The sequence below is a fragment of the Mustelus asterias genome, chromosome 7, assembly GCF_964213995.1.
Source record: "Mustelus asterias chromosome 7, sMusAst1.hap1.1, whole genome shotgun sequence".
NCBI classification, from domain to species: Eukaryota; Metazoa; Chordata; class Chondrichthyes; order Carcharhiniformes; family Triakidae; genus Mustelus; species Mustelus asterias.
In genome coordinates this window covers 19,514,553-20,091,268 of record NC_135807.1, presented here as the reverse complement: position 1 = coordinate 20,091,268, position 576,716 = coordinate 19,514,553, and the positions used below count along the sequence as shown (strand labels likewise).

Genomic DNA, 576,716 nt, shown 5'->3' with positions numbered 1-576,716 from the left:
ACTGAGCCAATAACACAGAATCAATTCTTCCAGATAATTTACATCTTTGAACAAACACACACATAGCTTTGATTTGACTTGATTTATTATTGTCACATGTATTAGTATACAATAAAAAGTATTGTTTCTTGCGCGCTATACAGACAAAGCATACTGTTCATAGAGAAGGAAAGGAGAGGGTGCAGAATGTAGTGTTACAGTCATAGCTAGGGTGTAGAGAAATATCAACTTAATGCAAGGTAGGCCCATTCAAAGGTCTGATGGCAACAGGGAAGAAGCTGTTCTTGAGTCAGTTGGTACGTGACCTCAGACTTTTGTATCTTTCTCCCGACAGAAGAAGGTGGAAGAGAGGATGTCCGGGGTGCGTGGGGTCCTTAATTATGCTGGCTGTTTTTCCGAGGCAGCAGGAAGTGTAGACAGAGTCGGTGGATGGGTGGCTGGTTTGTGTGATGGACTGGGCTTCATTCACGACCCTTTGTAGTTTCTTGCGGTCTTGGGCAGACCAGGAGCCATACCAAGCTGTGATACAATCAGAAAGAATGCTTTCTATGGTGCATCTGTAAAAGTTGGTGAGAGTTGTAGCTGACATGCCAAATTTCCTTAGTTTTCTGGGAAAGTAGAGGCGTTGGTGGGCTTTCTTAACTATAGTGTCGGCATGGGAGAACCAGAACAGGTTGCTGGTGATCTGGACACCTAGAAACTTGAAGCTCTCAATCCTTTCTACTAAGTCCCCATTGATGTTCACACGGGCATGTTCTCCATTATGATTTAATATGAGCTGTGGAAGTTTCATAATCAGTGAAATCTCTTCCAACATTTCTCCAGTTAGAGTACCCATTAACAGCATGCTCATTTCCCTTTACTGAGGTCAGGGAATAATTTGCAAATATAACAGTCGAGGTTTCTGAAAAACTTTGCCAATTCCTAATTTCCATCATTCCATTTTTCTTCACTCTCAGAAAATAGGACTTATGAAGAATCCTAACCTGCTTTGAGCCTCCAACCTCAAGCACGGTAGCACAGTGGTTAGCACTGCTGCCTCACCTCACCAGGGACCTGGGTTTGATTCCCGGTTTGGGTCATTTTCTTTTCGGGGTCCTCACATTCTCCCCATGTCTACATGGGTTTCCTTCGGGTGCTCCACTTTCCTCCCCCAGTCTGAAAGATGTGCTGGTTAGATGCATTGGCCATGCAAAATTCTCCCTCAGTGTACCCAAACAGGTGCCGGAGTGTGATGACGAGGGGATTTTCACAGTAACTTCATTGCAGTGTTAATGTAAGCCTACTTGTGAGGCTAATAAATAAACTTAAGTTTAAGTTTTCCCTCTTCTAAATATGTTGAAAGTTTTCCAGCACCTGCTGCATTCACTCACTGATACTTCAGCCAAGTACATATGATAGCTGTGACAGAGAGTGACATCATGCTATTTGATCTCATGAGGCATCACAGTTGAGGCAGTCTTTCCTTTACCCAATGTCCACACTGGGCCACTGGCTAGTGATGAGCACCAGAAGGTCCAGTGAATTTTCTCCTTCCTAACCCTGAAGCGGCTGAGCATTCCTCCTACTGTTGTCCAAGATCCGATAGTTAAAGACAGACTGAGTGTGTGTGTGTGTGCGTGTGTGCGCAGGGTAGGGGGGTAAATTCCCCTCATAGACTGTCTTGTTGACAGTGCATCCTTAACAAAGGGATGTGTGAATTTCGCAAGTGGCTATGATTGTCCATACTATAATTTAACATTATTATTTATTATTAGTCACAAGTAAGGCTTACATTAACACTGCAATGAAGTTACTGTGAAATTCCCCAAGTCGCCTCAGTCCAGTGCCAGTTCGGGTCAATGCACCTAACCAGCACGTCTTTCAGAATGTGGGAGGAAACCGGAGCATCCGGGGGAAACCCACGCAGACACGGGGAGAATGTGTAAGCTCTACACAGACAGTGACCCAAGCCGGGAATCGAACCCGGGTCCCTGGCGCTGTGAGGCAGCAGTGCTAAACACTGTGCCACCATGTCACCCACCACTGTGTTACAGTGCCGCCCAGTTTAATTTGCTTGACTTTCAGGACTGTCTGGAGCTGAATACTGCCAAGTTGCAAAGATATACTACAAACATCTTAACCAGCTTTTGGTGTCCACTGTTTAAAATATAGCTTTATGGTTTGGAATATCTTCATGCCCCTTCTGGGCATGACACGTAAAAGACTTGACAGAAATTTGGGAGGATGCAGAAACGTGTCCCTGTTGGAGAGACTAGAACTTGGGGACACAGTTTAAAAATAAAATGTCTTCCACTTCCGACAGAAGATAAGGAAAGAAAGGCTATCTCAGAGTGTGGTTGGTTTGTGAAATTCTCTTCCTCAGTGAGCAGTGGAGACAGGGTCATTGAATATCCTTAAGGCTGAGTTAGATAGATTTTGGATTGACAAGGGAGTCAAAGGGTACGGGGGGTAGGAAGAAAGGTGGTGTTGAGGCCTCAATCTGATCAGCCATGATCTTGCAAAATAGCAGAATAGGCTTGAGGGGCTGAATGGCCTACCCCTGGTCCTAAATTGTATGTCTGCATGAGTGGCTCAGCTATTTCCTAGATAAAGTCACTGGTACATGGGAAGGAGTGGGGGGAAACATTTCAAATTAATACTCAGGAACAGTCGGTGGACTCTTGGCAGAGTTAAATATACTTTTTTAATATCAAAGTGAAATACTGCGGATGCTGGAATCTGAATCTGAAACAGAAAATGCTGGAAAATCTCAGCAGGTCTCACAGCATCTGTGGAGAGAGAATAGACATGATGTGGAGATGCCGGCGTTGGACTGGGGTAAACACAGTAAGAAGTCTCACAACACCAGGTTAAAGTCCAACAGGTTTATTTGGTAGCAAAAGCCACTAGCTTTCCTGACGAAGCTACTGACTTACCTGACGAAGGAGCAGCAAGCGCTCCGAAAGCTAGTGGCTTTTGCTACCAAATAAACCTGTTGGACTTTAACCTGGTGTTGTGAGACTTCTTACTGAGAGAGAATAGAGCCAACATTTCAAGTCTAGATGATCCTTCATCAGAGCCCATGTCTCTAAGGTTTGTTGATGCTCAGGGATAAACCCACAAACAAGGTGACTGTCATGAAACTCCTATGTGAATCATTTCTCAGTTTGAAGCTGTTGTTGAGTATTCAAGACTTGTGGAGAGAAACAGGAATAGGAACTTACCAGGACTTTGGAATACCCCTGGACATACATCCAAAAAGTCCCCACTCTGGAACAAAATATGAGTTGTTTTGCATCTTTGAAAATATGGGAAGTAGGAACATTAACATACAGCCATGCTGTCCTCAGAATGTCGACAACTGGTTTCAAGCTTATTCAGAAATGCTGACTTCATGGGAAATCTTACCAGAGCATAAAAATTGTAGTAAGTTAATTCCAGCCTTCTCTTCTTTTTCTGACTCATGCTGGGACGCAGATTTACGAGTGTTGTCCCTCCTTTGCTACTGTGGCAAAATAGCATTTTCTTCATGTTTATTTATTATTGCCATAAGCAGGCTTACATTAACACTGCAATGAAGCTACTGTGAAAATCCCATGGGGCCACACTCCGGCGCCTGTTCGGGTACACCGAAGGAGAACTTAGCATGGCCAATGCACCTAACCCGTACGTCATTCGGACTGTGAGAGGAAACCGGAGCACCCGGAGGAAACCCATGCAGACACAGGGAGAAAGTGCAGACTCTGCACAGACAGTGACCCAAGCTGGGAATTGAACCCAGATCCCTGGCGCTGGGAGGCAGCAGTGCTAACCACTGTGCCACCCTGCTGCCCACGTGGGGATCTAGAAAGTGGAACCACTTTAATTTGGAGCTGTCACATTTCCCTGCGATGTGAACTCAGTCATGTGCTGAGTGATGGGTGCCCACAGGATTTATTCGAATCAGCTGACCTCATGTAATTCTGTAAAGTTCTCTCTTACCCTGGTAGATGTGGCCGGTGTTACATACAACAGCAGCCCTAAGTTCTCTCCTCATCAGCTGCTGGCCTCTCTCTCGGCCTCTCTTGTTCTCTGATCCTCTCCCAATCCTCCCCTTATCCCTTTCTCTGGCTGCTCCTTGCTTAATACCTGCCTTTTTGTTGTTTCCAACCTCCCCTAAGTCTTCTTTCTGCACCAGCTTTCCCTTCTACTCTCCTTCTTGTTCTCCCTCCGTCCTTCCCTGACCAAGACTTTATTTTTCCCCAAGTTTCTTGCCATGTGCTGGTGTGACCCAGGCTAAGTGTTAATTTTCAACACACCATTGAGTGAGCTATAGGGCTGGAGACCAATTCCTAAAGACATTTAGTGTTAAGGTATATGTTGAGTGCTACGAACAGTCCATGGTCATCAACCCACAGAAGCTTCTGGCACAGATTCCCAACAAGGACAAAGAGTATACCTGCCCTGAGGTGTTGGGCAAATATCCATACCCTGATGCATCGGTATCTGAAGCTGTGCTAATGAGCTGCCCTCATAACATTGGCTACAGGTAGCTTTATGGGCAGCACGGTGGCTATGGGTGGCACAGTGGCACCGTGGTTAGCACAGCTGCCTCACAGCGCCAGGGACCCGGGTTCAATTCCCAGTTTGGGTCACTGTCTGTGCAGAGTCTGTACGTTCTCCCCGTGTCTGCGTGGGTTTCTGCTGGGTGCTCCGGTTTCATCCCACAGTCCGAAAACCTGGCTGGTTAGGTGCATTGACCATGCTAAATTCTCCCTCAGTGTATCCGAACAGGTGCCGGAGTGTGGTGACTAGGGGATTTTCACAGTAACTTCATTGCAGTGTTAATGTAAGCCTACTCATGACACTAATAAATAAACTTTAAACTTTCATCGGTTCCTGTTTGAAACCTCCAATAGCAATTCTCTACTCCGAAAGCCAAGACACCAGGCTCCGAGATTCTAAACCTTTAGACACTTGAAGGAAAGGCAAATCAAATATCATGCATATCCCAATGCTTTAAGAAACATGACCTTTTTGTGCAGATCACATGTAAATTTGCATATTGGTTGAGAAGTAGACATTTCCTTCCCAGTATGTTGTGTGGTTCACTGTGCAAGAATGGACGCACATTTGATGTGATTTGATTTGATTTATTATTATCACATATATTATTATACAGTATTGTTTCTTGCACATTATACAGTCAAAACATACCGTTCGTAGAGAAGGAAACGAGAGAATGCAGAATGTAGTGTTACAGTCATAGCTAGGGTGTAGAGAAAAATCAGCTTAATGCAAGGTAAATCCATTCAAAAGTCTGGTGGCAGCAGAGAAGAAGCTGTTTTTAAGTCGGTTGGTACGTGACCTCAGACTTTTGTATCTTTTTCCCGATGGAAGAAGGTGGAAGAGAGTATGTCCGGGTTGCGTGGGATCCTTAATTATGCTGGCTGCTTTGCCGAGGCAGCGGGAAGTGTAGACAGAGTCAATGGATGGAAGGCTGGTTTGTGTGATGGATTAGGCTTCGTTCACAACCTTCTGCAGTTCCTTGCGGTCTTGGGCAGAGCAGGAGCCAGACCAAGCTGTGATACAACCAGCAAGAATGCTTTCTATGGTGCATCTGTAAAAGTTGGTGAGAGACGTAGCTGACATTTTCTTCTTCTGAGAAAGTAGAGGCGTTAAATATAGGGGTTAATTTTGGCATTACCCACAGAGCTGAAACCAGGCGGGAGGCCAGTTAAAAATCAGCAGGTAACTTTCCTGACTGTTTGCGATGTTAACCAGCATAGATTTGCAGCCCTGTGCTTGCTTAAAGCAACAGGGAATCACACAACCTTCTGCAATTGGTGGTCTTAATATATCAATACACAAGCCAAACTCAGTTTACAAAATAATGGTTGGAACGTGAGTCTTTACAGGTAATCAAGTCTTAAAGGTACAGGCAATGTGAGTGGAGAGAGCATTAAGCACAGGTTAAAGAGATGTGTATTGTCTCCAGCCAGGACAGTTAGTGAGATTTTGCAAGCCCAGACAAGTCGTGGGGGTTGCAGATTGTGTGACATGAACCCAAGATTCCGGTTGAGGCCGTCCTCATGTGTGCGGAACCTGGCTATCAGTCTCTGCTCAGCGACTCTGCGTTGTTGTGTGTCGTGAAGGCCGCCTTGGAGAACACTTACCCGAAGATCAGAGGCCGAATGCCCGTGACCGCTGAAGTGTTCCCCAACAGGAAGAGAATACTCTTGCCTGGTGATTGTCGAGCAGTGTTCATTCATCTGCTGTCGTAGCGTCTGCATGGTTTCCCCAATGTACCGTGCCTCGGGACATCCTTTCCTGCAGCGTATCAGGTAGACAACGTTGGCCGTGTTGCAAGTGTATGTACCGTGTACCTGGTGGATGGTGTTCTCATGTGAGATGATAGCATCCATGTCGATGATCCACTTCTCCAGCTTCCACCCTAAACACGTTAAAGAAGCCATCCCCTACAGACAAGCGTGGGGAACTCTGCATCGGGGGGTGGGGGCTGGTTGGTGGGGCTGGTGATCGGAGGTCAGGGCCAGCGATTGGATAGGGGCCAGTTATTGGGGGTGGTGGTGATCAGGAGGCTGACAATCAGGGGGATATTGATTGGGGGGGGTCTGGTGATCGAGGGGGTCTGGTGATTGGGGGGGGGGGGTCCAGTGATCAGGAGAGATCCGGTGATCGGGGGGCTGGCGATTGGGGTGTCAGCGATCAGGGGACCAGTGATCGGGGGAGTCCACACACAGGTGGGAGTGGCAATCGAGGGGGTGGTTGCAGTCGATATCCATGGGGGAGAGGGTTGACAGATCTCCCAGTATACTGTGTAAACTTGTACACCGTATATTGGTAGATTGGGGCTCCTGCGCAATGGCGCCCCCCAACTATTTACAGCCAGCTTCCCGGCACGAATAGGCTCTGCCCATCTGTTGGCAGGAATCAGATTATGGCCTCTGTATTGCATGGAGTGCCATAAACTCACAGAACTTAACTCGCTGGATGAAGGGGGCGAGAAAACCTCTAGTTTTCTTGCCCGTTCGACACTGAGAATTTTTCTGAGAAAATTCCGCCCGAGGACGTTAAAGTTAAGAATTTTCCTAAACCGGGAGGCAATGTGGTCAATGGGCATCCAATAATAGGGACTTTCTGTGAGTTAAGGCAAGCACAGGAGCCCAGAGCAGCATTATTGTGTTTAAAAAGGAACACATTCAGATCCAGCACATTTGAGATGTCAGATGCTGATACAGCATTGCATACTCAGACATTTAAAAACACATTTCATTTTCCAATATCCTGTGATGGGGAGTGGTCTAGCCGAAGACAATTGGGTGGGTGGGATTAGGGGAAACAGGGAATGGGAGGAAGACGTCTGCAATTGCCAACCCGCAGGAATCTGGGCCACAAGGCAGCTGCCAGTTTATACTGGCAGGTGGCCATGTTGACATTGTTGAATGAGACCCATTCCAGAGCCTCCTGTAAGTTAATCTGTGACAATAATACTGATAATAATGATGAAAGACGTGTTGTTGTACGATAGCCCTGCCCGGTTTGGTAACTGAGCCAAAACAAAGGTTATATTCAAATGTTAAACATTGAAAATGATTGACAGAGCAGCCATGGCCTTCCCCGACTTAATCAAGTAACAGTCCAAGAAATTATTTAGGCCAATAGGTGAGGAGGGTTGGTGAATGGGCCATGATCTCCGAGTGTGAATGGTGAAGTCTGATGCTTCCCACTTAATTTTTTAAAATTCGTTCACGGGAGGTGGACACTGTTGGCTAGGCCGACATTTATTGCCCATCTAAAATTAGAGGGCGTAGGTTAAAGGTGAGAGGGAAGAGATACAAAAGGGTCCAGAAGGGCAATTTTTTCACACAGAGGGTGGTGAGTGTCTGGAACAAGCTGCCAGAGGTAGTAGTAGAGGCGGGTACAATTTTGTCTTTTAAAAAGCATTTGGACAGTTACCTGGGTAAGATGGGTATAGAGGGATATGAGCCAAACATGGCAATTGAGACTAGCTTAGTGGTAAAAACTGGGCGGCATGGACAAGTTGGGCCGAAGGGCCTGTTTCCATGCTGTAAACCTCGATGACTATCCCTAACTACCCTCCATTTCAGAGGACACATTGCTGTGGATCTTGAGCCACATGTAGGCCAGACCAAGTAAGGATGGCAGATTTTCTTCCCTAAAGGACATTAGTGAACCAGATGGGTTTTTATGACAGTTGACAATGGCTTCATGGTCATCATTAGACCTTTAATTCCAGATTTTTTCATTGAATTCAAATTCCACCATCTGTCAGTGGTGGGATTTGAACCCAGGTCCTCAGATCTTGCCCATGGTCTCTGGATTACTAATCCAACGACAATACCACTGCACCACCTCCTCTCTGCATGGGCCTAATGCTTTATTTCCAGGAATCTTTGGAAAACAATGAACAACTTGTTCAGTAAAGGTGTCTCTGTGGCAATGTGGCACAGTGATTAGCACTGCTGCCTCACAGCGCCAGGGATCCAGGTTCAATTCTGGCCCTGGGTGGTCTGTGTGGAGTTTGACACGTTCGCCCTGTGTCTGCATGGGTTTCCACCGGGTGCTCTGGTTTTCTCCCACAGTCCAAAGATGTGTGGGTTAGGTTGATTAGCCATGCTAAATTGCCCCTTAGTGTCAGGGGGACTACCAAGGTAAATATGTGGGGTTATGGGGATAGAGTAGAGGTGGGATTATTGTTGATGCAGGCTCGATGGGCCAAATGGCCTCCTTCTGCATTGTAGGGAGTTTATGAACTTCAGTCTTCTGCCACTTGAGAAGCAGCCTTCAGGTAGGTGAAGAAGGGGCGGGGAGCCATGAGTGAGTCGATGTGTGCTCTTGGGAGAGTGATTGGTTACTGGAGAGAATGGGGAGGGGGAGGGGGGTGGGGGGCAGTGGCAGGAATTTGGGCTGAAATTGATTAATTGGTTATTGACAGTGTGGGTGGGTGAACCCGAGGCTGAGGTGGAGGTGGAGGAGGTTTAGGGATGGGGCTAGGGAACCAGATCTTGAGGGAGGGGATTGGAGGGGAAGTGGAAGAGTGTGGGGAATGGGCTGCCAAGCTGCAATATTCCAATGTGAGGAATGTGAGTAACACTCTGGCTCCACATTCAGCTCACTCTATTCTAAATGTGTAACCTGTTGATTGCAACTCCTTCGGGGCTGCCAGCTAGGCCGCAGTAGGCCGGGTTTGCCTGCAGTGCAGTCAGTGCTGGTGCAGGCTGCTTCAGGGCAGAACAGAGGGGGCCTCAAACCGGCGTTAGGCCCCTCATTTGCATATCCAACTGGCTTAATGCCTGTTTTGTTCATGGTCACTTCACAGTGAGATTTTGGCCTTTACTCACACCCTTCCTGCTGATAGTGAAACAGAACGCTGTGTGACCCAGTTTCTGGAACGTAGTATATATTGACTGTCATCACCATGTGGTGGAACCAGAACTTTTGCAGCTCATTTGAAGCCACACAAATGCTTGGATTAGGGTCCGATCAGATTTAAAAACCAAAAAAAGAGATCTCTAATCCAAACCCAACTTACTTCCAATTTCTTTTGTGTTTAACGGAGGCTGGATATGAACGGACAGTCAAACGCTCCCAGGAGGCGAGTTAACAGTTTGAATGTAGTGAGGGAGTGTCTCTCACACTGAACACCTTTTAACAAAGAAACTAGAAGCAGGATGAGGCTATTCGGCCCTTCGAGCCTGCTCCACCATTAGTTTTGATCATGGCTGATCATCAAATTCAATATCCTGATCCCACTGTCCTCCCTTGATTCCTTCAGCTCCAAGATCTATATCTAATTTCTTCTCGAATGTTTTGGCCTCGACTACTTTCTGTGGTGGTGAATTCCACATATTCACCACCCTCTGGGTGAAGAAATTTCTCCTCACCTCAGTCCTAAAAGATTTTCCCCTTATCCTCAAACTATGACCCCTAGTTCTGGACTCCCCCACCACTGGGGACATTCTTCCTGAATCCACCCTTGTCTAGAAATTTATTTAAGGCAATATTTTATAATTTGGACCAAGCTCTGATAACTGCTGTCGCACCCCACCCACCTCCTTTGTTCATGGGTAACTAAAATGAGTAAGGCGTCTTCGATCATAGAAAGAAAGCATATTGATTATTGTGGATCATTGTAGATCTAGTGGCGTAAAGAAGGAGGTGAATTGACTGATTGGGCGGAATTTTCCACTCTATGCACAGAGTGCGGCTCTCCAGTTGCACAACTGAGTTTTCTCACCAGGTGTTCTGGCACTCTGCACCCAAAAAATCTAGAGGTGTGGCCCACAGTGGCGGGGTGGGGGCTGATAGAGCCGGCAATGCCAGCTCCAGAGAGTTTGGGCACCCCTTTTTAAAGGGCACATTGGGGTGACTTGCCCCACCATCATCACTGGCAATGGGGCATCAGTACCTCCTTCCCCCTTCCCCCATATTGGGAACCTCCTCCTATGGGATTCCCTGGTGGCCCAGAACCTGCCCTTGGCCTCCTGGCAGTGCCAACCTGCCAGCCTTACCCCTCAGAACCTAGGAACTATTTTCACCTTTGAACTCCCAGCACAGTCATCATGACCGATTTCCATTTTTGGAAACCAGTTGTGATTCCCACTGGCGTGGAAGCAATGGCATTGAGCCATTTAAGAATATTGATCGTGGCTGATCATTAAATTCAATATTTTGATCAAAGGATCAAATATTAAAGGGTCGTGAATATAGCCCAGTCCATAAGTTTTTTGTGTCGGTCTTCACGGTGGAGGACACAAATAGTTTGCCAAATATTAACGATAGAGGGTTGGCAGCAGGAGAAATACTTAATACAATTAATGTTACCAGAGAGGCAGTGCTGGGTAGACTAATGGGACTGAAGGTGGACAAGTCCCCGGGTCCGGATGGAATGCATCCCAGGGTATTGAAAGAAATGTCAGAGGTAATAGTGGATGCGTTAGTGATTATTTATCAAAACTCGTTGCATTCTGGGGTAGTGCCGGTTGATTGGAAAACGGCTAATGTTACGCCGCTGTTTAAAAAAGGAAGGAGACAAAAGGCGGGTAACTATAGGCCGGTCAGCTTAACGTCTGTAGTAGGGAAAATGCTGGAATCCATTATTAAAGAGGAGATAGCAGGGCATCTGGATAGAAATGGTTCGATCAATCAGACGCAGCATGGATTCATGAGGGGAAAGTCGTGCTTGACGAACATGTTGGATTTTTATGAAGATGTGACTAGGGCGGTTGATGGAGGAGAACCGGTGGATGCGGTGTTTTTGGATTTCCAAAAGGCGTTTGATAAGGTGCCCCATAAAAGGCTGCTGAAGAAGATTAGGGCACACGGAGTTGGGGGTAGTGTGTTAAAGTGGATTGGGGACTGGCTATCCGACAGGAAGCAAAGAGTCGGAATAAATGGGTGTTTTTCCGGTTGGAGGAAGGTAACTAGTGGCGTGCCGCAGGGATCGGTACTCGGGCCGCAACTGTTTACCATTTATATAGATGATCTGGAGGAGGGGACGGAGTGTAGGGTAACGAAGTTTGCAGACGACACAAAGATAAGTGGAAAAGTGAATCGTGTGGAGGACGGAGAAGATCTGCAGAGAGATTTGGACAGGCTGAGTGAGTGGGCGAGGATATGGCAAATGGAGTATAACGTTGAGAAATGCGAGGTTATACACTTTGGAGGAAATAATAACAAATGGGATTACTATCTCAATGGAAACAAATTAAAACATGCTACCGTGCAAAGGGACCTGGGGGTCCTTGTGCATGAGACGCAAAAGCCCAGTCTGCAGGTACAACAGGTGATCAAGAAGGCAAATGGGATGTTGGCCTATATTGCGAGGGGGATAGAATATAAAAGCAGGGATGTCTTGATGCACCTGTACAGGGCATTGGTGAGGCCGCAGCTGGAATACTGTGTGCAGTATTGGTCCCCTTATATGAGGAAGGATATATTGGCATTGGAGGGAGTGCAGAGAAGGTTCACCAGGTTGATACCGGAGATGAGGGGTTTGGATTATGAGGAGAGGCTGAGGAGATTGGGTTTGTACTCGTTGGAGTTTAGAAGGATGAGGGGGGATCTTATGGAGACTTATGAGATAATGCGGGGGCTGGATAGGGTGGAGGCGGAGAGATTCTTTCCACTCAGTAAGGAAGTTAAAACTAGAGGACACAGCCTCAAAATAAAGGGGGGTCGGTTTAGGACAGAGTTGAGGAGGAACTTCTTCTCCCAGAGGGTGGTGAATCTCTGGAATTCTCTGCCCACTGAGGTGGTGGAGGCTACCTCGCTGAATATGTTTAAAGCGCGGATGGATGGATTCCTGATCGGTAAGGGAATTAAGGGTTATGGGGATCAGGCGGGTAAGTGGTACTGATCCACGTCAGATCAGCCATGATCTTATTGAATGGCGGGGCAGGCTCGAGGGGCTAGATGGCCTACTCCTGCTCCTATTTCTTATGTTCTTATCACACAAACCAGCCTCCCATCCATTGACTCTGTCTACACTTCCCGCTGCCTCAGAAAAGCAGCCAGCATAATTAAGGACCCCACAAACATTCTCTTTCCCACCTTCTTCCGTCGGGAAAGATACAAAAGTCGGAGGTCACGTCACAACTGATTCAAGAACAGCTTTTTTCCTGCTGCCACCAGACTTTTCATAGAAACCCTACAGTGCAGAAGGAGGCCATTCGGCCCATCGAGTCTACACCGACCACAATCCCACCCAGGCCCTACCCCCACATATTTTACCCACTAATCCCTCTAACCTACGCATCTCAGGGGCAATTTTTAACCTGGCCAATCAACCTAACCCACACATCTTTGGACTGTGGGAGGAAACCGGAGCACCCGGAGGAAACCCACGCAGACACGAGGAGAATGTGCAAACTCCACACAGACAGTGACCCGAGCCGGGAATCGAACCCAGGACCCTGGAGCTGTGAAGCAGCAGTTCTAACCACTGTGCTACCGTGCTGCTGAATGGACCTACCTCGCACTAAGTTGATCTTTCTCTACGCTCTATCTATGACCGTAACACTACAATCTGCACTCTCTCCTTTCCTTCCCCATGAACAGTAAGCTTTGACTGCATAGCACGCAAGAAACAATACTTTTCACTGTAAACTAATACATGTGACAATAATCAATCAAATCAAATCAATATTTAAATGTATTCAAATTCATGTTTATCAGGTTGGGTATGAGCCTGATACCTGATGATATTGCTCTGTGGTGGTGATGGGGAGGGGAGATCTCAAACTGAGGCCTTGCTGTCGCATATCCGATTACAGCCCTCTCACCAGAGTGAGCAGCTATAACAGGATATGCGCCCGCAGCGAACAGGCCCAGAAAATCGCGGCCAATATTTTTCTGGGTGATTATTCTTTAAGCTGTTTGGTTTGACGACTTACTCCTGGGATGATTTTTTCCAAGCTCAGCCTGTCTGAAAGTGAATCACAAACACACGGTTTTGGTTTGGGGGGGGGGGGGGGTGTTTAGACTGTTCCTGTCAATGCAAGAGCTTTCACATTTTTCTTTTGGATACAAAACTGCTCTCCCTCATACCTCCCCCACTGCAGCTCCTGGAGCTCAGAGTGCAATCCCAGTCCTCCACTCGGAGTTCAGCTGGGACTCTGGGTGTTGTTTCCAAAGTGTTGCGCTTCCTGGCTCAGAGCAGAAAGGAAATCTGTTGTTTAACCCTGCAGAGGGAAATGTCCGAGGACCATACTAGCATATGGTGACTAGACGGAGAACCAGGATGTGGCAGTCTGTAATAAAACGTTGCTGTAACAATATCAAAATAAAGATTCCGTCCAAACTTTCAGGCCCGACTGAGAGGCGCTTGGGGAACTGCAGAAAGAAATTGCGACCATTGTATCTTTCTTCACGAGCAGAGAGGTTTATTAAAAAGGGATTTGATTTAAGATCGTGGGCGGTTTTGATAAAGCATGGAGAAACTATTATCCACTGGAAGAAAGATTAGTAAACAGAGGACACTGATTTACCAGTGATTGGCAAAGGAAGCAGAGGTGACGTGAGGAAACATTTTTCACAAAGTGTTTTGTTGTGGTCAGGAATTAGCTGCCTGTAGGAATGATGGAAGCAGATTCAATAGCAACTTTCAACAGGAAACCGGATAAATAGGGGAAAGGAAAAAGAGTGTGCAGGGCTATGGGGAAAGAGTAGGGAAGCGGGATTCATTGGATAGCTCCACCAAACAGCCAGCACAGAGACGATGGGCCAAAGGGCCTCCTTCTGCGCTGTATTATGTGCTATTAAAGTCCAGATACAGATTAAAAGGATTGGGCACGACATTTAGATTCAGATGACCATCAGAACTTTTACACAAGCTTTATCCAGACAGTAGCTACGCCAGGGCTCTCCCAAGCTGCGTTTGCCCGGGAAATGTCCTTCACTGGTGCCGGGATTTTCTGGTCCCGTCCGCAGCAGGAATGGTCGTGGGCTGGTTGGAAAATTTGACAGGTCAACATGAGATCCGTTGATTCCAGACAGGAACTTCTAGTCCCCCTAGTGGAAGGAGAATGGAAAATCCCGGCTTATGGTTTGGGAGAAGGTGGGGAGAGACAGACTGGGGAAAGGGTTTTGGGGGCGTTAAATGGAGTGAAGGTCTTAATGACCAGATAAATATTACCAGTGGAGTAGAGGGGCTGGGGGAGGGAGATGCAGTTGAGGGTGGGGGAGAAGATCATTCATTATAGTGGACATATCGGCTTGGTGTATTACTTGGGGCTGTGGACAGAGCAGGAAGGAGGAAGAATGAGCTTTGAGGGCGTCCTGCCAAAATCAAAAGCAGGATGTCTTTTCCATTTTTTTTCTCCAGCAGGTTTCCTGCTTGACAGTCACCCTGATTGACAAACTGGCTGCAGGCCAGGCAGGGAGGTCCGTGGTATGGCCGCGACTGGGGAGAGGAGAGGAGGGGAGGGAGCGGAGGGATTGAGAGATCACAGAGGAGAAATGGAGGCTGAGCTCAGACGCGGGTTGGGGGAGAGATGTCACAGTCAGTCGTGGAAGCTCGGGGTGACTGAGGGAATGTGGAGGAGATTGGGGGCGGGACGATTCGGAGACTGTGGGAATGTTGTGGGGTGAGGGAATGGGAGATCAGCGTGGGAATATCAGAGATCACAGAGGGTGGTCAGCACTCATGGAGTCGGTGAATTGATCTCATTTGATTTGATTTGATTTATTATTGTCACATGTATTAGTATCCAGTGAAAAGTATTGTTTCTTGCGCGCTGTACAGGCAAAACATACCGTTCATAGAGAAGGAAAGGAGAGGGTGCAGAATGTAGTGTTACAGTCATTATTTAAAAGGGTTAGAATGAAGCTTTAGAAGCATAGAATGAGAGTAAAAGATAGAATTAAAAGGTATGCAGGGCACAGCTTGCAAGACATTGCCACGTTTCGGTGCCATCTTGAGAAAAAGAAGTGTATGTTTTGCCTGTTTCTCCTGGACCACAAGCAGTGCTGTAAAAGCATTTACCTTCCTTTCGTTTCCCAGATTCCCAGAGCCTTTTAGAATCCCCAGCACCTTAAATACCTTACGGACAGGTCGGCATGTGAGGGTGGATTTGACAGCTCTGCTGCCCCCAACTCACCCCTGTGAAAATGCACAGTGAGCGGGCGGGTTAGTGATCATTAGTAAATTACAATATCCCATTTGCCCCCCCCGATTCAACCGTTTTGTTGGAAGTTAAAATTGCCTCATTGTTTAGAAATATTTATTTGAATAATACTGCACGCAGTCCTCCAAATGATAAATGCTTGAGGAATGCACTTAACATTTTGATATAAATAGTCTGAGGGTTATATTATCGCTGACTTTGCAAAAAGCCAAAACACAGATGTGATTTGGATGCCTTTGTGCATAATTGCAAAATTCCGTTGTGTTTGCTGAGAGGGGCAAAGAGTGTGGCGTATATAATTAATGTAAATTGCTCGCAGTTGATGGTACAAGAAAAAGCAGGCATTCACGTAGCACCTTATCATTTTCTCTTTACAGCTGGAAGCACTTCACATTCAATTAGTTATTTTCTGAAGCGTGGTCGCCATTGTTAAGTAAGCAAACGCAGCTGCGAATTTGCTCACAATAAGATTCTGTAAACATCAGGCAAGATAAATAACTGATTATTCTGTTTCTGGCATTCTTTTTACTTCAGGAAAGAATATCAGCCAAGATGGCGGGTGAACCCACGGCCTCCTTCCACTGAAACCTCTTCTATCCATTTTGAATGCTTACGAGGAGGTGGGGTGGTGGTGGGCACTGTTTATCTGGAAGATGCCACACCGTGGGTACTGCATTTCAGTGTCAGCCTAGATTGTGGGCCTGGTGTGAGTGTTGTACGTGGCGTAATTGGAGGTTCACTCTCCAGCAACGTAAGGTACATGTTCTTCACTTGCTACAGGGTGGGCTTTTGCCAGATGTTCAGCCCAAATTTCCCCAGAAAATGGCAAAGGCCGGATAGCAGGAAGGAAAAAGCGGCATTGAAGCCCCCAGCAGCAATGACAGCTTTCTCCATTGTATCGTTTGGAACTTAAGACCATAAGACCATAAGACATAGGAGCAGAATTAGGTCACCGGGCCCATTGAGTCTGCTCCGCCATTCAATCATGGCTGATATTTTTCTCATCCCCATTCTCCTGCCTTTTCCCCATAACCCCTGATCCCCTTATTAATCAAGAACCTATCTACCTCTGTTTTAAAGACACTCAATGACCTGGTCTCCACAGCCTTCTGTGGCAATGAGTTCCACAGATTCACCACTCTCTGGCTGAAGAAATTCCTCCTCATCTCTGTTTTAAAGAATCGTCCCTTTAGCCTAAGGTTGTGCCCTCTGGTTCTAGTTTTTCCTACTAGTGGAAACATCGTCTCCACGTCCACTCTATCCAGGCCTCGCAGTATCCTGTAAATTTCAATAAGATCCGCCCTCATCCTTCTAAAATCCAACGAGTACAGACCCAGAGTCCTCAACTGTTCCTCATACGATAAGCTCGTCATTCCAGGGATCATTCTTGTGAACCTCCTCTGGACCGTTTCCAAGGCCAGCACATCCTTCCTTAGATATGGGGCCCAAAACTGCTTACAATACTCCAAATGGAGTCTGACCAGAGCCTTATACAGCTTCGGAAGTACACCCCTGCTCTTGTATTCTAACCCTCTCGACATGAATGCTAACATTGCATTTGCCTTCCTAACTGCCGATTGAACCTGCATGTTAACCTTAAGAGAATCTTGAACAATGACTCCCAAGTCCCTTTGTGTTTCTGATTTCCGAAGCATTTCCCCATTTAGAAAATAGTCTATGCCTCCATTCCTCCTTCCAAAGTGCATAACCTCACACTTTTCCACATTGTATTCCATCTGCCACTTCTTTGTCCATTCTCCTAACCTTAGGCAATGAAAACCTCAAGGAGTGGGTCCCACGACATAAAGCTGGTGGCTGGCAACTTAATCCCTCGAAGATCTTGGCATCATTTTTAAAGGCTGTCCCAGTCCACGGTAGTTCACCAGGAGCCTATTCACACTGCTCCCCCTGCCCTGCCCAGGAATCTATCTGCGCACCCCAACCACCTTCCCCCCCCCCCCACACACACACACACACACATAATGCCACCCCCCCCCTCTCACCATGTACATAACCCCTCCCCCACCCCAGCACCATCCAGGCACAAGATAGTGCCGGGGGTAGTGTGTCCAGGTGGAGCCCGGGTAGTCCTGGGCGTGGACCTGTCCCCGCTGAGCTCCCGTGGAAGGTAAGGTGCACGTCCTGAGAGACTGGTCAGGTTTCACACCTGTCTGCTCTCACACTGATGGGAATGGATTTGCTTACGGTGGTGAGGCAACGTTACAGGCACAGAGGCCTGATAATGATATGCCGATGCATGGCAATGATATTCCCGATGTTGAACACCAGGAGGCGCGCTACTCACTGGCAACTGGAGGACACAATCGTGTCGTCCGGTTACATCAGTGTGAAAGGTGATCCTCACGAGATTATCCACTCCCGCCGCCAAACCCACCCGAGAAAAACAAGAGCGGAAAATCCCAGCTGTTGTTTGCCGTTTCTTTTCCAACATTGATCTGATCTGGTGAAACCTCCTCATATTTCTTTCTTCGATAAAAATGAACTGTTCCTCTTTGGATAAAGTTTTCCATCCACTTCTAATTGTTTTGATCTTCTGCAATCTCAAAGATGTTAAACTATTTAAGGAACACCCACTGGTTGAGAGCACACCGCCCTGGTTTTCAGTATTTGTTGGGTAGGACAATGATTCCGTCTTTCAGCCTCATTTTCCTGTTGGTGTTCATTTGGGGGAGGGTTTGCAGAGCAGGGCAGGGAACGGGCCCATGGTTAGGGCCCTGGGTTGAGCTAATCCTGCTGCCCCTCGACAGTCACTCATGGATGATCAGCTTGGTGATGCTTTAGGGTGGGACTGGTGATGCTTTAGGGTGGGATTGGTGATGATTTAGGGTGGGATTGGTGATGATTTAGGGTGGGATTGGCGATGCTTTAGGGTGGGATTGGTGATGTTTTAGGGTGGGATTGGTGATGATTTAGGGTGGGATTGGTGATGATTTAGGGTGGGATTGGCGATGCTTTAGGGTGGGATTGGTGATGTTTTAGGGTGGGATTGGTGATGATTTAGGGTGGGATTGGTGATGATTTAGGGTGGGATTGGCGATGCTTTAGGGTGGGATTGGTGATGCTTTAGGGTGGGATTGGTGATGCTTTAGGGTGGGATTGGTGATGCTTTAGGGTGGGATTGGCGATGCTTTAGGGTGGGATTGGTGATGTTTTAGGGTGGGATTGGTGATGATTTAGGGTGGGATTGGTGATGATTTAGGGTGGGATTGGCGATGCTTTAGGGTGGGATTGGTGATGCTTTAGGGTGGGATTGGTGATGCTTTAGGGTGGGATTGGTGATGCTTTAGGGTGGGATTGGCGATGCTTTAGGGTGGGATTGGCGATGCTTTAGGGTGGGATTGGTGATGCTTTAGGGTGGGATTGGTGATGATTTAGGGTGGGATTGGCGATGCTTTAGGGTGGGATTGGTGATGTTTTATAGAGAGCTTGATGATGGTTTCAGAATGGCTTTATCATTCTTCATGCCAGTAAAACAATAATTTTCCTTAGAAAGTTTGCAAATGGCCAGCTGCGACATTATTATATTCACTGTCTGTAGTAACAAGCTGGGTTTAAACTGGAACATTCATAGAAGATTCCAGGAGGCATGGAGAGACATGTGTCTTGCCTTCTGCCGATTATCAGAGGCAGTTCACCTATAAACATTTGTACTGGATGAGTTTTGCCATGTCCGGCGAGCACTTGGGGAAAAAACATCATCCCCAACATTTCTCTGATGATTGTCTGTATCCTTCAGAGAAAAAGACTTAAATCTGTAAGGAGTTTTTCACAACATCTGGATGTCCCAAATGCTTTATATTCAATGAAGTACTGTTTGAAGTGTAGTCACTATTGTAATATAGAGAACGTGGCAACCAATTTGTGCATAAGCAATCTAATGTTAAAAGTTTATTTATTAGTGTCACAAGTAGGCTTACACTAACACTGCAGTGAAGTTATTGTGAAAATCCCCTCATTGCCACACTCTGGTGTCTGTTCAGGTACACTGAGGGAGAATTTAGCATGGTCAATGCATCTAACCGGCACGTCTTTCAGACTGTGGGAGGAAACTGGAGCACCTGGAGGAAACCCACGCGGACACGGGGAGAATGTGCAGACTCCGCACAGACAGTGACCCAAGCTGGGAATTGAACCTGGGTCCCTGGCGCTGTGAAGCATCAGTGCTAACCACTGTGCCACCATGCCATGCCATCTCTTACAAATACCAATGTAATAATGGCCAGTTATTCTTTTGTTCTGTGATGCCTTTTGGGGAATAAATACTGGTCAGTGCACTAGTGAGAATTCAATTGCTTCTCTTTAGATTAGTGTCATGGGAGCTTTCACACCCACCGGAGCCAAGCGGGGCAGACAGGACCTCAGCTTGTCATTTCCAACAGTGAGCACTCCCTCAGTCCTGCACTGGGGAGTTTGCTGAGATTTCCATAGAATTCCTACAGTGCAGAAAGAGGACATTTGGCCGATTGAGACTGTACCAACTCTCCGAAAAAGCATCCCCCCCCAACAAGAAATAAGTAGGGTAAAGGCAAAATACTGTGGATGCTGAAACAAAAACAGCAAATGCTGGAAAACCTCAGCAGATCTGATAGCATCAATGGGGAGAGAATAGAGCCAACATTTCGAGTCGGGATGACCCTTGCTCAGAGCTGAAATAAGTGTGTGTGTTCTTACACATGTTAACTATTGGATTAGCGCAGCCAAGGAGCTTCACATTCCCTGATTTAACTGATTTCATTGGTGAGAAATGGGTCCTACTGGATGGCAGAGGCCCCATTTATTTGTTGACTGTAATGGCTGTAGTGTGAACGTTTGAGTTTATTTTATTTGGTGTGGAAAATGGAGACATTGCCACAAGGGTCGATTAATTAGTTCTCACCCAAGGTCACTGCTGAAACAAACACATTGCTGAGGTGGAGTGCTCTTCCATGTGGTTGTGCTTTACCAGACCTGGGAATGCTTAAGCTTAAGTTTATTTATTAGTGTCACAATAGGCATATTGAAGTTACTGTGAAAATCCCCTAGTCGCCACACTCCAGTGCCTGTTCGGGTACACTGAGGGAGAATTTAGCATGGCCAATGCACCTAACCAGCACGTCTTTCGGACTGTGGGAGGAAACCAGAGCACCCGGAGAAAACCCATGCAGACACGGGGAGAATGTGCAGACTCCGCACAGACAGTGACCCAAGCCGGGAATCGAACAGTGCTCACCACCGTGCCACTGTGCTGCCCTCAATGCTTGAAATTGGCACTTGGAGGGGGCGAGCAAATAAACAGAGCTGATTGCTCAGTGTATCGTTTCATGCCAGCCTGAGGCTTGGGCAAAGTTCATCAGTGGGCCTCACCTGTTATTGGTCAGTGAGCAGCAGATATTGCCCGTACCTGTGGAGGTCACCAATCTGAGCTGGCTGTGACACCAGCACCTCAGCAAGGGTCCTCGGGGAATTGGAGAGGGCTGAGTCAGCGAACACATTCAAGCTAGACTCTGGGAGCAGACAGCTAAACGTCGCCTTCATTTCAAACTAATGTGGACTTCAAAGGACATTTTCCATGCCCAAAATATCAGCTGTGGGTTCCAGCATGCCACCACACTCCAAACATCATTTTAGAAGTGTTACTTTTCTTTTTCCACTCTATACAAAACCAGACACAAAAACCCCAGACATAACAAAATGCATAATCCTACAGAGAAATCTCATTTTTCAGCAATAATTGAACTTTTCTGTCTGTTCAATGACCCTCTGTGTATTTCCAGCATTTTGTGGATTTTCTCTTTCTGATTTACAATTGAATGCACGCAGTAATTCACCATCTATCATCAAAAGAACGGAAAAATCCCAACATAGCCCCTATCACACATTCAACCTTCAGGGGAAGTTTCCCCCCTGCTTCTGGGACTGCAGAAATCCCAGCCGATAATTCTATCTTCCCTTTCATCCTGTCAACCCAGTCCACAGGTTTCTCCAGTCTTTTCCTCTTAACTCAGGCCTCTGCCATCTGGCTGTTCTCCGCACTGTCTGTAATCCTTCATAGAATCATACAATAGAATCGTAGCATCCCTACAGTGCAGAGAGAGGCTTTTCGGCCCATCGAGCCTGCACCGACCACAATCCCACCCAGGCCCTATCCCCGTAACCCCACATATTTACCCTGCTAATCCCCGTGACACTAAGGGGCAATTTAGCATGGCCAATACACCTAACCTGCACATTTTTGGACTGTGGGCGGAAACCGGAGCACCCGGAGGAAACCCACGCAGACACGGGAAGGACGTGCAAACTCCACATAGACATAGACAGTCACCTGAGGCTGGAATTGAACCCAGGTCCCTAACGCTGTGAAACAGCGGTGCTAACCACTGTGCCACTGTGCTGTCCATATTGTTTACCTTGCTTCTTGGTGATCAGTACCAGATGCAGCAAGTGGATATGATGAGGTATGGTAAGAGGAGGGTAAAGTTGAATCACTTTCTATATTGACTTATATTAATATTTTGATGATATAGTTTAATATTTGTGGAGGCCATGCGGCACAGTGGGTTCAAGTCCCACTTCGGACTTTTTCTGTTTCTTTACTTGCTCATGGGATATGGGTGTTGCCAGCATTTATTACCTGTCCCTAATTGCCCTTCAACTAAGGGCATTTATGAGTCAACCCTAAAGGGCATTAGTGAACCAGAAGGGTTTCGACAACAATCAACAATTGTTTCATGGTCATCAAAATTCCCAATTTTTATTGGATTCAAATTCACCTGCCATGGACCCGGGTCCTCACTTGCATTGCCTAGTTGGAGTCATGGAGTCATAAACAGAGGAAGATGGTTGCAGATGTTGGATGTCAGTCATTTCAGTTCCACGACATCACTGCAGGAGTTCCTCAGGCAGTGTCCTAGGCCCAACCATCTTCAGCTGCTTCATCAATGACCTCCCTACCATCATAAGGTCAGAAGTTGAGATATTCGCTGATGATTGCACAATGTTCAGCACCATTCACGACTCCCCAGATACTGAAGCAGTCCATGTCCAAATGCATCAAGACCTGGACAATATCCAGGATTGGGCTGACAAGTGGTAAGTAACATTTGCACCACCCAATGGCTGGGCAATGACCATCTCCAACAAGAGAGAATCTAACCATCTCCCCTTGACATTCAATGGCATTACCATCGCTGAATCTCCCAATATCAACATCCCAGGGGTTACCTTTGACCAGAAACTGAACTGGACAAGCCGTATAAATATCATGGCTACAAGAGCAGGTCAGAATCCTGTGGCAGGAAACTCAACTCCTGACTCCCCAAAGCCTGTCCACCATCTACCCGGCACAAGTCAAGTGTGTGATGGAATACTCCCCACTTGCCTGGATGGGAGGAGCTCCAACAACACTTAAGAAGCTTAACACCATCCAGGACAAAGCAGCCCACTTGATTGCTACCCATTCCACAAACCTTCACTCCCTCCACCACCGACAAACACTGTAGCAGCTGTGTTTACCATTTACAAGATACATTGCAGGAACTCACCAAGACTCTTTAGACAGCATCTTCCAAACCCACGACCGCTACACCTAAAAGGACAAGAGCAGCAGATACCTGGGAACACATGGAAGTTCCCCCCCAAACAACCCACCATCCTGACTTGACGCTGTATCACCATTCCTTCAATGTCGCTGGGTCAAAATCCTGGAACTCTCTCTGACAGCACTGTGGGTGTACTGATATCACGTGGACTGGCCTTCAAGGAGGCAGCTCACCACCAGCTTCTCAGGGGCAATTAGGGCTGGGCAATAACCGTGAGTCTAGCCAAAAAATGGGGTTTTCTGCATCATAATTTACAGCATTGAAAGTAAACCTGATGAGTATGACCTGCAGTAGATGCCCTGAATGTCCTTGGAGCAGATTAAGTTGCCTCAATCTTTGTAACTCTCACTGCTGCCTGGGCACGATTGGGTGATCGGTTTGAGAGAGTTATCTCTGCTTGCTCGGAGAGAATTTGAGAATATTACCAACTGCCAATTCTGCCCAATTGGATCCATTTCTTCCTCAAACAGATTTAATCCACCCTATCATGGGCTAATTTATATTGTGCAACCACCTGGGTGTGACATTTGTAGCAGTCTTCATGACTGAGAATCCACACAGGATTTGGTCATCTCTTTCTGCACATTCGAGGAGGCCATTCGACCCAATGTGCCTGGACTGACTCAGCATCTTACCCATGCCCAACCCCTGCCCTATCCCCATAACCCCATGTATTTACCCCACTAATCCCACTAACCTACGCATCTTTGGACACTAAGGGACAATTTAGCATTGCCAAAGCACCTAACCCATATGCCTTTGGACACTAAGGAGCAATTTAGCATGGCCAGACCACCTAACCTGCAGATCTTTGGACTGTGAGAGGAAGCTGGAGGAAACCCACACAGACACGGGGAGAACGTGCAAGCTCCACACAGACAGTCACCCAAGGCTGGAAGCGAACCTGGGTTCCTGGTGCTGTGAGGCAGCTGTGTTAATCACTGTGCCACCGTGCCGCCCCTGTCAGTTGCATTCCTAACCAAATATTCAAACAATTTGCTTACAAGGATGTCACAATTTACCTCCCCAATCTGTTCCACACATCCATTAGACTGTGTGAACAACGGTTATTGTTGGCTGATCAGGAGAGTGCACTTTAGATAAATTGTTCTCAGTGACCCAATTAAGGACTTTTTAACTATCACTTGGTATCCAGCAAAGGCCATTGCCCAGCATGACAGCTGCATGACTAATCTTTGCTTACTTAGGCCTTTGTGTTCCTGCTGTCATGATTGAGGACTTTAACTATTCTAATGACCCACTGGCGACTATCCTCCTTTTTGTGGGGAGGTGAGTGATCTCTTTGGAATTGGCTCCAAGATTGAAATGGAAGTTTGGAAGTAAGCCAAGCCTGCGAGTCAGGCTCCTTAACCAAATACCTGGGACAGGCAGGTCTGCAATACACCAGGACATGGTTAATGATTCAAAAGCAGGAGACTGGAAATCTGAAATAAGAATAAAACAAAAAGCTGGGAAAACTCAGGCAGCATTGGTGGAGAGAAACAGAGTTAATGCTTCAGATCGATGACTTTTCATCAGAGCTCCATCAGAACTGTTGGTGAACATAGAATCCACAGAATCCCAACAGTGCAGAAAGAGGCCATCCAGCCCACCGACAACAATCCCACCCAGGCCCTGTATCAGTAACCCCATGTATTTACCCTAGATAGTCCCCCTGACACTAAGGGGCAAATTACCATGGCCAATCAACCTAATACACACATCTTTGGACTGTGGGAGGAAACTGAAACACCCGGAGGAAACACATGCAGACACGGGGAGAACGTACAAACACCGCACAAACAGTTACCCAAGCTGGGAATTGAACCTGGGTCCCTGGCGCTGTGAGGCAGCAGTGATAACCACTGTGCCACCATGCTGCCCTCATTTGAGGCACATGCAGCACCTCATTTGAACTGTGAATTTCTCATTTTTTCACTGCACCCTAATGGTCATATTAGTTGAATAAGGAGTGGAAAGTGTAAGAGACCTTTGTGCTAGTTAGCTGCACACCTTTGGTTGGTTAAACGGTGACGGTACTGTTATGCAGATTGGGGCTTCCAAACCTTGGATCTGTCAAGTAGTGCCTAGATTTGGTATTAGTTAATGTTTTGAATGCAAGACTTAATAAGACAGTCATGTTTTAAACTGTCTCTTTTAATTCAATGTAAAACAGAATGTGGTGAAACCATATTGATCTCTGCCTGGAGACATGTCCATGTAATTTTGTTGCCATGGGGTACAGAGGACTAGAAATTCAAGTGTCTGTTTTAACCTCTTGGCAAAAATGAGAGGCAACTAATCTTGCTAGATGCAGTCAGACTCAGAGACTCTGATGAGAAAGAGCTGCTATGAAAATCAGGGGGAAAAAGACTGTTGTTGTGTTAGCCCCAAGCAGAATGCTGGTGGGAATTGGTTCTCCATTCAAAGCGACAGAACTTATAGAGGTTTAGGAACCAAGAAGTTGCTTTGCTGCTGGAAGTGTTGGAAGACTGAGTGAAGTGACTTTCTGAAGGATACTAGAATCTGGACACTGGATCGGCCAGGGAGAACGAGCCTGCTGGAAAAGCTGGGAGGGGTTTAGACCTGAATCTACAAAGCTACATATCTTCTGACAGCATGGTGTAATGGATAAATGGATCATGAATTATGAAATAATAATTGATTAACAAGTATGAATCTTTCCATGGCTTGGTGTGTTAGTTTCCTATTAAGTAATGTTTAGCCTAATGTTGAGTTCAGTTTGTCTGTTACAATAAAAGTCTGAACACATTACATCTTGTCCAATGCTTTCGATTGGGTGCTGGAAAGTTCATATCTCTTTTTAAAAGTTCTTGGTCTCTCAGGGAATGTAACATAAGGAAGTCCAGACCTTAGCACCAGTCTTTAATGAGTTAGCCGAGCTTAGCTAGGAAGCTAATGGTGGGGGTGAGGGGAGCGGGGGATGCCATACAATGAGGTTTGGTGTCCTTGGACTGGAAAAGTGGAAAACCATCCAGTATTTCTGGTCTGGATCACTATCCGGTTACCCTACTGGAAATGATGGCTGTCATGTGGGATTAAGACATGAGATGTGATGTGGTAATGCTCTCCAGCACAGTTGAACGCGCAATGTCCCATTAGCTGGTTAACCTTACAAACTCTGAGTGGCAAAACCTGCACTCTCTCCGCTACGAGCATTTTATTTTTTGAAATCTAATCCATTTTTTATCTGTGTTGGATCAATGTCTACATGAGATAAGCACTTAATGGAAACGCTCTGCATAAGCTCGTTTGCTCGGAGGTAAATATTTTTGTACGACTATTTCAATCTGTTTGACGTTTATTAACTCAAGTGTGCCACGGACATATCCAATAACACCAAAAACTGTTTCCTTCAGATCAACTTAGGGCTTAACAACTGCACACGAAAACTCTCTCAGGATCCCGTATTATCAAATTCCATTCCCGGGCTGCTTGCAAGAGAGGGCCATGATGTTTATATCTCCCGCGTTAATTCTCTCTCCCTTGACAGTTCAAGGCAACTTTCTTCCGTTAGGTTTCAGGAAGTGCCCAGTAATGCAATTTTGTCTCAAGTCACCAGAAAACTGAATCTAATAGTCCAGGCCATGTTATTTAAATACCGCTGAAAGGGCCAGCTTTGCGAACAGTATTAGTTGCGGGCTAATCTTTATTGTGATGAATAATGCAACCCAACATGTGCAATTGATGAACTGATTGTATCATATCTATTGCTATGTTATCTTGTGCGGTTGTAACAAGGACTGCTAGAAATTTACTTAGCCACCCTACCCTTCCAATGATCAATGGCCAAATTGCTTTATTGCTGGAGAAATACCTGATGCAGTGTATCAGGTACTGACCTCTCCAATGCTGAGTATTGTATCTGAGATGTCAGTGTTTCACAATACTGCAAATGTGATCTTGGGAAATGATAGTGCTTCAGCCAAACTTGCATGTTTTTAAAAAATTAATTTATGGGACATGGGCATCGCTTCCTGGCCAGCATTTATTGCCCATCCCTAGTTGCCTTGGAGGGCAGTTGAGAGTCAACCACATTGCTGTGGCTCTGAAGTCACAGGTAGGCCAGATCAGGTAAGGATGGCTGATTTCCTTCCTTAAAGGAACCAGATGGGTTTTTCCGACAATGGTTTCATGGTCATCAGTAGATTCTTAATTCCAGATATTTTTTATTGAATTCAAATTCCACCATCTGCCGTGGTGGGATTAGAACCCGGGTCCCTAGAACATTAGCTGAGTTTCTGGATTAATAGTCGAGCGATAATACCACTAGGCCATCGCCTCCCCCATGTTCAGGTCAGAAAAGCGTAAAGGATGCACCTTAATCTTCTTTGTCGTCCAGGGGTTGCTAATCATCGCTTATGCCAGGATATCACTCTGGAGCAAGGTGAGGAGGCAATCCCTCAGCCAGTATTGAACTGATGATGGTGCTGTCATTCCACGCCACACTGTGCCCTTCTAGCCACCGGAGCGAACTGACCACCTCCCTGTGTGCCTCATGCCATTTGCTCATACGGCCCTCTCCTGGACTCTGCCGTCACTTGGAAATCTAGGGAATGTTTTCCAAACCCGTGCGTTGGTTGTGCAAACATAGGGGAAGGGGAGGGAGTTTGTGGGGATGGGGGAGAGCAGAAAATTGGTGGAAATGCAGCAGTCAATGCTGGGGAGAGCAGAAGGCTTGTGCCAGACCTGTTAAAAAATACAGGAAACATGTTAATGAGGATGCGATCCTCCCTGCCTTGTCTTTTCCAATGGTTTAGTTGTGGGACTCCATGAGCACGAATGTGTCCATACAAAGCAGTTGCTCTTTCAATGCTGAGGTGCACCAATCACATTCATAAAGATATAAGTGACAGGAAGATATCCTTTTGGACATTTGGAGTTAATTTTTCCTGTCTGACCATACCTTTCCTTGTCTGTGAGGCCAGATCTCAGTTTAATGCTGATTTTAATAATCTTCACTGTCTATCTGCTGAGTTGGCACTTGTCCAGAACTATCTCTCTTTTCACGGGATAGACATTCCTTTGGGAATTCCATTTCCCTCAGGATGTGAGAATACAAGCAGGAATTCTATTGGTGTAAGCATCACAAGTGAGTCTGTACCAATAAATTGGGGAGAGGATATAAGGCCGGAATTCTCCGGCTGTTCGCTAGCGGCAGATTCTCTGGTACCTCTTGCCGTCGTGCATCCCTGCCATGGGTTTCCACGTGGTGTGCGGTGGCTACAATGGGACAGCCCATTGACAGCGGCGAGACCAGAATATCCTGCCGCCAGCGATGGCACACCACCTCTCGCAGCCGAGAAACATGCTGAATGAGTGTGGGAGAAAATTGGAAGTAATGCTGACTTCTGGGTGACTTGTTTGGCCACTGGCTTCAGGAGCAGAGCGTGGATTGCAGCTCTGCACATAGTGAAAAGCCTCCGGTTCCTTAATTATTGCCTGACCCTGCCAGTAATCTTCCAATAATTTAACTGCAGCAGGTTTCAATTTCAGTCTTCCTTTTTGATTTGATTAGATTTATTATTGTCACATGTATTAGTATATAGTGAAAAGTATTGTTTCTTGCACGCTATACAGACAAAGCATACCGTTCATAGGGAAGGGAAGGAGAGGGTGCGGAATGTCGTGTTACAGTCATAGCTAGGGTGTAGAGAAAGATCAATTTAATGCCAGGTAGGTCCATTTAAAAGTCTGACGGCTGCAGGGAAGAAACTGTTCTAGAGTTGGTTGGTACGTGTCCTCAGACTTTTGTGTCTTTTTCATGATGGAAGAAGGTGGAAGAGAGAATGTCCGAGGTGCGTAGGGTCCTTGATTATGCTGGCTGCTTTTCCGAGGCAGCTGGAAGTGTAGACAAAGTTAATGGATGGGAGGCTGGTTTGCGTGATGGACTGGACTTCATTCACAATCCTCTGTAGTTCCTTGAGGTTTGGGTCAGAGCAGAATGCAACCGGGAAGAATGCTTTCTATGGTGCACCTGTAAAGATTGATGAGGGTTGTAGCGGACATGTGGAATTTTCTTAATCTCCTGAGAAAGTAAAGGCATCTTTTGCTTCCATTGTTTCATATTTCTGTCCACAAGACTGATGCAAGAAGCCACAATTGCTTGAAAATTGTTGTTGAAGTTAATATCCGACTTAACACGTCTGTTAAAGCAGCAGATAAAGGAATGGCATCCAAAGTAAAATAAATTCACATGACTGTCTTAAGAATGTGACCATTATGGAAACAACAGCAGTAATTTCTTGGCAACTGGCACAACTGGATTACAATATTCAGAAACTTGTTTCCCCACTCAACCGCACAGAAAGTGTTAATGTTTCCCAGAGTGTGCTGGAATGCGAGGCTAAATTTCTTCCTGCACAGCTTTCCCCTAAAATGGCAAATTAGAAGTCTTGATTTCTGACCTGTTGGCTCGAGATGCTTCGAGTTGTCACAGTCAAAGCCATAATGAAGTGACCTAAATAAGAGTTTAAATCAAGCCATTCCAGTCTCGTGTGCGACACAAGAATGTTGAAAATCTGGTTGACTTACTTACAAGTTAATGTTTAACCTTTGGGGGGGAAAAAATGTGTGTGAGTGTTTGCAAACCAGAGTACTTTTCGGCACATGTGGGATTAGTTATGGAAGAAATGGGAAGAAGGAAAATGCTCTGTAATTAAATCAGAATAATGCATTGGAAAACGGGAATGCACTCAAAGAATAAAGTTTTGTTTATTTATTAGTGTCACAAGTAGGTTTACATTAACACTGCAATGAAGTTACTGTGAAAATCCCCTAGTCGCCACACTCTGGCACCTGTTCGGGTAGACTGAGGGAGAATTTAGCACGGCCAATGCACCTAACCAGCACGTCTTTCAGACTGTGGGAGGAAACTGGAGGAAACCCATGCAGACACAGGGAGAACGTGCAAACTCCGCATAGATAGTTACCCAAGCTGGGAATTTAACCTAGGACCCTGGGGCTGTGAGGCAGCAGTGCTAACCACTGTGTCACTGTGCCGCCCCAGAACTGCATTCCTCACCAACAATCGCTTTCCAAGAAGTACCCAAACCGAGGCATTATGGCTTAAACTGTTGAGCTGAAAGATTCTGTCATTTTATATTCAAGGCATACCTTCCTCATGAAAAACAAATCAACAAAACTTTTATGTGGGATGACTCCTCTTCAGCAAAGGAGGCCATTCAGCCCAGCACACCTGTGCTGGCTCTGTGCAAGAGTTAGACATTCAGTCCCTTTCCTCTGCTATGACTTCCCTTTCTCTGTTAAAAATTTGTTTTTCCAAATATTTACCAATTTCCCTTTTAAAGACTGTAATGAATTTGACAGGGGAACAACCATATTAGGAGCAGCAGAAGGCCACATAGCCTCTCGAGCCTGCTCCACCATTCAGTAAGATCACGGCTGATCAAACCCTTGATCCTGTCCCGCCATCAAAAGTCAAAGAAGCAGCAATTATCAAAAAATGTTAGCGACGCTCATCCAAAGCCTGTGTGATGTTTTAATATATGTTTGATGCTCATTTGTGAGGCTGAGATTTCTTTTTATTCATTCTTGAGACATGGGCATCGATGGCTGGCCAGCATTTATTGTGGAGATGCCGGCGTTGGACTGGGGTAAACACAGTAAGAAGTCTCACAACACCAGGTTAAAGTCCAACAGGTTTATTTGGTAGCAAATACTATAAGCTTTCGGAGCGCTGCTCCTTCGTCAGATGGAGTGGAAATGGAGTGGAAAAACTCCATCTGACGAAGGAGCCGCGCTCCGAAAGCTTATGGTATGGTTCATAAAATTATGAAAGGCATAGATAGGGTGAACGGTTGGGAAGCTTTTTCCCAGGTCGGTGGTGACATTCACGAGGGGTCATAGGTTCAAGGTGAGGGGGGGGAGGTTTAACACGGATATCAGAAGGACGTATTTTACACGGAGGGTGGTGGGGGCCTGGAATGCGCTGCCTTGGCAAGGTGGTGGAGGCGGACACACTGGGAACGTTTAAGACTTATCTAGATAGCCACATGAACGGAGTGGGAATGGAGGGATACAAAAGAATGGTCTAGTTGGGACCAGGGAGCGGCGTGGGCTTGGAGGGTCGAAGGGCCTGTTCCTGTATTGTTCTTTGTTCCTTGTTCTTTGGTATTTGCTACCAAATAAATCTGTTGAACTTTAACCTGGTGTTGTGAGACTTCTTACAGCATTTATTGACCATCCCTAGTTGCCCTTGTTCAGATGGGCAGTTGAGAGTCAACCACATTGCTGTGGCTCTGGAGTCACATGTAGGCCAGACCAGGTAAGGAAGACAGATTTCCTTTCCTAAAGGACATTAGTGAACCAGATGGGCTTTTCCGACAATCGACAATGATTTCATGGTCATCATTTGATTCTTAATTCCAGATATTCTGTATTGAATTCAAATTCCACCATCTGCCGTGGCGGGATTCAAACCCGGGTCCCCAGAACATTAGCTGAGTTTCTTGATTAATAGTCTAGCAATAATGCCACTAGGCCATCACCTCCTCGTGGGCTTCACCTGTTTATAGTGTGGGTTAAACACATACCAGCCCCAATTCTAATGGGGTCTGCTGCTTTGTTCAGTAGGCTTTTGACAAAATATAACCGGTTAATCGTTTCAACCCATGGCCTGTTGGCGTGAAAAGTTCAAAATCTTTCTCAACGACCATAACCACTGATAGTCTAATCACACACCAACTGTTATGCACCCCCGTGCCCTTCCCCCTCCCCCACCCTCAAAGTAACCTTTGGCCTGCGACCTAGCGACGATATTCGGGTGCTGTGCTGATGTCAACCATTCAAGAGAGTTACTGGCCTCTGATTGGCTACGCCCAGTTCCTGGAACCTGCAAAAGGCCTTTCGCTATCCAGTTAAGGTGGGCCTTCCCTGACCGAGGCAACACCGGGCTCTAACTGGCTCTCCAGTTGCCAGGCGATGCCACCGTTCCTTCATTATATACCGTCCCTATAGTACTGTGTTGAGCTTTGGTTTCATTACTTAAGCAGGGGTGAGCTCGCATTGGAGGCAACTCAGAGAAGGCTGATTCCTGGGAAGAAGTGGTTGTCTAATGAGAAAAGGTTAGCAGGTTGGGCCTATACTCACTACAGTTGAGAGGAATGCGAGGTGATTTTATTTAAACATACGAGATTCTGAGGGGGCTTGATGGGATAGATGCTGGGCAGATGTTTGCTCTTGTGGGGAAACCTAGAAGTAGGGTGCAGTTTTAAAGTAAGGGGGTCTCCCATTTAAGTTTATTTATTAGTGTCACAAGTAGGCTTACATTAACACTGCAATGAAGTTTCTGTGAAAATCCCCTAGTCGCCACATTCCGGCGCCTGTTCGGGTACACTGAGGGAAAATTTAGCATGGCTAGTGCACCTAATCAGCTAATTAGAGGGACTAGTGGGATAAATAATGGGGTTACAGGGATAGGGCCTGGGTGGGATTGTGGGTCAATGCAGGCTCGATGGGCCAAATGGCCTCCTTCTGCACTGTAGGATTCTATGATTCTAATTTCTGTTGGAAAGCATTGCGTCACAAGGATGGATGTGTTGGCCGACAACTGGCTGGAACATGAGGGCAAGTAATGTGAGGAAAAATGTATGGGTTAGATTGATTGGCCATGCTAAATTGCCCCTTTGTATCAGGGGGATTAGCAGGGTAAATATGTGGGGTTACGGGGGTAGGGCCTGAGTGGGATTATCGGTGCAGGTTTGATGGGCCGAATGGGCTTCCCTTCTGCACTTAGGGATTCTATGAATACAGTTAATCATAGCTGACAACCTTAAATGGAGGTTGATTCATTGTCCAACAGTCTTGAATATATTCAGATTTTTGATCGACAAAGGAGTTAAGGGAGACGGGCAGGAAAGTGGAATTAAGGCCACAGTCCAATCAGCCATGATCTTATGGAATGGCAAAGCTGATTCGATGGGCTGAAAGGCCTAATTGTGCTCCTATTTCTTATGATCTCACGTCATAAATGGCCAGCCACTTATCCTGAGGTTAGTTCATAACTCTCCAGCCTCTAAGCAGCCAAACTTGGCAAGAATTTCATTCATTCCAATGAAATGGATGAGTAAAGTTGGGATTCTGTGACCCAAATAATTGGAAGGAAGGAAATTACTTGAAAGATAAAAGAGGTAGTACTGGTAGAATTAAGCAGCATTTTCGATAGAAGTGAGGTAACACAGATTGTAGATGAGTAAATCGGAAGCAAGGCTAAGGGCGGCACGTCCTTATTTTATTGGCACGTTTGCCTGGGGTTCGTACGATCCCACCCGAGGCCAGTGGAGAATGCTGTCCTCCGAGCCTTGCCCGCCCCCACAATCGGGGCGGGCGTGCCGGTAAAATTCCAGCCTAAAGGTCAGTTTGATTCAGTGATAGCACATCTTGCCTCTACGTCAGAAAGTCATGGATTCAAGTAGCAGCTTCCACATTCGCCGACATTATCCTTCATTTGGCAACTCACTATGCCGCTTGGAAGCTTAAGCACACAATCTAGATTGGCACTTGGATACAGCACACACAGAATGCTGCCTTGCTGCCGTTTTTGTCTTCTATGAAATGATCAATTCTCTCGTCCTTCTCATGCGAATTTAAAAGTAGACTTTGGTTTGAAAGAGTTGGATCATACAATAAAAACTGTTGACAATCCTATCTCGCTCTACTATCACTGCACAGGCTGAATATTTTTCTGTTAATGTGACCAGGTTTTACACAGCAAGGTACAAGTTTAAAAAAACTACAAAGGGTCGTGAATGAAGCCCAGTCCATCACGAAACCAGCCTCGTATTAAGTTGATGGACCTACCTTATATTAAGTTGATCTTTCTCTACACCCTAGTTATGACTGTAACACTACATTCTGCACACTCTCCTTTCCTGTTCTATGAACGGTATGCTTTGTCTGGATAGCGCGCAAGAAACAATACTTTACACTGTATGCTAATACGTGACAATAATAAAACAAATCAAAATCAAATAAATGGAAATTGTTGATCTGGCTCAGTTGCTTTGTAGATGAACAATGATAATAGTTTGTCAGAATAGAGAGGCAACAATTGGCGATCAACTATATATTCTTTTCGGAGCAGAATATCACATGCAGTGGATCAGTCTCTCGGGAAGTGGTGAGATCAGGATATGGATTTATGCTTCATTTGATTCCAGTTTTCTTGGTTCCACTTCGCTCATATTCGCTTGTACTTGAGTAGAGCTCGTCAGAGGCCCACATGAACAAATGTACAAACAAACATATGAATTAGGAGCCGGGATGGGCTACTCAGCCCCACGAACCTGCTCCACCATTCAATAAGATCATGGATTGGATTGTAACCTAAGTTCCACATTCCTGCCTACCCCTGATAACCTTTCACCTCCTTGCTAATCAAGAATCCATCTAGCTCTGCCTAAAAAATATTCAAAGACTCTGCTTCCACTGCCTTTTGAGGAAGAGAGTTCCAGAGAATCGTGACTCCGAGATAAAAAAAAATTCTCCTCAACTCTGTCTCACGAGCAATCCCTGTACAACAGAAGCATAACCTCCCTACTTTAGTAATCAATTCCTCTCACAATAAGCAATACACGGTGGCACAGTGGTTAGCACTGCTGCCTCACAGCGCCAGGGACCTGAGTTCAATTCCCGGCTTGGGTCACTGTCTGTGTGGAGTTTGCACGTTCTGCGTGGGTTTCCTCTGGGTGCTCTGTTTTCCTCCCACAGTCCAAAAATGTGCAGGTTAGGTGGATTGGCCATGCAAAATTGCCCCTTAGTGTCAGGGGAATAGCAAGGGTAAATGCATGGGGTTATGGGGAGAAGGCTTGGGTGGGATTGTGGTCGGTGCAGACTCGATGGGCCGAATGGCCTCCTTCTGCACTGTTGAATTCCATGATTCTAACTTTCCTAATTACTTGCCACAGCTATCTACTAACCTTTTGTGATTAATGCACTAGGACACCTGGATCCCTCTGAATCTCAGTGCTCTGCAATTTCCCACCATTTAGAAAATGTTTTTTCACTCTTTCTGCCAAAGTGGACAATTTGCAGAATTGTCCCCATGACCCCTCATACCCATTATGCACCCCACATCCCCACGGTCCTTTATAGACCTTATGCGAAATAAGATATCCACGCTGTTTAAAACAAATAAAGGCACGGGTAAAGTTCAAGCAGACTGCGGGAACCTTTTGCTTTCACATTCATCCACATTATACTCCCATTTGCCAGATTTTTGTCTGCTCATTCTGTCCCTTCGTAGCCTTCTTATGTCGTCCTCACAACTTACTTACCCATCAACCTACCACCGATCTTTGTGTCAACAGCAAATTTAGCAACATGTCTTTGGTCCCTTCATCCAAATCATTTATGTAAATTGTAAAAAGTTGAGCACTGATCCCTGTGGCACACCATCTGCCAACCATAAAAAGACCCATTTATGCCTACTCTCCATTTCCTGTTACATAGAACATGGAACAGTACAGCACAGGAACAGGCCCTTTGGCCTGTAATGTTTTGCTAAACATGATGCCAAATTAAAGTAATCCCTTCTGCCTGCCCACGCTCCATATCCCTCTATTCCTTGCACATTTGTGTGCTTATCTAAAAGCCCTTAAACGGCCCTATCGTATCTGCCTCCACCACTATCCTTGGCAGACAACCAATCTTCTATCCATGCCAATATGTTACCCCCTGCACCATGAGCATTTATTTTCCACCATAACCTTTGATCTGGTGTCTTATCAAATACCTTCTGGAAATCTAAGTACAGTACATCCACCAGTTCCCCTTTATCCATAGCACATGTGATTCCTTCAATAAATTGGTTAAACATGATTTCTCTTCACAATGTCTTGAATTTGAGCAAAATATTGTGGAGGTTGGAAATCTGAAATAAAAACAGAAAAATGTTGAATAAGCTCAGCAGGTCTGGCAGCATTGGTGGAGAGAGAAACTGAGTTAATGTTTCGAGTCGGAATGATTCTTTTTCAGAACTGAAGAGGGGTAGCGATGTGATGGATTATATAGTTGGGGGGGGCGGGGTGTGGAGAAGGTGGAGCAGAATTAGAGACCAGGGATAGGTCGAGAGAACATGGTCAAAGAGACAAACAAATTCCCATTGGAGTGAAGAGCAGTACTTCTTCAAGGTCAGCATTCCTGGAAGAGAAGTGTCAGCGAATTAAACACTAAAGTAAAAGTGGATGCTGGAAATCTGAAATAAATCTGAAATGATGGGGGTTGTGAGGTGGACCTGCTGCCACAGAATGAATGCGGAGGTGGGCTGCCTCTGGGTTCGGCCACTTTGTTTCAGTTACTTAAGAAAGACTAAAACAAAAAACATCCCTCCAGCCAACAATCTTCATCCCTGCATACTCCCTAATCCCCATTTATGCCATCTCATGCCCCCTACTCACCTGCCCATTATGCTCCTCTCATAGATCATTGAATCTACAGTGCAGAAGAAGATCATTCGGCCCATCGAACCTGCACCGACCTCAATCCCACCCAGGCCTGCACCCCTCATATTTACCCTACTAATACCCCTGACACTAAGGTTTATTTAGTATGGTCAATCAATTTAACCTGCACATCTTTGGACCGTAGGAGAAAACTGGAGCACCCAGAGGAAATCCACGTAGAGACGGCGAGAAAGTGCAAACTGCGCACAGACAGTGACCCGAGGCTGGAATTGAACCCGGGTCCCTGGCATTGTGAGGCAGCAGTGCTAAACACTGTGCCACCATGCCACCCTTTGTGCCACTGTGCCGCCATTTATGCCACTCCATGTGTCCCACATACTTCCATGGCTCCTCATAGCCCCTATGCCATCTCAAACTCCTCTACCCAGCCCCCATGACCCCTCATACCCATTATGCACCCCACATCCCCACGGTCCTTTATAGACCTTATGCGAAATAAGTACCAACTCATGCCAATCCAAGTCCCTCACCCATCGCCCTTTGTATTTACCCAATCCATGCCAACTTACCTCGTATCCTTTGACAAGTTTTGACAATTCCTTGACTGCTTTGACAGTTACTTGACAGCTTACCAGGTCTTTGACAGCGTTGGCAGGTCCTTGACAGTTTTTATAGTCCTTTGACAGCTCCTCGACACTTTGACAGTTCCAATGAGTTTATGCACTTTTTATACACAATTACGTTTACCTTTAACAATTTCAAAATTCTCCTTCTCCTAAAGGTGTCCCGGGATCATATCCAAAGGGATGCCTCTCCAAAGGCTATCCAACATCAAGTTCAGACCTCCCTCTTATCTGGTCCAGTCTGCACACTTCAGGTTTCACACTTCTGGCTGACCAAAATCTCACTTCCGTGGAGGCGGCTGGTGAATTAAATGGCCACCTGCCTCCGTAAACTGCACAGGTACGAACCCCGACCTGATTCTCGTCCCACCCCCTGTGAAAATAGGGAATGCTGTGTTTTGGGGACAGAACTTTGGATTTTCAGGCATTCCTGGGCAGAGAACCTTTTCATCACACTGGAAATCTGGGCCTCGAGCTGCAATGAGTGACTGCGGAATTAGCAAATGGGAGGGAAGTTTCTAAAAAGCTCAATATTCCAAAACGTCGGCAAGGGTGTCGATAAGAGGATCTGCTGAAGGTCCATCATCCAGGTTACCTCACAACGCCAGGTTCAATTCCGGCCTCGGGTCACTGTCTGTGTGGAGTTTGCACATTCTCCCCGTGTCTGCGTGGGTTTCCTCCGGGTGCTCCCACAGTCTAAAGATGTGACGGTTAGGTGGATTGGCCATGCTAAACTGCCCCTTCGTGTCAGGGGGATTGGCAAGGTAAATAATAAGCGGGGTTACAGGATTAGGGCCGAGGTGGGATTGTGGTCGGTGCAGACTGGATGGGCTGAATAGCCTCCTTCTGCACTGTAGAGATTCTATGATTCTATGATCCAGAACTCAGTTTTGTAGATTGGAATATGAACATTGTTTTCAACTGAAAAATGAAAACTCTTGGTCAGAGGACCCTACAATTTTGGTAAGACAGATGGAAGTAATTTAGAAGCAGGGAAAGAAAGAGCGCAAGCATCTGAAACAAATCACATAAACAATTATTCGCATATACAGCAGAAACATTTTCTTGTCATTCATCTTGCGTGCTTCATTGAAGTAATTGTTTCACTGTACGAGATTTGTAGTTATGGATGCTTGAATCATTGCCAAAACATTGTCTACAATAATGGCACAACCGTATCATAACCTTGATTTATTTTGGCTTCATATGAATGCTACTTATGTTTAACCACCCATGTTGAGGTCACCTTATCTTCCCCCGTGAACAAAACAACAGGTATTAAGAATGCGCTGAATAATAATTGTCCACATTTGGTCGCAATCTGTGATTTCGAGATTTACTGATTCCAGGTTCAATGCAAGTTGATCTTTGGTCAACTGCTCAACTGGAACCTGGTCTGTCATTAGCGACAGGCTAGGAAGTAATGCTCTTAAACCAGATTTGGCCACGGGCTATGTTATACTCCCATATTACATGAGCATTGAATTTTTCTTTACCCTCCTTGAGCTTTTCTTCTGAATCTCTTCTTCATTGTCTTCCTTTTGAAGCCGACATGTTGTGCAGGTGTAGATCATTGGTGGTATTGGTCAAAGGTTATTGCTCATGTAGAGTCATAGGGCGGAATTTTACTGTCCCTCCTGCCATGGAATTTGTAGTGGGCGGGACACGGATCATGCAAAGGTCCGTTGACCTTGGGCGGGATTTTCTGACCCTGGGGCGAGTGCGGCCAGAAAATCTCACCCATAGAGTCATGGAGCAATGCAATGCGGAAGCAGGCCCTTCAGCCCAACCGGTCAATACTGACCATGGTGCCCTCCCAGCTAGTCCCAATTGCCCATGTTTGACCCATATCCCACTAATCCTTTCCCATCCATGTATTTATCCAAATGCTTTTTAAATGTTGCTGTTGCACCTGTATGTTGTATATCAAATTATACATTTTAATATTCAGAAATAAACCTCTCTTTCCCTCTATGCAAATCTCTTGTACTGAGTTATTTGTGACTCGTGATGTGTACTCATTGCTTGACTTTCTCTGAACCTATCGGTTCCCAATGTGGATCGTCTGTTGAAGAGCATGGACCTCTGCTAAGCTGACACTCTGCTCCAACGAACATCAGATCACATTTTTGCAGTAGCAAAAGAATTGTACTGGAATGGAATATTATGAATGCAAAAGACACCAAGTTCCTTGTGGGAAACCAATCTATTTATGACCCTACTATCAGCCTAAATGAAACCAGGATTTATTGACAGTGCTCGGAAGTGTACCTTGATTAATTTGGATGTCTAGATTACAAGAAAGTTAGAATGTTTAAAAACAGCAAAGGTTGGTAGCACATGGAAGAGCCTCACTTTTCGAAGGATTTCAATCAAACCTACCGATTACATACAAACATGAGGATTAGGAGCAGAAGTAGGCCATTTTGCCCCTTGAGCCAGCTCTGCTGTTCAACAAGATAATGTCTGACCTGATTATGATGTCTATTTCACTTTCCACGTACCCCAGTTAACCTTTGACCCCTTGTTCAAAAATCTATCTACCTCTGCTTTAAAAATATTCAGTGACCCTGCCTCCACCATTCTCCAGGGACCAGAGTTCCAAAGATTCACTGAGATTAAAAAAATCATCTCTTCTTCTTGGATGGGAGACCCTTTATTTTTAGCAATGTCACCTAGTTCTAGTCTCTCTCACAAGGGGAAACATCCTTTCAGCATTCACCCTTTCAAGTCTCCTCAGGATCATAGAAATCATAGAAATGATAGAAACCCTACAGTGCAGAAGGAGGCCATTCGGCCCATCGAGTCTGCACCGACCACAATCCCACCCAGGCCCTACCCCCACATATTTTACCCACTAATCCCTCTAACCTACACATCCCAAGACTCTAAGGGGCAATTTTTTAACCTGGCCAATCAACCTAACCCGCACATCTTTGGACTGTGGGAGGAAACCGGAGCACCCGGAGGAAACCCACGCAGACACGAGGAGAATGTGCAAACTCCACACAGACAGTATATGTTTCACTAATATCACCCCTCATTCTTCTAAATGCCAATGGATACCGTTTTTTATTCATTCGTGGGACATGGGCATCACTGACTGGCCAACATTTATTGCCCATCCCGAGTTGCCCTTGGAGGGCAGTTGAGAATCAACCACATTGCTGTGGCTCTGGAGTCACATGTAGGCCAAACCAAGTAAGGACGGCAGAATTTTCTTCCCGAAAGGACATTAGTGAACCAGATGGGTTTTTCAAACAATCGACAATGGTTTCGTGGTCCTCAGTAGATTCTTAATACCAGATATTTTTTATTCAATTCAAATTCCACCATCTGGCGTGGCGGGATTTGAACCTGGGTCCCCGGATCATTAGCTGAGTTTCTGGATTAATAGTCCAGCGATAATACCACTAGGCCATCGCCTTCCCATCGGCCCTGCCTATCCAACCTTTCCTCTTACGATAACTTCCACATCCCAGGTTTCAATCAAGTGAACTTTCTCTGAACCGCTTCAAACTAATTTGCATCCTTTATCAAATAAGCAGACCAAAATCACACACAGTACCTGGGATCTGGTCTCTCCAATATCCTGCACAACTGTAGCAAAACGTCCCTGCTTTTATATTTCAATTGGGTCTGATTGTGGTCACCGCAAAGCCTTTTAAAATCAAACTGAAGATCTGAAAAAAAAATTTACCTATTGGAATGTATCTGCTTTTCACACTTTCATGGAATTTTTTTCAGTGAGCAGAATTTTATTTGAATTATTGTCAATTTTGGCTTTTCTCAAGAATTGAAAACTAGTGCCTCACATTCTGACAGCCTTTGGACGTTTTTCACTGCTTCTATACTCCCCGTATGAAGTAATTCTCAGCCAATAAAACATGCCTGTACTCTCTGAACTCTAAGGTCAAGGGTCAGTGCTTGAGATCAAGGGTATTTTAGATCACATTTCAAATAACATAAGAGTCCAAAGATGTGCGGGTTAGGTTGATTGGCCATGCTAAAAATTGCCCTTAATGTCCTGAGATGTGTAGGTTAGAGGGATTAGTGGGTAAATCTGTAGGGATATGGGGGTAGGGCCTGGGTGGGATTGTGGTCGGTGCAGACTCGATGGGCCAAATGGCCTCTTTCTGTACTGTAGGGTTTCTATGATTCTGTGATTTTTAACACGAGAAAATATACAATAAGGAAAGACCAGGCAGGTCATCGAAGTGTACCTGAATTTATCCTTTGACGTTCCCCTTGAGAAACTTCATTCACTATTGCTCAGATAAATGCAAAGTCTTCAAAGTGCTCACTAAAGCTGCGTAGTTAAAAATAAAAATGTCATCATGTTGTTTCTTCTCGGTACGTATTTGCACAGGCAGGTTATCAATTGACGAAAACTAAAATGCAGCACTGCAAATAGGCATTCTGGATGATTTCATGATGAAGTTACCTCAACCAAGTGATAAAATGTATGCTTTGCCCTCTATGGCCACAAGTGTTCATGATGTGGAAATACCGGCATTGGACTGGGGTAAACACAGGAAGAGTTTTAACCACACCAGGTTAAAGTCCAACAGGTTTATTTGGTAGCAAATGCCATTAGCTTTCAGAGCGCTGCTCCTTCGTCAGATGGAGTGGATATCTGCTCTCAAACAGGGCATACAGAGACACACAATCAAGTTACAGAATACTGATTAGGATGCGAATCTCTACAGCCAACCAGGTCTTAAAGATACAGACAATGCGAGTGGAGGGAGCATTAAGCACAGGTTAAAGAGATGTGTATTGTCTCCAGACAGGACAGCCAGTGAGATTCTGCAAGTCCAGGAGGCAAGCTGTGGGGGTTACTGATAGTGTGACATAAACCCAAGATCCCGGTTGAGGCCACCCTCATGTGTGCGGAACTTGGCTATCAGTTTATGCTCAGCGACTCTGCGCTGTCGTGTGTCGTGAATGCCACCTTGGAGAACGTTTACCCGAAGATCAGAGGCTGAATGCCCGTGACCTCCACTCACATCGTCTGTATCTTTAAGACCTGGTTGGCTGTAGAGATTTGCATTCTAATCAGTATTCTGTAACTTGATTTTGTGTCTCTGTGCCCTGTTTGAGAGCAGATATCCATGCCATCTGACGAAGAAGCAGCGCTCCGAAAGCTAATGGCATTTGCTACCAAATAAACCTGTTTCACAAGTGTTTTAGACAGATAATATGAGGTGCAGGAGAGCTTTTTGGGCCCTTTTGTTTCATTCATAACACAGTGTTAGCATTGATATCAAAACAGAAGCTGCAGTTTGAGTTACATAGGAACCCAAGCCATTTAGCCCCATGGAATCGCATACGGCCCATCGAGTCTGCACCAACCACAATCCCACCCAGGCCCTATTACCATAACCCCATATATTTACCCTGTTAATCCCCCTGACACAAGGGTCAATTTAGCATGGCCAATCAACCTAACCCACACATCTTTGAATTGTGGAAGGAAATCAGAGCACCCGGAGGAAACCCACACAGACACAGGGAGAATGTGTAAACTCCACACAGACAATAACCCAAGGTTGGAATTCAATCCTGGGTCCTTGGCACTGTGAGGCAACAGTGCTAACCACTGTGTCACCGTGTGCCCCACCAGCTGGTTCTGCATCATTTAGTACTATCGTGGCTGATCTCTAACTCCATATGCCCACCTGAGCGGGTATGTTAATTAATATTAATTAATACCTTTGCTTAACAAAAATCTTCCAATCTTGGTTTTAACATGTGCACAGGGTTAAATAGGTCACGCTGCATGGAAACAGGCCATTTTGTTTCATTTCATTTGATTTATTATTGTCACATAGAGGGCACAGATTTAAGGTGAGAGGGGAGAGATACAAAAGTGTCCAGAGGGGCAATTTTTTCACACAGAGGGTGGTGAGTGTCTGGAACAAGCTGCGAGAGGTAGTAGTAGAGGCGGGTACAATTTTATCTTTTAAAAAGCATTTAGATAGTTACATGGGTATGATGGGTATAGAGAGATATGGGCCAAATGCAGGCAATTGGGACTAGCTTCGGGGTTTTAAAAAAAAGGGCAGCATGGGCAAGTTGGGCCGAAGGGCTTGTTTCCATGCTGTAAACCTCTATGACTCTATGACTCTATGTATTAGTATACAGTGAAAAATATTGTTTCATGCGCGCTATACAGTTAAAACATACGGTGCACAGAGAAGAAAAGGGAAGGGTGGAAAGTGGCCGAGTGAGGGAACCATGGTTCACGAAAGAGGTGGAATGTCTTGTGAAAAGGAAGAGGGAAGCTTATGTAGGTATGAGGAAACAAGGTTCAGATGGCTCGATTGAGGGTTACAAGTTAGCAAGGAATGAGCTGAAAAAGGGGCTTAGGAGAGCTAGGAGGGGACACGAGAAGGCCTTGGCGGGTCGGATCAAGGAAAACCCCAAGGCTTTTTACTCTTATGTGAGGAATAAAAGTATGACCAGGGTGAGGTTAGGGCCGGTCAAGGACAGTAGTGGGAACTTGTGTATGGAGTCAGTAGAGATAGGTGAGGTGATGAATGAATTCTTTTCTTCAGTGTTCACCAAGGAGAGGGACCATGTTTTTGAGGAAGAGAAGGTGTTACAGGCTAATAGGCTGGAGGAAATAGATGTTCGGAGGGAGGATGTCCTGGCAGTTTTGAATAAACTGATGGTCGATAAGTCCCCTGGGCCTGATGAAATGTATCCTAGGATTCTTTGGGAGGCAAGGGATGAGATTGCAGAGCCTTTGGCTTTGATCTTTGGGTCCTCGCTGTCCACGGGGATGGTGCCAGAGGACTGGAGAATGGCGAATGTTGTTCCTCTGTTTAAGAAAGGGAATAGAAATGACCCTGGTAATTATAGACCGGTTAGTCTTACTTCGGTGGTTGGTAAATTGATGGAAAAGGTCCTTAGAGATGGGATTTACGACCATTTAGAAAGATGCAGATTAATCTGGGATAGTCAGCACAGATTTGTGAAGGGCAAGTCATGCCTCACAAATTTGATAGAATTTTTTGAGGAGGTAACTAAGTGTGTTGATGAAGGTAGGGCAGTTGATGTCATATACATGGATTTTAGTAAGGTGTTTGATAAGGTCCCCCATGGTCGGCTTATGATGAAACTGAGGAGGTGTGGGATAGAGGGAAAGTTGGCCGATTGGATAGGTAACTGGCTGTCTGATTGAAGACAGAGGGTGGTGGTGGATGGAAAATTTTCGGATTGGAGGCAGGTTGCTAGCGGAGTGCCGCAGGGATCAGTGCTTGGTCCTCTGCTCTTTGTGATTTTTATTAATGACTTAGAGGAGGGGGCTGAAGGGTGGATCAGTAAATTTGCTGATGACACCAAGATTGGTGGAGTAGTGGATGAGGTGGAGGGCTGTTGTAGGCTGCAAAGAGACATAGATAGGATGCAAAGCTGGGCTGAAAAATGGCAAATGGAGTTTAACCCTGATAAATGTGAGGTGATTCATTTTGGTAGGACAAATTTAAATGTGGATTACAGGGTCAAAGGTAGGGTTCTGAAGACTGTGGAGGAACAGAGAGATCTTGGGGTTCATATCCACAGATCTCTAAAGGTTGCCAGTCAAGTGGATAGAGCTGTGAAGAAGGCCTATAGTGTGTTAGCTTTTATTAACAGGGGGTTGGAGTTTAAGAGCTGTGGGGTTATGCTGCAACTGTACAGGACCTTGGTGAGACCACATTTGGAGTATTGTGTGCAGTTCTGGTCACCTCACTATAGGAAGGATGTGGAAGCGCTGGAAAGAGTGCAGAGGAGATTTACCAGGATGCTGCCTGGTTTGGAGGGTAGGTCTTATGAGGAAAGGTTGCGGGAGCTAGGGCTGTTCTCTCTGGAGCGGAGGAGGCTGAGGGGAGACTTTGAGGTTTATAAAATGATGAAGGGGATAGATAGAGTGAACGTTCAAAGACTATTTCCTCGGGTGGATGGAGCTATTACAAGGGGGCATAACTATAGGGTTTGTGGTGGGAGATACAGGAAGGATATCAGAGGTAGGTTCTTTACGCAGGGAGTAGTTGGGGTGTGGAATGGACTGCCTGCAGTGATAGTGGAGTCAGACACTTTAGGAACATTTAAGCGGTTATTGGATAGGTACATGGAGCACACCAGGATGATAGGGAGTGGGATAGCTTGATCTTGGTTTCAGATAAAGCTCGGCACAACATCGTGGGCCGAAGGGCCTGTTCTGTGCTGTACTGTTCTATGTTCTATGTTCTAATGTAGTGTTACAGTCATAACTAGGGTGAGAGAAAGGTCAACTTAATGTAAGCTAGATCCATTCAAAATTCTGATGGCAGCAGGGAAGAAACTGTTTTTAAGTCAGTGGTGTGTGACCTCAGACTTTTGTATCATTTTCCCAGTGGAAGAAGGTGGAAGAGAGAATGTCCGGGGTGCGTGTGGTCCTTGATTATGCTGACTGCTTTTCCGAGGCAGTGAGACATATAAACAGTGTCAATGGATGGGAGGCTGATTTGAGTGATGGGACTGGGCTATGTTCACGACCCTTTGTAGTTTATTGCAGTCTTGGACAGAGCAGGGGCCGTACCAAGCTGTGATACAACCAGAAAGAATTGGTCCCACAATCCCATGCTGGTGTTTATGATCAACTTGAGCATCCTCCCATCTTTTCTCATCTATGTCTACCACTGTAGCCCTCTGTTTCCTTCTCCTGCCATGTGATTACCTGGCTGCTCCTTAAATGTACCTAAGCTATTCATTTTAACTATTCTCTGTGGTTTGGTTTCGACATTCTCATCACTCTTTGAGTGAAGAAGATTCTTCTGAATTCCCCAATGATTTCTTGGTGACTAATCTATATTGATGGCCTCTTGTTATGCTCTTCTCCACAAGAGGAAACATTCTCTCCATATCCGCTCTTTCCAAACTTTTCATCATTTTATAGACCTCCATTAGGTCACTCCTCAGCATCAGCATCAATTGATCTTGAATCAATTTCCATTTGTGACAGAGAATTCCAAGCTTCAATCATCTTTTGCACGAAGAAATCTTTCCTAATTTCACCCCTCAAAGACTTGGCTATGGTGGTGTAGGGGTAATGTCCTGGACTAGCAATCCCAAAGCCCAGGCTAGCACTCTGAGGACTGGGTTTCAAATCCCACCATAACAGCTGATGGAATTTAAACTCAATTAATAAATTTGGAATTATAAAAGCTAGTCCTAGTAATGACGACCATGATACTATCATTGATTATTGTTAAAAACCCATCGAATGACCTTAAGGGAGGGAAATCTGCTGTCGTTACTGGGTCTGGCTTACATGCGACTCCACACCCACAACAATTTGTGGTTGCCTCTAAATGGTTGAACAAGACAATAAGGGATGGACAGCAAAGGCTGGTCTTACCATGATACCCACATCCCCAGAGAAAGAATAAAGAAAAAAAATGCTTTTCGATTCTGTCCTCTAGAGCTCCTGGTTCTTAGTCCTTGAGTTAAATTCAACTCTCGAATATTTATGGATTCTTAGCACTGTGGCTCAATGTTAGTTTTTAGTTGCCTTACTGACTCATTTGGGGATTTAATTCAACAGGCACGAACAGCCCTTTGATGCCTCACTTAGTTTCACATATCAAACCGAGAAAGTATGTGTCTCCAGGGTATTCCACTGCAGCAGGCATCACACTTGAGCAGCCAATAGTTAGAACACCTGACAGAAATCAGAAAGGAACCTTACATATGCCAGGAATGCGGGGCTCATTGCAATATGGGGAGGCAATGGCCTAGTGGCATTATCACCGGACTATTAATCCAGAAACTCAGCTAACGTTCTGGGGACCCGGGTTTGAATCCCGCCATGGCAGATGGTGGAATTTGAATTTGATTTTTTAAAATCTGAACTTAGGAATCTACTGATGACCATGAAACCATTGTCGATTGTCGGAAAAACCCATTGGTTCATTAATGTCCTTTAGGGACTGAAATCTGCCGCCTTACCCGGTCTGGCTTACATGTGACTCCAGAGCCACAATAATGTGGTTGACTCTCAACTGCTCTCAGTAATTAGGGATGGGCAATAAATGTTGGCCAGCCAGCGATGCCCATGTCCCCCGAATGGATAAAAAACTACATGAATTGATGATTTGGCAGTGGTGAGTTTATTCAAAAGAACATAAGACTCCGAATAAATCATACGGTTTCACAAACCTGCTTCACAATTTTGTAAGATCATGGCTAATTATTTTAAATTCTTACATGAGATGTGGGCACCACTGGCAAAGCCAACACTTGGTGGCAATCCCTGACTGCTCTGCCAAGGGATATACAGGATTTGAACAGGAAAAAAAGGGAGAATTATGTCTGATACGGAGGGCTCAAAACAGTAGAAGGCCTAGAGGAGTCTAGAAAGTGCAGGGAGGTACTTAAAAAAGAAATTAGGGGAATGAAGAGGGGGCATGAAAAAACAGTGGGGGAAAAATAAGGGAGAATCCCAAGTTGTTTTAAAAGTATAGTCAGGGCAAGAGAGTAAGCAGCGAAAGAGTAGGGCCCGTGAGGGACCAAAATGGCAAACTGTGTGTAGAACCATAAGACATGGGTCAGGTTTTGATGGCTTTGTGACCACCATTACAGAGACCAAGGGCGGGATTTTCCAGCCCATTTGCCCCAAAACTGGGAAGTTTAATCGGAGGTCAATGGATCTTTGTGTGATCCCACCACCACACCACCACCCCCCCCCCCCCCCCCCCCCACCGCAAACCTGCTATGATTCCCGTGGTGGGCGGGACGGGAAAATTCCTCCCTAATTTTCAATTCCAGGTTATGAATCATTTGAATGACACTACCTGCTGTCGTGATATTTGAACCCATGTTCCCAGAGCAGTGGTCTGACTCTCTGGATTACTAGTAATATTCCCACTCCATCACCATCTACCTCAATTCCACCTTCCCACCCAATCCCCATATTCTTTGATTCCTGTATAGTCCACACATCCAATTATCTCAACCTTGAGTTTACTGAATTATTCAACACAGACCCTGAATCAAATTCCATCTGTCTACTGGGGCATCTGAAAATCTACTCGACTATTGTTCCCATCTGACTGCGGCTAGATTCAGGGGAGAAGAATCAGTGAATTCTCACAGAAATAATGCAACTCAACTATCTAGCAGAAGAGGTGGTGGTGTCAACTTGCATCTATGGGGCTATTGTAGGCACTGTCATATCTGGATGGTGAGAGACAGGATAGAACACCTCCTATTGGAGGTGGCAGAAGAGCTGGAAAAACAGAAGGCAAATATTGGTGTATGTGTGCGTGTGTTTGTGCGTGTGTTTGTGTGTGTGTGTGTGTGTGTGTATACACATGAGAAAGAGAGAACCTAAGTACTAATTGGCATCAATATTGTAACAAGAATCCCAAATAGTGTAACCCCAGCATCAAGCTCAGCAGATCAAATCAATACTGTACAGGGCTCAGAGAGGGTTGGAGTTGTATCTTGTCCAAAGGAAGATGGTTTTGGTTGCTGGAGGTCAATCATCTCAGTTCCAGGACATCTCTGCGGGAGTTCCTCAGGTTAGTGTTCTCAGCCCAACCATCTTCAGTTACTTCATCAATGGCCTTCCCTCCACCAGGAGGTCAGAAATGAGGACGGTTGATGATGACTGCACAATGCTCAACACCATTTGCAACTCGTCAGACTCTGAAGCAGTCTGTGCTCATACGCAGCAAGACCTGAACTATATCCAGGCTTGAACTGATAAATGGCAAGTAACATACACGCCAATGGTGCCAGGCAATGACTATCTCCAACAAGTGAGAATCTAACCATTGTCTCTTGACATTCAATGGCATTACCATCACCAAAACTCCCATTATCAACATCCTGGGAATTACCATTGACCAGAAACTGAACCAGTTATATAAATACTGCGGCTACAAGAGCAGGTCAGAGGGAATCTGTGGGAGTAACTCACCTCCTGACTCCCCTAAGTCTGTCAAGTCTCACAAATACTCTCCATTTGTCTGGATGAGTGCAGCCCCAAAAACCCTCAAGAAACTTGACACTGTCCAGGACAAAGCAGCCTGCTTGATTGACACTTCATCCACCACCTTCAGCATTCAATCCCACCACCACTGATACACAGTGGCAGCAGAGTGTGCCGTCTACAGGATACACTGCAGCAACTCACCAAGGCAGCACCTTCCAAAGCCACAACCTCTATCACTCAGAAGGCATGGGAACGCCACCACCTGCAAGTTCCCCTCCAAGCCACTCCCACCCTGACTTGGAAATATAACCTGGTGTTGTGAGACTTCTTACTTGGAAATATATCACCATTCCTTTACCATCGCTGGGTCAAAATCCTGAAACTCCCTCCCTAACTGTGGGTGTACCTACATCCAGGGACTTCACGGTTCAAGAAGGCAGCTCACCACCACTTACTGAAGGTCAACTACGGATGGGCAATAAATGCTGGCCTAGCCAGTGACGCCCACACCCCATGAAATAATCAAAAAAGAGAATAGACTGACAGCAATGTTTGCAACAGCATTAATAATGTTTTGTTTGGTGATACAGCCTGTGGATACCTGAGTGCTTTTGTACATTTTTCTGTCTATATTTACATCTGGCCGTCTGTAGCTGTGTATATATCATATTTAAAGTTTATTTATTAGTGTCACAAGTAGGCTTACATTAACCCTGCAATGAAGTTACTGTGAAAATCCCCGAGTCACCACACTCCGGCACCTGTTCGGGTACACTGAGGGAGAATTTAGCATGGCAGATGCACCTAACCAGCCAGGCTTTCAGACTGTGGGAGAAAAATTGGAGCACCCGGAGGCAACCCACGCAGACACGGGGAGAACGTGTAGACTCCGCACGGACAGTGACCCAAGCGGGGAATCGAACCCGGGTCCCGGGCGCTGTGAGGTAGCAATGCTTGATTGGCACTGTGCCAGCGTAACGCTCATATATCCAGCAGTAACTTGCACCTGTGTTACACGTAAAAAAAATGCAAGATTAAAAACAATTTTAGATTGGATGGACATGGAAGGAGCAGTAGGGGATTTACGTGAGTTGGCGGCAGTAGCAATATCTGAGAGTGTGTGTATGTGGTTTGTACATTATTTGCTTAGCTATAATTCTATGCAAATGAATATTTCTCTGAAAATGAAAACACCCATGTGGTTTGAGCTGAAACACATCATTGTGCACAAGGAGCGTTTACTTGCTGTCATCTGAAAAGTGTTTCTTTGTCAAAACAACTCTAATCACAGTAAAACTTTGTTATGATACTGATGTTGGGGTGGCACGGTGGCACAGTGGTTAACACTGCTGCCTCACAGCTCCAGGGACCCGAGTTCGATTCCCGTCACAGTCTGTGCAGAGTCTGCACGTTCTCCCTGTGTCTGTGTGGGTTTTCATTTGGCTATAGATTCTTCTATCCCTGTATCCAAGTCATTAATATAGATTGTAAATAGCTGGGGCCCAAGGACCAAACCCTGTGGCACCCCACTAGTTATTTCTTGCTATCCCGACTCTCTGTCTTCTGTCCATCAGTCAGTTACCTATCCAAGATAATAAATTGCCCCTAATCCCATGTAATCTAACTTTGTGAATTAATCTTTTGTGCAGCACCGTATCAAACGCCTTCCGGAAGTCCAGATACACTACACCTACAGGATCCCCACTATCCACTTTGCTTGTTACATCCTTGAAGAACTCTAGCAAATTAGTCAAACATGATCTGCTCTTCATAAAACCACGCTGACTCCGATGGATAGCATTTTGCCTTTCCAAATGTCCTGATATGGCTTTCTTGATAATTGATTCGAACACTTTTCCAACAACAGATGTTAAACTAACTGCTCTATAATTTCCCACATTTTGCCTCCCTCCCTTTTTGAATAAGGGCGTTACATTACCATCTTTCCAATCCACCGGAACCTTTCCTGTATCCAGGGAATTTTGGAATATTATAACCAATGGATCTACTATCTCCGCCACCATTTCCTTCACCCTAGGATGTAGGCCATCAGTCCTGGGGGACTTATCTGCCCTCAATCCCAACAGTTTGCTGAATATCTTTTCCCTATCAATGTTGATTGTTCTAAGTTCTACCCTTTTTATTACCTCTGACTTGCCCGTTCCTATAGGAATGGTACCAATGTCCTCCACCGTGAAAATTGAGGCAAAGTATTGACTTAGCATCTCTGCCATTTCAGGGTTCCCCACTATTAACTCTCCGGTTTCATCTTCCAAGGGACCAACATTCACCCTAGCGACACTCTTCCCTTTTATATACCGATGGAAGATGTTGCTATCTTTCTTGATATTTTGCACTAGCCTTCTTTTGTAATTTACCTTAGTTGCTTTTATTACTTTTTTAGTATCTCTTTGTTTATGTTTGAAAGTTTCCCAATCTTCTAGCCTGCCACTGGCCTTTGCAATATGGTATGCCTTAGTTTTTGTCTTTATATTGTCCTTGACCTCCTTGTTTAGCCATGGATGTTTTTTTAACCCCTTACCATCTTTCTTCCTCAATGGGATATATTTTAGTTCTGAGGACTTAACAACTGCCACTGCTCATCCGCTTTTAGCCTTGCTGCCCACTCTACTCGGGCTAAATCTGTCCTCATGCCGATGTAATTTCCTTTCTTTAATTCCAGAACACTAGTGTGGGACTCCACTTTCTCACCCCCAAACTAAACTTTGAGTTCTATCATACTATGGTCACTACCCCCTTGAGGATCCTTAACTATGAGGTCATCAATTAATCCCTCCTCATTATGCAATACCAAATCCAGAATAGCCTGTTCCTTGGTTGGTTCCATAACATACTATTCCAAGAAACAATCTCTAATACATTCAATGAACTCTGCCTCCAGGTTACCCTTGCCAATTTGCTTCTTCCAATCTATGTGCATATTAAAATCACCCATGATTATTGCCGTACCTTTCTTGCAATCCCCCAGTATTTCTTGGTTTGTACTGTGGCCCACTGCTGAACTACTGCTTGGGGACCTATAGATTACTTCTACCAAGTACTTCTTTCCTTTGCTATTTCTTATTTCAACCCAGACTGATTCCACATCTTGAGCTCCCGTACTTGTATCATTTCTCATTACAGCACTGATCCCTTTCTTTACCAGCAAAGCTACACCACCTCCTTTTCCTTTCAATCTATCTTTCCAAAATGCTGAGTACCTTTAGATATTCATTTCCCAGACCTGGTCTCCTTGTAACCATGTCTCAGTAATCACCACCAAATCATACTCTTCTGTTTCTATTTGCACCGTGAACTCATTAATTTTGTTCCGAATGCTTCGTGCATTTAGATAAAAAGCTTTTAAATTTGTTCTACTGGTAAATTTCCCTCCTCTTTTGTAATTCCTTGGTGTATAAAGACATTCACCCATTCTGTCCCTCACTTTTATTGTCTGGTAACCATCCGCCACATCACTAACCTGCACTCTTACCTCCTCCATCAATTTGGATTTTCTAATTTCTCCAACAACTGAACCTTCCCCCCCCACTATTTAGTTTAAAGCCCTATCTACAGCTATAGTTAAGCTATTCACTAGGACTCTGGTCCCAGCACGATTCAGATGAAGACCGTCCCATCGGAACAAGTCCCTTCTTCCCCGGTAGTAGTGCCAATGTCCCATGAATTCAAGCCCATTTCTCCCACGCCAATCTTTAAGCCTCGCATTTACCTGCTTAATCTTATTGACCCTGCGCCAATTAGCTTGTGGCTCAGGAAGTAATCCAAAGATTATTACCTGGATTACATTCTCAGCACTCTTTGGGTAAAGAAGTTTCTCCTGAATTCCCTGTTAGATTTTTTCGTGACAATAAGACCATAAGAGACCATAAGATATAGGAACAGAATTAGGCCATTCGGCCCATTCAGTCTGCTCTGCCATTCAATTATGGCTGATAAATTTTTCAACTCCATTCTCCTGCCTTCTCCCTGGAACCTTTGATCCCTTTACTAATTAAGAACCTATCCAAAGCCCCCCCCAAAAGAATGCTGTTCTTCATATGATGACTTGTTCTCAAATGCTGCTGGCGTTGCACTGATGTGGGACAGAAATCATGCAGGAACCTTGAGAAAACTTTTCTTTCCTAAAGCCTTTATTTTGAGTTTAACACTTGGGCCTGCATGCACAGCCACAGAAGCTCTACTCTTTCACTGCATTCCTTTTGAAACATAGAAACATAGAAGATAGGAGCAGGAGGCCATTCAACCCTTCGGGCCTGCTCCACCATTCATCACGATCATGGCTGATTGTCCAACTCAATAGCCTAATCCTGCTTTCTCCCCATAACCTTTGATCCCATTCGCCCCAAGTGCTATATCTAGCCACCTCGTGAATACATTCAATGTTTTGGCATCAACTACTTCCTGTGGTAATGAATTCCACAGGCTCACCGCTCTTTGGGTGAAGAAATGTCTCCTCATCTCCGTTCTAAATGGTCTACCCCGAATCCTCACACTGCGACCCCTGGTTCTGAATATCCCCACCATTGGGAACATCCTCCTTGCATCTACCCTGTCTAGTCCTGTCAGAAATTTATAAACCTCTATGGGATCCCCCCGCATTCATCTGAACTCCAGCAAAAACAATCCTAACCTCGTCAATCTCTCCTCATACATCAGTCCCGCCAACCCCAGAATTAGCCTGCTAAACCTTCACCGCATTCCCTCGAGAACAAGAACATCCTTCCTCAGAAAAGGAGACCAAAAGTGCACACAATACTCCAGGTGTGGCCTCACCAAGGCCCTGTATAATTGCAACAACACATCCCTGCTCCTGTACTCGAAACCTCTCGCAATGAAGGCCAACATGCCATTTGCCTTCTTTATCGCCTGCTGCACCTGCATGCTTACCTTCAGCATTGTGTTGAATGTAACAGAGAACACAAGGAATAGAAGCAGGAGTGGGATACCAGGCCCTGCAAGCCTGCCCCACCATTCAATATGATCATGGCTGATCTGTGCTGGCCTCAACTCCTTTTCTGTGCCATTTCCCCATAGCCCTCTATTCCTCAAACTATCAAATATTTATCCACCTCCACTTTAAATACTTCTAATGATCCAGCCTCCACCACCCTTTGAGAATTCAAGAGATTCACCACCCTCTGCGAGAACAAGTTTCTACACACCTCAGTTTTAAATGACCAACCTTTTATCTTGTAGCTGTGTCCCCTCGTTCAGGACTCTTCCACTAGTGAAAACATCTCACCATCTACCTTCATTTTGGAAGAAATAATGTAGGGAGGAGTTATACCCTTCATAATCTGTTTGAACAGAGGGAAATATGATAGGATGAGGGATGAATTGGCTAAGGTAGACTGGGAGAGCAGGCTGGCAGGTAGGATAGCTGAGGAACAGTGGAGGATTTTTAAGGAGATCCTTTTCAGTTCTCAGCAAAAATATATTCCAGCAAAAAACAAGGATTGTAAGAAAAGGGAGAACCAGCCGTGGATAACGAAGGAAATAAAGGAGAGTATTAAAATAAAAACAGCTGCGTACAGAGTGGCCAAAAATAGTGGAGAAACAAGTGATTGGGAAAAATTTAAGAAACAACAAAGAGAGACTAAGAAAGCGATAAAGAAAGGAAGGATAGACTATGAAGCTAGGCTAGCAATTAATATAAAAAATGATAGTAAAAGTTTTTATAAATATATAAAAAGGAATAGAGTGGCTAGAGTGAATGTTGGACCCTTGGAGGACGAGAGGGGGGAGATAATAGTGGGAAATGAGGATATGGCTGAGTCTTTAAATAAGTTTTTTGTGTCGGTCTTCACGGTGGAGGACACAAATAGTTTGCCAAATATTAACGATAGAGGGTTGGCAGCAGGAGAAATACTTAATACAATTAATGTTACCAGAGAGGCAGTGCTGGGTAGACTAATGGGACTGAAGGTGGACAAGTCCCCGGGTCTGGATGGAATGCATCCCAGGGTATTGAAAGAAATGTCAGAGGTAATAGTGGATGCGTTAGTGATTATTTATCAAAACTCGTTGCATTCTGGGGTAGTGCCGGTTGATTGGAAAACGGCTAATGTTACGCCGCTGTTTAAAAAAGGAAGGAGACAAAAGGCGGGTAACTATAGGCCGGTCAGCTTAACGTCTGTAGTAGGGAAAATGCTGGAATCCATTATTAAAGAGGAGATAGCAGGGCATCTGGATAGAAATGGTTCGATCAATCAGACGCAGCATGGATTCATGAGGGGAAAGTCGTGCTTGACGAACATGTTGGATTTTTATGAAGATGTGACGAGGGCGGTTGATGGAGGAGAACCGGTGGATGCGGTGTTTTTGGATTTCCAAAAGGCGTTTGATAAGGTGCCCCATAAAAGGCTGCTGAAGAAGATTAGGGCACACGGAGTTGGGGGTAGTGTGTTAAAGTGGATTGGGGACTGGCTATCCGACAGGAAGCAAAGAGTCGGAATAAATGGGTGTTTTTCTGGTTGGAGGAAGGTAACTAGTGGCGTGCCGCAGGGATCGGTACTCGGGCCGCAACTGTTTACCATTTATATAGATGATCTGGAGGAGGGGACGGAGTGTAGGGTAACGAAGTTTGCAGACGACACAAAGATAAGTGGAAAAGTGAATCGTGTGGAGGACGGAGAAGATCTGCAGAGAGATTTGGACAGGCTGAGTGAGTGGGCGAGGATATGGCAAATGGAGTATAACGTTGAGAAATGCGAGGTTATACACTTTGGAGGAAATAATAACAAATGGGATTACTATCTCAATGGAAACAAATTAAAACATGCTACCGTGCAAAGGGACCTGGGGGTCCTTGTGCATGAGACGCAAAAGCCCAGTCTGCAGGTACAACAGGTGATCAAGAAGGCAAATGGGATGTTGGCCTATATTGCGAGGGGGATAGAATATAAAAGCAGGGATGTCTTGATGCACCTGTACAGGGCATTGGTGAGGCCGCAGCTGGAATACTGTGTGCAGTATTGGTCCCCTTATATGAGGAAGGATATATTGGCATTGGAGGGAGTGCAGAGAAGGTTCACCAGGTTGATACCGGAGATGAGGGGTTTGGATTATGAGGAGAGGCTGAGGAGATTGGGTTTGTACTCGTTGGAGTTTAGAAGGATGAGGGGGGATCTTATGGAGACTTATAAGATAATGCGGGGGCTGGATAGGGTGGAGGCGGAGAGATTCTTTCCACTTAGTAAGGAAGTTAAAACTAGAGGACACAGCCTCAAAATAAAGGGGGGTCGGTTTAAGACAGAGTTGAGGAGGAACTTCTTCTCCCAGAGGGTGGTGAATCTCTGGAATTCTCTGCCCACTGAGGTGGTGGAGGCTACCTCGCTGAATATGTTTAAAGCGCGGATGGATGGATTCCTGAGCGGTAAGGGAATTAAGGGTTATGGGGATCAGGCGGGTAAGTGGTACTGATCCACATCAGATCAGCCATGATCTTATTGAATGGCGGGGCAGGCTCGAGGGGCTAGATGGCCTACTCCTGCTCCTATTTCTTATGCTCTTATGTTCTATACAATAAATGGCAGAGTCATCAGGAGTATAGAAACATAGAGGGACCTAGGTGTGCAAGTCCACAAATCCTTGAAGGTGGCAACACAGGTGGAGAAGGTGGTGAAGAAGGCATATGGTATGCTTGCCTTTATAGGACGGGGTATAGAGTATAAAAGCTGGAGTCTGATGATGCAGCTGTATAGAACGCTGGTTAGGCCACATTTGGAGTACTGCGTCCAGTTCTGGTCGCCGCACTACCAGAAGGACGTGGAGGCGTTAGAGAGAGTGCAGAGAAGGTTTACCAGGATGTTGCCTGGTATGGAGGGTCTTAGCTATGAGGAGAGATTGGGTAAACTGGGGTTGTTCTCACTGGAAAGACGGAGAATGAGGGGAGATCTAATACAGGTGTACAAGATTATGAAGGGGATAGATAGGGTGAATGGTGGGAAGCTTTTTCCCAGATCAGAAGTGACGTTCACGAGGGGTCACGGGCTCAAGGTGAGAGGGGCGAAGTATAACTCAGATATTAGAGGGATGTTTTTTACACAGAGGGTGGTGGGGGCCTGGAATGCGCTGCTAAGTAGGGTGGTGGAGGCAGACACGCTGGCATCGTTTAAGACTTACCTGGATAGTCACATGAGCAGCCTGGGAATGGAGGGATACAAACGATTGGTCTAGTTGGACCAAGGAGCGGCACAGGCTTGGAGTGCCGAAGGGCCTGTTTCCTGTGCTGTACTGTTCTTTGTTCTTTGTTCTTATCTACCCTGACAAGCCCTCTCAGGATCTTGTATGTTTGAATGAGGTCACCCCTCACTCTTGTAAAACCCAAGGAATACAGACCCAGACTATTTAGTCTCTCTTGATAGGACAAACCTCTCATCCCAGGAATTAGCCTGGTGAATCTCCTTTGGACTGCTTCTAATGTTACTATATCCTTTTTAAGGTATGGGGGGCCACAACTGTAAGCAGTATTTCAGGTAAGGCCTCACCAACACCCCTGTACAATTGCAACATAACCTCCCTATTTTTAAACATCAAATCTTTTGCAACCCTTTTTGGGAGATGGACTCGGAGTTATATAATCCCTTTGATTGTCTCAATAGAGGAAGTTGAATGAAAATTTTAATGAAGGAAGTGAAACAACAACCTGATCTATCAGATACGAATACAAATTTCCAGTAGTGGCCTAGAGGGTGGAATTAAGTGAAAGGCCATTGCTGACTTTTGTTAAAGGCGTATTGGCACTGTGTAGCTAAATGGATACAAAATTGGCTTGATGACAGAAGCCAGAGGATGGTTGTAGAGGGTTGTTTTTCAAACTGGAGGCCTGTGACTAGCGGTGTGCCTCAGGGATCGGTGCTGGGTCCACTGTTATTTGTCATTTATATTAATAATTTGGATGAGAATATAAGAGGCATGGTTAGTAAGTTTGCAGATGTCACCAAGATTGGTGGCACAGTGGACATTGAAGAAGGTTATCTCGGATTGCAACGGGATCTTGATCAATTGGGTCAGTGGGCTGACGAATGGCAGATGGGGTTTAATTTAGATAAATGCCCCAAGGTGATGCATTTTGATAGATTGAACCATGGCAGGACATACTCAGTTAATGGTAGAGTGTTGGGGAGAGTTACAGACAAAGAGATCTCGGGGTACATGTTCATAGCTCCTTGAAAGTGGAGTCACAGGTGGACAGAGTGGTGAAGAAGGCATTCAGCATGCTTGGTTTCATTGGTCAGAACATTGAATACAAAAGTTGGGACATCTTGTTGAAATTGTACAAGACATTGTTAAGGCCAGACTTGGAATACTGTGTACAGTTCTTGTCACCCTATTATAGAAAGGATATTATTAAACTAGAAAGAATGCAGAAAAGATTTACTAGGATCCTACCGGTACCTGGTGGTTTGAGTTATAAGGAGAGTCTGGATAGGCTGGGACCTTTTTCTCTGGGGCATAGAAGGTTGAGGGGTGATCTTATAGAGGTCTATAAAATAATGAGGGGCATAGATCAGCTGGATAGTCAATTTATTTTCACAAAGGTAGAGGAGTCTAAAACTAGAGGGCATAGATTTAAGGTGAGAGGGGAGAGATACAAAAGGGTCCAGAGGGGCAATTTGTTCTCACAGAGGGTGGTGAGTGTCTGGAACAAGCTGCCAGAGGTAGTAGTAGAGGCGGGTACAATTTTGTCTTTTAAAAAGCATTTGGACAGTTACATGGCTAAGATGCGTATAGAGGGATATGGGTCAAATGCAGGCAATTGGGGCTAGCTTCGGGGTTTAAAAAAAAGGGCGGCATGGACAAGTTGGACCGAAGGGCCTGTTTCCATGCTGTAAACCTCTATGACTCTATGACTATGTTGAGGAGCATTCAGGTAGTCTACATTCCTGGAGATGTCAGGAGTATCCAGATTGGATATATCCCCATTGGTACTCAATGTTGGCACAATGTCAAGGCTAAACTTTGCCCATTATTGGAGTTGTATAGAACTTTACGAGGCTACAGCTAGAGTACTGCATGCAGTTCTGCTCGCCACATTATAGGAACGATGTGACTGCTCTGGAGGGGGTGTAGGTGAGATTCACCAGGATGCTGCCTGGGATGGAACATTTAACTTATGAAGAGAGGTTGTGTAGGCTTGGGTTGTTTTCGTTGGACTTTACCTGTTGGACTTTAACCTGGTGTTGTGAGACTTCTTACCTTGTTTTCGTTGGAGCAGAGAAAACTGAGGGGTGACCTGATCGAGGTGTACAAGATTATGACAGACATGGACAGAGTGGATAAGGAGCAGCTGTCTCCCTTGGTTGAAGGATCAGTTGCATGGGATCATAGGTTCAAGCTGAGGGGGAGGAGGTTTAGGGGGGATGTGAGGAAAATCCTTTGCACCCAGAGAGTGGTGACGATCTGAAATGTGCTGCCTGGGAGGGTGGTAAAGGTGGATTGTCTCACATCCTTTAAAAAGTACCTGGATGAGCACTTGGCACATCATAACACTCAGGGCTATGGGCCAAGTGCAGGCAGATGGGATTAACTTGGAGTTCAATTGTTTCTAATTTGTCTCGCTGGTCCAAAGGGCCTCTTCTGCGCTGTATGATTCTATAATTCTATGATTATAAACTTCAGTTTGACAGCGAACCCAACCATAGATGGAATGGCGTCATTGAATTAGAGGTCACAAGACTGGAGGGTCAGTTGCTTCCCAGGTGTCTATGATTCCTGCAGTGCTGGGACTGGAGGGGGGGGGGGAGGGTGAAGGGGAGATCATCACCCTGTTTCGGGAGATGATGACGTAGCTGAGGGACACCCAAGACAGGCACAACTTTTAGCCTCATCTAAATAACCTGTCGGCACCTCCACTGGATGGGGCTTCACTTGTCACTCACTCTTTCGCAGCAATGAATCAGCTGTGACAGGTGAGTGCTGCAGGGTAGGGGGGAGGAGGCACAGGCAGAGTGGCTGGGAGTGACTGTCAGGTGGGTTTAGGAATCAGATCAAAAACACCTCCAACTGTGCAGCATTCCCCCAGTACTGCAATGGAGTGTCAGCAATCCCCAGTACTGTAATGGAGTGTCAGCACTCCCCCAGTACTGTAGTGGAGTGTCAGCACTCTCCCAGTACTGCAATGGAGTGTCAGCACTCTCCCAGTACTGCAATGGGGTGATAGCGCTCCGCCAGTACTGCAATGGAGAGTCAGTGTGCCCCCAGTACAGCAATGAAGAGTCAGTGCATCCCCAGGACTGCAATGGAATGTCAGCACTCCCCCAGTACTGCAATGGAGAGTCAGCACTCCCCCAGTACTGCAATGAAGAGTCAGTGCATCCCCAGTACTGCAATGGAGAGTCAGCACTCTACCAGTACTGCAATGGAGCGTTAGCAGTCCCCAGTACTGCAATGGGGTGTCAGTGTGCCCCCAGTACTGTAATGGAAAGACAGCACTCCCCCAGTACTGCAATGGAGAGTCAGCAGTCCCCCAGTACTGCAACAGGGTGTCGGTGTGCCCCCAATACTGTAATGGAGAGTCAGCACTCCCCCAGTACTGCAATGGGGAGTCAGCACTCCCCCAGTACTGCAATGAAGAGTCAGCACTCCCCCAGTACTGCAATGATGTGTCACTGCTCCCGCAGTACTGCAATGGGGTGTTGGTGTGCCCCCAGTCCTGCAATTGAGTGTCAGCACTCTCCCAGTACTGCAATGGAGAGTCAGCGCTCTCCCAGTACTGCAATGGAGAACCAGTGCTCCCCCAGTACTGCAATGGAGTGTCAGCACTCCCCCAGTACTGTAATGGAGATTCAGCACTCCCCCAGTACTGCAATGGAGTGTCAGCACTCCCCCAGTACTGTAATGGAGATTCAGCACTCCCCCAGTACTGCAATGGAGTGTCAGCACTCTCCCAATACTGCAATGGAGAGCCAGTGCTCCCCCAGTACTGCAATGGAGGTCAGCACTCTTCCAGTACTGCAATGGAGAGTCAGTAGTCCCCCAGTACTGCAATGGGGTGTCAGTGTGCCCCCAGTACTGTAATGGAGTGTCAGCACTCCCCCAGTCCTGCAATGGAGAGTCAGCGCCCCCCCAGTACTGAAATGGAGTGTCAGCACTTCCCCAATCCTGCAATGGAGTGTCAGCACTCCCCCAGTACTGCAATGGAGTGTCAGCGCTCCTCTCGTATTGCAATGGAGTGCCAGCACTCCCCCAGTACTGCAATGGAGAGTCAGTGCGTCCCCAGCACTGCAATGGAGAGTCATCGCTCCCCCAGTACTGCAATGGAGTATCAGCGCTCCCCCAGTATTACAATGGGGAGTCAGCACTCCCCCAATATTGCAATGGAGAGTCAGTGCACCCCGAATATTGCAATGGCGTGTCCGCACTCCCCCAGTACTGCAATGGAGTGTCAGCGTTCCTCCAGTACTGCAATGGAGAGTCAGCACTCCCCCAGTCCTGCAATAGAGAGTCAGCGTTCCTCCAGTACTGCAATGGAGAGTCAGCACTTCCCCAATCCTGCAATGGAGTGTCAGCATTTCCCCAGTACTGCAATGGAGTGTCAGCACTCCCCCAGTACTGCAATGGAGTGTCAGCACTTCCCCAATCCTGCAATGGAGTGTCAGCATTTCCCCAATCCTGCAATGGAGTGTCAGCACTCCCCCAGTACTGCAATGGAGAGTCAGCACTTCCCCAATCCTGCAATGGAGTGTCAGCACTCCCCCAGTACTGCAATGGAGTGTCAGCACTTCCCCAATCCTGCAATGGAGTGTCAGCATTTCCCCAGTACTGCAATGGAGTGTCAGCATTTCCCCCAGTACTGCAATGGAGTGTCCGCGCTCCCCCAGTACTGCAATGGAGTGTCAGCACTCCCCCAGTATTGCAATGGAGAGTCAGCACTTCCCCAATCCTGCAATGGGGTGTCAGCACTCCCCCAGTACTGCAGTGGAGTGTCAGTGCTCCTCCAGTACTGCAATGGAGTGTCAGCACTCCCCCAGTACTGCAGTGGAGTGTCAGTGCTCCTCCAGTACTGCAATGGAGTGTCAGCGCTCCCCCAGTACTGCAATGGAGAGTCAGCACTCCTCCAGTACTGCAGATGATCATTGACCTGAAACATTGACCAGATTCTCTGGTCTCGCCCGCGGCTGGGATTCTCCAGCCCCGCTGCTGTGAATGGAGATTTGGCTGAGGGCGGAGAATTCCTGTTATTCACTCGGTTTCTCTCCACATAAGCTGCCTGGCCTGCCGAGATTTTCCAGTACCTTTTTTGTTCTGATTTTATATCAGCGGAATAGTTTGTAGCTTTGAGAAATGTGATGTGGAATTTCCCCTCAGGAGATTAAACCATTGATGTGGGTCCCATGGTATAGTTTGGAAAGCGTGTGATTAATGTCCTCAATCATTTCTCATTCACAAAGGGAAAATGTTGGAATCTTTCTGCGGCTCAAACCGCACTGTTGGGAAAAGGGAAAGAGGGGTAACGGGGGGCAAATGCACCCACATTCGCAGTGATCCAAATGGTGGTGTAGGTGCAAAGTCTCGCAAGAATAGGAAACCAGGATTCTCGCCAGCGAGATCTCCTGTTCCGATTTTCCACACCGTTCACTGGTGAGGAAATGAAGTTTCTGCTTGGAAAGGGCGGGAATCTCATGTCAATATTTTCACTTGACTTTCACTCGGGAGTCTCGGGGAATCGGAACCTATCCCAACAGACGCTGGGCATTAGGCAGGGTACACCCAGGACAGGATGCCAATCCATCACAGGGGACACACACACAAACACACATAAATAAACACACACACACAAACACACGCTCACAGAGAAACTGAGGGAGAAGTTAGCACGGCCAATCCACCTAACCAGCGTGTCTTTCGGACTGTGGGAGAGGGAAACCGGAGCACCCGGAGGAAACCCACGCAGACACGGAGAGAATGTGCAAACTCCACACAGTCAACCAAGCTGGGAATTGAACCCAGGTCCCTGGCGCTGTGAGGCAGCAGTGTTAGCCACTGTGCCACCGTGCTGCCCATCATTTCAATACCTTTTCATAAATTTTCATATTATTAGCGGGCTTCCCTACTGTATGACTATTATTTAAATGGTAAAAAATTGCAGCATGCTGCTGTGCAGAGGGTCCTGGGTGTCCTTGTGCAAGAATCTCAAGGAGTTGGTTTGCAGGTGCAGCAGGTAATTAAGAAGGCAAATGGAATTTTGTCCTTCATTGCTCGAGGGATGGAGTTTAAAAACAGCGAGGTTATGTTGCAGCTGTATAAGGTGCTGGTGAGGCCACACCTGGAGTACTGTGTACAGTTTGGGTCTCCTTACTTGAGAAAGGATATACTGGCACTGGAGGGGGTGTAGAGGAGATTCACTAGGTTGATTCCGGAGTTGAGAGGGCTTATAAGGAGAGACTGAGTAGACTGGGGCTATACTCATTGGAATTCAGAAGAATGAGGGGAGATCTTATAGAAACATATAAGATTGTGAAGGGAATAGATAAGATAGAAGCAGGGAAGTTGTTTCCACTGGCGGGTGAAACTAGAACTAGGGGGCATGGTCTCAAAATAAGGGGGAGCAGATTTAGGACTGAGTTGAGGAGGAACTTCTTCACATAAAGGGTTGTGAATCTGTGGAATTCCCTGCCCAGTGAAGCAGTTGAGGCTACCTCATTGAATGTTTCTAAGGCAAGGATAGACAAATTTTTGAACAGTAAAGGAATTAAGGGTTATGGTGAGCGGGTGGGTAAGTGGAGCTGAGTCCACGAAAAGATCAGCCATGATCTTATTGAATGGCGGAACAGGCTCGAGGGGCCAGATGGCCTGCTCCTGGTCCTAGTTCTTATGTTCTTATGTCCCCCCACATTTAGAAACTCATCTCGCTGATGTCACATCGTTGAGGTTTACAACAGGGATTTAAAAATATGATGAAAGCAAATTTGTTGCGAATTTACTCTCTTTTGGATTTAAAAATATGAGGCAGACAAAGGGAACTCGCCAGGGGCACACAGTTAGGTATAGCCCCTGGAGGGGAGAGGAACATCCTCTGGCACCCTGGCACGGTTCCCTGGAACGGGTGCCCATCTGGGGAGCTCTATTGGGGTAGGGAGATCCCCTTAAGTGTAGGGAGGGAGTTTCCCTGGTGCTGGTGTGTTGGAGGGTGTTGCCCCAGTATCGGTGTGGGAGTGGGCTTCCCTAGTGCATGTGGCAGGGTGGGGGGATTTGCTCCGGTGCTTGGGTGGAGGGGGTTCCCCTAATCTGTGGAGGGTGGGAATTGGCCAAGTGAGTGTAAAGGGGGTTCCATATATCCGTGGGGGAAGGGGGGAGGTTTCCTAGTGAGTCTGGGGCGTGGGTTCCCCATATCCGTGGGTGGGGTTTCCCAGTAAGTGTACGGGGCGGGGGGGGTCCCCATATCTGTGAGGGGGGGTTGCCCAGTGAATGTGGGGCGTGGGTTCCCCATTTCCATGGTCGGGGGGGGGGGGTTGCCCAGTGAGTGTACAGTGGGGGGGTTCCCCATATTCGTGGGGGGGGGGGGGGGGGCTGAGTTTCCCAGTGAGCACGGGGGGAGGTTCCCCGTATGGGTGTGGGTGGGGATTGCCCCAGTGAATGTACAGGGGGGTTCTCCATATTCGTGCGTTGGGGGTGTTGCCCAGTAAGTGTGGCGGGGGGGGCTCCCCCAGTGAGTGGTCCAGGGGGGCTTCCTCATATCCATGGAGGGGGGGGGGGCGGTGCCCAGTGAGTGTGGGGTTCCCCATCTCCATGGGGGGGAGTTGCCCAGTGTATCAGGGGGGGCGTTCCCTATATCCGTGGTGGAGGGGGTGGTGGGGGGCGGGGGGGAGTATTTTTTGGGGTGACCTCGCCTGGTGAGAAGAGTCGGCTGTGCAGTTGGGGGTCCGCGGGTTGGTTTTCTCACCAGTGCCAGCGCTCCGAGTAAATATTGGAAAATCTTGCCCAAGATTACAAATATAACCCACTGTCAGCACTGGAAAAGTTCACTCCTGACCTTTTCTGCATTCCATGCTTTCTTATCTTCCTGATGTCTGTTCTGTCATTTACGAAGTTGGTGAAGTACCACATTGCCAGAGGGCTCTGATCATTAACCCACTCAAAATCCCCCTTTGTGGAATACAACTTGTTTGTTATTGCTCTGAGGGGAAGTTGTTCAGTCCACAGTAACGTAACTAGAGCAGATATCTGGCACATATCCAGGTGGAGTTTGTTGTATGGCGTTCTCTTGAGAATCAGGAAATTATTGCAACAAACGGCAGCTGGGATTCTTCAGGCTCTTTTGAGGGGATCTTAGAATTGAATGAAAGTATCTGAAAGGCAAAACAGTGTAACTGTTCATAGAAGTGTCCTACCGTGCAGAAGGAGACCATTCGGCCCATCGGGTCTGCACTGACTCTCTGACAGAGTGTCTTACCCAAACACTCTCCCCTGCCCTATCCCTGTAACCCCACACATCTTGAGACACTAAAGGGTAATTTAGCATGGCCCATCCACCTAACCTGCTGATCTTTGGAGTATGGGAGGCAACTGGAGCACTCGGAGGAAACCCACGCAGTTACGGGGAGAATGTGCAAACTCCACACACACAGTCACCCGAGGCTGGAATTGAACCTGGGTCCCTGGCGCTGTGAGGCAGCAGTGCTAACCACAGTGCCACTCTGCTGCTCCGTGCCACTGTACCAAGTCAATCTGTCGAAGAAACCATAACCTTGCTCCTAGTCATCCCGAGTTACTGCTACTATCCTCGTTCTACATCCCCTAAATTATTGCCTCTTCGTTTGGTATTCTCTCTTTCCAATAGACTGGGTGACATGATTGGGATCTTGGAAATACTCAGCAGGTTTGGAAGAAATTCTGACGTGGAGTCACTGATCTGAAACGTTGGCCGGGATTTAATGTGGGTGACTGGGGTCTTGCCCACCGTTTAAAGGACCGATGGGAACCCCGGGTCACTTTTCCCTGTGAGGCCTGATGCTAATCCCAGTTAATCAGACTCATGAGCTGGGCTGCCTGATGGTGGCACGGGGGTGAGGTGGGAGCAAAGGGAGGAGGATGCCTTCCTGTAGGCCTCTGCCATCCTGATTGGGGGAATCCCTCGATTGGGCGCAGAGCGCTTGTGAACGGGGCCTCCCCGGGATGGCCAGTCCCCTGTTGCTGGTTGAATACCAGCAGTGGTGGGTTGAGATCTATAAGTGGTTGCTTAAGGGCCTCAATTGTACTCCAGTACGCAAGTGTTCCCACCCTGGAATTGATCAGAGGGAGGCAGGAGGGCAGCAGGATATCAACTCCACACCCTGCCACCAGAGCACTAGGCTTCCCTATTTCTGAACTCTCATCTCTGGCTGGGGGAGTAGGGATGAAGGGGATTAGATTCTCTCTTCACAGATGCTGCCAGATCCGCTGAGTGTTACCTGGACTTTCTGTTTTTATTTCAGGCTTTCGGCAGCTGCAGTGTTTTGCTCTTACAGTTGGACCTTGTGTGAGCAGAACCATGAGGATATCCAGTGTTATGTGTGTGTGTCAACGGGCTGGATGACATTTCAAGTGGTCACACACACACACACACACACACACACACACACTGCAAGCTTACAAGGAGATTCTCAAAATACAGACAGCAGGAGATATAAGACCATAAGACATAGAAGCAGAATTAGGTCACTCGGCCCATTGAGTCTGCTCCACCATTCAATCATGGCTGATATTTTTCTCATCCCCATTCTCCTGCCTTTTCCCCATAACCCCTGATCCCCTTATTAATTAAGAACCTATCTATCTCTGTCTTAAAGACACTCAATGACCTGGCCTCCACAGCCATCTGTGGCAAAGAGCTCCACAGATTCACCACTCTCTGGCTGAAGAAATTCCTTCTCATCTCTGTTTTAAAGGATCGTCCCTTTAGCCTGAGGTTGTGCCCTCTGGTTCTAGTTTTTCCTACTAGTGGAAACATCCTCTCCGCGTCCACTCGATCCAGGCCGATATCTGACAAGGTAGTGGGGCTGGAGGAGGTTATGTGGTTAGGGAGAAGCAAGGCAGTTGAGAGATTTGAACACAAGGTTCAGAATCCTGAAGCAGAGCTGTTGGGAGCCAGTGTAGATCAGCGAGCACAGGATGATAGGTGAATGAGAAGTGGAGTGATGTGGGATGAGCAGCAGAATTCTGGATGGCCTCAAATTTGTGGAGGGTAGAATGTGGGAGTTTGGCCGAGAGTGCATTGTAATGGTCAAATCTAGAGGTAACAAAGGCATGAATGAGGGTTTCAGCAGATGAACTGAGGTATGCAGATTTGGCTGATGACACGGTTACCACCATCTTTAACATGACCGTTAACACTCCCTTTTTTCTGTATCTGTGACAACTTTGTCAGTCTCACCTGAGCTGCTACCTATAGGTGACCTTCTGTTCTGCCCCAGTTTCTCCATCCCACTCTCCACTCTCTCATCCATCATCTTTCTGCCCCTCTTCATCTCTGAAGAAGAATCGTGCAGACTTGAAATGTTAACTCTGTTTCTCTCTCCACAGATGCTGCCAGTCCTGCTGAGTTTATCTGGCATTTTTTGTTTTCATTTCCAATTTGGGTGATGTTATGGAGGAGGAAATAGGTAGTCTTAGTGATGGCATGGATTTGTGGATGGGAGCTCATTTTGAGTTCAAATGTGGCACCAAAGTTATAAACCTTTTAGTTAAACTGCATATGATCTCTCTTCGCCCAAAGAGTGGTGAGCCTGTGGAATTCATTACCACAGGAAATGGTTGATGCCAAAACATTGAATGTTTTCAGGAGGTGGCTGGATATAACCTTGGGGTGACTGGGATCAAAGGTTATGGGGAAAGAGCGGGATTAGCCTATTGAGTTGGATGATTAAGCTGTGATTGTAATGAATGGCAGAGCAGGCTCGAAGGGCCAAATGGCCTCCTCCGGCTCTTATTTTCTCTGTTTCTATGATTGGCGGGTACAGGGATGGAGTCGTTACTTGGGAATAGGGGTTTGGGGACACCAGATGTAATGTTGCGAGGATGGGAAGAGGAACCATTGCAGGTGATAAAAATATCTGGGGTGGCACACTGCTGCCTCACATGCCAGGGACCCGGGTTCAATTCCAGCCTCGGGTCACTGTCTGTGTGGAGTTTGCACATTCTCTCCATATCTGCGTGGGCTTCCTCCCGCAGTCTAAAGATGTGCAGGTTATGTTGATTGGACATGCTAAATTGACCCTGGCGTCAGGGGATTAGCCGGGTAAATGCGTGAGGTTGTGGGAATAGGGCCTAGGTGGGATTGTGGTTGGTGCAGACTCGAATGGCCTCCTTCTGCACAGTAGGGATTCTGTGATTCTGTTCTATGAAGATTCTATGATGACTACGAAACTATTGTCGATTGTCGGAAAAACCCATCTGGTCTACGAATGTCCTTTAGGGAAGGAAATCTGTCATCCTTACAAAGTCTGGCCTACATGTGACTCCAAAGCCACAGCAATGTGGTTGACTCTCAACTGACCTCTGAAATGACCTGGCAAGTCACTCAGTTCAAGGTCAATTAGGGACGGGCAATACATGCCTGCCCAGCCAGCAACGCCCATGTCCCAGGAATGAATAAAAAAGCAACTTGGTACGAAATAGAACTTCAGTTCCGACACATTCAGGGAATGAAATGTTCAGCACTTTAGCAGCATGTGACATCTCAAAGAACAAAGAACAAAGAACAGTACAGCACAGGAAACAGGCCCTTCGGCCCTCCAAGCCTGTGCCGCTCCTTGGTCGAACTAGACCAATCGTTTGTATCCCTCCATTCCCAGGCTGCTCATGTGACTATCCAGGTAAGTCTTAAATGATGTCAGCGTGCCTGCCTCCACCACCCTACTTGGCAGCGCATTCCAGGCCCCCACCACCCTCTGTGTAAAAAACATCCCTCTGATGTCTGAGTTATACTTCGCCCCTCTCAGCTTGAGCCCGTGACCCCTCGTGATCGTCACCTCCGACCTGGGAAAAAGCTTCCCACTGTTCACCCTATCTATACCCTTCATAATCTTGTATACCTCTATTAGATCTCCCCTCATTCTCCGTCTTTCCAAGGAGAACAACCCCAGTCTACCCAATCTCTCCTCATAGCTAAGACCCTCCATACCAGGCAACATCCTGGTAAACCTTCTCTGCACTCTCTCCAATGCCTCCACGTCCTTCTGGTAGTGCGGCGACCAGAACTGGACGCAGTACTCCAAATGTGGCCTAACCAGCGTTCTATACAGCTGCATCATCAGACTCCAGCTTTTATACTCTATACCCCGTCCTATAAAGGCAAGCATCTCAGGGTCAATTTGGCTTTTTTTCACTCCCCCACAGGTTCCTCTGTTAAGCAATTGACCAAACATTTCCATCTGCTGCAAGTTTGCCCATAAATCCAGAAGCGATCTGCGCAAGTGGCAGAAAACACAAGATTCTGCCTGCTACTAAAATGGGATCTCCATTTTAACTGGCTGCGATTCTGCTTAAATCATGATTTTCCAAATAACGTTGGAGTCAGGTGATGATTGGAACAGCATGAGAGTAATTATAATGGATTGGTAGTTAAAATTATACAAGACAGTGTTCGCCCAGTGTTTAACACAAAGCTTTCATGTGAAGTTTAACCATATTTGCCCTTTGAAGTTGTGGCATTACTACTTTGCTGGCAATAACTATTATTATTGGCACAACTGAAGGATGCACACAGAGATAAATTTGCATTAATGGTATGTTTTCCGAGCTCGGTTGAGAATATCAGATATTCCACTGGCCAGTAACCTTGACCGTGTGAGTGTCCTGAACCTCGGGAAGGCTTACCTCTCCTGTTCAAACAGCTATGCAATCCACTTCCTGAATTTTTCATGGAGACACTTTGATAGCACACTATTTTTCTTGGCCCGGGCAGCAAGGTTTCATTTTACAACAGGAACACTTCCTGACAGCGTGTAAGTGAACGACAATGTGTCCCCCCCCACCCCCTTTTAACAAAACAAGCTCATTTAGTTTCAAGCTCTCTCGACTCGAGAGGAGAGACCAAGCTCAGGAGAAGGCTCACCAGAAACACAAGCCAACGGGGAAAGATAAGATGTAAAGTATTTCAAACATTTGCTGTTCTTTCTCTCCCTCCCTACGCCCCTCCCCAATTAGTTTGGAGTGGTTAACTGTAGCCTTGCTTTGGTCTGTCTGTGGTAGCCACAAGCAATACAGTGGATACCTCCTCAGACACTGGTTGCTGCCCACTTGTGCCTGGGGAGGCGTTGTTTTATATGCTAATCCTGTTACATGGGCTGGATTTTCTGATCACTCCAGTTGCTGTAGACAGCAAGAGAGAGAGAGATAGAAAGGCAGAACTGTTACCTTTAAGAATGCTTTGGAGACTGAATGCTAGTGTTAGCTGTCACTTGGAGTAGAAGGAAGCATGCGCCTGTAAGAATGGAGTTAAATGATTCAGGGAGTGTGGTTTTGACAGCTTACCATTCCTATACTCCCTCAAGAGTACCAAAAATGAAGCAAGGCTGTGTGACAGAACTTCCTTCAAGTCTTGTTCCCACACACAGGTAAACATTCAAATTATGCCGTGCCTAAGTAGAGATTTATGTATTATGCATAAGCTGATATTCTCTGCCATTAGAGCCTTTGTTCTGATTACAAGCCAAACGTGTACTACCTGCGTTTAGATTACCTGATGTGTAATATTAGCAGTTTTATTCTGTACTGGGAGGATTGTATTAGAAGTGGAAACTATCTGTGTAATATGCTGAAAAATGGAGACGTTTGGTGACATGTTATAAGCAACAAAAGTTTTTGCAAACTGAAGATAAATATCCAAGAATTTGTATTTTGGCAAACACAAGCTTTCATGAGTATGGTTGGGCAGAAAAGAGTGTTTTGTGTTCCATAATCCTCTTTATAAAAATCACTTGTATCGAAAGGATCAGAGTTACTCTGTCACGAACCATTCCTCTGTGTTTCTCCTTTCTTTCCCTCACCCTCTCTACCCGCAATCATTCCCTTTTCTCTTCTGTCTCTGTCTGCAACTCCCTCACTCCCTTCTCTTTTTCTCCTCTCTCCCCTTCTTCTCCTCTCTCCCCTTCTTCCTTTTCTCTGTCCCATTTCCTCCTCTCTCTTTCCTTCTCCTCCTTGTTTTCCCTCTTTGCTTTTACGTTCTATCCTATCATTTTTGGGATTTCCGATCCGCAGAGCCATTTTTTGCAATAAGACTCAACTTATGCTCACATCGGAACATCCGTACCTAGTGAGAATATCCCAATCAGCCCAAGCACGCTGCACTTTATTACAAAAACCCAAGTGATTAAGTTTAAAGTTTTTATTTATTAGTCACAAGGAAGGCTTACATTAACACTGCAATGAAGTTACTGTGAAATTCCCCTAGTCGCCACACTTTGGCGCCTGTTCGGGTCAACGCACCTAACCAACACGTCTTTCAGACTGTGGGAGGAAACCGGAGTGCCCGGAGGAAACCCATGCAGACACGGGGAGAACGTGCAGACTCCACACAGACAGTGACCCAAGCCGGGAATCGAACCCAGGTCCCTGGTGTTGTGAGGCAGCAGTACTAACCACTGTACCACCATGCCGCCCAATGATACGAATCTTGTGCCTTTTTCTCTTGACTCCTTAAACTTCACCCACCCAAGGATTGGGCGCCACAGTGGCACGCTGGTTAGCACTGCCGCCTCACAGCGTTAGGGACACAGGTTCGATTCCCGACTTGGGTCACTGTCTGTGCGGAGCCTGCACGTTCTCCCCATGTCTGCGTGGGTTTCCTCCGGGTGCTCCGGTTTCCTCCCACAGTCTGAAAGACGTGCTGGTTAGGTGCATTGGCCGTGCTAAATTCTCCCTCAGTGTACCAGAACAGGCGCGGGAGTGCGGCGACTGGATGATTTTCACAGTAACTTCATTGCAGTGTTAATGTAGGCCTACTTGCGACACTAATAAATTAATCTTTCGGGGACTAATACCTCTATTAAAAGCGACAAAAAATTCAGTAAAATGAGATATTTGCTGTTAAGTTTTGAATGCGCCTGCAGTTGGAGGTCACAGTTTGACTTCACCAGATTCCAGTCATTCTACTTCATAACACTCTTCAGAAATATAGAAAATAAATCCGTTTTGGGAATGATGTTTGAAAGATGGCCACATTACTAAAATTGATTTTGAATGCAAACCATCTAAAAAAAAACAAGGCCTGTAAATATTTTCACATGGGGGCTTTTTGTTGATTCTACAATGTCCCCAAAGTGGCACGGTGGTTAGCACTGCTACCTCACAGTGCCAGGGACCCGGGTTTGATTCCTGGCTTGGGTCACTGTCTGTGCGGAGTTTGCGCAAACTCCCCGTGTCTGCATGGGTTTCCTTTGGTTTCCTCCTACAATCTGAAAGACGTGCTGGTTAGGTGCATTGACCCGAACAGGCGCCGGAGTGTGGCGACTAGGGGAATTTAACAGTAACTTCATTGCAGTGTTAATGTAAGCCTTGTGACGAATAAATAAACTTTACTTTAAGTGGTGGTCAAGAAACCATATTGGACATTTCTGGCTGAAAAGGAAGTTTCCCCTTCTATTGCTGAAAGGCAAAAGATCCAGGGCCCACAGCTAGAAATGGTCTACAATAAGGGGACTAAAAATAAGAGGACTAAAGCCTGATTGAGGCCTTCACTTCAAGATTCATCTGCTTAACTGAGTTAAGCCGAAGTTTCTTTGAAATGTGGAGCTGGGTGGGGTGAGGGTGGGGGCGCAGAAAACGTTCTTCTCCTCAGTCCACTGAAAGGTTGTGGTTCGCTGCTGCCTCACTCCACCTTCCCCCTGATCCCTGCCATGCTTCTGACCCAGCCTCCAATCGTGCTGCCACCTCGCATGACCACCGATCTCCTTCCAGCTTCCTACCTCCTGACCTCTGACCTTTGATCCTTTCCTTCCAGGCCTCCAATTTGAATCTTTTTTCTTCACCCCTGCCCCGCACCCCCTCCCCCCACATTCCCCCCCACCCCCACAATGACACAATGACATACAAGGATTGCAGTGGTCTTATCCTGGTTTCTTGTTTGTTTCTAACACCAAGCAAGTCCCCTGAAGTGAGGCGTGAGGCCCAATATTTGGGTGGGCCGCTGGGCTGGGTCTCACTATTTGGGCTTTTGGGGGGGGGGTATACTCAGCCTCCCCTGTGTGCCCAACTATGGTGTAATCCATTTCCAACCTCAAACAGACCTGTGAGGATAATGTGCTCAATCATCACTCATCCTGTGTTTGGTTCAATGATGCTTCCATGCATTTAATAGAATCATGGCCAATCCACCTAACCTGCACATCTTTGGAGCGTGGAGGAAACCGGAGCACCCAGAGGAAACCCACCCAGACACGGGGAGAATGTGCAAACTCCGGCACAGACAGTGACCCAAGCTGGGAATTGGACTCAGGCCCCTGTCGCTGTGAGGCAGCAGTGCTAACCACTGTGTCGCCCCATCTTATTGACACATTTCCATCTTAATGACACAATGATGCATCTTGAGATGGATAGCATTACACTGCTCAAGTTTTTAAGAAACACGCAAAATGAATTTGACAAATATTTACCTTCATTTAGTAAAATAGAGGTAACATCCCTGGTTTAATTGGTCAGTGTGGTGTGAACTGATCACTGCCAATCTGCAGTACACTGCGGTACCATTCACCTCAAAGACCCTGGGTAAGGAGTGGTGGATGCAATGGTAGATACCCCTGGTCTAGGCTGTTATCCAATGCTTTCCTATGGCTAAGGACCTGTCTAGACATTGGAGACGGCAGGATCAAGCATGCGGGTGATGAGCCACCATGTCTGCTGAGACTGGTTGTGTTCAAGCATATCAAATGGTTACTTGGGTTAGGGGCAAGAAGGCCTTTTCACCCAAGGGACAATACCGTAGTTACAATTGACATCTCCCAAAGAGGAAAGAGGAAAGAATAGGCAAATTGAAATCAGCCTCTTTTGAAGGAGACATTGTGGTTTTCCTCCGGGTGCCCCGCTTTCCTCCCACAGTCCAAAGATGTGCAGGTTAGGTGGATTGGCCATGCTAAAATTGCCCCTTAGTGTCAGGGGGACTAGCTAGGGTAAATGAATGGGGCTATGGGGATAGGACCTAAGTGGGATTGTGGTCGGTGGAGACTCGATGGGCCAAATGGCCTCCTTCTGCACTGTATGGATTCTATGATTCTATTCCTGAAATGTGATTTGCACAACTACCTTTCTGTATGTGTTCCACCAACGCCATTATCACCAGTGGCAAATCTATCCTGACAGCACCTCCTGTTCATTGACTGAATGACGTAAGTATCAGACCTCAGCGACCCTTTTAACCCTGGCTAGTTTTTAACTTTTGCCAGCTGTCACATGCTAGGTAGTTCCATTAGTGACTGGAGGGGTTGACCTGCTATTGAATGGGAAATAACTTCATTAAAGTTCCATGCGATCATAACACACCTGCCATGTGAACCCGTGTATTAGTTAGCAGCAATTCTCTTTGCCACTGTTTTCTGTCCTTCTCACATGAAGTTCTCTCATTCACGCGGGCATGTAGTTTGACAACAACATACATTTATATAGCCCCTTTAGCGTAGTAAAATGCCCCATGGGCACTGGCTACCTATTGCACCTTTAGCCAAACATTCGTTACTTAAGTGGAAGTGGCACAATAGTTAGCACTGCTGCCTCACAGCACCAGGGACCTGGGTTCAATTCTGGCCTTGGATCACTGTCTGTGTGGCGTCTGCATGTTCGCCCCGTGTCTGCGTGGGTTTCCTCCGGTTTCCTCCCCCAGTCCAAAGATGTGTGGGTTAGGTGGATTGGTCATGCTAAATTGTCCCTTAGCGTCATTGGGACTAGCTAGGGTAAATACAGGGGTTATGGGGATAGATCCTGGGTGGGATTGTTGTCGGTACGGGCTCAATGGGTCGAATGGCCTCCTTCTGCAATGTAGAGATTCTATGATTCAAAGTCTATAATGTGAATATCAGCGTCCAATTCCAACATGGATGGTAAGGCAGCAGATTCAGATTCTCTCTTAGCCCAATAGCTACACAGGCACATTTTTGGCAAGTTTGCTGAAAATCAATCTCAAAGTGCCCCAAAGTTCCTTCTCGCCTGTACCCAAGGAGAGTTGAGGGCAGTTATAATAGTCTTCTCTGAACAGCTAATTCAGCTCAGAGCAGGGATTTACCATAGGATATTTGTGGTTTGCATTACTCACTGCTATACGAAACAATTACATTCACGCGAGATGTCGCTGGGGAAATCTGTGTTAACCACACTCTCATAAGAACTGAAATTTCGACAGGAAACTGGAATGAGATATATTTTTTTGAAAAGTTCCTTTCCAGCCAAGTTAGTGCAGAGACTGTTTGCATAAAGTGAGACCCAATGTTTATGCAATGATATCTTGTGCTGTTGGTTGTTTGCTGACAAGAGAACAAAGAACAAAGAAAATTACAGCACAGGAACAGGCCCTTGACCTCCAAGCTTGCACCGACCATGCTGCCCGACTGAACTAAAATCCCTTACCCTTCCAGTACCATATCCCTCTATTCCCATCCTATTCATGTATTTGTCAAGACGCCCCTTAAAAATCACTATCGTATCCGCTTCCACTACCTCCCCTGGCAGCGAGTTCCAGGCAACCACCATCCTCTGTGCAAAAAACTTGCCTCGTACACCTCCTTTAAACCTTGCCCCTCGCACCTTAAACCCATGCCCCCTAGTAATTGACTCTTCCACCCTGGGAAAAGCTTCTGAATATCCACTCTGTCCATGCCCCTCATAATCTTATAGACTTCTATCAGGTCGTCTCTCAACCTCCGTTGTTCCAGTGAGAACAAACCAAGTTTCTCTAACCTCTCCTCATAGCTAATGCCCTCCATATCAGGCAACATCCTGGTAAATCTTTTCTGTACCCTCTCCAAAGCCTCCATATCTTTCTGGTAGTGTGGCGACCAGAATTGAACACTATATTCCGAGTGCGGCCTAACTAAGATTCTATAAAGCTGCAACGTGACTTGCCAATTTTTAAACTCAATGCCCCAGCCGATGAAGGCAAACATACCATATGCCTTCTTGACTACCTTCTCCACCTGCGTTGCCACTTTCAGTGACCTGTGTACCTGTACACCCAGATCCCTTTGCCTATCAATACTCTTAAGGGTTCTGCCAATTGCTGTATATTTCCTACCTGTATTAGATCTTCCAAAATGCATTACCTCACATTTGTCCGAAGAGTGTTTGATTTGATTTGATTTGATTTGATTTATTATTGTCACATGTATTAGTATACAGTGAAAAGTATTGTTTCTTGCACGCTATACAAAGCATACCATTCATAGAGAAGGAAAGGAGAGAATGCAGAACGTAGTGTTACAGTTATAGCTGTAGAGTTGATGCCACTGTGGTTTGAAACGCAAAGAAGAAGATTTTCTATTTTGTACGTGTCATTAAATTCGAGTATGGTTCATGCACTTTGAACATATTGCTTCAAAGTTAAGTTCTTTTTTTCAAAAGCATCAAGCGCTTTAAAGAGTGTTCCTGAAGATTTTATTTCTAAATTGGGAAGATCGTGTCACATTAGAAAGCGGATTGAAGAGAAACAAGTTTCCCCTCTTGTGCTGTCAGCCAGGATCTCCCCCGCCGCCACCCCCCCCCCCCCCCCACCCCCCTGCAAACCCCCCACCTCACCCTGTGTGGTGTTCTGCTGTTTTAGAATGGTGCTGCTGGTGCATTTTTGATTAACTGCAGCTCTAAGTCAGGGAAATACCTAGACCGTGAGGCACAAATGGGGAGCAGAATTGCAGAGCTGGTCAATGAACCAGTTAATAATTAAGGGATAATCAAGTTAAAAGAAGTGCGTCAAAAGAATGAAGTAGGGCACACAAGAAGCTGGGACAATATTAGAGTCATAGAGGTTTACAGCATGGAAATAGGCCCTTCGGCCCAACTTGTCCGTGCCGCCCAGTTTTTACCAGATAGAAAGATGTATATTGGTCATTATTGGCTGAGGGGAAACAGAGAGGAACGTAAACTGGGAACCATTACATCTTCAATTTCTACATCACTCAATTATTTTTCTTTCATTAGTTATCTGCTCACTGGATGTGGGCTCCGCTGGCTAGGTCAGCATTTGTTGCACATCCCTAATTGAGAAAGTGGTGCACTCCCTCAAGAGGCGGCACAGTGGTTAGCACTGCTGCCTCACAGCACCAGGGAGCCGAGTTCAATTCCGGCCTTGTATCACTGTCTGTGTGGAGTCTACACGTTCTCCCTGTGTCTGCGTGGGTTTCCTCCGGGTGCTCTGGTTTCCTCCACATTTCAAAGATGTGCAGGTTAGGTGGATTAGCCATGCTAAATTTCTCCCCTAGTGTCAGGGGCATTAGTAGGTTACAGAGTGGTTATGGGGATAGGGCCTGGGTGGGATTGTTATCTGTGCAGGTTCGATGGGCCGAATGATCTCCTTCTGCACTGCAGGGATTCTATGATTCTAAGTGTAGGTGCTCCCACAGTGCTGGTACGGAGTGAGTTCCTGCATTTTGACCTGGTAACAGTGAAGGAACGGTGATATCTGTCACAGGTGAGCAGACGGTTGGAGGAGCAGGTGGGTGGGGGTAGAGGGGGTGCCCGGGTTGCAACATGTTTCTCTCGCTGTTGACGCTTTGCTTCAGCTTGCTCCTGGCAATGAATCTCAAGGTGTTCAGCTCATTGCCGGACACTTTTCCTCCACTTTGGATGGTCTTGCGCTGGGGATTCCTAGGTCTCAGTGGGGACGTTGCACTTTTTCAAGGAGGCCTTGAGGGTGTCCTTAAAGCATTTCCTCTGCCCTCCTGGGGCTCACTTGCCATGTCGAAACTTTGAGTAGAGTGCTTGTTTCAGGAGTCTTCATAGACTAGAATCCCTACAGTGCAGAAAGAGGCCATTCGGCCCATCGAGCCTATACCGACAACAATCCCACCCAGGCCCTATCCCCATAACACATGCATTTACCCTAGCTAGTCCCCCTGACACTAAGGGGCAACTTAGCATGGCCAATCCATCTAACCCGCACGTCTTTCCGATTTATGTGAGGAAACCGGAGCACCTGGAGGAAACCCACGCAGACATTGGAGAACGTGCAGACTCCACACAGGTCTGAAGTCTGAATTGAACTCGGGTCTCTGATGTTGTGAGGCAGCAGCGCTAACCACTGTGCCACAATACCACCCTGTCAGGCTTGGACACTAAGGGGCAATTTAGCATGGCTTGTGTCAGGCATGTGGATGATGTGGATCTAAGCCCGTTTCTGTGCCCTGTATCCTATGAAACCATTGTACAATTTGGGTCTGAGCCACTATGACATGATTCAAAGTGGAGCATGTGAATTATTCTCAGTTCTTGCCAATATTTGGTGTCAATTTGGGCCTATGTCCAGTTGAATGTGTGTGTGAGTGGGGAGGGGGCTTAGTATAATTTCTAGTGATAGACAGTACCAGCCCCCAGCTTGTCAGAAGTCTCTAACTTCACCATCCCACACTCCCGCTCTGTTCTACATAGCAGTGATGTCCAGTGTGACCTCCTTGAATAATGTCAATTATTAGAGGTTTCAGTGGACCAGCTCTTTCCTGTTATCAAGTATCATGTCCAGCAAGTGCTAAAGTGTTGTTGATACGTGGAAGTTTTGAGGACATAGAGTCATAGAGGTTTCCAGCATGGAAACAGGCCCTTCGGCCCAACTTGCCCATGCCACCCCTTTTTATTCAACCACTAAGCTAGTCCCAATTGCCCGTGTTTGGCCAATATCCCTTGAGACCCATCGAAACACATATACAGCAACATCTAAGCAAATAAACACGTCATTCCACTTGATCTAGTTCAAAGAATTTTTACAGTGAAAGAGTTTCATTTGTAAGCTGCAACGTCAATGTGTCTTCTCATCCAGACTGCCCATTGATGTTCAGTGTTCAAAGACCAGTGAAGTAATCTTGAATATATTGGATGGGAGAACAGTAAATGTGGAGCAGATAAAACTGTTTCCTGACATGCACACCTGGAAAATTTGTTTGGTATTCGGAACTGTTCAGAGATACTTTCTTCAGATTGATTATTTTTACTTTATCCCACTTGGTTCTGAAGACAACAAGTGGCCACCAACCCCTAGGCATCAGTCTCTACTGCTCTCCTGTCCCACGGGGAAGTTGCCTCATGGCATTTCCTCATGCATCCACATCAAGCAGCGTTATTACCAGTTAGGTGCTGCTGTGGCTCAGTGGTAGCATTCTTGCCTCTGAGTCAGAGGTTATTGTGACATAGTCCCACTTTAGCCTCCTGAAGACAGCACCGAGGCTGATACTCCAGTATACTACCTGGGATGAGATGTCAAACTAAGGCCGCAACTTCCCCTTCAGGTGGAACGTAAAAGATTCCATGGCACTATTCAAAGTGGAGCATCCTGGCCAATATTTAACTCCCGGTTAAAACACAAAACAGACTTTCCGGTCATTATCTCACAGCGCCAGGGACCCAGGTTCAATTCCGGCCTTGGGTGACTGTCTGTGACTTGTCTGCATGGGTTTCCTCCCACACTCCAAAGATGTGCAGTTTAGGTGGAATTGGCCATGCTAAATTGCCCCTCAATGTCCCAAAATATGTAGGTTAGGAGGATTAGCCATGGTAAATGCATGGGGTTATGGGGATAGGGTGGAGGGGAGGGCTTGGGTGGAATGCTCTTTCGGAGAGTTGGTGCAGACTTGATGGGCCCTATGGCCTCTTTCTGCACAGGAGGGATTCTATGGTTCCATGTTTGTGGGAGCTTACTTGTGCAAATTGGCTGCCATCTTCCTGACCTGACAGTACAATTACAATTCAAAAGTACTAGAATCATAGAAGCCCTACAGTGCAGAAGGAGGCCATTCGGCCCATCGAGTCTGCACCGACCACAATCCCACCCAGGCCCTACCCCCACATATTTACCCGCTAATCCCTCTAACCTATGCATCCCAGGACTCTAAAGGGCAATTTTTAACCTGGCCAATCAACCTAACCCGCACATCTTTGGACTGTGGGAGGAAACCGGAGCACCCGGAGGAAACCCACGCAGACACGAGGAGAATGTGCAAACTCCACACAGACAGTGACCCATGCCGGGAATCGAACCCGGGACCCTGGAGCTGTGAAGCAGCAGTGCTAACCACTGTGCTACCGTGCCGCGTATTACCGTATTACGCTACCGTATTACTACATCAGCTTGAAGAACTTTGGGGTATCTAAGGTTGTGAAAGGCTGTTATCTAAACGCGTGTTTAGTCCTGGAAGGTCAACTCAGTTTGCTTCTAAATTCCTTTGGACACAGCCTGAACGGCACCCCTTTCAATTGCAACGGAATTCCAAAGTTCTGACCATCCACAGGTGAATGGCTGCAGGCCGTGTTCTGAGCAAATGGGACCACCCGGCAGTGTGGTCAGTAACCTCAGACTTGTCCATTCAGCACACAACAGCCTCCCGTAATAAATCAGCTGGATGGCCTTCCGTGCACTATCCCAGCCTCTGGTCTGTTCCTGCCGGAATTTTATCTCACACACGAAAGCCAGATGAGGCCAAGCTGATTAGTAGAAACACCTCAGGGGTTGAAAAACCCAGATTTGCAACAACATTGATTGATCAGATAATGACTATCCTCAAGTGTTGTGTCCAGTCAGGCAATAATGTGCAAAGGAAGCAGGGAAACACCCTTTCAAATTACCAGTATAAGTGGATTGTACGCTGGGTTCCACCACAGCTGTTTAAAAGCATGCGTAGCTTCTGTGTGACACAATGTGATTTTTTAGAAGTGAAACCAACTGCTTGCAGAATTTCCCATTGAAGGAGTTTGCTTTTGGTTGTGGGACTAAATCCATTAACCTTTATTGCCCCAGGGACATTTAGTCAATCTCTTACTGTCGTGGATATGGGCTATTGGATTGGCTGGAGCTCAAGGGATGAGGAGTATGGACAAGCGACGGGTAAACCACAAGACCATAAGACATAGGAGCAGAATTAGGCCATTCGGCCCATCGAGTCTGCTCTGCCATTCAATCATGGCTGATATTTTTCTCATCCCCATTCTCCTGCCTTTTCCCCATAACCCCTGACCCCCTTATTAATCAAGAACCTATCTATCTCTGTCTTGAAGACACTCAATGACCTGGCCTCCACAGCTTTCTGCGGCAAAGAGTTCCACAGATTCACCACTCTCTGGCTGAAGAAATTCCTCCTCATCTTTGTTTTAAAGGATCGTCCCTTTAGCCTGAGGTTGTGCCCTCTGGTTCTAGTTTTTCCTACGAGTGGAAACATCCTTTCCACGTCCACTCTATCCAGGCCTCGCAGTATCCTGTAAGTTTCAATAAGATCCCACCTCATCCTTCTAAACTCCAACAAGTACAGACCCAAAGTCCTCAACCGTTCCGCAAGCTCTTCATTCTCGGGATCATTCTTGTGAACCTCCTCTGGACCCTTTCCAAGGCCAGCACATCCTTCCTTAGATATGGGGCCGAAAATTGCTCACAATACTCCAAATGGGGTCTGACCAGAGCCTTATACAGCCTCAGAAGTACATCCCTGCTCTTGTATTCTAGCCCTCTCGACATGAATGCTAACATTGCATTTGCCTTCCTAACTGCCGACTGAACCTGCACGTTAACCTTAAGAGAATCTTGAACAAGGACTCCCAAGTCCTTTTGTGTTTCTGATACATGTAATAAAGTACCTTCCTCATCACTCAATGCAGCATGTATGTAGGATGAATGGCATGTCAAATAAGCAGAGTCCAAAAATAAGGGGAGCATCACAAAATAATGATGGTAGTGTTTTATTCCATGGGGATGTTGCACTCTTTCAAAGAGGCTTTGAGGGTGTCCTTGAAGTGTTTCTCTGCCCTCATGGGACTCACTTGCCGTGTTGAAGCTGCAACTAGAGTACTTGTTTCAGGAGAGTCGAGTCAGGATGTCAGGGATGATGGGCCCCCCCACCCCCAGGCAGCTGATCGAGTGTGGTCAACGCTTCAGTGTTGGGAATGTTGGCCTGAGCAAGAACACTGATGTCGGTGCGCTTATCCTACCAATGGATTTGCACGATTTAGTGGAGGCAGCACTGCTGATCAAGGGCATGAATGATGGAACAGACTCAATGGGCCAAATGGCCTCCTCCTAGAATCATAGTACAGTGCAGAAGGAGGCCTTTCAGCCCATCAAGTCTGCACTGACAACAATCCCAACCAGGCCCTATCCCCATCACCCCACATATTTATCCCACTAATCCCTCTAATTTATGTATCCCGGGACACTAAGGGGCAATTTTAGCATGGCCAATGCACCTAACCCACACATCTTTGGAGGAAACCGGAGCACCCGGAGGAAACCCACGCAGGCACGGGGAGAATGTGCAGACTCCACACAGACAGTGATCCAAGCTGGGAATCGAACCCAGGACCCTGGAGCTGTGAGGCAGCAGTGCTAACCACTGTGCCACCGTGCCGTCCTGTTCCTACTCTCTATGTTTCTATGCATGCACTTTGTGTAGAAAAGCAGGATCAGTTCCTGATCTGTACTGAATCATCTAGTTTATTTGAACCTGTGCAACACTACAATTGACATCTGTTATCTCTGAGCTGGGGAGACCACAGTCCAGTGACCCACTGGAAGTTGATCTGAGCGAGGTTGGGATTGGTGCTGGTTATACACTCCTCTCTCCATTCTCAAATAGACTCACAAAAATATTTAAGATTCCTGGTGAACCCACCAGGGTGAGGCACCAGAGGTCTGCTGAAGCCCATGGAATTATATTCTCATGATAACCCCATTGAGGAGAGGACAGTAATATAAGGAAAAGTGACCCTGCCCTGTTTTTGCAGGTTTTTCCTTTTGAAAGGAGATGTTTTTGCAGGAGTCCTGCTCTTTATCAGCTCCAAAATTGATTGAAAACAAGAGGGAAGCCAATTCCTGATCAGATTAGTTCTGACTAAAACTACTGAAGGGTACAGATAGAAGATTTGCATTTTACACCCCACCTGATTTCCGTTCTGCTGATGAAAATCTTGGAGATTTAAAATGGTGACAGACCTGCCCCCATCCATTTCCCATTCTGTGGCAAAAGTGAAAATTCACCTCTTGCTCCGCGCCGATTGGACTTGCTAACGTAACAATTCCATAGGCCAGGGTTTCCAGCTCCGACACTGGGTGGGCATCGTTAAGGGCAGGATGGGAAAATTTGGAGAACTGTTAAAATTCAATGCCTCTCTGAATATTCCCATCCCACCTGCGGTAATACCTGCTGGTATTTGGGCTGCAAAATCCTGCCCATAGTATCCACAGCACAGGAAGAGGACATCCAACCCCACAGGCTTTTCCTGGTCTTAACCCTCCACATAACTCATTTCCTAACTTTATATCCTTAAAGCCCCTTCTCCATTGTGTTTACCTAGCTCCTCCTTGTATGTTATTTGTCTCAACTACTCACTGTGGTAGCAAGTTCCATATTCTCATCAGTCTGTAAGAGCAAAAAGGTTTCTGCCGAATTCCTTAGCAGATTTATTAGCGATTAACTTGTATTTACAGTTCTTAGATTTGTTTCCCTTACAAATGGAAGCATCTTTTCTACATCTATAGTATCAAGCACCTTCATAATGTTAAAGATTTCTATCATCACCTCTTGGCCTTCTCTCTCTCTCTCGTGGGCCCTGTCTATCCAGTCTTGCATGGATATTATAACCTCTCAATTTGAGTATCAACCTGGTGAATCTTGCACATTCTCCAGTAACTTTGTCATTGAGTAATTGACCAGATCTACACGCAATACACTGAAAGTGGGATCTAGTGGAAGATACGATACAAGTTTAACATAACCCTATCTACTTATCAATTATGTTTCTAGAGAAATGAACCTCAATGTTTCATTTGCTTTGTTTATGTCTTTCTTAAGCCCTAATTACCGAACTGCAGTTAGTTCAATGTTTGGAGTACATCGAAGAACACCAAGGTGATAAATTGCCGCACAAATGTTTTTGGTGGGCTTGGTACAGTGATAAATGAGGGTGAGAAAAGTCCATTAGAAGACCTTGGTTGAGCCACATTCTTGGTGATTTCCCGCTTATCCAGATTCATGTCAACATTCTTGGGGTTACTATTGACCAGGAACTCAACTGGACTCACCACATAAACACAGTGGTTACAAGAGCAGGTCAGAGGCTAGGAATACTGCAGCGAGTATCTCACCTCCTGACTCCCCGGAGCCTGTCCACCACCTACAAGGCACAAGTCAGGAGTGTGATGGAATACTCCCCACTTGCCTGGATGGGTGCAGCTCTAAAAATACTCAAGTAGCTTGACAACATCCTGTACAAAGCAGCCCGCTTGATTGGCACCACATGCACTCCCTCCACCACCGACGCTCAGTAGGTGCAGTGTGGGTGGCACGATGGAACAGTGAATGGCACCCTAACCCTAACCCTAATACTTCACAGCACCAGGGACCCGGGTTTGAGACCCAGGTGCAAATCCCAGCTTGGGTGACTGTCTTTGTGGAGTTTGCACATTCTCCCTGTGTCTGCGTGGGTTTCCTCCCACAGTCCAAAGATCTGCAGGTTAGGTGGATTGGCCATGCTAAATTGCCCCTTGGTGTCGGGGAACTAGCTAGGGTAAATGCATGGGGTTGTGGGGATGGGGACTGGGTGGGATTATGGTCGGTGCAGACTCAATGGGCTGAATGGCCTCCTTCTGAACCGTAGGATTCTATGGTTTAATGAAGATGCACTGCAGCAATTCACCAAAGATCCTTAGACAGCACCTTCCAAACCCACGACCATTTCCATCTAGAAGGACAAGGGCAGCAGATACATGAGAACACCACCACCTGCAAGTTCCCCTCCAAGCCACTCACCATCCTGACTTGGAAATATATCACCATTCCTTCACAGTCGCTGGGTCAAAATCCTGGAATTCCCTCCCTAACAGCATTGTGGATCAACCCACAGCATATGGACTGCAGCGATTCAAGAAGGCAGCTCACCACCACCTTCTCAAGGGAAACTAGGAATGGGCAATAAATGCTGGCCAGCCAGCGAGGCCACCGTCCCATGAATGAATAAAAAAAACATGCAGTGTGAGTCAGGCAATCTAGCTAGGACTAGTTGGGTCAGTGCTGTGGATGTTATCTAAATGTTAGCATAGATAAATGATGTGCTACGTGCCTCTCCTGCGTAGTTAAGGCAAGCTTGGAGCATCTGGTATGTGACTTGTGTTTGTTGTTATGGTTGAAATCAGAGTTGGCGTCTCGAGTTTCCCTCGTTCATTCTTGCTCCCCTGGTGGGTTCAGCATGCGTAGCTGATTGGAAACATCTGGCCTTGGCCCTTTGATCACACTGGGTCGGTTGTTTGGCCAGTCCCTTCATCCATTATGAAGCTGGCCAAATCACTTAGCTTTGATTAAAGGAATTGCTCAGGAGAAGAAAAATGTAGTAATTGGGTAGCAATCTACAGGGGCTTCGACGAGCATCTCCAGGGGCTGGTCAGCCATCTACAGGTGACTGTATGGCTTGAATGTACAATAGGATCTATCTGTAATATATTGACAATTTGGCATTGTATTAAGTATAACCAATCTATGGGTCGTACCTAATTTCTTATATATTTTGTGATTATTGCTTTCCGATTTTAATTTTTATTTGTCCATCGTTGAGCAGGAATTTTGGGGGAGGGGGAATATTGGACCTGCTGTGACCAGTAGAATTGGACTCACAGCTCCGCAGTCTAGTTTCCAGCGTTTGACAGCAAAACACAGCAAATCAGCAGAACCATGAACTGGGAACAGTAATCGCCATGCCCAATTCTCTGATCTCTGCGGCACAGTGAGATCCTGGGCCAGACAAGAGTCCTTACAGTTTGAGAGTTGAGATCTAATTGCCCACATGACCTTTATGTTAACGCACACCAGTCCCTGAAATAGAAAAGCACTCCAGCTCCCAATGCTAACTCGTTGCCATTCTGAGCTCAAAGATATATTCTGAAAATACTCACTGAAGAAATAAATATAAATACAAATTAAAACGTGAATGCAATTTAAAAATAACAACCTGCTCCATCCCCTTTGATCGATGGGCTTTGACTATACGGACTTGTTTATGGCAGTTTGTAAATTGTACACTGTTGATAATGAAGCCATCGTTTTTTGGGGCCGCCAGTTTGTTTGAAGATGTGTCAATTTTTCTGACTTGTGTCTTATCTTTGGCATAAAAGCTAAATTCTTGACACTCCAACTGTCTTTCTGTGCAACACCATGAGGTTGTAACTTAATTTCAAAAAGTATATATATAAATATATATATATATATAAATAAAGAGAAAGGGATGTTTTATGTCTCCTGCTATAATGTTGATCTAAAATAAACTCTTGAGACCTTTTGAGATAACAAGAGTCATTGGCAATCTTGTGAAATTCCCTCAATAATAATTAACCTCAGGACCTGTTTAGAACTCTTTGACGCTGAAAGTACCTGAGCAGTCACCTTTAATGAACAGACCTGCAGGCAACCATATGCCCGACCCCAGGCTACTCATCAGGAAATCCCTCACATGCATGTACACACACACACGTGCATGAACATGCAAAGACACACACACGTGCACACGCACACACACACGTGCGTGCACACGCACACACACACGTGCGTGCACACATGCATTTACACACACGTGCACACGTGTGCGCACACATGCATGCAAACATGCACATGCACACACATGCATGCACACACACGCACCCCGCACACATGTATGCACACACAAATATACGCATGCACACACAGGTGCACACAAACACATACATGCACACTCCAGTCATGGAGTATGATCAAGACAGAATTTAATAGATTTCTAGATATTAAAGATCTTGAGGGATATGAGGATAGTGCAGTGAAATGGCGGTGAAGTAGAAAGTCAGCCAGGATCTAGTTGGATGGCACAGCAGGTTCGAGGGGCTGAATGGCCTCTTCCTCCTGTTTCCTATGTTCATATGAGAAGTTCACCCCGCCACTGCTGCCAGTGACAATGGAAAATTTGATGCTCAGCCAAAACTCCATGCACTGCAGCGGGACTGGAGAACCCCAACGTGGGCAAGGTCGGAGAATGCCGGCCACTAGCTTTTTTGGGGCTGTCAATTTGTGTGAAGGTGTTGGCTAATTGCACTGAGTTCCGTCTTACCTTTGGAATAAAAGCTAAAGTCAGTTGATGATATCTCCTTGATGGGAAATGTAAGATTTCTACTGTTGCCCTATGGTTGGATTCCATTATTTATTCAATATCATACAGGGTTTGCTTTGTGACTCAGAACCTGTTCTGGTAGGAGGAATAGAAAGGGAGAGGCAGTTCTTGTAACATTCGTCCCTTTCTGCATAAACTCCTGATCTGTGATGTTTGAATAGTGTTCTACCTTTACAGAACGTTGCCATTTTCTACTTGAGATTTACTTCAAATGGGCTTCCGAGTATAACACAAATGATAGAACTCTAATAATGTCGGAGTTAGTTAGGCTCATTCATCCAGCTCACTGATGTGCGGCTAGGTGCATTGGTTATACTAAATTGCCCCTTAGTGTCGGGGGACTAGCTAAGGTAAATGCATGGGGTTATGGGGTTAGTGCTTGGGTGGGATTGTGGTCGGTGCAGACCCGATGGGCTGAATGGTCTCCTTCTGAACTGAAGGGATTCTATGATTCTAAGTCATGGTGGCACAGTAGTTAGCACACTGCTGCCTCACAGCACCAGGGATGCAGGTTCGATTCCCGACTTGGGTCACTGTCTCTGCGGAGTCTGCACGTTTTCCCCGTGACGGCATGGGTTTCCTCCCACAGTCCGAAAGATGTGCTGGTTAGGTGGATTGGCCATGCTAAATTCTCCCTCGGTGTACCCGAACAGGCACCGGAATGTGGCGACCAGGGGATTTTCACAGTAACTTCACTGCAGTGTTAATTTAAGCCTAGTTGTGATACTAATACTTAAACTTAGTATTTGAAGCCTGTTTTCTTGCACCCTCCTCTACTGCAGCCCTCCCACAATTTTATCCCTAATCCGAGTTTGTCCTTATCTGTATTTTTTTTGGATGTTTCAATCAAGCCTTGACATAAAAGTTGTAAATAGGTACAAGCCACGGTTTATTAAGTGACTTAATGTCGGCCTCATTGTAGGCTAATCCGCTGCTATCTGTAGCCTTGTGATGTATTGTGCAAGTGAGCTTCTGCTAATCACGCAGAGTGAAGATTCCAAACACCCAGATATTTTTCACAGGCCAATCACTGGAGAAAAATAACCTGACAGCAGTTTTGAAACATCTGCGCGGCACTGGGTCAGTGGAGAAGGAAGGGGCTGTCATCTACCTTTATTTGAAAAATGGGAAATCTTTCCACTGAATGAAGTCATGGCTCGATCAGTCGAGTGAGACTATAATGGTCCTTCCTTATTCCCCAGGGGGCCCCGGGGAAAGCTGTGCTAAGAGCTCATTTCTAGTCTAACGGCCGTAATCCTCTGGCATCTCCCTAAGGTTCTGCTTTCTTTCATCTCAGTGACATGGTTCCTAATGGATTGCATGCACGTCTGTCTGTGGCCGCTGCTGCTTTAAGTGTAACAACAGATTCTTTCTGTCCGAGAGGCCCAATTTTTTGACGCATTTGTGCACCCGTGAAGAATGATGTCCGTTTCCAGTAACAAAATGTTAAATATATCCTTGATTTTATCACTCTCGCTTGGGTCAGGAGTGAACCAGTTAACGGTTGCCCCTGCAATGGGCGAACTCGGCCAATGAACTGGTAGGCCAGCAGAGTCCCAGGTTTGATCACCTATCTCTGTTTCGTCAGCGGATCTTGTCCACATGGTGACAGGAGCTGCGCTTGGCCTCAGTGCCCTGGTCTAGGGAAGCGGGAAAATAAAGAGCCAAGGTTCCCATTCCTGATCTCTATCCATTGAGCGCCACTCAAGAATGCGGATCTTATAAACAATAGGTGGAGACAGGATTGGTTCATCTCAACTGTGACAGCCCAGTCAGGTCAAGTAAATTGTCAAAATGTCATCTGGACTTACACTGGTATGTGCTCATTTGAGTGAGGTGTTGAAGGATGATCGGCACTTGTGGAACTTTACTTGACAAGAGTTAGTAACTCCATGAGGTGAAGGCAGAAAATTGACGTAAGTTAAATGGTTGTTAATCATGAAGAATTTCTCATTTGAAAATGTGTAGTTCAAACATAACCACGTACTTAGATTCTCGACGATAGCAGTACAGAACTGGTGGCACATGTGGGTGGCACGGTGGCACAGTGATTAGCACTGCTGCCTCACAGCGCCAGGGACCCGGGTTCAATTCCCGGCTTGGGTCACTGTCTGTGCGGAGTCTGCATGTTCTCCCCGTGTCTGCGTGGGTTTCCTCCGGGTGCTCCGGTTTCCCCCCCACAGTCTGAAAGACGTGCTGGTTAGGTGCATCGGCCATGCTAAATTCTCCCCCAGTGTACCCGAACAGGTGCCGGAGTGTGGTGACTGGGGGATTTTCACTGCAACTTCACTGCAGTGTTAATGTAAGCCTACTTGTGACTAATAAATAAATAAAGGACATTGGAAAAGGAAAGACTTTAATTCACATAACACCTTTCACAATCTCCCAAAGTGATTTTCAGCCAATGAAGGTGTCAGTGCCACTGTGACACAGGGAATATCACCGACAATTTGCGCTTAGCAAAGGCCTCAAATACAGCAATGTGATAATGATCAGATAATCTGTTTGACTGATGTTGAGTTGGCAATAAAGATATCATTGGGAGGCTTTAAAAGGGTTGATCTACATACACTTATTTAAAAGCTCAAGATTGCTTAAGTCAAATCTTTGGATAATTGTATGTTTTAAGTGCAAATACAATTACTTTAAATTATCAGGAGTGCAGATGATTGTAGGCCTGAATCGCAATAAACGTGTGGTGAATCAGCCGGAAATGTTTCGCTAAGGGCTAGAATTTCAAAAGACGACATACCAATGTGCTTAATCAGCCACTCGGCATCTGTAAATAAAACCAATAACAAACAGTAAACAGCGGGGCGATTAGACCAATCAATCATTGCCGTGGCCCTGACCAAAGTTTGGCAGTGGAATGGTTGCACTGATTTATGCGTCGCTTGGAAAGCCCAAGGTAATTAAAAAGCAGGCAGTGCTGGCATCACCAGATATTTCATACAATGGGAGTGAAAGGAAGCGGTTTAGTGCCCTGGAATTTGGGATTGGGATCTGGGTCACGGAATGTGTTTATTTTATGCAAACTTTCTCTGATAATCACATTTTTCAGGGAAGCAACATTGAAAGAGTGTGCTTGAGATCAGGATCTGAATCATTCAGCTACCTTGGCTAGTGAGTGGGCCACATGAGCCGTCTTCCTTCATCTCACTGGGCCGCAAGATTGAAATCACGAACCATAACCCCTTGACTGAGGTTAAATACATTTAACTGAATATTTCATAACAAGTTATAGAAAATGCTTCATCACTGATGTATTAATGGAACTATCATCAACTTCAAGTGGTAAAAATAAAAGAAATATTGACACTTTGGACACAGAGGGAGCTCTCACAGTCAATGTTGTAAGCAATCAGCACACACTTCACTTACTCTTGCTTTACGTGCGTATCACTTCAGTCAGACCAGTTGGGAAAAAAACTACGCCGATGGAAATCAGCATAATGTGAGGACCCTGCGTGTGTGCAATGGTCAACAAAATGTCTCGTGGGCCGCACTCAGAACCCAGATGGGCCGCATGTGGCCCCCAGGCTGTAGGTTGCCCCACATTGGTTGAGCTACCCTCTTTTGGAATTAATTATTTTTACAAGTTTGTTTTTTTGTCTATGAATATTATTGATCGCGTTTTTAGCTGTTTTTCCAGGCATTTCCACTCTGTTGCGGAACAGCTTATATTGGAGATGAGTGCTTACTGTCTAACCACCTCTAGGACCAGAAGCAACCTGGTGTAACCAAAATGGTATCAGTTAACACAGTAACATGACAGGGCGGAGAACGAAGGAGCTTTTCAATCTCCATGAGCTAAATCCAGTTTAAATGCTACACATTACTGATGGCCCAAAGGCACACAAACAGCAGGTGCCACCTTTGTGGTTGCCATGGCGATCATTGATCGTCATTTAGTCCGTTAGATGGATGGCAGAACAACCAATGTAACATTTTTTTAACCACATGTGCCCCTGAATGACCTAAATCTAACTGCGAGACTTAAGACGTTACTGTAATATACTCCAAAAGGCATGGTGGCACAATGGTTAGCACTGCTGCCACACAGCGCCAGGGACCCGGGTTCGATTCCCGGTTTGGATCACTGTGTCTGCGTGGGTTTCCTCAGGGTGTTCCGGTTTCCTCCCACAGTCCAAAGGTATGCAGGTTAAGTGGATTGGTCATGCTAAAATTGCCCCTTAGTGTCAGGGGGACTAGCTAGGGTAAATGGGGTTGTGGGGTTAGGGCCTGGGTGTGATTGTGGTCGGTGCAGATGTAATGGGCCGAATGGCCGCCTTCTGCACTGTAGGATTCTATGAATCTATGATATGTAGTTGTACATTCGCAGGTCTGAAGAAAATATTACCTGGATAAAAACTCCATCAAGTTATGAAGATGCAAGATGTAACCATCCATGCAAGGGTTGCATTTGACTCCATGATGTTTTGACCTACTCATTGTCTCTGTTCAATCTAAGTAACGAATGTAAATATATATATTTCCAAAAAGCAGACGATTACTCCTGAATAAGGATGAATTGAAAGGCCTTGCCTGCTTTCCCTGTCACTGAGACTAAGCTAGGCCAGTTGTATGAATTAAATGGGATGTTCTCATCTGTTGTGTCCTGTACAAATATAAAAAATAAGAAGTAGATAACGGAAGTACAATTCCTGCCCGTGTGGTGGTTAGGGGCCTAACAGAGTGACTCTCATGTCATGTTATGGTAATACAGGAATGATTGCAACTTGCCATTCCTACATCACTTTAATCTTTACCTCAAGAGAAGAAAGTTTGGAATGGTGCAAGTTAATTCAGCCTCTCTGGTTCATTTCTTCCTCAATCCATGACACCCTGATTTTCCTTCTCCTCCACTCTCTGCTCCAATCAAAAACCCTCCTCTAGGGCAAGGAACCCCAGGGTCACTGTGGCAATGGGAGTGGTGATTCGATTTGTAAAGGAGGTGAAGTTAAAGCCTAGAGGCATTGCTAATGTGGTGTTGTTTGTGTGAGGAACTTAAGGGGGGGAGGAAATGTGGTAAAGGGAGAGGTCACCCCTATCGCCTGCCAATCAACCAGTGGGTGGCACCAGTGCAGTGCTCCAGGTAGTAAGATGGTGATGAACCTGTAAATGTGTGCTCCCAATAAAGTTTACGTTTGTTTGCAATGAACCAGTTTCTACATCAAGTTATCAATAATATGGCGATAGAATGCACACACTGGATTAGGACTATGGCTCAGATGAAGGATAAACACCAATATAGACTGGTAATTTAAGTTTATTTATTAGTGACACAAGCAGCCTTACATTAACACTGCAATGAAGTTACTGTGAAAATCCCTCCGTCGCCACACTCCGGCACCTGTTCGGTTACACTGAGGGAGAATTTAGCATGGACAATGCACCTAACCAGCACGTCTTTCAGACTGTGGGAGGAAACTGGAGCACCCAGAGGAAACCCACGCAGACACGGGGAGAATGTGCAAACGCTACACAGACAGTGACCCAAGCCAGGAATCAGAACATGGGTTCCTGGCGCTGTGAGGCAGCAGTGCTAACCACTGTGCCACGGTGCTGTAATTGGGCCAAATAACCCATTTCCACATCATATCCATACCATTTTGTTCAATGCCACCCCCTTGTGAATTAAACAGATTTGTTGACATTTGCAAAATCTTCTAACCTTTTACTCCAAAGGTATTGATCCAATTTCCTTTTAGGGATATGGATTCTTCCAGACTTAAATGTGTTTTCTTGTAGACTATCAGAGATTTGGGCATGGTTTGTTTGGCACTGTGGTGTTATTAATGGTGTAAGGAGAATAATCTCTGCTCTCACTCTTTATAAAGTGTCTTTGTGTGAATTGAAGGAGACGTATTTCAATAAGTGAATACCGTTAGAGTAGCCTTATTTTCAATTTTAATATGATTTTATGAGGATATATATCATATTGAAATCTCGCAAAGCTTTCCACACAAGTTGCTTTTGAAGTCCAGTGATTGTTATGTAAAGTAACCTTCTTTTATCAAACTCCCTATGTCCACTTGGCGTAAGCTTCAACTCATCCAGAACTCTTCTGTGCACATCCCATTTCTCGCTGAGTCACACTTGGCCATTATGTCCATCTTTGCTGATCTACATTAGTTCCTCATTCCCCAGTGCCCCCAAGGTCAATATTCTCCGGGCGTTTATGTCAGCCTCCTATCTGTGTAACCTTCTCTACTTCTACACATGCATGTATTCCCAATATATATAATAACCTAGGAATTTAGGAGAAGGAGTGGGCCATTCGGCCCTTCGAGCCTACTCTACCATTGAATAAGATGGTGGCTGAACTAGTTGTGGTCTCTGCCCCACATTCCTCACCCCCACCCCCCAACAAACATCTGTCTAACTCAGTCTTGAATAGATCCAGTGACCTAGCCTCCACTGCTTTCTGGAACAGAGAATTCCACACACCAATGGCTCTTTGGGAGAAAATGTTTCTCCTTACCTCTGTCTTAAAAGGGAAGACCTTCATTCTTAAACTATGTCTCCTCATTTTAATCTCCCCCACAAGAGGAGACATCCTCCAGCTATCCACCCTATCAAGTCCTGTCAGGATCTTTTATGTTTCAACAAGTTCACCTCTCATTCTTCGAAATTCCAATGGGTGCAGGCCCAACCTGTTCAACCTTCCTTCACAAGTGTAATAACTGGAGGTGACTTGATGTTGCCACACTGCCCGAAGGACGTGCATGCTTTGGAGAGGGTGCAAAGAAGGTTTACCAGGATGTTGCTTGGTCTGGAGGGCTTTAGGTATGAGGAGAGGTTGGATAAACTCGGATTGTTTTCACTGGAAAGACGGAGGCTGAGGGGTGACCTGATAGAGGTCTACAAAATTATGAGAGGCATAGACAGGGTGGGTAGTCAGAGGCTTTTTCCCAGGGTCGAATACAAGAGTCGAATACAAGAGATGACAGATTTAAGCTAAGGGGGGAAAGTTTAGGGAAGACATGCGGGAGAGTTTTTACACAGAGGGTGGTGGGTGCCTGGAATGCACTGCCAGTGAAGGTGGTGGAAACAGGCACGTTAGCAACGTTCAAGGTGTATCATGACAGACACGTGAATGGTAGGCGAACAGAGGGATAGAAATGACGTATTGGCACAGGCTTAATGGGCCAAAGGGCCTGTTCCTGTGCTGTATTGTTCTTTGTTCTTTGATGGAGCTCCACACAAAAGGGTTGTTTTTGTCTTATTTGTTCACGGAATGTGGGTGTCGCTGGCTGGGCCAGCATTTATTGTCCATCCCCAACTGACCTCCATTTAAGAGGGCACTTGAGAGTCAGCCACATTGCTGTGGCTCTGGAGTCACATGTAGGCCAGACCAGGTAAGGATGGCAGATTTCCTTCCTTAAAGGACATTAGTGAACCAGATGGGGTTTTTTTCGAGAATCAACAGGATATATGCGCATTTGGAAGAAAATGGACTAGTTAGCGACAGGCAGCGTGGTTTTGTATGGGGAAGGTCATGTCTTACCAACTTGATTGAGTTCTTTGAAGAGGTGACAAAGATAATTGATGAGGGAAGGTCTGTCAATGTCGTTTATATGGACTTTAGTCAGGTGTTTGACATGTCCCACATGGCAGACTGGTATAAAAACTAAAATCACATGGGATTCGGGTTGAGCTGGCAAGATGGACACAAGACGGCTTGGTCATTGAAGACAGAGAACAGCAGTGGAAGGGTGCTTTTCAGAATGGACATCTGTAGTGGTGTTCCGCAGGGATCAGTGCTCGGACCTCTGTTGTTTGCAGTATATTTAAATGATCTGGAGGGAAATGTGGGTGGCCTGATTAGTAATTTTGCAGATGACATGAAGATTAGTGGAGTTGCTGATAGTGCCAGGGATTGTCAGTAGATACAACCGGATGTAGATAGATTGGAGACTTAGGCACAGAAAATGGCAGATGGAGTTTAATCCAAACAAATGTGAGGTGATGCATTTTGGAGGATCAAATTTAGGTGTGAATTATACTGTAAATGGCAGAATCCTTAGGAACATTAACATACAGAGGGATCTGGGCATGCAGGTCCACAGTTCCCTAAAGGTGGCAACACAGGTAGCCAAGGTGATTAAGAAGGCATATGGCATGCTTGCCTTGATCAGCTGGGGCACTGAGTACAACAGTTGGGAAATTATGTTGCAGCTATAGGAAACCTTGGTTAGGCCGCATTTGGAGAATTGCGTGCAGTTCTGGTCACCTCACTACTAGAAGAACATGGAAGCCTTGGAGAGAGTGCAAAGAAGGTTCACCAGGATGTTGTCTGGTGTCGAAGGTGTTGGCTATGAGGAGAGGTTGAATAAACTAGAATTGTTTTCACGAGAATGACGGAGGCTGAGGGGAGACCTGATAAGAGATCTACAAAATTATGAAAGGCACAGACAGGGTGGATAATCAGAAGCTTTTTCCAAGGGTGGAAGTGTCAATTACAAGGGGGCACAGGTTCAAGGTGAGAGGGGGAAAATTTAAGAGAGATGTTCAGGGGACAGTTTTCACGCAGAGAGTGGTGGATGCCTGGAACATGCTGTCAGAGGAGGTGGTGGAAGCAGGCACATTAGCAACATTTAAGAGGCATCTGGATGGGTACATGAAAAGGGAGGGAATAGAGGGATAAGGACCGAGTGAGGGCAGAAGGCTTTTTTAAATTCACAAGGACATCATGATCGACACAGGCTTGGAGGGCCAAAGGACCTGTTCCTGTGCTGTACTTTTCTTTATTCTTTGTCAATTGTTTCATGGCCATCGTTAGACTTTTAAATCCAGATTTTTATTGAATTAAAATTTCACCATCTGCCGTGGTGGGATTCGAACCCAGGTCCCCAGAGCATTACCCTGGGTCTCTGGATTACTAGTCCAGTGACAATACCATGGGGCCACTAGGCCACTGCCTATCCATTTTAGTGACAGTGGCTAAAACGCAGCAGCAAATTTATTCAGAAATGGGTGCAGCTGCCCGGTGTGAAACTATTGGATTAGCGATGTTCGAGGTTCAGAATTCAAATTCCATCACCAGCAAATTGTAAAATTGAATTCAGTAAAACTGCTATTCATCAAACAAACCTGTAAACTGCTACTCAGTGAACTGGTTGGTTTTGATTCTGATTTGATTTATTATTGTCACATGTATTAACATACAGTGAAAAATATTGTTTCTTGCGTGCTATACATGCATACCGTTCACAGAGAAGGAAAGGAGAGGGTGCAGAATGTAGTTTTACAGTCATAGCTAGGGTGGAGAGAAAGATCAACTTAATACAAGGTAGGTCCATTCAAAAGTCTGACGGCAGCAGGGAAGAAGCTGTTCTTGAGTCGGTTGGTACGTGACCTCAGACTTTTGTATCTTTTTCCCAACAGAAGAAGATGGAAGAGAGAATGTCCGGGGTGCGTGGGGTCCTTGATTATGCTGGCTGCTTTGCTGAGGCAGCGAGAAGTATAGATAGAGTCAATGGATGGAAGGCTGATTTGTGTGATGGACTGGGCTTCATTCACAACCTTTTGTAGTTTGGATATTCATAACTAAAGACCTTCAGGGATGGGAACAGGCCACTCTCTCATGATCAGGACTGACATGTGACTCACCATCAGCCATGGGGGCGGCACTGTAGAACAGTGTTTAGCACTGCTGCTTCACAGCTCCAGGGACCTGGGTTCGATTCCCGGCTTGGGTCACTGTCTGTGTGGAGTTTGCACATTCTCCTCGTGTCTGTGTGGGTTTCCTCCGGGTGCTCCGGTTTCCTCCCACAGTCCAAAGATGTGCGGGTTAGGTTGATTGACCATGCTAAAATTGCCTCTTAGTGTCCTGAGATGCGGAGGTTAGAGGGATTAGCGGGGTAAATGTGTAGGGATATGGGAGTAGGGCCTGGGTGGGATTGTGGTCGGTGCAGACTCGATGGGCCAAATGGCCTCTTTCTGCACTGTAGGGTTTCTATGATTCTATGAGCTGCCAATGATGGAGCTCAACTCATACATTCAATCAGGTTATTTGCTTTAAAATGTTTGATCTGGCTATAGTATTGATGTTAATCCCTCATAAAACACTGCATTCTTAGACTTCCTTTGAAATTTAAACCTCTCCTCGTTTTGGAAAGTCAAAACATTTTGACAAATGTCCACTGCCATCAACGAGTGCATAACTGGATGAGGTTTACAATAAAGCAGTTTTAATCAGTTGAAAGTGCATGGTCGTGAGTTAATCAATCAAAATGTTAATATGTGGCCTTTGAGAATGTTATTGTTCAAGTCCAGCAGGTACAGAGGGAGTTCAATTGCATATAACTTCCGTGAGGATCACAAAATCCATGCCCTTTGACCGTAATGCTGGCCTCAAGCCAACTTTATGGTCCCTGAATATGTAGAGTTATTCCTGCGTGCAGCCTGCGCTAATTATGGTGTTGATTAGCTGCATCCATCAATCACCGAGATCCCACAATAATGACTTTCTCGCACCATTTAAAGAGAACCTACATCTCTTAACTGGAACAAATCATGATCCTACAGTGCAGAATGAGGCCATTTGGCCCATCAAGTCTGTACCGACCACAATCCCACCCAAGCCCTATTCCCGTAACCCCACACATTTACCTGGCTAATCACCCTGACACTCGGGTCAATTTAGCATGGCAAATCAACCTAACATGGACATCTTTGGACTGTGGGAGGAAACCAGAGCACCTGGAAGAAACCCATGCAGATATGGGGAGAACGTGCAAACTCCACAGAGACAGTTGTGAGTTAGGCAGGAAGTCAATCTGACTGACCTGAGGAACAGTGAGAAATGGCACAATGCTAGGAGAGAGCGGGCACCAAGGTTTCTGGACACTGCTCTGGAGGTCTAGGACGGGAAAAAGAAGAGATGTCCAATATCCCTGTGGCTGTGGAAGGCGAGTGGTGGGACCAATAGCCTTGGGGGGCCAATTCCAGGAGAGAAGCATCAAGGAGCTGGATGCAATGCCACAAAAAGTTCAATAGCCCCACAAAAGTGGCTGAGGGACCCAGCATTGGGGAAGGGGAAAGGGCCACCGGAGGTCCACCCCTTGGCCTTGCAACTGACCCTCCTCCTAGCTCCACCACAACCGTCTTCCTGCCCTCCTCAAGCCGAGGCCTCAGACAACAATCTCACCCTATCCCCATGTATTTATCCTGCTAACCCCCCCGAAACTAGGGTCAACTTAGCATGGCCAATCAACCTAACCCACACATCTTTGGACTGTGGGAGGAAACCGGAGCACCTGCAGGAAACCCACGCAGACATGGGGAGAACGTGCAAACTCCACACAGACAGTCACCCAGGCAAGCAATCCGAACCCGGGTCCCTGGTCTCATGATGGGAGCCCTTCTCCCCAATACCCCACACCAACACCCTCCCCACTTCCACTTTCAGAAGCTTGCCCTGCTCGACAAAGAAGGCATACGGCATGCTTGCCTTCATCGGCCGGGGCATTGAGTTTAAAAATTGGCAAGTCATGTTGCAGCTTTATAGAACCTTAGTTAGGCCGCACTTGGAATGTAGTGTTCAATTCTGAACACTAATTCCGACACTATTCTGAACTTTGATGTCCGTGGAGGACACCTGCAACCCCGCCAACTGCTGCAAATCGAGACCACACCACCTGACACTTTCACCGACACTAATCTGACCGTTGATGCCCGTGGAAGACACCTGCAACGCGGCCAGGAACTGCAGATCTAACCCCAGAGCCTAACACCATCACCGACCCCAATCACTAACCTCATGCCCATGATGTATGAGGCAGATTTTTTACACAGAGGGTAGTGGGTGCCTGGAACTCGTTGGCGGGGGAGGTAGTGGAAGCGGATACGGTAGTGACTTTTAAGGGCGTCTTGACAAATACATGAATAGGATGGGAATAGAGGGATATGGTCCCCGGAAGGGTAGGGGGTTTTAGTTCATAGAATCCCTACAGTGCAGAAGGAGGCCACTCGGCCCATCGAGTCTGCACCGACCACAATCCCACCCAGGCCCCACCCCCACACATTTTACCCGCTAATCCCTCTAACCTACGCATCTCAGGACTCTAAGGGGCAATTTTTAACCTGGCCAATCAACCTAACCCACACATCTTTGGACTGTGGGAGGAAACCGGAGCACCCGGAGGAAACCCACGCAGACACGAGGAGAACGTGCAAACTCCACACAGACGGTGACCCGAGCCGGGAATCGAACCCGGGACCCTGGAGCTGTGAAGCAGCAGTGCTAACCACTGTGCTACCGTGCCGCCAGTTAAGTCGGGCAGCATGGTCGGTGCAGGCTTGGAGGGCCGAAGGGCCTGTTCCTGTGCTGTAATTTTCTTTGTTCTTTGTTCTTTATTTGACATGGCCTCTGTTCATTCTCCCTCTCCTGGAATGGAAATGTTTTTTTACAGCACCCATATCTGGAAGAAAGTGGTTTGTGTGGCAGGAAGCCTTGAGTCAGGAACAAGCCCAAAGCCCTGGCCACCCGGACTCCCCATAGACTTTTGCAACTTGAAAGAACTACGTGCAAGTATTTGGCGAATTTCAACCATAACCAACAGCTGAGAAACCAGCCAGGAATTAACCAGTAAGTAGTAATGGCGGCTGCCATTCCTGCTACTTAACCTGGCACAGCTGGACGTGCATTAAGATGGTGTTGGCTGGAGTGTTGAATTCCAAAATGGCACTGTTGATGTCCGACATTCCAATTGACATTCGTCTCTTTGCGCTGCGTTCTTCTGGTGAACATTAGCTGTACTCAGTGTAATGCCCTCACCAAGGTGGCATCTGGCAGCATCCACAGCACAAGTGTGCATGCTTGTATTGGACGCTTTTTTGGTCCCAAACAATAGCCTTTACTAAGCCCAATTTTGCTCCTATTGAATGAAATAGTCATGTTGGGCAAATGCAAAGCTATGCACAAACGCTACAAATTCCAGCTTGTTTTTCCTTGTTCTTGGGATTTGAATTACATTGGCAAGGCCAATATATACCCCAGATCAGGCATGGAGAGCAGACTTCCTTCTGTAAGGACCTCATGGTTTTTAAATGGGTAGGAGAGGCGGTGGCGTAGTGGTATTGTCGCTGGACTAGTAATCCCGAGACCCAGGGTAATGTTCTGGGGACCCGGGTTCAAATCCCACCACGGCTGATGGTGAAATTTGAATTCAATAAAAAAAATCTGGAATTAAAAGTCTACTGATGACCATGAAACCATTGTTGGGAAAACCCATCTGGTTCACTCATGCCCATAAGGGAAGGAAATCAGCTGTCCTTACCTTACCATTATGTCACCCTACCCCCCAGATGGGTGTAAGTGATCCCATTTGAAAAACGGCAGCTGTGTTTTCCTGGTGTCCCGACTGAACTTTTAGCTCTCTGCCAACAGGTGAAGTAGTTCTTCTCTGACTTGTTTGTGGAAACATTTTGAGCAGATCAGTTTTTATACGGCTGGGGGGAGCAGGTATAGTCGTGGGTCAAGGTTAACCAATACATGTGACTATAATAAATCAAATCAAAATTCATAGAGTCACAGAGGTTTACAGCATGGAAACAGGTCCTTTGGCCCAACATATCCATGCCACCCTTTTTTTTAACCAATTGCCCGCATTTGGCCCGTTTCCCTCTATACCCATGTAACTGTCTAACTGCTTTTTAAAAGACAAAACTGTATCCGCCTCTACTGCTACCTCTGGCAGCTCATTCCAGACACTCACCACCCTCTGTGTGAAAGAATTGCCCCTCTGGACCCTTTCGATTTGATTTGATTTATTATTGTCACATGTATTAACATACAGTGAAAAGTATTGTCTCTTGCGCGCTATACAGACAAAGCATACCGTTCATAGAGAAAGAAATGAGATTGCAGAATGTAGTGTTACAGTCATAGCTAGGGTGTAGAGAAAGATCAACTTAATGCAAGGTAAGTCCATTCAAAAGTCTGACAGCTGCAGGGAAGAAGCTGTTCTTGAGTCGGTTGGTAAGTGACCTCAGACTTTTGTATCTTTTTCCCGAAGGAAGAAGGTGGAAGAGAGAATGTCTGAGGTGCGTGGGGTCTTTAATTATGCTGGCTGCTTTGCCAAGGCAGCGGGAAGTGTAGACAGAGTCAATGGATGGGAGGCTGGTTTGCGTGATGGATTGGGCTACATTCACGACCTTTTGTAGTTCCTTGCGGTCTTGGGCAGAGCAGGAGCCAGACCAAGCTGTGATACAGCCAGAAAGAATGCTTTCTATGGTGCATCTGTAAAAGTTGGTGAGAGTCGTAGCTGACATTCCAAATTTCCTTAGTGTTCTGAGAAAGTCGAGGCATTGGTGGGCTTTCTTAACTATAGTGTCGGCATGGGGGGACCAGGACAGATTGTTGGTGATCTGGACACCTAAAAACTTGAAGCTCTCGACCCTTTCTACTTCGTCCCCATTGACGTAGACAGGGGCATGTTCTCCACTACGCTTCCTGAAGTTGATGACAATCTCCTTCATTTTGTTGATATTGAGGGAGAGATTATTGTTGCTGCACCAATTCACCAGATTCTCTACCTCATTCCTATCTTATCATTGTTTGAGATCTGACCCACTACGGTGATGTCGTCAGCAAACTTGAAAATCGAATTGGAAGGGAATTTGGCCACACAGTCATAGGTGTATAAGAAGTATAGTAGGGGGCTGAGAACACAGCCTTGTGGGGTACCGGTGTTGAGGATGATGGTGCAGGGGGTGTTGTTGCCCATCCTTACTGATTGTGCTCTGTGAGTTAGGAAGTTCAGGACCCAGTCGCAGAGGGAGGTGCCGAGGCCCAGGCCACAGAGTTTGGAGATGAGTTTTGTGGGAGTAATAGTGTTGAAGGCTGAGCTGCAGTCAATAAATAGGAGTCTGACATAGGTATCCTTGTTATCTAAGTGTTCCAGGGTTGAGTGCAGGGCCAGGGAAATGGCGTCTGCAGTGGACCTGTTGTGGCGGTAAGCAAATTGTAGTGGATCCAGATAGTCCGGGAGGCTGGAATTGATTCATGCCATGACTAACCTTTTGAAGCACTTCATAATGATGGATGTCAGGGCTACTGGCGGATAGTCATTATGAAGTGCTGCTTGGTTTTTCTTGGCTACTGGGATGATGGTCATCTTCTTGAAACAGATAGGGACCTCAGATTGTTGTAAAGAGAGATTGAAGGTGTCTATGAATCCCCCGCCAGCTGATCCGCGCAGGATCTGAGTGCTGAGTTTTGTATCTCTCCCCTCCTCACCTTAAACCAATGCCTTCTAGTTTTAGATTCCCCTACCTTTGGGAAAAGATGTTGACTATCCAGCTGATCTATGCCCCTTATGATTTTATAGACCTCTATAAGATCACCCCAAAGCCACCTACGTTCCAGAGAAAAAAGTCCCAGTCTATCCAGCCTCTCCTTATAGCTGAAATTCATGGTCTGGCAGCATTTGCAGAGAGAGAAACAGAGTGAATGGGCTGGAATTCTCTGACCTCACCTGTGGCTAGCGTTCTCCGGACCCGCTGCAGTGAATGGAGCTTTGGCCGAGTGCCAAATTCCCCATTCTCGCTGGCAGCGGTGGCGTGGCGGGGGGTGGGGAGGGGGGCAGTGCGTACGAGATCGGGGAATTCCAGCCAATGTTTCAGATGCAAATGACCCTTCTGGAGGACTGTGTTAGGAGTACGTTCTCTCTGCGAGTCTCCCCCATCTCCTTTTTGGCAGCTGTATACTTTAGCTTTATTTGTGCACAGGTTTGGAAGGTGAATCGAACATTACAAGCCACTAAAACAAACCTGTTCGGAGATCAAACTGCAATATAATACACTTGTTATTTTTGTACAAAGCAAGAATGCAGGTGCCGCCTGATTTAAAGGCAAGACTGGTAAATTTTGTATGGCAGCATGAGACCTTTGTTAGATAGAAGCATAGATTGGGAGCTACACAGAATCACAGCGCTGACCGGGGGAGAATTACAACTTCTGTTTGGTTGTGTTAGTTTGGTTCAATTGCTAACTGTCCTTTTAACATTGTTTGTGGGATCTTGTCATGTGGAAAACCTCCTGGGCACTTTAGTGCACAATAACTGTCACAAGAGCACAATTCACATCCTTGTTTCCAACGTTTCTGTGACCTCACACCCACCCTATTTTGGTAATCTCTCCCAGCCCCATAATGCTCCAAGATGTCTGCACTACAATTCTGGCCTTTAGAGCATCCCCTGATTTTAATGATTCCACCATTGGTGGCCATGCCTTCATGTTGCTGAGGCCCTTATCTCTCTCATGCCCTCCCTACACCACTTTCCCCTACCTTTGGGAAAAGACTATCCAGCTGATCTTTGCCCCTTAGTATTTTATAGACCTCTATAAGATCACCCCAAAGCCTCCTATGTTCCAGGGAAAAAAGTCCCAGTCTTTCCAGCCTCTCCTTATAACTCAAATCATCAAGTCCCGGCAGAATCCTGGTAAATCTTTTCTGCACTCTTTCTAGTTTAATAATATCCCTAAAATTTCATAGATTTTAAAAAACCATTTCAAAAAAAAAAAGTGACATTTCGGCATCAGTTAATGTCCTAACCTTTGTTTTGCGATCTGTAAATGGGGTGTTTAATATCTGCTGCATTTCTGTCTGAGAATTCCTTAGTGTGGTGGGCTGGATTAAGGGTGAACCAGAGCACATGAGAGACCTGACATGAATGAGTTTCTGGCCACTCATGGTGAGTCTAGCACCCTCACCAGTTCTGGGAAGTTGTGATTCATGAATGCTGTCTGACTTAGAGTTAAACGCTCGTGTGGAAATAAATTAATTCCTGGTTCCCTTTTTAAAATACCTTATGGTATATCCTCCAAACTATTATTAGCAGCGAGAAGGGGAGTTCTTTTGTTCAACAATTTCCTGGTTATTTTAAAAATTATGTGTGTCTACGTTCCGCATCTTTTCACTACATGAATGAGTGCTGGAGATTTTCTGGTTTTTCACTTGATGATTAATCCTTCAAAGAGAAACAACAAAGAAAAATAACCCAAATTTCCTAATAATTGGGACGACCATGTGAGTTGCTTGATTCTTATATTCTCTAAGTTTTACCTTCAGAAGCTCTTCAGGTTATTGCCAGGAGTTTTAATCTTGGGGATTTTCTTCCTCACAGTGGTTCTGCCTTGTTAACATACTGTCAGAGGCTACGTACAGTGCTCTCACTGTTAAACAGTGCCTGACAACGTACACAATCTAATTCCTGTTTCTAACAAGATTAAGGACTTAAGGTTTCACTGATCGTGAGAGTTGGCATCATTCGCAGTGCAAAAAGTCCAAGCCAACAGTCTCATAGAATCACTACAGTACAGAAGGAGGCCATTTGGCCCATCGAATCCGCACCGACCACAATCCCACCCAGGCCCTAGTCCTGTAACCCCACACATTTACCCTGCCAATCCCCCTGACACTAGGGTCAATTTAGCATGGCCAATCCACCTAACCCACACGTCTTTGGGACTGTGGGAGGAAACAGGAGCAGCCAGAGGAAACCCACGCAGACATGGGGAGAATGTGCAAACCCCATACAGACAGTGACCCGAGGCCGGAATTGAACCTGGGTCCCTGGCGCTGTGAGGCAGCAGCGCTAACCACTGTGCCACCGTACCGCTCTACCAAAAACAAAACCAATAGAGGGGTTAGGTTGTTGGTTTCTATTGATGCTGCTGCTCCAGTGTTTCAACTAACAAAGTGACCTTTCAAACATCCGCTTGCATTCTTGCACAGCTTATGGTCCGAAAACGAGAAGGCATCAACAAACTGTGGTCTCTTGTGCCTATATGTAATTTGTTTACATTGGTGGGTGTAAATGTTTAATTGCCACAGCTATGGACCAGAAATCCTGAAGTTTACAGAATAGTTACAGGGGGAGGTCATTCAGCCATCGTGACTGCACTGGCTCTCCGAATCGGCAATTCATTTAGTGCCATTCCACCGAGTTCTCCCCGTAACCCTGCACATTCTTCCTTTTCCTCTAACGGTTTTGAATGCCTCGATTGAACCTGCCTCTGCCAAGCAGTGCATTCCAAACCTTACTCGCTTGCTGGATGAAAAAGCTTTTCTCATATCGCTTTCGCTTCTTGAGTTGAGTTCAAATGCCAACATGGTAAATTGTGAAGTTGAATCCAGGGTAATTCTAACTTGTTTCACTGGGCATCAGGCTATTGTGAGCAAATTGTTATACGCCTCTCCGATTCGAATTTCCCGTTGATTGATGATGTTCCATTTGATGTTGAGAGGTGAAAGAGGCTGACGACTATTTTTTTTAACTTGGTGATACAAGCTAAAATGGCTCCCAACAAGTCTGGGCCAACACCAATAATAAAAAAAGGAAAGTGACTGACCTGTGTTAAAAGCCCAAATGGGTCCCTAATGTCCTACAGAGAGGAGAACCTGACCCGAAGGTTTACCAGGCTGATTCTGGGGATGGCGGGACTGATGTACGAGGAGAGATTGACGAGGTTAGGATTGTTTTCGCCGGAGTTCAGACGAATAAGGGGTGATCTCATAGAGACTTATAAAATTCTAACAGGACTAGGCAGGGTAGATGCAGGGAGGATGTTCCCGATGTTGGGGGAGTCCAGAACCAGGGGTCACAGTCTGAGGATTCGGGATAGATAATTTAGGTCGGAGATGAGGAGACATTTCTTCACCCAAAAAGTGGTGAGCCTGTGGAATTCATTACCACAGGAAGTAGTTGGTGACAAAACATTGAATGTATTCAAGAGGCGGCTGGATATAGCACTTGGGGCGAACAGGATGAAAGGTCATGGGGAGAAAGCAGGATTAGGCTATTGAGTTGGACGATCAGCCATGATCGTGATGAATGGTGGAGCAGGCTCAATAGGGCCAAATGGCCTCCTCCTGCTTCTATATTTCTATGTTTCTATCCCTAACTGCCCACCCGCCATGTAACTCCAGTCTCACATGAAATGGTTGATTGGTCTTGCCTTCTGCAATGCCCCTCATAAAACCCCTACAGTGCAGAAGGAGGCCATTTGTTCCATCGAGCGAGCCTGCATCGACAACAATCCCACCCGGGCCCTATCCCCATAAACCCACGTATTTACCCTAGCTAGTCCCCTGACACTAAGGGGCAATTTAGCATGGCCAATCCACCTAACCCGCAATCTTTGGACTGTGGGAGGAAACCGGAGCACCTGGAGGAAACCCACGCAGACACGGGGAAAATGTGCAAACTCCACACAGACAGTCACCTGAGGCCAGAATTGAACCCGGGTTCCTGGCGCTATGAGGCAGCAGTGCTAACCACTGTGCCACCGTGCCGCCTTCAGGAAGAAAGCTCACCACCACCACTTTTGCACAACTTGCGAAAGAAAATAAATATAACATTGTCCATACCTCGAGATCAAATATGTAAAAAATATGAGTGCAGTCCCCAGTGAATCTTAAGCAATTCTGAATATTAGTGTAGAAATTGACTGATTTTCTGAACACAGTTTAATACTGGAGGAAATTTATCTGTATAAAATGGTTGTCCAGCTTGCCTCTTTATGCAGAAAAGTGTAATCCAACAAGACAGCTGATTGTTGTATTTTGAAGCAGTTTTCCAGCCTTTGTGTTGGTTTTTGTTGGTTTTTCTCTGTTCAGTAAGCTCTGTGCCAAGCACTTAGCCCTTTTTATTTCTGGAACATCTGTGTGGGTTTCCTATGGGTATCCCGTGTTCTCTAACCGCAGAGGAAGTGCAGTAGAAGGAAGGCAGAAACAGACAGCCTAACTGCCGTGTAGATCCCTCAGACCTTGAATTTACAAGCAGAGTTCACCCTTGATTTGATTTATTATTGTCCCATGTATTAGTATGCAGTGAAAAGTATTGTTTCTTGCGCGCTACACAGACAAAGCATACCGTTCATAGAGAAGGAAAGGAGAGGGTGCAGAGTATAGTATTACAGTCACAGTGAGGGTGTAGAGAAAGATCAACTTAATGCAAAGTAAGTCCATTCAAAAGTCTGATGGCAGCAGGGAAGAAGCTGTTCTTGAGTCGGTTGGTACGTGACCTCAGACTTTTGTATGCTTTTCCCGAAGGAAGAAGGTGGAAGAGAGAATGTCCGGGGTGCATGGGGTCCTTAATTATGCTGGCTGCTTTTCCAAGGCAGCAGGAAGTGTAGACGGAGTCAATGGATGGGAGGCTGGTTTGCTTGGATGCACTGGGCTACTTTCACAACCCTAAGTTTTAAGTTTATTTATTAGTTACAAGTAAGGCTTACATTAAGGCTACAATGAAGTTACTGTGAAATTCCCCTAGTCTCCACAGCCCAGCACCTGTTCGGGCCAATGCACCTAACCAGCACGTCTTTCAGATTGTAGGAGGAAACCGGAGCATCCGGAGGAAACCCACGCAGGCACGGGGAGAATGTGCAAACTCCACACATTGACCCAAGCTGGGAATCGAACCCATGCCCCTGGCGCTGTGAAGCAGCAGTGCTAACCACTGTGCTACCGTGTTGGACCTTTGTGGTTTCTTATGGTCTTGGACAGAGAAGGAGTCATACCAAGCTGTGATACAACCAGAAAGAATGCTTTCCATGGTGCATCTGTAAAAATTGGTGAAATTCGTAGCCGACATGCCAAATTTCTTTAGTCTCCTGAGAAAGTAGAGGCCTTGGTGGGCTTTCTTAACTATAGCATCCACGTGGAGGGACCGGGACATGTTGTTGGTGATTTGGACACCTAGAAACTTGAAGCTCTTGACCATTTTCACTCAAAATAAGGGGGAGCAGATTTAGGATTTGAGTTGAGAAGGAACTTTTTCACACAAAGGGTTGTGAATCTGTGGAATTCCCTGCCCAGTGAAGCAGTTGAGGCTACCTCATTGAATGTTTTTAAGGCAAAGATAGATAGATTTTTGAACACCTGCAGGATTTTCCAGTCCCACAAGGCGACTCCCCCGTGACTGGTTCTTCGCGGGATGGATGAGCCATGCAAAACTCTCCAGACAATGGCGAGACTGGAAGATCTTGCGCCCAATGGCTCCGCAGCTGGAAAACGCGTCATGGAGATGGGAAGTGCGGCCCATGGGGTTTAATTTCTTTCTGCATATTTATTACTGGGTTTTATAAAAATCATAAAATACTTTTGTACTGCAACCGTTCAGCTGTGCTGCCTCTCATGCAAGAACAGCAACTCAACTAGTTCCACTCCCTTGCCTTTTCCCTGTGGTCTTGCAAATCCTTTCTCTTTAGATAATGATCCAATTCCCATTGGAAAGCTGTGGTTGAATTTGCCTCCTTCCTAACCATTGCTGCGATTTTGGAACGTTTTTCTCGTGTCACCTTAGCTTCTGTTGCCATTCACCTTAAATCGGTGCCCCTTTCCACCCCCCTCCACACCTCCCCACCCCCCACCACCGCCCCGGGTTCTTGACTCTTAGAATCTCTACAGTGTAGATGAGGCCATTTGGCCCATCAAGTCTGCATGGACTCTCTGACAGAGTATCTTGCCCTGGCCTTCTCCCCTGCCCTGTAACCCCACACATTTACCATGGCTAATCCATCTAACCTACACATCTTGGGACACTGAGGGGCAATTTAGCATGGCCATTTCGCCTAACCCGCACATCTTTGCAGTGTGGGAGGAAACTGGAGCGCCCGGAGGAAACCCACGCAGACACGGGGAGAACGTGCAGACTCCATACAGACAGTCATTCCATTCCGCCAGAATAAACCGTTACAATATTAAGTTTAAAATGTTAACATTGGAAAGGCTCGCTACATTCTTGTCCCCATCTGTGCCACCCATCTTTCCGTGACAATTTCTCTCCTTTACAACTCAAAAGGTTGTTTTAACATTTGGTTCCTACAGCAAGATTCCGGTACACGGGAAAAATCAAGCTGGATCAGACTGAAGAGTGGAGCCTATGGTGGGGGGGGGGGGGGGGGGTGGCACGGTGGTACATTGGTTAGCATTGCTGCCTTACAGCGCCAGGGACACGGGTTCAATTCCTGACTTGGATGACTGTCTGCGTGGAGTTTGCACGTTCTCCCTGTGTCTGTGTGGGCGTCCCCCCAGTGCTCTGGTTTTCTCACACAGTCCAATGACGTGCTGGTTAGGGGCGTTGGCCATACCAAATTCTTCCTCAGTGTACCCGAACAGGCGCTGGAAAGTAGCGACTGGGGGATTTTCACAGTAACTTCATGCAGTGTGAGTGTAAACCTATTCGTGACATTAATAAATCAACTTAAAACTTATTAACATTGTTCCATTAGACCCAGACAGACTCTCCGTTGAAAAATATGCTCCAATGTGTGAAATTTCAAAACAATTTTCTAAATGATGAATATGTTCAAAAGTCGGTAAACACTTGGCAAAGAAAAAAAATGCAAACACCCAGGGTGACAGGTCTAATTGATAGATATTTTAGGGAGATAGTACAGGTATGATGGGCAGAACAGCAACCTTCTGTGCTATAAAGGGTGAGTAGGGAACAATTGTTCCCCTTGGTTGAGGGTGTCAATCACAAGGGGCGATAGTTTTAGTGTTAGGGCGAGAGATTCAGAGGGAATTTGAGAAAAATATTTTTCATTCAGAGGGTGGTGGGAATCTGGAATGCACTGCCCGGGAAGGTAGTGGAGGCCGGAAACCTTACAACCTTTAAAAACATATTTGAATGAGCACTTGAAATATCATAACATTCAAGGATATGGGACAAGTGCAGGAAAAATGGGATTAGCGCATCTTTAGTGGTAGTTATTGTAGGTGCAGATTCGAGGGGCCAAAGGGCCTTTTCTGTACTGTAAGACCCGATGATTCTATGGCTCAATAAAATGATGCTTGTCTATTTTTACATTGGATTAATTTAGACTGAAATCTAAAGAATCCGGTCAGTTCCTTATACAGCAAGGTCTAGCCACAAGGATATCCCTTCTGGGATCAACTTCAGCTGTTCTACACAGATGGCTTCCAATCAGAGGTTTAAGTTCAATTTGTGTATACATTTTTAGGGTTGACATTATTTTGAAACTATAAACAGGTGGCTGTTAGGATAAGTCTAACTTGATGGTGTATTTGTTCTGTGTTATTATGATGTTAGGGGTAAAGCTTTGCTCCCAATGTTTTTTAACCTGCCATTAATAGACATGTGAACCCCAGGTAAGTTTTTGACCTCGGACTTTTGTATCTTTTTCCTGACGGAAGACAGTGGAAGAGAGTATGTTCAGGGTGTGTGGGGTCCTTGATTATGCTGGCTGCTTTTCCGAGGCAGCAGCAAGTGCAGACGGAGTCAATGGATGGGAGGCTGCTTTGCTCGATGGACTGGGCTACAGTCACAACCCTTTGTAGTTTCTTGCGGTCTTAGTCAGAGCCGGAGCCATACCAAGCTGTGATACAACCCAGAAAGGGTGTTTTCTGTGGTGCATCTGTAGAAATTGGTGAGAGTCGTAGCGGACATGCCAACTTTCCTTAGCCTTCTGAGAAAGTAGAGGCTTTGGTGGGCTTTCTTAACTATGGTGTTGGCATGGAGCAACCAGGACAGATTGTTGGTGATCTGGACACCTAGAAACTTGACGTTCTCGACCATTTCCACTTCATCACCGTTAATGTAGACAGGGGCGTGTCCTCCACTACGCTTCCTGAAGTCGATGACTATCTCCTGACGTTGAAGGAGAGACTATTGTCGCACCATTTCACCAGACTCCACCTTGTCATTGTTTGAGATCCGACCCACTACGCTGGTGGCATCAGCAAACTTGAAAACCGAGTTGGAGGGGAATTTAGCCACACAGTCATATGTGATATGTGTATCAGGAATTTAATAAGGGGCTGAAGACATAGCCTTGCGGGTCACTGGTGTTGAGGATAATCATGGAGGAGATGTTGTTGCCTATCCTTGCTGATTGCGGTCTGTGGGTGAGGAAGTCTCGGATCCAGTCGCAGAGTGAGGTTTGATCACATGTATCCGAGCATCGAGGGAGAGTTTTTATACTTTTAACTTTAACTTTATTTATTAGTGCCACAAGTAGGCTTCCATTAACACAGCAATTAAGTTACTGTGAAAATCCCCTAGTCGCCACACTCCGGCGCCAGTTCGGGTACACTGAGAGAGAATTTAGCATGGCCAATGCACCTAACCAGCGCGTCTTTCAGACTGTGGGAGGAAACTGGAGCACCCGGAGGAAACCCACGCAGACACGGGGCAGCGACTCAAGCTGGGAATTGGACCCGGGTCCCCGACGCTGTGAGGCAGCAGTGCTAACCACTGTGCCACCGGGGATTTGCACTGGGAGAATTTTTATCACTATTGTATTTGTGTTTTTAAGTTAAACCAATGCTGAAAAGGGCTGATGGAATTTTTAAAAAGTAAAAGTAAATACATGTAGTATTTTAAGAAAGAGAGAATTCCAGACAATTATACAAATCACACTGATATGCGATGTCAGGTCCTTGGCAAAAAAAAATGACTTGAGACCTTTCAGCTCTTCACACAAGCGTTTCCCAAAAACACTCTGGGGTGAAGCTCACCCTTATCGCTTCAGTTTCACTGCACGTTTGTTGGTTTCGAAGTGGTGTGTCTCAGTGCGCACCGAGTACAAAGTAGCATCGTGTGAATAGCCTCGCTGTTTCTGTGTACAACTTCAATAAGGAAATGCAATCTTGTGTCAGGCCACACATTTTACAGCAGTTCTGGAATTACAGTGAACTGGACATCAAAAAAAAGTGCCCCGGCAGTTTGAAAAGAAACATTTGTTTTTAATCTCGTTTGCTACGGTGTTTAAAGTGAGGCTGCACTCAGCTAAACTGCTAATTCCAATGAATCGATTTGTTGCAAAAAGGGGGGGAGATAAACAGCTCCAGGTAATAGGAAAAGGCGAACTAAAGAATTTGTCCTCCAACTATCAGTTCTTTAAATAGTAGCTGCCTGTGTCATATGTGGTTTAATTCCCAAGACAGGAAACTTAATATCTCTTTGTTTTGCTGCTTCAGAGAAATGTCTTAAAGCAAGGCGGACTTGTTCCATTGCAAGACCTTGTGACAGCACAGAGATATCAGTGTGGAGGCTTAGAGCGTTTTTTTTGGAGAAGCAGATACATTAAGCATGTTGTTAAAAGTACTGTGAACGGGAGAGTCTTAATTTGAAATCGATCCACGTTTTATTCGTTCTATCTCTCTCCCCCCCCCCCCCCAAAAAAAATGTCTGGCTTTCCTTAAGGTAAGAGAACGGCAAGATTAACTGTAACGGGGGCGGGGGCAGAGTGGGGATTATCTTTTCTGATTAAGCTTTCCTGCGGTGACTCCAGAGCCATTATGAACGGCTCTGGTTAATTTTCGCCAGCAGGCTGGGAACGGGGTGTTGCTCTGGGCTTTAACTGAACAGCCTCTGGTGAAGATTAGTCTGGGATCAGCCCACCAAAAGTACTGCGGCGAAATCTGACTCGGGGCAGCAATCCTTAGCAGGGGCGTGCAAAGCCAGGACAGCACTAGTTCCGACCACATCCACTCTATTACTCTGATGGTAAAATCTCTTAACTTTTGGTGGTGGATACATTTTTCAACCTGAACTCCTTGTCAAAAGCTGAGGATTTAGTATCTGTTGCACTGTTGTTCCTCATTTATCTGAAAGGCGTGCTGGTTAGGTGCATTGACCCGAACAGGCGCCTGATTGTGGCAACTAGGGGAATTTCACAGTAATGTAAGCCTTGCTTGTGACTAATAAATAAACTTTACTTTTTAACTTTACTTCAAGCGGTGGTATAAGGACTGAGACAGATTTTTCAATGTTTCATCTTTTTAATGAATCCATGGTGGCACAGTGGTTAGCACTGCTTCCTCACAGCGCCAGGTTCAATTCTGGCCTTGGGTCACTGTCTGTGCGGAGTTTGCACATTCTCCCCGTGTCTGCATGGGTTTCCTCCCACAGTCCAAAGATGTGCAGGGTAGGTTGATTGGCCATGCTGAATTGTCTCTTAGCGTCCAAAGATGTGTAGATTAGGGGGATTCGCGGAGTAAAGATGTGGGATTCCAGGGATAGGGCCTGCCTAAAGAAGCTGTAAGAAGTCTCACAACACCAGGTTAAAGTCCAACAGGTTTATTTGGTAGCAAATACCATAAGCTTTCGGAGCGCTGCTCCTTCGTCAGATGGAGCGACGAAGGAGCAGCGCTCTGAAAGCTTATGGTATTTGCTACCAAATAAACCTGTTGGACTTTAACCTGGTGTTGTGAGACTTCTTACTGTGTTCACCCCAGGCCAACGCCGGCATCTCCACATCATAAAGAAGCTGTCTCAGAGAGTCGGTGCAGATTCAAAGGGCCGAACAGCCTCCTTCTGCACTGTAAGGTTTCTATTGTGATACAACTCTTCAACTCAGTCTGTGTTAAATATTGTACTCCTGCACTGGGAGCCGGATAGTATGAGGAGCGCTGAAACAAAAACAGAAAATGCAGATGAACTTGGCGGGTCTGGCAGCATTTGCGGAGAGAGAAACAGAGTGAATGGGCTGGAATTCTCTGACCTCACCTGTGGCTAGGGTTCTCCAGACCCGCTGCAGTGAATGGAGCTTTGGCAGAATGCCAAATTCTCCATTCTCAATGGCGGGGGTCGGGGGATGCACACGAGATTGGGGAATTCCAGCCAATGTTTCAGATGCAAATGACCCTTCTGGAGGACTGTGTTAGGAGTACGTTCTCTCTGCGAATCTCCCCCATCTCCTTTTTGGCAGCTCTATACTTTAGCTTTATTTGTGCACAGGTTTGGAAGGTGAATCGAACATTACAAGCCACTAAAACAAACCTGTTCTGAGATAAAACTGCAATATAATACACTTGTTATTTTTGTACAAAGCAAGAATGCAGGTGCCGCCTGATTTAAAGGCAAAACTGATCAATTTTGTATGGCAGCATGAGACCTTTGTTAGATAGAAGCATAGATTGGGAGCTACTCAGAATCACAGCGCTGACGGGGGAGAATTACAACTTCTGTTTGGTTGTGTTAGTTTGGTTCAATTGCTAACTGTCCTTTTAACATTGTTTGTGGGATCTTGTCATGTGGAAAACTTCCTGGGCACTTTAGTGCACAATAACTGTCACAAGAGCACAATTCACATCCTTGTTTCCAAATTTCTCCAGGGCCTCACACCCACCCTATTTTGATAATCTTTCCCAGCCCCATAATGCTCCATGATTACAATTCTGGCCTTTAGAGCATCCCCTGATTTTAATGATTCCACCATTGGTGGCCATGTCTTCAGTTGCTGAGGCCTAAAGCTCTCCAATGCCCTCCCTACACCACTTTTCTCGTTTAAGACACTACATAAAACCTATTCTTTTGTTCATGAGTTCTAATATTCCTTTAAATAACCTTGTGTAGCTCAGTGCCAATTGTTAGCCTACTATAGCTCCTGTGAAATGCCTTGGGACATTTTACTATGTTAAAAGCTGCTACGTAGTTACCAGTGTCCACATTATTTTCTACCATACTCAAATATTACCCAACATCTACACAGCTTTGAGTTTAATTATTAACCGAGTACCCGAGGTTGTAGTGTTCGCCAAAGTTGACTTGATTTGTCACTTCTTCAAGGAAATTGAGGAGGTTGTTTAGCCGATATATTTCCCATCAAAGGGAAAGATAAGGGGTGACACGGTGGTTAGCAGTGCTGCCTCAGCACCAGGGACCCGGGTGACTGTCTGTGTGGAGTTTGCATGTTCTCCCCGTGTCTGCGTAGGTTTCCTCCGGGTTCTCCGATTTCCTCCCACACTCCAAAGATGTGCAGGTTAGGTGGATTAGCCATGCTAAATTGCCCATTCGTGTCCAAAAATGTGTAGGTTAATTGGGATTAGCCATAGTAAATGTACTGGATCACAGGCGGGGGAGGGGGCCTGGGTAAGATACTGTGTCAGAGAGTTGGTGCAGACTTGATGGGCCAAATGGTCTCTTGTGCATTTTAGGGATTCTATGCAAATCTGTGATTACTCTGTTTACAAAGTGGTTGCTGTAACGCCTGGCAAGATGTCCGCTTTGCTTTCCAATTTGCTGGTCCCATTGACACTGTTACTGTTTATAATTAGTGTCACAAGTAGGCTTCCATTAACACTGCAATGAAGTTACTGTGAAAATCCCAATTAGGCTTACATTAACACTGCAATGAAGTTACTGTGAAAATCCCCTAGTCGCCACACTCCCTCGCCTGTTCAGGTACACTGGGGGAGAATTTAGTATGGCCAATGCACCAGCGCGTCTTTTGGAGTGTGGGAGGAAACCGGAGCACCTGGAGGAAACCCACGCAGACACGGGGAGAACATGCAAACTCCGCACAGACAGTGACTCAAGCCAGGAATCGAACCCAGGTCCATGGCGCTGTGAGGCAGCAGTGCTAACCACTGTTCCGCCATGGCACCATTTTATTTCGACAGTGATTGACAATGCCTCAAATCCTCCTGTTCTCTCAGACCTGGGAGGGTACAGTCGAGCAATGGGGTTTAATTGTTTTATATCATTGTGGCTTGTCGGGAGTTTCCTTCTCCTTGAGACTCAAACACTAATTTGCCTCAAAAGTTTTATTTTGGAGGACAGATGAACTCTTTTAGAATACCTACCCACTTGTGGTCATGAATATTTAGCCATTTATAACTGCTAATGTTCTTACACTTAGAATTTTTAAATGTTTATTCTTTGTCTTTTGTCTTTGCCTTTTGAAAAGCGTTTAGACAGTGATATGGGTAAGATGGGTATAGAGGGATATGGGCCAAATGCGGGCAATTGGGACTAGCTTAGTGGCAAAAAAAAGGGCAGCATGGACAAGTTGGACTGAAGGGCCTGTTTCCATGCTGTAAACCTCTATGACTCTGGTCTAAGTCCCCTGTTTGTCCATCTGATCCCTTCCAACTTCCTTTATAGTCCTAGATTCACCTCCGTGAACCCTGTATTTCTTTCTCCCAGCTTCAGCAGCCGTAGAGTTCATTTCTGTTCATTTTCATTTTGAATGGGTGTTAATCTATTTCAAGTTGTTTAGTCTGAACTTGTTCAAGTTAAGCATATATTTGTCCTGCTCGTGTCTCTTGAAGGTTTCCTTCTGTAATGTTTAACATAAACATCCTCCTCCCGTTAAAGATTTTAACCTGAGCAAGGGTGAATGAAAGACACATTCCTTATCGGTTTCAGGGCTGGGACCGCCTCAGGCCCACTTTCCATCCAGAGGGCACAGGGTGGTTGCCTGCTTCCACATGAAAGAAAGACTTGCATTTATATAGCGCCTTTAACAATCACCGGATGTTTAAAAGCCCTTTACAGTCAATGAGGTACTTCCAAACTATCGTCCCTGTCGTGGTGTATGTAACACAGCAATCATTACGCGCAGAAACTCCCACAAACAACAAAGTGATTGCGATTAGATAATCTGTTTTTGTGCTGTTGACTGAGGGATGAATGTTGGCCAAGGTGCCAGGGAAGAACTGTCCTTCTCTTCAGAATAGTGCCTTAGGGTCTTTTACATGCATCGAGGCAGACAAACCCGGCCTCAGTTTAACGTCTCATCTGAAAGGCAGCACCTCCGACAGTGCAGCACACGGTCAGCACTGCACTGGAGAGTCAGCCTTGATTTCAGCGCACGGGCCCTGGAGTGGCACTTCAACCTGGAGCCTCAGGGGCGGGAGTGGCATGAACTGAGCCATGACTGACACGAGAGGGAGGCTTTCACAGGGAGGGAGAGGGGTGTGAATGGCTGTCCGAGGTAGAGGAACTAGTTCCACAGAGAATATTCTCCCTAGAGGGTCTCTTCACTTTTACCCACCAACTGTGGAACCATGACAAACCAGCAGGAAAATCTCTCGGTCAAAATGCCACCTGGGCTCCATTCATATCATGTGGTTTCCAGTTGCACAAATTCCTGGGGCTCCCACTTGCTTTAAGCAGGCATGTTATCTAAATTTAAAGTTAAAGTTTATTTATAAGTGTCACAAATAGGCTTACATTAACACTGCAATGAAGTTACTGTGAAAATCCCCTAGTCGCCACACTCCAGTGCTTGTTCGGGTACACTGAGGGAGAATTTAGCATGGACAATGTGCCTAACCAGCACGTCTTTCGGTCTGTGGGAGGAAACTGGAGCACCTGGCGGAAAGCCATGCAGACACGGGGAGAACGTGCAGACTCCGCACAGACAGTTGACCCATGCCGGGAATCGAACCCGGTCCCTGGCGCTGTGAGGCAGCAGTGCTAACCACTGTGCCGCCCACAGGACTGCCTGTAGGACCTTGCAGGGTTGTACAGGAGACTGTGTGTGCAAAGGGTTTGACATTTGGCGGCACGGTGGCACAGTGGTTAGCACTGCTGCCTCACAGCGCCAGGGACCCGGGTTTGATTCTTGGCTTGGGTCACTGGCAGTGTGGAGTTTGCACGTTCTCCCCGTGTCTGCGTGGGTTTCCTCCGGGTGCTCCAATTTCTCCCCACAGTCCGAAAGACGTGCTGGTTAGGTGCATTGGCCATGTTAAATTCTCCTTCAGTGTAGCCAAACACGTGCTGGAGTGTGGCAACTAGGGGAATTTCACTTCATTGCAGTGTTAATATAAGCCTTACTTGTGACACTAATGAATAAACTTTACTTTTCTTTATTTGGATAGTTAAGTGACCTGCCCCTTTTGAACTGCCCTTCTACCCTGCTAGGTGGGTAAGGTTAATATTGAGCCTCACAGAAATTATTTATTTTCTTTGACCTGGACTAATAATGGGCATGCACGCAGAGGTGATCTTGACCAGTTTGCTTGGCTGAGCCCCGTGGGCCAGCTTCTACAGTTCACACAGTTAGATGGTGTGGGCCCCTGAGCTCATGGCTGGAAGAAAATCAAAATGTATTTATTCCAAGGAAGGATTTATTAAGTAGCTGTCACACTACGGTGTTGCAAGTGATACTTACAATCATGTTTTTCCACAAGGCGAGTAAGTAATGTTTTTTTGTGCTTTTCTGCAGCTATCTTGCTTACGATAAGCAATGCCATTCCATCCAGCCAGCGCAAGCTGGGTTCATTGCTTTAATGTCTGTCAGGGGCTGGTGGGTGGAATTAATGCTTACAAGTGATCTCGCCTGCAAAAGCATGCGCGGTGATAAAGATCGCTTTCCCCTTTATCAGTGCTTCATGTCCTTGAGTTAGTTTTTCAGTACTTTTCCATTGTAGACTCCGTTTGTGAATCGACATGGGATGAGAATGCAGGCTTTAAAATCATTTGAATCATAGAATCTCTGCAGCGCAGAAGGAGGCCATTCAGCCCAACCACTACCCCACCTAGGCCCTATTCCCATAACCCCATGTATTTACCCTGTATAGTCCCCTGACACTAAGGGGCAATTTATCATGGCCAATGCACCTAACCAGCACATCTTTGAACTGTAGGAGGAAACCAGAGCACCCGGAGGAAACGCATGCAGACACAGATGGGAGAACATGCAGACTCTGCACAGAGAGTGACCCAAGCCAGGTATCGAACCCCAAGATCCTTGGCGCTGTGAGGCAGCAGTGCTAACCACTGTGCCAGCGTGCCGCCCATTTGACTTCTGTTCATTTTGATTTGATCTGATTTATTATTGTCACATGTATTAGTATACAGTGAAAAGTATTGTTTCTTGCGCGCTATACAGACAAAGCATACCATTCATAGAGAAGGAAAGGAGAGAGTGCAGAATGTAGTGTTACAGTCATAGTTAGAGTGTAGAGAAAGATCAACTTAATGCGAGGTAGGCCCATTCAAAAGTCAGATGGCAGCAGGGAAGAAGCTGTTGTATCGCTTTGGATGCATTCAGAGTGCATTTACTGTTCTAGATCTTTGTGCTTGCACGTCACTGCTATATTTCAAAAGTTGTCTTTCTAAAATGCACCTGCGGATGTACATATTTTTGTTACTCTATAGTTTATATGTCATGGCTGTAGGTAGCAGCTTCAACCCATTTGTTTGTTCTTGGCCCCTTGGGATTCAGTTGGGTCAGGGAATGAGGATGGCCTGCCCTGCTTTTGATCTTCTTGGGATTATCATCCTTTCCCCTCTCTACGGGTACTCCGCCGTGGCCTTTTGCAGCTGTCTCTTCAACCTGATTGGGGGTGGGCGGAGGTGGAAGTAGTCATTTTGAATGGCCTCCGCAAATTGCTTGGCATTTCTTCAGTTCCAGGTGAAGTCTAAACATCACAGGTTGGGATAGATCTATCAGGCGGATCAAGCACATGCAACTAGGGTGGAGGAGGCTTGACTTCACCCCAATCTCAGCTCAGCTGCTGCTGAAACTCTCATCCCAGCTTTTGCTACCTCCCGATTTGACTATCCCAATGCCCTCCTATTTGGTCTCATAAGAAATTGGAACAGAAGTAGGCCATTTGGCCCATCGAGCCTACTAGCTGCCATTTGAGAAGATCGTAACTGATCTGATTATGGCCTCAGCTCCTTTCTCCTGCTTGTCCTCAATCACCCTGAACTCCTTTATCGATCAGAAATCTGTCAAACTTCAGCCTTTGAATATAGTCATTGTCCCAGTGAATAATGATGTTACATTTGGGGTTTTCCGATCTGCTGGGGACCTTTTCAGAAACAAGGGAATTTTGGAATATTGCACCCAATGCATCCACTATCCGACCCAGCCATCAGGTCCAAGGGACTTTAGTCCCATTAGCTTTTCTAGTATTTTTTCTCCTGTGATTGTGTTAGGTTCCTTCTTTTTGTCTCATACATTCTGCCCTCAGAAACTTGGGGTCTTCCAAACTCTGCTGTCCGTGTTTTAAATTCACAGCACATCCCGTTCCCCTCTCACCCCGGTGCTCACTGACCTGCGTTGGCTTCCCATCAAGCAACATCTGAATTGCTGTTAGGGAAGCGGTTCCAGGATTTTGTCTCAGCGACAATGAAGGAACGGTGATATATTTCCAAGTTGGGATGGTGCGTAACTTGGGAGGGAACGTCAGTGGTGGTGTTCCCAGGTATCTGCGGCTTTTGTTCTTCTAGATGGGTTTGTGGGTTTGGAAGATGCTGCCAAAGGAGCCTTAGTGAGTTCCTGCAGCGCGTCTTGTAGATGGTACATACTGCTGATCGTTGGTGCTGGAGGGATTGAATGTCTGTGGAAGGGGTACCAATCAAGCAGGCTGCTTTGTCCTGGATGGTGTTGAGCTTCTTGAGTGTTGTTGGAGCTGCACTCATCCAGGCAAGTGGGGAGTATTCCATCACACTCCTGACTTGTGCCATCAGGTCCAAGGGACTTTAGTGGACAGGCTTTGGGGAGTCAGGAGGTGAGTTATTCGCCAAAGGATTCCTCGCCTCTGATCTGCTCGTAGTATTTATATGTTTAGTCCAGTTCAGTTTCTGGTCAATGATAACCCCCAGGATGTTGCTAGTTGGAGATTCAGCAATGGTAATGCTATTAGAGTCATAGAGGTTTACAGCATGGAAACAGGCTGTTCGGCCCAACTTGTCCATGCCGCCCTTTTTTTAAAAATCCCTAAGCTAATCCCAATTGCCTGCATTTGGCCCATATCCCTCTATACCCATCTTATCTATGTAACTGTCTGAAATAGAGTCAAGGGGCGATGGTTTGATCTTCTCTTGTTGGAGATTGCCATTGCCTGATATTTCTGTGGCACAAATGTTATTTGCCACTTGTCACCCCAGCCTGGATATTGTCCAGGTCTTGTTGCATTTGGACATGGACTACTTCAGTATCTGAGGCATTGTGAATGGTGCTGAACATTGAACAATCATCAGCGAACAGCCCCACTTCTGATCTTATGATGGGAGGAAGGTCATTGATGAAGTAGCTGGCCTAGGACACTATCCTGAGGAATCGATTCACCATTTGTGGCCTTGCCACTAGTTGCCTAGGTCCTACATTTTGGGATCCCCAACTCACCTCCACCTCCCCCTTCCTACCTCGACGTCCCTACCTCCACCTCCTCCTCCCTACCTACCTCGCTTTTTTCCGCTAAGATACTTTAACCAAGCTTTTGGTCCTCTCACCAAACATCACCTTATGATGGGCTAAACACTTGGCACCTGCTCTGGTAAACTCCCAATGGCAGTGCGATGAAGCCCCTTTTAAGTGACCATTGATTGGACATTTAGAGGCCTCAATTGACTCATGTGTGAGTGGGCCTCCTAGTGCCTACCCTGTCCCTTTGGGTGCTGTAAAACCCCAGCCCTTATTTCCAAATGCAAAGCTCTGGACACTTGTTTCAGGCCGGGGCACCGCGTGCTGATTTTGTTCTCGGCCATTACCAATTGGCAGGTCATAATGAGCACGTGCTTCCTGCCCGCCATGTTGGATTTGGGGTGCCACTTAGCGATCAAAGATTGAGGGCGGTTGAATTTCTCAGCCAATGCCTTCAGTGCGAAGGGAGTGAAATTGAAAAGGGGGGGGTGGGGAAGTCACTTAAAATGTCACGATCAAATTGTGTGTGTCAGCAAATCATAAAAGACTGTGTGTTTTATAAAGGGCTTTAGTTCCTACAGGCTCCGTTCCGTTGTGCGTGGCTAAGAGTCACTGCTGTGTAGCATTTCTGGTTATATTTACAATGCATGATTAACCAGTAGAATTGTCGGCAGCTGTACTGAGTAAAACACCACAATGAGTCATCTTAATGAAATGGAAACCATCAAATCCTTATTTTTCTAGTGCTTTGGAGATATTTCAACTTGCGCTTATGGCTAAAGTTCCTTTAAAACATTCTGCATCGGCATTTTACAAAAAGATACAACATCGACATTCGCAATTGAATCGAGAACAATGGATTTGAAAGGAACATGACCACAATATTGAGTTGGGGAAAAGGAGTAATGTTCCGATGTTCCGAGTATATTCCAGGCCACAGGAATGACGTTCAAGTGATTTATTTTCAGCTGAATCCTGACAATGATTTTTTTTTTACTGTAATCACTTTAAGACGCGCGTCATTTTCTGGAATATATCGAGCTTTGAATCATGAGTTTCCCTCTGTGAAAGATCACAACATTTTGACACAGGATGATTGGTAGATGGCAGGGTTCAAAGACAAGGGTGGCATGGTGGCACAGTGGTTAGCACTGCTGTCTCACAGCACCAGGGAGCCGGGTTCGATTTGCAGCTTGGGTCGCTGTCAGTGCGGAGTCTGCACGTTCTCCCCGTGTCTGCGTGGGTTTCCTCCGGGTGCTCCAATTTCCTCCCACGGTCTGAAAGATGTGCTAGTTAGGTGCATTGGCCATGCTAAATTCTCCCTCAGTGTACCCGAACAGGCGCCAGATAGACTTAAACAATGGCTGAAATTTAAAAAAAAGTTTATTTATTAGTGTCACAGTAGGCTTACATTAACACTGCAATGAAGTTACTGTGAAAATCCCCTAGTCGCCACACTCTGACACCTGTTCGGGTACACTGAGGGAGAATTTAGCATGGCCAATGCACCTAACCAGCATGTCTTTCGGAATGTGGGAGGAAACTGGAGCATCCGGAGGAAGCCCATGCAGACACGGGGAGAACGTGCAGACTCCGCACAGACAGTGACCCAAGCCGGGAATCGAACCCAGGTCCCTGACACTGAGGCAGCAGTGGTAACCACTGTGTCATCGTGGCGCCCGCAAATTATCCAGCCATTCCTGCCGGTGGGGCCTTCCAGTCCCACCAACGGTAACCCACCACCGGTTCCCCAGTGACGGAGGGTGTAAACAATGCAAAATCCTGGTGACAGCGGCGGGACTGGAAGATCCCACCACTGGCCAATGGCGGGCCACTTCTGCCAATACAAAAGCATGCTGCAAGCAGGGTTGGAAAATCCTGTCCAATAATTGTTTTCAAAGGTTATTCAAGTCTCAACAGGGATCTCTTGGGATCCCTTAAGACAAGAAAAGGCCTATTTAAGTATAAGTTCTTATGTTCAATATTAGCCTTAAATCCATTTGACATTCTGGAACCTTATCCAATGCAACCTTCCTCGTATTGTGACCCTCCATCGTTTCAGCAATGTTCCTGTTTCCTTCAGACTGTGCTGGGATCCAGTGGATCTTCAAAGAAAATTTGGAGAGCCACAATGAGCTCTGGCCATGATTCCTGCCAGTGTCGGGGCCAGAAACAGTTACAATGCAGAAACAGGACATCTGACCCAACTAATCCGTCAGAGTTTACCTTCCCGCGCGAGCAAATAATCCAGAACACGTTTCTCTTTTTAGAAATAGAAACAAAAAATTCTGGAAAATCTCAGCAGGTCTGGCAGCATCTGTGGAGAGAGAAACAGAGTTGACGGGAAGCTTTTTGATTTGATTTGATTTATTATTGTCACATGTATTAACATACAGTGAAAAGTATTGTTTCTTGCGTGCTATACAGACAAAGCATACCGTTCATAGAGAAGGAAGCGAGCGAGTACAGAATGTAGTGTCACAGTCATAGCTAGGGTGTAGAGAAAGATCAACTTAATGCAAGGTAAGTCCATTCAAACGTCTGACAGCAGCAGGGAAGAAGCTGTTCTTGAGTCGATTGGTACGTGTCCTCAGACCTTTGCATCTTTATCCTGATGGGAGAAGGTGGAAGAGAGAATGTCCGGGGTCCTTGATTATGCTGGCTGCTTTGCCGAGGCAGCGGGAAGTGTCAGAGTCGATTGATGGGAGGCTGGTTTCTGTTCTTATTTCACATTTCCAGCATCCGAGGTATTTTGCATTTATCTCTCTTTAGGGTTGTTGGAAAGATAAAGGGAACTGTGGAATGTTGATAGTTTGACCTCCACTAATAATCCTGAAGTTTGCAGGCTCACAGTCTCGTCTAGGGACCTTCCCCTTGTCTGTTCTAAACCACTCAGATGTAATCCTGTATCTGCAATCTCTTGCAGTAAACAGTGTTAGAACAAACCCGAAAAGTAAAATTTCTGCTCGGCTGTATCTGTCTGTGATTTTCCCTCAGTTAGAGCTGTTCTAATCATTAACATCTCCGAGAGCTTAAACAAACAGCAAAGTTGTTGCGAGTATAATTGTTCACGGAAGATGGTGATTGTGTTAGCACTTCCGCGGATCACTATGTAAAAATTGTGTTTGTCCATTCGATTCATTAAAAGTTCCTTAACTAACTTCTTCCAATGAAGTCTGGTCAGAATAGAGAGAGGACCTTGCAGCAAGGGGGACATTGCTGAAGTCAGCATGGATTTGAGTTGGTTGCTATGTAGTGAAGGGCTGCCTTATCTTTGTGTGGGTGTAACTTTCTCTTTGACCCAGAACACAGTTGCAAAGCTCATCCCCTGTCCATTATCCTGTCTGTTGATTTCCACTCCAGCAATGTTTAAGTTTATTTATTAATGTCACAAGTAGGCTTACATTAACACTGCAGTGAAGTTACTGTAAAAATCCCCGAGTCGCCACGCTCCGGCGCCTGTTCGGGTAAACTGAGGGAGAATTTAGCATGGCCAATCCGCCCAACCAGCACGTCTTTCGGACTGCAGGAGGAAATTGGAGCATCTGGAGGAAACCCACGCAGACACGGGGAGAACGTGCAGACTCCGCACTGACAGCGACCCAAGCCGCAAATCGAACCCGGCTCCCTGGTGCTGTGAGACAGCAGTGCTAACCACTGTGCCACTGTGCTGCCCCAATGGCATTCACCTCTGACACAATGGGTGGGATCTTACCCAGCCTTACAGAAGCAGTTTTGGAGGTGGTAGTGGGGGGCCGGGTGAGGTTGGGGATGGGGGGAAGGGGGGATGGTGGCAGTGACTACTGTGCCGAGGTGTACTTTTGTGCTGGAGGTGGGCACGCAGCAACAGCTATAACCCAGCAGTGGTGGGTCGGCCAAAGAAAGCCCTACTTAGGGGAAGGTTTCAGACGCCAAAGTTGTCTTACATATGTCAGACTGTCTACTTCCAAGATCAGATGCTGACAGTATCCTAGGTGATTGAGAGCCCTTCCACAAACATTCACTCTCACCACTGCCAATGCATTGTGTATACAAGATGCACTGCAGGAACTCACCAAGGTTCCTTAAGCAGCACCTCCCAAACCCACCACCATCTAGAAGGCTGAGGACAGCAGAAACCTGGGAAAACCAAAACCTAGAGATTCCTCTCCAAGCCAATCACCATCCTGACTGGGAATTATATTGCAATTCCTTCACTGTCGCTGGGTCAAAATCCCGGAATTCCCTTCCATAACAGCTCTGTTCGGGTACACTGAGGGAGAATTTAGCATGGCCAATGCACCTAACCTGCGCGTCTTTCGAGTGTGAGAAGAAACCGGAGCACCCGGAGAAACCCATGCAGACACGGGGAGAATGTGCTAACTCCACACAGACAGCGACCCAAGCCAGGAATCGAACCCGGGTTCCTGGCGCTGTGATGCAGCAGTGCTAACCACTGTGCCACCATGTCGCCCCTGTATGATACTCTATGATATTAAAGGTACTCTGTGTCTATATATGCAAGCGGTTACTGCAGAGTCATAATAAATGGTACCTTTGATATGTTTACATTATCATCTATAACATGTTGGCAGAAAGGAGTGGAAAGTTGAATAAAACCATGCAAATGAAGCAGTTTAACAAACTGGAAATGAGCCACTCGACCTTCTGTTAATGAGCTTGGCTGATTGTGCACTGGCACTCAATCAAAGGAAAGGCATGGCACAACCAAATGCATTCGAAAGCCATGCTTCAAAGAGAAGGCATGGCACACATTGCTAAAACAGCGTGTTAAAAGGCAGCATCTGAAAGCAAAAGCATTTGGACAATCTTATTCTCTGTTAATTGCAATGATGCAAATCACATTGGGAAACATGCGGTGTCCCTCATGATAAGAACGCTATCCATTATTTTTTCTTTGTGGCTCTTCACCTTCCCGACTTAAGAAAAAGGGACAAGATTTGACAAATTAGTTACCACAAAGACACTCAGTCCAAGGGAAGCTTAGGGCTGGGCAAAAAATGCTGGCCAGCCAGCAACACCCAAGACACTGCCTTATTTCAGAGTTTACCTAAGCTGTCCTCAATAACTTACCCACAATTCCGGAATGTGGAACTCTCTCGCCTAAAATGGCTCCAGGTAAAAAATATATCGCAAATCACAAGGTAAGTGGAAAATAGATTTAAAAAAGCAACATGCTGAATCTGTATTAGTCATAGAGTCATACAGCATAGAAAAGGCCCTTTGGCCCATCGAGTCTACACTGACAACTTCCACTCAGGTCACGCTAATCCCAAATAGAGGCCTGAGGAAAAAGGCCAAGGTTGTACATGGCCGAGAAAAGCCTGTACAATACTGATAACTGCCCCTGCTTTCTAATCTAATTTCTTTTGAGGAACAGTTGATAAGGCTGCAGGACAGGCATGTGCCTGTAAAAAGGAAGGATAGGAAAGGTAGGATTCGAGAGCCGTGGATAACCAGGGAAATTGAGGATCTGATCAAAAAGAAAAGAGAGGCGTACGTTAGGTCCAGGCAAATGAAAACAGATGCAGCTCTGGAGGAATACAGAGAGAGTAGGAAAGAACTCAAATGGGGAGTTAGAAGGGCAAAAAGAGGTCAAGAGATGTTCTTGGCAGACAGGATTAAGGAGAATCCTAAGGCATTTTATTCATATGTCAGGAACAAAAGAGTTGTCATGGAAAAAGTCGGACCTCTCAGGGACAAAGGAGGGGAATTATGCTTAGAACACAAGGGAATAGGGGAGATCCTAAATGAATACTTTGCATCGGTATTCACAAAGGAGAGGGACTTGTTGACTGGGACTGTTTCAGAGGGAGGTGTTGACCCGTTAGAGAGAATCTCCATTACAAGGGAGGAAGTGTTAGGTTTTTTAGGTAACATTAAAACTGACAAATCCCCAGGGCCTGATGGCATCTATCCTAGACTGCTCAGGGAGACAAAAGATGTAATTGCTGGGCCTCTGACGGAAATCTTTGTCTCTTCATTGGACACAGGTGAGGTCCCTGAGGATTGGAGGATAGCAAATGTGGTACCGTTATTTAAGAAGGGTAGCAGGGATAACCCGGGTAATTATAGGCCAGTGAGCTTGACGTCCGTGGTAGGGAAGTTGTTGGAGAGGATTCTTAGAGACAGGATGTATGCGCATTTGGAACGGGACAATCTCATTAGTGACAGACAGCATGGTTTTGTAAGAGGGAGGTCGTGCCTTACAAATTTGGTGGAGTTTTTTTTGGGAGTGACAAAAACGGTTGACGAAGGAAGGGCCGTGGATGTCGTCTACATGGATTTCAGTAAGGCATTTGACAAAGTCCTTCATGGCAGGTTGGTTAAGAAGGTTAAGGCTCATGGGATACAAGGAGAGGTGGCTAGATGGGTAGAGAACTGGCTTGGCCACAGGAGACAGAGGGTAGCAGTCTAAGGGTCTTTTTCCGGCTGGAGGTCTGTGACTAGTGGTGTTCCGCAGGGCTCTGTACTGGGACCTCTGCTATTTGTGATATATATAAATGATTTGGAAGAAGGTGTAACTGGTGTGATCAGTAAGTTTGCGGATGACACAAAGTTGGCTTGACTTGAGAATAGCGATGAACATTGTCGGACAATACAGCAGGATATAGATAGGCTGGAAAATTGGGCAGAGAAATGGCAGATGGAATTTAATCCAGATAAATGCGAAGTGATGCATTTTGGAAGAACTAATGTAGGGGGGAGTTATACAATAAATGGCAGAGCCATCAAGAGTATAGAAACACAGAGGGACCTAGGTGTCCAAGTCCACAAATCCTTGAAAGTGGCAGCACAGGTGGAGAAGGTGGTGAAGAAGGCATATGGTATGCTTGCCTTTATAGGATGGGGTATAGAGTATAAAAGCTGGAGTCTGATGTTGCAGCTGTATAGAACGCTGGTTAGGCCACATTTGGAGTACTGCGTCCAGTTCTGGTCGCCACACTACCAGAAGGACGTGGAGGCTTTAGAGAGAGTGCAGAGAAGGTTTACCAGGATGTTGCCTAGTATGGAGGGTCTTAGCTATGAGGAGAGATTGGGTAAACTGGGGTTGTTCTCCCTGGAAAGACGGAGAATGAGGGGAGACCTAATAGAGGTGTACAAAATTATGAAGGGTATAGATAGGGTGAACAGTGGGAAGCTTTTTCCCAGGTCGGAGGTGACGATCACGAGGGGTCACGGGCTCAAGGTGAGAGGGGCGAGGTATAACTCAGATATCAGAGGGACGTTTTTTACACAGAGAGTGATGGGGGCCTGGAATGCACTGCCAAGTAGGGTGGTGGAGGCAGACACGCTGGCATTGTTTAAGACTTACCTGGATAGTCACATGAGCATTCTGGGAATGGAGGGATACAAACGAATGGTCTAGTTGGACCAATGAGCGGCACAGGCTTGGAGGGCCAAAGGGCCTGTTTCCTGTGCTGTACAGTTCTTTCATTCATTCATGGGACATAGGCACCACTGGCTGGCCAGCCCTAGTTGCCCTTGAACTGAGTCGCACGCCGCCATTTCAGAGGGCAGTTGAGAGTCAACCACATTGCTGTGGCTCTGGAGTCACATGTAGGCCAGACCAGGTAAGGACAGCAGACTTTCTTCCCTAAAGGACATTAATGAACCAGATGGGTTTTTCTGACAATCGACAATGGTTTCACAATCATCAGTAGATTCTTAATTCCAGATATTTTTTATTGAATTCAAATTCCACCAGCTGCCATGGCAGGATTCGAACCTGGGTCCCCAGAGCATTAGCTGAGTTTCTGGATTAATAGTCCAGCGATAATACCACTAGGCCATCGCCTCCCTTATGAGCCCATCCATTGAGCGTTGAGAATTTGGTAGACTACTTTTTAGCATTGTCACCTGAACATGATAAAAACCTGGATTCCAACATGTAACAAAAGTCATGTTTCAACTGTGTGTAACATTTTTAGGGGATTATGTCTTCAAATACGAAATGCACGGTTACACAGTGGTCAGCACTGCTGCCTCACAGCACCAGGGACCCAGGTTCAATGCCTGGGTCACTGTCTGTGTGGAGTTTGCACGTTCTCCCGTGTCTGCGTGGGTTTCCTCCGGGTGCTCCGGTTTCCTCCCACAGACCAAAGATGTGCGGGTCAGGTTGATTGGCCTTGCTAAACTGCCACTTAGTGCCGGGGTGATTAGCAGGGTAAATATGTAGGGCTATGGATAGGGGCTGAGTGGGATTGTGGTTGGTGCAAACGTGATGGGCCGAATGGCCTCCTTCTGCACTGTCGGGATTCTATGATTCTAAAATATAAGCTCCTCTCCATTCCAGATTTGCATTCATAAATCATGTACCCTTAAGCCGTTCCTTCAAAAGGAAAATTCATACTTCTAACAAAGTAGCCTGCCTGAGGGGGAGGTCGGTGACCCGAAAGACTCCAAGCAGGACGAGTGAATGTACTTTTTCGAAATCACCTGCAAAAATGTCTGCTCCGCTATAGTCCCAGATGACCATAGGCTGGTGGTGATTTAACAAGAGGTCACCACACAGGCAAGGGGCAGGATTGAGATGGCGGGGCCTTCATGGATAACCTCAGCTGGGACAGGAATTGAACCCACGCTGTTAGCATTGCTCTTCATCATGAGCCAGCCATCCAGCCAACTGAACTAAACTGACGCCCCACGTCTATAAAAATGTAAGGGGCACAACAAAGTGAAGAAAGAGGCATGGAGGGCATAATACCACCTGGGTAGCATGGTTCCACAGTGATTAGCACTGCTGCCTCACAGCGCCAGGGACCCGGGTTCGATTCTCGGCTTGGGTCACTGTCTGTGTGGAGACTGCACGTTATCCCTGTGTCTGCGTGGGTTTCCTCCGGGTGCTCCGGTTTCCTCCCACAGTCCAAAAGGCGCGCTGGTTAGGTCCATTGGCCATGCTAAATTCTCCCTCAGTGTGCCCGAACAGGCGCCGGAGTGTGGCGACTAGGGGATTTTCACAGTAACTTCATTGAAAGTGTTAATGTAAGCCTACGTGCGATAATAATAAATAAACTTTAAACTATATATTTGGTAACCTCAATATCAAACAGTGCCACCTGTGATATTGGAAGAAGATCAGTAAAGCGATCACTACTTGTGATCAATGTGTCCCTTTTTATTGTAGGTACATTTTCAGAATGTTCACGCACTTTGATGCTGGCTAATGCTCATGTTGAGAAGTCTGTTAAAATAGCTAATCCTGACCTTGGTTTTATAAATAGAGGCAGAGTGAAAATAAACAAGGAAGTTATGCGAATAAATCAGCGGTTAGGCCTCAGCTGGAGCATTGTCCAGCTCTGGACATCACACTTTAGGAAGGATGTCCAAGTCTTGGAGATGGTGCAGAGAGGATTTGTTTGAAATGGGACCAGGGACTTCCTCTATGTGGAGGTACTGCTACAGCTGGCTTTTTTGCCAATTAGCTCAAATGTACGCCCTCTGGTTACCAACCCTTCTGTAAGTGGAACCATGGGGTGGGATTCTCTGATCTCCTCCATTCCCGCCCTGCTGCAGGTGAGAACGGAGAATTTGGCTTTCCAATGACCAAAGCTGGGAATTGAAACTGGGTCACTGGCGCTGTGAAGCAGCAGTGCTAATCACTGTGCCACCATGCCATCCATGTGCCACCGTGCTGCCCATAGGATGCTGCAGGCTGTTATATTAGCTGGCAAGATGCCTTAACAGCTATAACATAAGTTGGCTGGGCACCTTTAGCTGAATGAGTTGCCTCAATCATCACTCTTTTGACTGCATAGTGTCTGCCTAGCCATTTGTGCAGCTTAGGGATGTCACCGTACATTTCGCGATCGTTAGAATCATCTGACCTCAGTCTGGTGTAGGCAGTCTTGAACGCCACTTCACTTATTGGATTGACCCAGTGATGGGGCCACCTGTTAATCCCTACCCACAACGGTCATCACGTTAGAGTTTGAAAATGAGCATCATTCACAGGGAAGTTAGCTGTTACTCTTTTATAAAAATGGTGTATTTATATTTTGTCTTGTGAGGCCTCCCCATGTCTGCATGGGTTTCCTCCGGATGCTCCAGTTTCCTCCCACAGTCCAAAGATATGCAGGTTAGGTAGATTGGCCATGCTAAGTTACCCCTTAATGTTCCAAGATGTATAGGTTAGGGGAATTAGCGGGTTAAATTCCTTGGGCAACAGGCAAGAGCTTGGTTGGATGTTCTGTCGGAGAGTCGGAGGCCGAATGGCCTCCTTCTCTATGATTCTGTGAGTGAGGTATTTTTTTTCTAAACATTTGGATCCTTCCTTTACTCTCTCAATGGGAAGTCAGTTACTATTTGAGATTAAGAATAAAACGGAGGAATACATGCTGTATATTGGACTTACGGCCTACACATTGGGGAAAGATCTGTGTACAGTTCTAGTCACCCTATTATAGAAAGGATATTATTAAACTAGAAAGAGTGCAGAAAAGATTTACTAGGATGCTACGGGACTTGATGGTTTGAGTTATAAGGAGGAGCTGGATAAACTGGGACTTTTTTCTCTGGAGTGTGGAAGGCTGAGGGGTGATCTTATACAGGTCTATAAAATAATGAGGGGCACTGGTCAGCTAGATAGTCAATATCTTTTCCCAAAGGTAGGGGAGTCTAAAACTAGAGGGCATAGGTTTAAGGTGAGAGGGGAGAGATACAAAAGGGTGCAGAGGGGCAATTTGTTCACACAGAGGGTGATGAGGGTGATGGAACAGGCTGCCAGAGGTAGTAGTAGAGGTGGGTACAATTTTGTCTTTTAAAAAGTGTTTAGACTGTTACATGGGTAAGATGGGTATAGAGAGACATGGGCCAAATGTGGGCAATTAGGACTGGCTTAGGGGTTTAAAAAAAAAGGGCGGCATGGACAAGTTGGGCCGAAGGGCCTGTTTCCAAGCTGTAAACCTCTATGACTCTTTCCTCTGAGTTTTCCAATGTGTGGAATACTGACTGGTTTCAGGAAACTTAATTTTTCCTGAGATGGCCATTTTATAAAAAGCTCAGGTCTTACATTATCAAATTAGATTAAATATTACTGCACGAAGGCCCTCGGGGATCATCGGTCATTTTGTTGGTGTTATTAATCAAAGCATCTTTAAAATATTGCTCTAAATGAATTTAGAATACTTTACTTGCACTTTTTCTGCTCTCCCTACTCCCTCATTCTATTTTAAAATTTATATTTAAATATGAACTCGCAGGTGTCAGTAGTAAGGTCAACATTTATTGTCCATCCTTAACTGTGCTTGAGAAATTGATGGTGTGCCAACTTCCTGAATACAACAGAAGCTCGCTGGGTCATTTCAGAGGGCATGTAAGAGTCAACCACATTGCTGTGGCTCTGGAGTCACATGTAGGCCAGTCCGGGTAAGGACGGCAGATTTCCTTCCATAAAGGACATAAGCGAACCAGATGGGTTTTTTACGACAATCGATGATAGTTTCGTGGTCACCATTATTGATACTAGTTTTTTAGAATCCAGATTTCTTCAATTCGCTGAATTTAAATTTCACAGCTGTCCTGGTGGAATTTGAACTCCTGTTGTAGATCCTATTGTTTTAGGGGCAGCACGGTGGCACAGTGGTTAGCACTGCTGCCTCACAGCACCAAGGACCCAGGTTCAATTCCAGCCTCGGTCACTGTCTGTGTGTAGTTTGAACTTTCTCCCCGTGTCTGCGTGAGTTTCCTCCGGGTGCTCCGGTTTCCTCCCACAGTCCGAAGATGTGTGGGTTAGATGGATTGGCCATGTTAAATTGACCCGATTGGCAGGGTAAATGCATGGGGATAGGGACTGGGTGGGTTTGTGGTCGGTGCGATCTCGATGGGCCGAATGGCCTCCTTCTGCACTGTAGCATTCTATCAGTTTTAGGCCTCTAGGTTACTAGACTATTATTAAACAACCATTATGTTACCGTACCCTAGTAGCTCATCATCTCCCATCAAATTAGCAGGGAGGCTAATAGCACTTCCTATTATTTATGGACAAAGACAGAGACACTGGGATCCCCCGCCCACCCTATGGTGGATTTTCCAGTGCCAGAGGCAGGTCACCATTGGCTAGTGGGTTCGCCAGCAGCGTGGCCGTCGAGCCATAGCAAACAGCGAGACTGGTAGATCCCACTGCCGGCAAATGGTGAGCCGCCTCCGCCACTGGAAAACCCACCATGGCAGGACTGGAAAATTCCATCTGTGATTAAACACGTGAGTCTAAACATCATTGTCCTGGGTGTGCCACTTTGCCGTTGATTTTGAGAAAATGGCACCACTCTGTCCAACTCAATCTTGGAAATGCATTGAGTGGCACCTGGTGGCTGGATTTGCGCAGTAGATAAGAACTAAATTTATCTCAAAGATAGAGCTGGTCCAAAGTGATGCAAGGTGTTTTGGAGCCATTTATGGTCCATGCATATTTAATTAAGCCTGGATCAGCTGTTGGATTCTTAACTATATGCTATTAATTATTGCCAAACATCAAAAATTAATTATTACAAGTGTGGAATCTCATTCCTTCAGATTTTGATTGGATATTTTAGAAATATGAAATGTAACTTTCCTTTTCAGTCCAATCTATCTTCTCTCTCATTTTATTCTCTACCTACTTTGGCAATGAACTCACCCATTCTAATTTACAATTCCTCCTCAGTCCTTGCACTGATAATCTGATTCATAGATGTAGAATTATAGATATCCCTACAGTGCAGAGGAGGCCATTCAGCCCGTCGAGCCGCACCGACTCTGTCAGAGTATCTTACGAGGCCCTGTCCTCTGTCCTATCTCTAGGACCCCACACATTTCCATCGCCAATCCACCTACCCTGCAAATCTTTGGACCGTGGAAGGAAACCGGAGCACCCAGAGGAAACCCACGCAGACACTGGGAGAACGTGCAAACTTCACACAGTCACCCGAGGCTGGAATTGAACTCGGGTTCCTGGAGCTGTGAGGTAGCAGTGCTAACCACTGTTCCGCCGTGCCGCCCACATTTATTAAGGAGATACCCGGTTGCCCTGTTCATTCAAGTCCCAGATGCTCTCTCGCTGTGACATCAACTTGCAGCTACTTGCTGCTTGGGCCACACAATGTGGTTGAAATTAAATGGGCACGTCTAATTAATAGTAGAGATAGTTGGGTTTATGCTTCCAGCAAATTAAATGGCCCAGTCTACCTGCATAAATTTAACTTTCACATCCTTCCTACTTCTTAAAATCTAAAATCTTTTTCTTCACCTTTACTTGTGTATCACTGGGTCCCAATATTTACTTTGCAGATGGAACATGAAATATATAACATGAAATATGTAACTCTGGCTGTCAAACGTAGTCGGAGGCAAGGTCTTGAGCCGGCTGAGTGTTCAGTGTAAATATAAGCACAGTTATGTATCACATACAGAACTATTGTATTTCAAAACACTGTTGCAGGAAAGGCTGCTTTATATTCCGGTATCCTGCCCATCTCACTGGCAGCCTAACTGAGACTCAAAGGAAGAACTCTTTGATATGCCAAGAGGCAATGCTTACACAAAGAAAATCGCTTATCTTGCGGCAAGTAACTAATTGTGTAGAGTGTAGTTTCCACTGGTATATGTAATGCTGCTTTTAAGTAAACCTCATGTGATTACTGCGCGGAATAATAATACGCTGCTGTCAGGTACTTAAGCATATTAGAAAACTCAGTACTGAAACTGGGCTAATGTAGAGTAAATCAAAGTGACAAGTCGAAAGATACGTGGGTTAGGTGGATTGGCCATGCTAAAATTGACCCTAGCGTCATGGGAATTAGCAGGGTAAATAAGTAGGGTTACGGGAATAGGACCTGGATGGGATTGTGGTCGGTGCAGACTCGATGGGCCGAATGGCCTCATTCTGCACTCTAGAGATTCTATGTTGAAGAATACAGAAGATACATATAAGACAATACGTAAGAAGATACATATAAGACAATTGGAAACAAATGGCTTTTATTTTACGTCACTGGCCAAAAATCATATCAGTTGTTGCTTTAAGTTGAACTGTACAATAATTTAGAATGATTTAAAGTAAAGTTTATCTGTTAGAGTCACAAGTAAGGATTATATTAACACTGCAATGAAGTTACTGTGAAATTCCCCTATATCTAAGTGATAATACTTTATGATAACACTTGATGTGAACATGTGTGTGTGTGGTGTGTGTGTGTATATATATAGACTTTTATCTGGTTTTATCATGAGAAATCACACTTATTTGTTCTGGCTTTATCCACAGTAATTGTTTGTGATGTATACAACATTTACAACAAGATAATATCGGTGTGAGCAGGGCTGAGGATTAATATATAACCAGAAAGAAGCTTAGCTGTACTCCGATGCAATTGATTTGGAAATGCTTGGAGGATTTCAGATAGTGCACTAGAATCAGTGGAATAATAACAGAAAGTGCTCCGGTGGCTCAGGCAGCTCAGGTTTCTCTCTGGAGAGAGAAACAGTTAACACTTCAGGTTGCCGATCTTTCATCAGAATGCAAGGGAGCAATATTTACTTCAAAAACACTCAAGGAACGAAGTCTGATTAGATATGCACATTCAAAGCGCAGACTGAATTAAATCCACATTGATTGGTCTTGAGTGGAGGAATTCAACTTCAGGGTCATTTGGTACAATGGTTAGCTCATTAACAGAGGCCAGCATGGATTCAGAAGAGACAGACGTGACCTGACCAGCCTCCTCGACTTTAGAAAGCGACAAGCTAAATGGACTGTGGTCAAATCCTACAATGTCGTGTATCTAGATTTTTGATAAAGTTCCATCTTAAATAGAAGCAAAAACCGTGGATTCGCTTTGGAAAGCATTGGATGCTGCAACAAAGTTATGTTCTCTCCAGATAAATGGATGACCTAAACTGGGCCAAATGATGCTTTTTATTCTGCAAGATTCAGGTTCAGGAATTGCAGATTATTGCCCCCCTCCCCCCGAAAAAAAAGGGGACCAGGCCCCTAAGTAGTTTAGCAAGTTAAAGTTTATTTATTAGTGTCACAAGTCGGCTTACATTAACACTGCAATGAAGTTACTGTGAAAATCCCCTAGTCGCCACACTCTGGCGCCTGTTCGGGTACACTGAGGGAGAATTTAGCATGGCCAATGCATCTAACCAGCACATCTTTCGGACTGTGGGAGGAAACCGGAGCACCCGGTGGAAACCCATGCAGACATGGAGAGGACGTGCAGACTTAGCACAGACAATCACCCAAGCCAGGAATCGAACTCGGGTCCCTGGCGCTGTGAGGCAGCAGTGCTAACCACTGTGCCACCTGTAATAAGCAACAGTTTAGATATTGTGCATAAATAAACTAGATAGGGAAGGAGTACGTTCCATGACAGGTGAGAACGGTTTACTGGTCCGAGAGCACGAGTGAGAGTTGATCTCTGCATTTTGTGGCAGCAGCTTTCTGCTCTCCAGCTGAAGCATTTGGAAGCTCTTCCCCTGCTCTTCCTCACGTTTGCCTGGTCTTCCTTCAGCTGAAGAAGGCAACCGCCTCATGATGACAGTTCCTTGTCTCCAAGCACCCATTTATACGCTTTATTTGGGGAGGCAACGGCCTAGTGGTATTATTGCTAGACTATTAATCCTGACCTTATCTAAGTGACCACTCTAGGCAGCAGTAACTAGATTTTCCTCCAAGGCCTTAATCCTCTTAATAAATGCAGCAGGGTAGACGGGGAATCGAACTCCATCTCCCTCAGGTCGACCAAGATGGAGTTTGCTGGTTCTGCGGATGGATTGGGTCCTGCTGGGATTGCAGCTCTGCCCAGGACCCTGTTATGATGCTGGTCATCTGAAGCAGTGAAGTGTGGCCAGCTGACCCCAAGTCAAGCAGTTGTCTTTCAGAACAATGTCTCGTGATTGCATTCTGCTTATGGGCTTCAGAAAATGTGAAAGTCACCCTCCCACCTCATCAGATGCAATGGGTTTTGGAAAGTAAGGGTGTGTTTCACACCCAGTTCTGTTAAGCCATTATTGAAGGGAAATACGTTGAATTGTATTTCCTTCAATAACATTCCCTTTGAATATGGGTGCGAATGTTCAGTGTTTGATGTCACTTCCTGCAGCAAAAAGGGAGGAAAGCCTGTTCTCTAGTGTCAACAGACTATTTGGCAGCTATTCCCAAAATTATTTTTCACCCAATGTCCTCATATGTCCTATCTCACGGGTAGCACTAGAAATTGGAAATGGGAGCCCAGGCTTGTTTCCTTGTCTCAAATCAGCCAAAGGCCCTGGCACCAACCTCAGTACCTTTAGAAATGAACCCCAGTTGAAACTAATTTAATTAGCAAAGATCATAGCCCTCCAATGTAGAAGGAGGTCATTCGGCCCATCAAGCCTGCACCAACAATTCCACACAAGCCCTAGCCACCATGTATTTACCCTGCTAATCCCCCTGACAGTAAGGGTTAATTTAGCATGGTCAGTCAGCCTAACGTGCAAATCTTTGGAGTGTGGAAGGAAACTGGAGCACCCGGAGGAAACCCACGCAGACACGGGAGAACGTACAAACTCCACACAGGCAGTTACCCGAGAGCGGAATTGAATCTGGGTCCCTGGCGCTGTGCGGCAGCAGTGATAACCACTGTGCCACCGTGCCACCCATAAGATGCAGGATCAGATTGGGGCACACCTAATTGGTTAGGCTCAGTTACATCCTGAGCTCTGAACCTACAACTCATATTAATTTTATCCTGTCTTGATAGATTTAATGAAGATTACTTTTGGTATAACTGGAGGAGGAATCCCTTTTCCATATGTTGCCCTCCCAAAGTATTGTGGGTATTGGTGTTGCTTCAGTAACTGCTTGGCATGTTTTATTTTCCATATTGCAGGCTTGCTGTGAGATGCCTTTCTCTATACTTTATAAACAAGTGCAGTACAAACCATTGAATATTTCTTGTACGTCATTCCTTTAAAGTTGTAACTCCAGGCTGTGATCAATGAGAAGAGATCGACTAGGTAGAAATAGACAGCTGACATTTCTGGGTTTCTCTCCAATGAAGATTGGACAGGGTTTTCCAGCCACGCTCGCCCCAAAACCGGAGAATCCTGCCCGAGGTAATGGACCTCTAACAACACTCAAGAACCTCAACGCCATTCAGGACAAAGCAGTCTGCTTGATCTACACCCCATGCATAATTTTAAACATTCATTCCCTCTGCCACTGACAGAGCAGTGGCAGCCATGTTTATTATGTCCAACATGCAATAACAGCAATTCACCAAGGCTCATTATACAGCATCTTCCAAAGCACAATCTCCACCAGGTGCACACCAGCACCTGCAAGTTCCCTTCCAAGTCACACGCCATCCTGACATGGAAATATATTGCCATCCCTTCACTGACACTGGGTCAAAATCCTGGAACTCCCTCCCTAATGGCATTGTGGGTGCACCTACACCACATGGACTGCAGAAGATTAAGAAGGTGGAAACTAGGGATGGGCAACTTGTGCAGGCCATGCCAGTGATGCCAACACCCCATGAATGAATGAACAAATTCTCTTCAAAGGCTTCCATTTATTTCCGTTGCAGTTTTAAGATTTCTGTCTTATGTAATTAACCAATTTAACTAACTATCAATTAGCTCTCCCACTTCCTAGCCAGTTGCTAGTTAAGTCTGACATTAAGGTGCACTTGCATGACAGCTGTACTTTTGGATACAGCTGTACGCTGTATATTTACTGCAGAAATGTAGCTTAAATCCAGTGTCAAGCACCAACATGACACCAAGGAAAGCAATGAAGGAGGGAATCATAGGAACATAGGGAATAGGAGCAGGAATGGGGCATTCAGCTCCTCGAGCCTGCTCTGCCATTCAACCAGGTCATGGCTGATTTGGGTGGCACGTTGGCACAATGGTTAGCGCTGCTGCCTCACGGTGCCAGGGAACCGAGTTCAATTCTGACCTCGAGTGACCGTATGGAATTTGCAAGTTCTCCCAAAGTCTGTTTGGGTTTCTTCCAGGTTCTCCAGTTTCCTCCCACAGTCCAAAGATGTGCGGATTGGGTGGATTGGCCTTGGTAAATTGCCCTTTAGTGTCAGGGGGATTAGCAGGGTAAATATGTGGGCTATGGGGATAGGATTTGAGTGGAATTGTTGTCGGTGCAGACTTGATGTGCAAATGGCCTCCTTTGCACTGCAGGGATTCTATGATTCTCTATGATCATTTATCTCAATGCCGTTTCCATAGTATCTCCACATTCCTTATATCTTTAATATTTAGAAATCTATTCATCTCTGCCTTGAACATACTCAATGACTGAGCCTCCGCAGCCTTCTGGGGCAGAGAATTCCAAAGACTCACCATTGTTTGAGTGAGAGAATTCGTCCCCAACTCAGTCCTAAATGCCCTACCTCTTATTGTGAGACTGTGTCCCCTGGTTCTATGCCCCCCTTAATCAGGGGAAACATCCTACCTGCCATTAGCTAGTTGAACCATGTAAGAATTTTGTCTGTTTCAAGGGGATCACCTCTCATTCTTCTAATATCTAGAGAACACAGGCCCAGTCACCACAATCATCCTTACAGGACAATCCAGCCATCCCAGGAATCAGTCCAGTGAACCTTTGTTGCAATCCTTCTGTAGCAAAAATATCCTTCCTTGGGTAAGGAGATCCAAACTTCACACAATACTACAGGTGCAAACTTACCAAGGCGCGATACAATTGCAGCAAGACTTATTTAATCCTGTGCTCAAATCCTCTTGCAATAATACACTTTCCTTCCTAATTGTATTCTGCACCTGCATGTTAACTTTCAGTGACTTAAGACCATAAGACCATAAGACATAGGAGCGGAAGTAAGGCCATTCGGCCCATCGAGTCCACTCCACCATTCAATCATGGTTGATTTCAACTTATGGACAAGGAAGCTCAGATTACTTTGGACATCAACACTTCCCTATTTCTCACCAGTTAAGAAATATGCGGCATTTCTGTTTTTCTTACCAAATTGATAACTTCATATTTTTCCACATTAAATTCCATCTGCTGTGTTCTTGCTCACTCACCTGGTCTATCTAAATCACCTGGTTGCCTCTTTGCATCCTACTCACAACTCACATTCCCACCAAATTTTGTGTCGCAGCAAATTTGAAAATATTACAAATATCTGGTCATCCAAATATTGTGAACAGGTGGGGCCCCAAATATTGATCATTGCGCTACCCCACTAGTCATGGCCGTTTATTCCTATTCCTATTCTCTGTTTTCTCTCCATTAACCAACTTTTTGGTACCTTTGTGGATCGTGGTAAGTAGATCTTCCCCCCCCCCCCTCTGCATGTTCCTCTCCAGCCCAGAGCAGATGTCCTGCACCCTCCACTTCTACTTTTTGATACCCATACCATAGGGGCGGGTGGCACAGTGGTTCGCACTGCTTGCCTCACAGCGCCAAGGACCCGGGTTCAAATCCAGCCTCAGGTCACCACTGTCTGTGCGGAGTCTGCACATTCTCCCCATGTCTGCATGGGTTTCCTCCCACAGTCCAAAGATGTGCAGGTTAGGTTGATTGGCCATGCTAAATTGACCCTAGTGTCAGGGGATGAACAGAGTAAATATGTGGGGTGACGGGAATGGGGCCTGGGTGGGATTGTGGTCGGTGCAAACTCGATGGGATGAATGGCCCCCTTCTGCACTGTAGGAAGTCTATGATTCTATACCTGCCTCACTTGCAATCACACCCTCCTGTCCCTGACCATGGACTATATCAGATGGCCCTTTCCAAAGGGTTGTGACCGCCACCTGAAACAAAGTGTTCGGGGTGGCTTTTCCCCTCCCTGATGTGTTGCAGTGTCTGCAGCTCGGCCTCCAGCTCAATGACTCTGAACCAAAGTTCCTCCAGACGCAGCAACTTACGGCAGACATCTTGCCTTGGGTCACCTCAGTGTCTGTCAGCTCCCACACTGTGTAGGTGCCATGCATCACCTATCCGGCCATAATTATAACGCGCAATCAATCAATTATTATGATGATTACATTCTAATTAATGTCTCTGGTTCTGCCAGTTTATATTATTACTTCAATAAAGGTTCTACTTTGATTAATGTTCCTTGGTTAAGATAAATAGAAAATATTCACCAGATAATCTAATGAGCCTTGCTATATAGTAAACCTCACTGCTATTAATAAAATCCTTACAATTACTAAAATTGCCTGAGTTTTGAAAAATAAATGAGAAAGATATTAATTAACCAATCAAACGACCTATTTTCCTGCGATATTGCAGTTTGATTTTTCTCTGCAGCTACTGATTGGACTGGATTAGAAAGCCTTTTACTCGTTAAGTCTCATTAAGTTCTTAAGAGTCAGATTGCTCTTAACTCCAGATTTATTATGAATGCTTTGCACCAACACAAAACACGTGAGGCAAATGTGTCCAATTATAGAATCATAGAAATACAGTGCAGAAGGAGGCCATTTGGCCCATCGAGCCTGCAGCGACAACATTCCCACCCAGGTCCTATCCCCGTAACCTCACATATTTGCCGTCCTGGTCCCCCTGACATTAAAGGGCAATTTATCATGACCAATCAACCTAACCCACACATCTTTGGAGTGTGGGAGGAAACCAGAGCACCCGGAGGAATCTCACGCAGACACGGGGAGAATGTGCAAACTCCACGCAGGCAGTGACCCAAGGCTGGAATTGAACCTGGGTCTCTGGCGCTGTGAGGCAGCAGTGCTAACCGCAGTGCCACCGTGCTGCCCATTTGTTTGGAGGAGATGCAACAATATTTTAGGAAGTTGAACATTTCTCCTTGCTAAATGGCTATAAAGCTCTCAGCAACAGCAACCTGCATTTCTATAGTGCCTTTAACTGATAAAATACTCAATGCACTTCACAGGATCATGCAGAGTCCAATGTGACATCAAACTACAATGAGAAAGGTGACTACAGTGTTGGTCAAACACCCACAATTTTAAGTGTGTATTTTAAACAAAGAGGGAGCGCTAAAGAGGTAGACAAGTTCAGGTAGTGAACTGCAGAGAATTCTGGTGCACCACAGTGGCACAGTGGTTAGCATTGCTGCCTCACAGCTCTAGGGACCCGGCGTCAATTCCGGCTTTAGGTGACTTTGTGGAGTTTGCACATTGTCCCCATGTCTGTGCAGGTTTCCTCTGGGCGTTCTGGTTTCCTCCCACACTCCAAAGATGTGCAGGTTAGGTGGATTGGCCATCCTAAACTGCTTCCTTAGTGTCCCAAGATGTGTAGGTTAGATAGATTAGCCATGGTAAATGCGTGGTGTTACGGGCATGGGGGGGAGGGAGAGGGGCTTAAGTAAGATTCTCTATCAAGAGTCGATGCAGACTCAATGGGCTGAATGGCCTCTTCTGCATTGTAGGATTCTATGATTCAGAGCTCAGAGCCTCAGCAGTGTTGGGAAGATAAACTTTCAGGGTGCATGGCGGGGGCGCAGAACTGGAGGAGCACAGATATTATAGAGGGTTGGAGGAGGTTATTAAAACCTCAACCAATGAGTTAATCACCCATTTCATTTGGGTGAGGGAAATTCTGCTCTTGGTCTTCAGCAGTGAGTTAATCTGTCTGGTATAGTCTGTTTGCTTCTACCTTCATTTTTAGCCAATCCTTTTGTGGTCAAATGAAAGAAGCTGAAGTTATAAGCAATTGCTTCCTGGAACCAGTTTAGAATTGCGTTCTCTCAAAATAGAATTCATCTGGTCTTAATCTTTTCCTTATGGCAGTTTGCTGACTTTTTGCAAACTATCTGTGGATGCGTTGAAAGTGACCATCGGGAACTAATTACGTCCAGGTTTGATGTTCCTTCTTGATGTTAAGTGTCCTGCTCCACAATGATTCAGGTATGGGTATCTGGCTGTGTCGATCAATGAACACTTTCTCCAGCACCTAGATATAGTTGCCATCATGAAGCTAATGGTTCTTATACGGATAAAATAAATGACATTCAGTGGATCACAAAAAGCTGGTTGCCCAGTTGAACCATGGTCATACAGGCTAGCATTAAGCTTTGTTATCACTATGTTAATCAAGGTGGATTTAGTTTTCTTTATAGAACCACTTTCCTATTAACTCTTACTGCAGTATCATTGTCCCTTTGAATTTGCGATCCGTAACTGCTCTTGATTCTAAGGGCAAGTAATCCTGCAGGAGGCGATGGCCTAGTGGTATCATTGCTAGATGATTAATCCAGGAATACGGCTAATGTTCTGGTGATCCATGTTCGAATCCCACCACAGCAGATGATGGAATTTGAATTTGATTTTAAAAATATCTGGAATTAAGAATTTTCTGATGACCATGAAACCATTGTCGGAAAAATCCGTCTGGTTCACTAATGTCCTTTAGGGAAGGAAATCTGCCATCCTGACCTGGTCTGGCCTACATGTGACTCCAGAGCCACAGCAATGTGGTTGACTCTCAACTGTCCTCGGGGAACTAGGGATGGAGAATAAATGCTGGCCCAGCCAGCAATACCATTGCAGTGTTGATGTAAGCCTTACTTGTGACTAATAAATAAACTTTAACTTTAATTTTTACCCATGTCCCATGAATGATTTTTAAAATAAATCCCTTCATGTGATGTTATTCATTCACGTCAATGCGAGCAGGTTTATTTTGTACTATCAAGCCTCAATGGTGAAATATTAAATTAAATTTTTATAGAGTGTAGTTTGAATATTGAATATTCTAAATACTAGTTTTGCCAAATTCATAATTATTTAAATTTAAATCCGCTAAAAGCCACATCTGTTCACACACACACTGTCTTGTCCATGCTAATACGTTACCCAGTGAGCCCTCTGATTGGGCTTTCCCACTTCTTGGTGGTGTTTTCTTAATTTACCACCTGCAGGAAAATCCCAAGCAACATTTTACCATGGCAACCCCTCGGTTTCCAACCTCGCACTGAGGAGACGTTAGGATTGCTGTCCAACTGGGAAACCCCCCAGGGAGATGTTTCGAAACGTCAGATCCCACAGTTATTGTCTTGGGAGCAGGAGTGATGATGAAGCAGAGCTGGGTTTCGTGGAGAGCAAGTGGCTAAGATGAGGATTAGTAGGAGGTGGAGAATGGACTTTGAGGAAATCTAAATGTGAGCATTGTGTGTGTTAATGTGAACACCTGGCCATTTCCTAAATCTTGCTGAATGTTTAAAGGGATGGTCCAAGGTGGCACAGTTGCATAGTGGTTAGCACTGCTGCCTCACAGTGCCAGGGACCTGGGTTCAATTCCCGGCTTGGGTCACTGTCTATGCAGAGTCTGCATGTTCTCCCCATGTCTGTGTGGGTTTGCTCCGGGTGCTCTGGTTTCCTCCCACAGTCCGAAAGACATGCTGGTTAGGTGCATTGGCCATGCTAAATTCTCCCTCTGTGTACCTAGGGTGTGGCAACTAGGGGATTTTCACAGTCACTTCATTGCAGTGTTAATGTAACATTGATAAATGAAAAAAAGGATAAAAACAATGTGGGAGATAAATTGGTTGCATGTGAATTTATGCAGTGGTACATCCAGGGAAGCAGAGAAGCCAGGTGATTTAATGTTGTGTTGGTTGTACCCTTGGAGCAGGCAACCAAAGGATGTTGGATATTGGAACCAAATAGCTCAAGGAGGTGGGAAGTGAGGGCTCACCTAAACAAGCAACCTGCAACACTGAAGTCAAAAAATCCTCAAAATAACTGTGGGCGAATTTTCCCGTCCCACCCAGCACGGGAATTGATGCGGGCAAGGGACGGGCCATGGAAAGGTCCGTTCACCTCGGGTGGGATTTTCCCATTTCAGGGCGAGTGCGGCCAGAAAATCCTGTCCCATGCCTTTCTCTGACAGGTTCAGGAGTATTTTTGGAAAGTGAGACTCATTTGTCACTCTGACCTGATGATGTCGCCATGGTCCCTTTGTGTTTTCAGCTGCTGGGATTATAAACTAAATAACACTTTCCCAGGTTTGCAAATGAAGGAGAGATGATTTGCAATTTGTAAATGAAGTAATGCCTGGGATGTAAATAACCTCTCTGTCCATTTCCTGAATCACATTCATCGCACAGAAAACAGCAAGTGCTTTTCAGGGATCGTATGGAGGCTGGGTTGTGTTACCGTATGGTCTTACGGTAATTTTCTCTGACATATTTGGCATAAGACATTTACGACTAAGGGCTGAATTTTCTGACCCCTCCCAACTGATAGGATCTTCCGGTCCTGCCAATGGCAACCCCTTGTGGGCAGAAGGCAAGACAGGGGAGGCAGGCTTATGGGCGAAGAGTGGGGAGAGTGCTGGGTGAAGGGGTGGGGGATATGTCTTAGAGGGCAAAGTCAGTGCTGTTGATAGTGAGGTCTTGGGGGAGATCTCAGGGTGATGGCGATAGGAGGGAAGAGTCACTATCGGAGTAGGGAGTGTTGTGTGGTAGGGTGGTAGGTTCAGGATGAGAGTCTGGTAGGTGAAGGTCTCATGAGGAGTGAGGAAGGGAGGGGTGTCACATTAGGGGACTAGACTGGTGGCTCAGCTAACAGGATGGGGCAAGGTCAAGGTAAGCATGGGGACTGTAGTGGTTGTCAGTTCTGAAGGGAAGGAAGACATGTGGAGATGGATCATAATAGGGTCCAGAGTAATTGGAAAGATTCAAGGGTGAACATGGAGTGAGGAACGGTGATGCTGGGGGATCAAGGGTGAGGGTGGGAAGTTAGTGGATGATGGGAAGGATAGAAGGCATGACACACACCGTTTTTCCAATTTGACCTTGACCACACCGTTAGGCAGAGAGATCCCTGAGAGTGGGAGGAGGGTCTTTTCCAGTGGGTGGAGTCAAAGGTCAGCACAAGTGGCTGACGAAAGGGACACCTTAATAATTACGAGGCAATTGGAAGTCAGCCCCCGTGCTCAGTTGTGTTCTCCTCTCTGTGGTGAAGGCCACACCGCAGTGGCTTTGTTCCTGACTCCGGGGTCTCATAGCATCGGGATCGCGGCAAGGTGCAGAGCTGCCATTCATCCTGTGCCTTTTGCATCGACTGCAATCAGAGGCAGGGATGAAGGGAGAAAGAGAAGTGGATGCCTCCAAGGGGCACACCACCATCTTGTGAGTTCAAACCTCCAGCCTCCCAGGTGAATGGTCATGGCTGATCATGTGGTTCGTCTTTCTATGATGTCAAGGCAATGGTCTCTCTATAAGGCCTAATCTCTCGGCTAGTGGAGACAAACAGAAAAGTGTCCACGTGAGGCTTCTTGTACGTGGCTCTCGTTAGCCCGGTCAAAGTGTTTCCTCCGGGTGCTCCGGTTTCCTCCCACATTCCAAAAGACGTGCTGGTTGGGTGCATTGATCCGAACAAGCGCCAGACTGTGGTGACTAGGGGAATTTCACAGTATCTTCATTGCAGTGTTAATGTAAGCCTTACTTGTGACTAATAAATAAACCTTACTTTACTTCTCTTTACAAAGAGCAATGTCCCGAACACATATTAAGGGGAAGAGGATAATCAGGGAAAGAGTAAGGCCCATTAGGAACCAAAGGGGGTGGGGGGGAGTCTGTGCATGGAGCTGGAGGACATTGCTAAGGTGTTAAACTAGTGCTTCACATCTGTCTTGACTCGGGAGAAGGAGGGTGTAGGTACAGAATTTTAAGGTAAGGGGCAGGAGATTTGGGGGGGGGGGGCAGAGGAATAATGTTCTCACCCAGAGGGTGGTGGGAGTCTGGAATGCACTGTCTGGGAGGCAGGAAAACTCACAACCTTTCAAAAGTCCATGGATGCCCACTTGAAATATCATAAAATTCAGCAGAAATGATAAGATAAGAAAAATAAAATGACAGGAATTTTAATCTGAACTTCACATCTTGTGTTGAAGGTCATCAGGAAAAGTAGAATAATATTGATGAGAAATAATGACGAGATAAATGGAACAGTAAGTGATAGCGATAGGTGCATTACAACCTTGAATCTACATTTTTCCCCCAATTATATGATTATTCTGCACATGGTGTGGAAAGGACAGAAGATGTTTCATTGTTTCCATGATTTGGTTTAATATTTTTGTACCCGCGTGTGAGCAGGAAGAAGTGTATCAAATGCAGGAAATATCGTAATGAGGGAGAACTGCTAAGGATAGATTTCTGTACAACAGTCAGAGGCAAGGTTCTTTTTAAATGGCCAACTGGGGGATGGAATTTTCCATCCCGGAGATTAAATCCGGTGATGGGTCAGAAAGTTGGCATGCTTTCTATTGGACGATGGGATGGCTGAACACGTGTGATCTTCAGCTGGTTAGCTCATAAATTATGCATCCGCAAGGTGCTTAATGAATCTCGGGAGGGAAGGGACAAAAGGTCGCCCACCCCTCATGGGATCATAGAATCCCCACAGTGCAGAAGGAGGCCATTCGGCCCATCGCGTTTGCACTGACCACAGTCACACCCAGGCCCTATTTGCCCAAACCCCACACATTTACCTTGCCAATCCCCTGACGCTAGGGTCAATTTAGTATGGCCAATCAACCTAACCCACACATCTTTGGACTGTGGGAGGAAACCGGAGCACCCGGAGGAAACCCACGCAGACACGGGGAGAACGTGCAAACTCCACACAGACAGTGACCCGAGGCTGGAATTGAACCCTGGCCCCTGGCGCTGTGAGGCAGCAGTGCTAACCACTGTGCCACTGTACAGCCCACAATCCTACCCATGCCCTTTCCCCGTAGCCTCACACGTTTAAAGTTTTTAAAATGTTTTTAAGTTTATTTATTAATGTCACAAGTAGGCTTACATTAACACCATAATGTTACTGTGAAAATCCCCTTGTTGCCACCCTCCGGCACTTCTTCGGGTACACTGAGGGAGAATTTATCTTTGCCAATGCACCTAACCAGCACATCTTACGCACTGTGGAAGCAAACCAGAGAACCCAGAGGAGACCCACGGGGAGAAGGTGCAGACTCCGCACAGTCACCCAAGGCTGGAATTGAACCCGTGTACCTGCTGCTGTGAGGCAGCAGTGCTAATCACTGTGCTGCCCCTATCAGATGTTCTTTTTTACAATTCGGCATTTTCAAGGTCACCATTACAGGTTTTCTTTTGATGTGGAGTTGCCGGCGTTGGACTGGGTGGGCACAGTAAGAAGTCTCACAACACCAGGTTAAAGTTCAACAGGTTTATTTGGTAGCACGAGCTTTTGGAGCACCGCTCCTTCATCAGGTGAATGCAAGATTTATTTCACAAACAGGGCATATAGAGACACAAACTCAATTACAAGATAATGGTTGGAATCCGAGTCTTAACAGGTAATCAACTCTTTACAGGTGCAGATAATGCGAGCGGAGAGAGGGTTAAGCACAGGTTAAAGAGGTGTGAATTGTCTCAAGCCAGGACAGTTAGTGAGATTTTGCAAGACCAGGCAAGTTGTGGAGGTTACAGATAGTGTGACATGAACCCGAGATCCCGTCCTCCTGTGTGCGGAACTTGGCTATCGGTTTCTGCTCGGCGATTCTGTGTTGTTGTGTGTCTTGGAGACCGCCTTGGAGAACGCCTACCCGAAGATCAGAGGCTGAATGCCCTGGACTGCTGAAGTGTTCCCCGACAGGAAGGGAACACTCCTCCCTGGTGATTGTCGAGCGGTGTCCATTCATCCGTGGTCATAATGTCTTCATGGTCTCATCAATATACCATGCCTCGGGACACCCTTTCCTGCAGCGTATCAGGTAGACAGTGTTGGCCGAGTCACAAGAGTGCGTACCGTGTACCTGGTGGATGGTGTTCTCATGTGAGATGATGGCATTTGTGTCGATGATCCGGCACGTCTTGCAGAGGTTGCTGTGGCAGGGTTGTGTGGTGTCGTGGTCACTTTTCTCCTGAAGGCTGGGTAGTTTGCTGCATATGCGGTTGCGCGGTTGTTTGAAGGCAAATAATGGGGGTGTGGGGATGGCCTTGGTGAGATGTTCGTCTTCATCGATGACCTATTGAAGGCTCCGGAGAAGGTGTCGTAGCTTCTCCACTCCGGGGAAGTACTGGACGACGAAGGGTAGTCTGTCCGCCGTGTCCTGTTTGTTTTCTGAGGAGGTCGGTGCGGTTATTTGCTGTGGCGCGTCGGAACTGTCGATCGATGAGTCGAGCGCCATATCCTGTTCTTACGAGGGCTTCTTTCAGCGTCTGTAGGTGTCTGTTGCGATCCTCCTCATCCGAGCAGATCCTGTGTATACGGAGGGCATGTCCGTAGGGGATGGCTTCTTTAACGTGTTTAGGATGGAAGCTGGAGAAGTGGAGCATCGTGAGGTTATCCGTGGGCCTGCGATATAGTGAGGTGCTGAGGTGACCGTCCTTGATGGAGATGCGTGTGTCCAAGAATGCAACCGATTCCGGAGAGTAGTCCATGGTGAGTCTGATGGTGGGATGGAACTTGTTGATATCATCATATAGTTGTTTCAGTGATTGTTCACCATGAGTGCAAAGGAAGAAAATGTCATCAATGTATCACGTGTATAGCATCGGGTTGAAGATCCTGTGCGGTGAAGAGGTCTTGTTCGAACCTGTGTATGAAGATGTTGGCATATTGAGGTGCGAATTTCGACCCATGGCTGTTCCATGTGTCTGGATGAAGAAATGGTTGTTGAAGGTGAAGACATTGTGGTCCAGGATGAAGCAAATGAGTTGTAGAATTGCGTCTGGAGATTGGCAGTTGTCGGTGTTGAGTACTGAGGCCGTTGCAGCAATGCTGTCATTGTGGGGGATGCCGGTGTAGAGTGCCGAGACATCCATTGTGACGAGGAGTGTTCCTGGTTCAACTGCTCTATGGGTGCTGAGTTTCTGTAAGAAGTCCGTAGTGTCGCAACAGTAGCTGGGGGTTCTTTGTACGATAGATTTCAGGATGCCCTCAACGTAGCCAGAGAGGTTCTCACACAGGGTCCCATTGCCTGATACAATGGGACGGCCGGGTGTGTTGGCCTTGTGTATCTTCGGGAGGCAGTAGCGATCTCCAACGCGAGGAGTACGTGGGATGAGAGCATGCAGGATGCTCTGAAAGTCCAGATCAAAGGTCTTGATCAGTCTGTTGAGTTGACGGGTGTGTTCCTTGGTCGGATCTGCAGGTAACTGTCTATAGTGTTCCTCGTTGTTTAGTTGTCGATACACTTCTTTGCAGTAATCCGTTCTGTTCAGTATGAAGGTGGCTCCTCCTTTGTCTGCTGGTTTGATGACAATGTTGCGGTTGGTCTTGGGTGACGTTCGTGGCTGTCTTGTGAGTCCGGCTGATGAATCTGGCACTGACACACCTCCTGACGGCTTGGGCATACATGTCGAGTCGAGGGCAGTGGCCTTCCGAAGGAGTCCAATTCGACTCTTTCCTCTTCAGTTGCTGCACCGTGAATCTCTCTGTCGGCTGTTCTGGTTCATTGGCTGTCTCATTGTGTTCGCTGTTGGCCTCTTGGGGTTTGTGGAAAAACTCCCGCAGCCTGATTCGCCTGATGAATTCCTCTGTGTCTGCTGCGAGACTGATGGGGTCTATTTTGGTGGTGGGGCAAAAATTGAGCCCTCGGCTGAGAACTTCAATTTCGTCTGGTTGAAGTGTGTAGTCTGACAAGTTGACAATGGACTTCCCTGCGGCGGTACTGTTTTCTACTGTGGTACCAGGGAATGCTTGGTTGCTGCTGGCGATGATGCCAAGTTTCTTAAGTTTCCTGTTCTTGGTGTGCATGTAGATGGCTTGGCTCCATAGGTTTTCTTTTATTCTAGATTCCATTGAATTGGGGTACACAATGACGTAGTGGTATTGACTCTGGACTAGTAACCCAGAATAATTCCCTGGGGACCCATGTTCAAATCCCACCATGGCAGATGGTGAAATTTTAATTCAATAAAAAAATCTGGAATTAAAAGATGACCATGAAACCATTGTCGATTGTCGTAAAAATCCATCTGGTTCACTAATGTCCTTCGGGGAAGGAAATCTGCCGTCCTTACCTGGTCTGGCCTACATGTGACTCCAGACCCACAGCAATGTGGTTGACTCTTAAATGTCCTCGGGGATGAGCAACAAATGCTGGCCCAGCCAGCGATGCCCACATCCTACGGATGAATTTAAAAAAATTAAATTCCCCAGCCACTCTAATGGAATTTAAACTTAGGCCTCCAGATCATTAATCCAGGCTTATACAGGATTTAATTGTCCAGTAAAAGAGGCATGATGTTACTGTACCCTGTGAGTAATGCAACGAGAATGAGTAATGTAAGATTTGGCAAATGTTACCTCCTTGCTTCACTCTAAAATGTGTAAAGGTTACTTCAGTGCACACATTGAAGTTAGTGTTTTTCAGCAAGACAGCATGGAAGTATTTGATGGGGCTTACATGTGCCCATAATATGTTCTGAGTAGGAATAACTGTTTTGATGCATGTTGCTTTGTGGGGTTTTTAAAAAAAAATGCCTTTCTGCAGTCTTATATCTATCAATAAGCTGAATAAAATTAGTCAACAGAGGCCACTGCTAAAAGAAAAAGGAGTGACTCACAGAGCTGGCTACAAACTCCAGTAAGTTTTTTGCCAGCCCCTTAACAGATGAGAGAGAATTTTCCCCTCAGGCTGATTGTTACTGCGTCGATGAACGTCAGACGTTTGGAGATTGCAGCTGACTTCGAGTCAGTTTAAAGTTTCACATTGAATGCTGACACACTGTCTTTTATCGTCCTGGCAAAGAGTCGGGCGAGATGGATTTTCTCTTTGTGCCGAACATGTGTTTTGTTTAGTAGTTTCTATTTCTAGGGTTGCCTCTCAGGTTCTGGGAGTGCTTCCCCGAGGTTCTGTGAATAGGCAGATGGCTCAGAGTCAAGCTTGAGACTGACTAGATTCTAACGGCCTCCCTGGAACTGAGCTTAAGAAGACTGAGCTACGAGCAATGGCCAGAAATAACTAGCCTGAATGAAGGAGGCTGCGAGAGGACTTTAAGGTATATAAGAGAGGAAAAAGTGGAGTACTACATCAAGGTAAATCAATGATAATGGGACGATGGGACTTGGACTAAAATTAATGAATTGTTAATTCAGGTCTGATGTCGGGAAAGCACAAAGAATGATCAACAGTTTGAACAACATTAAGCTGTGGAGACAAAAAAAAGCTTCAGATTCATTCAGGTCCAGTAGAAAGCCACTGAGGAAACTGAGGTTTAATTTTAGGTTTATTTAAAAAAATATATCATGGGATGTGGTCATTGTTTTAAATGTCAGTCTTTCTTGCCCATCCCCAATTGCACTTGATTTGAGCGGCTTGCTAGGTCATTTTGGGGTGGCATGGTGGCACAGTGGTTCGCTCTGCTACCTCACAGCGGCAGGGACCCGGGTTCAATTCCGGCCTCCAGTGACTGTCTGTGTGGAGTCTGCACGCTCTCCCCGTGTCTACGTGGGTTTCCTCCGGGTGCTCTGGTTTCCTCCCACAATCCAGAGATGTGCGGGTTGGGTGGATTGGCCATGCTAAATTGCACCTTAGTGTCAGGGGGATGAGCAGGGTATATAGATGGGGTTATGGGGATAAGGCCTGGGTGGGATTGTTGTCGGCGCAGACTCGATGGGCCGAATGGCCTCCTCCTGCACTGTAGGGATTCTGTGATTGCAGAGGGCAGTTCAGAGTCAGCCACATTGCTGTGGGTCTGGAGTCACGTGTAGGCCAGACCAGATTAGGATGGCAAATTTCCTTCCCTGAAGGGCATTCGTGAACCAGGTTTTTTTATACAACAGTCAGTGATAGTTTCATGGCCACGATCGCTGAGATTAGCTTTTAAATCCAGTTTTTTATTATTTGAATTTAAATTGAATTTGTGGGTTTTAAACCTGTGTCTGCCAGAACATTAGGCTGGGCCTCATTACCACAGCACTACCATCTCTCCCCCTCAGCTATGTGAGTTAATTTGGATAAGATGTCTTCTGATTTATGTGTCCTGATGTTTTAAGCTATGTGGGAGTTAATTTGGCCCAAGACTGAAAACTGGTGCTAAATGGGTGAACTGCCAGTCAGACTAACCTGCTCAGACTTACCTGCTTAAAAGTCTGGATTTAACACGCAATTTTGGTCCAAATTCCTGAATACTGAAATTTGAATGTGACTGGAGGTGGATGCCAGAAACCTGTAGGTTTAACACTCGCAAGCTGGTTGAGGCAATTTTCATGGAGCATTAAAAGTGGGCTTTATGTATGCACTTCCATTGAATGTGTGCAACCCTCTGACTGACACAGAATAGCACATTGCAGAACATCCCAGGAACCGAGACAGGGTGGACAGGTTCTCACTGCCACCCTGGAGGTTCTGGTGGAGGGGATTCCCAAGAGGAAGGATGTATCATAGAATCTACAGTGCAGCAGGGAGGCCATTTGGCCCATCGAGCCTGCATCGAAAACAATCCCACCCATGTCCTATCTCCGTGAGCCCACGTGTTTACCCTCCTAATCCCACCTGACATTAAGGGGCAATTTAACATGGCCAATCAACCTAAGCCACACGTCTTTCAGACTGTGGGAGGAAACCGGAGGAAACCCACGCAGACACGGGGAGAATGTGCAAACTCCACACAGACAGTGACCCGAGGCCGGAATTGAACCCAGGTCTCTGGTGCTGTGAGGCAGCAGTGCTAACCACTGTGCTACCATGCTGCCCTAAATTGCGCTTGAAATCTACATAAATACTGAAGTGCTGCCCACCAAAATGCTGTGCATCCTCTTTAGTGAATGATAGTTGGCATATCAAGTAACAATCAGCTGTTTAACCAGCCTCTGTGAGGCATTCTTGGGTGCTGGCTTCAACACCTTCAGCAAGATTACATCCTGCGCTAAACATCAACTAAACCAGCATTTCAAACTTTATGGTTCATCTTGGGCAACAACTTGGCTCATGTAGATCAAAGTATAAAAAAAAACACTTCAGTGTCTAACATATTTGATGAAAATCTCCCTGCGGTTTGGACATATCTACATGCTTTCTCCAAGCCAATGGTTAGCAATAATAGGACAGTGTGCATGTTGTTAGGACAGTATAACCTTTGCCCTTTTCTCAGCCTTCTCCATGCTGCGCTCTACCTGCTGCCTAACAGAGTTGACAGGTGGTGACCTACTGTCAGACCTATAGCAACTCCTCCTAGTTGACGGGTCATAGAAATCATAGAAACCCTACAGTGCAGAAGGAGACCGTTCGGCCCATTGAATCTGCACCGACAACAATCCCACCCAGGCCCTATTCCCGCTTAGTTACCCTGCTAATCCCTCTAACCTATCACACCTCAGGATACTAAGGGTTAATTTAGCATGTCCAATCATCCTAACCCGCACATCTTTGGACTGTGGGAGGAAACCGGAGTACCCGGAGGAAACCCACGCAAACACGGGGAGAACGTGCAAACGCCACACAGACATTGACTCAAGTCAGGAATCGAACCTGGGTCCCTTGGAGCTGTGAGGCAGCAGTGCTAACCACTGTGCCACCGTGCTGCCCTGGAGAGGCGTCCAGAGAGCCTTGACTCTGATTCACCCCTCCCTTCTTCTGAATGTATGTGCCAAACTTCTGATTGCCAGCTCTTTCTGAATTGCTTAGTAAAGTCCGAACACTCAACCGATGCAGGGAAGCATCATGTACAGGGTACTGGAGCACTGGCTCGGAACAATGAAGCTAAGTTCCCACAATTTGCAAACTGGATAACAATTTACAAGGGATGTGATAAATGTTAACGTGAAAAGAAAATTATTTCGTGGAACTAATCAAAACATTGGCATCAATGTTATCTCCGTCAGCTGTGGCTCAGCTAGTAACATTCTTGCTGCCTGAGGCAGAAGGTTGTGGGTACAACTCCCACTCCAAGGACTTGCGTGTACACGATGTGGGCTGACCTCCAGCACAGTACTCTATCAAGTGAGAAAGGGCATTTCTCTTTTGGATGAGGTGTTCATGCCAAAGCCCTGCCTGCCTTCTGTGGCGGATATAAAAGTGCACTATCTACAGGATGCACTGCAGCAATTCACCAAAGGTCCTTCGACAGCACCTTCCAAACTTTCGACCACTTCCATCTAGAAGGACAAGGGCAACAGACACATGCGCCAGAACTCTACCGCCCTGCCCGCCACGCGAATCGGAGCGGGCGAGGGATGGAGAGTGGGAAGATCCATTGACCTCGGGTGCGATTTCCAGTTTCGGGTCATGAGGCCATAAAATCCCAACCTGCAAGTACCCCTCCAAGCCATTCACAGTCCTGACTTGGAAATATATCGCTGTTCCTTCGCAGTTTCTGGGTCAAAATCCTGGAATTGCCTCCCGAACGGCATTGTGGGCCAACCCACAGCATGTGGACTGCAGCAATTCAAGGAGGCAGCTCGCCACCACCTTCTCAAGGGCAACTAGGGATGGGCAATAAATGCTGGCCAGCCAGCGACGCCCAGGCTTGAATTTAAAAAAATTACACAGGCAGTATATTGAACAAATGAGGAACTCTCCAGCCAGCATTTATCCCTTAACCAACCTCAGCAAAAAGCAAATTATCTGGCCTTGACACATTGCGGTTTTAGTTTCCTTGCTACATGCAAAGTGACTCCTACATTTCATACTTTGGAATGGTGATGACACTTTGAAACAACTTCACTGGCTGCAAAGTGCGTTGGGATGTGCTGAGGCCATAGAAAGTACTGTGTAGATGCAAGATTACAACTGTTGATTTGATTTATTATTGTGACATGTATTAGTATACAGACAAAGCATGCCGTACATAGAGAAGGAAAGGAGAGAGTGCAGAATGTAGTGTTACAGTCATAGCTAGGGGTGTAGAGAAAGATCAACTTAGTGCGAGGTAGGTCCATTCAAAAGTCTGATGGCAGCAGGGAAGAAGCTGTTCTTGAGTCGGTTGGTACGTGACCTCAGACTTTTGTATCTTTTTCCTGAGGGAAGAAGGTGGAAGAGAGCATGTCCAGGGTGCATGGGGTCCTTGATTATGCTGGCTGCTTTGCCAAGGCAGCGGTGAGTGTAGACGGAATCAATGGATGGGAGGCTGGTTTGCGTGATGGACTGGGCTACATTCACAACCCTTTGTAGTTTCTTGTGGTCTTGGACAGAGCAGGAGTTGTGATACAGCCGGAAAGAATGTTTTCTATGGTGCATCAGGTGGTGCTGGCGATTTGATATGCCTTCGTCCTGTAGCCTGTAATGTCTGCACAATCAGAGGGTTAGATTGCTCTGTTCAATAGCAGTATTTTCACATCCTTAACGTATCACGCGGATTGTAAAGCTCTCTTTTGACCCCGCCATGAATTGAGCGAGGGAGCGGAAAGCCTAGAACCTGACTGATGGGTATCCCGGGGCCTGACGTGACATTTTTGTTAATGAAACAGTTTCAGGTCAGCCCAGCATCTTCTTACAGTTTTATAGATAGCAGTAGATTATTGGAACATAGTTGATATATTAGCTGAGGCAGCAGACATTAAAAGCTTGCATTTGTAGAGTGACTGCCGGAAGCAATAAAATGGCACGTCATGAGAAATTTATAAGGTAATCTCGAAGAGCACTTTAACGCTGAAATAATACAGCTTTCTCAGCCCTTGTGTGGACACTTTAAATTTTGTCAATCAATCTGTTACATTTCCTTAAATATTTTTGGTACCCGTGACTGCACAACTTTCCCAGGAAGATGGTCTTCTAATGTGTTTCTGTAAGTGTAACGTGACTGGATGAAGTGGACGGTTCTTCCCTGGATTCTTCAAGCAGTGGCGAAGTGATGGTACTCATCGCTGACCTCGAAGGAAGTTCTCCACAGAGGTCCAGTGATCTCTGTTGCATGGACTTGCTCTTTTCCCAAATGAAGTCACAGTCTTCTCCAGACAAGATTTCTCAAGGAGTCAACAAGGAAATAAATTGCTCCTTTTTAAAAAAGAAATGATTGGGACATGCAATAAGATGATGAAATATAATCTTTTAAAAGAATATTAAAACTGGAAGTTTTATCATAATTGAAAACTTTTATATTACACAAAATAATATGGGCTGCAGTTAGAAACAGGAAAGGAGCGGTCACGTTGCTAGGAGTTTACTATAGGCCCCCAAATAGTAATAGAGATGTGGAGGAAGAAATTGCTAAGCAGATTATGGATACGTGTGGGGGTCACAGGGTAGTTGTCATGGGGGACTTTAACTTTCCAAATATTGATTGGAACCTTTGTAGGTCAAATAGTTTGGATGGGGCACTTTTTGTGCAGTGTGTGCAGGAGGGTTTCCTGACACAATATGTGGATAGGCCGACAAGGGGTGAGGCCACATTGGATTTGGTACTGGGAAATGAACCGGGCCAAGTGTTAGATTTGGTTGTGGGAGAGAACTTTGGAGATAGTGACCACAATTCGGTGTCTTTTGTTATTGCAATGGAGAGGGATAGGGCCGGACGGCAGGGCAAGGCTTACAATTGGGGGAGAGGTAATTATGATGCGATTAGGCAAGAATTAGGGGGCATAAGATGGGAACAGAAACTGTCAGGGAAAGGCACTGATGAAAAGTGGAACTTTTTCAAGGAACAAATACTGGGTGTCCTTGATAGGTATGTCCCAGTCAGGCAGGGAGGAAATGGCCGAGTGAGGGAACCGTGGTTCACAAAAGAGGTGGAATGTCTTGTGAAAAGGAAGAGGGAAGCTTATGTAGGGATGAGGAAACAAGGTTCAGATGGCTCGATTGAGGGTTACAAGTTAGCAAGGAACGAGCTGAAAAAGGGGCTTAGGAGAGCTAGGAGGGGACATGAGAAGTCCTTGGCGGGTCGGATCAAGGAAAACCCCAAGGCTTTTTACTCTTATGTGAGGAATAAAAGAATGACCAGGGTGAGGTTAGGGCCGGTCAAGGACAGTGGTGGGCACTTGTGTATGGAATCAGTAGAGATAGGCGAGGTGATGAATGAATACTTTTCTTCAGTGTTCACCAAGGAGAGGGGCCATGTTTTTCAGGAAGAGAAGGTGTTACAGGCTAATAGGCTGGAGGAAATAGATGTTCGGAGGGAGGATGTATTGGCAGTTTTGAATAAACTGAAGGTCGATAAGTCCCCTGGGCCTGATGAAATGTATCCTAGGATTCTTTGGGAGGCGAGGGATGAGATTGCAGAGCCTTTGGCTTTGATCTTTGGGTCCTCGCTGTCCACGGGGATGGTGCCAGAGGACTGGAGAGTGGCGAATGTTGTTCCTCTGTTTAAGAAAGGGAATAGAAATGACCCTGGTAATTATAGACCGGTTAGTCTGACTTCGGTGGTTGGTAAATTGATGGAAAAGGTCCTTAGGGATGGGATTTACGACCATTTAGAAAGATGCGGATTAATCCGGGATAGTCAGCACGGATTTGTGAAGGGCAAATCGTGCCTCACAAATTTGATAGAATTTTTTGAGGAGGTAACTAGGTGTGTTGATGAAGGTAGGGCGGTTGATGTCATATACATGGATTTTAGTAAGGCGTTTGATAAGGTCCCCCATGGTCGGCTTATGATGAAAGTAAGGAGGTGTGGGATAGAGGGAAAGTTGGCCGATTGGATAGGTAACTGGCTATCTGATTGAAGACAGAGGGTGGTGGTGGATGGAAAATTTTCGGACTGGAGGCAGGTTGCTAGCGGAGTGCCGCAGGGATCGGTGCTTGGTCCTCTGCTCTTTGTGATTTTTATTAATGACTTAGAGGAGGGGGCTGAAGGGTGGATCAGTAAATTTGCTGATGACACCAAGATTGGTGGAGTAGTGGATGAGGTGGAGGGCTGTTGTAGGCTGCAAAGAGACATAGATAGGATGCAAAGCTGGGCTGAAAAATGGCAAATGGAGTTTAACCCTGATAAATGTGAGGTGATTCATTTTCGTAGGACTAATTTAAATGTGGATTACAGGGTCAAAGGTAGGGTTCTGAAGACTGTGGAGGAACAGAGAGATCTTGGGGTCCATATCCACAGATCTCTAAAGGTTGCCACTCAAGTGGATAGAGCTGTGAAGAAGGCATATAGTGTGTTAGCTTTTATTAACAGGGGGTTGGAGTTTAAGAGCCGTGGGGTTATGCTGCAACTGTACAGGACCTTGGTGAGACCGCATTTGGAATATTGCGTGCAGTTCTGGTCACCTCACTATAAGAAGGATGTGGAAGCGCTGGAAAGAGTGCAGAGGAGATTTACCAGGATGCTGCCTGGTTTGGAGTGTCGGTCTTATGAGGAAAGGTTGAGGGAGCTGGGGCTGTTCTCTCTGGAGCGGAGGAGATTGAGGGGAGACTTAATAGAGGTTTATAAAATGATGAAGGGGATAGATCGAGTGAACGTTCAAAGACTATTTCCTCGGGTGGATGGAGCTATTACAAGGGGGCATAACTATAGGGTTCATGGTGGGAGATATAGGAAGGATATCAGAGGTAGGTTCTTCACGCAGAGAGTGGTTGGGGTGTGGAATGGACTGCCTGCAGTGATAGTGGAGTCAGACACTTTAGGAACATTTAAGCGGTTATTGGATAGGCACATGGAGCACACCAGGATGGTAGGGAGTGGGATAGCTTGATCTTGGTTTCAGATGAAGGTCGGCACAACATCGTGGGCCGAAGGGCCTGTTCTGTGCTGTAATGTTCTATGTTCTATGTTCTATGTTCTATAAAAGTTTGTAACTTGTAAAAGTCTCTAGCTTTTCCAGGCTAGAGAGGTTCTTCAGCAGTAGTTATAACTGAGTACAGCAGTAAAATCCCAGTTCTAACTCATTATCAGGGCAGAACATTTTCGGGGCGTTTTTAACAGCAATATCATAGAATCCCTACAGTGCAGAAGGAGGCCATTCGGCCCATCGAGCCTGCACCAACAACAATCCCACCCAGGCCCAACCCTGTAACCTCACCTATTTACTCTGTTAATCACCCTGACACTGAGGGGGAATTTAACATGGCAATCAGCCTAACCTGTACATCTTTGGACTGTGGGAGGAAACCAGTGCAGCTGGGGGAGACCTACACAGACACGGGGAGAACATGCAAACTCCGCACAGACAATGACCTGAGGCCGGAATTAAACCTGGGTCCCTGGCACTGTGAGGCAGCAGTGCTAATCACGGTGCTGCCCATGGTGGAATACTGAACCACATGGATCAAAGGTTGCTCAAGGTCCATCTGGTCTATGCTGGATTAGCTGCTTTCAGTAAGGGGCAGCATCTGATGATGTGTCAATTGACTTCAACTCAGGGAAAAATATACGAGGGTTTCTACCTCTTGATTCTTAAGCAATGATCTGCCCCATCCCATGATCTGCTTTTGCAACTCAGCAACACGGCCGGCTAAGAACCAGGAAGATAAATTTAGTGTTCCGACTGCACTATTGCACTTGTATACATGTACACATCAGGCACAGGTATTCAAATTGCAGGATTCCGTGCCAAGTGCTACAGGGAACAGGGAGTGGGGTGTGTTCAGGTCCCTGATACCATCAGTGGAAGCAGGGTGCAATGGGCAGGGTGTGAGATACAGTGGAAGCAGAGAAGAATTACCCCAGTCATGAGCCGAAATTCTACATCGCCTGCCACGGAATCGGAGCGGGCAAGGGGCGGACAACGGAAATGTCCGTTGACCTCGGGCGGGATTTTCCGGTCTCACTCGAGCAAGGCCGTAAAATCCGCCCATAGAGCCATAGAGATATACAGCACAGAAACAGGTCCTTCAGCCCAACTCGTCCATGCCGACTAGGTTTGCTAACCTGAACTAGTTCTATTTGCCTGCATTTGGCCCATATCCCATCCATGTACCTGTCCAAATGTCTTTTAAATGTTGTAATTGTACCTGCCTCTACCACCTTCTCTGGCAGCTCATTCCACATACACCCCACCCTCTGTTGCCCCTCAGGTCCCTTTTAAATCTTTCCTCTCTCGCCTTAATGCTATGCCCTCTAGTCACCAGTCAGCCAAGAAACAGGTACGAGGGGACAATCAGAAGGAATATTGGGGGCGGCGAATGATCTGGAGTTAATTTTTTTTAGCTTCTCTTCACACCCATGCTGTTTTTTTCCCTTTGGGGAGTAATGGGGTAAGCGATGGAAGGATTCCTCAGCTGATTATCCGCCTGTTGAACCAAGTGACCACGTTACGAACCACATTACGAACGCTCCTTCCCCGGCCAACGGGTCCGAGCGTTGGACTCGAACCCAGATTAATAAACTTAAAGACAAGAGGAGAGCAGAGACTTTGCACCACTGATCATTTCAACATTCAGTTTGATGTTGTGAAAGAGGAACATTCGATGACTGAAGAGAAAGATTGTTAAATTTATTGCTGCTAACATCTCTCAGACAAGTCATTGCATATCTAGAGAGAATAATGGAACCCATTAGTGAGTTCGAAAGCAATGATGTCATTGACAGGCTCTCGATTTATGTTTCTGCTCTGAACCAAAGGATTTGATAGGTTAGATCAAGGGAAACTATTTCCTCTGATGGGGGCAGGGGGAACATAAGGGAGCATAACCTTGTAATTAGAGCAGGGAATTCGGGGGTGAAACAGTTTTCCCACACAAAATTCTGGAACACACTGCCATGGTCGGGTTAGCACAGCTGCCTCACAGAACCAGGGACCCGGGTTCGATTCCCGGTTTGGGTCACTGTCTGTGCAGTTTGCACATTTTCCCCATATCTGCGTGGGTTTCCTCCGGGTGCTCTGGTTTCCTCCCACAGTGGGAGGCCATGCTAAATTCTCCCTCAGTGTACCCGAACAGGCCCCGGAGTGTGGCGACGGGCGGATTTTCACAGTAACTTCATTGCAGTGTTAATGTAAGCCTACTTGTGACACTAATAAATAAACTTAAACTTTAAAAAAATGACAATTTGTTGAAGCTAGGCCAATTGAAAATGTCGGAATAGATTTGTTTGATGAGAGGTATGAGATGGAATTTTGTGCTCTCCCTCAGGACAGGTTTGGTGACAGCGAGGGGTTTCTAACTCCCCATCCTCTGACCTCCATCCTGGTTAAGTCAAGGGTATGAAGGCCCATCGATGCTTTCCCATCTCATCCATCCTTAATTGCCCTTGAGAAGGTGGTGGTGAGCTGCTTTCTTAAACCGTAGCAGTTGCTGAGATGTAGGTACACCCACAGTGCTGTGAGGGAGGGAGTTCCTGGACTTTAACCCAGAGATAATGAATAAACATATATATATTTCCAAGTCGAGATGGTGAGTGGCTTGTAGGGGAACTTCCAGATGGTGTTGTTCCCAGGTATCTGCTGCCATTGTCCTTCCAGAAGGTAGTGATCATGGGTTTGGAAGGTGTTGTCAAAGGAGCCTTGGTGAATTGCTGCATTGTATCTTGTAGATGGTACATTTTGCTGCCATTGTGCATTGGTGGTGGAGTGAATGTTTTGTAGAAGGGGTATCAATGAAGTGGGCTACTTTGCCCTGGATGGTGTTAAGCTTCTTGAATGTTGTTGGAGCTGCATTCAGCCAGGCAAGTGGAGAGTATTCCATCACACTCCTAACTTCTGCCTTGTAGATGGTGGACAGGCTATAGGGCATCAGGAGGCGTGTTACTCACTTCAGGATTCCCACACTCTAACCTGCTCTGGTAGCTACAGTACTTATGTAGCTAGTTCTGTTCAGTTTCTGGTCAATGGCAACCCCCAGAATGCTGATCATGAGGGATTCAATTATGGTAACGCCATTGAATGTCAAGGGGCGATGGTTATATCCTCTCATGTTGGTCATTGCCTGGCACTTGTTTGACGCAAATGTTACTTGCCACTTGTCAGCCCAAGCCTGGATATTGTCCAGGTCTTGTTTCGTTTAGACATGGACTACTTCAGTACCTGAGGAATTGCAACTGATACTGAACATTGTGCAGTCAGCGAACACCCTCACTTCTGACATTATGATGGAAAGAAGGTCATTGATGAAGCAGTTGAATATGGTTGGGCCTAGGACACTACCCTGAGGGACTCCTGCAATAATATCCTGGAACTGAGATGACTGACCTCCGACCACCACAACCACCTTCCTTCGTGCCAGGTATGACTGCAACCAGCAGAGGGTTTCCCTGATTTTGATTGATTCCAGTTTTGCTCGGGCTCCTTGATGCCACACTTGGTCAAATGTTGCCTTGATGTCAAGAGCAGTCATGCTCACCTCACCTCTGGAATTCAGCTCTTTTGTCCATGTTTGAACTAAGGCTGTAATGAAGTCAAATGCTGGGTGACACTGGTGGACCCAAACTGAGCATCAATAGGAAGGTTATTGCTAAGTAAGCACTGCTTGATAGCACTGTTGTTGGCCTCTTCCATCACTTTACTGATGATTGGGAGACGACTGATGAGGCGGTGATTGGCTGAGTTGGGCTTGTCCTGCGTTTAGTGGACAGGGCATGCCTGGGTAATTTTCCACATTGCCGGGTAGATGCCAGTATTATAGCTGCACTGGAACAGCTTGGCTAAGAATGTGGCAGGTTCTGGAGTTTGGCCAGGCATGGTTAGTCATAGGCTGTTAGGGAGATGTTGCTTTAAGCCAGTCTAGTTTGTCCTCCATTCTTTTCTTCCATTTCTGTGAAAGTGGCCAACTACAGATGACAACATTGGCAATGGGAATAGTTGATGTAATCTGATAGATTCAAATTAATGCAAAGTTTCTTTCCTGTAGGTTTGGTCATCATGGCTTTCTTAACCTATGATGTCAGCAAAAGAGTTAAAACCAACAGTTTTAGCTTTGTGGAGCAAACTCCCAGAGGAGGTAGTTGATTCTGGATTAAATGGAAAATATGTAATGACAAAAACACACATGCATGTGCCCAGATCCACATGTGAAGCTCAACTGTGAAAACGTGGTTGGACATTTAACAATGTTAGAGGAGGATCGATAAGAAAAATTGATATGTACTGCACTTGTTGGATAAAAGAACGTAAAGTGATAGCACGCGGTGTGAGTGAAAACAGCAAGGCAGGCTTAGTGTTCACTCTACAATGTCTTGATCTAAACTAAGGCAAAAGCCCACGAAGCAGCCAAAGACATCATGAACTATACAGAGGACTAGACTCTTCAAGTGACAGCACAACAATAGCCCCACGTGGTTGGATATTTAACAATGCTGTTCACTGTAGGGCGGCACAGTGGTTAGCATTGCTACCTCACAGTGCCAGGGACCTGGGTTCAATTCAGCCTTGGGTGGACTGTCTGTGTGAAGTTTGCACGTTCTTCCCGTGACTCCGTGGGTTTCCTCCGGGTGCTCCGGTTTCCTCCCACATTCCAAAGATGTGCAGGTTAGCTGGATTGGCCATGCTAAATTCCTCCTTCGTCTCCCAAGATATGGGAAGGTCCGCTGACCTCGGGTGGGATTTTACAGTTTCGGGATGAGCGAGCCCGTAAAATCCCGCCCCTGGTTCTTGACATCCTCCCACCCTCTGCAGTGGTGGTGGCCTTGAACTGCTGCCCTCTGTGTGGGATAGGTGCTTGGTCCTCCAACAGAGCTGATTAAGAAGGAATTTCAGTGTTTTGGCCCAGTGACTTTGAACATATGGCGATGTATTTCAAAGTCAAAATTTGGAGGGATACTTGTAAGTGATGTTGTTCACATGCAGCACGGTGGCACAGTGGTTAGCACTGCTGCCTCACAGCGCCTAGCACCGCTGCCTCACAGCGCCAGGGACCCGGGTTCAATTCCGGCCTCGGGTCACTGTCTGTGTGGAGTTTGCACATTCTCCCATGTCTGTATGGGTTTCCTCTGGGTGCTCCAGTTTTCTCCCGCATTTCAAAGATGTGCGAATTAGGTTGATTGGCCATGCTAAATTGACCCTAGTGTCAGGGGATTATCAGGGTAAATATGTGGGGGTACGGGAATAGGGCCTGGGTGGGATTGTGGTCAGTGCAGGCTGGATGGGCCGAATGGCCTTCTTCTGCACTGTAGGGATTCTATGATCCACTACATTTGTTGCCCTAGACAGCAGAAATCGCAGTTTCGGAAGGTGCGTGGAAGGAGCCTTAGTCAGTGGTTGCAGTGCATCTTGTGGATGGTACACTGCCACTGTGCACTGGTGATGGAAGGAGTGAATGTTTGAGGTGGTGGATGGAGTGCCAATAAAGCTGGCTGCATTATCCTGCTGTCCAGCTTCTTGGGTGTCTGCCTGTATGTGTCAGTGTATGTGTGTTCTTGTGCGTGTGTCTGTGTTGTGTGTGTGTGTTTGTGTGTGTGTTTTGTGTATGCGTGTGTCTGTATGTGTTGTGTGTGTGTGCGCGTCTGTATGTGTGTGTGCTATGTTGTGTGTGGGTGCCTGTGCCTGCATGTTGTGTGTATGTGTGTGCTGTGTTGTGTGTGTGTGCGCGCGCCTGTGTCTGAGTGTTTGTGCACCTGTGTCTGTGTGTTGTGTGCTGTGTGTGTTGTGTGCTGTGTGTGTTGTGTGCTGTGTGGTATGTGTGTGTCTGTGTGTGTTGTGTGTGTGCATGTGCACCTGTGTTTGTCTGTGTGCACACCTGTGTCTGTGTGTTGTGTGCTGTGTGTGTTGTGTGCTGTGTAGTATGTGTGTGCCTGTGTGTGTGCATGTGCACCTGTGTTTGTCTGTGTGCACACCTGTGTCTGTGTGTGCTGAGTTGTGTGTGTGTGTTTGTGTTGTGTGCATGTCTGTGTTGTGTCTGTGTGCTGTGTGCATTTCTGTGTGTTTGCATGTGTGTTGTGTGTGTTTGCGTGTGGGTGTGTGCGTGTCTGTGTTGTGTGTGTGCATTTAGAAACTATTTTCTTTTCACTATTGTTGCTGAGGCCTCTTTGGACTTTTTACCAGTTCTGACTGATAGAATTTACAGGCTTCAGAATTAGCTGCCACAATGTGAATGGCTCGGGGAACAAATCTCTCTCTCTAATCCTTCCATTGCACTGAGAAATCCTCACAGGAACACAACTAGGGTCAAGGTGGGGTGGGGAGAGAGGAGAAATTAAAATGACATTCCTTGGCATCGTGGTAAAGATTAATTTTCCATTTCAATGAACATGCAAAACCAAGCTATACTGTTGGCCTTGTATTACTCTGTAATAATTGAAAAACAGAGTTCAGTTAATGCATGTTTGCTTTGATAGCCTTAGTATTGTATAATAATTGTTTGACCAATAACCCAAATTATCCCACTAAATATCTGACCATCTCAGCCGATCCCCATGTATTTTGCTGTTAGGCACTTTGAACAGTTGAGGAAACAACTGTTTGGTTCTATTTGTCCTTTTTACACAGTAATGTTGATTTGTTCTCACTTATTTAGCAGCTCAGTTGTTTTAAGTACCTGGCAGCACTGAACTGGCCCCACAGGTCAGTGCAAGCACTAGTACAGTCAAAGGAATACCCGCACAAAACTCATATTGGTTTTGGAAACCAGACATTGAATTTTGGACTGCTGGGTCACTTCAGGTGATTCACCTTCAAGAATATCTTATTGGCTGTGAGGGGTTAAGTTGATTGGCCATGATAAATTGCCCCTTAATGTCAGGGGGATTGTGAGGGTAAATATATGGGGTTACGGAGATGGGGGATATGTGGGGTTACGGGAATAGGATAGAACCTGGGTGGGAATGTTGTTGCTGCAGGCTCGATGGGCCAAATGGCCTCCTTCCACACTGTAGATTCTATTATTCTGAGGAAGTATATAAATGCAAATTTGTTCACATTACTAAGTTTAACTTCATTGCAGTGTTAATGTAAGCCTACTTGTGACACTATTAAGTAAACTTTAAAAATATTATAACCTGATGAATTTGACGTTTAAAAGTTTGAGCATTTAGTAATAAATGAACATGAAATTGACTTGAAATTCATCTGGGATATTTTATGGTAAATAGATAGTTTTACAATAAAAGTAAAGTGGCCATAGTTCCAGATGACTATAGGCTGCTCTTCCAGAGTTTCGGCAGCAATGGGAAGCTGAACTTAATTTCCACTGAAAACCACACACATAAATGAGCCTCTTGTTTAACTTGAACCCCCTGAGGTTGTGGACTTCCCATAAAATCAAGACAATGTCAAACTATGAAGAGAAAACTGCACGACAGAACTACTTTGTGAAATTCCATCTGACTAAATTAAATAAGAAAGTCCCAATCACTACGTCTATTATTAGGAACAAATAGCAAAGCCAAAGTATAACTGAAAGAAATGGAAAGTAAAATAGGGTCCGTTCCATATTTTTCATACAATGGCATTCCAAAGAATGGGTACAGCTAAAGTCATGAGAAGCCCCAAGGAGCTTGAAATGTTGCAGTAGAATTCTTTTTAAATTCCAGTAGCTACCAGCTGTTTTAAGAATATCCTAAATATGGTAAGGATACTAAAGTTAAAGTTTATTCATTAGTCACAAGTAAGGCTTATATTAACACTGCAATGAAGTTACTGTGAATTTTCCCTAGTCGCCACATTCTGGCACCTGTTTGGGTCAATGCACCTAACCAGCACGTCTTTCAGACTGTGGGAGGAAACCGGAGCACCCGGAGGAAACCCACACAGACACGAGGAGAACGTGCAAACTCCACACAGACAGTGACCCAAACCAGGAATCTAACCTGGGACCCTGGCGCTGTGAGGCAGCAGTGCTAACCACTGTGCCACCGTGCCGCCCACAGCTAGAACATAAGAACTAGGAGCAGAAGTAGGCTATCTGGCCCCTGGAACCTGCTCCACCATTCAATAAGATCATGGCTGATCTTTTAGTGGAGTCAGTTCCACTTACCCGCTCGCTCACCATAAATAACTCTTAATTGCTTTATTATTCAAAAATCTTATCTATCCTTGCCTTAAAAATATTCAATGAGGTAGCCTCAACTGCTTCACTGGGCAGGGAATTCCACAGATTCACAACCCTTTGGGTGAAGAAGTTTCTCCTCAACTCAGTCCTAAATCTGCTTCCCCTTATTTTGAGGCTATGCCCCCTAGTTGTAGTTTCACCCGCCAGTGGAAACAACCTCCCTGCTTCTAATCTATTCCCTTCATAATCTTATATGTTTCTATAAGATGCCCCTCATTCTTCTGAATTCCAATGAGTATAGCCCCAGTCTACTCAGTCTCTCCTCTAGCCTAGCCTAGGGAAAAGGGGCACTTCGCTATAAAAACAGTGAGAAATAAAAAAAGATTCACTGCAACAAGAGCTAAAAGTGGAAAGGGAAAGTAAAGCCATCGCACAGGTCAGTCAACAACTGTGTTTTGGGAGTGGGCCTGTCGTGAGAGATTTACACTCAAAACATGAACCTGTTTTCTCTCTTTACACAATGCCCTTCAGTTCCAGCATTTTCTTACTCCGTCTCACGGTGCGAGTGACATTGTGAATGGATTGTCTGGAGGAAAGACGATCTCTGACCAGACGCTAAAACACTGAAACCCTCACCCGGAGCCGGTGAGTGATGAAAGGCCGAAGACTTGAAGCATGAAATCCCTGCTGAACCCAGCCCCAAATTGGTTATACTCGCTTGATTTTATTTCACCAGAGCTCAGGTCCTCTCGGATATCACGAGGAGGGAGGGGAAAGAAAGGAGCATTTTCACTTGGAATGTGGGGCTGCAATCCATTAAGAGTCTAAGAAAACCATTTAGAAAATCACAACGCGCGGGCGTCGGTGAATGAAATTAACTCAAGGAAGTGAGTGAGTGTGCAGGATTGATGCCTGGTCTTGACTTCAGCGGCACTTTAGTGTAATGAGCTGGAGTGGCAGCTGCATTGTAATGCAGTTTGTTTTTCTGATAAGATATAGTGGATCCCATTTAATTTGCTTAAGCTGTCGGTGAAGGACAGAGACCTTTTACAGACGGCGCCGAAAGGGGCCAGTGGCTCTGACAAAGTGTCCTCTCGTGTTGAGGAAACAGTTTAGCGGTGCCCAGGGGAGCGGAGGCTGCATCTGCTTGATTGAAACCGAGGTCCAATCGGGCATGAAATGCGTGTTGCAAAAGCAGCCCAGACACCAACTCGAATGGGCACACTCGGGTTTCAAGCGGTCGCAACAAGTCTGCTGTTGGCTTGCGGGGGAGGTTTGTGCTACTGATTTGTGACAATCTATTTAAAAGGCGGTGTAAATGAATTTGAGAATAAGTCCATTGTGCTGAAATGCTGATTGGTGGCCGTTTGTGGGCTCTTCCCAGTACTCACACAAATCACTTCCTTGGTCGTTTTCTGTAGTATGCAATATTTAGAATTGTGCCAACAACTCTGAAGTAAATGTTAAGGTTTTAAATATTTGTTACAAGTGGAAAGTTGCGAGCAGATATTTATTGGGGTTTGTATCGAAATTTGTTGTTGGGAGTTTCCCTTGTTGGATCGCGGGGGGTGGGGGGGAATTTGGTTTGACTTTTGGGGAAAGGCGGATGAAGTATCTATGGAGCAATATGGCAGTGAAGGAATTGCAAGGGAGGCGAAGAAGATGTTCAGGGGTGCACATTTGCTGTCAGCTGTTATTTCACCGTTTCCAACTGGTCGCATCCGATCAAGCCGCTTTATCTGCTTAACAGCCGGTTGGTGATCTAGAACTTTAGTATTGCTGATAAAAAGACATTTTGTCAAAGCTTTTTGTCTTAGACTCATCAGAATAGTCGCAAGATTGCCACTGTCAGGGGAAGTGACAGTTTTATACTATATGAGAAGAGGGTATTGATTGGTTGGCAAGTGGACTCTGATTTGTAGAGTCGATGCCATGGACTTGTCCAGTTGGGTGTTGGCCAACATTATCAGGCACTATTGAATCCAGCCAGGAATGAACCCTCTTAAAATACGGCTGCCTGTTAGTCATGGTTAGTGGTAAGTTTGGACAGCGATGTAAATTGTATCTGTGTTTGTTGCAGCAGTATTGGATCAACTGCTCCTTTTATGCAGCCCTTGATACTTAACCTCCTTTGATTACAATAGAACATTGAGAGTACTGCGTATAACAGGCAGACAATCTGATGCTCTTTTGTACCAATGCCTAAGGTGAATTTATATCCCCAGAGCTCCACTTGAAAGCACTGCTGAGATTTGAGTCGCTGTATGTACAGCTGCTGAGACTGTATCTATGTCCTACCACCCTGTATGAACTACACTGCAGCTGTAGTTCACTTTTAGATGCAATACCCATCTTTTGGACAAGATGTCACAGCGAGGCCCCATCTACCTATCCAGGTGGTTGTAAAGGATCCTGTGGCCACTATTTCAAAGAAGCAGTCTCTGTGGTGTCCGGGCATATCCCTCAACATCACAAAGACTGTGGGAGTTTACTGTGTATTTCCCATGTTCCAAAAGGGACTGTGCTGCAGAAGAATCTCAGTGGCTTGCATTGGGGTCATGAAAAGTGTTATCGATGCCCGTCTTTCATTTTTTGCAATATTCTCCCTGTACCTCCTGAAGACCCCGAGGGTGGGATTTTCCAGCCGCGTTTGCCCCAAAACCGGAAACCTTTGCATGGTCTGCTACAATTCCCATTGCGGGCGGGACAGGAGATTTCTGCCCTTAGTCTTGCTGGGGTGTCTATAATTATCATCTTTTGCATCTTGGCAAAGACTTGGATTGTGAATAGGCTCCGAGAGTGCTGTTAACCTCATTTCATTTTCTTAGAATCCCGAGTGCAGAAGGAGGCCATTCGGCTCATTGAGCCTGCACCAACAACAGTCCCACCGGGGCCCTATCCCACAACCCCACGTATTTACTCTTCTAGTCCCTCTGACACTAAGGGGCAACTAAGTCGCCAATCCATCTAGCCCGCACATCTTTGGACTGTGGGAGGAAACAGGAGCACCCAGGGGAAACCCACGCAGACATGGGGAGAAAGTGCAAACTCCGCACAGACAGTAACCCAAGCCGGGGTTTGAACCTGGGTCCCTAGCACTGTGAGGCAGTAGTGCTAAGCGCTCTGCCATGGTCTGATTGTGCCCTCACCAATATCCAGGTAAAATCACTTCCTATTGAAGTAGGGTCACTGGATTGTGATTGCATTTTATCCCCCTTTCCCTATCTCCAGGGACACTAAAATTTAAGAGTTTGTAATCACCTGCCACTAAACACAGTCGCTGGAATTTTAAAGCCCGCCCTTCATGGGAATCGGTGCGGGTGAGGGGCGGGCCATGGGAGCCTCGTTCGTCCTGAAACTGCAAATTCCCGCCCGAGGTCAACGGATCTTCCATGGCCCGTCCTCGCTCGCTCCGATTCCTGGCGGGCGGGGTGGTAAAATTCCAGCCAATATCACACTTTGGCCTCTCTTGCCGTATAGTAACTCGCCTTCTAAGAAGGTTTGTTTTTGTCGATGGAATTTCCTCTAAACAGCCAGATAGGATGGATGCAGGATAACATGAGACAGGCAGGGTGTAAAACAGATTCCTGTTTTCAAGTAGCAGCAATGTTTTATGACTCTGTACTTCCTTGTTACAATTAGATTTTTGCGAGCTTTGATGCAGAAGTCAAATGACACATTTTCCAGCTTGACTTTGATTCCGTTGCTGTGATGGAGAAATAAAGGTCCAAAATAATTGTGGCTGAAAGGAGCAATGTGGTCCCGTTTCCTTGTTTGATCTTGATTTATATTAGTGCTGCAGGCAAGAAAACAGCTTGGCCATGTGGAAAGGCCGACAGTACTGAATGGTGAACTTGTCCTTCAACACATACACAGTGATCAACTCCAGAGGAAATGATCAGTAACACTATTTTAATGACACACAGAACATCTTTTTTCAATGCTTTAATAACAATGTAGTTATGGCATATTAAAAATCAAGTGCTGTTTGCATTTTTTAAGAACTAGATAATGTATTGAGGGAGGTGGTGGTATAGTGGTAATGTGATGGAGTCATAGAGTCATAAAGGTTTACAGCAGTGGTTCCAAAAGGGTGCGGCGCGCCACACTGGTGCGGCGAGAGAGGATGGCAAGTGTGGCTGGAAGATTCAAGGACAATCAAAGAAACATTTAAACATGGTTTAAACAAGCATTGTTTTATACTTTCTGGATGTCCCATGATCATATTATAAAGTAGTTGTGTTCTATGTTATGAATCAAGCACTGCTAGGAGTTGTTTTTTTAAATGTATTTCTTATCAATAAAAAATTCGGTGTGGTGTGAGCAAATCTTTATTCCGAAAGTGCGGCCCAGTGAAAAAAGTTTGGGAACCACTGGTTTACAGCATGGAAACAGGCCCTTCGGCCCAACTTGTCCATGCCGCCTCTTTTTTTAACGACTAAGCTAGTCCCATGCCCTCATTTGGCCCATATCCCTCTATAGCCATCTTACCCATGTAACTATCTAAACACTTTTTAAAAGACAAAATTGTACCTGTCTCTACTACTACCTCTGGGAGCTTGTTCCAGACACTCACCATCCTCTGTGTGAAAACCACAGTAACTTCATTGCAGTGCTAATGTAAGCTTACTTGTGACTAATAAATTAACTTTAAAAAAAAAACATTGCCCCTCTGGACCCTTTTGTATCTCTCCTCTCTCACCCTAAACCTATGCCTCTAGTTTTAGACTGCCCTACCTTTGGGAAAAGATATTGACTGTCTAGCTGATCTATGCCCCTCATTATTTTATAGACCTCTATAAGATCACTCCTAAGCCTCCTACGCTCCAGAGAAACAAGTCCCAGTCTATCCAGCCTCTCCTTATAATTCAAATGTCATGGGACTATGGGTGCCTTGTGTTCAAATCCCACCAAAGCAGCTAGTGCATTGTTGCTCGACTAGTAATCCAGAGACCCAGGGTTACACTCTGGGGACCTGAGTTCAAATCCCAAATGGTGAAATTTTGATTCAATAAAACTCTGGAATTAAAAGTCTAATGATGACAATGAAACCATTGTCAATTGTCATGAAAATAGCATCTGGTTCACTAATGCTCTGGGTTTCCTCTGGGTGCTCTGGTTTCCTCCCACAGTCCGAAAGACGTGCTGGCTAGGTGCATTGGCCATGCTAAATTCTCCCTCCGTGTACCCGAACAGGGGCCGGAGTGTGGCGACTAGGGAATTTTCACAGTAACTTCATTGCGGTGTTAATATGAGTCTACTTGTGACACTAATAAATAAACTTTAACAATAAATGCTGGCCCAGCCAGTGACGCACGCCCACATCCCATGAATGAATGTTGAAAAAACTAATTTAAAAATCTGGAATTGAAAATCAGACTTCGTAATTGTAATAATGAAACTATCATTAGTTGTCAGTAAAAACCCATCTGGTTCACTAATGCCCTTTAGGGAAGGAAATCTGCTGTCCTTACCTGGTCTGGCCGACATGTGACTCCAGAGCCACAGCAATGTGGTTGACTCTCAACTGCCCTTCAAGGGCAATTAGAAATGGGCAGCAAATGCTGACGTTGTCAGCAATACCTACATTCCATGAGTGAATTAGAACAAAATTGAAAAACCCTGGCTGGAATTTTACCGCCCGCCAGTCGCGGGAATCGGAGAGGGCAAGGGGTAGACAGTGGGAAGGTCCGTTGACCTCAGGCGGGATTTTATGGTTTCGGGATAAGTGAGGCTGTAAAATCCCACGCCTTGTCTTTGCTGAAGGACAGAGAGAGTCTTTATAGATTAATTGACACGAAATATTAAGGAGTATCCTTCTCTTGACCACTCTGTATTACAAAGCTTCAAGAAGAACCAGCTCTCTAGTATTCCGACTCCATTTTGCAGTGGGGCACAACTTGGCTTTTTGTGAATTTTCAGTGTTCTGGCCCCTGGTTTGTCACTGCCAGTTGGCCAAGAGATTTCACAGGCCAGCTGTATGAAAACAACATAGTTGACCCACAGGAGTGAGCGGCGCGCTCTCCCACAGCCACTATAAATAGTAGCCCGAGTCTCCACTAGCAAGCTTTTTACATTACACATTGCGTCTACTTCCATAGAGCAGATGAATCCCAGTTCAGATGGTTCTCTCTCCGCTCCTCACAGATTCATCTCGCTCTGCTAACTGAAGGGGAAAGGGCAGGCCAAATCAAGCGGTATTGGTCAGGTTACATCAAAGTTTGGCCTTTAAGGACCAGTAGATTTTTATAGAGTCATAGAATCCTACAGTGCAGATGGAGGTCATTCGGCCCATCGAGTCTGTACCGACCACAATTCCACCAAAGCCCTATTCATAAAATCATAAAACCCCTACAGGGCAGAAGGAGACCATTCGGCCCAGTGAGTCTACACTGACCACAATCCCACCCAAGTCCTATCCCCGTAACCCCATGTATTTAACCTAGCTAGTCCCCCTGACACTAAGAGGCAATTTGGTATGGCCAATCCACCTAACCCGCACATTTTTGGACTGTGAGAGGAAACCCACGCCGACACGGGGAGAATGTGCAAACTCCATACAGATGAGTGACCCGAGGCTAGAATTGAACCCGGGTCCCTGGTGCTGTGAGGCAGCAGTGCTAACCACTGTGCCACCCATTTTGAAAGGTAAGGTAGACGGAGATTGGGAACTTGCTGTCTAGTTGGTCAACAGTGGAAGTGACATGCTATCACTATGCGGTGCAGTAGATACTTGCTTCTAATGCTGTCATTGAGTGAAATCTAGAACTAGTAGAAGCGTGATAAATATATTGGGTCGAAAGGAATAAAGGGCTAATCTGACAGGGTTAGATGAAATGGGGTGGCAATAGACTAATGCAGATCCAGTACCAACCAGTTGGGATCAATGGCTCATTCCTCTGCTGTAAATTCTACCCAATCTCTCATTCCTGGCTGTTGTCATAGAATCGGAAAATAAAATTAGCCTTCAAATTACACTGCGCGCAGATTAGTTTATGAACGTTGAAATTCCTCTGGTTGCAGTTTAACTGGAGCATTAACCAGGTTGCTCCATTAATTACAGTGAAAGAATTCCAGACCAACACTGTAAGCACTCGTCTGCCAAAATTCAAAGTATAATTTCACGCTCACGGAGTTTGGAAGCATTTATCTCTCCATTCTGCTACACACCATGTAACACGGTGCGGTGTACTTGGATTTTATTTTTGTCTTTTTAATAGATGCATTACTTTGTTGAGGACATTATGTGGAGACGAGAGTCGCCTTTCTGGCACTTGACTCTGGCCCTTAGCCTTCAAGTGGGGTCTGACTAGCTGAGCACAATATTTGACTGCAATGATCCTCTCTCAGCTTGTTCGAAGAGGTCATTGAATCACAATCGGGAGAGGAAACCAGGGTCGATGTTCATGAACTCCCCTCGCCCTGAGATACAGATACCAATTTAATGCTCTTGCCACTGCCCAATGACTGAAGTCATTGTTCTATTTTTAAATCGCTGGAAATCAAAAGGAGACACGACTGGCCGGCGGCATGTCAGACCACGAGCGTGAAATCCGTCAAGGACTGTCAGCTGAATGTGTCCGCTTGTTTGGCCCATTAGGCAGGGTTGTCAATGGTGAATGGGACACTTTGAAGGTGTGGTGGAGAGAGGGGGGCTGGTGTGTTCGAACATGCAGCTGTCTACGTGCCTGAAATAACTGCCCAGATACCCATTCCCTCACCAGTGAAGCACTCTTACATTCTATTGTCTACATTCTCCAGACATGAAGTGGAAGGAGCTGGATTTCCGAACCTCCGACACGGCTGTATTCTCCTCATGTAACCCCTTCCCAATATGAAGTGGTGACTTTTCTTGGTGACCTAATGGTCGTGAAGTACAATATTTATGTGGTGACGTGGGGCACTTGTGAATGGTGCTGACACCCTGTGATGATTTTAACTCTGGGAGATGTTGTACAGACTGCCCATTTTGACTTTGGTTTATGGGAGTGAAATATACAAGCTGTGATTTGTTGGCCTGGCTAAGGATATTATGAAAGAGTTTGGATGCTTGGTTGCAAGTTGAGGGTGGGACTTTGCCATCTATATATGTATCAGCGCTCCTGTCAAAACAAATAGAAGACTTGGACGACTAGGACCGTATCTCTTTGTGCCAAGAAGCTGATAGATACACTTTAATGTCCAAATTCAAATATTTTTCTGACTCATATCATTACACTTCTCATCTTCTGCCAAAAAATGTCAGGAAGGTTGATACACAATCAAAGAGAACAGAATTTTTCCCACAACTTGAGAGTGTTTTTTAAACACACAATATGTATAATATGTAATCGCATTGCAATTCTCCCAGTTGACCCAATTCTAATTTGTTACTGGCTTGAAGGTGGACTTGAGTAGGGTGGCTACAAAATAAGTCAATACTCATGCTGCCAGACACTCTGCTTATTCTCTACCACAAGATTTAGGAAAATGAGAGAATTCCCATCACTGATTTTTTCTGGGAGTTAGTTCCCTGGACGCCCGACCTTCAATAACTAACTGGCCCTTCTCCATTCGTGAGCATAAACCAAATCCTGTCTGCAGACTATGGCACGGTGGCACAGTGGTTAGCACTGCACCGGGGACCTGGGTTCAATTCCCGGCTTGAGTCACTGTCTGTGTGGAGTTTGCACGTTCTCTCCATGTCTGCGTGGGTTTCCTCCAGGTACTCCGGTTTCCTCCTACAGTCCAAAGACGTGCGGGTTAGGTGGGTTGGCCATGCTAAATTGCCCCTTAGTGTCAGGTGGACTAGCTAGGGTAAATGCATGGGGTTATGGGGATAGGGCCTGGGTGGGATAGTGGTCGGTGCAGACTCAATCGCCTGAATGGCCTCCTTCCGCATTGTAAGATTCTATGATTCTAAGTTGCCCTTTAGTGTGTATTTTAGAGGATTAGTGAGGTAAGGTGCATGAGGTTACGGGGATAGGGCGTGGGGTGGGCTTGATTAAGATGTCTGTGCAGACTAGATGGGCCAAATGGCCTCCTTCTGCACTGAAGGGATTCTATGATTATGATGCGGAAGAGAAGCGGAAAAGAGAGGACATCATTGCTGAGGGCAATTTTACCCCATCTTAAATGAACTTGACTTGAACTTCACGACACGTGAACTTTGCGGCAAACATCAGTGTTTAGCAGCAGCAGGGGTGGAATCGCTGGTTATCCAGGTTATGTGTTCAGAGTGAGGAGTCAATGGTTAGCTGTGAGGACTCTCGGGTTATCAAGGCTCCATGGTTAACGGTTAGAGGAGTGGGCCTGAAGCTGAAGTTGTGTCCTCCCATGGGGATTGACACATACTGAAGATGGAGCCTAGACCATGATCATCTATACAGTTGGTACGTGTGGGTGCCTATATCAACAATGTTAACCGTGCAGACAGGGGGAGAAACAATAAGGGAATTTAAAGCAGATTTTGGAGCTCTTCAGAATGTGTTGCTGTTTTAATATTTTCTGAGCTCTCTAATTAAATGCTTTGCTGTCCAAATTCACTCCTGCCAGGTAGCTCCGAGTATCTCCCAGGGTTGGTCAACATATTTATAATAGAAGGGATCCCGGGGACCTTGTTAATTCGAATGTGTCAGTTGTTTCCTTTACGGCAATGAGCAACTGGGGTGGCAATGTTTCTATTTATAAACGTGGTTCCACAGAAATAGATGCTTCAACCTTGCAGAGCATGCTGGGCACTCGGAGTGTCAGAGTTCAGGAAAGCCGAGATGGGGAAAAGGAGGGGCGGGTAAGATGGTGGGTGTGAAATTGACCTCTGTAACCCTGCTGGAGACATTGCTCCGGTGGCTGGACACCTCCTGACTGAGGTAGAGAATTTTACTGTCTCGCCGGCCCCAGAATCGGGGCGGGCAAGTCTCGCAGAACAGCAATAGCCTTGGGCAGGATCATACGGGCCTTGGGTGGGCGAGGCGGTATAATTCCAGCAAGTGTCTTTGGCTGCCTGGTCCACTCAGCGTCCCGTGTTGGGAAGGTCACCTGTGTACCTTTTCTGTGCGTGCGCATGCGTACCGAAATCATGGCACCACATGCCGATGTGGTTGATGCATGGTTTAGACGTTGGGGGCACGCAGGTCCCCCATGCAATATCTGCACATGGCACTTACCAACAAACCTTCACATGGTTCCGGAGGGGCCCCTCGTAATAGCCTTTTAAAGGACCAGGCACCAAACTTGTGCCGTTGCTACGTTTCTGGAAGTGCTGTGGAGTATCTAGGTGGTGGGTGTGAGTCCCGAGTGCCAGAGACTGGTGATGGGGGTGTGGTACATTGAGTAGAGTGAGAGATTGATGTCATGGTGTGAATAAGATGCATTCACTAACACTGACCACCCACATGAGATCACTAGACTCTTTGTGACCCCTATCCTAGGCTTTCAGGGCCAGCTCCTTCTCTTGATCAGCTTTGTCACCTTCTCCTGTTCCCTTCAGATGGTGTTCCTCCCATAGAAACCAAGGCCTCACTTCTCCTTTCCACCTCCAAGGCTCTAACATCACCTCCATGAACTTAGGAGCCCTCTTCTAATCATAGAATCTACAGTGCAGAAGGAGGCCATGTGGCCCATTGAGCCTGCACCAACAACAATCCCACCCAGACCCTACCCCGTAACCCCATATATTTGCCCTCCCAGTCCCCCTGACACTAAGGGTTAATTAAGCATGGCCAATTAACCTAACCAGCACATCTTTGGACAGAGGGGGAGAAACCAGAGCACCAGGAGGAAACTCACGAAGACACGGGGAGAATGTGTAAACTCACACAGATAGTGACCCAAGGCCGGAATTGAACCCGGGTCCCTGGCCCTGTGAGGCAGCAGTGCTAACCACTGTGCGACCGTGCCACCACTGTATCTTCTCCACTTCATTTGCGTAACACCAATGTGTAATCAAGATACAGGCAGCTAGCAGCATCTCCCTTCCACTGACTGCAGCCCCCTTTTAAGAGGAACAGGCTTACTGCACAATGTGCTGTCAGTTCCATTGTTTGAGTGGTGTGTGCGTTGTATATATGTGTGTAAAGTAATCCCAGCAAGGTGAACCATGTGTAGACAGGATAACGATTGGGAATTCTTGCCAAACTACTCCACATTAAAGTGTCTGAAGGGGACGTGTATTTTCTGTTGAGTTGAAAAACAGCTGCAGAAATCATGATTTAAGAATCAAACTCGTAGCTCGGGTGCATCATAGCTGATCTGATCTCAGCTGGACTCTCAGCCAAGCATGTAGAATGAGGCTTGACTGAGAGCCCAGACATTATTAGAATAACAGAATACTTGTGCTCCAGAGAAAGCATTGTTTGATTGATAGTTCAGTTCTCCGGTCTCCGCAGTCAATGTCACAATGATTATTGACATAAGTCAAGTGGTTTCAAGTTTTTGTAGTTTCTGGTTTTTTTAAACTTCAAAGGGCCTCAATAATTGACATTTCAGTTAGCTTGCCATCCAGGTTTTTCTTTCATAGGCGAAAGTGATCAATGGATTACATTTTTTGACAGCTTTTATTTACACATTCCACTTTACAGTGTGGTATCTATTTGTTCCAGAGAGTGTACAGTAGGTCAATGGGCATAGATGCACCAGACCATGGCATGAGGACCCTGAAGATATGCATGGAAGGGCAGAATATGGCATAGGGGGCATGAGGGGCCTGAGGTGGTGGATGGGGTCATGAAACTTGTCATATGAGGCTTGAGGGGGTCATTTTAAACTTAACTTTTAGAAGGTCCCCTCATGCAGACTAGGGTCTGTGACTCCCCTGAGGAAGTGTGAGCCACAACTCTTTCAAAACCTGGCCCAACCACCTGTAAATTGCGGGGGTGGCGGAGATACCCATCTCTGCAATGGAGCCAGCCAGGTTGGGAGTGCCAGATGCGGGCTTCAGGCAGGAACCAGACTCCACCGTTAAAAGGATCTCCTGAAATTTGAACAGCTTGGGAATAGAGTCGGGAATCCCGGAATCAGGACTCACCCGCCATTTTTAAAGCGTTTCTGAGACAACCAAATCTAGGCCAAGATTTTCCCTCACAAAACCTATGGCCATGTGTCAGTTGTATATTAGTGGAGGGTGGGGGGTGGTTGGGGGGGGGGGGGGGGGGGGGTGGCGGGGGGGGGGTGGCGGGGGGGGGGGGGGGGTGGCGGGGGGTGCGGATTCATTGTATTCATTTAGGTGTTGGGCATTCGGGTTGAAAGCATGGTTGGTGGGTTGGAGTTGCCTGATATGCGACGCATGTCTCTGTTGGTGAAAACTTGTAAGTGATTTGAAGAGGATGCTCCAGTTCCATCCTATACCACTTGGCTATCTGAGTTGCAACAGCAGGTGCTGCCGTGTGGTTTAGTGGGTTTTGCTACTGGGTGGGGTTCGCTATTGCTGCCTACCTCACAGTTTATCTCCGTTCTCTCTCTGCTTTCTGTTAGTATTAAGAATTAACCAATGATTGTACACCCCAAACCCTTATCTGCAGCTTTAATCGAACCCTATACTGTCTATGTCCCTCTCCCTTGTTAATGCACTACCCAGTGAGCACTTCACTCAAACAATTACGGCTGGAATTTTACCACCCCGCTCGCCACGGGAATTGGAGCGGGCCAGGGGCGGACAATGGAAAGGCCTGTTGACTTCGGATGGGATTTTACGGTTTCGAGACGAGCGAGGCCGTAAAGTCCCGCCCTACATGTCAGTGCGTTAACACATGACATTCTGATTTTATTTTTGTCGTAGTCACTTTGGTGGATATATAAATGGCAGCCTCAGCTGTTGTCATCCAAAATTATAAATACCACAGTAAAATACTTTTCTCAGTACGTACGAGGTTACTTCTGGAAGGAGCAGAGTGGAAAGAGTGCATTCTGAGGCAAGTATCTTTCTCTTTTAAGAATTGTTTCTGCATCCTTCTGACCCACAACTTCTCTCTCCCTTCATCCGCGTTTCTTGTCTCCTGAGATCTTTGTTTTGGAGGCAGAGCAGGAACTTCGTCATAATGCTGCCACTCTTAGATAAAGGAGGCTGATTGACTTTCTCTGGGGTGACTCGCTAACATTGAGATAAGCTTATGGAATTCTGATAGCTGTAGCATCAAGCGATGCCACCGCTGTGGTCTGAACCTTAAGACTTCGTAGTGCCAGCTCATGAGTTTTGTCAAGTGACCGTATCCTCTTGTTAACTCGGTGGGCAGTAGCACTAACCTAGTAAAAAGCAAATCAACATGCCTTCCAACATATGCACTCTTCCAAGGTTTCCTCTGCTGATTTGTTTTAATTTTTGGTTCTCACCTTTTAAGTACCCTCCAAGCTAAGCATCACTCCGCTGATTAAGGACTGCTCAGACAAGGGGGCTTCTAGGACTTTCTGCTTCGAGTTGGTGACAGGATTCACACAGAGAGTATTTTTTTTGTCCTTGCTTTGATTGTTCTCTGCTCAAGGGAGCACTTTTGCAATTTCCCACGAGAGACTGTGAACTCACCGCAGCGTTGTGGGGAATTGTAGAGCTAAGGGGAAGAAAAAGGTAAGAAATTTCTTTGTGCCAAATTAAAAAGGATGTCTTGTACCCTGCTAATCCAGGAGTCGGATATAGATGTGAGTGGTTGCATTTTGGGCTGGTGGGTGGGGGAGGGGAGGGAGGCAGGGGGCAGCTGTGCGATATTCCGTACAGTGTCGTACACAGGTCGAGGCTTCCATTTAAAAGGCCCATTTATTCTTTGCAGGAAGCTACATTTCAGAAGGATGAGCTCATCTGTTTCACGAGAGCTGCAGTGTCCGCAGGTATTTGGCCGGTCCATATCTCAGGAATCTGTGGAGAGCTCCTCGATGGAGGACTTTTGGAGCGAAGTGAGGAGCATTAAGGAGAGCAGTCAGAATGGACAAGAGGAACAAAACCTAGTGGAAGCCAAGACGCCCGATGGTGAGTGATAGCGAGCTTCCTCGTCCACCAGCGAGGTCTGACATTTCTCCCAGTGCAAAAACATGCCTGATGATTCCTAAGGCAAAGCTTCTTTCCACACCGTGTGTGTGGCCATTATGTAACTGCAACTAAGCACTGGAATACAAGCCGAACAGGCTGACATATGGAGAGAACGGTGCCTCAATAATAAAATGCCAAGGCCCATGAACACAGCATCATTAACACAGGGCAAAGTCTGAACTATTCTTCAGAGTCAGCTATGGATCAGATTACTCCAGTACATTCTCTGTTTTATTATTAATGTATAGAAATGGCAGGACTAAGTTGAGGAACAGCAGGCACTCATTTTAAAATACGGTTCTATTGCACCATGTGACTGTTGCTGTCAAGAAGCAGTTTTGATACTTATGGGTTAAGCACTTTAAGGCCGTTTGTATTCATTCTGAGACTATAATACAGGGAATTACTAATGACTGGAGCTAGCTCATTGGTTACAATATGTCACTGTCGACAAGGTTTGTGTTCTTCCACTCCATCCTGAATCATATATGCCATGTACCCTTGTAACATGTGGTATAACCGTACTTGTGCATCATTGCAAAGGATTTAGAATTCTGTTCTCATAGAATTCCTACAGTGCAAAAGGAGGCCATTCGGCCCATCGAGCCTGCATCGACAATATTCCCACCCAGGCCCTATCCTTGCACGCCCACATATTTACCCTGCTAATCCTCTTGACATTAGGGGCAATTTAGCATGGCCAATCAACCTAACCCGCACATCTTTGAACTGTGGGAGAGGAAACCAGAGCGCCCGGAGGAAACCCATGCAGACACAGGGAGAACGTGCAAACTCCACACAGTGACCCAAGGCCGGAATTGAACCTGGGTCCCTGGCGCTGTGAGGCAGCAGTGCTAACCACTGTGCCAGTGTGTCGCCTGGGAACTCACTGCATCAATGTGCTGCATGCTGTGGTTGTGTAGGTCAAAAAATGTGCCAATTTTAATTTCTCTTCTCTGCTGTGTTTACTAATTTCAGTCTTGGCAAAATGCTGTTAAGGGGAAGCTGGATAAGTTCACCAGGGAGAAAGGAAATGATGTTGAGGCTGGATGAAATAGAGGCTTATGTGGGGCTGAATGGCTTGTTCCTGTACCATGAGCTCGAGGTAGTGGTAGGGGCTGTACAATTGGCTTAAGTAGCAAGAGCGTAAGGTCCAATTGCATTGCCTGGTTGCCATCCACTGACTTGTGATGGAAACCGTGATGTAGATGCCAGATATACCTGTGATGATGGATTAAAACGCTGCTGATTCTTGCTAGTTTTAAGTTTATTTATTAGTGTCACTAGTAGGCTTACATTAACAGTGCAATGAAGTTACTGTGAAAATCCCCCAATCGTCAGACTGCGACACCTGTTCGGTTACACTGAGAGAATTTAGCATGGTCAATGCGCCTCACCAGCGCATCCTTCGGACTGAGAGGAAACCAGAGTACCCAGACGAAACTCACGCAGACACGGAGAGAACATGCAAACTGCACACAGACAGTGACCCAAGCTGGGAATCGAACCCAGGTCCCTGGCGCTGTGAGGCAGCAGCGCTAACCACATGTAAAGAAAGGCTACTTGAACTGGGCAATGTCGGGCCATTGACACCTGTGGTGGTAAACCCCAGTCTTGTCAGAAGAGAATTCCATCCTCTAATCAGATTTATGATGTGCTAAATAATGTATATTAAACAAGACGGAGCTTTTACGTGAGCTCTATCTAGAGTGGGCCAACCGACATAATTGGTTGTAGGTGGAAGTTGATACTTTGCAAGAGGGTGTTGTGTAATACAAGACGCAGTGATGTGGCTGTGTAAGTGTTTGGTTTGACCAGTTCAGCTCTACTGTCTTGAACTTGAGCAATTGCATTTTGTTGGCATCAGTCACACAGGATAAGTGGGAAATCCATGAGAGCCATTGAAGTATCAGGGTTAAAGCAGAGGTCTATAAACTGATTGTGAGCTGGTGTTTCGCCAGATACCAGCTGATCTCTCTGTTCCTTTACCAGAGCTTATTTACTTAATATGTACATCACTTCCCCACTTCCAGCCATCTGAAGACGCTGATTCATATTGGGATACATGAGAGTCCTCAGGATTCCCCCAGTTACCTTACCCAATTTCTCATTCTTCCCTTTGTGAATCTAAGAAATGAATAAATAGTTGTTTATTTGTCAATCACGGAAGAGCATCAGAGTCAAACTTAATCCTTCTGTCCTCAGCTGATGTATAAATGCACACTCGCAACACAACACATAGAGTCATAGAGGTTTACAGCATAGAAACTGGCCCTTTGCCCCAACTTGTCCATGCCGCCCTTTTTTTTTAAAAAGTAAAAGTGAAGTTTATTCATTAGTCACAAGTAAGGCTTACATTAACGCTGCAATGAAGTTACTGTGAAATTCCCCTAGTCGCCACACTCTGGCGCCTGTTCGGGTCAATACACCTAACTAGCACATCTTTCAGATTGTGGGAGGAAACCGGAGCACCCGGAGGAAACCCATGCAGACACAAGGAGAACATGCAAACCAAGCCGGGAATCGAACCTGGATCTCCGGCGCTGAGGCAGCAGTGCTAATCACTGTGCCACTGTGCCGCCCCCTCAATCTTTAAGCACTAAGCTAGTCCCAATTGCCTGCGTTTGGCCCATATCCCTCTATGCCCATCTTACCCATGTAACAGTCTAAATGCTTCTTAAAAAACAAAATTGTACCCACCTCTACTACTACCTCTGGCAGCTTGTTCCAGACAGTCACCACCCTCTGTGTGAAAAAATTGCCCCTCTGGACTCTTTTGTATCTCTCCCATCTCACCTTAAACATACACCTGTTCCACCATTCAACAAGATCATATCTGACCTGACTGTGGCTACACCTCCACATTTCTGCCTACCCCCCCCCCGACAACCTCTGACACCCTTTCCACTCGAGAACTACTGACCTGTGCATTGAAAATATTCATTGACCCTGTCTCCGCCACTCTCTGGGGAAGAGAGTTCCAAAGACTCATGATCCTCTGAGAATGAAAAAAGATCTCCTCACCTCTGTCTTAAATGGGATAGCCCCTATTTTTAAACTGTGACCTCCTAGTTCTGGCCCAGAACTTTCTGTTTATGCCTGTGGGATCTTACGGTCCTGTCGCTGGTGCACCCCCTGTGCAGGTTTCCCGGTGGCGAGGGGCGCATTCAATGGGAAACCCCATTGACAATGGCGGGAACAGAAGATCCCACTAATGGCGGACCACCTTTTTGCGGTGGGTTGCGCAGTAAATCCCGTTCCCTAGTCTCTCCCACAAAGGGGAAACAGCCATTCAGCATCAACCCTGTCAAATCCCCACAGGATCTTATATCGTAGAATCATAGAATCCCTACAGAATAGAAGGAGGCCAGTCGGCCTATCGAGTCTGCACCGACTATAATCCCACCCTATTCCCGTAACCTGACACGTTTACACGGGGAGAACTTGCAAACTCCACATACACAGTGACCCGAGACTGGAATTGAACCTGGGTCCCTGGCACCGTGAGGTAGCAGTGCTAACCACTGTGTCACAGTACCACCCATATGTTTCAAGAAGGCTATCTCTCAATCTTCTAACCTCCAGTGGATACAGACCCAGCCTGTCCCACCTTTCCTCTCATCCTAGGTATCGATGACAAATATCACATCGATGCACTGCGTTCCGTACAGTTTGGACAATGGAATGTTTTGCCGTAAGAGGGAAAGCAAACGATGGCGAGAGGTGAAGGCAGGATGGAATGAAAGCACATTGAAAAAAAACAGGTTCTGAAGGATGAAGACTGAGTGGTAGTGTCTTAGAGATATGGGAGACAACTCCAAAGCATGGTTGAGGGATTGAATTCCGGTAGTTGGAACAGTTAGTAATCTAGAAGTGAGGAGAAATGGCTGGTCACTGATGGGGCATTGGAAAGTAATAGATCTTTGTCGGGATGGCTTCACTTGTGTGGAACATAATGCTGAAAAGATCTTGGCCACAAGGTTTGTGAGGGTGAAGCCAGTGCATTCCACAGATTAATGTTTTGGGTGATGAAAGTAGGAGCTGGAAATCTCTGGTCTCGCACTCCCTGCTGCCACTGCCAGTGAGAATGGAAAACTTGGCGTTCAGCCAAATCTTCATTCGCAGCAGCGGGACTGGTGAATTCCAGCTGCAGGCACGGTTGGAGAATTCTGGCCCTGCATCAGCCCCAGCAATTGGTTGAGAACGTAAATCCCCCTGCCCAATCGATAAGTACGAGACTATTTGTGTGTCCCCTTCACCCCATCCTGACCTGAGATCAGCTCACTCAGCGGACTATTGGGATTGGACACCGGGACTGGATTGTCCGACCTCGCCTGGGATTCTCCGGCGCTGCTGCAGTGAACGGAGATTTGGCTGAGCGCCAAATTCCCTGTTCTCGCTGGCAGAGGTGGCCGGGTGTGAATGGTACGGAAAATTCCGGCCTGCAACTTCCTGCTCTCTATTAATCAGGTCCACACATGGCAGAGCTTTTCAAAACGGAACCATTTGAAGGAGCCCTTGTTAAAATATGAAGCCATTCCAAGTTTTGGATATTGGTGACATGCCTCCGAGAGGGGAGACAATGCCTGAATGTCATCGATCAGATTTGTTGGCCAATTATGACTTCTGTTGTCTGCCCATTAATTGGATAGTGATATCCTCAGAATTGTGTATCTCAGGCTATCTCCCAGTTAACTCAGGCCAACTCCATTTTGAAAGGGTCCTTCCATTGGTGCCCAAAGTGCCTGCCTGTTTTATCTAGGTAAGAGGCTCCTTTTAAATCTGGGAATTAGTTCCTATTTACATTTCCCACTTCAGTAGATCAATGTCATTACAGCGTCTGAACTGTCCTGGGAACAATAGAGCCGAATAGGCCCACTAAAAGTATTGTATTGCTTGGGTAATCTGTGGAGGAATAATCAATAGCTCCCCTGGGGCCTGGAGAAATAATCTAGGTTGCTGCTGTTCTGGGATCCACACCCTTCCTAATTGCAGCCCCACTCCACAACTTGCCTTGCTGGTGATTATCCTGCCTCAACCCTGAGGCTTTAATACATGGAGCTACACAATGGACACAGTAGCATGATGATTAACTCATCAGATTGATAACCCTGGTGACATGAGTTCATATCCCACTGTGACTATTAAATTCATTGAATAAGTCTTGGATAATAGGCTATGTCAGTAAAACGACCTGGTTGTCATTAAAAACCCATCTGGTTCACTAATGCCCTTTAGGGAAGGAAATCTGCCATCCTTCCCTGTTCTGGCTTACATGTGACTCCAGAGCCACAGCAATGTGGTTTACTCTTTGCTTTCCTCTGGCCTGGCAAGCCACTCGGTTACAATTTCAGAAAATGGCTCACCACCAGCACCTGGAGGGTAAATCGGGCTGGGTGCTAACTGCTGACCTTGCCAGTGACTTCCACATCCTGAGACTGAATTAAAAAATTGCCTCTTTGGTGCACCAAACTTGCCAGAGTTAAATGAAGCCGGGGTCTCAAAACAGTGGCCAACCTCTTCGCTGCTAGGACAAGACGGATCACTGCTGCTGGCCAATCACTGAAATGTCATAAGAGTCCCCTTCTTCTTTTAAATGTATTTTAAAGTTTAGCTGTGGAATATAAAAAGCAAAGAGAATATTCCCCATCCTATCCCCAACAGTAATTTTCCAAGAGATTCAGTCAAAAGAAATCTGATTTGTAGGTTTCAATGGGATCATAGAATCATAGAATCCCTACAGTACAGAAGGAGGCCATTCAGCCCATCGAGTCTGCACCGACCACAATCCCACCCAGGCCCTATTCCTGTAACCCCACATATTTACCCTACTAATCCCCCTGACATTAGGGTCAATTTAGTTTGGCCAATCAACTTAACCCACACATCTTTAGACTGTGGGAGGAAACCGGAGCACCCGGAGGAAACCCACACAGACACAGGGAGAAAGAGCAAACTCCACACAGACAGTGACCCGAGGCTGGAATTGAACCCAGGTCCCTGGTGCTCTGAGGCAGTGGTATTAGCCACTGTGCCACCACGCCGATGAAGAACTCTGTCCTCAGAAAAGTGTTTATGCTCCCAAATATCTTGAAAATCTGATGACTTTAGATACAAGGGAGTGAGAGGAGACTTACATGGAGCACACACAGTGGTATAGACCAGTTGGGCCAAATGGCCTGTTTCTGTGCTGTAAATTCTTAGGCAGCACCTTCCAAACCCCCCATTCCAACCCCTAGAAGGAGAAAGGCAGCAGATACCTGGGAACATCACCACCTGCAAGTTCCCCTCCAAGTCCCTCACCACTTGGAACTGTATCGTCATTCCTCCACTGCCCCGGGTTAAAATCTTGGAACTCCCTCCCTAACAGCACTGTGGGTGTACATACACCGCATGGACTTCAGCGATCCAAGAAGGCAGCTCACCTTCACCTTCTCAAGGGTAATTGGGGATGGGGTGATAAATACTGGCTGAGCTAGGGACACCCACATCCTGTAAACAAGTCAAATAATTTCTGTGTAACTCTACGGACGGTGGCTAAATGCCTGTGTATTTATCAGGTGCTCTTTCTTCCATTTCTTTGCTCGGCCTCATGGTCAGATAGTTGGATTTTCCAGCTTAATAAACATGACCCTTTGTTGCCTTTGCAGAGGGAGAGATGGAAGCGGAGTGGCTGCAGGAGGTCGGCCTGTCCACGCTTGTCTCGGGTTCTACCGGAGAGGACGGGATGGCTCTGCTCTCCACACTGACCCGAGCTCAGGCCGCAGCCGTCCAGCGCCGACTGGACACCTACACCCAAACCAGCAGGAGAAAGAGCAAGCAGCCAGTCCGAGATGTTCGAGATGTGTTCGGTCTCACTGACGCTCCGGTAAGTACAAAGCAAACTGTTTATATATTACTTGTTACAACCTCAGGATCTCCCACAGCACGCTGCAGCCAATGAATTAGTTTTTAAAGTGCAGTCACTGTTGTAATGTGGAGGCTCTGATAGCCAATTAGAGCACAACGTGCCCCTACAAACGGCAGTCACCAGATAATCTGCGTTTAAACAAGTGGGTTTCCACTTCTGTGCCACTGTGCTGTGGGTGGCACAGTGATTAGCGCTGCTGCCTCACAGTGCCAGGGTCCCGGATTCAATTCCCGCGTTGGGTCACTATGCGGAGTCTGCATGTTCTCCCCGTGTCTGCGTGGGTTTCCTCCAGATGCTCCGGTTTCCTCCCACAGTCCAAAGGACGTGCTGGTTAGGTGCATTGGCCATGCTAAATTCTCCCTCAGTGTACCTGATTAGGTGTTGGAGTGTGGCGACTAGGAGATTTTTACAGTAACTTCATTGCAGTGTGAATGTAAGCCTACTTGTGACTAATAAACAAACTTTAAACTTTAAGATAAATATTGACCAGGACATTGGGAATAATTCCCCTCTTCTTCAATGCCATGGAATCTTCCACATCCAACCTCAGGATGCAGAAGGAGGCCATTCGACCCATCGAGCCTGCACGGACAACAATCCCACCCAGGCTCTATCCCCATAACCCCATGTATTCACCCTGCTAATCCCCCCTGACACTAAGGAGCAATTTATCGTGGCCAATCAACCTAATCTGCAACATTTTTGGACTGTGGGAGGAAACCCATGCAGACATGGGGAGAACGTGCAAACTCCACACAGACAGTGGCCCGAGGCTGGAATCGAACCCGGGTTCCCGGTGCTGTGAGGCAGCAGTGCTAACCGCTGTGCCACCGTGCTTTTAAAACATGTTTTTGAAAGATGAAGCCTCTGTCAAGTGCCACGCTTTATTCGGCCCCTCATGTCTGCATTAGCTTTCCGAATGGGTGGGCAACAGTTCACTCAAGGGGAGCAGTTGGTCATTTTATAACGAGACTCTCTGCTTTCATTATAATAGTAACTCAATGCTTTAACCACTGGCTGCCTGTATTTGCTGGTCTCTGGAAACTCAACAGGAGATGAGAGGGGGCTAAGTCTTTGAGGTAAATGCTTTTCCGGCACTGCTTGTGGGCTGGGGGGAGGAGGGGTGTTTCCTCCAGGCCCAACAAGCTATCTAGGAAACACCAGTCAGCGCCATCCCCCATCCCCCTCTCCATAGTCCTGATCTGCATGCTCCCCTCACAGTTTAAAAACTGCCTCAAACTCACTTCCAGACTAAAATCCAGGGAAAGAATGATAAGAGCATGAAAGTCGTAGTGATTTTTTCTAAGATACGGGTTAGGTCGCAGCTTGGAGAACTGTGTTCAATTCTGGGCCGCAGACTTTAGGAAGGATGTCAGTGTCTTAAGGAGGGTGCAGACGACAATTATTAAAATGGTATTGTGGTTGAGGGACTTCAGTTATGTGGTGAGACTGGATTCCTCTTTGTAAGGGCTGTGGTGATTAAAGGAAGATTTGATAAAGATGTCCCAAGTTATGAAGAGACTAATAGAGTTAATAAAAAGAAACTATTAATAAAGAGAAAAGGTTTGGGAACCTTTAAGGCACAGCAGATGGTGGAATTTGAATTCATTAAAAAAAAAATCGCTGGAATTAAAAGTTTACTGATGTCCATTGTCGATTGTTGGAAAAACCCATCCAATGCACTACTGTCCTTTTAGGGAAGGAAATCTGCCATCCTTACCTGGTCTGGCCTACGTGTGACTCCAGAGCCACAACAGACTCTCAACTGCCCTCTGAAATGGCCAGTAAACTATTCAGTTGTATCAATCGCTATGAATAAAATCAATAAAAATAAATGCGAGGTTATACACTTTGGAGGAAATAATAACAAATGGGATTACTATCTCAATGGAAACAAATTAAAACATGCTACCGTGCAAAGGGACCTGGGGGTCCTTGTGCATGAGACGCAAAAGCCCAGTCTGCAGGTACAACAGGTGATCAAGAAGGCAAATGGGATGTTGGCCTATATCGCGAGGGGGATAGAATATAAAAGCAGGGATGTCTTGATGCACCTGTACAGGGCATTGGTGAGGCCGCAGCTGGAATACTGTGTGCAGTATTGGTCCCCTTATATGATGAAGGATATATTGGCATTGGAGGGAGTGCAGAGAAGGTTCACCAGGTTGATACCGGAGATGAGGGGTTTGGATTATGAGGAGAGGCTGAGGAGATTGGGTTTGTACTCGTTGGAGTTTAGAAGGATGAGGGGGGATCTTATGGAGACTTATAAGATAATGCGGGGGCTGGATAGGGTGGAGGCGGAGAGATTCTTTCCACTTAGTAAGGAAGTTAAAACTAGAGGACACAGCCTCAAAATAAAGGGGGGTCGGTTTAAGACAGAGTTGAGGAGGAACTTCTTCTCCCAGAGGGTGGTGAATCTCTGGAATTCTCTGCCCACTGAGGTGGTGGAGGCTACCTCGCTGAATATGTTTAAAGCGCGGATGGATGGATTCCTGATCGGTAAGGGAATTAAGGGTTATGGGGATCAGGCGGGACAGGCTCGAGGGGCTAGATGGCCTACTCCTGCTCCTATTTCTTATGTTCTTATGTTCTTAAATGAAACCGGACGTATCACCTGGCATCACCCTAGGCACCGGAAAAGACAACGGCAAAACAAACAGCCCTCGACCCTGCAAAGTCCTCCTTACTAACATCTGGGGGCTAGTGCCAAAATTGGGAGAGCTGTCTCACAGACTAGCCAAGCCTGACATAGTCACTCTCACGGAATCATACCTTACAGATAACACCCCAGACACTACCATTATCAGCCCTGGACATGTCCTGTCCCAACGGCAGGACAGACCCAGCAGAGGTGGAGGCACAGTGGTATACATTCGGAAGGGAGTCAGGTTAAACATGCAGTCACTCACCATGTCCGTGCGGGTTTCCTCCGGGTGCTCTGGTTTCCTCTCACAGTCCAAAGATGCGCAGGCTAGGTGGATTGGCCATGCTAAATTGTCCCTTAGTGTTCAAAGATGTCTAGGTTAGGTGGATTAATCATGGGAAATATGGGTGGGATGTTCTTTCAGACGGTCAGTGCAGACATGATGGGCTGGATGGCCTCTTTCTACACTGTAGGAATTTTATAGTTCGATGACAAAACTTGCCCTCACAGAGTTGTTATAATGAGTTGTTATAACGTGCTGTAGCATGTTGGTGTGAGCGTCTTGCCAAGATTCCTGAAGAAGAACTTAGAGAGCAGTTGGATATGGAAGACTGGAAGAGCCCTCCCCAAGGGAAGGATGAAGGTTGAATATTTTGGAACTGGAAACCCGACTGCGATGACTATGTCAGGCCCCGATTTTTGTGTCCTTATCTTTAAAGAATGAATGTCTGGTAATGCTGTCATCCTGTTTGTGTTAACGAGTCCAGGAAAGCAGAATGGGTCGACACTACAGTGCTCCGGGTATAAATTCAACTCCGACAGGAAAGAATATTGGTGGAGGGTGAATCAGCCAATTGGTGAAAGGTATTCTTTCCGCCGTGTTGTAGGAGTGTGGTGGAGTGAGGGAGGGGAAGAAGGGAAAAAGAAAGAACTTGTATTTAGTAATCACTGGCCAAAGCACTTTGCAGCTGATGGAATATGTTTTTTTTACTCATTCATGGGACATGGCTGACCAGCATTTATTGTAAGAAGTTTAACAACACCAGGTTAAAGTCCAACAGGTTTATTTGGTAGCAAAAGCAAAAGCAAAAGGTGTGGCTTTTGCTACCAAATAAACCTGTTGGACTTTAACCTGGTGTTGTTAAACTTCTTACTGTGTTTACCCCAGTCCAACGCCAGCGTCTCCACATCAGCATTTATTGTCCATCCCTAGCTGCCCTTGTAGGGCAGTTGAGAGTCAACCACATTGCTCTGCCTCTGGAGTCACATGTAGGCCAGACAAGGTAAGGACGGTAGATTTCCTTCCCTCAAGGACATGAGTGAACCTGATGGGTTTTTTCGACAATCGACAGAAGTTTCATGGTCGTCAGTAGATTCTTAATTCCAGATATTTTTTTAAATTGAATTCAAATTCCACCATCTGCCGTGGCGGGATTTGAACCTGGGTTCCTAGAACATTAGGTGAGTTTCTGGATTAATAGTCTAGTGATAATACCACTACACCATCACCTCCCCACTTTAGAAGTGTGCTCACCAGTGCAGGGATCGAAGCCTGTGTAACAGATCCATTCAGCCTGCTGTGAGTGATTACAGAATTCCTGACTCCGCCACGATGCTACAGCTGCAACATTAAACTGAAGAAAGTCGCAAGTGTGGTTTTCATTTCAAATAAATCATCGAATTCCTCCTTGCGTTGAAGTGCAGTGAAGGGACCGGGATGATGGGAAACAGAATTATTCCGGATGGCAGCCTTGATTAGGCTTCAGGAAGTGACCTGTCTGAGTCGTTCTGGCTGTATTTTCACATGAACATTGAGATCTTGCCTAATGGGAGCTCAAGACTGTTCACAAAAGGAACAGAAAGAAAGATGCGTTAATTCTGAAGCAAACTGTTGAAAACATTTCCGACAGTGTTCGCAATCTCGATGCGTATGAGTTTGATATTTTTGTGTCCTTACTTAAGGTTCACTGGAGCGTAGCTGTTGATCCTGGAGATTTGTAGAACCCACTGATCAGCTCCCATTGTTGTAATAACACCCTACTGCCAGCACTCAAAACCTTTGGCCTAGAAGTTGGCTTGCTATTTTTATGTATCCCGGATCCTTTTCTTTCCCTACCCCATTTAGTGTCTCGACTCGCCTTCCAAGGAATAAGCTGCCTCCTTTTTTCATCCCTTTGAGGATCATGGAATCCCTACAGTGCAGAAGGAGGCCATTCGGCCCATCGAGCCTGCACCGACAACAATTCCACCCAGGCCCTATCCCCTTAACCCCACGTTCGCCTGTGACTAAAGGACAATTTAGCATGGCCAATCAACCTGCTGATCTTTGGAGTGTGGGAGGAAACGGGCGCACCCGAAGGAAACCCACGCAGACATGAGGAGAACGTGCAGACTCCACACCGACAGTGACCCAAGGCTGGAATCGAACCCGGGTCCCTGGCGCTGTGAGGCAGCAGTGCTAAATACTGTGCTGCCCAAGGATGAACCACCTCACATTTTGCTACCTTGAATTTCATTCGGCATTTATTTATCTGCCCACTCTGCAGATTTGTTTGTGTCGTCATATATTTTGGTGCAGTAAGGCTTGGTTGATTGGCCATGCTAAATTGCCCATAGTGTCCCGGGATGTGTAGGTTAGCGGGATTAGCGGGGTAAATGTGTGGGGTTAGGGCCTGAGGTGAGATTGTTGTCAGTGCAGACACGATGGGCCAAATGGCCTCCTTCTGCACTGTAGTGTTTCCATGATTCTACCCCGCACCTGTAAATTTTGACACCAGTCTTCCGATTTCCTAACTGTGAATTTGGCGAATCTTGAAAACTTTAAACCAGAAGCACAACATGTCCAGGGAGATCCAGCACAACTTTCCTCAACGTTTCTGACAATGTAAATTCCTAAAAGCCAGACTCTCAATCGCTCCTATTCGAGAGCAGTGATGTTTTCCGTGCAGCAATTTAGATAGTGGTACTTTTCATAACGTCCAGACATCTCAGAGCTTCACAGGCAGTGAGGTACTTTTTGAAGTGTTGTGATTAAGGAAACCTGATCCCCACACAGTCTGCCAGATGGGGCCCTTACACAACCTTGTACGATCCCTACACTATTCCCCTGGTAAGGCAACTTACTCCTTTCTTTACCTCTTTAACTGTAGCACTGGACTGATTAGTTTCATTACTTTGTCTACTAGAAACCTGAAAGATTTTTTCTAATTGGCATGTATATGCGGCACTGATGTGAACATGGACACGATAGAAGCACACTCAACATCTGGAAGAGCTTCATCAAAGATACAATTGCACCTCATTTCACGTTCCGTGGCAGGACAAGTTTAAAGTTTATTTACTTGTGTCGCAAGTAGGCTTACATTAACACTGCAATGATGTTACTGTGAAATTCCCCTCTCTTTATGACAATCTGAGGACCCTATCTGCTTCAAGAAGCCGACCGTCATCCCGGTACTAAAGAAAAGCCAGGCAGCTTGCCTTAATGACTATCGTCTGGTGGCTCTGACATCCAGAATTATGAAGTGCTTTGAAAGACTAGCCATGGCACGAATCAATTCCAGCTTCCCGGATTGCCTGGATCCACTACAGTTCGCCTATTGCCGCAACAGGTCCACAGCAGACGCCTTCTTCTTGACCCTACAATCAACCTTGGAACACCTAGATAACAAGGACATCTATGTCAGACTCTTATTTATTGACTACAGCTCAGCCTTCAACACTATTATTCCCACGAAACTCATCTCCAAGCTCTGTAGCCTGGGGCTTGGCTCCTCCCTCTGTGACTGGATCCTAGATTTCCTAACACACACAACGCAAGTAAGGATAGGCAACAACACCTCCTCCACGATCATCCTCAACAAGGCTGTGTCCTCAGCCCCTTACTATACTCCTTATACACCCATGACCGTGTGGCCAAATTCCCCTCCAATTCGATTTTCAACTTTGCTGATGACACCTCCATAGTGGGTCAGATCTCAAACAATGATAAGGCAGGAATGAGATAGAGAATCTGGTGAACTGGGGCGGCGACAATAATCTCTCCCTCAATGTCAACAAAATGAAGGAAATAGTCATCGATTTCAGGAAGCATAGTGGAAGGCATGCCCCTGTCTACATCAACGGGGATGAAGTGGAAGTGGTTGAGAGCTTCAAGTTTCTAAATGTCCAAATCACCAACAACCTGTCCTGGTCCCTCTATATAGTTATAGTTAAGAAAACCCACCAGCACCTCTACTTTCTCAGGAGGCTAAGGAAATTTGGCATGGTCTGCTATGACTCTCATCAACTTTTACAGATGCACCATAGAAAGCATTCTTTCTGGTTGTATCACAGCTTGGTTGTTCAGGGGACAGTCTTAAGAGTCAACCGCATTGCTGTGGCTCTGGAGTCACATGTAGACCAGACCAGGCAAAGACGGCAGATTTCTTTCCTTAAAGGACATTTGTGAACCAGATGGGTTTTTCTGACAATCGACAATGGTTTCATGATCATCAGTAGATTCTTAATTCCAGGTATTTTTTGTTGAATTCAAATTGCAGCATCTGCCGTGGCGGGATTCGAACTTGGGTCCCTAGTTTCTGGATTAATAGTCTAGCGATAATGCCACTCGGCCATCGCCTCCCCTCCTTCGAACCCCCACAGCGAGGGAGCCCATCTCCATTGATTGCACAAGCTGATGAAGTGAAAGGAAAAATCGAATCGTTGATCTCTACACACGTTTGTGCAGAATGGGTCTGTTTCTTATCTAAGTGCCTGTTCTACAGCTTCAATTATCCAAACACATGAATTCAGCTTCTTGCGTTTCCTAGCACTCACTCAGCAGTAGCTAATCCCTTCCACTCCTGATTATTGTTGGCCACTATCGCACAATTTATTAAGCTTTATGCTGACAGCAATTTCCAGTCTATAATGTCACTAATCTGCAATCCTAAAATAAAACCATTTCCAATTAAACATCAAACCGCTAAAACATAATTGGGAACATTTTCCACCCATCAGCCAAATTAAGTAATAAAATGTTCTTGGAGTGAGAGCCTTTTGTACTACAAGCACTAACCAATATATGATATGCAATGACTCAGAGGTTGGCTATCGAATGGAACTCAGTAAGTAATGTGCATAATTTGTGACACATGGTCCAGTTTTGTTTGTTTTATGAAGGACTAACCAAAGGAGGACTTGTGGTTCAAATTAAACTATTTGCTCGATGCTTTTACCAAGTCTGCAGGCTGAGCATCGTCCTCCGATATACTATTTCCAATGGAAATAGCACCGCACAAATGCAGCATGAATAATCTGAATCGGTTCCTCTATTTCTATGAGTTAATCAATAATAAAAGTAGGCTTTTGTTCAAATTCCCTTCCCTCTCCTAGCAGCACACTAAAGCTGATGTCCTTCTGTTTCCATAGCTAGCTGTTCATGGAACAGATCACTAGATGCTCAGAGCTTGAGGGGCACCACTCCGCATCAAGCATGGCTGACCAGGAGTCTCTCCGCTCTGACCGCCAGCCATTGCCGTGTTGTAAAGATTTACAGGTTGACACACTCAACCTCTGTGACCGCCTTATGGACGCACTTCCTTTGCCCATCAAGTGCTGGGGTGGGACCAAATCCAGAGCTTCTAATTCAGGGGTGCAGAATGTAGTGGTACAGTCATAACTAGGGTTTAGAGGAAGATCAACTTAATATAAGGTAGGTCCATTCAAAAGTCTGATAGGAACAGGGAAGAAGCTCTTCTCGAGTCGGTTGGTACGTGACCTCAGACGTTTGTATCTTTTTCCTGATGGAAGAAGGTGGAAGAGAGTATGTCCGAGTTGCATGGAGTCCTTGATCAAGGAGAGAACCTTGAGAAGATTGAGAGGAGATTTGATCGAGGTGTTCAAAACCATGAGGGGCGCGACAGAGCGGATAGAGAGAAACTGTTCCCGCTGGAGGAAAGATCGAGAACCAGAGGACACCAATTGAAGATGATTGACAAAAGAACAAAAGGTGACATGAAGAAACACTTATGTAGCGAGTGGTCAGGATCTGGAATGGGTTGCCTGAGAAACTGGTGGTGGAGACAGATTTTCAAATGATAGTTTTCAAAAAGGCGTTGGATGAAAACCTGAGGAGAGTCAAAACTGCAACTCTCTTTCAGAGAGTTGGTATGGACACGATGGCTGAATAGCCTCCTTTTATAACCATGCTACAATTCTAAATAAGGAAATATCTGATTTTCGTTACTTTTTATTGCTGGGTTGGAAATAGTTTTTCCTCCTCAGTAATGGTGGTTATAATATTTAGTTAATGGTCCACATGATTATTTATTCTGGAGGCCAAAGTTTCTAAGGTGCCACAGTTTAATCCTTTGTTGTTTCTTGTGGTTTAAAAAAAAAAGTCCAACAGCATGGGAAAACAGCCACAGGTAGGATGAAAGATGAGGTGGAGGTGTGGGGTGGGGAAAGGGCTGGGGAAAGTAAGAAGCCTCACAACACCAGGTTTTAACTGGTCCAACAGGTTTATTTGGAATCATGAGCTTTCGGAGCGCTGCTCCTTCCTCGGGTCAGTGGAGAGGATGAAAGGGAATCTGATACAATGATTGCAGCTTTGTAGAGAAATAATCTGAAGAGAATGTGAGACACATGTTTTGTCTTGTCAATTTTAACCTTCATTTTAATTTAAAGCTTGTTTACAGTTATTAAGAGGGGATTAAAGCTAAAAGTTACAGCCACCAGGCAAGTGAGATTCAGAAACAATGAGCAGTGGAAATAGGAAATGAAAATAGGAAAAACTGAAAATACATGAAAGGAAACAGATTGCTGCCCTGGGAAAGAACACGCAGCAAAACTGGTGAAAGGTCACAGTGGAAGCATTCCTTTTTCAGAGGCTGATTGAGCTGTAGGGAGGTTGCATCCCTACCTTTGGGTTCAAGTTGGGGCGGCACGGTGGCACAGTGGTTAGCACTGCTGCCTCACAGCGCCAGGGACCTGGGTTCAATTCCAACCTTGGGTGACTTTCTGTGCAGAGTTTGCACATTCTCCCCGTGTCTATGTGGGATTCCTCCGGGTGCTCCGGTTTCCTCCCACAGCCTGAAAGACGTGCTGGTTAGGTGCATTGGCCATGCTAAATTCTCCCTCAGCGTACCCGAACAGGTGCCGGAGTGTGGTGACTCGGGGATTTTCACAGTAAATTCATTGCAGTGTTAATGTAAGCCTTACTTGTGACTCCAATAAATAAACTTTAAATCCTAAGTTGCACTCCATGAATTGATGACCACAGATAGTGTGGGCTCAGGAGTTGATAATCGGCCTGTAAATCCTTCCATTACAAAGGCAGGAGGGTTTTCTGGTCAGCCATATTGTAGCAGAGGCCAGTAAACCCTCTCGGAGACAATTAGGGACAGGATAAAGCAAAATACTGCGGAATCTGAAACAAAAACACAAAGTGCTGGAAAATCTCAGCAAGTCTGACAGCAGCTGTGGGGAGAGAATAGAGCCAATGTTTCGAGCCTAGATGACTTCAAACATTGGCTCTATTCTCTCCCCACAAATTAGGGATAGGTATAACCAGCATCTGCATGTTGGCACAGTGGCTAGCACTGCTGTCTCACCGCGCCAGGGACCCGGGTTCGATTCCTGGCTTGGGTCACCGTCTGTCCGGGAGTTTGTATGCTCTCCCCGTGTCTGCGTGGGTTTCCTCCGGGTGCTCCCGTTTCCTCCCACAGTCCAAAGGGTTAGGTGGATTGGCCATTAGTGTCAGGGGGACTAGCTAGGGTAAATGCATGGGATTATGGGGATAGGGCCTGGCTGGGATCGTGCTTGGTGCAGACTCGATGGGCCGAATGTTCTCCTTCTGCACCATCGGATTCTATGAAAACACTAAGTTATAAATTCCAATGGAAACAGCTCCATGGTCCTTTATAAGATAACCCCTTCATCCCAGGAATTAGCCAAGTGAACATTCTGCTAACAAACAGCTGCGACGCTTCCAATAAATAAATCTTCTAAGCAATGACAAATCTCTTGTTGTTTAGCAAGTGATGATTAAATTCAGAATGCCTGCAACACATCAGCAAAGTAATTTAATCAAATCATTCTGTTTCCCTCCCTCTTTTTCCAGCAGATATAATGAGTGCAAGGCTGAACCTTTTCAGTGGGAGAACTGGAATCATATTAGTGTCACTTTCTGTGTGCCTGACCAGCTGTTGTCTGAGTCAAATGAAGTGAAAAGTCACCGACTCCACCAATATTGAGAAGATAAACATTGGCCCACATTTTCTAACCCGGGCTGGGTGCGCAGAGACAGGAGAATTCCTAGCGCCGGAACCCCGACCTTTCAAATGTTAGCCTGGATATTGCGCTATTGGGGGTGGGATCCAGTAGTGGGAGGAGGGGTTCGGTGAGCCAAAATTAAGGAGGCGACAGGATGCAGACGCAGGCTGGGCAAGAGGCACGCATTGGGACTCCGGCACTCCAAGAAAATCCATCAAAACAGCCCTCACCCTCACACCTCCAGCCTTCCCAACACACCACATGCCCCTTCCATGCCAACCAATGCCTGTAACCACCCCCATACCTTCCATGCCAACCATTGCCCTGTGCCTGGCCCCCATGTGGGCAGCACGGTGGCACAGTGATGGTGGCACAGTGGTTAGCACTGCTGCCTCACAGCGCCAGGGATCTGGGTTCGATTCCAACCCTTGGGTGACTGTCTGTGTGGAGTCTGCACATTCTCCCCATGTCTTCGTGAGTTTACTCCAGGTGCTCTGGTTTCCTCCCACAGTCCAAAGATGTGCTGGGGCCTGGGCCTGAGTAAGATGCTATGACAAGAGTCGGTGCAGATTTAATGGGCCCAATGGCCTCCTTCTGTATTGTAGGGATTCTATGTCCCTTTATGACAAACTGTAACCCTTTATGCAAACTTAGAGTTAACTCTGGTCAATCCATGCACCCCAACCACCACCCTTTGGCCCTTGTATTTATCTAGCCAATTCACTTAATACACACCAAGAGCAAACCTCAAGACCCACACGTGAATGGGATAAAATCAATTTCTATAATGTACTCAGTGGGCGGGGTTTCTGGCTGCGCTCGCCCCAAGGCTGGAAAATCCCAGCCGAGGTCAACGGACCTTTGCATGGTCCGTGTCCTGCCCGCTACAATTCCCCGTGATGGGCGAGATGGGAAAACTCTGCCCAGTATCTCTTGCATATCTCACTATACTGAAAAAACACTCCTATTCATAAATACTCATTTGCATTCCTTCAACCAAATAAAGCCTCATGGGAGCAAACATTTCATTCAAGTGCACAATCCCTTATAACAATAATTCATGGTCCTGCATCAAAGAGTCTATAACAACTTTTAGCTGTCAATCAAACTGTGAAATGGCAGGCACCCGACAATGATATGGATGGTTGTGAAATTAGCCATGTGATGGGACCACTCAAGCCTATGTCAACAGGGTGAAATAGTAAGCTATCATCACTGAAGACACTTTTTTTCAAAGATTTAAAGGACTAGACTTTTAAATGCCTTAACAACTCTCTTTGACAGCTCCCTTTGCCAGGTCCTTCTGACAGCTTTGACAGCTGATTTTGACAAGTCTGTTGACAGTTTAAATGACCTTGACAGTAATGAGTTTACACATTTTTTTACACACACTTATGTCTACTTTTAACACTTACAAAACGTACTTGATCTACCCAGAAAGGCACCTGATCTCCCCCAAAGTTGTCGTGGGATCAGATTGGGTATCTTATATTTCTAAAAGGTACCCTGGCTATCAAGTGATTGTGCCAAGCTTAGACTTGCTCTTACCCGGTCCAGTCAGCACACTTCAGGTTTCACACTCCTGGCCAACATCTCACCTCAGTGGAGGCAGCTGATGGTTTAAGTGGCCAGCCACTTTCTTCAACTGCACAGATGTAAAACGCACCCCACTCCCAAGCCTGATAGAGAGCTTCTCCATCTTGTTAAAATGATGTGCTGCTGCATGGCACTCCAACTAGGAGTCCTGGGGCATACTGAGTCATAGGTGGAAGTGGGGGGGGGGTAACTGCTTCAGATAGTTCATGCAAATCAATAAGAGTTGATAAGTTGGTGAACAAAGAAAATTACAGCACAGGAACAGGCCCTTTGGCCCTCCAAGCCAGCAATGACCATGCTGCCTGACTGAACTAAAACCCCCTACCCTTCCGGGGACTGTATCCCTCCATTCCCATCCTATTCATATATTTGCCAAGATGCCCCTTAAAACTCACTATCGTATCTGCTTCCACTACCTCCCCCGACAACAAGTTCCAGGCACCCACCACCCTCTGTGTAAAGGTCTTGCCTCATACATCTCCTTTAAACCTTGCCCCTCGCACCTTAAACCTATGCCCCCTAGTAATTGACTCTTCCACCCTGGGAAAAAGCTTCTGACTATCCACTCTGTCCATGCCTCTCATAATCTTGTAGACTTCTATCAGATCGCCCCTCAACCTCCGTCATTCCATGAGAACAAAGTTCTCCAACCTCTCTTCATAGCTAATGCCCTCCATACCAGGCAACATCCTGGTAAATCTTTTCTGTACTGTCTCCAAAGCCTCCACATCCTCTGGTAGTGTAGCGACCAGAATTGAACACTATATCCCAAGTGCAGCCTAACTAAAGTTCTATAAAGCTGCAACATGACTTGTCAATTTTTAAACTCAATGCCCGGCCGATGAAGGCAAGCATGCCTTCTTGACTACCTTCTCCTCCTGCGTTGCAGAGATAGACTTCATTGAATTGTGCAGCCAGTAAACCAATGATGGGAAAATGAGTCTGAGTAACATACAGAACAATGGAGGCAATGGGTGGGATTTTATGGCTGTGTTCGTAAAATCCCACCTGAGGTCAACGGAGATTTCCATTCTGGAAACCTCGCCCCGATTTCCAAATAATCCCAGTGATATCCAGGGAAAAGGTGGTATGTCTTATGGCAGGCAATTCTGAAGCTATACTATATGACCTTCCGTTGGGTAGTAAAATGTTTAAAGTTGTTGAATTTTGTTGTTATAAAAGTGACCTCACTGTCTCACTAGCTAACTACATTATGCCAGCCATTGGTGTTGTGTTGATTTTGGTTGCTAGGATCTTTCTATTTATTTTTGTCGCTTGTGCCTGGCCCAATTAACTGATCACAATCTGCACACATTTGCATGCACCCTTGGATGTTCTGAATCTAATTTCTGACTTCCAATTGCAATAGCCTTTCTTCAAGTTTGAGATTTCCCCGTGTCAGAAAATAAAGCGAGAGCCACTTTATGAATCTTTTAATCCCGGGATTGTCATGTGAGGCTACTTTTGTTTGGTGCTCCCAACATGAACTTTGTGAGACCTAAGAATGCTTCCATGTTCAGAGTGAGCATGCAAATATATATACTCGGTATTGGAGTTGACTAAAATAGAAAGGAAACAATGGTGCTTTATAAGTGGATCAGATAGATTCCATGAATTAGTTCACTGTTGGATTGTGTAGCATAGCATAGGAGCTGCTTTGCACGATGCCTGGCAGACACTCTGCTGATGATGGGTCCTTCTTGGTGTGTGAGTGCAAGTGTGAAGTTGAGCCTGTAGTGAGCATCCATCTATACTCTGATCAGGACCCAAGCACTGTGAGTAATGTATTGTTGTAAAGCTGTATTACATTCTTGCCTTTCCTATTGATGCAACACACATTGTTTCCTCAATAATTAGAACATAGAACATAGAACAGTACAGCACAGAACAGGCCCTTCGGCCCACGATGTTGTGCCGAGCTTTATCTGAAACCAAGATCAAGCTATCCCACTCCCTATCATCCTGGTGTGCTCCATGTGCCTATCCAATAACCGCTTAAATGTTTCTAAAGTGTCTGACTCCACTATCACTGCAGGCAGTCCATTCCACACCCCAACCACTCTCTGCGTAAAGAACCTACCTCTGATATCCGTCCTGTATCTCCCACCACGAACCCTATAGTTATGCCCCCTTGTAATAGCTCCATCCACCCGAGGAAATAGTCTTTGAACGTTCACTCTATCTATCCCCTTCATCATTTTATACACCTCTATTAAGTCTCCCCTCAGCCTCCTCCGCTCCAGAGAGAACAGCCCTAGCTCCCTCAACCTTTCCTCATATGACCTACCCTCCAAACCAGGCAGCATCCTGGTAAATCTCCTCTGCACTCCTTCCAGCGCTTCCACATCCTTCCTATAGTGAGGAGATTGGCGATGTTGTTAACAAATGGTTCAAAACTTATATGGAACCTTTTGCTATATTTAAAATTTAAGGTTTGTTTTTTAGTGTCACAAGTCACATTAACACTGCAGTGAAGTTACTGTGAAAATCCCCTTGTAGCCGCACTCCGGCATCTGTGGACTGTAAGACATGGCTTACCATTTCCTTTTCTGTTTTACTTCATTATGTTTAATTATTCCTTTTTTGACAAGGCTTCCTTTTCCTCTTTTTTTCTGTGAATTTACATTTCTTTTTCCTTTGTTTTTGAAGAGGAATAGGTGTAGGTCATATGGCCCCTCTGGCACGATCTGTCACTCAGTAAGACCGTGGCTGATTTTCAGCCTCGACTACCTGATCCCCAGATTGATTAATTCCCTTTAGAGCCCAAAAATCTATCGATCTCATCCTTGGATGTGCTCAGTGACAGAACACACATAAATTTCCCGAGTTGAGAATTCGAAATAATTGCGGACCTCTGAGTGAAAATTTTTTTCCCACCTCAGTTACATAGAAACATAGAAACCAGAAGCAAGAGTAGGCCATTCAGCCCTTTGAACCTGCTCCGCCATTCAGTCTAATCATGGTTGATCATCTAATTCAATATCCTGATCCCACCGCCCCCCTTCCTCCCACATCCCTTGATCCCTTTAGCCCCAAGAGCTATATCTAATTTCTTCCTGAAATCACACAATGTTTTGGCCTCAACGAGCAGTGAATTCCACACATTCACCACTCTCTCTGGGTGAAGAAATTTCTCCTCACCTCAGTTCTAAAAGGTTTACCCCATTAACCTCAAACTATGACCACAAGTTCTGGACTCCCACACCATTGGGAACAATCTTTCTGAATCTACCCTGTCTAACCTGTTAGAATTTTATACGTTTCTATGAGATCCCCTCTCACTCTTCTAAACTCCAGTGAATATGATCCTAACCGACTTCGTCTCTCCTCATACGACAGACTTGCCTTCCCAGGAATCAACCTGGTAAACCTTCGCTGTTCTCCCTCTATAGCAAGAACTCCCTTCCTCAGATAAGGACACCAAAACTGCACAGAATACCCCAAGTGTGGCCTCACCAACGCCCTATACAATTGCAGTAAATCATCCCGATCCCTATATTCAAATTCTCTCACTATGAAGGCCAATATACCATTTGCCTTCTCTACGGCTTGCTATGCCTACGCGCTTATTTTCAGCGACTGATACACGAGGACACCAAGGTTTCTCTTTATCTACCTCTCTCAATTTACACCCATTCAAGTAATAATCTGTCTTCCTATTATTGCTACCAAACTGGATAACCTCACATTTATCCACAGTATACTGCATCTGCCATGTAAATGCCCCCACAATCAGCCTAAATAGCCGACCCCTTATTTTGATACTATGCCCCCTAGTTCCAGCCTCTCCAGCCAGGGGAAACAACCTCTCGTTGTTTATTTTCATTTATATACTCCAGCCTGACTTCAAGTTCCATTTTAATTCATATCCTCTTTCCTTGGGTTCTTACTTTGTTTCAGTACATTTTTGGTTTTTTTTATACTTTATTTTTGTGTTTTTAAAAAATAGTTTGTGTGTAACTAGATTATTAGAGGCAGGAAAAGGACTGCTTGAAGTTCAGTTGAAAACTAAGAGGAGAAAACTGATAATTTGGGGAATGGAATTACAAGAATATATTTTTAAAAAAGCAGGGTGCAAGATGTGAAGGAGTAGCAATAGGACATGAATTCCATTTTTTACTAGACATTGCGTGAGGTAGTTATTTGGCACTGTTTTGGGGCCACTGCTGTTTGTAATATTTATTAATGATCTGGATGAGGGTATAGTTGGGTGGATTAGCAAATTTGCTGATGACACCAAAGTCGGTGGTGTGGTAGACAGTGAGGAAGGGTGTCGTAGTTTGCAGGAAGACTTAGACAGGTTGCAAAGTTGGGCCGAGAGGTGGCGGATGGAGTTTAATGCGGAGAAGTGTGAGGTAATTCACTTTGGTAGGAATAACAGATGTGTTGAGTATAGGGCTAACGGGAGGACTTTGAATAGTGTGGAGGAGCAGAGGGATCTAGGTGTATGTGTGCATAGATCCCTGAAAGTTGGGAATCAAGTAGATAAGGTTGTTAAGAAGGCATATGGTGTCTTGGCGTTTATTGGTAGGGGGATTGAATTTAGGAGTCGTAGCGTTATGTTGCAACTGTACACAACTCTGGTGCGGCCGCACTTGGAGTACTGTGTGCAGTTCTGGTCCCCACATTACAGGAAGGATGTGGAGGCTTTGGAGAGGGTGCAGAGGAGGTTTACCAGGATGTTGCCTGGTATGGAGGGGAGATCCTATGAGGAGAGGCTGAGGGATTTGGGATTGTTTTCGCTGGAAAGGCGGCGGCTAAGAGGGGATCTTATTGAAACTTATAAGATGATTAGAGGTTTAGATAGGGTGGATAGTGATAGCCTTTTTCCTCTGATGGAGAAATCCAGCACGAGGGGGCATGGCTTTAAATTGAGGGGGGGTAGTTATAGAACCGATGTCAGGGGTAGGTTCTTTACCCAGAGGGTGGTGAGGGATTGGAATGCCCTGCCAGCATCAGTAGTAAATGCGCCTAGTTTGGGGGCGTTTAAGAGATCCGTAGATAGGTTCATGGACGAAAAGAAATTGGTTTAGGTTGGAGGGTCACAGTTTTTTTTTTAACTGGTCGGTGCAACATCGTGGGCCGAAGGGCCTGTTCTGCGCTGTAATGTTCTATGTTCTATGTTCTATGTTCTATGGTCATCAGTTACATTGAGCTTTCAGGTTTTTGAGTTCACCTTGGTGGGTAACTGTAGATATGGGGCTGGACTTTTACCACTTCGCAGAACGGAATTCTCCGCTGGCCTCGGGTGGGATTTAACGAGCATGGAGTTCAGCATGGCAGGTCATTGAAGAGCGCTAAGACTTGTTTGATCCTGTTACAGATAGGTGGGTGAGCCTGCAACAATGCATCTACCCCAGACCGATCGTCATCACTACGTCGCCATTCGCAATGTGCGGTGAGGGTACAGTCAGTGAGACAGCAGTGGAGGAATATTAGAAAAATTGTATCCCATTTAGCACAGCAGAGGTGGCACGGTGGCACACTGTTTAACACCGCTGCCTCACAGCACCACGGGTCTGGGTTCAATTCCTGGCTTGGGTCACTGTCTTAGCACAGTGGTAGTACCACAAACCTCGATGGACTATTCTGAATGTGAATATGGAACTTTGTCTCCACCAGCAATGTACAGTGGTCACTCCTAGCAATAATGTCACAAACAGATGCATCTGTAGATTGGTGAGGATGAGGTCAAGTAGGTTTTCCCACCCTTGTTGGCTCCTTCACCACCTACCGTAGGCTCTGTCTGGTGGTTATGCTCTTCAGGTCTCAGACAGCTCAGTCACTGGTGGTGCTACTAGTGTCATTGAGGGCCCCACCCAGAGGACAGTCAGTGCCCTTGCCATCTTTAGAGCTTCTTCCCAGTAGTGTTCAACATGGAGGCGTACTGATTCATGTAGCAACGCTCGTATTTCAACTGGTGTGAAACCAGCCTTTTCTGATTTACATGTCAAATTCTTCCAGCTGTTAAAGATTCTTGGCATGACTACCACATTAAAGTTTGTTTATCTATTAATATCACAAGTAGGCTTACACTAACACTGCAATGAAGTTACTGTAAAAATCCCCTAGTTGCCACACTCTGGCGCCTGTTCGGGTACACTGAGGGGGAATTTAGCATGGCCAATGCACCTAACCAGCACGTCTTTTGGACTGTGGGAGAAAACCGGAGGACACGCAGACACTGGGAGAACGCGCAGACTCCACACACACAGTGACCCAAGCCGGGAATCGAACCTGGATCTTGGCACGTTAAAGACACAATGGTGTTATTGTATAATGTGTAAAAGATAATTGGGAAAAATATTTGCATGAAACAGAATAACTGGCACGAAAGTCGAGTACACCCAAAAATGAACGTGCGAGGATGCGGGGAATGATCCATGTTTCTGACTGGATAGGCTCAAAAGGCACATCATATTAGACCTCGGGGTTCATTGTCATTGAGCCTGTGGCTGGTAGTGGTTTGAGTGGTTTGAATGTAGAGTCTGATGGATTACCCTTGCTCTTCCTGGCTCCATAGTTAGCTGCTGGTGATTTCCACCCCTATCACAGAGTGGTGGGGCTTTCCAATCAGCCCGATTTGAAAGGAAGTGTCGATTGTTTCAGTCATGGGTCCTTGAATGGCTAGAAGTTTTTTACCTGCCATCATCTGGCAGTGACTCTGTTCCAGCTTGTGATGGACCTGTGTTCACCCGTCCACCATTTTGGAGGTTTAGTAGGCCAGTTAGTGCCTGAAAAATCAGCAAAAAGGCCGGAATTTTCCCGTCCTGCCCACCATGGGAATTGGAGCAGGCGAGGGGCGGACTATGGAGAGGTCCGTTGACCTTGGGTGGGATTTTACGGTTTCAAGACGAGCGAGACCGTAAAACCCGCCCACAGAATCCCTGCAGTGCAGAAGGAAGCCATTTGGCCCATTGAGTGTGCAGCGACTCTGACAAAGCATCCCTCCCAGGTCCACACCCAGCTCTATCCCCGTAACCCCATGCATTTGCTCCTCTAATCCCCCTAACCTACACATCTTTGGACTGTGGGAGGAAACCGGAGCACCCGGAGGAAACCGATACAGACAAGGGGGAGAACATGCAAACTCCACACAGACAGTTACACAAGGCAAGAATCGAACCCAGGTCCCTGACGTTGAGAGATAGCAGTGCTAACCACTGTGCCACTGTACCGCTAGGTGAAGTTTTCAGCTAATGAATTCAAAGGGGAAGGATGCAAATTTTGATGGCTGCCATTGTCAATGTGATTTTCTTTTATCTTTCCACTCGCAGGCCAGAATTGAGTTCATGACACCCGACGGATCACCCACTTCTAATGGTGTACAACAGTCCGAGGACAAGACTCTGTGGGATCAGGCAAAAGGTAAGTGTTGCTTAGGTTGGAAGCTGCTACCGTAATAAGGGAAAAGATTGGGGGTGGGGGAGTGTTGTGAGTGGAAATTAAAGCTGCTACAAATAGCCTCAGTGGCCCTAAAGTAGGGATTGCAAAATGAAGCTTGCATTTATGTGGGCAGCAATGGTTGAGCAGAGGTTTGGCATTGACTATCCAATCCTTATGACCGAACAGCGTACAAAATCTTCTTGTCATGGAGAACAGTCACGAGTGACCGACAGCAAAGCAGTTATTGTGCTTCAGGCTGAACTGCAGCAAGGAACCACCTTCGTTCGCAAATATCAGAACCTTTGGGGCGGCACGATAGCACAGTGGTTAGCACTACTACCTCACAGCAGCAGGGATCTGGGTTCGATTCCTGCATTGGGTCACTGTCTGTGTGGAGTTTGCACGTTCTCCCCGTGTCTGTGTGGGTTTCCTCCGGGTGCTGAGGTTTCCTCCCACACTCCAAAGATGTGTGGGTTAGGTTGATTGGCCTTGCTAAATTGACCCTAGTTTCTGGGGATGAGCAGGGTAAATATCTGGGGTTACAGGGATAGGGTTGGATTGTTGAAGGTGCAGGTTTGATGGGCCGAATGGCCTCCTTTTGCACTGTTAGGGATTCTATGATTCTAACATTATTCAGGAAACACAAAGACTGTTAAATAACCAGAAGGCCCATGTGATTAGTTAATGGGTTTTAACAATTCATCAGAAAAAAAGCATCACGCATCCAGCGTACATTATTCTGCACCTTCTGCTTTCTTTCTCTACGAACAGTATGCTTTGTCTGTATAGCGCAGAAGAAACAATACTTTCCACTGTATACCAATGTGACAACAATCAATCAATCAGACTTTGAGAGGCAATGCTAAGTTGTAAAGTAAAAGTTAAAAAAATGTATTTACTAGTCACAAGTAAGGCTTACATTAACACTGCAATGACGTTACTGTGAAAATCCCTGTGTCACCACAGTCCAGCGCCTGTTCAGATCAATGCACCTAACCAGCACGTCTTCCAGAATGTGGGAGGAATTCGGAGCGCCCGGAGGAAACCCACGCAGACACGGGTACAATGTGCAAACTTCACACAGACAGTGACCCAAGGCAGGAATCGAACCCAGGTCTCTGGTACTGTGAGGCAGCAGTGCTAAACATCGTGCCACCCTTAAGTTGTAGGTTATTTGGTCTGAATGAGCTGAGTTTGAAAATTAAAACTTTGCTTGAATAACAAATGAACAAACAAATTTGCTATCGTCATTTGGTCTGATAGTTTTGTCCATTGGATCTAACTTCCTGTTCTGTATTTCACAAAACACAACACACAACCATTGTTTCAGACTTCACCTCATTGTGACCGATATTGACACATCAGAATCCAACTTCAGCATTCTGACTGTGTTATCCTGAAATTAAACATTCACATTATTTCATCTGATGGTGTGTGGAGTATTTACTTCTGGTTCCGGCCTTTTATCTAGTGATAAGTGATCTTTCAGAGAGCCAGCACAGGAGTGACAGACCAAATAGCCTCCTCCTGCACTGTAAGATTATACTGTTCCATCAACTGATCCAGCCTCTGATTCAATGGGCTGGGAATGTCCTTTCGGTCTGATAGACAACAATTGTCCGTTGGTTTCTTTCAGTGTAGGTTATTTATACCCTAACCCCAAGGTGATGAACTGGAGGGGTGAATTGTCTGTCCATTATAGAGGCTGCAGGTTCTGTGGGGTGGGTGATTAGCTTTGCTGGTTTACCACTTGGGCAGTGAAGGGGGTGGGGGGGGGGGTAACTTAGTTTCAATAGACCTGATTTTAGTTTGATGTACAAAGGGAGAGTGGAATCTGTTTTAATATGCCTTAAAGGGACTGCAGCATGGCATCATTAAAAGTAAGTGTGTCATGCTGCAATCTCTGTGCATATTGCACAGAAAACCTTTGGTTGTAACACTGAGACTGAACTTCAGGTAAGTCTCCCATTCTAACCAGCTGAATACTGGGGATTGAAATAGATTAAGGAATCATTGAATCCCGACAGTGCAGGAGCCTGCACTGACAACAATCTCACCCAGGCCCTATCCCCGTAACCCCATGCATTCACCCTGCTAGTCCTCCTGACACTAAGGGGCAATTTTATCTTGCCAATCAACCTAACCTGCACACCTTTGGACTGTGGGAGGAAACTGGAGCACCTGGAGGAAAACCCACATAGACATGGCGAGAATGTGCAAACTCTACACAGACAGTGACCCAAGGCCGGAATTGAACCCGGGTCCCTGGCGCAGTGAGGCAGCAGTGCTAACCTCTGTGCCACCGTGCCACCCTAGAAGGACCATCAAATATTACTTTATCGACTGTCCAATTTCCAAGACATAACCATTTCCTGTGCATCATAATGCATTGTTAAACCTTGGTGCACAAGTGGAGAATGTTCAAGTGCAGGATGGAAAACACTGTAACATTGACAATCTGAACCTTTTGTTCTGGGATGAGCAAAATCAGATAAAGAATCATCTGGCTACTTGTGATAGAACATGTGTTGCTTTCTGGAGGTCATGAAATGCCGTTAAGTACCTTCGAGACCGATAAAAATCTATCCTGTTTTCAAAGCGTCTGTGTTTTGATGAGGTTATTTTCCTTGTTGATAAGATCCACCCTGCCTGGTTATTTAAAAATGTAACCTGGGCTATAATGATGGATTTGACCATTGTGCTATGCGAATGATGTAGCCATTATTCTTAATGATCAATTATGTTAAACCCAGGCAGCCCTGTCCATCACCTGTCTTTTTAAGGATATTAATGATCTCATAATCCCCAAACTCAGAGCTTCCTGACACCTGCTTAACTAAAGATATTAAAATCTGACCTTGTGAAACAGCTTTAACTTTAACCCGTATACCACTGGTGGCAGGATTTCCAAATAATTAAACTAATCAAAAATATTTTCAACATCTTTTCTTCAAGTTGATTAATGCATCACACTCGGCAGGGTATGGTAGTTACTGGACCGGTAATGGAGAGGTTTGGAATAATCCAGGGACAAATCCAATCAATTTAAATTCAATTCATTAAAAACAAATCTTGAATAAAAGCTAGGCTCAGTAATGGTGCCACGAGATGACTGGATTATCAGAAAAGCCCATCTGTTTCATTAGGATCCTTTAGGGAGGGAAGACTAACTCCTTACCCAGCTTAGTCAGTGTGTGACTGCAGACCCACAGGGGGTGGCACAGTGGTTAGCACTGCTGCCTCACAGCGCCAGGGACCCGGGTTCGAATCTCAGCTTGGGTCACTGTCTGTGCGGAGTCTGCATGTTCTCCCCCATGTCTGCATGGATTTCCTCCGGGTGCTCCCGTTTCCTCACAAAGTACAAAGAAAATTACAGCACAGGAACAGACCCTTCGGCCCTCCAAACCTGCACCGACCATGCTGCCTGGCTGAACTAAAGCCTTCTACCCTTCCAAGGGCCATATCCCTCTATTCCCATCCTATTCATGTATTTGTCTAGACGCCCCTTAAAAGTCACTATCGTATCTGCTTCCACTACCTCCTCCGGCAGCGAGTTCCAGGCACCCACCACCTTGTGTGTAAAAGTACTTGCTTCGCACATGTCCTTCAAACCTTGCCCTTTGCACCTTAAACCTATGCCCCCTAGAAATTGACTCTCCCACCCTGGGAAAAAGCTGGTTAGTAGAATACTGAGGTTGGATTCTGATGTGTCAATATTGGCCACAATGTGGTGCAGTCTGAAACAATGGCTGTGTGTTATGTTGTGTGAAAGGAGCATGTGTTGTGTGAAATACAGAAAAGGAAGTTAGATCCAATGGACAAGACTATCAGGTCAAATGACGATAGTGAATTTGTTTGTTCATTTGTGCTGGTTAGGGTGCATTGGCCGTGCTAAATTCTCTCTCAGTGTACCTGAACAGATGCCGGAGTGTGGCGACTATGGGATTTTCACAGTAACTTCATTGCAGTGTTAATGTAAGCCTACTTGTGACACTGATAAGTCAACTTAAAACTTAAACTTGATTTCATTCTACCTAAGATGGCCAAGCAAGCAACTCAGTTGTGTTGAAGTGGGCTGCTCACTTTAGACTTCTTGAGGACAATTCAAATAGCCCACACTCCATGAATTTTTACGTTCAAGTAATATATCAAAATACTTTTGTTTTAAAAAGTCTAACAGACAACATTTTTTGTTAATTGGCCCACTTATAGATCGACTTAGAGGAAAGGTCAAGGGTCACGGTGCAATGAGGTTAAAAGGACATGTGACCGAATGTTGAAGCAGTGATTAGGGAATACTGAGTTTAGCTGGTAAAAGCCGGTCGATTGGCAGTAGGAAATGTGTGGAGGCTGAGGGCTTCAGTAGTTTTGGGATCCTGGGAAAGAATGAATAGGGGCAGATACGTTGGCCGGAATTCTCCGACTTTGTCCACGGTTGGGATTCTCCGACCTCGCTGAGAATGAGTGCGACCTGAGTGCCAAATTTTCCATTCTCGCTGGTAGCGGGGTGTGCTAGAATTCTGGCCGTTGCCTTGATTTCAACATGCAGTGGCTGCGTTGAAATTTAGGAAGGATAAGATATCATAATTTCAATTGCATATTGGTATTAATAAAGGTGGCACAGTGGTTAGCACTGCTGCTTCACAGCGCCAGGGACCCGGGTTTGATTCCCCCTCGGGTCACTGGCTGTGTGGAGTCTGCACATTCTCCCCGTGTCTGCGTGGGTTTCCTCCGGATGCTCCGGTTTTCTCCCACAGTCCGAAAGTTAGGTGCATTGGACATGCTAAATTCTCCCTCAGTGTGCCCGAACAGGCGCTGGAGTGTGGCAACTAGGGGATTTTCACAGTAACTTCATTGCAGTGTTAGTGTAAGCCTACTTGTGTCACTAATAAATAAACTTTAAGAAAAAAACTTTGAACTTTAAATTAGAGAAATTCTGGTCAAGGTGAGGTGGAGAGTGGTTGAGGGTGCAGGTTGTATGATGGGGCCGGGCTAGGCCTACATGATGATTTGATGCTGGTGGTCTAAGTTTGAAGGTGGTTAGTTACACAAGCTGGACCTTTGTTTAAGGATACAGGATGAAACACTGCCTCCCATTATGGGAAAACCCAGATAACCTGTCTGAATCTAGCTCAATGACACCTGTCACATAGCGAAGGGCAATTGGCATTTTGTTCTTTGTCAGCCTTTCCAGATATCTTAACAAGTTAAAACTAAGGATGAATTCCATCATAACAAAGCTTTCTTGCAGATCAGATCATGCAGTAATAATGATTTGATTTGATTTATTATTGTCACAAGTATTGTGAAAAGTATTGTTTCTTACGCGCTATACAGACAAAGCATACCGTTCATAGAGAAGGAAAGGAGAGTGCAGAATGTAGTGTTACAGTCATAGCTAGAGTGCAGAGAAAGATCAACTTAATGCGAGGAGGGTCCATTCAAAAGTCTGACAGCAGCAGGGAAGAAGCTGTTCTTGAGTTGGTTGGTACGTGACCTCAGACCTTTGTCTCTTTTTCCCGACTGAAGAAGTTGGAAGAGGGAATGTCCGGGATGTAAGGATGTATGTTGGCTGGCTATGGTGATGCCCCAGGAGTGAGAAACCAGGCACATCTCATTGTGCGGGAGGTGAAGTGTTAGCGTCTCATTAGTGGGATGAAAATTGGGAATTAAATTGGTGGCAGATTAAAGGCAGATTGTGATCCCTGACGGCAAATGGCAGGAACATTTTTAATACATTGGCATGCCGTCAAAATGCATTGTCGTCAGATTAAATTGTGGCTGAAAACCTCTGACCTCGATCGTGGCTGGGATTTTCCAATGCCGCTGGAAGTGAATGGAGTTTTGGCTGGAACGTCAAATTCTCCGTTCCCACCTGCGGTGGGTCGGCCATGGACGAGATCGGAGAATCCCGTCCTGTATCTTTGAGATTAAGTCAATAGCAGATGTGCCCTCCGATTCATGACTGATTAAGGGTGGTGTGTTACCAGTGGGATAGTGTCCCTGCTGGATTTGGAGGGAGTAGGAACTGTTTCTCTTGTTTGGGGGAGTGGGGGGGAGGTCTTTGTCAGACCAGGGTAGAGGAGACTGAGCTAGTGCGTTGAGTTGTCTGGGGATGTCAGGACATGGCTGCCCAAGCATGGGAAGTCAGTTTATGATGGCCTTAAGAAGGGTTTGGGGGGACAGAGGGAGGGAGCTGGACGACACAGGGAATGTCACTCTCTACTGAAGGCAGACCAAGCAGGATAGAGGGAAGGTCAAAGGTGACTGAAGGCAGGTCAATGGGAGAATCAGGGTTAACAGAGGGCAGGTCAAAGATGATGGAGGGTTGAGGGTGACGGGGGGGTGGAGAGCAGCTCAACAGCCACTTGATTTTTTTATTCACTCGTGGGATAGGAAGGTCACTGGCTGGCCAGCATTTATTGTCCATCCCTAGTTGCCCGAAGGCAGTTGAAAGCCAACCACATTGCTTTGGCTCTGGAGTCACATGTAGGCCAGATTGGGTATGAACAGCAGATTTCCTTCTCTAAAGGACATTAGTGAACCAGATGGGTTTTTCCGACAATCGACAATGATTTCATGGTCATCAGTAGGTTCTTAATTCCAGATATTTTTTTTTACTGAATTCAAATTTTACCATCTGCCGTGGCGGGATTTGATTCCAGGTCCCCAGAACATTAGCTGAGTTTCTGGATTAATAATCTAGTGTTAATGCCACTAAGCCATCGCCTCCCCCTCCATCAAAGATGATAGTGGGTGGCTTGAGGGTCGTCAATGGCAGGGCAAGGGGGATGGATGGAGGGTCAAGGGCAATAGAGGGAAGGTCAGATGTGACTGAGAGAGGATGCAGGGCAGTGCTTTGCAGTTCCAGTGTCAGAGTGTTCAGGGATATAGCAGCAACAACAGGAAGACGAGGTCAATGAGACAGTTGGCCAGTAGACCTAAAAGTCACCAAAGCCTTGAATTTCTACAGCACCATGTCCTCCAGAGCTCCACAGGGTTAAGTGTGGTCCCTCCCTGTCAGCCACATAAATGCATGAGGGAGGTCACCAGTGCCTCAACAAGGGCAACAATAGAAAAGACCAATGGAGTGCTGTAGATGTTCACTCCTGAGCAAAGATGAATGGTTATTGGAATTGTACAAGAACATTAAGTCTTTGAATTAAGAAGATTCCGTACTCTGCATTTCAGAACAGATTAACAATTTAACCAGACACGTATTTCACGTGGTTTGTGTCGAGAAAGAATGTTTTGGGTTTCATCCACTGCTAACGCCAACAAAATTATTTTCCTCTTAGAGAATAACAAAAATGGTAAAATTGAAAGCCAGCAAAACAGCCCAGAAATAACAGAGGAGCTGAACTGGGACATCCCCTACTCTGAATCTCTGACAGCCGCTGAGAAAGAACAGCGGTGTCCAAACAACTTTACAAAGAGGCCTGGCAACACAACATTGCCGGTAAGTGAGGAGGGTGATTGTGCTTGGATTGTTTCATCAGGCAAGTTTAGCAGAAACTATGCAGTCTCTCAGGGTTTTAACAAGGCACGGGGTCGCTGAGGTTGAAGATAGTTTGTTGAATTGGGGGAAATTGGACAAACTTGACTTGTTTTCACTTGAATGCCAGAGGCTGAGGGGTGACCTGCTAGAAGTTTACAAAATTATGAGAGGCATGGATAGTCGGAGTCTTTTTCCCAGGGTAGAAACATCAATTACTAGGGGACACAAGTTTAAAGTATAAGGGGGAAAGTTTGAAGGAGATGTGAGAGGCAAGTTTTTTTACACAGAGGGTGGTAAGTTCCTGGAATGCGCTACCAGAAGAGGTGGTAGGAGCAGATACAGTAGCAACGTTTAAGAGGCAGCTTGACAGATAGATGAATAGGCAGGGTACAGAGGGATATGGACCAAGTAAAGGCAAAAGGTCTTTAGTTTAGAAAGGTGTCATGTGTTGGTGTAGGTGCAGGGTTGGTGGGCCAAAGGGCCTGTTTCTGTGCAGTACTTTTTTTTGTTCTTTTATTGCAAAACAAGCCTTGATGCCAGGTCTCCAAATCAAACCCGAGCTATAGATGGAACACTGCAGAATTCCTCTCCTCCTATATTTACTATGGCAACATTGTTGTTGAAACATTTTGTGTCATGAGTTCTACATGTTCAACCTGAACACTCTTCATTGCTGGAAGTGGTTTTGTTATATTCTGCCTTTTCTATTGAAGAAAGAAAAGTGTACATTTGTATAAAACTTTTCATGAGCACTTCTCAAAGTACTTTACAGCCAATGGAATACTTTTGAAGAGTAATCGCTGTAGTTGTAATGCTCAATTGTTCAACTGTTCTGAGTTGAATTTTGAGAGGCTGGTTTATGCTTGATTGATTACGCCTGGGTGGAGACTCAGAGAAAAGTACCTTGGCCAACTGCAGTACTGGCGGTGCCCAACATTCCTGCTGGCACGTTGCCTGAGTGCAGAGTGTCAGCCTCTATCTGACCAACAGCTCTATGAGGCAAGACATCCTCCTGCAGACAGGTAAAGGGTCGTCCCCAGAATAATTAAAGTGTGGCAAGCTGGCTAGGCAGAGGCAGACTCTTCCCCCAAAACTTATGATGAGGGTGTAGGGAGCCTGCCCTCAGCCTAAAACCCAGCCTATGGTGTATGTGGGTTGTGGACAAGAGCATTCATGGCATCATATCCTGGGACAGTGTAACTGAGCTCCAAAGTGTACGTTGCAATGCTCCATATTTCAGGCAAAATACCAGCTTTATCTCTCAAACTTCACTTAGTTTTACAAGGTAATATTTATTTGTCAAAGAGGCAGATATTGTTTCCCAGTCGGGAAGTTCACAAATTGTCTTGACTCTATCACAATTTCAGAAATTTACCATTCGGAAAGACAGACTGGGATTAACACAAATTGGAGATCTGTCCACTCAGGATATGAAAAAGATCCATAACCTCGCTCTAATAGAGATAACAACGTTCTATGATGCACTCGGAATAGAACTGAAGAGGAACAGGACTTTGAGAGTTAAAGCAAAGGGTAAGTTTTCCACAACACTTACCATATCCTTTCATTGCGTTCTCTGAAGGCACAAAAGATTATGTCTGGAATTTTCCAACTGTTCACGCCAGTGGGATTTTCCCATCCTGCTGCAGAAAACGGAGATTTGGCTGGGTGCCAAAATCTCCGTCTTCGCTGCAGCCTGAGTGTGATGTGAATGGGCAGTAAGATCACGCCCTATAAATCTCTAGGGGCCAGGATTTTCCAGCCCCGCTGTGATGGGATCCCCTGTGGCAAACCAGCCAAAGGTCCCTTGATTTCAACAGGACCGGAAGATTTTCCAGTCCAGGTGAGTGGGACTTTAAAATCCTACCCAGGGCTTAGGCTTGTTTATTTTTATCATTTGCATTTATTCAGCATTCATTTTGTATCTATGTGGTTGAGCGCCATTTGCAAATGAAGCAGATAAGAAGGTGATGTGAGTTCATTAAAGGCTTGGTGCAACGGATAGACTGGAAGAACCTGAAAGCATAACAAATGTCAGGAAGGAGTAAAACCAATTGGATCCTATTGAAGCCAGTCCCTACTTTTATTCATTATTTTTATGGGACCTGGGCATCGCTGGTTGAGCCAGTAGTTATGACCCACACCTAAATGAACTGAGTGACTTGACAGGCCATTTCAGAGGGCATTTAAGAGTCAATGTTGCTGTGGGTCTGAAGTCACATGTAGGCCAGAGGAGATAAGATTTCCTTCCCTAAAGAGCAGATGGGTTTTTTCAACAATGGTTTCATGGTCACCATTAGACTTTTAATTCCAGATTTTTATTGAATTCAAATTTCACCATCTGCCATGGTGGGATTTGAACTTGGGTCCCCAGGGCATTACCCTGGGTCTCTGGATTACTAGTCCAGTGACAATCCCACTACGCCACTGCCTCACCCAATATAGATGCCTTTAATTGCATCCAGCTGCATTTTGAGTGTCTTGAGATGCTTTGTCTTCACAGCCCTGGTAGATTGGTCCAAATATAGAAGAACGTAAGGAATAAGAGCAGGAGTAGGCCACAGGACCACTCGAGCCTACTCTACCGTTCAATACATTGACCTCAACTCCTGTCCAATTCCCACATAGATTCCTGCACTCTCAGGGAATCTACCTCAGCCATGAGCGTATGCAACAACTCAGCACCCACAACCTTTTTGAGGAAACAACATCTTCCTATATCTGCTTTGAAGTTATTTTCATTTGTTTTACTCACCTGTGATCAGCAGCGCAAATGTTAAGTTAAAGTCTCCGTCGAGTGCCAAACACTAGTTTCAGAGAAAGCAGAGTGAGACGGCCAGTAATGAGATTGTTGGGGAAAATGTCTGAGAGCATCAAATTACTGTAAAAATAAAACTTGCTGCTTTTGCTCATTCACAGAAAAAGCAGTGATTAACAAATTCCTTGTCGGTTACAGAAACTGGCCCCTTTGGCGTTCCCCTCACAACATTGCTTGAAAACGATCAGAAGAAAGTTCCAGGAACAAAAATTCCTCTCATCTTTCAAAAAGTAAGTACAATAATTGGTGCAGGAATTCCCGATTAAACCAAGGCTTAACATGGGTTGGCTTGTTTTCAGTGTAATGGAGAAGGATAGTGAGGAGTCCCATGGTGCACAGAGCTTGGAGTCGAATCTTAAACGCGCAGACCGAGAAGCACTCGAAAAATCATGTACACCCCCACCTGCGTTGAAAACGATCGGCATTCCCATAAACTGTACAAAAACAATAGATATTCAATAAAATGTACAGAAAAAGATTAAGTTTGACGGGTCGGTTTCCGGCTGTGGATTGTGCTTCAAGGTATCATCGCTTTGCGCATGTAATGAAACAGACCCTGGAGAATGCAACAGTTTAATCCCCTCCCCAATGATCTCCTTGGCCCTGAACCAACAGCCCTTTCCCCAGCCCAGCTGGGATGTGGAGCCAGGCGAGGCCTCTTCATTTCTGATGGCTGGGGGGCAGTAAATCAACAGGCATCCACCTTTTCTCAATGTCACACTGATACAGATTGAGCGTTTGGAAAATTAATTACCCCATTCTAGGTTTCCTCCGAGTGAACCGACCTCTTCAAATATTTTTGATTAGTGTTCTTCTTTAAAAATTCCTTTGTCTCTCTCTGGATGAATTCAAAGCTGGATTGTTAGTCCTTCAATTTGAACAGATTGATTGTCACCCCATCTGCAAACATTCAATCCCTCCACCACCAATGAACAGTGGCAGCCGTGTGTCCCATCTGAAGGATGAACTGCAGCAACTCACCAAGTTTCCTTAGGCAGTCCCTCACAAACCCACAACCACTACCACCTAGAAGGGCAAGAGCAGTCGACACACACGAACACCACCACCTGGAAACATAGAAACTAGAAGCAAGAGAAGGCCAATCGGCCCTTCAAGCCTGCTCCACCATTCATTATAATCATGGCTGATTATCAAATTCAATACACTGATTCCCCCCTTCCCCCATATCCCTTGATTCCCTTCAGCCCCAAGAGCTACATCTAGTTTCTCCTTGAAATCAGACAACGTTTTGGCCTCAACTACTTTCTGTGGTAGTGAATTCCACACATTCACCACCCTCTGGTGAAGAAATTTCTCCTCACCTCAGTCTTAAAAGGTTTACCCCCTTATCCTCCAGCTATGTCCCTAGTTCTGGATTCCCCCACCATCAGGAACATTCTTTTTGAATCTACCCTGTCTAACCCTGTTAGAATTTTAAGTTTCCATGAGATCCCCTCTCATTCTTCTAATGAATATAATCCTAACCGATTTAGTCCCTTTAGCCCCAAGACTTATATCTAATTTCTTCTTGAAATCTTCTTGAAGTTCTCCTCCCAGCCACTCACCATCCTGACTTGGAAACGTACCGCTGTTCCTTCACTGTCACTGGGTCAAAATCTAGGGACTCCCTCCCTGACAACACTGAGGGTGTACCTACAACTGATGGACCACAGCAGTTCAAGAAGGCAGCTCACTACCACCTTCTCAAGGGCAATTAGGGATGTGCAATAAATGCTGGCCAGCGACGCTCACATCATGTAAGTGAGCTTCACTAGCCTTCGTAAACACTTAGAAACGTGCCCAAGGTAACATTTTGTCAAATATATTTTAGTTTGGAGTTATCTTTTGGTGACCAGGTCTATCTAGTGACAGATGGCCACCAACATGGTCCTCATTTTAGATTGAAAATAATGAATGCTTTATTAACTGTCCACGAGCAAGCAAAGTTGTGACAGTAATGTCACATTCTGCTTTAAAAGTTCCTCAAAAGGGGAATGTTTACCTTTCTCTCTCCTGAGGGTTTGACTTCAAGAGTGAGGCTAAATGCAGATGCATCAGTTGCCCAGGCCTCGGTCAGATTGCATTTGGAGCTAGGGTTGCCAACTGTGATCAAATATATTCCTGGAAGTTGCACCACATGGCTTGCCCCCCATGCTCCAGCCATTGGTTCATCAACACATCCATCCCCGTGACATACTGCCTTCCTACATCAACTGGAAAGTTAAAAAGACTCATCACCCAGGATACCTGCCTCTCAGCCAAACAGCAGTTTTCCCCCTTCTATTTTCAATATTTTTATATCTGGTAAGAGAAATCATAGAATCTATACAATGCAGAAGGAGGCCATTTGGCCCCTCGAGCCTGTACCGACAACAATCCCACCCAGGTTCTATCCCCATAACCCCACATATTTATCCAGCTAATCCTTCTGACACCAAGGGTCAATTTAGCATGGCCAATCCACTTAACTCGCACATCTTTGGACTGTGGGAGGAAATCTGAGGAAACCCACACAGATATGGGGAGAATCATAGAAACCCTACAGTACAGAAAGAGGCCATTCGGCCCATCGAGTCTGCACCGACCACAATCCCACCCAGGCCCTACCCCCATATCCCTACATATTTTACCCGCTAATCCCTCTAATCTATGCATCCCAGGACACTAAGGGGCAATTTTAGCATGGCCAATCAACCTAACCCGCACATCTTTGGACTGTGGGAGGAAACCGGAGCACCCGGAGGAAACCCACGCAGACACGAGGAGAATGTGCAAACTCCACACAGACAGTGACCCAAGCCAGGAATCGAACCCAGGTCCCTGGAGCTGTGAAGCAGCAGTGCTAACCACTGTGCCACCCTAAGTCAAAGTGAATGAAAAAAAAAATTAGTTTTCATGTCCAAATGATATTTCTCCAGGATTGTACGCAACAACGTCCCGGAGATTTGATCTGCAATTCCTGGAGACTCCAGGCCAATCCTGGAGGGTTGATAACCCTATATGAGGCACTGCTTTCAGTTTTTGGTACTGAACGTTAGGTATATGTATTGGCCTTGAGGATGGTCGTAAGGACCATGCCTTGTAAAATTACCAAAATGTTGCCCTTGAGATTTGGAAAGGAAATGCCTTGTAAATGTCCCGAGGATGCACAGTTTGTGGTTCAGCTGCTGAATTGAGTGCTGCTGGGCCTGTTAACTGTGAATACAGGCTTTTAAGCAATTAAGTCATAAAGTATTATCCTTGGCTTAGATCCAGGGAAGAAGCACTTAGTGGGCTGTAAGCAGGTCATGACTCCTAATGTTTTTGTGTGGGTCCCTTTGTTAAAAGTAAGGCTGTAAGGTGGTGGGGAGTTGAGGATTGGAAAGACTGACTTGTCTGGAAATGCTGGCAAGAGTTGACTTGTAAGGGACTGTTAACACAAAGAAAACACAAGTTCTGACAGATAGGTCACTCGGGTGGAATTTTGCTTTGATGGAAAGGCAGCGGTCTTTCTTGGTCTCTTATGTGTTTCCCAGAAGAAGACTTTTTACCACCTCATAAACCTTAGCAGATCTAGCAGATGTACGAAATCGGTTTATCAAAGCGAGGTACTTGTAAAAATAAAGATGTGGAGGGCAGTAGTAGGGCTGGAGGAGTGATCTGGAAGCGGGTGGTGGGAGGTGATTTAAAAACTCTGCAAGTTTTACAATCAATGTGTTGCCGGACTAGGAGCCAATAGTGAGTGCAGGTGAAGAATGACTTAGCACAAGTTAGGGTAAGGGCTGCAGAGATTTGGATAAGCTCAAGTCCACGCAGAGTAGAAGATGGGAGACAAGCTGGGAAAGCATTGGAATGGAATCATAGAATCTTACAGCACAGAAGAGGCCCTTCAGCCCATCGAGTCCACACCAACACATGAGAAAAACCTGAACTCCCACCTCATCCCATCTGCCAGATCTTGGCCCATAGCCTTGAATGTTATGATGTGCCAAGCGCCCTTCCAGCTACTTTATAAAGGATGTGAGGCAACCCGCCTCGACCAATAATTTATAGTTAACAAAGTATAGGCTTCAGCAGCAGATGAGCTGAAGCAGAGACAGTGTTGGAGATCATAAGACATAGGATTCGGCCCATCGAGTTTGCTCTGCCATTCAATGAGATTATGACTGATTCAAGGTGATAATCCTCAACTCCACCTTCCCACCTTATCCCCATAACCTTTGATTCCCTTACTAATTCCTTTATGGTGTGGTGGCACAGTAGTTAGTACTGCTGCCTCTCAGTGCCAGGGACCTGGGTCCGATTAAAGCCTTGGGTGGCTGTGTGTATGGACTTTGCACATTCTCCCCATATCTGCGTAGGTTTCCTCCCACAGTCCAAAGGTGTGTAGGTTAGGTGGATTGGCCATGCTAAGTTTCCCCTTAGTGTCTAAAGATGGGCAGGTTAGGTTTTAAGTTTATTTATTAAAGTCACACGTAGGCTTACATTAATACTGAAATGAAGTTACTGTGAAAATCCCCAATATCCCACACTCTGGTGCCTGTTCGGGTACACTGAGGGAGAATTTAGCATGGCCAATGCACCTAACCAGCACTCTTTTGGACTGTGGGAGGAAACTGGAGCGCCCGGAGGAAACCCATGCAGACACGGGGAGAATGCGCAGACTCCGCACAGATAGTGACACAAGCCGGAAATGGAACCCGGCTTCCGCTGTGAGGCAGCGGTGCTAACCACTGTGCCAACGAGTCACCCATGGATTAGCCATGGTGAATGCACGAGGTTACGGGGATAGGGCAGAGGGGAGGGCCTGGCTGGGATGCTCTTTTGGGGAGTTTAGTCAGACTCGATGTACTAGGTGGCCTCTTTCTGCACTTTAGGGATTCTACGATTCTGTGATTAAAAATCTGTCTATCTCTGATAAGACCATAAGCCATAGGAGCAGAAGGAGGAGTCGAGGTTGAAGTAATGGATTTGGCGATGGAGATGGTCAAATAGGGTTGGGGGAGGGGGGAGGAGCTGCGGTTGGTTTAATGGCCGACTCCTGTTTGTATGTACTTAGATGAATAAAGTTCCAACTGCACCGGAGGCAGTTGGAGCCAGAGATTAATTACGCTGCTTGAAATGAAGGGATTTCAGTTCTGGGTGCTCCAGCATGAACAATACGTGACAATCACTCCATCCCTTACATTCGGACAAGTTTGATCGAGTTGCCAGAATGGAACTAGGTTAAATAATAAAATAATTATTCCTTGTCCCAGCTTTTGTCAAGAATGGAGCAAACTGGATTGGACGCTGAAGGGATTCTCCGAGTGCCGGGTTCCGCCTCACGGGTAAAGGTAGGAATCCCTTCCCATGATTCATCTTTTTTTGATTTGATTTATTATTGTTGCATGTGTTAGTATATATGTGAAAAATATTGTTTCTTGCGCGCTTTCGTATGCTACGAAAGCATACCTTACATAGAGAAGGAAAGGAGGGGGTGCAGAATGTAGTGTTACAGTCATAGCTAGGGTGTAGAGAAGGATCAACTTACCAACCGTCATGGGGCAATTCGAACCCTTGTCCCCAGGACATTAGCCTGGGCCGTTGGAATACTAGCCCAGTTACATTACCACAATGCCAATATCTCTCTAGAGATGGCAGGATGATGCCATTAGGTTGGACATCAATTGCCTATTTAATGGCCTTACTTGGTGGTGGGGTGAGAGTCTGTCCATGGGCCAACCTACCACGGCCTTAATCGTTCCACACCCACCACCATCCCAATGATTAAATACCCCACTCATCAGGGTCATAGAATTCTGCCTGAGGTCACTGGTGGAGCTGTATGTGCTTAGCGTGTGTTGAAGATGATGCCATCCTGTGGCCTGGCGCTTGTTCAGCACCCATGCAGTCTGATGATGTCACTGAGGACTGGGAGTCACACTGTTAGGTTTAGAAAGAATGTTCCCAATGGTGGGGGAGTCCAGAACTAGGGGTCATAGTTTGAGGATCAGGGTAAACCTTTTAGGAGTGAGGTGAGGAGAAATTTCTTCACCCAGAGAGTGCTGAATGTGTGGAATTCACTACCACAGAAAGTAGTTGAGACTAAATTGTGTGATTTCAAGAAGAAATTAGATATAGCTCCTGGAGCTAAAGGGATCAAGGGATATGGGGGGGAAGGGGGGATCTGGATATTGAATTCGATGATCAGCCATGATCAAAATGAATGATGGAGCAGGCTCGAAGGGCCGAATGGCCTCCTCCTGCGTCTAGTTTCTGTGTTTCTATGTTGAACACTCTGGAACAGAGCTGTGGTGATTGATTGTGTATCGTGTCTGGGTTGTGGATTGTTTTCAGGTCACCTTTGACATTAAGTTACTGATGCTGTGTCCTAACTTCCGGATTTTGGGCCGTCCAATGAAGTTGCCTACCTCACCCGCACCGGGCTTTCAATGGTCTCACTCACTGCTGGTGTAATGGGGCAAAGGGGAGAGAGTGTGTCTCAGGTCCCCATGCGGATCATATTCAATTTCCCTTCCTGCTCTCTCTCATGTGCTCTGTTCTTTCAGGGATCCTCCCTCCCGCTCTCGCGCCCACTCCTCCCCTGCTCCTTCTGGACAAATGGTCCCTCCAACCCACCTCGTGCTGCTCCAGCCCACCCTGTGTTCTATAGAAACCAGAAGCAGGAGTAAGCTATTTGGCCCTTCAATGTTTACACAATGTTTTGGACTCAATTACATTCTGTGGTAGTGAATTCCACGCATTCACCAACCTCTGGGTGAAGAAATTTCTTCTCTCCTCCGTTCTAAAACGTTTACCTCTTACCCTCAAACGATGACCCCTAGTTCTGGACTCCCCCACCATTGGGAACATTCTTGCAGAATCTACCCTGTCTCACCATGTTGGAATGTTTGCTCCCTCAGGGCCCCTGTTTTCAGCGAAGTGAATGGTTAATGAATATCCTTCTACAGTAAAAGCAAAATACTGTGGATGCTGGAATCTGAAAGAAAAATAGAAAATGCTGGAAAATCTCAGCAGGTCTGACAGCCTCTGTGGGGAGAGAGTAGAGCCAACGTTTTGAGTCCAGATGATCCTTCGTCAGTGAATCCTTCTACAACTAGTGTTGCAGCAAATAACAAATCAATTAAAGCATACTTAAATCTTCTCTGTTGACTTGATCCCTACAGACATTATTTACTATTCAGTTACTAAAAGTGTTTTGCTGTTTCTAAATGTTGCTGGACTTTCAGACTACACATAGAGTCATAGAGTCCTGCAGCACGGAGACAGGCCCTTCGGCCCAAACTGGTCCATGCCGACCAAAATGTCCATCCGTACTAACCCATTTGCCTGCACCTGGCCCATATCCTTCTAAACCTCTCCTGTCCATGTATTTCTCCAAATGCCTTTTAAATGTTAGATATAGAACAGTACAGCACAGAACAGGCCCTTCGGCCCACGATGTTGTGCCGAGCTTTATCTGAAACCAAGATCAAGCTATCCCACTCCCTATCATCCTGGTGTGCTCCATGTGCCTATCCAATAACCGCTTAAATGTTTCTAAAGTGTCTGACTCCACTATCACTGCAGGCAGTCCATTCCACACCCCAACCACTCTCTGCGTAAAGAACCTACATCTGATATCCGTCCTGTATCTCCCACCACGAACCCTATAGTTATGCCCCCTTGTAATAGCTCCATCCACCCGAGGAAATAGTCTTTGAACGTTCACTCTATCTATCCCCTTCATCATCTTATACACCTCTATCAAGTCTCCCCTCAGCCTCCTCCGCTCCAGAGAGAACAGCCCTAGCTCCCTCAACCTTTCCTCATATGACCTACCCTCCAAACCAGGCAGCATCCTGGTAAATCTCCTCTGCACTCTTTCCAGCGCTTCCACATCCTTCTTATAGTGAGGCGACCAGAACTGCACACAATATTCCAAATGTGGTCTCACCAAGGTCCTGTACAGTTGCAGCATAACCCCACGGCTCTTAAACTCCAACCCCCTGTTAATAAAAGCTAACACACTATAGGCCTTCTTCACAGCTCTATCCACTTGACTGGCAACCTTTAGAGATCTGTGGATATGGACCCCAAGATCTCTCTGTTCCTCCACAGTCTTCAGAACCCTACCTTTGACCCTGTAATCCACATTTAAATTAGTCCTACCAAAATGAATCACCTCACATTTATCAGGGTTAAACTCCATTTGCCATTTTTCAGCCCAGCTTTGCATCCTATCTATGTCTCTTTGCAGCCTACAACAGCCCTCCACCTCATCCACTACTCCACCAATCTTGGTGTCATCAGCAAATTTACTGATCCACCCTTCAGCCCCCTCCTCTAAGTCATTAATAAAAATCACAAAGAGCAGAGGACCAAGCACTGATCCCTGCGGCACACCGCTAGCAACCTGCCTCCAATCCGAAAATTTTCCATCCACCACCACCCTCTGTCTTCGGTCAGACAGCCAGTTACCTATCCAATCGGCCAACTTTCCCTCTATCCCACACCTCCTCACTTTCATCATAAGCCGACCATGGGGGACCTTATCAAACGCCTTACTAAAATCCATGTATATGACATCAACTGCCCTACCTTCATCAACACACTTAGTTACCTCCTCAAAAAATTCTATCAAATTTGTGAAGCACGACTTGCCCTTCACGAATCCGTGCTGACTATCTCGGATTAATCCGCATCTTTCTAAATGGTCGTAAATCCCATCCCTAAGGACCCTTTCCATCAATTTACCAACCACCGAAGTAAGACTAACCGGTCTATAATTACCAGGGTCATTTCTATTCCCTTTCTTAAACAGAGGAACAACATTCGCCATTCTCCAGTCCTCTGGCACCATCCCCGTGGACAGCGAGGACCCAAAGATCAACGCCAAAGGCTCTGCAATCTCATCCCTTGCCTCCCACAGAATCCTAGGATACATTTCATCAGGCCCAGGGGACTTATCGACCTTCAGTTTATTCAAAACTGCCAAGACATCCTCCCTCCGAACATCTATTTCCTCCAGCCTATTAGCCTGTAACACCTTCTCTTCCTCAAAAACATGGCCCCTCTCCTTGGTGAACACTGAAGAAAAGTATTCATTCATCACCTCGCCTATCTCTACTGACTCCATACACAAGTTCCCACTACTGTCCTTGACCGGCCCTAACCTCACCCTGGTCATTCTTTTATTCCTCACATAAGAGTAAAAAGCCTTGGGGTTTTCCTTGATCCGACCCGCCAAGGACTTCTCATGTCCCCTCCTAGCTCTCCTAAGCCCCTTTTTCAGCTCATTCCTTGCTAACTTGTAACCCTCAATCGAGCCATCTGAACCTTGTTTCCTCATCCCTACATAAGCTTCCCTCTTCCTTTTCACAAGACATTCCACCTCTTTTGTGAACCATGGTTCCCTCACTCGGTCATTTCCTCCCTGCCTGACAGGAACATACCTATCAAGGACATCCAGTATTTGTTCCTTGAAAAAGTTCCACTTTTCATTAGTTCCTTTCTCTGACAGTTTCTGTTCCCAACTTATGCCCCCTAATTCTTGCCTAATCGCATCATAATTACCCCTCCCCCAATTGTAAACCTTGCCCTGCCGTACGGCCCTATCCCTCTCCATTGCAATAACAAAAGACACCGAATTGTGGTCACTATCTCCAAATTGCTCTCCCACAACCAAATCTAACACTTGGCCCGGTTCATTTCCCAGTACCAAATCCAATGTGGCCTCACCTCTAGTCGGCCCATCCACATATTGTGTCAGGAAACCCTCCCGCACACACTGCACAAAAACTGCCCCATCCAAACTATTTGACCTACAAAGGTTCCAATCAATATTTGGAAAGTTAAAGTCCCCCATGACAACTACCCTGTGACCCCCACACATATCCATAATCTGCTTAGCAATTTCTTCCTCCACATCTCTATTACTATTTGGGGGCCTATAGTAAACTCCTAGCAACGTGACCGCTCCTTTCCTATTTCTAACTTCAGCCCATATTACCTCAGTGTGCAGATCCCCCACGAAGTGCCTTTCCGCAGCCGTTAAACTATCCTTGATTAACAATGCCACTCCTCCACCTCTTTTACCAGCTTCCCTACACTTAGTGAAACATCTATACCCCGGAACGTCCAACAACCATTCCTGTCCTTGTTCTACCCACGTCTCCGTAATGGCCACAACATCGTAGTCCCAAGTACCAATCCACGCCCCAAGTTCATCTACCTTGTTCCGGATGCTCCTTGCATTGAAGTAGACACACTTCAACCCACCTTCCTGTCTACCAGTACCCACCCTTGACCCTGATACCTTCCCCAATACCTCACCACCCTCACTGACTTCTGGACTACAACTCCCTTTCCCACTCCCCTGACAAATTAGTTTAAACCCCCCTGAAGAGCCGTAACAAATTTCCCTCCGAGGATATTGGTGCCCCTCTGGTTCAGGTGCACCCCGTCCTGTTTGTACAGGTCCCACCTTCCCCAGAAATCCACGTATCTGAAACCCTCCCTCCTACACCATCCCTGCAACCACATATTTAACTGCACTCTCTCCCTGTTCCTCAACTCGCTATCACGTGGTACCGGCAACGTACCAGAGATGACCACATGTTTCGTCTTGGCTCTCAGCTTCCAGCCCAGCTCCAGAAATTCCTGCTTTAAATCCCCGTCCCTTCTCTTACCTATGTCATTGGTACCAATGTGCACCACGACTTGTGACTGTTTCCCCTCCCCCTTCAGAATCTGGAAAACACGGTCTGAGACATCACGGACCTTGGCATCCGGTAGGCAACATACCATCCGTGAGTCTCTTTTGCTGCCACAGAACCTCCTATCTATCCCTCTAACTAACGAGTCCCCAATAACTATCGCCCTCCCGCTTTCCCCCTTTCCCTCCCGAGCCACAGAGACGGACACAGTGCTGGAGATCCTGCTGTTGTTAATGTACCCGCCTCAACCACTTCCGCTGGCAGCTCATTCTATATGCGTACCTTCCTCTATGTAAAAAAAGTAGCCCCTCAGGTTCCCATTTATTCTTTCCCCTCTTATCATACAATATCCATACAATATTCCCCTTTTACCTTACCGTATCCATACAATAATTAGTTGTTTTAAATCCCCATTCTATGACAGATGACCTGGGGTAGTATCAGGGCTCATACTATATTAATTCAGGTCGAGAAGAGGCAATTTCCTGCTTTTGCTTACACGTGTCTTGTTCATATCTGTTGCTTAGTTTTTAAAAAATGAGGCTGTTTGGAAAAGTGGAAGACACTGATGCGTGACTAATCCTCCAGACATTTCCCTGCTTACTGCTCTCGCACTGCCTTATATGTGCATTGGAAGATCACAAATTGTGTGTGTCGTACTCAGCCTACAGAAGATGACGGACTAGTGAAATCTGGGAAGCTCGTCCTTCACATTAGCCCACCAAGGTCTCCCATTAGAACATCCCCCATGGTTTGACATCTCTCACTGCCACGTGATGGGATCCTGATCCTGCCCCGAGTATCAGAGGGGAACAAAGTACTTTTTATCAAGGACAGGACATTGGAAATGTGATTCACCATGTGACTATCTCACAGAGAAGCTTCTGTATACAGATCACTGCGGGTGGTAGACTCCAGGCTGCCTGTCTTTATGTTTTGGGTGTGGGTATTGCACAGTTCAGGACAGGTCTCTGAAGGGAAAAGGAAAATATCAAATCTGTTAGATAGCAATTTAGAAAAGAAATGGACTGTATGTCCTCAATCTTCTGGCTTTACACAAAAGATGAAGAACCTGTGTTCCTGCAAAATTATGGGCAGCCAATATCCAATATTGACCCAGGGTCAGTGAGGTCCCGACCCTGCACATCTTTGGATTGTGGGAGGAAACCGGAGCACCTGGAGGAAACCCACGCAGAGACAGGGGGAACGTGCAAACTCCACACAGACAGTCATCCAAGGCCGGAATTGAACTCGGGTCCCTGGTGCTGTGAGGCAGCAGTGCTAACCACTGTGCCACCGTGCCGCTCTTGGAGTTCCCTTTACAAATGTAACTTGTTGTCGCCACGGGAACTTCAAATGGGGGAGAAGAAGGTAAAGATGGAGTGGGAGAGAAGGCTTTGGGTTTAGATTGTTCTGCATGCCAGTAGATCAGGAACATTCCAGTGTGACACAAGAACAAAGAAAAGTACAGCGCAGGAACAGGCCCTTCGGCCCTCCAAGCCCGTGCCGATCATGATGCTCCAACTAAATTTAGAAAAACCTTCAGCCTTTATTGGAGATCCATATCCCTCTATTCCCTCCCTATTCGTGCAACCAACCAGATGCCTTTTAAATGTTGCTAATGTGCCTGCTTCTACCACCTCCTCTGGCAGCGCGTTCCAGGCACCCATCACTCCCTGCGTGAAAAGCTTCTCTCGCACATCACGGGCACAGTGGTTAGCACGGCTGCCTCACAGCGCCAGGGACCCAGATTCAATTCCAGTCTCGGGTGATTGTGCGGAGTTTTCACATTCTCCCTGTGTCTGCGTGGGTTTCCTCCCATGGTCCAAAGATGTGCGGGTTAGGTTGATTAGTCATGCTAAACTGACCCTTAGTGTCAGCGGGATTAGCAGAGTAAATGTGTGGGATTATGGGAATAGGGCCTGGGTGGGGTTGCGCTCGGTACAGACTTGATGGGCCGAATGGTCTCCTTCTGTACTGTAGGGATGCTATGATTCTACCTCCCTTAAACTTTCCCCCTCTCACCTTGAACCAGTGCCCCCTTGTAATTGGCATTGCCACCCTGGGAAAAAGCCTCCAACTATCCACCCTGTCTATGTCTCTCATAATTTTGTAGACCTCTAACGGGACGCCGAGGCAGGAATTCCAAATGAGCCAATTTAATTGTCCATCTTCCACATTGTGTGGAAGGTTAGGGTGGGGCCCCCATGCTGAGACTCTGGTACAGCTCCATTAAAGAAATTATAAAAATCAATCATTATCTTTTCTTTGATACGCGCTGTAGTTTCTTCTCCTGTTCAAAGTGATTGGCAGCAAATCTGAACCTTGAGTCTGCCTGTCACAGGGAAACACACAGAGTATCGGCGAAAGCCTCTCGCAGTGGTTTTAAACTCAAAATGGAGACCGTTCCATCACTGAGGTGGGCAGCCAACAAACTGGAAAATGTTAACCCTGTGAAAGGTTGCCTCCCTCGTTTCCTGCAGCTGAATTATTCTGCCCTGGAACGAACTTACCTGTTGCTAAGGAGAGGGAACAACACAACTATATCACTAAGAGGAGGCCCCAAACTGTGAACAAACTGTAAAGTCCAGTGCATCACAGGACTCTGCTGTGAACTATTTCCAATTTGCGTTGCTAATTGTTGAATCTGTAAATATGAATTGCCCATCAATAGCATTAAAGGCCTTGAGTTGGCAATGTTGGGTGGGATTTCACGGCTGTGTGCCGTGGGTGGCACAGTGGTTAGCACTGCTGCCTCACAGCGCCAGGGACCTGGGTTCGATTCCCCGCTTGGGTTGTTGTCTGTGCGGAGTCCGCATGTTCACCCTGTGTCTGCCTCCGGGTACTCCAGTTTCCTCCCACAGTCCGAAAGACATGCTGGTTATGTGCATTGACTATGCTAAATTCTCCCTCAGTGAACCTGAACAGTGTGGCGACTAGGGGATTTTCGCAGTAACTTCATTGCAGTGTTAATGTAAGCCTACTTGTGACACTAATACTTAAACTTAAGAGCGGAAATTCCCGCCCAATCTTTAAATGGTCCGCCAAATTTTCTGTCTTGCCCATCACAATTCCTGTGGTGGGCGGGATGGGAAATCTTTGGCTGTTGTGGCCAAAGTCTATTGAAGGTGTTCTTCTCGACTTGTTTACGGCCATTGGCATGGATAACCATACCCTGTTCCTCCAATCCCTCTCCACTGCCATCCAGCTGGGTGAGACTGCTCGGGCCTGAGTCCATTCTTATCTGTCAAAGTATAGCCTGAGAATCACTTGTAGTAAGTTTTGTTTCCCACTCCTGGACCTTTAGTATTTAAAGTTACAAGTTTTAAAGTTTATTTATTAGCTAAAGTTTATCTATTAGAGTCACAAATAGGCTTACATTAACACTGCGATGAAGTTACTGTGAAAATCCCCTAGTCACCACACTCCGGCGCCTGTTCGGGTACACTGAGGGAGGATTTAGAATAGCCACCACACCTAAACAGTCTTTCGGACTATGGGAGGAAACCGGGGCACCCGGAGGAAACCCACGCAGACACGGAGAACGTGCAAACTCCACATAGACAGTGACCCAAGCCGGGAATCGAACCTGGGTCCCTGGCACTGTGAGGCAGCAATGCTAACCACTGTGCCACCATGCTGCCCACGTCTCCCTCAAAGTTCCATCCTTCTCCCCCACCGTATTTCTCACCTATAGGCTGCCCCTTGATGACATTCTCCAAAGACACAGCATTACCATCCACAGTTACACTGACAAAGCTCCTCGCTCCCTCAGCTTGTCAGGCGGCCATGTTCAGCATCCAGCGCTGGAAGAGCAGAAATGTCCTCCAGCGAAATATTGGGAATATCAAAGCCATGTCTTCAGTCCCTGGCAAGGACTTTACTCCTTCCTCATGGATTGCCTCACTCTCCTGAAACCCGGCTGAGGCTGAATGGAAACAGTCCACAGTTTTGGGGTTATAACTGACCCCACCTTGAGGTTCTGACCACATAACCATTGCACCCTCACTAACATGGCGTAATTCCACTTCTGTAACACTGCCCGACTCTGTGTCTGCCTCAATCCGCTGCTGTCGTCATCGTTCATGTCTTTGTTTCCCTCTAGACTTGACCATTCCAATCTAGACTTGACTATTCCAACACAGTCCAAGCCAGGCCACCATGAGTAAACTTGAGGTCATCCAAAACTCTGCTGCCCGTGTCCTAACTCACATCAAACCCCTTTCATTTATCTCCTCTTCACGTGCCGACCTACTTTGGCTCCCCGCTAAGCCTCAATTTTGAAATTCTTATCCTTGTTTTAAAATCCCCCTCTTGTCTCACCCATCCCTTTCTCTGGAATTTTCTCCACCCTCAGATATTCACACTGTTGCAATCCTGGCCTCTTGAGCATCCTCGATTTTAATCGCTCCACCATTGGCAGCCATAGCCCCAAGCTCCGCAATATCCTCCAAAAACCTCGACACCTCTTTCTTTCCCTTCTTTAAGACGTTCCATTGACGCCACCTTCTTTGACCAAGCTTTTGATCATTTTGACCATAATATTCCCTTATGTGACTCAGAGTTAAATGTTGTTTGACAGCACTGCTGTTAAATGAGTGGGGAGGTCTGACCGTGTTACATGTGCTGTATAAATGCACGTTATATTTGGGTGAGTCAGGTCAGTGCCTGCTATTCTTACCTCCTCCTGAGGTGGCACTGCAACCTCGCTCAGCCTGTTAGAATAAATATGAAGACTAAGCCAGAATTTCTTTTAAGCTTCTCCTTCTCTGATGGCTTAGTGTTGGCAGGCATACGGTGTAAGTCCAGTTTATGTATATAAGTAAAGTTGCAGTGGCAGAACAGAAGCCCCTAGGAAACTGTGGGTGGTAAATTTCTTCTTAACTTGAAGGAAGAACAGGGAGATTTGTTAATATACGCATAATGAAGTGTCCATGATAATTAAGATTTGATGATAACATTACTGTGTGATGCCTTTTTAATTGTTTGTTGGTCAAAAATTTCCTTTCAAGTGTTTCAGTATTTCCTCCCTGTGCTGTCCTTGGTTCCTGATGCAAACAGTCTATGGGAAAACTTGGCTGGGTAATTAAAATAATCTCTCACAGGATGTGGCAAGGCCAGCATTTATTGCCCATCCCTATTCTCCCTTGAGAACTTCTGCAGTCCATGTGATGTAGGTACGCCCACAGTGCTGCTAGGGAGGGAGCTGCAGGACTTTGACCCAACCACAGTGAAGGAACAGCAATATATTTCCAAGTCAGGATAGTGAGTGACTTGGAGGAGAACTTGTAGGTGGTGATGTTCCCATGTATCGGCTGCTCTTGTCTTACTAAGTGGTAAAGATCATAGGAGCCTCGGTGAGTCGCTGCAGTGCCTCTTGTAGATGGTACACACTGCTGTTACTGTGCATCAGTGTTGGAGAGAATGGATGTTGAAGGTGATGGATTGGGTGCCAATCAAGCAGGCTGCTTTGTCCTGGATGGTGTCAAGCTTCTTGAGTGTTGTTGGAGCTGCACCCATCCAGGCAAGTGGGGAGTATTCCATCACACTCCTGACTTGTGCCTTGTAGATGATGGACAGGCTCTGGGGAGTCAGGAGCTGAGATACTCGCTGCAGTATTCCTAGCCTCTGACCTGCTCTTGTAGCCACTGTGTTTATGTGGTGAGTCCAGTTGAGCTTCTGGTCAATGGTAACCCCAAGGATGTTGACAGTGGGGGATTCGGTGATGGTAATACTATTGAATATCAAGGGGCAGTGGTTCATAGAATCATAGAAACCCTACAGTGCAGAAAGAGGCCATCTGGCCCATCGAGTCTGCATCGACCACAATCCCACCCAGGCCCTACCCCAATATCCCTACACATTTACCCGCTAATCCCTCTAATCTACGCATCTCAGGACACTAAGGGGCAATTTAGCATGGCCAATCAACCTAACCCGCACATCTTTGGACTGTGGGAGGAAACTGGAGCACCCGGAGGAAACCCACGCAGACACGAGGAGAATGTGCAAACTCCACACAGACAGTGACTCTGGTTAGAGTGTCTCTTATTGGTGATGGTCATTGCCTGGCATTTGTGTGGCACGAATGTTACTTGCCACTTGTCAGCGCAAGCCTGGATATTTGGACATGGACTGCTTCAGTATCTGAGGAGTTGCGAATGGTGCTGAACATTGTGCAATCATCGGTGAACATCCCCACTTCTGACCTTATGATGGAGGGAAGGTCATTGATGAAGCAGCTAAAGCTTGTTGGGACTCGGACACTACCCTGAGGGACTCCTGCAAAGATGTCCTGGAGCTGAGATGACCGACCCTCCACAACCACAACCATCTTCCTATGTACCAGTTATGACCCCAACGAGCAGAGAGTTTACCCCCTGATATCCATTGATTCCGGTTTTGCAAGGGCTCCTTGATGCCACACTCGGTCAAATGTGGCCTTGATGTCAAGGACTGTCACTCTCACCTCACCTCTGGAAATCAGCTCTTTCTTCCATGTTTGAACCAAAGCTGTAATGAGGTCAGGAGCTGAGTGACCCTGGCGGAACCCAAACTGAGTGTCCATGAACAGGTTATTGCGGAGCAGGTGCTGCTTGATAGCACTGTTGATGACTCCTTCCATCACTTTACTGATGATCGAGAGTAGACTGATTGGGCGGTAATTGGCTGGGTTGGATTTGTCCTACTTTTTGTGTACAGGATGTACCTGGGCAATTTTCCACATTGCTGGATAGATGCCAGTGTTGTAATTGTACTGGAAGAGCTTGGCTATCGAAGCGGCAAGTTCTGGAGCAGAAGTCTTCAGTAGTATTGCTGGAATGTTATCAGGGGCCATTGTCTTTGCAGTATCCAGTGCCTCCAGCCATTTCTTGATATCACGTGGAGAGAATAGAATTGACTGGAGACTGGCATCTGCGATGCTGGGGACCACTGGAGGAAGCCGAGATCGATCATCCACTCGGCACTTCTGGCTGAAGATTGCTGCAAATGCTTCAGCCTTATCTTTTGCACTGATGTGCTGGGCTCCTCCATCATTGACGATGGGGATATTTGTGGAGTTGTTTAATTGTCCACCACCATTCATGACTGGATGTGGCAGGACTGCAGAGCTTAGATCTGATCCTTTTGTTGTGGGATCGCTTTGCTCTGTCTATCACTTGCTGTTTATTCTAGGTGATGGCCAAGTGGTATTATTGCTAGACTATTAATCCTGAAACTCAGCTAATGTTCTGGGGACTTAGATTCGAATCGCGCCACGGCAGATGGTGGAATTTGAATTCAGTAAAAAATATCTGGAATTAAGAATCTACTGATGACCATGAAACCATTGCTGATTGTTGGAAAAACCCATCTGGTTCACGAATGTTCTTTAGGGAAAGAAATCTGCCGTCCTTACCTGGTCTGGCCTACATGTGACTCCAGAGCTACAGCAATGCGGTTGACTCTCAGTTGCCCTCCAAGGACAACTAGGGATGGGCAATAAATACTGGCCCAGCCAGCGGCACCCATGTACCACGAATGAATTTAAAAAAAATTCAACACAGCCTGACATTGAGGAGATCAGTAGCGACCAGAATAGATGTTTAAAATAGAATCCATTATGTGGATTATTCTGTCTTCCTCAAATGGTGAGGATTTTGAATTACTTACTATTAAATATTTATCTTAAAATTATATTTCAAATGCTGAAGATAAACTAGTACTGAGAAATAGAGCATTCAAAAATAAGTTTAAAAAATGTCCTTATGATAGATAAGGCTCTCAACCCCGAGGATTAAGGGATTTTCTATTACTATACATGATTCCTAAGTAGATTTTTAAAATAATTATGAATGAGGGATGTTCATTGCAGAGATTACGGAGGAATATCAGGAACAGGAGCAGGTCATGTAACCCCTCAGGTCTGTTCCGCTATTCAATTGGAGTTAAAGAGGGAAATTTTCCCGTTCTGCCTGCCACGGGAATCGTAGCAGGCAGGGGGCGGACCACACAAAGGTCCGTTGTCCTCGGGCGGGATTTTCCGGTTTTGGGGTGAGCGAGGCCGGAAGATCCCGCCCAGAATGTTTAAGAATGCTAGTTTTTAAGAATTCATTTTTATGAGATGTGGGCATCGCTGGCTGACCAGCATTTATTGCCCATTTCTGGTTGCCCTTGAGAAGGCAGTGGTGAGCTACCTCCTTGAAATGCTGCGCTCCCTGAGGTGTAGGTACACCCATAGTGCTGTTAGAAAGGGAGTTCCAGCATTTTGATTCAGCGACAGTGAAGGAATGGTGACAAAATTCTAAGTCAGGATGCTGAATGACTTGGTGGGGAACCTCCAGGTGGTGGTGTTCCCAGGTATCTGCTGCTTTTGTCCTTCTAGAAGGTAGCGATTGTGGGTTTGGAAGACGCTGCCCAAGGAACCTTGTGAGTTCCTGCAGTGCATCTTGTAGATGACACACTGCTGCAGCTGTGCATAGGTGGTGGAGGGATTGGAAGTTTGTGGAAAGGATTGTACCTTGTAGTACTTCAGCTGGAGTACAGTGTACAGTTCTGAGTGCTGCATTATAGGACGGATGTGAAGGCATTGGAGAGAGTGCAGAAGAGTTTTGCGAGAATGGTTCCAGGGATGAGAAGTGACAGTTTTGAAGAAAAATTGGAGAAGTTGAGACCCTTTTCCTTGGAGAAAAGAAAGCTCAGAAGAGATTCGATAGAAGTATTCTAAATCATGTAGAGCCTGGACAGAGTAGAGAGGGGGAAACTGTTCTGCGAGCAGAAGGATCGAGGACCATAGGGTTAAAGAAGCAAAGCGATATGGGGAAAAATACTTCTTCATGCAGCGTATGGTTAGGGTCTGGAATGCAGTGGCTGTGAGTGTGGTCGAGGCAGGTTCAACTGAGGCTTTCAAAAGGGAATTGGAGAATTATTTTAAAGGAAACAATGTGTAGGGAGAGAATGCAGGGGAATGGTACTAGATGAAATGCTCATTCAGAGAGCCGGTGGAGACATGAGGGGCCGAATGGCCTCCTTCTGCACTGTAATGATTCTGTGAGGACCAAACTTCATTCTAATTCAATTTAATAATTGGGCAGAAAACATTTTTATCAGTGAATATAGTATATAAAAACAAATGACTGTGGATGTGGGAATTGGAAATAAAACAGAAAATGCTAGAAAATCTCAGCAGATCTGACGGCGTCTATGGAGAGGGAGCAGAATCTGGATGACATTTGATCTGTTCGCTCTCCACAGATGCTGTCAGACCTGCTGAGATTTTCCAGCACTTTCTGTATCAGTGAATGTAGATTTAGCTTTGTTGTTATCCTCTGTGACATCCAATATTAGGTTAAGAGAAATATAAGTAAGAGTTGAAACTCATATACCCCCCCCCCCCCCCCCCCCCCCACCCCACCCCCGCCCCTCCAAGTCAGCTTTGTGTTTGATTCGAGTTACAACATCTGGATTGGATGTAAATTTATATCATTTTCATTTGCAGAATTATCGACAAGAGCTGGAAGCAAAATTTTACAACGATACCTTTGACTGGGACCAAATCCATCACAATGATGTAGCTTGCCTACTGAAGACCTTTATCCGAGAGCTGCCCTACCCGTTACTCACTGTGGAGTATCTCCCGGCATTTGTGGCAGTGCAAAGTATGATTTTGTCTTAACTTCAACATACTTTTTTGCTTTCTTTTCATTTATTTTACTTTTATCTTTTCTTTCTCTCTGCTCTTGATTTGATTTATTATTGTCACGTGTTAACATACAGTGAAAAGTATTGTTTCTTGCGCGCTATACAGACAAAGCATACCGTTCATAGAGAAGGAAAGGAGAGAATGTAGAATGTAGTGTTACAGTCATAGCTCGGGTGTAGAGAAAAATCAACTTGGAGCGAGGTAGGTCCATTCAAAAGTCTGACGGCAGCAGGGAAGAAGCTGTTTTTCAGTCGGTTGATGCGTGACCTCAGATTTTTGTACCTTTTTCCCGATGGACGAAGGTGGAAGAGAGTATGTCCAGGGTCCTTAATTATTCTGGCTGCTTTACCGAGGCAGCAGGAAGTGCAGACGGAGTCAATGGATGAGAGGCTGGTTTGTGTGGTGGATTATCTGTTCCTGCAGCAGTGTTCACACACAAGCATTCTGCCGTCGAACCCCTGCCCTGCGATTCCATCACATTTTAATGTTTGAGACAAAGGCGGGGTGGAATTTTCCGGCCGTTCATGCTCCTGTTCGGGGAATGCAGATTTGGCTGAGTGCCAGGTTCTCCGTCCTCGCTTGCAACCGGGCATGAACGGCTGGGAAGATCCCGGCCAAGACACAGGGCGGGATTTCTCCCCATCCCCCTTGCATGTTTTACAGAGTCGGAGGTGACCCTTCATAGGCCGATGGCAGGATTTTCCAGTCCTGCTGCTGTCAATGGGGTTTCCTGTTGTTTGCACTCTCTGCTGCGACGTGAGTAGCCTATGGTGGGGTGTCACCGTCAGCGGAACCATAAGTTTCTGCCAGTGGGAAACGCTGGAAAATCCCACCCATAGACTGCATCTCGGATTTTCCCATGTTGCTGTCAGTGTGTCTCTCTTGTCTGCTAAATGTGGACAGAATGACCTGGACTTTGCAGTTTAAGTTGGTCAACATTCTACGATCATTACTCTTGTAAACCAGATAACAACTTCTGGAGTCCAGACATACAGTTCAATACGGAAACCGAATGTTACTGTCAGTGATTCCACTGTGAAACCGCCAAAGACTGCAATCCATTAACATTCAAAACCTTGCCCTTTAACACTATTGGTCCCACTGTAAAGATCCTTGAAAATGTTGCACCTTGTTCAATGTGGAACCAGAACTTTGAAGGGCTGCTATTCTCATAGCTATTGTAGAGCAGCTTCCTGAAAAACTAGTTTTAGGGGCAAAATATTAGCAAAAATGGCAGAGTGTTGTTTCTGGCGAGAAAACCGGTGTGTTTCTCTCCAGATCTTACGACACTTTGCCACCATCCGGGGGTGGGGGCGGGGGGAAGGCTCAACGCCAGCAAAACCCGGCTGCACTGAGATCAGAACAGCAATAAACCCACCCCTGCTCCCCCCCCCCCCCCAGGCCACCATGGAAGTCTGAGGGCTCCCCCCCCAAAGCTTTCTCCGCTCTGATCAGAGCCTGCAGTCGACACCCCCACCCCCGATTGGTGCCTGCATCTCGACCCCCCACTGCGATCATCCGACAGTCAACACCTGCAACCCCCACTCTCCATCTCCCCGCCCGCTCACTGGATCCCTTCAGTGCGGGCAGCAATCCCCCTTCTGTCCTTTCTGTTTGTACACAGATGAGATTCTGCATCCTAACAACTCTCTTTGTTTTGGTTTTAGATATCTCACCGACCAAGCTGCAGCTACAGGCTCTACACCTTATCATCATGCTACTTCCTGACCCCAACAGAGACACTATCAAGGTACGTCTGGCTGCAAGTGAAGGAATTGGCGTCTGCCTGATGTTCAACCTGTACCTCAGAAACTTTATCAAATACTCCAGATATGCTCAGTGACACACCAGGCTAAACAATATGGCACAGTGGCATCACGGTTCTGTTACTGGCGCAGTAATGTCGTGGCCTGAGCTGCTGATCAGGGTATGAGTTCAAATCCCACCACTGCAGTTGGGTAATTTAAATTTGACTAACTAAATTATAAAATAATATTAGTGATGGTGACTGTGAAACTACTGGACTGTCATTAAAAACACATCTGGTTCATGAATGCCCTTTGGGGAAGACATTTTGCCATCCTTGCCTGGTCTGGACTTTGTGACTCCAGCCCCATAGCAATGTATTTGGATCTGAAGTGGTTTGAACAAGCCAGTCACTTTGTGCCAAAACCACGACACTTGCAATGAAGGCAGCTCACCATCAAATTGCAAATATATTTACAAAGTGTAAATGTTTCTTATGTTTTTACCATTTGAAGTTGATGATAGTTCTATTAATATGTCAATGATTAAGCATTTTCTACAACTCATTCGGAAAACATTGGTGTGTATTAATTTAATCTTATTCATGAAGGTTATAGTTAATGATTCCAATCTTGCGGCCCACTGAGATGGAGGAGGGCCATTCGTGTGACGCACTCACTGGCCTGGGTCACCCATCACTGGTCTAGATCTATTCCCTTTTCCACCTTTACAAATAGATTCACGAAAAAACCCCTGTGTGACACCCTGACAGTGAACTTTGCATTGATATTGTGTCTGATTGTGTGAAGTGAGAGACCTGGGGGCAGTCAAACTGGTGACTGACAACAAATAAAAGGGCTTCTGGTTATGTACAGCATCATTCACCGCACACTGACAGCAGCAGTCCCAGTGCGCAGATCAGTCACCTCACGTAAGTCCCACACTGCTGGGGTTTGAAGATCCTCTTCGGTTTTGGTTTCACTCCATCAGACACCTTTGGAAACGTTTGCTGTGGGGAAAGAGCAGGGGAATGGGACCAATTAGATCTCTCATGGAAGTGCACAGGTTCGATGGGCTGAGTGGCCACTTCCTGTATTGCGAGGTCCTCCCAGCCTCACATAATTGTGTTGATGCATTTGGAATGCAAAAGGAGTTACTCTACCTTCATAATACCAGCAGTTTAAGATCTAATTAACTGGTTGGATTGAAAATTAGCTGATATTAGTGAGTCAAAGGAAATGTCGAATAAAGTTAATTTGCTGTTCCATTGTTAATTCACAGAATTTGCCCAAAATTCCTTACTCCGAGCCGTTAGGTTGATTTCATAAATGAATAGTATATTATAAGATCATAAGATATAGGAGCAGAATTAGGCCATTCAGCCCATCGCGTCTGCTCCGCCATTCAATCATGGCTGATATGATACTCATCCCCATTCTCCTGCCTTCTCCGCTTGATCCTTTTATTGATCAAGGACCTATCTATCTCTGTCTTAAAGACAATCAATGACCTGGCCTCCACAGGCCTCTGTGGCAATGAGTTCCACAGATTCACTACCCTTTGGCTGAAGAAATTCCTCCTTATCTCAGTTTTAAAGGAGCGTCCCTTCACACCTCGAGTTCTAGTCTCTCCCACTAGTGGAAACATCCTCTCCACGTCCACTATATCTAGGCCTCTCAGTATTCTGTAAGTTTCAATTAGATCCCCCCTCATCCTTCTAAACTGTGCAAAATATACTTCCCGTATATTGTTTATAAATAATGGGAGCGTTATGATGCCTGGATTTTGGGATGCCAAATCCTCTGAAAATGTGGGTGTGGAGTGTTCCATGTATAAACTCGGAAGTGAAAGGAAGGTGCATTACAATTGAATTGAATCTCTCCTCCCTTTGTCGTTTCCCCATCTCCCCCCCGCTGCAGGCTTTCTTGGAATATCTCGGCAAAGTCGTAGCGAATGAGGCCAAAAACAGGATGAGCCTGTGGAATGTCTCCATGATTGTCGCACCGAACCTCTTCATGTGCAAAGGGAGGAGCGCAAACCACCAAGAGGCCGAGGCAGCCACTAAAGCGGCCAACATTGTACAGCTACTCATCAAATACCAGGACATCCTGTGGACCGTGAGTGAGCCAGCACCACACGACACTGCTAATTCCCTTTCCGCCTTTCTCGCGTAGGCCAGGAATCTGAGTGAGAACAAGCAATCGTGTTGCCAGCTCTGGATGAGCGCTGACAGCCCACGGCACGGTGACACAGTGGTTAGCACTGCTGCCTCACAGCGCCAGGGGCCCGGGTTCAATTCCAGCCTCAGGCCACAGTCTGTGTGGAGTTTGCACGTTCTCCCCATGTCTGCGTGGGGTTCCTCCAGATGCTCTGGTTTCCTCCCACAGTCCAAAGATTGGGTTCGGTTGATTGGCTATGCTAAATTGCACCTTAGTGTCAGGGGGACTAGCAATGTAGATACGTGGGGTTACAGGGATAGGGCTTGGGTGGGATTGTTGTCGGTGCAGCCTCAATGGGCTGAATCCAAAGATGTACGGGTTAGGTTGATTGGCCATGATAAATTGCCCCTTAGTGTCAGGGGGATTAGCAGGGTAAATGTGTGGGGTTACGCGGATAGGGCCTGGGTGGGATTGTAGTTGGTGCAGGCTCGATAGGCCGAATGGCCGCCTTCTGCACTGTAGGGATTCTATGATTCTGTTGAACCTTCCAGGGCTGCCCTTGGAATCTCCAGGAATTAAGGACTAATTTCCAGACCACTGCTGTGGGCAAACTGGGAGAAAATACACAGGAGCAATTAAGTTTTTCACTGAAGTTTTCCTCATTCATTGGTTGTTATAAAAAACTGTGGGTCCCTGGGAATAAAGGCTGTGAAGTCTCACCCAGTTGGTTAATGACGAGTCAATTCACTTGTTGATTGGCACCCGATGATGGAGACCAATAAATAATTGAGTAAAAATGCCCAAAGTAAATGAAAAACAAAGTCAATTCTTTGAAAGCCGCAGTGCTTTTTTTCTCTCTGAATTGCTTGCGGGAGGGGCCTGGAAATTAATCTTTAATTGCTGGAGAATCCAAGACAGTTCTCAACACCCCGTGACCCTCGAAAGTAAATCATTGGTCCTGGAATGGAACGGTGCAGATTCTTAAAATTGTCTTTTGTTTCGAATGTGCACTATCGTCACTAATGTGGTTCCATAATTCATAGAAAGAATCATAGAATCCCTACAGTGCACTGATAAGAACATACAAAATAGGAGCAGTAGAAGGCCATTCGGCCCATCACGTATGCTAACATAACGGAGCTTTCTGTCCTGGGCGGGAACGGGAAAGTTGGAGAGCCAGCCAAAAGTCTTCGATGGCACCGGCAAACCCTGGCCATGTTCTTCTCCCTTCCATGTCAGAGACCGGAGACAAAGACTCCCTCTAACCTGGCATTGTGAGGCAGTAGTGCTAACCACTATGCCACCGTGCCGCCCCCAAAAAAAGTTGAGATTATCAGTGTTAAGGCACTCCCCCTCTGCCTAATATGCCTAAGCTTATTTGCTACTTGTGAGGCTTTTCATGTCCTCTCTGAGTAGGCAGCGCAGGATAATGGGCCCGAAGTTGCTCTGCTGGGGCATCTGATGGTGTCTGCCATTAGTCAGCCTTACAGAATGGTGTGGAGGCTTTGGAAAGGGTACAGAAAAGATTTACCAGGATGTTGCCTGGTATGGAGGGCATTAGGTACGAGGTGAGGTTGGAAAAACTTGGTTTATTCTCACCGGAACGACGGAGTTTGTGGGGCGACCTGATAGAAGTCTACAAGATTATGAGGGGCATGAACAGAGTGGATAGTCAGAAGCTTTTTCCAAGGGTGGAAGAGTCAATTACTAGGGGGCATAGGTTTAAGGTGCGAGGGGCAAGGTTTAAAGGAGATGTGTGAAGCAAGTTTTTTACATAGAGGGTTATGGGTGTCTGGAACTCGCTGCCAGGGGAGGTAGAGGAAGCAGATACAATAGTGACGTTTAAGGGGCACCTTGACAAATACATGAATAGGATGGGAATAGAGGGATATGGTCCCCGGAAGGGTAGGGGGTTTTAGTTCAGTCGGGCAGCATGGTCGGTGCAGGCTTGGAGGGCCGAAGGGCCTGTTCCTGTGCTGTAATTTTCTTTGTTTTTACCTTTGCACATTCAGAAATTCACATCCTTGAGTGGCAGGAAGTGCAGACTCATGATGTTGCAGTGAGGGAGAGGATAATGTGGTTCTATTTTGATGGGAAAATCTGGGCCAGAGTGTTTTACAACAGTAACAGCCGTTGTTGTTCCTCCATCTTCCACAGATCCCGTCCTTTGTGATTGCCCAGGTGCGGAAGATGAACGAAAGTGAGAACAGAAGACGGACAAGAGTGCCGTGGCTGACTTCTCCTTCATTTTTATTCCCTCCTGCCTTCAGAGGAAATGGCTCTCCCCCGCTGGGCTCCTCTCCCCGAGGGCGGAATCGAAACCCGGAGTCCGCCTTGTGGGAGATCCCAGGTGTGAACTCGTGTCCTACCTCCTTGGGGCACAGTTTAAAGGTACACTCCTCTGCCTTATCATTGACTCACTAATATTCCTTTTCTTTCTATTGTAGAATTATCACAGAATTGTTATGGCCATTTGGCCCATCGTGTCTGTACCAGCTCTCCAAACAATCATAATGACTTAGTATCATTCCCCTGCCTTTTCTCCGTAACCCTGCAAATTGCTTCTATTTAAATTATCATCTAATGTCCTCTTGAATGCCTTGATTGAATCTGCTTCCACCGGACTAGAATCGTAGAACCCTACAGTGCAGAAAGAGGCCATTCGGCCCATCGAGTCTGCACCGACCACAATCCCACCCAGGCCCTACCCCCATATCCCTACACATTTACCCGCTAATCCCTCTCACCTATGCATCTCAGGACATGAAGGGGCAATTTTAGCATGGCCAATCAACCTTACCCACACATCTTTGGACTGTGGGAGGAAACCGGAGCACCTGGAGGAAACCCACGCAGACACGGGGAGAACGTGCAAACTCCACGCAGACAAGTGACCCGAGCCGGGAATTGAACCCAGGTCCGACAGTGCATCCAGACCTCAAACATCTGTTGTGCAAAAAGTTTTTTCTAACATCACATTTGCTTCTTTTGCAAGTAATTTTAAATCTGTGCCCTCTCGTTCTTGACCCTAAAAGTTAAAGTTTATTTATTAGTCACAAGTAGGTTTGCATTCACACTACAATGAAGTTACTGTGAAAATCCCCTAGTCGCCACACTCTGGCATCTGTTCGGATACACTGAGGGAGAATTTAGCACGGCAATGCACCTAACCAGCACGTCTTTTGAACTATGGGAGGAAACCGGAGCACCCGGAGGAAACCCACGCAGACACAGGGAGAACATGCAGACTCCGCACAGACAGTGACCCCAAGCTGGGAATTGAACCCAGGTCCCTGGCATTGTGAGGCAGCAGTGCTAACCACTGTGCCACTATTACGTGCAGGAACAGTTTCTCCCTATCTGCTCTGGCCAGCCCCTTGGAACATCTCTATCAAATCTCCTCTTAGTCTTCTTCTCTAAAGGGAGAATTATTCCAACTTCTCCAATCTATCCTTGTAACTCAAGTTTCTCATCCCTGGAACCATTCTTGTACATCTCTTCTGCACTCTCTCCAGTGTGTTCACATCCTTTCGATAGTGTGACGCCCAGAACTGTACACGATATTTCAGATGAGGTCTAACTAGTGTCTTGTATAAGTTCAGCATAACCTCCTTGCTAAATCAAAGTACTGCGGATGCTGGAATCTGAAACAAAAACAGAAAATGCTGGAAAATCTCATCAGGTCTGACAGCATCTGTGGGGTGAGAATAGAGCCAATATTTAGAGTCTAGATGACCCTTCGTCAGAGCTGAGATTTTGCAGCATTTTCTGTTTTTGTAACCTCCTTGCTCTTGTACACAATGCCCCTATTAACAAAGCCCAGGATACTGTATGTTTTATTAACTGCTCTCTCCACCTGCCCTGCCTCCTTCAGTGATCTATGCACTTATACACCCAGCTCCCGCTGCTCCTGCAACCCCTTAAAAATTGTCCCCCGCATTTTATATTGTCTCTCTGTTCTTCCTACCAAAATGCATCAGCTCACACTTCTTCACATTGAACTTCATCTGCCACCTATCTGCCCATTCCGCCAACTTGTCTATGTCCTTTTGAAGCTTTACAATATTCTCCTCATGGTTTACAATACTCCCAGGTTGTGAGTCATCCGCAGACTTTGAAATTGTCTCCTGCACTCCAAGATCAAGATCATTAATATATTTTAGGAAAAGCAAGGGTTCCAATACCGACCACTGGGGAACTCTATTACAACCCTTCCTCCAGCTGGAAAAATATTCATTAACTGTTACACTCTGTTTCTTATTATTCAGACAATTTTCTATCCATGTCACTACTGTCCTATTTTATTCCACGAGCCACAACTTTTCTCACAAGCCTGTTGTGTGGCACGGTATCGAATGTCTTCTGAAAGTCCATTTACATCACATCAACAGCATTACCCTCATCAACCCTTTATGATACTTCGAAAGAACTGCAAGTTAATGCACACCATTTCCCCCTTTGGAATTATGGACACTTATAATACAGAAGGAGGCTACTCTGCCTATTATGCCTGTGCTGGTTCTCTGAAAAAGCAGCTTTGATCCCTCTAAATATTTTGCCAGTGGTTTTAAATTTATGATCTGTGGTTATTGGCCCACTGGCCAGTGGGAATAGTTATTCTTGATCTGTTCAATTTAAATTCCTCCAGTGCAAACAATCTTACCTTTCACAACATCTCCTCATAACTGAAGTTCTTCACCACAGTACAATCCCCTTTATCCTTTCTAAGGATTTTTTATGTCTTTCCTTATGTTATGGGTGGCACAGTGGTTCGCACTGCTGCTTCACAGCTCCAGCGACCCGAATTCGATTCCAGCCTCGGGTGGCTGTTTGTGTGGAGTGCATTTCTCCCCGTGTCTGTGTGGGTTTTCTCCGGGTGCTCCGATTTCCTTCCACAATCCAAAGATGTGCAGGATATGTTGATTGGCCATGTTAAATTGCCCCATGGTATCAGGGGGACCAGCAGGGTAAATTTGAGGGGTAAACACAAAATACTGGAATCTGAAACAAAAACAGAAAAATGCTGGAAAATCTCAGCAGGTCTGACAGCATCTGTGGAGAGAGCAATGTTTCGAGTCTAGCTGACCCTTCGTCAGGGCGGGTCTGACGATTGGTTCTATTCTCTCTCCACAGATGCTGTCAGACCTGCTGAGCTTTTCCAGCATTTTTCTGTTTTTGTGTAAATACGCGGGGTTATGTGGATAGGGTGGGATTGTTGTTGATGAAGGCCCGATTGGGCCAAATGACCTCCTTCTGCACCTCAGGGAGTCTATGATTCGGTGTGTGGTGCCCAGAATTCTCCACCATGCTCCAGACGCGACTTACAAAGATCTTGCTTGATGACTTAACTTTTACATTCTGTCTATTAGTTTTGGATCAATCCTACTCTGCAGTAGTTATGTAAATAGAACCCAGCATACGACATCTGAGCCAAAGCTGTCAGTTTAAATAAAGGATATGGTAGAAACACGAAGAAGTATTTGCATGAAATTGAAAACCATTTTCTCTCTGTCTTTGCAGACAGACATACCAGAGGGAGTTATCCGCGTTTATGCTACTCAACTATCCAAAGTTTCCATGGCCATTCAACTGGACGATGAGACGAAAGCCAGTGATATTCTTGCTAGGTTTCACTGTGAAAACAGGTGAGTTCATGGGGGGTGGAGGGGAGGGGGGGGGGGTGGGGGGTGGGGGGGGGGGGTGGGGGGGGGGGGTGGAGGGGAGGGGGGGGGGGGGTGGGGGGGGGGGGGTGGGGGGGGGGTGGGGGGGGGGGGTGGAGGGGAGGGGGGGGGGGGGGGGTGGGGGGGGGGTGGGGGGGGGGGGTGGAGGGGAGGGGGGGGGTGGAGGGCGGGGGGGGGGGAAATGGGGTTGGAGCTGGGGACGGGGGTGGGGGAAATGGGGTTGGAGCTGGGGGGATGGGTTTGGAGCGAGGGTGGTTGGGGTTGGAGCTGGGGGGGTTGGAACTGGGGAGCTGGGGTGGGTGGGGACGGGGGTGTAAATAAATATTAACATCAGTGACGTTTTGGAGATTCTAAGTGACAGGGTGAAATTCTTTTCCACTTTGTGTGACGCCACAGAATTCCACATAAAGCTCTGAGGCAAATAATGATTAACCCACAACATTTGTGTGATCAGAAATATGGAGCTTTTAAGCAGTACACGCATTGCAATGACTTCAATCCGCATGCCGCAGTCGAAGGCCGGAATTCCCACTCTTGGTTGGGAGTGCAGAGCCGGACACAATTCCTGGCTTCGCCAACCTGACTGGCCGCAAATGGGAGCCTTGGCACCCCAGAAACAGTGTGGAGATTTGGTTCTCTCTGGTCATTTTTATGGTATGTCTGTACCTTTAAGACCTGGCTGGCTGTAGGGATTCGCATTCTAATCAGTATTCTGTAACTTGATTTTGTGTCTCTGTGCACTGTTTGAGAGCACATTTCCACTCCATCTGACGAAGGAGCAGCGCTCCAAAAGCTTATGGTATTTGCTACCAAATAAACCTGTTGGACTTTAACCTGGTGTTTTGAGACTACTTCCTGTGTTCACCCCAGTCCAACGCCGGCATCTCCACATCATTTTTATGATGACAGATTCACTCCCCACCTTTGCGAAAATTTGGGCCAAAGTATTTTACTGATGCTGGGTGCTTGGTAATTCAAATGTCTTCCAAGGAAGAAACTGTCCTCCTTGCTTTATTTTTTATTCTTTTCTTCTGGAGAAGAGCAAAATGAGAGGCCATCAATATAAGACAGTCACCAAGAAATCCGAGAGGAATTCAAGAATCATAGAATGCTACAGTGCAGAAGGAGGCCATTTGGCCCATCGAGTCTGCACCAACCACAATCCCATCCAGGCCCTACCCCCGTAACCCCATGCATTTCCCCCAGCTAGTCCCCCTGACACCAAGGGGCAATTTAGCATGGCCAATCCACCTAACCAGTACATCTTTGGGACTGTGGGAGGAAACACGGGGAGAATGTGGAAACTCTACACAGACAGTGACGCAAGCCAGGAATCGAACCCAGGTCCCTGGTGCTCTGAGGCAGCAGTGCTCACCACTGTGCCACTGTGCTGCCCCAGAAAAAAAATCTTTCTGCTCAAAGTGGTGAGAATGTAGAACTTGCCACCATGGGGAGCAATTTGGGCTGCTGATCTAGATGCCAGATAAGAATATCAAGCAGAGTGCAAGGGAATTTTATTTTATTTTATTATTGCATTGAGATACAGTGAAAAGTATTGTTTCTTGCACACGATACAGACAAAGCATACTGTACATAGAGTACATAAGGGAGAAGGAAAGGAGAGAGTGTAGAATATAGTGTCACAGTCACAGCTGGGGTCCATTCAAAAGTCTGATAACAGCAGGGAAGAAGCTGTTCTTGAGTCGGTTGGTACGTGACCTCAGACTTTTGTATCTTTTCCCGACGGAAGAAGGTGAAAGAGAGAATGTCCAGGGTGCGTGGGGTTCTGGGTTATGCTGGCTGCTTTGCCGAGCCAGCAGGAAGTGTGGACGAAGTCAATGGATGGGAGACTGGTTTGCGTGATGGACTGGGCTACATGAGCTAAGGAGAAAATGGTAGATTTGGATGAGAAAGGATGGGAAGGGGGCTAGAGCATAAACATTAGCAAGAACTTGTTGAGCTGAATGGCCTGTTTCTGTTCTGTATATCCTATCCAATCTGTGCAATTTCTGTACTGATTAGTTAGAACATAGAACATTACAGCGCAGTACAGGCCCTTCGGCCCTCGATGTTGCGCCGACCAGTGAAACCAATCTAAAGCCCATCTAACCTACACTATTCCAATATCATCCATATGTTTATCCAATGACCATTTAAATGCTCTTAATGTTGGCGAGCCCACTACTGCTGCAGGCAGGGCATTCCACGCCCTTACTACTCTCTGAGTGAAAAACCTACCTCTGACATCTGTCCTATATCTCTCACCCCTCAATTTAAAGCTATATCCCCTCGTGCTAGCTATCACCATCCGAGGAAAAAGGCTCTCACTATCCACCCTATCTAATCCTCTGATCATCTTGTATGCCTCTATTAAGTCACCTCTTAACCTTCTTCTCTCCAACAAAAACAACCTCAAGTCCCTCAGCCTTTCCTCATAAGACCTTCCCACCATACCAGGCAACATCCTAGTAAATCTCCTCTGCACCCTTTCCAATGCATCCACATCCTATAATGCGGTGACCAGAACTGTACGCAATACTCCAAGTGCGGCCGCACCAGAGTTTTGTACAGCTGCAACATGACCTCCTGGCTCTGAAACTCAATTCCTCTACCAATAAAAGCTAACACTCCGTATGTCTTCTTAACAACCCTATCAACCTGGGTGCCAACTTTCAGGGATCTATGCGCATGGACACCGAGATCTCTCTGTTCATCCACACTACCAAGTATCTTACCATTAGCCCAGTACTCTGTATTCCTGTTACTCCTTCCAAAGTGAATCACCTCACACTTTTCCGCATTGAACTCCATTTGCCACCTCTCAGCCCAGCACTGCAGCTTATCTATGTCCCACTGTAACCTGCAACAACTTTCCGCACTGTCCACAACTCCACCGACTTTGGTGTCATCCGCAAATTTACTAACCTATCCTTCTACGCCCTCATCCAGGTCATTTATAAAAATGACAAACAGCAGTGGCCCCAAACAGATCCTTGCGGTACACCACTAGTAACTGAACTCCAGGATGAACATTTCCCATCAACCACCACCCTCTGTCTTCTTACAGCTAGCCAATTCCTGATCCAAACCGCTAAATCACCCTCAATCCCATACCTCCGTATCTTCTGCAATAGATGTCTGTCCTTATAATGGTTCTTCTGATTACGCAGTCATCAGCTATATGCTGTATTGCAGTGGAGTGAAGCACGGTCTGCACTGCACTCGCTGGTCTCAGTGGAGGCTGGAACAGGGACATGGCGATTAGTCAGAGTGAGCGGGATTAGAGACGGCAGGAGTTTCCATTACTGAGCCTTATCTAATGATTGCCGCTAGCTACTGATGGTTAAGTGTGCACAGGAAGCTTGACTACATGGAGAAGATGGCAGAGGATTATTCCAGGAGTCCATAGTGCCTCGGTAAACATGAGGGTCGTCGGGATTGGAAATCAGAAGGAGAGGAATGGAAAATCCCAAGGGCAAAAAGAAAATGGGGGTTAAGGAGCTCAAAAATACAACATGAGAGGAAGGCTTGGGCAGGGAGCAATGGCCACCTGATCCTTTCTTGCAGAAGGAAAGGCATGGATTTGATGGGCCGAATGGCCTTCTGTGCTGTATTTGACTCTGTGGCGTGAATAGCGACTGAATTGTCTTAGTCTGTATTTGTAGCTCATCTGTACATTTTTGCTTCAGGAGGGAAATGCTGAGTGTTGCAAAGATACAAAAGTGACATCCTGGAAGTGAAATCTGGACCAGATGACAGATTTTGTAGGAAACATCTGGGTTGGAGGATAAAGGACACGGCAGAGTGCTTCATAGCAGATGAATTCACTTTGACCTACAATCTGAAACACTGATGCCTTTAGCAATGCTGTTTGAGAAATGCATTCGGGGCAGGGCCCCTCTGCTCCTCATTTGAAAATTGCAGGACAGAGGGAGGCTATTCAGCCCATCGTGCCTGTGCTGTGCTGTTCTTCAAATTACTCTCCTTATCCGCACCAACTCCTATTGTTGCCTATCCTTACTAATTGCGGTCTGTGGGTTAGGAAGTTCAGGATCCAGTCGCAGTGGGAGGAGCTGAGCCCCGGAGTTTGGAGATGGGTTTTGTGGGAATAATGGTGTTGAAGGCTGAACTGTGGTCAATAAATAAGAGTCTGACATAGGTGTGTTTGTCATCCAGGTGTTCCAGGGTTGATTGTAGGGCCAGGAAGATGGCGTCTGCTGTGGACCTGTTGCGGTGGTAGGTGAACTGTAGTGGATCCAAGCTACTTGGGAGGCTGGAATTGATTTGTGCCATGGCTGACCTTTCATAATGATGGATGCCAGAGCCACCGGATGATAGTTATTAAGGCACACTGCCTTAATAAGGAATAATGGTGTTGAAGGCTGAGCTGTAGTCAATAAATTGGAGTCTGACGTAGGTTACTTTGTTATCTAGGTGTTCCAGGGTTGAGAGCAGGGCCAGGGAGATGGTGCAGACTTGACAACTCAACAAATTTTAAATCAATCTTTTCTTTTTGTTATATTTTCACAGTACAAGTTCTGCAGTTCCCCTTAATGGACTGAGCCATCACTTGTTTGAAATTGGTGGAAACATAGGTAGGTGATTTTTTTTTTACAGTTGTGCGAAAAGTATGGAGAAGGACAAATTGTTAAAGAATCGTAGTGTTTGATATCTCGATTGAATTGCTATCGATGTCACTTCTGCCTTTAATCCCTGAGCTACTCAGTAAAAAAAAAAAACGAATGGCTTGCTGCCCTACTCTTGGAAAATTAACCCCCCTTAGTGTCCAAAGATGGATGTCAGATGGATCGGCCATGATCAATGTGCGGGGTTACGGGGTTAGGGCAGGGGGATGGGGGTTGGTTAGAGTGTTCTTTTGGAGAGTGAGTGCAGACGCGATGGGCCGAATAGGCTCCTTCTGCACTGTACGGTTTTTAATGGATTCGAAAATAAACAACTCTTAAAAACACCCTCTGCAATGGCAAGCCACTCAGATCAAGAGCAATTAGGGATGGGCAATAAATCCAATCAGCAATGCCCATATCCCATGAATGAATAACAAATAGTGCCATGGGTCTTTTACATCAAACTGGGAGGGCATACATGGCCTTGGTCACTTATGCGACGAAATAGAGAGTCTCGGTGTCTGACAAAAAGAAAGTCAGTCAGCACTTACCGGACCTTCAAGTTTCATTTTCAGCAGTGGGACTTAAAAGCAAGTTAGAGTTTTTAACCTGTCTAGCCAGTGAGGAAGTTGCCCTGGTGGGTGCGAGCAGTAGATTAGAATTTATGGTACTATTTCAGCAACATTAATTCTCTGTGGCTATTGACATTGCCTTATTTTATGTCTTGTGTGTTTTCTTCTTTGCAGGAGAGCGCTGTCTGGACCTCAACACCTACATCCTAGACTTGTACCATTTAAATCCCAATGCGAGTTGGGTCATTAAGCCCAGAACATTGTGAGATTACTTGTTGCAGAGTGATGGGCCATAAAGTAATCTCAGAGCAGCCTTGGTGAATATAACTGCAGGGACCCCTGAGAATAGTGGATGTATTTAACAGTGGAGCCTTTGTGTCTAAGGCTTTGGGCCATTGGTTACCCTGACCGACAGAACTCTGCTCTCAAAAGGCGACCATTTCAGAGGCCATGACCCTACCATGTTGGGCCGAACGCGGCCGTCTGTGTCGTCAGCTGGCAACTCGGAACAGCCGATGGAGAAGTTTGTGACCATTTTGAAGCTTTTCCTCTCCTCTGCTCGAGAGAAACCTCCGGAGGTTAAAAGTCCAGCAGAGAGGGGTTTTTAAAAAAATGTTTTTTGACTTCAAATAAACAACTCGCAATGAACTCATCTGGTGGCGATTAAGAAAAAAGTCAGTCCGCCAGTCGTGACCATTACAAACATGGTCTCGAAGGAATGTGCATTTTAAACAGTCATGTCCACTAGACCACACAGTTGAGGAAACTACGTATAAGCCAACTACCTTTTGTTTTCTGGTTATTTTGTGTGTGTGTAGAGGGGGGGGGGGGGGTTTGGGGGAGGGGGGGATGGTGATTCTGCCGGGAATGATCATGTTCGCTGAGTTTACAGACAGTGTATGAGGACAGCCAAAGAGTAAACAAGATGGATGTTTTCTTTGAATAATAATTAAAAGCCCTTCCAGCGGGAATGGATTCGGTGCCAAATTCCACGGAGCCTCTCAGGCGGGAAGTTGTGACATGGAGAGAGGATGAGGACTGCACCTGCAATAGCATGCGATTCCTGTTGGAGCGCGACTCCCGGGCTCGCTTCCACATCTGCCTGGAATTCTGTTTTGCAGCAAACTGAAGGCTGGCCTTTCTTATTGTGACCTTGTGGAGTGTGTGCACACACAGGATGATGGACGGCGAGGCCACTGCGTCCAAACATGGTCCCACTGAAAACAAAACTCTCTTGTTACGCTTCAACATGCACAGGAAGCCTTTTGACAGGATGGAGGAAGGATCGAGCCATTTTCTTTCTGGAACTTACACTCCATGGGACAGCACATGTCGACTGCGAACAATTAATCATTCTGTCATTATTCAGTATCTTGCGTGCACAGGGGACACCTCTTGTTTTTTCGTGCCCTATCGTCGGAAAGCAGGGCAACATGCCGAGATTATGGTCTTGCCCTCTTCCCTTTGATAAAGCACCACTGATCACCCTTGTCCACCTGTAATGCCTTCAGAGTTAGGTCGCGGATCAGCCACAATCCATAGAATGTGGTGGACCAGACTGGAGGGGCTAAACTGGGTGGGATTTTATGGCCTCGCTTGACCCGAGACCGGAAAATCCCTCCCGAGGTCGAAAGACCTTCCCAATGTCCGCCCCTTGCCTGCTCCGATTCCCGTGGCAGGCGGGGCGGTGGAATTCTGACGACTGTTTCTTAAGCTCCGTCGCTTACTCTACCTGCGAGGACATTCGAGTGTGGTGTCTTTCTTAAGTATGTGCTTTAGGATATTTGCGTGGGAATTAACCAGTGCTGTTTAAAATACAAGTTTTTTTTTACAAAAAAAAATGGGGGGGTTGGAAGAATTTGAAATCTTGCTCTGCCTGTCTTGTGAAAACTGATCACTTTTTCTTGGGGAGGGTTGCGGAGTTTCTGCGGACAGGAACCTCGAATGGTTTTAATCGTTTCTTTTTCCCTTCCCCCTCTCCGCCCCAGGGAGGAAGTTTGCTGTTTAGTCAATATTAGGAGTTACACAGGGCCAGCGGGAAAGATTTGACAGCCCTGTGTTTATTGTTTTGTCGGTCAGCACGTATCAGCTAGGTAAGAATATAGGCAGCAAAAGACACAGATCTTTCCAGAGTGAAGGTTAAAACAGATGCATTTTGCATGCTCCAATATCAGAAGGTGAATCAAACTGTCCCTCTCTCATTACATCTTGTTGCGTAGAACTGGGTAGAATTTACAGTAAAGATATGGGCCATTTTGCCCTGTTAGCCCGTGCCAGTGCTATGCTCCACACATGCCCCCTCCCTCCCTCTTCTATCCAACCCTACCACCATATCCTTCTCTTTGATTTGAGCAGACCATATTAGTTTATTCCTTCAGGAAGTCTGATCACATTGACAGGGGTATTAATAGACAAATTAGAAATAATTTTCTGAAATTGTGCCTGAAACTGAAGTCACCGTGCATGCATATTCAAAATTCAGGTACATGCGTCCCCTGATGTTCCATCCAGTCTAATAGGAACATTCTTTCCCTAATGCTGCCCACATGTTACTGCACTGCAATTGCCAGTTTCAGACTGATAGCCTATTGAGTAAGAGGGGATGACAGACACCGGTTATCCAGTTGTCTGCAATTGCTACCTAGCCAGGGAAATTGGAATTCTACATGCTAGTTGAATTTAGCGATTAACAAAGACTTGTTGGACTGTCAGTTCCCAGACAGACTCTCACTGAATGGTCTGTCAAGAAGTCCTGGTGGTTCAAGAAATATATTGTGAGGGTTGACCCATAACACTTGTGTAAAGTTGACTTGAGTACCTTTATTCAGGAGTTTTGTTCATGAATTTGTGTTCCTTCACGTCAAATTACTCCTCATCAACTCAATGGGTGGCACGGTGGTACAGTGGGGGGCACTGCTGCCTCACAGCTTCAGGGACCTGGGTTCGATTCCCAGCTCAGGTCACTGTCTGTGTGGAGTTTGCACATTCTCCCAGTCCCTGCGTGGGTTTCCTCTGGGTGCTCTGGTTTCCTCCCGCAGTCCAAAGACGTGCGGGTTAGGTGCATTGGCCATGCTAAATAGCCGCTTAGTGTCCCGGGATGCATAGGTTAGAGTGATTAGCAGGGTAAATATATGGGATTATGGGGATAGGGCCTCGGTGGGTTTATTATCGGCGCAGACGCGATGGGCTGAGTGGCCTCCTTCTGCACCGTAGGGTTTCTATGAAAGGGTTGGGTTTTCCTTCATTATACGCTCTGCAATTGGTTGACATAATGGCAGGAAACTCAACGGGAAAATCGAGTGAATCGCCCTACTGATGTTGCACTGTTGACAGCATTTTCCTCCCCTCCCCCCTCCCCCCCCAATCCCCACATACCCTGACAACCCTGGTGGAGGGGGAGGAGGGGAATGACTGGTAATGATTGCAGAGGGACTGGCAGTATGAGGGGGTGATGAGTCATTCAAAAGGGACTCTTCCTTAATGGAGTGATCTCTTTCAGGGTCTCAGTTAATCTAATCTCATTTCCACTTATTAATAATACTCAAAATCAAAGTGGAAACTCTGTTTGTGAGGGGCTTCCTTCAGGCCCAGGTGATGCCAGGAGCCTGTCTCTATTCTGTCAGTGAAAGACCAAAATAATATTGACACCCTCATTGTCTCACAGAACTCCAAGTTAAATACTTACCTGCGGCTCCTGTCTGGTTTGGGTGGGAGCCCTGGCCACTTATCTCAAAAGCAAAATAGCGTCAGCGGCAAAGATGGTAATCAAAGGGTTTTTTTGCACTTTTTAGATTCCCACCAATAAGGGAGGTGATAATGAGATGAACGTGGGTCTCAGACATTATCATGCTCAGGCAACCCCTCTGTGCCTCGTAGTTCTTGCTCCCTCTATCATGGGGTACTGTCTGATCTCGTATGGATAAGTGCTTCTTGCCCATTGTCATATGTACTTTATAAAGTTTTTGTAAGACCCCTATAAATTGTGGCCTCTCCAACATTGAAAAATTGGCAACAGTACGTGAGGCTTGGATGACGTTTGAAAATGATGGGTTTTCGTACCGAGGATATCTTAGGGAATGATTCCATTGCTGGGTTTTGGAAAATAATTTACGGGACCCACAAATGTGCGGTTGAAGAACTTGTTTCGCAATGGTTGAAACTGAGTCACAGACCTTAATCAGCAATATATGTCCTTAATTCTTTACCCAGACAGCTAGGTGAGACAGTGAACCATGTTACATGGTGCAAAGCTGATGTAATACTGGTTCACACTTTGGTAGGTGGACAGTCTAGTGGCTGCTTGAAGAGTTGAGCATGCTATTGTTCCACCTTTGGGCCCGTGGTTTGAACTGGATGCCAGAACGCCGGTTGAAATGATTTTTGACAGGCCTAACCCTGTGACTGGTCGGCGTGGATGTACAGCCCCTAATCCAGTAGTAATTAGCAATGCCATTGAAAGAGAAGACAAGGATGCTTGTTATAAAATGCTGAGGCAGTAAGCACAGCAAAGACCACTTAACAAGAGGTTCAGGCTAAGGCACGTTAATGGGGCAGAGTTGGTTTTGGAGGATTACTGTTCTATACCTCAGATCGATCGCTCTACTTGGTACCTGGAATAGGAAAGTAACTCATTTCCAACAACAGTATCTCAGGCTCTGAAGGGTCACAATTCCACTAAAAGAAAGGATGTAGAGGAAAGTGAGGGTTAAAAAAAACACCTGGATAAATTAGTGGTGGATACCATTTTTGATAACACTCCAACTTATCTGCCACAGGAATGTACAAACATAGCTTTAATTTTTAACACTAAGAGTTTGGAAAACCCTCATTTGCAACAATCGCTCTGTACTGCCAAAAGAGTGCAGTAGAAACTGTAATGTATATAAAGCAGTGTGTGTTTTTTTTGTGTGTTTAGGAACATTAACCACTTGTTTATTACTGATGTATTTTTTACATTGTGTTTCCTGACGTGTCTGTGTAAAGCTACCTCTCTTCACATTGACTTCATACTGACATCTGCAGTTTGGATTAACTAAGACGAAAAGAGTCCCGTGGGGCCATACTGAATGCCCTGTATTAGTCTGTGTAAATCATTAAAAATGACGCTCATGCGGTATGGAGGTATTCCACCTCATCATACAAAAGCATTCAGTGAAAAGTTGGCAGCAACAGAAGGATTTTGGACAGTTCCAAAAAAACACGCTCTTCATAAGATATATTTAGAATGGACATCTGGGTTACCTAATGATGTGAAACACTGGCCTTTCATGAGTCTGATAGCATGAGAGGGGAGACAGTGGTGTACTGGTATTGCTGCTGGACTTGTAATCCAGAGACTCAGGGTAATGGACCTGGGTTCGAATCCTGCCATTGGTGAAATTTGAATTCAATAAAAAAAACTAATGATGCCTGTGAAATAATTGTAAAAATTCATCAGGTTCACCATAAGACATAGGAGCAGAATGAGGCCACTTGGCCCATCGAATCTGCCCTGCCATTCAATCATGGCTTATATTTTTCTCATCCCCATTCTCCTGCCTTTTCCCATAACCCCTGATCCCCTTACTAATCAAGAACCTATCTATCTTTGTCTTAAAGACATTCAATGACCTGGCCTCCACAGCCTTCTGCGGCAAAGAGTTCCACTAATGTCCTTTAGGGAAGGAAATCTGCTGTCCTTAGTGACAATGCAACCGACAAGGATGTACTTTAACACTAATTGACAATTTTAGTCGATTATGATCATTGGAGATTAATTTATGTCTCTGGCGAAAGATCTAACTCTAATTTACCCTGATTGTTTGACGGTATATCAGATAAGGTAAATGCCATTTTTGATTCAGCTGGGAGAAATGCATTGCATCTGCCATAATGAAGGTAACATTCACCTTCAGTGCCTGGATGCTAATCTAGTGGAGTGGATTACCAGCCTGAGTTTGGTCTCATTGAATCGAGCTGGTCCCATCCAAGCGAGTGATCTGCCCCACCAGGTGGCAAAGGTTGACTACGTATTGGGCTCCTGAGGGGGAATGTTACAATTCTCCCAGCCGGGGTATTCTCAGCCGGGTGGGCATGTAAAATAGGCCCGGCGGATCACCTAATGCCCACTCCTGACTGTATCCTATAATATGGCAGATGGGTTGGACATCAGTTAGCCCACCTGCCCTTTGGCCAGTTAAGGGCCTTAAAAGGCCTATCTAAGTCCTGTTAAGGGCCTATTTATACCCCTGCCTCATATGTGGGGATGGGAAGGCAGAATGAAGGTATTCAGCTGCTAATAAGGTGGACAGTTGGAAGTTTTTTCCCAGGGTAGAAATGACAATCACAAGGGGCACAAGTTCAAGGTAAGGGGGGAAAGGTTCAGTAGAGATGTGGGGGGAAATTTTTTACACAAAGGGTGGTGGAGGCCTGGAATGCACTGCCAAGTGAGGTGGTTGAGGCAGACACGTTAGTGACATTTAAGACTTTTCTGGATAGGCACATGAACAGGCGGGGAATAGAGGGATACAGGCGGTTGGTCTAGATAAGACAAAGTGGCGCAGGCTTGGTGGGCCGAAGGGCCTGTTCCTGTTCTTTACTGTTCTTTGTACGTCACCATCTAGGTGAAAAGGTGGGAAGGAAGGAGGGTACGACCTTTGGAAAATGCCCTTGGGGTCACCCCCCTGGCCTCCAAAATATGACCTCTAGTCTCCTATATCCTAATTTGGACTAGTTTTGAAACTGTAAAGCCTGGTATGTAGTTATCCTGATATCAGAAACTTCCCCACCTGCTCTGATATGGTCCATTAATATCTCAGTTTAGGAAATGCGCTGAACTGTGGACTTCTCCCATTCTCCAAGCTCACTTCACGGCATCAAGGCCGGACTGGCTTTGAACCCAGGTCCCAGAGGTGAAATGTCAGTGTGTAACCCACTGTGTGACCCAGATTTGTTGAAGAAATACTTTTTCAAGAAAGTTCTGATTTCTGTTGATCATCTAAAAAAAATCTTTTGATTCGAAAACAAGGCTCCCATCTTTCAAAGTCCAAAGCTTAAATGCAGAAAATCCTGGCGTAAAAACCAAATATTCTGACCGACACTACCATTTTAATGGAATGAGACAATTGTACATACATAGAACCATTACTCTAAAGCATGATAAAAGACTTTGGTTTGACCCAGTTTTTTTTGTCTCTGTTATTTATTTGCATACCTACCCTTTCGTACTATGTTATATGACTCTGTGATATTGGTGATTCTCAGTGGTTAACATGGTGGATAATGGCAGTCAATTATTTTGGAGTGGTTTTCTGTAACCTCGGCAGAGTCTTGCTGCAGAACTACTCGCCACTCTTAAAGCGTCCTTCATTCAGTCCACGTATCAGTGGTAATAAACGGAGCAGGATATCCAATGGGTGCGTATCTGATCTGTACGAGTACAAAACAGCCAAAATACACGGTGGTGCACTCAACCCGTGTGCACAGTATATCAAAAGGTTCAATGGAAGGAATGACAAAGTTCCTAGAATGCTCCAATACTACTGACTATGCACAAAAGCATTATTAATGTGTACAAATGTATATTGTAATTTACCAAGTTCATACCATCTACCAATAAAATTGTTAAAAAAAAGATTTTTTTTTACATTTCAACTCTATATTTCTACATTCTGGTTATATCCTAGTTTTGAATTTGTGAAAATGCTGGAGAAACTCAGCAGGTCTGACAGCATCTGTGGAAAGAGAATAGAGGCAATGTTTCGAGTCTGGATAACCCTTCGTTAGAGCATGACACTTCAACTGATCTTATTCACCCTTCAGAGTGTTTATGTCTATTCCATTGATTTGCGATGCCACACTGTGGGTTACGGCCCTTTGAACTCAGCGCTAAGTTCATAGATTGCATAGAATCCTACAGTGCAGAAAGAGGCCATTCGGTCCATCGAGTCTGCACCGACCACAATTGCATCCAGGCCCCACCCCCAGAACCGCAGGCATTTATGCTAGCTAGTCCCCCTGACACTAAGGGGTAATTTAGCATAGCCAATCCACCTAACCCGCACATCTTTGGACTGTGGAAAGAAACCGGAGCACCCGGAGGAAACCCACGCAGAGACAGGGGGAACGTGCAAACTCCACAGACAGTGACCCAAGTCAGGAATCGAACCCAGGTCCTTGGCGCTGTGAGGCTGCAGTGCTAACCACTGTGCCACCCTAATGTTCAAAGTTCTAAGGGCTTTGAATCATAGAATCATAGAAACCCTACAGTACAGAAAGAGGCCATTCGGCCCATCGAGTCTGCACCGACCACAATCCCACCCAGGCCCTACCCCCATATCCCTACATATTTTACCCGCTAATCCCTCTAATCTACGCATCCCAGGATACTAAGGGGAAATTTTAGCATTGCCAATCAACCTAACTCGCACATCTTTGGACTGTGGGAGGAAACCGGAGCACCCGGAGGAAACCCACGCAGACACGAGGAGAATGTGCAAACTCCACACAGACAGTGACCCAAGCCGGGAATCGAACCCAGGTCCCTGGAGCTGTGAAGCAGCAGTGCTAACCATTGTGCTACCATGCCGCCGTGCGATTGAGTTTGGGTTTTCCTGCTTGTGCAATGCATGCCTGCCTGTTGGCAGTGGGGTAGGAGTTAAAATCTGGGTCTTGCCTGAAGTTTGTAAAGGTCCCCCTGTGCCCACACAAATCCAGCCCCTCGATCCACAGGGACCACCTGCCCTTGTTGTTTGGCAGAGAGCCCGGACCTATAAAAACATTAGCTCAGCATGGATTCTGTTTTGACAAATGAAGTGAACTGTTAAATTTGGCACGATTGACATATTTAAGTAATTATAAGTTGTTATTTCTGTATTCTCTTTTGCCAATGTCTCAATGTTTAATTGTGCAAACCTAACAGGTGTGAAGTCTTCGAAGATGCTGTTATTGATATTTTAACGGCCCAAATGATTGACACTGTTGTAGGGTTATTGGGACAGCAGCCGCCTTTTCAAAGAATGTTTCTGAATAGGATAAAAGCAAATTACTGCAGATGCTGGAATCTGAAACAAAAATAGAAAATGCTGGCAAATCTCAGCATGTCCGACAGGCTCTGTGGAGCGAGAATAGAGGCAATGTTTCATCAGAGCTGAAAGAAAGAAAAGAGTTTTTATTTCTGACTAGGAGATTTTTTTTCTCAGCAGTTCCAGACTTGCCGTTATTATTGCTTATTGTCATTGTCCATTCTGGGTGATCGGGCATGGAAAGGGCACTAGTTGACATGAGAGATCATGGGGAGTGGCTGTGGGGCACAAGTGAGGCAATGTTATACAACACAAAGTGTGTACATTGCATTGGTAATGGGCGGTGTGTGCCCTAACTAAAGAATCTGAATCGTACAGCGCAGAGAAGGCCCTTCAGCCCATCGAGTCTGCACCTGAATCCCTACCTAATCCCATCTGCCAGCACTTGGCCCATAGCCCTGAATGTTATGACGTGCCAAGTGCTCATCCTTTTTAAAGGATGGGAGGCAACCAGCCTCTACCACTCTCCCAGGCAGCGCGTTCCTTTTTGGGTGTAAAAAGGTTTTTCCTCACATTCCCCCCTAAACCTCCTGCCCCTCACCTTGAACCTATGTCCCCTCATGACTGATCCTTCAACTAAGGGGAACAGCTGCTCCTTCTCCACTCTGTCCATGTTTCTCATAATCTTGTACACCTCGATCAGGTCACCCCTCAGTCTTCTCTGCTCCAATGAAAATAATCCAAGCCTATGCAACCTCTCTTCATAACTTAAATGTTCCATCCCAGGCAGCATCCTGGTGAATCTCCTCTGCACCCCTTCCAGTGCAATCACATCCTTCTAATAATGTGGCGACCAGAACTGCAACAGTGCTCTAGCTGTGGCCTCACCAAAGTTCTGTACAACTCCAACATGACTTCCCTGCTTTTGTAATCTATGCCTCGATTGATAAAGGCAAGTGTCCCATAGGCCTTCTTCACCACCCTACTAACATATCCTTCCACTTTCAGAGATCTGTGGACAAACATGCCAAGGTCCCCTTGTTCCACAGAACTTCCTAGTGACCTACCATTCATTGAGTACTTTCTTGTCAAATTACTCCTTCCAACGTGTATCACCTCACTCTTTTCAGGGTTAAATTCCATCTGCCCATTTGGCCATTCTGTCTATATCTTTTTGTAGCCCAAGACAATCTGTCTCACTGTTAACCATCCGTCCAATCTTTGTGTCATCCATACTAATCATACCGCCCACATAGACATCAATATCAATTATATAAATGACAAATGATAAGCGGCCCAACATGGATCCCTGTGGTGCGCCACTGGACACTAGCTTCCAGTCACTAAAGCAGCCTTCTGTCATCATCCTCGGTCTCTTACAACTAAGCAAATTTTGAATCCATGTTATTAAATTACCCTGTATCCCATGTGAATTTACCTTCCTTACAAGTGTCCCATGTGGGACCTTGTCAAAGGCTTTGCTGAAAAGTCGGTTAATCTGATGCATGGCTACTACTGATTCTGGCACCTCGGATGTGCTAATGATGCACACATGGCTGACTAATTGAGTTGGTAGGGAGGATATGGGGGACATATGAACTGGCTGTGTGGCAAGGGTTCAAATGGAGGGTATGAGGGGCCATGCAGAGTGGGTGTGGATGTGGGGAGAGCTGTGTGCTGTGAGGGTTAGAAGACCTGATTGCTTTTATTACAACTGGGATCAAGCCCCAGAAAACTGAGGTAGGCCTTCTAACAAGACCACCTCGATGCTTCCCCGCCTCCCTCCCCCCCGCTCTCCCCGTGTGCCCACCTAGGATCTGTTTCAGGGTCCGTTGGCCTGACTCCATCCCGGTGGATGTGGTGTTTTTGGATTTCCAAAAGGCGTTTGATAAGGTGCCTCACAAAAGGTTGCTGAAGAAGATTGGGTCACACGGAGTTGGGGGTAGGGTGTTAGCATGGATTGGGGATTGGCTATCCGACAGGAAGTAGAGAGTCGGAATAAATGGGTGCTTTTCTGGTTGGGGGATGGTAACTAGTGGCGTGCCGCAGGGATTGGTACTGGGGCCTCAACTATTTACCATTTATATAGACGATCTGGAGGAGGGGACTGAGTGTAGGGTAACAAAGTTTGCAGACGACACAAAGATAAGTGGAAAAGTGAATCGTGTGGAGGGCGTAGAAGGTCTGCAGAGAGATTTGGACAGGCTGAGTGAGTGGGCGAGGATCTGGCAGATGGAGTATAACGTTAACAAATGCGAGGTTATTCACTTTGGAAGAAATAATAGCAAATTGGATTATTATCTAAATGGAAAGAAATTACAACATGCTGCTGTGTAGAGGGACCTGGGGGTCCTTGTGCATGAGACGCAAAAACCCAGTCTGCAGGTGCAACAGGTGATCAAGAAGGCAAATGGGATGTTGGTCTATATCGCAAGGGGGGTAGAATATAAAAGCAGAGATGTCTTGCTGCATCTGTACAGGGCATTGGTGAGGCCGCAGCTGGAATACTGTGTGCAGTATTGGTCCCCTTATTTGCGGAAGGATATATTGGCCTTGGAGGGAGTGCAGAGAAGGTTCACCAGGTTGATACCAGAGCTGAGGGGTGTTGATTATGAGGAGAGACTGAGCAGATTGGGTTTGTATTCGTTGGAATTTAGAAGGCTGAGGGGGGAGCTTATAGAGACCTATAAGATAATGAAGGGGCTGGATAGGGTAGAGATGGAGAGATTCTTTCCACTTAGAAAGGAAACTAGAACTAGAGGGCACAGCCTCAAAATAAAGGGGGGTTGGTTTAGGACAGAGTTGAGGATGAACTTCTTCTCTCAGAGGGTGGTGAATCTCTGGAATTCTCTGCCCACTGAAGTGGTGGAGGCTACCTCGTTGAACATGTTTAAATCACGGATAGATGGATTCCTGATCGGTAAGGGAATTAGGGGTTATGGGGATCAGGCGGGTAAGTGGAACTGATCCACTTCAGATCAGCCATGATCTTATTGAATGGCGGGGCAGGCTCGAGGGGCTCGATGGCCTACTCCTGCTCCTATTTCTTATGTTCTTATGTTCTCACCCTTCTCTTGATTTGAGGGGGCGGGGGGGAGGGGGGGGGCAGGGGGAGGAGGTAGTCTGCTGAATTAGGACACTTTCAATCTGAGCTGTCCAATTGGGTAGTGAAAATTCGACCCAACGAATCATTCCAACACAGGGGACCATTCGGCCCATTGGCAGGACTTTCCTTTTCTCAGTATTATTACTCAGGGTTCTCCACACCTGCAGTCTCTTTTTAAATCTCAAAGAACTGATGTTAACTATTTGGCCGTATAAACAATAGCATGTGTGAAAAAAAATTCAAGAACATTTATTCCCGACGGTTGAAGTTTTAAAGTTTATTTATTAGTATCACAATATTTACTGTCACAAGTAGGCTTACATTAACACTGCAATGAAGTTACTGTGAAATTCCCTTAGTTGCCACACTCCGGTGCCTGTTTGGGTACACTGAGGGAGAATTTAGCACGGCCAATGCAGCTGACCAGCACGTCGTTTGGACTGTGGTGCCCTTTTGTATTGGCTTTTGCAGTTATAACCAGGTACTGATCACAGAACGTTTATTGCTACTGCTCTGGGTGCTTTACAGGTGGCACAGTGGTTAGCACTGCTGCCTCACAGCGCCACGGACTTGGGTTCGATTCCTGGCTTGGGTCACTGTCTGTGTGGAGTCTGCATGTTCTCCCCGTGTCTGCATGGGTTTCCTCCAGGTGTTCCAGTTTCCTCCTCCAGTCTGAAAGATATGCAGGTTAGGCGCATTGGCCCTGCTAAATTCTCCCTCAGTGTACCCGAACAGGCGCCGGAGTGTGGCGACTAGGGGATTTTCACAGTAACTTCATTGCAGTGTTAATGTAAGCCTACTTGTGATTAATAAATGAACTTTCAACTTTATTACTGCACCTATGCTCGATGCCTGGGATTAGATTTGTAATTCCAGTTGCAATACCAAAATGAGGGTCCACACAAGACCAGAGGTTTTGTTTGGTCGGAAAGCACAGATCAAAATTCCTCCAGTATTAAATCGGGATAGTGTAAGAAGAACGAGAGGGGTTGGAGGCCTACTACACTGAGGGATGGAGTTAGCTTCATTTTGCTTCCCTCTTGGGGCAGTCAACCATGTGTGCATCATTATTAACCCAGGTGCCAGTGTCAAGAGTAGTCATGCCTGTTAAAGATTAACTGACTGCTCTTTTGTTTGACACACACCATCCACTATCAGTGCAACGTACACACTGTTTGTTATCAAAAAAGGCTCTTCCTCCTCCAGACACAGGACCCTGAACGAGAACTCTCCAGCTTTGATTCCATCTGTTATGTGGCATTTGGATAATTGGCAATTAACTCAAAACATTTTCATAAATTCCTGATCTGTGCAGGTGTTAAATAACGCTCCCTTGCTTGAATCAATTTGTACTCAGCGTATGTGGTGTCCAGTTGAAAACATATAGGCTGGAATGTTGCCACCGTTCACACGGGCGGGATTTTCCCATCCCGCTGCAGTGAACGGAGATTTGGCTGGGTGCAAAATTCTCCGATCTTGCCCCCTGCGGGAGTGCAGTGTGAACAGCTGGTAAGATTGCGCCCATAGTGTCATTCTGCAGGTTCATATGTACCAGTGTAGACACTGTGCAAACATCTGCACATGTCCAGTACCAGTTTGTTGCAGAGCTGCGTGCACAATCGGGTGACGTGGGCCGGAGTTTTCCGGCTGTTCACACCCCACTGCTGCTGCAAGTAAGGACGGAGAATTTGGCACTCAGGCAAATATCCATTCACTGCAGCGGGAGCAGAGAATCCCGCTGGCGTGAACAGCCAGACAATTTCAGCCATGGTGTCTTTGAGGGTGGCACAGCGGTTAGCACTGCTGCCTCACAGCGCCAGCGACCCGGGTTCAATTCTGGCCTCGGCCACTGTCTGTGTGGAGTTTGCACGTTCTCCCTGTGTCTGCGTGGGTTTCCTCCGGGTGCTCCGGTTTCCTCCTACAGTCCAAAGATGTGCAGGTTAGGTGGATTGGCCAAGCTAAATTGACCCTAGTGTCAGGGGGATTAGCAGGGTAAATGAGTGAGGTTACAGGAATAGGGCCTGGACGGGATTGTGGTCGGAGCAGACCCAATGGGCCGAATGGCCTCCTTCTGGGCTGTAGGGATTCTGTGATTGTGGCCCTGTGAGTCTCGTTCTGGTGTGAGATCACACCCCAGTTTATAGAGAGGCTGAGCGCCTATTTGTAACTCCTCCCTTTCGTAGGTTGGGGTGGCGGGGGGAAGAGTGTGCAATCTTTCCACTGGCAAACTTGCGGCTTTAAAAAAAATCATTGCTGCGTTACTGAATTTTTCAAAGCACCATTAACTCTTTTACCTTAAACTGTGGCTACATTTATGAGGTGATACACTTCGGGAGTGTAAAATGAATGAATGTATCATTCAAACTTCCACTGTTGGAAGCGTCGAGAAGCAAAGACCAAGATTTAAGGTGATTGGCAAAAGAGCCAAAGGTGATGTGAAGAGAAACCTTTTTGCTGCAGCGGTGTGAAGGATGTGAAATGCACCATCCGAGACACTGGGCAGGATTTTGAGCCTGCGTCCATCACGAGCGTAATCGATAGTATTGGTGCAAAGCCCCGCCAGTCGGGAATCAGATTCTCGCCGACAGGATCTCATTTCCTGATTTCCCCACCCCGCCGGCGGTAACATAACCTCATTTTCCTATACCTTAATACATTAAAATATTATTAATGGGCTTCCCCCACCACATGATTCCCCCTCACTGAATATTCAGTACTCACCAACATGGCGCCGCAGTGACGAGGTTTGCAACAACTTTATAAAAACGGGAATCAGTTGTGGGGATCCTGTCGGGATCCCCACAACTGATTCCCGCCTCCAGATAAGTATAGCCCCCCCCCCCAGGGGCAAGAGGCATGCCCGGGCAGTGCCAGGGCTGGGCCCTTTGGGGGGCCCCACTGGGGTCTTCCCCTTATGTGTGTTGTTTGAGGGCTGGCTGCTGTGCTAATGCCTGTGAATGGCGGTGGGACTTGCCTGTGGAAGGGGCGTGATGGTTTTGTGGGTTGTGTGGGGGGGGGGGTGGGAAATGCCTGTGATACTTGTGCGGTTGGAAGTTAGAGCTGAACAGTGCCCCCGATACCTCCCCTGGCTGAGGTGGGGGTGGGGGGGGGGAGGGGGGGGTGGAATGGGGGTGGTTGGGTGCCCCAATGCTTGTCGGGTAGTACTCTGTGTCTGTGGGCTGAGGGTGGGGGGGGGGGGGGGGAGACTGTGGGGAGTTTTAATTCCAGCGTTGATTGGGGCACCCTTTAAAGATGATGCCCTGCCAGAATGCCTGGGCAGGACGTAAGCTCTGCTCCGGACTTTTATTGCATTAAGTGCCTGAAAGTCTGGTGTGAAAACTCGGCAGTGCATCTGCAGAGATATACGTCGGTTTTCAGTCAAAGCCCGACACTCTGATAAATTATGGTAAACTTCTGCCCTCTGGTGAAAGCAGAGTCAATCGAGGTCTTGACGAGAGAATTGGGCAGTTTTTAAAAATTCTTTCATGGGGTGTGGGCATCACTGGAGAATCCTGCATTTGCTGCCCAATCCACTGAACATTTCACAGGGCATTTCTGGAGGTGTTCTTCAGCGACCCGCTATTCAGTCAAGGTGACCGAGCTGACTTCTCCCCAGAATGCTCCTCTGCCACCTCTGTTTGTCGACATAAAAAGTCCCCACCCTTTTTTCACAACTGCCAAAAAATTGTATTCAGCAACTCTGAATTACCTGCTAATTCACTGTGTTTGCTTGCTTCAAACCACTGGACTATAATAGTGCCACAATAAATTCAAATGATCAGGATCAGATTGAGCACGGAGGTGTTCTTTTTGTTTAAATATTCATGGGATGTGGGCAGCGCTGGCAAGGCCAATATCTGTTGTCCAACCTTTGAGAACAGTTAGGAGTCATTCAGAGTGCTATGAGTCACATGTAGGCCAGACCAGGTGAGGATGGCCTCCTCCGTAGGAAGTGGCCTTTTATGAGCATTGATGATGTTTTATAGTTTGTGTTAATGAGACGAGCTTCCAATTCCAGATTTTTGCTGCTGTGGTGGGATTTGAACCCATACAAAATTGCAGATTACTATTCTAGTGTGTTATGCCACTGTCTCTCTGCCTCCTGAGGTAAGTGGTAAAGGACGACATAAACACAGGTCTTTGTGAGTGAATTCAGTCAACTGCATGAACCATCACTGAACGGGACTTATTTTCTTGTCAGGACTGCCTGGAGAAAAAGAACTTAAGAATTAAGCGTGCAGTTTTAAAAAACAAGTCATTTTTTTATCCATTTGTGGGACATGGGCGTCGCTGGCTGGCCAGCATTTATTACCCATCCCATGTTGCCCTTGAGAAGGTGATGGTGAGCTGCCTTCTTGAATCGCTGCAGTCCATATGCTGAGGGTTGACCCACAATGCCGTCAGGGAGGGAATTCCAGCATTTTGACAAAGGGACTGCGAAGGAACAGCGGTATATTTCCAAGTCAGGACGGTGAGTGGCTTGGTGGGGAACTTGCAGGTGGTGGTGTTCCCATGTATTTGCTGCCCTTGTCCTTCGGGATGGAAGTGGTTGTGGGTTTGGAAGGTTCTGTCTAAGGATCTTTGGTGAATTTCTGCAGTGCATCTTGCAGATAGTACACACTGCTGCTACTGAGTGTCGGTGGTGGAGGGAGTGGACGTTTATCGATGTGGTGCCAATCAAGTGGGCTGCTTTGTCCTGAATGGTGTCAAACTTCTTGAGTGTTGTTGTAGCTGCGTCCATCCAGACAAATGGGAAGTATTCCATCACACTCCTGAGTTATGCCTTGTTGATGGTGGATAGGCTGTAGGGCGTCAGGCAGTAAGTTACTTCCTGCAGTATTCCCAGCCTCTGACCTGCCCTTGTAGCCACTGTGTTAATTGGCGAGTCCAGTTGAATTTCTGGTCAACAGTAACCCGATGGATATTGACAGTGGGGGATTCAGTGATGGTAACACCATTGAATGTCAAGGGGCGGTGGTTTGAGTGTCTCTTATTGGTGTTGGTCATTGCCTGACATTTGTGTGGCATGAATGTTACTTGCCACTTGTCAGCCCAAGCCTGGATATTGTCCAGATCTTGTTTCATTTGAACATGGACTGCTTCAGTATCTGAGAAGTCATGAATGGTGCTGAACATGGTGCAGTCATCAGCGAACATCCCCACTTCTGACCTTATGATGGAAGGAAGATCATTGATGAAGCAGCTGAAGATGGTTGGGCCTAGGACACTACCCTGAGGGACTCCTGCAGTGATGTTCTGGAGCTGAGATGACTGATCCTCCACAACCACAACCATCTCACTATGTACCAGGTATGACTCCAACCAGCGGAGAGTTTGCCCCCTGATACCCATTGATTCCAGCCAGCGTGCGTTAGCAACCTTGCTTTGAGAACAACTTCCTTAAAGTTTCTATAAACTGGGCAAATACAAAGCAACACAAGAACTGCACGGTGTCTCGTCAAATCATGTTTGCATTTTAATTGCAAAAATGATAAATATTCAAAACGAACAATGATTAACATTTCAGTAAATACTGTCAAGAAGAAAATCAATTGTAAACGTGGATTGAAAAAAACTAAAATTTTCATCCTGGTGCCATTAATTATTTTTTAAGGAGGTACTTGTTGTACAGTACGAAAACTTTTAGTGAAGCATCTGTCAGAAAGAGCTTTATTTTGTTGGTTTACAATGCGTGCGTATCCTGAGTGAAGGAGGGCGGTTAATACATTGAGGAGATAGGTATGGCCCCAATAGCTTTGATAAGATTCTCTGAGCTTGGGAGGGCCAATCCTGGAGGCTAGTGCTCGATAGCAGGGCAAGAGTGAGGGAAGACCCCTCGGAGGTCAAAGGCTCTGCTGAAGTCGAAGGCCTCAATCTGTTGGTTCTTTGTCAGCCTGAGGTTCCTCATGCAGCCCTGGAATGGCTTCTGAATGGTCAGACAATTCTGCTTCACGTTAGCTGTGTGAACAGATAAACACGTGCCCATTAACAAGTGCTGAAAAATCATAACTATGCATATAATTTTGGTGCCCGCTGATCTTCTGTAACCATAGAAACCCTACAGTGCAGAAGGAAGCCATTCGGCCCATCAAGTCTGCACCAACAACAATCCCACCCAGGCCCTATCTCCTCAGCCCCACACATTTATCCCACTAATTCCTCTAATTTATGCATCCCGGGACACTAAGGGGCAGTTTAGCATGGTCAATGCACCCAATTCACACATCTTTGGACTGTGGGAGGAACACCCAGAGGAAACCCCGTGCAGACACGGGGAGAACGTGCAAAGTCCACACAGACAGTGACCCAAGCCACGAATCGAACCCAGGTCCCTGGAGCTGTGAGGCAGCAGTGCTAACCACCGTGCCACCTAAGTCAACGGACGTTTGAGACTGGCGTGATGATGCCATTAATGCGGGGGGAAGGCGGGATCAGGGTACTGAATTTGATGATCAGCCATGATCAAAATGAATAGCAGAGCAGGCTTGAAGGGCTGAATGGCCTCCTCCTGCTTCTAGTTTCCATGTGCGGCAAATTATAGCTTGGGAATCAGGTTAAGTGCTGCAATTAATATTTAAAGTTTATTACAATCTTGAATTTTTCTTTACAGCTTGACCATAGGTACTGTGCATTGAATAAGGTAGCTCAGAAAGATATATAGCAACATTTAAAAAGCATTTGGATAAGTACATGGATGGGAAAGGATTAGAGAGATATGGGCCAAACACGGGCAACTGGGACTAGCTGGGAGGGCACTATGGTCGGCATGGACTGGTTGGGCCGAAGGGCCTGTTTCCATGCTGTACGACTATGGGTGGAATTTTCCCATCCCATCTGCCATGGGAATCGTAGCGGGCGGGACACGAACCATGCAAAGGCCCGTCGACCTCGGGTGGGATTTTCCGGCCTTGGGACAAACGCGGCTGGAATATTACACCCTATTGCCGGAATTCTACCGCCCCACCTGTCATGGAATCAGAGCAAGGGGTGGACGACGGAAATGTCCGGGCGGACATGTCTCAAGCGGGGCCGTAAAATCCCGCCCACTGACTCTAAATACTGGTTGTTTAGCTCAGTTGACGAGCCGGTTGGTGTGTGGGGTCAGCTTAGTGTCAACAACATGGGATCCGATCCCTATGCCAGCTCAGGCAGATTTGGGGTCTGCTCCTTTTCCATAGTAAAATTCGCTGCACTTTGCTGTGGTTGGTGTATAATCGACAAGGATCTGCCTTCAGCAGAGAACTCAGTAAGGGAATGAGAAGACCAGGAATAACTACAGTCCCTGATAATATAGCAGGACAAGTACTTCAATGGGCCTTAGGATCTCTGACCTATGAAGATGATAATCAGTCAGGAGCCCTGCTTAGAGGCTTACAGCATGGAAAAAGGCCCTTCGGCCCAACTTGCTACTAATCAGTACTGCGTGGTAGATTAAGTACATACATAGACATTGAGTAAGGATCGAAATCTTACCAATGTATAAGTAGCTTATTACCATTCAATATCTGTACTTCACATCATGAATGATGCAGCAGTGGAAAGGCGCGAGATAATTGTTATTGGTGTGTGTGTGTGTGTGTGTGTGTGTGTGCACATGCATGTGTGCTTGCATGCACATGTATGTGGTGTGTGTGTGTTTGTGTATGTGAGAGAGAACCCGGTCAAATGTGGGCGCCAAGAGAGAGAAAGGGTAGCCGTTCTCAGTGCTGTGGGACCTCAACCCCGTCAAAATAAAAACAGAAAGGGCTTCCAGTCCTCACTCCCTACATTCTCCATGCCCCCAAGCCAGGCTATGCCCCTCTACCCACACTCTCATACCTCAAGTTGTGGCCCTCTATTCCATCCCCCCAGTCAAGCCTCCTTTGCCAAGCTATGCCCCTCCACCCCCATGGTCCCTCCATGCTCCATTGACCCACTGTACACCGTATAGAACCAATTAACCCAACAGTGACAATAGAATGTCCAAAAAAAGTTTTTAAAAAATCATTAATTCATTGCTTTCCAGACCCTTTAAAATATCAGTAACAGAAGCTAAACATCCTTGAAACATCTTAACCTTGTGTAAATAAAGACTGAAGTTGACAGTGGAGATCAGAGAGCCAGAAATGCCAATTAAGTAATGTTTTCTCTGGGGCTCATGTGGTTCACCAGAGTAATGGATTTCTGGGGTCCCAGCAAAGTATATGTAACAGCCCACATTCATTGGGCTGTATTGAAGGGACTTTGCTTTGACATAGCGGAAAGTAATGAACGAATGTCTGTTTCTTAGCCCCACCATCAGCAGGCATCAGTGCGAGCGGGACGTCAGAATTTGGAGAGTGGCCAAATTTTCCCATCCCGCCCAAACTGGCAGGGCCGGAAAATCCTGCCTGAAGACTTTGCTAGCCCCTGGACCATTTTTCCTGCTGCAATGCATCTATATATGTAGCGTAGCCAACTCAAAATATGGGCTCACCAAGTTTAATACACTTGAGAGTTAGGCTTAGTCCGGAATCTTACAGCCTCCCGCAGGCTTCCCTGTGGTGGACCCTGCCTGCCATTGGCCACCAGCGGAATCTTCCAGAGTGAAAATTCCAGCTGGCACGGTGGCACAGTGGTTAGCGCCAGGGACCCGGGTTCAATTCCGGCCTCGGGTCACTGTCTGTGCAGAGTCTGCACTTTCTCCCTGTGTCTGCGTGGGTTTCCTCCGGGTGCTCCAGTTTCCTCCCACACTCCAAAGATGTGCGTGTTAGGTTGATTGGCCATGACAAATTGCCCCTAGTGTCAGGGGGATTAGCAGGGTAAATGTGTGGGGTTATGGGAATAAGGACTTGGGTGGGATTGTAGTCAGTGCAGACTTGATGGGCTGAATGGCCACCTTCTGCACTGTCGGGATTCTATGAAAACCCACCCTTAGTTTAGTCTGTTTTGATGCTTGCACGCCAAGAAATAAATTTCTCATTTCTTGATAGGTTTGCGATCTGTCTCTGTTTTCAATTTGAAGTCTCACTCCGAGTATTTCCCTGGTGGTGATGCTTCTTATCTAAGTGTTGACTGTTACAATGTGTGCCGACAAAGTATTCCAAGATGCTGGACTAGACTACACACAGTGGGTAATGTGCAAATGTTTAACTTGAACTCTTGACATATCAGAGGTCAAACTACAATAATACATACCAGGGTAGCCTCCCACATAAATTGGATCGTTCGTGTCTGCAGAGGTAGACTGAATGTAGGGATTATCAGCCTGCACTGTAACGCCATCCACAGTCAGTGCAATCCGATGCTTGCTCTTGTTGGCTCGAAGTTTGTGCCACTGCCCATTGCACAGCTGGTTTGAGTCCTTGGGTTCATATCTGGCAGTAATTCTTCCAGCCCCATTATTAACGTGGAACAGCACCTGGAAGAAAATAAGTCTTAACAGTGAAAGAATCGCCTCCACCAGACACTGAAGGCCTGATTTTGCCATCGTGTTGCGCCTGTATTCGGACGCGAAAACTTGGTAAAGTCGGGCGTGAGGTGAGTAGCGCGATCCGCGCCCGCCATCACACTGGTCCCCCCTTTACCAAGGCCCAAAAATGGCCTTTGCGTGCATTTAAATTGACTTAATGGGCTGCACGCCCAACTTCATCAACACTTCCCCCTTTACCATCGCCTTCACCCATCTGGAATCAGCACGAAACAGACATGCTCCACAAAAGTCTGATTCGGGCACTCCAGTTAGTGAGGAGGAAGGTGCCGAGTGTCCAATGGCTCTGTGCTTGAGATCGATGGCTGGTGGGGAGGTGGGGTGGGGGGGGGGGGGGGGGGGGGGGGAGTTGGGTTCGCTGCCATTCTGCTTGAGATCAGTGGAGGGGAAAGGGGGTCTGCTGCCACTCTGCCTGTGATCGGTGGAGGGGAAGGGGAGGTGGATCACTCTGCCTGAGATTGTTGGGGGGCGGAAGGGGCCCATGATCGGTCTGGGTTGCAGTGAGGGGATAAGGCAGTCAGTAATGTTGTGGGGGTGAGGCAATGTCTGTGGGGGCCGGGGGGAGGGACGCATTATCCGTTCCGGGAGGGATGTGGCAGGGGAGCCGCATCCTATCTTTTTTTCCCGCGCGTACGCAGTTGGAGGCACCGATCGGAGCTGCAAGGTTTCGGGCGCGTTAAGCCCCACCCATGGGCCTCTGCACCGTGATTTGGACTCGCTGAAATTTTTTCAGTCAGAGTGCATTATGGGGGCGCTTCAGAACTGAGTCTAAAATTCAGATCTGAAACACTCCCAGTTTCAAGTCCACCCAGCACTTAGAATCAAAATGGTAAAATAGGCCCTAACAGCGAACGAATCCTGTACATCAGGCACTAACAGCAATAGAATCCTCTACACCAGGCACCAATAGCAAAAGAATGATAGAAACGTGTAGCAGGAGTAGGCCATTCAGCCCTTTGAGCCTGCTCCACCATTCATTTGCTCATCAAATTCAATATCCTGATCCCCCCTTCCCCCCCGTATCCCTTCACCCCTTTAGCCCCAAGAGATACATCCAATTTATTCTTGAAATCAGACAACATTTTGGCCTCAACCACTTTCTGTGGCAGTGAATTCCACACATTCACCACCCTCTGGGTGAAGAAATTTCTCCTCACCTCAGTTCTAAAAGGTTTGCCCCTTATCCTCAAACTCTGACACTTAGTTCTGGACTCCCCCACCATTGGGAACATTCTTTCTGAATCTACCCTGTGTAACCCTGTTAGAATTTTATAGGTTTCTATGAGATTCCCTCTCACTCTTCTAAACTTCAGTGAATATAATCCTAATCGACTTAGTGTCTCCTTATATGACAGATCTGCCGTCCCAGGAATCAGCCTGGTAAACCTTCATTTCACTCCCTCTATAGCAAGGGCATCCTTCATAGAACATAGAACAGTACAGCACAGGACAGGCCCTTCGGCCCTCGACGTTGTGCCGAGCTTTGTCCGAAACCAAGATCAAGCTATCCCACTCCCTATCATTCTGGTGTGCTCCATGTGCCTATCCAATAACCACTTGAAAGTTCCTAAAGTGTCCGACTCCACTATCACAGCAGGCAGTCCATTCCACACCCCAACCACTCTCTGAGTAAAGAACCTACCCCGGACATCCCTCCTATATCTCCCACCATGAACCTTATAGTTATGCCCCCTAGTAACAGCTACATCCACCCGAGGAAATAGTCTCTGAACATCCACTCTATCTATCCCCCTCATCATCTTATAAACCTCTATTAAGTCGCCTCTCATCCTCCTCCGCTCTAAAGAGAAAAGCCCTAGCTCCCTCAACCTTTCCCCATAAGACCTCCCCTCCAAACTAGGTAGCATCCTGGTAAATCTCCTCTGCACTCTCTCCAATGCTTCCACATCCTTCTTATAGTGAGATAAGGACACCTACACCAGGTGTCCTCTACACCAGAAACTAACTTGCAAGGCTGAATGATAAAATTGTCTTCTTCCAGATTTACATTATGTGCCCAAGGCAGTGAAACACTTGTGATGCGCTAAATCTCAGAAAAGCTGCCCAGTCCATCACACAAACCAGCTTCCCATCCATTGACTCTGTCTACACTTCCCGCTGCCTCGGCAAAGCAGCCAGCATAATTAAATACCCCACGCACCCCAGACATTCTCTCTTCACCTTCTTCCATTGGGAAAAAGATACAAAAGTCTGAGGTCACGTACCAACCGACTCAAGAACAGCTTCTTCCCTGCTGCCATCAGACTTTTGAATGGACCTACCTTGCATTAAGTTGATCTTTCTCTACACCTTGGCTATGACTGCAACACTACATTCTGCACCCTCTCCTTTCCTTTTCTATGAACGGTATGCTTTGTCTGTGCGCAAGAAACAATACTTTTCACTGAATGTTAATATATGTGACAATAATAAATCAAACAAAGTCAAATCATAGAAACATAGAAGATAGGAGCAGGAGGAGGCCATTCCTGGTCCTTCAGGCCTGCTCCGCCATTCATTACGACCGTGGCTGATCGTCCAACTCAATAGCCTAATCTGCTTTCTCCCCATAACCTTAAATCCCATTCGCCCCAAGTGCTTTTTCTAGCCGCCCCTCGAATACATTTAATGTTTTGACATCAACTATTTCCTATGGTAATGAATTTCACAGGCTCACTCTTTGGATGAAGAAATATGGGTGTAGGGCCTGGGTGGGATTGTGATTGGTGCAGACTCGATGGGCCAGATGGCCTCTTTCTGCACTGTAGGGTTTCTATGATTCTAAATGTCTCCTCATCTCTGTGCTAAATGGTCTACCCCGAATCCTCAGAGTGTGACCGCTGGTTCTAGGCTCCCCCACCATCGGGAACATCCTCTGTGTATCTCTCATGTCTATTTTATAAGTCTCTATACATTTCAACGTGGAAAACTGTTTAGTTTCCAATGCACTAGAGAAAGCTGCTTCTCCCAAATGGAGAGATTAGCAATCATGAATGAATTCCAATTGCTTCCATACAGCCCCAGCCACTGATCAGAGAAAAGGTTGGTTCTGGCTAGGAATGGATTGCCTCTCTCACTTTACAGCAAGAATGCATCCGGTGATGGTGGGATAGGAAAGAGAGATGCAAGAGTTAAATCCAAGTAGAAGTTATCTTATATTTACTTCAGGCATCTTGGTTTGTGGAATCCTTTTAACAGGACCGAGAAGTGAAGAAAGAGTTAACTAAAAAGAGAGAGGATTAATGTAATTCTTTGGGAAAAAGTTTGAGAAACTGAAGTTAATTTTTAAGTACTTCCACATGGTAAAACATTGAGTTGTGTGTACAATATGGAACAAAATCAAAATGCCTGCATAGACATTAAATTCATGGTTTTAATAAACAAAATAGCCTTAAATGGGGATTAAAAAGCAAAGTTTATATTACATTTATGCTAAATTATTTACAGCGGATTAAAACTTGGCACAGAAGGAGCAACAAAATGGGAAAATGTTCCACAAGGGTCGAATGGTGACCTCGCAATTGTTGGCCAGGAATTTCTCATTCCTCAAAAGGACATTTTCCAAACCCAATGTTTCTTCTGGGCTCCCAATGTATTCCACAGGCCCAGCACCGAGGCAGCCCCCCACTGCACTCAGCACCGAGTGGCTGCAAGCATATCTTTTGCTTCCCCGACAAGCTTGCCTCCATGAGTGCAGATCACATTGCAATGGAGCACAATGCACAAACCTGACTTGCAGGGCCAGACCTTAGTAGGAAAGGAATGGACAACAGCATGGGGCCTGGACACAGATGATAAAGAACAGGCTCAAAAATCATACATTGATCACACATTGACTGCATAATATACCAAATTCTGCCCTCTACTTGTAGAATCATAGAATCCCTACAGTGCAGAAGGAGGCCATTCGGCCCATCGAGTCTGCACTGACCACAATCCCACCCAGGCCCTATTCCCGTCACTCCACATATTAACCCTGCTAATCCCTCTGACACTAGGGTCAATTTAACCTGGCCAATCAACCTAAACCGCACACTTTTGGACTGTGGGAGGAAACCAGAGCACCCGGAGGAAGCCAACTCAGACACGGGGAGAACGTGCAGACTCTACACAGACAGCAACCGAGGCTGGAATTGAACCCAGGTCCCTGGCACTGTGAGGCAGCAGTGCTAACCACTGTGCCACCGTGCCAGGTGGGTGCGGGGAACAGGGGCTTTCATAAATCCTCTGCACCAGATATTAACTTTGAAGGTTGAACAAAATGACTTCCTTACAAAATGTACATTATACCTCATGGCTGGAGTTCTCACTATCCCCTCTAATCACAGAAGTCTTACGGCACAGGAGAAGACCTTTTGGCCGATCATGTCTGCACCGGCTCTCCAGATGAGCACTGTGACTTGGTGCCATTCCCCAGTCTTTTCCCTGTACCCTTCACATTGTTTCATTCAAGTAATCCAAGATACTCAGCGAGACCTTGGTGTCCTCGTGCATCAGTCGCTGAAAGTAAGCGCCCAGGTACAGCAGGCAGTAAAGAAGGCAAATGGTATGTTGGCCTTCATAGTGAGAGGAATTGAGTATAGGAATAGAATGTTTTACTGCAATTGTATAGGGAGTTGGTGAGGCCACATCTGGAGTATTGTGTGCAGTTTTGGTGTCCGTATCTGAGGAAGGATGCCCTTGCTATAGAAGGACACAGCAAAGGTTTACCAGGCTGATTCCTGGGATGGCAGGTCTGTCATATGAGAACAGACTAAGTCGGTTAGGATTGTATTCACTGGAGTTTAGAAGAGTGAGAGGGGAACTCATAGAAACTTATAAAATTCTACCAGGGTTAGGCAGAGTAGACTCAGAAAGAATGTTCCCAATAGTGGGGGGAGTCCAGAACTAGGGGGTCATAGTTTGAGGATAAGGGATAAACCTTTTAGAACTGAGGTGAGGAGAAATTTCCTCACCCAGAGGGTGGTGAATGTGTGGAATTCACTACCACAGAAAATAGTTGAGACCAAAACTTTGTGTGATTTCAAGAAATTAGGTATTGCTCTTGGGGCTGAAGAGATCAAGGTTATGGGGGTATGAGGGGATCTGGATATTGAATTTGATGATCATCCATGATCATAATGAATGGCAGAGCAGGCTTCAAGGGCCAAATGCCTACTCCTGCTTCTAGTTTCTATGTAATCATCTAATGCCTTCTTGAATACCTCGATTGAACCTGCCTCCACCACACTACCAGGCAGTGCATTCCAGACCTGAACCACTCGCTGTGTGAAAAAGGTTTTCCTCACATCACATTAGCTTCTTTTGAAAATCGTTTTAAATCTTGCCCTCTTGTTATTGATCCTTTTACGAACAAGAACAGTTTACCCCTATCTACTCTGTCCAGCCCCCTCATGATTTTGAACGTCTCGATCAAATTTCTTCTTAGCCTTCTCTCCAAAGAGAACAGTCCCAAATTTTCCAGTCTACCCTCGTAACTGAAGTTTCTCATCCCTGGAACCATTCTTGTAAACCTCCTCTGCACCTCTATACTATACCGTGCAGAGGGACCTGGGTGTCCTTGTGCAAGAATCACAAGGAGTTGGTTTGCAGGTGCAGCAGGTAATTAAGGCGGCAAATGGAATTTTGTCCTTCATTGCTAGAGGGATGGAGTTTAAAAACAGCGAGGTTATGTAGCAGCTGTATAAGGTGCTGGTGAGGCCACACCTGTATACAATACTTGAGAAAGGATATACAGGCACTGGAGGGGTGCAGAGGAGATTCACTAGTTTGATTCCGGAGTTGAGAGGGTTGGCTTATGAGGAGAGCCTGAGTAGACTGGGGCTATACTCATTGGAATTCAGAAGAATGAGGGGAGATCTTATAGAAATATAAAATATTATGAAGGGAATAGATAAGATAGAAACAGGGAAGTTGTTTCCACTGGCGGGTGAAACTAGAACTAGGGGGCATGGCCTCAAAATCAGGGGAAGCAGATTTAGGACTAAGTTGAGGAGGATCTTCTTCACACAAAGGGTTGTGAATCTGTGGAATTCCCTGCCCAGTGAAGCAGTTGAGGCTACCTTATTGAATGTTTTTAAGGCAGCGATAGATAAATTTTTGAACAGTAAAGGAATTAAGGGTTATGGTGAGCGGGCGGGTAAGTGGAGCTGAGACCACGAAAAGATCAGCCATGATCATAATGAATGGCTGAGCAGGCTCGAGGGGCCAGATGGCCTACTCCTGTCCTAGTTCTTTTCTTCTTATGTTCTTATACTACTTGGCCTACTGTCAAGCAGATAGGAATCATCACACAGCAGACAAGCTAACCCATGGCACAACTTTGAGTGATTGATGTATTTGTACACTGAGATATCTTTGCTTTTCTTCTCCACCTAGACTTGCACCTTCCGAGCAATAAGTGATCTCGCTAATCTTCCCACCAAAATGTGCTACCTCACATTGACCTATGCAGAACGCCATTTCGTGTTATCTTTCTGTGTGAGGTGTTAATTTGAGGCCCTTTGGACCTCTTAGGGAGATACAAAAGATAGTTTGGTAGGTCTTGTGGTGCAGTGGGTAGCATCCCTGCCTCTCAGCTAGAAGATCCAAGTTCAAATCCCACACCAGGAGCTAATGGCCAAGGAAGGTGCGTTCATAACCTGGCCAAACAAGTTGAGTATCAACTTGTAAATCTTTCCAACATACATCAATGGCAGGTGGTAAGAGTGGAGGAGATTACGACCAACCTTGCGCCTGCAGAAGGAAATGGGAAACCTCTGTCGAACCCTGCCAAGCAGAACCATGGACGGAGAAGAGCATGGTTACCAATGCCCTCTCAGGGCGTGGCATGACAGGAGAAGGGGGATTCTCCTGGTGCCTTGGCTAAAAGTCATCCCTCAACCAATGCCATTAAAAATCTGGCTATTTTAGTCCTGTGATTTTGCATATACTGCCTGCTGCTTATTCCTGAATTATAACAGTGACTACATTCCACATGTGCTTCATTGTGAAGTGATCTGAGATGGCATTAAGATTGTGAAGAATGCTACATAAATGCAAGTTCTTTCTTTATAAAAAGACCAGTCAAATAAACTGTGGATTGAGTTCAGGAGTATGAATCTACACAAAGTACTGTTCAGACACAGGGAGAGTACATAGAACATAGAACATAGAACAGTACAGCACAGAACAGGCCCTTCGGCCCACGATGTTGTGCCGAGCTTTATCTGAAACCAAGATCAAGCTGTCCCACTCCCTATCATCCTGGTGTGCTCCATGTGCCTATCCAATAACCGCTTAAATGTTTCTAAAGTGTCTGACTCCACTATCACTGCAGGCAGTCCATTCCACACCCCAACCACTCTCTGCGTAAAGAACCTACCTCTGATATCCGTCCTGTATCTCCCACCACGAACCCTATAGTTATGCCCCCTTGTAATAGCTCCATCCACCCGAGGAAATAGTCTTTGAACGTTCACTCTATCTATCCCCTTCATCATTTTATACACCTCTATTAAGTCTCCCCTCAGCCTCCTCCGCTCCAGAGAGAATAGCCCTAGCTCCCTCAACCTTTCCTCATATGACCTACCCTCCAAACCAGGCAGCATCCTGGTAAATCTCCTCTGCACTCCTTCCAGCGCTTCCACATCCTTCCTATAGTGAGGTGACCAGAACTGCACACAATATTCCAAATGTGGTCTCACCAAGGTCCTGTACAGTTGCAGCATAACCCCACGGCTCTTAAACTCCAACCCCCTGTTAATAAAAGCTAACACACTACAGGCCTTCTTCACAGCTCTATCCACTTGAGTGGCAACCTTTAGAGATCTGTGGATATGGACCCCAAGATCTCTCTGTTCCTCCACAGTCTTCAGAACCCTACCTTTGACCCTGTAATCCACATTTAAATTTGTCCTACCAAAATGAATCACCTCACATTTATCAGGGTTAAACTCCATTTGCCATTTTTCAGCCCAGCTTTGCATCCTATCTATGTCTCTTTGCAGCCTACAACAGCCCTCCACCTCATCCACTACTCCACCAATCTTGGTGTCATCAGCAAATTTACTGATCCACCCTTCAGCCCCCTCCTCTAAGTCATTAATAAAAATCACAAAGAGCAGAGGACCAAGCACTGATCCCTGCGGCACACCGCTAGCAACCTGCCTCCAATCCGAAAATTTTCCATCGACCACCACCCTCTGTCTTCGGTCAGACAGCCAGTTGCCTATCCAATCGGCCAACTTTCCCTCTATCCCACACCTCCTCACTTTCATCATAAGCCGACCATGGGGGACCTTATCAAACGCCTTACTAAAATCCATGTATATGACATCAACTGCCCTACCTTCATCAACACACTTAGTTACCTCCTCAAAAAATTCCATCAAATTTGTGAGGCACGACCTGCCCTTCACGAATCCGTGCTGACTATCTCGGATTAATCCGCATCTTTCTAAATGGTCGTAAATCCCATCCCTAAGGACCCTCTCCATCAATTTACCAACCACCGAAGTAAGACTAACCGGTCTATAATTACCAGGGTCATTTCTATTCCCTTTCTTAAACAGAGGAACAACATTCGCCATTCTCCAGTCCTCTGGCACCATCCCCGTGGACAGCGAGGACCCAAAGATCAACGCCAAAGGCTCTGCAATCTCATCCCTTGCCTCCCAAAGAATCCTAGGATACATTTCATCAGGCCCAGGGGACTTATCGACCTTCAGTTTATTCAAAACTGCCAAGACATCCTCCCTCCGAACATCTATTTCCTCCAGCCTATTAGCCTGTAACACCTTCTCTTCCTCAAAAACATGGCCCCTCTCCTTGGTGAACACTGAAGAAAAGTATTCATTCATCACCTCGCCTATCTCTACTGACTCCATACACAAGTTCCCACTACTGTCCTTGACCGGCCCTAACCTCACCCTGGTCATTCTTTTATTCCTCACATAAGAGTAAAAAGCCTTGGGGTTTTCCTTGATCCGACCCGCCAAGGACTTCTCATGTCCCCTCCTAGCTCTCCTAAGCCCCTTTTTCAGCTCATTCCTTGCTAACTTGTAACCCTCAATCGAGCCATCTGAACCTTGTTTCCTCATCCCTACATAAGCTTCCCTCTTCCTTTTCACAAGACATTCCACCTCTTTTGTGAACCATGGTTCCCTCACTCGGCCATTTCCTCCCTGCCTGACAGGAACATACCTATCAAGGACATCCAGTATTTGTTCCTTGAAAAAATTCCACTTTTCATTAGTTCCTTTCTCTGACAGTTTCTGTTCCCAACTTATGCCCCCTAATTCTTGCCTAATCGCATCATAATTACCCCTCCCCCAATTGTAAACCTTGCCCTGCCGTACGGCCCTATCCCTCTCCATTGCAATAACAAAAGACACCGAATTGTGGTCACTATCTCCAAATTGCTCTCCCACAACCAAATCTAACACTTGGCCCGGTTCATTTCCCAGTACCAAATCCAATGTGGCCTCACCTCTAGTCGGCCCATCCACATATTGTGTCAGGAAACCCTCCCGCACACACTGCACAAAAACTGCCCCATCCAAACTATTTGACCTACAAAGGTTCCAATCAATATTTGGAAAGTTAAAGTCCCCCATGACAACTACCCTGTGACCCCCACACATATCCATAATCTGCTTAGCAATTTCTTCCTCCACATCTCTATTACTATTTGGGGGCCTATAGTAAACTCCTAGCAACGTGACCGCTCCTTTCCTATTTCTAACTTCAGCCCATATTACCTCAGTGTGCAGATCCCCCACGAAGTGCCTTTCCGCAGCCGTTAAACTATCCTTGATTAACAATGCCACTCCTCCACCTCTTTTACCAGCTTCCCTACACTTAGTACTATGTGCAATTTTATGTGTCCTGTTATAGAAGCAACATTGAAGCCATTGAGCATTACAACGTTGATGCCAACGTCCATTGAGATGGGGAAGGTTACCATTTCATTTATTGAAAGTATTTAGAATTATGAAGAGTTTTGGTGAAGCGTTTAAAATCTGCTCCTCAGGTAAATGCTGCCCAAATCTCATATTTTCTTCTGACGCTCTTCAGTGTAGACTGTGTGCTCTGGTTCTCAAATCTTTGCTCGACAGAAGGAACTTTCCACACTTTAATTTCCCAATCCTGAAGATTGTTACGATCTCATATCAAGCACCCCTTTCTCACCCTCTCCTCATAAAAGTCAAGGGTGGGTAATCTTTGTAAGTCAATTCTAATTTCAGGAACCAGTCTCATAGTCATCATCTGGATTAGAAACATAGAAACCCTACAGTGCAGAAACAGGCCATTCGGCTCATCAAGTCTGCACCGACCACAATCCCACCCAGGCCCTACCCCCATATCCCTACACATTTACCCGCTAATCCCTCTAACCTGCACATCTCAGGACACGAAGGGGCAATTTTAGCATGGCCAATCAACCTAACCCACACATCTTTGGATTGTGGGAGGAAACCCACACAGACACGAGGAGAATGTGCAAACTCCACACAGACAGTGACCCAATGCCAACTGGACACAGTCAACTTGCTGCCCAGTGTGTAACTGGCATTGTAGATTGGCTGCCCATTATAGAAGTTGCCTGATTGCATTTCCATTAAATTGAAGACATTGCCAAGGCCAGTATAGTTACCAATGGGCACAGGAAGTAAAGTTTGATAGGTTAAATTTGATGGTAGCTGCTTATTCATTCACAGTTTGCTGGGAGTAAAAGTAATTGGGCACTTAACAGTGCTCACACAGCATTCCTTTCTCTATTAGTTTAATCGTGTATGGCTTGACACCATGCAGGACAAAGCAGCCCAGTTGATTGGCATCACATCCACAAACATCCACTCCCTCCACCACCGCGCTCAGTAGCAGCAGTGTGTACAATCTACAAGATGCACCACAGAAATTCACCAAAGATCCTGCGACAGCACCTTCCAAACCCACGACCACCCCCGTCTGGTAGGACAAGGGCAGCAGATACATGGGAACACTACCACCTGCAAATTCCTCTCCAAGCCACTCACCATCCTGACTTGGAAATATATCGCCATTCCTTTGCAGTCACTGGGTCAAAATCTTGGCATTGTGGGTCAACCCACAGCACATGGACTGCAGCAATTCAAGAAGGCAGCTCACCACCACCTTCTCAAGGACAACTAGGAATGGGCAATAAATGCTGGCCTAGCCAGCAACGCCCATGTCCCACATGTGAATTTTTAAAAGGTCATACCGGCACAGTGAACATTTGGCCACTGAAGTCACCAACGGTTGGCCATGATGACAAAAACTTTCAATTTGCCATCAGAGTATCACAATCTAAGGGCGAGGCAAAGACTGGAATCTGAAACAAAAACAGAAAATGCTGGAAAAACCTCAGTAGGTCTGACAGCATCTGTGGACAGAGAATAGAGCTAACGTTTCGAGGCTGGGTAACCCTTCGAAGGGTCATCCAGACTCGAAATGTTGGCTCTATTCTCTCTTCACAGATGCTGTCAGACCTGCTGAGACAATCTAAGAGTGGCTGATCTCGACTACCAGCCTGGGATACACGGTCCGTTGAATGAATCTAGAACAGGAAAGCAGCCAATCGTTCTCACCTTGCCATTTACCATCTCCAATCCGATTGCATCCACCTTAGCGCTGCTGATTCCGAGCAGTACGGAATTCCGGGATGTACTGCGGAACTCAAATGTAACAACAACATCAGACCTCACTTTATAACCTTCTTTCACTGTAAACAACAAAAACCAGAAAGGATGTTTAGTCCACTGTTCAGGTTGCTGAAAAGTGAGGTTTTAATCTGTAACAAAAAAAAACTGGTCTTTCCCAAATAAATTCTTTATCTTCCACACAATGTGACATAGTGACCAGTTTCTGCTGTTGCTGCTAATTTTACTGTGACCAGGGATGACTGTGCAATGGCCCATCCAATTTTTTATTGAACCATCTATCTATCTCACCCCGATAAGAGAAGCAAATTCTCCTGGACGGTCACTTGAGGGAAATGAAGGGCCACAGGGATTGGCAAGGGGACAGACTGAATTGCTCTACAGGTAACCAGCCTGGTTTCAATGGGCTGATGAGCTTCCTTCCATGGTGTAGGTAGCCTGAGGAGGATCAGCGATGGCGAGGCTGCTGGCCACACACCCAGCAAGTTTCCCGATTTCTCTTTCTTCAGACATTAACACGTACAGGCAGACTTAAAGATGTGCGGGTTAGGTTGATTGGCCATGCTAAATTGACCCTAGTGTCAGGGAGATTACTAGGGTGAGGGGTTACGGGAATAGGGCCTGGGTGGGATGTGGGTGGTACAGAATCGATGGGCTGAATGGCCTCCTTCTGTACAGTAGGGATTCTATGATTCTATAACTTTATGGAACCCTCATGCTGACCAATGATCATTTCCTCTTTTCCTAGGTCAATCCGATATATGAAGCACCAGCACCTGGGGGCGGCACGGTGGCAGAGTGGTTAGCACTGCTGCTTCACAGCGCCAGGGACCCGGGTTCAATTCCTGGCTTGGGTCACTCTCTGTGCGGAGTCTGCACATTCTCCCCGTGTCTGCGTGGGTTTCCTCCGGGTGCTTCGGTTTCCTCCCACAGTCCGAAAGACGTGTTGGTTAGGTACATTGGCCATGCTAAATTCTCCCTCAGTGTACCCGAACAGGCACCGGAGTGTGGTGACTAGGGGATTTTCACAGTAACTTCATTGCATGAAGTGTTAATGCAAACCTACTTGTGACACTAATGAAAAAACTTTTAACTGTTCCACCCCTAACAGAGCAGATGACTACAATCTGTGATACTCTCCTAGAAATGTTCATGTGAGAAAGAGGATGGGGGGTGGTGTGGGTCCACTGTCCAAAGATGTGCAGGTTAGGTTGATTGGCCATGCTAAATTACCCCTCAGAGTCCTGGGATGTGTAGGTTAGAGGGGTTAGTGGGGTAAAGTGTGGGGTTGTGGGGACAGGGCCTGGGTGGGATTGTGGTTGTGCAGACTTGATGGGCCGAATGGCCTCCTTCTGCACTGTCAGGACTCTATGATTCTATGAAACTGAATTTTGGAAGACATTCCCAAGTACCATCAAGTATAAAGCAGGCATTGCATTTAAACATTAACATTTAACTCCACTTACCCAGTGCAGCAAATCCTGTGCCATCGAAGAAAGTGCCCTCCTGGATGGCAGTGTAACACCTGCCCACAGTGAGGATGGAAACTGGCCTCTCCATGTCTAGGGGCTTGTTATTCAAGGTCACGTTGCCAAGGCAGGCAGGGATACTGTGCGTCGCCTGAAGAAAAGGCTCACAATGAGATGGATGTGTAATAATTCACAACAATTGATTTTGTTATGTCCTGTTCAATTGGATCTAATGTGGTAAAATGTGGACCAGACAGACAACTTTCCAATTGCTGAATTCCAGATAAGAGCCTTATACCACATTCCTCAGTCTGTTATATTTAGGAGGGTTGTAGGTAATTGGGTCAAATGCATGCTTAAAAAAAGCACACAGAGGAACGCAATCAGAGCGTTTCAGCATTTTTACCTCATTATCACCCAATGGAAAATATTACCTTTGGAAAGGTCTTTGGAACTTCACCCTGGGTTGCTGCAAAGAGACAATCTTAAAGCATCTATCAACTACAGATCTCCCAATACATAATTACAGAACTGTTACAGCGTAGAAGGCCATTCGATCCATTTGCTGGAATTTTATCGGCACGTCCGCCCCGTAAGCGGGGCGGGCGAAGCTCACAGAATGGGCATTCCCCGTTGGCCTCGGGCGCGATCTTACGAGCCTCGGGCAGGCATGCCGGTAAAATTCCAGCCATCACGTCTGCACCGGTCCTCCGAATGAGCACTTTTCCTACTTCCGTTCTCCTGCCTTCTCTCCGTAACCCTGCACATGGTTTCTTTTCAAATATTCACCCAATTCCCTCTTGAATGCCTATTACCCTCCCTCAACAATCCTGCTTCTGCAACATTTAAAATTCTGATGCGACAGTTTTTGACATCCTTGTGTAAAGGAGGGCTACTGGGAGAGGAACTAGTCTGTGCATCTGTGACTATCGGATTTTGTGGGGGCATTTTGCAAGGGTACAGTATATATTTGTTGCGTCACAACACTTGCATTCTTGGAAGCAACATGAGAATCTGATCTAAATGCTAGCTAGTCTTTGAAAACTGCTCCATCTGCCAGGGATATTGAAAATCTGGCCATATCCTTCTGACTTTGCATAGATCATAACATTTAAGAGTATCTCATCTGCAACACATCCACTGACCTTCATGGCTTTTGACTGTTCTATGCGGGAAATCAAAGATAGGTTTTCTCAGTGGGTTACCAAGGTGCTACAAAGTGGAACTGCTCAAGGGGCTGAATGGTATACCCCCCATTCTGATTTCAAAGGACAAAGAATAAAGAAAATTACAGCACAGGAACAGGCCCTTCAGCCCTCCAAGCCTGCACCAACCCTGCTGCCCGACTGAACCAAAACTCCCAACCCTTCCGGGGACCGTATCCCTCTATTCCCATCCTAATCATGTATTTGTTAAGACGCCCCTTAAAAGTCACCATCGTATCTGCTTCCACTATCTCCCCGGCAGCGAGTTCCAGGCACCCACCACCCTCTGTGTAAAAAACTTGCCTCGTAGATCTCCTTTAAACCTTGCCCCTCGCACCTTAAACCTATTGCCCCTAATAATTGACTCTTCCACCCTGGGGGAAAAAGCCTCTGACTATCCACTCTGTCCATGTCCCTCAAACTCAAATGTCCATGGAGTCAAGGGATAGGAGGTGTTGAAAGTCTACGGCCATGCCAGTGGATTCCTACTGGAATTACAATGGGAAGCTGACAGTATGCCTACATACTTTATTGTCCTGATCTCAGAGCGTAACTTCCAGAACATCTACCTGCATCTTCACGGCCATTTGATGCAGGCATGTACCCATCCAAGGGTGCTGGGATTTTCTGGTCCTGCTGCTGTCAATGGGATTTCCCGTGGATTCCACCACAAGCTGTCAGGAAACCTGCAGCAGTCAGAACGACCAGGGATTCCCACCGGCATTGAATTCTAGCCTGCGAATTTGTTACTGAGTACAGAGGACCAGGGGGAGGGATTCCCAAAAGGGGACTGTCTGCTGTAACTTCATTGGCTGAGCAATGGAAAGCCTGGAAGTATAGAAATATCCTATTTTCCCAGGAATCGAGCAGGCGCACAGGATTGCGGATTAGCGAGGGTGACGGCTCACAAGCACACCTTCCTGTTGGGATCCATGCGGTCGTCCTGGCCTGGTTTGAGGCCTGGACTTCTAAAAACCGTGGGCAAAATTGAATTTTATCGTTAGAAGGTTAAAGGATAAGCTCTCCATTTTTCTGGTTGGATATCGATATGCATACAGCCCCAATAAGTAACAGACACTGTGGGCCGAATGGATGCATCCGCGCTGAAATTTTTATGGGCACAGTTTGGGAGGTTATTGAAAATGGGCACAACTCCAACTTGAGACAAGAATGTGAGAAAAACCTTGCTTATCTTACACACAAATATCATCTACACCAGCATAATATCTCGATGCTGAACGCCACGATAATTTCAATTCAATACATTGAGATTGAAGTACCGTACTTCACCTCACAACTGAAGAAATACAAACATGGCTGAAGAGTTGTCTTCTTTCCTTTCTCATTTTACTGAAACATCAATTTTACAAATATAAATAAACACATTAGGATGATGTTGTTTTTTAAAGATCATTCCTCTTCGTATAATCCCCGTATCCATTTCCTCTGCAGCCTAACAACATCCTTATTTTCAATAAGGAGATGGGACAGGATGGAGACATTTCTATGGTCGCTGATAATGTCGCTTCCTATCTGCTAATAGGGGGCACAATTTACTCTCCTTCCTTCCTTGCCTCCCTTTCCCTTCCTTGTGTGACGCAGATATTCCAAGGCATTCCTACCTAAAGCTGAGGACTGGATAGCATTGGTCCTAATAGCTGACTGCACAGTACGATTCAGTACACCCGAATGGCAAACCTGTTTCAATGCTGCTGCTACAAGATCATCAGCAGTTGATGATTAATTTATGCTTTACTAAATTTACAACCTTCAGATGCAGGTCACCCACCATAGTCCCAGATGATGGGGTGGCATGGTGGCACGGTGGTTAGCACTGCTGCCTCACAGCACCTGAGACCTGGGTTCAATTCAAGCCATGGCTGGCTTTCTGTGCGGTGTCTGCACGTTCTCCATGTGTCTGCAAGAGTTTCTTCCGGGTGCTCCGGTTTCCTCCCACGCTCGGGTTAGGTGAATTGGCCATGCTAAATTGGCCCTTAGTGTAAGGGGGATCAGCAGGGTAAACATGTGGGGTTACAGGGATAGGGCCTGGGTGGGACTGTTGTCGGTGCAGTCTCGATGGGCCGAATGGCTTCCTTCTGCACTGTAAGGATTCTATGACAATGGGCACTGACTGGTGGTGATTTAACCTGAGGATCACCACACCTCTGGCGAGTGGCAAGGTTGAGAGGACAGGACCTTTATGAATAACCTCAGCTGGAGTGGATGGGAATTGAACCCACGTTGTTGGCGTTACTAACCAGTTATCCAGCCAACTGTGCTAAACCGACCCCCTTCAACCTCTATTGTATCATCAATGATAATGATCTACAAGATTAGCACGTTAGTAAAAGGCATGGGAACAACATTTCACATGTCTAACACGAGTTATTCTTACATTTCCTATTCTCTTGGCAGTGTAGTCTAAAGGCAAACCTCCAAGGTAGAGTTTTCCTTCAATGTCCAGCGAATTGCCATCTCCCAGTGCAGAGTTGGATTCCTCCCCATCAACAGTAATCGTGCCTCTTCGCTTTGCATATTCTGTTTTTACCTTTGATAGAGGGAGGAAAAGAATCAGAGAAATAGAAGCTACATTCCCTTTAACTATAACTATTACTAAGGTCATGATTCAGATTCCCACATTTGTTTTTGGTATTACAATGCCATTTCTTTTCCGAGTTGAAATGACCGTCTTCTCAATGATTGATAGCTGATTGTCGTCCAGAAAAGTACTTTGCAAAGTCCGGCTCATTACTGGTTCCAACATCATTGCAGATGTCTCATTTCAGCATCGCTATGTACTTGGTCTGCTGAACAACGCGAGGACTAATCTCTGCTGCTCTGTCCGACAAATAACTTGCAGGAGAATGGGGACAAGAATCATATCAGCCATGATTGAATGGCGGAGCAGACTTGATGGGCCAAATGGCCTAATTCTGCTCCTATCTCTTATGGTCTTATATAAGACCCTACTCCCCGAACCCTTAACATAGTGAAACGTCCCAAGGCAGTTGGATCACAGGGAATGTATTATCAAACAAAATTTGACATCAAGCCCGAGAGAAACTCAAGGCTTGGTCAAAGAATTAGGTTTTAAGGAGCGTCTTAAAGGAGGAACGGTCAGAGAGGTTGAGAGGTTTAGAAAGGGGATTCTGGAACCCAGGACCAAAGCATCTTAAATATTGTGGGCAGGATTCTCTGACCTCCCTGCCATGTGGCAGGATGCGGCGTGCCGTTCGCGGGTGGCGGGATCTTCTGGTCCCGCTGCTGTCAATGGGATTTCCCATTGATTCCACCCCACACGGCCGGGATACCTGTGGCAGGGGGTGCGCCATCAAAGGGGTCGGGGATTCCAGTTGAATTCCAGTCTGCGAGTTTGTTACTGATTACAGAGGGGATGGATTCCCACAGGAGGACTGTCTGCTGTAACTTCGTTGGCCGAGCAATGGAAAGCCTGGAAATATAGAAATAGCCTGTTTTCCCAGGATTCCCTTAGCCCTGCTGCTAAAATCACAGCAAGCCAATAGAGAAATGGCACGGCGGCACAGTGGCTAGCACTGCTGCCTCACAGCGCCAGGGGCCCGGGTTCGATTCCCGGCTTGGGTCACCGTCTGTGTTGAGTTTGCGCGTTCTCCCCGTGTCTGCGTGGGTTTCCTCTGGGAGCTCTGGTTTCCTCCCACAGTCCTAAGATGTGTAGGTTAGGTGGATTGGCCATGCTAAATTGACCCATAGTGCCAGAGGGATTAGCAGGGTAAATACTTGGGGTTATATGGATCGGGCCTGGGTGGGATTTGTGGTTGGTGCAGATGCGATGGGCCAAATGGCCTCCTTCTACATTGTAGGGATTCTAAACCTCTCTGTGGAAATTAAGATTTACAGGTAGTTTAATTTAATCAACTTTAATATTTCGAAGTGTTCGATGACTTGAAAATTTTATTCAAATTAGAATTTGGGGCTCACTCTATTTCTGGCTTCTTTCAGCCAGGTGAAATTCTCACTGGGAGTCTGCTCCAAGACTTTTGGTGATCTGTCTCAGAGCCATTCACAAGTATGTGTCGACTGAAATGATGCCTCTTGGGAAAGTCCTCGGCCTTCATCCATCACCATCCTGATGGCCCAGTGTTACCTTATGGAAATCCTTTGGTATAAATAGAACCTCTTGGTGCCAGTTTTCCAGGGGTAAAGCTGGCACAGCAAGGCCCAAGTTCATGGAACAATGTCTTGTGTCCCAAAGGTACCCATAGAACCATAGAAAATTACAGCTCAGAAACAGGCCTTTTGGCCCTTCTTGTCTGTGCCGAACCATTTTATGCCTAGTCCCACTGACCTGCACTTGGACCATATCCCTCCACACCCCTCTCATCCATGAACCTGTCCAAGTTTTTCTTAAATGTTAAAAGTGACCCCGCATTTACCACTTTATCCGGCAGCTCATTCCACACTCCCACCACTCTGCGTGAAGAAGCCCCCCCTAATATTCCCTTTAAACTTTTCTCCTTTCACCCTTAACCCATGCCCTCTGGTTTTTTTCTCCCCGAGCCTCAGCGGAAAAAGCCTGCTCGCCTTCACTCTATCTATACCCATCAAAATCTTATACACCTCTATCAAATCTCCCCTCAATCTTCTACGCTCCAGGGAATAAAGTCCCAACCTATTCAATCTCTCTCTGTAACTCAGCTTCTCAAGTCCCAAAAGATTTCAGAACCAAATCTGGGTTGGGTCATTTTTCATGTGTTTGCCTCAGGTAGATTTTGATTTCCATAAATTATTATTCATTTGTGGGACATGGGCGGGGCTGGATGGCCAGCATTTATTGCCCAGCATTTATTGCCCATCTCTGGTTGCCAAATATGTAAATGAGGGGCCCAATGCACGGTTTAGAGGGCCTTTAAGAGGCAGCCTGATTGCTGTGGGTGTGGAGGTACATACAGGCCAGGCCGGGTACAGGTGGCAGATTTCCCTAAAGGTCACTTAAGTGAACCAGGTGAGATTTTTACAACAATAAAAGTAAAATACAGTGGATGCTGGAATCTGAAACAAAAACAGAAAATGCTGGAAAATCACAGCAGGTCTGACGAAGGATCATCCAGACTTGAAATGTTGGGTCTATGCTCTCGCCGCAGATGCTGTCAGCCCTGCTGGGATTTTCCAGCATTTTCTGTTTCGGTGTGGGGCTTTTACAACAATCTGGTATTTTCATGATCATTATCGCTGACACATTCTTATTAAAGTTCCGTATTTCTTTATTAACTGAATTTAGATCCCCCGACTGCCTTTGTGGAATCTGAACTCTGGATCATATGTCCATGACCCCTGTCTACATCAATGGGGACAAAGTAGAAATTGCTGAGAGCTTCAGGTTTTTAGGTGTCCAGATCACCAACAACCTGTCCTGGTCCCCCCCATGCCGGTACTATAGTTAAGAAAGCCCACCAATGCCTCTACTTTCTCAGAAGACTGAGGAAATTTGGCATGTCAGCTACAACTTTCACCAACTTTTACAGAGGCACCATAGAAAGCATTCTTTCTGGTTGTATCACAGCTTGGTATGGCTTGTGCTCTGCCCAAGAGTGCAAGAAACTACAAAGGGTCGTGAATGAAGCCCAGTCCATCATTCAAACCAGCCTCCCATCCATTGACACTGTCTACACTTCACGCTGCCTTGGAAAAGCAACCAGCATAGTCAAGGACCCCCACACACCCCGGACATTCTCTCATCCACCTTCTTCCATCGTGAAAAAGATACAAAAATCTGAGGACACGTACCAACCGACTCAAGAACAGCTTCTTCCCTGCTGCCATCAGACTTTTGAATGGACCTACCTCGCATTAAGTTGATCTTTCTCTACACCCTAGCTATGACTGTAACACTACATTCTGCACTCTCTCCTTTCCTTCTCTATGAACGGTATGCTTTGTCTGTATAATGTGCAAGAAACAATACTTTTCACTGTGTACCAATACATGTGACAATAATTCATCAAATCAAAATGCCTGCTGGAGCACTAGTGCAGTAACCTGAGCACAAATTCATCTCTATATAAGGAATATTGATAAAAGTGAGCATTTAGAGAAGCGTTAAGACTTACTGTATGCCATTTGCCATCATTAATGGGAGTAGGCAGGAGGGTCTTGGCTGTACCTTTCCCAAGGTTGAACAGGAAATGTAACTGTCCCTTCCAGAGTTGAAGAGCTGCATAGTCGATCTGGTTCTGATGGGCCATGTAGTACACCAGACCACTGGAGGCATAGGTTCGAATGTTCAGCTGGATGGCGAATCTGGGGAGCAGGAAGCACAGTCATCAAGCCATAGAAACTACAGTGCAGAAGGAGGCCATTCGACCCATCGATCCTGCACCGACAACAATCCCACCTCGACCCTAGCCCCGTAATCCCATATATTTACCCCCCCAATCCCCCTGATACTAAGGGGCAATTTAGCATGGCCAATCCACCCAACTCGCACATCTTTGGACTGTGGGAGGAAACCGGAGCACCCTGAGGAAACCCACGCAGACACGTGGAGAATGTGCAAACTCCACACAGACAGTGACCCGAGGCCGGAATCGAACCTGGGTCCCTAGTGCTGTGAGGCAGCAGTGCTAACCACTGTGCCACCGTGTCGCCAGTCTGAGAGCACCCTTCATCTTTCAATTATACACTGACTTGGTTCAGTGCGAGTCAATAACATTTGGTCGACCAGACATACCAAAGTTGATTCTCCTGTAACAAGATACACATGTGCATCACCCCTGCAAGAAATGCTGAAGCTGCTTTTCATTTGGAGTACTTTCTTGACAAACCGCGACTGTGGAAATCTTTTCGGTGCAAGTCAGCTGAAACATGAGATCTTCACCATGGTATTTTACAGATTCAATTAAATTGAACACATCTTTGATGGAGGGGGAAGTGTGTCTCTCTGCTCCGTCAGCTTTTCTTCGCTGAAGGTGCAGCTATTAGTGTCAGCCTTCAGTTAGTGGTAGCTGTCATGCCCAATGAGTCAGAGGGTTGAGGCTCCACTCCAGAGAGGATTATGTAAGGTTATGTAGTTAATGGAACTTAGGAACATGGGAGCAGAAGTAGGCAAATTCAGCCCTTTGAGTCTGCCCCGTCATTCAATCAGATCATGGCTGATCTCTCCCTGGTCTCAAATCCACCTCCCCACCTGTTCCCCATATCCCCTTAGCCCTCTTTTTCCAATTAGAAATAGATCTATCTCCTTCTTGAAACTGTTCAACGATTCAGGCTCCACCGTGCTATGGGGCAGCGATTTCCACAAATTCACCACCCTCTCTGAGAAGTAGTTCCTCCTCATTTCAGTTTTAAATCTACTGCCTCTCAACCTATACCTGTGACCTCCTGTTCGGGATTGCCCCATAAGAGGAAACACTTGATCTACATTTACTGTATCAATCCCTTTTAAAATTTTATATACCTTGATCAGATCCCCTCTCATCCTTCTAAACTCCAGCGAGTACAACAACTCACTCAGCCCAAACAATCCATGTCGGTGTTTATACGCCACCTCAGCCTCCTCCCATCTTTTTTTATTTAAACCCATCGTTATAACCCACTTTTCCAGGGGCTTTCAAACCATGAGCCGCTGCCTCCCTTATTGGGGTCTTGGGACAATCTTTTGGGATCACGACCTCAGAGGGAGCAATGGTGGCACAGTGTTTAGCACTGTTGCCTCACAGTGCCAGGGTCCCGGGTTCAATTCCAGCCTCAGTCACTGCTGTCTGTGTGGAGTCTGCACATTCTCCCCGTGTCTGCGTGGGTTTCCTCCGGGTGCGCTGGTTGCCTCCCACAGTCCAAAGATGTGCAGGTTAGGTTAATTGGCCATGCTAAATTGACCCTAGCGTCAGGGGGATTAGCAGGGTAAATATGTGAGGTTACAGGAATAGGGCCTGGTGGGATTGTGGTCTGTACAGACTCAATGGGCCGATTGGCCTTCTTCTGTACTGTAGGATTCTAGGATCCTGTGAGGAAATGAGAAGACATGTGCCAATGGCGGCCATCGAGTGAAGACTTGGGCAAGACAGTCCTGGGTTCAGCGCCGAGGCTCAGCACGATTCTTAGCTCTAAGGGCCCATCAGAGTCTTCAAAATGGTGTGGAGAAAACCATTTCCCCCCTCAACAACTCTCCCTCCCCTCAGCTCAACAATTCCCCCTCCCCTCGGCTCAACAACTCCCCCTTCCCTCGGCTCAACAACTCTCCCCCATCTCCCTCTCACCAATTTCCCAGCATTAAAATGGGGGTCACAGCGGGGAAATGTTTGGGAAGCACTAATTTCCCTTCTCCTTTGTTGGTTTGTCTGACTTTCCCTTCAATATATCCACACTGTAAAAGGTATAGGCAAATTACTGCGGATGCTGGAATCTGAAACCAAAAGAGAAAATGCTGGAAAATCTTAGCGGTCTGACAGCATCTGTAAGGAGAGAAAAGAGCTGACGTTTCGAGTCCAACTGGCCCTTTGTCAAAGCTTTTTAGCAGTACTTCTTCAGGATAGGCATTCCTGGAGGAGAAGTGGCAGTGAGTTAAACACTGGAACAGTACTCCTTCAGGGTAGGCATTGACAAAGGGTCATCTGTGCTGTCAAGTGATGTGGCTGACTGCTGTATCTGCTTTCAGTGTCGCTATTCCAAAATTGCTCTTGCATCTTGGTATTTTTTTTATTCATTCGTGGGAAATGGGCGTCGCTGGCTGCCCATTTATTGTCCATCCCTAGTTGCCCGAGGGCCGTTGAGACTCAGCCCCATTGCTGTGGCTCTGGAGTCACATGTAGGCCAGACCAGGTAAGGATGGCAGATTTCCTTCCCTAAAAGACATTACTGAACCAGATGGATTTTTCCGACAATCGACAATGATTTCATGGTCAACAGTAGATTCTTAATTCCAGATATTTTTATTGAATTCAAATTCCACCATCTGCCGTGGCGGGATTCGAACCCGGGTCCCCAGAACATTAGCTGAGTTTCTGGATTAATAGTCTGGTGATAATACCACTAGGCCGTCACCTCCCCTTAATATCCCGATGAGGAGCATGCAATCGAAATTTCATTCCTTCTCTTTGATTATTCCTGCTATAACTGGTGCACCTTAAACCAATCTGACTTGCGTCACGCAGCCATACACCATCAAACAGCACAGATCGTTTGCTTTGTTGCTGTTTGTGGGATCTTGCTTTGCGGGAGAAATTGCCTGGCAATTGCCCTCCAAAATACCAGTAACTGCACTTCAAAAATAAATTTCTGAATATGAAGCACTCTGAGGAGATTTGCAGATGCAGAGCAGGATTTAATGGCCTCGCTCGTCCCGAAACCGTAAAATCCTGCCCAAGGTCAACGGACCTTCCCATTGTCCGCCCCTCGCCCGCTCCGATTCCCGTGGTGGACGGGGCGGTAAGATTCCAGCCGCAATGTCAATGCTCCAAGATTGATTTCATTGTCTCCGACCATAACTCGATCTCCCTCTGTTCCTAAACTGTGGAGCTCCTTCGGCATTCCTCATCTTAACCTTTCTCCTCCCATATGCTGAGAGGCTGTTTCCCTGTTGTAGGAGAGTCTAGGAGCATTGGGCTTAATGACAGAGTAAGGGGTTGCCTATTTCAGACAGAGGTGAGAGGAAAGGCGTGTCGGCCTTCATAACAAGAGAATTTGATATAGGAGTAAGGCTATCTTACTGCAGTTATACATGGCCTTGGTGAGGCCACACCTTGAGTATTGTGTGCAGTTTTGGTCTCCTGGTCTGAGGAAGGACATTCTTGTTCTTGAGGGAGTCCGGCGAAGGTTCACCAGACTGATTCCTGGAATGGCAGGACTGACATATGAAGAAAGACTGAATCGACTGGGTTTGTACTCACGGTATCTAGAAGAATGAGAGGGGACCTCATAGAAACATAAAATCCTGGTGGGACTGGACAGTTTAGATATGGGAAGAATGTTCCCGATGTGGAGGAAGACCAGAACTAGGGGATCACAGTCTAAGAATAAGGGGTAAGCTATTCAGGACTGAGATGAGGAACAACTTCTTCACTCTAAATGCTATGATCCTGTGGGAATTCTCTACCCCAAAGCTGTTGGGGCCAGCTCGTTAGATACGTTCAAGAGGGAGCTCAACGTGGCCCTTGTGGCTAAATGAATCAAAGGCTATGGAGAGAAAGCGGGAGTGAGATACTGAAAGTGCATGATCAACCATGATCCTATTGGATGGTGGAGCAGGCTCGAAGGGCCAAATGATCAATTTCTGCCTATTTTCAATGTTTCTTCTCTCAGAGGGTAGTGAATCTGTGGAATTCTTTACCACAGAGAGCTGTGGAGGCTGTGTCGTTAAGCATATTCAAGAGTTGTGGGGATAAGGTGGGAAAGTGGGTTTGAAGATCATATCTGATCAGTCATGATCTCATTGAATGGCAGAGCAGACTCGATGGGCCGAATGGTCTACTTATGGCCTCCTACGTCTTATGGTCTTATATCCAGGTTTTTAAGACAAGCTTGCCACAATTTAAATTCTACTTTTGATTTACCTCATGCCTCTTTTCAACCCTGACGTTGTGCTTCCCCTGAATTCCAGAAAGTAAAATAAGATAGTCAACAAGAGTGGCAGGTCGAGGCTGGATGGGCCGAATGGTCTTTTTGTGTTGCATCATTCTATGATTCTATGAGTCACCAGGTTTCTCTGCAGAGGAGTGATTATATCCTCCCACTGACACTGGCACCATAAAAAGCATTCTTTCCGTTGTATCACAGCTTGGTATGGCTCCCACTCTGTCCAAGACCGCAAGAAACTACAAAGCCCAGTCCATCACGCAAACCAGCCTCCCATCCACTGGCTCGGTCTACACTTCCCACTGCCTCAGAAAGGCAGCCAGCATAATCAAGGACCCCACACAGCCCAGACATAAGTCTGAGGTGACGTACCAACCGACCCAAGAGCAGCTTCTTCCCTGCTGCCATCGGACTTTTGAATGGACCTATCTCGCATTAAGTTGATCTTTCTCTACACCCTAACTATGACTGTGACACTATATTCTGCACCCTCTCCTTTCTTTCTCTATGAACGGAATGCTTTGTCTGTATAGCGCGCAAGAAACAATACTTTTCACTGTATACTAATACCTGTGAGAATAATAAATCAAATCAAGACGATTGAACCAAGATGGAGAAACAGATCTAAAGTAATTGATCAAACAAGCAAAAACGACACGAGAAAAATCTTCCTTCACACGGCGAGTGGTGAAGGTCTGGATAGCGCTGCCTGAGTGTGTTGGAGGCAGCTTCAGTCGAAGCATTCAAAAGGGGGGGATCAGACATTAGGACAGGAAGACGAGCCGACAACAAAGTTGGCGTTTCGTAACTACTTATGGGGCAGGGAAAAGGTCATCCTCTGCTGGATAAAAGAATGAAGACCAGAGTTTGTTTGTCTTTAAGGATGAAGAGACAACATGTTGATTCACGATAAAAGAGAAATTCAAGTGTCCTTCTGCACAGAGCATTAAACTGAAAACCACTCTCTAATAAAGGTCGGATATAATGAATGAAAACAGAAAACGCTCGGAGACACTCAGCGCGCTTGCTAACGTCTGTGTGTGAGAGAAACCGAGTTAACGGGCCGGTTAACACCCCGTGTTTTCCGGCGGAGGTGGCTCGCCATTGGCCACCAGCCTGATCTTCCGTTCCTGCCGATGTCAACCGGGTGCTCCGGTTTCCTCCCACAGTCTGAAAGACGTGCTGGTTAGGGTGCATTGGCCATGCTGAATTCTCCCTCAGTGTACCCGAACAGGTGCCGGAGTGTGGCGACTAGGTGGATTTTCACAGTAACTTCATTGCAGTGTTAATGTAAGCCGACTTGTGACACTAATAAATAAAGTTTAATTTTAATACCGCCTTGCATAGGTTGTCCGTCAGGCTGCTGAGGAACCCATGGCGGTGGTGGGTGGGTGGGGGGGGTGAAAGGGAGTCACCTTCGGCAGGACTGGAAAATCGGCTGGCAGGAAGGCCTGTAAAATCCTGCCCAATGTTTCGGGTCTTTTTTTCATTGAAATGGTCTCGCTCTCCACGAGGCAACATTTGCTGTTTGATCTCAGATCTCCAGCGTCTGCAGCATTTTGCTTTGCCCAATAAAGGTCACTTGTCCCCATGCACAACAATCAGACGGAGGCACTTACTTTCTCTTGACTGTGTTCTCATCGAGGGAGAGAATCATGTGACTGCCTCGTGCGAGTCCAAACTGGTGAGCATCAGTAACAGTGCCTGGTAGTTCCCCGACTGTACACTGCAACTGTTGACAAAAAACATGTGCAATAAAACATTTAATGTGCAGGTTGAATAAAGGGTTGTGAACGAAGCCCAGTCTATCACGCACACCAGCCTCCCATCCATTGACTCCATCTACACTTCCCACTGCCTCGGCAAAGCAGCCGGCATAATTAAGGACCCCATGCACCCCGGACATACTCTCTTCCACCTTCTTCCATTGGGAAAAAGATACAAAAGTCTGAAATCACGTACCAACCAATTCAAGAACAGCTTCTTCCCTGCTGCTGTCAGACTTTTGAATGGACCTACCGCATATTAAGTTGATCTTTCTCTAGACCCTAGCTATGACTGTAACACTGTATTTTGCACCTGTTCCTTTCCTATGTACTCTATGAATGGTATGCTTTGTCTGTATAATGCGCAAGAAACAATACTTCTCACTGTATCCCAATACATGTAACAATAAGAAATCAAATCAAATCAAATTGAATAGGAGCGTTTTTAAGAACATAGGGTGGGATTTTCCCCCCAGACCCCGGTGTGTTTTGTGGCAGTGGAGGTGGTCCACCATTGGCTAGCGTTGGGATCTTCCAGTCCCACCACTGTGAAAGGGGTTTCCCGTTGTTCACACCCTCCGCCACTGGGGACCTGATGAAAAATCCTTCCCATGATCATTTGTGCTCTCCCTCCTACTTTGTTAGGCTCTGTCAGAGTTACTCCATTCAGGATGATGGGCAGGGTATTGGTGGCCAAGCCTCTGCCAATATTCAGAGAATCATAGAATTTTTACAGTGCAGAAGGAGGCCATTCGGCCCATCGAGCCTGCACCGACCACAATCCCACCCAGGCCCTATCCCCCTAACCCCACATATTACCTTGACACTAAGGGACAATTTAGCACGGCCCATCAACCTGACTCTCATATCTTTGGATTGTGGGAGGAAACTGGAGCACCCGGAGGAAACCCGCACAGAAACGGGGAGAAGGTGCAGACTCTGCACAGACAGTGATGCCCCTATTCTTTTGAACCAGCTGCTAGGAGAACAATGCTCCTCCTGACCGCCTTCTCCCACCCCACTCTGCAGCTCCCAGGAAAAATTCCCCATCCTAATGAGAGAAAACTAGAGAAATATCCCTGGTGACAGAAGGAGGGGTCAGATTGGAGGCTGATTGGGGACAGAAACAGAGGCAACACAAAACGTTTGTTTTACACAACGAGTTTCCTTGTACTGAAACACACAAGTTGAAAGACGGGCGGAAGCAGATTCACTAGCAAGAGAACCGGATAACATTTGATAAATATTAGGTGGAAAACAGCATGGGAGTGAGATCATTGGATAAGTTTGATGTTTATTTATTAGTGTCACAAGTAGGCTTACATTAACACTGCAGTGAAGTCACTGTGAAAATCCCTTGGTCGCCACACTCTGGCACCTGTTCGGGTACACTGAGGGAGAATTTAGCATGGCCAATTCACCTAACCAGCACATCTTTCAGACTGTGGGAGGAAACCAGAGCACCTGGAGGAAACCCACGAAGACATGGGGAGAATGTGCAAACTCCACACAGACAGTGACCCAAGCCGGGAATCGAACCCCAGTCCCTGGGAGGCAGCAGTGCTGACCACTGTGCCACCGGATAACTCTACCAAAGAGCTGACACGTTCACAATGGGCTGAATGGCCTTCTTCCATGCTGTGTTACTCTACGATTCTCGGACAGGAGGCAATTTGATGTTAGAAAATTGCAACAGACCTCAATTTGAAACAGAAACTTGTAAAGATTACAAGTTTCAACAATGGCAAAAACTGCAGGTTGCCATTTAAATAGATAGCATTGAGGGCAGCATATGTAAAGTGCTGTGTATTCTCAGCTGGTACATCTGTCAGAGCAGACTACACTTTACTGCGGATTGGCTTTTCCTTAACCAGGAAAGAGCTCTTCAAAGAGCTGCTGTTCTGTGCGGTTAATATTTAATGTTGTGACCACAAAGGCAGGCTTTTGTTCTCATGCCTCTCTAAAGACTCGACATTCAAAAGTTCCCAGACGCTATCCCCATGTCACTTGATATCTTTATTTTTCCACCGGGTGCAAAGGTCAAACGCCGTGGGACTAACTACCAGACTGAGGTCACTTCAACACGCTTCCCCTGCTTTGCTTCGGGGTCAGGTCACTGGACTGATGCCTCTGTGATGCTGCCAATTTCATTTTGTTCGGCATGCAGAAATGTTTCACATCAAATGGAAAAAAACGGCAGTAAAATGGCAGCCGATTTATTCAAACAGAAACTCTTCCACACAGGGTCAAGGGTCTGAATTTTACAGCTATTAATTGGGTAGTCCACGCTTCCCACCCCTCCTGCGTAAAATGCGGCGTGGTGACATGGGCTCCACATCATGACATAGAAACTAGAAGCAGGAGGAGGCCATTCGGCCCTTCGAGACTGCTCCGCCATTCACTTTGATCATGGCTGACCATCAAAAATTCAATATCCTGATTCCCCCCCTTTCCCCCATTAATGGCGTCATCATGCCAGTCTAAAATGTTACAGAAGGTGAGTGGGCACCAAAAGTAAAGCCTGATACAATTTTTAAATGACTAATTTAAGTCCAAAGATGTGTGGGTTAGGTGGATTGGTTGTGCTAAATTGCCCCTTAGTGTCAGGGACTGCAAGGGGGATAGAATATAAAAGCAGAGATGTCTTGCTGCATCAGGGCATTGGTGAGGCCGCAGCTGGAATACTGTGTGCAGTATTGGTCCCCTTATTTGCGGAAGGATATATTGGCCTTGGAGGGAATGCAGAGAAGGTTCACCAGGTTGATACCAGAGATGAGGGGTGTTGATTATGAGGAGAGACTGAGCAGATTGGGTTTGTATTCGTTGGAATTTAGAAGGCTGAGGGGGGAGCTTATAGAGACCTATAAGATAATGAAGGGGCTAGACAGGGTAGAGATGGAGAAATTCTTTCCACTTAGAAAGGAAACTAGAACTAGAGGACACAGCCTCAAAATAAAGGGGGGTCAGTTTAGGACAGAGTTGAGGAGGAACTTCTTCTCTCAGAGGGTGGTGAATCTCTGGAATTCTCTGCCCACTGAAGTGGTGGAGGCTACCTCGTTGAACATGTTTAAATCACGGATAGATGGATTCCTGATCGGTAAGGGAATTAGGGGTTATGGGGATCAGGCGGGTAAGTGGAACTGATCCACTTCAGATCAGCCATGATCTTATTGAATGGCGGGGCAGGCTCGAGGGGCTAGATGGCCTACTCCTGCTCCTATTTCTTATGTTCTTATGTTATGTTCTTATGGTGATGGGGCCTGGGTGGGATTGTGGTTGGTACAGGCTTGATGGGCCAAATGGCCTCCTGCACTGTAGGGATTCTATGAATATAACTGTTGAGCCATTGAGTTTGTTAAAGAGCCAATTATTTGTAATGTTTTCCTACCCGCTGCTTTTTTTTCAGACATCGAGCAGGAAAAAGCTGTACGTCAGGTATGATGAGATGACACAAGGGTGGAAGGTAAGGCCTGCCACTGGGATCATGGCTGCAATTATTCTATGATGAATAGAGGAGGCTGGGCCGTTACATTTCTCATTGTGACCCATTCCCGGTTCGCAGTAAACCAAGGCTGCTGCATGATGCCCTGTCCAAGGCTCCTGATTGGGCATAGAGGCCGCTTTAACACCACTAATTATGGGAAAGTGAGGTCCGAGTGGTATTATCGCTGGGCTATTAATCCAGAACCTCAGCCAATGTTCTGGGGACATGGGTTCGAATCCCGCCACGGTAGATGGTGGAATTTGAATTCAATAAAAAATATCTGGAATTAAGAATCTATTGATGACCACGAAACCATTGTCGAAAAAACCCATCTGGTTCACTAATGTCCTTCAGGGAAGGAAATCTGCCGCCCTTACTCGTTCTGGCCTACATGTGATTCCAGAGCCACAGCAATGTGGTTGACTCTCAACTGCCCTCTGAAATGGCCGAGTGAGACATTCAGTTCAAGGGCGACTAGGAATGGGTAATAAATGCTGGCCAGCCAGTGACGCCCATGTCCCATGAATGAATTTTTAAAAAATGGCTGCCTTCCTACTGGGCTCCCACTAATTGTCCATTTGATGCTTGATTCAGAACGGTCGGGAGTGAATGGGCCACTCACAATCCACTCTGTCTTCCTCAATCTGCCAAATCCCGTCAAGCCCAGCCCTGGATTTCAGAATTTTCTGTTTTGACTGAATGCATGGAGTTGGTATTACAATATCCTTACCGTCTTCTTGTTGGAGAGAGAGCTGCGGGAGGTGGTAGTGGGGGTTGTTTTTTTCTCAGGAGGTGGGATGGGTTTGACAGTGGGTTGAAGTATCAGTTTGAAGCCTCTCTCACCCGCCTCAGATGCTGGTCTCTCTGAGAGGAGACAGCTGTCCAGATCAATATTGTGGTATTTCAAAGCACCACTGAAATCTAACAACCTGGGATTAAAATCAAAATTCTGTTTTAAATCACTTGCAATGCATTGGCAAATACCATAAAAGACAACATACCATAAAACATAATACACCACTTCACAACTCTACGAGCTGTAAATACAAGGGAGTGACTCATGCGGCCAAGTCCTCTAACAGTTCAAAACACCTGAAATCGTGTGGTTGCCATTTAGAATCCCTACAGTGCAGAAGGAGGCCATTCGGCCCATCGAACCTGCACCAACACCAATCCCACCCAGGCCCTATCCCCATAACCCTACGTATTTACCCTGCTAATCCCCCCAACACTAAGGGGCAATTTACCAAGACCAATCCACCTAAGTTGCACATCTTGGGACTGTGGGAGGAAACTGGAGCACCCGGAGGAATCCCACGCAGACCCGGGGAGAAACTCCACACAGACAGTGACCCGAGCTGGAATTGAACCCGGGTCTCTGGCGCTGTGAGGCAGCAGTGCTAACCACTGTGCTACCGTGCCGCCCCACGGATGATTTGTTTCAGAGCAAGGATGGAACGTATATCGACTTGCGACCTGAGACTAGATTTACTAATTGTTAAACATTCGAAATGGTTCGCTGCTGGTTTAGTTTAACGTTAATCCAGGTGCATCGGCTATATTTCGGTCTGTTTTCACCAGCAGGTTGTAATGTAGAATTTCTGGCACCATAGCCTTACTTTAGTGAGCAGATAATATTGGTGAAACAAAAACAGAAAATGCTAGAAAATCTCAGCAGGTCTGGCAGCATTTGTGGGAAGAGAATAGAATCTGGACGACTTCGTCAGAGCTGAAGACAATAGAAAATAAGATTATTTATACTGTTAGGTGTGGGGTGGGGGGAGGACTGACAAAGATGTCAAAGACTAAATGACAAAGGGAATGTCAATAGTGGTAATCATGGCTAAGGAGGGTGCTGTTGGCGGCCATTGAGAGATCAGAGTGTGTAAATGGCAGAACAAAGGTAAGCAGAGTGTCAGAGGATAATTAAAGACATGTAACAGATGGCCCTTGTGAGGGGGGTGAGGGGAGACTGTGGTGGGGGAGAATAAAATGGAGAGCCAGATTTTTAAAAAGTGGAAACAATGGAAGAAATGAAAATAGAAGACTAAAGAAGATATCAACTCTTTATAACCCAAAGTAAGTTTGTGAACACCCTGCCAAACACTGTCAGGAAGGCACAATTTGAAATATTTTTGAAGCACTGTTTATTATAAATAGAGACTCATTCCATGTTGTTTACACTTGCTCTGAGCACCAGGCACAGAGCAGGCTGGATTAACTCACAGAAACTTACTCAGTGTTCAGGACCAGGTTCTTGATGCAACCCTTGAAGGATTTTGTTATCTTCAGGACGACAGCGCCCTCTCCAGTTGGGACGCCGCCAGCGTAGAGTCTGGTAATATTCAAAGGACTGTTGTCCGCTGAGGACCCAAGCCTCATTTCAAGGACGTTCCCTTCGTCCATCTGCAATGTCATTATCCTGTCAGACGGAATCAAGAGGAGTTTAACACACCAGAGGCGAGGCATCGACAGTGGGAAGCCAAAATCAGCATTGCCCCATCCCCACCCCATTTTACACTGTCAATTAATTCTTCAGGTCTATAGACCGAACATTGGTGTAGAAATTGAACTGTGCAGTGCCTGGTTCTCAGTGTAAAAAGACAAAAGGATTCACTAAAGTGTGCCGAGGATTCAGGCATGTGTGCTGTGCCAAATCTGCACCTGGAAGTGCCTATTGCTGAAGAGTGTCAGGGTGGCCCTGGAGTTGACCCGTACAAACTGAGTACCTAGCACCCGTTTCCGACCCTTTAAGGAAACTGAATTGTGACTCTTACAATGCTCCTCCATCTTATGGTCTTAACCCTCCATTTTGATCAGCTTTACACAGGCTAACACCCACCTCTTGTTTCTAGTAAGTATGACAGAATGTTCTTGCCCATCACTGAAAGTTCCGGAAGGGGCCTTGGCAACGACTTTCCTGGTGTGGACTCCATCCCCAGTGTTCACATGAGCTTCCACCCGTCCACCAATGATCATAATGGCAAAGAACGGCTGCAAGATATGGAAGAGAAAATTATTAAAATCCCCAAACGCACGCTGGTTCTATCACAGCTTGGTTTGGCTCCTGCTCTGACCAAGACCGTAAGAAACTACAAAGGGTTGTGAACAAAACCCAGCCCATCACTCAAACCAGCCTCCCACCTATTGACACCGTCTACATTTCTCGCTGCCTTGGAAAAGCAGCCAGCATAATCAAGGACCCCACGCACCCCGGACATTCTCTCTTCCACCTTCTTCTGTCATGAAAAAGATACAAAAGTCTGACGTACTAACCGACTCAAGAACAGCTTTTTCCTGCTGCTGTTAGGCTTTTGAATGGACCTACCTCGTATTAAGTTGATCTTTCTCTACACCCTAGCTTTGACTGTAACACTACATTCTACACTCTCTCCTTTCCTTCTCTATGAACGGCATGCTTTGTCTGAGCAAGAAACGATATTTTTCATTATATACTAATACTTGGGTGGCATGGTGACACAGTGGTTAGCACTGCTGCATCACAGCGCCAGGGACCTGGGTTCGATTCCCAGCTTGGGTCACTGTCTGTGTGGAGTTTGCACATTCTCCCTGTGGCTGCGTGGGTTTTCTCCGGGTGCTCCGGTTTCCTCCCACACTCAAAAGATGTGTAGGTTAGGTGGATTGGCCATGCTACATTGTTCCTTAGTGTCGGGGGGCTACCTAGGGTAAATGTATGGATTATGGGGATAGGGCCTGGTTGAGATTGTGGTCAGTGCAGACTCGATGGGCCGAATGGCCTCCTTGTCCACCAAGGATTCTATGAATTGTTTCAGTATCTATAGAATTTTAATTTTGAATGTGACAATAATAAATCAAATCAAAACAAAATGTTACAAATCATGGGGCAGCCAGCAATGGCTAAAAGACAGCTAGTCTGCACAAATACCACCAGCAGCCCACTGCTCTGATATAGTCAGCATCGATGAATACCTCAGTGTTTCTGTAAATGCTTTAATCCGGAACCACAGACCTGCCAGAGGCAAAATAAGCAACGCAGTTTCATTGGACAATAGACTTATTCATTTTAATATCACAGGGTGCACCAGGGCAGAATCGGAGGCGCATGGAGATCTCAAGAGGTTGGGCTAGGGGAGTTACAAAACCCGGGAGAGGTTGAGGTAATGGAGGGACCTGAACACAGGGACAAGAGCTTTTCAATCAGTGTGTTGCCAGACCGGGAGCAGATGTAGATCAGTGAGCATAGGGGTAATAGGTCAACAGGATTAGGTGCGATCCATCTACAGTTTAAGTTTGTCTATTGCCAAGTCTTCTGTGAGATTATTCTGTCTCAGCATTGCTACCTAGTGTTCAAGAACTGCAATGGTAATTCTTGGTTTTCATGGTGATTCTGTCTTTCGAAAGTGACACAAACTATGCAATGGAAGTGGAACTGTCCCAGCATTCAGTGCAACAGTGAAAGTGCTCTATTAAAAGCTACTTAATTTCACTGCCATATTCCTCAGTGAACACAGGGGAAACTCAGGCTGCAAAGAAAAAAAGAGAAACAGAAGGAACAGGATTCTCCAGCCCTTCCTACTGGCCGGATCTTCCAGTCCCATCGAAACCAGCCCCCTCCAGCCCAGCAGCAGGTTCCCCAGTGGGTGAGGCAGCTGAGCCATGCAAAAGCACGTAGACTTTGGCGGGACTGGAAAATCCCATCGACAGCCAATGGCTCGCCATATCCATCGTGGGAAAACCACCCTGGGAAAACCTGGCCAAAAAAATGGGAAACGGAAGGAAGGAAGAATAAATTAGGGAATAGAATCATAGAATTCCTACAGTGCAGAAGGTCATTCGGCCCATCGAGCCTGCACCGACAACAATCCCACCCAGGCCCTATCCCTGTAACCCACGTATTTACACTGCTCGTCCCCTTGACACTAGGGTCAATTTAGCATGGCTAATCAACACAACTTGCACATCTTTGGATTGTGGGAGGAAACCCACGCAGACACAGGGAGAATGTGCAAACTCCATACAGACAGTGACCCAAGCCGGGAATCGAACCCGGTTCCTTGATGGTGAGGCAGCAGTGCTAACCACTCTGCCACCATGCCACCCTGATGGAGTTCCTTGGCGGTGAGGCAGCAGTGCTAACCACTCTGCCACCATGCCACCCTGATGGGGGGAGAGAGAAAAATATATAACTAGAAGTTGCCACTGAATATTCTAGTTGACAATTTGTTTTAAATATGTTAACACAGCCAAGAAAATAGGGCAAAAGATTTTCAGTCACTGAATTAAATGTTTATTCTGTAATATCAGAAAAATGTGACTGGCAGAACTTGCCATTCTTAACCATTTGTGTGTCCCATGTGAGCTGACACCTCAGCTAATCGGAATCAAGGCTGAAAGCTCCACATGTAGAATTTGTACAAAACCAGCCTTTATTTGACTAGTGGCCTTGATACTGAGATACACTACACTCCAAACATCACCAGAGTGTTTCTGCATCTTAACAGAAGACAGATTTCAAATACTGGAAGTGTGCAATAACATACTGCCATTCTTTCAAAATATATGGAACATTTGACCATCTCAAAGATCAAGCTTTTCAATCTCAGAAAAATCACATATTTAGACCACAATGAGATCCCCATCAATAGAATGAAAGAAAAGTGCTCCAGATGCTGGAAGCTAAAATATAGACATAAAGTGCTGGAAAATCTCAGCAGGTCTGGCAGCATCTGTGGAGAGAGAAAAACAGAGTTAATGGCCAGGATTTTCCATCCATTGATTTCAGGCAAAATGCTTTCAGATGTTCCTCAGAGACTTTCGTGAGGCACTTTATAAACTTAAGCCATTTCCTTCATTTTAAGGCCTTTTGCTTTGTGGTAAAGGTGATCAAGGATGTGGTAAAACTCTCAGTCTATACGTGCTTTCTTGCTCACTGGTAGCAAATCTGTAATAAGTCTTTGGACGTGGAAGTCCCTTCACCAAAATCCCTTTATTTACAATTCCAACAGCAGAGTGCTATCAGTCAGCAATCTACTTCCAGGAGTCCCAGAGGAACTGACACTCCCGGTTAAATACAAGGAAAAGACTCTCTGATTGGCTCATCAATTGACTCCTTAATCAGAGAGTTCATATTCCAATAGGCCAACCTCAATGGCCTGATTGAAGTCATTACAGAATCAATGTGCCTCTGAAATGTTTTTATGCTTTATTCTCCTTAGTCCATTCAGCCCATTGTTCATGTGCCAGCTCTTTGAAAGAATCAGCCCATTAGACCCACTCCCCTGCTCTTTCCCCATTGGTCTGCAGACCCCTTCAAGTTTTTATCCCTGCTCTTTACCCCTTTTATCCAATCCTCTTTTGAAAATTACTACTGTGTCTGCTCCCACCACCTTTTCAGATAGAGAATTCCTGATCATAACAACTTGCTTCCTTAAAAAAACCCATTATTTTTGATTTCCCCCCTCGATTCTTTTTGCCGAACACTGGACACCACTTGACTCACCATTTTTGTCTGCCGGCGATTACGGCTCCTTGCTGATTTGCCAAAGCCAGCTAAAATGATCCCAGTGTCATTCTTGGTGGCAAAAGTCGCCATTAACTTGGCTTCCACTGGTAGGATTTTTGGCCGTAACTGAACGTAGCCGTTGTTTAAAATAGTCACACGTCGGATAGGCTGTTGAAAAAAATAATAATTTTATCTGAAATGTTTCCATTTGCAAATTATCTCTGATTTAACATAGTCATGGAATAAAAATCAATGAACCTCATCTTGTTAACAGTCGAGGGTGGAACAGTGGCACAGTGGTTAGCACTGCTGCCTCACAGTGCCAGCGACCCGGGTTCGATTCCCGGCTTGGGTCACTGTCTGTGTGGAGTTTGCACGTTCTCCCCGTGTCTACATAGGCTTCCTCCGGGTGCTCCAGTTTCCTCCCACAGTCCAAAGATGTGTGGGTTAGGTGGATTGGCCACGCTAAATTGCCCCTTAGTGTCAGGGGGACTAGCTAGGCTAAATGCATGGGGTTATGGGAATAGGGCCTGGGTGAGATTGTGGTTGGTGCAGACCCGATGGGCCGAATGGCCTCCTTCTGCACTGTGGGATTCTATGAAATGAAAAGCAGTCAGGACTGAGAGTTTCCATCTAAATCTGGCAGCACCCATCATTGCTGAATGGATAAATGGTCACGTCATGGGTGTGGGAAGTAACAGCACAGAGATCCATGTTCTAGCAGCCAGAACAGGATTTGAAGGTCCCCATGCTTAAATCACAAAAAGCTAGCAAGCAAGTTCAGCAGGCAATAGGGAAGGCAAATGGAATGTTGGCCTTTGTTTCAAAGGGAACACAGTATAAAAATAGGGACGTCTTGCTAAAAATATACAAGGCACAGGTTTTATCACACCTGGAATATCCTGAACAGTTTTGGTTCCCTTATCTAAGGAAAGATAGAGTCATAGAGGTTTACAGCATGGAAACAGGCCCTTCGGCCCAACTTGTCCATGCCACCCCTTTTTTTTAACCGCTAAGCTAGTCCCAATTGTCTGCGTTTGGCCCATATCCCTCTGTACCCATCTTACCCATGTAACTGTCTAAACGCTTTTTAAAAGACAAGATTGTACCCGCCTCTACTACTACCTCTGGCAGCTTGTTCCAGATATTCACCATCCTCTGTGTGAAAAAATTGCCCCTCTGGACACTTTTGTATTTCTCCCCTCTCACCTTAAACCTATGCCCTCTAGTTTTAGACTCCCCTACCTTTGGGAAAAGATATTGACTATCTCGCTGATCTGTGCCCCTCATTATTTTATAGACCTCTATAAGAACACCCCTAAGCTTCCTACGCTCCAGAGAAAAAAGTCCCAGTCCATCCAGCCTCTCCTTATAACTCAAACCATTAAGTCCCGGTAGCATGCTAGTAAATCTTTTCTGCACTCTTTCTCGTTTAATAATATCCTTTCTATAATAGGGTGACCAGAACTGTACAAAGATATACTGACATTGGAGGCAGTCCAGAGAAGGTTCACTAGATTGATCCTGGTTATGGAGGGATTTTCTGATGAGAGGCTGAATAGGTTGGGATTTGGGAGAATGAGAGGCGACCTTATTGAGACATACGGGATTCTTAAGAGGCTTGGCAGGGTAGATGCTGAGAGGTTGTTTCCTCTTGTGGGAGAGTCTGGGACCAGAGGACATAATCTCAGAGCAAGGGATCACCCATTTGAGAGAGAGATGAGGAGGAATTTCTTCTCTCAGAAGATATAGAATCTGTGGTAGAGGCTGGATCTTTAGGTATGTTCAAAGCTGAGATGGACGGATTTTTAATCAGGAATGGAATTGAGGGTTATGGGGATAAGGCAGGAAAGTGGAGTTGAGGATTATCATATCAGATCAGTTTTGATCTCATTGAATGGCAGAGCAGACAGGATGGGCCGAATGGCCTACTTCTGCTCCCACATCTTATGATCTTATGGAGAAGTTACTTCAGCTTTTTGTGAAGTCACTTGTCCACCTTTGGCATTGTTGCTCAGAATAAAACATAAGGGTGGACTTCCCAGAGGAGCAGCGGACCTAATAATAAGACATAGCAGCTCGTAACTGCATTAGGAAGCTATGTAAATCCTCGTGTAAATGTAATGGAGAGTGGGGCAAGGCCTCTCATCGACACCCACGCTGTAAGATTCCTGTAGAATGCAAACGCCTCGGCGACACAAAGAGCAGATTTGAAGACCACTTGTTAAACAAGGGAGTCAGGGAATGCGTTAAAATAAACCTTTGGTCGCCATCTCAAACTGGTGCAACAAGCAAATGAGCAACTGCCAGACGAGGGAGGTGAAGGATTGATCTATCAAGAATCCAGCAGACTTGGAGAGATGTGATGAAAAAAGAGGCTGCCATGCGGAGGAGGGCGTGGTTGCGGGGGGTGTGTTTGTTGCTGCTGAGAGTTGGCCACCTGCTATTCTAGCTCCAAGGATATTATTAAACTAGAAAGAGTGCAGAAAAGACTTATTAGGATACCACCGGGACTTGATGGTTTGAGTTATAAGGAGAGGCTGGATAGACTGGGACTTTTTTCTCTGGAGCGTAGGAGGCTGAGGGGTGATCTTATAGAGGTCTATAAAATAATGAGGGGCACAGATCAGCTAGATAGTCAATATCTTTTCCCAAAGGTAGGGGAGTCTAAAACTAGAGGGCATAGGTTTAAGGTGAGAGATACAAGTGTCCAGAGGGGCAATTTTTTCACACACAGGGTGGTGAGTGTCTGGAACAAGCTGCCAGAGGTAGTAGTAGAGGCGGGTACAATTTTGTCTTTTATAAAGCATTTAGACAGTTACATGGTTAAGATGGGTATAGAGGGATATGGACCAAATGCGGGCAATTGGGACTAGCTTTGTGGCTTTAAAAAACAGGGCGGCATGGACAAGTTGGGCCGAAGGGCCTGTTTCCATGCTGTAAACCTCTATGACTCTATAAAGATACTGGATTTACATAGTTATTAACAATGAATCAATGGAAAATGCTGGAACCAAGTGAAAGGCCTAAATCTATGAACCCATTAAGTGCTGCTCTCTGACTGCAATAAGAAATTGTGACTCTTTTCCTTCCCCGGTACTCTTGCATCCTAGAGGCCGGAACTTTCTGGCTGTACTCGCCGGTGGGGGATCTTCCGGTTCTGCCAGAAAATCTCGGTCACGGTTTCACGGTGGCGAGGGGCACATTCAGTGGGAAACCCTGTCGACATTGACAGGACCAGAAGATCCTGCCACCGGCCAATGGCTGACCCACCTACCACCACAGTGGCAGGTTGTGCGGTAAACACCGCCCATAAAGTGATTTGATTAACTTAAAGAGTTTTCCGTTTTGATGGGAGTTTTTACCAATTCTGATGAAGGTGTTGTGCATATACAGCATTTTTGGTTTTTATTTCAAACTTTTCTCTTATTATAAAGGGGAATAAGTCTTCGCTCTTCTTTATTTCACTCCTATTTACCTCGAGCAAGCACCCTTTCTTCACACCCAAAGAATTCCTCAGCAGGTCAAAGGTGGATCGGTAAATCTCGACTTTCTTCAAGCAGCCTACGAACGATTTGCTGAGAACCTCCTTCCTGCAAAAAGACAGACACCAATTGCAGATAAAAAGCTTCAATTGAAGCAGCGGGAAGAATCTTACCAATGCACCGAGGGTCTTGCCTGCTGGTGAGCTGGTGGGGGACCCGCATTGCCTCGTTTTGGATAGACCCGACGAACACACTCCAATCAGGCAATGCTGAGGCCACCAATGGGCCTTCCCCTGGAATCAAGACCCTGGGAGCTGAGGTCATAGAATCATAGAGTCATCGAGGTTTACAGCATTGCAACAGGCCCTTCGGCCCAACTTGTCCATGCCGTCCTTTTTTTTTTTAACCACGAAGCTAGTCCCAATTGCCCGCATTTGGCCCATATCCCTCTATCCCCATCGTACCCATATAACTTTCTAAATGCTTTTTAAAAGACAAAATTGTACCTGTCTCCTACCTCTGGTCGATCGTTCCAGACACTCACCACCCTCCGTGTGAAAAAATTGCCCCTCTGGAACCTTTTGTATCTCTCCCCTCTCACCTTAAACCTATGTCCTCCCAGGAGCTGTTGGCCAATCAGAGAGGCAGCTCTTGTGCTCAGCTGTACCACTGAGGAGGCCGTGGCAGCTGCCGGAAGGACTGGCATCGGGAGTGCCAGCCTAGGACTTCAGAGCTACCCAGGCCACAGATGTGTATGAGGGTGGGGAGTGGGTGGGCTTGCATGCTAGGGGATCAAGGGTAGGGGGTGCGGTGAGGGGAGCAGGGTTCGATAGCAGGTGGCCAACTCTCAGCAGCAACGAACCCCTCCCCCACTATGCCGCCTCCCCTCCGCACTTGAGTACCTTTGTGCGAGGGATTCACCCCACCCCTGTTGACAAGCAGCTGGCACAGTTTCACCTGTGATGCATGCCTGCAGCCAAGTTTATGCCAGTGATGATGAGCTGAGGCCATTAAGTGATCATCCATTTAAGGGTCTCACTTGCCGGTGGGCCTTCCCGCTAGAAGTTAATTTGGGCAGAGGCAGAAAGGCAGCAGCTAGATAAATACGTGTCCTGCCGACGTCCCAACTCGCCAACACTGAGAGCACAAGATTCCACCCAGCCTCACAACTAACGCAACAGCTTCTAGTAACAGCTGTTTCAAAGAGGTAGTTTAGCTTCCCTGAAATGCAAACGGGATGAAACTGCCTTCAGGTCAAAACGATAATGGCGCACTAAACTTTATTTAGCACTGCTGTCTCACAGCGCCAGGGACCCGGGTTCAATTCCCGGTTTGGGTCACTGTCCGTGTGGAGTTTGCACATTCTCCCCATATCTGTGTGGGTTTCCTCCGGGTGCTCCGGTTTCCTCCCACAGTCCAAAGACGTGCGGGTTAGGTGGATTGGCCATGCTAAATTGCCCTTTAGTGTCAGGGTGGACTAGCTAGGCTAAATGCATGGGGATAGGGCCAGGGTGGGATTGTGGTCGGTGCAGACTCGATGGGCCGAATAGCCTCCTTCTGCACTGTAGGGATTCTATGATTCTATGGAAGACTGGGAAAGCGAATTTGGACAGTACACACTCTCCACCCCGGAGGCTTCTGTATATATAATCCTTGAATTAAATTTAGAAGGTCCAAAGCTTTACTGATCGCGAGTAGATCCACCATAATCTCAGCATTGTGTTACCGATCGCAGTGTACGAAAATAGCAATTGGAATGAACTTGCATTGTACAAAATTAGCGCAAGATCGCCAGATAGAATGTATCATTCATGATCAAAACTAGCTGTAACAGTGGCAGCTTATGTTCCTATCTCTGGTCATATCCAGTGAGACTGCACCGAGTATAATCTTGCCCAATCTCTGCCCAGGAGTACATGAAAGTACCTGTAGCTTGTGGAGCGTGGCAATCCTCCGATGTATATTGGATCTTTGTGCCCACGATTGAGATCAGAAGCTGTTCCGGGTGACTCTCCTTGCTTGGTCTCTCGATCAGTTGAATTAAATGGGTCCATCACGGCCAGAACGCCTGTGAATATTCAATGCAGCAGCTGAGCTAAACTGATCCTGCTGATGTAATACTGAGTAGCAACTTTCCCGGCTCTCGGATCTAAGTGGTAGGGATACTATCCTTCACCCTACCTGTGCCTACTGGATAGCGATCCCTGTTAGAAAATGTGGTTATTACGTCTTACATGGACTGTGTTCAACTGGGAAGGCCCTTAAGGCAATTACAAAGTTATATTTATTAGTGTCACAAGTAGGCTTACATTAACACTGCAATGAAGTTACTGCGAAAATCCTCTAGTCATCACACTCCGGTGCCTGTTTGGGTACACTGAGGGAGAATTTAGCATGGCCAATGCACCTAACCAGCACATCTTTCAGATTGTGGGAGGAAACCAGAGCACCCGGAGGAAACCCACGCAGACACGGGGAGAACGTGCAGACTCTGCACAGACAGTGACCCAAGCCAGGAATTGAACCCGGTCTCTGGTGCTGTGAGGCAGCAGTGCTAACTACTGTGCCACCATGCCGCCCAATGGTTTGCATGTGAGGCGGGGGGACAGTCCTTCATTCAAAGACACTCAATGTCTGATTGGCAGACCTGGAAGGGTTGGTCCCACTTAAACCCTTTCCCTGTTCGTGCTGCCAAACCCCTGTCCCCTGGACCCCCATCCTGCCGTCGCTCAGCCTGTGCCTGGGTTCCTCCTCTATCCCCAGCCTGGGGTGGTTGAGGAATCGGTTGCAGTCATCGCCGTCCTGGTGGCGCTGCTGAGTACTGAAGTGTGGCCGGCCTCAGATTGGCTGGCCTCTGTCAGCGGGCAGAGTCCTGGGGGAAGGCCCGCTGCTGACCTGTCAAGTGCCTGAATGGCACAAGATGCGGCGAGCCTTCTCGAGAAAAGGCAAGATGGTGGTCTCTGCGACTCAATGATTTAGAAATTGGTTTTCTTACCTAGCTTCCGGTTGCGTTGAAATGCAATTTTAAACCATGTTCCATTGTTATATCGTTTCTCAGACATCAGGGTTAGAACTCCAGACCCAAGGTCAAAGGTTACTCGGACCTTTCCATCTGCCAGTTCTACAGCTAAGAAATCTCTCTGGTGAAAGTTAAAAGAAAGGGATTTAAAAGTGGGGTTGTAAGTGTGAATATTTCTCAAAGAGATGAATGATTACTTAAATCTGCCTCAGCAACGTTAACTCATGTTTTGGACACTACATTCTGCGACTCACTTTTTGTTTTGTTGATAAGCAGATGTGAAAGTTTAAAGTTTATTTATTAGTGTCACAAGTAGACTGACATTCACACTGCAATGAAGTTAGTGTGAAAATCCCCCTAGTCGCCACACTCCAACGCCTGTGTGGGTACACTGAGGGAGAATTTATCATGGCTAATGTGCCTAACCAGCACGCCTTTCAGACTGTGGGAGGAAACTGGAGCACCCGGAGGAAACCCACGACGACACGGGGAGAACATGCAGACTCCACACAGACAGTGACCCAACCCGGGAATCGAACCCAGGTCCGTGGAACTGTGAGGCAGCAGTGCTAACCACTGTGCTACTGTAACCGCCCAGTCTACAGAACAATTTATCATAAGTGAGACCCAATGCTGCTCCCTCACTCCCCCTGCTGATCAGAAACTAAATTGTCCCATCAAACAAACGCAGTCCCTAACCAGGAGGTCCACGGTCGGGTTCTTTTTGCAAGTGTTGACCTTCTGATGTTTGGCAGTGAGGCAGGAGTTACACAAGGTGGAACGTTCCGGACCCACCAGCAGTGGACATCGTCGTGGGAGGGATGGGAAAATTTGGACACCGGCTAAATTGACTTTTGGCCGCGCTCTCTAAATGTTCCCGTCCTGTCCACAAGGTTGCCCACTGCTGGCAGGTCTGGAAAAACCGTCCACAGTGCGGGAAGGCTTGGTAAAGGAATCCAAACAGAATTGGCCTCACTTGGCCAGCACAGTGTTACAATAGTCATGATTAAAGGAGCACAGCACTAACAGTACTAACGATTTGTTAAATACATCTCACAAGGTAGTCCATGAACAACAAGCATGCTCTTTTATCTTCCTTTGCACCTGCTCCTTTCCAGCAGCCTGGGAACTGGCAAATGGAGCATATTAGTGAATGGGAAGACCTCTGGTGTCAGAGAATGCCAGCCCCATCTCTCTCTGGTGCACTCGTACTCAAGGACAAACAGTCATTGGACAACCCTGTTTTAATTTTGCTGAGAAAGACATTTTGTCGAAGCTTTTCATCTTGCACTCATCAGGATAGTCACAAGAATGCCAATGTCAGAGAAAACAACTTTATGCTGTCTGAGAAGAGAGTGCTGATTGGTTGGCAAGTGGACTCTGATTGGTAGAGGCATTGCCATGGAGTCCACTTGCCTACCAGTTAGTTTCCTCCGACATTGGCATTCTTGCGACTGTCCTGATGAGTGCAAGATGAAAAGCTTCGACAAGATGTGTCATTTTTCAGCAATACTCAAGTTCTGAAGGACCAAATGACTAATTATAACTGCTCTACCTGGGCTTCATCCCGGAACAATGGCAAGAAAGCAACTCACACCAGTGGAAAGACGGAAGATGAAAAAGTGGAGAGGAACGGCAATGAACCTATCTTTGGCGGCTGCTAAGTTGTCCCAAAGCTTGTACCTCAAGAATAATGTAACCAAGTACAAGTCTGAGAAAGATTCATTAAGGAACATTCAATATTTCAACAACACAGGAAGAAATAGAACTATTTTCAAATATGATTTCAGTTTTCTCAATCCAGAAACAGCTGAGACAGCAGTCTGAACTGCATGATGCTTACGGTGCCGTTTGAAGTAAGGTAGAGCAGTAGGCCATTCGGTGAGAACGTGCTGAAGTGCATCACTAATTGGGTCGTTGTGGAGCGTAGTATCTTCTCGACGACTGAATAGCCGCTACCGTCAAAGTGGAAGGCAATGTCTTCATTCTGTGATCTGCAGAACAGGTACAATTTTATCATCAACTTATTCTTTCCAACCAATGTACATGGCAAGAGATGAGGCAACTTAGGCTGAAGACTCAGTGCCGAACGAGGTTGTCTCATAATTGTGTGCCGCTGGCCTGTGAGCCGGTTTCCTGGTCCCACTTTGACTCAGGATCATTTTCCCAGAAGTGGATTGGGGTGAAGGGGGTGGGGGCGAGGGGACGTGCTAGCAGGGTCAACTGGCTGAGAGGCGCTGGCCCTATTCATCAGCCTGGTTTCAGCTGTAGCCACAGACTTTCCTGTATGGGGGTCCCCCCCCATTGTCACCCCTAACAATGGCCAGGTTGTTGAATCTATGTTTTATTTTATGCTTGATAAGGATGAAGAGAGGCTGTTTCTATTCTGGCGCCACAATTGGCTGATCCAGTTAAAGCTCTGGTCAACGATGATTCCCGGGATGTTGCAGGTGATGGTGTGGGGCACATTTTGGCAATAGTGAGGCCATTGAATGTCAGGGAGAGATGGCTAAATTCTCTCTTGTTGGGGATGGTCATTACCTGGAACTTTTATGGCACAAATATTATTTGCCACTTGTCAGCCCAGGCCTGGATATTGTCCAGATCTTGCTGCATTTGAACATGGACTGCTTCTGTTCCTAAGCAGTCGTGAATGGTGCTAAACATTGTGCAATCATTAGCAAACATTCCTACTTCTGACCTTATGATGGCAGGAAGGTCATTGATGAAGCAATGGCTGGGCCGAGGACACTCCCCTGAGGGACTCCTGCAGTGATGTCCTGGAGCTGAGATGATTGACCTCCAACCACCACAACCATCATCCTTTGTGCCAGGTGTGACTCCAATCAGTGGTGAAGTTTCTCTTTAATTCCATTGGCTTCAAAGTTAATTTAGTTAATTTAGTTCCATTGGCTCCATAATAGTAAAATAGTGCCTTTATGTCAAGGGCAGTGATTCTCACCTCATCTCTGGAGTTCAACTCTTTTATTGCAAGGTCAGGGACTGAATGACCCTGGTGGAAACCAAACTGAGCATCAGTGAGCAGGTTATTACTGAGCATTGTTGACCACCCCTTCCGTGACTTTACTGATGATCGAGAATAGCCTACTTGCCCTTTTCCAACCCTTTCTATGGTGCATCTGTAAAAGTTGGTGAGAGTCGCAGAGGACATGCCAGATTTCTGAGAAAGTAGATGCATTGGTGAGCTTTCTTAACTATGGTGTTGGCATGGGGGGACCAGGACAGGTAGTTAGTGAACTGGACACCTAAAAACTTGAAGCTCTCGACCATTTCTACTTTGTCCCCATTGATATAGGCAGGGACATGTTTTCCACCAAGCTTCCTGAAGTCGATGACAATCTCCTTCGTTATGTTGACATTGAGGGAGAGTTGAGGGTTGGGGTGGGCGATATCCCAGTGGCAATGCCATTCATACTCCTGCCTTCTCCCACCCCCGCTGTCGCGGGGGTGGAGGGCAGGGGGTGGGGGAGGTGCTTACAATTCTGGCCCTCATCTTTACCATTGCCAAAATGAATGTAAAGTATATAACCAGCATTTACTAACACAATCGGAAGTATAACTAGTTTAAACAACAGGTCACTTTACAATTGTGCAACTTACGAACAAACAAAAAGGGCAAGCTCGCCCCGAAACTGAAAAATCCCACCCGAGGTCAACGGACCTTTCCATGATCCGCCCCTTGCCCACGACGATTCCCGTGGCAGGCGGAACGGGAAAATTCCAGCCAAAACTTATCATGCATGTCAGTAAAATAGAAAGATGAAAAGTAATTGTACATCCGGGCATCAGTGCACTGGGCATTTGCAACATGTCGTGATTCTAAAAGCTGTGAACAGTTTCTTAGAGCTTAATTAGCTCAAAATGAAGATTAGAAAGAGGTGAGACTTGCAACAACATTAAACTGCAGAGTCCCAACACATTCCTTTTGGCTAAGATCAAGTGTGGAAGTCATTAGGTTACATTTTAGCTTCATTTGAAGCAACTTTTAAAAGCGGCATCTCGGCCTTTTGGCTAAGATGCAAATGAGATCAAGCCTTGGAGGAGGCGCAATGCCTACTCCAATCAGCTTGGATCATGTAGATCAAGCCCAAGGCAGGAGGTGAGAGCCCTGTCTTGTCAGCTTGGATCGTGAATGTCTTAACTTGTTGAGACTCTGAATTGGACTTGATTTGATTGAATTGGATTTAAAAAAAACACATTCCATCTCAGATGAGGTACAAAGATGTCTTGCAGTGTCAATCTCTCTCAGAAAGCGGAACATTAAAAAGACTGCCACAGTGATCCTGCAAAGGGGTTCACTTTTAAAGTGGCTGCAACGCCAAACATAGGCCGCGTTTCATTCTGCTATTGGCTGTGCTATATAAAATGCTCAGTGTCGCCATTTATCAGCCGCAGGTTCAATCGTGGCTTTCAAAAGGGAATTACGTAATTATCTGGACAGAAAAAAATAGGTTGCAAGACGACAGGGAAAAGGCAAGGAAGTGGGAGCTGAGTTACTCTTCCAGAGAACCAGCATGAACACAGCGGATCCCATCCACTGATTCCGTCTACACTTCCTGCTGCCTCGGAAAAGCAGCCAGCATAACCAAGGACCCTGCGCATCCCAGACACACTCTCTTCCACCTTCTTCCGTTGGGAAAAAGATACAAAAGTCTGAGGACATGTACCAAGGACTCGAGAACAGCTTCTTCCCTGCTGCCATCAGGCTTTTGAATGGATCTACCTTGCATTAAGTTGATCTTTCTCTACATGCCAGCTATGACTGTAACACTCTCTCCTTTCCTTCTCCACATGTACTCTATGAACAGTATGTTTTGTCTGTATAGTGTGCAAGAAACAATACTTTTCACTGTATCATAATACATGTGACAATAATAAATCAAATCAAATCAAAAATCGAATGGCCTCCTTCCATCCTCTAACCTTTGTGATTCTATGCAGGGCGGAGGGGGGAAAAGTCATCTAAAAGGAAATAATTTTCTCAACAAAGGGAAACAGGATCAGTTTTACCTCGCAAAGCATCCTTTGCAACTCCCTTCTCGCTCTTGGTAGTTCCACAAGCCAATGGATTTCCCATCCAGGAATGCTTCACCCATGCAACCTCTGAATTGGGTCACCTTCACAGCTGGCACTTTCTGAGTACAAAGGGATGGTGTTATTCCAAGGAATTAGTGTACAGGTGCTGATGCAGGAAAAAGCAGCACAAATCAGAAAAGATCCAACTCACCTTAACTTTCCTCAAGATCCCTCCGACAAACACTCGGGTTGAGTTATTCACATCCAGGACAGTGGAGATTCCAGGGGATGTAGCCGTCTTTACTACTGGCTTGTCTAAACTAGAAGATCCAATCTCTTGAACAGATAAGGTGCCCATACGTCCAAACCTACCAAGTAAAAGCAAGTTTACATTTGTTGCACTATCTGCGATTTTCTGACATTCCCTGGTTTCCAGAAGAATCCCAGCAGATTGGAAGTTGGCAAATGTAACAGCGCTGTTCAAGAAAGGAGGGAGGGAGAAGACAGGGAATTATAGGCCAGTTAGCCTGACATCAATCATTGGGGAAGGACTGGAATCTATTATTAATGGAGTCTTAACAATGCATTTCGAAAATCAGAACATGAATAGAAGATATCAACACGTCGGGAAAATTGTGTTTGAAAAATCAATTAAGAGCTTTTTCTAATGTGTAACCAGTAGGAGATGGAGGTCTTGTGGCACAGTGGGGAGCTGGCTGTTGCTGAGCTGTAAATAGTGGAATACCACAAGGATCAGTGCTGGGAACTCAGCTATTTACAGTCTATATTAATGAATTAGATGAAGAGACAGAGAGTGATGTATCTAGACTTGCGAACCATGAAGAGCTGGGTGGAATGCAAGCTGTGAGGAGGACCCAAAGTGGGTCCAAAGAGATAGACAGGCTCAGTGAGTGGGAAACAAGGTGGCAATTGAAGTGCAATGTGGGGAAGTGTGAGGTTATTCACTTTGGTAATAAGAATAGGAAAAACAGAAATAAAACAAAAACGCTTGAAAAAAATGTTGCTGTTTGGAGAACTTTGCATAAAGAACACAGAAAGTTAGCATGGCAAGCAATTAGCAATTATGGCATGTTGGCCTTTATTGCGAGGGGATTTGAGTACAAGAATGAGGAAGTCTTGCTACAACTGTACAAGGCTTCATGAGACCACACCTGGAATACTGCGTGTGGTTTTGTTTTCCATTGTGCACAGTTTTGGTCCCCGTATTTGAGGAAAGATGTAGTGGCATTGGAGGCAGTTCAGAGGAGGTTCATGAGATTGATTCCAGAGATGAGGGGTTTGTCGTATGAAGAGAGATTGAACAGCTTAGGCCGACACTCTCTGGAATTTAGAAGAATGAGGGGAGTTCAAATTGAGGTATTCAAGATGATGAAAGGTATGGATAAAGTCAATGTGGTGCAGATGCTTCCGCTTGTGGGGCATTCTAGGATGAGAGGTCATAGTCTTAGGATAAGGGGTAGCAAATTTAAAACAGAGTTGAGGAGAAACTACTTCTCTCAAAGGGTTGTGAATCTGTGGAATTCACTACCCCAAAATGTGGTAGATGCTGGAGCAGCGAGTAAATTTAAGGAGGAGTTAGACAGATTTTTAATTGGTAATGGGTTGAAGGGTTATGGGGAGAAGGTAGGAAAATGGGGATGAGGAACATGTCAGCCATGATCGAATGACGGAGCAGACTCGATGGAACGAAAGACCTAATTCTGCTCCTATATCTGATGAACTTATGAATATTTAAGTAAGAAAATACTTGCATTGGAAGCAAAGATTCACTAGATTAGTGTCTGGAATAAGAGGTCTGTCCTGTTATGAAGGGTTGAGTAAATTGGGTCTATAATCCCCGGAAGAATGAGAGGCGATCTCATTGAAACATACCAGATTCTCAAGGGGCTCGAAAGGGCAGCCGCTAAGAGGTCGTTTCCCCTGGCTAAAACACGGGGCTATAACCTCAGAATAATGGGCCATTCATTTAGGACTGAGATGAGGGGAGATTACTTCACTCGGCGGGTTGTGAATCATTGGAAATCTATACCCCAGAGGGTTGTGGATGTTCCATCACTGAATATATTTAGGGCTGGAATAGACAGGTTTTGGTATCTCAGGTAATAAAGAGATATAGGGACCGGTGGGAAAGAGGGATTGAAACTGAAGATCAGCCATGATTATACTGAATGGTGAACAGGCTCGGCAGGCTTTGTGGCCTACTCCTTCTCCTATGCGCTCACACCAATTTCAAACAGCTCTAGGTGATCAAAAGGTGGCTGATACTTCTTGTCAGAAATGTGTACATTGCGGGATTGTCCACTTGCCTGGCAGCATGAATCCTGTACCACTTGTTATTGTTAATCTGAAGATCAGGATACTCCAATCGCGTTGTCCCGGAGCCCACGTCCCACAAAAAGGCGACTCTGCCACGTCGCATCTCCAGGGCCAAGAATTCAGTCTGTGGAATGGGCGGAGATTTAACACAAGTTCTTCATTTGTAACAATGATCAAACCGTGCCTCATGCCACTTTAGTCAAATGCAGCGTTAACTGTAGGGATCTAACTCTAACTAGGCAACTTAGTAAGAAGTCTCACAACACCAGGTTAAAGTTTATTTGGAATCATGAGCTTTTGGAGCGCTGCTGAATCATCAGGTGAGTGGAGAGGTGGGTTCACAAACAGGGCATATATAGACACAGACTCAATCGCAAGATAATGGAATGCGAGTCTTTACAGCTAATTAAGTCTTTGCAGGTCCAGACAATGCGAGTGGAGAGAGGGTTAAGCACAGGTTAAAGAGGTGTGAATTGTCTCAAGCCTGGACAGTTAGTAAGATTTTGCAAGCCCGGGCCAAATGGTGAGGGTTACAGATAGTGTGACATGAACCCAAGATCCCGGTTGAGGCCGTCCTCATGCGTGAGGAACTTGGCTTTCAGTTTCTGCTCAGCGATTCTGCGTTGTCGTGTGTCTTGAAGGCCGCCTTGGAAAATGCTTACCTGAAGATCGGAGGCTGAATGCTATCTGCCCTGGCTTGAGACAATGAACACATCTTTAACCTGTGATATTCCTCTCTCCACCCACACTGTCTGGACCTGTAAAGACTTGATTACCTGAAAAGACTCGCATTCCACATTATCTTGCAATTGTGTCTCTGTCTATATATGCCCTGTTTGTGAAACCTACCTCTCTACTCACCTGATGAAGGGGCAGTGCTCCGAAAGCTTGTGATTCCAAATAAACCTGTTGGACTTTAACCTGGTGTTGTGAGACTTCTCACTGTGCCCATCCCAGTCCAACGCCGGCATCTCCACATCATGCAACTTAATACTTTGTTCTAAAGGGATGTTCAAGCATAATCTGAAAAATTAACTGTTACGTTGTCAGCGCCACGATAACACTTGACTAGAAAGTAATCTCAAGAACCTGCACAGAATTTCCCAGATCCCCAGATCTTTCAGTTCTTCAAATAATTCAAGAAAATGATCTAAATTAACAAATAGTGTAGAACAAGGTATGATTACAAATCCTTTATTAAACTTTCAAAATGTAAGGAATGCCAGCTGAGGGAAATGGAACACTGCCTTGTTAAATATAGCAAGGTTAAGATCTGGTGTAATTCTCTCGACTTTACCACAGCAATGATTCCCAGACCGCAGAGTACTTATTATTCCAAGAACTTACCATTTCCAGTTCTCCCACACTGCAATTATATAATCATAGAATCCCCATAGTGTAGAAGGAGGCCATATGGCCCATCGAGTCTGCACCAACCACAATCCCACCCAGACCCCATCCCCATAACCCCTTGTATTTACCTTAGCTAGTCCCCCGACACTAAGGGCAATTTAGCATGGCCAATCAACCTAACTAGCACATCTTTGTGGGTGGAAACTGGAGCACCCGGACGAAACCCATGCAGACACAGGGAGAATGTGCAAACTCCACACAGACAGTGACCCAAGGCGGGAATTGAACCCGGGTCCCTGGTGCCGTGGGGCAGCAGTGCGAACCACTGTGCAACCTCTTTGTTTGAGGGTTTCACTTAAGGCTGAACCAGGGTGATGATGTGAGATTTGTTCAAAAGCTCACATTGGGAAACAAAAGTGGAATGTCTTCCTCGGAGGAAACCCAAGTCTTTAGCTCAAAAAGGGGCCGTGTCCTGATACACTGGGCTGGTGGCTCTGAAGTTGGTTTAGTGCCAGCAGGAGCACTGGCAATTGGTGGGACTACTGGCAGCCCCACCACACTGAGGACCCTAGGTCAGGCTGGGTTCAGGGGTCTTGAAGAGAGGTGTGAGGGATGGTTTAAAAGACCAGTGGAAGGATTAAAGTGTGGGGTATGGGGTGGAGGAATGTGGAGGGGGTGGGGGGGAGCGGGGGATGAGCTGGTGGTGAGGGGTGCCTCCGATGGGTCAAGTGGATCCCCAAAGGAGGCTCCATCCCTGCCCAACACCAGATCGTGCATCTAAAGCTGCTGGAATGACTGCATAGCACTGGCCTCCCCTGCCGTGGGTAAGCTACAGGCAACAGTGGAATGAGGCACTTAAATGGACAGTAATTAGCTACTTAAAGGCTTCAATGAGCCTAAGGGTGATTGAGCCACTCCCCATCCCCCTATAAAATTTTCTACATGTCGAGGGTGGACGGGGAGGGGGCGGGAAGGCCACCTGTTGGTGTTTACTTGCCCCCCTCTCCCGTCTTTAAATCCACCAGCGAGGGAGCATAAACTCCAGCTCATTGTGCCTACGGCAGACATTCTAACACGTGCAAATAGTGATTTGCAATGTTAATTTGGGTTAAAATTTTCCTGTTTAGGAAACAACCAACCCATTTTTCTTCACATTGACACTGGGGTTGAATGGCATTAATTTTGTAAACTGCTTCATAATTGCAATTCGTTAACGCTGATACAAGGGTTGGAACTCTACCCGCCATGGAATTGGAGCGGGCGAGGTTCGTAGAGCGGAAATCTCTGCTGGTCTTGGCGGGATTTTACGATCTCGCCTGAGCGAAGTCATAAAATCCCGCCCAAGATGTCTTACAACAACCAGATTCAAAGCAGATAACAGATAACCTGGATTCAAAAGAGAAAATGCTGGAAAATCTCAGCAGGTCTGGCAGCATCTGTAAGGAGAGAAAAGAGCTGACGTTTCGAGTCCAGACGACCCTTTGTCAAAGCTTTTATCCAGTGCTTAACTCACTGCCACTTCTCTTCCAGATGCTTTTATCCAAATAACCTGGATTCCTGGGCAGGTATAATTCTTTTCAAGCTCCAATTCGCTATCTATACATCAACAAAGCGAATATTTGAGCAAAATATTAAACTGTTGGAATATCTAAATGGACAACATTTTCTTTTTAAACTTTGCCTCATTCCAACCAATCTCATCCATAAACCATGCCTGCGTGTCCACCGATAATCACATGAAAATAAACTCAAAACGTATTGGAAATATTTACTCAAAAAATCATTTCCACCTGCAAAATTGTGCAGATCAGAATAAAAGCTATTTTTGAATTAATTACGATTAGTGGAGACGGGATATTTTCCTGTCAAACTATTCTGAAATAGTCCTCCAAAATCATGAAAAGTTATTGCTGTCTAAGTAATAAACCTTCCTCACTCACAAGACAAAGGGAACTCTATATTGGAAAACGATAATTCCGTTTCAGCTATATAGGGTTAGAGAGTGGTTAGTGGTTAGACAGTGGTTAGCACTGCTGCCTCACAGTGCCAGGGACCCGGGTTCGATTCCGGCCTTGGGTCACTGTCTGTGTGGAGTTTGCACATTCTCCCCGTGTCTGCGTGGGTTTCCTCCGGGTGCTCCGGTTCCCTCCCACATCCCAAAGATGTGCGGGTTAGATGGATTGGCCGTGCTAAATTGGCCCTTAGGGTGGGATTTTACGGCCTCGTTTGTCCCAAAACCGTGAAATCCCGACCGAGGTCAGTGGACCTTTCCAGGGCCCGCCCCTCGCCCGCTCCGATTCCTGCGGCGGGCGGGGCGGTAAAATTCCGGCCTCAGTGTCTGAAGATGTGTAGGTTAGGTGGATTGGCCATGGTAAATGTGTGGGGCTACGGGGATAAGGCGGAGAGAGAGCCTGGGTAAGATGCTCTGTCAGAGAGTCAGTGCAGACTTGATGGGCCGAATGGCCTTCTTCTGCACTGTACTGATTCTAAATGGGCATCCAGCTTCATTACTTCAGAATGATCGTTTCGATGGCTGCATCAATTGCTTTAATTCCCTGTTAGTTTAATAATTTGACTGTAACATCGTCACCCTCGGTTGGGTCAGTGCCGGTGCTTTGGATCGACAAACTGGTTACTCACACTGGTGCTGCTGCTGAGGTAGAAGAGCAGGTTGTCTGGTTCAGTGGTTTTCACGTTCAGTGCCAGTGTGTTGTAATTGCTGCTTAATAAGGCTGGCTGGTAGGCACGGATACAGTCTCGATCGGCCGACACTGCCACTTTAATCTGGGAGAAGGACAAACGCAGGGTTACTTTGAAAAGCCTCCTAACTCTCAGCCACAAGGCGGGGGCGGGGGGGAATCATCTCCATCATCAACCCAACATCGACCAACTTCCCTTCAAAAGGATTCACTCCATCAGCTCTTAAATCAGTCAAAATCTCTTCACGGGATGTGGCTCCCTGCGCCATAAAAATAGTCTAGCCCTGTGTGCGAGCCGCTACTTCTACACCCACTCCGACTGAGTACTGAGTCCCATTGCTGATCGCTGTGCGCTTGCAAACCCACCCCCCCCTCCAAACGCCCATCAGGTTCCCCTCCCCAGAATTCTTTACTCACTCTGCCATCCCGGTGCCCCCACCCACTCTGCCATCCCTGTGCCCCCACCCACTCTGCCATCCCTGTGCCCCCACCCACTCATACCCTCCGCACCTCTCCCAATCCACACACTGCTTGCCGGTTCAGTGCGCTGCAACATTACAGCCTGCCCAGTGAGCCCAGCAAATCAAACTGGCTGCTAGGATCTCGAATTAAAACCTTCACCTGTCTTTTCCCCCCTTCAGGGGTTGATAGCCATCTCTTACTGAATACAGTTTAGCAGTCTTTAAATTTCTTTTTTAAAGAGCTCTAGGTGAGTAAGGCTCACGGCGCAGAATGCCAAAAGCAAACTGAGGAGGCAATTGAACAAGCAGAACTCAGGTGGTGCTATTTGAGTGTTTTAAAAACCCGGTGTGAGGGGAGACCCTGGCCTGGAGCCAGTTTGAAGGCAACCGCAAAGATTGAGTTGGAGCAGGGGGGTGGGTGCGGCTCAGCAAGAAGAAAGTACAGATAAAAGAACCCGAAGTAACATAGAAACTAGAAGCAGGAGAAGGCCATTCGGCCCTTCGAGACTGCTCCGCCATTCACTTTGTTCATGGCTGATCATCAAATTCAATATCCTGCTATCCTCTTCCTCTCATACCTCTTGATCCCTTTAGCCCCAAGAGCTATATATCATTTCTTCTTGAAATCTCACAATGTTTTGGCCTCAGCTACGTTCTGTGGGGGTGGAAGTACGGGTGGGAGTAGACCACGCGGTCCTTCGAGCCTGTTCCACCAGACAACACCCTCGGGACTGATCATTGGTCTCGACGCCAACTGCCCGCCGGATCCTCGCGGCACCCGATTCCCTGGAGGCAAGCAAATGGCCACTGGGGAACTAACAGATCCGTCCCGACTGCTCATTGACTCTGCACTTACGGAGGCAGCTTGCTTGCGAGCCTGATTAATCAACTCCTTTATCTCCGATAGGTTTCTGTTCAGGTTGTCCTCCAGCACTTTCAGTGGCTTTAACCTGTCCAGCAGATAGTTGGCCTGAATCTCCACCTCTTGCACTTTTTTCCCAGCAGCTGCGGCTGAAAGGAGCGGGGGGGAAAAGGACAGAAATTTAAATAAAGTTGGGACAGAACCTTCGACAAGCTGATGTGTGCAATTTTAGACTTGGGGCGGCCTGGTGGTACAGTGGTTAGCACTGCTGCTTCATAGTGCCAGGGACCCGGGTTTGATTCCCGTGCTTGGGTCACTGCCTGTGTGGGAGTCTGCACGTTCTCCCCGTGTCTGCGTGGGTTTCCTCCCGGTGCTCCGGTTTCCTCCCACGTTCTGACAAGACGTGCTGGTGCATTGACCCAAACAGGCGCTGGACTGTGGCGACTCGGGGAATCTCACAGTAACTTCATTGCAGTGTTAATGTAAGCCTTACTTGGTGACTAATAAATAAACTTTACTTCACTCTTTACCTTAGGTCTGGAGGTGATACATCCATTATTCCGGGGTCAAATAGTGAGGACAGTTAGAGCGACAGAAAATCAGATGGTGCGATTTTGAATTTTTTTCTTCGATTAACAGTGTGTTTTGTTTGGTGTAACGCTGTACATGTCCAGTCATGCAAAATGAGTGCATTTGTCAAAAATGACCTTTAATCAATTGTCCATTGCAAGCTTACCCGTCTTTGCCGAGTCGTTGATGAGGTCATTTGTTTCTCTGACGGTTTTATTGACCTTTCCAAAAGCGCCAGATGTGGCCAGCAGCTGTTGGCTGAACTGCTGAATTTCGACAAGAGCAGTAGCTGCTGTCAGGTTGGCCGCGATCGCACGAGCTCGGGCCTGGTGGAGTCTCGCAGCTGTACCTGCGACAAAGTAAAGTTTACTTATTATTTATCAGTCAAAGTAGGCTTACATTAACACTGCAATGAAGTTACTGTGAAATTCCCCAAGTCGCCACACTCCGGCGCCTGTTTGGGGCAATGCACCAAACCAGCACATCATAAAATGGCAACTTTCCTTCTTTTGAAAAGCACCCCGGCATAACCACACCTCCAATTTTCAAATGATCTCTGTCTTCAAGTCCCTTCCATGGCCTTGCCTCCTCCCTCTCTGACTCTGAAACCTCCTCCAGCCCTGTGGCCCTTCAAGATCCCTCCAATTCTGGCCTCTTGTCCATCCTCCATTTCCTTGGTGCCACCACTGGAGGCTCTGCCGACACCTGCCTTCGCCCAAAGAGCTGGATTTCCCTCCTTAAACCTCTCCACCTCTCCATCTTTAAGGCACTCCTTAGAACTGGAGGGATTTTCCTCCCCCTCCATGTTATGTCTCGCGGCAGCGGGAGGTGGCACGTCCCTCCCCGATGGCGAGTTCTTATGGTCCCACCGTTGGCAACAGGGTTTCCCATTGAACGCATCCCTTGCCCACCAGGAAACCCGTGGCGGGGGTGCGCCATCGGCAGGACTTTATGCCAAAACATTGAATGTATTCAAGAGGCGGCTGAATATAGCACTTGGGACGAATGGGATCAAAGGTTATGGGGAGAAAGTAGGATTAGACTATTGAGTTGGATGATTAGCCATGATCGTGATGAATGGCAGAGTAGGCACGAAGGGCCAATGCCCTCCTCCTGCTCCTATCTTTTATGTTTCTATGTCTCGCTAGCATAAACAGCAGCAAGATTTCAGCAAAGTCTTTGCTCCTTACTGGTTTGTGTCAAATTTTATTTGCTAAGGCTCCCATGAAGTGCCTTGGGGCTTTATATTCTATTAAAGGCGCTATATAAAGGCAGGTCACTACTGTCATTGTGCATTTCCAATCAGAGGACACAAAACAGAGAGGAAAATCATGCCGGGTCAAGAATCATAGAATTCGTACAGTGCAGAAGGAGGCCATTCGGCCCATCGAGTCTGCACTGACCACAATCCTACCCAGACCCTATCCCCATTACCCCATGCATTTACCCTAGCTAGTCCCCCTGACATTAAGGGGCAATTTCACATGGCCAATCAACTTAACCTGCACATCTTTGAATTGTGGGAGGAAACCGGAGCACCCGGAGGAACCCACGCAGATACGGGGAGAACGCGCAAAACTCTGCACAGAATTGAACCCGGGTCCCTGGCACTGTGAGGCAGCACTGCTAACCACTGTGCCTCCGTGCTGCGCAAGAATTTCCCCAAGTGTGTCCACCCATCTCTCATTGATGAACAGTATCCAGAAGATCAGGAAAGCGTAATGAACTCTCTTGAGGAATTTTATGAATCTACGAAGCCCGATGGTGAGACATGGGAAAACGCGTCACGGGATCGTCTCATCTCGTCGACAATTGACGTTCGTGTTTCTTTTTGGTAAATTTGAGGTATCTACATGACTTACCATTTGGCAATGCTGCCAGTATCTGTAACGGCTCACCCAGCTGTCTGCTCATGTTACGTGTGTTTTTCCGAATCTGATCAACTTTCTCCTTCAGTCCATTTAGCTGATTCACAAACCCTGAACAGTTAACAGAACCGAGAAAGGTGTTCAGACACTACACCCAGGAAAACAACCCAGAGAAAACTTCATCGAGTCAGGGTTACAATACAGAAAGAGGCCATTCAGCGTGTTATACCCATATGAACATCTGTGAGAGTAATCTAGCTCTCCTGAGGTTCCTATGATTTTGAATAATTTAGTCATATCTCCTCTCAAACTACTCATTTCGATGCAGAACAACCACAGTTTCTCCAATCTATCCATATATCTGAAGTATCGCATCCTTGGAACTATTCTTGTAAATCTTTTTTGCATCTCTAAACCAAGCTTGTCCAAAACCCGGTCTGCAGACCTCACCCCGGCCTGCAGACCTCTCCCCGGCCTGCCAGGCCTCTCCCTGGTCCACAGACCTCACCCCAGCTTGCCAGGCCTCCCCCCCCCCCGGCCTGCCAGGCCTCTCCCCAGCCCGCCAGACCTCTCCCTGGCCTGCCAGAGCTCTCCCCGGCCTGCCAGGACTCTCCCCGACCTGCCAGACCTCTCCCTGACTTGCCAGGCCTCTCCCCGGTCCCCGCCTGACCTCTCTCCAGGCCTTCCCCCAACCTGCAGGCCTCTCCCCAGCCTGTAGACTTCTCCCCAGCCTGCCAGGCACCGCCCGCCACCCCCCACCCCCACCCCCCGGGCCTGCTGACTTCTCCCCGGCCTGCCAGGCCTCTCCCCGCCTTGTCCAATCCTCCATCCGCAGCCCTCCCCTTACCACCGAATAATCCCCTTCTGAAAGGAGGATCCCAGGTGTCTACTCCTGCTGTTGTTTCTCCTTTGTCTGTATCGTGCACAAGAAACAATACTTTTTACTGTATCCCAATACATGGGATAAATCAAAATAATAAATCAAACAAATCAAATCAAGGGAGTTTACAATAATCGGATCAGGGTGGTAAAGATAAGGTTTTACCCTATTCAAGTGAAAATTAATCAATCACCTTTTATGTTATAAGTTAAGTTTAAGTTTATTTATTAGTGTCACAAGTAGGGGAGGATACTGCAATGAAGTTACTGTGAAAACCCCCTAGTCGCCACACTCGGGCGCCTGTTCGGGTACACTGAGGGAGAATTTAGCATGGCCAATACACCTAACCAGCACGTCTTTCGGACTGTGGGAGGAAACCAGAGCACCCGGAGGAAACCCACACAGACACGGGGAGAACATGCAGACCCCACACAATGACCAAAGCCGGGAATCGAACCCGGGTCCCGGACGTTGTGAGGCAGCAGTGCTAACCACTGTGCCACCGTGCTGCCAAGACTCAGCCCAAAAAGGGAACAAAAGGTAGAACATTAACGGCAGACATTTTTAAAGGCCGGGAATTCTCCCATCTCTGCACACCTGACCTGGGAGTGAACATCTGGGCCCAAGAGTTAATACCTCTCTGCCCTTACACACTGTGGAAGGTCAAGGGTTACCCACCTATCCTGTCAGGCATCAAAACTGTCCTCTGGTTTGCTGCAAAACGATTTTTAAAAACTCCTAGACTGTGCGTTTGCAATCTGTGCTTCATCAGAAAAGACAGATTTCTGCAGTAATGGTAGAATAATACAGCCCAGAAAGAAGTTATTCATCTCATTGTGCCTGTACTAGCTCTTTGTTGGAGCTATCCAATTAGTGCCACTCCCACACTCATTCCACGCAGCACATTCCTTTCATTCAATTCAATGGCTTTCACCAAGAACAAAGTGCTGAGATTAACGCTGAACGTCTCCAATGGACAAGTTACTCACCAGCAGTTTTCCTTTTCAAATCATTTGCATCGCTCAGGAGCACTGAACTGTGCTGAGCTGACTTCTTGCCGACCTCTGCGAGTGGCTTTTCAGGACCAGTGGCCTATTAAGATGGTACAAAGGCAACATTTCGAACAAGATTAATAGAACCATTACGTACGGGGCGGTAAAGTCACACAGAAAAATGACATCAAGTTGTGGCAGCCAATAACGTATTCAGACATAGACCTGGAGTGGATGCTTCCGCTGGTGGGGCATTCGAAGACAGTAGGTCACAGTCTTAGGATAGTAAATTTAATTTGAGTTGAGGAGAAACTACTTCTCCCAAAGGGTTGTGAATCTGTGGAATTTGCTACCCCAAAGTGCGGTGGATGCTGGGATAGTGAGTAAATTTAAGGAGGAGTCGGACAGATTTTGAAGCGGTAATGGGTTGAAAGGTTATGGGGAGAAGGCAGGAAAATGGGGATGAGGAGCATATCAGCCATGAGCGAATGGCGTAGCAGACTCAATGGGCTGAATGGCCTAATTCTGCTCCAAAACCTCATGAACTTATGAACAATGATAAATATTGGCATTTTGACAAGTGTATTTCTATTTATTTAAAGTGTTACTGGACTGATATAATTCCTCTTGATAATCTCTTTGATCTATTTCCACGCTCCGATTGACAGTGTGATAGGTAGTACCGGAGTTAATGATGATTGAAGGCAGCCTTGTAATAAAGTGTAGGAATGGACATTGGGGAGGACACTGCAGACATGATTGAAGAGAAAACTCGATGTGATTCTGGTCAGAGTGGAGAACGGGGGAATTGGCGGTTTGGTTTCTGTGACTGAGATCGAAGAAAACAGCAGACAAACTCGATGATCATAAGTTGTTTTTTTATCTGACCCTAAAAATGTAGATAGAAACATAAAAATATCCAGGTTTCCAAGGTAAATGGCTCCAGGTAAAACTGCAGATTTGTGCTGTATATAATTCCCACCTGAGGGCTGCTGAGTCCCAGAAAATTAACTACCCGTTTAATCCAGTAACAAAGAAGAACCACCAATGAACAAAATAGTGGCACGGTGGCACAGCGCTTAGCACTGCTGCCTCACAGCGCCAGGGACCCGGTTCGATTCCCAGCTTGGGTCACTGTCTGTGTGGAGTTTGCACGTTCTTCCCGAGTCTGCGTGGGTTTCCTCCGGGTGCTCCGGTTTTCTCCCACAGTCCAAAGATGAGCGGGTTAGGTGGATTGGCCATGCTATATTGCCCCTAAATGTCTGGGGGACTAGCAGGGTAAATTCGTGGGTTATGGGGATAAGGCCTGGGTGGGAGTGTAGTCGGTGCTGACGTGATGGGCCAAATGGCCTTCTTCTGCACTGTAGGGATTCTATGATTCTATGAAAATGCTGGAATTCCCTCCCTAACGGCATTGTGGGTCAACCCACAGCATGTGGAATGCAGCGATTCAAGAAGGCAGCTCACCACCACTTTCTCAATGGCTATTAGGGATGGGCAATAAATGCTGGCCAGCCAGCGATGCCCATGTCCCATGATTGAATTAAAAGAAAATGCAAAGTTCAGCAAAATGGAAAAGCAATTTTATTGGCCAAAGGCAATTTACAATGAATCGGAGAGGTGGGGAGTTAACAATGACTCATCCATTGCAAAAATGAACAGAAAAGACTTGTGTTTATATAATACAACCACTGGTCGTCTGAAAGTGCTTTACAACCAATGGGGCATTTTTTGAAGTGTAGTCACTGTTGTAATGTAGGAAAGACAGCAGCTACATGTGTACACAACAAACACCCATTCACAGCAATGTGATTAAAAACCAGCCAAGCTCATTTTCTGATGTTGAGTGAGGGGTAAACATTGGCCAGGGCACTCCCTTTCTCCTATTCAACATTTTTAAAAAATTCATTCACGGGTCATGGGCGTCGCTGGCTGGCCAACATTTATTGCCCATCCCTAGTTGCCTGAGGGCAGTTTGGAGTCAATGAATTACTGTGGGTCTGGAGTCACATGTAGGCCATACCGGGTAAGGATGGCAGATTTCCTTCCCTGGAGGACATCAGTGAACTAGGTGGGTTTTTCCGACAATCGGCAATGGTTTCATGGTCATCATTAGATTCTTAATTCCAGATATTTTTTATTGAATTCAATTTCTACCAGTTGCCTTGGCGGGATTCGAACCTGGGTCCCCAAAACATTAGCTGAGTTTCTGGTTCAATAGCCTAGCGATAATACCACCAGGCCACCACCTTTCCTGTAAATAGCCCCGCGGGACCTTACGGGTCCACATCAGAAAGCAGACAGGGCCTCAACATAGCATCCGACCCCAGGGACAGCGTCGCCAACAGTGCAGCACTCCTTCGGTACTGCACTGAAGAGTTTGCCCGAGAATTTGATACTCAGATTTCTACAGTGGGACTTGAACCCACAATCTTGGGCGGAGTTTTACGACGCCTCCCGCTGGTGAGATTTTCCAGTCCCGCCGAAGACAATGGAGTTTTGAATGGCTCACTGCATTTTCCAGCCCACGCTGCGATGGGGCTGTAAAATTCCACCCTGTGTGACCAGGAAGTGAGGGTTTGAGCCTCTGAATTGTGGCTGACACTGTAAGCTTTGCCGCTGTTTTTTGTAACAAAACCATGGACATTTTCTTTGCGTCGTACCAATCCACTACAAATAGGAAACAACTTTTAAGAGGGGGTCTTTGAGCAGTGTGGCAGATTACAGACCATGGTTTAACCATTTCCAATTAGAACATACTCACCAACTTTAATGCAACATCAGCTTTATTCCTGGCTTCCAATGCAGTGCTCGCAGCTTCTTCGACCAGTGCTTTGATGCTGGAGTGTGTGCTGACAGCCACTGTGACATTCAGGGACATGGTTCTCACAGCTGAGAGGGCACTAACAACAGGAAAGGGTTCATTGTCATGGCTCACAGAGAATTACATGGCTGCGCTGTTGCAATATCTCTACGGTAAATGGCATTCCTCTCCAGGTTTGTTAACTTTTACCTCTGACCCTCTGACAGTGTAGCACACCCTCAGTACTGACCCTCTGACAGTATAGTGCGCCCTCAGTTCTGGCCCTCTGACAGTGTAGCACTCCCTCAGTTCTGGCCCTCTGACAGTGTAGCACTCCCTCATTACTGGCCCTCTGACAGTGCAGCACACCCTCAGTACTGACCCTCTGACAGTGTAGCACTCCCTCAGTTCTGGCCCTCTGACAGTGCAGCACACCCTCCGTACTGACCCTCTGACAGTGCAGCACACCCTCCGTACTGACCCTCTGACAGTGCAGCACACCCTCAGTACTGACCCTCCGACAGTGTAGCACACCCTCAGTACTGACCCTCTGACAGTGTAGCACACCCTCAGTTCTGGCCCTCTGACAGTGTAGCACTCCCTTAGTACTGACCCTCTGACAGTGTAGCACTCCCTCAGTACTGACCCTCTGACAGTGTAGCACTCCCTCAGTTCTGGCCCTCTGACAGTGTAGCACTCCCTCAGTTCTGGCCCTCTGACAGTATAGCACTCCCTTAGTACTGACCCTCTGACAGTGTAGCACTCCCTCAATACTGCACTGAAGCGTCAGTCTTTATTTTTGTGATCAAGACCTGGAGTGGGACTTGAACCAAACCCTTGCGACTCCCAGAGATGCCAGTGGTACCAATTGCATCACAGCTGAAATGTGCATGTAGCCAACCCAATCTTGTTGCCTTGACAACAATACTAACATGGAATGGTATACAGCTAGTCCCACTAGTTGGGGTTCAGTTGTTGCAGAGGGCACACAGTGACATAGACTGACCTGGTTAGCAGCTTAGCGAGCTTCCTCAGCTCCTCAGCATGGTCCTCTGCCCTGTAGACAAGACTGAGCACGCTCTTCCGTGTCATCTCCATGACAAGTTTGTCAAGGTGCATCCTCATCTTAGCATTCCACAAATCCAGCTGGTCACTGTGCTCTTCCAGTAACTGTAGGCATAGATCCAGAGCAACACTTTCTCAAAGCATTGAAAACATACACTGAACTGCAATAATTCACTTCCACCACAGACCTGAACAAACCACGAGACGCAACTCAATCCTATTTCACAACAGAGATCCTTGCTGACTCTCTGGACGGCTTTGTGGATACATTCAGTACTAACAGCTTGGTGGCATAGATCAAAGAAGTACGACATGGATCAACCTCAAATCTGCGCAATAAACATCTCTCAACAGCTACGACAGTGGAACTAAACCTGGGGGATCACTGTCTTGATGTGGAAATGCCGGCGTTGGACTGGGGTAAACACAGTAAGAAGTCTAACAACACCAGGTTAAAGTCCAACAGGTTTATTTGGTAGCAAATGCCACTAGATCACTGTCTTAGCAGTCTTACTGAGAAGACCACATTCGTGGATATCGGATGGGATGAGATTGCATTCAGCTGCGATCTCAATCACCCCACCGACACTCACTATCCCACCGACACTCACTATCCCACCGACACTCACTATCCCACCGACACTCACTATCCCACCGACACTCACTATCCCACCGACACTCACTATCCCACCGACACTCACTATCCCACCGACAATCACTCTCCCAGTCACGCTCACTCTCCCAGTCACACTCACTCTCCCAGTCACACCCACTATCCCAGTCACACTCATATCCCAGTCACACTCACTCTCCCAGTCACACTCACTCCCAGTCACACCCACTATCCCAGTCACACTCACTCTCCCAGTCACACTCACTCCCAGTCACACTCACTATCCCAGTCACACTCACTCTCCCAGTCACACTCACTCTCCCAGTCACACCCACTATCCCAGTCACACTCACTCTCACAGTCACACTCACTATCCCAGTCACACTCACTCTCCCAGTCACACCCACTATCCCAGTCACACTCACTATCCCAGTCACACTCACTCTCCCAGTCACACCCACTATCCCAGTCACACTCACTCTCCCAGTCACACTCACTCTCCCAGTCACACTCACTCCCAGTCACACTCACTCCCAGTCACACCCACTATCCCAGTCACACTCACTATCCAAGGCACACTCACTCTCCCAGTCACACTCACTCCCAGTCACACCCACTCTCCCAGTCACACTCACTATCCCAGTCACACTCACTCTCCCAGTCACACTCACTCCCAGTCACACCCACTATCCCAGTCACACTCACTATCCCAGTCACACTCACTCTCCCAGTCACACCCACTATCCCAGTCACACTCACTCTCCCAGTCACACTCACTCCCAGTCACACCCACTATCCCAGTCACACTCACTGTCCCAGTCACACTCACTCTCCCAGTCACACTCACTATCCCAGTCACACCCACTCTCCCAGTCACACTCACTCTCCCAGTCACACTCACTCCCAGTCACACTCACTCTCCCAGTCACACTCACTCTCCCAGTCACACTCACTGTCCCAGTCACACTCACTCTCCCAGTCACACTCACTATCCCAGTCACACTCACTCTCCCAGTCACACTCACTCTCCCAGTCACACTTATTCTCCCAGTCACACTCACTCCCAGTCACACTCACTCTCCCAGTCACACTTATTCTCCCAGTCACACTCACTATCCCAGTCACACTCACTCTCCCAGTCACACTCATTCTCCCAGTCACACTCACTATCCCACCGACACTCACGCTCCCATTCACACTCACTCCCCCAGTCACGCTCACTCTCCCAGTCACACTCACGCTCCCAGTCACACTCACTCTCCCAGTCACACTCACTATCCCAGTCACACTCACTCTCCCAGTCACACTAACTCTCCCAGTCACACTCACTCTCCCAGTCACACTCACTCTCCCAGTCACACTCACTCTCCCAGTCACACTCACGCTCCCAGTCACACTCACTCTCCCAGTCACACCCACTATCCCAGTCACACTCACTATCCCAGTCACACTCACTATCCCAGTCACACTCACTCTCCCAGTCACACTAACTCTCCCAGTCACACTCACTCCCAGTCACACCCACTATCCCAGTCACACTCACTCTCCCAGTCACACTCACTCCCAGTCACACCCACTATCCCAGTCACACTCACTCTCCCAGTCACACTCACTCTCCCAGTCACACTCACTCCCAGTCACACTCACTCCCAGTCACACCCACTATCCCAGTCACACTCACTATCCCAGTCACACTCACTCTCCCAGTCACACTCACTCCCAGTCACACCCACTATCCCAGTCACACTCACTCTCCCAGTCACACTCACTCCCAGTCACACTCACTATCCCAGTCACACTCACTCTCCCAGTCACACTCACTCTCCCAGTCACACCCACTATCCCAGTCACACTCACTCTCACAGTCACACTCACTATCCCAGTCACACTCACTCTCCCAGTCACACCCACTATCCCAGTCACACTCACTATCCCAGTCACACTCACTCTCCCAGTCACACCCACTATCCCAGTCACACTCACTCTCCCAGTCACACTCACTCTCCCAGTCACACTCACTCCCAGTCACACTCACTCCCAGTCACACCCACTATCCCAGTCACACTCACTATCCAAGGCACACTCACTCTCCCAGTCACACTCACTCCCAGTCACACCCACTCTCCCAGTCACACTCACTATCCCAGTCACACTCACTCTCCCAGTCACACTCACTCCCAGTCACACCCACTATCCCAGTCACACTCACTATCCCAGTCACACTCACTCTCCCAGTCACACCCACTATCCCAGTCACACTCACTCTCCCAGTCACACTCACTCCCAGTCACACTCACTCTCCCAGTCACACTCACTCCCAGTCACACCCACTATCCCAGTCACACTCACTATCCCAGTCACACTCACTCTCCCAGTCACACCCACTCTCCCAGTCACACTCACTCCCAGTCACACCCACTATCCCAGTCACACCCACTATCCCAGTCACACTCACTCTCCCAGTCACACTCACTCCCAGTCACACCCACTATCCCAGTCACACTCACTATCCCAGTCACACCCACTCTCCCAGTCACACTCACTCTCCCAGTCACACTCACTATCCCAGTCACACTCACTATCCCAGTCACACTCACGCTCCCAGTCACACTCACTCTCCCAGTCACACTCACTCTCCCAGTCACACTCACTATCCCAGTCACACTCACTCCCAGTCACACTCACTGTCCCAGTCACACTCACTCTCCCAGTCACACTCACTATCCCAGTCACACTCACTCTCCCAGTCACACTCACTCTCCCAGTCACACTTATTCTCCCAGTCACACTCACTCCCAGTCACACTCACTCTCCCAGTCACACTTATTCTCCCAGTCACACTCACTATCCCAGTCACACTCACTCTCCCAGTCACACTCATTCTCCCAGTCACACTCACTATCCCACCGACACTCACGCTCCCATTCACACTCACTCCCCCAGTCACGCTCACTCTCCCAGTCACACTCACGCTCCCAGTCACACTCACTCTCCCAGTCACACTCACTATCCCAGTCACACTCACTCTCCCAGTCACACTCACTCTCCCAGTCACACTCACTCTCCCAGTCACACTCACTCTCCCAGTCACACTCACTCTCCCAGTCACACTCACGCTCCCAGTCACACTCACTCTCCCAGTCACACCCACTATCCCAGTCACACTCACTATCCCAGTCACACTCACTATCCCAGTCACACTCACTCTCCCAGTCACACTAACTCTCCCAGTCACACTCACTCCCAGTCACACCCACTATCCCAGTCACACTCACTCTCCCAGTCACACTCACTCCCAGTCACACCCACTATCCCAGTCACACTCACTCTCCCAGTCACACTCACTCTCCCAGTCACACTCACTCCCAGTCACACTCACTCCCAGTCACACCCACTATCCCAGTCACACTCACTATCCCAGTCACACTCACTCTCCCAGTCACACTCACTCCCAGTCACACTCACTCCCAGTCACACCCACTATCCCAGTCACACTCACTATCCCAGTCACACTCACTATCCCAGTCACACTCACTCTCCCAGTCACACTCACTCCCAGTCACACCCACTCTCCCAGTCACACTCACTATCCCAGTCACACTCACTCTCCCAGTCACACTCACTCCCAGTCACACCCACTATCCCAGTCACACTCACTATCCCAGTCACACTCACTCTCCCAGTCACACTCACTCTCCCAGTCACACTCACTCCCAGTCACACCCACTCTCCCAGTCACACTCACTCTCCCAGTCACACTCACTCCCAGTCACACCCACTATCCCAGTCACACTCACTATCCCAGTCACACTCACTCTCCCAGTCACACCCACTATCCCAGTCACACTCACTCTCCCAGTCACACTCACTCCCAGTCACACCCACTATCCCAGTCACACTCACTCTCCCAGTCACACTCACTCTCCCAGTCACACTCACTCCCAGTCACACCCACTATCCCAGTCACACCCACTATCCCAGTCACACTCACTATCCCAGTCACACTCACTCTCCCAGTCACACTCACTCTCCCAGTCACACTCACTCCCAGTCACACTCACTCCCAGTCACACCCACTATCCCAGTCACACTCACTATCCCAGTCACACTCACTATCCCAGTCACACTCACTCTCCCAGTCACACTCACTCCCAGTCACACCCACTATCCCAGTCACACCCACTATCCCAGTCACACTCACTCTCCCAGTCACACTCACTCCCAGTCACACTCACTCCCAGTCACACCCACTATCCCAGTCACACTCACTCCCAGTCACACTCACTCTCCCAGTCACACTCACTCCCAGTCACACCCACTCTCCCAGTCACACTCACTATCCCAGTCACACTCACTCTCCCAGTCACACTCACTCCCAGTCACACCCACTCTCCCAGTCACACTCACTCTCCCAGTCACACTCACTCCCAGTCACACTCACTATCCCAGTCACACTCACTCTCCCAGTCACACTCACTCCCAGTCACACCCACTCTCCCAGTCACACTCACTCTCCCAGTCACACTCACTGTCCCAGTCACACTCACTCCCAGTCACGCTCACTCCCAGTCACACCCACTATCCCAGTCACACCCACTCTCCCAGTCACACCCACTCTCCCAGTCACACTCACTCTCCCAGTCACACTCACTCTCCCAGTCACACTCACTCTCCCAGTCACACTCACTCCCAGTCACACTCACTCCCAGTCACACCCACTATCCCAGTCACACTCACTATCCCAGTCACACTCACTATCCCAGTCACACTCACTCCCAGTCACACTCACTCCCAGTCACACTCACTGTCCCAGTCACACTCACTCTCCCAGTCACACTCACTATCCCAGTCACACTCACTCTCCCAGTCACACTCACTCTCCCAGTCACACTTATTCTCCCAGTCACACTCACTCCCAGTCACACTCACTCTCCCAGTCACACTTATTCTCCCAGTCACACTCACTATCCCAGTCACACTCACTCTCCCAGTCACACTCATTCTCCCAGTCACACTCACTATCCCACCGACACTCACGCTCCCATTCACACTCACTCCCCCAGTCACGCTCACTCTCCCAGTCACACTCACGCTCCCAGTCACACTCACTCTCCCAGTCACACTCACTATCCCAGTCACACTCACTCTCCCAGTCACACTAACTCTCCCAGTCACACTCACTCTCCCAGTCACACTCACTCTCCCAGTCACACTCACTCTCCCAGTCACACTCACGCTCCCAGTCACACTCACTCTCCCAGTCACACCCACTATCCCAGTCACACTCACTATCCCAGTCACACTCACTATCCCAGTCACACTCACTCTCCCAGTCACACTAACTCTCCCAGTCACACTCACTCCCAGTCACACCCACTATCCCAGTCACACTCACTCTCCCAGTCACACTCACTCCCAGTCACACCCACTATCCCAGTCACACTCACTCTCCCAGTCACACTCACTCTCCCAGTCACACTCACTCCCAGTCACACTCACTCCCAGTCACACCCACTATCCCAGTCACACTCACTATCCCAGTCACACTCACTCTCCCAGTCACACTCACTCCCAGTCACACTCACTCCCAGTCACACCCACTATCCCAGTCACACTCACTATCCCAGTCACACTCACTATCCCAGTCACACTCACTCTCCCAGTCACACTCACTCCCAGTCACACCCACTCTCCCAGTCACACTCACTATCCCAGTCACACTCACTCTCCCAGTCACACTCACTCCCAGTCACACCCACTATCCCAGTCACACTCACTATCCCAGTCACACTCACTCTCCCAGTCACACTCACTCTCCCAGTCACACTCACTCCCAGTCACACCCACTCTCCCAGTCACACTCACTCTCCCAGTCACACTCACTCCCAGTCACACCCACTATCCCAGTCACACTCACTATCCCAGTCACACTCACTCTCCCAGTCACACCCACTATCCCAGTCACACTCACTCTCCCAGTCACACTCACTCCCAGTCACACCCACTATCCCAGTCACACTCACTCTCCCAGTCACACTCACTCTCCCAGTCACACTCACTCCCAGTCACACCCACTATCCCAGTCACACCCACTATCCCAGTCACACTCACTATCCCAGTCACACTCACTCTCCCAGTCACACTCACTCTCCCAGTCACACTCACTCCCAGTCACACTCACTCCCAGTCACACCCACTATCCCAGTCACACTCACTATCCCAGTCACACTCACTATCCCAGTCACACTCACTCTCCCAGTCACACTCACTCCCAGTCACACCCACTATCCCAGTCACACCCACTATCCCAGTCACACTCACTCTCCCAGTCACACTCACTCCCAGTCACACTCACTCCCAGTCACACCCACTATCCCAGTCACACTCACTCCCAGTCACACTCACTCTCCCAGTCACACTCACTCCCAGTCACACCCACTCTCCCAGTCACACTCACTATCCCAGTCACACTCACTCTCCCAGTCACACTCACTCCCAGTCACACCCACTCTCCCAGTCACACTCACTCTCCCAGTCACACTCACTCCCAGTCACACTCACTATCCCAGTCACACTCACTCTCCCAGTCACACTCACTCCCAGTCACACCCACTCTCCCAGTCACACTCACTATCCCAGTCACACTCACTCTCCCAGTCACACTCACTCCCAGTCACACCCACTCTCCCAGTCACACTCACTGTCCCAGTCACACTCACTCCCAGTCACGCTCACTCCCAGTCACACTCACTCTCCCAGTCACACTCACTCCCAGTCACACCCACTCTCCCAGTCACACTCACTATCCCAGTCACACTCACTCTCCCAGTCACACTCACTCCCAGTCACACCCACTCTCCCAGTCACACTCACTCTCCCAGTCACACTCACTCCCAGTCACACTCACTATCCCAGTCACACTCACTCTCCCAGTCACACTCACTCCCAGTCACACCCACTCTCCCAGTCACACTCACTATCCCAGTCACACTCACTCTCCCAGTCACACTCACTCCCAGTCACACCCACTCTCCCAGTCACACTCACTATCCCAGTCACACTCACTCTCCCAGTCACACTCACTCCCAGTCACACCCACTCTCCCAGTCACACCCACTCTCCCAGTCACACTCACTATCCCAGTCACACTCACTCTCCCAGTCACACTCACTCCCAGTCACACTCACTATCCCAGTCACACTCACTCTCCCAGTCACACTCACTCCCAGTCACACCCACTCTCCCAGTCACACTCACTATCCCAGTCACACTCACTCTCCCAGTCACACTCACTCCCAGTCACACCCACTCTCCCAGTCACACTCACTCTCCCAGTCACACTCACTCTCCCAGTCACACTCACTCTCCCAGTCACACTCACTCCCAGTCACACTCACTCCCAGTCACACCCACTATCCCAGTCACACTCACTATCCCAGTCACACTCACTATCCCAGTCACACTCACTCCCAGTCACACTCACTCCCAGTCACACCCACTATCCCAGTCACACTCACTCTCCCAGTCACACTCACTCTCCCAGTCACACTCACTGTCCCAGTCACACTCACTCCCAGTCACGCTCACTCCCAGTCACACCCACTATCCCAGTCACACCCACTCTCCCAGTCACACTCACTCTCCCAGTCACACTCACTCTCCCAATCACACCCACTATCCCAGTCACACCCACTCTCCCAGTCACACTCACTCTCCCAGTCACACTCACTCCCAGTCACACTCACTCTCCCAGTCACACTCACTCCCAGTCACACTCACTCTCCCAGTCACACTTATTCTCCCAGTCACACTCACTATCCCAGTCACACTCACTCTCCCAGTCACACTCATTCTCCCAGTCACACTCACTATCCCACCGACACTCACGCTCCCATTCACACTCACTCCCCCAGTCACGCTCACTCTCCCAGTCACACTCACGCTCCCAGTCACACTCACTCTCCCAGTCACACTCACTATCCCTGTCACACTCACTCTCCCAGTCACACTAACTCTCCCAGTCACACTCACTCTCCCAGTCACACTAACTCTCCCAGTCACACTAACTCTCCCAGTCACACTAACTCTCCCAGTCACACTCACTATCCCAGTCACACTCACTCTAACAGTCACACTCACTCTCCTAGTCACACTCACTCTCCCAGTCACACTTATTCTCCCAGTCACACTCACTAACCCAGTCACACTCACTCTCCCAGTCACACTAACTCTCCCAGTCACACTAACTCTCCCAGTCACACTCACTATCCCAGTCACACTCACTCTCCCAGTCACACTCACTCTCCCAGTCACACTCACGCTCCCAGTCACACTCACTCTCCCAGTCACACCCACTATCCCAGTCACACTCACTATCCCAGTCACACTCACTATCCCAGTCACACTCACTCTCCCAGTCACACTAACTCTCCCAGTCACACTCACTCCCAGTCACACCCACTATCCCAGTCACACTCACTCTCCCAGTCACACTCACTCCCAGTCACACCCACTATCCCAGTCACACTCACTCTCCCAGTCACACTCACTCTCCCAGTCACACTCACTCCCAGTCACACTCACTCCCAGTCACACCCACTATCCCAGTCACACTCACTATCCCAGTCACACTCACTCTCCCAGTCACACTCACTCCCAGTCACACTCACTCCCAGTCACACCCACTATCCCAGTCACACTCACTATCCCAGTCACACTCACTATCCCAGTCACACTCACTCTCCCAGTCACACTCACTCCCAGTCACACCCACTCTCCCAGTCACACTCACTATCCCAGTCACACTCACTCTCCCAGTCACACTCACTCCCAGTCACACCCACTATCCCAGTCACACTCACTATCCCAGTCACACTCACTCTCCCAGTCACACTCACTCTCCCAGTCACACTCACTCCCAGTCACACCCACTCTCCCAGTCACACTCACTCTCCCAGTCACACTCACTCCCAGTCACACCCACTATCCCAGTCACACTCACTATCCCAGTCACACTCACTCTCCCAGTCACACCCACTATCCCAGTCACACTCACTCTCCCAGTCACACTCACTCCCAGTCACACCCACTATCCCAGTCACACTCACTCTCCCAGTCACACTCACTCTCCCAGTCACACTCACTCCCAGTCACACCCACTATCCCAGTCACACCCACTATCCCAGTCACACTCACTATCCCAGTCACACTCACTCTCCCAGTCACACTCACTCTCCCAGTCACACTCACTCCCAGTCACACTCACTCCCAGTCACACCCACTATCCCAGTCACACTCACTATCCCAGTCACACTCACTATCCCAGTCACACTCACTCTCCCAGTCACACTCACTCCCAGTCACACCCACTATCCCAGTCACACCCACTATCCCAGTCACACTCACTCTCCCAGTCACACTCACTCCCAGTCACACTCACTCCCAGTCACACTCACTCTCCCAGTCACACTCACTCCCAGTCACACCCACTCTCCCAGTCACACTCACTATCCCAGTCACACTCACTCTCCCAGTCACACTCACTCCCAGTCACACCCACTCTCCCAGTCACACTCACTCTCCCAGTCACACTCACTCCCAGTCACACTCACTATCCCAGTCACACTCACTCTCCCAGTCACACTCACTCCCAGTCACACTCACTATCCCAGTCACACTCACTCTCCCAGTCACACTCACTCCCAGTCACACTCACTGTCCCAGTCACACTCACTCCCAGTCACACCCACTCTCCCAGTCACACTCACTCTCCCAGTCACACTCACTCCCAGTCACACCCACTATCCCAGTCACACTCACTCTCCCAGTCACACTCACTCCCAGTCACACCCACTATCCCAGTCACACTCACTCCCAGTCACACCCACTCTCCCAGTCACACTCACTCCCAGTCACACTCACTATCCCAGTCACACTCACTCTCCCAGTCACACTCACTCCCAGTCACACCCACTCTCCCAGTCACACTCACTGTCCCAGTCACACTCACTCCCAGTCACACCCACTATCCCAGTCACACTCACTCCCAGTCACACCCACTCTCCCAGTCACACTCACTCTCCCAGTCACACTCACTCCCAGTCACACTCACTATCCCAGTCACACTCACTGTCCCAGTCACACTCACTCCCAGTCACACTCACTCCCAGTCACACCCACTATCCCAGTCACACTCACTCTCCCAGTCACACTCACTCTCCCAGTCACACTCACTCCCAGTCACGCTCACTCCCAGTCACACCCACTATCCCAGTCACACTCACTATCCCAGTCACACTCACTCTCCCAGTCACACTCACTCCCAGTCACACCCACTATCCCAGTCACACTCACTCTCCCAGTCACACTCACTCCCAGTCACACTCACTCCCAGTCACACTCACTCTCCCAGTCACACTCACTCCCAGTCACACCCACTCTCCCAGTCACACTCACTCTCCCAGTCACACTCACTCCCAGTCACACTCACTATCCCAGTCACACTCACTCTCCCAGTCACACTCACTCCCAGTCACACCCACTCTCCCAGTCACACTCACTCTCCCAGTCACACTCACTCCCAGTCACACTCACTATCCCAGTCACACTCACTCTCCCAGTCACACTCACTCTCCCAGTCACACTCACTCTCCCAGTCACACTCACTCTCCCAGTCACACTCACTCTCCCAGTCACACTCACTCTCCCAGTCACACTCACTCCCAGTCACACTCACTCCCAGTCACGCTCACTCCCAGTCACACCCACTATCCCAGTCACACTCACTATCCCAGTCACACTCACTCTCCCAGTCACACTCACTCTCCCAATCACACCCACTATCCCAGTCACACCCACTATCCCAGTCACACTCACTCTCCCAGTCACACTCACTCCCAGTCACACTCACTCTCCCAGTCACACTCACTCCCAGTCACACTCACTCTCCCAGTCACACTTATTCTCCCAGTCACACTCACTATCCCAGTCACACTCACTCTCCCAGTCACACTCATTCTCCCAGTCACACTCACTATCCCACCGACACTCACGCTCCCATTCACACTCACTCCCCCAGTCACGCTCACTCTCCCAGTCACACTCACGCTCCCAGTCACACTCACTCTCCCAGTCACACTCACTATCCCTGTCACACTCACTCTCCCAGTCACACTAACTCTCCCAGTCACACTCACTCTCCCAGTCACACTAACTCTCCCAGTCACACTAACTCTCCCAGTCACACTAACTCTCCCAGTCACACTCACTATCCAAGTCACACTCACTCTAACAGTCACACTCACTCTCCTAGTCACACTCACTCTCCCAGTCACACTTATTCTCCCAGTCACACTCACTAACCCAGTCACACTCACTCTCCCAGTCACACTAACTCTCCCAGTCACACTAACTCTCCCAGTCACACTCACTATCCCAGTCACACTCACTCCCCCAGTCACGCTCACTCTCCCAGTCACACTCACGCTCCCAGTCACACTCACTCTCCCAGTCACACTCACTATCCCAGTCACACTCACTCTCCCAGTCACACTAACTCTCCCAGTCACACTCACTATCCCAGTCACACTCACTCTCCCAGTCACACTCACTCTCCCAGTCACACTAACTCTCCCAGTCACACTAACTCTCCCAGTCACACTCACTATCCCAGTCACACTCACTCTAACAGTCACACTCACTCTCCTAGTCACACTCACTCTCCCAGTCACACTTATTCTCCCAGTCACACTCACTAACCCAGTCACACTCACTATTCCAGTCACACTCACTCTCCCAGTCACACTAACTCTCCCAGTCACACTCACTATCCCAGTCACACTCACTCTAACAGTCACACTCACTCTCCTAGTCACACTCACTCTCCCAGTCACACTTATTCTCCCAGTCACACTCACTAACCCAGTCACACTCACTATTCCAGTCACACTCACTCTCCCAGTCACACTCACTCTCCCAGTCACACCCACTATCCCAGTCACACTCACTATTCCAGTCACACTCACTCTCCCAGTCACACTAACTCTCCCAGTCACACTCACTATCCCAGTCACACTCACTCTAACAGTCACACTCACTCTCCTAGTCACACTCACTCTCCCAGTCACACCCACTATCCCAGTCACACCCACTAACCCAGTCACACTCACTATTCCAGTCACACTCACTCTCCCAGTCACACTCACTCTCCCAGTCACACCCACTATCCCAGTCACACTCACGCTCCCAGTCACACTCACTATCCCAGTCACACTGTCTGTGACTACCAGTGTGAGTCAGTAATAGTGACCACCGGTCTGAATCAGTGATAGTGACCACCGGTCTGAATCAGTGATAGTGACCGGAATGGGTATGAAAACATAAGTGGACAGTTAGGATGAAACTTACCACTGTGCTGTTCTTAATGTCTTCGACCGTATTTGTTGCATTGTCCACCATCTCTCTTCCATCTCGGATCAGGCTGACTATCAGTGCCCTGATCTTCTCGGCTGCCTGCTGTTTCTCCTGTGTACAATTGTGTTTGACATCAATTAGCAATTTGATGGACAGTGGGCTTTTCCAAAAAAAACTCATATCCGAATGAAGAAATCCGACATGGACTCAATACGCCGCAAGACCTCCTTCCTTATCAATAGTGACTCGATGAGAATATTACTACAGGCAGCCCTCAGGGTACAACACAACTGGTTCCTGAGAACATCATCTTAAGTAGGAGCGTTGCAAGTCGGAACTTTCCCATAAGAACAATGTTATAAATTGGGGATTAGTTTCTGGACCAAGACCCAAAGGCCTATTTTCATCACAATAACACAGAATTTTGCACTCAATCAATTATAATAAAAGAAGTAATATAGTACTAAATTAATATAATAAAATATAAATTTTAAAGAAAAGGTTTGGAAATACGAAGATTCATCAAGTTAAAAATGTTTTAAGTGGGGGAGGGAGATGGGCGACGCAGAACTTCGATGGGTAAGTGTAGTAGGGCAAACCCGGGGAATGTGGGCTGCAGCAGGAGAGGAATGAATGGAAAGGGTTAAACAGATAGCCTGACTGTAGTATCCACACTCACTGAAGGCAGACACGACAAAATACAAATACTACATCTCAGACGGTACTAAAACAGTCACACCCCAGGTGGGATCGTTCCAAAGTTACAGCAACGATAAGAGAATTGATATCACTTATCCAGGCTCCAAAAGATCTGAAGGAACCATTATGCCTCTGAAAACTTAATCAAGTATCCAGGAAATGGGACATTTAACATCCCATCGAAATCAGTTTGAAAAACATGCTTTGATATTGTAAACAGGTAGACAGGAGATGTCCAAAAAATCATTCAAGCTAAAGCACACAAGACAACGAAACCGTATAATGTAATCAGAAACAGAACTGTAACCAATTCAAAGTAACAATATGACGATGGGCGGCACGGTGGCTAGCCCTGCTGCTTCACAGCGCCAGGGACCTGGGTTCGATTCCCAGCTTGGGTGACTGTCTGTGTGGAGTTTGCACATTCTCCCCGTGTCTATGTGGGTTTCCTCCGGGTGCTCCGGTTTCCTCCCACAGTCCAAAGATCTGTGAGTTAAGTGGATTGGCCATGCTAAATTGCTCCTTAGTGTCATGGGGACTAGCTAGGGTAAATGCATGGGGTTATGGGGATAGGGCCTGGGTGGAATTGTGGTTGGTGCAGACTTGATGGGCCGAATGGCCTCCTTCTGCACTGTAGGATTCTATTCTATGACCTGATGTAAACATAACGCTTTGTAATATAAAGAAAGGGGTATAATAATCTGTAAGAGCCAATGCTCAGCAGAGTAGCTCGGAAGCATGCTGTAGTTACAGCCACGAGTTCTGCTATCCCTCATGCATGTTGAATAAAGCCATTTTTGTTGAAGTTCTACACGGTCTCAGAAGACTCAGTTCATTCATTCCCTCCTACAGTACGTATGAAGGTTTGAACTTGTTTACTGGTTTGGCTTCATAAAGTTGAAACCGGCGTCATAAACTTGAAACTGGGCGTCAATTTATAAATGCTGTCAGTGCCATTTGTTGTGATCGAATATCGCAGAGTCAAGGACGAGTTGTGAAGTGATTTTGCATTTTGATGGGGAATATTGGAATAGGTTTTTGGGGACTATGATGGTGGCTGGGATTTTCCAGACCCGACCATGGCGGGAGCTGGGGTGGGCAGGACCAGGACATTTGGAGGGCAGCCACTGACTTTGGGTGGAAACTTGTGGTCCCGCCCACTATGAATCAATCCACGAATCCCCGTTCTCAGAAACTAGCACTTTTCACCACTGACTGATCGTGTCTGGGACATGTGTTGGCCTCAGCATCAATGAATCAATCATGACGGCTCCTCGCGCCCATTTCCCATACTGGGGTTAAGTACATGTTGCATCTTTCCCTTTTACCTTGAGTTCTCCCAGGCTGCTCGAGATGCCGTGGAGAAGTCTGTTCGTTTCATTGGTGTCTGAGCGCGCTTCATTCACCAGCTCCTGGGCTTCACGCAACTCGCTGCCGTGCTGCACTAACGTATCTACGACCTTTCTTTTCAAGTCCTCCAGTTCCTTCTGAGGTTTCTGAAAACCCTTCTGCACTCTGGCCAACAGCCTCTCCGCTGCTCTGATTTCATTTATAAAAGAAAGAGGTGGAAAATTAAATAAATGCCAAGATTTACATGCAATTGTCCGCAGATTGGCTAAATCACTAACTGTCCATTAGTGTCAAGGGGATTAGCAGGGTCAATATATGGGGTTACAGGAATAGAGCCTGGGTGCGATCGTTCTCAGTGCAGGATCGATGGGCCGAGTGGCCTCCTTCTGTACTGTAAGGATTCGATGATTCTATGAAATTTGCTGCTCAATTCTAGTATTACAATCAAAACCCAGATGCAATGGGCTAACCTCTTCACCTGAACATACAATTATTTGCAAACTGTGTCAAAACAGCTGTCCTTAGACAGAATGATGTGGAGATGCCGGTGTTGGACTGGGGTGGGCACAGTAAGAAGTCTCACAACACCAGGTTAAAATCCAACAGGTTTATTTGGTAGCACAAGCCACAAGCTTTCGAAGCGCTGCCCCTTCATCAGGTGAGTGGGAGTCGTGTTCACAAACAGATGTGTTCACAAACATGCAAGTCTTTACGGGTAAATTGATTACTTGTAAAGACTCGCATTCCAACCATTATCTTGTAAATTGAGTTTGTGTCTATATATGCCCTGTTTGTGAACAGAACTCCCACTCACCTGATGAAGGGGCAGTGCTCCGAAAGCTTCTGGCTTGTGCTACCAAATAAACCTGTTGGACTGTAACCTGGTGTTGTGAGACTTCTTACTGTGCTTAGACAGAATGATAGACCCTGCCTCTTGACGCAAGCACTCACTTCAGTTCCGATGCTGAAATTCCTTTTGACTGATTGAACGCTCTGTTTCGCATGGTCTCCAGCATATTCCACATCTCGTGCTGAAGCTGCTGCAGTTTCGAGTCCGAAAGGTTCAGGTCAGTGCTTAGAGTCTTGTTCAGGTGACTCGCCGCGTCATCAAGAGCTAGGAAGGAGCAATGAGGACAAGTTTGTACAGGTAATTTGAGGAAAATCCATCAGGCAGTCAGAAACAATCCGTCCGTCTACCAAACAAAAGCTGCACCTGAACATGGGATCAGGTGCAAAACGGAAGCATGGTGCTGCCTAAAGTAAGGTTCGCCATTGATATATGTCACATCGCTGGTAATTGCCTTGGTGGGTAAATATTAAATCAGTCAGAGTTTAGTTCATGGGAATTTTGCAACTTGGAAACTAGTTTGTTGCTTTAGAACAGAAGATTATAACTAACCAGCATCAAAGACCAAAGAGAGCAAAGAACAAAGAAAATTACAGAACAGGAACAGGCCCTTTGGCCCTCCAAGCCTGCACCGACCATGCTGCCCGACTGAACCATGCTGCCCAACTGCCGCCTACCCATCCAGGGACCATATCCCTCTATTCCCATCCTATTCATGGATTTGTCAAGACGTCCCTTAAAAGTCATTATTGTATCTGCTTCCACTACCTCCCCCAGTAACGAGTTCCAGGCACCCATCACCCTCTGTGTAAAAAATCTTGCCTTGTACATCTCCTTTAAACCTTGCCCCTCGCACCTTAAACCTATGCCCCCTAGTAATTGACTCTTCCACCCTGGGAAAAAGCTTCTGACTATCCACTCTGTTCCTGCCCCATATAATCTTGTAGACTTCTATCAGGTCGCCCCTCAACCTCTGTCGTTCCAGTGAGAACAAACCAAGTTTCTCCAACCTCTCCTTATAGCGAATGCCCTCCATACCAGGCAACATCCTGGTAAATCTTTTCTGTAACCTCTCCAAAGCCTCCACATCCTTCTGGTAGTGTGGCGACCAGAATTGAACGCTATATTCCAAGTGCGGCCTGACTAAGATTCTATAAAGCTGCAACATGACTTGCCAATTTTTAAACTCAATGTTAACAAGATGCTAACCTTCTTTGCATTCTTATTTTGAAAGGTTGTTTTGCAAATAATGGCATCTTGTAATATTTACCTACACTAGATGTTATGCTTTTGCTACTGGAGAGGTTACCCTGCTTTATAATAACACAAATATTACAATATTTAACGCACAGCGTCTCATACTGACACAAAGGTTTAATTATATTTAAGAAGGCGAATCCATTTCAGGCCTAAGGGATGCAAGAGAGGGCACTCACAAGCTCAGTTGTTGCAATGCACAACAGATTCTGATTGTTGGTTTCAGGCTGAAGGTGAAGGTGTTAGTCCATAATTTGCTGTTAGAGTAATAGCCAGCCTAATGGCACTCACTGTTATTTAGATACAGATACTGCAGCAATTTTGATGCATGGTTGAAGGTGGAAAGCCAAATATTGCTGTCCAAATTGTACTGTTTCACCACGAGCTGTGTGTAAACGCCATTCTGGCTGGCACACTATTAACATCCATTCAACAGTGTGAAGTTTTTATTTTACTCATTCATGGGATGTGGGCATCACTGGCTAGATCAGCATTTGTTGCCCATTCCTAGTTGCTCTTGAGAAAGTGATGATGAGCTGCCTTCATGAACCACTGCAGTCCCTGTAGGGACAGCCACTGTGCTGTTGAGGGGAGTGGGGGGGAAGTTCCAGGATTTTGACCCAGCGACAGTGAAGGAATGGCCGATATATTTCCAAGTCAGGATGGTGAGCGACTTGGAGGGGAACCTCCAGGTGGTGATGTTCCCAGGTATCTTCTGCTCTTGTCCTTCTAGATGGTACCGGCTGTGGGTTTGGAAAGCACTGCCTAAGGAACCTTGGTGAGTTCCTACAGTCTTGTAGATGGTATACACGACTGCCAGTTGGTGATGGAGGGATTGGATGTTTGTGGAACGGGTAGCAATCAAGTGGGCTGTTTTGTCCTGGATAGTTTCCAGAGTGTTGTTGGAACTGCACTCAGTCAGGAAAATGGAGAATATTCTATCACACTCCTGACTTGTGTCTTGTAGATAGTGGACAGGCTTTGGGAACTCGCTGCCGTATTCCTAGACTTTGACTTGCTCTGGTAGCCTCAGTGTTTATATGGCTGGTTCAGTTCAGCAATGGTAACGCCACTGAATATCAAGGGGTGATGGTTGAATTCTCTTTTGTTGGAGACGGTCATTTCCTGGCACTTGTGTGGCACTAATGTTCCTTCCCACTTGTCAGTGCAAACCTGGATATTGTCCAGATCTTGCTGCATTTGAACATGGACTGCTTCAGTATCTGAGGAGTCATGAATGGTGCTGAACATTGCGCAATGATCTGCGAACATCCCCACTTTTGACCTTATGATGGTAGGAAGGTCATTGATGAAGCAGCTGAAGATGGTTGGGCTGAGGACACTAACCTGAGGAACTCCTGCAGTGATGTCCTGGAGCTGAGATGATTGACCTCCGACCACCACAACCATCTTCCTTTGCGCCAGGTATGACTCTAATTAGCGGAGAGTTTTCCCCCTGATTCTCATTGACTCTAGTTTTGCTCGGGCTCCTCGATGTCACACTTGCTCAAATGTTGCCTTGATGTCAAGGGCAGTCACTCACCTTATCTTTGGAATTCAGCTCTTTCGTCTGTGTTTGAACCAAGGCTGTAATGAGGTCAGGAGCTGAGTGACCCTGGCGGAACCAAAACTGGGCGTCACTGAGCAGGTTATTATTAAGTGCCGCTTGATAGTGCTGTCGATGACCCCTTCCATCACTTTACTGATGACTGACAGGAGACTGATGGGGCGGTAACTGGCCGGGTTGGATTTGCCCTGGTGCTGTATTTGCACATAGATTTGATTTGATTTGATTTATTATTGTCACATGTATTAGTATACAGTGAAAAGTATTGTTTCTTGTGCGCTATACAGACAAAACATACCGTTCATAGAGAAGGAAACGAGAGAGTGCAGAATGAAACTAAGCGCATGACAAAAAAATTAAGTCTTGTCTGTTTTAGTCAAAATGCTTTCTTCAACAATGCGATTAGTGTTAATTACAGCCAATCGACCTCTCCAGCACTGAGAATTACCAGTAACTATTCCAAGTATGCAGTCTCATTTCTCCGGGTTTTAATTGTTGTTGGAGAATTAAAAGATTCCTTTCTTTTCTTCACAATTTTTTCACCTCTTTTCTCCTCTCTCTCTATTGCTCACTCTGCTGGGTTTGACATTGAAGTCACTTCCTCTATAGTTTAACTTCCTTCTCAGTCCTGGTGCTACTAATATCACAATCCATCAAGCTGTTTGGTTAAGGAGATGCACAGTTGTTTGCCTTGTTCAGTCTGGACTCCGATGCCCGTTTATTTTTTCACTGCTGCTACTGAGCTCACATGCCACACAAAAGGAGAAAGATAAATCAAAAATCTACACGAGCAAGTCTAATTCATGGCAGGTGCTGTTCGATGTTCCGCCACAGCAAATTATGGCCCATCATTGTCTTGCAGCTCTGACAATGCGTGACTGCAACCATGTAAAAACCGGAGATTAACATCTGCGTGTGTTAGAGAAGCTGCTTTTAATATATTAAAATGTTAAGACAGCAAAAAATTGGACTGCTGATGAAGTAAGTAGATTCGTTTATTGTGTGCAGAGGCCATGACAGCACAGGGAGACACGTTGTGGGAAAGGGTGGATTGTAGAAATTCCAGCTTTTTATATATTTCATAAGGCAGACTTTCTGAGCATCCCTTTGTGTCGTGCCTTCCCAAACCATTCTCCACCCAAAGGAATTAGTTGCACAGCTGAGGTAACCAGTGCACCATGTGGGAAGGCATCAACTTTATCCTACATCCCTGTAACAGCAACGTTTTTATTATTATTTTTCTTCATTCGTGGGCCATGGGTGTCGCTGGCTGGGCCAGCATCTATCGCCCATCCCTAATCGCCCTTGGAGGGCAGTTGAGAGTCAACCACATTGCTGTGGCTCTGGAGTCACATATAGGCCAGACCGGGTAAGGTCGGCATTTCCTTCCCTCAAAGACATTAGTGAACCAGATAGGTTTTTCAGACAATCGACAATGGTTTTGTTGTCAACAGTAGATTCTTAATTCTAGATGTTTTTTTATTGAATTCAAATTCCACCATCTGCCGTGGCGGGATTCGAACCCGGGTCCCCAGAACATTATCTGAGTTTCTGGATTAATAGTCCAGCAAAAATATCACGAGGCCATCGCCTCCCCTTTATATCTGCATTTTTGTTATACATAAAACCTATCAGTCTCACTAGTTACGGTTAAAATAATTTTCTGTCGGGTTCCTCTTCCCTTTGTTTCAGATTCCAGCATCCGCAGTATTTTGCCTTTCTCTTAGTGTTTAACTCACTGCCACTTTCCTTCCAGGAACGCCTACCCTGAAAAAGTACTGCTCTTCTCTCTGACAGAATTTCCGTTTGTCTTTTTTACCCTGTTCACTTACACTGCTACAATATAATTCTCATCCTATTTTCTTTGTCTTTAGCTCTGGTGAAGACTCCATCCAGACTCGGAAACGTTGGCTCCATTCTCTCTCCACAGCTGCTGTCAGACCTGCTGAGATTTTCCAGCATTTTCTGCTTTTGTCATCATACAATCATAGCATTTCTACATTGCAGAAGGAGGCCATTCGGCCCATCGAGCCTCAACCAACAACAATCCCACCCAGTCCCTATCTCCAGGACCCCATGTATTTACTCTTCCAATCCCACTAACCTACATACATTGGGGCACCTCCCCCCCTTCCCCCCCACTGATCTCAGGCAGAGTGGCAGCGGACCCCCTTTCACCCCCACTGATTTTACCATCGCGTTGCGCCCATTTTCGGGTGCAAAAACTTAGTAAAGTCGGGCGTGAGGCGAGTAGTGCGATCTGCGCCCGCCTCCGCGCCGCTCCCCCCTTTATCAAGGTCCGAAAATAGTGGCAATCAGGACCGCCCCCAAAACAGGAGCGACGGCCATTTAAATGCATTGGCGTGCATTTAAATTGACTTAATGGGCTGCACGCCCAACCCTACTGGCACTTCCCCCTTTACCACCGCGTTCGCCCTTCCAGATTCGGCACGAAACAGACATACTCTACAAAAGTCCGATTCGGGCGCTCCAGTTAGTGAGGAGGTAGGTGCCGAGCATCGGATGCGGAGGCGGGCGCAGATCGAACTACCCGCCTCACGCCCGACTTTACTAAGTTTTTGCACCCGAAAATGGGCACAACGCGATGGTAAAATCAGTGGGGGTGAAAGGGGGTCCGCTGCCACTCTGCCTGAGGTCAGTAGGGAGGAAGGTGGGGAGGGGTTGTGATCGGTCTGAGTGGCGGGACGGGGGGTGTGGGGGGAATTAGTGGGTCAGTAATGTTATGGGGATGGGGCAATATCTGTGGGAGCCGGGGGGGTGAGGGGGGGGTGGGGGGCATTACCCAGCCCGGGAGCGGTGTGGCAGTGGAGCAGCATTCTATCTTCTTTTTCTGCACATGCGCAGTTGGAGGCTCCGATCGGAGCTGCAGGATTTCGGGCATGTTAAGCCCCACCCACAGGCTCCTACAGTTCGATTCGGAGTCACTGATATTCTTGCAGACAGAGTACGTATGGGGGGCGCCTCAGAACAGGTCGAAAGGTCGGATCTGAAACATTCCCAGTTTCAAGTCCGCCCAGCACTTTGAATCAAAATGGTAAAATAGGATCCTAAGGAGCAATGTAGCATGGCCAATCAACCTCACCCTCACATCTTTAAACTGTTGGAGGAAACCGGAGGAAACCCACGCAGACATGAGGAGAATGTGCAAACTCCACACAGTCAGTGGCCTGAGGCTGGAATTGAACCCAGGTCCCTGGCGCTGTGAGGCAGCAGTGCTAACCACTGTGCCACCATGCCACCTCTACTCCACTGCTGCGTTTCAGCATAGAAACTGTTTTTTAAAAATATACAGGTCAGGTTGTAAGGCGGCATTTCCAGCTTAAAATGATGGAAGGCAGCATGTGTATGTTGTTCCACCGTGCATACGTCCAAACCATACACGCAGCATCTACACCCTGTGCACAGCTTCCTCATAATTATATCTTTATGAGTTTCTTTTTGTTAAGAATTCCTTTTCATTTGCGAAACTCATCTCCCTACATTATCGAAATCAGCTATCAAAAAGCAGAACAGTCTTCTCGTGGCAATGGGCAAAGACAGCGAAACACACAGAGACAGTATGATTCCCGATCTAGACCGTGCCACTCAGGAGAGAGGCGCCTGGCTTTGCCAGGGAGGTCTCCACGGAGCAATGGGGTTAACAGCAGGAATAGATGCGGGCCACTGTCACACATCTCAAAAGCAGCACAAAGCAGGTGGCTGACTCACCTGAGAGATGTCCCACAGCCTGGAGCATTTTATATATAAAAATCACCTCTCCCGCTATTCAAGGACATTTTCTTGCAACATAAGGGGAGTTTTGACTGGCTTGGACGCGACAGGTGGCTTCAACTTGACTGATGCCCCGAGTCTGCAGCCTGTCCTTGGGATGGAGTCAAAGATTCCTGGGCTGCCACCAGTTGCAATGGAGACGTCACATTGCAAAGTACTTGGTGGCTTTCTCAACAGAAATGTCTGCCTTACGTCCGCAATCAGAACACACCCAGAGAGCAGCAGCTCCTTGAAGCGAATATCATCATCTTCTCTATGGTCAGAATTTTACACGAACCCTCCCCCATGGCGGGTTCTGAGGAGGGGGGGAGAGCATAAAATTATGTGGACGGGATTCTCTCTGGGACCCCCGCCCCCGCCCTGACACAGATGTAATTTTACAGTGGGGCGGACAGGGCCTCGGATGGGAAGTCCGGACATGCTCTTATTAAGATTCTTAAGTGGGCGGCATGGTGGCACAGTGGTTAGCACTGCTGCCTCACAGCGCCAGGGAGCCGGGTTCAATTCCCAGCTCGGGTCACTGTCTGTGTGGAGTTTGCACATTCTCCCTGTGTCTGCGTGGGTTCCTTCCGGGTGCTCTGGCTTCCTCCCACAGTCTGAAAGACGTGCTGGTTAGGTGCATTGACCATGTTAAATTCTCCCTCAGTGTATCCGAATAGACGCCGTAGTGTGGCAACTGGGGGATTTTCACAGTAACTTCATCGCAGTGTGAATGTAAGCCGACTTGTGACACTAATAAATAAACTTTAAAGTGGTCACTTCATCACCGCTGAAGGGCATTTTCCCACTCAGCCTCCATTTATAGGAGGGCGGATGCTGGTTGGATCAGGGTGTCAAATAGAAATAATTTCCACCCTCGATCTCGGGCAGGAAAGGGACACCTCAATCCGAAGGCCCTTCAGATTTGGGGCACCCTGCCCTCAGGATTCTGGGAAGTCTGGCCCTCCCCCCCCCCCCCGCCCACCCCACACCCCCCTTCAGCCTACCCGCTCCCAGGACCCCCGGTACTTGCCTGAAGTGTGATCCGGGATTTAGTTCAGTATTTCCTGCCCAGTAAGGGTGGGAAGTAGATTACGTCCGGCAGTGGTGGGTGGGAAGCTGCAGATGGGATTTGGCAGTGACACAGAACGCGATTCTCCAGCCCCGCTCCGTCCGAACGCATCCTGCGCTTAGGGGGGGCGACATGGCCAGAAAACCGCAGCCTATATTCCAATGCCTGCACTACACAAGTGAGAGATTGAATTTATTTTGCTTAATGCTATTTTTATTTCAATGTCAATTCAGTTCAGTGTATTGTTTATAGATTGTCAGAGTAAATGGCATTAAGGCTCTGACATTAGATAATTAACCCACTTTACAAACTTTATGATTCTGGTTCTAAATGGCTATTTAATGAAATGCTAAATTACAATTACCTGTGTGATGGTTATTGCCGACTTAAATAGAAATAATTTCAGCAACGCTCTGAATGTCCAGCAGGGGGCACTTTTCACCTTGCTTTGCTGCTGCTGTGCACTAAACCAGTCATTGTGTCTCAAACACAAACAGATCACTGAAACAGTCTTGGCTCTGGTCAGCTATAAATCACTGGTGTACGTACCTTTGATTGTTCTGGAGGTTTTATTCACAAATGCTTCAAGCTCCAGACTCCGGGATAAGGTTCTCCCAGCCACTCCGTTGAGGTCTTGTCCGTCCGCAAAATCCTCAGCCACCTGAGACGGAAAACGTACCTTATCTTACATTGCAGCTCTTTCCCTTTGACCTCTCACAACAGCACAATCTCTGAAATCCCCAGCAGCGATACCTCACATTAACGCTGCAATGAAGTTACTGCGAAAATCCCCTGGTCGCCACACTCTGGCGCCTGTTCGGGTGCACTGAGGGAGAATTTAGCACGACCAATGCACCCTAACCAGCACTAGTTTCGGACTGTGGGAGGAAACTGGAGCACCCGGAGGAAACCCACGCAGACACGGGGAGAACATGCAAACCCCACCCAGACAGTGACCCAAGCCGGGAATCGAACCCGGGTCCCTGGCAGTGAGGCAGCAATGCTAACCACTGTGCCACCCTTGGGTCACGAGCTGGGATAATGTTGCGCTATCAGCTCCCTTCTCAGCCATGATCACTAATATTTACATTCCCATTCTCTTTTTGCCTATGACATTTTTATCAATTCCATCCACCCCCCCTCCCCTCACCCTAACAGTACCATGATCACCCTGTTTTCTATTCTCTTCAGCTCTGATGAAGAGTCATCCAGATTCGAAACGTTGGCTCTATTCTCTCTCCCCAGATGCCATAGGCAGACCTGCTGAGATTTTGCAGCGTATTCTGCTTTTGCTGTGTACGAGAGTGAGAGTGCTTTTCATCGCCGTCCCTATCATCGCGCACATCTTTGGAAAGCTGCTCCCGAAAGATTCCAGCAGTTACCTCTGCCTCAGTTTGCAAAATATCTTTCCTGCCAAAAGGTAATTGTAGTAACTGTTGCTGTGGCTCCCAGCGGAGTATTAATAAATGCAATCACATCAGTCTACCAGACAATAAAGCCCAAAGCCATAGATCTTGCTGCCAACCTGCAACCAGTACAATGAGCCGTTGACAACTCGTTAAATATTTAGTTCCTACTCATTAACAATGAGAACTTGGGAAACTTGCCACTATTTCTTCAGTTATAAAAGCAGATTAGCTGCCACAAGTCATATCAATCGCCACAATCTCCTAACTTGAGTCCATTGCCTTAATTGAGGAGGGATTTCTTACAGTTTTTGCCTTGGGGTTTTAATCCTTTACTTTTTGGCTTATCCCAGGAGAGTGCTTGGAGATTCAAAGTTTAAAGTTTACTTATTAGGCTTACATTAACAACTGCAATGAAGTTACTGTGAAAATCCCCTTGTCGCCACACTCTGGCGCCTGTTCGGGTGCACTGAGGGAGAATTTAGCAACTAACCAGCACGTCTTTCGGACTGTGGGAGGAAAACGGATTTCCCAAAGGCTTTCGATAAGACACCCAGGGATACGCTCCAGGGAAAAAAATCCCAGTCTATTCAGCCTCTCCTTATAACTCTATCCATCAAGTCCCGGTAGAATCCTAGTAAATCTCTGGTCCCTGACCCACACAGGCACCCGGTTAAACAATGTTCAAATCCTTGTTCTTATTTTCAAATCTCTCCATGAACTGGGTTTCCTCCCGGGAAACCCACGCAGACACGGGGAGAACGTGCAAACTCCACACAGACAGTGACCCAAGCCGGGAATCGAACCCAGGTCCCTGGCACTGTGAGGCAGCGGTGCTAACCACTGTGCCACCATCTCACCTTTTAAGTCATGGGCTGGGGTGAAGTTGTGCTACATGTTGGGTTGAGAGGGGCCTGATGGGCAGATTGGCCTCTCCCTGTCAGGTTTCACATATTCACTACAATCGCTCCCCCTCAGTCAGTGATCGTGGCGTTCTTCTCTGTCACCTTCCTCGGGGAGCTGAATCGGGTTGTACCTGGGCCTTCCACAAGAATTCAATGCCATTTGCAATTCGTAATTAATTGGGGGGAGATTGCCCAGATAAGGAGGGTGCAGTTCATGGAAAGATTTGAAAACAAGAACAAGGATTTGAATATTGTTTAACCGGGTGCCTGTGTGGGTCAGGGACCAAAGATTAACTCGGATTCTACCGGGACTTGATAGTTTCAGTTATAAGGAGAGGCTGGATAGACTGGGACTTTTTTCCCTGGAGGCGTAGGAGGCTTAGGGGTGATCTTATAGGGGTCTATAAAATAATGAGAGGCATAGATCAGCTAGATAGTCAATATCTTTTCCCAAAGGTAGGGGAGTCTAAAACTAGAGGGTATAGGTTTAAGGTGAGAGGGAATAGATACAAAAGTGTCCAGAGGGGCAATTCTTTCACACAGAGGATGGTGAGTGTCTGGAACAAGCTGCCAGAGGTAGTAGTAGAGGCGGGTACATTTTTGTGTTTTAAAAAGCTTTTAGACTGTTACATGGGTAACGTAATGTATCTAAATCCCTTTGTGGACTATTTGTGCCCTCTTGACAACTTACTTTGCCACCTAACTTTGTAGCCAATTTAGCAACCGCACTTTCAGTCCCTGCATCCAAGTTATTGATATAGAACATAGAACAGTACAGCACAGTACAGGCCCTTCGGCCCTTGATGTTGTGCCGAACTTTGTCCGAAACCAAGATCAAGCTATCCCACTCCCTATCATTCTGGTGTGCTCCATGCGCCTATCCAATAACCGCTTGAAAGTTCCTAAAGTGTCCGACTCCACTATCAAAGCAGGCAGTCTATTCCACACCCCAACCACTCTCTGAGTAAAGAACCTTCCTCGGACATTCCTCCTATATCTCACCATGAAGCTTATAGTTATGCCCCCTAGTAACAGTTACATCCACCCGAGGAAATAGTCTCTGAACGTCCACTCTACCTATCCCCCTCATCATCTTATAAGCCTCTATTAAGTCGCCTCTCATCCTCCTCCGCTCTAAAGAGAAAAGCCCTAGCTCCCTCAACCTTTCCTCATAAGACCTACCCTCCAAACCAGGCAGCATCCTGGTAAATCTTCTCTGCACTCTTTCCAATGCTTCCACATCCTTCTTATAGTGAGGTGACCAGAACTGCACACAATATTCCAAATGTGGTCTCACCAAGGTCCTGTCCAATTGCAGCATAACCCCATGGCCCTTAAACTCAAACCCCCTGTTAATAAACACTAACACACTATAGGCCTTCTTCACAGCTCTATCCACTTGAGTGGCAACCTTCAGAGATCTGTGGATATGAACCCCAAGATCTCTCTGTTCCTCCACATTTCTCAGAACCCTGCCGTTGACCCTGTAATCCACATTCAAATTTGTCCTACCAAAATGAATCACCTCGCACTTATCAGGGATATAGATTAGAAATAGATGAGGCCCCAGCATTGATTCCACTCCACAGTCTGCCAACCCAAAATGACCCATTTTTCTCTACTCTGCTTTCTATTAGCTAACCAATTCTCTATCCTTGCTCATATTTTATCCCTCCTTATTTTGTGAAGTTTTCTTTGAAGTGGGTATCTTATCTTATGGGAAATCCAAGATCACCACCTCGACAGGTTCTCCTTTACCCATCTTGCATGTCACGTCCTCAAAAGAAGTTAAGAAGTTCTGAAATGCCTGACCCTTTTCCAACTTTGGACAGAGGATGAACATTATTTGCTTTGCCAAGCGTTGCCATTTAGTCTGAGCGTGCGACAGGATTTATTTTGGTTTGAATTTACCTTCTTCTGTAAACGGCTGATCCCCGAGGTCAAACTAGCCACCTGTTCTTCTACCTTCGCGACGAGGGCACTTGTGTTCCATTCTTTCGACAGAGTAATCTGTGAGAAAACCAATAAATAGAATCACTTTGGAGACAGCCTCGGGTAGATCCACTAAATGGAATTTTGGTACATTTCAGTATGCCTGTCTCACGAGTGGACATTATAAGTTTCTGTTTTCTCCACAAACAAAAATGTTGTCATGAGCCTAAGAAGGCAACAAGAGTTCCTTAATATGTTTAAAACCAGTTATTCAGTATGCCATTCAATCTTGCTTCCAGGCAGTTGATGGAAATAATTGTTCAAGTTCCACAGGATCTCTGAGCTGGCTGCCCCCAGTCACCATCACTGTACACATTAACATCAGCGTGTGGACAGCACTCTGCAATGCACCACGTGGTGCGATCAACAGGATTCACACAACAAAGGAAAATCCGGGGGAACTTTTACGCCCCCTGGAGGAGGGGAGGGGGGGGGGGTCAGGGTTCTCCTTCCACGTGGCAATCCAGTGACCCCTGCTGACAAACATACATGTAACCATCACACAGGGAACTTCCTCTCTGGTTGAATAGCTTGCCAGCATGGGCTCAATGGGCTGAGTGGCCTCCTTTTATGTGGTAACCATTCTATCCTCTAATGTTCACAGACAGTAGCTGGAATTCTCCGGCCGTCCATGCTGGTGGGATTCGCCCCGTTCCCGCTGGCAGCGCCCCCCCCGCCCGTGGGTTTCCCGCCAGTGTGGGGTGACGGGGACCTGGGAATCCTGCCGCTAGCAAACAATGCGCCACCTTCCCTGGCGGCAAACCTGTGGCTCGGAGGCCGGAGAATCTCACCCAATGATCGGATACTTGGGTGGAAGATTGACTGGTTAGTGATGTGGAGAATAATATAGCTCAGCGGGCAAGTTGGAAAGAGAAAAACAAAATTACTCCATTTCAGAGGTGAAACTCCAGCAACATTATCACAAATTAAAATAATTATGTTTAAAAATGCAGCTTGTTACATTTCTACACGATTAATTTCACAATGCAGACCAGGGATCAAACAACACTGCTTCTGCTTCAGGCCAGATAATGTGCGGTACAAATTGCATTGGTGAAGTTCAGGTATGAAAGAAAGGAACATTTGCAGTTATAGATCACCTTTCGTGACTGCAACTGTCACATCACAGGCTGAAAAAGTAACGCTCAAGGTTAAAGTTAAATTATTAGTCACAAATAAGGCTTACATTAACATGAAATTCCCCTTGTCGCCACAGTCTGGCGCCTGGTTTGGCCAATGCATCTAACAAATACGTCTTTCAGGCTGTGGGAGGAAACCAGAGGAAACGCAGACACGGGGAGAACATGCAAAGTCCACACAGACAGTAGCCCAAGCTGGGAATCGAACCCGGGTCCCTGGCGCTGTGAGGCAGCAGTGCTAACCACTCATGCTGCCCACAAGTTACAAGTTACAGATTTAACTTCAAGAACAACGATGTTTAATCTGCCATGCTGGCTAACTCCCTATGCTATCTAACCTTCAGCATCCCCGGGTCAAGTGACCCTATATGTAGTCTGAGTATACCTTACAGTAACGTTACAGTACAGTTATCTGTGCACCTGCATAGTGTTCAATACTCAGGTCTACACACACACAATCAGCTATCATCATGACATCCCTCCGTATTTGACCACTAACATGTCCACGATGTTTCTGCTTACTACATAGAATCCCTACCGTACAGAAGGAGGCCATTCGGCCCATTGAGTCTGTACCGACCACAATCCCACCCAGGCCCTATTCCCTAACTCTCATTTACCCTGCTGATCCCCCTGACACTAGGGCCAATTTAGCATGGCCAATCAACCTAACCAGCACATCTTTGGCCTGTGGGAGGAAACCAGACCACCTGGAGGAAACCCACACATGTAGCTTAGATTCCCTCCCTTACTAAATATACAGCAATAAAATTTGGTAAACAAACTTAACAAATCATTATTTTGCTACCTCACTCCCTCCACCACCACAGTGGCAGAAATGTGTACTATCGACAAGATGCACTGCAGGATCTCACCAAGGCTCCTTAGGCAGCACCTTCCAAACTCACGACCACTACCATCTAGACGGACAAGGCAGCAGATACGTGGGGTCACCACCACCTGGAGGTTCCCCTCCAAGCCACTCACCATCCTGACTTGAAAATATATCACCGTTCCTTCAATGTCATTGGGTCAAAATCCTGAGAATCTCTCCCTAACAGCACCGTGGTATACCTACACCTCATGGAATGCAGCGATTCAAGAAGGCAGCTCACCACCACCTTCTCAAGGTAACTAGGGATGGGCAATAAATGCTGGCCAGCCAGCATCACCCACATGCTGTAAAATGATTTTTCTTAAAAAATCACCGAGAAATGAACTTCTTCATTATAAATGTCAGGTAAGTTCAGTACATCACAATCCAATATAGTCTTATGTTCAGTATTTCACTTTCTGGAACTGTTTTACTAAAATCATAGAATCCTGGCAGTGCAGAAGGAGGCCATTTGGCCCATCGAGCCTACACCGACCACAATCCCACCCAGGCCCTATTCCCATAACCCCATATATTTACCCTAGCTAGTCCACCTGACACAAACGGACAATCTATCATGGCCAGTCCACCTAACCAGCACATCTTTGGACGGTGGGAGGAAACTGGAGCACCCGGAGGAAACCCACGGGGAGAACATGCAGTACTCCACATAGACAGTGGCCCAAGCTGGGAATCGAACCCGGGTCCCTGGCGCTGTGAGGCATCAGTGCTAACCACTGTGCCACCGTGCTACTCTGTTGCATTCCTTGTGCTAATCATCGATATGTAATTCGATGTTCTTCAATCAATTGCTTTCTCATACATTTGCAAACACCACAAACAGCGATTGGCACACACAGACTTTGTGTTATGAACATATTCACAACATATAAAAGTTCACATCTAGGCACTTGCTTTGTGACAAGATTTGCTGTTTTTTAAATTTAAAATCCATTGTTTTAAATCTCAGATATTCGCTCAGAACTTGATTTCCAATTTCATGTCCTGTTACTAAATCACACAACAACATTCATGTCGCTCTGGTGGTCTCCTCTCGTGCTGTGGTCTGGCTGTTGTGTCAGGGACTCTGGTTATATTGTCATGATTGGAAAGTGGCACCATCACCCCTGGAACTGAAATTCTTCCCTGCGGATAGCAAGCTGTCTGCCTTCTATCAGCGTGGCCGACTTGGTCTTTTGGATTGCTGGATGTCATCTTTGCCTCGGGCCCGACATCTGGTTCATCTGTTGCTGTGTCTTTATCACCACGATACTTTCTGTTAGACAGTGTTCCTGCCGGCGACGGCATAATCACACCATTTCCCTCCTTGGCGATGAACTGTGTACACACAGCTTGGGGGAAAATGGTGTCCCCACCTTACGCAGACTCTCCCACCTCAGCAATACTTTATCTCCTGGCGCCACATCAGACTGCCGTGCCGTGGTGGCACAGTGGTTAGCACTGCTGCCTCACAGCTCCAGGGACCTGGGTTTGATTCCTGGCTTGAGTCACTGTCTGTGCCGAGTTTGCACGTGTTTGCATGGGTTTCCTCCCAAAGATGTGCAGGTTAGGTGCATTGGCCATGCTAAATTGCCCCTTAGTGTCCGGGATGTGTAGGTTAAAGGGATTAGTGGGGTAAATATATGGGGTTATGGGGATAGGGCCTGGGTGGGATTGCTGTTGGTGCAGACTCGATGGGCCAAATGGCCTCTTTCTGCACAGTCGCGATTCTATGTTTCTAACTCCCCGTCAGCATAAAACTTTGCAGCAGCCTTCTTCCCAGTATCATATCTTGAACCTCCTTGTATTATTTTGCCTCATGTGCAGACGGGCACTGTATCTTTAAGAATAAATGGCGCTTACTTCATCACAGCATCAGAGAGGCTGATGCAAGAGTAAGAGAGCCTCGGGGGCTCCATCTTGTAAACTCAACATCAACCAGTCAAGTGTCAGTGTCCAAGTCGGGTTGGCCAATCGGACCAGCATGCATATAGAATGTAGAACAGCACAGCACATTAACAGGCCCTTCGGCCCACGATGTTGTGCTGAACATGACACCAAATTAAACTAATCCCTTCTCCCTGCCCCTGCTCCATATCCCTCATTTCCTTGCATATTCACAGGTTTATTTAAAAGACCCTTTAAAGCCCCTATCCTATCTGCCTGCACCACCACCCCTGGCAGCGCATTCCAGACATCTACCGTCCTCTGTGTAAAAAACATCCCCCTCACATCTCTTTGAACTTTCCCCCTCTCAACTTCAGTGCATGCCCCCTAGTATCAGACATTTCAACTCTGGGAAATAATTCTGACTGTCAACCCTATCTATGACTCTCATCATTTTATAGACTTCTATCAGGTCTCCCCTCAGCCTCCGCCGCTCCAGAGAAAACAACCCTAGTTTGTCCAGCCTCTCCTTGTAGCTCATACCTGCTAATCCAGGCAGCATCCTGATAAACCTCTTCTGCACCCTCTCCAAAGCCTCCACATCCTTCCTACAATACTCTAAGTGCAGCCTCTAATATTCTAAGTACAATCAGTCTGTCTGGTTTTTTATACTAAATCAGTACGAGTAGCTCAGACACTATGGCTGGAATTTTACCATCCCACCCGCCACGGGAATCGGAGCGGTTGAGGGGTGGACCATGGAAAGGTCCGTTGCCCTCGGGTGGGATTTTACGGTTTTGGGATGAGCGAGGCTGTGAAATCCCACCCTACATGTTCCTGTGAGTTATATACTCCTGTAAATAGTTAACTTTGTTTGATAAACTTTTGATGTGATCTTTACTACCATCATAGAACCCCTACATTGCAGAAGCAGACCATTCAGCCCATCGAGTCTGTACCAACTTTCCGATGGAGCATCCCACCCAGACCCTATCCATGTAACCCCACGTATTTACCCCGCTAATCCCCCTAACCTACACATCTTGGGACACTAAAGGACATTTTAGCATGGCCAATCCACCTAATCCACACACCTATGGACTGTGGGAGGAAACCGGGACACCCTAAGGAAACTCACGCAGACATGGGGAGAACATACAAACTTCACACAGACTTGAACCCGTTCTTGACTCTCAGGAGAGCATAAAAACAATATCACATCACTCCTGATTGGTACTGATGTCCCTCAGCCCTGAAATCATGGTACATGTTTTGCAGCTTAGCTGGCTCTTTCCCATCGCAGTGTGTGGAGTTGCTCTATACATGGCCACAGCAATGCCCCCTTTCAACCTTTGCCCTCAGCCTGAGGAATCCTCATCTGTTTCTCTAAGGATTGCTCTTGTCGTTCCTCTTCCCCATTGGCTTGTGGAAATTTAGGGCTCTCTCCGTAGCGGTGTGACTGGCATGTAATCTGCAAAGGTCTATGAAATGAATTGCAGCCCATTATCTGAAGAGAGAGTGACTTGTAGACTGTGCCTTGCCAATATTTCATTCACTGCAGACACCATTTTCTTTGTTGTTGCAGACTTCATCACAACACACTCCTAGTCAGGGCTATAGTCAATCACCACTAGTGGATGTTGAATACACCACCTCCTGATGGAAGGGAAGGCCTAAGAAGTCAACTATACCCTCACATGGTCCAGCCAGTAACAATGTGCTGCGGACTGGCTCTGCTGAATTGGATCTGCAGAGAAGTTGACACCCATGATATGTTTTGACAAACTGCTCCACATTTTACTCCGTCCCTATCCACTATTGGTTTGTAAGTTTTGCTTAGTACCAGTCACTCCCAAGTGACCCTCATGAGCTAGCTTCACCAGTCTAGGCTGGAACATTTGTGGTACTATCAGTCTGCTGCCCCGAAGAACATACTTCCCATTTATGCACAGTTCATCTTGAATTCACCAGGGATGCAATTCTTCCAGTTTCCCACTTGGACTTTCAATCTAATGTCAAAGGACAAAGAACAGTACAGCACAGGAACAGGCCCATTGGCCCTCCAAGCCTGCACTGATCACATTTGTCCTATCTGGACCAACCATATATATCTCTCTATTCCCTAGCTAGCACTGCTGCCTCACAGCGCTAGGGACCTGGGTTCGATTTCCGGCTTGGGTCACTGTCTGTGCGGAGTTTGCACATTCTCCCCGTATCTGCGTGGGTTTCCTCCGGGTGCTCCTGTTTCTTCCCACAGTTGAAAGACGTGCTGGTTATGTGCATTGGCCATGCTGAATTCTCCCTCAGTGTGCCCGAACAGGCGCTGGAGTGTGGCGACTAGGGGATTTTCACAGTAACTTCATTGCATGTGTGAAAGTAAGCTTACTTGTGACACTAGTAAATAAATTTTAAACTTTCATGGAGTTCTGTATCTTTGTTTGACCAGTTAATGCGCACACTAGATTTTCATCATGCAGCAAAAAAAAAGCTTGGCGATTGTAAATGTTACGCCAAGTTGTGTTCAATCATTTTGGTAGAAAGGTGAAAGTTCAATCATACAGAGGTACAAGATGAGTCTACATTAGCAAATCCCTGAGAGCTCCAAGCTGTTTGTATTCAACATCCTCGAACACAGAGAGCTCCAGCTGTTCCACATTAACTGATTGCTGCATTTAAGACATTTATTCCGAGTGAAGATTGCTGCTCCTGTTGTCAGTCCCAGCGAACATCTGTCTTCATTTAACATTGAAACCCTTACGGACTTGACAACATCTGGTCTGTTCCACCGGTAGGATTTACCGCCCCTTCTGCGATATCGTTGTGAGTGAAAGTTTTCCAGAGTGAATAAGTGCCTAGTATTTCTTCCTCATCCTTAATCCTTGATAATACATGATTTACAGTAACGGCAACTGGCGAACTAGTCATTGAAATATTATAATGTGGAGAAGCCGGCGTTGGACTAGTGGGCGGCGGCGGGGGGCAGTTTGCACAGTAAGAAGTCTCACAATACCAGGTTAAAGTCTTTAAGCTGGTGTTGTGAGACTTCTTACTGAAATATTAACAAGCTATCAACAAAGATGATAAAAGGAACACTTTCAAACCTCATTATGCAGTGTTTTGCCAAGATTCCCATGTATTTGATTCAACATCTTGTCACAAAAGTTTGATTTGTGTGTAACGATTGTGGCTATTGCTGGATCTACTGTGAAATCCTCCCAGTCTGACTTACCTGCCTTATAATGGCCACCTAATTACCACACAAACACTGAAACATAACCAACCTGCTGTTGCTACACATAAACTAGCTCCAGAAACCTGTAAAGATCTGTAAGTTTTAAATTCTTGTCACAGTTTCATTATTAGCATGATGTCAAATCAGGGATTGTGTGTCAGTGATAGACTACAATCTAATATTGCATTTCCATGGAAAGAGTTTGGGGTCCATGGTTACCGAACCGAACATCTAAACAGTCATTCCCTTTGGTTTCATGGGTCCTCCAATATGTCCTTGTACATCATCAATGAAGCTTCTCTCTCGCCCCAGCAACCCTAAATATAGTCAGGGTTTCCTGGATGGGAATGGACTACTCTTCACATCTGTGTAAAAACCAGATGTTATCCTTGATCATAAACATCTGAAATTGGACATTCTATCACAGCCCTTTTGTACACTCCCAGCCAAGCATTATGTTCCGACATATAGAACATACACTGCTACAATATCAATCCATGACTCACTCAGAACATGTTTCAATTTATATTGTCGCAATTCAATTTAATTCAATTCCATTTCACTTTATTGTCCGCATGGAAATTCATTTTGGGTAAATTGCTCCTTATTCAAAAAATACCTCAAAATGAATAAAAATAAAAGAAAGATAACGAACCAATCACAATTTTAATTAAAATGTGGATTAAAAAACTATTCCAATGCATTCAGATAACCTATCAGTGAGTCATAGAAACTACAAGCAGGAGTAGGCCATTCGGCCCTTCGAGTCTATTCCTCCATTCTTTTTAGAACATAGAACATTACAGTGCAGTACAGGCCCTTCGGCCCTCGATGTTGCGCCGGCCTGTGAAACCAATCTAAAGCCCATCTAACCTACACTATTCCAATATCATCCATATGTTTATCCAATGACCATTTAAATGCCCTTAATGTTGGCGAGTCCACTACTGTTGCAGGCAGGGCATTCCTCGCCCTTACTACTCTCTGAGTAAAGAATCTACCTCTGACATCTGTCCTATATCTATCACCCCTCAATTTAAAGCTATGTCCCCTCGTGCTAGCCATCACCATCCGAGGAAAAAGACTCTCACTGTCCACCCTATCTAATCCTCTGATCATCTTGTATGCTCCATTAAGTCACCTCTTAACCTTCTTCTCTCTAACGAAAACAGCCTCAAGTCCCTCAGCCTTTCCTCATAAGACCTTCCCACCATACCAGGCAACATGCTGGTAAATCTTCTCTGCACCCTTTCCAATGCTTCCACGTCCTTCCTATAATGCGGCGACCAGAACTGTACGCAATACTCCAAGTGCGGCCGCAGCAGAGTTTTGATCATGGTTGATCGTCGAATTCAATATCTTGATTCCCCCTCTTCCTCCATATCCCTTGATCCCTTTAGCCTCAAGAGCTGTATTTAATTTCTTCTTGAAATCACACAATATCTTGGCCTCAATGACTTTCTAAGGTAGTGAATTTCAATCCAATGTAGTTAGTAACTATTTCAGTATCCCCATGAGGAACCTTCACGGGGACAATGAGATGGATGCAAGTATTGTGACATCAACACCTCTTGTGACCAAAAACATGACCACACTTGTACAGATCTTTTGCAATATCACACCCACATTTTCTATATGTGATATACATTCCAGTACTTGCAACAGCAGAAATCTTACCCTGCTGCTGTGTTACTATCAGCTCCATTCATTTAAATGGTATAATCAGACCATGGAGCTGAATAATGAGGGCTGTTCATCCTCCCCCGAAACAATGTCAGTGTGGAGCTGACACACTCCACCCAACCCATCCCGCAGCCATTAAGCTCTGCAGGGCTGATGAACAAGAGCTGAGAGGGACTTCACCCCTGACTTCACTTCCATCTTTTCCCAGTCCTGAGGAAAGGTCACAGACTTGAAACGTTGGCCGGGATTTTACCACCCCCAGGGCGGGCAAGGCCAGCAGGACGCCATTCTCCATTGGCCTCGGGCGGGATCTGACAAGCCTTGGGTGGGCGAGGTGATAAAATTCCAGTCCGCTTCTCTCTCCACCCACAACGCCATAACCTGCTGAGTATTTCCAACATTTTCTCTTCACATCCTATTAACTTAAAGCTGCTTTTTAAAAACTGGTCTCTTTGGAAGCACTGAAACATGATACTAACTGGGCAGGAACTTTGACTTCATCGCTCTGTAAAATATTCTGATCTGTGTTAAAGGTGTTTACGGTTGGCCTGACTGGAATGAAGCAATGCTGAAATATCTCACCTGGTATTGTTCTGTCCTGTTTTCTATGTCAGTGAAGAGATGATAGGGAGCCAGATCGAACCCTGTCAGGTTTAATGTCATCAAGATGGTTTCCAGGTTGCTGAGGTCAGCGAGCTGGAGCCCTGTGCAATCATCATCACAAGCTGGGGATGGGGGGAAACATCGAGAATCAAAAGCAAAGATACGTTATAAAATTCAAAAATCTACAACAGCTATCCCGTACTTCTGTGATAATTTTATTGCCCGATCATTTGAATGTGGGAGAGAGAGTTTTTCCAGCTTCAATGATTGTGCTGGCTGAGGTGAAAGTTATTTTTCTTTCCAAATGTAAAACAGCATCCTAAGTTATTGTAGAAGCACCAAATGATATTCGATACATGAAGGGTGATTCTGTGATTTGGCACATCCATGACCTCCTGAGAAAAAGTTTAATTTATTTGTGTCACATGTAGGCTTACAATGAAGTGAAAATCCCCTAGTCACCACACTCTGGCGCCCGTTCAGGTACATTGAGGAAGAATTTAGCATGACCAATGCACCTAACCAGCACATCCTTTAGACAGTGGGAGGAAACCTGAGCACCCGGAGGAAACCCACGCAGACATGGGGAGAACATGCGAACTCCACACAGACAGTGACCCAAGCTGGGAATCGAACCCAAGTCCCTGGCGCTGTGAGGTAGCAGTGTTAACCTACTGTGCCACCGTACCACCCCAGATTTATTCCCAGCAAGCATTGTTCCTCAATGGGAGAACTGGATTACTGAAGCAACTCGATAACGTGTTGGCACAATATTCCCTTCTCTGTCCGTTAATGGAGGGGTTCTCGAGATTTATTTTGAAACAGGACATTAATGATCTTAGGTCCTTCATATGCCACTCACTCGTCTTTCATCCTATGCTATAGAACATTCTCTGAAATCCCACCTGCTTTGAGAGTATCTTCACTGGCCTTGATGTCCAGGTAAGGTTTTGGCAATGTATTCAGAATAATGATCCTTCTGCCACTTTCAGATCCTGGAATTATTCTGCGCTTCCTGAGGAACTACCCCTGTAACAACCCCACCTCACCACATCTTCAACAATGTCTCACATCAGACCTGGCTTTTAAAGGTTTTACATTTAAGCTACAGGCAAATTTGCTTAACTAAATGAACAAACAAATAAGTAACATGAAACAGATATATATTTGCAGTGGATATCCTTTGAACTTTCTATTATTAGACAAACATTAAAAAGCCGTAATCTAAATGCAAAACATTCTTTGGAAACAACCATTTTTAGTGTTTTCTTTCTATCTCTTTTTGACCACTTCCAGAGCTGTGCTAGCCTTTCCTAACAGACTCAATAGCCCCAAGTTTAACAGAACCTGCCTGGTGACAACATGATGGGTTTGGGGTGAGGGTCTGTTCTAAAACCTGCTTGAGATAGTTGCCCTCCAACAGGGTTCAAGGTTGAGTAAAATTGGATGGATTGCAAAATGGGCTCAAGACTGGAATCTTCCTTCCTGCTGATCGGGAATAGTCAAAATTGGGACCAAAAGGTTCAGCTCACCACAGTTCCTTCAAAATTCCGGAATGATTGTTAACCAATTTCCAAACTAACTGGTTCTCGTGAACAGAACTGTATGGATCGAAAGTGGTCACCTTCCCAACCTTTGCAGACAAGTGATTGAACCTGCAACTGCATTAAGATTCTGACCGCAGGTAGCCATTTGAAAAGAACTAATCGGGGGATAAATCTGACGCTGGTTCATCAGCTCTTTATGAATATCCCCCAGTTTTCATTCTCTCTTTGTTGTTGATGCAGACTCGATGGGCTGAATGGCCTCCTTATGTACTGAAGGGATTCTATGATTCTATATTGGCCGGAGTCAAAATGACCTCCCATGGGATGGCTGACTGAATTAAAAGAACTGATTCAATTTTTCCAGACAATTTTGGAAAAGGAAAATAAAACTGCATTCCTGCATTTAAATCACCTTGTGCACAATAATCAGCAGCCTGTTATTTCTTCGAGGAAGAAAAAGATTTTGCCTGTGGAGAGAGGACACTGATGCAGAACCTCCATATTCATACAGGTGGCACAGTGGTACAGTGGTTAGCACTGCTGCCTCACAGCTCCAGCGACCTGGGTTCGATTCCCGGCTTGGGTCACTGTCTATGTGGAGTTTGCACATTCTCCCCATGTCTGTGGGGGTTTCCTCCAGGTGCTCCGATTTCCTCCCACTGCCTGAAAGACGTGCTGGTTAAGTGCATTGACCCGAACGGGCGCCAGAGTGTGGTGACTCGGGGAATTTCACAGCAACTTCATTGCAGTGTTAATGTAAGCCTACTTGTGACTAACAAATAAACTTTACTTTTATGTCTCCTCAGTAACCAACAGAGAAATAAAAACAATGTTTCCAGCCGCAGTCTCTGTACAGGCGTGTGCCCATCTCTCCTACCCAAGTACCGATGTGCACACAGCAGTCTGCAGAAAGGCATCTGCAATTTCAAAAATTGTACCTTTGATCTGTCTACTAATATCAGTAATCTCGTCTCAGACCGTTCTCTTCTAAATTACCCAATCTCCCCTCCTTCTCAGTTTGTACATCATGATAACGACTGGGGGGGCAGTCGTATAATATCACTGTATAACAATACCACTGTATTGTTGCTGGACCGGTAATCCAGAGACCCAGGGTGATGCTCTGGGGACCTGGGTTCAATCCCACCCACAGTAGTTGGTGAAATTTGAATTCAATACAAATCTGAAATTAAAAATCTGCTGATGACCACAAAACCATTGTCGATTATCGTCAAAACCCATCCGGTTCACATCCGGGAGGAAATCTGCCATCCTTGCTTGGTTTGGCCTACATGTGACTTCAGAGCCACAGCAATGTGGTTGACTCTCAAATGCCCACAGGGATGGGTAATAAATGTCAGGGACGCCCACATCCCGTAATAAATAGAAAAAAAAGGTGATTGTGCAACATGATTTTCAACGTGAATGCAGAACCTCCTCCCCGGTAGCACGTGCAAGCCTGCTGTGATCATTTGTAACACCTCAGCATCGGCATAAAACTTCTGACGGTTTGAACAAAATTGCTCAGTGGAAGAGTTTTGGATAAATGCATTAACCGAGATGCTATTGACATTGAAGGATGGAATTTCAACTCGAAGCAGCATCGAGTACTCCAAAGGCTGGCAGCAATGAGTTTTACACGGCACAGTTATTGAAATGGGCCTGTTACTGAGTAAAGTAAGCTAATTTCCATACCCACCCTGTCTCATACAGCACTCAGTCATAGTCAGATTACTCAATGACTTCCAATCTTTCATTTGGGCTCTTAAATTATTCCCGATGCTACCACACAGAGCGAGGTTATTTGGTTCATCGTTCCTACGCTGGTGTTTTAAAGGAGCTCTCCAATTAGTCAGTTAACCACATTCCTATTCGTTCCACTCCCTGACTCTTCATAGCTCTGCAAACGTTTGCTTTGGTTGCTAAATCTAGACTGGGATGGGAGGGCATCGGTGAAGCATCAGAAAACAGCCATTCCTCTTCGCAAAGAGTTAGTGCCCTTTGGAATAGATTAACAAATACTCCCCCAAAAGGCCACAGGGCAGCATGGTGACACAGTGGTTAGCGCTGCTGCCTCACAGCGCCAGGGACCTGGGTTCAATTCCCGGCTTGGGTCACTGTCTGTGTGGAGTTTGCACGTTCTCCCCGTGTCTGCGTGGGTTTCCTCCGGGTGCTCCAGTTTCCTCCCACAGTCCGAAAGACATGCTGGTTCAGTGCATTGGCCATGCTAAATTCTCCCTCAGTGTACCCAAACAGACCCCGGAGTGTGGCAACGAGGGGATTTTCACAGTAACTTCAATGCGGTGTTAATGTAAGCCTACTTGTGACACAAATAAATAAAATTTTAAACTTTTAAGAGTTCACTCATAGCATCCCCTTTAAAGATTTTTTGCTGTGAATTTACACCAAAAAAGAACGAACTTTAACGTGATTATGGATATACATACATATGCATTCGCTCTCGACCAGAACGTGTTTAGCTTCACATTGATCGCAGAGATGACCTGTTACACCTGATTTACAAACACAGCGGCCCATTAAAGAATCGCAGTTACTGTGTGCAGAGCCCCTCGGGTTACATTCACACCGTTGGCACCGACCGCCTGCAGCTCGCGGGTTACCATAGTAACCAGGAGCACACCTAGAACGTGGGAAAAAAACGAAAAAACAAACCGCCGTTTAATGACAGTACTTTGATTATCAGATATCTTTCTGTTTCCAAAACTTTAAAACAGGATTGCACGTGGGTGGCACGGTGGCACAGTGGTTAGCACTGCCGCCTCACAGCGTCAGGGACCTGGGTTCGATTCCCGGCTTGGGTCACTGTCTGTGTGGAGTTTGCATGTTCTTCCTGTGTCTGCGTGGGCTTCCTCCGGGTGCTCCGGTTTCCTCCCACAGTCCGAAACATGTGCTAGTTAAGTGCATTGGCCATGCTAAATTCTCCCTCAGTGTACCCGAACAGGCCCCAGAGTGTGGCAACTCGGGGATTTTCACAGCAACTTCACTGTGGTGTTAATGTAAGCCTACTTCAGATATAATCCCTACAGTGCAGAAGGAGGCCATTTGGCCCATCGAGTCTGCACTGACCACAATCCCACCCAGGCCCTATCCCCATAACCCCACATATTTACCCTGCTAATCTCCTGACACTAAGGGGCAATTTAGCATGGCCAATCAACCTAACCCACACATCTTTGGAGTGTAGGAGGAAACCGGGGCACCCGGAGGAAACCCATGCAGACACGGGGAGAACGTGCAAACTCCACATAGACAGTGACCCGAGGCAGGAATTGAACCTGGGTCCCTGGCGCTGTGAGGCAGCAGTGCTAACCACTGTGCCACCATGCTGCCCTTGGCCTACTTGTGACAGCAACAAATAAACTTTAAATTTAAGAGGACGAATTTGTTTAACGAGATCATTCTAGCAGTCCCTCTGTAAAACATATTTCCAATTACCTTCTACACGAGCTGCAGAAGAGGTAATTGTCCTGGGTCGACTGAGAGTTGGTCATTAAACTATATTGCTAGATACTTATTAATGCAGGACATTTTCATTGTGAAATAATATTCCAATCAATGTTGATTTACGCTGCCATCCAAAGTCTGTGAAGGTTTCTAAAATTCGGAGCAATGATGGTATTCCAGGTAATAACCAAACCCACCTTTCACAGTACTGTCCTTCATACCCAGGCAAGCAGGAGTTACAGCGGAAATCATTCACACCCTCTAATACACATGTGGGGCTAAAGCTGATGGGGGAATGGGAAAAGAAATAAGATGTTGAGACAGAACAATGGATCAGGCAGGTATTTACAGGAGTTACAAGCCCTGGGTGAACTATTCAGAGTAAAATCGAGAATAAAGCAGCGTGGTTATAAATCAGAACAAAATGCAGCGCCTGCCAGGAATCTCAAATAAAAAAATTAAAAGATGAAAAACATGTCATTATTAAGCCAAACGTCATTAATGAACAAGAAGCAAAGGCTCGCCTCCGAGAAGTAACGAAGACTACCCTCTCCAAAGAATTCATAGACTACGTGCGACATATGATTGAGAACCACAAGGACAATTAATTACAAGGCAAGGGCGAGAGATGAGGTAAGTTATTAGCAGGACACACCGAGGCAGGTCAAGCAAAAAACTGAATCTTCTAAATCAGAACGTGCTGGAAAACTCAGCGATGTCCTTGGAGAGGGAGGCAGGGGCTGGAATTCTCCAATCTCTTTCACCCCGCCACTGCTGCCAGTGAGAAGGGAGCCAAAACTCCATCCACTGCAGCGGGACTGGAGAATCCCAGCTGCAGGCGGGATCGGAGGTTTCCGGCCAACGTTTTGGGTCAAATGTGACTCTTCTCCTTGTTATAAATAATTATGGAATCGTGGGTGTACCGCTCATTCGCAACCGCACGAAAACATCACATTGATCTGTATGCGTATCTGTAGAGTATGTTTGCATTCACTGCCATCCAGGCAAGGATGGCAGATGTTGGAGAAAACCACCACCCACAAGTTCCCATCCAAGCCACTCGTACCACCCTGGCTTCGAACTATATCACCGGTCCTTCACCGTCACTGGGTCAAAATGCTGGAACTCCCTCCCTAACAGCACTTCTTCAAAAAGCTCCACCAGGTTAGTGAGGCATGACCTCCCTCTCACAAAACCATGCTGACTGTTGTTAATGAGTTTATTCCTTTCTAAATGCGCATACATCCTATCTCTAAGAATCTTCTCCAACAACTTCCCCACCACGGACGTCAAGCTCACCGGCCTATAATTACCTGGGTTATCCTTCCTACCCTTCTTAAATAATGGGACCACATTAGCTATCCTCCAATCCTCTGGGACGTCACCTGTGTCCAGTGACGAGACAAAGATTTGCGTCAGAGGCCCAGCGATTTCATCTCTCGTCTCCCTGAGCAGCCTTGGATAGATTCCATCAGGCCCTGAGGATTTGTCAGTCTTGGGTGTACCTACACCAAAGCAGTTCAAGAAGCCGCCTCACCACCACCTTCTGAAGAGTAATTAGGGATGGGCAATAAATGCTGGTCTGGCTGGGGCCACACTCACGTCCCATGAAATAATTTTTTTAAGACTTTTATTTTGGAACATAATTATCTCTCAGCAGGTGCTTGAGAAAATAGGGGTAAATTTACCTTTGGCCACGAGTGTAAAATGGGCAATATCAATTTAACTCCCATTACACATCCCATCTCATTCTTTGGCATTGCCTTGCTACAGAAGTACAGCCTCTCCAATTCTGTTCTTGTGTCAAATGGAAATCTCCGATTTTAATACCCCATTCATCCATCCCTTCACTTGGAAATCCCGAGAGGCCTGTTGAGACATTTTTCTGATTCCCCCCCTCACCACAGCCCTTTCTTTCCATTTCCTACCTGTCCAACCATCTCAAAGTTGTGCACAGGAACCGTAATGGAGGCACACTCTCCCTGCCTTCGGGACAAGAGAAGAAAATCCTTTGAAAACAAGAGACGCGTGTGGCTCTACGTTACCTGCCGGAATCGGACCTGGGACAGGCACAAAAAGAGCAGTCAGCGATGGATCCATTGACTCTGCCGTAATATCCTGAGGCACACAGCTCACAGTGATCACCCATTGTGTGGTCTCGACAACTCTGGTTTTGAGAAACAGAAAATTGTAAACAGGTGAGCCTCACTCGGAGGGGGAAGGGGTAATAGAGTCATAGAGGTTTACAGCATGGAAACAGGCCCTTTGGCCCAACTTGCCCATGCCACCTTTGCTTTTAACAACTAAGCTCGTCCCAATTGCCCGCATTTGGCCCATATCCCTCTATACCCATCTTACTCATGTACCTGTCTAAATGCTTTTTAAAAGACAAAATTGTACCCGCCTCTACTACTACCCCAGGCAGCTTGTTCCAGACACCCACCACCCGCTGTGTGAAAAAATTGCCCCACTGGACTCTTTTCTATCTCTCCCCTCTCACCTTAAACCTATGCCCTCTAGTTTTAGACTCCCCTACCTTTGGGAAAAGATGTTGACTATCTAACTGATATATGGGTAAGAATAATACAGTTAACCCAATTAAGAATGGTGTCAGCTAACCAAATCTATACTTAGAAGCCTGTCATCACTTGGCGCCACAGTGAGTCTGAATGGAGAGTTCAAAGCAACTAAGATGTGAACAACAGTTTAAAGTTTTTTAAAGTTTAAAGTTTTAAAATTAGTGTCATAAGTCGGCTTACATTAGCACTGCAATGAAGTTACTGTGAAAATCCCCTAGTTGCCACACTCCGGCGCCTGTTCGGGTACACTGAGGGAGAATTTAGCATGATCAATGCACCTAACCAGCACATCTTTCGGACTGCGGGAGGAAACCGGAGCACCCGGAGGAAACCCACGCAGACACGGGGAGAATGTGCAAACTGCACACAGACAGTGATGCAAGCCGGGGATCGAACCCAGAGTCCCAGGCGCTGTGCGGCAGCAGTGCTAATCATTGTGCCACTGTGGGTTCCTTTTCTCACGCTCAATAAATGAAATCGTGTGGGTTTACTGCCTACAAGAGGGGAGATGGTGGTGTAGTGGTAATATTACTGAACTCGTAATCCAGATGCTCAGGCTAATGGTCTGTGGATATGAGTTCAAATCCCACTACGGCAGCTGGTAGAATTTAAATTCAATTAATGAAACATAACGTGGGAGTAAAAGCTGCTCTCAATAAAGATGATGGTCATTGATTCATCTGGTTCTCTAATGCTCTTTAGGGAAGGAAACCTGCCATCCTTGCCTGGTCTGACCCACATGTGACTCCACATTCACAGTAACATGGTTGACTCACAAATGGCTGAGAAATCAAGTTCAATTGGGGATGGGTAACAAACGCTGGCCTATTTTTCTCTTTATCCATTTACAGGATGTGGGCATCGCTGGCTGCGCCAGCATTTACTGCCCATCTCTAACTACCCTCCATTTCAGAGGCCATCTCAGAGTCAACCACATTGCTGTGGCTCTGGAGTCACATGTAGACCAGACCAGGAAGGGACGGCACATTTCCTTCCCTAAGGGACAGTAGTGAACCAGGTGGGTTTTTCTGACAATCGGCAATGGTTTCATGGGCATCATTAGAGGGGCTCGTCATGGGAATTGCAGTGGCCGAGGGGCGGACCATGGAAAGGTCCGCTGACCTCGGGTGGGATTTTCTGGTTTCAGGTGAGTGCGGCCAGAAAATCCCACCCGGATTTTTAAATTTCAGATTTTTATTGAACTCAAATTTCACCATCTGCTGTGATGGGATTCGAACCCGGGTCCCTGGATCCTGTCGTAATAATCTTGATTATGAGTCCAATGGCAGTACCACTACGCCATTGCCTCCCCTCCTTAGGATCACAGAATCATACAGTGCAGAAGGAAGCCATTCGGCCCACCGAGTCTGCACCGACCACAATCCCACCCAGGCCCCACCCCCACCACCCCATGCATTTACCCTAGCTAATCCGCCTGACACTCAGGGGCAATTCAGCATGGCCAATCCATCTAACCCTCACACTGTGGGAGGAAACCGGAGCACCCGGAGAAAACCCACACAGGCATGGGGAAAATGTGCAAACTCCGGACAGATAGTGACCCGTGCCGGGAATTGAACCCGGATCCCTGACGCTGTGAGGCAGCAGTGCTAACTACTGTGCCAACTTGCCACCCATGATGCCCTTATTCCAATGTTGATCCCCAAAATATGGCAGACGGCCGACAGGAGTCGGCTAATAACCTCTGACCCTGTGAAGTTATTTGGAGGAGGATAGTTGTTGTCTGTCCAGAGCTGGCTAACTGGCTGCAGAAACAGCAAAGGTGAGCAGGACTGAAGAATATTTAATTCCAATAGGTTAATTTAAGAGTTGGGTCTAATCACACGTACAATAATCATTTTCCTAATTAAAAGATTATTTACCAGCCCAACATTTCTCTACGAAAGGAGTTTAGCTACCCCCATGCCATCTGAGTTAATTCAGTAAGAAGTTTAACAACACCAGGTTAAAGTCCAACAGGTTTATTTGGCAGCAAAAGCCACACAAGCTTTCGGAGCTCCAAGCCCCTTCTTCAGGTGCACCTAGGAAGGGGCTTGGAGCTCCGAAAGCTTGTGTGGCTTTTGCTACCAAATAAACCTGATGGACTTTAACCTGTTGTTGTTAAACTTCTTACTGTGTTTACCCCAGTCCAACGCCGGCATCTCCACATCTGAGTTAATTACCAGGCTTTGAGAGCTTTTCATTACTAAAAATGAAGAATTACTATATCAGACCTTTATTGCACTGCGTGTGCTTAACACTGATCAACACAAGATTAACAAGTGGGAATCTAGCATGCAGAATATTAAATCAGAAATTGTTGCCATTTCCTGCTAAAATAGCTGTTCTAAAATTAAAGTTAATAGTTAATTTTGGTGCCCTGAAGGGCAGGTTCCTGCCATATATCTCAAAAGGAATAATTAATTTTAGAGCCTTTAAATTTGGCTTCACCAAAAAACTGCCGCAGATCGATCTATGATTGTAAATGGGAGAGGTACTCGGGGATGTCAGAACATGTACAAAATATATCGGCAAAATAATTTGCGATTTAGCATCAGGTTTGCCATGTGGCTTGGTGTTCAGAATTGCTATGGTGGTAATTCTACTGAATTACTGCATATAAAATAAAAATAAAATTATGTGGAGGGGTGAGGTCTCCATCAGTTAAGAATTGTATCATCTCCTGTGGTACTAAGTCAGGCTCCAGATTCAGAAACATAGCAACATAGAAAATAGGAGCAAGAGGGCGGTACGGTGGCGCAGTGGTCAGCACTGCTGCCTCACAGCTCCAGGGACCCGGGTTCAATTCCGACCTTGGGTCACTGTCTGTGTGGTGTCTGCACGTTCTCCCCCTGCCTGCGTGGGTTTCCTCCGGGTGCTCCGGTTTCCTCCCACAGTCCAAAGATGTGCGGGTTAGGCCGATTGGCCATGCTAAATTGACCCTAGCGTCAGGTGGATTAGCAGGTTAAATTAGTGGGGTTACGGGAATGGGGCCTCCGTGGGATTGTGGTCCCACACAGATTCGATGGGCTGAATGGCCTCCTTCTGCACAGTAGGGATTCTATGATTTAGCCCCTCGAGCCTGCTGCACCATTCAATATGACCATGGCTGATCCTCTATCTCTTTATTCCCTGATCAGTGCTGAGCCTTTTTATGCCAACATACGTCCTCCAGGGGAAAGTCCCCGGGGAATGTGGGAACCAGAATCCCACTCTCAAACCCTTCCGGAAAGAAAGCATGTTTGGCTGTTTGGGATTTGATTTAGCCTTGAGAGTTCATCGACACTGACCAGCCCAATTGAAAGATGAGGACGGTCAGTGGATAAAAGGGTAGCAGGAACTCCCTCCTTAATATCAGGGTGTTAGCTGAGCCACAATGTTGTATAACTGGAGCACAAAAGTCAAGGCTGACAGTTTATTGCCCTACTGAGGGAGTGCTTCGCTGTCAGACATGCTGGGTGGAATTTTCCTGTCCCGCCTGCCACAGGAATCGTAGCGGGTGGGGGCAGACTATACAAAATTCCTCGAGTGGGAATTTCCAGCCTTGGGATGAGCGCGGCCGGAAAATCCTGCCTGCTATCTCTTGGATGAAATATTAAATCATGGCCCTGCCTGCTCTCTCTGCTGGGTGTAAAGGCTACCATAGCACTATGCTGAAGAAGGACGCAGGAGTTATTCCTGATGTCACCAACATCACTTATCCATCAGCTAACATCACTAAAAGTGGGTAATCTGGTCATTACTTCATTGCTGTTTGTGACAGTTTTCTGAGTGCAATTTGGCCCCTACGTTCAAACAGTGACTACACTTCAATAAATCCTTCGTTGGCTATAAAGCACATAGGAACGTTCTATATAAATGCCAGGATTTCCTTTTTTACTTCATTAATGCACCCTGTTGTGCGGCACTACAATGGTGCCAAATGGTCTAGATTCAGAACAGATCTAGCAACTCAAGACTGGTCATCCATGAGATGCAGCGGACCATCAGCAGTAGCAGAATTGTATCCAGCCGCAATCTGTAACCTCATGGCCTGGCAAGTCTCTCGGTCCCTTGACCATCAAGCCAGTGTCACTCACTTGACCATCAGGCCAGTGGTCAACCCTGGTTCAATGAGGAATATTGAAGAGCATGCCAGGAGACCCAACCAGATGAACCTGAAATTGAGGTGCTAACCTGGTGAAGCTAGGGCCACATGCATACTCAACAGTGGAATCAGGATATTATTAACAGGACTAAGTGATCCCACAACAAACGGATCAGGTCTGAGCTCTGCAGTCCTACCACATCCAGTGGTGAAAGGTTGTGGACAATTAAACAACTCACTGGAGGAGGAGGCTCCCCAGCACATCAGTGCAAATGACACGGCTGAAGCATTTGCAAACATCATTAGCCAGAAGTGCCAAATGGATGATCTATCTCGGCCTCCTCCAAAGGTCTTTAGCAGCAAAAAGAGAGGTAGACAGGAAGGAGGAAAATATTGGGCCTTAGTCTAGCATCTGTCAGAGGAAAAATGTTCGAAGCCATTATTAAAGGTGTTATAACAGGGCACTAGGAAAAATTCAAGGCAATCAGGCACAGTCAACATGGTTTTTGAAAGGAAAATCATGCTCAACCAGTTGACTGGAGCTCTTTGAAGGAGATACATGTGATGTGCTGTACTTACAGGTTTCCAGAGGGCATTTGATAAGGTGCCACATCAAAAATTATTACATTAAATCAAAGCTCATGGTGTAGGGGATAAGATATTGGCATGGATAGAAGATTGGCTAGCTAACAGAAAACAGAGAGTTTGTCATAAATGGGTCTTTTTCTGGCTGGCAAGATGTGACAAGTGGCATGCTACAAAGATTGGGGTCTCAACTTTATATATTTATACAAAGACTTGGATGAAAGGACTGAAGGTATGGTTGCTAAATTTGCTGACAACACAAAGTAAAGTAAATTGTGAAGTGGACATAAGGAGGCTACAAACGGAGATAGATAGTTTAAGGGAGTGGGCAAAACTCTGGCAAATCGAATATAATGTGGGCAAATGTGAAATGGTCAATTTTGGCAGGAAGAATAAAAATGAAGCTTATTATTTAAATGGTGAGAAATTGCAGAGTTCGGAAGTGCAGAGGGATCTGGGTGCCCTAGTGCATGGATCACAAAAGGCCAGTAGGCAGGTACAGCAAGTAATGAGGAAAGCTAATAGAATGTTATCATTTATTGTGAGGGGAATTGATTACAAAAGTAGGGAGGTTATGCTTCAGTTGTACAGGGCATTTTGAGACCACATCTGGAGATTGTGTATAGTATTGGTCTCCTTATTTATGGAAATTATTGAGTTGGATGACCAGCCATGATCATAATGAGTGACAGAGCAAGCTCGAAGGGCCGAATGGCCTCCTCCTGCTCCTATTTTCAATCTTTCTATGTTTCTATGAAAGGTGCAAATGCGTTAGAAGCAATTCAGAGAAGGTTTACTAGACTAATACCAGGAATGGAATAGTTCCCTTATGAGGAAAGGTTGGAGAGCTTAGGTTTGTACCCACTAGAGTTTGGAAGTGTAGGAGGCGACTTGATCAAAACCTTTCAGATCCTGAGGGATGTTGAGAGGGCAGATGTGGAAAGGATGTTTCCTCTTGTGGAAGAATCTAGAACTGGGGGCCACTGTTTAAAAATAAAGAGTCATTCATTTAAGATGGGGCTGAGGAGAACTGTTTTCACTCAGAGAGTCGTGAGTCTCTAGAACTTTCTTCCTCAAAATGTTTAAGGCTGAGTTAGATAGATTCTTGATTAACAAGGGGGTGAAAGGTCATCGGGGGTAGGCGAGAGGGGTTGAGGTTACAATCAGATCAGCCACGATCTTATTGAATGACAGAACAGGCTCAAGGGGTTGAGTGGCCTATTCCTTCTCCTAATTTATTTGTTTGCATGTAAAAACAAATAGTGTTCCACATCAGGGTGTGATTTGACTATCCGACTTTGTTAAACAGTAGAATTTGACTCCCAGTTAAGATGAAGGGAGCCAGCTAATGTCCAGTTGTAACTGAGCCAGGAACAGCTGGGATTGAAAGGATATCTAACATTCAAGATCAGAATTGCCTTGTTTGTCCGTTTCTCTATCAACTTATCCATCAAACTGTCCAATAATGCATATTACTATTGATTGGCCCAGCACGCAATCTGTCTTTTCGTATATTCAGTAATTCATCCAGAATTGTCTCTCCTGACAGACTCATTGGACCATCTGCATCAATATTTACTCCATCTGTCCAGCCATCAAGCAAATTAGGTATCAGTCTATCTCTTAATCTGAATTTAATGTTTATTTGACACTCTGACCATCATCAATCAGATGTGAAATTAAATCAGCATGTTTAACAATTATTCAAAACTTTAGATATTCGGATCAGCCATGTTCTTATTGAATGGTGGAGCAGATTCAAAGGATCAAACCTAACATAGAAACATAGAAACATAGAAACCCTGCAGTGCAGAAGGAGGCCATTCGGCCCATCGAGTCTGCACCGACCACAATCCCACCCAGGCCCTACCCCCACATATTTTACCCGCTAATCCCTCCAACCTACGCATCTCAGGACTCTAAGGGACAATTTTTAACCTGGCCAATCAACCTAACCTGCACATCTTTGGACTGTGGGAGGAAACCGGAGCACCCGGAGGAAACCCACGCAGGAAACCTCCTGCTCCTAATATGTGTGTTCATGTGTATGTATCTACGATGCCAATCTTCAACCAATTCGACTCAATCCACATGATATCAAGGAATGGCTGAAGGCACAGAATACTGTAAAGACTTAGGGCCCAGACAAGCAACTAGTGGTACCAAGCTGTGAGGAGAGGTTGAATAAACTAGGATAAAAGCAAATTACTGTGGATGCTAGAATCTGAAACCAAAAGAGAAAATGCTGGAAAATCTCAGCAGGTCTGGCAGCATCTGTAAGGAGAGAAAAGAGCTGACGTTTCAAGTCCAGACGACTCGACAAAGAATCGACAACGGGAAATTCATTACAAAAGTAGGGAGGTTATATTTCAGTTGCACAGGGCATTCAGTTGTACAAGGCTTTGACAAAGTGTCATCTGGACTCGAAACGTCAGCTCTTTTCTCTCCTTACAGATGATGCCAGACCTGCTGAGATTTTCCAGCATTTTCTCTTTTGGTTGAATAAACCAGGATTGTTTTCACTGGAAAGGTGGAGGCTGAGGGGAGACCTGATAGGGGTCTACAAAATTATGAGAGGCATAGACATGATGGATAGTCAGAGGCTTTTCCCCAGGGTGGAAGTGTCAATTATAAGGGGGCACAGGTTTGAGGTGAAAGGGAGAAAGTTTAAGGGAGATGTGAGGGGGAAGTTTTTCTTATAGAGTAGTGGGTGCCTGGAGCACACTACCAGAGGATATGGTGGAAGCAGGCACATTAGCAACATTTAAGAGGCATCTGGATGGGTACATGAATACGGAGAGAATAGAGGGATATGGTCCGAGTGAGGGCAGAAGGCTTTTTCGTTTAGTTAGGGCACAGGCTTGAATGGCTGAAGGGCCTGTTCTTGTGCTGAACTTTTCTTTGTTCTTTGCTGCAGGTTAACTACAAAACTGCCATCTATCCAAAAGATGAAAATTTGCCCAGGTATGTCCTGAACCCAAAAAGCAGGGCAAACCGAATTCAGCCAATTCTAACCCCATTGGTCTGCTTTCTATTGCTACCATAGTGATGGAAGGTGCCATCGATAGTGCATAAAAGCAAATTACTACAGATGCTGGAATCTGAAACCAAAAGAGAAAATGCTGGAAAACCTCAGCAGGTCTGGCAGCATCTGTAAGCAGAGGCTTTGACAAAGGATCATCTGGGCTCGAAACATCAGCTCTTTTCTCTCCTTACAGATGCTGCCAGACCTGCTGAGATTTTCCAGCATTTTTCTCTTTTGGTTTTGCCATCGATAGCGCTATGGACAAAACACGGATAAAAGAGTTAAACTCAAGAGGTGAGGGTGAGTGCCCTTCACATCAAGGCAGCTTTTGACTGAGTGTGGCTTCAAAAAGCCCTGGAAAAACTTTAGTCAAGGGGGAAAATCTCCACTGGCGGAAGTCATGCCCAGCACAAAGGAAGATGATTGTGGTTGTTGGTAGTCAGTCATCTCAGTTCCAGGACATTGCGGCAGGAGTTCCTCAGAGTGATATCCTAGGCCCAACCATCTTAAGCTGCTTCATCAGAAGGACAAGGGCAGCAGCTACCTGGGAACATCACTACCTGCAAGATCCCCTCCCAAGCAACTGACTATCCTGACTTGGAACTAGATCGCCATTCCTGCACTGTCTCTGGGTCTCAGTAGCAAACATGCCGTGAATAAATAAAACAAATGGCTAATGTTCAGGGGCAGATGAGGACACCATTGTAATGTTATTTGACCAGTAATTCAGAGGCTCAGGCTCATGTTCTGGAGACACATGTTCAAATCTCATCAAGGCAGCTGGTGGAATTTAAATCTGATTTTAAAAATCTAGAATTGAAAAGTAGGCCGTGTTTTTGCCGGCTTGCCCCTCCCATCGATGGGCAGAGCAAGCCGGTAGAATCGTGCGTGAGCCAAGAAACCAGAGTCATGCCCAATTCCTCGGCTCTCGTGATCTTACAAGAGCCGGATTTGCAGCGAAGTGATTGTTTCAGGATTTTGACCCAGCAACTGTGAAGGAACGGCGATATATTTCCAAGTCAGGACGGTGAGTGGCTTGGAGGGGAACTTGCAGGTGGTGGTGTTCGCATGTATCTGTTGCCCTTGTCCTTCTAGAAGCCCCCCTTATTCAAAAGCACTCAGCACTGGGAGCCATACCCTGGACCTACTGATCACCTCCCTGCCCCCCCCCACTGTGACATCCATCCCGCCTTCACTCATCTGGAGTCTTTCGTAGATCCTGGGCCTTTGGGGGGGTGCATTACCAGTAGCTACCACCACTCTTGGTGGCGCTGACTGCAATGGACAGCCGCCGGCCTCTGATCGTCTGGCTCTTGGTGGGGGAAGGATTGGGTTTAGGATTTCCACCTCAGGGATCTTTAATCCTGGGGAAGGCCCATCATTGGCCATCTGTCTGATGGCCACTTAACTGGGGAAGGTGGGACTTCCCCAGTGGAGATAATGGGGGGGCTCCTGTCAGTTCTCCATCCACGATGTGGAGATGCCGGCGTTGGACTGGGGTAAGCACAGTAAGAAGTCTCACAACACCAGGTTAAAGTCCAACAGGTTTATTTGGCAGCACAAGCGTTCGGAGTCTCACTCCTTCATCAGGTGAGTGAGGACTTGTGTTCTCAAACACGTCATATACAGACACAAACTCAATTTACAAGATAATGGTTGGAATGCGAGTCTTTACAGGTAATCAAGTCTTAAACGCAGGTCACAGATGTGTGTATTGTCTCCAGCCAGGACAGTTAGTGAGATTTTGCAAGCCCAGGCAAGTCGTGGGGTTTACAGATAGTGTGACATGAACCCAAGATCCCAGTTGAGGCCGTCCGTGCGGAACTTGGCTATCAGTTTCTGCTCAGTGATTCTGTGTTGCCGTGTGTCGTGAAGGCCGCCTTGGATAGCGCTTACCCGAAGATCAGAGGCTGAATGCCCGTGACTGCTGAGGTGTTCCCCGACTGGAAGGGAACACTCCTGCCCGGTGATTGTCGAGCGGTGTTCATTCATCCATTGTCGTAGCATCTGCATGGTCTCCCCAATGTACCATGCCTCGGGACATCCTTTCCTGCAGCGTATCAGGTGGACAACGTTGGCCGAGTTGCAAGAGTATGTACCGTGTACCTGGTGGATGGTGTTCTCACGTGAGATGATGGCATCCATGTCGATGACCCGGCACGTCTTGCAGAGGTTGCTGTGGCAGGGTTGTGTGGTGCCGTGGTCACTGTTCTCCTGAAGGCTGGGTAGTTTGCTGCGGACAATGGTCTGTTTGAGGTTGTGCGGTTGTTTGAAGGCAAGAAGTGGGGGTGTGGGGATGGCCTTGGCGAGATGTTCATCTTCATCGATAACATGTTGAAGGCTCCGGAGAAGATGTCATAGCTTCTCCACTCCGGGGAAGTACTGGACGACGAAGAGTACTCTGTCCGCCGTGTCCCGTGTTTGTCTTCTGAGAAGTTTGGTGCAGTTTTTCGCTGTGGCACATTGGAACTGTCGATCGATGAGTCGAGCGCCATATTCTGTTCTTATGAGGGCGTCTTTCAGCGTCTGTAGGTATCTGTCGCGATCCTCCTCATCTGAGCAGATCCTGTGTACACGGAGGACATGTCCGTAAAGATGAACTCCTCAGAAGACAAACACGGGACACGCCGGACAGAGTACCCTTCATCGCCCAGTACTTCCCGGAGCAGCGAAGCTACGACATCTTCTCTGGAGCCTTCAACATGTCATTGATGAAGATGAACATCTCGCCAAGGCCATCCCCACACCCCCACTTCTTGCCTTCAACCGCAAAACCTCAAAGAGACCACTGTCCGAAGCAAACTACCCAGTCTTCAGGAGAACAGTGACCACGACACCACACAACCCTGCCACAGCAACCTCTGCAAGACATGCCGGATCATTGACATGGATGCCATCATCTCACATGAGAACACCATCCACATGGGACATGGTACATACTCTTGCAACTCGGCCAATGTTGTCTACCTGATACGCTGCAGGAAAGGATGTCCCGAGGCACGGTACATTGGCGAGACCGTGCAGACGCTATGACAACAGATGAATGAACACCGCTCGACAATCACCAGGCAAGAATGTTCCCTTCCTGTCGGGAGCACTTCAGTAGTCATGGGCATTCAGCCTCTGATCTTCGGGTAAACGTTCTCCAAGGCAGCCTCCACGACACATGACAACGCAGAATCACTGAGCAGAGACTGATAGCCAAGTTCTGCACACATGAAGACGGCCTCCACCGGGATCTTGGGTTCATGTCACACTATCTGTAACCCCCACGACTTGCCTGGGCTTGCAAAATCTCACTAACTGTCCTGGCTGGAGACAATACACATCTCTTTAACCTGTGCTTAACCCTCTCTCCTCTCACATTGTCTGTACCTTTAAGACTTGATTACCTGTAAAGACTCGCATTCCAACCATTATCTTGTAAATTGAGTATGTGTCTGTATATGCCCTGTTTGTGAACACAAGTCCGCACTCACCCGATGAAGGAGCGAGACTCCGAAAGCTCGTGCTGCCAAATAAACCTGTTGGACTTTAATCGGGTGTTGTGAGACTTCTTACAGTTCTCCATCTGACGGGTGTGTTGTAAGATTAAATTCTGCCATGTGTAACAGCAAGTGATTTCCATAATCTGATGCAGTCATTGCATTAATATAAAACACAATGTACTCTGCAATTTGATTCCAGTCTTATAAATCTTTGCATGAATTACATCGCTCTGTAAGTGGCACCTACCTGACATTTGCCGGTATCGAGGTCACAGACGTTACTGTGGTTGTTGCACTGGCAAGAGACGCATTCAATATCGAGGGATTGTTGTCCATCCGCCATCTTCCGTCTATAAAAGCCAGGAGCACATTCCTTCAAAAAACAAAGACAATTTGTGAAAAGGTTAAGTCCAGGCTTTCTCACCGATGGAGCTAATTTTAACCGAAGCCACTCACTGTGAAACTGAGGAGAGATATTGGCACCCATTTTATAACCTCATCCAATTTTAATTCCTACTGACTTCATAGAATCATGGAATCCTACAGTACAGAAGCAGGTCATTCGGCCCATCAAGTCTGCACTGACCACAATCCCACCCCCCAGGCCCTATTCCCTTAACCCCACGTATTAACCCTGCTATTTCCCCTGACAGTATGGGACAATTTAGCATGGCCAATGCACCTAACCCGCACATCTTTGGAGTGTGGGAGGAAACCGGAGCACCCGGAAGAAACCCACGCAGACACAAGGAGAATGGGCAAACTCTGCACAGACAGAGACCCGAGGGCGGAATTGAACCCGGGACCCTGGCGCTGTGAGGCAGCAGTGCTAACCACTGTGCCACTGTGCTGCCCAATTCATTGACAACTGGTTTAAAATGGAAAGAAGGGACGAGACCCAACTGAATCCATCACTGTATTGAATTTGCATCGAGTCCTCATGGCTCATTGTACTTTTTGGCAATTTAATTGATTTTTTTCAAGCTTGACTTTAAATTTGCCGAGGCCTTTACATCCTTCCCTCCATCCTTCCTGCCATCCTTCCTCCCTCCTACGATCACCAGCTTATGGGCAGCACGTTGGCAAAGTGTTTAGCACTGCTGCCTCACAGCACAGGAACCCGGGTTCGATTCCCGGCTTGGGTCACTGTCTGTGTGGAGTTTGCACGTTCTCCCCGTGTCTGCATGGGTTTCCTCCGGGTGCTCCGGTTTCCTCCCACAGTCCAAAGATGTGCGGTTGATAAGCTGGATTGGCCATGCTAAATTGCCCCTTAGTGTCAGGGGGACGAGCAGGGTAAACACGTGGGGCTACAGGGATGGGGGCTGGGTGGGATTGTGGTTGGTGCAGCCTCGATGGGCTAAATGGCCTCCTCTGCACTGTGGGATTCTATGATTCTCCATTTAAAAAAGCTTAATGTTTATGCTAAGCAACAAAAATGTGCCTGTCAAAGCAAGTTATTATAAATATACCAACTTCCCACCAATTATAGATTATATATAGAACATCTTTCAAACACTGTGGGAATATTTTAATATTGCTCCCATCAGGTCGAACAGCTTGTCTGGGAAGCACATTGTTACTTAAACATGAGAAAATTAGGTGAAACTTTTAAAATCATATCAGAAATATAGAGTTGTTATTCCGGTTGCAAGTTGCTATTTGCTTTCTTCAACATTTCTTGCTCTGTTTACAAATGGTCTAACAGTTAGTCAGCAAGGCTTCAAAGCATCGTGAGAGTTAGGGTTGATAACTGTTGCGTCCACTATCCAATTATTGAGCAACCCAAATACGGCACAGACCAGCACTGCAAATGCAACTGACGTGGGACACTAATTTACATATTTTTGAACAGTCGCAAGCAGGCTGCGCACCCGTGGACAGACCCAGTTGAGGCTGACCTCGAGTATCAGTGGGATGGCCCAGCTGTCTTCGTGAACACAACAATCTCCATCTTCTGCTGCCAGCCATGCTTCCCAAGGGATTTATGGAGTTGGGGTGGAAACTAAAGGCCAAGACTGACAGAGTGGTTATCTCTGGACTCTTGCCTGTACCACGGGATAGTTTAGAGAGGAATAGGGAGAGGGAAGGTTTGAATTCATGGCTGAGGGGATGGTGCAGGAGGGAGGGGTTCAGGTACTTAAGCAATTGGGGCTCGTACTGGGGAAGGTGTGACCTCTATGAGAAGGATGGTCTACACCTTAATCAGAAGGGGACCAATATCCTGGGGGGTAAATTTGCTAAGGCCATGCAGGGAGGTTTAAACTGATTCGGGGGGGGGGAGGGATCCTGAGTAGTGGGGCTGAAAGTGAGGGATGCATGGATGGGGACTGCAATGCACGGCATTGCAGAGGTGGGGTGGAGCAGGGTTTGAAATGTGTATACTTCAATGCCAGGAGTATTCGCAATAAAGTGGGTGAACTTGCAGCGTGGATCAGTACCTGGGACTTCGATGTTGTGGCTATTTCAGAGACATGGATAGAGCAGGGGCAGGAATGGATGCTGCAGGTCCCGGGGTTCAAATGTTTTAGTCGAAGTAGGGAAGGAGGTAGAAGAGGGGGAGGGGTAGCATTATTGGTCAGAGATTGTATCACAGTGTCAGAGAGGAGGTTTGATGAGGACTTATCTGTTGAGGTAGTATGGGCGGAGATTAGAAATAGGAGAGGAGAGGTCACCCTGTTGGGAGTCTTTTATAGACCTCCTAAAAGTTCTAGAGAGGTTGAGGAAAGGATTGCGGAGTCAATCCTGCTTAGGAGTGAAAGTAATAGGGCAATTGTTATGGGGGATTTTAACTTGACTAATATTGACTGGAATTGTTATAGCTCTAGCTCGTTAGAGGGGTCAGTTTTTGTTCAAAGCGTGCAGGAAGGTTTTTTGACTCAGTATGTAGACAGGCCAACTAGAGGTGAGGCTATATTGGATCTGGTGCTGGGAAATGAGCCAGACCAGGTGCTAGACTTGGAAGTTGGTGTGCATTTTGGTGATAGTGACCACAATTCGGTTACGTTCACCTTAGTGATGGAAAGGGATAGGCATGAACCTCGGGCCAGTGGTTTTAGCTGGGGGAAGGGTAATTATGAGGCTATTAGGAGAGAATTAGGAAACATAGGTTGGACTAGGAGATTACAGGGACTGGGAACGTCCGACATGTGGAGTTTTTTCAAGGAGCAGCTACTGCGAGTCTGTGATAGGTATGTCCCTGTCAGGCAAGGAGGAATTGGTAGGGCTAGGGAACCGTGGTGCACCAAAAAAGTTTCTTTGTTGGTTAAAAAGAAAAAGGAGGCTTATGTTCGGATGAGACGTGAGCACTCGGGTAGTGCACTAGAAAGCTTTAGATTGGCTAAGAGGGAGTTGAAGAGCGAGCTTAGAAGGGCTAAAAGGGGACATGAGAAGACTTTGGCGGATAGGGTTAAAGAGAATCCTAAGGCGTTCTATAGGTATGTCAAGAACAGAAGGTTGGTTAGGGCAAGTTTAGGGCCAGTTATAGATGGCAGAGGGAAGTTATGTGTGGAACCGGAGGAGATTGGTGAAGCATTGAACCAATATTTCTCTTCGGTGTTCACGCAAGGGGACATGAATATAGCTGAGGAGGACACTGGGTTGCAAGGGAGTAGAATAGACAGTATTACAGTTGATAAGGAGGATGTGCAGGATATTCTGGAGGGTCTGAAAATAGATAAATCCCCTGGTCCGGATGGGATTTATCCAAGGATTCTCTGGGAGGCAAGAGAAGTGATTGCAGAGCCTCTGGCTCTGATCTTCAGGTCGTCGTTGGCCTCTGGTATAGTACCAGAAGATTGGAGGTTAGCGAATGTTGTCCCATTGTTTAAGAAGGGGAACAGAGACTTCCCCGGGAATTATAGACCGGTGAGTCTCACTTCTGTTGTCGGCAAGATGTTGGAAAAAATTATAAGGGATAGGATTTATAGTTATTTGGAGAGTAATGAATTGATAGGTGATAGTCAGCATGGTTTTGTGGCAGGTAGGTCGTGCCTTACTAACCTTATTGAGTTTTTTGAGAAAGTGACCAAGGAGGTGGATGGGGGCAAGGCAGTGGACGTGGTATATATGGATTTTAGTAAGGCGTTTGATAAGGTTCACCATGGTAGGCTTCTGCAGAAAATGCAGATGTATGGGATTGGGGGTGATCTAGGAAATTGGATCAGGAATTGGCTAGCGGATAGGAAACAGAGGGTGGTGGTTGATAGTAAATATTCATCATGGAGTGCGGTTACAAGTGGTGTACCTCAGGGATCTGTTTTGGGGCCACTGCTGTTTGTAATATTTATTAATGATCTGGATGAGGGTATAGTTGGGTGGATTAGCAAATTTGCTGATGACACCAAAGTCGGTGGTGTGGTAGACAGTGAGGAAGGGTGTCGTAGTTTGCAGGAAGACTTAGACAGGTTGCAAAGTTGGGCCGAGAGGTGGCGGATGGAGTTTAATGCGGAGAAGTGTGAGGTAATTCACTTTGGTAGGAATAACAGATGTGTTGAGTATAGGGCTAACGGGAGGACTTTGAATAGTGTGGAGGAGCAGAGGGATCTAGGTGTATGTGTGCATAGATCCCTGAAAGTTGGGAATCAAGTAGATAAGGTTGTTAAGAAGGCATATGGTGTCTTGGCGTTTATTGGTAGGGGGATTGAATTTAGGAGTCGTAGCGTTATGTTGCAACTGTACACAACTCTGGTGCGGCCGCACTTGGAGTACTGTGTGCAGTTCTGGTCCCCACATTACAGGAAGGATGTGGAGGCTTTGGAGAGGGTGCAGAGGAGGTTTACCAGGATGTTGCCTGGTATGGAGGGGAGATCCTATGAGGAGAGGCTGAGGGATTTGGGATTGTTTTCGCTGGAAAGGCGGCGGCTAAGAGGGGATCTTATTGAAACATATAAGATGATTAGAGGTTTAGATAGGGTGGATAGTGATAGCCTTTTTCCTCTGATGGAGAAATCCAGCACGAGGGGGCATGGCTTTAAATTGAGGGGGGGTAGTTATAGAACCGATGTCAGGGGTAGGTTCTTTACCCAGAGGGTGGTGAGGGATTGGAATGCCCTGCCAGCATCAGTAGTAAATGCGCCTAGTTTGGGGGCGTTTAAGAGATCCGTAGATAGGTTCATGGACGAAAAGAAATTGGTTTAGGTTGGAGGGTCACAGTTTTTTTTTTTAACTGATCGGTGCAACATCGTGGGCCGAAGGGCCTGTTCTGCGCTGTAATGTTCTATGTTCTATGTTCAAGATGGGAAATGGGTGGGCATGAGTTGGAAATCATCCCTCCCACCCAGGACCAGAGTCTGAAGTATATGTCAAGAACATCAGCCCTATGTGGAAGTTCCAGCAGGCCAAACACCCTCGGGCCCTTGCCCACCATCAATTAGAATGTGGCTGATCTGCCCCTCAGTTGCATTGTCCTGCATTTGCTCGACATCTCCTGATACCCTAACTTACCGAAGGTCCATCGACTCCCAGTCTCAAAAGCTCCAAATCCCCCGGCATCCAATGACCTTCAGGAACAGAGCTCCAAATCAGTGTCATCCACACATTTGGATGTACCATAACATTTAGGAGTCGACAGATCGAGTCTGCTCCACCATTCAGTGAGATCACGGCATGGTGGCACAGTGGTTATCTCTGCTAACTCACAGCGTCATGGACCCGGGTTCGATTCCCGGCTTGGGTCACTGTCTGTGCAGAGTTTGCACATTCTCCCCGTGTCTGCATGAGTTTCCTCCGGGCGCTCCCATTTCCTTCCACACTCCAAAGATGTCCGGGTTAGGTGGATTGGCCTTGCTAGATTGTCCCTTAGTGTCAGGGGGACCAGCTAGAGTAAATGCATGGGGTTATGGGGATTGGGCCTGGGTGGGATTGTGGTCGGTGCAGACTTGACGGGCTGAATGGCCTCCTTCTGCACAGTAGGGATTCTGTGACCCTATGACTGAATCAAGTATGATAATCCTCAACTCCACTTTCCTGCCTTATTCCCATAAGCCTAGATTCCCTTACTGATTAAAAATCTGTCTATTTCAGCCTTGAACATAGGTTGACTCCCCATTCGTTCACCACGGACCCAATTAGAATGTAGAATTTTAAATGATCTCAACATAAAAACTAGTCAACATCAAATTCGTATCTGCTTTACATTTCAATGGTGCTTAGCTGTAGCCAGCTCTACGCAGAGTTTGCAATGACGCCATTTTGGCTGCAGCATGTTGATAACTGGGTAAAGATTAGTGAGAGAAACTGAGCAGAGCTGCGTGTAGTTGCGATTTTTAAAAATTAATTCGTGGGACATGGGCGTCGCTGGCTGGGCCAGCATTTATTGCCCATCCCCAATTGCCCTTGATCTGAGTGGGTTGCAAGGCCATTTCAGAGGGCAGTTGAGAGTCAACCACATTGCTGTGGCTCTGGAGTCACATGTAGGCCAGACCAGGTAAGGACGGCTGATTTTCTTCCCTAAAGGACATTAGTGAATCAGATGGGTTTTTCCCGATAATCGACAATGGTTTCATGGTCATCAGTAGATTCCAGATATTTTTTATTGAATTCAAATTCCACCATCTGCCATGGCGAGGTTTGAACCCGGGTCCCCAGAACATTAGCTGAGCTTCTGGATTAGTAATCTAACGATAATACCACTAGCCTCCCCAGATTTTGCTTTACCTGACCAGAGATTGGTGATATAATTCAGTTCATCGGTACCTGGCAAGAGAGGCCTGCGTATTCAGGGGGGCAGTTGCAGAGCTCAATCTGATGGGCACGATCTCTTGTCGCATGAGTTACATCCTCCTCCATCGCAACCTCCATCGAGATATCAGAGATCCTGGCAAAGTGAGGACAGCCATTCAGCCGAGAGGTACTTTTTAAAATCATGATGTGAGCCAATGGGTAATGTTTGTTGTTTTCATGAACCATAATCTGAATGGATATTGGGCGCATAAAAACACTGCAGAATTTGCATGATAAACTACAGTAAGGGGCAAACGTTATGTGTTCCCATCACCCAAAACCTGTTCCAACAAATCTTCCTGGGCTTTTGTCTTACGATGTGGAGATGCCGGCGTTGGACTGGGGGTGGGCACAGTAAGAAGTCTCACAACACCAGGTTAATGTCCAACAGGTTTATTTGGAATCACGAGCTTTTGGAGCGCTTCATTAGGACTCACCTGATGAAGGAGAGGTGTTCCGAAAGCTCGTGATTCCAAATAAACCTGTTGGACGTTAACCTGGTGTTGTGAGACTTCTTATTCTGTCTTATGGTGAGACACTGGTCGACTTACTGTGTGTTCTACGCTGTATTTTGGCATTTGAAGGATGTCTTTTTATCTCATTTTTGGTCAATGTGAACCACCAAGAAATTATTTTTAACTGTTATTTTGCGGAAATGGTAACAATGGGGCTAAGTTTTCATTCCAAGACACAGGCGATTTGAAGGTGGGTGCACCGAGCACTCTTCACATGTTGTCGGCATTCAGGTCTCCCAATGTGGATGGAGCCTGTAAATGCAATAATGGTGGCAGGCAGGGTTGGGGATGAAGACGGGGTGGGGAGGGGGGATGAGGGGCAGTTGCAGGCCGTCATGTGGAGGGGTTTCTACCTCCGCAGCGATGCTCCGGCAGCTGTGCTCAGAATATGATTTTAACAATTTACAAGTCTTCAGAGAGCATCGCCAGGTGAGGCATCCTCAGGCACCCTGCGTGACAGAAGCTGTGCCCAGCTCTCCTGGTAGGGTTGCTGCCCCAATGAACCTGGTCCTTATACGCATGGGGCTTCCAGAGGTGGCCACATGATTGCCTGTCTCCTGGAAAATCTCTTCCATGGCCACATCCAGGTCCTGATCTGGAATTCGGCCTGGTGAAGGCATCAGGCCCAGGCATCAAAATTCAGCCCAGTGAATCTTGAGTCTTGCCCACCAAAGCATTCTGCCTCAACCACACAAGTGCCAGTATCTTTCTTTTCCCCTAGGGCGGCATGGTGACACAATGGTTGGCACTGCTGCCTCACAGCGCCAAGCATCTGGGTTCAATTCCAGCCTCAGGTCACTGTCTGTGTGGAGTTTGCACATTCTCCCCTTGTCTGCATGGGTTTCCTCCGGGTGCTCTCCTTTCCTCCCACAGTTCAAAGATGTGCGGGTTAGGTGGATTGGCCATGCTAAATTGCCCCTTAGTGTCAAGGGGATGAGCTAGGGTAAATAGGTGGGTTTACAGGGATAGGGTCTGGGTGGGATTGCTGTCGGTGCAGGCTCGATGGGCCGAATGGCCACATTCTGCATTGCAGGGATTCTATAATTCCAGCCTGGAAAATGACCACCCTGATAAAAACCACAACCTGGAAAATATAATGCAGAAGGAGACCATTCAGCCTATCAAGCCCGTGCTGGATCTCTGAAGAGCAATCGAAACAAGTCCCGTTTGCAGGCTCCATTCCCGCTTTATTTGTGTTTCTAATTCACAGCTCCCTCATTTACATTCCTTACCTGCTCTGCTGGAGCCCGGTACCATAGGAAGCTTTAATCAGGATGTATTCAATGTTGCTGAGCACTGACATGAAATCAGTACGCGTGACAGGTTTGTCAGAGACCGAATTGAAATACTTCCACTCGTGCTGTCAAAATAAAAGGGTATTAGAGACTTCAAACACCATTAACAGGAAGAGATCAGCCCTCAATTCACTGATAGCTGAAGAACTTGCGATTCAAAGTGAAGCAGCTTTTTCATTTGAAGGGTGTCATGATTAGACAATCCATCCTGAGACAAGGCTGAGCAAGGTGGCCTGGTGGGGCTCGCAACTGCATTTGATTAGGGAGCACTCATTAAAAAGTTGTTTGCGGCACCTTCTACTTTTAAAAGGTGCCCCCCGCCACCGCCCCCCCCCACCACCCCCCCACCCCCCCCACCCCCCCACCCCCCCCCTCAACTCTCTTAAAAATTGATTATTTTTTGTGGCATTGTCATAAAACAGCAAAAGGGAATGACTGGCACACTCCTTCCCATCAAGGCACAAGTCAGGAGTGTAATGGAATACTCTCCGCTTGCCTGGTTATGTGTGGCTCCAACAACATTCGAGAAGCTTGACACCATCCAGGACAAAGCTGCCCGCTTGATAGCTACCCCTCCCACAAATGTTCAATCTCTCCAACGCCGATGCATAGTGGCAGCCGTGTGTACCATCTACAAGACGCACTGCAGGATCTAACCAAGCCTCCTGAGACAGCGCCTTCCAAACCCATGACCACTACCGTCTTAAAGTACAAAAGCAGCAGACGCAAGGGGCAGGATTTTCCGACCCTCCTGCGGCTTGTTTTCCCGATAGTGAAAGTCGCTCACCATTGGCCATTGGTGGGATCTTCTGGTCCTGGCCGTGTAAAGTGAAGCTTATTCATTAGTCTCAAGTAGGCTTACATTAACACTGCAATGAAGTTACTGTGAAAATCCCCCAGGTCACAATACTCTGGTGCCGGTTCGGGTACACTGAGGGAGAATTTAGCACGGCTAATGCACCTAACCAGCATGTCTTTCAGACTGTGGGAGGAAACCGGAGCACCCGGAGGAAACCCACACAGACATGGGGAGAACATGCAAACTCCGCACAGACAGTGACCCAAGCTGGGAATCGAACTTGGGTCCCTGGCGCTGTGAGGCAGCAGTGCTAACCACTGTGCCATCCATGTCGATGGCGTTTTGCATGGCCCGCTGATTTCATGGCCGGGGAAGTCAGTGCACCGGGTGTGCGGGGGGAGTGGTGGTCACCTTCTGAGTCACCCCAATATTCTGCTGGTGGGAAGGGCCAGAAAATCTCACCCCATGGCAACACCACCACCTGGAGGTTCCCCTCCAAGCCACTCATCATCCTGACTTGGAAATATATCGCCGTTTCTTCGCTGTGGCTGGGTCAAAATCCTTGAAACTCCCTTCCCTAACAGCACTGTGGGTGTACCTACACCTCATGGACTGCAGCAGCTCGGTTCAAGAAGGCGGCTCACCGCCCTCTTCTTGGGGCAATTAGGGATGGGCAATAAATGCTGCCCTAACCAGCGACGCCCACGTCCCAGGAATGAATAAGAAACTAAATGTGTTACCCAGAGAGGCACCAGGCAGGTTTCGATTGACTTGAAGCAGAGTTCCCTCATTTGGGAGGTTGGATTAAAAAGCGTTATATATGAAATAATTATGTGGGAGGTATTTACTCTATTTTCATGGGATGGAGTCACAAACAGGTGATGAGGTGACACCGTGGAGAAAGAAAGTTTCACAGCAGAATCGGGGCAATAAGGCATTCGCTTCGAACCCCCTGGTTTAGTGACCAGTGCTTTACAAACTGGCTCCATTGACTTTATTACACCCGGTAGTTATATTCCTGGTTGCCTGGGATTTAATAATGTTGAAATAAGTGTTCACAGATCAACACTTCAACATTTACGAGACTCTTCTCCCAGCAATTAATTTTTGTACTCTGCGTTATTTTTGACACAAAATAGACCTAAATCCATATCATAGTCATTAACTTTGCTCCATCTGAAACCTTTGATGTGGCTCAAATGTTCCCGAGAAGCAGAGGAAAAAAAAAGCCGCATTTAATCAAATGATAAACCACAGGAAAGGAGCCTAACTGTTGTACGGTCATTAATCTGTGGATCTGAATGGCCTTTTTTACTTCTCAGAGAGCCATTAATTCAGGTCACAGCCATCGGTGTATAAAAGGGTTTTCTACTGTGCTGATTTAAATGGGCACCGTGTATTTTCACACTAGGTCCCATTCAAACCGGAGCTTATCAGCAGCTGGAATTTAAAAAATCATTTTATTCCAAAAGTGTGAATATAGTTTTTATTAGAAAATAAAACAGAAGCAGCAAATTAAGCGGAGCTGTTTCTCTGACGATATCTAATTCTGCTAAAGCAACTTTCTCTTTCAAAGATGATTTAAAAACAGGGAATGAATTATATCAAACCCGAAAGGAAGTTTAGTTAATTACAAAGTCCGGTGGGTAGAATGGGGGAAGGGCAGGAAGCACAGGGCTGGTCGATGATCAACACTCCTGGATCCTCCCAGTCTGATAGAATGGTGAGCTGCCGGAATGGTGACTGCTCCATCTGTAGGCCAGGATTTGATTTGATTTATTATTGTCACATGTATTGGGATAGAGTGAAAAGTATTGTTTCTTGTGCACTATACAGGCAAAGCATACTGTTCATAGAGTACATAGGGGAGAAGGAAGGGGGAGTGCGCAGAATATAGTGTTACAGTCATAAATTCGTAAGATATAGGTGCAGAATTAGGCCATTCGGCCCATCAGCTCCGCCATTCGATCATGGCTGATATGCTCCTCATCCCCATTTTCCTGCCTTCTCCCCATAACCCTTCAACCCATTACCAATTAAAAATCTGTCTAACTCCTCCTTAAATTTACTCACTGTCCCAGCATCCACCGCACTTTGGGATAGCGAATTCCACAGATTCACAACCCTTTGGGAGAAGTCATAGCTAGGGTGTAGAGAAACATCAGCTTAATATAAGGTAAGTCCATTCAAAAGTCTGACAGCAGCAGGGAAGAAGCTGTTCTTACATCGGTTGGTACGTGACCTAAGACTTTTGTATCTTTTTCCCGACGGGAGAAAGCGGAAGAGAGAATGTCCGTGGTGTGTGGGGTCCTTGATTATGCTGGCTGCTTTTCTGAGGCAGTGGGAAGTGTAGACAGAGTCAATGGATGGGAGGCTGGTTTGCGTGATGGACTGGGCTACATTCACGACCATCAGATTAAAAACAATGGCCGTGCCATTTAGGATAGTGGGGGTTTCCTTTCCGCCCATCCAAAGAGTTGGGGGAGTGCATATCCCAGCTGATACTGCCGATCCCACAGCCATTTAATGCTCCGACAAATGGTAATTGGCTGGAGGAGGAACTCCTGCCCCTTCACTCTGGAGGAAGTCCCGCCTCAGAAAGCTTCTGGCCAGTCAGGCTGGCCAGCAGCTCTGCAGTCTCCAGTTCTGGAAGCAGCAGAATTAACGGAATTCAGGACCAGGAAAGTTTTCAAGGTCTCGGGGCAGGGGGAGGGGGTGAGCCCCAGGGGATTCGGCAGTGGGTAGTGGGGATATTGGTGCAGAGGCCAGGGAGGGAGAAAGGACTGTAGGAGACAATAGAGGCACGGAGAGTGGTGGGATTTAATAATATAAGGGGGCCACTGATGGAGGTGATCCCCCTCCCCCTTCCCTTTCTACCCGTGGCCTGAGCAGGGTCACCTTTCGGCCTTCATCCCTGCCCCAATATCCTCCCATCAGTCTGAAAATTAAGGCTGGATGGGAAATGACCCTTATGTGGTCAATAAAGGGCCTCAACTGGGGCAAGAATGGGCTGGCTGGCCAAGGTCTTGCCCATTCCAGCGTAAATTTAGTGAGAAGGCCATCCGAGGTACTTGACGCCAAACTCCCACCTCCCAGGCTACCAACACACCAGCAGGTCAATGTAAATTCAATGTAAATGTTCTGGCCAATAAGCTATAATCTTCCTGAAAGTCCAGTACTGTCTTGTCGGCTCAATCATACACCCTTAACTAAATAAATACAAAACAATGTTTCACTGTTATGCTGAGCAAAACATTCCAAAAAATTAAAACCCACACGGCTTGCTTTCCAAAAATTAATGGTTGCAGTGAGTTGGGAGTGTAAGTCTTTAATGAGGCCCATGATGTGGACACCTCTTTGATCTCCTCCTGCCCCACTAGCCACCGAGACATTAGTGCCCATCTTCATTCCAGCCTCTGGAGCATTTGCTCCACCTCTGGTGGGCGTACCTTCATTTGCCTTGGCTGCAAATTCTTGAATTTTCTTCTTAAACCTCCCCGTCTCTCTCACTGAAACTTTCCGGCTCCGCTGTGGTGGATTTTCCCACACTGGACGCGGCGATCCATATAAAACCCCACTGACTTCGGCAGGACTGGAGGAATCCGCCAGCGGGGGGGGGGCTGGAAAATCTCACCTGAAGTTAAGTTTCATGTAAATCATAGAAAGATTGAAACTAGAAGCAGGAGTAGGCCATTCAGCCCTTTGAATGTGCTCTGCCATTCATTATGATCATCGAATTCAATATCCTAATCCTGCCTTCCCCCCATATCCCTTGATCCCTTTAGTTCCAAGAGAAATAGAGTCATAGAGTCATCGAGGTTTACAGCTTGGAAACAGGCCCTTCGGCCCAACTTGTCCATGCCGCCCTTTTTTTAAAAAAACCCCTAAGCTAGTCCCAATTGCCCACGTTTGGCCCATATCCCTCCATACCCATCGTGCCCATGTAACTATCTAAATGCTTTTTAAAAGACAAAATTGTACCCGCCTCTACTACTACCTCTGGCAGCTTGTTCCAGACACTCACCACTCTCTGTGTGAAAAAATTGCCCCTCTGGACACTTTTGTATCTCTCCCCTTTCACCTTAAACCTATGCCCTCTAGTTTTAGACTCCCCTACCTTTGGAAAAAGATATTGACTATCCAGCTGATCTGTGCCCCTCATTATTTTATAGACCTCTATAAGATCATCCCTCAGCCTCCTACGCTCCAGAGAAAGAAGTCCCAGTCTATCCAGCCTCTCCTTATAACTCAATCCATCAAGTCCCGGTAGCATCCTAGTAAATCCTTTCTGCACTCTTTCTACTTTAATAATATTCTTTCTATAATAGGGTGACCAGAATTGCACACAGTATTCCAAGTCTGGCCTTACCAATGTCTTGTACAACTTCAACAAGACGTTCCAACTCCTGTATTCAATGTTCTGACCGATAAAACCAAGCATGCTGAATGCCTTCTTCACCATTCTGTCCACCTGTGACTCCACTTTCAAGAAGCTATGAACCCCTAGATCTCTTTGTTCTGTAACTCTCCCCTACCATTAACTGAGTAAATCCTGCCCTGGTTCAAGCTACCAAAATGCATCACCTCGCATTTGTCTAAATTAAATTCCATCTGCCATTCATCAGCCCACTGGCCCAATTGATCAAGATCCTGTTGCAATCGGAGATAATTTTCTTCACTGCCCACTATGCCACCAATGTTGGTGTCATCTGCAAACTTACTAACCATGCCTCCTATATTCTCATCCAAATCATTAATATAGATGACAAATAACAGTGGACCCAGCACTGATCCCTGAGGCACATCGCTGGTCACAGGCCTCGAGTTTGAAAAACAACTCTCTACAACCATCCTCTTCTGTCAAGAAGCCAATTTTGTATCCATATAGATACCTCACCCTGGATACCGCGAGATTTAACTTTATGCAACAACCTACCATGCGGTACCTTGTCAAAGGCCTTGTTAAGGTTCATGTAGACAACATCAACTGCGCTGCCCTCATCTACCTTCTTGGTTACCTCTTCAAAAAACTCAATCAAATTTGTGAGACATGATTTTCCACTCACAAAGCCATGCTGACTGTCCCTAATCTGTCCATGCATCTCTAAATGCCTGCAGATCCTGTCTCTCAAAATACCTTCTAACAACTTACCCACCACAGATGTGAGGCTCACTGGCCTGTAGTTCCCAGGTTTTCCCCTGCAGCCCTTTTTAAAGAAAGGCACAACATTTGCCAATCTTCAGGCACCTCACCCGTGACTATCGATGATTCAAATATCTCGGTATGGGGACCCGCAATTTCTTCCTAATTTTATATCTAATTTCTTCTTGAAATCACACAATGTTTTGGCCTCAACTGCTTTCTGTGGTAGTGAATTCCACACATTCACCACCCTCTGGGAGAAGAAATTTCTCCTCACTTCAGTCCTAAAAGGTTTACCCCTTATCCTCAAACTATGACCCCTATTTCTGGAGTCCCCCACCATCGGGAACATTCTTTCTGAACCTACCCTGTCTAACCCTGTTAGAATTTTATAAGTGTCTATGAGATCCCCTCTCACTCTTTTAAACTCCAATGAATATAATCCTAATCGACTTAGTCTGTCCTCATATGACAGACCTGCCATCCCAGGAATCAGCCTGGTAAACCTTCGTTGTACTCCCTCTATAGCAAGGACATCCTTCCTCAGATAAGGACACCAAAACTGCACACCAAAACTGGACACCAAACTACCATGAGGTACATTGTCAAAGGCCTTGCTAAAGTCCATGTAGATAACATCAGCTGCGCTGCCCTCATCTACCTTCTTGGTTACCCCTTCAAAAAACTCAATCAAATTTGTGAGGCTTGATTTTCCACTCACAAAGCCATGCTGACTGTCCCTAATCTGTCCTTGCGTCTCCAAATGCCATGAGGACACCAAATCTGGACACCAAAACTGGACAACCAAAACTGTCCAGGTGTGACCTCACCAGCGCCCTATACAATTGCAGTAAGACATCTTTGAAGTCCTGAAACATTTTTCTATGACACCTGTGCTGTGAGTGTTTTAATTTCCGAGTTGCTGTCGAGAGGCTGATGGGGAAAACTGACATTAGGAAACTTTCTATTTCCTGTAAAGGTAATTCAAGCTTCTGGACTGGTTCACCTTCGTCTTTGTGAGCAATTTGCATCTGGCCAGATTTCAATTAAATGTTGAACCACAGTGAAGAAATGTGCACATTAGCCAGTCAGGCAGAAGATCTTTTAATTGAATTTCAATCCCAATGAAAAGAATTTGCATATTAGCAAATCAGGTGGAAAAAAATTGAATTAAGATGGGGAATATAGTACCACAGAAATTAGTACTAATTACAATACGAGCTGATGCAACCCCTTGCGTTGGACATGTGGAGGTCAACAGGAAGTCAAAAGAGTGGGAAGTTGAGAGAAATGTCTTTACGCAGAGAGCTTTAAAAGTGTAGAATGTGCTACACTGAGTGGTTGAAGCAAAGACCGCTATGACTCATAGGAGTCAGGAGCAGGAGGAGGCCATTCAGCCCATTCAGCCTGCTCTGCCACTCAGCAAGATACCAAGATTCCAAGATGGCACCGGAGTGTGGTGACTTCTTGCAAGCTGTGCTCAGCTTGCTCTCTAATTCTATCTTTTACTATTGTTCTATGCTTTTAAAACTGTACTCGAACTCCTTTATGGCTGTGATGCTACATTCTGCACCCTCTCCTTTCCTTCTCTATGAATGGTATGTTTTGTCTGTATCGTACGCAAGAAACAATACTTTTCACTGTATCGTAATACAGAGAGTCATAGAGTCATAGAGGTTTACAGCATGGAAACAGGCCCTTTGGCCCAACTTGTCCATGCCGCTCTTTTTTTTAACTACTAAGCTAGTCCCAATTGCCCGCGTTTGGCCCATACCCCTCTATACCTATCTTACGCATGTGACGGTCTAAATGCTTTTTAAAAGACAAAATTGTACCCGCCTCTACTCCTACCTCTGGCAGCTCATTCCACTCACCACCCTCTGAGTAAATAAACTGCCCATCAGAGAGGTCAGTGACCACGCAGTGACCGCCACCCCCTGCCTCCCCCCCCCCCCCACCCCGCCCCCTCCACCCCAACCATTCGCCCGTCGCCCCGGGAGACCACTGCATTCCAATTCTCTTCCCGCCTTAGAGATGCAATCTGATTGGTCAGCAGCTGTCCAATCCCTGTGGCGGCCAGGGTTTCAGTGGACTGAAGAGGGTGGTCAGGGAGATGCCGGAGGTTAATGTCCCAGGACTGGAGGGCAAGGTAAGGTTAAGGAGTCTTAGCGTAGGAAGGATAGGAAAAGCCTGGCGGGGCACAAAAAGGGCAATCAGAGTGAGGGAGGGAGGGAGGCTGGGAGGAGAGGGAGGTCCAACAGCCACCAGACCTTAATGATGGGTACGGTGGGCACCCAAAGTCAGTCGGGAGCTTCTGATGGAATCTTCCAAGCACCCCCTGCACATTCCCGCCCGAGATCTAAACTCATTCAATTCCAGGCTTCCTCCACTCCAGAGAAACCCTGCTAGCCTCGAAATTGGGGCAAGGGAAGGCAACCCACCCAAGACCTTGCCCATCGCGGCGTTAAATCGCTGAGAGGGTGGGGTTGGCGGAAACCCTGCGGGAATCCCCTTCCTTCAATTTCATGTTCAATTCATAGAAAATAATTCTATGTGTGGCACGGTAGCACAGTGGTTAGCACCGCTGTCTCACAGCACCTGGGCCCGGGTTCGATTCCCAGCTTGGGTCACTGTCTGTGTGGAGTTTGTACGTTTTCCCCGTGTCTGCACGGGTTTCCTCCGGGTGCTCCGGTTTCCTCCCACATTCTGAAAGACGTGCTGGTTAGATGCACTGGCTATGCTAAATTCTCCCTCAGTGTACCCGAATAGGCGTCGGAGCGTGGGGACTAGGGGAATTTCACAGTAACTTCATTGCAGTGTTAATGTAAGCCTTACTTGTGACTAATAAATAAACTTTACTTTAAAGAATTCCTACAGTGCAGAAAGAGGCCATTTGACCCATCGAGTCTGCACCGACAACAAACCCGCCCGGACCCTATCCCTGTAACCCCACTTATTTACCCAGCTAATCCCTCTGACACTAAGGGGCAATGTATCACGGCCGATCAACCTAACCAGCACATCTTTCGGACTGTGGGAGGAAACCAATGTAGGGATGCAATTAATGGCCTCCTTCTGCGCCGTGAACTATGGAAACACTTACAGTGAAATTGTCCCAATATTAAAGTAAGATCGATGTGAAATGGCTTTCAATTACTTCTTATCTTGTAAAATGCATCTTAATTCACATCTATTAAGATAAAATACAGGGTGATTCGAAAGCAGATCCTAATAGTAGAGCTCACTCGGGATCAGCCTTACCTCAGTCAGGTCAATCTCGTGCTTGCTTTGCTGTCCATTCGCGGGAGTCGGGATGTTTCTGTAGATGACCGTTTTGCGGCTCTGTCCTCCTTTCAGTAGGATCTGAGGTTCCAGGTTTAAGTCTCCAGAGCCGTCAAGAGCATAGAATGCGGCTCCATATCTCAGTTTCCCTCCGTAGGCTAAAAGCTGTGGAGAAATGATTGGAACATCTCAAGATCTTGGGATGTTTAGGTTTATAGGAGTGTAAATCGTGATCATTCTTTTAGCTCGTAGGAGGCCTGCCTCTTTACTGTGCCCTCTCTTAATGTGGAGTGGAGCCCCTCAATGTGCATATAGCCAACTGTCTCACTCTTATCGAGAGAGATGCCTATGTTTCTTTATGAACGAGGGCTAATTATCTAATATTGTACAGGTGTTAAAGACAGCAACACCTGTGGCAAAATATTGTATTTTTCAACATCTTCCCAATGTCATAGAATAGAATCGCAACAGTACAGAAGGAGGCCATTCTGCCTATCGAGCCTGCACCAACTACAATCCCACCCAGGTCCCATCCCCTTAACCCCATGTATTACTCTGCTAGTTCCCCCTGACGCTAAGAGTCAATTTAGCATGGCCAATCCAAAGATGTACGGGTTAGGTTGATTGGCCATGCTAAATTGACCCTAGTGTCAGAGGAATTAGCAGGGTAAATGTGTAGTATTACGGGAATAGGGGCTGGGTGGGATTGTCGTCAGTACAGACTCGATGGGCTGAATGGCCTCCTTCTGTACTATAGGGATTCTATGATTCAATCAACCTAACCAGCCCGTCTTTCGGATTGTGGGAGGAAACCGAAGCACCCGGAGGAAACCCATGCATACAGAGGGAGAACGTGCAAACTCCACACACACAATGACCCGAGGCCGGAATTGAACCCAGGTCCCTGACGCTGTGAGGCAGTAGTGCTAACCACTGTGCCACCATGCCATCCATCATTGTGGTATACTGTGAAACAGGTTTGACTGTGTGAAAATGGGTGTGAATAACTCAATTAACTGAAGAAGGTAGACTGCAAAGTTCAGAGCATCAAAAAAGGGGCTAGATGTGAAAGCAAGTAGTTTGAAGTGAAGATGAGCAGGGTTAAGGTGTAGGACCAGTGGGCAGCATGAGTAGAAGTAGAACTTGGTGAGACCACATTTGGAATATTGTGTGCAGTTCTGGTCACCTCACTATAAGAAGGATGTGGAAGCGCTGGAAGGAGTGCAGAGGAGATTTACCAGGATGCTGCCTGGTTTGGAGGGTAGGTCTTATGAGGAAAGGTTGAGGGAGCTAAGGCTGTTCTCTCTGGAGTGGACGAGGCTGAGGGGAGACTTAATAGAGGTTTATAAAATGATGAAGGGGATAGATAGAGTGAACGTTCAAAGACTATTTCCTCGGGTGGATGGAGCTATTACAAGGGGGCATAACTATAGGGTTCGTGGTGGGAGATATAGGAAGGATATCAGAGGTAGGTTCTTTACGCAGAGAGTAGTTGGGGTGTGGAATGGACTGCCTGCAGTGATAGTGGAGTCAGACACTTTAGGAACATTTAAGCGGTTATTGGATAGGCACATGGAGCACACCAGGATGATAGGGAGTGGGATAGCTTGATCTTGGTTTCAGATAAAGCTCGGCACAACATCGTGGGCCGAAGGGCCTGTTCTGTGCTGTACTGTTCTATGTTCTATGTTCTAAGTTTGCATTAGGAAGATAAGGGAAGTGACTTGAAATCAAAATGAACATATAGAATTGGCATAGACTGTAAATGGGTGAAGCAAAGTAGAAAGTTTATTTTTATCTAAAAAGTATTAGCTATAAAATAACATGAAAACCTGTAAGTTCTGAGAAAAGAAACTTCTACGGGAATGTAAAGTAATGGTATTAAAGATGATGGAGAAAGAAACATATTTGATAAAGAGATTGAAGGTGTGGTCACGATATCCTAACGCAGCGTGTGTTGGTAACAGACCTGTGAAGAAGCAGCTGCCCCCATCCTCAGGGAAAAGTGTTTGTGTCTACAAGGTTTCAAGCCAACTTTGGTTTCCAGCATCAGATGAGAGAGAGAGAGAAGCATACATAAGATTTCCCCTATAGCGACAGTGGATTTGGAGTAATATTACTGAAATTGTTATCCAAAAAAATCTACGAGGACTGTTGTTCAAAAGGGATGCTTAGTTCTGAGTTCATTAAGTAGAAATCTCTTGGGAAATGTTTGTTAAAATATTGTTAACTGTGTAAGTGTAATCTCATGTCTTTAAGTATTTTTCTTTTATTTAATCTTTTTACATCTTCACCGCTGGTTTGCAATTCTTTCTCCTGACTTCAGATACCCTCTCATAAAATACAAATTATAAATTATTGTGATAGCTTGTTCAAGTTTCCCTTTGGGATTTGGGCAGCCTGGCAATTACCAACTGCCACATCACAGCACACCAAAATTGAGACAGGTAGGCTCAAGACGCACCTGATAATAAGCCTTGTTTACATTTACAAAATTCAGACATATCTGAGTATTGTTTAAATGATGAAAGACTAGGAACAGTGGAGATCCAAAATGCAGCAGTCAGGTCCAAAACTAACCTAAAAGGCTACTGGAATATTGACCTTTAGATCCAGAGGAAAATAAATAAAAGTTTTACCTCAGCTTTACAAAGCCATGGTTAGATGACATGTAACTGTATTGTGCACAGTTCTAGATACCTTACCTTAGAAAGGAAATATTGCCCTGGGAAAGAGTGAAGTACAGATTCACCGAAATATTACCAGGAATCCAGCAGTTTACTAATGAGAAGGGATTACATAAATGAGACTTGCCTTCTTTGGAATGTGGAAGATTATGGGGAGATTTGATTTGAGATTTAAGGACTTTGAACAGAATTGATTGAGTAGATAAAGAGAAACATTTTCCTCTGGTGGGAACCAGAGGAACAATGGGGACATAACCTTAAGCTGGGCAGTTCAGAAGAGAAGTTTGGGGCTCTATTTTATGCTGAGGATGGGTTCCCCAAACCCCAGCCTAAATGTCAGAACAAGTTTAATTCCGTTTAGCCGGTTCATCCGTTTCAAGTTTTGGGGCAATTGTCCTTTAATTAGTACGAGATGGGACTCCCAAATATCTCCAGCAGGAAGTCCTATCTCACAGAGCTGCCAATCAATCAGAGGCCAGTAGCTTTACATACCCAGCAGTGCCATTCAAGAATGGTGGTCATTGCCAGTATTGCAGGTAGGTCAAGGAGCAGTGATGGACCCAAACAGACATTTATGTAAATCCGAGATCTCACTGGGGCCAGGCTGACAGGACCCGATGAGGTGGAGGTTCCGATGAGGGAGGAAGGGAAGGAGACACGCCCACCCCCAATCATTGACCATCAGCCCATAGAATTAAACCCACCAGGCTGCACGTTAGGTACAGTCCATTCTTGCCACCCTCTCTATCAGACTGGCAGAGGGATGAGGCCCTAAGTTGGGCATATTTTGCCTACTTAAAGGACTTAATTAGGCCACAGGTGGATCAGCCACCTGCGCCTCCTCCGCCGCTCACAAAATCGCAGTGGGTGTAGGGCCAGGCTGATGGCATGGCACCCAAATATAGAGTCATAGAAGTCATAGAATCCTACAGTGCAGAAGGAGGCCATTCAACCTATTGGGTCTGCACTGACAACAATCCAACCCAGCCCCTATCCCCATAAATCCACATATTTACCCCGCTAATCCCTCGAGCCTACAAATCATGGGAAACTAAGGGGCAATTTAGCATGGCCAATCCACCTAACCTGCACATCTTTGGAATGTGGGAGGAAACCGGAGCACCCGGGGGAAACTCACGCAGACACGAGGAGAACATGCAAACTCCACACAGACAGTGACCCAAGCCGGAAATTGAAGCCAGGTCCCTGGAGCTGTGAGGCAGCAGTGCTAACCACTGTACCACCTAAATATATGGGTCCACCTACCTGCTTTCTGCAGCAGAAACACTTGTTCATATAAATTCTTTGAAGATGTAATGAGTAGAGTTGACAAGGGAGAGCAGGTCGATGTGGTATATTTGGACTTTCAGAAAGCGTTTGACAAAGTCCCGCATAAGAGATTATTGTGCAAGATTAAAGTGCATGGGATTGGAGGAAGTGTACTTAGATGGGTAGAAAACTGGTTGGCAGAGAGGAAACAAAGAGTAGGAATTGATGGGTCCTTTTCATATTGGCAGGCAGTAACTATCCCACAGGGGGTAGGGCCTGGGTGGGATTGTGGTCGGTGCAGACTCGATGGGCCGAATGGCCTCCTTCTGCACTGTAGGGTTTCTATGGTTTCTATGGTTTCTATGGATCGGTGCTGGGACCCCAGCTATTCACAATATATGTTCATGATTTGGATGAGGGAACAAAATGTAACATCTCAAAGTTTGCAGATGGTACCAAGTTGGGTGGGAGGGTGAACTGTGACAAAGATGCAGAGATCCTTCAGAATGATCTGGTCAGGTTGGGTGAGTGGGCTAATCAATGGCAGATGCAGTATAATTCGGATAAGTGTGAGGTTATTCACTTTGGAAGCAAAAACAAGAAGGCAGATTACTACCTGAATGGCTGTAAATTGGGAGAGGGGAGTGTGCAGCGGGACCTGGGTGTCCTTGTGCACCAGTCGCTGAAGGTAAGCATGCAGGTGCAGCAGGTGGTAAAGAAGGCAAATTGTATGTTGGCCTTCATTGCGAGAGGTTTCGAGTACAGGAGCAGGGATGTGTTGTTGCAATTATATAGGGCCTTGGTGAGGCCACACCTAGAGTATTGTGTGCAGTTTTGGTCTCCTTTTCTGAGGAAGGATGTTCTTGCTCTCGAGGGAGTGCAGTGAAGGTTTACCAGGCTGATTTTGGAGTTGGTGGGACTGATGTATGAGGAGAGATTGGCTAGGTTAGGATTGTTTTTGATGGAGTTCAGACGAATGAGGGAGGATCTCATAGAGACTTATAAAATTCTAACAGAACTAGACAGGGTAGTTGCAGGGAGGATATTCCCGATGGTGGGGAAGTCCAGAACCAGAGGTCACAATCTGAGGATTCAGGGTAGACCATTTAGGAGACATTTCTTCACCCAAAGAGTGGTGAGCCTGTGGAATTCATTACCACAGGAAGTAGTTGATGCCAAAACATTGAATGTATTCAAGAGGCGGCTGGATATAGCACTTGGGGCGAATGGGATCAAAGGTTAGGGGGAGAAAGCAGAATTAGGCTATTGAGTTGGATGATCAGCCATGATTGTGATAAATGGCGGAGCTGGCTCGAAGGGCCAAATGGCCCCCTCCTGCTCCTATCTTCTATGTTTCCATGTTTCTGTAAAGGGTAGTGGAAATGTGGAACTCTCTCCCATAAATAAACACAGCAATAAACAGTTCAAGTAATCATTTTAGATCTGATAGCAATGGAATTTTGCTCGTGGTCCATAGGGAAGAGTGACCAAAAGAAAGGATAAGTAGAGGTGATTGGGAAGGAGCTGGGAGTTCAGGAGGGGGGTATACGATCGGGAAGATGGTGAATAATTGCGGGAGAGACTGTTGATTGGGAGGGTGCATATGTGGGTCTTTGGCACCGCAATGAATCAGGCAGGAGCAATTGTCCACCTCACAGCTCAACGTTCAGCTAAGTACCTCTTAAAGAGCTTACTGTCTTGGTGCTGGCCCCAGTTCTTCCCTTTAAAGCCCACTCACTGGGCTGAACTTTCAGCTGGTATAAAGATAGTCACGGCCGGGGAAGGAACCACTTGTCTGAGTTTTAATCAGCCTGCAAATCCTTCCAGCACTTAGCACTACTTTCCAAAACAACAGTGCGAATATTCAGAAATAATGCTACTGTATAATTATTGAAGCACGGGTAGATTGTTTTATTGGGTAACTTTTATAGCTCTTATTTAGTGGTACAGCTGTGCTCAGGGCAGAATTTATTTTAATAAAATTACCTATAAAACTGCAAGCACTTTATAATTGACATCAATCTGAATGAACGGTAAGTGCCCATGAGGAAAACCTCCTCGGCAGTGCTGCCCCTGGAGAAACCGTGTCGCTGACTCAGGAATTAACATTTTCTCCATCCTGATATACAAGATATCTTGAACTTTACAGACCTGTCCCCAGATGTCCCCTGCTGCAGGGGACATCTGGGAACAGGTCTGTAAAGGACACAGCGATAGGGACCCAGGTCTGTAAAGGACACAGCGATAGGGACCCAGGTCTGTAAAGGACACAGCGATAGGGACCCAGGTCTGTAAAGGACACAGCGATAGGGACCCAGGTCTGTAAAGGACACAGCGATAGGGACCCAGGTCTGTAAAGGACACAGCGATAGGAAGCTAGGTTCGATTCCCAGCTTGGGTCATTGTCTGTGCAGAGTCTGCACGTTCTCCCCGTGTCTGCGTGGGTTTCCTCCGGGTGCTCCGGTTTCCTCCCACAGTCCGAAAGACGTGCTGGTTAGGTGCATTGGCCATGCTAAATTCTCCCTCGGTGTAGCCGAACAGGCACCGGAGTGTGGCAACTAGGGGATTTTCACAGTAACTTCATTGCAGTGTTAATGTAAGCCTGCTTGTGACACTAATAAATAAACTTAATAAACATTATGTATAATGTGCTCTATTAACCTGTACCACAGGCTCAGTGGCAGCAATATCTATCTCTCGGTGACAAAAATATGGCTCTCGGGCAAAGGATGAAACTTAGCGACGTGGGTCTCTCTCCCTCCCTCCAGGAGCACGGAAACCACTTTGTTAACTTCAGAGCAGTGCTCCCAGAAAAATACTCTCATTAAAAGGGAGTAAGTGTTCTCTATAAATAAATTTTTGTTATTTGCTAGTTGTTTCACTGACTTCTGGGCCTTCTGTTGCAGTAGGTTTAGGAAGGTAGGAACATCGGAGGAGAATAGAGCATTCAGCCCTCTGAGTTTGCTCCACCATTTGATAAGATCTATTTTTTTTATTGATGGGATATGGGTGTCGCCGGGCCAGCATTAATTGCCCATCCCTAAGTGCCCGTCATCTCAGAGGGCGTTTGAGAGTCAACAACATTGCTGTGGATCTGGAGTCACATTTAGGCCAGACCACTTAAGGACAGCAGATTTCCCTCCCTGAAGGACATTAGTGGACCACATGGGTTTTTCTGACAATCAAGTTTGTTTAAAGTTTATGAGTCACAAGTAAGCTTACATTAACACTGCAATGAAGTTACGGAGAAAATCCCATAGTTGCCACACTCCGGCGCCTGTTCGGGTACACCGAGGGAGAATTTAGCATGGCCAATGCACCGAGCCAGCACGTCTTTCGGAATGTCGGAGGAAACCGGAGCATCCGGAGGAAACCCACGCTGACATGGGGAGAAAGTGTGGTCATCTGCTGTGGTGGGATTTGAACCCAGGTCCCCAGATTTTGCTCTGGCTCTCTGGATTACTAGTCCAGTGACAATACCACTATGCCAGTGCCTCCTCTTGTGATTACAATTCCACCCACCCCTCGTAACCCTGGACTTCCTTCAGGAAATTAATGCCGGGCATTGCTCACCTTGATATTTAGTTGCTTTTCTTACCTTATCTCCTGTGAACTGGGCAGGCAGTGACCAGTAATACGGCTCTGTCTGGAGGTGCCTCTGTACTAGTGCGGCATCCAGCAAGGTCTCTGGGGGCTGGGAAAAGACACCCTCTGTTGTGCCGGTCAGGTTGCCTTGGTTGACAACCCGTATGATCAGCTGGTCGGGAGTTAGGGTCAGCTAAAATCGACACAGATATAATGTTATCCAATGTTGGGCGCAGCTAATATTATTCATTGTTATTCTTTCTCACATTGCTGGTCCTGTTATATTCCGGTGTATTTTCAAATAACATTGCTACATCTGCAGTGACAATAAGTGAAGAACCAGTCTTACCCACAGCAATCTACAATGATACTTCACTCCCTACTGTAAAGTCATTTTATTCAGAATGTCACGTCTAAATATCTATTTTTTGACTTCTTATTCAGATCAACTATATTAGTGATGAAAATTAAGCAACCTTTATAAAGAGGAAATAATTTCTTGCTAAACGTACAAATAATTGTTTTAATAACATGTAGAATTTTTAAAAAATGGCATGTACATTTCACTAGCCAATACTGATCTATAATGCTCGTTGGTTTCACCTCAGGCCTTTTAAACTTTTGGACACTACCATCTAAATGGACAAGGGCAGCAGATACATGGGAACACTACCACCACCACCAGGAAATTTCCCTCCAAGACACTCACCAGCCCGACCTGGAGATATATCCCCGTTCCTTCACTGTCGCTGGGTCAAAATCCCAGAACTCCCACCCTAACAGCGCTGTGGGTGTACCTACACCATGTGGACTGCAGTGGCTCAAGAAGGTGACTGGCCACCATCTTCTGAAGGGCAATTAGGCATGGGCAAGTAATGTTGGCATGGCTGGCAATGCCCACAATGCTAAAAGAATTGTTAAAAAACTTATTACATCACATCTACATACCGCTGAGCTCAATGGCAGGAATTGTCCCCTCTCGTCCGCCACAGGGCAGGGGCGGACCATGCAGAAGCCGTTGACCTCGGACAGGAATTTCCAGCCTTGGAGCGAGTGTGGCCGGAAAATCCGACCCGATTTCTCAGCTTTTCAAACTTGGTGATATTTTTTAAAATTTGTTCTTGGGATGTAGACATCACTGACTAGGCCAGCATTTATTGTCCATTCCTTGAGAAGGTGGTGGTGAGCTGCCTTCTTGAAGTGCTGCAGTCCACGTGGTTCACCCACAATGCTTTTTTTTTGGAATAGTTTAATATAACAGAGTGCCTGGCGAGGCCATTCCTGAGGGTAGTTAAAGGTCAACCATATTGCTGTGGGTCTGGAGTCACAAGACCAGTTAAGGTCAGCAGATTTCCTCCTCTGAAGGGGACATCAGTAAACTAAATGGATTTTTACAACAATTTGTTGGTTTAAAGTTCATTTCTGAGTGTAGTATTTTATTCCAGCTATATTTAAACATTGCAGCTCTCATGGTGGGAATCGAACCATTGTTTCTGTCGCATTATTCTGGGCCTTTAGATTGCCACTATAATCACACAAGACCAAGCCCTCACCACTGTTTCATTGCTAGCTGATGAACTGCATCCGAGTCAATGTTCATAAACTCCCGTTACTTTCACAGAGTCAATGGGTGGAATTCTCCCACGTAGGGACCAATTCCCGTGGCGGGAATGGAAACAAAAGAGTGCTTCCCGCTGTGGAGGCTGGCAGGAAAACACACCATATCCTCCGGCCTAGACCTCATTGATTGTGTAACTGGGTGATGTGCGCTGTATTCCCTGACAGGTGCCATATTAAAAAGGCTCCCAACATCACTGACCCACTGTTGAAGAAAGAAGACAGAGCTGCTGAAACTGAAGATGAATCTCCAGGAACAATCTACGGTTGGAAGATGGACCACCCTCAGTGAGACTGAAGCTGGAAGACACACCTGTAGATGTTCTCTCACATCATCAACATCTCAATATCTAGATGCTCCACTTCTCCAGCTTCCACCCTAAACACGTTAAAGAAGCCATCCCCTACGGACAAGCCCTCCGTATACACAGGATCTGCTCGGAGGAGAATCGCAACAGACACCTCCAGACGCTGAAAGATGCCCACATAAGAACAGGATATGGCGCTCGACTCATCGATCAACAGTTCCGACGCGCCACAGCGAAAAACCGCACCGACCTCCTCAGAAGACAAACACGGGACACGGTGGACAGAGTACCCTTTGTCGTCCAGTACTTCCCCGGAGCGGAGAAGCTACGGCATCTCCTCCGGAGCCTTCAACATGTCATTGATGAAGACGAACATCTCGCCAAGGCCATCCCCACACCCCCACTTCTTGCCTGCAAACAACCGCGCAACCTCAAACAGACCATTGTCCGCAGCAAACTACCCAGCCTTCAGGAGAACAGTGACCACGACACCACACAACCCTGCCACAGCAACCTCTGCAAGATGTGCCGGATCATCGACACGGATGCCATCATCTCACGTGAGAACACCATCTACCAGGTACACGGTACCTACTCTTGCAACTCGGCCAACGTTGTCTACCTGATACGCTGCAGGAAAGGATGTCCCGAGGCATGGTACATGGTACCATGCAGACGCTATGACAACGGATGAATGAACACCACTCGACAATCACCAGGCAAGACTGTTCTCTTCCTGTGGGGGAGCACTTCAGCGGTCACGGGCATTCAGCCTCTGATCTTCAGGTAAGCGTTCTCCAAGGCGGCCTTCACGACACACGACAGCGCAGAGTCGCTGAGCAGAAACTGATAGCCAAGTTCCGCACACATGAGGACGGCCTCAACCGGGATGTTGGATCTATGTCACATTATCAGTAACCCCCACAGCTTGCCTCCTGGACTTGCTGGCTGTCCTGTCTGGAGACAATACACATCTCTTTAACCTGTGCTTAATGCTCCCTCCACTCACATTGTCTGTATCTTTAAGATCTGGTTGGTTGTAGGGATTCGCATTCTAATCAGTATTCTGTAACTTGATTTTGTGTCTCTGTGCCCTGTTTGAGAGCAGATTTCCACTCCATCTGATGAAGGAGCAGCGCTCCGAAAGCTAATGGTGTTTGCTACCAAATAAACCTGTTGGACGTTAACCTGGTGTTGTTAAAACTGTTACTGTGTTCACCCCATTCCAACGCCGGCATCTCCACATCATGATGTTCTCTCAACCCAGTGTTATGGTGGCCAGGGTTGCAAATTACATTCCGAGTTACATCTACACGCCATGTTGTCCAGACCTGTTTTGCGCCGGTGAGTTTTTCCAGAGGCATCGTGGAGACTCGGACGTGGGGGGGGCGATGGGGATTCTGGTCAAGCTTTCATCTGTATTCCATTAGCGGGAAGCAAATCAATTTGTCGCCAGCCATCAGCGGGTTTCCTGATCCGCCATGGAAGGCACCATTGGAAATTCATGAAGGCATAATACTGGAATTTGGGCCGAATTCTCCTCCGCCCCCATCCCCACACCCCACCTGCCACTGAACCTAACAATGGGAGAATTCCCCACATTTCATTTCAGTTTTTTACAGAAATAAAACAGAAAAATGCACTAGTTCTTAGGAGATATTTTACACCAGTCTATCTTTAGTCGTAGGTTATGAAGTTTTTCTTACAGGAATCCTGACCAATCCTTGGATCTCAGAGCAGGAATTGGACACTCCGGAGCAGTAGCAATGACTGCAGCCAGCTGGGTTCTGGAGACTGAGAGCAAATGATCCGGGTTTGCATTCATCGCAACGGAGACCAGAAACACTGTCCTGTAAAGAGGGGGAATGGGTTCAATATTTGCATCAAGATTCAGAATGACACCGTGCATTACGATTGAAGGGAGTTTTATTTAAAAAAAACACATCTTGAGCTGAGTTCATTCTTCTGTTGGATTCCACTCCATTGGTACATAAATGAACAAATGTTGAGTACGGTTAACATTGAGGATTGACCTCCAAAGCCAATGAAAAAGCTGGATTTTAAAAGCTTGCAGAGTGTAATAGGAGATCACAACTCACATAGTTAGCTACACAGGGTAAGATAAAGAGGAGTGGGAGTTGGCTTGTGTGGCACATACAGCACAGACCAACTGGGCAGAATGGCCTAGTTCTGTGCTGCTAAATAAATTCATCTCGAGGTTCTGGGTGAAATGAGTTTTAAGATGATGCAATGTGGTTTGATTTTCAGTAAGGGGCGGCACGGTGGCACAGTGGTTAGGACCGTTGCCTCACAGCGCCAGCGACCTGGGTTCAATTCTGGCATTGTGGCGTGACTGTGGAGTTTGCACGTTCTCCCCGTGTCTATGTGGGTTTCCTCCGGGTGCTCCGGTTTCCACCCACAGTCCAAAGGTGTGCGGGTTAGGTGGTTGGCCATGTTAAATTGCCCCTTAGTGTCCCAAGATGTGTAGGTTAGGTGGATTAGCCATTGTAAATACGTGGGGTTATAGGGATGATGGGCGGGGGGGGGGGGGGGGGGGGGGGGGTCCTCGAGTCTGCACTGACTCTCCAAAAGTCAGATGGGCCAAACGGCCTCCTTCTGCACTGTAGGGATTCTATGATTCTGTAAGGTTCCCGTGAAAGAGGCACGGGTTGTCAAATGAAGAATGTAAGCATTTGGATCACATTAGCAGTGTCATTACCAAGCAAAAGACTGCAGAAAGTTGCAGCACAGGGAATTGGGGATCCTTGGGCATAAATCACAAAAAGCTAGCAAGCAAGTTCAGCCAGTAATGAGGAAGGCAAATGGAATGTTGGCTTTTATTTCAAAGGGAACGGAGTATAAAAATAGGGAAATCTTGCTAAAACTATACAAGACACTAGTTAGAACACACCTGGAAAACTGTGAACAGTTTTGGTCCACTATCTAAGGAAAGATGTACCGGCATTGGAGACAGTCCAGAGAAGGTTCACGAGGTTGATCCCAGGTATGGAGGGATTATTTAATGAGGAGAAATTGAGTAGGTTGGGCCTGTATTCATTGGAGTTTAGAAGAATGAGAGGTGACCTTATTGAGACATATCGAATTCTTAAGGGGCTTGAGAATCCGACGTATATCACAACTTGGTATGGCTCCTGCTCTGCCCAAGATCGCAAGGAACTACAAAAGGTCGTGAATGTAGCCCAATCCATCACGCAAACCAGCCTCCCATCCGTTGATTCTGTCTATCTACACTTCCGACTGCCTCGGCAAAGCAGCCAGCTTAATTAAGGACCCCACGTATCCCGGACATTCTCTCTTCCATCTTCTTCTGTTGGGAAAAAGATACAAAAGTCTGAGGTCATGTACCAACCGACTCAAGAAGAGCTTCTTCCCTGCTGCTGTCAGACGTTTGAATGGACCTACCTCGCATTAAGTTGATTTTTCTCTACGCCCTAGCTATGACTGTAGCTATGATCAAAGGATTAGATAGAGTTGATAGTGAGAGCCTTTTTTCTCGGATGGTGATAGCTAGCATGAGGGGACATCGCTTTAAATTGAGGGGTGATAGATATAGGACAGATGTCAGAGGTAGGTTCTTCACTCAGAGAGTAGTAAGGGCGTGGAATGCCCTGCCTGAAGCAGTAGTGGACTCGCCAACATTAAGGGCATTTAAATGGTCATTGGGTAAACATATGGATGATATTGGAATAGTGTAGGTTAGGTGGGCTTTAGATTGGTTTCACTGGTCGGCGCAACATCGAGGGCCAAAGGGCCTGTACTGCCCTGTAATGTTCTATGTTCTATGTAACACTATATTCTGCATTCTCTCATTTCCTTCTCTATGAACAGTATGCTTTGTCTGTATATCGCACAAGGAACAATACTTTTCACTGTATGTTAATACATGTGACAATAATAAATCAAATCAAATCAAGTCAAATCAAAAGGGTAGATGTTGAGAGGTTATTTCCCCTTGTGGAAGAGTCAAGGACCAGAGGGCATAATCTCAGAGTAAGGGGCTGACCATTTAGAATGGAGATGAGGAGGAATTTCTTCTCTCAGAGGAGAATGAATCTGTGGAATTCTTTACTGCAGAGGGCAGTGGAGGTTGGGTTGTTAAGCATGTTCAAGGCCAAGATAGACAGATTTTTAATCAGTGAGGAAATCCTGGGTTATGATCGCATTGAATGGTGGGGCGGACTTGATGGGTCGAATGGCCTATTTCTGCTCTCGTGTCTTATGGCTGTACTGTCTCTCCACCCCACAGGGAAAGACATAAAAATCAGTGGTCAACTCATTCTGCAGCTATCGTGCAGGGGACAGGGGGAGAGGAGAGTTAAATGGGAAAACAGACAAGTTACTTTCGGCTTCTCTATAGAAACATAAGATACTAAAGAACCTAAAGAAAGTGAGAAAATTAGTGCTGCCGAAGGATGTTCGAAAGGCTCAAAGTTAGTGAATGTCATTCAAGGATACAGTATATCAATGACATTGTACCTTACAGGGGCAAAGCCCTGTGCGCTCCTCACAGCTGCAGACTCCTTGGGTCAGGTCACATTTATCAGGTCTGGTACCGCTGGGGTCGCACTTGCAGGCAAAGCATTGTGGGTAGTCCCTGTAGCCAATGGCACACTTGTTGCAATGTTCTCCACTGAACTCCTCTTTGCAAAGGCAGTGACCACTCGTCGCGTCACACTGAAGACCAACCGATCCGACTCTACTGCAGTTACAAGGCTGCACAAAAATGAAAGAAAACAAAAATTGGTGGTTCTGTGAGCAATTCTGAATTCCGCGCCTTAGGAAGGAATTGGCAGAATTCCTTGTCAAAAAATGCTTGTTTTTTGTTAGCTGTCCTTTGATCCAATTTTAATTATGACAATGGGATGTAGAACATAGAACATAAGAACATTACAGCGCAGTACAGGCCCTTCGGCGCTCGATGTTGCGCCGACCTGTGAAACCAATCTAAAGCCCATCTAACCTACACTATTCCAATATCATCCATATGTTTATCCAATGACCATTTAAATGCCCTTAATGTTGGCGAGTCCACTACTGCTGCAGGCAGGGCATTCCACACCCTTACTACTCTCTGAGTGAAGAACCTACCTCTGACATCTGTCCTATATCTATCACCCCTCAATTTAAAGCTATGTCCCCTCGTGCTAGCTATCACCATCCGAGGAAATGGTTTCTGTTATTCTCTAATGTTTTCTAATATTCTGTAATATTTTCTGTTATTCAAAGCCACTTTATACTTGAGGTGACTTTTTCTAATAGATGAGAGTATGGGCGGGATTTTCCGGTCTCGCTCATCCCGAAACAGTAAAATCCCGCCTGAGATCAATGGTCCGTCCCTTACCCGCTCCACTTCCCATAGCAGGCGGGCTGGTAGACTTCCAGCCCATATCTCAAAATGTAAGTCATAACTTCATTGCAGTATTAATGCAAGCCTACTTGTGACACTGATAAATAAACTTAAAAACTTTAAAAAGTCATTAATAAATTCTACGGATGGCTATTATCAAAGATCAAAAGGGTTATAAAGGCATTGCTTCTGCAATGTGAACACCTTGCTGCTGTTTACTATACCTGGCATCCACCTTCAGGGTCGTGACCCCAGTAGTTGGCCTCACAGCGTTCACATTTAGCCCCCTCAGTGTGCGGTGGGCAGATGCACTGGCCAGAGTCCTTTGCACAATTGTTGCGAGTGTGGGCACAGTCGCAAGCTGCAGCAAAAGCAGAAGGAGATTTAGTAGGAGAGGGTTAGTCTACTCTGCATTTGTCAAAAATATTCATCAGACATGTTACGCTTCAACGTTCAGCGCTAAATTCTGTGTGGGCCACTGATTATCTGGGGAATAATATTCCCTGAAGTAACAATATTCCGCACCATTAGTCCATAAATTACGCTGTGCAATATTATTACGTGAAAGTTTAATGTGTGCATATCGAATTTTTCTGTCTGATATTGCAACATGGCATGAGCGTCTTTATTTGAGAAGGTATTAACCGGCTTAATTTAAATGAGTTAATGACTCTGCTAATATGGAGCGGTTTGATAAGAACATGCCAAGCATTTTGTACAATAATATTCCGCAGCTAGTTACAGGCCTCTCTGTGAGGAGAAAATCAACCAGGCTAATGTGATGGTGCAATGGGGAACAGACACCGATTGATGTTGTAATGGACCAACCAGATTTTTTTTTCTTTGCTCGTGGGACAGGGATGTCACTGGCTGGCTAGCATTAATTCCTCATCCTTAGTTGCCCTAATTCAGAGGGCACATTGCTGTGGCTCTTGAGTCACACGTAGGCCAGACCAGGTAAAGACTTTATAGAACCTTAGTTAGGCCATACTTGGAGTATCGTGTTCAATTCTGGTCGCCGCACTACCAGAAGGATGTGGAGCCTTTGGAGAGGGTACAGGAAAGATTTACCAGGATGTTGTCTGGTATGGAGGGCATTAGCTATGAGGAAAGGTTGGAGAAAATTGGCTTGTTCTGATTGGAACAACGGAGGTTGAGGGATGACCTGATAGAAGTCTGCAAGATTATGGGGGGCATGGACAGAGTGGATAGTCAGAAGCTTTTTCCCAGGGTGGAAGAGTCAGTTACTAGGGGGCATAGGTTTAAGGTGCGAAGGGCAAGGTTTAAAGGAGATGTACGAGGCAAGTTTTTTCCACAGATGGTGGTGGGTGCCTGGAACTCGCTGCCGGGGGAGGTAGTTGAAGCAGATACGATAGTGACTTTAAGTGGCTTCTTGACAAATACGTGAATAGGATGGGAATGGAGGGAAATCGTCCCCGGAAGGATAGGGGGTTTTAGTTCAGACGGGCAGCATGGTCAGTGCAGGCTTGGAGTGCTGAACGGCCTGTCTCTGTGCTGTAACTTTCTTTGTTCTTTTATTTCCTTCCCTAAAGGACATTAGTGAACCAGATGGGTTTTTCCCACAATCGACAATGTTTTCATGGTTTTCAGTAGATTCTTAATTCCAGATTTAAAAAAATATTGATTTCAAATTCTACCATCGGCAGGATTCGAACCCAGGTCCCCAGAGCATTGGCTGAGTTTCTGGATTAATAGTCTAGCGCTAATACCACTAGGCCATCACCTTCCTCACCACTAGATGTCTCAAAGCACTTTACAGCCAATGAAGTAGTACTGAAGTGTTGTCACTGCAGTAATGTAGGGAGAGCAGCAACTGGCTAGTGCACAGTAAGCTCCCACAAACAGTTATTTGATAATGACCCGATGCTTCTGTGATATTGGACAAACATTGGCCAGGGGACCGGGATAACTGCTGGGTTCCGCTTCAAAATAGCGTCAGGTGTTCTTTAATGTTCACCCGAGAGGGCAGATATTTTGACAAGAATGCGGTGCGGACACAGTGGTTAGCACTGCTGCCTCACAGTGCAAGGTTCGATCCCTGGCTTGGGTTACTGTGTTTGGAGTTTGCACATTCTCCCCATGTCTGCGTGGGTTTCCTCTGGGTGCTCCGGTTCCCTCTCACATTTCAAAGATGTGCAGGTTAGGTAAATTGGTCATGTTAAATTGCCTCTTAGCATCCCAAGATGTGTAGATAAGAGGGATTAATGGGCTAAATGATGGAGGTACAGCGATAGGGTGGGGGGATGGACCAGAATAAGATGCTCTGTCGGAGAGCCGGTGCAGACTCAATGGGCTGAATGGCCTCCTTTTGCACTGTAGTGATTCTATGATTCTATGCACTCCCGCTGTGCTACTTTGGAGTGTTAGATTTTGTTGTCTGTGTGCCAGGTCTTGCAATGGTTCTTTCAACGCATAACCTTCTGAGGTTGAGAGTGCTACCAACTGAGCCACAGCCAGCACAAAACCCTAGCCCATGTTGTGTTACCACGAGCTTCAATACTCCCTGGTCTAGGAAAGAAGTGAGCTAGTGTGCTGGCTCCTGATCACTCTCCTGTAACCTTTCTGGATGGAAAGCTCTTGTGTGTAGGTGTTAAGTGAGGAGGAGATTGGCCTCGTCTCTGCTGGGTGTGTAGAGTGGAACAATGTAACTGACATCAGGCTCACAGTTTAAATAAAATTGGAGGCTTCTGTGAGATATGAGTGTGAAAGCAGCTGCAAGGGAGTTGTACTCCAGCAACAGAGGAGAAAGGGACATAAGGAGCCAAGAAAATTAGATCAATTGGCTTTCAATTACTTGGCTTCTCTTTAAGGTGGAGGTGCAGGCGTTGGACTGGGGTAGACACAGTAAGAAGTCTCACAATGCCAGATTAAAGTCCAACAGGTTTATTTGGTAGTACGAGCTTTCGGAGCGCTGCTCCTTCATCAGGTGAGTGGAGATGTGGGTTCACAAACACGGCATATATAGGCAAAGACACAATTGCAAGAGAATTCCAGATTGGAATGTGAAGAATGGTTGGAATGCGAGTCTTTACAGGTAATCAAGTCTTCACAGGTACAAACAGTGTGCGTGGGGAGAGGGATAATCACAGGTTAAAGAGATGTGAATTGTCTCAAGCCAGGACAGCTGGTAAGATTTTGCAAACCCAGGCAGTACGGTAGGGGTTACAAGTAATGTGGTTCCAAATAAACCTGTTGGACTTTAACCTGGTGTTGTGAGACTTTTTACTGTTTTCTCTTTAAGTCAGAAGATGGCCCTGTGTTGCAGGCAGGGAGTATACCTCACCATGCATTGTCGATAACTATGATGGATGCGTTTGGTGGTGTATACTCTGTACAGTTAAAATCGATACAACCTCAACAGACCGGATAGCTTTTCATTTACAAATGAAATTTGGCAAACACAGTTGCTACTGAAAATGGCGCTGACAAAGTTGTCGTCTTCGAGGCGTGCTTCCAAAAAAAAACAACTTACGTGTGCAGCCGCCGTTCTGGAATCCATGGAAACCGTGCGCGCACTGGTCGCACTTTTGTCCACTCACCCCCGGCACACAGTGACACTGCCCGTCATCGCCACAGTCCTCAGAGGTTGAGCCCAATTGGCTGCAGTTGCAGGGAAGGCAGCCCAGTCCAGTGCTCAAGCCAAAATACCCATGCTGTTAGGCACAGTAAAAGCATTAGTTAAGCATCAGTGCGGAGGCCAAAGCAAACTGAACAATTCACTAAAAATATACAAATGGGTCAGCGGGCTGAGGATCGCAAGCATCAGGCAGGCGAGCACCTTCCCCAGGAAAGATCATTCAAACTACTTCTCATTTGAATTGATTTTAAAGCACATTTTTTCACACGATCTATTTTGGACATCATTGAATCCAGATTAACCAAAAGAGAAAACGCTGGAAAATCTCAGCAGGTCCGGCAGCATCTGTAAGGAGAGAAAAGAGCTGACGTTTCGAGTCCAGATAACCCTTTGTCAAAGCAGAAAAGATTTGGGGATGAATTACTGACTGGAGAATTCCCAGCCTCTGATCTGCTATTTTTCTGTCAGCTTTGACAAAGGGTCATCTGGACTCGAAACGTCAGCTCTTTTCTCTCCTTACAGATGCTGACAGACCCGCTGAGACTTTCCAGCATTTTCTCTGTTGGTTTCAGATTCCAGCATCTGCAGTAATTTGCTTTCATCCATTGAATCCAGGTTAATTTTTTTTTTAGAAGTGGTTTCCACAAAACCTAAATGAATCAACACAAAATAAAGTATTTTGGGGCGGTGGCACAGTGGTTAGCACTGCTGCCTCACAGCACCAGGGACCCGGGTTCAATTCCCAGCTTGGGTCACTGTCTGTGTGGAGTCTGCATGTTCTCCCCGGGTCTGCGTGGGTTTCCTCCGGGTGCTCCGGTTTCCTTCCACAGTCCAAAGATGTGCGGGTTAGGTTGATTGGCCATGCTAAAAAAAATTGCCCCTTAGTGTCCTGAGATGCGTAGGTTAGAGGGATTAGTGGGTAAAATATGTCGGGATATGGGGGTAGGGCCTGGGTGGGATTGTGGTCGGTGCAGCCTCGCTGGGCCGAATGGCCTCTTTCTGTACTGTAGGGTTTCTATGAATTCTATGAATTTCTATGAAAAAAAATGACCTCCTCCTGCACTATAGGGATTGTATGATGCTATTTTTCTTTGCTATGTTGCTGTAACTACTTCCCTCGATCCTAACTAAGCTGATTTGCAGGAAATAATAATCAACATATATGTACATTAAATAGCACACACTGATAGCCCAGTGAATAATGACCATGGAATATTACTGCACTATCAGGATCCATTCTGCCAACATTGAAGAGGTCAGTTTCAAACATATCTCATTACCCCTCCCTCTCTGTTGTCCTGTATGTTCCTCAGTTTCCAGTATTTATCTATTTTTGGGAAGACTGATTCCATCGAGCCGGATTTTCCGGCCCTTCCCACCAGCAGGATCTGCTGGTCCTGCCAAAGGAGCCCCTCTACCGAGGATTCCAGGCAGCAGGATGGGTGAGACACGCAAAACGCTGGAGGCATTTTTAAAAATTCATTTGTGGGCCGTGGGCATCGCTGGCTGGCCAGCATTTACTGCAAAAGGTCGTGAATGTAGCCCAATTCATCACGCAAACCAGCCTCCCATCCATTGACTCCGTCGACACTTCCCGCTGCCTCAGCAAAGCAGCCAGCATAATTAAGGACCCCACGCACCCCAGACATTCTCTCTTCCACCTTCTTCCTTTGGGAAAAAGATACAAAAGTCTGAGGTTACGTACCGACCGACTCAAGAACAGCTTCTTCCCTGCTGCTGTCAGACTTTTAAATAGACCTACCTCGCACTAAGTTGATCTTCCTCTACACCCTAGCTATGACTAACACTACATTCTGCACTCTCTCCTTTCCTTCTCTATGAATGGTATGCTTTGTCTGTATAGCGCGCAAGAAACAATTCTTTTCACTGTATCCCAACACATGTGACAATAATAAATCAAACCAAATTTATTGCCCAACCCTGGCTGCCCGAGGACAGTTGAGAGTTAACCACATTGCTGCGTGTGGGTCGGCAGCACCAGAGAATCCTACCAGCAGCTGATGGCGAGCTGCTTCTACCGCTGGAAAACATGGGGGGGGGGGGGGTGCGGGGGGACCCTACCCATTGTCTTTGACCCCCCCCACAAACTGTACACCCACACCATCTATTCCAAACACCCCACAACCATTGCCTGAGGTCCAATTCACACGCTCAGCACGTATTCAAGCTGAGCTCCTGACCCTGTATCCTCTCCCCTCTCAGGGACTGTTCACCTCCCCGAGCACATTATCATCCATCTCCAGCCCCAAGTTAACCCATTGACTGCTGGAACTATTGTCCATGCCTTTGTAAGCTGCAAGCTGATTCTCTCTTTCCCAGCCTCCAAACAGCCACTCATCCAAAACCTCTGGTCCCTTGTTGTGGACCCTGTGTGTGGTTTGCTTCATTAATGCAAAGGCTTCATTTTAAGATATTTCTGCCGATGCAATTACCTTTAAATGTTTAAAAAAGGAAATAGTCAAAAGGCGGGTAACTACAGGCCGGTTAGCTTAACGTCTGTAGTTGGGAAAATGCTGGAATCCATCATTAAAGAAGAAATAGCAGGCCATCTGGATAAGAATGGTTCGATTAAGCAGATGCAGCATGGATTCATGAGGGGAAAGTCGTGCTTGACGAACTTGTTGGATTTTTATGAAGATGTGACTAGTGCGGTTGACGGAGGGGAACTGGTGGATGTGGTGTTTTTGGATTTCCAAAAGGCATTTGATAAGGTGCCTCACAAAAGGTTGCTGAAGAAGATTGGGTCACACGGAGTTGGGGGTAGGGTGTTAGCGTGGACTGGGGATTGGCTATCCGACAGGAAGCAGAGAGTCGGAATCAATGGGTGCTTTTCTGGTTGGCAGATGGTAACTAGTGGCATGCCGCAGGGATTGGTACTGGGGCCTCAACTATTTACCATTTATATAGACGATCTGGAGGAGGGGACTGAGTGTAGGGTAACAAAGTTTGCAGACGACACAAAGATAAGTGGAAAAGTGAATCGTGTGGAGGGCATAGAAGGTCTGCAGAGAGATTTGGACAGGATGAGTGAGTGGGCGAGGATCTGGCAGATGGAGTATAACGTTGACAAATGCGAGGTTATTCACTTTGGAGGAAATAATAGCAAATTGGATTATTATCTAAATGGAAAAAATTACAACATGCTACTGTGCAAAGGGACCTGGGGGTCCTTGTGCATGAGACGCAAAAACCCAGTCTGCAGGTGCAACAGGTGATCAAGAAGGCAAATGGGATGTTGGCCTATATCGCAAGGGGGATAGAATATAAAAGCAGAGATGTCTTGATGCATCTGTCCAGGGCATTGGTGAGGCCGCAGCTGGAATACTGTGTGCAGTATTGGTCCCCTTATTTGTGGAAGGATATATTGGCCTTGGAGGGAGTGCAGAGAAGGTTCACCAGGTTGATACCAGAGATGAGGGGTGTTGATTATGAGGAGAGACTGAGCAGATTGGGTTTGTACTCGTTGAAATTTAGAAGGCTATGGGGGGATCTTATAGAGACCTATAAGATAAGATGGGCGGCACGGAAGCACAGTGGTTAGCACTGCTGCTTCACAGCTCCAGGGACCTGAGTTCGATTCCCGGCTTGGGTCACTGTCTGTGTGGAGTTTGCACATTCTCCTCGTGTCAGCGTGCGTTTCCTCCGGGTGCTCCGGTTTCCTCCCACAGTCCAAAGATGTGCGGGTTAGGTTGATTGGCCATGCTAAAATTGCCCGAGATGCATAGCTTAGAGGGATTAGTGAGTAAAATATGTAGGGATATGGGGGTAGAGCCTGGGTGGGATTGTGGTCGGTGCAGACTCGATGGGCCGAATGGCCTCTTTCTGTACTGTAGAGTTTCTATGATTTCTATGATAATGAAGGGGCTGGATAGGGTAGAGGTGGAGAGATTCTTTCCACTTAGAAAGGAAGCTAGAACTAGAGGGCACAGCCTCAAAATAAAGGGGGGTCAGTTTACGACAGAGTTGAGGAGGAACCTCTTCTCCCAGAGGGTGGTGAATCTCTGGAATTCTCTGCCCACTGAAGTGGTGGAGGCTACCTCGTTGAATATGTTTAAATCACGGATAGATGGATTCCTGATCGGTAAGGGAATTAGGGGTTATGGGGATCAGGCGGGTAAGTGGAACTGATCCACTTCAGATCAGCCATGATCTTATTGAATGGCAGGGCAGGCTCGAGGGGCTAGTTGGCCTACTCCTGCTCCTATTTCTTATGTTCTTATATTCTAAGCTTTTAAAGCTAACTTGACCATGTTTTAAACTCAGCAGGCATTCATTGAAATTACAATTAGAAATATTGGCCACGATTCTCCCAAAATTGGTGGGAGAACTGTTCTAAATCCCAACTGTTTGTCAGTTCAGCTTCTCCCCTGAATCTCCACACTGTGTGCAATGCAGAGGTCCCAGTTGTGAATCTTATTAAAAACCCAGGTGGTGGGGCCTATTCACGCCAGAGTTTGACAGTTCCGGAACTCTGCGCATGTGCAGTGGCATCGATCTGTCAGACTCCCCGTTTGCTGGACAGCTCGATCGCTGGCCAGCCCAGGACCCCCACAGTACTGCCTCACCAGCCACCCCCAGAGCCCAATTGCAGCCCCCACAGCAATTCCCGGGCTAGCCCTGACTCCCCCATGCCCCGGAGTGCCCCAATGCACGGCCCACCGCCCTCACCCCGGCAGACCACCTCTCCCGCTGACCCCCCCCCGGGGTCAAACACTCCCCCCCTGGGAGGCAGGCCCACCCTGGCAGACCACAGCCCCCCAGCCCTCCCCAATCGCTGCCCTCCCTCCATCCCAGATCGATCCTGTCTGCAGAGTGGCTGCGGGACCCCCCACCCCCACCGATTGTCCCCAGCCCCCGCCCACAATAGACCTCACCCCCTTGGCACTGCCTAATGCCCAATGGGCAGTGCCAAGGTTCCCCCTGGGCATAGGCATTTTGCCCCCTGGGCAGTGCCAGGGGGCATAGGCTGGCACTACCAGGGTGCCCACGCCCAGGGGACACCACCCCCCCGCCGTCCGACCCACTGGGGGGGTCCCGATTGCCCTCTCTTCATTCTGGTGGGGTCTCCTGCTAGTTCTCCGAACGTGTGGAGCTAGTCAAAACCCTGCCGGAATGAAGTACTCCTGGCAGGGTGGGAGATTCAGTCGGGACCTGAAAGTTACCGATAATGAACTGCTAAACATATTTAAAACATATTTTAAAAGATCCAAATTACTTACCTGCCTTCTCGGTGGTTTCCAGCGTTGGTCTGACCGCCAACTGTTCGCCGGCTGTGGGAGATGCGCATGCGCTCTCGCCACAAGGCCGGCGACACACATCTCCCACCTTGACCCGCCAGGAAGGTTGCGGGTCGCGATGGGAGAATCGTGGCCAGGCTTTCTCAGAGGTCAAAACAAAGCTTTTCATGGCCACAAACAACTTCAGTACGAGATAACAAAAAGCTTATAATTCTGTATTCTGTATTCTGTGACTAAAACTGATGTTTTTAGTTTTTTGGGTCAAGTCTGTTTTCGAGACCTGTTCAGTAGGACTGGCAGACAAGCCAGTGTCTCTCTCTTTTCTTTGTCTCTCCCAGTAATCCTTTTATTCGCTTTCGATAATGTGTTAATTTTAAATTATGCACAATAAAAAAAATTCAACGTATCAGTGCTGTCTTCGTCTATTCTGAGGAATGAATGGACCCGACATCCCTCTTTCCCAAACTGGACAACATCTGACTCACTGATCTTCCTTCGCATCATCATCTCAATCCTGCAAATCTTCACATTTAAATCTTTTGGTTCCCCCGATTTAATATTTCCCTGGCGCATTCTCCATGGCAATGCCTCGACCAATCAGAATTGATTTGCCAACCAATCAGCATGCTTTTCTCATGCAGTATGAATTAGGACGGCACGGTGGCACAGTGGTTAGCACTGCTGCCTCACAGCGCCAGGGACCCGGGTCTGATTCCCGGTTTGGGTCACCGTCCGTGTGGAGTTTGCACATTCTCCCCGTGTCTATACGGGTTTCCTCCGGGTGCTCCAGTTTCCTCCCACAGTCCAAAGATGTGCGGGTTAGGCTGGTTGGCCATGTTATATTGCCCCTTAGTGCCAGAGATGAGCGGGGTAAATATGTAGTGTTACGGGGATAAGATCTGGGTGGGATTGTTGTCGGTGCAAGCTTGACGGGCCGAATGGCACTGTAGGGATTTTATCATTCAATTTTAATTGTTGCTCCATTTGAAATTTGGCATTATTTGTGATGGCAATTTTAAAATGCCCAATCCTGTCAATCGCCAACAACAGACCACAGTGTTTTCAAATATCCTGCAACACGCGAACACTTATCGCTGGCTAGAGAAGCAATCAGTACAACTTAGTGCACCGCACTACTCATAACCTCACTGTAGGTTACCTTCAGCAGTCTCCCCCTGAGCTGGGATTCAAAGCTGTTCCTTTGGCCACTGTTGTTTTCCAGCAAAAACAAAGCACCAAAATGATTTTTGATTTGATTTATTATTGTCACATGTATTAACATACACTGAAAAGTATTGTTTCTTGCGTGCTATACAGGCAAAGCATACCGTTCATAGAGAAGGAAAGGAGAGAGTGCAGAATGTATGCTGCAACTCTACCTCCTCGTCTGCCAAAGGATCGGAGCGGGCGAGGGTCCGACAACGGAAATCTCAGTTGACCTCGGGCGGGAATCGCCAGTCTCATGCGAGACCATAAAATCCTGCCCGTAGTATTACAGTCATAGCGAAGGTGTAGAGAAAGATCAACTTCATGCAAGGGAGGTCCATTACCAGCAGGCAATATTATAGATACTCAAAAAGGAGAAACCCCACAGCACTATTGGGAAAAGACCAGGGAAATGTTGGGATTGCTCTTTCAAAGCGCTAGTACAAGCATGATGGCTTGAATGGCCTTCATCTGTGGTGTACGATTCCAACATTATCCACGTCACCACATAGTAGGTGGGAAGGCCTCAATAAAATAAAACTACTGGTCCTTTGGTTTGGATTTTCTTATCTTGTGTGGCAGTACAGGCCTCCACTTGAAAATTTCAGAAGTTTCACAATTGAACTCAGGGGCCAAGTGCAGAGGTGCATCCTTTGAGCTACTCTTTGATTCTTTATTCTGGAGGAAACCCGATCTGCGGAGGCGATGGCCTAGTGGTATTATCAATGGACAATTAATCCAGAAACACAGCTAATGCTCTGTGGACCTGGGTTCAAATCCTGCCACAGCAGATGGTGGAATTTGAATTCAGTCAAAAATATCTGGAATTAAGAATCGACTGATGACCATGAAACAATTGTCAGAAAAACCCATCTGGTTGACTACTATCTTTTAGGGAAGAAAATCTGCCGTCCTTACCTGGTCTGGCCTACATGTGACTCCAGAGCCACAGCAATGTGGTTGACTCTCAACTGCCCTTGGGCAACTAGGGATGGGCAATAAATGCTGGCCAGCCAGCAATGCCCATGTCCAAAGAATGCGTAAAATAAAATTCCTCCACATATCTGGCCCCGTGCCACATTCCTCAGGCCTTGCTGTGGATTGGGAATGCCGAGGGACCAATGTGCACACCTGTCCCTGCTGAGGTCAGGTTCCCAATTTTAAATTAAGGACAAGAATCAGATTTCCTCCCACGCACCATTTTTGTCTGCGGGTGGGGGCTTTTCAATGCACAGTAAAAGCACACCGGGTTTGAGAGCTTGAAATGGAAAGCCTGCTGAGGAGTGGGCAACACAGTGGTACAGTGGTTAGCACTGCTGCCTCACAGCTCCAGGGACCCGGGTTCGATTCCCGCCTTGGGGCACTGTCTGTGTGGAGTTTGCACATTCTCCCCATGTCTGCATGGGTTTCCTCCGGGTGCTCCAGTTTCCTCCCACACTCCAAAGATGTGTGGGTTAGGTTGATTGGCCATACTAAATTGCCCCTTAGTGTCCTGGGATGTGTAGGTTAGAGGGATTAGTGGGGTAAGTGTGTGGGGTTGTGGGGATAGGGTGGGATTGTTGTCAGTGCAGGCTGGATGGGCCGAATGGCCTCCTTCCATACTGTAGGGTTTCTGTGATTCTATGAGTTGGGAATATTCAGGATATTGAATTTGATAATTGGCCATGATCAAAATGAATGGCCGATAGAGCTCGAAGGGCCTGCTTCTAGTTTCTATTCTGCAAGGTAAATGTAAAATGTTTGCATCCTTTCAAATGTCATTATTTATGTATTACTTTATCACCATGTAGATGTGTTTTTAGTGCAGTGATTCATCATAGCAACCTGGCCTGTAAGTTGACCCTTACGTTGACTAGCTTTGTTTAATTGTTCACTTTCACTGCACTATTTTTCCAATGGAGAAAGTACCATAATGCAGTGAAAACTGTGACAATATGTCCTGTCAGCCTGTCCTGCCATCCGTTGTACTGTGTTTCAAATGAAGTTACGGCTCTGGCTGATTCAAAAGATCTGCTTTCGACTTTTGAAGAAGTATAACTAATCATTTACTGATGGGCACTTTGCTGGCAAATTGAAACAAACACCTTTGCTTTTTCCCATCCCAGAGAGCAGCCTATTGTTTGGACAGCTGTGGAGTGTCTCTCCACTGCCCCCACCCCCACCCTGGCGGAATGTTAGGCTGAGTTTCAAATGCTGCTGTGTTTCAAATTAAAATTGAATGACAGTTTCTGGTGTGTTGATACAAGCATTACAAGGGTTTCTTCACATGGAAGAATGTATTTTCTTAGTATCTCAGTGTGTTTGACAGAGGCTTTTGTTGGATTGTGAGAGGTTTCCCATTTCATAGAATCGCTACAGTGCAGAAGGAAGCCATTCAGTCCATCGAGTCTGCACTGACTCTATGACAGAGCATCCTACCCAGGCCTTATTCCCGTAACCACATGTATTTTACCCCGTTAATCCCCGTAACCCACATATCCTGGGACACTAAGGGACAATATAGCATTGTCTATTTACCTAACCTGCACATCTTGGGACTGTGGGAGAAAACCAACGTAAATTACACAAAGTCACCCAAGGCCAGAATCGAACCCGGGTCCCTGGCGCTGTGAGGCAGCAAAACTAACCACTGTGCCTCCCACTTCTTCCTCAGAATGTAAAGTATGTTCCATTGATATTCCATGAAATCTGAGAACGAGAGATAGTGAATGCTAGTTAAATAGCTATGGAGGAGGCAGGGGCTAGTGATGGGATGGGGGAGTGAGGCCATTAAGTAATGTTAGGAGCTGTGTCACTGTCGTCGAGAACTGAGGTGGGCCTTGACACCAGCCCACCTCCGTACCCGGACTCTTCCTGCGTTGGTTCACCACTCTCCCTGAAGAAAGCAACAAAGATCCTGGGCAAAGCTGTGCATCAGACAGGAGTGCAGTTCGCGAACCGGCCGGTGGCCCAGTCCGTAAAACACGTTCCCAAGAGGAAAGTCCAGTCCACAGGAGCCCATTTTGTGGAAGAGTGCAGAAAGGGACAATGGCCAGGATTTGATGGCCCGACCGTGGAGTGTCTCTCCACTGCCCCCACCCCCACCCTGGCGGACGCAGTGGACCATTTAAATTGCCGTCTACTTTGGCGGGATTGTAATATCCCGCCAGGCAGGAGGGATGGTGAAATCCTGGCCTACGTCTCATCAGTCCTAGTTGCGGCATTTCCGTCGCTTGTTCGAGGTATCAGAGAGCCCCCCCCCCCACCGCCCTCCCCCCCGCCCCGTTAAAATGTGCCACGCTCCGGCTTTTAATTCAAATTTTTAGAATCCTACGGTGCAGGAGGAGGCCATTCGGCCCATCAGGTCTGCACCGACCACAATCTCACCCAGGCCCTATCCCCATAACCCCATGCATTTACCCTAGCTAGTCCCCCTGACACTAAAGGGCAATTTAAAGTCAAGTAAAGTTTATTTATTAGTCACAAGTAGGCTTACATTCACACTGCAATGAAGTTACTGTGAAAATCCCCTAGTTGCCACACTCCGGCGCCTGTTCAGATACACTGAGGGAGAATTTATCATGGCCAGCACACCTCACCAGCACATCTTTGGACTGTGGGAGGAAACCGGAGCACCCGGAGGAAGTCCACACAGACATGTGGAGAACATGAAAACTCCACACAGACAGTGACCCAAGCTGGGAATCGAACACAGATCCCTGGTGCTGTGAGGCAGCAGTGCTAACCACTGTGCCACTATGTCTCCCTTAACATTTAGCATGGCCAATCCACCTAACCCCATACATCTTTGGAGTGTGGGAGGAAACCGGAGCACCCGAAGGAAACCCACGCAGTCACGGGGAGAAGGTGCAGACTCCACACAGACAGTGACCCAAGCTGAGAATCGAACCCATGTCCCTGGCGCTGTGAGGCAGCAGTGCTAATCACTGTGCCACCATGCCGATTGTCATTGCCGTAATCACCATAGAAAACAATTAGGCTGCAAATCGTAATCCTTCACTCTCACACTGTTTCCTGGCCATCTAGGAATGTCAAATCAATTAAAAAACGATTTAAGAATAAAGCAAAAATTATACACTCTCTCCCCGGTGTACTCGATTAGGAGACAATGGATATGTGAGAATGATTTTCCGATATGGCTGAGCTTGGGAAAGAGCCAGTTAGATGTTGAGCTTTGCATTCAGAACCATCACATCGAAACTCCGAAATAAGATGACAGCCACAGGATCCCTCTGAGGCATCTCATTGTGTTATTCTCACTGTATTTGAACACTTTGGGTGAATGAAAAGTCTTACAACCGTGTCTGATGAGCCTTACTTAGGCTGTCTGAAGGCAAGTCAAAATGTCTCATTATTAAATCAAATCTGTTCCGTGATTAGAATTTAAATTAAAAAAAACAAAACATTGCAAACCTCATGGCAGTGTTAAAAATGGCTCAGCTGTAACTCCAGGCTGCGGAAGTGTAAGGTGAATTCAATTCGCGTGTCGCGATATAAAGGTTTGGGCATCTGGCCTTCATCGCAAGAGGATTTGAGTACATAGGAATGTTTTGCTGCAATTGTATAGGGTGTTGGTGAGGCCACACCCGAGTATTGTGTGCAGTTTTGGTGTCCTTATCTGACGAAGGATGTCCTTGCTATAGAGGGAGCACAGCGAAGGTTTACCAGGTTGATTCCGAGGATGTCTTTTGGGGAGAGACTGAGTCGGTTAGGATTATATTCACTGGAGTTTAGAAGAGTGAGAGGGGATCTGATAGAAACTTATAAAATTCTAACAGAGTTAGACAGGGTAGATTCAGAAAGAATGTTCCTGATGGGAGAGTCCAGAACTAGGGGTCGTAGTTTGAAGATATATTCGAACTGAGGTGAGGAGAAATTTCTTCACCCAGAGGGCGGTGAATGTGTGGAATTCACTACCACAGAATGTAGTTGAGGCCAAAACATTGTCTGATTTCAAGAAGAAATTAGCTATAGCTCTTGGGGCTAAAGGGATCAAGGGATATGGGAGAAAGGGGGATCAGGATATTGAATTTGATGATCAGCCATGATCATAATGAATGGTGGAGCAGGCTCAAAGGGCCTCCTCCTACTTCTAGTTTCTATGTTTCAGCAGTAGAGATATTATCCCATGTTCAGACTTGCTCGTGGCATGAAGCTCACTGTGCCGTCCAGTGCAGTTACGAGATCGCTCAGCAAGAAGCTTGCCGCTTCCTACTAATTGCTCAGAAGTTGTGACATGGCAAATATGCATGAAATACTTTGCTGACCTGTGTAACCAAACCTCCTGGTCTTGCCAAAGGCCTTTGCATAAGCATTTGGGGTGCATCTGGACTGCTGGTTTAAAAAGTCGTCGGGAACCATGAATACGTACCAAACACCGGTCGCACTTCTGTCCCAGCACGTTGGACTTGCACTGGCAATGGCCAGTGTGCGGCTCACACGCCTCACTGAAGGAACCGTTCATGTTACAGTCACAAGCTGAAACAATACAAAAGGTAAAACCGTAGATGAACCAGCTGGTGAGCCAAAGACAAGGGAACATTTATCACGGAGAGACTGAGTAAACTGGGACTATACTTATTGGAATTCAGAAGAATGAGGGGAGATTTTATAGAAACATATAAGATTATGAGGGAATAGATAAGATAGAAGCAGAGAGGTTGCTTCCTTTGGCAGGTGGCACTAGAACTACGGGGCAAGGCCTCAAAATAAGCGGGAGCAGATTTAGGACTGAGTTGAGGAAGAATGTCTTCACCCAAAGAGTTGTGAATCTGTGGAATTCCCTGCCCAGTGAAGCCAAGGTGGCAATGGTTAGCACTGCTGCCTCACAGCGCGAGAGACCTGGGTTTGATTCCCAGCTTAGGTCACTGTCTGTGTGGAGTTTGCACGTTCTCCCTGTGTCTGCGTAGGTTTCCTCCGGGTGCTCCGGTTTCCTTCCACAGCCCAAAGATGTGCAGGTTAGGTGCATTGGCCATTCTGCATTCTCTCTCAGTGTACCCAAACAGGCGCCGGAGTGTGGCGAATGTGGGATTTTCACAGTAACTTCGTTGCAGCGTGAATATAAACCTACTTGTGACTAATAAATAAACTACTACAACTACGACAGTTGAAGCTACTTCATTGAATGTTTTTAAGGCAAGGATAGATAATTTTTTGAACAGTAAAGGAATTAAGGATTATGGTGAACAGACGGGTAAGTGGAGCTGAGTCCACAAAAAGATCAACCATAATCTTATTGAATGGGCCAGATGGCCTACTCCTGCTCCTAGTTCTTTTGCCTGTAGATGGCACTACATAGCACCATTCCAACGAGGGCACTGACAGCATTTCTTTGCAGATTGTTAAATTTAATTTTATACCTATAAATCCCAACAAATATATAAGGCTAACAGCCAGCTGTTCAGTCAACAGCCTTCTGCAAAATAGTTGTCAAATAGCCATTACTCCCCACACAAGATGCTGTGCTCCTTGAGAGCGTGTGAGATTGGGTTTTTAGCATTTTGATTAGAGCTGGTGTAATGGTTTATCTTTCAATCTTCAAATCTGGTGAAAGTGCTGCTCTCTTACAGCTTCCCTTATTTCACTCAGATTCCCACCGATCATGTCTGTGGGACTTGTTGGTTCGAGTTATAAGGACAGGCTGGATAGACTGGGACTTTTTCTCTGGAGCGTAGGAGGCTGAGGGGTGACCTTATAGAGGTCTATAAAATAATGGGGGACACGATCAGCTCGATAGTCAATATCTTTTCCCAAAGGTAGGGGAGTCTAAAACTAGAGGGCATAGGTTTAAGGTGAGAGGGGAGAGATACAAAAGTGTTCAGAGGGGCAATTTTTTCACAGAGAGGGTGGTGAGTGTCTGGAACAAGCTGCCAGAGGTAGTAGTAGAGGTGGGTACAATTTTATCTTTTAAAAAGCATTTAGACTGTTACATGGGTAAGATGGGTATCGAGGGATATGGGCCATATGCAGGCAATTGGGATTAGTTTAGGGGATTTGAAAAAAAAGGTGGCATGGATACGTTGGGCCGAAGGGCCTGTTTCCATACTGTGAACCTCTATAACTGGCCACAGATAATGTGCCCCCCCGCCCCGGTATTGAGGAGAAATACACAGGCGCAGAACAAGGAACAACATCAACATTTTCCAACTCTCAGAATAATGAACGCGCTCATGCGTTCTCATCAAGAATGACCAATTAAAAACGGGTGAAAGGTCGTTGACCTGGAGTGATTGAGGCGGAAACGCTGGGATCGTTTAAGACTTATCTAGATAGCCACATGAACAGACTTGGATTAGAGGGATACAAACGAATGGTCTAGTTGGGCACATGAGCGGCGCTGGCTTGGAGGGCCGAAGGGCCTGTTCCTGTGCTGTATTGTTCTTTGTTCTTTGTTACCTCCATATCACTCCACAGACACTGCCGGACCTGCTGAGGGGCATCACACAGAAACTTATAAAATTCTAACAGGGTTAGGCAGGGTAGATTCAGAAAGAATGTTCCCAGTGGTGGGGGAGTCCAGAACTAAGGGTCATAGTTTGAGAATAAGGGGTAAACCTTTTGGAACTGAGGTGAGGAGAAGTTTCTTCACCCAGAGGGTGGTGAATGTGTGGGAATTCACTCCCACAGAAAGCAGTAGAGGCCAAAACATTGTCTGATTTCAAGAAGGAATTAGATATAGCTCTTGGAGCTAAAGGGATCAAGGGATATGGAGGGAAGAGGAATCAGGATATTGAATTTGATGATCAGCCATGATCATAATGAATGGGTGAGCGGGCTCAAAGGGCTGAATGGCCTACTCCTGTTTCTAGTTTCTATACTTTTAATTCTGCCATTTTCAACTTTTATTTCAGTTTTCCAGCATCCGCAGTATTTTTACTCATCCCACTCCAGCCCTCACATGGGTATTTTAGCACTGAATGGCCCCCGCTGAGATCTTCCCCATGGTTGGGAAGGCTCACCAGGTATAATTGGACAGCCACCAGCTGAGGCTTTCATCAAGATCTCACCTTCTCAACTTTGCCCCTGAGGTGTGGTGATCCTCAGGTTAGATCACCACAGTTGCCCCTTGGAGGGCAAGAGCAGCCTGTGGTCATCTGGCTTTTACCTTTCACTGTCAGAGACAGAGGCCTGCATTGAAGGTCTGTCCTTTTATCCTCAGGAAAGAAATCACAAATTTATGCGGGTGCCTCCTGCTCAGTGCTGGAACATTAGGAGCGAGATACAGATTGGCTTTTGGTCATTCATTTCCCATTTTATCTGTGGTCAGGACCTGTCTTCGCTCATTCCGTTCCAAAGTTATAGAAAATTGTAATAAAGGGTTTTCAAAGTTCTCCCCTTTCCCCTTCTGCCCCGTATTTCACTTCTAACTTACCACGGCAGTTTTTAGCGATGGTTGCGTCGCCATAGTATCCGTCCACACACCGCTCGCATGATCTTCCGACTGTGTTCCCGATACATTGCAGACATTCCCCCGTCACTGGGTCGCAGTTTCCCGGGGCTGATGGGTCGACGTTACCATTGCAGTCACATGGCGCACAGGACTCTCCGGGTGCTGTTGGGTTTCCGTAGTAACCGTCGGCACACCTGCACAGGAAGAGAATTTACAAACGAGTGTTGAAAGCTGTGTAATTTAACCCGGTTCGGTGTGACCTTTCTCGCACTTTTTATTTGCAACGCTGAGGCCAGTTTGGGGCACTCACCAATTTGTTGTCCTGCTGCCCGAGAAAACGCACAAGTGGAAAGGCCACCCAAGAGATGGTAAATCCAAAATCACTGCTTTCAACCTGAACATCTATCATTGTTCTTGAACTTAATGATTCTTGGGTTAAACAAATTAAGTTTATAACGTTAATGATTATTACTGACGTTTTACTTCAGGCCTTGGGAGCAACAATCTCGAAAGACACTCCAGTGTAGAGCTGAGGGAGTGCTGAATTGTTGGAGGTGCCGTCTTTCAGATAAAGCAAGGTCCCATCTGCCTGCTCAGGTGGATGTAGGAGAACCCCAGGCATCGATTGGCCGGATGCCGGTTGCAAATGCCGCTACAGGCCCACCCCCCACCCCGCTGATATCTCCCGGCCTGCTGCGCTACTCGAGCACCGCAGCAGGCTGGGAGAAGAGGGGGCGGCACGGTGGCACAGTGGTTAGCACTGCTGCCTCACAGCGCCAGGGATCCTGGTTCAATTCTGGCCTCGGGTCACTGGCTGTGTGGAGTCTGCACGTTCTCCCCATGTCTGCATGGGTTTCCTCTGGGTGCTCCAGTTTCCTCCCACAGTCCAAAGATGTGCGGGTTAATTTAATTGGCCATGCCCAATTGACCTTAGTGTCAGGGGGATTAGCAAGGTAAATGTGTGGGGTTACGGGGATAGGGCCTGGGTAGGATTGTGGTCAGTAAAGACTCGATGGGCCGAATGGCCTCCTTCTGTACTGGAGGGATTCTATGATTCTATAATCCTGACCATTATCTCCTAATCTATTATCTTGAATGGTTGATCAAATTATAAAGAAAGTAACTTTGTAGGTGGTAAAGATTTGCTCACAACTTAATCACAAACCGTTTGCCGATATTCTCTTGGTTCTTCCTATTACCTGTCACATCTGGTTCCTGCGTATCCCAGTTGGCACTGGTCACATACGACGTCTCCTGATTTGTTTAGGTAGCAGGTGGGGCTGAAGCTGGAGAAATAATACATAACATTAGAAAGGCTTAAAACATCAGCTTGCCCATACAAACGACACCGAGAGGGTAAAAGAATGCAGAACTTTCAAATAAAGTTAAAGCCAACTAAAGTACTGGTCTTCCATCGATGGGACCTTGTTCGGTATCCAGTTGTAACGACCTTAATCAGGTAATTGAGGTGGGCCTGTTAGAATATGAACTCCCTGATTAAGGGCCAAACTGATGGGCCAATCAGGGAGCCTCTTGCTTTGTAGTGAACCAGGAGTGTCAGTTCCTCTGGGACACCTAGCGCAGACTGCTAACTGAAGGCACTCTGTATGCTGCTGTCAGACTTGTAAATAAGTTGATTTTGGTGAAGGGACTTCTGCCTCCGAGGACCTATTCCACCAGTTCACACTGATGGGATGCACTGGCTGTGGGGATTCATTGTGATAAAGTTGGTAGGGGGAGTGGGGCGGGCGTTGGGGTTAAGATTCGTCGCTGGATGAAGCAAATGGAGTCCCAGAATTGGAAAGTGCCTCATTTTTCAATGAACATTGTTCACCGTTAGATTTTTCCCACGACAGAAAAATAATGCTTCTGCAGTTAGGGATTGTGAAGAGGTTGCTTATGAAGAGATGAAGAGAGCATCCCGGCCAGGATTTTCCAGGCTCCGCGTGGTGGGTTTTCCAGCCGAAGGCAATGGCGTTTTCCATGGCACACTGGTTGCACCACCAGGGAACCCACCCGCCAACGGCAGGCCACCTCCACCGCCAGAATAACCGCGGCGGGGGACCGGACCACTTTGGCCTCTGTTTCTATTGAGGTCTGGCAGTGCATCCCTGCCTCTGAGCCAGACACTTCTGGTTCAAGTCCCTCCACAGGACTTGATGTCCAAAGCTGGTAAATCCATAACACAGCCAAATCGGTTGAGTTTCAATCTGCAAATCCTTCCAACACACGCCAGTGGCAGGTGGCAAAAGCAGGGGAGATTCCTGGTCAACCAAGTGATGGGAAGAAAGTTGGATCCTCTGCCATCATTATCTACGGGTGGGAGTTTCCGGCCATTCCCGCTGATAGGATTTTCCGGTCCTGCCAATGGCGACCCCCTGTCAAAGGTTCCCCAGAGGTGGAGGGTAGGAACAACGGGAAACCCTGTTGACTGCAGTGAGACTGGAAAATCCTGCCGCCAGCCAACGGCAAGCCACCTCTGCCACTGCAAAACACGATGTGGAGATGCCGGCGTTGGACTGGGTACACACCACAGGGGGACAGAAAATCCTGCCCTATGGCTCTGGACTACAACATGCATGGGCCAAGTGCTGGTAAATGGGATTAGATGGAAGGTCAGCTGTTTCTCACGTGTCAGTGCAGACGCGATGGGCCAAAGGGCCTCTGCTGCATTGTATGATTCTATGATTCTATAAAAGAGCATGTTGCCAAAGCAACTCAGACTCCCTGAATCAAGTGTAACACACCACTATTTCTATCACAATAGTTAAATTAAAATATTCAACTCTTTCAATTTATAAATAGTGGTTAAGTTTAAAGGAATTGTTTATCCAGAATGGTTGTTACATTCTAGTTTCAATATTGCTGCAAAAACAGACTATTTGAACAAAGCCGGGCAGTTAACTGTTCCATGCTACATGCCTCCCCCAATCAGAGACCACGTGCCAACCAATCAGCACTCTCTTCTCATGCAATATAAATTGTTGTCTTCCTATTATTGCTGGTGAGTCCAAGATGAAAAGTTTTGATAGCATGTCTCTTTTTTTCAGCAACACTCAAGTTCTGCACTGCCAAACAACTATTCTATTTTCACTTCCAGCATTCCCGGAGTCCAAAACTTGGCTCCAAAACAGATAATTTATTTTCAATCAATATACAATTATTTCATCTTTTAGCTAAGTGTCCAAATGATAATACAACCTTGAATCTTTGCTTCAGACCCCAATCATTGAACCTAAATTGGGATTTTTAGCATGGTGGCCACATTTGAGGACTGGACAATAGGTTTGGGCGTAGATTTAGTCACATTGTTTTATAGTCAGGTTATGGGATAATTTATCCAATGCTGTGAAATGCTATTATACCATCACAGGACATCAGAAATCCGCTAAAAGCTCTAAGTGGCATGGCGGCACAGTGATTAGCATTGCTGCCTCACAGCGCCAAGGACCCAGGTTCAATTCCGGCCTTGGGTGACTGTCTGTGTGGAGTTTGCACGTTCTCCCCGTGTCTGCGTGGGTTTCCTCAGGGTGCTCCAGTTTCCTTCCACACTCTAAAGATGTGCGGGTTAGATGGATTGGCCATGCTAAATTGCCCCTTAGTGCCGAAAAATTTGGAGGGTAAATATGTAGGGTAATATGTAAAATTGGGGATAGGGCCTGGGTGAGATTGTTGTCGGTGCAGACTCAATGGGCCGAATGGCCTCCTTCTGCACTGTAGGGATTCTATGATTAGAGGTTTACAGCATGGAAATAGGCCCTTTGGCCCAACTTGTCCATGCTGCTTTTTTTTTAAACCCCTGAGCTAATCCCAATTGCCCGCATTTGGCCCATATCCCTCTATACCCATCTTACCCATGTAACTGTCTAAATGATTCCACATGATTTACACAGAATACTTGTTCAGAAAGGAATCGTCACATTTGTAGTGAATTTCCTTGTTATCACCATGATAATAGTTACCAAGCAACAGCATTGAGAACCCCCCCCCTTGCAGTGCAAAGCACAACAGGCTTACTTGTTGGAGGAAATGTTCAATGGGCAAGCACAAGGTTGGCAATCCTCGGCCGTTCCTCTGGTGGGATCACCAAACAAACCAAGGGAGCACCGATCGCAATTTGGGCCAGCAGTGTTGTGTTGACATCCCTGGAAATGAAGAAAAGACTTGCATTTATATAGCGCCTTTCACACCATCAGGTCATCCCAAAGCATTTTACAGACAGCAAATACTGTTGCAACGTGGGAAAAGTGGCAGCCAATTCACGCACAGCAAGCTCCCACAACCAGCAAGGTGGATAAAAAAAAACTGCCAATCTTGTTTTCTGCTGCCGATTGAGCGATACAGCAGATCACTCCATTGCTTTTTGTTGAAATAATGCCATGGGATTATCTACATCTACCGGAGGGGGCAGGCAAGAGCTTAAGATCTTGTCCAAAAGACACTGCAGCAGTCCCTCAGTACTGCACTGGGGTAAGCCTAAGGTCAGGGGTCAGCAGCCATTTCTATCTAAAGAGCCTTTGTTGTTTATACGTCTGACTCGAGTATACTTTTATACTTTGCCTAAAATAAAAACCATTGAGAGTCACAGGAGCAGAATTCAACCTAACCCACACATCTTTGGAGTGTGGGAGGAAACCGGAGCACCCAGAGGAAACCCATGCAGACACAGGGAGAATGTGCGAACTCCACACAGACAGTGACCCAAGGCCAGAATTGAACCCAGTACCCTGACGCTGTGAGGCAGCAGTGCTAACCACTGTGCCACCGTGCAGCCCCGGATGAATTGGACAAATAGCTTCGGATAGAATGATTGATTTGCGAACATGATCAAATCCATGCTTATTTTTTCTAGTATCTTCACACTCACTGCTTTCCCCCCACTTTGGGGAATGGTGTGGAAGTGTTCGAAGGCCATTTATCGACACTCCTTTAAGGCTAACAAGTCCTGGAGTGGGGCTTGAACCGCGAGTTCCAGGCTCCGAGCTCAGACATAGGGCACTGCCTCCTACAGAATACGTGTTTTCAATTTATGCATCATTGTGTGTTCTGGAGCGGGATTTGACCCCTGATCTTCTGACTCAGAAGAACGAGTGCGGCCAACTAAGCCAAAGCTCTGACAGAGATTCCTTTCAAATATAAAAGCAGGGGAGAGAATTGGCTGAATGCAATCGCGAGTTCTTCTCTCCCCTCACCAAGTAATTTAAAATGGTAATTAGTGAAATATCTATAAATAATGTAGCATTCCATCATACAATAGAATAGAATCATTGAATCCCTACAGTGCAGAAGAGGTCATTTGGCCCATCGACTCTGTACCGACTCTCTGACAGAGTGTCTTACCCAGGCCCTCTCCCCTACCCTATCCTTGTACCCCACATATTTACCATGGCTAATCTATCTAACTACATATCTCTGGACACTCTAGATGATATTTTCCCGTCCCGCCTGCCACAGGAATTGTAGCGGGCTGGGGACGGATCATGCAAAGGCCCGTTGAACTTGGGTGGATTTTCCAATCTTGGGGTGAGCGCGGCCGGAGAATTCCGCCCTAAGGGGCAATTGATCATGGCCAATCAACCAAAGTTGCACATCTTTGGACTGTGGGAGGAAACCGGAGCACTCCCCACGCAGACATGGGGAGAATGTGCAAACTCCACACAGACAGTGAACCAAGCCGGGAATTGAACCCGGATCCCTGGTTAAAAAAAACCTAAAACATATCTAAAGGTCGTAAATACACAGAGCCTGACCACAAGTTTGTTAATCTCGGCCTGGCCAGTTACTCTCCGCTTCCCTTACCTTGGCATGGAACTTCACTCAAAAATACAAACCTTTAAGTCACGTAACCCGGACGCTACGAACAAAGATGCCATTTCTTGGTACCACCCTTGTTTAAGGAGGATTGTGCAAAGAGATGTGAAATTCTACCAGAACTGGTTCCTGTCCAGCATAATAACAATGTTCTACTTTTAGCATTCCACTTCATATAGAATTGCAGATAATTCACATCAACTGGAACTTACCAGGCAGGTGCCGTTGGTGTCACATTCTGTGGCATGGCCGTTGCATTCACACTGTTGACAGATGCCACCAAACAATATTCCATCAACACGATAGAAACCTGGGATACAAGACTGTTGAAAAAGAATGACTAAGTACCAAATTCTCACTGCAGAGCTATCTTGTAATATTCCAATCCCCTGCCTTTTGCAATTCAGGTGATAATTCCAAAGATGGTTCTTGGATTCTGTTTTTTTTTCCCCAAGTGAAACATGGTCAATTTTCTGGGTGCATTTTATTGGGAGGAGGGGGGAAGCTACGCCCCACTAATGGCACAATTCTGGAAACAGCCAACGCCTTTCCCCCAGACACCACCAGAAAATGAGGTTCCCCTATCCCCAGAAGAAAATGTACTGCCTTTTTAAAATGGGGAAACACATTATTTTGGGAATTCATGTTCACCGGGGGAAAACTGAATTTTACGAATGAAAATACATCAACAATGGCACAGGAAATTGCTCAGGTCATTTTCTTTGGGCCATAAGATTCCTGTCACCCAAATTGTATTTAGGATGTGCCTTGCGTAGATGACAGCGGAGATCATGCTCCCCATCCAATGGGATCAATGAGGGGCCCTCAGTCATTTTCAGGTCAGGATACTGGGCAAGCAAAGAGCAGGCACAGAATCACAGAATCCTACAGTGCAAAAGAGGCCCTTCAGCCCATCAAGTCTGTACCGATGTATGAAAGGCCCCGATCTGCCCACCTAATCCCACTTGCCAGCACTTGGCCCATAGCCTTGAATGTTATGGTGTGCCAAGTACTCATCCAGGTACTTTTTAAAGGGTGTGAGGCATCCTGCCTCCACCACCCTCCCAGGCAGCGCATTCCAGGCCGTCACCACCCTCTGAGTAAAAAGGTTTTCCTCAAATCCCCCCAAAACCTCCCACCCCTCACTTTCACTTGTGTCCCGTCATAACTGACCCTTCAACTAAAGGGAACAGCTATTCCCTATCCACCCTGTTCATGCCCCTCATAATCTCATAACCTCAATCAGGTCACCCCTCAGTCTTCTCTGCTCCATTTATTTATTAGTGTCACAAGTAGGCTTACATTAACACTGCAATGAAGTTACTGTGAAATTCCCCTAGTTGCCACACTCTAGCACCTGTTCAGGTACACAGAGGGAGAATTTAGCATGGCCAATGCACCTAACCAGCACGTCTTTCGGATTGTGGGAGGGAACCGGAGCACCTGGAGGAAACCCACGCAGACACGGGGAGAACGTGCAGACTCGACACAGTCACCCAAGTTGGGAATCGAACCCATGTCCCTGGCGCTGTGAGGCAGCAATGCTAACCACTGTGCTGCCATGCTGCCCATACAGGGGCCGTTAAAGTTGGGGGGTATGAAGCACAAAGGGGCCCTTTAGTGTGGATGGGAACATTCATGCTTCTCCATGCATTGCCAAAAATGAGTGTTGCAGTGTTATTTTTCCCTTTTTATCAGTGGGAGCTACAGCTGAACCTTCAAGGGGAGCTGCTTATCGAAAAACTCAATACTGACTGCAGCTCTAACTATTCCCAGTTCCATTGAAAGATCAGCAGCTTGAAACATTAACTCCGTTTCTCGCTCCACTGATGCTGTCAGACCTCTGGGGCTTTTCCAGCTCTTTCTCTTTTTATGTTAACCTTGGAACTGTGCCACATTAGACAAGGTATGGGGTGTCACACGGGATTTTCTTTTGTTGAATTATAGATTCCTACAGTGCAGAAGGAGGCCATTCGGGCCATCGAGTCTGCACTGACCACAATCCCACCCAGGCCCTATCTCCATAACCCCATGCATTTGCCCTAGCTAGTCCCCCTGACACTAAGGGACAATTTAGCATGGCCAATCCACCTAACCCACACATCTTTGGACTGTGGGAGGAAATCCACGCAGACACGGGGAGAATGTGCAAACTCCACACAGACAGTGACCCAAGCCAGGAATCGAATCCTGGTCACTGGCACTGTGAGACAGCAGTGCTAACTACTGTGCCACCGTTTAAGCCATCGTATTAATCATCTTTTTAATGCATGATCACTTTTTTTTAACTATAGAATCCTACAGTGCAGAAGGAGGCCATTCAGCCCATCGAGCCTGCACCGACTACAATCCCATCCAGGCCCTGTCCCCACAACCCCATGCATTTACCCTATCTAGTCCCCCTGACACTAAGCGGCAATTTAGCATGGCCAGTCCACCTAACCAACACATCTTTCGGACTGTGGGAGGAACCCGGAGCACCCGGAGGAAACCCACGCAGACATGGGGAGAATGTTCAAACTCCACACAGACAGTGGCCCAAACTGGGAATGAACCCGGGTCCCTGGCGCTGTGAGGCAGCAGTGCTAACCACTGTGCCACCCTGTAACCATGTAACTGTTTCTTTCTGAGGTACTAATAAATGTAGACCGGCTGTGGTGTAACCTTGCGTGCAGGGTCTGTCTCATGGTGGCAACATTGAGGTAGAAAGTGAACACAAACCAATGATATCTGGAGAACTGAACTGAACTGCACTGTGGCCTTGACGATGCAAGGTAAAAGTTACAGATAGTGGAGCAGGGAGATCCCAGTATTGACGAGGATGACCCATCTGTACCGAACAGGCCGAACAACGGTTGGCCAGAAGGCCGCCCACTGTCAACAGTCCCTACAAGACAACAGAGGTATCAACCTTCACCCATTGGTCAGCAGGGTCTTGGCACTGTACCATTAGTTTGTAGTCCTGTATACAGCTGATACACTATGTAAAATGGCAACGGGCATGTCAAAGTTAGAGTCAGGTGAAGATCCTTATAGACACTTCCTAAAGGTATATCAGATGGCAGGGTACTGGACCCCAATGAGGGAAAGAAAAATAACTGTTGCTTTTTAGCTTGGGGTCTAACATCTGTGCAGCACTCCCAAATGAAGGAAAGTTGGGATGGGTGACCAGCGACGCACTGAGTTTGAACAGTAATGGGCTGAGGAATAGGGGATCCTTTTAAATTGCTGGAAGCAGTGAGACAAGGACCCCTAGAAAGCCCTGAGTGATTCTGCTAAGAGATTGTGGGCAGCATATCGTGGTGCTCACATAGGCCTGGTTTGGGTCTGAGCTGGGAGCAGCCTAAAGCCACTGGCTATGGACACTAATAGCCCACTTATTCCATTTTTACAATCAGCTTTTGAGGATTTTGACCCAGAGGCAATAAATATGCCTCATTCTGAAAGTTTGAAAGTTTATTTATCAGTCACAAGCTTACATTGCACTTCAATGAAATTACTGTAAAAATGCCCTAGTCGCCACACTCCAGCACCTGTTCGGGTCAACGTACCTAACCAGCACGTCTTTCAGAATGTGAGAGGAAACCAGAGCACCCAGAGGAAACCCATGCAGACACGGGGAGAACGTGCAGTTCTCCCAGTTTTGGAGATTGACAAAAGTGTTCAAGATCATAGAATCCAGCAGTGCAGAAGGAGGCCATTCAGTCCATCAAGTCTGCACCAACCACAATCCCACCCAGGCCCTATCCCCATAACCCCATGTATTTACCCCAGCTAGTCCCCCTGACACTATGGGGCAATTTAGCAAGATCAATCCACCTAACCCACACATCTTTGGACTGTGGAAGGAAACTGGAGCACCCGGAGGAAACCCACGCAGACACGGGGAGAATATGCAGACTCCTCACAGACAGTGACCCAAGCCGGGAATCGAACCTGGGTCCCTGGTGCTGCGAGGCAGCAGCGCGAACCACTGTGCACCAATTCTTTGAATGGACTAAAGCAGGCTTTAATTTGTATGGCAGAAAGGTATAGCTAAACAAAGGTATAAAGAAAGAGTCCACAGGAACATCTTCACTGTTTGAATGATTTGTCCAGTCACTCCAAAGTCAAGGACAGAGGCCTCGAGGGTGGATTGATCATCGAGACGGACTCTGACTTGCAGGGAAACAAAGCGACCGGTATTATTGTGAATTTGTATTGTTGGCTATTGGTTTAATAAAGATGTAGCACATATCGTGGAACAAAATCCAGGTTGTTGTCCACCTTTGGTAGAGGCGAGAGCTTTCAGACGAAGAAGAGTGAAATGAGGGTTATTATGCGATAGAAAGATTCTGCAACCCAACTCTGGCCGAAGGTTCACAGGAGCGGAGTCTTAAGATTCAGAAAGATAATGATGGAGGCGTGTGCTTCATAAATTGCATCCTTTATCATGACATTTCAGCAAAATCTGCGACACTGAGAAATTAAGGCATGCTTGACCATCATGTGAGGCTATTCAGGTGCTGTGAATACACAAAATGTTGCTATTTGTATTGCAACTAATCCATTATCCGTGAAAATTCTCCAAACAATAACCTCAGTGAAAGAGTCCATTACATACTTAATACTGACTTTTTCCAATAAAATAGAAATCATAGAATGATTGACCACTTTTCCTTGGTGAGAATAATCTTAAGCACCAACATTTGTTCATGAATTAGAATTGAACAAGTTAGCAGGTTGACATGAATGAGATCCTCGCTCGATTTAATTTGCAAGTCATTACGGCTACGTGACTCCATGTACATTTGACATGTCACAGCGACCCTTTGTTTTTGAAAGGTAAATTGCTTAAATGGTAACATTCTCAGTGAAGCGGTGGAACAGAGTTCTAGACACACCATTCGGCAAATCTTTGACAGATACTCAGGCAGAATTCACTGGAGCAGGGCAAATCATGCAAAGCCCAATTTGTCTTACTGGGGAGGCAACGGTGTAGTGGTATTGTCACTGGGCTAGTAATCCAAAGACCCAGGGTAATGTTCTGGGGACCCGGGTTCGAATCCCACCATGGTTCTTGACCTATTCCCCCTCATCCCGGGTTTCCGCATTCCGCTGATTTCTGTCTGTGTAGTTTTTTTTTCCTGTCGTTTTGGCTGAAGTGGTACACACATGTAAAGCAAGGGTAAGTGAAGTGAGGTGCACGCTGATTGGACACAACATTGACTGTGAGAGCCGTGCGCTGCCTCTGTGTCCATAGTGTAAGGATGGGATTTTACAGCCTCGAGCGAGACTGGAAATTCCCGTCCAAGGTCAACGGACATTTCCGTTGTCCGCCCCTCGCCCGCTTCGATTCCATGGCGGGCGGGGCGGTAGAATTCCAGCGTAAATATTTGAATTTGATGATGGTTCCATTAATACAACAATGACCAAGCATTTTCTATAACTCATTATGAAATATTCGGCGTGTATTAAATGTATTCAATCTTATTGATGGGGTGATGGTCAGTGAACAAGCCTGATTTCAACCTTGCGGGTCACTGAGATGAAGGAGGGCCACTCCTTCGGACCACTCACCGGCCTCGATTGCCCATCACTGGTCAAGATCATCACGTACTATGTAGCAGTAAGGAAGGTAAACACGTAGAAGAAAACTTGAAGAGGGAAAATGACCAAAATATTTTGATTCGAAACATCATGCATTAGGAATTCTGTTTTGACAAAACACAGATCAAATTAAAGTTGCCAGGATATCAGAATGGAAGATGTGTTTATTGTTTGGATAATGTGCACGTGTGTGTCATTCCTAGCTCTTGACAATAAAAACTCTTAGGTCGCGATCTTATCTGCCGCTCATGCCACGCTCCTGCTGCAGCGAGGTTGGAGAATTTTGCACCCAGCCGAATCTCCGTTCACTGCAGCGGGATGGGAAAATCCCGCCGGCGTGAACGGTGGTAACATTCCAGCCGTATCTTTTTGTGACTATCATTTTCGTGTTCATGACTGGTGATCTGCCTATACTTGGGAAGGGAGGGAGTTCTGAAAGGTGATGAATTCTAAATGCACACATTGTCTGCCACAGAAGAGCCAATTTTCTTTTAATGTCCTCTATCTAACACTAACAATATCGGCGTGAGGATGTACCCAAATGATGAGGGTTTTCTTTATTACAAAGAAAATTACAGCACAGGAACAGGCCCTTTGGCCCTCCAACCCTGTACCGACCATGCTGCCTGACTTAACTAAAACCCCCTACCCTTCCGGGAACCATATCCCTCTATTCCCATCCTATTTATGTATTTGCCCCTTCAAATTAACTATCGTATCTGCTTCCACTACCTCCCCGGGAACCATATCCCTCTATTCCCATCCTATTCATGTATTTGCCCCTTCAAATTAACTATCGTATCTGCTTCCACTACCTCCCCCGGCAGCGAGTTCCAGGCACCCACCACTCTCTGTGTAAAATACTTGCCTCGTACATCTCCTTTAAACCTTGCCCCTCGCACCTTAAACCCATGCCCCCTAGTAATTGACACTTCCACCCTGGGATAAGCCTCTAACTATCCACTCTGTCCATGCCCCTCATAATCTTGTATTCTATCAGGTCGCCCCTCAACCTCCGTTGTCCCAGTGAGAACAAACCAAGTTTCTCCAATCTCTCCTCACAGCTAATGCCCTCCATACCAGGCAACATCCTGGTAAATCTTTTCTGTACCCTCTCCAAAGCCTCCACATCCTTCTGGTAGTTACCTCACAGGAAATGCCAGAGTAACCTGGTGGGCATTCACAGTGTTCCACATCCACTGCTGGAAGAATGTCGATGGCATTGGGGTTCGCAACGTCCAAGGTGACAGAGCTCAGCCTGAAAGTACAAAAATTGGGATAATTCACACCGTTGTAACGACTTAAAAAGGTGAGGTGGATCAATTGTGAGTTTTTTAAAGAAAAATATAACCAATGCCGACTTAAACCAGAGAGGACAAACTAAGCTCTGTGTAACTTCATCCCCCATAGCCCTGCCTCAATCCACTCCTCCTCATTCTGGTGACTAACGAGCCAGAGAGTTCCCACTTCCCCACTGCACTATTTTCCAGAATTCCAGAATATGGACCCAGACAGTTGAAATCAGGCAGCTAATCAGGGGATGAAGGAAGTGGGAACAGGCAAAAGAACAAAGTCAGAAGAAGGATAGTTCAGTAGAAGGTTTTAGATCTGAGGGGGTTATACAGATGGGGAGGAGTGAAGGCATTAAGAGATAAAGACACAGAGGCATGGAAACAGGCCCTTCGGCCCAACTTGTCCATGCCGCCCAGTTTTTACCATTAAGGTAGTCCCAATTGCCCGCATTTGGCCCATTTCCCTCTATACCCATGTAACTGTCTAAATGCTTTTTTTAAAAGACAAAATTGTACTAGAGAGTGGCCATAAAATCCCGGCCTTACACTTTGGACACAGAGGGAGCGCACGGTTCAATGTTGTGTACAGTCAGCATGGGCAGGTTTAATGCTTTCTGTGCACTGTAGGTCATGATGTTACAAGAACAACAGTTCCTGCCTGCAGTCTACAGAGTCAGCAAACTTGGCCAGTGGGAGAAACGCTTAGAGACGTGTCTGGGGTGTTGTCGAGTGGATTTGGGGGAAGAGGCTGAGTAAGGGAAATAAATACTGAGGGAGGAATTGAATGGTCCTGGAAAGGACCAGGAGAAATTACATGTCAATGGGGATAGGTCGGAAATCATGGTAAAGAGGACAGAATGCACAGCGATTGCGGAGATTGTTAGCTGGGTGCTCCAGGAAGTACGGAAAGGGAGGGGGGACAAAATGGATGAGAAGGAAGAACTGGGTTGGGTGGTGAAGTGGGGTGGACGGCAGAGAAAAGAAAAGCGGGTGGATGACTGTGATGGAGAGAAAAGAGGTTGGAGAATTTGCTTCACGGTGTGGATAGGAGGAAAGGAGTCAGTTCAGACTGAGAGGGAATAGTGAAGGAGAGGGTCGGGATAAACTGAGAAGATGGACAAACAAAAGTTGACTAAATAAAGAAAAGGCACTTCCTCTCTTTAGCCTGAGAAGCTGGTAATGGACCCTGTATTGGAGACAATGATTATTCTTTTAACTGAGTCATAGAGTCATATAGCTATTCAGCACGGAAACAGGCCCTGGCCCAATTTGTCCAGGTTTCCTAAACTGGACTAGTCCATTTGCCTGCATTTGGCCCAAATCCCTCTACTCCTTTTCTATCCGTGTATCTGTCCAAATGTCTTTTAAATGTTGCAATTGTACCCACCTCTACTGCCTCCTCTGGCAGCTCATTCCACATACACATCACCCTCACTATGTGTGAAAAAGTTGCCCCTCAGGTTCCTTTTAAATCTTTCCCCTCTCACCTTAGAGGTGGCACGGTGGTACAGAGGCAGCACAGTGGCACAGTGGTTAGCACTGCTGCCTCATAGTGCCAGGGACCTGGGTTTGATTCCTGGCTTGCGTCACTGTCTGTGCGGAGTCTGCACGTTCTCCCCGTATCTGTGTGGGTTTCCTCCGGCTGCTCCAGTTTCCTCCGAAAGTCCGAAAGATGTGCTGGTTAGATGCATTGGCCATGCTAAATTTGCCCTCAGTGTACCCAAACTGGCGCTGGAGTGTGGCAACTTGGGGATTTTCACAGTAACTTCATTGCAGTGTTAATGTAAGCCTGCTTGTGACACTAATAAATAAACTTAAACCTATGCCCTCTAGTTTTGGACTCCCCTACCTTGGGGAAAAGACCTGGGCTATTCACCTTACCTATGCCTTCACGATTTTAGTAAACCTCTATTAGGTCACCCCTCATCCTCTTACACTCCAGGGAGAAAAAGTCGCAGCCTATCCAGCCTCTCCTTATAAGAACATAAGAACATAAGAAATAGGAGCAGGAGTAGGCCATCTAGCCCCTCGAGCCTGCCCCGCCATTCAATAAGATCATGGCTGATCTGATAGTGGTTTAGTTCCACTTACCTGCCCGCTCCCCATAACCCTTAATTCCCTTATTGATCAGAAATCTATCTACCTGTGACTTAAACATATTTAACGAGGTAGCCTCCACTGCTTCAATGGGCAGAGAATTCCAGAGATTCACTACCCTCTGAGAGAAGAAGTTCCTCCTCAACTCTGTCCTAAACTGACTCCCCCTTATTTTGAGGCTGTGCCCTCTAGTTCATTTTTCCTTTCTAAGTGGAAAGAATCTCTCTGCCTCCACATATAATTCAAACCTTCCAGTCCTGGTAACATTCTTGTAAATCTTTTTTTGCACGTCTCACTTTCAGCAGCCATTAAGGATTCTAGGATGGAATTATACCTTGTGGAGGCCAAATTGAGAAGGAGTGTCAACTCTCATAAACCAGTTCTGTTTTTACAATAATACGGCAGCTCCCATAAACATTATTTCTTGTGTAATCCCTCAAGCTACCCGATTTATTGAACTGATTTTCACAATGTACTCTGGTGGGATTTGATCTCATGGCCACTGGGCTGCGAGTTAAAATACTGCAATCACTGCATCACACTGGGGTAAGCTTTCAAACACAACTCAATATCTTGAAGGTACCATTCAAATATAACTCAATATCTTGAAGGACCATTTCCCAGCAAAAGAATCAGCATCTAAAAGTTCCCTGGTACGATAACGCTTTGTTACTACCCAGCAAATTTAAAAATATAAATCAGAATTTTTGACCAATATTTCACAGAGGGAAAATATATATTTTTTACATGTTGAGGCTTTTAAAGCAAATTGTCTTCAGGGGAGTCGAGAAAGACATTGCGACAACAGGCAGTTAAAATATTAATCAGATGTGCTTTGATGTTCTTACCCGACAGACTAACGAACAAACGACTGATTTATTTGTCTCATCACTTACAAATACTTTGTATTGGGAAAACTCTTCTTAAGTTTAAGTTTTTAAAAGTTTATTTATTGTGACAAGTAGGCTTACATTAACACTGCAATGAAGTTACTGCAAAAATCCCCTAGTCACCACACTCCGGTGCCCGTTCAGGTACACTGAGGGAGAATTTAGCATGGCCAATACACCTAACCAGCACATCTTTGAACTGTGGGAGGAAACCGGAGCACCCGGAGAAAACCCGCACAGACACGGGGAGAACGTACAGACTCTACTCAGACAGTGACCCAAGCCGGGAATTGAACCCAGGTCCCTGACGCTCTGAGGCAGCAATGCTAACCACTGAGCCACCATGCCACTGGGATTCTACTCAATGTCCCACTGCTATAGGGACATGCAGCATGTCTATTATTTTTGTATTCTTTCCAATCACAAGTGTTGCTCTCCACATTCACTTGTTGTGAAGCACAGCAGCTTAAAAAATCACATCTATCCTTATCTCACTGGGTACTTGTTCTACCTTTACTTTAAAATGTGAACAACGTGACCATCCAGGTTCAGATCACAAGGGTTATTGCAGCCTTTGGTTATGCAATATAACAGCTAAATGTTTGCAAGATGGGCACGCTTCTACAGTGTATGAGAGACCACATTAAACCACATTCTGGTGTAACAGGCACCACCCTCTCCAGGGGAGTAGCGAACTCAAGGCCCTGAACTTGTAACAATTCTCCACACCACTTCTTTTGACATTGTGTCATCCTTTATACTTGCTGAAAGTGTATGCTCACCTGTACATAGTCTTTCGGGCAACGTTGTATGTGGCTCTGATCTGCAGGCGAGTTACATTTACGAGAACCATCATGAGTTGATCTCGGTCTATTGCATTATTGGTGTTCATGTCCATAAAGTTCTCGGGTAGAAATCGAACGGCAACCAATTGTTCTTCGTACGGCTGGAGCAGGAGACCTTCAATCCCTGTACTCAGCGTTCGACCACTACCCTGAATGATCAAAATGTGCACAGTCAGCTTATACAATGAATGAGAGCATCTTCTGCATTGCAATGGGAAAATATTATAGTCCGGTCAGAACGACACAATGATTACATGAATCATTATACAATAACATAAAGCTTTAAACAGGAAAACGGCAACAAACTCTTGCAATGTGTGGAAGTGTAACAGCTACCTTGCATGCAGCAAGACCCCAGGAGCAACATGGAGATGAATGGCCAGTTAATTTATTCTTCATAGGGGCCATGAAACAATGTCAGCCCAGAGACTGGAAGGAATAGTTTCATGAGGTTTTTTTTCCATTGATGTGAATCACTGCAGCACACAATTTTACACCTCTCCTGAAGGCTCTGACAATGCAAACACCTCCTTCATATTGCAATGCAGTACAAGGTTAGATTATGGAATTATAGAATCCCTATAGTGCAGAAAGAGGCCATTCAGCCCATCGAGTCTGCACCAACCACAATCCCACCCAGGCCCTATCCTCATAACCCCATTCATTTACCCTAGCTCGCTCTCCTGACACTAAGGGGAAATTTAGCATGGCCAATCCACCTAACCCGCACATCTTTGAACTGTGGGAGGCAACCCACGCAGACGCAAGGAGAACGTGCAAACTCCACACAGTGACCCAAGCTGGGAATCGAACCTGTGACCCTGGCGCTGTGAGGCAGCAGTGCTAACCACTGCGCCACCGTGCTGCCCTGTAGCTTACAGCACTTGAGGTGCAGGTCCAGGTACTTTTTAAAAGAGTTTAGGGTCTCTGCCTCCACCACCAACTCGGCCAGCGAATTCCATCACCCTCTGCATAAAAAAGTTCTTCCTCACGTCCCCTCTACACCTACTGCCGCTTATCTTGAATGTATGTCCCCTGGTTCTAGAATTCTCCACCAAGGGAAACAATTTTATCCTTTCCATCCTGTCTCTTCCCCTCATAATTTTGTTCACCTCTATCAAGTCACCCCTCAGCCTTCATTATTCCAAGGAAAATAACCCCAGCCTATCCAATCTCTCCTCTTGGCTACACTTTCCTAGCGCTGGCAACATTCTTGTAAACCCGTTCCGCACTCTCCCCAGAGCAATTCTGCCCTTCCTGTAATATGGTGACCAGTACAAAGAAATACGGACAATGGCTACCTTGGCGTCGTTGTGAGTTAGTCAAACCAAAGTGGTGCAAAAAAGTGAAGGTCGCAGAAAGATTTTTTGCAAGATAGTCTCTTTGGCAGGCAAAAGATCTTGGCAGCCAAATCTGTACTGGAGACAACACTCAGATACTATGATGATGTTGAGTTTCGACATGATCTCGGCACAGGAGTGTGGGACATGGGAGTGGCACGGTGGCACAGTGGTTAGCACTGCTGCCTCACAGCCCCAGGAACCCGGGTTCAATTCCCAGCTTGGGTCACTATCTGTGTGGAGTTTGCACGTTCTCCCCATGTCTGCGTGGGTTTCCTCTGGTTTCCTCCCACGGTCCAAAGGTATGCTGGTTAGTTGATTAGCCATGCTAAATTACCATTTAGTGTCCTGGGATGTGTAGGTTAGCGGGGTAAATGTGTGGGGTTGTGGGGACAGGGCCTGGGGTGAGATTGTTGTTGGTGCAGACTCGATGGGCTGAATGGCCTCCTTTTTCACTGTAGGGATTCTATGATTCGAGGAGGAACATATTTCTCCCCTTGCAAATGGAAGCCAATAAGTCAGGATGAATGTAAAAGTTACTTTAATGTTGGCAAATGAAGCAAAACGTGCTCTGTGAGATAATCTTGACCAATTTAAGTCTGTTAAATGTTACTCTTTACCCTCTTAATCAATGCTAATTGGATTAAATCACTCAGGGTCACTCTCTGTAAGATGGCAGCACCTGAAATGAGTGGAGCTAAGTGACTTATTTCAATATAAACCTTGCTGGTTAACAAAAGGGAGAGGGGAGAGTTGCAAAGGAAGTCAGGGGAGGAGGGATTGGCGATAGCCCACACCTCAGAGAAAGCTGAATTAACTTTCAAACATCCTCACTACTGAATCTGGAGCATGACAATACAGGCAATGGAGGAGCTATTGTACCATAGACTCCCAACAGTGCAGAAGGAGGTTATTCGGCCCATCAACTCCACACTAACTCCCTGATGGAGTATCTTACCCAGGCATTAGCCCTGTAACCTTATATATTTACCCTGCCAATCCCCCTAACCTACACATTTTGGGACATTAAGGAGCAATTTAGCACGGCCAATCCACCTAACCCGCAAATCTTTGGACTGTGGGAGGAAGCCGGAGCACCTGGAGAAAACCCACGCCGACACGGGGAGAATGTGCAGACTCCACACAGTCACCCAAGGCTGGAATCGAACCTAGGTGCTGTGAGGCAGCAGTGCTAACACTGTTCCACCATGCCGCCCACAGTTTATTGACAGTCAGAGTCATCCGAACAACCTGAATAGCAAAGCATGGGTTTAACATAAACAGAAAATGCTGGGAAATCTCAGCAGCTCTGACAGCACCTGTGGAGAGAGAATAGAGCCAACGTTTCGAGTCTGGATGACCCTTCATCAGAGCTCATAGCTCTTATCATGGGTTTAACATCCTAGCTGACAGACAGCGTGTCCGATTCTGACTCCGAGGGGCAAATTTTCCCGTTTCGCTCGCTATGGGAATTGTAGCGGGTGAGGGACGGACCATGGAAAGGTCCATTGACCTCGAGTGGGATTTTCCTGGTCTTGGGGCGAGCGCGGCCGGAAAATCCTGCCCAGAATCTCCCGAGTATTGCCGAGGTTAGGTGCTGAATTCTTTTCGTGGGGGCTGTAACCCATAACTTTGGGGCTGAAAAGCAAACTCTACGTCATAAAAAATGATCATAAGTGAGCAACTATAATGAAAATAATCCAACTGTGCATTTTGGGTGACAAAGCAAGTTGCTTTCATTGCTCATGTCATCGTTTGAACCCCTTGATGAGACTTTGCTCTTGTAATTAGTCCTGTTTAGCCAGCGTGCTATCTGTAATCTAATCAAGGGCTTCAGTTCAATAAATCGCAAGAGGGAATTTAATCAATTTACAGCAATTAATCCCCGAGATTAGATTACAGTCTCGCAAGTCACCAGTGTTTGTGTTATTTTGCTAATTCCGGCGTTCAGGCAGTTTCTCTGCCCCTGCCAGCTATCAGTATGCTCCAAGTGTTTGGCGCTCAATAATGTTTATGAAAGGACATTAAAGCCTTCCGGCATCAACAAAGGGGGTGTTAATGAGATTCACCACATGAGAGTTTACCAGGATTAAGCAGGCTGTTATTGTAAATGATTAACTATGTAAATCCTACGGGTTCACTTTTGCTTAATAAGATAATTCTGTATATGAATTACTGCGACAATAAAAACTACACTTCAAACTGTGTCCAATTTACTTCCCGGATGTGAGAATGTTTTACATGAAGTAAAACTGTAAACATATTTGGGGCGGCACGGTAGCACAGTGGTTAGCACTGCTGCTTCGCAGCTCCAGGGACCTGGGTTCGAATCCCGGCTCGGGTCGCTGTCTGTGTGGAGTTTGCACATTCTCCCCATGTCTGCGTAGGTTTGCTCCGGTTTCCTCCCACAGTCCAAAGATGTGCGGGCTAGGTTGATTGGCCATTCTAAATTGCCCCTTAGTGTCCCGGGATGCATAGGTTAGTGGGTGGATATGTGGATAGGGACTGGGTGGGATTGTGGTTGGTGCAGACTCGATGGGCTGAATGGCCTCTTTCTGCACTGTAGTAGTCTATGATGATGATATTTGGTACCTCCGTGGAACATGGTAATTGCATGATCCCGTGTTTCTGGGAATGTAGTCATGCTTCTCGACAGTGTGGCGACACAGTGGTGAGCACTGCTGCCTCACAGCACCGGTGACCTGGGTTAGAAACATAGAAACTAGAAGCAGGAGTAGGTCATTCGGCCCTTCGAGCCTGCTCCGCCATTCATTATGATCATGGTTGATCATCAAATTCAATATCCTGTTCCCACCTTCCCCCATATCCCTTTAGCCCCAAGAGCTAGATCAAATTTCTTCTTGAAATCACACAACGTTTTGACCTCAACTACATTCTGTGGTGGTGAATTCCACACATTCACCCTCTGGGTGAAGAAATTTCTCCTCACCTCAGTTCTAAATGGTTTACCCCTTATCCTCAAACAATGACCCCTAGTTCTGGATTCCCCCACCATCAGGAACATTCTTTCTGAATCTACCCTGTCTAACCCTGTTAAAATTTTACAAGTTTCTATGAGTTTCCCTCTCACTCTTCTAAACTCTGGTGAATATAAATAACCCTTACCGACTTAAAGTCTCTCCTCATATGACAGACCTGCCATCCCAGGGATCCCAGCCTGGTAAACCTTCGCTGGACTCCTTCTATTGCAAGGACATCCTTCCTCAGATAAGGACACCAAAACTGCACACAATACTCTAGGTGTGGCCTCACTAATGCCCTGTACAATTGCAGCAGAACATTCCTATCCCTATACTCAAATCCTCTCGCTATGAAGGCCAACATTCTATTTGCCTTCTTTATTGCTTGCTGTACCTGCGCGCTTACTTTCAGCGACTGATGCACTGATGCAAGGTCTCATTGAGTATCCACCTCCCTCAATTTACACCCATTCACCGGTTCGATTCCGGCATTGGGTGACTATCTGTGTGGGGTCTGCATGTTCTCCCCGTGTCTGTGTGGGTTTCCTCCGGGTGCCCTGGTTTCCTCCCACGGTCCAAAGATGTGCAGGTTAGGTGGATTGACCATGCTAAATTGCCCATTAGTGCCCTAAGATGTGTGGGTTAGATGGATTAGCCATGGGAAGTTTGTGGGGTTATGGGGATAGGGTGGAGGAGAGGGCCTAGGTAGAGTCATAGAGGTTGACAGCATGGAAACAGGTCCTTCGGCCCTACTTGTCCATGCCGCCGTTTTTTTTAAACCACCAAGCTAGTTCCAATTGCCCGCCTTTGGCCCATATCCCTCTATACCCATGTAACTGTCTAAATGCTTTCCAAAAGACAAAATTGTACCCGCTTTCACTACTACCTCTGGCAGCTTGTTCCAGACACTCACCACCCTCTGTGTGAAAAGACTGTCCTTCTGGACAATTTGGATGTCTCCCCTCTCTCCTTAAACCTATGCCCTCTAGTTTTAGACTCCCACATTCCAAATATGTGTAGGTTAGGTGGACTGACCATGCTAAATTGCCCCTTAGTGTCCCAAGATGTGTGGGTTAGATGGATTAGCCATGGGGAAATTTATGGGGTTATGGGGATAGGATGGGGGAGAGGGCCTAGGTAGAGTCATAGAGATTTACAGCATGGAAAGCTTTAGACCTTTGGGAAAAGATATTGACTATCTCACTGATCTATGCCCCTCATTATTTTATAGACCTCTATAAGATCACCCCTAAGCCTCCTACACTCCAGGGAAAAAGGTCCCAGTCTATCCAGCCTCACCTTATAACTTATAACTCAAGATGCTCTGCCAGACAGTTGGTGCTGACTCGATGGACCGAATGGCTTCTTCTGCACTGTGGGGAGTCTTTGAGACCTGGGCACTTCTCAGCCTTTTGGCCAAGGTCAAGTCAAGCCCAAGATGGGGTGCAATGCCTTATCTTATCAGCTTGAATCTTGTTTGTCTCTTTTGTGGGGACCATGAATTGGATTCAATTTTAATTTGGTTTTTGGAAGAAGCAAAGATTGGATTTGGCATCGTCCGATCCATTCTGAGCACTGGCTTTGTAACTTTAAGGATGGAGTAAAATTTTTTAATAAAAACTATGTTTTAGCGCTATCTCCACCCCATACCCGTTGATGTCTGGTTCTCCATTCTGTCCTGAGTCACCCTTCAAATGTCAGTCAGCTTAACTGCACCCAGTGAGTGTGTGTGCAATGTGCACAGGCCTCCGGCCCCATGGTTTGGGAGCTGTCTCACGGTGCAATCAGTTTAATTGAATTGGTTATTGCTTGCAGCCTCCTTACCTCAATAATGACATCGATATTGGAGGTCAGCTCATTCTCAGTGCTTTCCATTGGAAAATCATACAACACAGTGAACTTCAGATAGCCTCCATAGGCAGTCAACTGGGAAGAAAGAGAAAAGAAGGACTTGCATTTATATAGCAGCTTTCACAACAACAAGTGAGGACTACTGAAAGGAGAGGAATGTTGCCAAAGTTTTTTGTCTTGCACTCATCAGGACAAACACAAGAATGCCAAATTTCAAATGATCACAACGAACTATAGTACAGGAGGAAAGGATGCTGACTTGTTGGCAAGTTGGCCCTGATTGGCCCAGGCATCGTCATGGAGAGAGCAATGGGGAATTGTAGCTTCCCTAAGCTCCCGGGCAATTCAAAAAAGGCATAAGGCTTGAATATGCCCCTTTGTCTGCAGAGAATGGGTCCCTGTGTACGAATGTACACCACTTCCCTGTAAAACAGAAGGGACATGTTCAAACCTTGCGTCTTTCTGAATTGCCTGGGAGCTTGGGGAGCCTATATTTCCCTGCTGTTTTCTCCATAGCAACCTCATTTACAACCCCTTTTTAAAAAAAATACATCGCTTTACCTTATTACCCAAATATGATTTTGGTGCAGTCCAGTAATACAAAGGCGGCAGAGACTTCCTGTCTTCAGTGTTGTTAATGCTCATGTGGCTGCGGTCAGCCGACAGACTGTGAGAGGGTTGCACCCGCCTTATACCCTGGCCGTCAGTCACTTGCCATCTATTAACATCCATGACCTTCAAAATAAAAATGTCATTTGTGCAGTATTTGTCTTGCATCATTAGGTTTAAGCTGTTGCTGCACAGTACAAATCTAACTAATGCCATTCATCAATGGGTCGAAAATGCTGAAGAAAATTACATACAAATTAAATGATAACCAATATTGGATTGCCACTATAGTATTCTCATTTACAACAAAGTACTTAACTACTGTACAAAATGCTGCATTAACAGACAGGCTGGTGGGGGGGGGGGGGGGGGGGGGGGGTGTGTGGAGCTGGAAGGAATAATCATTTTCATGCGCTTGTGAAAAAACAATATTCAAACTTGGAACATGCCTGAGTTGCAGATCTCTCCGTCTGACAGAGGGTGGCACGGTGGCACAGTGGTTAGCGCTGCTGCCTCACAGCGCCAGGGACCCGGGTTCAATTCCGGCCTCGGGTGACTGTGTGGAGTTTGCACATTCTCCCTGTGTCTGCATCCTTCAGGTGCTCCGGTTTCTTCCCACAGCCCAAAGATGTGCGGGTTAGGTTGATTGGCCATGCTAAATTGCCCCTTAGTGTCAGCGGGGTAAATATGTGGGGGTACGGTGTGAGGGCCTGGGTGGGATTGTTGTCGATGGGCCGATTGGCCTCCTTCTGCACTGTAGGGATTCTATTTTTAAATCTGCAACTCAAATACTTTTATTTTTTTAAGAGGTGCAGGCAGGAGACTTACCCAATCATTGAAGCAGCGAATTAAAATAAGGGAAGCCCTGACCTCTGTTTCCTGAGAGATCTGATTTAAATGGTACGCTTGATTTGTCTGACATAAAACTTATAGAGTCAGAGTCATGGAGGTTTACAGCATGGAAACAGGCCCTTCGGCCCAACTTGTCCATGCCGCCCAGTTTTTACCACTAAGCCAGTCCCAATTGCCCGCATTTGGCCCATATCCCTCTATACCCATCTTACCCATGTAGCTGTCTAACTGCTTTTTAAGAGACAAAATTGTACCCGCCTCTACTACTGCCTCTGGAAGCTTGTTCCAGACACTCACCACCCTCTGTGTGAAAAAATTGCCCCTCTGGACCCTTTTGTATCTCTCCCCTTTCACCTTAAACCTATGCTCTCTAGTTTTATACTCCCCTACTTATGGGAAAAGATGTTTACTATCTACCGTATCTATGCCCCTCATTATTTTATAGACCTCTGTAAGATCACCCCTAAGTCTCCTACGCTCCAGGGAAAAAGTCCCAGTCTATCCAGCCTCTCCTGATAACTCAAACCATCAAGTCTCGGTCACATCCCAGTAAATCTTTTCTGCACTCTTTCTAGTTTAATAATATCCTTTCTATAATAGGGTGACTAGAACTGTACCCAATATTCCAAGTATGGCCTTACCAATGTCTTGTACAACTTCAACAAGACATACCAACTCCTGTTTTCAATGTTCTGACCAATGAAACCAAGCATGCCGAATGCCTCCTTCACCACTCTGTGACTCCACTTTCAAGGAGCTATGAACCTGTGCTCCTAGATCTCTTTGTTCTATAACTCTCCCCAACACCCTACCATTAACTGAGTAGGTGCTGCCCCGATTCGATCTATCAAAAATGCATCACCTCCCATTTATCTAAATTAAACTCCATCTGCCATTCATCAGTCCAATTGATCAAGATTCCGTTGCAACCCTAGATAATCTTCTTCACTGTTGACTGTGCCACCAATCTTGGTGTCATCTGCAAACTTACTAACCATGCCTCCTAAATTCTCATCCAAATCATTAATATAAATGACAAATAACAGTGGACCCAGTACCGATCCCTGAGGCAGCGGTGCTAACCACTGTGCCGCCCACGAACAGGAATCAGGAAGGATTATGGGGCTGCCGGAGTTATAGAGAGAGGGAGGGGTGAGGCAATGGTGGGATTTGAAAACAATGATGAGAATTTTAAAACCAGGATGTTGCTTTACCGGGAGCCAGTGTAGGTTGGTGAGCACAGGGATGATAGGGGAAAGGGGTCTAGCCGCCACTTGAGGCACAGGCTGGATTAATCTTGATGGCCTCAAAAACAGAAGAGGTGCTGGCTCTGAATTCCCGACTGGATTTTCCCGGTGCTTATCTTATATTCTCTGATTTTTGTTTCTTCTCCACAAGAGGAAACATCCACCCTATCAAAACCGTTCATAATTTCAAAGGCCTCTACTAGCCCACCCCTCAACCTTCTTTTCTCCATCATTCTCGTGGCTAATTGTGGCTGTTAAAGAACAAGGGGAATTTTATTTATCTGTACATTGGATGATTAAAATGCTGAAAGACGAAGGAAAGTAAGGAGTTTCACTGACTTGAAAAGGAACGTGTCAAGGAGAGGTGATGGCCTAGTGGTATTATCACCAGACTATTAATCCAGAAACTCAGCTAATGCTCTGGGTACCTGGATTCAAATACCGCCACATCAGCTGGTGGAATTTGAATTCAATAAAAAATATCTAGAATTAAGAACCTACAGATAGATGACCATGAAACCATTGCCGATCGTCGTAAAAACTCATCTGATTCACCAACCTCCCTAAGGGAAGGAAATCTGCCCGTCCTTATCTAGTTTGGTCTACATGTGGCTGCGGAGCCACAGCAATGTGGTTGACTCTTAACTGCTCTCAGGAAACTAGGGATGGGCAATAAATGCTGGCCAGCCAGCAACACCCACGTCCCACGAATAAATAAAAAAAAGATTTGGAGACGGTGCGGCCAATTTTATTGAAGCAGTAAAAAAAAATTACATCAACAATTAAGATTTGCAAATTCTGATTTGAGAATAAAAATTTATTCATTGTAAGGTATATTTTAAAGATAAATACTTTTGCATGGTGTTCATATTGCTGCCCACTCATCATGCAATCACTGCATGGCACATTAGCAAACTGGAGCCAATATCCATCCAGATTAAGTGAAACTTGCACTCGGATTAGGCGATTCCTAAAAGATGAAAACTCTTCCCTCCTGATTCCTGGCAGCTCAGTACTTAATTCCGTCTCGCGATGAAGTGTTGACTTGCTTGGGGCCAAAGCCTGGTTCTAAACACTCTTGTCCATATATATATGAAGCCCAAGATCCCAGTGCAATGATTAAGAGAGGCTACCTCTCTTATAGACAGCAAAATGTTATAAAATTCATGCAGTGTTCTTCCGGCAAGCTTCACAGTTTAATGAGGGAGTTAAAAGATTGTACAGCCTTGCAAAGCGGCCGACAACTATAAACACAGAGCGGATTTAATAATGTACAGCAGAGCGACAGCTAACAAACCTGAGCCAGCCATGTTTTAAAAAGCTTCCAAAAGCAGTATGGATCTAAACTATCCCTTGCGCTGTTCTACTAACACATGGTACACAATCTATGCTGGACTAATAATGGTTTCCAAAGCACCCACTTTCATCTTTTTCCAACTTCAATTCCACAGGGAGAAGTTTTAGGGAAATGTAAGCAAAACAGACAGAGGCACATCATGAACCAGTGTAATACTCACCTGTGTAATGGACCAGGAAATACTTTCGCAGACACCAGAGAGCCCAAAGCAGAAACATTCTGTGCAACCCTCAGGATTCCTTGCTTGCAGGTTGTAGAATCCCGACTTACACAGGTTACAGTTCTCTCCCTCCACGTTGCTCTGTAATTCAAGATTGTGTTATTAGGAGTCTGAGAATGAATGAATGAATGAAGGCAGTATGTTATACAATTTATCCCCCATGCTTGTAATAACTAGTACCATTTGTAACCTCAATAGCCACCGGTAAAAACAAAGTATCATTCATTCTTACAATGTACCCAGGAACACCCATTAAAACTATGCACAGAGAGGGTTAAGTGTCGTTACACTAATATTTCAGACAGTAAGTTCGACACTTGTGGACTCAAAATCAAGAGACACTAAGGAGTCTCACAACACCAGGTTAAAGTCCAAAGGTTTATTTAGAGGAAGGAACAGCGCTCCGAAAGCTCATGATTCTAAATAAACCTGTTGGACTTTAACCTGGTGTTGTGAGACTTCTTACTGTGCCCACCCCAGTCCAACGCCGGCATCTCCACATCAACAAAATCAAGAGATACAAGGTTCAGTAGAAATTTGTCCTCAGGCCTTATCTGGACAATTGTGGGTGGTTCATACTGCTCATGTGTAACGTAAAGTTTATTTATTCATCACAACTAGGCTTACAACTTGGGTGGCACGGTAGCACAGTGGTTAGCACTGCTGCTTCACAGCTCCAGGGACCTGGGTTCGATTCCCGGCTTGGGTCACTGTCTGTGTGGAGTTTGCACATTCTCCTCGTGTCTGCGTGGGTTTCTTCCGGGTGCTCTGGTTTCCTCCCACAGTCCAAAGATGTGCGGGTTAGGTTGATTGGCCATGCTAAAATTGCCCCTTAGTGTCCTGAGATGCGTAGGTTAGAGGGATTAGTAAAATATGTAGGGATATGGGGGTAGGGCCTGGGTGGGATTGTGGTCAGTGCAGACTCGATGGGCCGAATGGCCTCTTTCTGTACTGTAGGGTTTCTATGATTTCTATGATTACATTAACACTGCAATGAAGTTACTGTGAAAATTCCCATTGTCCTTGCGACAGGGATGAGCATTATTGGGTTGTCTGCCTCACTGGCACTGACCCTCAGGCAAAGAAAGACTTTCCAATTATATAGCTCATTATAAGATCACAGGACATCCCAAAGCACTCGACAGCTGCAGAAGTAGTCACTGCTGCAGCGTGGGAAAATGCAGCAGCCAATTTGAGCACAGCACGCTCCCACAAATACCTCTTGAACAGCTACTTCTTAATCAATTGGCTGAAGGATATATACTGTTGGTGACATTCCCCTATTGCTCTGCCATAGGATCTCTGCATTCACCTACAGGTGCAGATGGGACCTCAGTTTGAAGTCTCTTTGAAATGGCAGCGCCTATGACAGTGCGGCACTCCCTCAGTACTGTACACTAGCATCAGCCTAAATGTTTTGCTTAAGTTGTCGGAGTGGGGCTTGAACCCGCTGAGTCAGAAGCAAGAGTGGGACAGAACCCAGGCTGATCCAGGAGGGGGTGAGGGTGCAATACTCGATGGGATAAAGTGTGTTAGTTACTAACTTTCTTCAGGCGAATGTGAGGACTTCAGAAGGACCTTGTGTCTGTCCCACTCACTAGTGACTGGTTTGAAAAGGGCGCCTCAAATTGAATAATTTAAAGGTGGGCCCTGTGGATTTAGGAGTTCAGCGCAGCCACAAACTTTGCCAGTTTTAAGTCTCTGACCTTTTACGAGATGGTGAAATATAATTAAATTGCGTTGGGAGAGGACTGATGACCTCTGGGCATTTCTAACATTTGCTGATTTATTGCACATTGCCAATAGAGTGGTGACATTTCACAAACATTTGTTTACAAATAAATCTAATCTCCTGACATTAACTGAGGCCAACCTTTGGAAAATCAACACTTTAATCTCTTCTCCTCTGCGATGCCCAGACTTTTCAAAAAGTGATTTCACAGGATGCGGGCGTTGCTCTGGCTAAAAGACAGCATTTATTGCCCACCCCTTACTGTCCTCAAGGGGGTGGTGGTGAGCCGTCTCCCAGAATTGCTGCTGGCCATATGGTGTAGGTACATCCACAATGCTGTTAGGGAGGATGTTTCAAGATTTTGAACCAGTGATAGTGAAGGAACAGGGAAACAGTTCCAAGTCAGGATGGTGTTGCCAAAGGAGCTTTGGTGAGTTCCTACAGTGCATCTTGCAAATGGTACACACTGCTGCCACTATGCGCCAGCGGTGGAAGGAGTGGATACTGAAGGTAGTGAATGGGGTGCCAATCAAGCGGGCTGCTTTGTCCCAGATAGAATCATAGAATTCCTACAGTGCAGAAGGAGGCCATTTGGCCCATCGAGCCTGCACCAACCACAAATCCCACCCAGGCCCTATTCCCGTAACCCCACATATTTACCCTGCTAATCCCCCTGACACTAGGGTAAATTTAGCATGGCCAATCAACCTAATCCACACATCTTTGGACTGTGGGAGGAAACTGGAGCACCCGACGGGAAACCCACGCAGACACGGGGAGAATGTGCAAACTCCACACAGAGAGTGACGTGGGGCTGGAATTGAACCCAGGTCCCTGGCGCTGTGAGGCAGGAGTGCTAACCAGAGTGCCACTGTGCCATCCAAATGGTGTCGAGCTTCTTGAGTGTTGTTGGAGCTGCACCCATCCAGGCAAGTGGGGAGTATTCCATCACACTCCTTACTTGTGCCTTGTAGATGGTGGACAGGCTACAGGGAGTCAGGAGGTGAGTTACTTGTCACAGTATTCCTAGCTTCTGGCTACTCTTGTAGCCATAGTATTTATATGGCAGACCCTCTCACCCTGCCTCTGGAGTTCAGCTCTTTTGTCCATATTTGGACCAAGGTTGTAATGAGGCTAGGAGCTGACTGGCTCTGGCCGAAACCAAACTGAACGTCAGTGATCAGGGTATTGCTGAATAAGTGCCGTTTGATAGCATTGTTAATGACCCCCTTCCCATCACTTTGCTGATGATTGGGAGTCGACTGATGGGGCAGTATTTGGCTGAGGTGGATTTGTCCTGTTTCTTGTGTATAGGACATACCTGGATCAGGTAGATGCCACTATTGTAGCTGTACTGGAACAGCACGGCTAGGAGAATGACAGAAGCACAACTCTTCAGGACTGCTGCAGGAATATTGTCAGGGCCCACTGCCTTTGCATTATCCAGTGCCTTGATATATAAAGTGAGTTGAACTGGCTGAAGACTGACATCTGTGATGCTGTGGACCTCCGGAGGAGGCAGAGATGGATCATCCACTCGGCACTTCTGGCTGAAGATTGTTGCCAGTGCTTCAGTCTTATCTTTTGCACTGGAGTGCTGGGCTCCTCTACCATTGAGGATGGGGATATTTGTGGAGCCTCCTCCTGCAATGAGTTGTTTAATTGTCCACCACCATTCAAAACTGGATGTGGCAGGACTGCCAAGCTTAAATCTGTCCATTGCCTGCTGCCTCTGCTGTTTGGCACACAAGTGGTCCTGTGTTACAGCTTAACCAGGTTGAGGCCTCATTATAAGGTATGCCTGGTGCTGCTCCTGGCATGCTCTCCTGCACTCTTCATTGAACCTCTTCAGGTTTTGGATTGGGATAACTGAGCAGTTCCAAACTATTCCCTTTTAAATGATTGCCCCAAGGTTCCTGGTTTTGGAGAGGGAGTGAGTAGCAGTTACAATGTTAGGGAGGGGAGAGGGCAGGGTGAAAGAATCAATCGTTTTTCAATTTGACTTTGAAATTCTGTCTGGGAAGAGAGCAAGATTGATGGATCTTCCAGCCGTTTGCCCGTGTCTAAGGGCATGTCGTGCAAATTCCTGGCCCTTCCACCACCAATGCTCAGTAGCAGCAGTGTGTACTATCTACAAGATGCACAGCAGCAATTCATCAAAGATCCTCCGACTGCAATTTCCAAACCCATGACCACTTCCATCTCGAAGGCCAAGGGCAGCTGATACATGGGAACACCGCCACCTGCAAGTTCCCCTCCAAGCCACTCACCATCCTGCCTTGGAAATATATCGCCGTTCCTTCGCAGTCGCTGGGTCAAAATGCTGGAATTCCCTCCCCAACGGCATTGTGGGTCAACCCACAGTATGTGGACTGCAGCGATTCAAGAAGGCAGCTCACCACCACCTTCTCAAGGGAAACTAGGGATGGGCAATAAATGCTGGCCTAGCCAGCGACGCCCATGTCTCACGAATGAATGCAGAAAATATCCCTGCCTGTGTTGCTTTCTGTTGAAGGGAATGTAGAAAGGATACATTATCATCACATGTCATCTACAAACCTTGCATTGGCAGGGTTCAGCACAAGGGTCATCATTAATGCTGCCGATTAAGCTGCAGTTACAGCGCATACATCTGGGAAAGCCTTTGTAACCCAAAGCACAGCGGTTACACGTTCTCCCAGCATAGCCGTCTCGACAGTGGCACTGGCCGGGGGAAAGACCTAATGCAAAAAGATTAATGACACAGTGAATCAATGTGCAGCACTCTCAGAGGAAAGCTTTGTAAAGCAAGGAAAACTGACACAGACCTCTTCTAAATTAAGTTACTTAACACAGGGCGCAGTGGTACTGTCGCTGGACCAGTAATCCAGCGTAATGCTCAGGGAACCTGGCTTCAGAATCCCACCACGGCTGATGGTGAAATTTATCCACCCTGAATCCTCAGATTGTGACCCCTGGTTCTGGACACAACCACCATCAGGAACATCCTTCCTGCATCTACCCTGTCTAGTCCTGTTAGAATTTTATAAACCTCTATGAGATCCCCCCCCCTCATTTGTCTGAACTCCAGCGAAAACAATCCCAACCCCGTCAATCTCTCTTCATACATCAGTCTCGCCATCCCCGGAATCAGCCTGTTAAACCTTCACTGCATTCCCTCGAGAGCAAGAGCATCCTTCCTCAGAAAAGGAGACCAAAACTGTACACAATACCTCTCGGTGTGGCCTCACCAAGCCTTGTATAATTGCAACAACTCATCCCTACTCCTGTACTTGAAACCTCTCGCAATGAAGATCTGGAATTAAAAGTCCAATAACGACCATGCAATCATTGTCGATTGCTGCAAAAACCCATCTGGTTCACTTATGTCCTTTAGGAAGGAAATCTGTTGTCCTTATCTGCTCTGACCTATATGTGACTCTTAAAGTCCCTCAGGGATGGGCAATAAATGCCCGCCTAACCAGCAATGCCCACAAATAAAAAAAAACAGTGGCTGACAAAAATGTCGAATGGAAGCAGTAAAGATGGAGAGTGTGGAATAAGGTTTGGGTAGGTATTTGAGAGATTGGGCCATTGAACGCTTTGGTACCAGTCAAATAAAATTGCAGCTTTTTTCCCAGTTCTATACTTATTTGTATGACTTTTCCTAATTCTCTCCACATATCATGATCTATTGGTGAAGGTGAGCATGCAGGTGCAGCAGGCGGTAAAGAAGGCAAATGGTAAGTTGGCCTTCATAGCGAGAGTTTTGAGTACAGGAGCGGGGATCCGTTGTTGCAATTATACAGGGCCTTGGTGAGGTCACACCGAGAGTATTGTGTGCAGTTTTGGTCTCCTTTTCTGAGGAAGGATGTTCTTGCTCTTGAGGGAGTGCATCGTAGGTTTACCAGGCTGATTCTGGGGATGGAGGGACTGATGTATGTGGAGAGATTGACTCAGTTGAGATTGTTTTCACTGGAGTTCAGGCAAATGAGGGGGGATTTCATAGAGACTGATAAAATTCTAACAGGACTAGACAGGGTAGATGCAGGGAGAACATTCCCGATGGTGGGGGAGTCCAGAACCAAGAATCACAGTCTGAGGATTCAGGGTAGACCACCCAAAGAGTGATGAGCCTGTGGAATTCATTACCACAGGAAGTAGTTGATGCCAAAACATTGAACACATTCAAGAGGCGGCTGGATATCGCAGTTGGGGTGAATGGGATCAAAGGTTATGGGGAGGAAGCAGGATGAGGCTATTGAGTTAGACGATCAGCCATGATCGCGATGAATGGCGGAGCAGGCTCGATGGGCCAAATGGCCTCCTCCTGCTCCTATCCTCTATGTTTATATGTATCTATGTAATATATTGCTATTAAGTTAGGTCGCTTAATCAAATTCCCATCCACCACCTTAAACATTCACTCCCTCCACAGTGGCAGTAGTGTGTATCATATACATGATGCACTGCAGCAACTCAGCATCAACTCCCAATCTGGTGAGCTCTAACACCTGGAAGGACAAGGACAGCAGATGTATGGGAGCACCACCCACCTGCAAGTTCCACCCAAGCCACACACCATCCTGATTTGGAATTACAGTTCAGGACAGAATAAGTGGTCACTTAGGATAATTAAGAAAAGCTAGCATGGATTAATTAAGGAAAAATCATGTTGAACTAACTTGCTGGAATTTTTTGAAGAGGTAACAGAGAGGGTTGATAAGGGCAATGCTGTTGATGCAGTGTACATGGATTCTCAAAAGGCATTTGATACAGTGCCACACGACAGACTTGTGAGCAAAATTCTAGCTCATGGAATAAAATGGAAAGTAGGCATTCGGATAAGAAACTGGCTGAGAGACAGGAATCAGAGAATAGTGATAAATGATTATTTTGCAGATTGGAGAATCATCTGTAATGGAATCCCCAAGGAGTCCATGTTGGGATCCTTGCTCTTCCAGATATACAGGAACAAAGGAGCATAGGAATTAGGAGCAGAAGTAGGCAAATTCAGCCCTTCGAGCCTGCTCCGCCATTCAATCAGATCATGGCTGATCTCAAATCCACCTGTTCCCCATATCCCCTTATCCCTTATTAGAAATATATCTATCTCCCTCTTGAAACCATTCAATCATAGAATCATAGAAACCCTACAGTGCAGAAAGAGGCCATCTGGCCCATCGAGTCTGCACCGACCACAATCCCCCCAGGCCCTACCCCCATATCCCTACACATTTACCCGCTAATCTCTCTAACCTACGCATCTCAGGACACTAAGGGGCAATTTTAGCATGGCCAATCAACCTAACCCGCACATCTTTGGACTGTGGGAGGAAACCGGAGCACCCGGAGAAAACCCACGCAGACACGAGGAGAATGTGAAAACTCCACACAGACAGTGACCCAAGCCGGGAATCGAACCCAGGTCCCTGGAGCTGTGAAGCAGCAGTGCTAACCACTGTGCTACCGTGCCGCCAATGATTCAGACTCCACCACGCTATGGGGCAGCGAATTCTACACATTCACCACCCTCTGTGAGAAGTAGTTGCTCCTCATCTCAGTTTTAAATCTATCGCCTCTCAACCTATACCTGTGACCTCTTGTTCGGGATTGCCCCATAAGAGGAAACATTGGTCGACATTTACTTTATCTATCCCTTTCAAAATTTTATATACCTCGATCAGATTTCTTCTCATCCTCCAGCCCAACCTATCCAACTGCTCCTCGTATGACAACTCTTTATAGATATATATTAATGATCCAGACTGTGGTGTTCACAGAATGCAAAATTCACAGATGATACAATGATTAGAAACATTGTCGACTATGATGGTGATAGTTTTGAACTTCAAAAAGACATAGACATGTCGGTGGATTGGGCAGGCAAGTGTCAGATGAAGTACAGTGTAGGGAAGTGTGACATGATGCACTCTGGAAGGAAAAACATGGTGAGACAATACAAAATGATGGGGGAAACTCTAAAGGAGTTAATATGTGCAATTGCGGGAGTAGGGCCTGGGTGGGATTGTGAAACCAAAAGGGAAAATGCTGGAAAATCTCAGCAGGTTTGGCAGCATCTGTAAGGAGAGAAAAGAGCTGATGTTTCAAGTCCAGATGACCCTTTGTCAAATCCCTGGGTGGGATTGCGGTTGGTGCAGACTCGATGGGCCGAATGGCCTCCTTCTGCACTGTAGGAATTCAATTGTCGGAAAAACCCATCTGGTTCACTAATGCCCTTTAGGGAAGGGAATCTGCCGTCCTTTCCTGGTCTGGCCTACATGTGACTCCAGAGCCACAGCAATGTGGTTGACTCTCAACTGCTCTCCAAGGGCGACTAGGGATGGGCAATGAATGCTGGCCAACCAGCAATGTCCATGTTCCACGATTGAATAAAAGAAAGACTGCTGCAGTCGGTGCGTGTAGGTACACCCTCACTGCAGGAGGTTCTGGGATTTTGACCTAGCGACGGCAAAGGATTGGCAATCTCAGAATCACCGAAATGTGATGTTATTCACTTTGGTAGCAATAATGGGAAGACAGATTCTTACTTGAATGGGTATAAATTGAGAGAGGTGGATACTCAGCGAGACGTTGGTGTCCTTGTGCATCTGTTGCTGAAAGTAAGCACGCAGGTACAGCAGACAGTAAAGAAGGCAAATGATATGTTGGACTTCATAGCAGTCTTTCTTTTATTCAATCGTGGAACATGGGCATTGCTGGTTGGCCAGCATTCATTGCCCATCCCTAGTCGCCCTTGGAGAGCAGTTGAGAGTCAACCACATTGCTGTGGCTCTGGAGTCACATGTAGGCCAGACCAGGAAAGGACGGCAGATTCCCTTCCCTAAAGGGCATTAGTGAACCAAATGGGTTTCCCGACAATTGACAAGGGTTTCATGGTCATCAGAAGATTCTTAATTCCAGATATTTTTTATTGAATTCAAATTTCACCAGCTGCCGTGGTGGGATTCGAACCCGGGTCCCCAAAACATTAGTTGAGTTTCAGCATTAAGAGTCAAGTGATAATACCACTAGGCCATCAGCTCCCATTGGTCAGCTCACCACCAATTTCTTAAGGATAATTAGGGATGGGTAACAGATGCTGGCCTTGCTCATGACGCTCATGTCTCATGAAAGAATGATAAATGAAGGAAAGAAACCCCATTTTTAAATCAACTCACCAGATTCTTTGACAGTGTGATTGTCATCCTTCACACAGGTTGTGTTTATCGATCCTGCCTGGTCACAATCACATGGCAAACAAGGATCCCGATCAAAAGGGGAGACCTACAAATATATCAACATTAGAAGGGAGCCAAACTTCTCATTTTGGTACTTTACTTAATATTTAAATAGTTATTTATTTAATAACTTGCGTACAATCCTGACTGACAGCAAATCTGCCAATACATTTAAAAATAGTAAGAAAATATATGTTAATCAATCATAGAATCCCTATAATGCAGCAGGAGGCCATTAGGCCCATCGAGTCAGCATTGACAACAATCCCACCCAGGCCCTATCCCTATAACCCCATGTATTAACCCTAGCTAATCCCTCTGACACTAAGGGGCCAATGCCACCGTGCTGCCCCAAAATGCTATTTATAGTCTGAAAAAGGAGCGGCACGGTAGCACAGCGGTTAGCACTGTTGCCTCGCAGCGTCAGGGACCCGGGTTCAATTCCGGCCTTGGGTCACTGACTGTGCGGAGTTTGCACGTTCTCCCCGTGTCTGCATGAGTTTCCTCCGGGTGCTCCGGTTTCCTCCCACAGTCCAAAGATGTACGGGTTAGGTGGATTGCCCATGATAAATTGCCCCTTACTGACAGCGGGATCGACAGGGTAAAAACGTGGGGTTACGGGGAGAGGGCCTGGGTGGGATTGTTGTCGGTTCAGGCCCTCGATGGGCCGAGTGGCCTCCTTCTGCACATTAGGGTTTCTATGAAATACGTAGCTTTAATATCTCAACAGTGTTAGAAGACCGCAACTGGAAGAATAGTGAGTCGGCTGAGCGAGATGAAAGAATTCCCGCTTCTCGCAACAATAACCTTGTGCGGTCTGTAGAAGCCATCTGTACACGTCTCACAGTTGATGCCTGCCGTGTTGTTGGTGCAATTGACACATACACCGCCCCCGATGTACTGGCCTCGTGTGTTCAAACTCAGGCTGCGATCAGCCACAGTTTGGTCGTAGTAACAGTCCTCGGTTTTGTCATGACAGTTACACTCTGGTGAGGAAACAAAAACTGAGCGTAAATTGAGGGAAGCGTCTTCACTATCAGACTCAAATCTAAACCAATGGCTATTTTAATGCAACATGGCGTCTACCAAATCCAGATGTGAAAAATAACACCCAAATCGTTGTCTACTCAGCACAACGATTGCGTGCCAAACACACAGAACCAGTTGCTATAATCTTTACACAGCTTCAGGCTACATATTAGTAACACAATTCAAAAATTTTCTTTTTGGTGACTCACACATGCAGAAGGTAATAATTAGACTGCCATCGTTTTATATTCAAACTTAAAAATTACATAATACATTTATTTTTACTGTTAAATAAAGGCAAACTATACTTGTTTACTGAGGGACAAGGCATTGCGACACGGTGGCACAGTGGTTAGCACTGCTGCCTCACAGCAGGGACCTGGGTTCGATTCCCGGCCTCTGGTCACTGTCTGAGTGGAGTTTGTATGTTCGCCACCATGTCTGCGTGCGTTTCCTCCACGTGCTCCGGTTTCCCCCCACAGTCCAAAGATGTGTAGGTTGGATGGATTAGCCAAAGGAAATGTGGGGGCGGGGGGAGAGGGTAAGGTATTCTGCCAGAGCAGTCAGCACAGATTCGATGGGCTGAATGGCCCCTTCTGCACTGTAGGAATTCGATGACTCTAAGGAGTTGAGTCAGCCATAAATTGAACCTTCGTATTGCATCGAACTAGAAAGTACGACACATGTGGAGTTTTTGGCCCAACCATTGGCAGGGTTGTTGAGACAGTAAGAAGTTTAACAACACCAGGTTAAAGTCCAACAGGTTTATTTGGTAGCAAAAGCCACACAAGCTTTCGGAGCTCCAAGCCCCTTCTTCAGGTGAGTGGGAATTCTGTTCACAAACAGAGCATATAAAGACACAGACTCAATTTACATGAATAATGGTTGGAATGCGAATACTTACAACTAATCAAGTCTTTAAGAAACAAAACAACGTGAGTGGAGAGAGCATCAAGACAGGCTAAAAAGATGTGTATTGTCTCCAGACAAGACAGCCAGTGAAACTCTGCAGGTCCAGGCAACTGTGGGGGTTACAAATAGTGTGACATGAACCCAATATCCCGGTTGAGGCCGTCCTCGTGTGTGCGGAACTTGGCTATCAGTTTCTGCTCAGCGACTCTGCGCCGTCGTGTGTCGCGAAGGCCGCCTTGGAGAACGCTTACCCGAATATCAGAGGCCGAATGCCCGTGACCGCTGAAGTGCTCCCCAACAGGAAGAGAACAGTCTTGCCTGGTGATTGTCAAGCGGTTGAGAGCCAGAGATTGGCACCAATGCAATGTGAGGAAAAACATTCTTTAATGCAGCGAGCGGTTAGGATCTGGAATGCACTGCCTGAGAGTGAGACCGAGGCAGATTCAATCATGGCTTTCAAAAGGGAACTGGCTCATTAACTGAGGAGAAAATAATTTGCAATGACTGCCAGCATGGGCAGGGCTGGCCAAATGGCCTCCTCTGCTGTAACCATTCCATGATTCTATTCTGCATTGATGTTCACCACCCAACTAGCCTGCTCATCCCAATCCGCATGCAAACCTCACTGCAATATGCAAGTATTCCTTCCCCTGCCCTTCCCCCATGCCACCTCCCTCACCCACATTCCAACCAACCAAAAGGGGCCTTGACGACCTATCCTCTTGAGACCTTTGAACCCTTTCTCATGTCTGAATGGTGAGGCCTCGAGTTTTGTTTACATTGAGTCAACAAACTGCTGACAGTTACAGGCAATTTGCTGGCGAAGGTTGGGTGACTGCAACACCATCAATGATCTTCACGTGAGTCAAAGGTGAAAGAGCAATTGGGAATGGCAGGTGGATGAGGTAAGTTTGGAGTGGCCTGGATGAGGAGCGTGCCAATGGCGGGCGGGCTAACACCAGCCTGGATCCATTTATTTGCACATTCGACGGACCTACTGCTTCTTCCAATCATGGGCACAGTCTGGTGATTTTTCTGCCCTTATCAATATGGTGGCAGAAGGTGCACATCTGGCTTGTAGTGAGTGTGAGGGTGGGTTTAGCTCAGTTGGCTGGACAGCTGGTTAGTGAAGCAGAGCAAAGCCAACAACTTTGGTTCAATTCCCGTACCAACTGGGATTATTCACGAAGGCCCTGCCTTCTTAACCTTGCCCCTCGCCTGGGGTGTGGTGATCCTCAGGTTAAATCACCAGCAGTCTCTGCCTGTGGTCATCTGGGACTGTGGCAACTTTACCTTTAAAGTGAGTGTGCGCTTCCTGTCCTCCATATTGGCGGCATTTCACCACTCGGAAAGGGGCGTGGTGTGGCCGCTTCTCCTTCTATTAAGAGCATTTGGGAATATTTACTTACTCTCGCAGGTATTGTCAGAAGCAAAGGTTCCAGATCGCCACGGCTTCTGATGGTAACCAGGGCAACACTCACTGCAGCTCTCCCCACAGGTGTTGTGTTCACACTGGCACTGCAATCTCTAAAATACGTTTCAGAATAAAAAGGAAATGTTATTGTCTTGTGATCTCAAAAGTGTTCGACATTTCTGAGGAGAGGGCATTGCATACGATGTAATTAAAGAATTCCAGAGTATACATTAGTCTTTATTAACTTCGATCAGGCACCTGGCTCATGTAAAAAATCTCATATATTTATACTTAATAAAAGCCTGATGCTACCTACTCTCGCCTAAATGCAGTGATTTTATTGAGATTAGCTTGTTGTAATGACTTCAATCAGGGCCATTGAGGTTGGCCTATTGGAATATGAACTCCCTGATTAAGAAGTCACAAAAAGATGTCCCTGATTAAGAAGTCAATTAATGGGCCAATCAGGAAATCTTTGCCTTGTATTTAACCGGAAGTGTCAGCCCCTCTGGGACTCCTGGAGGTAGACTGCTAACTACCAGCACTCTGCGTACTGCTGTTGGAATTGTAAATAAAGGGATTTTGGTGAAGGGACTTCTGCCTCCGACGACTTATTACACTTATGTCAAAGGTCAGAGGTCAGCTGCACCAACATTGACCTCTCCTAACAGCTGGCCCTGGCCTGCCTGAGTCCACACTCCTGTCTCTGAATGGAGGATGGGGAAAAAAAATACACATTCTTATGCTGTTGATTCAACCCAGAAAACAAAGGTTCGAGCGAAAGGCAATGGCCAAGGTGAGGGAGGTGAAAGTTGGAATTTTAAGATGCTGCCAAATCGGCCCCATCCAAGAGCAACTTTTAAACATCTCAGTCTGATATTTGAGAGGTTTCACTGAAACTCAGATGACATTTTTATTACTTCAGCGTGTGGAGGGATTTGGGTCGACTCAGTGAAATCCGGATTAATAGCCCTAACAGGGGGGGCATCGGCTTCACCTTTCTGTTGAAAACAGGGGAGGAAAACCCTCCCCGTGATACTCTTCCTCAGAGATTAAAACATTTATTTCTTAGTGTCGGTAGACTCACATTAACAACGTTGCAGGGTTAATATAAACCTACTTGTGACACTAACAAATGAACTTAAACTGATACTCAGAATTACCTGCCTCACTCTCCCATGTAATTATTTTAAATTAATTTTAATTAGCAATCAGCTATTGCTGACATTGTCAGCTTCATGCGGTGAAGATGCTTTCTGTGACATTAGCAGAATTCATTTATTTATTTACTGGTGTCACAAGTAGGCTTACATTAACACTGCAATGAAGTTACTGTGAAAATCCCCTAGTCGCCTGGCGACTAGGGGATTTTCACAGTAACTTCATTGCAGTGTTAATGTAAGCCTACTTGTGACTAATAAATAAACTTTAACTTTAACATTGCACCCCCTCTCCCGCTGCCCCTGCTGCTCGCACTATCTTGTACCCCAACAGGGAATGTGGGATTTAAATGACTGGAATGACATGGGTTGTGTGGGGATGACATTCCCACCTCCAATCTCTGATGCTGTCCACCCCAGGCACTGCCATCTTTCGCCACTGACTCACTCCCAAGGATTAAAATGGCACGACAGCTCTTATCCCGCTTTATGGTTGCTTCCTCTCCTGTAGCCCGCAATACTTTTCACAGTATCCCAATACATGTGACAATGATAAATCAAATCAAATCAGTGGGTGGCCTGTTGTAATTCTGCAACATTTCCCTAGGTGGCAGCGGCAGGCTTTCCCTCTCCTGTGCTGCGCCCACACTCTACCCTGTGTAACTAAGGACCCCAAACCCAAGGAAATTGGGTTGCATGCTCACAATGAGATTAGTTCTAATCATATTATAACTAGCTCTATTACTGTGCTCACAGGGGAATAAATGTAGATTTACGGCAGGATTTAGGATGACATTTAAACCAAGTAATGCCAGCCCTGAAAACGACACATTTGGCACACATATTCACTGTCATCAGATCCTGGAGCTGTGGTAAATTCTGATGACTGCATAATGCCACACATGTATTAGTTTTTCAAGAGACTTAAAAATCTTGTTACGAACCATGAGTGCTTCATCCCACGGACAGCTGCGTGCATGACCGTAACAAATACACATGCCTCCAACAGAGATGTCCTTGATGGAGTAGTAATACTATGTAAGAAAATGAACCAAATGTGAATAGAAACTTCAGTGTGATCTGCAGCATTAAATTCCTAAATCCACAGGACGCTGAAATGTGGGCTTTACATTTACACAGTATGTGAAAATTAGTCGTCTTTTCAATAAAAACTGGGTTATGCTACGTAGGTCTCTAAATTAGTTACTGCAGCAAACTCAGGGCAGAATTTTGTCATCCCGCCCACCATGGGAATCGTAGCGGGCAGAGGGCTGACCACGGAAAGGTCTGTTGATCTCGGGCGGAATTTTCCGGTCTTGGGGCGAGCGCGGCCGGAAAATCCCGCCCTCAGTCTCTTTCTATCACTAGTTTACGAGTCAAATTAAGCAAATAGAAAGATCTGGCTTTGGACAAAGTTTCAAACACATGGAAAAAGGCATCCGCTTATAAACACTAAAACGAAGGAATAAGGACAATCCTTTCAACAAAGATATAAAAGGGCGGGATTTTCCAGCCACGCTCGCCCCAAGGCCAGAAAATCCTGCCCGAGGCCAACAGACCTTAGCATGACCCGTGTCCCGCCTGCTACGGGCAGGCAGGATGGGAAAATTCCAGTCAAAACGTTTGTCCCCCTTGTCAACCCAAAATAAGAAAGAAATGGCCTTTGAATGGCCCCATTTTCCTTACCCTACGGGTAACAATTGGGTCGACTTCCTTCGGGTCACGGAAGCCAAGGGTCATGAGGTCAGCATTGAGTGTCCTGATGCGCTGAAGGAGCAGGCGGATGTAGCGAGCCGAGGTAAATGCTAACAGAGTCGGGGAAGGGTCATCAGCACTGGGCCTGCCGTTGATCAGGGACGTGTGAATCTGCGGGATGGAGAAGACGGTATTGCGACTGTGAATTATATTGCTTCATTCAAGGCATTGTTAAAACACCACTGCGATATTCCACTCTCTCCTCGTGTGCCCTCGGTGCTCTCACAGGCCTTCGATTTTCCACTTTTCCAAGCGGAGAAATCAGGACGGACTCGATTAAACTTTAAAATGATCTCAAGGCTAATTTTCAAGTCACCATCAGGTGCGACTGACCTTAGACGAGTAAGAGGAAAGACAAACTGAGAGAAATGAAGGGCTTGATTTTACAGATCCCTCCCACGCTGCCGCTGGCGACTTGTAAAATGGGGGCATGTAGCCTCAGCTGGCGGACTGGACCTATTGAGGTCCTTAGGTATCTCATCTTATCCTTGCCACTACTCTACCTGCCCTAGGGGGAAATCCATACCAAGCAATTCAGCTGGCAACTTTTACCATGTGGTCTGGTGTTGGGGAAGGTGGGAGATGGGGGTTGGGGAGGGGGGTGGGGAATGTTCCTTTGTGGCTTTTAACCATTGGAGGCACCTCTCAAAATCATTCTCCGCTTCAACTCTCCCTGCCCCGACCTCTCAAACCTGGAACCCACCCCCACCCCCTCCCCAATCCAGGGCAGGTACATGGGGTTAGGCCACAAATCAGCCATAATCTTACTGAATGGCAGAGTGGGCCTGATGGCCTACTTCTGTTCGTATGTTCCGAACCCCTTCTCTGGGTTCTGTCAGCCAGACCCGGCCAATACCCGGACTTACCTTGCCCGGTTCCGTCTCTTCCTCTTCTTCAGGGATTGGCTGTGGGTATTACAAGTGGTCGCCACTCGAAGCAGGCCCAATGGGATTGCAGAGCTACCGGCCAACTGGATTGGCTGGTAGCTCTCAAAGGCAGGAAAACTGCAGGGTATCACAGTCCATTCCCCCAGGCGACAGGCCAAGGCTGGACATCACATCATATTCACAACTCTCGGGGTCTGGGACACTGGTTGCCTCATGTAGTGGTTTGCTGTACTCCCCACAACATGGGGCCCTCCAGCAAGGGTGTGGATCTTGAGGACAGTGAGACCCTGGAAGGGGACAGCTCTCCAGGGGAGAAGCAGGAGTGAAGAGAGCAGAGGCAGAGAAAGATGATGCACATTCAATAATACCACCACCTCTCCTCCCACTCCAACACCCCCCCACCACCACCAACCCCCCTCCTCCCACTCCCCCTCCACCAGCCCCTTCCTCCCACCCCACCACCCCTCAATCACCACCAACCCCCCTCTTCCAACTCCCCCTCCTCCCACTCCCCCTCCTCCCACCCCACCACCCCTCGACCACCACCAACCCCCCTCCTCCCACTCCCCCTCCACCAGCCCCTTCCTCCCACCCCACCACCCCTCAATCACCACCAACCCCCCTCTTCCAACTCCCCCTCCTCCCACTCCCCCTCCTCCTACCCCACCACCCCTCAATCACCACCAACCCCCCTCTTCCAACTCCCCCTCCTCCCACTCCCCCTCCTCCCACCCCACCACCCCTCGACCACCACCAACCCCCCTCCTCCCACTCCACCACTCCTCCACCACCACCACCACCCCACCACCACCACCCCCCCTCCTCCCACCCCATTCTCCCAGTATCTGCGTGGATTTCCTCCGGGTGCTCCGGTTTCCTCCCACAGTCCAAAGATTGGGGTTAAGTTGATTGGCCATTCTAAATTGCCCCTCAGTGTCAGGAGATTATCAGGGTAAATATGTGAGGTTACAGGAATAGGGCCTGGGTGGGATTTTGGTCGGTGCAGACTTGATGGGCCGAATGGCCTCCTTCTGCACTGTAGGGATTCTATGATTTCTACACAGATAAAGATTGCCTATTTCTTAGCTACTAATGTGGGTGCCAGCTTACTCCAACTCTAATTTTTACCTCATGCATACGCAATTAGAAAATGAAATGTCGACGTGTTTGGCTGGAGTAATCTTCCACATTCACAAAAGAGAGCCTGGCATTTCATCCAGGCCCATTGATAATTTTCATAAAGCATCGCATTATGTGTCTGCCTTTCATGAACAAGTAAGGAAGCAACATGAATAGACTTAGTTAAACTCGGGACAATCAGCTGGGAACACAGACAATTGAAGCGAATTGCGCTCTTTAGTTACAGATCTGGATGGTAACAATGCCAAAAATGATCTCCTCGGGATTCCAGCCGTGCACAGTCCTTCCGCTAACAGTCCAGGCTTCGTGTCGCTGAGTCAGGTACTTTCCTATCATGATCTGACAATGAAGTGAAAATATGGATCCCAATTTTAACTCCAGGCCAGTTTTGGGTGAGCGGGGCAGCGGTGTGAGTTAGAGATTGCCCCCAGGGCCTGGGATGTTTTAACTCTTCGGCCTTACTTAAATTCCACTGCTTGGACTTGGAATACTGTGTACAGTTCTGGTCACCCTATTATAGAAAGGATTTTATTAAACTAGAAAGAGTGCAGAAAAGATTTACTAGGATGCTACCGGGACGTGATGGTTTGAGTTATGAGGAGAGGCTGAATAGACTGGGACTTTTTTCTCTGGAGTGTAGGAGACTGAGGGGTGATCTTATGGAGGTCTATAAAATAATGAGGGGCATAGATCAGCAAGCTAGTCAATATCTTTTCCCAAAAGTAGGGGAATCTAAAACTAGAGGGCATGGGTTTACGGTGAGAGGGGAGAGATACAAGAGGGTCCAGAGGGGCAATTTTTTCACACACTGGGTGGTGAGTGTCTGGAAGGCACTGCCAGACCTAGTAGTAGAGGCGGGTACAATTTTGTCTTTTAAAAAGCATTTGAACAGTTACATGGGTAAGATGGGTATCGGGATATGGGCCAAACGCGGGCAGTTGGGACTAGCTTAGGGGTTAAAAAAAGGGGCAGCATCACTCCACACAGGAATTAGTGGGAAACAGCAAAATGCCATGAAGCCTGGAGGCAGCCCTCTGAGACAGGGGAGGCGATGGCTTAGTGGTATTATCGCTAGACTATTAATCCAGATACTCAGCTAATGGTCTGGGGACCCGGGGCTCGAATCCCGTCATGGCAGATGGTGCAATTTGAGTTCTATAAAAAATATCTGGAATTAAGAATCTACTGACAGCCATGGAACCAATTGTCGATTGTCAGAAAAACCCATCTGGTTCACTAATGCCCTTTAGGGAAGGAAATCCCCCGTCTTTACCTGGTCTGGCCTACATGTGACTCCAGACCCACAGCAATGGGGTTGACTCTCAACTACCCTCCAAGGGCAACTAGGGATGGGCAATAAATGCTGGGTCAGCGATGGGCACTTTGGCACTGCCCATCAGGCATTGATGGGAGTGGGGGGTGCTGCTGCCACTCTGCATGGGGATCGGCGGGGGGGGTCGGGGTTGGCCCGGAAATGGCGATCATTATGCATTTGGAATCAAATATTTTGCCTTCTTTTTAAGATTTATTATTTTATACATAAAAGTTTTTTTAAATTGGAGAATATCCGATACATTTTACAGTGACTGCTACTTGAACTCGCAAGCTACTTGCATCGCACTGACTATTTGAAAAGATAAACGGAAGCTTTACTCAAGATACCCACACCCCATTTTCTACAATCAAATTTCTTAAAGCTCAAGTTCTGAATTGACACTAAAGGAGGAACAGTTCGATCTCAGGGCTACTTCCCTGACATTTAACATGACCCTCATTAGTGTTCACACTCTGAATAATGCCTCACATCTAAGGAAATATTGGCCCCATATCTAAGGAAGGATGTGTTGGCTTTGGAAAGGGTCCAGAGGAGGTTCACAAGAATGATCCAGCTTGTCGTATGAGGAACAGTTGAGGACTCTGGGTCTGCACTCATTGGAGTTTAGAAGGATGAGGGAGGATCTTACTGAAACTTACAGGACACTGCGAGGCCTGGAAAGAGTGGACATGGAGAGGATGTTTCCACTAGTAGGAAAAACTAGAACCAGAGGGCACAACCTCATTTGATGCTATCATCCGGGCTCACTTGCCTTAATGGCCTCACCAGTGGATGTCCACACCGGCGAGAATCATGTATGGTTTCCCCCACCAATGGGGACACTTGTACACAGAACATCGAGAAATCAAGGCGCATGCGCAATGGCACCCTCTAGCTGTTTGCAGCCGGCTTCCTGAAACTGAAAGCATGAGAAACAAGTTCCTGCATCCTTCTTTTGGATTCATTTACCTCTCCATGCTCGAGTGGGACCAGCCTCGAATAGTAAGATGTGCAGATCACTTCGTCATCCCTCTTGTAGGTCGGGGGTCCAATTCTGGGCGCGAGGTTGTAGCGAGTCAGGCACTCGGTGTCACTTGTGGCATAGTATTGCCATGGGGTGAATTCAATGCCGTCAATGGAACGTTCCAATACCCAGTTCCCAGGTCGAGGTGAATTTGCTGCCTTAATGATGACATAGGCTACCTGAAAGACCTGAGGAAGAGGAGGTAGAAATTGCAAATTAAAAATGTCGCTGCTCTCGTTTATAAATGCAAAATAGCTGCTTGCCATGTGTTTTATTTCGCAATGGAAGGTGGAATGTTTGTGGGGAATGTGTAGAATGATAATATATTTTGGCTTCAACTGGAACGGCTTCAAGTTATTTAACTGGCATTGTTTCATAAAGGGAGAGGTCCACAAAAGTAAATGTGCGAAGGAATTAATGTGGAAGAGACACCATCCCACAATTAATTATTTATCCATCTGCCTGTCTGTCTATCTATCTATGAGGTGAGGAGAAATTTCTCCAACCGGAGAGTGGTAAATGTGTGGAATTCACTGCCACTAAAAGTAGTTCAGGCCGAAATATTTCATGATTTTAAGAAAAAACTAGACATAGCTCTTGGGGTTAAAGAGAGACAAGGGATATGGAGGGAAAAGGGGGATCAGGATATTGAATTTAATGATTAGCCATGATCAAAATGAATGACAGAGCAGGCTCGAAGGGGTGAATGGCCTACTCCTGCTTCTATTTTTCTATCTAGCTCTCTGCCTATCTAACTGTCTGTCTATCTATCTATCGATCTACCTGTCTATCAATCTAGGGCGGCATGGTGGCACAGTGGTTAGCACCACTGCTTTACAGCGCCATGGACCCGGGTTCAATTCCGTCTGTCTGTGTGGAGTTTGCACATTCTCCCCATGTCTGCGTGGGTTTCCTCCGGGTGCTCCGGTTTCCTCCCACAGTCCGAAAGACGCACTGGTTAGGTGCATTGGCCATGCTAAATTCTCCCTCAGTGTTATCCGAACAGGTGCCAGAGTGTGACGACTGGGGGATTTTCACAGTAACTTCATTGCAGTGTTAATTTTAGCCTACTTGTGATACTAATACATAAACTTTAAATTAGTCTATCTGTCTATCTATCTGCTTGTTCAGATTAAATGTAAATTCACATTATACGAGAGAGTGCTATGCCCTAACGATTACACATGATTCAGTGAGCATTACGGTGTGGAACACACTAACACATAACACATTCTTGCACGAAATCAGCCGTGTTCTCATTTAGTCTGCAGGTTGATTCTAACAACAGAATCACAGGCTCTTTCTGACATTTGCAGAAAGACTTTTGCAAAATACAAAAGAGAGAAAATTGACAACACATGTAGATTAACATTTCAACGTTTCTTTCAAACTGGCACTTTTCAAACAAAATCAACAAATCTCAGAGGTGGCATAATGTTTAAATGTATGATTAGAACGGTGGTGTAAAATTTAGTTCCCACCTACAATTTAAAGGAAGGAAACATTCGAGTTGACTGGGTCCCCGTTACTTAGGCACTGAGGGGATTAAACATACCTGACACACTCTGGCCAGGCCTCTCCAGCCCCAGGAGCAGTGGCATTTCCTGTCCTGCCTCATGAGGCAGCCTAGGAAACAGGAGCCACAGACAATGGGCCTATTGACTGCCACAGCTTAGGGCCATGACCTCTGAAAATCCCCCTGGGAAAGGGGAAAGGTAGAATTCCTCAATCTTCCACAGGGAAGAGTACCGACCATCTGATCAGGGAGGGGTACCAGAAAGGGTGAGGGTGAGGGTGACAGTGGGTGAGTGAGGCTGAGTGGGGGTGAGAGTGAGAGTGGGTAAGAGTGGGTGAGGATGAGTGAAGATGGGTGAGAGTTGGTGAGGGTGGGTGGGTGAGGGTGGGTGAGAGAGGGTAAATGAGAGTGGGAGTGGGTGGGTAAGTGTGTGAGGATGAGAATTGGTTAGGATGAGTGTGAGTGAGGGTGTGTAAGGGTGAGAGTGGGTGAGGGTGAGTGCATGAGGATGAGTGTAAGTGAGTGTGGGTGGGAGTGGGAGGGTGGGTGAAGATGGGTGAGGGTTGGTTAGGGTTGATGGGGGTGGGTAAGAATGGGCGGCTGAGGGTGGACGGGTGAGGGTGCGTGAGGGTGGGTGAAAGTGGGTGAGGGTGGATGAGAGTGGGTGAGAGTGGGTGAGGGTGCGTGAGGTCGGGTGAGAGCGGTTCAGAGTGGATGAGAGTGGGTGAGAGTGGGTGAGGGTGGGTGAGGGTGGGTGAGGGTGGGTCAGAGTAGGTGAGGGTGGGTCAGAGTGAGTCAGAGTGGGTGAGGGTGGGTGAGGGCGGGTGAGGGTGGGTGAGGGTGGGTCAGAGTGGGTGAGGGTGGGTGAGGATGGGTGAGGGTGGGTGAGGGCGGGTGAGGGTGGGTGAGGGTGGGTGAGGGTGGGTGAGGGTGGGTGAGAGTGGGTGAGGGCGGGTGAGGGCGGGTGAGGGTGGGTGAGGGTGGGTGAGGGTGGGTGAGGGCGGGTGGGTGAGGAATCCTTCCCTCTCTCTAATAGATTCTCAAGTCCAACCAGGATAGTTCTTTTTATATTCCAGAAAACTGGAACTGGGTTTTGCACAAACGGCCACAAATATTTCCTCAGGAATTGTCAGTTAATTAAAAAGTAAATCGATTGCACATTTTTACATAAAAACAACCAAATGTAGCAATTTCATAGGAGATGGTATAAATGTGTTTGACTCACTCCCTCTTTCACTCCCTCGCTCACTCCCTCCCTCTCTCACTCCCTCTCTCACGCCCTCTCTCACGCCCTCTCTCACTCCCTCGCTCGCTCTCTCTCGCTCTCTCTCCCTCGCTCACTCTCTCTCGCTCTCTCACTCCCTCGCTCACTCTCACTCCCTCTTTCACTCCATCTCTCACTCCCTCTCTCACTCCCTCTCGCTCTCTCACTCCCTCTCTCTCACTCCCTCTCTCACTCCCTCGCTCGCTCTCTCTTGCTCTGTCTCGCTCTCTCACTCCCTCGCTCGCTCTGGTTAGCAACACATTTACAGAAAAGAGTTTCTGCAATGAAGCATCCAAGTGAAGGAATGACCACTGAAAAGGCTTTGCCTGATGTCCCATCGCTGAGGCCATTTAAACTTGCCCAAAATGTCATCAGAAATCTAATCCGCTGCAAGGCATTCCTGAAATGTCATCAGAAATCTAATCCGCTGCAAGGCATTCCTGAAATGCTTGCAGCCGAGCCCGAGATCCTGGAACAGGAGCTTAGTTTACAAATGCCAGTGGCCTCTGGCCTGCAACTTTGGTTGCTCGCAAAAGCCAAGGAACCAGCAGCAAGAGTCACAGTCAGTCAGCATCCCATTATATACTGAGCAGTTTGCTCAAGAGTTTGGTTTGTGGTCGGTGCAGACTCGATGGGCCGAATGGCCTCTTTCTGTACTGTAGGGTTTCTATGATTTCTATGAAATCCACCTGCGCTCCATTCACTCCCCCAAATTATTCAGAGATTACATTTTCATGCTAAGTAATGTACTTAGGTTATCTCTTAAGAATTATTCTTTTGTGAGATAGGGGCATTGTTGGCAAGACCAGAATTTGATGCCCATCCCTTATCGACCTTGAACTGAATGGGGCGGCACGGTAGCACAGTGGTTAGCACTGCTGCTTCACAGCTCCAGGGGCCTGGGTTCGATTCCCGGCTCGGGTCACTGTCTGTGTGGAGTTTGCACATTCTCCTCGTGTCTGCGTGGGTTTGCTCCGGTTTCCTCCCACAGTCCAAAGATGTGTGGGTTAGGTTGATTGGCCCGGTTAAAAATTGCCCATTAGAGTCCTAAAATGCGTAGGTTGGGGGGATTAGCGGGTAAATATGTGGGGGTAGGGCCTGGGTGGGATTGTGGTCGGTGCAGACTCGATGGGCCGAATGGCCTCCTTCTGCACTGTAGGGTTTCTATGATTTCTATGAATGATTTGCTAGACCATGTCAGAGGGCAGTTAAGAGTCAACAATTGTATTGTGGACCCAGAGTCACTTGTCGGCCACACCAGGTAAGGAGGGCAGATTTCTTTCTCTCAAAGGGACATTAGTGAACCAGATGGGTTTTTCAATGACAATCGATGAATCATGCTCACCGTTACTGATTTCAGTGATTTTCCAAATTTTTATTAAACCCGCATGAGGGCTTGGGAAAATTCCACCCTGGGTTCTGTTCACCCTTCCCCTGACACAGCTGAAACTGGGAACACAGCGCACACAGGATGCCAGTTAAAACCCTGTGTCTCACCAATCCGAAGCAGAAAACGTGAAGACTCCAACACATGATCACCAATCTGCCACAAATCAGCACAGAATGTATTTAAAGCAAGATTTCACCAAGATTTAGCTCAAATATCAAATCTAGTTATTGCACTTTGTACACCCAGCATTGGAGCTCCAACCAAAACTCTACGGCCCGTGCCTTAGCTCACAGCATCTCCTGCTCCCCTGTCCCCCGCTGCGCTCGCTGACTGACACTAACTCTGGTCAAGCTACATCTTGATTAGAAAATTCTCAAATCACTCCGCGGCCTCACCCCTCCAATCTCTGTAACCTCCTCCAGAGCCAATCCCTCTCAGGTTATCAATGCTCCTCATATTCTGGCCTCTTGTGCATTCCCCAACTCTGCTACCATTGGTGGTTGTGACTCCAGTTGCCTCGGCCCCAAGATCTGGAATTCCACCCCCCCACCCCCTCCACCCACCACCCAACCCCCCATCCCCTCACCCCCAATACCCCTCTGCCTCGCTAGCCTCCTTTAAGACATTCCTTGTATCCTGACTTTTTGCTTACGGTTTTGGTCATCCATTTTGGCTACGCAGACAAAGCATACCAGAGGAGGGTCCAGAGGAGGTTCACAAGAATGATCTCTGGAATGAAGAGCTTGTCGTATGAGGAATGGTTGAGGATTCTGGGTCTGTACTCGTTGGAGTTTAGAAGGATGAGGGGGGACAGAACATAGAACATAGAATATAGAAAAAATACAGCACAAACAGGCCCTTCAGCCCACAAGTTGCGCCGGTCATGTCCCTACCTACCTAGGCTTATACATAGGCTTACCTATAACCCTCAATCCTATTAAGTCCCATGTACTCATTTCTGATTCAGATGGAAGAGGAGAAAGTTTGGTCCCAAACCAGTGTCCTCTGTTTGAACAGAGGGAAATATGATAGGATGAGGGATGAATTGGCTAAGGTAGACTGGGAGAGCAGGCTGGCAGGTAGGATAACTGAGGAACAGTGGAGGATTTTTAAGGAGATCCTTTTCAGTTCTCAGCAAAAATATATTCCAGCAAAAAACAAGGATTGTAAGAAAAGGGAGAACCAGCCGTGGATAACGAAGGAAATAAAGGAGAGTATTAAAATAAAAACAGCTGCGTACAGAGTGGCCAAAAATAGTGGAGAAACAAGTGATTGGGAAAAATTTAAGAAACAACAAAGAGAGACTAAGAAAGCGATAAAGAAAGGAAGGATAGACTATGAAGCTAGGCTAGCAATTAATATAAAAAATGATAGTAAAAGTTTTTATAAATATATAAAAAGGAATAGAGTGGCCAGAGTGAATGTTGGACCCTTGGAGGACGAGAGGGGGGAGTTAATAGTGGGAAATGAGGATATGGCTGAGTCTTTAAATAAGTTTTTTGTGTCGGTCTTCACGGTGGAGGACACAAATAGTTTGCCAAATATTAACGATAGAGGGTTGGCAGCAGGAGAAATACTTAATACAATTAATGTAACCAGAGAGGCAGTGCTGGGTAGACTAATGGGACTGAAGGTGGACAAGTCCCCGGGTCCGGATGGAATGCATCCCAGGGTATTGAAAGAAATGTCAGAGGTAATAGTGGATGCGTTCGTGATTATTTATCAAAACTCGTTGCATTCTGGGGTAGTGCCGGTTGATTGGAAAACGGCTAATGTTACGCCGCTGTTTAAAAAAGGAAGGAGACAAAAGGCGGGTAACTATAGGCCGGTCAGCTTAACGTCTGTAGTAGGGAAAATGCTGGAATCCATTATTAAAGAGGAGATAGCAGGGCATCTGGATAGAAATGGTTCGATCAATCAGACGCAGCATGGATTCATGAGGGGAAAGTCGTGCTTGACGAACATGTTGGATTTTTATGAAGATGTGACTAGGGCGGTTGATGGAGGAGAACCGGTGGATGCGGTGTTTTTGGATTTCCAAAAGGCGTTTGATAAGGTGCCCCATAAAAGGCTACTGAAGAAGATTAGGGCACACGGAGTTGGGGGTAGTGTGTTAAAGTGGATTGGGGACTGGCTATCCGACAGGAAGCAAAGAGTCGGAATAAATGGGTGTTTTTCCGGTTGGAGGAAGGTAACTAGTGGCGTGCCGCAGGGATCGGTACTCGGGCCGCAACTATTTACCATTTATATAGATGATCTGGAGGAGGGGACGGAGTGTAGGGTAACGAAGTTTGCAGACGACACAAAGATAAGTGGAAAAGTGAATCGTGTGGAGGACGGAGAAGATCTGCAGAGAGATTTGGACAGGCTGAGTGAGTGGGCGAGGATATGGCAAATGGAGTATAACGTTGATAAATGCGAGGTTATACACTTTGGAGGAAATAATAACAAATGGGATTACTATCTCAATGGAAACAAATTAAAACATGCTACCGTGCAAAGGGACCTGGGGGTCCTTGTGCATGAGACGCAAAAGCCCAGTCTGCAGGTACAACAGGTGATCAAGAAGGCAAATGGGATGTTGGCCTATATTGCGAAGGGGATAGAATATAAAAGCAGGGATGTCTTGATGCACCTGTACAGGGCATTGGTGAGGCCGCAGCTGGAATACTGTGTGCAGTATTGGTCCCCTTATATGAGGAAGGATATATTGGCATTGGAGGGAGTGCAGAGAAGGTTCACCAGGTTGATACCGGAGATGAGGGGTTTGGATTATGAGGAGAGGCTGAGGAGATTGGGTTTGTACTCGTTGGAGTTTAGAAGGATGAGGGGGGATCTTATGGAGACTTATAAGATAATGCGGGGGCTGGATAGGGTGGAGGCGGAGAGATTCTTTCCACTTAGTAAGGAAGTTAAAACTAGAGGACACAGCCTCAAAATAAAGGGGGGTCGGTTTAAGACAGAGTTGAGGAGGAACTTCTTCTCCCAGAGGGTGGTGAATCTCTGGAATTCTCTGCCCACTGAGGTGGTGGAGGCTACCTCGCTGAATATGTTTAAAGCGCGGATGGATGGATTCCTGATCGGTAAGGGAATTAAGGGTTATGGGGATCAGGCGGGTAAGTGGTACTGATCCACGTCAGATCAGCCATGATCTTATTGAATGGCGGGGCAGGCTCGAGGGGCTAGATGGCCTACTCCTGCTCCTATTTCTTATGTTCTTATGTTCTTAAAAGACCCTATTGAGTTTGCCTCCATCACCACTGACGGCAGCCAATTCCACTCACCCACCACCCTCTGAGCGAAAAACTTACCCTTGACATCTCCTCTGTACCTACTCCCCAGCACCTTAAACCTGTGTCCTCTCGTAGCAGCCATTTCAGCCCTGGGAAAAAGCCTCCGAGAATCCACCCAATCTATACCTCTCAACATCTTGTACACCTCTATCAGGTCACCTCTCATCCTTCATCTCCCCAGGGAGAAAAGACCGAGCTCCCTCAACCTATCCTCATAAGGCATGCCAACCAATCCAGGCAACATCCTTGTAAATCTTCTCTGCACCCTTTCAATCATTTCCACATCCCTCCTGTAATGAGGCGACCAGAACTGAACACAGTCCTCCAAGTGGGGTCTGACGAGGGTCTTATAAAGCTGCATCATTATCTCCCGACTCCTAAACTCAATCCCTCAATTGATGAAGGCCAGCACACCATACGCCTTCTTAACCGCCTCCTTCTCCTGCGAGGCTGATTTAAGAGTCCTATGGACCCGGACCCCAAGGTCCTTCTGATCCTCTACACTGCTAAGAGTCTTACCCTTGATATTATACTCCTTCATCCCATTTGAGTTGCCAAAATGGACCACTACACATTTATCTGGGTTGGAGTCCATCTGCCACTTCTCTGCCCAGTCTTGCATCCTATCTATGTCAGACTGCAGCTTCTGACATCCCTCCAACCTATCCACAACAACCCCAACCTTCATGTCATCGGCAAACTTACCAACCCATCCCTCCACTTCCTCATCCAGGTCATTTATGAAAATGACAAACAGCAAGGGTCCCAGAACAGACCCCTGGGGCACTCCACTGCTGACCGACCTCCATTCAGAAAAAGACCCGTCTACAACCACTCTCTCTCTGCCTTCTGCAGGCAAGCCAGTTCTGAATCCTGGATCTTATTGAAACTTACAGGATACTGCGAGGCCTTGATAGAGTGGACATGGAGAGGATGTTTCCACGAGTAGGAAAAACTAGAACCAGAGGGCACAACCTCAGGATAAAGGGACGATCCTTTAAAACAGAGATGAGGAGGAATTTCTTCAGCTAGAGAGAGGTGAATCTGTGGAACTCTTTGCCACAGAAGGCTGTGGAGGCCAGGTCATTGAGTGTCTTTAAGACAGAGATAGATAGGTTCTTGATTAATAAGGGGGTCAGGGGTTATGGGGAAAAGGCAGGAGAATGGGGATGAGAAAAGTATCAGCCATGATTGAATGGCAGAGCAGACTCAATGGGCCGAGTGGCCTAATTCTGCTCCTATGTTTTATGGTCTTATGGTCATACCGTTCATAGAGTACATAGGGGAGAAGGAACAGAAAGGGTGCAAAATGACTGTCACACTACATTCTGCAGCCTCTCCTTTCCTTCTCCCCTCTGCGCTCTATGAACGGTATGCTTTGTCCCGTAAAGCGCGCAAGAAACAATATTTTTCACTGTATCCCAATAATAAAGCAAATCAAATGAGAGCATAAGAAGTCAGAGCAGGAGTAGGCCATTTGGCCCCTCGAGCCTGCTCCGCCATTCAATAAGATCCTGGCTGATCTTTTCTGACCTGACCATCTCGTTACACATCTTATTTTGTTTTATCATGCTTCTGTGAAGCACCTTGAGACATTTCACTACATGAAGGGTGCCAACTCAATGTAAGCTGTTGCAGTTGTTGTAGACTGCTAAATCAGTAGACTTTAATCTATCGCAAGGAAAGTTGTAAGGTGAGTGCTTTAGCCAGGCCACAGCCTGAGTTCTACGTCCAGCTTGAGTCATTGAGACCTTGACTTCACTTCACTTTGTCAGGTGAGTGAAGTCACCTGATGGAGGAGCAGCACTCTGAAAGCTTGAGATTTCAAATAAACCTGTTGGACTATAACCTGGTGTCATGTGACCTCTCATCTTGTCCACCCCAGTCCAACACCGGCATCGCCACACTGATAGCAGCAATCACCTCTTTGTGTAACTAATGGAGACTAAGTGGTTCAATACACAGCCGGATACTGAAATGGGGAATCCTAGAATCCCATAAAACCAGGAACATTCACTCCGCCAGCTTTCAGAAGTCCAAGTCTGACTATTACTGCCCCCATCCCAAACCCCAGACTCCTTGGGATTTGCATAGACAGAATGTGTAGATCAATATATCGGGAGAAGCCATCAAAGCAGCATGTTGTCATGAAGGAACCATAGTGTGGGCCCAGAAAAGATGTTCCTCTTCTCTTCTCTTCTCTTCCTCCCAATGAAGAGTGGATCTCTTTGGGATGTTAACCAATCACCTTCAGGATCTATTGCTTTCCCACAGTATAATTGTGGGACTTGTAGAAGCTGTAAATATTCGCATTGCCAGATGGGCCAGTAAACTGCTGGCTAGTGCTCGCTAGTGAACTGGAGAGTAGTCAGAAGACCTTCTCATGCTGCTGCAATGCAATGTAAAGGGCCTGTGCCAATGGGGAGCAATCCTGGTGTGACTTAAATTCTCAGCCCCATCACACGGCACTGGGGCTTTCTTCCTTCACCAACTGCAGAAAGTTTGAGGCCTGGATTCGGCCGTAGGATAAATGGCCTGCCATCTGACCTCGTCCTTTGTCACCTTTGTGGACAATCTATCAAAAACTGATTCCAACCAGGACTGGGAATGAGCTGTTGTTGAAAGAAGCTTCACGTGGGAGGGTGAAAAGAAAGCTTCAGTTCCTATTCTCAAGGTGGCACAGTGATCACTGTCTGTGTGGAGTTTCCACATTCTCCCCGTGTCTGTGTCGGTTTCCTCCGGGTGCTCCAGTTTTCTCCCACAGTCGGAAAGACGTGCTGGTTAGGTGAATTGGCCATGCTAAATTCTCCCTCAGTGTACCCGAACAGGCACCGGAGTGTGGCGACTAGGGCATTTTTACAGTAACTTCATTGCAATGTTAATGTAAACCGACTTGTGCCGATTAAATATACTTTACTCCCGCCGGTTTTCATGATCCCTTCTGGAACGTTCTCAGGTGAATGGCAGATCAGTGATGGTTTCTACAGTTGAAGCGATTGCCAATTTTTTTGATTTGATTTGATTTATTGTCATATGTATCGGGATACAGTGAGAAGTATTGTTTCCCGTGCACTATACAGACAAACCATACCATTCATAGAATACACAGGGGAGAAGGAAAGGTGAGGGTGTAGAATATAGTATTATATTCATAGCTAGTATGTAGAGAAAGATCAGTTTAATATAAGGCAGGTCCATTCAAAAGTCTAATGGCAGGAGGGAAGAAGCTGTTCTTGAGTCGGTTGGTACGTGATCCCAGACTTTTGCATCATTTTCCCCGACGGAAGGTGGAAGAGAGAATATCTGGGATGCGTGGGGGTCATAGAATCATAGAACCCTTATAGTACAGAAGGAGGCCATTCGGCCCATCAAACCTGTACCAACCACAATCCCATCTAGGCCCTATTCTCGTACCCCACACATTTACCTTGTTAATCCCCCTGACACTAGGGTCAATTTACCATGGCCAATCCACCTAACCCGCACATCTTTGGACTGTGGGAGGAATCCGGAGCACCCGGAGGAAACCCACGCAGACACGGGGAGAAAGTACAAACTCCACACAGACAGTGACCCGAGGTCGGAATCGAACCCGGGTCCCTGGCATTGTGAGGAGGCAGTGCCTCCATGCCACCCCTTGATTATGCTGGCTGCTTTTCCGAGGCAGCGGGAAGTGTAGACAGAGTCAATGATCACTGTCCTGGTGAGCCAAGGACTAAAAAATGACCAGTTCAGTCCAGATCTTGGCCGATCCCACTTTACTCACATTTTCTGACCTTGTTCCCGTACGGGAACATGTGGGATACGGGAACAGGGCCTGGGTGGGATTGTGGTCGGTACAGTCTCGATGGGCTGAATGGCCTCCTTCTGTACTGCGGGGATTCTATGATTCTATGACGCCACGCACCCCTGACATTCTCTCTTCCACCTTCTTCCTTCAGGGAAAAAGATACAAAAGTCCGAGGTCACGTACCAACCGCCTCAAGAACAGCTTCTTCCCTGCTGCCATCAGACTTTTGAATGGACTTACCTTGCATTAAGTTGATCTTTCTCTGCACCCTTGTTCCACTGATTCTGACGGGAAGAAAACTGCGTCGCCCGGTGAGAAACCCACTCTGGAGTAAGTATCTCCAACAAGTTATGAGAACGCCGCTCCGACCTATAAATATGGTTAGGCCAGCTCCTTCAATAAGGGAGGGAATGGGGAGAAACACCTTTCGTTGGTGAGTTACTTTTGAAGAAATTGTTTCACATAGTGTCGGACAAAACAACTTTCCCACGGCTCAGATGCGAACAAAAAGCAGCTGGTCTGATTCAGTGGTATCTCTGCTGAAGGCCAGAGAAGGCAGTGGCGTAGGTGGCTGAGTAATTCTCAAGGACAACAGAGTTATCTATATCGGACAAAAATAAACTTGAGCCGGTTACTTACAAATGTAAATACAAATACGTCGATAAACCTTCCCCAGAGTACACGGCTCCCATTCATAACCCAGTCAGCTGAACATGAGAACATTGTACATAGGAGCAGGATTCTGCCCCGTCTTTCAGTACATCATGAGAGTAAATACAGATAAACTCAACAGGTCTGGCAGCATCTGTGGAGAGAGCAGCAGAGTTTGGATGCAAGTGATCCTTCTACAGAACCGCAGATGGGTTTTTACAGTCGCTTCATGGTCATCATTAGGCCTTTAATTAGAGGTTTCTACTGAATTTAAATATCACCATCTGCCCTGGTGGGATTCGAACCCAGGTCCCCAGAGCATTACCCTGGATTTCTGGATTCTGAGTTTAGTGACGATAGCACAATGCCACCACCAGTGCCCCTGCGTTTTAGATTCCCCAACCAAGAGAAATGACTTTCCAGTTTTTAGCTTATTAAGCCTCTTCAGAATCTTATATTGTTTCAATGAGGGCATCTCTCATTCTTCTGACTTCCAGCGAATATTGACACAATTTACTCAGCCTCTCATCATAGGACAACCCAGTAGTTTTCAGGTGAGATTAATCTCACCCCAGCCTGTTTAATCCTGTACTCTGCTCTACACCTCTCAGTTAAACTCAACACTCTTGGTTTTCAACTAAAAACAGAAAGTGCTGGAAAAGCTCAGCAGATCTGGCAGCATCTGCGGAGTTAGAAACAGAGTTACCATTTTCAGTCCAATATGACTCTTCCTCGGGACTCTTGGTTTGCATGTAGTTGTTGATGCGTGACTCCATTCAAACACTAGTTTTCATGTGGGACCTGTGTAAAGTTTATTTATTAGTGTCACAAGTAAGGCTTACATTAACACTGCAATGAAGTTACTGTGAAATTCCCTTAGTCGCCACACTCCGGTGCCTGTTCGGGTCAATGCACCTAACCACTCATTGTGGGGTGTAATCATGACTTGGCCAGCAAGGGGGAGGCAGTGGTATTATCGCTAGACTATTAATCCAGAAACTCAGCTAATGTTTGTTATAGAATCCCGACAGTACAGAAAAAGGCCATTCAGCCCATCGAGTCTGTACCGACCACAATCCCACCCAGGCCCTATTCCCATAACCCCACACATTTACCCTGCTAATCCCCCTGACACTAAGGGGCAATTTAGCATGGCCAATCAAACTAACCCACACATCTTTGGACTGTGAGAGGAAACCGGAGCACCCGGAGGAAACCCACGCAGACATGGGGAGAACGTGCAAACTCCACGCAAGCAGTGACCCGAGGCCGGAATTGAACCCGGGTCCCTGACGCTGTGAGGCGGCAGTACTAACCACTGTGCCACCATGCCGCCCTGGGGACCCGGGTTCGAATCCCGCCACTGGCAGTTGGTGGGATTTGAATTCACTTTTTTCAAAATCTGGAATTAAGAATCTACTGATGACCATGAAACCCTTGTCGATTGTCGGAAAAACACATCTGGTTCACTAATGTTCTTTAGGGAAGGGAATCTGCTGTCCTTACCCGGTCTGGCCTACATGTGACTCCAGAGCCACAGCAATGTGGTTGGCTCCCAACTGCCCTCTGAAATAGCCTAGCAAGCCACTCAGTACAAGGGCAACTGGGGATGGGCAATAAATGCCAGCAACCGCCCATGTTCCAAATGAATAAAAAAAAATCTACCTTTAAGGCTGCCTCACTCAACGCTTTCTCCCTTTTTGAGGTATGTCTTAAAGAGGGAAAGTGAGGTAGAAAGGCAGAGAATTTGCGAAGGGAATGTCAGAGCTAGACCTAGTCTAATGGTGGAGTGATTAAAATTGGGGATCACAGAATCCCTACAGTGCAGAAGGAGGCCATTTGGCCCATCGGGTCTGCTCCGACTCCAATCCCACCCAGGCCCCATTCCTGTAACCCTGCACATTTACCCTGCTAATCCCCCTGACACTAAGGTCAATTTAGCACAGCCAATCAACCTAACCGGCACATCTTTGGACTGTGGGAGGAAACCGGAGCAACCAGGGGAAACCCACGCAGACACGGGGAGAAAGTGCAAACTCCACACAGATAGTGACCTGAGGCCGGAATTGAACCCGGGTCCCTGGCGCTGTGAGGCAGCAGTGCTAACCACTGTGCCACCATGCCCCTTGTATCCTCAAGAAGGCAGGAATGGGTGTAGGGCTCATGGAAAATTCCATTTCATACCTCAATGCTTTCACTACGACTATCGCAAGGTCAAACCTCGGGGCTTTTGAGAACTTGCAAACATATTTCTTTTAACCAAAGAGATGCTTTTAAAATTGAGTTTGAAAAAGCAGCATGCTGGGTCGGAAATCTGATGGGTCATTATTCGGGGAACAGAACGACCTCACAGCAGCATCTGGCTGCTGATGTGCTTTAAGTAAAATGAAATACAGATGCAGCACGTCATGGGGTTACAATGGAAGCGGAAATTGGAAAGGTTCACATACTGTGGAAAAGTAGGCAACGTTTGCTCCAGTCAATACTCTCCATCGTAAAACAGATAAGGAGGTTCGTACATGCCAAGGAAGTCTCCCCTAACTGCCCCCGCCCACTGACTCCCCAAACCTTGCCCACCTGTAATTCCATCATCCTGAATTAAAGTTAAATTTACCGCAAACAATCCTGCCCCGGCTTTCTTATCCTGCACGAAGATCCAGGAATGAAACCACACACTGGTTTCAAACACAAAGAGTGGAAGTGGGGTGTGCAAGAACTGATTCTGAATTTTATGTGATCAATCTCAATGGGGCCCCACTCACTTTGTAATTTTTAAATACTCACTTCATGAAATTTTGAATGTAAGTATTGATGGAATGATGTCCTTGACACCATATAGTGACATGGGAACCTCTGTGTATCTAGAATCAGAGAATCCTACAGTACAGAAGGAGGCCATTTGGCACATTGAGTCTGCACTGACCACAATACCACCCAGGCCCTATCCCCATGCATTTACCCTAGCTAGTCCCCCTGACATTAAGGGGCAATTTAGCATGGCCAATCCACCTAACCCACACACCTTTGGACTGTGAGAGGAAACCGGAGCACCCAGAGGAAACCCACGCAGATGCGGGGAGAACATGCAAACTTCACCCAGACAGTGACCGAAGCCGGGAATCAAACCTGGGTCCCTGGCACTGTGAGGCAGCAGTGCTAACCACTGTGCCACTGTGCCACCCACTAATAAAGTATCTAAGTATCTAATCAAGTTACAGGGTCTGATTCCCCAACCGGAAGATGCAAAAGTTATCCATCCTTTAGCTGAGTATTAAACTGAGGTCCCATCACCTTACTCCATTCGGTCAGAAGGTCCTTAAAGACCACGAGGAGCAGGGAACTCTCTTGCTGTCCTAGCCATCATTCTCCATTTAACCAATGCCATCAATGAAACAGACTGGCTCATCTTATTCTTGTTTGTGGGCCACTGTTGCTGCTGAATGGTTGCCATATTTGACCAGACTTTGTCTGGTCAGACTTGGTCACTTTGTACTTCAAGTACTTAAAAATATTTCATCCTGATATGGCAAAGCAATAACGGATGTGCAATTTGACAAGATGGAGTGAATTCTTAATTTAACACATTTCTTTGAACTATAGATGGTCACAGAACAGATGGAAGCCATCATATCTGTACCATTCTTTGTGAGAGCGATTCCAAAGTTATCTCACTGCCCAACTATTCTCATAGTCTCCGCCTTCCTCCATTTCCAACATTTTTTCAGTTTCCTCTCTTGTAAATAACATGGTCTTTGCCTGTCGCAAACTGTTCATGCTTCAGTAAGTCACAGCATAAAGACATTTCTTTAGAACTCTTGTCTCACTCTTAGGCCGGGAATTTCCATGCCCCCCCCCCCCCCCCCCCCCCCCCCCGGCCCCCCGCCCCCCTCAGCAGACATGGCGAGCCATTGCCTGCGGGTGGGATCTTCCAGTGGGCTTTTGAGAGGATCGCTTGTCCCGCTGCTGGGGGTACCTGCCGCGAGGGGTCAACATTGGTGGGATTGGCGGGAAAATCACACCCTTTTTAGATAGAATCTGAAATCGGTGAAATCTTCACACCGGCTCACCAACCGCAGGAATTAGCCCTTCCCCATTCACTTCAGGCAAAGTTCTTCAGAATTTTCAACACCTCCCAAATCTCTTCTCAGACCTGCACCGTGGCAACGGAAAATGGCTGTCTTTAATTGTCACTCAATATTTTTTGAGGTACCTTACCCCCCAGGGTCATCTGAGTAACAGGTGAAGCTTGCGGCTTCTTCCTGCTAATATGCTGTGCCAACACAAGTCATATTTTTTTATCCATTTGTGGGACATGGGAGTCGCTGGCTAGGCCAGCATTTATTGCCCATCCGAGTTGCCCTTGAGAAGGTGGTGGTGAGCTGCCTTCTTGAATCGCTGCAGTCCATGTTCTGTTGAGTGACTGACAATGCCGCTAGAGAGGAAATTCCAGGATTTTGACCCAGCAACTGCGAAGGAACAGTGATATATTTCCACGTCAGGATGGTGAGTGGCTTGGAGAGGAACCTGCAGATGGTGGTGTTCCCATGTATTGCTGCCCTTGTCCTTCTAGATGGAAGTGGTCATGGGTTTGGAAGGTGCTGTCTAAGGATCTTTGGTGAATTTCTGCAGTGCATCTTGGAGATAGTACACACTGCTGCTACTGAGCTTCGGTGGTGGAGGGAGTGGATCACTTTGACTAACTGTATTGCTGTCAAGCAAAAACGATGTCCTGTTGACCACACACATTAATAAGGCAGTCTCTAAGTCTCAGTGTCAGTGTGAGGTCAGGTGTGTAGGCTGTACGTCCCAACGAGTGGACTTGGAAAGGGTGTTTCCTCCTGTGGGTGAGTCAAGAACTAGGGGATACTGTTTCAAAATTTGGGGTTGCCCATTTAAGAACATAAGAACATAAGAAATAGGAGCAGGAGTAGGCCATCTTGCCCCTCGAGCCTGCCCCGCCATTCAATAAGATCATGGCTGATCTGATAGTGGTTTAGTTCCACTTACCCGCCTGCTCCCCATAACCCTTAATTCCCTTATTGATCAGAAATCTATCTACCTGTGACTTAAACATATTTAACGAGGTAGCCTCCACTGCTTCAATGGGCAGAGAATTCCAGAGATTCACTACCCTCTGAGAGAAGAAGTTCCTCCTCAACTCTGTCCTGAACTGACTCCCTCTTATTTTGAGGCTGTGTCCTCTAGTTCTTGTTTCCTTTCTAAGTGGAAAGAATCTCTCTGCCTCTACCCTGTCTAGCCCCTTCATTATCTTATATGTCTCTATAAGATCTCCCCTCAGCCTTCTAAATTCCAACGAGTACAGGCCCAATCTACTCAATCTCTCCTCAAAAGCTAGCCCCCTCATCTCCGGTATCAACCTGGTGAACCTTCTCAGTGCTCCCTCCAAGGCCAATACATCCTTCCGCAAATAAGGGGACCAAAATTGCACACAGTACTCCAGTTGCGGCCTCACCAGTACCTTGTACAATTGCAGCAAGACCTCCCTGCTTTTATACTCTATCCCCTTCGCGATAAAGGCCAACATTCCATTTGCCTTCTTGATCACCTGCTTTAGGAGAGGGGTGAGGGGTAGGCAGGAATGTGGGGTTGAGGTTACCATCAGAGCAGCCATGATCTTATTTGAGGTCTGAGGGGCTGAGGATTCATAATATTAACAAGACACTCCTTTCAAACTTATCTCTTTGGCAAAGCTTTTTGTCATCCCAGCCTAATATGGAATCCCTACAATGCAGGAGGAGGCCATTTGGCCCATCAAGCCTGCACCGACAACAATCCCACCCAGGCCCTATCCCTGCAACCCCACATTTACGCTGCTTATCCCCCTGACACTAAGGGGCAATTTAGCATAGCCAATCCACCTAACCCGCAGATCTTTGGAGTCTGGGTGGAAACCAGAGCACCCGGAGGAAACCCACGCAGGCACTGTGAGAACATGCAATCTCCACACAGACAGTGACCCAAGCCGGGAATCGAACCCGGGTCCCTAACACTGTGCAGCAGCAGTGCTAACCACTGTGCCACTGTGCCATCCCATCTTCTCAAGTGGTTCTGTGTGATACTTTCTGTTTTAATAATTTGCTCCTGTGAAGGCATTATATAAATAGCAGTTGTTGTTGGAATAATGTGCTTTAAGTGTTATGTCTCTGCTTATCCATTAAGAACGTACCTTGTTTCTCTGAAAGCGCACAAGGCAGCAGTTATTGCAAAGTCCTACCTTGACTCCTTTGGTGAGGTGCAACCACAAGAGCCTATCAGCAAAGCTGCAAGCAAGGTCTAATGGGCTTCCATAGGCCAAGCGCTATGCCTGTCACTGCTTAGATATCAGCGGCAATATGATGAGACCCATACGTGGGCATTAACTAACTAAGGGCCTCGATTTGCAGTGGTGTCAGAAGGCCATCCATAAGCTTAACTGCCCCAGACTTAATCGTGACAGGCCCAAGAACGCAGCGGGGTTCCTACCTATCAGCTTCCCACCCAACTAAATACCAGCCTCACCTCCAGCCACGCTTCTCAGGAGAGTGTTAAATTCTGCCCATTACCTAACAGTGGCAGCAGTGTGCTCCAACAACAACTCACCCAGCTCCTTCGACAGCACCTTCCAAACCTGCCACCTCTGCCTGGATTAAGGACAAGAACGGCAAATACCTGGAAAGCCACCACCTGGCGGCTCCTTTCCAAATCTCTCACCATCCTGAATTAGAAATATATCGCTCTTCTTTCACTGTCGCTGGGTCAAAATCCTGAAGCTCCATCCCTAACAGCATTAGGGTGGCACAGTGGCACAGTGTTAGCACTGCTGCCTCAGCGCCAGGGACCAGTGTTCGATTCCAGACTTGGGTCACTGTCTGTGTGGAGTTTGCACATTCTCCCAGTGTCTGCGTGGGTTTGCTCTGGGTGCTCCAGTTTCCTCCCGCAGTCCAAAGATATGTGGGTTACGTTGATTGGCCGTGCCAAAATTGACCCTTAGTGTCAGGGGGATTAACAGAGTAAATACATGGGGTTATGGGGATAGGGCCTGGGTGGGATTGTGGTTGGTGCAGTCTCAATGGGCCGAATGGCCTCGTTCTGCATTGGAGGGATTCTATGACTGTTCTTCTATGATTCACCTAAATCTCAGCTGGGCAATAAAAGATGGGCAATAAATACTGGCTTAGCCAGTGACACCTACCTCCTGTGAAAGAATTAAAAGAAATCTAGCCTCTCCCAATGGATGAGACCCAAATATTTAAAGACATTTTTTCGAAGTTACACAGCAATGCAAAATCTGATGCTAAATATATTCCCTGGTTAGGAAACCTCTTGCTGCATCTCCAGACAGTGAGATAGTCAGTGTGTTGAAAGTATTTACTCTGCTTGCCACTGCATATTGAAGTATCTTTGTGCTCATTACACAGCTGACCGCTTTGAGAATGAAAGAGTTCGGACTGCTCTGAACTTCTTTTTGTTCCCTCTGCCTGTTGCTGAAGCAGTATGATCACAGCGTGAAAACTGCAGCCAACGCAGCTCATTGTAAATCCGACTTCCACAATCAGTCAAAGCAAATTATTCTTTTCAGCATCTGCTCACTTCCATCAGCACAATAACAGTTAAAAGAAACCAACCCTGGGTTCACAGTGGCACAGTGGTTAGCACTGCTGCCTCACAACTCCAGGGATCCGGGCTCGATTCCCAGCTTGAGTCACAGTCGGTGTAGAGTTTGCATGTTCTCCCCCCTGTCTGTGTGGGTTTCCTCTGGATGCTCCAGTTTCCTCCCACAGTCCAAAAGATTTTCACAGTAACTTCATTGCAGTGTTAATGTCAGCCTACTTGTGACTAATAAATAAACTTTTTTAACTTTGTAATTTGAAGTTACATTTTTACTTCTGGTTGTATCACAGCTTGGTATGGCTCCTGCTCTGTCCAAGATTGCAAGAAACTGCAAAGGGTTATGAAGGTCGCCCAGTCCATCATGCAAACCAACCTCCCATCCGTTGACTCTGTCTACACTTTCCGCTGCCTCGGCAAAGTAGCCAGCATAATCAAGGACCCCATGCACCCCAGACATTCTCTCTTTCACCTTCTTCTGTTGGGAAAAAGATACATAAGTCTGAGGACACGTACGACCGACTCAAGAACAGCTTCTTCCCTGCTGCTATCAGACTTTTGAATCGACCTACCTCGCATTAAGTTGATCTTTGTCTACACCCTAGCTATGACTGTAACACTACATTCTGCACTTTCCTTCTCCCCTATGTACTCTATGAACGGTATGTTTTGTCTGTATAGCGTGCAAGAAACAATACTTTTCACTGTGTCCCAATGCATGTAACAATAATAAATCAAATCGAAAAAACCAAGTTCAGTATTTGACCATCCAGCAGTGGATTTTTTTAAAGCTTTTTGGAACGCAGGAGACTTGGGGTGATCTTATAGAGTTCTATAAAATAACGAGGGGCATAGATCAGCTAGATAGTCAACATCTTTTCCCAAAGGGAGGGGAGTCTAAAACTAGAGGGCATAGGTTTAAGGTGAGAGGGGAGAGATACAAAAAGGTCCAGAGAGGCAATTTTTTCACACAGAGGGCGGTGAGTGTCTGGAACAAGCTGTCAGAGGTATTAGTAGAGGCGGGTACAATTTTGTCTTTTAAAAAGCATTTAGACTGTTACATGGGTAAGGTTGGTATAGAGGGATATGGGCCAAACACAGGCAATTGCGACTAGCATATTGGTAAAAACTGGGCAGCATGGACAAGTTGGGCGAAGGGCCTGTTTCCATGCTGTGAACCTCTACGACTCTATGTAAACTTCCTAATTTCCTTCCCATGTCCTGAATCTTTTACCATTTGTAACATGAGACAGGGGCAGTAGGGGTGGATATGGGGTCAGGTTTAAAACCAACCCCCTTCCTTATAGCATTGGTAAGAATGAAAAGTCATAGCTGCTTGTCATAGCTGGCCTCCTATAGCTTCCCCCGCTACATAACCTGGAGCTCATCCCGGTCTGCTGCTTGAACTCCTCTCCAAGTCCCGTTCACCCCATGCTCCCTGAGCAACACTGTCTCCCAGCTGTGGAAAATTTCATTTTTACCATCCCCAACACCTGGGCGGTTTCCAGTGGCCCCCTTTGCCGTGGGGCAAAAATCCCGTTACGGCCTCTACATCTCGTAGGGGGGCCAAAGCAGGATTTGCGTTTCACACGCAGTAAAGGTGTCTGGCCACACTGAACCCTCGTCCCGGCAGCATGACGTCCGGTGTGATTCACTACCGGTGTTCAGAGACTAAAACCAGTCGTGATGGGCAGGCCGAGGGCCCGGAGGTGCCTGCAGGCCCCAGAGGGGTTGAGGGCCAAGGGTGGGCAATGCCTCCCTGGCAATGAATCCTGGGCAATGTTAAGTGGGCAGTGCCAAGGATGCAAATGAAGGGGCAGTGCCAAGGGAGCTCTGGCAGGCTTAGTAACCCTCCTCCAATGTGGGGGAGTGGGCTCCCCTTCTGTGTGGTGTGGGGGTTTTGGGAGGCGGGTGGGGAGAGCCTCTGAATACTTCCCATTTCTGATCGGAAAGCTCTGTGGCGGGTAGTCAAAACTGCCCAATATATCATCGGCACCCAGCTACCAGCCATCCCAGACATTTATCACAAACACTGTCTGTGGAGATCTCTCAGCATTATAACAGATCCCACCCATCCCAGATTCAGACTGTATGCCCCCCCTGCCATCAGGGAGGTGCTACAGATACATTCGAGCCCATACAACCAGGCTCAAGAACAGTTTCTTCCCCAGAGCTGTTCCCCAGCTGAACTCCGTTCTTTAACATATTCTCAGGCGATGGGCATTGCGCAACATGCATGTTTACACTTAATGACTATTGGCACTATTTTATAATGACTACTTGCAATTGCCTTTTTCTTTGTATCTTGGGAGTCTGCAAGCTCACTTTTCGTTGTATTTTTATTTGTCCATTATACATTGACAATAAAGTTGAATTGAATTGAATTGGTTGGGGGCAGGAGGCGGGTTTACCCTGATACTTGTGGGGGTGGTCTTCCATGTCCGTGGCGAGATTGGGGGAACTCATTTTAAATGCAGATTGGGGCACCCTTTAAAGATGCTGCCCTGGTCTCTGTGGAGCACAGTGGTTAGCATTGCTGCCTCACAGCGCCAAGGACCCGGGTTCAATTCCGGCCTTGGGTCACTGCCTGTGTGGAGTTTGCACGTTCTCCCCGTTCTGCATGGGTTTCCTCCGGGTGCTCCAGTTTCCTCCCACAGTCCAAAGATGTGCGGGTTAGGTTGATTAGCCATGCTAAATTGACCCTAGAGTCAGGGGATTAGTGGGGTAAATATGTGGGGTTATGGGAATAGGGCCTGGGTAAGATTGTGGTCGTTGCAGACTTGGTGGGCCAAATGGCCTCCTTCTGCGCTGTAGGATTCTATGAGCCAGCCAGGTATACTGAGCAGCTGTAAAATGAGGCTGTTTCGTTGACATTTGTGGAGTAAATTTTTCAAGTTGGCCTAATTATCTCACAACAATTTAAGCAGATCACGCGAGGAGGAGCTTTTTTTAAAAAAGCAGTGCATGTTTTTAAGCTCTGCCTATAATTGTCCGACAGAAATACTGATGCACCATTGGCTGATATTTATCTTGTGTGCCGTTCCTGTCAATCACACTTGAGTCACCAATTTAAAAGCAGGTGGAAGGTGGATAACCAATTCTGCAGAAAAAATCTGAGCCTTTCATCCCAAGGATTTGGGTTCAAGTGTATCTCAGAAATATGAAACAGTCTCTTAACAGCCACTGCTAATCAGTACAGTCTTAACCCCAAAGGAATCTGCAATCAAAGTCTAGCTTGAGCTAATAGACTCAGAGCTACTTCACAAATGAGGAAAGGGCATTAAGATATTTGAAATGAAAATGTCATCGGTATACAAGATAAGGCTTTTACTAGAGGCCATTCTACTCTAACCACTGTTGATCTGCGAAGTGTTTGATGACAGGTGGATGGAGAACAGTCCAATTGAAAACGATATAGCCTCTCAACAAAGTATCGCATCATTTCCAGATAAGCTAAGTGATGAACTGGAGCCTCCCTGATCTTAAACTAAGTACAACATTGCCTGAATACTAACATGATATGCATACACAGAAACATAGAAACTAGAAGCAGGAATACCCAAAAGAGAAAATGCTGGAAAATCTCAGCAGGCCTGGCAGCATCTGTAATGATGCGGAGATGCCGGCGTTGGACTGGGGTAAACACAGTAAGAAGTTTAACAACACCAGGTTAAAGTCCAACAGGTTTATTTGGTAGCAAAAGCCACACAAGCTTTCGGAGCTCTAAGCCCCTTCTTCAGGTGAGTGGGAATTCTGTTCACAAACAGAGCTTATAAAGACACAGACTCAATTTACATGAATAATGGTTGGAATGCGAATACTTACAACTAATCAAGTCTTTAAGAAACAAAACAATGTGAGTGGAGAGAGCATCAAGACAGGCTAAAAAGATGTGTATTGTCTCCAGACAAGACAGCCAGTGAAACTCTGCAGGTCCACGCAACTGTGGGAGTTACAAATAGTGTGACATGAACCCAATATCCTGGTTGAGGCCGTCCTCGTGTGTGCGGAACTTGGCTATCAGTTTCTGCTCAGCGACTCTGCGCTGTCGTGTGTCGCGAAGGAGAGTGATGAAGGGATTAATGCTCCGAAAGCTTGTGGCTTGTGCTACCAAATAAACCTGTTGGACTTTATCCTGGTGTTGTGAGACTACTTACTGAGCATCTGTGAGGACAGAAAAGAGCTGACGTTTCGAGTCCAGATGAGCCTTTGTCAAAGCTTTGACAAAGGGTTGTCTGGACTCGAAACGTCAGCTCTTTTCTCTCCTTACAGATGCTGCCAGACCAGCTGAGATTTTTCATCAAATTCAATATCGTGATCCCCCTTCCCCCATATCCCTTGATCACTTTAGCCCCAAGAGCTATTTCTAATTTCTACACATTCACCACCCTCTGGGTGAAGAAATCTCTCCTCACCTCAGTTCTAAAAAGTTTACCCCTTATCCTCAAAACTATGAGAACATAAAAACTAGGAGCAGGAGTAGGCCATCTGTCCTCTTGAGCCTGCTCCGAGATTCAATAAGATCATGGCTGATCTTTCCGTGGACTCAGTTCCACTTACTCACCCGCTCACCATAACCCTTAATTCCTTTACTGTTCAAAAATGTATCTATCTTTGCCTTAAAAACATTCAATAAGGTAGCCTCAACTGCTTCACTGGACAGGGAATTCCACAGATTCACAACCCTTTGTGTGAAGAAGTTCCTCCTCAACTCAGTCCTAAATCTGCTCCCCCTTATTTTGAGGCCATGCCCCCTAGTTCTAGTTTTACCTGCCAGTGGAAACAACTTCCCTGCTTCTATTTTATCTGTTCCCTTCATAATTTTATATGTTTCTGTAAGATCTCCCCTCATTCTTCTGAATTCCAATGAGTATAGTCCCAGTCCACTCAGTCTCTCCTCATAAGCCAACCCTCTCAACTCCGGAATCAACCGAGTGAATCTCCTCTGCACCCCCTCCAGAGCCAGTATATCCTTTCTCAAGTAAGGAGACCAAAACTGTACACAGTACTCCAGGTGTGGCCTCACCAGCACCTTATGCAGCTGCAACATAACCTCGCTGTTTTTAAACTCCATCCCTCTAGCAATGAAAGACAAAATTCCATTTGCCTTCTTAATTACTTGCTGCACCTGCAAACTAACTTTTTGTGACCCAATGACCCCTAGTTCTGGACTTCCCCACCATTCTTTCTGAATCTACCCTGTCTAACCATGTTCAAGTAGTTTATAATTCTGATTCAAATTGCCTTTACATACTTTAACTCTCCTGCTCCACTTACCCTCCGGCTATCTTTAAACTACGATGCTTTAAAAATACCATTTTGTCCCTCAATTAAAATATATCTGCTTGTTGCATTGCATCTGGTCCCAAAGCAGTTTGTTGGTGACAAAGTTTAAAGTTTATCTATTAGTGTCACAAGTAGGCTTACATTAACAATGCAATGAAGTAACTGTGAAAATCCCCTAGTCGCCACACTCCAGCGCCTGTCTGGGTACACTGAGGGAGAATTTAGCATGGCCAACGCATCTAACCAGCACCTCTTTCGGACTGGGAGGAAACCGGAGCACCCGGAGGAAACCCACGCAGACTCAGGGAGAACGTGCAGACTCCACACAGACAGTGACCCAAGCCGGGAATCGAACACGGGTCCCTGGCGCTGTGAAGCAGCAGTGCTAATCACTGTGCCACCATGCCGCAGGAAATTCAGAGGGGATTTGAGAAAAACCTTTTCACTCAGAGGGTGGTAGGAATCTGGAATGCACTGCCTGGGAGGCTGGATACCTTACAACCTTTTAAAAGTATTTGGATGAGCATTTGAAATATCATAAATATCATATGATGGGACAAGCGCAGGAAAATGGGATCAGCGCACCTTTAGTGGTAGTTGTCAGTGCAGACATAATGGGCCGAAGGGCCTTTTCTGTACTGCATGACTCTGACTCTAATGGAAAACATGCTCCAACTTTGAGATTCACTGCTGCTTTCCACAACGGATGTGAATGTTATATAGTAAACACACAGGGGACAGCTTGGAGAGATTGAATCATATAGGGAACTCTGTCTATAAGCCACCATTCTCTATACTGCACTCTTTGCAATTGTACAGAACCTGGAAGAAAATATTGATGGACTAATTCTTAGCTGAATGACCAATCAGCTGAGATATTGTAGTATACAAGTTGTGAATTGAAAGCTGATTGTTTTTACCAACTGGTCGTGTATGAAGCAGCTTTGAATGAACCACAGCAATGATAACTTTATGGACAGAACATGCGAGGAGTGTTAGAAATGTTAACAACTAGTTGAAAATTAAATTAGGTTCCTGTTTCTTTCCCCAATTGGGTTCCTGGATATGGCATGACCCTGAAGTTAATCTTTACAACAATCATTTCAGGTAACAAACTTCCATTACAAATTCAGTCAACGCACAGCTACAGAGTCTCAATGGGAAACAATTTCAATTTTAGCTCAAAACAAGTGGATTAAAAGAAGGCGCCTTGAAGATGTGAAAGATTTGCAAACAGTAAAGGGCAGAATATGTTACAAACGTTCGCTGCTTTCAGAGCAAGAGATAAAGAATTGCTTAACCAACGGGCAAAAGCTGATATTAAATTCTAAGCAAGAACACATTTTCATGCTATGAGTTCATATTAATCAATTGTCACAGGAGTGGTTCAAGGATGCGCAGGTTAGCTGGATTGTCCATGGTAAATTGCCCCATAGTGTCCAATGATGTGCAAGTTAGCTGGATTGGCCATGGTAAATTGCCCCTTAGTGTCCAATGATGTGCAGGTTAGGTGGATTGGCCATGGTAAATTGCCCCTTAGTGTCCAATGATGTGCAGGTTAGGTGGATTGGCCATGGTAAATTGCCCGTTTAGTGTCCAAAGATGTGCAGGTTAGATGGATTAGCCATGGTAAATTGCCCTTTAGTGTCCAATGACGTGCAGGTTAGGTGGATTGGCCATGGTAAATTGCCCCTTAGTGTCCAAAGATGTGCAGGTTAAGTGGTTTGGCCATGGTAAATGTGCGGGATTATGGGGATAGGGCAAAGGGGAAACCCTAGGTGGGATGCTCTTGCGGAGAGTCGATGCAGACTCGATGGGCCGAATGGCCTCTTTCTGCACTGGCGGGATTCTCTGGATCTATGGTCAACTTGTTAAAGCTCAGGATGAGCAACTGTATACTTCCAAAGAGCTGACAAATTGACATTTCCAGTAAAGATTGGGCCTGATTATCCCCACAGCGCAGGTAACTGGATATGCTGCCATTATCTGCAACCCATTCCAAATGATAACACACACCATCATAGAATCAGCCTTCCTCGATTCACATTTCCAACAATAATTACACTTCCAAAGTAGTTCATTGTTGGTAAAGTGCCTTGTGACATCCTGAGGTCGTGAATGGTGCTATATAAATGCACGTCTTTCTTTTCTTTCTATTTTTCTTGAGCAAGATGATGAAATCTAAATTCAGGGAGTAGATCAATTTAACGACCCAAGTATTGTATATAATCTACAAAACAGTGAGTCACTTAATAGCCTCACCAATGATACCCATTTTGAAACTCCTTTCAAAACACACAAAAGCTGAGAATCCACCCACTCTGATTACACGTATTATTGAACAGAAAACCTCTCATTACAACTTTTAACTCTGTTAACTAGCCAATCCACAACCTGTGAGACTAGCTTCTGAATCCAAACACAATGCTGCAATCAATTCACCGAGAACAAACTTTCACCCTCGACTGGGTGGCACGGTGGCACAGTGGTTAGCACTGCTTCTTCACAGCACCAGGGACCTGGGTTCGATTCCCGGCTTGGGTCACTGTCAGGATTTTCCATGTTCTCCCTGTGTCTGCATGGGTTTCCTCCCACATTCTGAAAGACGTGCTGGTTAGGGTTGCATTGACCCGAACAGGCGCCGGAGTGTGGCGACTAGGGGAATTTCACAGTAACCTCATTGCAGCGTTAATTGTGACTTGTGACTAATAAATAACTTGTCTTACTTGTGACTAATAAATAACCTTTATTTTATTATTTTAAATTGCACAGGAAACAAATAATCCCATCTGGAGATAATGTGGAGATGCTGGTGTTGGACTGGGGTGGACAAGATGAGAGGTCTCATGACAACATGGCAACGCAGGTAGAGAAGGTAGTCAAGAAGGCATACGGCCTGCTTGCCTTCATCAGCCGGGGTATTGAGTTTAAAAATTGGCAAGTCATGTTGCAGCTTTATAGAACCTTAGTTACTTGGAATATAGTGTTCAATTCTGGTCACCACACTACCAGAATGATGTGGAGGCTTTGGAGTGGGTTCAGAAAAGATTTACCAGGGATGTTGCCTGGTATGGAGGGCATTAGCTATGAAAAGAGGTTGGAGAAACTTGGTTTGTTCTCACTGGAATGACGGAGATTGAGGGGCGACCTGATAGAAGTCTACAAGATTATGAGAGGCATGGACAGAGTGGATAGTCAGAAGCTTTTTTCCAGGGTGGAAGAGTCAATTACTAGGGGGCACAGGTTTAAGGTGCGAGGGGCAAGGTTTAAAGGAGATGTACGAGGCAGATTCTTTACACAGAGGGTGGTGGGTGCCTGGAACTTGCTGCCTGGCTAGGTAGTGGAAGCAGATACGGTAATGGCTTTTAAGGGGCGTCTTGACAAATACATGAATAGGATGGGAATAGAGGGATACGGTCCCTGGAAGGGATGGGGTTTTTAGTTAAGTCGGGCAGCATGGTCGGTGCAGACTTGGAGGGCCGAAGGGCCTGTTCCTGTGCTGTAATTTTCTTTGTTCTTTGACATCAGGTTATAGTCCAACAGGTTCATTTGAAATCACAAGAGTTCAGAGCACTGCTCCTTCACCTGATGAAGGCTTGTGATTTCAAATAAACCTGTTGGACTATAATCTGGTGTTGTGTGACCTCTCATCCCAACTGGAAAGGAGACAGATATTCTGTTAACATTCTCTAATACTGACCCTGTTGCAGTCAATTGAAATTGAAATGTTTCAATGGGCGCAACGGATGGGGGCGCGTTGAAGTAATACCTTCATTAACCGGTCAGATAGATGAATGCGATTGGCTGGCACAGAGGCACAGTGCAGCAGGAGAGCACTTTCATTTGTTCATGTGGCAGCCAATCATCTGTGATCTTCCGTTGGGAAAAAGATACAAAAGTCTGAGGTCACGCACCAACCGACTCAAGAACAGCTTCTTCCCTGCTGCTGTCAGACTTTTGAATGGACCTACCTCGTATTAAGCTGATCTTTCTCTACACCCTAGCTATGACTGTAACACTACATTCTGCACTCTCTCCTTTCCTTCTCCCCTACCTACTCAATGAACGGTATGCTTTGCCTGTGCAGTGTGCAAGAAACAATACATTCACTGTATCCCAATATATGTGACAATAATAAATCAAATCAAATCTCTACCGCACCGGCTCCTGCATCTGCCACAGCCAATCATGCTCTCATCTCCAAGGACAGTGGACTCTCTCGGATATAGACCACCTGCCTTTATCGGCTGCTAGCTGGCCAGTGAATCTTACAAATGGGAATCAAACAATACACACTTTGTCTGCACTTCCTGCTGCCTCAGGAAAGCAGCCAACATAATCAAGGACCTCACGCACCCCCAACATTCTCTCTTCCACCTTCTTCCATTGGGAAAAAGATACAAAAGTCTGAGATTATGTACCGAACGACTCAAGAATAGCTTCTTCCCTGCTGCCATCAGAGTTTTGAATGGTCCTATCATACATTAAGCTGATCTTTCTCGTCACCCTACCTGTAGCTATAATGACATTCTGCACCCTGACTTTTCCTTCTCCCCTATATTTTCCATGAACGGTATGCTTTGTCTGTCCAGTGCACAAGAAACAATACTTTTCACTGTAGCCCAGTACATGTGACAATGAAATCAAATCAAATCGAAAGATATTAGCACTGATCCACCAGTGATGTTTTTTATTTTTCATGGAATATTTATTGCCCCACCCTTATTGCCCTTGAGGGGGCATTTAAGAGTCAACCACGTTGCTGTGGCTCTGCAGTCACATGTAGGCCAGACCAGATAAGGATGGCAGATTTCCTTCCCTAAAGGACATCAGGGAACCAGACAGATTTTTCCAACAATTGACAATGTGGCACAGTAGTTAGCACTGCTGCCTCACAGCGCCAGGGACCTGGGTTCAATTCCAATCTGGGCCACTGTCCGTGTGGAGTTTGCACGTTCTCCCTGTGTCTGCGTGCATTTCCTCTGGGTGCTCTGGTTTCCTCCCATAGTCCAAAGATGTGTGGGTTAAGTGCATTGGCCATGCTAAATTGTGTCTTTGGGATTGGCAGGGTGGGTGTGCGGGGTTACAGGAATAGAGCGTAATAGGGATTGTGGTCAGTGCAGAATCATAGAATCATAGAAACCCTACAGTGCAGAAAGAGGCCATTCGACCCATCGAGTCTGCACCGACCACAATCCCACCCAAGCCCTACCCCCATATTCCTACATATTTACCCGCTAATCCCTCGAACCTGCGCATCTCAGGACACTAAGGGGCAATTTTAGCATGGCCAATCAACCTAACCCGCACATCTTTGGACTGTGGGAGGAAACCGGAGCACCCGGAGGAAACCCACGCAGACACGAGGAGAATGTGCAAACTCCACACAGACAGTGACCCAAGTCGGGAATTGAACCCAGGTCCCTGGAGCTGTGAAGCAGCAGCGCTAAACACTGTGCTACCGTGCGCCTTGATGGACCGAATGGCCTCCTTCTATGGTTCTATTTGATAATCTAATTTGATAATTAATCAAAATTATACTTTGATTAATAATGAACGGAGCTTTATTAATGGTGTATGATCTCTTCCAAGGCTGCTGCTTCTCTTTCTGTTTCCTGCTCCAGATTTATCACATCATTCTCGGTGCATACTTTAATACAGCAGTGCTCCAGTGAGACAATAAGAATAAATACAAATAAATAAAATTTCCTCCCACCTTAAATTGAACATATCCAAACAAGTTCAAAACAAATTCACTATGAACAATAGTCGATAAGTCAGTCACTATTAAGTTATTAATATGGTCTGGAGGTCGTCGCTCTTGAAATAGTTGGCGGTGAACCTCTGGTGTCTTTTTCATACTGATGGGAACCTCCGGCATCTTTGCCTTTGATGTCATTGGTGGTTGGTTTAACTGGTGTTGATGTAGGTTGTCTTTGCATCCGAACAGTAGATGAGGTGTTGCTTTCCTGAGTGGTGTCTGGTAGTGCTGGGGTTGTAGGAAGGTTCAAGTCTGGACTTTGGAAGTCTGATCCTGAATTTTCATCAGGCTCCAGATTTGGCAGATCTATCCTTCCAGCCAAATAACTGGTCTACATATCTTCTCCAGATAATGTCATTTCTGCTCTGGACGGTATAACAGACAGGTCCAGTCAGCACAAGAACAATGGCAGGAACTCATTCCTCCTCATGGAGTAGTTCCCAGTCAAAACTCATTGTCCTTTGTGGAAAACTCTGTTTTGCCTTGCCTTCCTGCCATTCCACTTGTGCTTGCTGTTACTATCGCACAATCTCCTTAGCTTTTGGAGGTTTCATGAGTTTGAATTTGGAACGCACTTGCCTTTTTATCATGAGTAAGGCAGAAGCTGTCTTGGTCATGAAATGTGTGGTATTCCGGTAGACTAGCAAGAATTTGTTAAGGCGTTTGATAAATGTACCTTTGCTTTGGTTGCTTTCAAGGTGTGTTTCAAGGTTTGGACAAAGTGTTCTGCTAGTCCGTTAGTAGCAGGGTGAGATGGTGCGGAAGTAATGTGTTGAATACTGTTTTTTTTCAGGCAGTTCTCAAAATCCTCCAAGACAAATTGAGGTTTTTGATTTATTATTGTCACATGTATTAGCATACAGTGAAAAGTATTGTTTCTTGCGCGCTTTACAGACAAAGCATACCATTCACAGAGAAGGAAAGGAGAGAGTGCAGAATGTTGTGTTACAGTCATAGCTAGGGTTTAGTTTAAAGGAGTTAAAATGAAGTTTTAGAAGCATAGAACGAGAGTAAAAGATGAAATTAGAAGGTAGGCTGGGCACAGCTTATAAGAAGTCGCCTCGCTCCGGCGCCATCTTGAGAAAAGAAAAGGTCCGTTGTCGCTTACCAACTGTTCAAGAAATCTAAAGCAACTAAATACCTCTCGCTTCTCAATTGTCTTTTCAGATGAAGTAGATGTCATCACATGGAGCTCTGGCCATCTGGTGTTTGCATCAACCATTGCTAAGAACATACGTCTTTCGAAAGCTCCTGCAAAATCCACATGCACATTTTGCCTCTTCAGGCCATGGCTGCAGCAGTGCTAAAGGAAGTCATCTTATTACCTTCGCACAGAAAGAACATGTTGTAGCTTTTTCCTCAATTTCTGCATTCAGTCCAGGCCACCAGAAGTAACCCCTGGTTACTTCCTTCATGCGTATGACTCTGCAATGATCCTCATGTAGCTTCTCTAACAGGCGGAATAGTCACTCTGAACCCGCATAATAGACACCCTGACTGTACTGACAGCTCCAATCTCCTGAAGTAATAGGGTTTCAGGTTAGGTGTTAGTTCCAAAATCTTTCCTCGTAAAACCAGATCCACCATTTCTGAGAGCACAAGATTGCTCCGTGTGATTTCTCACTTGCCTAGAAGTGACAGGTGTGTTGTCTACTGTTCAAAGTGGAAGAGCAATCTGACAAACTGCGTGGTGGTGACAATCTTGAAAGTCCTTTTGCGTTACAGTGTAGAGACTTGACTGTCGGTACCTCATGGTGTAAGTATGTGCAAACAAAAGCAATGCCCATCTTTGTATTATACTTGCTGCAAATGATGGAATTCCCATGTGTGTCGAAAAATGGTAGTGAGTGGACGATGTCTCATCAACAACATAAATGGTTTCCCATACAGGAACCGATGGAACTTCTCTTGACACCGGAAATGATCCCCGGTGCTTCCCGTTCAATCTGGGCATAGGTACTTTCAGCCTTACTCAAGTTTGAGATGCAAAAGCAGTGGGTCTTTCTTCACCCAATGGCATGATGTGGGAGACCACCGCTCCTACAGCATAAGGAGATGCATCACAAGCTAACTATACAGGGAAAGTAGGATCAAAATGCATGAGGGCTTCAGACTTAAGTAATGTTTCTTTGGCGTGTGTGAATGCACTCTCTGTCAAGCCTTCAACTAATGTGTGATGTCCAGAACATTTTTTTTTATTCGTTCATGGGGTGTGGGCATCGCTGACTGGGCCAACATTTATTGCCCATCCCCAAGGGCATTTAAAAGTCAATCACATTGCTGTGAATCTGGAGTCACATGTAGGCCAGACCAGGTAAAGATGGCAGATTTCCTTCCCTCGGCCTTTGGCTAAGATCAAGTGTAGTATTGGCGTCCTGCACTTGAAAGAAGTCAATGAGATTACACTGAGGCTTCATTTGAAGCAATTTTTTAAACGGCATCCAGACCTTTTGGCTAAGATGCAAATGAGATTAAGCTCTGGAGGAGATGCAATGCCTGCTCCAGTCAGCTTGGATCATGTAGATCAAGTCCAAGACAGGAAGAGGCCAGCCTGTCTTGTCAGTTTGAATCTGGAATGTCTCACGTGCTGAGACTTTGAATTGGACTTTGACTGGATTGAATTGGATATAACAAAAAAAAAATTCAATACCTTGTTCTGGTTCAAGAGGTTATGTAATGGTTTCTGGGGGAAATGGGGGAGGCGATGGCCTAGTGATATTATCACTAGACTATTAATCCAGAAACTCAGCTAATGTTTTGGGGACCAGGGTTCGAATCCTGCCACGGCAGATGGTGGAATTTGAATTCAATATAAAATATTTGGAATTAAGAATCTAATGATGACCAGAAAACGATTGTCAGAAAAACACATCTGGATCACTAATGGCCTTTGGGGAAGGAAATCTGCTGTCCTTACCTGGTCTGGCCTACATGTGACTCCAGAGCCACAGCAATGTGGTTGACTCTCAACTGCCCTCCATGGGCAATTATGGTTGGGTAATAAATGCTGGCCAGCCAGTGACAGCCATGTCCAATGAATGAATAAAAAAAAGAATTGTTGCCAAGCTTAGGGCAAATATTCCATAAATCCCAGGAAGAAACATAACCGGTTAATATTCTAAGGTGCAGGTGGCTCTGTAATGGCCTTAACCTTAGAAGGAGACTTGTGAAGACCAGTGATGTCAATCACGTGCCCCAAATACTCAGCGGGTGTTTGCGAAGAGGTTATGTAAACCAGTACTAGTTCAGCTTCAGCTGGAGTACTGGTCTAGTTGGAGAGACAGTGGCATAGTGGTATTGTTGCTGGACTAGTAATCCAGTGACCCGGAGTAATGTTCTGGGGACCCGGGTTCGAATACCACCACGGCAGATGGTGAAATTTGAATTCAGGGAAAAGAAAACCTGGAATTAAAAGTCTACTGATGACCATGCAACCATTATCAATTGTCGGAAAAACCCACCTCGTTCACTAATGCCCTTTAGGGAAGGAATTGTTTTTTGTTATATCCAATTCACTCCAGTCAAAGTCCAATTCAAAGTCTCAGCAAGTTAGACATTCCAGATCCAAGCTGACAAGACGGGCTGGCCTCTTCCTGTCGTGGGCTTGATCTACATGATCCAAGCTGATTGGAGTAGGCATTGCACCTCCTCCAGAGCTTAATCTCATTTGCACCTTAGCCAAAAGGCCCAGATGCCATTTAAAAAATTGCTTCAAATGAAGCCTCAGTGTAACCTCATTGACTTCTATCAAGTGCAGGACGCCAATACTACACTTGATCTTAGCCAAAATGCAGAGGGAAGGAAATCTGCCATCTTTACCTAGTCTGGCCTACATGTGACTCCAGATTCACAGCAATGTGGTTGACTTTTAAATGCTCTCAGGGATGGACAATAAATGTTGGTCTCGTCAGCAATGCCCACATCCCATGAACGGATTAAAAAGTTCTGGACATTGCACATTAGTTAAAGGCTTGACAGAGAGTGCAGAAAAGATTCATGGGAATGGTTCCAGGGATGAGAAACTTCAGTTATGAAGATAGCTGGAGAAGTTTGGACTGATTTCCTTAGAGGAAAAGAGAACTGAGAGGAGATTTGATAGAGGTATTCAAAATCGTGAGGGCTCTGGACAGAGTAGATAGGGAGAAAATGCTTCCACTCGTGAAAGGATCGAGGATGAATGCACACAGCTTTAAAGTAATTAGTAAAAGAGGCAAAAGCGATGCGAGAAAAACCTTTTTCACACAGCAAGTGGTTATGGTCTGATTAATACACTGCCCAAGAATCTGGTGTAAACAGGTTCAATCGAGACATTCCTGAGAGAATTAGACTGTTAGCAAAAGAATGTGTAGGGTTAGGGGGAGAAGACAAGGGAATGGCACTAAGTGAAATGCTCATTCAGAGAGCTAGTGCAGGCATGATGGGCCAAATGTCCTTCTACTGCACCGTAACAATTTTGTGATTCATGACTTTATTACATCCCAAAAAGCACTTTACTGCCAATGAAACGCTTTCAAAGTGCAGTCACTGTTGTAATGGCAGAAACACAAAAGCTTAGATCCCACAGCAAGATCCCACAAACAATAATGAGCAGAATGTTACAGTCTCCAACCCTCCCCTACTGGGTTCTGAGGCGCTGTGCGCGCGCCATCCTGAACATTCAGGCCAATGTGACGCTGACCGATAATCCATTTTTGGTGACACTGGTACAGAGACAAATACTGATCAGAACACCAGAGTGAACTACACTCCCCTTCCTCGCATTACTGCAGTCTAGTCTTTAATGTCAGTTGGAGAGGGAAGTCAGGCCCAGGTTGAAGATTTAATTTGAACAACAGCACTTCCGACAGTGCAACACTCCCTCGGTCCTGCACTTTAGTATCATCGAATTATAGGATCCCTACAGTGCAGAAGAGGCCATTCGGTCCATCAAATCTTCACCGATTGTCTGACAGAGTATCTGACCCAGGCCCTCCCCTCTGCCCTATCCCCATAACCCCATACATTTCCCATGGCGAGTCCCCCTAACCTGCACATCTTTGGATACTAAGGGGCAGTTTTACCATGGCTAATGCACCTAACCTGCACATCTTTGGACTGTGGGAGGAAACTGGAGCACTCGGAGGAAACCCACGCAGACACGGGAAGAATGTGTAAACTCCACACAGACAGTGACCCAAGCCAGGAATTGAACCCGGGTCCCTGGCACTACGAGGCAGCAGTGCTAACTACTGTGCCACCGTGCTGCCTCAAATGTCAGCTTGGTTAATGTGCTGAAGTCCTTGGAGTGAGTTTGGAACCCACAGAATTCTAACTCAGAGATAAGCGTGCCATGGCTGACACACAGTATCTGTAAACCATTCTCATGCAGTGCCACATGCAATGGTAACTTGGCACATCGAATTCTTTGCAATCACCTCAAGGGGTCAGAATTTGCCCCAAAGAGTGCTGAGAGCAAGCCCTTCGCTTTGATCAATAAATCTCCATCATGCTGCCCCCCCAGCTTCAAAATAAAAATAAGCCAATCACTTCTGGTGTGAACCTGTGGTCACTCTGAACGCCAAAAGCGTTACAAACTGCTGTTTGTAATATTTATTAATGATCTGGATGAGGGTATAGTTGGGTGGATTAGCAAATTTGCTGATGACACCAAAGTCGGTGGTGTGGTAGACAGTGAGGAAGGGTGTCGTAGTTTGCAGGAAGACTTAGACAGGTTGCAAAGTTGGGCCGAGAGGTGGCGGATGGAGTTTAATGCGGAGAAGTGTGAGGTAATTCACTTTGGTAGGAATAACAGATGTGTTGAGTATAGGGCTAACGGGAGGACTTTGAATAGTGTGGAGGAGCAGAGGGATCTAGGTGTATGTGTGCATAGATCCCTGAAAGTTGGGAATCAAGTAGATAAGGTTGTTAAGAAGGCATATGGTGTCTTGGCGTTTATTGGTAGGGGGATTGAATTTAGGAGTCGTAGCGTTATGTTGCAACTGTACACAACTCTGGTGCGGCCGCACTTGGAGTACTGTGTGCAGTTCTGGTCCCCACATTACAGGAAGGATGTGGAGGCTTTGGAGAGGGTGCAGAGGAGGTTTACCAGGATGTTGCCTGGTATGGAGGGGAGATCCTATGAGGAGAGGCTGAGGGATTTGGGATTGTTTTCGCTGGAAAGGCGGCGGCTAAGAGGGGATCTTATTGAAACATATAAGATGATTAGAGGTTTAGATAGGGTGGATAGTGATAGCCTTTTTCCTCTGATGGAGAAATCCAGCACGAGGGGGCATGGCTTTAAATTGAGGGGGGGTAGTTATAGAACCGATGTCAGGGGTAGGTTCTTTACCCAGAGGGTGGTGAGGGATTGGAATGCCCTGCCAGCATCAGTAGTAAATGCGCCTAGTTTGGGGGCGTTTAAGAGATCCGTAGATAGGTTCATGGACGAAAAGAAATTGGTTTAGGTTGGAGGGTCACAGTTTTTTTTTTTAACTGGTCGGTGCAACATCGTGGGCCGAAGGGCCTGTTCTGCGCTGTAATGTTCTATGTTCTATGGCACAGTGGTCAGCACTGCTGCCTCACAGCGCCAGGGACCCGGGTTCAATTCCAGCCTCGGGTCACCGTCTGTTTGGAGTTTGCACATTCTCCCCGTGTCTGCGCGGGTTTCCTCCGGGTGCTCCGGTTTCCTCCCACCGTCCGAAGATAAGAACATAAGAAATAGGAGCAGGAGTAGGCCATCTAGCCCCTCGAGCCTGCCCTGCCATTCAATAAGATCATGGCTGACCTAAAGTGGATCAGTTCCACTTACCTGCCTGATTCCTATAACCCCTAATTCCCTTACCGATGTGCGGGTTAGGTTGATGGGCCATGCTAAATTGACCCTAGTGTCAGTGGGATTAGCAGGGTAAATGAGGGTTATGGGAATTGCGTCTGCGTGGGATTGTGGTCAGTGCAGATCTGATGGGCCGAATGACCTCCTTCTGTACTCATAGAATCATAGAAACCCTACAGTGCAGAAGGAGGCCATTCGGCCCATCGAGTCTGCACCGACCACAATCCCACCCAGGCCCTACCCCCATATCCCTACATATTTACCCACTAATCCCTCTAACCTACGCATCTCAGGACTCTAAGGGGCAATTTTTAAGCATGGCCAATCAACCTAACCCGCACATCTTTGGACTGTACCGATTCTATGATTTTTACCTGATCAGGCACCGAGCTTCTAGTCCAACATTAACATGCCGCGCACACTTGATGCCGGCACAGCAAACATGTCATCTAACTGTTCCTTAACCCCTGGCAACCTCTGTTAACCTGAAACCAGGCTCGCAGAGAATGAATCTGCAATTAGATTTCACATCTAAAGAGCTTCTTTCACATCCACGGCGGAAAGCAGCAATGCGGAAAGGCATTCAGGGGCTGGCCACAGCAATTAGAGCATAAAAACATAGGGCCAGTGCAAACAAAAAGAATGGTGGCAGCCACCCTCCCAGGAACCTGTGACAAAGCAGCTGGGGGGTGGGGGGTGGGGGGGTTCAAGAGGAAACTGTGCATTTGCGACAGGAAAGAAGTCATGAGCTGTGCAAATAGTTCAAACCCATTTGGCTAATTAGCGTGAGAGAGAGTGAGAATCAAAGCCATCCTTTCCTCTTCACCCACTTACAAGCAAACATGTTTTAAACAGTGTCAATAGCATTTTGTCAGCAGCAACAGACCCTCCACTGTAATCCCATTAAAATCTGTAACACTACCTTGCTGCATCAACAATACAAGGCACCATGCATCTCAAGAAGTTTCCAGAGACTGAATTCGATATAGCAACGTAGGCTCCTTTAAAACACCCAATGTTTCAATATACCTCATGATGCAAGATGCACATTGGAACTAATGTCACATCCATCAGGCTTCACAATAAGTTTGAAAATCTATGGCAAATTAATTTCATATATAAATAATTAAAATAATTGAATAGAGGAGGAGTTTCTGTGTCACTAGGAGGTTTGGTTTCAGTTTAGGATAACATACGCATGCAGCATTTGAGTAGTTGAAGCCTCTTAGCCCAGTCCATCACACAAACCAGCCTCCCATCCAGTGACTCTGTCGACACTTCCCACTGCCTCGGAAAAGCAGCCAACATAATCAAGGACCCCACGCACCCTGGACATTCTCTCTTCCACCTTCTTCCGTCAGGAAAAAGATACAAAAGTCTGAGATCACGTACCAACCGACTCAAAAACAGCTTCTTCCCGACTGCCATCAGACTTTTGAATGGACTTACCTTGCATTAAGTTGATCTTTCTCTACACCCTAGCTATGACTGTAACACTACATTCTGCACTCTCTTCTTTCCTTCTCTATGAACAGTATGCTTTGTCTGTAAAGCACGTAAGAAACAATACTTTTCACTGAATGTTAATACATGTGACAATAATAAATCAAATCAAATCAAAATCAAATCTTGTGCACCCCAATTTTCATCTTTCTACCATTGGTGGCTATGGCTCCAGCAGTCAGAGTTTGGATTCAGGAATTCCCTCCCTGCATCTCTCCACTGCTCTCAATACTCTTCAAGATGCTCCTTAAAACTTGCCTCCTTGACCAAGCTTTTTTGGTCTTCCTTCCCCTCATGTGGCTCAACCTGTGGTCGATAATGGTCCGATGAAGCATCATTGGACAGTTGACAATATCAAAGGTGCTATATCGATGCAATTTGTTGTTCTTGTTGTACTCCTGAGGTCGATTTGCACATTAGTGCAGCTACTTGGTGAAGTGCGGGAGCCACCTATCCAGTGGACAAGGTGACCCAAGGCATTTTGGTTGTGGGCCTCATTTAAAACTTTGCCAGCAAGCTGCGCTCGCTGAAAGGAAGCCCCATTGTGGCTAACATTGCGGGAATAGGGCCTTGGTGGAATTGTCGTTGGTGCAGACTTGATGGACCGAATGGCCTCCATCTGCACTGCAGGGATTCTATGATTCTAATTGATTCTGGGTCAGTGAAAGCTTGAGCATCTCCAGCTTTGTGCTGTCCCACAAAACATTGCTGTTTTGCACAAGCCAAGTGTGGTCCTTAGACTCGTGGAGAATGTGGTGCAGGTTCCACCCACATTTTCCTCAAAATTATAGCCATATCTACATCAGAACTGAGAGGTCCACTGCTCGAAACAGGCAGGTACTTTGATCTCTGAGGGAAGAGTCCTTCAGAGGCACCATTTGAAGCTTTGTTATTAACAGGGCACGGAGTCTGTGAACGCAATGAACCTCTAGTGCTGAACCTGAGCTGACCAACTCAGAGTAAACAAAGCGGCATTGGACCAAGAACTGCATCGGGATCACTCAACATCCAATTCATGGCTGCCACCATCTTGGAAAGGAGCCTTACAATGGGTTGTCATATGGCATCATTTTTGTATCTGTAGGAGTTGAAACATGCAAATTCCGGAGTTGAGAGGGTTGGCTTATGAGGAGAGACTGAATAGACTGGGACTATACTCATTGAAATTCAGAAGAATGAGGGGAGATCTTACAGAAACATATAAGATTATGAAGGGAATAGATAAGAAAGAAGCAGGGAGGTTGTTTCCACTGCCGGGTGAAACTAGAACTAGGGGGCATAGCCTCAAAATGAGGGGGAGCTGATTTTGGACTGAGTTGAGGAGGAACGTCTTCACCCAAAGGGTTGTGAATCTGTGGAATTCCCTGCCCAGTGAAGCAGTTGAGGCTACCTCATTGAATGTTTTTAAGTAAAGGTAGATACATTTTTGAACAGTAAAGGAATTAAGGGTTATGGTGAGCGGGCGGATAAATGGAGCTGAGTCCACGAAAAGATCAACCATGATCTTATTGAATGGTGGAGCAGGCGCGAGGGGCCAGATGGCCTACTCCTGCTCCTAGTTCTTATGCTCTTAAATTGACACACATAGGGATTTCTGCGGGTAACTGAACCACTCATTTGTCCCAGGCGGCAATGTAAAAAACAGGCTTCCTTTGATTTCCTGGGGAGCAGGAGTGATCCTCTAGGGTTCCTGTTGAGCACTGTGGGGCCGTTGTTGCCTCACGAGTTTTGGGATAACTTCTAGTGATGTGTGGCAGGTTGTCCACTGGCCAGACCATTGTGAGGAATCTCCAGCCTCGAAACAGCTGGGGCCTCCACCTGCTGAATGAAAGGGCACGTGGTTGGCACATCCCATTGGCCAACCGCCAAGTCTTAGCACTTTTTCACCTCAGTGACGTGGGCGGTGAGCAAGGGAAGTCAGGCAGTAAGTCTGGAGAAAGGCTTTGAGAACCAGGAGGGCAGAGGGGATCAGAGATTCGCTGCAACGCTTCAAAGGCAATGCTGACTGCAGCACTCAACCACCTCCTGGAGTTTGATACTCTCCACAGGGCAAGAGTTAAGCTGCAGCGAGCAAGTTCACTCTCCCCGCGCCAGGGTCAAATGGGGAGGGGGGCGGGGGAAGGGGGGGAGGGGGGTCCTGTTCCCTATCACCACTCAACAGAATTGCGTGTGTGTGAATTGGACCTTGACGTAATGCGGGCAAGGATCAAACAGGTTCTGCTGCTAACTTAACCCACAAATAAAGATCAAGAACTCATTAGCCCATTCAGACCTTGCAAGGGTCATATAGGGAGTGAGGGTACTGGGGGGAGGGGGGGTTACAATGACTGGAAAAAAAGAACATCGTCCCTTCAAAGTGCCTCACTCTCAGATGTCCCAGCTGAATAAAAAGATGCCATTAGCGATAATAATTATTGATATAGACTCAGCGCTTTGGAAATGTTCAGCCTGTGACAAAATGACGATCTCCCTGCCTTCTGAAAAATCAAACTGAGAATGATTACACAGAAGCAGAAAAGGTCAGATACTCAGTTGAGATATTTCTCACTGGTCGGCAGGGGAACACTGCTTTGATCAGCTTGACGATAGGCGTCACAATCCAATGACTGTTCCATTTTAATAGCTAAATGACTATCATGGGCACACATCAAAGCCCACACGTAATTAGACACGTAGTCCATTATTAAAAAAAGCCTTCAGGCACTCTCATCACTTCTGTTATTTTCATAGCCATTCAAAGCCTTTTCAAGCGCTGTCTGAAGGACTAGCTCAACTCTCTGTGTCTCTGGCAAGGTGAAGCGTGTCAGATAGTTCCATCAGGATTGTGCACCCCAGCTTTACAAATCACAGAGTGGATTATCTCCAAATGTTTCCAATTGAATGCATTTTTATAATATTACAGTGCCCACTTCTGTTCCCGAGTAACTACATTCTGGTGCAGTCACTTGGACAGATCGATCAAATGAAAAGAGGACAGATCGACTGAATGATGTCAGGAATCATCGCTGGGCTCAGAAGGTGGGATTTTGTTTTTGTTCAATATCAGAGTGTCAATGGGAATGTGACAGAGGTTGTCCTGTCTGTCGTGTAAGGCTGCTTCCATTGGCTGGCAAATTCATAACATGAAGGAACCAAAGAGGGGGCATGGATGCCAAATCATCAATAAAAGAATCATAGAATCCCTACAGTGCAGGAAGAGGCCATTCGACCCATCGAGTCTGCACCGATCCTCCAACAGAGCATCTTACCGACCCTTCTTCCCCTACCCTATCCCCATAAACCCACACATTTACTATGGCCAATCCACCTAACCGACACATCTTGGGACACTAAGGGGCAATTTTACCATGACCCAGTCCACCTAACCAACACATCCTGGAACACTAAGGGACAATCTACCATGGCCAATCCACCTAACTGACACATCTTGGGGATACTAAGGTGCAATTTAGCATGGCCAATCCACCTAACCGACACATCCTGGGACACTAAGGGGAAATTTTACCATGGCCAAGTAGTTTGGAGGGGAACTTGCAGGTGGTGGTATTCGCATGCATCTGCTGCCCTTGTCCTTCTAGATGGAAGTAGTCATGGGTTTGAAAATGCTGTCTAAGGATCTTTGGTGAATTTCTGCAGTGCATCTTGTAGATAGTACACACTGCTGCTACTGAGCATCGGTGGTGGAGAAAGTGGATGTTTGTGGATGTGGTGCCAATCAAGTGGGCTGTTTTGTCCTGGATGGTGTCAAGCTTCTTGAGTGTTGTTGGGGCTGCACCCATCCAGGCAAGTGGGGAGTATTCCATCACACTCCTGACTTGTGCCTTGTAGATGGTGGACAGGCTCCGGGGAGTCAGGAGGTGAGTTACTCGCCGCAGTATTCCTAGCCTCTGACCTGCTCTTGTAGCCACTGTGTTTATGTGGTGAGTCCAGTTGAGTTTCTGGTCAATGGTAACCCCAAGGATGTTGATGGTGGGAGATTCAGTGATGGTTACACCATTGAATGTCAAGGGGCGGTGGTTAGAGTGCCTTTTATTGGTGTCTTATAGTGTGTCTTATTGGTGATAGTCATTGCCTGGCATTTGTGTGGCGTGAATGTTACTTGCCACTTGTCAGCCCAAGCCTGGATATTATCCAGATCTTGTTGCATTTGAGCATGGACTGCTTCTAAGGAAACAGCAGGATATAGATGGATTGCAGACTTGGGCAGAGTAATGGCAGATGGAATTTAATCCTGACAAATGCGAGGTGATGCATTTTGGAAGATCAAATTCTGGTGCAAATTATACAGTAAATGGCAGAACCCTTGGGAACATTAACATACAGAGGAATTTAGGTGCGCAGGTCCACAGTTCCCTGAAAGTGGCAACACACGTGGATAAGGTGGTCAAGAAGGCATACAGCATGCTTGCCTTCATCAACTGGGGCTCATGTGTAAAAGTTGGCAAGTTATGTTACAGCTGTATAGAACTTTGGTTAGGCCACATTTGGAATATTGTGTGCAGCTCTGGTCGCCACACTATCAGAAGGGTGTGAATGCTTTGGAGAGGGTGCAAAGAAGGTCCACCAGGATGATGCCTGGTCTGGATGGATTTAGGTATGAGGAGAGGTTGGATAAACTTGGATTGTTGTCACTGGAAAGACGGAGGCTGAGGGGAGACCTGATAGAGGTCTACAAAATTATGAGAGGCATGGACAGGGTGGATAGTCAGAGGTTTTTTTCCCAGGGTGGAAGTGTCAATTACAAGGGGGCACAGGTTCGAGGTGAGAGGGGGTAAGTTTGGGGGAGATGTGCGGGTGAAGCTTTTCACACAGAGGGTGGTGGGTGCCTGGAACACGCTGCCAGTGGACGTGGCGGAAGCAGGCCTGTTAGCAACGTTCAAAACGCATCTTGACAGACATATGAATGGGAGGTGAACAGATGGTTAGTAACTGCGTATGGGCAATAAGTAGTGGGTTTAAATAAGGATTAGGAATTGGAAACGAGCTTGGTGGGCCAGTTCCTGTACTGTATTCTTCCTTGAAGCTCAGTGACAAGCAGTGTGTGAAGCTGCTCTTTCCTATTGATAGAAAGATCGGAATCGAAGTTTGGAAAGTTCATAAAGCACCTTATAGATGGGACTTTGCAGCTGGTTGGAATTGTAATACGTCGAACACCGTGGTGATGTGGGAGACTGATTTCCCTCCTGACTCCCGTCAAACTGCACATTCAAGACTACTCTGCATAAACACACAGTACTGACAGAGCAGCGCTGTCAGAGCCTGCCTGCATCTCAAACAGCCAACAGTAAATGCACAGATCTCCCAGTGTTTTCAAGCAGATGCCTGTAAAGGAATCAACCATCCCTTTCTGTCCATTGATAAACAAATGAGTTCAATATATCTGTGACATTGCACAAAGATCGCTGACTCCGTGTGGATTAACGAGGAAACAAAACGCTGCGGGACATGAAGAGCACTTTGATTTTTAAAATGTTTAGTCTTAACTTTGGATTTTTAAGAACCTTTGCCACCTGAGCTCGCCAATTGCTCTGCCGTGCCGAACCCATGGTATCACTCCCTGAGCCATCACTCTTGTCAAGATCCTGACCTGTGCTGGCTGACCCTGACCTACCTCCGAGCAGATGAGGCCTATCTAGGCTTCCTAACGCTACTGGACCTCTCTGCCATGTTTAACCCCAGCTGACATGCACTCTCGCTGCCACCTACACATCAGACCTCCCAAATCAGCATCCCTAGCCCCACTTTATTCATTCATTTTGCTTTAGTTGTCTATCCCTTTTTCTTAGTGATTCATGGTGCAAGGGTGTCGCTGGCTGGCCAGCATTTACTGCCCAGTTGCCCTTGGAGGGCAGTTGAGAGTCAACCACATTGCTGTGACTCTGGAGTCACATGTAGGCCAGACCTGGTAAGGATGGCAGATTTCTTTTCCTGAAGGACATTAGTGAACCAGATGGGTTTTTCCGACAATTGACAATAGATTCTTAATTCCAGTTATTTTTGTTAACCGAATTCAAATTCCACCATCTGCTGTGGTGGGATTCAAACCCAGGTCCCCAGAACATTAACTGAGTTTCTGGATTAAGAGTCTAGTGATAATACCTCTAGGCCATCGCCTCCCTATCGCCTTCTGTTCTTCTGGCAGCAGGGAAGTTTCTCTTCAGTTTGTGGCCTTTTAGCTTCTCCGTCACATTTACTTTGGTCGCTCAACTAGCTTATCTCTGTTCAGAGAGAATTTATTGCTCATAGCTTTCCTTGTGGAGATCAAGAGGCAATAATTATTCGGAAAATTTATTATTTCCTGATCCTCCTGTTTCAAGCCTCCTGACTGCTTCTTCCCTGACTGCCCTAGTACTGTTGGTGGCTTGAATATTTGTTTTAACTGTTGCGTACAACCCCTGCTGCTGTGAATGCTTGTTTTTGCCCATCTGGACACCGCTTTGACATGTTTCCATTGTTTCTTATATTCATCCCTGTGACCTTTTTGTCCTGAGGGATTCGTGTGAGGTAGTTTTTTTTAAAGCTCTTTATATCCCATCATATTTGCATGTTGACATCTGTGGAGATACCATGCAATTGTACCTGGATGAGGTCATAGAACCATTGAATCATAGAAACCCTACAGTGCAGAAGGTCATTCGGCCCATCAAGTCTGCACCGACTCTCCAGCAGAGCATCCTACTCAGGCCACATATTTACCCTGCTGATCCTCCTAACCTACACATCTTGGGACACTAAGGGGCAATTCATCATGGCCAATCCACCTCACTGCACATCTTTGGAGTGTGGGAGGAAACCGGAGGTAACCCATGCAGACAAGGGGAGAAGGTGCAAACTCCAGACAGTCACCCAAGGTCAGAATTGAACACGGCTCCCTGGCACTCATGTCACAGATAAAAAAAGAACTGACTTGAGATCTATGTTGTCAGAGCCAATGCCGGAGCATTTTCATAGAATCCCTCCAGTGTAGAAGGAGACCATTCGGCCCATTGAGTCTCAACCAACTCTCTGACACAGCATCTTACCCAGGCCCACTCCTTGTCCTATCCCTATAATCCCATACATTTATCCAGGTAATTCCCCCTAACTTACACATCTTGGGACACTAGAGGCGCAATTAGCATGGCCAATCCATCTAACCTACACATCTTTGGGCATTAAAGGACACTTTAGCATGGCCAATCCACCAGCCCCGCACATCTCGGGAAATTTCACAGTAACTTCATTGCAGTGTTAATGTAAGCCTACTTGTGACAATAATAGATAAACTTAAACTTTGGACACTAAAGGATAATTTAGCATGGCCAAGTCACCTAACCTGCACAATGTGGGAGGAAACCGGAGCACCCGGAGGAAACCCACACAGACACGGGGAGAATGTGCAAACTCCACACAGTCACCCAAGGCCGGAATTTAACCTAGGCCCCTGGCGCTGTGAGGCAGCAGTGCTAACCACTGTGCCATCGTGCCACCGGATGAAACATAAAGAGGATTGTAAACAGTCCTTGTAAACTGCAGCGCATCAATCAAACAATTCAATGTACAAGAGGGAAGCTCCTTTCACATCGCCAGCCAATGTTTCAGGGAGAACGCAATCTGAAGTGTTGGCAATTTCTGAAAGATCAGTGAAAGGGCAGTTCATGAGACTGAAGCTATCGAAGTGGTGGGAGACGTGGGACGGGGGGAGTGGTGCTATCATCAGGACCGGAAGATCCCACCAGTGGGAAGGGACGGAAAATTTCAACCAAACACTCCGATTCCACAGCTTTTTCAGGAAGACAGTTCCAAAGCCTCACAACCCTCTGAGTGAAAAATCTCACCTCAGCTCCGCTTTAAGCCTTAAATGGCCAAATCCTTATTTTCAAACAGTGACCCCCTAGTTCTAGATTCTCCTGCAAGAGGAAGCACCCTCTCCACATCCACCCTGTCAATACCCTCTCAGGCTTTTATATATTTCAGTCAAGTCGCCTCTTACTCTTCTAAACTCCAGCGGATACAAAGTTCAGGGCTGGAATTTTACTGGCCCACCTGCTACGGGAATCGGTGCGGACGAGGGCTGGAGCACGGGAAGGTCTGCTGGCCTCAGGCGGGATTTTACGGTTTTGGGACGAACAAGGCTGTAAAATCCCACCCTGTATGTCCGAACATTCCTCATAAGACAACCTTCCCATTCCAGGTATTAGTCTGGTAAACCTTCTCTGAACCTTCTCCAATACATTTTTATCCTTCCTTTTTCTTTTTTTTAATACTTTTCCAATTCAATCAAATCAAGTCCAATTCAGAGTCTCAACAAGTTGAGACATTTCCGATCCAGGCTGACAAGACAGGGCAAGCGACCATTTACCCTGTCCTGGGCCTGATCTACATGAGCCAAGCTGATTGGAGGAGGGAAAGCAATTCCTCCTCCAAGACTTGAGCTCATTTGCAACTTAGCCAAAAGGCCGAGATACCGCTTTTAAAAATTGCTTCATATGAAACATATGAAGCTTCAATGTAACCTAATGACCTCAACCAAGTGCAGCATCCGCATAACTACACTTGATCCTAGCCAAAAGGCCAAGAAGCGATTCCTTCCTTCAGCAAGGAGACTAATACTGTACACACTACGCCAAATATGGTCTAACTGAAGCATAACCTGCCTGCTTTTGTATTCAATTCCCCAAACAATAGATTATAACATTCTGTTAGCTTTCCTAATTGCTTGCTGTACCTTCTCCTTTCTAATCTTAACACAAACAATGATAGCATCACTGTAATAAATCTAAGGTTCTGTTTTGCATTTTTATCAAATACGAAGCATGCATTTCTTTATTGCCGTTAACATTTGTCCCAGGAATAGGTTGTCTTAGGAATTGTCAAAATTAAGGAGGTATACTCATAGAATGCATGTATGGTGAGGAAAAGTCCTGATGAAAAGAAACCAGTAAATCTTCAAAGGGTTTGTAGGTTCAAGACACTAGGTGATACCAAACCACATTTATATATCTTTGCTCACCTGTCTGAGGTCCAGGGTAATCGTAATCCAGTGATATTTCCTGCCATTCTGGATACTGGGACTCTGCCACCAGTTGTTGGTTCCGTCTATGGCACTCATTATTGGATGTCGTTCTGCAGATACAGCACAAAGAAAGAGGACTATTTGTTGCTCCTTCGAATTGTCTACATCCTCCCTCAGTCTGTTTTTCCCCTCCCATCCTTTGTTGACTTGGCTCATTCCAATTGTAGGGTAGATCACTATTCAGATAAGATGGCGTCTACAGGCCCACTAGAGTGACCCAATTATTGGTGGGTAGAATAACCTCTCCTCCAACTAACACATTCAGGATCAACACTCAACCCCCCTCCTCGAACCCAACAAGAAATCAGTATTTAATATAGCAAAGAAAACTTGCCACTAAATGAGATCAAAAAGATTCTGTTACCATCTCAGCTAATGTTAGCACTGGATAAATCAGATCCCAGAGTGAAACCTGGCTCGATAGATCCGAACTTTGATTTTTTTTAGGAACCTGAGAGCAAAGTTACTGAACATATTCACAGGAGTCTGCTGATGAACACAAAGAATGAAACATTTTTTAAACATGTAAAATGAACTATCTTATACCAGGCAAAAAAGTTGGAAAGATCTCAGTACGAACACAACAAAATGTTTCAAATATTCACAATTCTTTCACCGCAGGTATTTCTTTGCAGACACATACTAATTTGGAAAGATAAAACAATTCACCATATCTATTTAATACTCTAATATTCAGAGTAAGTGTGTGGCATGTGTGATATAACAGATAAACTGTGGTCAGACATGGTACTCTCCAAAATAAATGACAGATGCCACCAAAGCAGATTCCATGGATTTCTCAAAAACCATCCCAGGCTTTTGTCACACTGTGAGCCAACCAGTCTCATGGGAAGTTTGCTTTCCAATGAGGGTTTCCAAGCTCCACGTTTGAAGAACTTTCCTTGGAATTCTTTCCAAATGTCACTTTCACTTGGGCGGCTTCAACAAGGATCCACCTCCAGGGTTTCAATCTCGTCCTTCCCCATACTAACCTTATTGAGTTTTTTGAGAAAGTGACCAAGGAGGTGGATGGGGGCAAGGCAGTGGACGTGGTATATATGGATTTTAGTAAGGCGTTTGATAAGGTTCACCATGGTAGGCTTCTGCAGAAAATGCAGATGTATGGGATTGGGGGTGATCTAGGAAATTGGATCAGGAATTGGCTAGCGGATAGGAAACAGAGGGTGGTGGTTGATAGTAAATATTCATCATGGAGTGCGGTTACAAGTGGTGTACCTCAGGGATCTGTTTTGGGGCCACTGCTGTTTGTAATATTTATTAATGATCTGGATGAGGGTATAGTTGGGTGGATTAGCAAATTTGCTGATGACACCAAAGTCGGTGGTGTGGTAGACAGTGAGGAAGGGTGTCGTAGTTTGCAGGAAGACTTAGACAGGTTGCAAAGTTGGGCCGAGAGGTGGCGGATGGAGTTAATGCGGAGAAGTGTGAGGTAATTCACTTTGGTAGGAATAACAGATGTGTTGAGTATAGGGCTAACGGGAGGACTTTGAATAGTGTGGAGGAGCAGAGGGATCTAGGTGTATGTGTGCATAGATCCCTGAAAGTTGGGAATCAAGTAGATAAGGTTGTTAAGAAGGCATATGGTGTCTTGGCGTTTATTGGTAGGGGGATTGAATTTAGGAGTCGTAGCGTTATGTTGCAACTGTACACAACTCTGGTGCGGCCGCACTTGGAGTACTGTGTGCAGTTCTGGTCCCCACATTACAGGAAGGATGTGGAGGCTTTGGAGAGGGTGCAGAGGAGGTTTACCAGGATGTTGCCTGGTATGGAGGGGAGATCCTATGAGGAGAGGCTGAGGGATTTGGGATTGTTTTCGCTGGAAAGGCGGCGGCTAAGAGGGGATCTTATTGAAACATATAAGATAATTAGAGGTTTAGATAGGGTGGATAGTGATAGCCTTTTTCCTCTGATGGAGAAATCCAGCACGAGGGGGCATGGCTTTAAATTGAGGGGGGGTAGTTATAGAACCGATGTCAGGGGTAGGTTCTTTACCCAGAGGGTGGTGAGGGATTGGAATGCCCTGCCAGCATCAGTAGTAAATGCGCCTAGTTTGGGGGCGTTTAAGAGATCCGTAGATAGGTTCATGGACGAAAAGAAATTGGTTTAGGTTGGAGGGTCACAGTTTTTTTTTTTAACTGGTCGGTGCAACATCGTGGGCCGAAGGGCCTGTTCTGCGCTGTAATGTTCTATGTTCTATGTTCTATGTTCTATAGAATCCCTACAGTGTAGAAGGAGATCATTCGGCCCAGCAGGTCTGCACCGACTCTTCAACAGAGCATTCTACCCAAGCCCTATTGCCATAATTCCACGTATTTACCCTGCTAATCCTAATCCACACATCCGGGGACACTAAGGGACAATTTAGCATGGCCAATCCACCTAACCTGTACATCTTTGGACTGTGGGAGGAAACCGGAGCACCCGGAGGAAACACAGAGACACGGAGAGAATGTGCAAACTCCACATAGACGGTCACCCGAGGGCGGAATTGAACCCGGGTCCCTGGCACTGTGAGGCAGCAATGCTAACCACTGTGCCACTGTGTCATCCTTCTGAGATTCCTTTCCCCGGATTTTGGAGTACACACAAGCTTCACCTTTCAAGCAAACTTTCAGCTGTGCAATAAGGAGTTACCAACCTTCAGCTGGTTATCGGATCTTCAGAGCTTCTCTCAAGCCCCCTTTGCTTCACATCTGCTCTCTGCAGCTCCTTCCTTAACCTGCCTTCATCTTAACTTAGCCTTTTTCCTCTGCTCTTGTCAGTTCTCTCGACTCAGTGGGATCTACCTCTGATTCCTGTCTTTGTCCCTGCCTGGGACTTTCTTCCGGGACCTCTTTCTGTCCCCCTGGTTTGGGACTCTTTATCCCTCCCCGTGTCATAGAATCATAGAAACCCTACAGTGCAGAAGGAGGCCATTCGGCCCATCGAGTCTGCACCGACCACAATCCCACCCAGGCCCTACCCCCACATATTTACCCGCTAATCCCCTCCAACCTACACATCTCAGGACTCTAAGGGGCAATTTTTAACCTGGCCAATCAACCTAACCCGCACATCTTTGGACTGTGGGAGGAAACCGGAGCACCCGGAGGAAACCCACGCAGACACGAGGAGAATGTGCAAACTCCACACAGACAGTGACCCAAGCCGGGAATCGAACCCAGGTCCCTGGAGCTGTGAAGCAGCAGTGCTAACCACTGTGCTACCGTGCCGCCCCGTGTCCTGCACCTTGGGTCACCCTCCCTGTAATGGTGCTCTGGTTCAGGTCACCTGACCTGCAGTTTCACACCATGTGACTTCCTCTGTTCCGCGCAGACAGGGAACTAGAGTTCCCAGCCTCCGATTTTAACACAAGGTAAGTGAGTACCTGGGTTTCCTAATGGTGTGCAATTCAGAGTAAAAAGTTTCATACATCACTTCCTCCTGTAAGCATTATGACACATAGTCAAACGGACATAATGGCCGGACCTCTACCACCTGGACCGCCACGGAATCGGAGCAGGCAAGGGTCCGACAACGGAAAGTTCCGTTGGCCTCGAGCGGGAACTTCCGGTCTGGCCCTCAAATCCCGCCCAGTATCACACATACAGTGACAGGTAGGTTACCTTTCCGATTTGCACTGTTTGAATCACAAATTCGACACTGTGGGTTGCGTATGGGTCGCCCAGGAACATGCTCGACCAGCTTACAGTACATCTCAGGACCATTTTCACCACAGGTTGCGTTAGTGGAGATCACAGCATTGCTGGCAAGATTCAGGATGGCTGGAAAAAGTCCTGTTGAAAGAGAAAAGAGTAAATCTTTATAACGACACACTCGACAGAAATGAAACCTGGGCTAAGACTCTCTCTGTTCGCGGTGTATAGGAATGATCATTTGTTAGAAATACTGAACAGAGAAGGTCTCTGCTAATGGATTTGTGACACGTCGTACACACTGTCATCCTGGCTTTGAGAAAGGTTTCGATGATCTGATTTGAAGTGGCAGAGAGGGAGGGCGTGATTCTCTGGCCTGTTCTCTGCGGATGCAAATCCGTCACAGTCGCCAACTCTGACGAGAGGGCCTTAACAGGACTTGTGGCGGTGAAATCGCAGTTTGCGATCTTCCCCGTTCCCTGCCAGCGACTTAATTTCCATTAGTTTGCTTTCATTTAAATATCATTATCGCCCCCCCCACCCCGCCCCCCACCCTTGTTAGTTGTCACACTGGCAGGAATCACGACTGGCTTTCAAAAACAAAAATCAGTCGTGATGATCACGCCAGGGATGGCCGACTCCTGCTCCCAGTTCTTATGTTCTCTGTGCATGCGCAGTGGCCCCAACTTGTCAGCCTCCCATTTGCTGCCAGCTCGATTGAACAAATCTCCCAGGAATGGGAATACCAGGAATGGGAATAACAGGAATAGCAGTGCCGTAAAAATGAATGAGATAATCTGAAACAGGAGCAGGAGTAGGTTGTCCCGCGACATCAAGCCTCCTCCACCATTCGGTAAGATCGTGGTTGATTGGATTGTGGCCTTGACAGCACTTTCCTGCCTGTCCCCATAGCTCTCTTGTCAATGAGAAATCCTGTTTAACTCTGCCCTGAGTTGAGTGAATGCTTTTCAAAGGAAAGTGTTGCAAACACATCCAGAGTTGTCCCAACAGTGCAGGCTGCCTTGTGATCTGGTAGTCGGAAGGCTGCGAACTCAATTACGTAGTCACCCCAACATTGAATATTGCTGCATTAACACCTCTGGAGTCATTCTTTCGACTCAAGAACAGCTTCTTCCCTGCTGCCATCAGACTTTTGAATGGACCTACCATATATTAGGTTGATCTTTCTCTGCACCCTAGCTTTGACTGTAACACTACAGTGGGATTCTCCCAAAAGTGTCGAATTCGCATAAAACCTGAAGTAAATCCCACCGGTTTTTTTCAGCAGGATTTTCAAAATGAATCTCCCACACTCTGAATCACAGAGTGCACCAGTGTGAATCACACTAAAACATCAGTGGGCAGGGCCTATACCCGCTGGAGAGGCAGGCAGCACAGCGCTGAGCGGGCCACTGCGCACGCGCCGATCCGACAGCGCCAAGATCAGCCCATGCGCAGTAGCCACGCACTGCCGGCCTCCCAATTGCTGGCCAGCTTGATTGGTGGCCAGCCCCGTGACCCTGCATCGCTGGCTGTGCGACCGGCCCTACCCACCCCTCCCCCCCCCCCCACCCTCCCCAATCTCCCGCCAACCTCCCCCCCTCACCGCCCCCCCCGGCAGTCCCGACACCTCCCCCCCACCTCACACCCCAGCAGGTCGACCTGCCAGAGCGGCACAGCGGGCTGGGAGAATCGCCCCCTACATTCTGCGACCCTCTCCTTTCCTTCTCCCATATTTACTCTATGAAGGGTATGTTTTGTTTGTATGGCACGCAAGAAACAACACTTTTCACTGTATCCCAATGCATGTGACAATCAAATCAAATCTTTCCCCAGCCCTCACTCTCTGAAATCAGCCATGATTAAATGGCGGAGCAGACTCAATGGGCCGAATGGCCTAATTCTTCTCCTATATCTTATCGTCTTATAAAATCAGAGCCCAAGAACAAGTTTCCTATAGTCTTGCTCGAGGGTTGTCCCACTCCTAATGACTCTCCAGGGAGTTGGCTACTTCCCCCGGCAGCCTGGATCAGAAGGGAAGGCTCCGTGGAATGTGACACTCTTCCCAGCAACAAAAGGAGGAATGTGGCTCTTATAAACAGCGCTGGCCAAACGATCACACTCTGCAGTCTGCCGATTGTGCTCAGCTGAAAGGCTGAAGCTGCAGCCACAAATCATGGAATTCACAAGAAAGAAAGCATCAGCAGCTGCCTAACAGGCTATTTCCTCTGGCGTTTTAATGCAAAGATTCTGACTCGAGACATATATTTGCAGACAAACAAAGTGAATGCAATCTAACTTACTCAGTCGCCTGGGTTTTAAACTGTTGAACCGCAATTGTTTTAGTAAATGGTTTGTCGCTCATGTATACATGTTAATGAGCCATGACAATTAAGTAAATCACATTTGTAAGCACTCCCATAGAATCCACAGAATCCCTACAGTGCAGTAGGAGGCCATTCGGCCCATCGAGTCTGCATCAACCACAATCCTACCCAGACCCTATTCCCATAACCCCTCATGTTTACTCTGCTGATCCCCCTGACACTAAGGGTCAATTTAGCATGACCAATCAATCTAACCCGTACCTCTTTGGAGTGTGGGAGGGAATCGGAGCACCCGACCCGGAGGAAACCTGCGCAGACACGGGGAGAATGTGCAAACTCCGCACAGACAGTCACCTGAGGCCTGAATCGAACCCAGGTCCCTGGTGCTGTGAGGCAGCAGTGCTAACCACTGTGCCACCGTGCCGCCCCATCACTTACGGATGGAAAATACCAGATCTGGTCAAGCTACATTTACTGGTTTCATTTAGTCTGACCACTTGACTATTTCGATTGCTTTGAAACCAGTCGGAGTGCAGTTCAGACTATGGCACTAATGGCCAAGGGACTGCATGTGAGAGAACAGGAATGAGTGGAAAGGTAGTCATTCCAGGAGATGCTATAGTCATGAGGGGAGAGGGGCGTTTCTGTAACTGGCACTGTGAGACCCACGTGGGGTGCTGCCTTGCTGGTGCCAGGGTCAAGGATGTCACAGAGAGGGTGCAAAATATCCCCCACTGGGGTGTGAGGAGAGAGTCGGTGCGGCAGGGTGGGGGCGAGTGAGAAGTTGAGTACAACCCAGCTGACCAGTGGAACCTGGTGATCCCATGCAAATAAAAACCCCTCCAATCTGCCCCACAAACTACTGCAAGGCATTGCTGGCGTTCACAAGTGGGCAACATTCTGGTGTGACCTTTAAGTTCATTTATTAGTGTCACAAGTAGGCTTACATTAACACTGCAATAAAGTTAATGTGAAATTCCCCTAATCGCAACACTCAGGCACCTGTTCGGGGACACTGAGGGAGAATTTAGCATGGCCAATGCACCCTAAGAAGTTTAACAACACCAGGTTAAACCCTAACCAGAGCGTCTTTTGGAGTGTAGGAGGAAACCAGAACACCTGGAGGAAACCCACGCAGCCTCGGGGAGAACATGCAGAATCCGCACAGACAGTGACCCAAGCAGGAATCGAACCTGGGTCCCTGTGACTGTAAGGCAGCAGTGCTAACCACTGTGCCACCATGCCACCCACACTCTCAACCCACTGTTTTCCTGGTTTTGTTCTTCCTACTGCCTCAGCAATAGAAGAAAAATCTATTAACACCAACTGACTACGAGATCATCTACACTGTAGGAGTAATACTCGATCAGATCGTCAAGAGATGGTTCAATCAAAATTTATCAGCTCCTGGGGCTAAAAAGAATTGCATGAAAAGAATTATAAAACATTTTTTTCAATAGATGGTTTTCAAAGGGCTTTTGTTAATTCAGTATATATTTCAGCTCCTCACCCGACACTTATCCCAAAGGTGGGAGCTCTCCCTCGATCAGGGCTCCAAGAGTGTTTTCCACTATTTCTAACAATGCCTGCCATGTGCCTATCCAGTTCGATTCATAGAATCCCTACAGTGCAGAAGGAGGCCAGTCGGCCCATCGAGCCTGCACTGACCACTATCCCACCCAGCCCCTATCCCCATGTATTTATCCTGCTCATCCCCCGAACCCACACACCTTGGGACACTAAGGGTCAATTTAGCATGGCCAATCAACCTAACCCGCACATCTTTGGACTGTGGGAGGAAACCGGACACGGGGAGAATGTGCAAACTCCACACAGAGAGTGACCTGAGGCCGGAATTGAACCTGGGTTCCTGGCACCGTGAGGCAGCACTGCTAACCTCTGTGCCACCGTGCCGCCGTTAGTGAACACGGTGGGGTGTATGACCACAGGGAGGGTTGGGGATGCGGAGGAAATGAGAGTCATAGCTCAGGCACATTTAGTGTGATTCAGTGGTTGGTATAATTGCTTTCTACCCATGGGCAGCACGGTGGCACAGTGGTTCGCACTGCTGCCTCACAGCGCCAGGACCCACGTTCGATTCCCGACTTGGGTCACTGTCTGTGTGGAGTTTGCACATTCTTCTCCTGTCTGCGTGGGTTTCCTCCGAGTGCCCCGGTTTCCTCCCACAGTCCAGAGATGTGCGGGTTAGGTTGATTGGCCATGTCAAATTGACCCTTAGGGCAGAATTTTCCCGGACACTGACCATGCAAAGGTCCGTTGACCTCAGGCAGGATTTTCTGGTTTCTGGACAAATGTGGCCGGAAAATCCCACCCTTTGTGACAGGGGGTTTAGCAGCGTAAATACATGGGGTTACGACAGGTGGGATTGTTGTCAGTGCAGGCTGGATGGGCTGAATAGCCTCCTTCTGCACTGTAGGGATTCAATGATATGATCGATTCTATGTAGATGAGCCCGAGTTGTAGGTTGAAGGTGGGACAAAGGCTGCAAAATGCCAAAAGGACTTCAGCGAAACAACATCTTAGTTTGAATGAAAATCGAATCAAATGACGTTGCTAAGTTAGAATTTTGTCTTTTAAAAAGCATTTAGACAGTTACATGGGTAAGATGGGTATAGAGGGATATGGGCCAAATGCGGGCAATTGGGATGAGCTTAAGAGTTTTTTAAAAAAGGGCAGCATGGACAAGTTGGGCCGAAGGGCCTGTTTCCATGCTGTAAACCTCTATGACTCTACTGAAGAGTAGGCAGCTTGCTTAAACATAGGCAGACTAACTCTGAATCACTTTGAATTTGAATGTTAATTATTTCCTATTTTCATTGAGATTGAATTGCTAAATCAATGATTTGATAGGTTGTGGCACAGGAGATTTTTTTTCTAACAAAACTGACTGCATTTGATTTGCCACGCAGGATCTGCATATGGGCCTGCCTTTTCTGAAAACCCAACTGATTCTCAATCTGGCCGTGTGAAAACCCATTTCACACGGGTCAAAGTGGCAGCTTTCTCCATCGTGATTGATAACCTCGAACGAAGCTACCGGATTTCAGGAACTTCCCAAACAAGTTAAGCCAAACAGCTGGATCCATTCAGGAACACTTTTTTAAAAAATAACAACGTCAAAAGACGCCAACACAGGGCAAATGAATCGAATACGATACCAGGAAATCCTCGTGCAGAATATATAACGTGGTGAGAGACACACGGGAGACAGCTGTTAAAATGTTTCAGAATGACTGGAGTAAAAATTATCAGTGGGTGACAAGTTTGGTGATTCTTATTTTTTTGAAAGTAGTTGGTGTATTTTTACATCAATGGCCACAAGAATTGACTTTGATTTGGTTTGATTAATTATTATCACGGATATTAGCATACATCGAAATATATTAATACATGTGACAATAATAAATCAAATCAAATTATTGACCAAAGTGAAGAAAAAAGTTAATTTATTAGTCATAAGTAGACTTACATTAACACTGCAATGAAGTTACTGTGAAAGTCCCTTAGTCGCCACACTCTGGGGCCTGTTCGGTACACTGAGGGAGAATGTAGCACCTAACTTGCACATCTTTGGACTGTGGGAGGAAATTGGAGCACCTGGAGGAAACCCACGCAGACACTTTATGATTTGATTTGATTTATTATTGTCACACGTATTAACATACAGTGAAAAGTATTGTTTCTTGCGCGCTATACAGACAAAGCATACCGTTCATAGAGAAGGAAACGAGTGAGTGCAGAACGTACTGTTACAGTCATAGCTAGAGTGTAGAGAAAGATCAACTTAATGCGAGGTAAGTCCATTCAAAAGCCTGACAACAGCAGGGAAGAAGCTGTTCTTGAGTTGGTTGGTACGTGCTCTCAGACTTTTGTATCTTTTTTCCAAGGGGAGTGTGCAAACTCCACCCAGACAGTGACCCAAGCTGGGAATCAAACCCGGGTCCCTGGTGCTGTGAGGCAGCAGTGCTAACCACTGTGCCACTGTGCCGTCCTAACATTCCAAGTTAAGGATCCTATGCATCAATTTTTAGCCAGATGTCAAATGATTTTCATTTCTAAGCAACCATCTTGTTGGAGGGTTTGAAAATATTGCATGCTGGTTTTTCTCTCAGTCGGTCCTCTTTCTATGAATGCAGAGTTGAAGTACGTGTATTATTTTCGTAGCAATAAGACCCTGTCAGAAATACATAACTGAAACAATTGTCGATGAATATCACTGCTTCAAGTCTGGCCAAATCTCCATATGAATGAAGTTGCAAACGCACTTGTTCATCAATGCTTCAGTGTTAAGACTATTAATAGAGGCATATGTTCAATAACTTAATTACCCAAACTGCCCTGACTGTGCAGGAGCACAGAAACACACGGCTGAATTTGACATTTCTCAGCAGGGTGAAGGAGGCAGAATGGAAATGGAGGTGTCAGTTCATTCCCACCCCTGCCATCTCTGTAAATCCAATAGAACGTCAAATGGCCAATTAGTGGCCCTCCGGTGGGAAGAAGGCCAATTATAGGTGCCCAGGAAGCTTGCTTCCCCACCAAGATATCCTTCCCCTTACTCCCTCCCAACCTTGCAGTTATTATCAGGGCCAGTTTCTCCTTCCAGCTTTTAGACAACATAGTCAGCCCCTGTCACTTTGAGTTCATTTAAAATATATTGCCCCAGAACTTACAGTCTCCAGATGTTCGCACCCAGAACGTACCCCCACAATGCACCACGGAATCCCACAGAAATCCCAACACACTATGTGGGAATTGCCCCAGAAGTTTGGACTTCCAATGGGCAAATTTTGGGCCCGATTTTACCATCAAGTTGCGCAAAAACTTGGTAAAGTCGGGCGTGAGGTGAGTACTGCGATCCGCGCCCGCCTCTGCGCTGATTCCCCCTTTACCAAGGCCCGAAAATGGCCACGATCGGGACTCTGCCCAAAACTGGCACAACGGCCATTCCAATGCATTTGCATGTATTTAAATTGACTTAATCGGCTGCACACCCAACCATACCAGCACTTCCCCTTTTACCATCATGTTCACCCATCCAGAATTGGCGCAAAACAGACATACTCCATATAAGTCTGATTCGGGCGCTCCAATTAGTGAGGAGGTTGGTGCCGAGTGTCCAACAGCTCTCTGATTGGGATTTGTGAGGCGGGGGGGGGGGGGGGGGGGGGGGGGGACAGGGGGTCCACTGCCACTCTGCCTATGATCAAAGAGGGGAAACGGGGGGTCCACTGCCACTCTGCCTATGATCAAAGAGGGGAAACGGGGAGTCCACTGCCACTCTGCCTATGATCAAAGAGGGGAAACGGGGGGTCCACTGCCACTCTGCTTGTGATCGGTAGGGGGAAGGGGGGAAGGGGCCCGCAGTCAGTCTGGGTGGTGGAGAGGTTGGGAGGATAAGGGGGTCAGTAATGTTGTGGGGGTGGGGAATTGTCTATGGGGGCCAGGGGGAGGCATTATCCAGTCCGGGAGGGATGTGGGAGGGGAACTGCATTCTATAATTTGTTTTCTGCGCATGTGCAGTTGGAGGTGCCGATCGGAGCTGCAGGGTTTCAGGCGTGTTAAGCTCCGCCCACAGGATTCTACAGCACGATTCAGAATCGCTGATATTTTTGCAGACAGAGTGTGTATGGGGGCGCCTGAGAACGGGTCTAAGGTTGGATCTGAAACACTCTCAGTTTCAAGTCCGCCCAGCACTTAGAATCAAAATGGTAAAATAGGGCCCCCTTGAGTCCGAAAGCCTTCAAAAAAAGTTTCCAACTCTGATTTACAGTCAGGGATGATCTTTGGAGTGTGGGAGGAAACACCCGGAGGAAACCCACGCAGATACGAGGAGAACGTGCGGACTCTGCAGTGACAGTGACCCAAGACGGGATTGAACCCTAGCACTGTGAGGCAGCAGTGCTAACCACTGTGTCACCCTGCCGCCCCTAATAACTTGTTCATTAACAGTTGAAAATGGTGGACGGGCTGCTGATTTCGTGTTATCGTAGACTGGTGTGATGATGTCAGCTTGCCAATGTCATGCCAAATTATTCATCAGCCTGGGGTGGCGGGGCGGGGAATGGGCAGCACAACCGATTTGGGAATGTAAAGTCCTGCTGGTAGGATCAGGAATAGTTCACCCGGCTCAGTCATTCAATGAGACCATGTCTGCTCTGTATCCTAATGTTATTTAACCGTTCTGCTCCACACCACATTCCTGAACACCTTCACTTCACAAACACATCGATTTGCCTCAGCTTTGAAAGTTTCAGCCAACCCAGAACTCATGTCCTTCTCGAGGGGGAGAGAGTCCCAGATGTTCACTATCCTTTATGTGGGAAACAAATGTCTCCTGGTTTCACTCGCAAATGTCACTCTGGCCCTGACTCATGCTGGATTCTCCCACCAGAATCCACCGGTTTCTGTCAGAGCTTTCCCTACTTTTTTACGCGAAACAACTTCTAATCAAACATGATGAGCCAGAAGATTAGAAGACTGCTCCCTGGGAGCGGCACACATATAGAGGATGGGCAACATGGTGGTTAGCACTGCTGCCTCACAGTGCCAGGGACCCAGGTTCAATTCGGGCCTCGGGTCACTGTCTGTGTGGAGTTTGCACATTCTCCCCGTGTCTGCGTGGGTTTCCTCCAGGTGCTCCAGTTTCCTCCCACGGTCCACAGATGTGCGGGTTAGGTTGATTGGCCATGCTGAATTGCCCCTCAGTGTCAGGGGGACTAGCTCGGGCAAATGCATGGGGTTATGGGGATAGCGCCTTAGGTTGATTGGCCATGCTAAATTGATCCTGGTGCCAGTGGATTAAAGGATAAATATGTGGGGTTACGGAAATGGGGACTAGATGGGATTGTGGCCAGTGCAGACTCGATGGGCCGAATGACCTCCTTCTGCACTGTAGGGATTCTGTGATTCTAAGAAGTGGGGTTAAAGTGGAAGCAGCAGCCTGGCTTATCCACTGTCTGCTCTGCCAGCCGACAATTTTCCAGTTCATTCAAATGAATGAGGAAGAATTTGGAATCTTGCCTGCCAGTCTGTGCAAGAAACAATCCTGTTCCCATTCCAGAACTTCAGCGCGTACACATTTCCCATTTCAATATCAGGATATCAGCTTTCCTTAACAACCACCAGATTCTCAAGAGAGGACCTCCAGCGAGCTACACGTTTCTCTCTCCAGCTTCACTGGCCAGGTCAGACTCCACATTGGGGATTCAATTTAATCTTGCGATCGTATTTTGTCAAGTGCAGTTTATCAAGTTGTCCCTGGAGCTTGCAGATTCTTTTTTCTCTCTGGTATTTTACCATGTGTATCTCATTAAGTTACCTGAGCGTGACCGCTATGTATATTACAGTCTAACTGTAAAGAAACAGTGAAAGTGAAGCAGTCTTTATCAGGAACTGATGGGGGAATTGCTACTATCGTCAATGCCATTCTGATGAGTCAGCAGCTACTAAGAAGCAGGCCCCATATCTTTATTTCCCGCACAAACTATTCTCCCATCATCTCCCGCACAGGCCCCTCCAATCCCGATGCCTCCTGATCAATGGACAAATTGACCTATTTATGTCTGATCGGGATCAGGAATGGGAGACCTTGCTGCCTCTGGTGATGCCAACTGTACATTTTCACCACTGTCCCAGCTCAGAATGACTGGCTCACACCACAGACTATAGAACAGACACCAAACTGACCAGTATCCGTCCAGTCCCCCGGGCTCGCTGACTTCCCCTGTCCATTCATCAGAGCCCCGGACCACCTCAATTCCTTTCTAACTCACTTTATACTCCCCCACCCTGCCCTCCACCCACTCGCTTGCCCCAACACTGCCCAGAGCAGCCGCAACAACTTTGTGTTCCCTATGGGTGCCTCAAATAGCAAACTAACAGCCTCACAGTGCCAGGGATCCGGGCTAACTCTGACCTTGGGTCACTGTCTGTGTGGAGTTTGCACGTTCTCCCTGTGTCTGCGTGGGTTTCCTCCGGGTGCTCCGGTTTCCTCCCACACTCCAAAGATGTGCAGGTTAGGTGGATTGGCCATGCTAAATTGCCCATTAGCGTCCCAAGATGTGTAAGTTAGGGGGATTACCAGGATGAATTTATGGGGCTATGTTGATAGGGCAGGAGGTGGCCTGCGTAAGATGCTGTGTCAGAGAGTTGGTTCCGACTCGATGGGCCGAGTGGCCTCCTTCAACACTGTAGGGATTCTATGAAAATGCTCAGATTGGCTCCAGCAACATAGATCTCAAGTCATTTCTTTATCAGTGACACACCGTGAATCGTTTTACTGCATTAAAGGTGCTATATAAATGCAAGTTGTTGATGTTGTGTGAAAGATAGACGGTGTCTCGTTCAGTGGTATTCTGTGCCACTTCAACACAACTAATTAATGTGCTGCTCCCACTCCCATTCCCAGGGCCAAATCGGAACTGACGATCATTAATGAGATACGGTGAACATTTCAGGAAGGATATCTTTCAGACATCAGGAACTTTGATGAAATGAGGATCGTTACAAGATCACAACGCAGATACGGATGAGGAGAGCTCATGTTAGCACATTATCCAGGAGAACGCACGGCTCCCCAATCACATCACCCAATTAGTTTCTATTCGATTCCAGGGATTTCTTTGCCTCAATCATCCTATCGAGGGGTCCATTTTACTTAATGATCACTGGTGACATGGTGGCACAGTGGTTAGCACTGCTGCCTCACAGTGCCAGGGACCCAGGTTCGATTCCCGCCTCGGGTCACTGTCTGTGTGGAGCTTGCACGTTCTCCCTGTGTTTCCTCCGGGTGCTCTGGTTTCCTCTCACAGTCCAAAGATGTGTGGGTTAGGTGGATTGGTCATGCTAAATTGACTCTTAGTGTCAGGGGGTTAGTAGAGTAAATGCATGAGGTTAGGGCCTGGGTGGGATTGTGGTTGGGGCAGACAACAAAGAACAAAAGAACAAAGAACAATACAGCACAGGAACAGGCCCTTCGGCCCTCCAAGCCCGCGCCGCTCCCCGGTCCAGGATTGAATCCTGAATCCAGGATCCCCGCCCAATTTTCCAGCCTATCTACATACCAATATCCTATCCACCGAGCTGTCCCTCACAGCTACGATGCTTTGTTCATCACAACCTATTAACTCACCCCCACCCCCCCATTCCAGACCATGTGATCTCCAGGGAGAGGCGAAAACCCAGAGTGAAAACCCCAGGGCCAATATGGGGAAAAAAAAAATCTGGGAAATTCCTCTCCGACCCCCTGAGGCGATCGAAACGAGTCCAGGAGATCACACTGGCCCTGATTGGAAAATGCTTCCCAACCCTAGTCATTTCCACTTCCACGAACACCATATGAATTCCCTGCCCCCGAGACAGGTTCCCAACTATCCGCAGTCTCGCTCTGTACTGGCACCAGCAAGATGATCATAGAATGAAGCCTTGAAACGAGAAACAAGGAACAATTAGCCCGCGCCGTTCCCTGGTCCAAACTAGACCACTCTTTTGTATCCCTCCATTCCCACTCCGTTCATATAGCTGTCTAGATAAGTCTTAAACGTTCCCAGTGTGTCCGCCTCCACCACCTTGCCCGGCAACACATTCCAGGCCCCCACGACCCTCTGTGTAAAAGACACGATGGGCCCAATGGCCTCCTTCTGCACTGTAGGATTCTATGGCTTTAAATTAACAACCCGGGATGCAGCAACATGTAAATTCAGCGATGTATGGAATTCACTCCCGACAACAATGACAGCGCTTCCAAAAGAACTTCATTAACTGTAAAGCACTCTGGGACAGCCTGAGGTTGAAGCAGTGCCATATAAATGCAAGTTGTTTCTTTCTCTGATATTTGAATACATTTATTACAATATCTCTGCTAAAATAGTTTCAGATGAATCATCTCGGTTGGGAACCCATCATGTCTGAATCGTGAATTTGTGCATAGCTTCCTGGGCAGAAAGTGGAACAATTTTATTTTCTATAACTGTTCATATCTAATAACCTTAACTTGGAAATACTAGTTGTCAATTATGACTCTTGCACGAATGGACAAACATCGCCTCAGCGAGTTTGCTTGCAAAGTGCTTATTGAGTACTGTACCCCAACGTGATTACACCGAAACATCTGGGGTGAAAAATACAGCATCTCATAACTTAAAATTCAGCACACACTTCACACACATTAGCTGGAATTTTACTACTTCGCCCACCCCGGAATCGGGGCAGGTGAGGCTTGCAGAAGAGAATCCTCCGTTGGCCTCGAGCAGGATGCTACGAGCCTCACCCGAGCGAGGTCGTAAAATCCCACCCTTTCTGCTGCGCAGTTTGTTTGTACCATTTTAAAACCTAAGATTACATTCGATAGGTGAAGCACTGACAATATTGAGAGAACTGAAGGTAGATTAGGAGTGAAATGAGTCAAAGCGACCCTTTGGCCCATCGTGGTTGCACTGGCCATCAAGCACCTACCTATTCTAATACCACTTTCCAGCCTTGCGTGTTGTGGTGTTTCAAATGTCCATCTAAATGCTTCTTAAATGTTGTGAGGGTTCCTGCCTCTATCACCCTTTCAGGCAGTGAGTTCCAGATTCCCACTACCCTCTGGGTGAAGTTCTTTCCTCAAATTCCCAACTAAATCTCCTGCCTCTTACCTGAAATCTATGCCCCCTGATTATTGAGCCCTCTGCGAAGGGGAAAGGTTTCTTCCGATCTACCCTACCTATGTTCCTCATGATTTTGCACACTCGATCAGTTCCCCCCGCTCAACCTTCTCTGCTCCAAGGAAAACAACCCCAGCCCAACCAACATCTCTTCATAGCTGAAACGCTCCAGGCCAGGCAACATTCTGGTGAATCTCCTCTGCTTCCTGTCTGGCACAATCACTCCTTTCCTGCAGGCCAAGTGACATAATGTTGACAGCATCATTTCCCAAATTTTTCCAGCAACAGAACCCCTTTGACCTGCCAAGAATCCCTGAGAAACACTCTTACTGTGTTGAAAATAATCGATTTGTGTGACAAAATAATTGATTGTTTTTGTGCAATAGGTGTGAACATACAACAACAAATTCATAGCAATCTTCGATTTCTAATGGGTACACGTGGAGTAAAATTAAAAAGTTATCTTATTCAACAAAGTACTTAAATCTTACACCCTTCTTTTCATTTTTAACGGGAGCGCTAAAGCTGCTTCTTCTGCTGACAAATTCATTTCGCATTGTGATTAATACTCGAGAGCTGGATTCTCATACCACACACACGCAAACACACACACGCACACACACACACTCTCTCCTTCCTCTCTTGCACACACACTCTCCTTACACACACACACACACGATAGAAGCTATTGAGTAGATTTAAATACATGGCAAAACCAAGTTAGCTTCAGTGTGAGTTGAGTCAGAACAATGACCATTGTGTCACTGTAACTTGACTGTCTACGATGTTCGGAGTCTTTCATGATGTGGAGATGCCGGCGTTGGACTGGAGTAAACACAGTAAGAAGTTTAATTAGTTGTAAGTATTTGCATTCCAACCATTATTCATGTAAATTGAGTCTGTGTCCTTATATGCCCTGTTTGTGGACAGAATTCCCACTCAACTGAAGAAGGGGCTTGGAGCTCCGAAACCTTGTGTGGCTTTTGCTACCAAATAAACCTGTTGGACTTTAACCTGGTGTTGTTAAACTTCTTACGGAGTCTTTCAGCCAGAGCCACAGAAAATACTTCAGGGCAGATCATTGTCCCACACCAGACAAAAAATCCCACAGAGTATTTTCATAAGCTGAGCCAAGTTTAAAAAGAAGGTAAGATACTTCATTTAAAGATAGTCCTGACAACATTGAGAGGTCAATCAGTATCTACGGACATATGGGGATAAATATTCTCATCTCACCCGCCACGGGGATTGTCATGGGTGGGAGAATTTCATGGACAATTTAAAAGTCTGTTGACCTTGAGTGGGAATTTTCTGTCTTGGGGCAAACGCAATTGGAGAATCCTGCCCATGATAGTCACGGTGGTACATTGGTTAGCACTGCTGCCTCACAGTGCCAGGATCCGGGTTCAATTCTAGCCTTGGGTCACTGTCTGTGTGGAGTTTGCACGTTCTCTCCACGTCTGCGTGGGTTTCCTCCGGGTGCCCCAGTTTCCTCCCACACTCCGAAGATGAGCGGGTTAGGCTACTTGCCAGGCTAAATTTCCCCTTAGTGTCAGGGAGATTAGGAGGATAAAAGCAAAAAAACTGTGGATGCTGGAATCTGAAACAAAAACAGAAAAAGCTGGAAAATCTCAGCAGGTCTGACAGCATCTGTGGAGAGAGAATAGAGCCACTGTTTTGAGTCTAGATGACTCTTTGTCAGAGCTCTGACGAAGGGTCATCCAGACTCGAAACATTGGTTCTATTCTCTCCCCACAGATGCTGTCAGACCCGCTGAGATTAGTAGGGTAAATACATGGGGTTATGGGGAAAGGACCTTGATGGGATTGTTGTTGCTGCAGGCTCGATGGGCCAAATGGCCTCCTTCTGTACTGGAAGGATTTTATGATTCTATGAAATTCAAGCATGATGCCGGGACCAACTGCTGTCTTTATCGCTGTCCTCTCTCCATGCTGCGATGCCATGCAAAGCTGTGATCCTCACCAATGCAACAGTCACAGACTCTATCTCAGTGAAGACTGGTGACAAACAGGGTTTTGCCATCGCACCAACACTTTTCTCCATTTACCTCGCTGCAGTCCAGCACTTTAACCCCAGAAAACTACTCAATAGAGTGGAGATGATTGACAGAACAGGTGGGGAACTGTTCAGCCAACACTGTCTTCAACCCAAAACCAAAATCACTCTGAGTTCATTCACTGAACTTCAGTACATAGACGGCATTTGAGTGTGTGCTCACTCAGACACTGGCCATTGTCAACCATCTCGCCAAAACATAGGAAAATGGACCTTTCATCAAACATCCAGAAAAATACAGTCCTCTTCCAACCAGCACCCAGAACAAAACACCTTCCCACGTCAATTCAGATCAACCGTGAGATCTTGATTTGATTTATTATTGTCATATGTATTAGTATACAGTGAAAAGTATTATTTTTTGTGTGCCATACAGACAAAGCATACCGTACATAGAGAAGGAAAGGAGAGAGTGCAGAATGTAGTGTTACAGTCATAGCTCGGGTGTAGAGAAGAATCAACTTAATGCAAGGTAGGTCCATTCGAAAGTCTGACAGCAGCAGAGAAGAAGCTGTTCTTGAGTCAGTTGGTACGTGACCTCAGACTTTTGTATCTTTTTCCGGATGGAAGAAGATGGAAGAGAGAATGTCTGGGGTGCGTGGGGTCCTTAATTATGCTGGTGCTTGTCGACCATTTTGCATAATTTGGGAGCTTCCTCTTGATGAAGACAGGTAACAAAATTCATTCTTGTCTCCAAGGTGCCAGCTCAGCGTTCAGTCAACTGAAGAAGGAAGTATTTGAGGACCAAGATCTCAAAACCTGAGACTAAGGTCATCATTTTCCAGGCAGCTGTGATCCCCACATCCCTTTTTGCGTCAGAGTCTTCGACAATCTATTGCTGGCACCTCAATGCACTGGAGAGATATCTTCAGCAGCATCCTTGCAAGGTCCTCCAAGTCTCATGGCCAGAAATACGGTCCAACAGCTGTGTCCTGTCCCAAGCCAACATGCTCAGCATCAAGGCACTTAATCACTTAAAACTGGCTCCAATAAACATGTCGCTCGTACACCTGACACCAAACTCCCAAAGAAACTGTTCCACTCAGGACTCTGTGCAGCACGAGATTCCCAGGAAATGCTTTCGGGATGTCCTCAGAGCATCCCTGAAGAGATCAAACATACTCGCCAGCTCACAGGAAGCGGTGGCTTGTGAACAACCAACAAGATTCATTCGCAAAGGCAGCAAACACATCGACACCCTTCACCAGGACAAGAAGCAAAGTTGAGACATCGGAGAGAGTGCACAAATCTCTGAACTACTGTTCCATAGAACCATAGAACCATAGAAAATTACAGCTCAGAAACAGGCCTTTTGGCCCTTCTTGTCTGTGCTGAACCATTTTATGCCTAGTCCCACTGACCTGCACTTGGACCATATCCCTCCACACCCCTCTCATCCATGAACCCGTCCAAGTTTTTCTTAAATGTTAAAGTTTTTCTTAAATGTTAAATGTTCCACCCAAACCTTCGGGCACTATTTGTTCCACAAGTGGCAGAGTCTGCAGATGACGCATTATTTATCAGCCATCTTCAGGACCCATCGAATAAGAGTGGAAATGAGTCATCCTCCACTCCAAGGGTCTGCCTAAGGGATGAAATGGATGGAACGGGCATTTGGAGGGAATTTCCCACCTGGGAAATGTGTGTGTGGGGAGGAGGGGGTAGGGGGGTGGGGACTGGAAATCCAGATGGAACAGCTCAGACGTACCAGTTACGCCAAGGCTTAGCTTTGGCAATGGACATGCAGCCTCCCAGAAACAGGCCGAGTAAGACTGGCTAAATGCGCAAATCAGGATCATACTTCGATTGGAAGACTCTGTGCAACTTTCAACTTTTGGTCACCAATCTTAAAATTTCCTTACGCAGCTCTGTGTCAAATCTATCTGATAGCAAACACTCCTGTGAAGTGCCGTGTGTCATTAAAGGTGTCAACTGGATAGCAATTGCTTTTGATTATATGCAGGTGTAGGGCATTAATTGAGGTTTTACTTGAGTACATAGATAGAGACACTGAAACTGTGGTCTGCTTGAGTTAGGAGATATATGCTTGCAACATTTCACTCCGCAAATAAATATAGGACTGATTAAAGATTGGCCTCAGTACTATCCTTTACCACCAGGCTTTCTGGATTAGAGAAAAAGATACTACAAAAATGCAAGTGGTTACTGTCTTGCACCGTTTCTTAAAATATCGTCTGCTGTGGGTTTGGTAACCTCACTATTGGTCCTCCTACAATTATTATCATCTTATGAGACAGCAGACTGCCAATAGTATCAATATTCTGATACCACCAAATCCATATTCGGGGCAATTTTAACGCAACCTCTGAAAGTTGCCAAATCAGGTGGAACATCGATCTTACACTCTGCCAAATGGGAGGAATTTTATTGCACCCGCCAGTCGGGGAATCTGGTGGGATTGGGTAATATGCTGGTTTTATACCCGGCCACAAAGTCAACGAGTAAAATCGGGCAGGAGGTAAATCAATGTTTTACACCAGCCTCTGGTTTTCCCAGTGGTGAGTCAGATTAAAATGGTCCCCAATAAATTGCATCAACTTGAATGTGGCTGTGCCACCAATGCCCAGATGACGCAAGCGGGTTGTGTAAGTATAGGGTGGCACAGTGGTTAGCACTGCTGTCCCACAGCGCCAGGGTCCCGGGTTCAATTCCAGCCTTGGGTCACTGTCTGTGCGGAGTCTGCATGTTCTCCCTGTGTCTGCATGGGTTGCCTCCGGATGCTCCGGTTTCTTCCCACAGTCCAAAGATAGAATCCCTCCAGTGCAGAAGGAGGCCATTCAGCCCATTGAGTCTGCACCGACCACAATCCCACCCAGGCCCTATTCCCATAATCCCACTTATTTACCCTGCTAATTCCTGACACTAGGGGCAGCACGGTAGCACAGTGGTTAGCACTGCTGCTTCACAGCTCCAGGGACCTGGGTTCGATTCCCGGCTTGGGTCACTGTCTGTGTGGAGTTTGCACATTCTCCTCGTGTCTGCGTGGGTTTCCTCCGGGTGCCCCGGTTTCCTCCCACAGTCCAAAGATGTGCGGGTTAGGTTGATTGGCCATGCTAAAAAAACAAATTGCCCTTAGTGTCGTGAGATGTGTAGGTTAGAGGGATTAGTGGGTAAATATGTAGGGATATGGGGGTAGGGCCTGGGTGGGATTGTGGTCGGTGCAGACTTGATGGGCCGAATGGCCTCTTTCTGTTCTGTAGGGTTTCTATGATTCCTATGATTTCTATGAGGGTCAATTTATCATGGCCAATCAACCTAACCCGCACATCTTTGGACTGTGGGAGGAAACCGGAGGAAACCCATGCAGACACAGGGAGAATGTGCAAACTCCACACAGACAGTGACCTGAGGCCAGAATTGAACCCGGGTCACTGGTGCTGTGAGGCAGCAGTGCTAACCACTGTGCCACCCAATGAAACATAAAGAGGATTAGGTGGATTGGCCATGCTAAATTGCCCCTTAGTGTTCCAAAATGTGTAAATTAGATGGATTGGCCATGGGAAATGTGTGGGCTTACGGGGATAGGGAGGGGAAGAGGGCCTGGGTAAGATACTCTGTCAGAGAGTTGGTGCAGACTCGATGGGCTGAATGGCCTCTTCTGCAGTGTGGGATTCTCTGATATCGATAGGGGCGTGAACAGATTCACATCTGAGCTGCAATCTGCAACGAGAAATGCCAAAAAGGGCATTTTAATTTGTTGTGGCCAGCAGTTAACTTCATGTCAACAGCACAGTGTAATTTGGACTGTCCAATGTTGCTGCACAGTTAAATAACCAGGCTATTGTGAGCACTCTCAAAACTGTCTGTTAATTCAGACGTTAGTCTTCTTCCCATTTTCACCTGACTCGAAATCATCCGTAAATAAATCCCTCTGCTTTTATTCACATTTGAACAACCAGACACATCGTTTTCTCTTCTTCCCCTCCAGCAAACAACAGCTTTGAATGAACAGAATTCGACTATTGTCTGACTCTGTAACAGAACTGATTCAACTCTGAGAGATTAACAATTTAAATGAACATTGCTCAGCAGGCGGGCTACAGCTGAACGGAATGAGCACCGTGCTTGGGAAAACATCTGAAGACCTATCAACGCTCCACCACCATTCCTGCTCTCACAGAAAAGTCAGTAGGAATACAATATCCCTTTTGTTTATCTTCTATGCTGTTTTTTGAGATGGCAAAGGTTACTCTTGCTAACCACCCACTTCTTTCGCCTGGGAGAGGAAACACTGCAGAGTTGATGTCCGCCATGTCATTGGCTGAGCAGATGGTGGATGACATGTTCTTGCAGTGTCGCACGCACATTCCTACCCTCCCTTCCAAAAATACGCACAAAATTCCACTCCCGTGGATCCTTGCACTGACGGAGTTTGAATCCATGTGACCTGAACTCAAAAACCCCAGAATGCAGCTGGAGATTTGAGCCCTGCCCTTAACAGTGGGAATGGAGTGGGTGGAGGAAAATGGCGGCCGGCTATCACACGCTGTGGGCCCGCTCGTGTTATTGCATCAACGTCATTGTAGCTCTCGGGTTTCATGGGCTTCAACAACAGAGAAATGCCAGGGCTTGTTTCTTTTTCTTTACTCTTGTGGGTGTTGCCGGCAAGGCCGGAATTTGTTGTCCAGCCCTAATTGCCCTTGAACTGAGCTGCTTCCTCAGCCATTTCAGAGGGCGGTTCAGAGTCGACCGCACTGCTATGGGTCTGGACGCACATGTAGGCGACACCTTGTAAAGCTGGCAGATTTCCTTACCCATCAGTGAACCAGATGGATTTTTGCAACAATTGATGGTCTTTACATTACTTTTTAAGTTTTTCTGATCCATTCGTAGGACATGGGTGTTGCTGGCTGGCCAGTATTTATTGCCCATGCCTAGTCGCCCAACGGCAATTGAGAGTCAACCACATTGCTGCTCTGGGGTCACACGTAGGCCAGACCAGGTAAGGATGGCAGATTTCCTTCCCTAAAGGACATTAATGAATCAAATAGGTTTTTCTGACAATCGGCAATGGTTTTATGGTCATCAGTAGATTCTTAATTCCAGATATTTTTTATTGAATTCAAATTCCACCATCTGCCATGGTGGGATTTGAACCCGGGTCCCCCAGAACATTAGCTGAGTTTCTGGATTAATATCACCTCCCCTGTACATTAATGTATATGCCTTTAGAGATGTTATTACTGAGGTTACACTGGCAACCGTGGTGAAATTTGAACCCACAGGGCATGAGTCTGGGCCTCTGGATCACTAAACAAGTGACAGTACCACCTCTGTCTCCCCCTCAATCTGATAATTTAACTTGGACTCCAGTGTGGTTGCAATGTCCAGAACTGAACTGTCCAAATAGACCAAGAACCAAGTCGGAATCCGGCTAACAGAGGCGCAGACATGTTCCTGATTATTCTGTTTTAGTCTGAGTGGGATGGAAGTTAGAGGGATGTTTCCCCAGGGCCCACCTGGAAACGTTAGACTTCCACTGGCCTCGGGCTCACCCTCAGGCCTCACGGTAACCGTGGAGACCACCCGCACACCTCCCCTTCTCCTGCCCTCGGCTCGTGCTCGGTACAAATGCAAAACACTAGCTTGAGAAATGAGAAGGGCAGTGCGTTGCTTTAAGTGGGCTAATTTTTAACCAAAGCTTTCACTCTGATCAGATTGTTTACAGGAGCAAGTTCTTTCTAACGACCACACATGATTGATTAGAGTAACATTATCTACAAAGATTTGTGATACTCGAGTTGTCATGACCAAGATACAAACAGAAAACAATGAAATCCAAAGCAGTTTAGTCAGTAAACTGTCTAATTGTATAAGAGCAGCGAAATTATCTGTAACAAAAAGGTACATCCTATCAAAACCTCAGGGTCAAATGTGCCTTGTAAAGCAATCTTTGGTACCAAATGTGTACATTGTATGATTGTGGTAAAACATGATAATAAAACCATACAATTCTATAGTCCGATTTGATCAAACATTAACAGGTAACAAACAGAATCTAAGGGGAGGGGCTCGATAATTGTCCTACAGCTGAGTATTTTAGGCTCAGACGGATAACTCATCATCGCAAGATGGATCCTGCAGTTGGATGCACAGGAAGACGGGGGCTCACACCTGATGCACAAAACACTCCTGTTTAAGGTGCATGTGGTGGCTACAAAGCAGATAGCTGAGCTTCTGCATCCCGACTGGAACATGACCTTTCCCACAGCTTGCAGAACAGTTCACCTTGAAGAGTCTCGGCAAATACAATATTTAAAACCAATGGATAAAAGCCAATTACTGTGGATGCTGGACTCTGAAACCAAAAGAGAAAATGCTGGAAAATCTCAGCAGGTCTGGCAGCATCTGTGAGGAGAGAAAAGAGCTGACGTTTCAAATCCAGATGACCCTTTGTCAAAGCTAAAAGGCACAGAAAGTGGGAGCTATTTATGCAGCAGGGTGAGGGAATGAAAGATGAATCATAGCCACAAAAATAAAAGGAAAGGCTGCTAATGGCAGTCCACAGAGAGAAGAGAAGGTGTGGATGGGCAAACGGCAGAGAAGCTGAAATCAGAGGGTAAGCTGTGACAGATGAAGGTATTGGGGGGAGGGGGGAGATGAGCGGGAGAGAGGTAAAATTGAGAAAAAGGAGAAAAGGGAAGCACAGGGGGAGAAAAGGTAAGAAAAGATGGGATAAAATAGGGGGAAAGAGTGGGGGGGAAGAAAAACAAACAAAGACAATAAAGAAATAAAAGGTAGAGAACAGTTAAAAATTAAATAAAATGAAAACAAAGGGGTCGAGGTGGGGTAGAGCTAATCATCTGAAGTTAGAATCATAGAATCCCTACAGTGCTGAAATTAGGAGGCCATTCGGCCCATCGAGTCTGCACCGACCACAATTCCACCCAGGCCTTATTCCTGTAACGCCACATATTTACCCTGTCAATTTAGCATGGCCAATCAAACAAACCCGCACATTTGCACCTGGAGACACGCAGACACAGGGAGAATGTGCAAACTCCACACAGACAGTGGCCCCCAGACCGGAATTGAACACGGATCCCTGGCGCTGTGAGGCAGTAGTGCTAACCACTGTGCCACCGCACCACCCACGGCATTCAACGTTGAGTCCAGAAGGTTGTAAAGTGCCCAGCCGGAAGATGAGATGCTGTTCCTCCAGTCTGCGTTGAGCTTCACGGGAACATTGCACCATGCAAAGGTCTGTTGACCTCAGGCGGGATTTTCCGGTTTTGGGGCGAGCGTGGCTGGAAAATCCCGCCTGTGCAGTGTAATATTGTACAGCATTCAGTGTGCTAATCCCATGTTGAAAACCCATTTCCCACACGCAACCCCCCCTGCCACACCCACACCACCACCCCCCTCCCATCCCACCCACCCCACCAGACTGGCCCAAGCAACTGAAGCATCATGTTTGCACCCTGTTTTGGCAGTGTTTGAGTTGACCTTTAGCTGCAGTGCAGCGGTCTCAGAGAGAGAGAGACCATCAGCCATTATCAAACAGTGTCATTCACATTTTCAGAGAGCCAGTTAATCCCTCTGTTTCAAGATGGTCTGTGGATTAGATTGGATTATGGGTGACCCCCAAGGACATTTTGTGTCTCAGATCACACAGCATTTGTGTGTTACAATTCCCATTTAAGTACATCACAGGATTGTTTTTTTGGTGGGTAAAAGTATACAAGCGGGTAGTCCACAAACCCTTCTGGCTGCAGTCCAGTAAAAATCTCTCTGTAACTGTGGCTGGTGAATGAACACGGAGTACATCTGATCTTCAATTACTTTCTTAATGGAGCAGAACTACAAAAGGTCGTGAATGTAGCCCAATCCGTCATGCAAACCAGCCTCCCATCCATTGATACTGCCTACACTTCCCGCTGCCTTGGTAAAGCAGCCAGCATAATTAAGGACCCCACGCACCCCGGACATTCTCTCTTCCACCTTCTTCCGTCGGGAAAATTATACAAAAGTCTGAGGTAACGTGCCAACCGACTCAAGAACAGCTTCTTCCCTGCTGCTGTCAGACTTTTGAATGGACTTACCTTGCACCAAGTTGATCTTTCTCTACACTCGAGCTATGACTGTAACACTACATTCTGCACTCTCACGTTTCCTTCTCTATCAACAGTATGCTTTGTCTGTATAGCGCGCAAGAAACAATACTTTTGTGTATGTTAATGCATGTGACAATATCAAATCAAATCAAATCAAATGAAATCAAACCAAATCAAATGAAATCAAATGAAATCAAATCAAACCAAATCAAATTAAATCAAAATCAAAATGGCACTGACTGATTGCAGGGAATTCCCCCAGTGGATGCCTGGAAGGGTCCAGTGGCATAAATATTGAGGATAGTTGGTGAGATTCATTGCCAGTGACAGTCGTCAAAACTCAAACCTCAATCTTATGCGGCACTGCTCCTCAGTGACATCCAGGTAGTTGCATCTGTCATGGCAGGTAGTTTTATTATGTTGCACCTTTTATTCCTTTCACACTTACAGACTGCCATTCACTCCTGTTCGCTCTAATGATCACCATCACTCAATAACTGGCAATGGTCGCCACATTCATAGAGTAGGGATGAAAACTAACATGGACTGCAGTGGTTCAAGATGGCAGCTCACCACCACCTTCTCAGGGTTTTTATTTTAAAGTTTATTTATTAGTCACAAGTAGGCTTCCATTAACACTGCAATGAAGTTACTGTGAAAATCCCCAAGTCGCCACATTCCGGCGCCTGTTCGGGTACACTGAGGGAGAATTTAGCATGGCCAGTGCACCTAACCGGCACGTCTTTCGGAGGAAACCGGAGCGCCCGGAGGAAACCCAGGCAGACACAGGGAGAACATGCAGACTCCGCGCAGACAGTGATCCAAGCCAGGAATTGAACACGGGTCCCTGTGAGACAGCAGTGCTGACCGCAGGTGCCACTCTGCCGCCCAATGTGGATAGGCAATAAATGTTGCCCTAACCAGTGATGCTCACATCCCATGAACAAATAAACACAGAAGAAAACTACTTTAGCTTTCCACCAGATTTGCTCCCACTTTACTCCCATCTGTTGATCACTAACCTGAGCCACAGATAAAAAAAAGTAGCTCTTAAAGTGCACACAAAAATGAACTATTATTTAGAATCTTTCGGCGGAATTTTACCAGCACGTCCGCCCGAGGTTCGTACAATCCCACCCGAGGCCAACGGAGAATGCTGTTCTCGCCCGCCCCCGGAATCGGGGAGGGCGTGCCAGTAAAATTCCGGCCTTTGTGTCAAAAATACATAATCTTTCGATTGTAGACAGAGCGAAATGCTGAAAATTCAAGCTTAAGAAAGCAAAGGTTTTGGCGGGGGGGTGGATGTGGTCACCTTCATCGGGGACAGCTGTTTATTGAGGGTTGAGATTTTTCGTCCCGCTGTAAGATCTGCATCGAGACCCGGAGCTGGCTGGGCTAAAGTGCGTACATTCAACGTCCTATTACAACCAGAAGCCGCTCAGCAGACACTGGGCCTGCTCTTTTTTTCGTGAAAGCCTGGTCTTCCTCGGGAAGAGCCCACCAGGAAATGAAAGGCCCCTTTCGCAGACGGCTGCTGTATTCGGCTGGTTGTGAAAGTGGGTCTATCAAAGTAACCTTCACAGCCAGGTGGGCAGGCGGGTAGATGAATAAATTTCCTCTGGTGAAGGGCAGCCCTTCAAGGCTTTCAAATGTAACTCAACACCCATGTCTAATACTTGCACATCCGGAACACAATGCTCTGAATGTCTATAAAAGCCAGATCATGCCTCACATTGTGAACCAACTTCACAAAAGTTATTGCCCGGTTACTGAAACCAAACCTTCTAATTACACGTATTATTGACTAAGTGCTCACACTTGGCAGGCCAACCTGAATTTGCACCTCATAAATCCAATGCGGGCACTGTACAATACTATTATTAGTCACATGTTGAAATTCACTGCAACAGCCAACTTTTTCACCTGAACCTTTGCCTCGCATGAGCAAGAGTCCGATACTGTTAACAGGGCTCACATTTTTAAGGAAGGGACGCAAGTTAGTTTCTTCCTTCAAAGAAAGACAGAAATAGAAACTTTGTTTAAAATGCTAGGTCGAAGTCAACCTAACTTTAAAGTTTAAATTTATTTATTAGTGCCACAGTTAGGCTTACACTAACACTGCAATGAAGTTACTGTGAAAATGCCCTAGTTGCCACACTCCGGTGCCTGTTCGGGTACACTGAGGGAGAATTTAGCGTGGCCAATGCAAATAAGCAGCACGTCTTTCGGACTGTGGGAGGAAATCAGAGTACCCGGAGGAAACCCACGCAGACACTGGGAGAACATGCAGACTCCGCGCAGGCAGTGGCCCAAGCTGGGATTCAAACCCGGGTCCCTGGCGCTGTGAGGCGGGCAGCAGTGCTAACCCCTATGCCACCATGCCACCATTTATTTTCAAGGGAACATTTTTTTTATAATTTACCTCCCTACCCATGCGGCAGGGTGGCACAGTGGTTAGCACCTCTGCCTCACAGCGCCAGGGACCCGGGTTCGATTTCTGACTTGGGTCACTGTCTGTGTGGAGTTTGCACATTCTCCCCGTGTCTGCTTGGGTTTCCTCCGGGTACTCTGATTTCCTCCCACAGTCCGAAAGACGTGCTGGTTAGGTGCATTGGCCATGCTAAATTCTCCCTCAGTGTATCCGAACAGGCGCCGGAGTGTGGCGACTAGAGGATTTTCACAGTAACTTCATTGCAGCGTTAATGTAAGCCTACTTCTTCCCGTGTCCATGTGGGTTTCCTCCGGATGCCCCGGTTCCCTCCCACAGTTCGAAAGACGTTCTGGTTAGGTGCATTGGCCATGCCTCAGTGTACCCGAACAGGGGCTGGAGTGTGGCAACTAGGGGATTTTCACAGTAACTTCATTGCAGTGTTAATGTAATCTTACTTGTGACACTAATAAATAAACTTTAAACTTTGTCACCGACAAACTGCTTTGGAACCAGGTGCAATGCAACAAGCAGATATATTTTAATTGAGGCACAAAATGGTATTTTTAAAGCATCGTAGTTTAAAGATAGCCGGAGGGTAAGTGGAGCAGGAGAGTTAAAGTATGTAAAGGCAATTTGAATCAGAATTATAAACCACTTGGACATGGGAATGGTACATAGGCACTTTGTCAGGCCCCGATAAACTAATTTATACAACGCAAGGATACTTTGCACTGGTCTACACTTTCAGATACATTCTCAAGCTCGCAGTTTCTTCGAGTGGCAGAGCGAGTCTCAAAACTTAATTGGTTCAGGGGGGGGTTAACTGCAAGCTTCAAACACCTCGCACACAGCACCTGAAACCCTTCAGGACACACTTCAAGAGCTCGAGCGGATAATTACAGAGTTGTTGTGCTGTGTAGTAGGTCATAGCTCTTTATTTAAACCCTGCAAATCAGTAGTTTATACCTTGCAACCATATAAAGATTAATGCAATTATATAGAAGCTCAATTTGTTCCTCATCTAAAAGTCAGAACTTGCAAACTTTTCAGTAGAGCTTGCAACCGCCACATGTGAACTCACAGAATCCCTACAGTGCAGAAGGAGGCCATTTGGCCCATCGAGTCTGCACCGACCACAATCCCACCCAGGCCCTATCCCCATAACCCCACATATTTACCCTGCTAATCCCCTGACACTAGGGTCAATTTAGCATGGCCAATCAACCTAACCCACACATCTTTGAACTGCAGGGGGAAACCCACACAGACTCAGGGAAAATGTGCAGACCCCACCCAGACAGTGACCCAAGCCGGGAATCGAACCCAGGTTCCTGGCGCTATGAGGCAGCAGTGCCAACCACTGTGCCACCGTGCCACCCCAACTGGCTGCTCAGGACTCAGGACAAGCAAATATCAGGAATAAAAGCAGTGTCAATCATATTTATTTGGATCGTTACAAAGTAATTCAAAATGTATGCTGATCATACTGATGACCTGGAAGGATGGGTTGGCAAGTTTGCTGATGACACAAAGGTTGGAGGTATTGTGGACAGTGTAGAGGGATGTCAGCAGTTGCAGCGAGACATTGATAAGATGCAAGACTGGGCGGAGAAGTGGCAGATGGACTTCAACCTAGATAAGTGTGTGATGGTTCATTTTGGCAGGTCGAATAGGATGAAAGAATATAATATTAAGGGTAAGACACTTGGCAGTGTGAAAGATCAGAAGGATCTTGGGGTCCGGGTTCATAGGACGCTCAAAGCAGCGTCGCAGGTGGAGGCTGTGGTTAAGAAGGCGTATGGAACACTGGCCTTCATCAATAGAGGAATTGAGTTTAGAAATCGGGAGATAATGCTGCAGCTGTATAGGACCCTGGTCAGACCCCACCTGGAGTACTGTGCCCAATTCTGGTCGTCTCATTACAGAAAGGATGTGGAAGCCATAGAACGGGTGCAGAGGAGATTTACAAGGATGTTGCCTGGATCAGGTGGCATGCCTTACGAGGATAGGTTGAGAGAGCTATGTCTTTTCTCCTTTGAGAGGCAAAGGATGAGAGGTGACCTGATAGAGGTGTATAAGATGTTGAGGGGTATTGATAGAGTGGATTCTCAGAGGCTTTTACCCAGGGCTGAAATGGTTGCCACAAGAGGTCACAGGTTTAGGGTGCTGGGGAGTAGGTACAGAGGAGATGTTAGGGGTAAGTTTTTCACTCAGAGGGTGGTGGGTGCGTGGAATCGGCTGCCGGTAGTGGTGGTGGAGGCGGATTCGATAGGGTCTTTTAAGAGCCCTTTGGATAAGTTCATGGAAGTTAGTAAGATAGAGGGAGGGTTATAGGTAAGCCTAGTAGGTAGGGACATGTTCGGCGCAACTTGTGGGCTGAAGGGCCTGTTTGTGCTGTAGCTTTTCTATGTTCTATGTTCTATGACAAACAAGCATGAAAAGCATGGTTAAACTCTGAAAAAAATCACTAAAATATCAGTTCTAAAAGCTTCATCAAAATGGCATGAATCAGCTCTGAAAGGAACAAATTAAAATTATTTCAATAGCATACGGTGATAAAACATTTCCAATAATGGGCAATGAAAGTACACATTACATTGTCACTCGTCAATAAACACAGAGGGAAGTTTAACTTCTCAGGCAGTTTAAGATTCAGAACATTGGCTGAAAATTTCTCATCCCACCCGCCGGGGGAATTGTAGCGGGCAAGACAGAAAATTCAGCGGACCACGGAAAGGTCCGTTGAACTTGGGTGGGAATTTCCGGTCTTGGGGCGCATGCGGCTGGAGAATCCCATCCCATGTGTTTTCCATTTAAAACTACTGATTGACAATCTAAAATTTAAAAAAAGATCAAGCTCTATATTCTTATCCTGTGCAAGTTGTTACATGGGGAGACAGTTATAAATCATAGAATCCCTAGAGTGCAGAAGAGGCCATTTGGCCCATCGAGTCTGCACCAACTCCCTGACAGAGTATCTTATCCAGGCCCTCTCCCCCACCCTATCCCTGTAAGCCCACACATTTACCACGGCTAATACCCCTAACATATACATCTTTGGATACTAAGGGGTAATTTGCCATGGTCAATCCCCTAACCTACACATCTTTGGACACTGAGGGACAATTTAGCATGGCCAATCCACCTAACCTGCACATCTTCGGAGTGTGGGAAAAAACCGGAGAACCCAGAGGAAACCCACGCAGACACGAGGAGCTTCAAGTTTTTAGGTGTCCAGATCACCAACAACCTGTCCTGGTCCCCCCATGCCGACCCTACAGTTAAGAAAGCCCATCAATGCCTCTACTTTCTCAGAAAACTAAGGAAATTTGGCATGTCAGCTACAACTCTCACCAACTTTTACAGATGCACCATAGAAAGCATTCTTTCTGGTTGTATCACAGCTTGGTATGGCTCCAGCTCTGTCCAAGGCTGCAAGAAACTACAAAAAATATAGCCCAATCCATCACGCAAACCAGCCTCCCACCCATTGACTCTACACTTCCCGCTGCCCTGGCAAAGCAGCCAGCATAATTAAGGACCCCCACGCACCCCGGACATTCTCTCTTCCACCTTCTTCATTTGGGAAAAAGATACAAAAGTCTGAGGTCACGTACCAACCGACTCAAGATCAGCTTCTTCCCTGCTGCTGTCATATTTTTGAATGGACTTACCTTGCATTAAGTTAATCTTTCTCTACACCCTAGCTATGACTGTAACACTACATTCTGCACTCTCTCGTTTCCTTCTCTATGAACGGTATGTTTTGTCTGTATAGCGCGCAAGAAACAATACTTTTCACTGTATGTTAATACATGTGACAATAATAAATCAAATCAAATCAAAGGAGAGTGTGCAAACTCCACATAGAAAGTCGTCCAAGGCCGGAACTGAACCTGGGTTCCTGCCCCCAAATCCTTACGGAATTGTCCATTCCTGGATGGCTGAGCAACACTCGACACGACAGCAAGGATAAAATGGCAAAGAGCTACTCCTGAATGTTGCCCATGGTGTTCACTGGGGATCCCAGGGGAGATGAAGCTAATAGTGGAATGCTCAAGCCTCAGGCTTAAGTATAGATAGAGCAGTTAGGATAATATTGAAACAGCACTCTTACAGAGCCTTGCACCCCTTTTCCTGCAGGTAACCAAATCTAGTTGCTGGGAAAGGAAGAAGTTGCATATATTACACCTTTCACAGTTTCAGCATGGAAGCAAGAAAGACAACTCTCTTGCCTTGTTTTATATGGGTGGCACGGTGGTTAGCATTGCTGCCTCACAGCCGGGGTCCCAGGTTCGATTCCCAGCTTGGGTCACTGTCTGTGTGAGTTTGCACATCCTCTCTGTGTCTGTGTGGGTTTCCTCTGGGTGCTCCGCTTTTCTCCCACAGTCCAAAGATGTGCAGGTTAGGTTGATTGGTCATGCTAAATTGACTCTTAGTGTCAGGGGAATTATGGGAATAGGGCCTGGGTGGGGCTGTGGTCAGTACAGACTCGATGGGCCGAATGGCCTCCTTCTGTACTGTAGGGATTCTATGAACTATGTTCACAAATGTATCGGCTTTTGTCTCCCCTCTGGATATTAGCCTCTGAGGTGGACAGAGTTATTCAGATGCTAGCTAGGTCTGCACCTCCTAAAACCATGCCCAGACTATGTAGCAAAACACAAATAACAAGCTCCAGTTTCCTGCTGGGAAGCTGGAAGATCTGGATTTTGAGTCCTGTCGTGAAAATTGTGAAATAGATATTCTATTTGCACAGAGAAAGGCAATGGACATGGTAAGCATCTAGTCTTGAAACACATGCATTTTCAAAAGGTTAATTGTCCAAGAATATATGGTTAAAGTTCATTTATTAGTCACAAGTAAGCTTACATTAACACTGCAATGAAGTTGTCCCCTAGTCACCACACTCGGGCGCCTGTTCGGGTACACTGAGAGAGAATTTAGCAAGGCCAATGCACCTAACCAGCACGTCTTTCAGACTGTGGGAGGAAACTGGAGCACCCGGAGGAAGCCCATGCAGACACAAGGAGAACGTGCAGACTCTGCACAGACAGTGACGCAAGCTGGGAATCGAACCCGGGTCTCTGGCACTGTGAGGCAGCAGTGCTAACCACTGTGCCACCATGCCGCCCTGTGGACTGTATTCTTTGAAAATGATGTTTCATTAATTCAGCCAAACGTACTGCTTGTGTACTGATTCTTCTCACAGACGAATTCATGGTCTCCTCTTTACGCCCTTTTCAAATTCCAGGGCTAAAAACAACAATACGTCACAGATTAGGGAAGTAAAAAGCAATCAGTCTGTCAGCAGATCACTAAAGCAATAAAAATGCAAAGTGATCATTTGAACTAAACTTCCTCTCTGCGTCGTTTCTTGTCTTTCTAAATTACAGTTTACAGATTTGCCATACAACTGAAGTCTGCTCTCCAGTTAACAGAGCGGCCTTTTCTTGTATATTCTTAAATTCCATACAGTGTGATCACTCAATCCCAATTAGAGAATATTCCGACAGGTGTTCCCACATGTTGCCAACAAGCTCCCTTCATCCCCAGCATTGCTACCAGTGGCAGTAGATACATTTGCTGGTTAACACTTGCTGGGACAGCAAATTAACGGAGAGATGTTGCACGGAAGGTTTGTTAAAAATGTTACTCCTTTCTCAAGAGTGACAAAGCCAACGTGCAGAGTGGATGGAGCAAGTCCTTAATCCATGTCCTTGCTTGCTGCAAAAAACCAATTCAATCACAGAGTCATAGAGGTTTACAGCATGGAAACAGGCCCTTTGGCCCAACTTGTCCATGCCGCCCTTTTTTTAAAAATACCATTAAGCTAATCCCAATTGCCCGCATTTGGCCCATATCCCTCTATACCCATCGTACCCATGTAACTATCTAAATGCTTTTTAAAAGACAAATTTGTACCCACCTCTACTACTACCTCTG

At 46.6% G+C, this 576,716-nt stretch overlaps 2 protein-coding genes, 1 long non-coding RNA gene and 1 pseudogene across 3 annotated transcripts; 2 read left to right on the top strand and 2 right to left on the bottom strand.

The window, feature by feature from the left end:
* Window positions 1-13,288: 13,288 nt before the first annotated feature.
* LOC144495603 (uncharacterized) lies at window positions 13,289-16,292 on the top strand. Its single transcript, XR_013498292.1, has 3 exons — window positions 13,289-13,363; window positions 16,010-16,065; window positions 16,167-16,292. It is a non-coding gene; the product is annotated as an uncharacterized LOC144495603 (long non-coding RNA).
* A 54,406-nt stretch (window positions 16,293-70,698) lies between these two features.
* On the top strand, window positions 70,699-255,091 carry arhgap28 (Rho GTPase activating protein 28). The gene is made up of 15 exons (XM_078215788.1): window positions 70,699-70,823; window positions 181,804-182,000; window positions 188,711-188,928; window positions 208,747-208,837; window positions 216,154-216,314; window positions 217,721-217,886; window positions 219,310-219,401; window positions 224,409-224,486; window positions 239,329-239,488; window positions 241,200-241,282; window positions 243,198-243,395; window positions 245,595-245,828; window positions 248,958-249,082; window positions 253,649-253,713; window positions 254,490-255,091. The coding sequence occupies exons 1-15, from the start codon at window positions 70,699-70,701 to the stop codon at window positions 254,579-254,581; spliced, it is 2,085 nt and encodes a 694-aa protein (XP_078071914.1). The 3' UTR covers window positions 254,582-255,091.
* A 16,786-nt stretch (window positions 255,092-271,877) lies between these two features.
* On the bottom strand, window positions 271,878-560,231 carry lama1 (laminin, alpha 1). The gene is made up of 65 exons (XM_078216990.1): window positions 560,172-560,231; window positions 558,519-558,615; window positions 545,165-545,335; window positions 541,476-541,588; window positions 493,556-493,798; window positions 489,176-489,355; window positions 488,434-488,523; window positions 486,325-486,442; window positions 483,782-483,960; window positions 482,915-483,020; window positions 478,314-478,474; window positions 473,963-474,103; window positions 470,299-470,472; window positions 469,711-469,812; window positions 463,503-463,714; window positions 459,588-459,699; window positions 453,065-453,175; window positions 451,059-451,186; window positions 448,241-448,327; window positions 447,024-447,235; window positions 444,024-444,130; window positions 432,084-432,264; window positions 428,815-428,951; window positions 427,720-427,956; window positions 424,929-425,072; window positions 421,311-421,490; window positions 413,736-413,921; window positions 404,470-404,597; window positions 402,696-402,816; window positions 396,250-396,375; window positions 384,284-384,405; window positions 382,436-382,522; window positions 381,221-381,414; window positions 377,206-377,348; window positions 371,010-371,159; window positions 367,728-367,826; window positions 364,055-364,166; window positions 355,943-356,105; window positions 354,970-355,180; window positions 352,937-353,053; window positions 339,860-340,023; window positions 338,815-338,953; window positions 336,048-336,150; window positions 334,173-334,289; window positions 332,477-332,659; window positions 331,735-331,889; window positions 330,359-330,502; window positions 326,356-326,489; window positions 324,240-324,396; window positions 324,023-324,147; window positions 320,835-320,985; window positions 318,968-319,112; window positions 317,899-318,040; window positions 315,966-316,080; window positions 312,485-312,655; window positions 308,846-308,997; window positions 308,240-308,425; window positions 306,734-306,932; window positions 302,373-302,485; window positions 296,295-296,484; window positions 292,604-292,756; window positions 289,001-289,154; window positions 287,463-287,596; window positions 275,580-275,802; window positions 271,878-272,381 (listed from the first exon to the last, which is right to left on the bottom strand). The coding sequence occupies exons 1-65, from the start codon at window positions 560,229-560,231 to the stop codon at window positions 272,221-272,223; spliced, it is 9,552 nt and encodes a 3,183-aa protein (XP_078073116.1). The 3' UTR covers window positions 271,878-272,220.
* LOC144496240 (U2 spliceosomal RNA) lies at window positions 540,847-541,048 on the bottom strand (annotated as a pseudogene).
* Window positions 560,232-576,716: the final 16,485 nt, after the last annotated feature.

Excerpts from the sequence above, each read along its gene's own strand:
- arhgap28 (XM_078215788.1), top strand. The coding sequence starts at position 70,699 with ATGGAGTTAAATGATTCAGGGAGTGTGGTTTTGACAGCTTACCATTCC. Across the intron at positions 224,487-239,328 it reads GTTCCGCCTCACGGGTAAAG|AATTATCGACAAGAGCTGGA; the intron begins GTAGGAATCCCT and ends TTTCATTTGCAG. Across the intron at positions 239,489-241,199 it reads GGCATTTGTGGCAGTGCAAA|ATATCTCACCGACCAAGCTG; the intron begins GTATGATTTTGT and ends TTTTGGTTTTAG.
- lama1 (XM_078216990.1), bottom strand. The coding sequence starts at position 560,231 with ATGGCAAAACCCTGTTTGTCACCAGTCTTCACTGAGATAGAGTCTGTG. Across the intron at positions 353,054-354,969 it reads GCAGCCTGGGAGAACTCAAG|GAGAAACAGCAGGCAGCCGA; the intron begins GTAAAAGGGAAA and ends AATTGTACACAG. Across the intron at positions 324,397-326,355 it reads TACAGGATTCATGCTGCCAG|GTTTGGACGTATGGGCACCT; the intron begins GCAAGTGGACAA and ends TTTACTTGGTAG.